The 531,287-nt window shown below is 36.4% G+C and overlaps 3 protein-coding genes and 3 long non-coding RNA genes across 8 annotated transcripts; 4 read left to right on the top strand and 2 right to left on the bottom strand.

The window, feature by feature from the left end:
* Positions 1 to 25,917: 25,917 nt before the first annotated feature.
* On the top strand, positions 25,918 to 32,400 carry LOC149779745 (uncharacterized). The gene is made up of 2 exons (XM_089940604.1): positions 25,918 to 31,226; positions 32,019 to 32,400. The coding sequence occupies exon 1, from the start codon at positions 26,216 to 26,218 to the stop codon at positions 30,623 to 30,625; it is 4,410 nt and encodes a 1,469-aa protein (XP_089796730.1). The 5' UTR covers positions 25,918 to 26,215; the 3' UTR covers positions 30,626 to 31,226; positions 32,019 to 32,400.
* Positions 32,401 to 66,301: 33,901 nt separating this feature from the next.
* LOC149779744 (uncharacterized) lies at positions 66,302 to 118,229 on the top strand. 2 transcript variants are annotated; one of them, XR_016415707.1, is made up of 10 exons: positions 66,302 to 66,416; positions 78,406 to 78,544; positions 89,571 to 89,726; positions 90,076 to 90,292; positions 93,314 to 93,527; positions 95,947 to 96,022; positions 102,581 to 103,364; positions 107,005 to 107,063; positions 116,104 to 116,557; positions 116,660 to 118,229. XR_016415707.1 is itself a non-coding variant. In XM_089940602.1 (9 exons), the coding sequence occupies exons 1-9, from the start codon at positions 66,372 to 66,374 to the stop codon at positions 116,484 to 116,486; spliced, it is 2,073 nt and encodes a 690-aa protein (XP_089796728.1). In that variant the 5' UTR covers positions 66,302 to 66,371; the 3' UTR covers positions 116,487 to 118,229. The 2 variants fall into 2 exon arrangements, 1 of the variants encoding a protein (XP_089796728.1); XM_089940602.1 differs by having other exon boundaries at positions 116,104 to 118,229.
* A 10,619-nt stretch (positions 118,230 to 128,848) lies between these two features.
* LOC149779740 (G protein-coupled receptor kinase 3-like) lies at positions 128,849 to 474,634 on the bottom strand. 2 transcript variants are annotated; one of them, XM_089940600.1, is made up of 19 exons: positions 474,264 to 474,634; positions 473,999 to 474,075; positions 394,715 to 394,788; positions 340,538 to 340,639; positions 320,172 to 320,258; positions 280,034 to 280,095; positions 269,965 to 270,016; positions 253,410 to 253,501; positions 246,422 to 246,521; positions 209,887 to 210,099; positions 207,913 to 208,007; positions 206,143 to 206,250; positions 187,534 to 187,609; positions 168,201 to 168,301; positions 165,411 to 165,573; positions 161,841 to 162,003; positions 155,688 to 155,842; positions 147,536 to 147,652; positions 128,849 to 141,978 (listed from the first exon to the last, which is right to left on the bottom strand). In XM_089940600.1, the coding sequence occupies exons 1-19, from the start codon at positions 474,374 to 474,376 to the stop codon at positions 141,799 to 141,801; spliced, it is 2,130 nt and encodes a 709-aa protein (XP_089796726.1). In that variant the 5' UTR covers positions 474,377 to 474,634; the 3' UTR covers positions 128,849 to 141,798. The 2 variants fall into 2 exon arrangements, with proteins under 2 accessions (XP_089796726.1, XP_089796727.1); XM_089940601.1 differs by having other exon boundaries at positions 187,543 to 187,609.
* Positions 218,886 to 222,688, bottom strand: LOC149779743 (uncharacterized). Its single transcript, XR_016415705.1, has 3 exons — positions 222,360 to 222,688; positions 221,578 to 221,672; positions 218,886 to 219,667 (listed from the first exon to the last, which is right to left on the bottom strand). It is a non-coding gene; the product is annotated as an uncharacterized LOC149779743 (long non-coding RNA).
* Positions 222,978 to 225,678, top strand: LOC149779742 (uncharacterized). Its single transcript, XR_016415706.1, has 3 exons — positions 222,978 to 223,115; positions 223,739 to 223,835; positions 224,692 to 225,678. It is a non-coding gene; the product is annotated as an uncharacterized LOC149779742 (long non-coding RNA).
* LOC149779741 (uncharacterized) lies at positions 426,817 to 432,415 on the top strand. Its single transcript, XR_016415704.1, has 2 exons — positions 426,817 to 427,806; positions 428,194 to 432,415. It is a non-coding gene; the product is annotated as an uncharacterized LOC149779741 (long non-coding RNA).
* Positions 474,635 to 531,287: the final 56,653 nt, after the last annotated feature.

Genomic DNA, 531,287 nt, shown 5'->3' with positions numbered 1-531,287 from the left:
TCTTGGTACTGGTGGCACTGGCTGTTGTGGCTGTGGCTGTATCTGACGTTATTGTGGTGGTACTGCTATTGCCTGTGGAGATGTACTGACCATTGGTGTCATCTCACACACAGGTCTTAGCATCAGGTGAGGCAGAATCTCCCTCTTCTTTTCCTTCTCTTCTTGTTTCTTCTTTTTTATTATTCCTCGTCTATCCTAGCCCTTTCCTGGATTGTCTCAATAGCCAGCTCGCCCAGAAGGCGCCCGGACCAAAGGAAACACTCACTCAATTTTTTACTTACAAACGCTAACTACAAACACATACAGATTAGTGAAACAAAGTGCTTATAAACACACTTTTATTTTTACATAAAACAAAGAAATGACGTGCTTATAGAAACACTTCTATTTTTTTTTAACTTATTAGCATACAGTTGGCAATTGAACTAGTATCTCTTTTCTAGAGTATTTGGGTAGCCTTGAAAAGGGCTTTTTCTTGTGGACGTATATTTATGGCAATCTTTTATCGTCTAAGATTGCGTCCACGTCTGGCGGCAGGTTTTCGACAGGATAGGGTCTGCTTCTTCGAAAGAGGAGAACTCTATCGTGTCCACACGGCAGTCGACAAAACCTCTGCCTGGTTTCTGCCTCTGTTGCTGTAGTCTCTGCTGCTGAAGTCTGTATTTCTCCGTCCATTCTTCTTTCTCCTTCTTGATTTCCTCTCTGAAGAGTTCTTCTATCAGGTCTTCGGTCACTTTTAACATGCTGACATTATTTTTTCAGGCTTAAATATCAGGCTTTGCCTGACACGATGTAAGTTCACCTTAGCTTCGTGCAGCTTGGCTAGTCTTGAACACATCTTCATAGGAGGATGAGACAACAATGGATGGTCAGACTGGATACTGCCTAGCTTTATATGGTTCAAGCGCGGACGCGATAAGAAAACACACATACGATCGTCAAAGAGCATGTATCATGATAAAAAAAATTGAAAACAAACCAGACACAATTTTTTAAAACAGATGTTTATGTAAATTAAGTTACAACCAACAATTAACCATAACTATTTTTCATACAAACAAACATTTTTTAAATAACAAACTATTTTTGACAAGATTGACACCCTTGTGAAGTGAATCTAGACTTCCATTGATGGAATTCATTGGGCCATTGATGCACATTACGTTTCCTAGCTAAAGACAAAAGATAACCATAATGGTCACAAAACCATCGATCTGCTTTCAGAAAGTTCAAACTCGATGGTAGCTGATTGTTAGTCCTTGCAGAGGAGACGGGATGAAGTTCCACCCATTGAGATTATTGCATCGTCATCATGGTGTGTGGCATACTAAATATATCTAATACCGACTTGGAACAGGCGCAAGACTCTCGATGCATCATTTTTTCTCTCTGTGATTTTTTAATAATGAAAAACGTCTATGTCTCGAACAGTTCTTCTTTTCTTAGTCTTTCTAGCTTTTTGAGTGTGAAGTCCTCTGGAAGGGTGTCATGGTCGACTCTTTCTGCCATGTCCTTGCTGTGCTGTCAGGGAAGTGGGAATGTCTAACTCGGCAGCGTCCTGGGCATTTATAGGAATTTCATACCGACCCAAAATGTCTTTGCCCGTTTGAAGCAAGATATTTTTGCCTGCTCTCAAGAAAACTTCTTTAGGCTTTTGTTTGTCGATGATGACAGTTTGGATAAATTCTTTGCCGTGCGTCAATGCGGCATCTTTCAAATCATGCAATCCTCGCGTCACCATCATGTCAAAACCGGGACCACCGAACAAAAGGCCTATCGCAACATATCTCATAAACAATGTCCTCGCTGTCGAGCATCTCCTCGGTACACTGGATACATGACTTACAACTCATTAGAGAATCCTTTTCGAAAACGAAGTTTCACCGTGAATTTTATTTTGTAGGATGGAATATTTTGTTCCAGATCTTTTTTATAGTAATGTTGACAGTGTCGAAATACGACTTATTGACGGATAAATAGTGAGGGTGAACAAATTCGCGGTGAACGTGATAGGTATTTCCACCTTCCTTGTCATTGGCTGTGGTATAATCCACATGGAAAGGAATGACACGCTGTAACGGTAAGGAGGTGTGTCACACCACGTTGAGTTCCACCACATCGGAGTACACAAAGATCAAATTGAGTCCTTTGTTCAGTTCTACAGGGCATCCAAAAGCCCTGTAAAAATCCATGTTACTGTTGATATTCGGGTTCAGATTCTGTGACACCATCTGTGGATGTCCACCCAAAATTTCACACAAACTACCATTAAACCTGATGAATAACGTGTAGATATCCTGAAATTTTATCACTATGCAATGAGACACTTTATGGTACTAAATCTTAAAACTTTCCTTAGCTCTGTTCAGTGCTTTGATAAATGCTTCCTCGATCCTGTCAGCAATTGTGTCCTCAAAATTTTCACCGCTAAAATAATAGCCCGGTGATATTTTCAACGTGTAGATGCTGAATGATGGATTGCTTGCTGACTTTGTGAAAACCCGATTTTATTCAACTCCTCTTGGAATTGAACGTTCAGGATTTCGACCTGGAAAGTGTTTTGCTTTTCAGTGATGTCTTTGATTTGTGTAGGGTAACTCATTTCCACAAAAGCCACTTCCCAATGGGCTTCGTGATCTAATTGGATGGCCTGAGGTAACATGGCCGTGTAACAACATTAAGTGTTATTGGAAAACACCTCCATGGAACTGTCACTGCGTAACGTTCAGTAAAATTGGTTCTTGTTGTTCATACTTCCACAGTTCTGCTATTCGAGGGGTAACTGAAAGTAAGACGAGTGTCCAAAAGAGGATTGTTGGGGTGGTGGTTGTTGTTGGGGTGGCGACTGACGCTTTATGCAAGATTTCCGTTGTTCCCATTTGAGGAATATTTCAGAGAAGGACTGGGAAGAATGTAACCGATGCAACTGCTCAGTAAAATAGTCCACAATTGTTTGTCTTCTTGTTGCAAACTCAAATGGGCGATGGCTGCACCAATGACACAATACACCACAAAGATCTGACAGAAAAAGAGGATCTGCGTTTTAGGCACACGTTCTCCACACCACACGCACAAGGGTTGTTCTTGTAGATCTTGCAGACAAGAACTGGGTGAAGGAGTGGTCACTGCGGTAGTAGCTGTACCCGAGGCTATGTGGAAGGGCATGATGGTCACTTCTTTTTATAGTCGATGACTTGCGAAGCGTCGATCCAAGAATCAAAAATGGGAGAATATCCTCTCCAACGCACTTTGACTTCATTGACACGGCGCATTCCCACTTTACGGGTTCTTCTTTCGAGAATGCTTTCGATGTCGCACACTTCACCTTCTTTTTTCGTCACGCGATGTAACTCGGGCAAGTAAAACGTTCCTTTTAACACTTCGCCGTTCACGTCTTCCAATTTATAGACGCCAGAATGACGGCCACGCACTCGTTCAGTGACACGAACCAAATTGGTGGTCCAATTGTTTAAGTAATCTTTGTCGAAAGTGCGTTTGGATTTGCCAATGCGAACCCAATCTGATGCTGCCAGCACTCCATTTTTCTTGGGGACAGCCACCGTCGGGGACATACCAAACAAGAGCTCAAAAACGGTCACTTCGTTGTCGGGAATCACTTCTTGGGGGGCGCGTCCGATGCTTCGATGTTAAGATTACTTTTATGCTTGAACCAAGTGCGGGAAGACGTTGATATACTTGAGAGTGTGTTGATGCATAAAATATTTCCACATGCGTTCTTTCAAAGTGCGTTGAAAGCGTTCCACGATGCTGGCTTTGGTTTCGGGATTCTCTGTGGTGAAAAAATTAATGTCATGTTTTTTAATTCTTTTTGGAAAGCTTGGTTCACAAATTCGGTGCCTTTGTCGGTTTGCCATCGAAGAGGGTGACGACCACTTTGTTTCATCACCAGTTTGAGGGCTCGCAGTAATTCAATGCTCGATTTGTAAGTGGATGGCACGACCCAGGCAAATTTGGTAAACACGTTGATGACACAAAACAAATATTTGTAGCCACGATTGTAGGTGGCCAAATAAGAGACATCAGCTAAATCGGCTTGCCATTGATGATCGATACTCTCCACTCGGGTGCGAATTCTGGATATTTTTTCGTCGAATTGGTTTGTGTAAAGTGCACCTGTCTTGTTCTTGTAACCATCGTTGCACTTGAGGTAAACGGAGACTTTTCAGTCGGGGTTTGTCAGCACGATACAATTTCTGAACTCCTCCGTAACCTGAAGGATGAACTGGATCGTAGTAAATGGTGGCTAACACCTTTTCCATTTCTGTTAATCCGTCACCCACTGTTCATTGATGCTTTTCTTTTTCCCGTGGTATTTTCTTTGCTTGTAATGCTTTGCGTGTCTGGCGAGCGATAGGTGTCGAGGAGGAAAATGTTTGATAGGGGTAATCGGTTCTTGTTTCACTTCTGTCTTCACTTCTTTCCTTTTCTTTCTGACGAAGAAGGAGTGGCCATCATATTTCTATTTAATTCAATTCTGGATGTAGGTGGTGTCGTTGACTTGCGTACTTTCTGTGCTGGTGGTGTTAACGCGTATTTTTTTTGTGGAGTTTGAAACTCTTCTTCTTCTCCTTTTTCTGTCTCAGTCACTGATGGTAGTGGTGGTGGACTTTTCATCAGGGTCTTAATATCTTTCAGAGTCGACTGAGCTGTTTCGTCTACAGCTTTTTGGTGAAAGAGGCAATTGCGGGGTCCGTCATTCTTGCCAACGATGGTATTCAATCTATCATTTGAATAGGACTAAAGCCAGTTTTCGTCCTTCCAGTCGATTTCAATGGTCACGTCTGAGAACTTTTGACTCCAGAGTTCCCTTTTATCTTCCTGGAAGCATGGGTAAAACATTTCCCTGGAGTCCCAACGAAGGTCCTACTATTGCTTTGGTAAGAAGTCCTAACGGAAGTAAAAATCTTCCGCGTTGCATCAACATCTTTTTTGTTTTGACGAATAGGTATTTTCTTTTGGACCATTTGGCAAAGCACGTGTCGATGCTTGGCTAAGCATATTTTATGACGTTTAGACAAAGGTATCTTGCCTTTTAAGACATTCAAACAACATTCGCACACGGTATCGCTGCAGTTTGAATGAGTTATTTTATTCTCGCATGGCTGAAGAGGCTTTGGACAGGGCGGACAACATGTCCCAATATTTAGCTAAAGGAGGAGGAAATACTTTCCTTTTCTTTCCTTTAAGGGTAGAAGAGGAATGTCTTCTGGGGGTGACATCTTTGTTGGTTGGTTACGGGGCACACATCAAACATACACTGACGTCCATGACTGAGCACACACCCTTTTATTTTATTTTGTGTGACTATAGCTTCGTCAAAAGGTTAACGATGTGTTTTCCAAAATCACCAAAGAATCCTCCCCTTTGGTTGCTCCTCTTTTTCTTTGGACCACTGTGACTTTTCGAGGGGTAATATCGATGCAAGGCTAATCGTTTTGTCGGATGAGGAGACTGCCCATTTCTTTTTCCTTTTCCTTTTTGGACGAAAGAACGACAATGGTGGTAACAGTGTGCACTTCTTTTAGGGGGCATCTTTGGGCGTTCAGGAGCAGAAAAACACTGATCCCTAGCTTTTCCTCAGGTATTGGTAGTTCTTTGTAACTATCGGTCTTGGACGTTGACTCTTTTTATATACTGACCAATATCGACGTGTCCGTATGGCAAAGTGCAGTGATTGGGAAGCCGCATTCGCTTCTGGTACATAATATGATACAATTTTTTGAACGGTCGACTGACGACTTGGTGTGTGGGTAAGCGTACAATCTTGTGCAGTTCGCAGGTGGTCACTGTACAGTTTCCATTCTGTCCAGACTGCAAGGTTTCTTTCAATAGGCCAAAGTTCAATACTCGAATGTTGAGATGATTGAGTCAGTCCTTGCACTTTACACTCCGTGTGCACTTCTCTTTGTTCGTCCCGGTATTCGTAGCCTGACTGTTTAGAACCGCCATTAGCAAAACTTAGAATCTTGTCGTCGGGGTGTTCGTTTGTCCAGGCTACTAAACGGTCTCCTTCGATGCCAGGGTGACATTGAACCAGGAGATCGATGTAGATGCAATTGTCCGTGTCAAAGTATAGGCCGCCATCTCCTGACAGTTCAAAAGCTTCGTACAATTTGAAGCGAGCATGGGCTGTCACGTAAGTAGTGAAGTGGGCCACTTTAGCGACAAGGGGAATTAGCATTAAAAACCACCCTGGGCCACTTTGGCGACAATGGGAAATTTAACATTACGTAAACCCCTGGGCCACTTTAGCGACAATGGGAAATTAACATGGGAATATATTTTGGGCCTGTTGAGCGACAATGGGAAATTAACATGGGAATATATTTTGGGCCTGTTGAGCGACAAGGGAAATTTAACATGGGAGAAAAAAAACAATTCTAGGGACAAGGGGAATTTAACATGGGATTTTTTTTTGTTTTTTTAAAAAATAAAAAAATAAAAAAGGGGTAGGCAATTCAAAGTCTATCTCTTTTCGAGAGATGTGGGTGGCCCTGAAAAGGGCCTTTGGGTTTATGTTAATATGCCCTTAACATAAAGGGCATCTGCAACATCTTCGTCTTAGGCTTCGTCTAATGGTAGGTCCATAGACTAAAACTCTTTTCAGGCATCGTTGCCTCTCCACGTAAATCCTACGTATCCATGGGCTTGTGGCGGTCCTATGGACAACTGACCACTCGGATCGGACATACATCGGTATGTCCGTCCTGAACATCATCGAAGATACAAGGATTGAAGATTGCACATCGGTCCACATGTTGAGGCGCCGAGAACAAGTGAAGCAATGCAGTGAACTGCACTTATTTATAGTGAGAGAAAGGATTGAAACGGATTGAGTTTGTTGACCAATCCAAACACGCGTTACAAAATTCAGTCAGCCCACATCCAATCCGAAGAGAGCAGTCTGTGACGTCACGTGGTCTATATAGATTCGCTAGCGCCTGTAGGCAGTCAATTCATGCGACAGTTATTCAACATGACGGAAACTCAGAAAACGATAAATTGGGGTGCACCAGCACTTGAGACCACCCAAGGGAACCCGGACTTACTTTCAGAAGAGGTGAATTGGGATTTTGTGGATTTTCTTACCTCGCAAGAATTTGTTCCGGTACCTTCTTCTTCATTACTACACGTGGAGAATTTTAGACAGAGACAGAAAGAAAAATTGGAGAAATTTGTACAACAGCAAAAGGAAGCGGAACAAGCTTTTCTTCTACAGCAACAACAGCAAAAAGAAGAGGTAAGAAAAAAACAAGAAGAAGAAGCAGCAGCAAAGAAACAAGGGTGTGAAAATCAAACGGTCACGATACTGTTAGACATTTTAGCGGAGTTAAGAAGTCTGAAACAAATGTATCAGACTTCTTTATTACGACCGAAGAGAATACGACCCTCCCGAGCTAAACACTCCAACCCTGTGACTAAGCCTAACGCGCCATCCTTAGTGATTTCAACCAAATCATCATCATCAACAGTACGCAGTCCAGAAGTAGGCCTTGGCCGTGGCAAAGGCTTAAGACAGTTAAAGTTGATTGCTTAAACTCACCCCTACACCGAAAAAGGCCCTTTTCAGGGCCACCTACGTCTTTCGAAAAGAGATAGACTTTCAATTCCCAACATCCATTCAAACTCAAAAAAAAAAAAAAAAAACATTTTACCCCTATAGTACGTGTGTATGTGTGTGAGTGTACGTTCTTATTTTAAAATCAAAAACCAAAGACACTTACCTTTTTTATACCTAATTTATTCTTTTATAAATATTTACAATCCAATTCACAACAGAGCACTTTAAAAAGTTCATAGACTTCTTCTGTCTCATTATTTAGTCTCTCTGTTTTTTGAATTTCTTCACCGTCACAGTCTTTTCCTCCTCTTCCTCCTCACTTTCTTCCCTTCTTCTTTTCTTCTCCTGTTTCTTTTTCTTCATCTGTCTGCTTTCTTCCTCCTCTTCTTCTTCCTCTGAAGAATCCCTCTCTTCTTCTGACTCCTCTTGTTTCTTTTTTGGGCAATCTGGAGACCAATGTCCTTTTTCTTGACAATAATAACAGGTATCTTGACTTTTGTCTTTTCTAACCCGTTTTTTTTCTTTTTTGACGGTCTGGACACTCTGAAGACCAATGCCCTTTCTTCTGACAGATATAGCAAGTATCTTGACTTTTATCTCGAAAGGAAGGAGAGTAGTCCGTCGGCTGGTCTGAAGAGAATTTTCTAATGACCCCTCGCAAAGCTCTGACGAAACGTTCCATCTGGGTAGTCTCTTCCATCGTTGTGCTCGGCTTGAGAGTGAAATGAATAGTGAAAGGACAAGACACACACCCTTTTTATATACGCTGGTTTGCCAAGACTATAAATTAGTCTGTGGTGTTTAAACTTGAGTCATTTGACGTTTTGCACTCAAGATGAAACGATCATATTCATTCGAGAAGAAAGAAGAAGAAGAAAGTAAGAGGCAGAAACGTGATCTATCGCCTCGTACCAGGGCTGAAATCTTGGCACAAATTCATGCCAGTGATTTTGAAGAGGACATGAGTGAACCAGAATTTGAAACCTCTAAACCAAGTTCGTCACCCTTAGTCAACCCTGAAAAATACTATTCCATTCGAGAGACGGAAAAGCGCTCCTCTAGAAAATTTAGAACCACGGCTTACACCTACACGGTGAAGTTTAAAGATTTCAAGGCCGACGTACCCTTGGAGAAAGCAGAAGGGTTCATCACCGAGATGTGGGATTCTTTGCTCACCACACTCAAGCGACAATGTCAACCCAAAGAAGACGATCGCTTGAGACTTTCCATACAACACGACGGCTTGAAATCCCCTGTTTGGATCGAGTTTAGCAGCCCTGCAGAATTGACCGCTTCCAAAGTCATGGACAAGATTCAACACGTGCAACAATCCAATGACAAGTTTGACATCACCGATGGAAAAGCCACACTGGACATGACCCACGCCTCTCCTCCTCAAGGGACTGGCCGCAAAAAGATCTTATTGGTGAACGACTTTCGCAGCACCAAAAAGAGTCTCGTCCGAATTAACAACCCTCAAGACCAGATGTGTTTAGCCAGGGCTATCGTGGTGGAACGAACCTATGCTAACAAAACGACACGGCAGAATGGAAAAGAGCCTGGAAAACTATTCAAAAATCGGACCGAGCCAAACAACGAAGTGAAGCAGAACTCCTGTTACAACAAGCCGGCCTGTCCAAAGACACACCCTGTGGCATTCCTGAAATGCAAACATTGCAAGATGTCCTAGCTCCACGCTACACCTTGAAAGTGCACCCTCAAGAAATGCGTGGGCCTCTGTTGTTTCGAGGGAAAGACTTTAAGGATGGAAAATACATTCATGTCTATTATCACGATGAACATTTCGATACCATTACCAGAATCACCGGATTCCTGGGATACAGATATTATTTTGAGAAATGTGACTATGGTTATAACAATCGAGAACAACACAAGCATTGTGGATCGAAATGCCCAGGATGTTTGGCCTCTCCACCCTGTCTGAACGAAGGGCAAGAACCAGTGCATTGCTCTGCTTGTCTGCGCACGTTTGTCAGCCCTGCCTGTTACCAACAACATTTGAAGACGCAAGGTTCACAGCAGAAATGTGCTTGTCAACTGCTGAGACTGTGCTCTACGTGTGGACAAGGCATACGTACCAATAATGCCAAGGCACACGTATGTTCAGGAAAGAAAAAATGTCACATTTGTCACCACATCGTGGACTTGGAACACCAATGCTACGTGCAAAAATACCAATCCCAACCAGAGAAAGAGGACGGTCACAAGAATAAAAAAGGCAATTTCATCTTTTTCGATTTCGAATGCATGCAAGAGACCGGTATTCACATTCCTAATTTCTGAGTGGCTCATTGAGCGTGCGAAAAGTGCATTCAAGAACCTATTTTCAGTCATTGCCCTCACTGCAGTAAGATTCCCGGAGGGCGTGAAAAAATCTTTCGGGGACCGAACACGCTAGCCGATTTCGCCCGATGGGTTTTAGATCCCATCGACAAGACGTGGAGCCAAGAGGACATCGAACGTTACGGAGATTGTCATCGTCATGCCACCGTGATGGCTCACAATTTCTCCGGATACGATGGACAGTTTCTTCTCAGATACTATACGGAACAAGGCACCGAGCGTCCTAAAGTGACCGGAGCCAAAATCATTTTCATGCAAGTGGGACAAGTACAGTTTAAAGATTCGATGAGTTACTTGGCCATGCCTTTGAGCCGAATGTCTAAAACATTTGGAATGACAGAAATGGCTAAAGGGTATTATCCTCACTTTTTCAGTACCGAAGCCAATCAACACGCCGTTCTACCCCATTTGCCTGAGGCTCACTATTACGACCCTGACAACATGCGTACCGAACAACGAGAAGCTTTTCTACGCTTGGTACCAGGCTCACGCCTCCGACCCTTTCGACTTTCAGGAAGAAATGCTAAAGTATTGTCGTTCCGACGCGAACATTTTACGGCGTTGCTGTGGAAAATTTCGAGAACTGTTCATGGAACACGGAGGGGTCTATCCTTTGAAAGAAGCTTGAACCATTGCCAAAGCGTGTTCCTTAGTCTACCGACAACGATTCATGCCTGAAAACACCGTGGCTGTCATCAGTCCTCAAACGACCAACTATGTCAAACGTCAATAATCGGTCAAAGCCCTACGCTGGATACATTACTTGTGCGACAAGGAAGACAAATGGATTCAGCATGCCCGCAACGGAGGAGGCGAAAAGACCATCGGAACGCATTCGGTCGATGGGTGGGACTTAGAAAACCCCAAGATCGTGTACGAGTTTAACGGTTGCTTATTTCACGGATGTCCCATCTGTTACCCTGACCGTAGCACTAAAAATTAGTTTTTACAACGGACCATGGAAGACTTGTACCAGGACACTTGTCAGCGACGCCTAAAGTTAGAACATCAAGGATACCAAGTGGTGGAAATGTGGGAACACGAATACGATCACCGTATGAAAACCGATCCCGAGTTTAAACGCCTCGTGGAAAGTTACCAGTCCATGGACCCCCTGAACCCAAGGGATAGTTTGTACGGAGGAAGGACCAATGCCACTTGTTTGCTGTACCAAGCCGACGAAGAGAAAGGAGAAAAAATCAAATACTTGGACGTGTGTTCGCTGTATCCCTACGTGTGCAAATATTGTCGCTTTCCTGCAGGACACCCGCAATTGTTCACGGAACACATTGACCTGAAAAACATTCGACAATACGAAGGCTTGATCAAGTGCAAAGTTTTGCCTCCAACAGACTTGTACCATCCCGTCTTACCTCACCATTGCCAAGGCAAACTGATGTTTCCTTTGTGCCGTACTTGTGCCGAAATGTGCAACCAAGATCAACCTTGTCAGCACACCCAGGAACAACGGGCTTTGACGGGGACGTGAGTCAGCGTAGAATTGTTCAAAGCTTTGGACATGGGATACCAACTGTTAGAAGTGTACGAAATTTGCCACTTTCCCAAGACACAACAATACCACAAGGGTGACCCCACGCAGAAAGGCATTTTCGCAGACTACGTGGATGCCTTTTTGAAACTGAAGCAAGAAGCCAGTGGCTATCCGTCCTGGTGTCACACTCCCGAAGACCAAAAGACATTCAAAGAGAAATACTGGGCACAAGGAGGCATTACTTTAGATTACATCGAGAAAAACGAAGGCAGGCGATCGTTTGCCAAAGTGATGTTAAATTGCTTGTGGGGCAAAATGGCACAACGACCGTGTTTACCCAAGACAGAATATTTGACAGAACCTTCTCGCTATTTCCAGATGATTCACGACAAAACCAAATTCATGAAACACGTGGACGTCGTTCGCGAGAATTTGATCTTGGTCAATTACGAAGAAGATCTGGACTTTGTACAAGACGATCCCTTTGGAAATGTCATCATTGCGGCTTATGTGACAGCTCATGCTCGCTTAAAATGGTACGAAGTTTAGAACTGTTAGGGGAACGTGTCCTGTACTTTGACACGGACAGTTGCATTTACATCCATCACCCGAGTCAACAGCACCCTGACATCGAAGGAGACCGTTTAGGAGCCTGGACAGACGAGCACCCCGACGACAAGATTCTATGTTTCGTCAGTGGTGGTCCAAAAAATTACGGCTACGAATACCGTGACAAACAAGGAGAAGTGCACACGACGTGCAAAGTGAAAGGATTGACTCTGAATTATCGCACCAGTCGAGTGGTCAAATTTGGGGTATTGAAAGAAGCCTTGCAGTCTAGAGACGATGAACACTTTAAAGTGACTACCTATCAGCCCAACAAGATTGTACTTTTACCCACTCACCACATCGTCAGTCAACCCTTGGAAAAAGTCTATCAAATCGTGTACCAGAAGCGAGTGCGGCTTCCCAATCACTTTACTTTGCCGTATGGACATGTCGGTATAAAACATAGGCTGTAAGAGGATAGCCACCCACCAGAAGTATTACTTCGCCACAGCAAGAATCGAGTGATAAATCCAGTGAGAACTCCAAGTTCAAACCCTACCATTTTCCGGACTTCTTACCTGACTATTGTGATTGTGCCCGTCGATTGGAAACGTTTCAAGCATGGCCTACGGATAGGGAAGGATTACCTTCTTCGAATGTTTTAGCTAGAACAGGATTTGTGTACTTGGGACCAAAGTCTGGATTGGGATACGAAGTACAGTGTTTCGCTTGCGGACTGAAGTTACGAATGGATCTATGTATGTATAAAGATTCAGCTATTTTGGAACATACTCGATGGTCTCCTCACTGCCCTTACCTTTGTATGGCGTTTCCACCCATTACACTACGGTACAATTATGACGGTACCTTAGAGACGGTGCCTTCCAAAACTAGACATAAAAAAGGAACGATGTACAAGCTTGAGACTGCATTGCGACTAGTATAAAAAGGGGCTATGGTCAAGATCGATAGTTCATCGTGACTACCAAGACCAAGCGAAGAAGATGAATACTTTCAGAGAAACACAAAACAAGTTCAGACAGCCACAATTCAAGTTTGGGGCTTCGGAAGTGGAATGCGATTGTGAGCCTTGCAATGGGAACGATGCTGTACGTTGTGACCTTAGCGATTCTGTAAAGCATCATGGGAACTTTGTTCTCACTACCCCTATCATAGAAAGTGATGCTATGCGTGTCAAACCTGAGAGATGCGAAAGCGATGCCGCTCGTCCTCTTGGACACTTTACTGGGTTTCGTTTTAAATGTGGATGTCCACCTTCACGTCTACCTCCCTACGGATGTCATCCAGCCCTGAGCAAACTCCTGTCCATGTCACCCAACCCTCATCGAAACGAACCTGTGTAAGACGAATATTCGTTTCCCGTGCGTTTGTCGGAATACTGCGACTTTGAAAATCGTCTTCAATCGTTCAAAGGAAAATGGCCTAAGTATCTGGGAGGACCGACCCCCGAAGAAATAGCCAGAGCCGGATTTTTCTACTTGGGCGAAGGGGATAAAGTCAAATGCTTCAGTTGCGGTGTGTCACTTCACCACTGGGAACCACAAGATTCGGCCTACCTAGAACATGCTCGATGGTCACCGAATTGTCATTACTTGCCCTTAGTGGGACCGAGACATTGAAGTAACTTACCATGTCGTTGACGAAGAAGAAACCAGATTGGCTAGGAGTCAAATGTTGGACATCACCGAGACCAGTATTTAAACTCCATTTCAAAAGCGATATTGAATCATTACCTAAAGAACTGCAAGAGAAGATTTACAAGGAAGTTTGGCAGGGGCTTGCCAGAGTGAAATCTCAATGGCTGACTGTAGAACTTTTGTGCCGAGAAATTCACAAGAGGAAAGTGAAAAAAGTCAACAAGTGTGTTAGATTTCTCTGGGTCAAGTGTGCATTCGTCCTATTATATTACTCTAGACCGTTTACATCAAAAGAGTTCAGTGAGATTCTTGGACGTTACCCTGGGTGGCAGTGGTCAGAAATTACTCACTATGTGGATTACTTTTGCTCTAGGAGAAGATTGTGAATTGTACTGACTGACCTATTCATGGATGCTTTGCTAGAGAACATTCGTGCTTTGCCTGTGGAGTTGAGAGAACGCATTTACCGAGAGCTGGTCAAAATACAAGTCAAACGTAAAGAACAGTTGCATCCGTTACGTCACCAGATGTTTAACCACTGGTACCTGAATGGTATAAGACAACTGATTCATCAGAAATTGTTTCAATTCTCAGACCTTGTTCAATACTTCCAAGCCACCGATGATCCACGTGTTGATAATTTTGGTTACTTCGAGATTCACCTAGTGCAACGCACTGAGGAAGACAAGTTAAAAGATTACCAACATATTTTACGTGGAATCTACTTAGAGGAAGAGGAAACTTCTAATCGAAGTTTGAAGTTTAGGTTACAGTTTGGAGCATTTAGATTCCCCACTGGAGAACGAAGATCTCTGGGTAGAAAGTACGTGTATTGTTTCCGAAACAAAGAGGGTATAAAAACAGGCTGCCATGCCACGACTTTTATCACATGTGATTAAACAGATTCCGTGGAAGGAACTCAATGACCATATTCAAACAGTGGATCATTACCATCAATTATTACAAGTGGTGTGTGTCTTAGTGACTTGTTTTCTGGGATTTCGTTTACCAGCCGATTCCTTGTGGACTCTTTACGAACAGTACTTACCACCCAAATGTCCTTAAATGGTCACGAAAGACTCCTTTTGCTCAAAGCCTTGCGTTTTCATCTGGATACTTCTCGACCTCAACGGGAAAAAAAGATTCGTCAACTTTTAGCTACCGAAGACGTGTATGACGATGTGTGTGTAGCTTGTGACTTACACCCCCATTGGACAGATGTCCGTGACTGGAAAAAAGGCGGTTTTGAGGCTTGGACCCAAGAGTGGCCCAGTATGCACGAGAGTTGTTCAAGGAAAAAAGTTACTTTTCAACCTGTGTTAGTGACAGTGCCAGAAGAAGAAGAACCCGTAACCCAGGATAGGACTGTCGTGGAAATGCCTGAAAGACCCTTTCGAGAGGACACTTGTGTGACCTTACCCCCTATAGAACTGGTCAGAACATTACCCAAAACATGTTGTACAGACACTGGTTTCTATTCCACGTTGATGGTTTTCATGTGCCTTTTATCCTTGTACTTAAGCCTTTGGCTTTTATGTATTTTTGTCTTTCGTATTCATGTTTAAAACATTCAATAAACGTGTTCTGAAAAAAAGTATATAAACTCTTGTCTTGTTTGTTTTCGTTTCACAAGTGACATTCCTAACACTATGGCTACCTCTGCTGTCTCTGCTCCCTCTTCCTCCACTGTCAAAGTCATCGACGAACACTTAGATCGTGCCAGTTGGGACGCTTTGTATCTTCGCCATCCCTTTAACATGCTCATTGCTGGACCTAGCGGTTCAGGCAATACCGAATTCGTCAAACGTTTGATCGAACATAAACATCATTTGATCGATCGTCCACCTCAACGCATCGTGTGGTGTTACAAAGAGTGGCAATCGGCGTACAGCCTCTTGCGAGAAAGTCAAGGCGATTCCATCGTGTTTATGGAAGGCATTCCTAAAGAAGACGACGGCATCGTCTCTGACTCCCGTCAAACCCATTTGGTCATTTTCGACGACATGTTAGGAGAAGACGAAGAAGAAATTAAACTGTGGTTCACGCGCAAAGGCATCACCGTAATGTCAGTGTCGTTTACATCACTCAAAATTTGTTTCAACAAAGTAAAGCCCATCGCACCATCAGTATCAATGCGCATTACGTGGTCTTGTTTAAAAGCCCTCGAGATAAATCGCAAGTGCAAGTCTTAGCCAAACAGTTAGGAACGCCTTGGCTGACTCAGGCGTACGACGATGCCACTCAAACTCCACACGCCTATTTACTCGTCGATTTGAAACCTACGACCACGGATGATTTGCGATTTCGTACCCACTTGTTTCACCACTGGGGCCAAGACGGAGGGCCTGTCCTGTACACGTCTCCGTCCTCGACTTAACTTCACTCAACAAAAACATCTATAAAAACCTCAGACATTTTTCATCTGTCTCACACAGTTTGAACATGACGTCCCTTCAGTCGCATCTTCCCGTCAAATTGATTCGTGCCTTGTATGGCATCAGTCGAGAAAAAAATCCACAAATACGAGCTCGTGTCTTAGAAGCTAGTCTCAAAGAAGTCTTACGATGGTTCACGGTGACAGCACGTCAATTACTACAAAGATTCATTCAGATTCCTCATCAAACCAAACGCTTTTTTGATAGAAACAAAGTCGCTTTGACCCAACTGGCCGATCCTCGCATCGACACTCAAACCAAAAAACAAATCATTTTGAAACCTGGAGGGAGCGGTACTCTAGGAGGGGTCATCATTCGCTTCCTCTTAAGATGGGATCCTAATGCTCCCAAACTTCTCCCCAAGAAAAAAGTCAAACGAACCTCCAAGAAGAAGAAAAAGAGCAACGGTGTCAAGACCAAGTCCCCAAGGAGACCGGTGTCTCCAAGAACTTCTCCAGTGGCGGGACCCTCCTCTTACCAGACACCACCCCGGAGAAAGAAAAGAAGCCCCCAGAAAAAGAAACAGAGAAAAAGTCCCCAGAAAAAGAAAAGTCCACAGAAGAAAACTAGTCGCAAGAGAGGCACTTCGGCCAGGACGCAACCTTACACTCGCAAACCACGACCTGCAACGGCGGTGACCGCGTCACCGGCAGCCTCAGGTTCATCCACTTCTCCGTTGATGACCCCAAGAACTTCTCCAGTAGCAGGACCCTCCAATTTAGTGGCAGTGGTCGCTGCTCACAAAGTACCTTCTCCCAAAATCAAAGTCCAAGAAAGATAGGGCATGTTACAAAGTTTACTGGATTTGTCCAAGCAAGAACTGGCTCGATTTAGTCCGTTGCGTTACCCTGCACGACGTGTCATGCCTGTCCTGAAGTTGACACGAAGTAAAGACAATCAGTGGCGACGCGTTCCAGTATAAAAAAGGCCTGTGACTAAGTAGGGGTATCAGTGTTTTGGTGCTCCTGAAGATGCCACCCTCCAGAAAACATCCCTCTTCTAAACAGCCCCAAGGAAAGAAAAGGAAAGGACTGCCTCCTCGTTTAGTCAAACATGAGACATGTTATCTGTCCTGTCCAAAGCTTCTCCACCCTTACTAAAAAAACTCATTCAAACGGCCTCCAAAGAGGTTATCGATACCGTGTGCGAATGTTGTTTGAACGTCTTGAAAGGTACGATCCCTTTGTCCAAATACCAGAAACAATTCTTAGGCAAACATCGTCACGTTCTTCGCCAAATGGTTCAAAAGAAAATCGCCATTCGTCAAAAGAAGAAGACGTTGGTCCAACGTGGAGGAATTTTACCCCTCTTGTTAGGTCCATTGCTGAAATGGTTCTTGGGAACCATGTTGGGAGGACTGATGGGAGCAAGATAAAAAGGCCCTCTGGAGTCCCAAGATCTCAGAATCAACCCCTGACATCCCATGGAAGGACGAAAACTAGCTTTAGTGCCTTACAAACGATGGATGGAATACCATCGTTGGCAAGAACAACGCAATCCGCATTTGCCTCTCAATCCCAATTTGAGCGAGATGTCCCATTTACAACACGAATTGAAGTCCTTGATGGATCGCCAAGATTTGTCCGAAACAGAAAAATCGCAAAAGTACGGTCAACTCTTGCAACGACTGCAACTCTTTCACCAGAAAGCTTTAGACGAAACAGCTCTACCCACTCTGAAATATTTTAAGACCTTGATGAAAGTCCAGCACCATCATCACTACCACCAACACCACTACTACCATCCCCAGGGGTCACCAGAGATGCTACCCCACGAAGACCTGAAGAAGAGATGCGAGAAGAGTTTCAAACACCGTCAGCAGCTCCCATGTCTAGTAAGATTGCAACATCCTTGTTGACCCCATCCCCCACACCCCAACGAGAAGAAATGAAAGCTTGGGTTAAAAAGATGATGTCCGCTCCTCCTTCGACACAAGTGAAAAAGAAAGAAGGGAAAGCAGAAATGAAAAAAGAAAAGAAGATCAAAGCCATTGTCACAGAATGGTGTAAATGTTATTCATTAAATACATGTACTCGGGTTTCGTTTTTTCGCTGTACAACGATACCCGAGGGTGATTATGTATATGGTCTATTGTATTTCGAAATCGTGAGTATGATTCGTCCTATGCCACTCGTGCAAGGTGCTTTCGATACGGCGAAACGAAAAGTCTAAACGCATAAATACTTTACTGTATGTAAAGGGTCTTTACAATACTAATGGTTTTGTCAGCAAGCGGCCTGCTTAAAGGATTCGCACAACTCAGCTGTAGGGGTAGGTAATTTTTCGGTCTTAAGTGATAACTAGTGCATTACCATATTACTTTTGCGTGTTTGTTATATAGTTTTGTTTATACAGCATAATGCGTGCATTTTTTTATTCTTGTTGCAAAGTAGTACAGGATTTATATTGGTAATGTAAAGCTACATTTTTTAAAGAATTGTTTACTATAGTCTTATCGAGCAGGGTAAGGTTTACTATTGAACCTGTCATTTTGTAATTGCCATAATAATATAATCTTTATAACTTACCATGTATGACGCCCTTACGTTATTATGTCTGTATCAAGTTTAGTACACTGTATCGGGTATATTTTCAGCTGTCTGAGGTAGGAATATCCGGGGTGCCCGATGTTTGTCTGAGGGTAGGAATATCCGGGGTGTCCCGTGTTGTCTGAAGGTAGGAATATCCGGGGTGTCCGGTGTTGTCTGAGGGTAGGAATATCCGGGGTAACCGTTGTTGTCTGAGTGTAGAAACGTCCGTTTGTCCGGAGCGTCTAAGGTGCCGGAGTGTCTAATGTCTAGTGTCCGGAGTGTCTAATGTCAAGAGTGACTAAGGTGACCCAGCTGTAGAGCCGTCAAAGGACCAGGGTGTCCGGAGGGTCTAATATTTGGAGTGTCAGGAGGATCTAATGTTCCGAGTGATCATAGTATTCCGAGGGTCCGGAGTCTGTAGCAGTTGTGAAATTGATTCGTAGGAGATGTGGAGCGGATATGGTGCACGGGTAACGGAGTGTATCACCATACATGTATTTTATTAGCTGTAGGCTAATTTTGGGTTAGTAAGACCCAGTGTATCATTCAGGACTGGACAGATAGATGGTATATCCGTTCTTGTGTTTAGCACCATAATTTCGCTACCTGAGCGAATACATTTTTACTATGAGTAGAAAGCTTACATCGTTTACTATTTGAGTGAACTATATTCATCTTTCCATTATTGAATCATTTATCCTGGGGGGGTTTTTTGTGTTACTGAACTAATTTATTCGTATTTTATTTCCATCTTTGAATCTGTGCGTTTTATGTTAAATAAATCCAATATTTGGATTATAAATACGCACACATCTTCATAATCTACTGCTCATATAAATCACCACATTAAACCATATATATATATATGTGTCGTCAAAACGTGTTCTGTTGTCAATCCGAAATATCCCACCCGGTTATCTTGTTACAGCCATTTCATTGCCACCTCCACCACCACTGCCTTCGACTTCTACTCCCGTAACCCATCGGACACGTAAATGCGTTTGCAAACCACCCTTTCGTCCCACCCAAAGTAGCATCCTCGAACAGTGGGTGCCTTATTAAGAAACAAAAAACTGGAGAAGGTGTTAGCCAGCATTTACTACGATCCGTCCCATCCTGCAGGTTCCGCAGGAGTTCAAAAATTGTATCGTGCTGCCAAAACTCGACTGAAAAGTCTCCGTTTACCTCAAGTGCAACGATGGTTACAAGAACAAGCTCCTACACTTTACACAAACCCATTCGACGCAAGTTTTCCAGAAGTCGCACCCGAGTGGAAGGCATCGATCATCAAAGGCAAGCCGATTTAGCCGATATCTCTCATTTAGCCAGCTATAATCGTGGCTACAAATATTTGTTTTGTGTCATCGACGTCTTTTCCAAATTTCCCTGGTTGTACCCTTGACTTCCAAATCGAGCAGCGAGTTAGTGCGAGCCCTGCAACGGGTGTTGAAACAAAGCGGTCGTCACCCTCTTCGATGGCAAACGGACAAAGATACCGAATTTCTAAACCAAGCTTTCCAAAAAGAATTAAAGAAACGTGACATTCATTTTTTTACCACCGAGAATCCCGAAACCAAAGCCAGCATCGTGGAACGTTTTCAACGCACTTTGAAAGAACGCATGTGGAAATATTTTACGCATCACCACACTCTGAAGTACATCGACATCTTACCGCACCTGGTGCAAGCGTACAACCAATCTTACCATCGAAGCATTGGACGTGCCCCGCAAGAGGTGACTCCCGAGAACGAAGTGCTGGTGTATGAGCGCCTGTTTGGTACGTCCCCGACGAGGGCTGTCCCCAAGAAAAGTGGAGTGTTGGCCGTAGGAGACTGGGTACGCATTGGCAAAACCAAAAGCACTTTCGACAAAGGTTACTAAGCTAACTGGACTACCGAATTGTTTCGTGTCACTGGACGAGTGCATGGCCGTCATCCTGCCGTCTATAAATTGGAAGACATGAACGGAGAAGTGCTCAAAGGAACGTTTTATTTGCCCGAGTTACAACGTGTCACCAAAAAAGAAGACGACGTGTACGACATCGAAAGCATTCTCGAACGCAGAACCCGTAAAGTGGGCAAACGACGTGTCAAAAAAGTCAAAGTACGTTGGAAAGGATATCCACCCAGTTTTGATTCTTGGATCAACGCTTCGCAAGTCATCGACTATAAAAAGAAATGACCATCATGCCCTTTCACACAGACGCAGCTACGGCAACCACTCCTTCACCCAGTTCTTCTGTGCAAGATTTACAAAAACAACCCTTGTGGGTGTGGTATGGAGAACGTATGCCTAAAATGCAAATCGTCTTTTTCTGCCAAATCTTCGTGGTGTATTGTGTCATCGGGGCAGCCATCGCCAATTTGAGTTTGCAACAAGGAGACAAACAATTGTGGACCATTTTATCGAGCAGTTGCTTCGGTTACCTGCTTCCCAATCCCTCCCTGAAATTCTCTTCCAACGGAAACAACGGGAACCTTGTGTCCAGTGTCAGTGCCAGTCACCACTCCAACAACAACAACAACAATCCCATTTTGAGCGGAGACACGCCTCTGACGTCCAGTAACCCCTCGGACAGCCACAGAACTCTGGAATTATGAGTCACCAAAACCAATTTTACTTAACCTTACCCAGTGACAGTTCCATGGAGGTGTTTCCCAACAACACGTTGTGCTGTTACACGGCCAAATTACCTCAGGCCATCCAATTAGATCACGAAGCCGATTGGGAAGTGGCTTTAGTGGAAATGATTCACCCTACACAAATCCAAAACATCACTGAAAAGCAAAACACTTTTGAGGTCGAAATCCTGAACGAACAATTGCAACAAGCCATGAATGACATCGGGTTTTCAGGGGACACAAGACCATCCAACAATCCACCCTTGAATATCTACACCTTGAAAATTTATTCAGGGTTTTATTTTAGTGGCCAACATTTGGTGGATACCATTGCTTGCAGGTTCGAGTTAGCCTTTGGCAAAGCCCTGAACAGAATCAAAAAAAGTGTCACCCTGGACTACCATAAAGTGGCTCGTCGCTTACTGATGAAATTTCAGGATACCCAACCATTGTCCATCAGTTTTAATCGTGATTTGTTTGATATTTTAGGTGGAGACACAAAAATGGCTCCAAATTTTAAACCGAAGATCAACAGCAATACGGAATTTTACAAGTTTTTTCGATTCCCTGTAGAACTGAACCAAGGACTGAATTTGATGTTTGTGTATTCCGATGTGGTGGAGTACAACGTGGTGGGACATACCTCCGTACCGTTACTGCGCGTCATTCCTTTCAAAGTAGATAGTGCCACGACCAGTTACCAGGAAGGTGGAAACACCTATCACGTACACCGCGAATTTGTACATCCTCATTATTTGCCCGTCAGTAAGTCGTATTTGGACAATGTCAACATTGCTATAAAAGGAGATCTAGGACAAAATATTTCATTCACCAAAGGAAAAGTCACGGTGAAACTCCATTTTAGAAAACGGTTCTTTCACGATTCGTAAGTCATGTATCCAGTGTACAGAAGGGTTGCTCGACAGCGAGGACACGGTTTAGGAGATATGCTAAAATCGGCCTTTCGTTCGGTGGCCCCAGTCTTTAAACCGATGGTAACACGCGGCTTGCACGCCTTGAAAGATGCGGCATTGACACAAGGCAAGGAATTTGTCCAAAATGTCATCATCGACAAACAAAACCCTAAAGAAGCTTTCATGAGGGCAGGCAAAAATGTCTTGATGCAAACGGGTAAAGACCTTTTGAGCCGACGAGAAACACCTATAAATGCCCTGTACGCTACCGAGTCAGGCATTCAACAAGGACAAGGCAGAAAGAGACGACGAAGAAAACACCCTTTCACCACACTTCACACGTCTAAAGCTAGAAAGACGAAGAAAACAAGAATCGTTCGAGACTTAGACGTTTTCTATTATTGAGAAACAGAAACAATGATGCACCGAGAGTCTTGCGCCTGTTCCAAGTCGGAACTGGATCTGTTTGCCATGCCACCCACCATGATGACGATGCAAGAATCCCAGTGGGTGGAATTTCATCCCGTCTCCTCATTGACCGATTCCGCTCCCATCGAGGACAGCCCGAAGATTACATCGATCTCTATAGCAATTACTTGTACTTCAAAGTCAAAGTTCTAGATAAGACAGGAGGTCCTATAGACACTGAAGCAGTAGCTCGCGTCAACAATTTCATGCATTCCTTGTTCAGTGGAGTGGACTTGTACTTGAATAACAAACTAGTCAGTAGCAGCATGGATACTTACCCTTACCGTGCCTACCTGGAAAATCTCTTGACGTACGGAATAGACGCCAAGAACACTCATCTCAATGCCTGCGTGTTTTGGGAACCTGACGATGCGGGCCAGTTTTAAGAATTTGAAATTGATAAAAAGAAAGACCACAATGAGGGATTTGTAGAAAGAAGAGACAAAATCAAAGACGGAGAGAGTTTAGAACTGATGGATCGTTTGCATTTGGACATGTGGTTACAAGAGAAATATTTGCTGAACGGGGTGGATGTCCGCTTGAGACTCAATCGTAGCAGTGCCGCTTTCCATTTAATGGCTGATAGTGCCGATGACTACAAAACCAAAATCCAAGAAGCCAGACTCTACATACGCCGTGTGGAAGTGTTACCTAAAGTGGGAAACGACATTAGTCACACGTTGAGCAGAACGACCGCCAAGTATCCGATACGAGGCGTGGAAGTGAAAACCTTCACCATTCGCAAGGAGCAAAGATCCATGATCGAAGATCACCTGTTCCAAAGACAGTTACCCAAACGTTTGATCGTTGGCATCGTCGACAATACAGCCTTCAACGGAGCTACCAATAAAAATCCTTTCTACTTTCAACACTTTGGTGTGTCCAAGATCGAAGTCAGTCGCGATGGCAAAACTAACACCAGTCACTGTATTGCGTATGAAGATTATGCAGGAGGCTATGCTTTGTGGGCTTTTGATTTCACTCCAGACCAAGGCAGCGACGAGGGACATTTCCACCCTATAAAATCAGGCCAAATTCGTGTGGAAATTCAGTTTGCAAAACGAGTCCCTGATGAAACGGTGAACGTCATCCTGTATGCAGAATTCGATAATACGATAGAAATCAACAGTTTGAGAGAAGTCATTCTAGACTATTAGAAGCTATGGAAGACTGTTATCCCTCTGTACCTAGTGGAGAAACTTTGGACATGGAATGTGAGGAGACTGTGGAAGAAGAAGTTATCATGATGAAGTCGAGATGGTCAGAACAAGAAGCCCATTTAGTCTCCTGTTTTGCCAAACACTTGGTCGAAAAAATTACAGAATTGATCAAGAAAGATTGATATGGATGTCAAAACGATCATCCCAGTCAAATTCAACACGATAAATGCCTGCTGCTGAGTCAAGAAGAAAAATTGGACGAGTATCTGGACGAAGCTTGGAGTCTCATTGTGATGTTTTACCCCAACCCCTTGTATTATACATGTATTTATAAGTCTGTAAGTGGAGCCAGGTAAGCTTTGTTTTTCCAAGTGCCTAAGTTGGCTAATCCTCTTACGTAACCCAGTCTTTGTTTGAGCTCTTGAGTGGAAATCTGGCGGGAATCTTTGTACATGGGAACACGTGACGTAGACAACTTCAAAGAGCCGGAAGCCGACAATGGTAGGCTGGACAGTACATGGGGACACACAGACTGACATTTTTATGATTGACAGTTCGATCAAATGACCAGAGTCCGTCGCCATCCAATCGGGATGCGTTGTAGGTGGGACTTGATTCGAGAAACTGGCGTAAGACTGGTACAAGCCTGAAATTCGTCAGTTGGTGTTTAAGAGTCGCAGTGACACACACTCCGTTAGCCATTCGTAAAAATTGGCGGAATTTAGGAAATTCATGAAATAGCTTCGATCAGGTAAGTTTGATGTTACGTTGATTCTGCTTGATACGACTGCTGTTAATTGAAGAGAATTTGTCGTATGTATACATTTTACTTGTATTGAAGTATGAATAGTTAATTATGACCTTAATAGTTTGCATTTTTTTCATGACTTTAGCTAGTACTTTTGTTTACGATTGATTACGATGTTGATTCGTTGCATCATTATTCATAATGTTACTATGTACACCTTATTTTGTGAGGCGAAAATGTTCTCTTCTTTCGCTAGTAATATGTGTGCATATTATTTCGTGGATTATTACGTTTACGCCCTTTTGAAAGGACGATTTGTATTTGTGAAGAATTGTATTGCTCGCTAGCCGCTATAAGAATTAATATTGTAATTCTTTGCGTAGTTATATTTTGGTAGACAAGAAATTTGTTTACGTAATGATATATTTTGCCATTGAGTAACGGATTGCCGTTTATCACCATTTGAATGTGAATATTGTGGATTTGGTACGCTTGTGTAGGAAATATATATAAATATATAGATAGTCATATTACTAATCGTAGTAATATTTTAGTACAATCGTATTTAAAATATTTTGTATGTATATACTGATAGGGCTCAGTATGTAGATATTTGAATCCTTTGTGTGATTGTGTTATGGCGCCATTTTTGTAAGCGGCGGAAGTGTATGGGAATTTCGATGTGTGCGCATGCGCGACCCAAATGTCCCGCCTTAAACTGATGGTTCAGTTCAGTGACGTAGTGTGAGGGAAGATTTTTATAACCCTATGCTAATGCATTATACCTTTCAACAGGAAGCTTTCGGGGGACGAAAGAATTTCAGAGAATTTCGGGGGACGAGAGAAGTTCAGAGAATTTCGGGTGACGGTGAGAGATACCGAGTGAATTTCGGGTGACCTCAAGGGATATCGTCAAGGGTTCCGGATACTAGAAGACGAACCGGAAGTCAAGATAACGGCAAGGAACAAGGATTATAGAAGAGGAAGCGGAAGTGGAGATCACGAAAGGAGAGAAAGACAAGGGAACGAAGAGATTTAGATGAGTAGCACTCAAGAAGGGAAAAATCTCCTCACACTGTGAACTCAAATGATGATCAAAGGGATCATTGGGTGAAAGAGAGACATTGATTACTTTAAATTCTTTTAAATTTCATTTATTAAATTGTTATTGTTTAAATTTCATCTTTGTATTTCTTTTAATTTAACTGTCGGCATTGCTGACTGGGGGCTCGTAGCCATAAATATATTTAGTCAATAAATAATATAGTGTCCAGAATTAACCTTCTGAATAAGGACCAGGGGAACTTCTCATAATTCGTTAAAGTCTATAAGAAGAACCCCACCCCTAGACAACCACTACACCCCCACAGTGGGCGCTTCGTCCGGGATATGAATTAGACATATATATTATTTTGGGACTTAAAGTTATTGGTAGAAGTATTAGTGAACAGTGTGAGATATTTTCCATTCTTTGTATTTGAAATTTTGTGATTTTCTCATCTTGTATTTTTATTGTCATATGTGCAGGCTTTGTAGATCTTCCATTCATAGCAGTACGTGTGAAGCAGATATCGAACAAATATCTTACCTGAACGAAACTAGTTGTTGTCGACAGGTAAGTATTTAAACTGGTATTACAAATATCTGTATATTGTTTGAATTTTGAGACAAGGTATCACTTTACATTAGTATAATGTCTACCGAACGACAAATGATAAAGGAATACCGCGCCATGGGGTCGGAAGATCTTGGATACGAGGGAGATCGCCTGGCAACCTTTATAGAAGAAAGGATCAAGGAATGGAAGGCCGAAAAAGCAGCGGAAAGAGAAGCCCAGAGAGAACTAGCCAAGATAGCAGCGGACCAAGAGTTAGCCAAGATAGTCGCGGACCGAGAAGCCCAGAGAGAACTAGCCAAGATAGCAGCGGACCAAGAGTTAGCCAAGATAGCAGCGGACCAAGAGTTAGCCAAGATAGCAGCGGACCGAGACGCCCAGAAAGAGCTGGAGCTAGCCAGACTCGCTCACACTCTGGAGATGGAAAAGGTCAGAGTTGAAGCTAGGACCAACGGACGGGACGACGCCAGTACAAGCTCTGGAACAACCGGCCGACCTTCCATCGACCACCGGATAGTCCAGATCAACATGTCACGCTTCAATGATAGGGAGGAGGCTATTGACGATTTTCTCGTCCAGTTTGAGAAACTCGCACGCGCTCATCAGGTCCCTGAACAGCACTGGGCCATTAATGTCTCAGCCTTTTTGCAAGGTGCAGCTCGGGAAGTCTACCACGGCTTAACTGCAGAAGAGGCTGATGACTACACTGCCCTCAAGAAGGCGCTTCTCTGCCATTATCGGCTGACCGCCGAGACTTACCGGAAACTTTTCCGGGACTCGGTGAAAAAGGTAACAGAGACCCACTCTCAATTCCACAACCGTGTTCGAGGTTTATTTGAGAAGTGGATGAAAATGGCCGAAGTCGAACGCACGTACGAAGGGCTACGCGAGGTAATACTCAAGGAACATGTCCTGGGTACTTACCGTCGCGAGTTGACAGTTTTCTTAGCAGAAAGAGAACACCGGACGCTCGAAGAGATCGCTAACATGGCGGAGCGATACGAGCAGGCGCACTCGAAGAGTGGAGGTTCCGGGGTTACTGACCGACCCCGACCCTCTGAGTCGCGTCGTATGGGGGAGGTTGAGCCGGCTGTCCGTAACCGTCAGGGCGACGGGAAGGTCGGAGGGGCACCTACAGGTAGGGCTGCCGCCTATCGACCTGGACAGGCCTCACCCACGAAACCAGGACTTGCAAGTCGGCGAGGGCCGCCGACATGTTTTAATTGCAAGCGCCTGGGGCATTTTGCCAGGGACTGTCCCAAGGGCAGGCAGACCCAGGTGAATGTCGTAGCTAAGAAGGAAGGTGTGCCGGAAGCGAGTCGCAACCCAGCCAACCTTGCGGCCGCAACTGTCAATGGTGAAGGCGCCACCATCTTGTATGACACTGGGTGCAGCGTCCCCGCGCTTGTCGACAAGAAATATGTCAAGCCGGAGGACTATACAGGGGAGGTAATAGAAGTTCAGTACGCGAACTGCGCGCGTGACTCATTACCAGTAGCTGTCATTGACCTCGATTCACCATACGTGAAGGGGAAAATTGAAGCTGCTTGCTTGGAGGGGCTATCACATGACGTCATATTGGGTTGCCGTTACGTGTTACCCCAGCCGAACCCCGAAACCTGCACACCTATGCCAGTGAGTGCTGTTGAAACCAGGGCCATGAGTCGACAGCCGAAACAAAAGCCAATCCAAGTTACATCGACACCGGTTAGTAATGTTATTCCAGCGGAGTTAAGGAAGCTGCAACAGGAGGACGCAACTCTGGCGCAGTTGCACAAACACGCAGAAGCGGGAACAGAAAGGGAAACTCCGAACGGCGCGGTGAAGTTTGTCTACAAGAAGGGAATCTTGTATCGCCACGCCAGGAAACACAACGAACACTTCAAGCAAGTCGTCGTGCCAAAGGAAAAGCGTTGCGAAGTACTGAAACTTGCACACGAGAGTCTCATGGGTGGACACATGGGAATTGCTAAGACGCGTGACCGTCTTGTAAAAGAGTTTTACTGGCCAGGGGTCCAGGGAGACGTAAAACGGTTCTGTCTCTCCTGTGACAAATGCCAGAGAATGGCACCGAAAACGGATCAGCGACCCATCCCTTTGGGGAGTACGCCCCTTATCGATGAACCATTTAGACGTGTTGCCATGGATTTAATCGGACCGATAAAACCCGCGTCTGCGCACGGAAATCGATATATTTTAACGGTTGTCGATTATGCTACACGCTATCCGGAGGCCGTTGCGTTGCGTAACATTGACACGGAAACCGTCGCGGAAGCTCTGTTTGCGATCTGGTCAAGAGTCGGAGTGCCCGACGAGATCTTGACCGATCAAGGAACACAATTTATGAGTCGTGTGATGGCGGAGGTGAATCGCCTCATGTCGATTAAACACCTCACGACTACACCGTATCACCCCCAATGTAACGGATTGGTCGAACGGTTTAATGGGACCTTGAAAAACACGCTCAAGAAATTGTGCGAAGGCCGCCCCAGGGATTGGGACCGGTATATTCCGGCCATGCTTTTTGCATACCGGGAAGTACCGCAAGCGAGTTTGGGGTTCTCTCCCTTTGAACTCTTGTACGGGAGAACCGTACGCGGCCCAATCGCCGTACTGAGACAGCTGTGGACAGACGACCACGCTGTAGAGGAAGTACGCACTACCTACCAATACGTCGCGGACTTGCGCAACAAACTGGAAGAGGTTTGTTCTCTCGCGCAAGAAAACCTCAAACGAGCTAAGGCGCAACAGGCGAAAAATTACAATAAGCGCGCAAAACCACGTCAGTTTGAAGTAGGGGACAAAGTGTTGTTGTTGTTGCCCCAGGAACACAACAAGTTGCAAGTTTCCTGGAGGGGTCCATACGTCGTCACCAAGAAGGTCGGAGGTCAAACCTACCGGATACAGCTACCGACGAAAGAGAAATTGTACCATGCCAATTTGCTCAAGAGGTACCGGGAAAGGGAGACCGCCAGCGATTTTGTTGTCGCAGCGATAGTCACCGAGGATATCGAAGGCGATACGGAAGGTGCTAACACTGTCCCGAGCTGTCCATTAACGAGGGCCGAGACTCCGTCGGACGTGGAGTGTGACCCCATGTTAACTGAAGGGCAGCGGAACGAGATAGAGACCTTGCTGGCCGGATATTCCGACGTGCTAACCGAAAAACCCGGGAGGACGACGCTTGTCGAGTTCGGGTTAAAGATGGTGGACGACCGACCAGTTCAGCGTAAACCCTACCCCTTGCCCCACGCGAAACGACAAGTTGTAAGGGAAGAAATCGAGCAGATGATTGCTCTGGGAGTAATCGAACCTGCCGACTCTCCGTACAGCTCACCAGTAGTCTTAGTGCAGAAGAAGGACGGCACCCATCGGTTCTGCGTCGACTACCGGAAGCTGAATCAGGTGACAGAATTTCAAGTTGAAATGCTACCTGACCCCGAACATATCTTCGCTTCGGTCTCGAAAGCGAAATATTTTTCCAAACTGGATTTGTCCAAGGGGTATTGGCAAATTCCGGTAAGGAAAGAAGACCGACCGAAGCTTGCTTTTGCTACTCCCGACGGGACATACCAATGGTTGGTGATGCCGTTCGGGGTACAAAACGCGCCCAGCGTCTTTACCAGAATGATGCGGAAGTTGTTGGAGCCCTTGCGCGATAGGGGTGTCCACAACTTCATGGATGACCTCTTGTTAGCTACAGAGACATGGGGTGAACACCTCGCTCTGTTAGCTGACGTTTTGGAGCGGCTACGTCAGGAGGGCTTGACAGCCCGCCCTTCCAAATGTCACCTTGGTTTCAGGACATTAGACTATTTAGGACATACCCTGAGCCAAGGCACGCTGTCTCCAGAGAAGTCGAAGGTGGAGCAGTTGAGAAACGCCGCACGCCCCACCACGAAAACGGAAGTGAGATCATTCCTGGGACTGGCCGGATATTACCGGAGGTATGTCGCTAATTTCAGCGCGATTGCGGGCCCGTTGTCTGACCTAACCAAGAAACGGACCCCGAGTAAGTTCGTTTGGACAGATGCGTGTGAGCACGCATTCCAAACGCTAAAGGATAGACTTACATCCGACGCAGTTGTTCGTCTACCGGACTTGGATAAAGAATTCGTTCTGCGCACCGATGCATGCGACACGGGACTGGGAGCAGTACTGCTCCAGGAGCATGACAAGACGCTTTTTCCTGTCGCATACGGCAGCCGGAAGTTGTCTGCTGCCGAGAAGAATTACTCAGTATCGGAGAGGGAATGTCTCGGAATCGTGTTCGGCATATCACGGTTCGAGCGATACCTATATGGACGTAAGTTCATATTGGAGACCGACCACCAACCACTCGCCTATCTGGCGCAGGCAAAGTTGTCCAATGGTCGATTGATGCGATGGTCGCTGTTTTTACAGCAGTACCAGATGCAGATCAGATACGTGAAAGGATCTGAAAACGTAGGCGCAGATTTCATGAGTAGAAGCGCCGAAATGATATAGATCATTTGTTATATTTTCGTGTTCATACTCAGTTTAGCATTTAGTTCATTTTGCTGATTTTGTTCTTATATCGTGTAACACTTTTGCTTTTTTAGTTTGAGTGAATAAAATCCTGATTTTATTCTCAAGCGTGGGGGGATGTGATGTTTTACCCCAACCCCTTGTATTATACATGTATTTATAAGTCTGTAAGTGGAGCCAGGTAAGCTTTGTTTTTCCAAGTGCCTAAGTTGGCTAATCCTCTTACGTAACCCAGTCTTTGTTTGAGCTCTTGAGTGGAAATCTGGCGGGAATCTTTGTACATGGGAACACGTGACGTAGACAACTTCAAAGAGCCGGAAGCCGACAATGGTAGGCTGGACAGTACATGGGGACACACAGACTGACATTTTTATGATTGACAGTTCGATCAAATGACCAGAGTCCGTCGCCATCCAATCGGGATGCGTTGTAGGTGGGACTTGATTCGAGAAACTGGCGTAAGACTGGTACAAGCCTGAAATTCGTCAGTTGGTGTTTAAGAGTCGCAGTGACACACACTCCGTTAGCCATTCGTAAAAATTGGCGGAATTTAGGAAATTCATGAAATAGCTTCGATCAGGTAAGTTTGATGTTACGTTGATTCTGCTTGATACGACTGCTGTTAATTGAAGAGAATTTGTCGTATGTATACATTTTACTTGTATTGAAGTATGAATAGTTAATTATGACCTTAATAGTTTGCATTTTTTTCATGACTTTAGCTAGTACTTTTGTTTACGATTGATTACGATGTTGATTCGTTGCATCATTATTCATAATGTTACTATGTACACCTTATTTTGTGAGGCGAAAATGTTCTCTTCTTTCGCTAGTAATATGTGTGCATATTATTTCGTGGATTATTACGTTTACGCCCTTTTGAAAGGACGATTTGTATTTGTGAAGAATTGTATTGCTCGCTAGCCGCTATAAGAATTAATATTGTAATTCTTTGCGTAGTTATATTTTGGTAGACAAGAAATTTGTTTACGTAATGATATATTTTGCCATTGAGTAACGGATTGCCGTTTATCACCATTTGAATGTGAATATTGTGGATTTGGTACGCTTGTGTAGGAAATATATATAAATATATAGATAGTCATATTACTAATCGTAGTAATATTTTAGTACAATCGTATTTAAAATATTTTGTATGTATATACTGATAGGGCTCAGTATGTAGATATTTGTATCCTTTGTGTGATTGTGTTATGGCGCCATTTTTGTAAGCGGCGGAAGTGTATGGGAATTTCGATGTGTGCGCATGCGCGACCCAAATGTCCCGCCTTAAACTGATGGTTCAGTTCAGTGACGTAGTGTGAGGGAAGATTTTTATAACCCTATGCTAATGCATTATACCTTTCAACAGGAAGCTTTCGGGGGACGAAAGAATTTCAGAGAATTTCGGGGGACGAGAGAAGTTCAGAGAATTTCGGGTGACGGTGAGAGATACCGAGTGAATTTCGGGTGACCTCAAGGGATATCGTCAAGGGTTCCGGATACTAGAAGACGAACCGGAAGTCAAGATAACGGCAAGGAACAAGGATTATAGAAGAGGAAGCGGAAGTGGAGATCACGAAAGGAGAGAAAGACAAGGGAACGAAGAGATTTAGATGAGTAGCACTCAAGAAGGGAAAAATCTCCTCACACTGTGAACTCAAATGATGATCAAAGGGATCATTGGGTGAAAGAGAGACATTGATTACTTTAAATTCTTTTAAATTTCATTTATTAAATTGTTATTGTTTAAATTTCATCTTTGTATTTCTTTTAATTTAACTGTCGGCATTGCTGACTGGGGGCTCGTAGCCATAAATATATTTAGTCAATAAATAATATAGTGTCCAGAATTAACCTTCTGAATAAGGACCAGGGGAACTTCTCATAATTCGTTAAAGTCTATAAGAAGAACCCCACCCCTAGACAACCACTACACCCCCACACTCATCTCGGACGAAGTCGTGTAGCATCAGTGGTATAAAGACTTGCGTGAACATTCTTGTCCACCATTAACCACTCAAGAGATCCATCGTATCGAAGCTCTCCTAAATCAGAGTGGGGAAACGAAGCGAAGAAACGGTTATTTGTCGACATTTTCAAGCAAAAAGTCAGGATCGAATTGATCACTTATTATTACCTGTGAAGAAGACAACCACACAAATCAACGGATACCTGGGAACTTTATTACCTTTTGAACCACAGTTCGTACACGGCTTCTTGGAATCATGTCGTCTGTGCTAAAGATGAACTCCCTCATCGCAAACCTCAAGACCATCAAGCTTATGTGATCAACACGGACGACATCTCCCAGGGACCCACTGGGTACCGTCTACTTTCCTCAAGAAGGATGTGTGGAATATTTCGATTCGTATGGATTGCCCCCTTTGGAAGACGATATCATTGACTTTATGAGAAGAAATGCTCAGACCATCCGATTCAATAATGTGAAATTACAAGGCACAGATTCCTTGGTGTGTGGACAATATTGTGTGTATTTTCTGCATCATCGCAGCCTGGTCTATTCCTTAGAACATTTAGTGACTCAGTTTGATCCTTGTTCTTCTTCTAGAAACGATGTGAAAGTAGATCGATGGTTTTGTGACCATTATGCTTATCTTTTGTCTCAAGCTAGGAAACGTAATGTCCATCAGTGGCCTAATGACTTCCAACAGTGGAAATCACAATTTCATTCACAACGTTGTCAACCCTGTTTAAAGTAGAGTGTTAGTTGAAAAAAATGTTTGTGATTTGAAAAAATGTTTGATGTTATATTGTTAGATTATTGTTAAAAATGTTTGAGTTGTTTGTTAGTGTTAAGTGATTTTTGAATAAAAAATGTTGTTTTGAAGAAAAAATGCCTTTGTGGCTTGTTTGGCTATAGGAATCTTGATTTATGCTCTTTGACTTCTTACTATCCCTCTCATGACACTCATTGAACGTTCCGGCTCGAAAACCGTGGAGGGATGTTTTCCTTCACGTCCGCGCTTTGACTATAAAGCCGGGTTAGCCTCCAGTCTAACCATCCATTGTCGACTCATCCTCCTACGAAGATGTGCTCCAAACTAGCTAAGCCAAACGAAGCCTACGTGAATTTGCATAGGGTCAGACACAGTCTGATACCGAAGCCAGAAGAGATAGAGAATGTGAGAATGCTAAAAGTCACTGAAGACCTGATAGAGGAGCTCTTCAGAGAAGAAATGAACAGGGAGAAAGAAGAATGGATAGAGAAGTACAGACTTCAGAAACAGCAGAGAGAGCAGCAACAGCAATAACAACAACAGCAGCAGCAGCAACCTGAACCTGACAGAGGCTTTGTCGATTGTCGTATCGACACCAAAGAGTTCTTCTTCTCTTTCCGAAGAAGCAGACCTATCGTCAGAAAGTTTATCGTCAGAGGACGTCGCATTCTTAGAATATAAAGATCGCCCTAGCTTCAACTTCGCACACAAAAATCAGCCCTTTTCAGGGCTACCCCAATCTCTAGAAAAGAAATAACAATCGATTTGCCAATGTGTGTATGTAGAGTAGTGTGAATATAAACACTGGATAGTAGATTTGGGGTTTGTTTATTGCTGCTTCGCGTATGTGGATAGTAGATAATATGAAATGAGAAAAGTAGGGGATGTTTTCCTTCACGTCCGCGCTTTTCGTATAAGAACCCACAACGTTCGTCATTACACCATTCTACAAAGAATAAAAAAGACGATGGCTTCGAACCACCTTGATAAAATGAAAAAATTGCAAGACGTCCTGGACAATTTGGGCATGATGGAGCAAATGTTGGTTAACCTAAACGAGGATCACTATTCTGATAGTCCCCATCGAGTGAAGATGGAGATTAACAACTTACGAAAACTAAAGGAAATCGTCAGTGATCTGTTGAAAGAAATAAAGGAGGAGAAGGAGGATGAAGAGGAAAGGATAAGGATGAGAGCATGGATCGAAAAAATTGAAAAAGAAGAAGAAAATGAGAAGAGGAAGAAAGAAGAGGAGAAGAATCAGAAAGAAGAGAAAAAGAAGAAAAAGGAGGAAGAAAAGAAAGAAAAGAAGAGAAAAAGTGTAGGACAGAAAATAAGAAGCTGGTGGAGAAATAGAAGAAATTAGAAGAAGAAGAAAAAAAACAAAGGCCCTTTTCAGGGCCACTCCAATCTCTCGAAAAGAGATAGACTTTCAATTGCCTACCCCATTTTTTTTATCTTTATATTTTTTAAAAAAACAAAAAAATAGAGACGCATCAGGTCGGGACCGTATTAAAATAGGGTCCCGACCCTGTTCCATTTCCCCTAGTCCCTAGACAGGCCCAAACTCTATTCCCATGTTAAATTCCCCTTGTCCCTAGAATTGCTTTTTTTCTCCCATGTTAAATTTCCCTTGTCGCTCAACAGGCCCAAAATATATTCCCATGTTAATTTCCCATTGTCGCTCAACAGGCCCAAAATATATTCCCATGTTAATTTCCCATTGTCGATCAACAGGCCCAAAATATATTCCCATGTTAATTTCCCATTGTCGCTAAAGTGGCCCAGGGGTTTACGTAATGTTAAATTTCCCATTGTCGCCAAAGTGGCCCAGGGTGGTTTTTAATGCTAATTCCCCTTGTCGCTAAAGTGGCCCACTTCACTACTCACGTAAGCCGCAATCATGACATTTCCAAATTCGTCGTCTTCTACAAAGTCCTGTTCTTCGTAATTGACTAGGATCAAATCATCACGAACGACGTCCACGTATTTCATGTGTTTGGTTTTGTCGTGAATCATCTAAAAGTACGGGGAAGGTTCTGCCAAATACTCTGTCCTGGGTAAACACGGTCGTTGTGCCGATTTGCCCCACAAGCAATTTAACATCTCTTTGGCATACGATCGTCTTCCTTTGTTTTCTCAACGTGGTCTTAAGCGATCCCTTCCATCTCCCACTTTTTCTCTTTGAATTTCTTTTGGTCTTCGGGAGTGTGCTACAATGAAGGAGAGCCGCTGGCTTCTCGTTTCAGTTTCAAAAAGGCATCCATGTAGTCTGCGAAAATGCATTTCTGAGTCTCATCGCCATTGTGGCATTTTTGTGTCTTGGGAAAGTTGTAAATTTCGTACACTTCTAACAGTTAGTATTCCATGTCCAGAGCTTTAAACAATTCCACGCTGACCCACGTTCCCATCAAGGCAAGTTCTTCCTGGGTGTGCTGACAATGCTGATCTTGATTGCACTTTTCGGCACAAGTACGGCGCAAGGGAAACATCAGTGTTCCTTGGCAATGGTGAGATAAAACGGGATTGTACAAGTCGGCTGGAGGCACGACTTTGCACTTGATCAATTCTTTGTATTGTCGAACGTTGTCCAGGTCGATATGTTCCCCCAGCAATTGCGGATGCCCTACGGGAAAACGACAATATTTGCACACGTATGGATACAGTGATCACACGCCCAAGTATTTGATTTCTCCTTTCTCCTCGTCGGTTTGGTACAGCAAACAGGTGGCATTTGTCCGTCCTCCGTACAGACTGTCCTGCGGGTTCAGTGGTCCACCAACTTGTAACTTTGCACGACGCGTTTAAACTCGGGATCAGTTTTCAATCGGTGATCGTACTCGTGTTCCCACATTTTCACCACTTGGTATCCTTGCTGTTCTAACTTCAACCGCCGCTGACAGGTGGCATGGTACAAGTCTTCCATGATTTTTAGTGTCACATTCAGGGTAGCAGAGCGGATATACGTGAAATAAGCAACCGTAAAACTCGTAGAAGATCTTGGGGTTTTCTAAGTCCCAACCATCCATTGAATACGTTCCGAAGGTCTTTTCGACTCCTCTGTTGCATCCATGTTGGATCGATTTGTCTTCCTTGTCGCACTTGTATGTAGCCAACGTAGAGCTTTGACCGAGTATTGACGTTTGACAAAGTTCATCGTTTGATAGCTGACGAGAGCCACGGTGTTTTAGGGCATGAATCGTTGGCAGTAAATTAAGGAACACTCTCTGGCAGTGTGAAGGCTTCTTTCAAAAGATCGATCCCTCCGTGTTCCATGAACAGTTCTAGAAATGTTCCACAGCAACGCCGTAAAATGTCCACGTTGGAACGACAATACTTTAACATTTCTTTCTGAAAGTCGAAGGGGTCCGAGGCGTAAACCTGGTACCAAGCGTAGAAAGCTTCTCGTTGTTCGGTACGCATGTTGTCGGGGTCTTACTCATGAGCCTCAGGCAAATGGCTTAGGTATTGAAAAAGTGCAGAAAATAATTTCTGTCATTCCAAACGTTTTAGGCATTCGACCCAAAAGCATGGCCAAGTAACTTATTGAATCTTTAAACTGCACTTGTCCAACTTGCATGGAAATGATTTTGGCTCCGTTCAAAGTCACTTGAAGACGTTCGGTACTTTGTTCTGTATAGTATCTGAGAAGAAATTGCCCATAGTATCCCGAGAAATTGTAAGCCATCACCGTGGCATGACGATTCCAATCTCCGTAACGTTCGATGTCCTCTTGGCTTCACGTCTCGTCGATGGAGTCTAAGATCCATTGGGCGAAATCGGTCAGCTTGTTCGGTCCCCGAAAGTTTTTTTCACGTCCTCCAGGAATCTTGCTGACGTGAGGGAAATGACTAAAGACAGATTCTTGGATGCACTTCTCGCACGCTTGATGAGCCACGCAGAAATTAGAAATGTGAATGCCAGTCTCTTGAATGCATTCGAAATCGAAAAGGATGAAATTGCCTTTCTTCTGGTCATCGTCTTCCTCTTGATGTTTGAAATGGTATTTTTGAAAATAAAATTCGTGTTCCAAGTCCACGATTTTGCGACAAATGTGACATAGTTTCTTTCCTCGGCATACATGTAACTTCGCACTATTGGTACGTTGCCTTGTCCACAAGTAGTGCACAATCTCATTAGTTGGCAAGCACTTTTCTTCTGTGAACATTGCATCTTCAAATGTTGTTGGTAACAGGTAGGGCTGACTAAAGTGCGCTGACAAGGTTATTGTCCTTCTTCCAGACAGGGTTGAGAGGCCAAACATCTCTCACATTTCCATCCACAGTGCTTGTGTTGCTCTCGATTGTTATAGCCATAGTCACATTGCTCACAGTAATAACTGTATCCCAGGAATGGGGCAATACTAGTGATGGCATCAACATATTCATCGTGATGATATACCTTGATGTATTTTCCGCATTTGAAATATTTGCCTCGAAACAACAGAGGTCCACGCAATTTTTGAGGGTGCACTTTAAAGGTGTAGCGTGGAGCCAGGACGTCTTGAAATTTTTTGCATTCAGGAATGCCACAAGGTGTCTTGATATAGCTGCGCTTGCTGTAACAGGAGTTCTGCTTCTCTTTGTTGTCTGGCTCGGTTCCCATTCTACCGTGTCCTTCTGGTCAGAATACGTACGTCCGACACGGTGGCACGGGCTAAACACATCTTGTCGTGAGGGTTGTTAATTAGGACGAGTCTCTTTTGGTGCTGCGAAGGTCGTCCACCAATAACACCTTTTTGCGTCCGGTCCCTTGGGGAAGAGACACGTGGGTCATGAACAGTGTCGCTTTTCCATCGGTGATGTGAAGCTAGTCGTTGGATTATTGCACGTGTTGTCATTGGATCATTGCACGTGTTGAATCTTGTCGATGACTTTGGGAGGTGTCGATTTTGCTGAGCTGCGAAACTCGATCCAAACAGGGGACCTCAAACTGTTGTGATGAATGGAAAGTCTCATACGATCGTCTTCTTTGACTTCAAATTGACGTTTCAGTGTGGTTAACAAAAAAATCCCCTACATCGGTGATGAACTCTTCTGTTTTCTCCAGCGGTACATTATACTTGAAATCTTTAAACATAACCGTGTAAGTGTAAGCCGTGGTTCTAAATTTTCTAGAGGATCGCTTTTCCCTCTCTGGTATTTCTTTTCAGGGATTAACGGTGATGAACTTTGTTTGGGTATAGAATCTCAGGGTCTAGATTCCGGCTCACTCATGTCATCTTCAAAATCGCTGTCTTGAATTTGAGCCAAGACTTCAGCCACTGTGCGAGGTGATAAATCAGGTTTCTGCCTCTTACTTTGTTCTTTTTTATCCCAAAATGATGCGATCGTTACATATTGACTGTAAAAATCAACTGACAACATTTTAAACGCCATGGGTCTCTATATTTATGTCAGACCTGGGTCTTCCATATATAAAGGGTTAGTGTCTTCCCTCCCAGTATTCATTTCACTCTCAAACCGACCAGAACGAGGGAAGAGCCCACACAGACCGAACTTCTGATCAGAGCATTGTGAGGTGTCATACGAAAGTTTTCTTCAGACAAGCCAACAGACTACTCCCCCTCCTTTCAAGATAAAAGTCAATATACTTGCTATATCTGTTAGAAGAAAGGACATTTGGATACAGATTGTCCAGACCGAGAAAAAAGCAAGACATGAGCCAGAAGAGACAAAAGTCAAGATGCCTTTTATCATTGTCAAGAAAAAGAAAATTGGTCTTCAGAATGCTCTACAAAACAACAGGAGCAAGAGGAAGAGAGGGGATCATAACAGGAAGAAGAAGAGGTAAAAAGGAAGAAAAGAAGACGGTGAGAAAGTGAGGAAAATAAGAGGAGGAAAGGATGTGAAAGTGAAGAAATTGAAAAATTGAGAGTGAACAAAGACACAGAAGTATATGAGCTGTTTAAAGTGTTGTGTTGTGAACTGGATTGTAAAATTTGTACCAGAATAGATCAGACAGAAAATGAAAGCGTTTTTTGGATTTGATTATAATAATAAGGACATAAACTCACGCATTCACACACGTATATCATGGACTTGATCCTGTCAATGATTTGGTAGAAATCACTAGGTGGATTGCTTGTCTCGGGAAGGTCTTTTTCTCTGTGGTCGTAATAAAGATGTCTGATACATTTGTTTCAGACTCCTTAACTCTACCAAAATGTCTAAGAGTACCGTCACTGTTTGACTTTCACTGTCCTCCTTCTCTCATAGACCTTGTTTCTTCTCTGCTGCTTCTTCCTTTCGTTTCCTTCTTGCTTCTTCTTCTTCTGATTCTTGCTGTTGTTGTTGAAGGAGAAAAGCTAGTTCTGCTTCTTTCTGCTGTTGTAAACCTTTCTCCAATTCTTTTTTCTGTCTCTTTTTAAAATCCTCGACGGGTGGTAGAGAAGGAGAATGTAGCGAAGGTACTGATACCAGAACAAATTCTTGCGAAGAAGAAGAAAATCGACTAAATTCCAATTAAAACCGACCTCTTCTGGAAGTAGGACTGTGTTGACTTTTGTAAACGCTGCAATGCCATCACTTCTCGTCATCACGGCCGGTGCACCCCAATTCATCATCTTCTTAGTTTCCGTCATGTTTAAAATTTCACTGCGCACAGACGCTAATGCATCTATATATGGAATGCGACGTCACAGACCGCACTTTTCGGATTGGAAGACAGACTCAACACTGTGACTGAATTTTGTAACGCGTGTTGGGATTGGTGAAAGGACTCCGTTTCGATCCGCTCTTCCACTATAAATAACCGCAGTTCACTGCATTCTCTTCTCCTGTTCTCGTCACAAGATGTGGACTAATGTTGAATCGTCTACTATCATATCATCGATGCTGTTCCTTACGGACTTACCCGTGTATGTTAAATCATCATGGACAATTATCCGGATCACCGATAAGAGCGTTTGGCAAAAAAGAATATATGTGGAGAGAAACGGCTGTTTAAAGAGAGTCCTCATCTTTGGTCAAGAAGTCAGAAGAAGTTTGAGGAAAGAAAAAGATCTATGCAATGCCTCCTGTGTTAACGGAATGATGTTAACATAAAACCGAAGGCCCTTTACAGGGCCACTCATATTCCTCGAAAAGATTTGCTTTCTTGCCTAAAAAAATTTTTATAGTTGGTTTTATAGTTGTTTGTGTGATAGATTGATGTTTATCTATCTATGTCTGTATAATGTGTGTTGTATGTCTTATATATATGTCTATGTCCCGCCAAGCGTTGTAGGTTTTTCCCCGCTGTTTGTTGCGATTGAGGTGAGCTACTTGCAACATTGTCACCTATCTTCAGTACCGTTACGTTACCCACCTGTTCCATTCCTAATTCCCTTTACACACACACACACACACACACACATACATATATATATATATATATATATATATATATATATATATATATATATATATATATATATATATATATATATATATATATATATAGTCCCCATGTTAAATTTCCATCGTCCCTAGACAGTCCCAGGGTTTGTCCATGTTAAATTCCCATAGTTCCCAATCGTACCCATGACCTTTATTGACTGGGTTTTCCATTGTCCCCTAAGAGCCCCCTACTACTACTTACAACGTAATATCACATATAAGCAAAGAAAAAGTAGGTACTGTTTATAGGCACGCTATACCCACGTACAATTTTCTCACAAAAGGAGACATTTTACCCAGAAACAAACAGGTGAGAGGGTTTTAAGCTTTTTGTTTGTTTATTTATTTTTCTTATTTCCAGACACTAGTTCAAATCTGGGTGGCCCTGAAAAAGCCTTTTGAAGTTGTCGTGGATTATGGCCGCTTGTCGAGATCCGGGATAAATACTACAAAAAGGACACATCTTGTCCAAGTACTTAGTTTGATCTCGTGACGGAGACAAGGAGCCTAAAAGGAGGCTTATTGGCTTCCTTGTCCCAGTCTCCTTTCGTCTCCTCTTCGGGAATCCAGTCTACATCCATCCTTGATTTCATCTTTTTTTAATTATATCTTCTTCTAGTTTGCTTTTAAACGCGGAAATCCCACCTCTCTATCGCTCTCTTTCACTCCTTTGCCAGCTTCTCTAGATGTATATGGTTTAGTCTTAACACACAAAGTAACATCAACCCTAATCACGTTCAACAAGACCATATCCCTTAAGCGACATCAGCATACTAAATTTGAGTATGCAACATCGCATCCTCATGTGCTCGGAACACGGCCGAATCATATTCTACTGGCGATTTAATAACGGGCTCACATAAACAGTTACCGATGGTTATGCAACACAATTACATTAAATCGTTTAACAATTAGATAATTGGAAAGATTATCATTCACATCACGACTAATGATGTTATGAACATGTAGCAGTGTCGTAATACCATCATCAAGAACATAATGTTTTTCCTCAAAACGAGACAACCGAGAAGGCATATATATTATGATGATCTGAGCTGAATGTGCTCATCCTGGAAAAGATTTCTTCCGCCTACTGCCTCGATATAATTATCGTGCGTGACCGTTTTCTTTACGATCTTGACATTTTTTTAGCATATCCATTATCCGACTTCACCAAATACATCTTGCTTTGTAAGCAACTCTTTTTTCTGAATAAAACTAGCATCGTCCTCAAATTTACCGATTACTTTTTATTTGAGCTATTGTCATATTTATTTTATCTCGTCGTGTAATATCGTTAACTAGTTCTACGTCACCTCGTTTTAGAAGTTTGAAAACTATCTCTCAATTTGCTTGATTTGTTTACTGTGTAAAACCGGCTTGGTGTATAATTTTAAAAGTTCTACTGAGTGCGGCCACCACCATCACCAATTAAAATAGAATAAAGGAACAGGAAAACAAGAGCAAAGAAATAATACCAAGAAGAAGAAACGATAAGCAAACCGCCAAGCCGTGAACAAAGGAATTGAACAGAACAAAGGAACTATCAAACAAAGGAACGATAGGAACACGTAACAGAAAACAAAGGAGAGACTTCTAGCGGAGGAGTAAACTGGGTTAGGACAAAAACAAAAGATAAGTCATCATTCAATGCTATAAGCAATTTAAGTAGAAGAATGCAAACTAGGTCCAAACAAATGGCTCTATTCAATCCAAACACGAAAACACAAACCACCAAACAACCCTATCAATAAATCAGTAAAAATATTGGATGTATCACAACTCCAAACAGCACCAATAAAGCATGTAAAACAAGCAAGATTAACGCAAGTAGTACCAACCACAGCAAACTCGAATTCAACCAACATCACACTGGGACCCCAAATTATGGTCTCAAACAGAGACCAAACAAACCACAAACCAGCAGACATAATTAACACACCTCCACCCCACCAACAGAAACTACTAGAAATACAAAACTACACTCCAGGGAACAATATAAATACAATGCCAATACTATCGCTAATCCTCTTCAAGGAAGCGGAAAAACCAAACACAAATGAAGATATAGACACCACTATTCCAAACCTAACAAATGATTTTGACAGTAACCTACATACCTTAAACTCCCCACAATTAGACCACATAACCATAACCAGCACCCCAAAATTCACCAAAAATGAAATAAACAATTCTAGAAGCATGCACACAAACCAACAATAGGAAATCAAGCAAACAACAATAAATCAAAACATTAGGAAAGAAACTAGACACTCAAGCCAAACTCCTGGATCATCTGGGATAATAATAGCAAGGCAACCACCAACCTATGGGAACAAATCCAATGAATTAGACACTACAAAACGACCCAGCAGCATCACTAATATGGCAACCCAAAGACCCCAAACAACCCAAAACACATACCTAGGTAATGGCAAGGGCCCGCTAAAACCCCAAAACAACCCCAAAAAACCCACAAGTAAGGTTAACTCAAAACAGGAAATAAAACAACAACATAACCCCCAAAACAAAGTGTACAGTTATCATTCCATCGAACACACCATATACATAAGAGGCAGGTGCAACAGAATTACTAGTCTAAGTACCAATAGTATTATGATAGCACTGGCCAAAATTCACACTGGACAATTCAAACTGATAAGACCAAGGCGAAACTACCTCACTGTCCAGTGCAGCCCAATTCAACAGGTGGAAAAATTCATCCAAATTGAAAGTATAGGCCCAATAAAGATCAAAGTAGAGAGACACCATAGCACTCAGAGGAAACCACGAGTCACTTCGAACTCCAAACACAGTGAAACCACAACTAATCTGGCTGAACCCACTAAAACCACTATCTTTAAAAAAGTAATAGCACTAAACGGATACAACAAGGACATAAGCAATGAACTCCTACTTCATAAACTCACAGCAAATGGAACACAGACCACCAAAGTATATCGTCTTAAAAATCAAAAGGGACAAGGAACAAACAAAGCAGTTATAGAGGCTACCGAGTCAATACCCTCAATAATAAAACTAGGACAGTCAGGAGTGTACCGTAAGCTGGAAAACTACATAAATAGGCCAAGATTTTGCACCAAATGCCTGCACTGGGGACACTATGAGCTCAGATGTAGATTCAAACCAAGATGTAAGTACTGCAAAGGTCAACACAAAGGAGAATGCCACACAATTAAACAAAAATGTGCTAACTGTAAAGAAAACCATTATCCTAGATCGGCAGAATGCAGATTTGCAATAAAAGAGAAACAAATAGTGGACTTAATGAACGAAAAACACCTCACCTACCATTCTGCCAAAAACATTATTTGTAAAAGCAACCCCAACACACCAAAATCTACCTCTGAAACAATCAATGAGCACCAAAACTCTCCACGCAGAATCAGAAGGGAAAACACTGCACCACAAAACATAGCCTCGAATCAGGAAACAAAAGAACCAAAAACTACAACCCACATTGTAACAAACCATGACCACCCTGATAACACTCCAGATACAAACAAAACTGTCACCCCAAACATCCCCAAATCTAACACACACCCCAACACAGAATTAATACAGGAAGTAATGAACCTAACAACACGAACCATAATGTAAGATCTCAGTAGCATAATCAGAACCCTCAAAACCATTTTCACCATACTAGCTGATTGGACCACAAGACTAACAGATAAAGACATCGTCAAAAATGAATAGTACAAAAAAATAATAAAATCACCATCTGGCAATGGAACTGCAGAGGAATCTTTAAAAACCTATCAGAACTGCAGAACAAACTGAATAATACGGCCATAAAACCAGACGTAATCTGCCTACAGGAAACCCTCATAACACAAGAACACAAACGCCTGCCCAAACTACAAGGCTATACCCAGGGAATCTTTAAAAACAGACCCATGGGGCAGAAAGGGGGTAGACTAGCAATTTTTTTATTCTTGGCATCCGTCCGTCTACGGGAGACGATGGCATAGCTCCAAAGTACGCTTTTGCTTATCCTTCTTTTTAGCTCTCTTTTCAGCTTGCTTTATTCTTCTCTTTTCCTCTGCGTTTTGCCTGACAGCTAGACGCCAGCTGGAACGGTTGTTTGCACAGCTCTCCCAGTCGTTGACATTGATATTTGCCGTCTTCATATCCTTCTTGCAAACATCTTTGTAGCGCAGATGTGGTCGTCCAGTTGGTCGTGCACCTTCTGCTAACTCCCCATATAACAGGTCCTTGGAAATGCGACCTGGGTCCATTCTCTTGACATGGCCGAGGCAGCGAAGGCGCTTCTCGCTGAGTATGGAGAACATGCTGTTCATGTTGGCGCGTTCTAGAACCTCTGTGTTGGGTACTTTGTCCTGCCACTGGATGTGCAGAATGTGCCGCAGACATCTCAGGTGGAAGCTGTTGAGTTTCCTCTCGTGTCTTGCATAGGTGGTCCATGTTTCGCTGCTGTAGAGAAGTGAGCTGAGCACGCACGCTTGGTAGACACGCAGTTTGGTCTTCTCTGTAAGGTTGAGGTTGTTCCAAACCCTCTGGTTAGGTCTGGCCATCACTGCTGCTGCCTTGGCAATCCTGCCGCCCACCTCAGAATCAATGGAGAGTGAGCTGGAGATGTTAGACCCGAGGTATGTGAAGTTCTCGACAACTTCCAAATTGTACCCATCGATGGAGACAGAGGGAGGGGAGTCTGTGTCCTGTGCCATGACATTCGTTTTCTTCAAACTGATGGTCAGTCCAAATTCCTTACATGCATGGGAGAGACAGCATACCAGCTGCTGAAGTCCATCTTCCGTGTGTGATGTCAAGGCTGCATCGTAGGCAAAGAGCAATTCACGGATGAGTACTTCTGTGACTTTAGTCTTAGCACGGAGACGGGCGATGTTGAACAGCTTGCCGTCAGCCCTGGTATGGATGTACACTCCCTTGCTGCAGTCCTTGAGTGCGTACTGGAGAAGCATGGAGAAGAAGATGGCAAAGAGCGTCGGTGCAAGGACACAGCCTTGTTTGACTCCGCTAATGACTGGGAATGCTTCAGATGTTGCGCGATTGAAGCACACTGTGCTGTGCATGTTCTCGTGGAACGACATAATGACAACAAGCATACGTGGGGGGCAGCCGATCTTCTGCAGGAGTCTGAAGAGTCCACTCCGACTAACCATGTCGAACGCCTTCGTCAGGTCTATGAAGGCAATGTAGAGGGGCATCCGCTGCTCGCGACACTTCTCCTGCAGCTGATGTAGTGAGAAGATCATGTCTACAGTTGATCTGCCGGCTCGAAATCCACACTAGGACTCTGGGTAGACGCGGGAGGCTAGGATCTGCAAGCGCGCCAAGGCAACACGGGCGAAGGCCTTTCCGAGGATGCTGAGGAGGGAGATGCCCCGATAATTGTTGCAGTCGCTACGGTCTCCTTTGTTTTTGTACAAAGTGACAATGTTGGCGTCACGCATGTCCTGTGGGATGTATCCCTGTTCCCAGCAAAGGCAGAGGAGTGTGTGTAGGGGCTGGAGCAGTGCTGGTTTTCCGCTCTTGAGGACTTCAGGCGGAATGCCGTCGCTTCCAGGAGCCTTCCCACAGGTAAGGCAATCGATGGCTTTTCCGAGCTCTTCCAGTGTGGGCTGTGTGTCTAGCTCCTCCATGACAGGCAGGTCTGGAATGGCGTCCAGGGCAGTTCCAGTGACATTGTTTTGGGTTGCATATAGCTCGAGATAGTGCTCAACCCATCGCTGCAGTTGTTTCCCCTGGTCTGTGATGACTTCGCCCGTCTTGGACTTGAGGGGGGCGGTCTTGTAGCTGGGGGGGGGGGGGGCCTGTCGCCTTTTTGATACCCTCATACATTCCTCTTGTATCCCCGGTGTCAGCAACTGTCTGTATACTGTTGCAAAGGTTCAGCCAGTAGGTGTTGGCACAGCGGCGGGCGGTCTTCTGGGCGTTATTCCTTGCAATCCTGAGGGCTTGTAGTGTTCTGGGGCTAGGTGCAGCCTTGTATGCCAGGAGGGCTTTCCTCTTTGCCTCAGTCACGGGCTCCATCTCCTCCCAGTTTGCCTCATACCAGTCGACATTCTTTCGCTCCCTCTTCCCGTAAGCTATGATGGCTGAATTGTACACAGAGTCATGGATATGGGACCACTTGGAATCAATGGTGTCATCAGGTGTTATTTGGTGAGGGCTTCCTTCAGTTTGCTGATGAACTGCTGTGTTTTCTCTGGGTTGCTTGCACAGCAGGTGTTGATACGTGGGTGACCCCTCTTCTTGGAGTGGTGCAGCTTCTTGGGTAATATTCGCACCTTGCTGGCCACGAGGGAATGGTGAGTGTCACAATCGGCACTGTGGTAGCTGCGGGTAAGGAGGACACTGGCCAGTTCTGCACGCCTGGTGATGACGAGGCCTAGCTGGTGCCAGTGGCGTGAACGTGGGTGTCTCCACGACACCTGGTGGATCTCCTTGCATTTGAAGAAAGTGTTGGTCACACATAGGCTGTGGGAGCAGCACATCTTCAGCAGTCGCTGACCATTCTCGTTGATCTTGCCCCTTCCGTAAAAGCCGAGACAGGTGGACCAGGCCTCATGGTCAGCTCCCACTCTAGCATTGAAGTCTCCTAGTAAGTAAAGGCTTTCATTGTTGGGGATACTGGTTATTGCCTGATCCAGAGCCTCATAAAAGTTGTCTTTCTCCTCGTAGGTGGAGTAGAGGGTTGGGGCGTACACATTGAAGATGTTGACCGGGCCTAAGGATGCTGACAGCCGGAGGGCAAGGATTCTCTCAGTACCTGATGATGGAGGTTCAATGAAGGCGATTAGCGTGTTCTTGATGGCAAAGCCTACACCATGCTGCCTAGGTACATCCAAGGGCTTCCCCTGCCAAAAGAATGTGTAATTGGCTTCCCTGATGGTGCCGCTGTCAGCCAGTCGGGTCTCCTGGAGGCAGGCAATGTCGATATTCAGTCGGGAGAGTTCTCTGTCAATGACGGCAGTCTTCCGTGCAACGTCGATCTGCTGTAGGTCAGTGGTCAATCCAGGACACATGGTCCTGATGTTCCAGGTTGCAAAACGAAGAGTTGGAGTCTTTTTATTTCTTCTTTTAGTCTTTCCTGGTTCAGAGTTTTGTGGCCCACTTGTCGAGATGGTTCTCTAAGCTCCACGCACCCAGTGAAGCAGGCAGGCCATGGCGGGCAGCACCTTACTGACTGGGGGCTGCCCAGCTTGAGGCGGGCGGTAGCTGTCCAGTGAGACCTGATGATCTCTCCCACCGTCAGAAGTAACCCCTGGTGCCAAGCTCTACGCCAATCGAGCTTTGACTTAGAACCGGTAAACTGCTACTTCTCGTGTTGTGCCGGCGCCGTACGACGACGCTGGAGTGTCCTCTCCAGTGGAGCTATGAAGCCTGGGCAGGGTGGTATGGAGAATCAGCTGTTGCCCATGCAGCAGATCCCCCCTCTACACGCAGCTGGTGTGCCCAAGGGAACGACGAATGCCGATACAGCTTGGCACCAACGGCGTCGCAGGAGTTGCCGGAATGACGTTGAAGTCAATGTCATACCGCCTTAGGGAGTCCATCTCCGGATTTTCTGTCGGGGTTTACTCCCTTAGCCTTTCCCATGAGTGGGTATAGCCACAAGGCAGCAGAAGTTTGGAATCGGAGTTTTCCTTCTCCTAGATGAGCTACCATCCAAGGTTTACGAGTCCCATCTAGCCGACGCAACTGGTTTTAAGGCGCCAGTGGGCCGCCTTCACCCCTTCTCCTGTTAGTAGAAAACATGGTCTGCTGGGCTTCAAATCTAAGCCACTCGCGAAGGCCAGGAGCTGGATTTTAGTTGACAGAGGCAGTAAGAGACGCAGGCCGTATGGGACATTTTGGAGGATTGGGGCGCTTGTCTCCCACTCCCACCCCGGGCAATGTCAACCTTAGACCACCATTTTTTTTAATAGATACACTAATCTACTATGAAGTAATAGAAGTATCCCCTAACCTAAACATCAATAATAGCATCGAAATAATGTCAGTAATGATAAATATAGGAACCACAAACATTCAAATAATAAATGCATACGACCCAGGGGGTACCTTCTGCCCTAGCAACCTAATCTCACTAAAGGCAATCACTAATAACAACAACAACAATCTAATGATCTGTGGCGACTTCAACGCACACAGTGAATTATGGGGAGGTAAAAAGAAAGATCAAAGAGGAAAAATGGTTGAAAAATGGATAACTGAGAACAATCTGGTCATCTTAAATGACGGGTCGAACACTAGATTAAACCCTGAGGATGGCACTCTCTCAGCCATAGACCTAACCATCACTACCCAAAATTTGGCTCAAATCACAAATTGGTGGGTGGATCAGGAAGATACGTTAGGAAGTGACCATTTTCCCATCACAATCAATATTCAAACAAAAACTCAACACATTCCTAATGAAACCCCACCTAAATGGAGGTACCAACAGGCAGACTGAGACCAATTCCAATTATTACTAGCTAGAGTAAATCCAGATAACTTAGAAAGCCCAAGTATTGATATGTATTATGATAACATAACAGATACAATTATAGAAGCAGCTAACCCATGCATACCAAAGACAACTAATATCCAAAATAAAAACCCTGTACCATGGTGGACTAAACAGTGCACTATAGCACATAAAGACAAAAAAGGGCCTTAAATAAATATAAACGCACCAAAAATTCTATCTACTTCCAGCAATATAAAGATAAAGAAAAAGCACTAAAACAAACTACAAAAACTGCTAAAATTAATCTATGGCAAACCTTTTGCTCTAAACTGAGTCTAAAATCAAACTCAAAACAAATATGGGACAAGATAAAAGCCATAAAAGGGAAAGCAACTACCTCAGCCCCAAAAATTAAAAATGCCATAACAAATAAAGATAAGGCAGACCTCCTAGCGAAGCATTTTTCGAACATGAGTAGCAACAATAATCACACCAAAAACTTTCAAGAACACAAAAAACTAATGGAGGGAACCCAACCTCAAATGTTTCAAGACCAAGGAACAAAAGAATCTCACCTAAATAGCGACATCACAGTACATGAATGGAAGATAGCCCTACGATCCAAAAACGAAACATCCCCTGGTAAGGATCAGTTAGGTTACATTATCTACAAAAAACTACCTATCAATATAACAATAGCCATAATCAAACTCTTTAATAGGATATGGGATAAAGGCCAACTACCCACCAAATGGAAACAGGCCATAGTAATACCAATCCCCAAGCTAGGTAAAGATTCCAACAACATAAATTCGTACCGACCCACCTCCCTTACAAACAATATTTGCAAAATAATGGAGACAATAATCGCAAATAGGTTAAAACACCACCCAGAAACCAATAACCTACTCTCCATAAATCAATGTGGCTTTCGGAACAAACGGTCCACAACTGACCAACTTCTCAGATTGGAAACAGACATCAAACTCACTTTTAACGCACATAGGAAAACCGATCGCAACCTCATAGCGGTTTTTCTAGACCTAGAAAAAGCATTCGACCTAGTATGGACCAATGGACTAATGGCCAAATTAAACCAATTTGGAATAACTGGACGCTTGTTCAACTGGATTGGCGATTTCTTCACAGGCAGAAAAATTACCACAAGAATAGGCAACACCCATTCGGAAGAATTTTCACTTGAAAATGGAACACCGCAAGGCAGTGTAATAAGTCCCTTACTATTTAACCTAATGGTAAACGACCTTGACCTCAGTGTAGCCTCCACAAAAATAAACTTGTCACAATTTGCAGATGATAGTGGCATATGGAGGAATGGAAATCCTGCCAATAACACAGTAGTTAAAGAAGTCTAGCAGAGCCTAGACAACATAGGGAGATGGGCGGACAAATGGGGTTTCAAAATATCTCATGAAAAAACTGTGGCAATCATATTCACCCCCAAACGAATTAACAACCTAGTCTATCCAAACTTCTATATACAAAATCATTTAATCAAATACGTAACAGTAGTAAAATTCCTAGGAATGTTCTTTGACAACCACCTCACATGGAAACAGCACACTGAACAACTCACCCAGAATTGTAACAAAGATCTCGATTTACTCAGGAACATCACAGGGACTGACTGGGGATCCAACCAGGAAACCCTCCTCACGATATATAATAGCCTAATTAGATCAAAACTGGGTTACGGTTGCCAAGCATATAACTCGGCGAAGCAGCCTGTACTAAAAAAACTTGTCACTATCCAGAGAAAAACCTTGCTATTATGCATAGGAACACTCCCCTCAACATCATTAGAAGAACTACAAACACTAACAGGAGAACTACCCTTAAAATTACATAGGCAAGAATTGCTCCTCCGATACTCCATTCGATTAGATACCAACCCAGACAACCATCCCACCAAAATAGCTATAAATAAGTGTAAAGTTGTCTTCAAGCCCAAAATCATACCTATCACACCAAGTGGCAAAGTAATCCTTGAACTAAGAGAAAAGATACCTCTACTAAAAAAAACAGGTAACAAACAATACAGACCAGAACAAATCACCATGGTTACAAAAACCACCAAGGATTAACATTGAAGCTACCAAATTAGGCAATAAAGAAGGACAAGAAAACTTACTAAAACCTGTACTGGCAAACGAAATCAACCAAAAATACCCGGACTATGTTAAAATATATACCGATGGATCAAAAACAAACAACCCACCAAGAACAGCAGCAGCCATAGTCATCCCTGAATTCAATATACAAACGGAATCCAGATTACCTGACTATTGCTCCATTTACACCACTGAATTCTGGGCTATACTTGAATCACTACAATGGATCAAAGACAACCAAATACCTAAAGCAGTCATTATAAGCGATTCCCTAAGCGTTATCAAATCGAACAAAAATCGTAATACACACTCTAGTGAACAATTCCTCGACAAAGCATGCCAATTAATCGACGATATCACCACAGCACATCAATTAGTCGAGCTCATGTGGATACCATCGCACATTGGAATCTCTGGCAACGAAACAGCAGATAAAGTTGCAAAAACCAAACTAGGAGATCAAAACTCTATCAAGCTTAACTATAGCTCTACATAAGCAATCAGCTTCGCACAAACATATATAGACCAAACATGGCAAGATTTTTGGAACTCCTCCACAAAAGGTAAAAAGCACCATGAAACCCCCCAAAAAACGTAGATAGGAACATACAGCTACCTAAGGGTACCTATTTAGAACAGAAAACCATAAACAGGATAATAACTGGAAAAACTAAACTAGCAAGCAGTTTTGGAAGGTTTATAGGACCCAAACCAGCAACCATTAACTGTTTTAACTGCCACACCACCGAAGATCTACACCACGTATTCAATATATGCCCAAAATATCAACCCGCTCGGAAAATATTTATCAAAAACCAAAAAGAGATTGGATCACCACACACATACCCAGAGTTACTTATGGACTCTAATAAAAATAAACAATCAGCATATAAAAATATAAATCAATTCATCGACTCAGCAGGACTTAGAAACAAAATATAATTACTATCCCCACAAAACCAAAAGACCCAGTAACTAGCTAAATAAATTTAGAAGCCACCACATAAAAAAACATAAGATATCATTCAATTTTATAAAAGTATTGATAAATAATTCACTTACGAAGCACCTATAAAAAACTAAGGAAACCGCAAAATCGGATGTCCTAGATGTCCTTAACGAACCGAGTAATCAGCTAGGATTCCTGTCCTAGATGTCCTTAACGAACCGTGTAATTGGCTAGGACTCCGGTCTCTTGCTAAATAAAGTATAAATAACATTCAATCTCTAAAAACATCAATTAATAAATAACTTAAAGAGGTAAAATCTAAAAGCTTATAAATAACATAACGTAGGAAACACACCCTAAACACCTCGACTAGTAATCCCATAATAACCTTGAAAATCTCTCTTCATACATGATATCTACTAAGAACCTCTATAAACAGCATAGAACATCCCCCCTCCTTTTAGAACATTTTGACGAAGAAAAAGAAAAAAAAAACTCAAAAAAAAAAAAAAAAAAAAAGACCAGGCAAATGCAACTTGAAACCAGCGATGTAAAGCAACCAGGACCGTTCCCGAGCGCTCCTTCCCACCAATGACAGCCAACTATTCAACTGTAGGGACCTTTATGGACCCACAGATTGAGGCCAAACTATCAGGGTTTCTTGAATCCATAAAAGCCTGGGGGAGGTGGCACCATCCCCTTCCCCAGGAACAACTAGCAGGCTGCGGTGCAGTCAGAAAAAGAGTGGCACATGCACAATTGTGCAAACGCTACTATAATTAAACTCAACAACAACAACAACCTCGTATTCTGATTCTTTCCATCGTCTTACCAAAAACGCTTATTGTTCATCAGCTTGAATAATTCTTTTTCATAATCACTCCTGGGAACTGTTCTCTTTATGGTGTTAAAATCTATATAGGTCTCCAAACATGATGAGGGGGCTCTCACCAGTTAGTATCTACTTTTGAGAGAGTTACGTTTGTAAGGTGAAGTTGTTTGCATATTAAACAGGCACAGTGTAGAGAATATTGGCATACCTTTATGCTACTTTGATGTAATGTGGCTGATATTTCCTTGGATATTGTACTTATGGAAATTGGACATGATCTAAGCACACTGCTAACTACAATGACTGCTCCCTTGTGCTAAAAAATCAGCCTGAATTAGTCTAAAGTATACTATCCGTAGCAGCTATTAAAATAGGGAAAATGATTTTTTCCCAACTAGACAATACCAGCTTCTGAAAGTGAAATGAATGAATTACCAAAAAAATAACAGGTAAAAAAAAAAATTTATCGGCTTTTTAATACAATTTACCTCAGAAGTTCAGTCCATGTGATGAAAATACCAACATGAAGCTATTCCATAATAGTCCACGTGATAACAGTACCAACATGGATCTAGTCCATAATAGCTTAGGCATATACCTCTAAAGTGTTCAACCATATTAGCGATCAATCATAGCACGTCTGTTTTCAGTTACGAGCCGTGATATTCGCCAAGATTATTTACCTGAAATACAGACTAAACTTCACAAGCGTCATAACAATCAACGTCAGACACAATGTTTCATTCAGTTTGCCATAAACATGATTTTTGCCACTTAATCATGTCTCAGAAAATTTGGTCACATCCTGTCCTGTAATCGTACGTGTAGACCCATTTTGGAGTCACATAATTTAGTTTATCACTAAAGTAAGATGCGGCGTGTCCAAATTGCTTTGTAATTTCACAAAATCATCTAGAGACGCAGCGACAAATTGGAAACTGTCTTAATCGACCTAATTAAAACGCCATGCATCTCTTCAAGTTGTTGGGAATACAACATATACGCTTATCAAACTTTACAAAGTGTTTTACTATCAGATGAGAATTGTGGCCACGTTATTATGCAGTATTAGGACAGAATTGTTTAGTAAAATTATTAAGATTGAAATTATCTCTAAACTGTATTAAAAGTGATTTTTCATTAAATTATATTGAAAGTAATTTTCCACTCAAATATGTTGAGATCTTGTATCGATTTGTGTACTACAACTGTATATGTTATGAAAAGATTTGATCATAACTTAAGAATAGGTGTCACTCCTAACGGTTTAGATAAGTCTACATTAATGAGGAGGCTGAACGAGAGGTAATGGGAGCGACTGTATGGAAAGACATAGCCCTCTGATACTCAATGAACGAGTTTTATTTAAATTATATATATATATATATATATATATATATATATATATATACCAACTTCATACATTTGTAAAATTTCTTCCTTTTAGAATATAATACAGATAATTAGATCTCGACTAAATTCATGATTGCCAAAGAGTAAAAAATGCACTAGTTCATGCAACAATCATTTTGAAGGAATGTATATTACTAAATTTAAAATAGAATACTAAATTGAAATAGGTTACTAAACATTATTCCTTATTATTTGAAGAGACTTTTATTTCCATATTTAATCTAAACATGAAGTTGGTGGCGTATTCGTCTTTCCCAATAATACATATCATAAATACAAATGAATATAAATTCTTTGAAACAATTAAACATTACATTATATCATAATATAAAATAGAAAGAACTCACAAAAATGTTGCAAAAATATCAACTTTACGGTGAAAATCTCAACATTAGGAAGTCATACTACTTTAAAGAAGTTTACGAACACAGAGGAGTCTTACCTGTAGGGAAAGACAGAGCCCTCTGATTCTCGATGAACGAATTGACTTTGCACAAGCTTGTTCTCAGTTTATTTGCAGTACTTGTGTACGTGCATTTCGAATCAGAACAAGGCTCTCGTCCTTTCTCACGGGAAACTAGTGAATCATCTAGTTTACACATCCATTAGAGATTTTGGAATTTGCCTGTTCAGCAGCTTCTCACCAAGTCTAAATTGCTGACCTTTGGATACACGAGAAATGTATTTTATGGGTTTTTGTACTTGCTCGTACAGCGCAATTTTATTAAAATAGTATTTAGTAGTAATACAGAAATAGATACAATTATTCTCAATATATTATAGTGAAAAATTACTTTCAATATAATTTAACGAAAAAATAATTTTAATACAATTTAGAGAGAATTTCAATCTTAATACTTTTACCCAAAATATTATGTCCTAATAGCCGCGCCACCTGAATAAAGTTGGGTTTTTAAACTTGAGATTACATTTATCGTGTGCAACTCCGCGATATTTTCCAGTATCGTGACAATTATCTCTGACACGATCGACAGTAAGTGGTTTCTCACATAACCGACATTTTACCAGCGGCATCAAAACTAATCTTATTATCATCGGCAGAGCATCGAAGACATTTACCGCTGTGAGAAGTCTTTGTTAAAATACTCGACACAGTAAAGTCCACAATAAAGTTTCCAAGTTTGCTACTTTTTTTTGACACAATGTATACATAACTAGAGGGCTCGTGATGCTGATAAGCATTGGTAGATGATTTATTGGGGTCATAATCAACTCCTTCTTTTGGAACGACTAACACCTCGAAATTGGTATAAACGATGAATGGATCTTAAAATGATCCTTCGATTGGTTCTCCAGCAGAATATTTGAGCTGATATGTATTCGGAATCGTCTTTTGTATAATGCTAACAGCAAATCCTTCCTCAGTCAAGTTTGGTGTATAACCTTTATCGAAAAGACGTTTTGTGAAGTAATTCTGACTGCATAACCGAACAGAATAGAACAAAACTTTTATTAATAAAAATAAATCTCAGGCCACACATAGGTGGCATATGAGGATGCCACAGCTGTTACGGCATTGTAAGACGACGCCACCACGTATGAAGATAGAATCACATTATTGGTCAACATTTACAATCATAGCAAGACTAAACATTCTAATGTTTTGTGACATCTTTTGGGTACATAAATGTAACATTGTTTTCGAAGAGCACATTGTCTCACATAAAGTGTACAAAAATTGACGGCACTTAACTTAAAGGTTAGAATATTGCTTTCATTATTACAGTAACAAATTTGGCGAGATTTTAGAGAATTTTGCCCTTGTTTGTGGCAAATAAGGTTTCGAACTTTTCAAAGGATGGTTTGCGGTAATGTAACGGTTTTAGAAATATAGCCCTTTATTTGCAAAATTTGGGACAAATAAACAAAAAATGGTATTCGTCCCAGATGCCATTCTTATCAAAATGATTATATTTTCGTTCCTCAATCGGTGTAATGTCCAAACGACCGATTTCAACGGGCAGTCTGTGATTGGAAGTCCCATCATTTTTAAGTTTACATTTTTTTTAAAATTTTCTTTTTGCCTTAAACTATTATCTTTGTTTAAATAAAAGTTATTGGATTTTTTGTTATATTTTCCTTGCGTTTACAAGGTTTATTCTATTTATATGTGTTCTGTTCACAACATCGAACTTGTTTAGGAAATATAATGGATCGGTGATCACTTGTTTGTGATCCACTTCACGCGCTTGTGTTGGAGTATTGAAGATAATAAGATGCCAGATATTGTTAAAAGTATTAGCTAAATTCTGTAGTATTTCCAGATACTTGTTCGTGTTATTTCTTGTAAAGTGCTTCCACGTCTTATTTTTAAGCGTCCTATTAAACCTTTCAACGATTATCGCTTTCTCTTGATTCAAAGTCCTTACTAATATTAGTTTACTTTAATCAGTCTTCTACCGTCGTTATAAAATTACCTCCTCGAACTACCTACGTTCGACAGGTATCATTTCTAGAGCATCTTTGACGATAACTCCCATTTATCACTTACAAGTATGAACCAAGCGTATTTGCTAAAGACATCGAAAACATTTGACAAGTACTTTATTGCATCCTAATCACAGGAATAATCTTTCATATCGACTAAATCGGCCGCACAACACCAACAGCAATAACTTTCTTTGAAGTGTAATTCATTTGCGAGATCCTTGTACATACTTACACCAAGTTTAAGTTTAGCGCAATGATACCTCTGAAAAATGAAGTATTAAGTCTTTCTCTAATCCCACTAGGTTTCATCGTTTTTAACTCGTCGAGCATCATTCTATCACAACCGGATATATCTTGGGGGTGATCTCAATAACATGTGTCGGGTCTCATCCCGATGGCATCAAAATGGTTATAGGGTTCTTGTCATGTAGAAGATTATCAATGGCATAGAGTTGTTTATTGAGTGGATTATAAGGTCCCGTATATATATGCCCTGGAAAAAACCAACCCGATTTTTGGTTTGTTAATTTCCTATCAGTGTTTTAATATCCGCGGAACCTCATATCATTTAATCGAACACTAGCTGAGCGGTTATTTAGGTATCAATGCGCAAAGGAAATAATTCACAAGGACAAAGATCTCGTGAATGGGTCGCAAGATTGCCAAGTGTAATAGCTGCGTTAAATAACGAAATTACTCGAACAACTGCAATGAAACGTATTATTACGATTACAAAAACACATACAATACAACGACATGAATTTTAAAAACAACCAGTATTAGATAATGTGACTGTAAAATATTTATATGAACCAGGTGAACTTGAAGGTGGTAAAAATAGAGCGAATGATCCTATTTGGAGTATTAAGAAACGTACAATTTCTAGGGTGGTTACATCTACGGGTAGAGCTGCAATCGACATATTAGATTCAACTGCTTCTCAACGTGGATTTGTACGCGAACAATTACAAGTAATTCCTGAAGACACACAATTACCGCCACGATCACTTTTGTAAACTAGCACCTCGACGTCAATTACATTCAAGACAGGACAGCATCACCTTTTCGCGTGTGTGCTACCAAGACTACTATCAATTCTATTTACGGTAAATTGTCTTGGATTATTAGAATACTGCCACAACATTACTGTGTTACAGCTCGCACAATGATTATGTTGCTGTTGTTTCAGCTTCATGATAAATTAAGCATCAAAATCAAAGTGAGGTTTATTTTTTTGTCACATTGTTCATAACTAATTTTTTTCTTACTATATCATCGCCATTGCCAGCAATGGTTTCCAGAATTTGATCATTATTTTTTGCGAAGTTTTTGACAATTATACGCAGCTGAGATATTCTTCTGACTCGAGATACTGCGAGATAAACTAAATTTGACCATTCGATACGATCAGCGACGATCCAAACTTGCGTTTCAGAAATAGTTATTCCATGTGATGAAGGAATCGTCATTGTGTATCCCAGCGTCCATGGAGTTTTGTCCATAGTTAACGCACTCTCAGCAACACTGACAGGAACTAAAACGATATCATTTAATACAAGATTTTGTTTCTCTGAATATTCTGGTATATCAACGTCGATATTTTGTCGTCGCGTATCTGCTGGTCGATAACACATTGGTACGGGTAGATTTGAAAAAAATATCTTTATGTAACAAAAATAACCGCTGTTGAAGTGTGTCGGGAACTATCTTTCTATATGCAACTATCAAATCATTTGGTCTCCACACTTGCAGAAAATCGTTCATAGAAGTTTCTGAAATTATCTTGCGCATTATTTCACACTGAATTTTCTTTAGTTGTAGTCTGATTGATTTCTTAAACTCTCTTAATTCTGGATCAAGCTCTCTATCATCATAAGTTATTTCTTCATAATAATCTACAAACATTTTTAGCCATTCATGTGGAGATGATCCAACAAAAGGTGGTGATTGACAATGATTGCCGCACATTATTACAGCAGTATTTTTTTCAATAACCAATCAAGAAATATTTTTAGTGTTTCTAGTGACACTGCATATTTCATCCCAAACAATTATCCTTGGATTATATTTCTCTCCCATTCGTGTGGGAGTCCATTTACCTACCTTCCATCAAAAGAATTTATAAGTGCCTGATTTAACATTTCTTTCTCTCATTTCCCTTGCGAGTCTGTGTGTAGGTGTTAATACAACTATTTCTGAACAACTGTTCAAGAATAATTCGATCACACGAGTTGTTTTACCAGATTCCCACGGTCCATTGAGATACATTGTTTTACGTCTAGCTACAGGATCATATACAGATGGTGCAGATGACAATTTTGATATTTCATATTTTTAGTAATAAATATCTTTAACCGAAACATCAGCGGATTCAGAAAAATCAAGTATATTTTCTTATTTTATTCTCCATTCACCCCATGATGCATAAGTGCCGATATGTGGTTCTAGCAATTTTGTATTCTTGTTGACATAAAATGAATCCGTAGCGACTCTGACAGCAAACTCAGAAACTCTGTTTATCATTGATAATAAATTTATCGAAATGTACGCAAGCAATGAAGATCTTAATTGAGTATATTGCGGTGAATCACCATCAATATAACTCACAATTGTACCTAATTTAATTCCATTTGGCAAGAAAACTATTTCTCGACTTATAAACGTGTTTCTATTTGTTGTATCAGCAATTATAAAATCTAACTCAGCATCATCTATAATTAATCTTGTACAATGTCATTTATGATCATTATTTACTCCCTGGGTGAATTTACCAATTATTTTTCTACCAAGATCTTTTGCTATTTTATTCTCAAAATTAGTCATATCAGAATTTTTATCATCAGAATATAGCTTTTGTTGTGATAACCAAACTTCCCGCTGCGAACGATGTGATATAGTTGCTTCACTTACAATCAACGATACAAGTATTTTAACATCAATCATACATCGCAACAGGACTATTGGTACCCATTTTTTTTCCTGAAAAATATTTAGCAAACCAGACATGACAAATCGGATGAAGATTCTCAGCAAGTTCAAACGATTCAATGCAGGCAAATCCAGTCAAGTCAAATCCTAAAGGTCCGTTTATCGCAACCCTGGTCATTTCGTGTGTTTGATATCCAAATCTCTTAAAATATTCCGAATACTTTCCGTTACCACGAGAACATCCCAGATAACATGGAACCATATCAACCAAAATAACATTTTTATGATCGTATTTACTATTCCACGATCCACCGTGTCCATATTCTATGCAACTACGTTGTATCTCTTCAAGAAAAGCAAACCGACTTGGTTTCCACAAATTTTTCTTCTGAGCAAGATGAACCGCGACTGACGGAACAGTAAAACAATTAATCAGTAATTCTCCAGTATCATCAAGAGGCATATTCAGCGATAGATATTGCCGTGCAAGATTTTTCATTTTTTCGTGAAGAGATTCTATACGATATATTTCACCATTAGGTCTTACAAACTGATCAAACTTACTTTTTTTATTTGATCCAGATACTTCCATCTGGTCTAATCAATTCATCGTCGTTTTCAGAACTATTTATTTCGGCGATAGCATCAAATATGTTTCCTAGGTAAAATTTAACAGATCGATTTTGTTTAAATATTGTTGCTGCATTAGTCCACGCTTGCGCATTATGATCAACAATATTTATTGGGGCTTCTCTCGCTTTATGTTTTGATTCATATACAATCTCTCAGGTTATTGGAAATTTTAATTTCTTTTCTAATTCAGCAACATCATTTATTGTAGTTAAGGTATCCGTCACTGATTCAGCACATTTGTTTATTTTTTCACGTTACTGATCCGTTAAACCATTTCCACGCATCGTGTTTGTAAAAAGTTCTGTTACTCGTTCAGCTACACAATTTATTTTAAATAATTTCCTCGGCGAAAGATCATCAACGCTGGGTTTATCATTCAGCGGATGAATGGCATAAATACCGCAGTCACAGGATACGTTCGTTCATAATACAGTTTGTCAATACCAGTCAACATTCCTGCTCTTTAATTTTTACTTAATACGGCGATTTTTTCATTATGAAGGACAATCCAAGTGTCATTGTCTGTTTCTGCTAATATAATAAACTTTACTCTGTAAAAATATATTTGATCGTCAAGATAATCAATAATCGTTGCTGCTCGATCATCGTTCATTGTAGTATCCATAGCAACTTCGGTGTCGCGCATGGTTTTAAATGTTGACCACATGCAAATTGCATCATCATTGCGAAATTCTTTTGTTTAGCATCTCGAATACTATTAATCAGACTTTCCGTCGGATGAACCAGAGCTCGCATCAGTAAGTCATGGGATATTCTGTCCAAATAGAATCTATATTCAGAGGGTTTAATTTTAATCACTGATAATATCTCCATATTATAATTAAGACAAATATTTAAATTGAAAATATTATGTATGTTATATAATTATTCAAACAAAGAACAAATGTAGGTGGCTAATGATAGGCTCTACAACTCCCTGTAACAAGGTCTGCGTAAACGAATTCTGCAGATATCATTTACAAAGCGTGCGTCGTGGAAGTCTAGGACCAAAACCGTGACGGTTTGGTGTTGGCGTTACAGGAGAAACGCAGTTGTGTGTGCAATATGGTGGGAAAAATACAGAGAGCTGAAAAGATATTATGATACAAAAAAGTAACACCAACAATAATAAGGTTATAAGAAACGCTGAAGAATATATAGAGTTTCAAAACATTATTTAGACAAATAATATTATATATAAATAGATCAAAAAGAATCTGTCAGACATCATATCATCAAGAATTATGAAGCACCCCGTGGTGGTGTAATCAGAAATTGTCGACTATGAAAACCAGTCCGTTTGGTCTCTAATACTGGTTATCTCATGTTCAGCGCCGAGGGGAAGAAAATTATCTTTCTCATAAATTTATATACGAATGTTTCTGGAGGGTAATCGAAGACTGTCTTGTGATCGATCATATTGATTCAGATAAGAAAAATAATGATTTGTGTAACTTGCGAGCTCTCACACAGAGCGAGAATTGGTAATTTGGTGGTTCCGGGAAATATAAAAAATTTCATAGGGTCGTTAAATCCGTAAATACAGAGACTGGTGTAGAAATAATATTTCAATCAATAAATGCAGCTGGCAAATATTTTGATATTTGCATACCTTCGGTATAATCAGTCACGAATAAAATATACAAATCGGCGTTTTCAAAAAGTTTAAACAAAAATTATATTTCATTATCTCCCGATTGTGTTGGATAACTGTCAAGGATACTTAGCGCGGTTAAAGAGTTATCATGCCTGTATTTTATAATAGTATTCGCTTATAAATAAAGTATTATTTTTTGTTAATTTTCTCTCTTTCGGTACAACAAGCAAATTGGCGTTACAAATAATATAACCAAATCAGTATTTTCAAAGAAATACAAACAACGGTATCTTATTTCAGCGTAATTTAATGTTTTATGACCTCGTCGATGACAAAAGGTATAATGCTTGACAGCGTCAAGGGGAATAATTATGCTGCAAAGGTAGAGTCTGTAATCTTTTATTTATTATCTTTTATTTATTGATGAATGGTGTTTTCTTGTTTTTTTAAAGGAACATTATCCTTATTTTTCTGAATCTGTCAGGTTTATTGCTTCGTCTAGATTTTGTCAGCGATTATAATTAAGAAAACTAACTGCGAATAAGCCACACCCATTGCGTGAGCTACTTTTAGATCTATTTGTTATGCTGAAAATACATATCTTTCATCCCTGATTTTGTCAAATCAGAAATATATATACAATTATTTTATACAGCATGTTGAGAAACAGAAACAAATCCATTCTGTAATTTTACTCAGTATAATGATAAACTGTAGAATCCAGCTAAGGTAACTTTATAATAATTTCTGGAAACGTAATATTGGAACGTAGCGCATTGCTAAAGCGCCGAACTCTCATACTCGACGTTTGGAGTTCGACTCCCCAGACTAACAACTGTCGACAGTGGCAATAATCATGGGTTTTTCATTAAAAAAACGTGTGTGTGGGGGTTCAACCCTAAGCTCGAACTTCAATAGGCAAGCACACCTCTCCACCATGTCACCATATCGTGGGTGCTTTTTTACACTCTCCCGGGGTTGATTTGGGATGGTATGTGTGCAGAAATGTTCAACGTAGAGAAGGCTCTCCATATATGTACTGTGCCGCCCTTAGAATTAAGATTGAATACACTGTAAATATGCTACTATATGTACTGTGCCATCCTAGAAGTTTCGCTGTACCAAATTAAAATTCAAAAGCTCCCTCTAACCATCATTATCATCATATTTAAATTATAGACGTTATCGCCCATACGGGCATGCATGTTTGTTTAATATCCGAAACTGGCTATTTAATTGGTCATGGGGAGCGGAATGGTGCCACATTCTTCAGTCATTACTGTGCATAGAAGGCACTATTTAATTGAGCCGGCAGGTCTTGGGTCAATATGACTGATTCATAGACCCTAGCGACCTGGATGTAAGGCTGCACTCGAGTGGGGATAGTCCCAGCACACACTCAAGTTAAAGGTGGTATTTCAGTTTGCTTTTACTGCGCCAGATGTCGACCAAGCAGTTTGTGACGCCAGTAGCGACTGATCGCCACTACGACGTAACATCGAGACACCTTGGTTTTTAGTTGTTTGTTCATGAAGATAGGAAAAAGTGCCTCTCCCTTTATGTAATTATAATGTGCTATTCACATAGTTAATTTGATGCCCGGAAGTGCAAGGAATAAGGTTGGGTCAGGGAGGAGCCCGCGCAACAGGAAGGAACCTTGGTGTATCCAGGATATTAATTTTTTGACCCACTTGCCAAAAGGTTACTGAATTGTCATCTTGACGGACTTTTTGAGATATATTGAATAAATATTCTGTGCTGTTTCAATCAAGGATAGTACCGCACAAGTGACCGCTTAGTGATAGTCTGTACGGGTATTATAACTGTATCCAGTTTGTCTGATTTGGATGGGGTGATTTTGGTTAAATTCACACTTTCACTTATGGTTATCTTAAGCATTCTTAGGCTGGTTGGTGTGCTGCTTTGAGCAGCTGGGCCTGATGGTCCTTGGGGTTTGGGTCACCTCATATATTCTTAAGTTTTGGGGTCCTAACTAGTTTCGCTAGGTATTTGGTAGCCGCATTGTGCAGCCGGTCCTTGGGGTTGGACCACCTTATATGTATTAATTTTGGGGTTATTGTAAGTTCTCTTATCTTGTTAGACTTTGCCGCCTTGTGCAGCGGGGCCTGATGGTCTTGGGCTTTTTAGACCACCTTATCAATCATTTCTGCCTATATATATATATATATATATATATATATATATATATATATATATATATATATATATATATATATATATCAACCTAGCGAACTTCACAGGAGTCATCCTGATATCATATTTCTATAACTGGCTTGATTGTTTCTGGTACAGAGATTTTCCTACATTAAACTAAACATTTTATATCTCACTAATGAGTTGTCTAGAAGCTGATTTGAAAAAATATAAATGATTATAATATATCTGATAGACTCACACTCACTTTCAACCTCTTCCACAAAATATAAATGTTAAATGTAGTTTATTTGTAAGGGTTGGTAAAGACTGTCAGAGTTCAAGTATAAAATATCTTTTTCTTTAAAATCTATATATAAGATACTCTTGCTAATTAGAGAAAATCTACTATCTTGTCTCTAATATCATCAGCATTTTCAAAATCTAAAACTAATTGTAAGTCATGTAAATAAGCATTCAATTAATTTGCATAAACACAAATGCCTGTTCTCACTTACCTAGACCATAGAGCTAGACCTGTTAAACCAAATGATTAATGTCCATAAGGCCATGAGGTGAGTGTGCTGTGAAGATTCTGCTTGTATTGTTTTGAAATGCAGAAGCAGAACATTTCTTGAAATGTGGATTCTGTTCAACATGACTATGTACAAGACTAGAAAACTGAGAAATTGTTAAATCATATCAAAAGTCCCTACCACAAAAGTATCAGTTATGATTAAAGTTTATAAGAGATTTGTTAAAAAACGTGCATCATTTATTACCGCCTATTGTAGTTTTTGTGCATAATATTGTAGCTATCCAGGACGGACGTGAAGCTGCTCATACAGACCGATATTTGAGAATCAACGTTTTTATCAGTTTGTAAATAATGGCAATATTATACTATTTCACTTTGAATACTGGTGAATTAAGACTATATGGCAGGTGTATATGACAATCTGTAGATTCTAAAGCGAAACTGTTGAACCCATTATCCTGTTCAATTAATTTAAGCAAACAACACTGTTTCAAACCACTTTAAAATGAAATGTCGAAATACGTGTATCATGCCTCTGCAAGGTCAATCCGTTTCAATCGGACTTTACTTTCTCCAGCAGTTCCTACCAAAGCTTCAAAGATAGAAAGATATTACTCCCTTTGCATGCATTTTCAACCGAAGTCTTAAAAGTAAAAAATTACGCTTTGAAACCGCTGCACGAGTACAGGGTAAAAGGCATCTTTACTACGTCACGGAGCTGCCTACTGAGTACACTATTTCTTCAACCAGCAGAGCGGGAACAACGTATCGAACACTACTCGAAGTTACTTTAGGGAGCAGGGTCCAGTTTTTATGTACAAATTTAATGCCGCAATCAGCGACCTAGTATAAAAAATCATAAAAAATCAAATACACAAGTGAGGTCAAAAAGGTCCATATTTTTAGATACCTATATTAAAACAAAGCATAAGAACAGTATTCACTTGACCAGAGAAGTCAATGGCAGTTCACAGCAGAAGAGGTTTATGCACCCCAACCCCTATTTTATACATGCATTTTTCACATCCAAATGCCATTTTGACAGCATGTGGTGCTCACAGTGCAAACGCAAGCCCTTTTCCTGGATGAAAATTTTGAAAAACACTGTCTACTAAATAGTTTGATGCAATTCAGAATAGTTGTAATCCAAGCCGTTTTTGAGATACTCTAGTTGCCTCGAACCCACGTGTCTACTGCTATGGGAGGCTAGCTCTACTTCCTAGCCAACTATTGGTATTTCACTATCAACATACTGCAGAGCAACTATAGAAGGTGTACATGCCTGACATCAATTTCAAGAACAACACAAGCCCAAAACACCTAGTTCACAAATATATCCATATCTATAAATACTAAACAATAATAGCTGAAAAAGTCACACCATAGCCTTAAGTTAAGAAATTTTCCAGGTTCCAGTTTCGTAAATTGGCCCCTGCCATCTTTGTTCATTCCACACAGCGAATCGAGCTGCCCCAGTGTTCCTTGTGATATTTGCGCGGGAGTATGCAGGACTAATGGCACCAGTTCCGCTGAAATTTGTCGTCTCATTTACATCACAGGTTATATACGTTCGAAATAGCTTTGTAAAATGCAAACACGAAATTCTGAATCACACACTGAACTGAACAACCTGTTTAAGACCCTTCATCCAGATAATGCTGCGTGTTCTGTGGTCAGGGTTGTAATGTATTTTCGAGTCATAGTGGGGTTACAACCTAGTCCTACCTGTAAGACCCGACGCTGATATCTTACATGTAGGACTAGGTTACAACCCAGACTAAATATTATATCAGAGTGAACTAATAAATACTTCAGTACAATACTGATTAGTCAGATGATTGATTATATTTGCACCTAGATCTCATAAAGATTTTAACATTTTTTCCGCAGATTCAGGCTTTCTTTGGTGACATGGATGATGGTCATCCGGCAAGGTATGTGGGGAACTCGCTCCCACGTATCTGGAGAAGTCGCCCCAATTGGTTGGAGAAGTCATCCCAAAACTTGTCACCCAAATAACCTTTTTATAACAGATTAAGTCATCTTTTACGTGATTCATATTTATATTTTATATATACGCGATTACAAAAGAGATATTAACTGGTAATCATAAAAAACAATATCATAGTAATATTTCTAAGGACGAAATTAAGTCTGTATATAATCTAATGAATGACGAGAGTATAGTGATTAAAAAGGATGATAAGTCAAATACTTTTATTTTTAGAAATATAGATGATTATGTTAAAGAAGTTGAACGTCAGTTGCAAAATTAAATAAAAAAATTCAACATGATTTAATGAGATCGCAAAAAATAATAATTCCGTAAATGAGGAATTTGATACTTTCCCTCTTAACATACGTACACCTCAATTCTACATATTACCCAAAACTCGTACAAATCCTGACCATAATTTACCTTTAAAGTTTCCAGGACGACCCATTTTATCAGGTTGTAATTCATATACTGAAAACCCATCCAAATTTATTGATAGTGTTTTACAATCTTTAATGAAATCACTTCCTTCATACATTAAAGATACAACTACTTTCATTAACAAGTTGAAGTCTATCGGATAATTTCAATCCTGGTATCATTAGATGTAACATCGCTATATACCAACATTCCGCATGCAGATGGTATTGAAGCATGCAAATATTTTCTTGATAACAATCCTAATAATAGCACACTATCTAGCAAAGATATTTTTGAAATAATAAAAACGTATCTTGGAAAATAATTATTTTCAATTTAATAATACGAATTACAAACAGATAATGGGTATTAATATGGCTCCTATATACTCTTCCCTTTCACGGGTGAATTAGAAAAGGATTTTATTCAAAACAAAAAGTTTAATCCATCTCTTTGGTTCAGATTTTTAGATGATATATTTATGATCTGGAAGCATTCACCTGAAGAACTGAAAAAAAAATTATTGATCGCCTAAATCATTTTCATTCAACAATTAAATTTACTTATACTGCATCTAATATGCATGTTTCATTTTTAGATGTAAATGTAATAAAAAATATTGATAACACTATCTCTACAAATATTATTAAAATGCATCGAATGATTTGAAGAGCAGAGCAAAAGGGACAGATAACACTTATTTTTCGTTAAGTACAGAAGCGGAGTTGATCAAATTGAAAAGTTGAAAAATTGCAAATTTTATAAATTTAAGTTATTAAGTTGAAGAAAATCAACAATAAATAAAGCCTTAAAAACCATGTGGCGACATCTCAAAATTACTGTATATGATCCTTGGGGTGACTTCACCAGGCGAAGTGGGGCGACTTCTCCTGAGACCTGGGATGAGTTCTTCCAGGGTCGAGATCTCCCTGGGGCGACTTCTCCGCTATTCATCTGGCAAATGTGACCACAGAAAGTCTTTTATGATCTAACTCAACTGAGTTATTGGAGGTGATTCCTTTAACTTGTGGCCATTTTTATTTGATTTTATTTTTCACATTGTTCGAAATTCCATCGCGGGTTCGAAAAAAGAATTTGGTTACATAAAAAAACAACCCAAAAAACATTATGAGAGTACTGAGTGTGTTGTGTCAAAAAGGTAATCAGACTACTGATGCTCATTTGTTGTGAAAAATTATTATAACAATCACAGTCATTATCTCGGGCTTCAGAGAACAGTGATAATGTTACAAGTATAACAATTCTCTATGGTTTTACCTTGCTAGTTTTGATTTAGGTGTGCAGCTATAAGGAAGCAAGGAAGTGATTGCAGTTTTTTATATATATTTTATTGAATGCGTTTAATTTCTTTTAAAATCAGTATTTTAATAAGACACTGGATGAAGAAACAAATACCATATTTGCTGCCCTAAAAGTCAATGTAGAGGATAAGTTGAATGAGCAGATTTGGTAAATTTTCCATCCTTCATTCCACACAGCATTGTGAATTTGATCCTATCTGTAATGGACCGTTCCGGTGGCCTAGTGGTTAGAGAGTTCACCTCGGATGCGGGAGGTTGTGCGTTCGTTCCCCGGCTGAGTCATACCAAAGACTTAAAAAAAATGGTACTAACAGCTGCTTCGCTTGGCACTCAGTATTAAGAGGTTAATATTAGGACTGGGCAGCCAGGTGTCAGGATAATGTGATTGGGTGGGACATTGTGCTGCATGTCTGCAGCATGATGCCCCAGTGCTAGACATCACTATAAACTGCCACACTGCAGACATAGCAATATGACTGATTTTTTTTTAAAGCTGCGTTAAAAATTCAAATCACAATCACATTCCTATCTGTAACACAGTAACCTTTCCAGTCTGGATCATTAAATGTAACTAAAAGCACCTAATTTGTTTCACATGATGTATTTTAAATGTATTATATAGTTTTAACTACATATACATGATTTTCAATAGACACATATGCAATTGTTTTCATTTAGTGGGATGTTTAAAACGTTTGGAATCATTTATGTCTTCACTGGATTCATTATTGATAAAATATCAGCATTTGTTTGATTGCATTTTATATTATAATCAGACAAAATAGAAATATATGGCCTGTAGCTAAGCCAGTTTTCAGCATGTGATTGTGTTTTATTGGCGATTAATTAAATGCTTGAATTGGCAAAACATTTAAAACCTTTAGCGTTTTAATTAATGGATCATTTACAAAAAATTGAGCATAAAAGAAACCCACTCTCAATACATCTGAACTTTAAAATCACAATAGCGCTAAGAAGTATATTTTCTTTTCTGTCTCTGTCTTGGAAACGACCTGCCAGTGATGAATTTTCTGACCCAGAGACACCAAAGAAACAAAGTTTGTGTTATCTCTGAGGAGAAGAAGAGTCAATCTCCGAAATTTATTAGAAAATTTAAGGACAGTGGAAAAGTGAACTGACAATTCTGTGATGTACATCCTTGATATTTGAATAATATATAACCCTCATAATTGTATGGGTAATTGTTTTTGCATAAAAAATTATTTAAGCAGTTGATAACAGAATATGTTGAAAAGTTGAAAATATAATAGGTATAAAATAATCCAATGTCTGTCTCCTATACAAAATATTTGCACAGTAACATATAGTTGGAAAAAGAAATACTTTTACAAAAGTGAGATTGTATATTTGTTACAAAATACTCTGCAAGTATTTCTCATTATTCAGCACGAGACAAGAAATCTTAAACATTGTTTCCACCAATAACAAGGAATCACAGCTATGGGCTCATGACTGTGTAAAAAGAATGGACTCTCGAGATTTTAGTTTTGACTATTGAGATTTTCATTTTGACTCCTGAGATTTTGGGGTCAAGGGTCAACTGACTTCACTTTGGAAATCTTTTGAGAACCCTGAGATAATGATGCCGACCTAAAAATTTGTTGAGTTACAGATGGATAAGATTTGCAGTGCTGTGTGGAACTAAACTATAATAACTTAATATTACAAGTATCACTGTATGCTGTTTCTGCTTACCAGCAGTAGGGTGCATCATTAATGAAGAGAGATACAGAGAGAGATGCATATGTATTACCTCACAGTTTTCGTCTTGCACCTTGTGATCAGAATAAAATATGAGAGAGAGAAATTAAAGTTCGTGATTTTTGTTGTTTTTTTTTTATCTTATTGCCCATGTTTAGCTGAAGCTTTTATTAAAGTAAGAAAACCATTAATAAACTAAATAGTAAATGTAAACTATGAAAATACATACCAAACTCCTTCAGGGTATAAATATTCACAATAATTATATCCATATAAACTCCATTTAGATTAAATCCCAAGATTGCTGTGCAGTGTTGCATAATCTCTACACAATCACTTTAACTCAGTCTCAAATGTTTGATGGCCTGCACACTACATGATTGATATTCTCGTGTAGAAATAGATCAGTTAAAATACAAATATTCCTGTTCCAAATTAAAAGGACTGGTACATGTAGTTTTACATGGAGTTTGGTGTCGCAGACAACCCTGTGTTAGGGGCCCCGAGTAGCCGAGTGGTATAAAGCGCTCTCCGTCATGGATCACTGCCATCTCACCTCTGTCTGCGTGGGTTCGAGTCTTGGGCTCAGCCAATGTGGATATGTGAGAAAGCTTGCTGGTAGCTTCTCGTCAGTTGGTGGTTCTTTCCGGGGTTTTTCCTCCACCAGTAATACTGGCTGCCATGTATAGCCTATCTTGTGCTGAAAAATGGAGTTAAGCCCTATAACAACAACAACCCATTGTTATGGTATTGTGGATATCGCACAATTACAATAAACACTCCATATTAATAAAATCAGAAGCTACCAACTCTTTTAAGTAAATGATTTTAAATATAAAGTAATAAGATCAGATTCTTTAGGGTAAAAAAACATTGTATTGGGGACTTTTTAGGTCATCATTCCTGTAGCTTACTGTATTTACCGTATATATTGGGACAATAATAAAATAAATTTTTTTTCCTGTCCCAATTGATATGGTGAAACTTTTTTCACTGAGGTCATATGTCCCACAAAATAAATTTGCTCCCCCCCCCCCCCCGCCACCACTGCATGTTGCAGTAAAATTGATAAATAAAATGCTTATTTGATAACAGATGAAAGAAACTAACCTTGTATTGTTATTGTTTCTTCCTCTTTTTTTCCATCATGAGCATTAAAGAAAACATTATCCATAGACTCTTTATATGTAGCATATACAGTCATACTGTAGTGTGTATTGCTTATGTCAGATAACACATGACACGTTGTTCATTGATGTGAAGACCACTCCAGTGACCTTGTGGTTAGAGTGGATGCCTCAGATGTAGGAGGTCGCGGGTTTGAACTCCGGCAGAGTCGCACCAAAGACATAAAAATGGCACTGCAGCTGCCTCGCTTGGTGCTCAGCATTAAGAGGTTAGTGTTAGGTAGGGCATAACCGATTAGCATTTTTCTACTGATTTCCGATTCTGGATTTTGGGCATGAAATTTTTCCGATTCCAGATACGATTCAATTAATCGGAAATGCTAAATTAAAAGGTTTTTCAAATTAACTTTTTAAACCGTGTTACACACGTTTTGCATATCACACCGATGTCACAAGGGGAAGGATATGGCAGGACTATAGCAAAATGCAACGAAGTTCAAAGCCACAGTGCCGACCCATTCTTTGTTCAACAATTAGTTGATCTTGCCGCCAGGCTTTAATTTTCCCGCCTTAATCATTTATGTCGGCAAGCGGCCAGTTCCATCCTGTACCTTATTCAACAATTAGTTGATCTTGCCGCCATGCTTTAATGTCGCGGTCAAATAAAAATGAAACAGGCTTTTGTTTGGTCCTATAAAGTTGGCCTCTTGCGGCGACTTAAATAAAAGCAATGAAATCTGATCGATTCTTGCATTTTCCAAAGTGATCGGTGATTGAAACAAGTTTATTGTGCTGTGAAAGTTTCCTTATTAACTTTATTTATATTTACGATTGTAAGAATAATTTTCTTTTAATACCTCATTAGCATGTGTCAATGTATTCAATATTATGCCTTCATTATTGAGGATGTTGACATAAACGGGTAGGACTGTATTATATATTTTAATAAATTTAAATCTTTCGGTCTAACTCAAGTATTATCGTTTCACCCCGTTGTGTTGACCATATTGGACTTTTCTGACTTCTTATTTAACTTTATTAACGCACTATCGAATGACACGCAGTGTTAGACACGGTGCTATAGAAATTCAACTTTATTATTTTTATTATCCGAATCGGTCGTTCCTGCCTTGTCCGACTCCGATTAATCGGAAGTTCATACTATCCGGTGGAATCCGATTTCCGGATCAAAAGTCGGTTATGCCCTAGTGTTAGGACTGGTCGGCTTGGTGTCAGGATAATGTGACTGGGTGGGGCATCATGCTACATGACTGGGGCATCATGCCCCAGTGCTAGACATCACAATAAACTGTCACACTGCAGACATGGCAATATAACTGAAAAATTGTTAAAGATACATTAACAAATCCAAGTCACATATGCACATTAACTTTAGTATAGAGAAATGAATCATGTTTGGTTGTACTCAAAGGTTTGAATATATTGTCAGACTGAAAACGGGATCCAACAAAATTGCAAATGAGAGAGAGAGATAGAGAAATAACCAATTTCTTGAATGCATCTGCCATTCACACATGGCATGGTGTAATGTGTCAAATAACCAAGATTGTATTATATGCAAGTTAACTACATGACAGTATCTCACAAATAAAAATCAATAATTAAAAATACATTCACTTTGAGTGCAGAAGACACTTTTCGCTAGCATGGGTTACAGAAAGTGTTATTAAAACAAGTAATTGCAGTGTATACTATTTACCAAGCTGACAGCAATGCGCGTATGTATCAGTTATGATTACTGAGGGCAAGCAAATAAAAGCTAAGGTAGTGAATAAACACAACTGGCAGTGAGCTATAAACTCATTGTTTGAACTTACCAACAGGATATCAAATACAAAGGTTATTTTATTACAAAGCAAGCCAACCTTGGAAGCCAAGTTTGGGTTCTTTTAACGCTTTACCTCATAGAGCATAGTGACAAAGTGCAGCACACTATAAATGAAACACCTGTTACGTAGCCAACCACATACACATAGGCCTGCCTGTGAATTGTTAAGCATTGTAGTGGTGTTACGTTTAACAGCAGTTTTAACCATTTTACATTTTTGGTACACATCTATTATATGTGGAAAAATTTAAGAGTAAAGTCCGATTGTTATAGCTGTGCAATTATTTTTCATGGAAGAATATTGTATGTGCTTTAAAATCGAGAGAGAACTTGTTCACCGTCATGTCAGTGAGGCCGTGTGACCAACTGTAGCTGCCATTTCCCATACTCGAAATTTACATGTTTTTCGCCTGCGTCTACATCACTAAATCATCTGAATTTGATAATCAATAAAAACTAATTGCAGCTTGCATAAATATCAGAGCATTTACCTAAGTTATTGAATCTTTCGTGGTTGTGATTCTAATCGTGAAAACTTCGTAAGTACTGAATGAAATCCTGCCTGTGAACTGTTAAGCAATGTAGTGTATGTTACGTTTAACAGCAATTTTAACCATTTTATATTTGTGGTGCACATATATTATATGTGGAAAAGTTTAAGAGTAAAATCTGATTGTTATAGCTGTGTAATTATTTTTCACGGAAGAAAAACCAGCTAAAAATGGCTGATGTTTACAGCAGGCGTCAAAAGGCATTTCCATGTGAATCTTGTAGAGGCGTCAAACGGCGCTTCCATGTGAATAGAGTAGAGGCGTCCAAAGACGCTTGCATGAGGTAAAGGGTTAAGTGTGCTGATTTTTTTAATAATATAAAGTCAGCTGACATATGAAGCCAACTTTGGTTCTTTATTACAGAAAGTTTGAAAACATTGAAACAATGTAATGGTTTTTAATGTGGAACAATCTAGTGCTTCATGCACAATCCAGTGTCTCCCAGAAAATTTGGTTGAGAAAATAAAATCATTGCATGAATTTGTGAAGGCCAGAAGGGAAGATGGCGATTTCACTGACAATACTGTCGTTAACATGGATGAAACTCCAGCATACTTTGATCTCATTCCTGGATGGACTGGCGATAAGAAGGGGGTTGAAAGTGTGAGAATTTGCACAACTGTTGCAGATTTTTTTAAAAATGTATGTTAGTCCCTGCAAGAGATGAGATGAAGCTGCACTGGATTAAAGAGTTTTATCTCAAGTACACTGATTAATATTTTTTAAATAAAATTTGAGTGCATTTCTGACATGTAATTTCCAAATATTTCAAAGGTGTCCCACAACTTCTGACTCAAAAAACGATGCATTCCAAAACATACAGTGCACAAAAAATTATGGTGTCCCAACAAATACATTGTCCCAATATATATGGTAAATACTGTAACTTAATTGTCAACCAGTTGAATATGTACTGCTTGACATATTTAACCAGCATTGCATTTACAAGTTAGCATGAGCAAGGGACTGCATGTTGTACATTTATGCTGTATAAATGAGGTAACCAATGAAATACATAGAACAGAAATAATACTGTTTCCTATTTGTAGATCACATGCTTTGCTTTGTACACACAAGTTTAAACTTTTGAAGCAGATATCTTTGTAATGTGGAGGGATCTACAGGTAGGGTCCAGCAGGCAACTGAGTAATAATAAACTAACCAGTGTCTTTCAAGAACTTTAACAAAAATGCAGCATTTCATTGCTGCCTAATGGTTTCTTGTTGCCAAATTATATAATACTTTTTTGGACAGGTCCAGCTGGTAACTCTTTTATCCTCCAAGAGGGGCCCTAACTAAATGTATTGGGACATTCATTATAATGAGACCTTGTTTAATTCCATCAATACTATAGTCATTACTAAAATGATCCTCTGACTTGCATTTTTACATTCAGTCCATAGTCATTACTAAAATGATCCTCTGACTTGCATTTTTACATTCAATCCATACTCATTACTAATATGATCCTCTGACTTGCATTTTTACATTCAATCCATACTCATTACTAAAATGATCCTCTGACTTGCATTTTTACATTCAATCCATACTCATTACTAAAATGATCCTCTGACTTGCATTTTTACATTCTATCCATAGTCATTACTAAAATGATCCTCTGACTTGCATTTTTACATTCAGTCCATAGTCATTACTGAAGTGATCCTATGACATGCATTGTTACATTCAATCCTTAGTCATTACTAAAATGATCCTCTGACTTGCATTGTTACATTCAATCCATAGTCATTACTGAAGTGATCCTATGACTGACATTATTACATTCAATCCATAGTCATTGCTGAAGTGATCCTATGACTGACATTACATTCAGTCCATAGTCATTACTGAAGTGATCCTATGACTGACATTATTACATTCAATCCATAGTCATTACTGAAGTGATCCTATGACTGACATTATTACATTCAGTCCATAGTCATTACTGAAATGACTGCTTGATCGACCTGCAGTGTTTTATCTACCCATGCATCAAATACGCAGACTTTTCTGATTTGATGTGCAAAATTGTTGCCGGTACGTAAATTGATGCACTATAATTTAATGTTTTGCTTATTAACAGAAAACAAAGCTTGAGTCTAAACATCGCTGCCAGTGTGTAAATTAACGCACCTCAATATTATGTTTTGCTGATTAACACAAAATTAAGGTTTGGTCTAACTACTTTAATGCATAGATTACAATTCCTCCAAACAGGGAAAACATGCGCACATCAGTTTCTTATGCTAATGTTACCATAATACATAGGGTTACAACTGAGTGTGGAGCCTGGAACTGACCTTATGTGACCTGTAACTGTCACATCACATGTAGCAACAGGATGTTAGAACTGTGTTATCACCCCCACCCAAAAAAGAGGTGGAAAATAAATGTGATTTTAAAGTGATTCTCATGAGAAGCTATTATTTATGCGTACCTTTGTCATGCAATGAAGCAACAATTTCCATTACTGATTTGTATGCCTTGCATTGTTCCAAGATCTGTCAGCGTTTGACTGAAAATGGCATCCAAGGCAAAAATATTAAAATAGATTTAAAAAAAACAAATTAAATTATCTTTGGGACCGCTTCTTGACTGACTGATGATAATAGTATTGTTATTGAACCAGAGGAGTCGTTATCATCCAAAGATGATGTAATGGTTACTCGTAAGATAAAACGTAATTTATGCAGCAATAGTTAAAAACACAGTTGCTACATTTTTAAAAAGAAGTAAAGTCGAGTGAAGAGTGTGACAGTAAAGACGCCTTTATGTTTTGCCATATATGTACAGAGGCTTAAAAAAAAACTGCATGACCAAATGTGCAAAAACCAATAACTTCTAGAATAGTACACTAGCAAGGCATGTTGGTTTGCCAGAACACAAACCACTGATTGAAGGTCCACAACACCAGGCAGATTTGAATGCAGGTTTACAAAAACATTCTTCCAAACAAGACATAGCAGTGAAAGTGCAACTTAAGTGTGTAAATTGGCATAGTGTAGAAGACATCCCTTATTTTTAAAATACAAATCTCTTCTTAATTTAATACACAATTTAGCAGTCGAAGAAATTGATGCCATTGGCATTTTGAAGAATTCTGCCAATCAGTATGACTCTGCTACTACCTGTTCATAGTTACTGGAGCGCCTAGCAAAGGTGGAGGATAGTCTTATTTGTGACATGCAAAATGTTGTCATGTATGCTCAGATTATTTCTGATGACATGAAACCATCAGCAAGATTTTTAACAAATATAGAATGTTCAGATGCTTATGGCAAGGGAATTGCCTTATTGGCTTTAATCACATTACATAGCTAATATTTTTGTTATTTATTTAAACAATATAATTATTTTTAAAACTACTTTAGACTGATCGTCGGCTTCAATAAGACTCTTAGGTATGGATAATGACTCACTGTCTTTTGCCTTGATGAGTCAAATGACTTACATGAAGCCATTTGGAGATAAAAGACAAGACCTGTTACATTCCATCTGTAGTCACTACTAAAATGATCCTATGACTGACCTTGTTACATTCAGTCCATAGTAATTACTAAAATGATCCTATGATGGGCCTTGTTACATTCAATCCATAGTATTAGTAATTACCAAAGTGATTCTATAACTAACCTTGTTACATTCAGTCCATAGTAATTACCAAAATGATCCTAAGACTGACCTTGTTAAATTTAGTCCATAGTAATTACCAAAATGATCCTATGATTGACCTTGTTACATTCAGTCCATAGTAATTACCGAAATGATCCTATGATTGACCTTGTTAAATTTAGTCCATAGTAATTACCGAAATGATCCTATGATTGACCTTGTTAAATTTAGTCCATAGTAATTACTGAAATGATCCTATGATTGACCTTGTTAAATTTAGTCCATAGTAATTACTGAAATGATCCTCTGATGGACCTTGTTAAATTTAGTCCATAGTAATTACCGAAATGATCCTATGATTGACCTTGTTAAATTTAGTCCATAGTAATTACTAAAATGATCCTCTGATGGACGTAGATAAATTTAGTCCATAGTAATTACTAAAATGATCCTATGATGGAACTTGTTAAATTTAGTCCATGGTAATAAATGAAATAATCATATGATTGACCTTGTTACAGTCTGTGTACAGGTTTACTAAAACACGCAATTTTTATATGAAAACACATTCAAGCTATGTTTTGTTTGGTCAAAATATTACCAGGATTTTTTTTATCAAAAGAAATATATTATTCAGTGAGAAGAGGAACTTGGTGAGTGAGATGGACCAGGTTTCCTCAGCATTAAAAATCCATTTTGTTTAGTTTAGTTGTTACTGTCATTTGGAAAGCACTTCATTGTTAGTGTTATTTCAGATTCTTTTTGCAATCTTTTGGATGGGGATCTTCCATATAGTCTTTTGGATGGGCAATTATCAAGTCTAAATTGGTAATTATCCTATTTTGATTGTAAATGGCATCTGTATTCAGCCACAAATTTGACTTTTGAAAATCCAATCATCATCATATTAATTATCATTTTCGTCATCAATTTTTCTTTGTCTTTGCAGGATGAAAACCACCCTGTTCAGAATCTGATTCGCACTGATGGTTTTAAGAAATGGCTGTCACATCCGAGAGACAAACTTGGACAGATAGAGGCAGTTTTCCAGCTAGAGCATGAATGCACTATTACATACATTGATATTGGTATTATATCAGAAATATTACATACATTGATATTGGTAATACCGTATTTGCCGGTCTATAAGACGATACTTTTTAACCAGAAAATATTAGCTTCGTCTTATATTCCAACTCGACTTATATATCGATTATGTCATCCTTTATCATATTTTTCGTATGGAAAATAATTCTCCAAGAGTACAAAAAATAATGTGTAAAAAATATTTCATTTTGGGGAAGAGATCGTGTATGAACAAATAAAGGATCCCACATTGAGTATTTTAAACAATTATATGATTGTAAGTATTAAAAATTAACATAGATCAGATGTAATTACGCTGAAGCAGCATGCACCAGTAATGCACATTGTTTGTTGTTGTTGTGGGGCTTAATGCCATTTTTTTGCACATTATAGGCTATACATGGCGGCCAGTATTAATGGTGGAGGAAGAACCCGGGAAAACCCCGAGAAGAACCACCGACCCACAAGAAGCTACCAGCAAGCTTTCTCACATACCCACATTGTTTGTAATATACATTGTTTAAATGTAATTACATATATGTGAGTTAGAATTTACAAGTTAGAAGATGGAAAACTATGACAAAGACATATTCCTTCACCATTTTCTTCTTGCACCTAATGATCAAAAAATCTGTATGCTTCATTGAGAGAGAGAGAGATAGACGTCTTCACGATTGTAAATCTGTATTGTTCATTTACCTGATGACTGATTTTACTTGTGTACAAGTGCAGTACCATATTCCATTATCAATTAATACCACTAGCTAAGTGATTCCTTCTAATTTTTGTTGCCACTTAGATTATTAAAAGAATCACATGGCTTTATAGTGGTATTTACATGCTAATTAAATATGTTATGGCTGTATTTAGTCATTCCAAAAATAACACCTGTTTGAGGTAAAGACTAGATCAGATTAGTGAGGCTACCATTAGGGAAATGAGGCTACCCATGGGTATTATGAATACCATACCATATAGTTAAAGGAAATGCCAGGTGGTTACTATTGTAAATTTCTCTGCCAGTGACATTTTTGAACTTGAACACCAATTTAAAGTGCATCTAGCATCAGCAAAGATCAAAAACAATTGCCACCTAAGTACAGGAAAAGGACATGCACTTTAACAAAATCTTAATTGTTGGGAATGGAGAGGTCATTATACTTGCAAAGAAATCAGTATGCAAAATGGTCATTTTTGGGATTTAACCAAATGGAGACTATATGGATATATCGTGACTATTGAAACCCTGAAGGAGTATGGTATGTATTTTCATAGTTTACATTTACTGTTTAGTAATGTTTTCTGTCTTTGACAAAAGCTTCAGCAACACGGGGCCAATAAGTAAAAAAAAGAACAAAAAAAATCCATGAAGAGCTGAACTTTCTCTCGCTCTTTCTCTCTCATATAGGACCATAATTTATTTTGATATGAGGTGTAAAAAGAAAAATGCTATGGAATACATATGCATCCTTTTCTCTGTATCTCTCTTCCCCACATACCCCTGGAAATGCATTTTAGTATTAATGATGCAATTTCCCTATTGCTGGTAATCTGAAATAGCATCCATTGATACTTTTAATATTTATGAAACTGGAAGTTATTTTAATTTAATTCCACACAGCATAGCGAGTTTTATCCTATCTGTAACTCAATAAATTTTCTAATCAACATCATTATATGTAGCTAATACTTGTAAAATACTTCATGTGAAACAAATTAGGTACTTTTAGTTACATTTAAAGATTCTGACTGGAAAGGTTACCGAGATACAGGTAGGATAAAATTCATGATGCTGTGTGGAACGAAGTGAAAAACACAATCATATTATACTCAGCCTCGATTTATGTAAGGATGAAGGATGGAAAGTTTTCCAAATTTGTTGATTCGACTCTACATTGGATCGATTTATAGGCCAGCAAATACGGTACATTAAACGATTACATACATTGATATTGGTGTTACATCAGCACTATTGGATACATTGATATTGGTAGCACAACAGCACTAGTGGATACATTGATATTGATATTGCATCAGAACTAGTGGACATATTTATATTGGTATTGCATCAGCACTAGTGGATACATTGATACTGGTGTTATGACGGCACTATTGGATACATTGATATTGGTGTTATGACAGCACTAGTGGATACATTAATATTGTTATTACATCAGCAATAGTGGATGCATTGATATTGGTATTGCATCAGCACTAGTGGATACATTGATACTGGTGTTATGACGGCACTAGTGGATACATTGATATTGGTGTTATGACAGCACTAGTGGATACATTGATATTGGTATTGCGACAGCATTAGTGGATACATTGATATTGGTATTGCGTCAGCACTAGTGAATACATTGATATTGGTATTGCATCGGCACTGGTGGATACATTGATATTAATAGTGCGTCAGCACTATTGGATACATTTATATTGGTGTTATGGCAGCACTAGTGGATACATTAATATTGTTATTACATCAGCAATAGTGGATACATTGATATTGGTATTGCATCAGCACTAGTGGATACATTGATATTAATAGTACATCAGCACTAGTGGATACATTGATATTGGTATTGCAGTAGTCCCCCTCTTATAAGGCCTTATAATGCGGGTGGCCTTTCTAGAGGGGGATGACAAATGCGAATAGTAAATACATATGAAAAAAGTCACAAGTACATTTAATTTTAAATATTTAATATTTTAATTAAAAAATCACATGTATGATGTGAAATAAATGTAAAACAAACTTTGTCATCATTTGCAAAAGAATGCTATGAATAACCATTGATACAGTTTTAAAACTGTCTTTTTAATTATTTTACAGTTCACATCACGTCACTTTGTTGGTAACAGTCTAAAAAACAAACCAGTCTCATCACATTAAAAATATCCTTGCTGTCATATCCCCTGCATATATCGTTTAGTCTTTTGTTCCAATCTTCGACAACTTCATTATTAACATAAGCTGATTCGCCGCTAATGACAGAACACTTGATATTGTGTCGCACTTGAAATCTGTGCAACCATCCGTTACTTGCGGTAAAGTTGTCATATCCCAGTTCAACTGACAAAATGTTTGCTTTTTCTTGTCTTTCAAATCAGGATACAAACGTCTCCTGGCTCAAACAATCTTCCTTTCTCCATCCATTTCACCTTTCCACTTCTGCAGAATTGTTTCATTATCTTTCACGATATTGTTTATCTGAGTCTTCCCGGCGTTAGTTTTCTGCAAGGATCCTCGACGACCCTCCCCCCCCCCCAGCTCGTCATTTGAATTAATTTCACATTCTTCTCTAAACTGAGAATATTTATTTTCCTTGATGACATGTTGATCTTTTTGCAGTAAGTTATTCATGTTGCCAACTACAATACTGATAAAACAATTTTGTATGCATCTAAACAAATTGCCGTGTGTTTTTAAAGGAAGTGATCTTGTCACGTGATTTGTTAGTCGCAGTCTGGTATCTTATTGTTTTTATACATTTCTTGAAATTAGGTGAGATAAGCCAAAATGGCTTCAATATGTACCATTAACATCACGCAGATTTGACCTTGCGGCCGCTAGGATTCGTAATTTTGACAATTATTGTCAGTAGTAATAGCCAGTGATTACCAACGTGAACAAGCTCAACATATTACTAAGGGAAGCCATAAAGGCTATTAAACCATTTTCCTGCTGACTTGTGTATTGTACATCGATACTGCCACTTCTCAGCTGTTACTACTGTTTGATAATTGTATTCTTAACAATTATCAGAGTGACTAAACCGGACATCTTATGATAACACAGCGGTAAGGCTAATTGGATTACATGTACGTACCGTATTGTATGGATTAAAGGTTGAGTCTTTCTCGGTTTTTATGGAATAAATTTGGCTTGTCGTGAGGCGTAAATGATATAATATTAACCTTAGTGATAAATGTACTTTACTCAGCACTTCTTTCAGTAACGAAAACCTGACATTGGGAAACAGAAATCGGATTACTTAACACACGTTATGAATACAATACTGGTTCTGGATACATATTCAAATAAAATGTGGCCGCTTGTGAGGGGTAAATTTTATGATTTTGCACTAATATGTTGGCCGCTGGTCATGTTAGCCGGGTGGCCTTTTGCGAGGGGTACTTTTGAACACAAACTCGTCGGTACCAACGGATTCTGGCCGTAAGGAGCGGGTGGCCGCTGGTCAGATAGGACCGTTCAAGAGGGGGACTACTGTACATCAGCACTAGTGGATACATTGATATTGGTGTTATGAGAGCACTAATGGATACATTGATAGTGGTATTACATCAGCACTAGTGGATACATTGATATTGGTATTACGTCAGAACTATTGCATACATTGATATTGGTATTATGTCAGCACTAGTGGATACATTGATATTGGTATTGCATCAGCACTAGTGGATACATTGATATTGGTATTGCATCAGCACTAGTGGATACATTGATATTAATATTGCGTCAGCACTAGTGGATACATTGATATTGGTATTACATCAGCACTAGTGGATACATTGATACTGATATTCAGTCAGCAGTTTTGGATACATTGATATTGGTGTTATGAGAGCACTAGTGAATACATTGATAGTGGTATTACATCAGCACTAGTGGATACATTGATATTGGTATTGCATCAGCACTAGTGGATACATTGATATTGGTATTGCATCAGCACTAGTGGATACATTGATATTAATATTACGTCAGCACTAGTGGATACATTGATATTGGTATTACATCAGCACTAGTGGATACATTGATACTGATATTCAGTCAGCAGTGGTGGATACATTGATATTGGTGTTATGAGAGCACTAGTGAATACATTGATAGTGGTATTACATCAGCACTAGTGGATACATTAATACTGGTATTACATCAGAACTATTGCATACATTGATATTGGTATTAGGTCAGCACTAGTGGATACATTGATATTGGTATTGCATCAGCACTGGTGGATACATTGATATTGGTATTACATCAGCATAGAGGCAATGGAATAAAGTATTTGATCTACTGTTTTCTTTTCTAGGGCGAATTCAAATGGGGTATGAGCAAAATATGTGATCAGTGGGAATTGTTTTTAATGGGAATGAAATGTTTGGTAGTAGATTCCTGAAATTCTAAATTTTGCCTGATTTTAACATGATCTCCAGTGGGATTAGGGGTCATTTTTGGCCCTTGTGAATCCCTATCAAAATTACTGCATGACCAAAAACAGGAAATTTTTGCCTTTTGGTTGTTTCCATTTTGATAGTGGAATGGTGTTCAGTGTTTTGCAGCAAATTGTTAGTATCATACTATTTAATGGATTTTTATTTTTACTGGTCTCTGTAGCTGATAGAAAAAGGCAATATGATGGTGGAAGTTTCTGATCTATTCCCCATGGTCATTTTTAGAAAAATTGATGATAAGCATGATTATGGGTTGACAACTCTTATATTGGTGTAATGCTGTATGTCAGACATAATCATAAATTTACCCAAAAGACACCATTGTTTTCTATTTCTGAAAGGGGACATCTAATTATTCTATTTTGCTTGAGGTTTTTCTAGGAGAGATGTAATGAAAAATTGCTTAGACTAATTAAATGTATTAAACATCTTTTATGTACATTTAGGGGCCATTCATTTAGTACGTATGCATGGAGGAAGGTGTGGTGTTAACCCGAATGCATACGCTTCTGTATGGGTGGGGATGTCTACTGATAACGTACATAGGAAGGGGGGGGAGGGTGAAACCTCGATAATAATTTGTTTACATTGTCCTTCAACTCAGCCACAGCTACTGGAAGAAGTAAGACTGGGGGAGAGGTGTCACTTGTAGGCCATCATGCCACTGATCGCTAGTATCACACAGCTCAGCAGCAAGTCTGGCGGCCTGCCCCATGGATTACACATCCTTCAGTCTGGACTCACTGTAGGCTCAAGAGTTTAGCTGCCGCAAAGCTCAAGCGTACATACGCATGTGGGTCGGTGTGTGGGTGGGTACAAAAGTATGCATATGTACAGGGTGGGGCAAGGGGTCAAGCTTTGCCAGATTTTTGCATATGTACTAAATGGATGGCCCCTTAAAGAAGGATTTTCATTGGAAAGTTTCCCTTATGAACAGTTGTCTACTATATGGAATGGTCTGCTAAGGTGGGTTTGCACTGCAATTGAAAAAGCCTTGGCCAGAATAATAATTCTAATAGGAAATTAAGCTACATCTATTTCTGATGGCATTGATTGCCTTTCATTCATTTATTTTATATGTAGACCCATCTGCCACCATTTTGATTGACACTTTCACCCAGTGCAAGTCATAGAGTCTGCCGAGACACATGGTGATTGATTTTTATGCGTTGACAAATATGCTAAACATTCTACATTGGTGCATTCTCCTTAAATGGGCTGATTATGATTAAATGGTAATAAAATGAAACCAATTAAAATGGTTTTACATTTTTATGAAAATCAGGGTTGATTTTTATTGACATGAATGGGAGATTAGAAACTGGGCATTAGTTCTTTAAATCATTATGGTTGAGTGTTGGTTTCTTCAGCAGAGGCTTTACAATGGCAGTTTTGAAAAATTATGGGAATTCAGCGGATGAGAGAGATGTATTAATAACATCAGTTAGTGAAGGCAATACTAGATCTAAGCACTCCAGTGGCAGTGATATTGGAATTGGATCAAGTTCACATGACTTTGGTGCACTCTTCATCACATTTGTACATACGAAATCCATAGAGACAGGTTCAAATGCTGCTAATGGTTACCGCTGAAATTCTGTATCCCAACTGTATGGTGATGACGAGTCAATTGAAATTGTGTTGTTAAGCTTATCTCTAATGGCTTGTGCTTTGTCACGGAAAAAATTTGAAAACAGGTCCAGAAGGTCGACTGGAGAGAAGGTAGTTGGAAGTGATGTACATTTGTTCCTTTTTGGATGAAATAGGCTGGAAAAAATAAAGGGAACCCATGCAAGGATTTTTTTGCAATTAAAATCTAATTTGGATGAAATAGGCTGGAAAAAGTAAATGGAACCCATGCGAGGAATTTGCAGTTATAATCCTGATGTTTTGCAAATTGCTTTGAAGTACTGTCAGTTGCAGGGAAAACTAGTGAAAGACACTAAGCTTACAAAGTCTTCACTATTTCTACAATGAAATGAATGTTAAAAAACTGATTGTTGTTTTCAGAATTCATTTGCCTATAAGACAGACACATTTTCATGAGATATAAATTAAATTCTTAAATAGTATAAACTTTACATCAAATTTCAAGTTGAAAATTTAGAAATTTTTTATCATGAAAATGGGTGTATTTTTTTCTCTCAAACTTATGATGTAACATTCTTGCTGGACCAATTCATTTACTATTTAGATGGAGCATGCCAGTATGCACACCAGTGTGTCCATAGTTATGTCAGAATGTACACAAGTCTATCAGCATGTATACCAGAATATCTATCATTATTTCCATCAGTATGTCTAAAAGTATGTACACCAGTATGTCCATCAATATGTATACCAGTGTGTCTCACTTCATACAACAGTATGTATGTACACCAATTTATCAGTATGTACACCAGTTTATCAGTATGTACACCAGTATGTCAATATATACACCAGGATGTCAACCAGTATGTCACTATGTAACTGCTCCAGTGACCTAGTGGTTAGAGAGCCTGCCTTGGATGCAGGATGTTGTGGGTTCGAACCCCAACCGAGTCATACCAAAGACTTATGAAAATGGTACTAACAGCTGCCTCGCTTGGCGTTCAGCATTAAGAGGCTAGTGTTAGGACTGGTTGACCTGGTGTCGGGATAATGTGACTGGGTGGGACATGATGCTACATGTCTGCGGCATGTTGCCCCAGAGCTAGACATCACTATAAACAAATGACATCGTAGCAGTATGACTGAAAAATTGTTAAAGCTGCGTTAAAAATCCAAATCGCCCACACCAATATGTCAGTAGGTATGTCTACCAGTATATGCATAAGTACACAAGTATGTCAATATATCCTTCTGTTTCCTGTTATTGTCATGCACATTTACTCAAGTTTTCTACCATCTGTTACCAAACGTTTTAAGTAGCATGGTTTTGGGATAAGAAGCAGTGATGGAACTTCTCAAGTTTTATTTTGAAATCTGGATTTTTTAATGGAGGCCAGTTTTCCTGTTTTTGTTAAAAATTTCGGCAGATTTTTTTTCCTTGTTTTTTAAAAATAAATATTTGAATATTTTTTCCTGGACATAATTTGAGTATGAAAGAAAGTAACAAAACCCCATATTATCATAAGTCAGCCATGCATGCTAGAATTTTTTATAGTTTCATTATTTCTTTGTGCATTTTGTTGCAGTTGCATGTAATGTCTCACACACTCCAGATCTTTCGAAATAATTAAATGGCTTCAATGGAATTTAATTTTGATGAAAGAAGAAAATGTATGGATGTCACTAAATTTGACCAATGAGAAAAATAGTTTCAAATGGAGCTAGTTAGAACAAAATATGACATTGTACTTGTATCTTGATACAATAGCTATTTTCATGTAGATAAATGAACTGTTAGTAAATGATAATACTAATCAATAATATTTTCTTGCATGTTTTGATGATTTTGAAAGTGTTGTGCATGTTTTCAGTTACTTGTCAAATTACACAGTTTCCATGTGCCCTACAGAGGAATGGAAAATTGTTAGGTTCTTTTTTTTGAAGGCTGGTTCAATCCCTGAAGAAGAAACCTATTGGCTTTGGGCTCAAAAGGTCAAATGTCAAGGTTACAGGGAATTGAGTGTGTGTGTTTGTGATTTGGATTTTTAACATAGCTTTAACAATTTTTCAGTCATATCGCTACGATGCCTGCGGTATGGCAGTTTATTGTGATGCCTAGCACTGGGGCATCATGTCACAGGGGCATCATGTCACAGACATGTAGCATGATGTCCCACCCAATCACATTATTCTGACACCAGGCCGACCAGTCTTAACACTAACCTCTTAATGGTATGACTCGGCCAGGGATTAAACCCATGACCTCCCACGTCCAAGGTGGATGCTCTAACCACTAGGCCACCCGAGCAGTCTTCAGGAAATTGAAAGTTGGAGAACTGCTTCCACCTAATAACAGATATCATGACCAAAAGTTGCAAATGGGTTGCATTTGATACAAGAAAAACTGTTTTTGAATTTTGGGATTTTGAATTACAAGATTTACAAATTGTATGACTCTCTGCAAGTCATCAAAAAGTACATTATTTTAATTTATATTCCTGACAAATGTATCGATAAAATGCAGTTTTTAGTAGACCTTAATCAGAGGAATAGGTAGTCTCATAAATTAGTCCCCTAATCCTGTGTTGATAACTTGGAAAATGTTTTGGGTGGATGTCGCTTATTAATTAAACCATACAGTTGGTGCAGATAAACTTGTATGTAACACGTCTGTATACATTTTAGATTTTTGTCAGTATTTCTCAGTTTCTGAGGCACAAAATTTGAAATGGTCACAGGAAGCATGACTGCGTTATTTTTCGTGGATTTGCAAGTTGTGAAACATAGGATTTGATCTAGAATTATTCTGTACATATCATTTAAAGGATCCATCAGCTGACACAAACTTAAAAGCAATGAAGAATAAACTCAGTCCCTTATTTTAATGTTTCAGCTGACAAAATCCACAGATACTCAATTCAAGTCATATGACCAAAGGAAACAAATTTTCAAATGAGTGAATAAATGGAAGTGAGGTCTGATTGCCTGCTGTATCTGATAGAAAAACAGTATGTAGCCATGAAATTCAAAATGGGGATGTTTTATTCCTCATGAATTTACAAGCTGTCAACCAGAATATAATCTGAAATTATTCCTTTCACATCACCAAAAGGACCCTCACCTGACCATAACCCAAGAGCAGTGAGAAATATTAGTATCTGTCTAAAATTTACACTGACATTTTGCAGATGCATTTGTACAATTTAATGAAATGGTGAGATGAACCTCCAAAAATGCCTTATCAATATCAGCACAGGTTTTGGAGGCTAATTTATCAGACTAAGGACAGGGGTGCAAGGATTACATGCTGTAGAATTAAATCATTGGTTTTGTGTTTGGTCATTATTAAGGATAATAATGTTTCAAGAGTCTTTTACAATTAGTATGTGCCTGCCTTAAGGCCAATCATGTTATGTTGTACATCCACCTGTCTGTCCCCAGTTTTGTTTCTGTACATTAACTTGTGTTCTCCACCATCTACAGGTCCCAAAATAGCTTGTATATTGGGTAAAGAATAAGCCTATCAATTATCAGGTCAAAGGTCGTGCTCACCATGTATGAAAGAAGACAAATGGTTTCTGCAAAATAACATCGGTTTTACATTGTAGACCTGAAGCAACGGGCTTGTGCTTGGGGTCAATAGGTCATGCTATGGAAGTTACATGATTGCTTAATAACTCCATATTAGCATTTGGCATGAACCTTGACCTTTCTTTAACAACAGCTTCGTCAGTTTGGATCAAACTTGACAGGAAATTTCTTTAAGACATGCTCTACCAAAATTTTGATTGGCATATCTCCTTTAGCAATTGTGTGGCTTCCATAGCAACCAGGTGGAATACCAAATTCCAACTTCGTTTAGCAACTGAGTAAATTTTGATAATTCTGGAAAAGAATGTTTCTAATGATGTGTACAGTCAAAGTTGTGTCCTGGGGGCCCCCCCCCCAACCAATGATATGGCTTCTTTAGCAACCAGTTGCAAAACCTTTTTTGACTTCATTTCAAGAACAGCTTAAACAATTTTGATCAAAATTTGTTTGTATGTTTGTTAGGACATGTTCTGCTAAAATGTTAATTTTGGTGGCTCACCTAGCAACTAGTTGGAATACCTAATTTCATCTTTTCTTCAACTATTTTGAATAATTTGGTAGGAATGATTGTTAGGACTTTACCAAATTTGTGTGAGGGGTGGCTTCGCTTGAAATGCATTATTATTATTATTATTATTATAGGTACAATATGGTGTTCAACATTAGAGCTAAAGGTGGGCAGATCAGATTGGCCTACAGGAAGAGAGTATCAACTGTTGTCTCCTACAGTCAGCTTGATGTCACCTGCAGAGTGTCGCACAGGAAAAAATGTTACATGTACTCGCATGTTCACCCGAGGTGAGTATCTCTTAGTTAATACTCAGTATTGATAAAATGTTTAACATGAAACTGAAAAGTGTAATGTGATTTGGTAAATGTTAAGCAATTTCCTTGTGGTACTAAAATATTTATTCACGTTAATTTCAAACCATAAAAACAAAAAAATATTTTGATATTATGCAGATATTTCGAATTTATAAGAACAGTTTGGTAATGAAACTGTGAGCAATACAGTTCTGTCTTATTTAAATGGAGTTTTTAATTTGAACCATAAAAGAAAATCCTTTTTTAAGTTTATGATATCTTATTTTTATCCGTAAAAGTAGTTCCTGTTATGAGTTTATTCAGTCTCTTTGATGTCCTGCAGTTGATTTTTGTGAAGAAGCAGCTAATGGTTCATGGGACAGACTTAAGGTGATCTGTCGACAAAACTTTAGAAAGGATGTCCAGTTTGGCCTGACCTTCCTTCGTGTCAAATCTGGAAATGTCAGCTCCAATAAGACACAGACTGATGGTGCCAATCTGTCCAATGTGAAATCCACAAAATCAATACAGAAACATTTTTTTGGAAAGTCTCCATCCAGGTACCAAACACTGTCCAATTAAATAGTATAGAAAAAGTTAATCAGTGAATAAATTTAATAATTAGTTTCATAATTGAAGATTTCACACATTTATAGCCCTCTCCATTGCAAGTTTGTATTTGATGCATTCAGTCAATGTAAATGCCACTAATCATAAATATTTGAGATTATTCTAAAAATAATTTTCTATTGATTTCCTATTTATAGCAACTTTATATGACCCATTTCCAAGAAAACAGATGGGTTTCTTTAATTTGAAACTTGACCTTACAGATTCATTGTATTCATAGCCAATTTAGTTAGCAGACCAGTCTGTACTTTTAAAGAAAATGGCACTAGATATTAAGCAAAATGGACTTTTACGGTTTTTGACTTGTGGATGAAAATTCTTTAATAGAGCATATGGATCTTTTTAAACTTCAAAACACGTCTGATCAGAAAATGGACAAATAAACACCACTTTACAAATTTGTAAAAAAGAAAATGAGTGATGCAATACAGCACTCCGAGTGAGCACTTCATCATGTCCATTGCAGAATTTGTGGATCATTCGGCAAAAGTTCGACATATAGACTTATTAAAGTGAGTGTAGAATAATCGTTAAAGTAGAATATAAATAATTCTCCAGTGTGTTTTATGTTTATATTTGCCCAACTGTATATGCCTTATTATTCAACTGGTATACTGTAAAGATAGACAGGCAGGCCTTTTTGTAAAGTGTTTCATGATCAACAGGTATACTGTGTTTTCAAATTCAGACAAGTGCACTTATTCATCTGCATTGCATTCTTGTTCTTATGTTTTTTTAAAAACACTGTACATCTACATACATTCCAACCATTATGCTTTTGGCATAATCATTACACTTTTTTCCCCACAAAATTAAGCCTTACACGTAAATGTATTTGGATTATGCATTTTCAGTATACCCACCCTCCCAAAAAATTAATTTGTTTTCTCATTTTTATTAACATTCCAGTAATCTTTCAGACCATATTCTAGAAAAAATGACTTCTACATAACTATGACATAAGAGCACGCTTGTCAGTAGACTTACATGCACTTTCCCAACAGTATTATCTTCTATTTATAGCAGCACCACTCTGGTGGCCTAGTGGTTAGAGCATTCGCATCGGATGTCTGTGGCATGATGACCCAGTGCTAGAAGACACTATAAACTTCCACAATGCAGACATCGGAGCAATATGATAAAAAAATTGTTAAAAATCCAAATCACACACACACATTTATAGCAGCTGCCCTGTTGCCAAGAATCATGCTGGTTTCTGCCTTAAAACTTTTGACCTCGGTTTCTATTCATAGCAGCTGTACGGTTTAGTTATGAGAGAACACACAGGTTTTCTAATTTTTAATCTTTGCTCACAGATTCTTTGTTCTAATTCTAATTCATATCTGGTACAGAACCAGTCTGAAGGTATTTGGTGCTAAAAGTCATCAGATTTATTCTAGTTGATGTGTGTGTTAGAGCAAAAATGTTTTTTAAATAATGTCACAGATGGATTAGAAAAAGATGAAAAACTGATTCAAGGATGAATACATGACTTACACAATACAGCGTTACATTCTAGGGCAGCTTCTTGCACATTGCAGGCTGTGTGGAAAGGATTTTAATATTGCTCATGGTGGTAAAACAGAAACCTTGAATTAGCTTGTTTTACTAACTCCAATATTAAGGTAACTTCTTTTTTACAGCAGAATAAATTGTGGACATGAATTTTATAAATGCAGAGGCTTTATGTACCGAGTTCTTAAAAGAAAATGGACTACCCCTAGCAGTAGAAGACTACATTGGTCCTTTGTTTAATCCGATGTATCCTGATTCAATATTGCAGAAAACATGCATGTGCAAGAACAAAATCATCTGATATTGTTAGGTGTTTAGCAGAAGATAATTCACTTAAAACTGCACAAGCCATGAAAATTGGGCTGTTTAGTATTGCAACAGACATGAGTAGTGCTTATGATGACAAAAAGTTGTACCCAGTCTGAGTAAGAGACTTTGACAACAAAAAGGGCAAAGTCAGAGTGCTCTTCTTTCATTACCAGAATTAACAGTAGATTCCACTGGAGAAAACATTTTTTATTTGCTTAATAATGCTTTGAATAAACATAAGTTGGCAGAACTGTATGGGGTTTTCAGCTGATGCTGCATCAGTGATGACTGGAATTCATAAAGGAGTTGCATACTATATTTTGAAAAATGTCTTCATCATTGTAGATATCAGGTTGTCTCTGTCATATGAGCTGCAGGAAAGGCTGTTGATAAATTAGAAGAACTCCTGAAGTATCAAATTGGCACTCTACCTGACAATGTACTTCATGGAGACAGAGTTGATTTTTTCATCTTATTTGCCAGCTAAAAGACCCAATAACTGGAAGATATAAATTTCCTCTTCCTTGTCAGGTTATAAAAGGAATACTGGTTCTTTACCATTGTAATGCTGACTGAAGCAGTAGTTGATGTTAAAAGACCAGAGGGGTAATTAAATAATTTTGTACATACGCTTATTGAATTTTTATCATCTTATATGTTAATTGCTCTTTTTCTGCTCAGATTACTCTTTTTGTCCACTTGGATTACACTTTTTCCTCGCCAGGGATTGGCGTGTATGGATGTATAGGTAATTTGTTTGGGGTCCAAAGGTTTAACTGTAACAGAAATGTTGTGTAATAGAAATGGTTGTGTAATAGAAATGGTTGTGTAAAGTTCACAGGTCTTATTTGAAGCATGCTGTTTAAAACAAAATATGAACTTCATATCACATTGTTTCCTTAGTGAAAAATATTCATGTATATTTTCATGGCCACCAATCTTGTGAAAAACAGTCAACCAAACATGATCTGTGATATGTGAGACCAAACAACTTCCATGTTTCACTGTAAATGGCATTCATAAAACAGAGCAGTACAATTAATTTCTACTATGTGTATGTACATATTGATAGCACAGTTAATTTCTACATTTTGTATGTACATCTATTTTTAAACTGGTTTTACCAGATCCAGCATGCCAGACGATGCATTGAAAAGCAAGCTTTTGAAGATTGCAGGAAGCAGTGAGAATGGTGTGGAATGTCATGAGTCACTGTCCCGTACAGCTAAACTGGTCTTAGCGGCATCTGAATCGACAGCCAAGCCATGGAAAGTGAAAAGTCCTAATCCGGACAGGAAAAGTCTCTATTCTAGTCACATTGAGCAGAAAAATGGGCCCTCGGTATGTTTATGATACTCTGGAAATGTATAGCATGTGCTGGTAAATTGTGTAATTTTCTTAAATGGACATTTTTGCAGAAATTAAAATGGGCACATATTTGATTTGAAAGATGTGTCATTAACTCATTTTCTTTTGTTTGGCAGCCTTTAATTTTTAGCAAACTGCTTTGTCCACCAATGTGGTCAAAAGTTAGCCACCAGGAGATATTTATACAGTAATTTGCTATATATGCTGAGCAAACTTTCAATTTATTCTACATCACTTGGACAATAAGTTTTTCAGTAGTTCCTTGCTAAGTTCAATAATTATTTTAAACTTTCCTCATTAATGTTCTGATTAGATCTGGGTACCACAAAAACTTTTGTAGCGCAGTATATTTCTGAACGTACTGCGATTTGTACCACTGTATACTGCAGTTATATTAGGGACCAACAGTTCAATGTTCTGAAAGAGTCTTGACACTTCCTTGATTAATTTCTCTGTTAATAGCTGTAAGTCAGGGTGCATGGGGAATGTATCAGATCATTTGGATCCGCCTCCTTATACCACTGCTCAGTTACAGGCTGTCCTGCTGTCACTGACTGTACATCTAGCATGGAAGACCTTTTGAGAAGACAACTCAGCCAACTAGTTCATTACGTGCATTTCTGACCCATTGGGGGAAGTGTTTCACAATTTTAGACAGTCCAGTGAGTGAAAGTCCTCCCCCATGTCCAAGCATGGTTTTCAGGCCTATAAACCAGGACACATGGGGTTTGCACCGTATCCATACTTTATGGCTGAGGTGATTGTACACTCGTACGCTGACCTCTCACCAGATCAGAGTTGCATCATGAAGATTACTGCTCAAAAGCTTCGAGCAATCCAGGATATAATAGCTGTTGGCTGGCATGTAGAGTCAACCTTCTTGAGCCTTCATCTTGGAGATTTAGCATTGCAGAGGCAAACTTTGAATCTGGTATGTCCATTGGTGGCAGCACACAATGGCCACCAGACCCAACTAGATCAATCAACAAAGCCTGTTAGCTTCGCTGAATTCGGCAGAAAAATTATGTGGGTAAAAAAAATTCAGTATTCATTTTCTTAACCATAGGTTAGGGTCAAAGATCAAGTGACTTCAGGCTGTGTTGCTTATGATATTAGGAGAACGGGTTATCATTCACATGTGGAATCCAGTTATTCTTCCCTATAAGGATACCTGAGTTAGAGGTTGGATGCTCTGCATCCCCTCCTTCTATTACTCAGTTGTTCTCCTAACGAAATGTGTGTGGGGAACATATTCAAAGAAGAAAGCAATTTTTTAAGTAAATTAGGTTTCTCTGAGAATTCTTACTCAATCAAGTTACTTAAAACCATCCCAACCACGCAATATGCGAGCCTACTCATCATTATCTTGCTAAAAAAAACTAGCAAAACCTGGTAGTACTAAGGGGAGGTAATGGGCAAGGACCCTTTGTCTTTTGAATAGACAAAGAAAGATGATTTTTATGTTTTAGTTGGGCAGGATTCCTGAGGTAGCAGTCTCATATTCCTAACACCATGTGATTGGGAAACATAATTCAACTAAAAATTTGCTTTTTGTGTAAATATTTTGTATCAACTTCAAAGAAGTATTGAATAAAAAGGATTCACTTTTAATAAGCCAGAATCGATGGCTATGGTATCAACATTAAGTGTTTCAGAAGCCCATTGACATCAACATTAAATGGTCTGAGACTTTTCATGCATGGACATTCATAAAACTTGGAGAATATGGTCATCTTGAAGAATACTTTTCAGTGGAATCCAAAATAGGTCACTGTGATTTACAATCAAAATCCAGTAATTACATCTTGTTTTTGTGTGCAGATTCCCTGCTTTGTAAATTTTGGTGGTACTGTAATGCGATCTGAGTAAAATCTGATCTCCACTGTATTACTTGAAAAGCTGACAGCTACTGCTTAGGGGGTCATGTTCTGGTGACTGAAGATGTTATCATAATTGCTAGAGCTTCTCGAGGGTCAGTGGTTCTTTCTAGGGATTTCCTGGGTTCTTCCTCCACCATTAATACTGGCCGCCATGTATAGCCTATCATGTGCTGAAAAATGGCGTTAAACTCTACAACAACAACAACAATAATTGCTAGTTTTATCAGCCAATCAGATGAAGTCTTATATCATTGTGTTTATGAGACTGAACAGTGTGGCTGAAGAGCACCAGTTTGTGCTAAATAATTTGATTCACTTTCAGAATTTTGAAAGCTGCATTCCATTGGCTAATTCAGAGGTCCTGAGGACTAGTATTCTTACAATAGAAATTATCAGATTCTGCTTGTTCTGTTTGGTTTTGTCACCATGCACTAGCAGAGCAAGCAAATATAGCATTACAAATAATGATTTTAATTTTTTTTGTAATTTTTTTCCAAAACTTTTCATTTCAGTTTGAAGAAGAAACAGAATCATTTTTGAGTGCTGTCAATATAAATGAACAAGAGCTGGATCAAATAACAATAGCTGGTGAGACTTAGTTCACACAATCCAATAACAATAGCTGGTGAGACTGAGTGTATACAGTCAATAAAGAATACTTGGTGAGACTAAATGCATACAATCAAATAACAATAGCTGTTGAGACTGAGTGCATACAATCCAATAACAATAGCTGGTGAGACTGAGTGTATACAGTCAATAAAGAATACTTGGTGAGACTAAATGCATACAATCAAATAACAATAGCTGTTGAGACTGAGTGCATACAATCCAATAACAATAGCTGGTGAGACTGAGTGTATACAGTCAATAAAGAATACTTGGTGAGACCAAATGCATACAATCAAATAACAATAGCTGTTGAGACTGAGTGCATACAATCCAATAACAATAGCTGGTGAGACTGAGTGTATACAGTCAATAAAGAATACTTGGTGAGACTAAATGCATACAATCAAATAACAATAGCTGTTGAGACTGAGTGCATACAATCCAATAACAATAGCTGGTGAGACTGAGTGTATACAGTCAATAAAGAATACTTGGTGAGACTAAATGCATACAATCAAATAACAATAGCTGTTGAGACTGAGTGCATACAATAAAAAAATGAGTTAATATAATAAAATAACGAGTTCATGCAATCAAATAACAATAGCTTGGTGAGACTGACTGTGTACAGTCAAGAGGCTTTTCCTCCACCCATCCATATTTTATATAAAATTCATGAGGCATTAAAATCCATTCAGAGCTATCTTTTGTATGAGTATATTTATATTAAATCTTTCATATGGGTATATTTGTATTAAATCTTTCATATAGGTATATTTATATTAAATCTTTCATGTGAGTATCTTTATATTAAATTTTTCATGCATGTATATATAATCTTTCATATGAGTATATTTAAATATTTTATATGAGTATATTTGTATTAAATCTTTCATTTCATGGTATTACAGTAGAAAAGGAGTTGAAGTCACAGTCTAATGGATAAACATTTGAAGTTTTCTGCAAAATTTCTTCACCTTATTAAAAATTATAACTTTAGAACATAATGTGGCAGCTTATATACTTAGAGCAGGTACATGAAATGTCAGTTTCTGTTAGAACTATAATTTATAGCTAGTGACAGTAAATACAGATTTATTGTACATTTAGGTTTTTTGGCAAGGTATTGTGGGTAATTTTAATATGTAGCATACATGTACCATTGAATGACATTCTGACCACTTGCGGTAGTACAGTTACATTGTGATCTTAAAATATTCTTCAGTGTCATTCTTTGCTACTCATAGTTATAATATGCCTTCCCTCACTGAAGAGGGGATGAGTGAATAAAACAAATGCAGTCAGATTATAAACAAAGGATTCTTTTATGAACAGGTAAGCACAGAACCTATACCTGTCATTATATTTTATAATTTGACTCCCCTCCCCATTCCCATGCTAGCTAACCTGGTTAAGTATCCGAATGGCAAAACGTTTTGTTATAAAATGTTGCCATTGACACTAGAAAACTATACTTATGTCAAATCATAATTACCAAGTTGAAATGCAAAATTTGAAACTAAAAACTGAAAACAGAAGTGTACATGGCAGTATCTTAGATGATTTTGGACTTGCTCTGAAAACATATCTGTATACAATGGGAATATATTGCAGTACAAATTAGGTACACATACGAATTTGCATTTTGCTATTCACAACTCTTCACCTTCAGTATTTTTAACATTGTCATTTGTCCATCCATCCACAATTCACACATTCATTTTGGGAGCAAATTTTATGATATCTATCACTTTTGTATATACTTTGTAAAGACAGACTCCCACTACATATAGTCTCATGTGTAGGTTTTGTAAAGACAGACTTTCGATACATAAAATCTCGTGTATGATTTGTAAAGACAGACTTTCCATACATAAAATCTCATGTATGATTTGTAAAGACAGACTTTCCATACATAAAATCTCATGTACGATTTGTAAAGACAGACTTTCCATACATAAAATCTCATGTATGATTTGTAAAGACAGACTTTCCATACATAAAATCTCATGTATGATTTGTAAAGACAGACTTTCCATACATAAAATCTCATGTATGATTTGTAAAGACAGACTTTCCATACATAAAATCTCATGTATGATTTGTAAAGACAGACTTCCTATTCATAGATTCTTCTGATAATTCTTCTGTCTTTGGCAGGACAAGGAATCGAAATAAATGCATCTTGTTTAGTTTTTTAATTTACTATTGCTTCATGAAAATGAAAATGCCATGATTGAGAGAGGATTAGTTTCTGCAAGGGGTGTACAGTATAATAAGGTGTCTTTTTGTCTTTTTGAAGAAATGTTGTATAATAACAAAATATGAACAATGGGGGAATTATAAGCTCATCTGACGGCTCTTAAAATGGCGTGTAGATGACTCGAATTGTGAGGCATTTGATGGAACTTAATTCTTTACACAAAAGTATATATAAAAAATGTCAGTATAATATGTTCATGAGAAAAAAACATCTTTAAAATTAATAATATTTATTTTATTCAAGTCTTATGACCTGATTAGTGTGTTTTAATTTAAAAATTAAAGTGTAAATCAGATCCCATCAAAGTTCCAAAGTGGATATTGAAGTAATAAACAAAAAACTTAGCAACAGAGTTTATGGTATAATACTCTAACAATAAGAACGTGAAACACAATAGCTTAAATTCCTGCTTTCTTTGGGTTTGTAAGTATTTACAAGATGTTTGATAATTCGAGGTTTTGTTTATGAGCTTTTCATCTACCTGCCCTGTCAGACACTGCAGTATAATTGCAGTTGCATCGGTTGATAAATGTAGGGAAGATTTCCACTGGTCAGAACATAATCATGTGATCAGACCCAGTTGCATTTATTTCTGTATAAACTGCAATGGGTTTATATTTTATTTAGAAAATTTAATAAATTGATTTGACAGAATCAAATAACAAATCTGTATAATTTTTGGAAGGAAATAATTCATTCTTTGATTAGAGTTGACCAAAAAAGATGGGAAACTCAAAATCTATGGCTATGTTGTACAGCACTTTCACTGTAGCTCATTACAAATAAATACTATAGGTATATGGATATTCAGATTGGGATGGAGGGGGGTCAGAAACTAACATTATAACATGTGGGGGTGAGGGGGTACAAATCCTGCTACTCCCCCATCATAATTGTCATGGTCGATGTCTTGCTCTGTTTGACATTTGGACTCCTATCAATATAACTATTTACTGATTGTCTTAATTTCATTTGTAAGTAATCCCTGTAGGTAGCCTAAACTGTTTATGAGTACGAAAATAGATTTAAAGAAATGAAAATTAGTTACTCGCGTGTCTGGACAATAACAATTCAGCCAAGTCACAATGAACTCATGAGAGAAATCCAAGAGCCATTCTTATTTCAAACAAAACAACACATCCCTTGCTTTGAATATTGAACTTTTAGATTTAGATAAAAGATTAAGACCGTGCTGTACAATATTCAAAACCTTAGATATTCTACCATTGGTTGAATTATTTGTTTGATTTTGACATAACTATTACATTGCAGATGGAGAATCTCCTGTTCTATAAATAGCTACATAGCAGATGCTCTTAACAAGAATACATACACTTAAATAAGGCTCTAAAACTGATAGGAAAAATGACAATAAAAAACAAAGTTATGAAGAATTGCAATTATAAGAGTTTAATGTTTTTTTTCAGAATTTATCATGGTATAAACTCCTTTGCCTACTCACACAGCTTACCTAATGCCAGTCAGGTGTTATTTGCTGTGCGATTTGACAACTGACAATTTATACCATGATAAACTGAGAAAAAACAACATTAAACTCTTAAATATTAGGTAATACAAAATTGATTTTCACTGGTCCAGAGCAACTTTTACCTTCCTTTTTCTACTGGACCAGCGTATTTGTTGAATACTGGATCAGAGTTCAAGCTAGACTTGAATTGTAGGGAAAAGTGACTTCTCCTTTTGGACTGACAGGGATAAGTGAGAACTGAACAGGGATAAGTGGGAGCAAAGCGAGACACGCAATATATAAGTGTATGTGTGTGTGTGTGTGTGTGTGTGTGTGTGTGTGTGTTGTTTTCACTCTCTTATTTGAATCATCATCTATTACCCAGTATGCATATTTGCATTTAACAGTGGTTTTAAGCAATACTTGATTTTCAAGTAGAAAATTTTCTCAGTTCTATACATATATTATAAACACATTTGGTGCATGTTTAAAATCTATCATATTCAAATTCATTGTATTTTGGCAATATGACTTAAAAAGAGAACAACGGAAGCTATATGCTAATGAATTTTAACTGAGTAACTAGATTACAATACTGTAATTGCAAGTTAGTACAAATGTTTAATCAACTACCCTTAATCAGGAATTTTTTTATTTTTACTTTCTGAAAGTTCATTATAAAATGGCATTTGAAAAGATTTCTAAACTTGTTTGAAACAACCCCTGCTCCATGTAATTGGCAGAAAATGCACACGTCTCTCAGATCATACTGTTCATGCTAAATTCTTTGTTGCCCATAAAACTTTACCATAACTGTTTATAGACAACACACTGAAGAATTAAAGTCAGTATATGAATAAACTAAACCCTTTTTTATCAACTGAATTGACAGATAACATGTAAGTGCATCTATTTTTAGAAAGGGGGGTTTTCTTAATGCAATCACTCACTTCATTGCTTCGTTACAACAGTCCATTGAGCCGATTGCAAATGTAAAATTTTATTATTTGTCTGTGTACTTGGTGTAACATAAGGCATTGGTTAAATAGTATTTGCTTTGCTATTTTTTTTTCTTATTTTCACAAAAATTAGCAACAATCAGAATACAACCTTGACTTCAGCGTCTCACGTCACATTCCACAACATATCATTGTCCCGTATATTTATGACCTACATAATTGCATTTTAAAGGTAAATCTTTAATAACGTAATATTTAATCTCTGCTTTCTTGCAAATTGTATATTTTCCTGAATATATTTGCCCAATGGTTTAAAAAAAGAGACAGTCTAATAAAATGGTATTTCCCAGAACAGTGATGTCTGCCATTACAGTGCCAAACTGATTTTTATCAAGAAAATAATGTACACGCAGCAATTAAAAAATTCATTTTACCGATTATATTCTTAAAACTCAAATTGCTATTTACATAAATTTAAGTTTAGAAACCAAGTTTATATGTTTTTATCATCAAAGGATAACTTGCCGAAATCAGGCTGTAATAGTTGCTAACTTACTCAGGAAATGGTTAATACTGAATCAGCTATCAAAACACATGCCTGAATGTGCAAGAGTTTGTTGGCGTAATTGATATCAACACCAACTATTTGATGGCTTAAAGCCTACATTTCGCCTTGAGCTATATATAACATAACACTGGAACTAACCTGACCTTGGTGAAAGGAGCATCTTATAGTCATTCAATGCTCCTCTAAAAAAAAAAAAACACAAGGGCGAAGTCGTTTTTGCATTCCTAACAGAAGAAGGTGAAGTTTACCCATTTTAGGTGGTTTAGTTGCCCTCTTCACCTGGTAGTGTGACCCCTGCTGTATATCATATATGATATTGTAAAAGTGGAGTTTACTTGTACAGAATTAAAGTTGAAGTCATTTTTTGGTTTTTCTTGTGTGTTTGAATATGAAAACTTTAAGATCACTTACAGAAATGGGGGAATCAAGATAACATAGCTATGCTCTAAATGAAATATTCTTTCTGGATGGGTCTTTGTGGCTGGAAGTGGGAGACTGAAAGGGTCTATGTGACTGATGTAAAGGGCATATCTGGAAGGGTCCATGTGACCAGTGTAAAGGTTGTGATTGGAAGGATCAGTGTGACTGATGGGAAGGGTGTGTCTGGAAGGGTCTATATGACTGAGGTTTCATTTGCATACTTCACTGTTGAATCTAGTGGCTTTGTCTGGGAGTAACATCAACATAATTAGGACTGAGTTGTTTTGGGTAACTTTTTCCCATTATATCCAAGAAAAATCATGTACATAGTTGCTGGCTTTAAAATCAACAATATATCAAATGTTTGCAGTGTAATTAATAAATACTAATGACACTGGAATTTTAAATACTGTCGATTTTTTAGTGCAACCTTAAACAGGGAAGGGGGAAATTCACTCCAGTTGGTTTCTGTTAAAAATATAAGTTTAACACACAAGTGCAGTATCTGTTCTTGAGCAGGCATTCACAGTATTCATGCTAATGTTTGAAAGATTGCACTAAAAACTTGGCAGTACATGGACCTTATACACAGTAACTGGCTCCAGTAGAATGGGACACAAAATGCCCAGAATTTACCTGGTGGCAGAGTTTACTTGGAACTTCCCAGCTGCATGAAAATAATATTTAAAAAGGTTTATATATAAATTTTCCATCTTTCTAGTAGTAGAAAATGGGTCAAAAACGTGGTATTAAAATGTTATGTTACCTGTCTTTGCAACGTTATTTGTCTAAATTAAGAAATTTGCCATGTTGTAACCATATACTAAAGTTGTGGAATGTTTTCTTCTCCTTTCAGATTTGCGCCATAAGTTTGAAAGGAAGAAGTATCGCAAGCTTACATCTGATGAAAAAAGAACTTTCAAGAAAATGTGCAGGCGTTTCATATGTGCAGTGTTTGGAGAAGAAAATGTTGAAAGTGATGGTAGTGTTGGAGTTTTTTCCCCCATTGCAAAACCTGAGAATGTCTCTAAAGGACAAAAAGAAAACAATGAAACACTTGATGGTGAAGTCAGTAAATGTAAAATTTATACTTCTAATGGAAATTCGAATTTGAACAGAAAGTCTTCAAAGAAATCTGGTCACATTCTTACACCAAATTCTTCTTTGCAGAAACTTGATTCCAGTGTTCCTGTCTTATCATCAAAGGATGGTTTTGTACCAAGTGGACAAACTGTAGACTCATTTTCACCCCACTCTTCCTTAAGGGCGCAGGAAAACAAATATTTTAGCCCACAGGACAATAAAAACAAGACTTTACCAGGAACACCTACTTTAAATAAGATTTTACCTGAAACATCCACTCTAAACAAGATATCACCAGGGACACCCACTGTCAGTGTAAAAAAAACACCTGGATTGATGCAGTCCATTTTGAGATCTGAACAGAAAACTAAAGGTGAAAGGCAAACCAAAAAAACAAAGTTGGATTTTACATCTGATGATGAAGATACAGGGACTCCCAAAAAGTCTCCTTGGAAACCAGGTCAGGCCACTATTGTTAATCGGGATGTAGATAGCTCAAGAGTTCAAGGTCGAGGAAGAGGTAGAGGGCAAGGTAGAAGAGGAAGAGGAAGGGCAAGGTATATTCAGACATTTTATTTCTAGCAACATTTTGAGTTAGTGATATTGATTCTTCACAAATCGTTCACTTTTTTTTATTGCCTGCAGCAAGTGTCACAAAAAGCAGGAAATAGTAGTGATTATGTCCATCAGTTTTCCATCAGTCCACCCAGTTTCAACATTTGGGTTTAAAAAAATTTAAATTTTTTTTTTGTTTTAAAGGGCAGTGTCTCCTGTTTTCATATGTGGGTTATCATTGGACTCTGCTCATAAATATATCAGGAGAAGGAACATCACTGCAAATTGAAGGCCAAAGAAGTAGGTCAGGGTTATGTAGTGTAGTTGTCTCATGTTTAGGAAAATGGTCTGTTTCTGTATGTTGCTGAATTATCTAAATGTTCCATGTCATAAGGTATATTTACTATGGGTTATACAGTATTGCTACTGATTTGGAGGTCAAAAGGTCAGTGGTCAGATGGTTAACATTTTTTGCTAAAGAAAATCATGTATCCCTGAATAGGCATTCAACTTTGAACCAGAATAAAAATGATGACAATTCCATTCGACAGGAGTGTTTACATGGTAAATTGTTGACTTGCCTTATTGTTGTGGGCTTTATTAAGGGTTATCTTTTTGTTTCCATGAGCAGATTGTGTGAGATTTATTTTGATAAAACTTCATCAGAGGAGCTGAAACATTAAACGATCAAGTATTAAAGGTTACAAATGTTCTTTGGTAGTGTGATACTTGGGCCTTAGTGGCCCTTTATATTAACAGTTTTATTTGATGATAATGATTTCAACATGTTCATATGTAGATGAAACATTGTTAATAATGTACATGAGGAGCATGTGTCAGACTAATGCACTGTTTACACAATAAATGGAAATTGTTGTGCCAGTTCACTCTAAAAATTGAAATTTATTACATGCTTAGTTTCATCTCCGTTAACTTTACATTGTCAGAATCGTGCAATATTTTATGATATTGAACACCTTCATAGTGCATGCACATGCATGACGCGTGCCTATTAGTAGTATAGTTTATTAGGAACTGCTTTGTAAACATATCATGTACACTCATGTAGTATATGCTTTACATTTTGGTTGATTAAACTTGTTTCTGAATGAATTCATGGACTGCTACATACCAGCTTCTTTGCAATATTCCGTGTTAACTTTTTTGATACAATGTTTAGGATTTAGGCTAGCGATAGACACCAGACAGGTCATGAAATTGCTGGGTTCCAGACAAAAAGCATGCAATCGACATGACATAAACATGTCTTCTGCAACTGGTAATAAGAAGGGCAAAAAATATACTTACAGTTTTACATCTGAATTTCTCAGGATGTCCTTTCTTAGTTCTGCAAATCCAAATTACATGAGCTGTCATGGGCTCTAAAGCTTGATTACACATTTAGAAATTGTACTGTAATTTCAATTATATTCCAAGTGCAATTACATCCTCCTTACTGTACTCAAAATGAAATGTACATTATATTCCATAGCGTCTTTTTGATAATTGCAATTGAAAGACTTCATATTTTTTCCCCACATTATGATTCCAAACATTCAATAACAAAACAGAAACACATACCAATGAGTCAAGACACTGCTCCCTTGCTGCTGAAATCAGATGTACTTCATGTAGAATTGACACAGATAAATCCAGTCCATAGTCATGAAATTTAGTAGAATTGACAAAAATACCAAAATCTATTAATTCCAGACCAAATGGAAAGGTTGTTGCAAAGTGACATCAGAGACTCCCACTTTATATTTAATTTGTTTAGGATGATAATGTAAAATGGTAAATGATTATAATCAGCTTTTAAGAGCTAAAGTTTATTCAGATTATTTTATTCATCTTGTGTTATGTATATCTCTATTATGTGTGTTAATTTCATGATTATGGATTGTAAGGGTCATGGACTAATTAACATTAAATACTAATATTCTTCAGGATTGTACTTTAAGATGAGGTCATTTTTAAACAGAGTGTTTACTTACAAAAAAGTGAGATGTACTCTTATTCACTTATTGATGTGAATTTGTCTTCAGGACTTGAGTTCTTAGGGAAGAGAAACAGGCTGACCTAATTCCTGATTGGCTAGTGATAAAGTACTTGACCTTGTTAACAAGTCAGAGTAAATGGTCATTGACACTCTTTCTGTTTTAATAGTTGTGTCTTAGATTTCTATATATGAGATGATTTATGCCACACAAAATGATTAATATGTGTGTATATACATATATATATATATATATATATATATATATATATATAATGTGCTAAGCACTTCAAGTACAGACAAACTTGCTCATTTAGATGCACAAATCAGTTTCTGGAATTTTTGTTCAGAATTGTTTGTTTTTTAAATTAAAAAAAATTGTATGGGGTTGGGAGTGTGCTAGGGTCACAGACCTGCCAACTCTTATGAATTTGCCGCAAGTCTTACAAAAATTACCCTTATAATACAAACTTATGGCATACTAGCAAAAATTACGAAAAAATTATCGTTGCCGAAAAATCCAGATATTTGGTTCATCTGTGTTTTATTTGGATCCAGGTTTCATCTTAGAATTAGTAAAATTAGTCAGGGAACCAGACTAACTTTACAGCAGCACCCCAGACACTTTAAACTGCACCTATTTGTTCATGCAAAGCATCTGCATGATCAAATTGTTGATAATAGAATTTTAAAAAATGGCTTCCAGAAAGCAATGCATGTTTAAGATGAATGGGAAAATAAGCTTCTTGAAAAGTGATAATAATCAACACAGAAGAATAAAAAGGAGTATTCAGATTCTTGTGAATAAAAACTGGAAAGGACACAATTACATTTATTGGACATCATGTGCCAATTTGAGTATGTCTCATGGTAGATAGTTGCGAGATAGCAGCAAGCCATTGAGCTGCATAGGGTTTGGAACTAGAGTTTGTGCAACTGTACTAGTGGTAAATAAAGTCTACGCGTACTCTACTAACGTTTCAGTTGAACATAATGTTTGTTGTCGATGCTTCAAACTTTAAATTATGTTTTCCAGCTTTACAATAACAGTTATTGATATTTTTTTACACCTTACTGAAAACTGGTCAATCTTACGGAAAAAAATCAACTGCCTTACTGAGATGGAATTGTCGGGGTTGGCAGGTGTGGAGTTGGCAATGCAAAACAGACAGTCCGCTGACCAGAAAGACATAATGGGGGGGAGGGCATTACTGAAAGTATTCTACTCCTTGCATAAACATTAATCATAGAAGACATTTAGCTGTGTTTAGTTAATAGGGTAAGTGCTCTGATATTTGGATTTAATAACTTTTGGAATTGCTTTAAATTCAGTTAAAGACATTTTGGATTATATCGTGTATTTTTTTCACAACTATTGGCACATCGGCACAATAGACTGAACTTCATTTGGAATACCACTGGAACTCATTTGGATTACACAGTACTTTTAGGACTTGAGGATTTCATTCACCGTACTTTAAATTATTTTTAATTTTACACTTGTTATTTTAGGACAACAAATTATATTTTGACTTTTACAAAACTTGTTGGTTTTTGCTCATTTTTGTTGTTTAGTTTAAGACCATGGAGTCGAAACACATGCAATCAAGTTAGAGTAACTGTTCATTTTTGCTTTGCTTTTACAGGAACATAGCAGCTGAGGAAATCAGTCCAACTGGATTCACTTACTGTCCCTATTGCAGTGGTATGTTAAAACAACCTTTAATGAGAGAAAAGAAGACAAAACTATCCATTCCTTTTGATGTCCTGCAGTGTTTGCTGGAGTGTTTTCAGATAATAGTGACCTGTGGCTGTCTGTCCTGTCTTGTCAGTCACATATTTGGTTTCTGTTCAGTAACTTTTGAAGGATAATGGGATTGAAACTTTTTAAGAACATAGTGGATTGAAACTTTTGAAGGACGTAATGGATTCAATCTTTAGAAGGATTTAATGGGTTGAAACTTTTGAAGGATTTAATGGGTTGAAACTTTTGAAGGATTTAATGGGTTGAAACTTTTAAAGGACTTTAGGGATTGAAACTTTTGAAGGACTTAACATCTTTGCTTGCCAAAGTTCCGATATGTTCACCCGATCTACACCTTGGTGGATTGATCACATATTTCAGTACTTCGGGTCTGTGAATTTCATTGGATGTGGTGGCAAGCATCCAGTCAAAATCAAGTTGTTCAGATGTGAGCAGTTTCCTATCTGATCGAGACAAGAGGAGCACACAACTGGAATTGACTCATAAATAAACAACTTTCCATTGCCAGTCCTTGTACAAACACATCCTTTCTCTCAAGTAACACATGTAATGGCTTCTCTCTGGTATGTAGTCATACTTTCAATGTTAAACTTTCAAAGAATCCTGTTAAAGTCAATTGCCTCCACCATTTTCAGTTCATGTACAGTACACTGCTATTACATGCTGTTGGTTAGTTGGAATTACATCCTAAGGGAGGCAACTCATGAAATCCAGTAGATTTCACTAGAACAAAGCATTGAAGTATCTTATCGATCTGCCAAGGTGTAATTAGGGTTAATATATTGGAACCTTGGCTAGCGAAAATGAAGACTTAATGGATTGAAATTTCTTTCTTTTTCTTTTTTTTGAAGGACTTGATGGATTGAAAACTTTTGAATGACTTCATGGACTAAAATCAAACTTGTTCTGTAGATGCATAAAAAGAAGAACATGGTCAGGTTCAACTTTTTTTAGAATTTTTGATGTGGTTATGACCATTTTTCTGACCAAGAATTTTGCTTTTATATAATGAACTATTAGCACTGTATGGTTTTAAATTAAATAACAGAAAGAAGTAAAAACCAACAGGCTTAGAAAACTCAACAAATAATTCAATTCTCTAAGTTTTTACAATGAAAATTTAAGAGGAACTTATAATATTGTGAATTAAATCCCAAATAATCCCTAAAGGTTAAAGTTCAGAAGTATGGAGCATTCTGTATGAATTAAATTTGCTGATGTACCAGTTGCTTTGACTAGCAGATGTGCCAAGTCTTGATGTATCACAGTAATATAATCATGAATGTCATTGAATGAATTCACATCAATTCCAGAATAGAGATTTAGTCCAAAATGGTATTGATTACGTTGTAATTACAGTGAATAATTTAAATAATTCCTCTCAAATTGTATCTGAACACAACTAAAAGTGATTCCACAAAGACGATTAAAAAATAGGAATGAATAATTGTTTACTTGGTCTTTGTTATATTCAGACTTTCACCTGATTTATGACACTGCAAAATTCCCAAGACCTTGGTCATTTCAAATTCAAATTTCAATCAAAATTTGTAAATAAGTTTAGGTCTGTTTACTTAAATGTTAGCAAACAACCTGACAAAACTCAGGTAGACCATATAATTTCTAAAGGGAAAACCAAGGTCCTGAACTCAAATCCAAATCAGCATGTCGGCTCCAAATGATTATTATCTAGCAGTATAATCTACAGTCTTATGAAAATGACCCTTAATATACACACATATAAGCAACAACTACATAAATATGAGTGTGGTAAAATCCAGATAATTGGCTCTTCCGTGTTTGATTTGGGTCTGGGTTTCACACCAGATTTAGTGGAGTTAGTCAGGGAACCAGACTAACTTTACAGTAGTATCACAGATAATTTAAACTGCACATATTTTGTCATCCAAGGCAACTGCATTGTCAAACTGTTGATTATAGATTTTTTTTTTTTAAATGGTGTCCAGCAAGCAATACATGGGTTAATAACACAGAAGAATAAAAAGGAATGTTCAGATTCTTATGAATAAAAGCAGGAAGGGACAGTATTGTGTTTATTGGACATCTTGTGTTGATTTGAGTATGTCTCTATGGTGAGGATATGATTGATGTTATGTAAAAAAAGATCCAAGAATCATGTAAAGTTGGGAGATAGCAACATGTCATTGAGCTGCATAAGGTTTGGAAGTGAAGTTTGTGCAACTGTATATTACGTTAATAAGATCTACTTGTGTTTAACAAACTTTTCAGTTGAACATAATGTTTACTGTCAATGTACTAGTTGTGAATACAATAGTCCCCCTCTTGAATGGCCCCCCCCCCCCACCAACCAACCAGCGACCACTTGCTTCTTACAGCCAGAATCTCTTGGCACCGATGAATATTGTATTCAAAAGTACCCCTCAAGAAAGGCCACCCCTCTAATGCGACCAACGGCCAGCATATTAGTACAAAAATGTAAAATTTCCCTCACGAGCAGCCACTTTTTTCAAATGTATCCAGAACCAATAATTAATTCATATCGTGATGTAAGGTGAGGAATCAGATTATCTCTATCATCAATACCTGTCTCCCAATCTCAGGTTTCTGTTACTGAAAGAAGTGTTGACTAAAGTACATGAAACAGTAAGATTAATATTATATCATTGTCTGTAAAAGCTGACATTTACAGCAAATGGGCTCAACAATGTTATTATAGAGTTTTGGGGATCACACATCTGTCAAGTTATTCTCTTTGATGATTACAACCAGACGTAATTGTCAAGAACATAACAGGGTCAGCATAGGCTAAATATAGATTTTGTGCTTTAACACACACACACACACACACAGAGAAATTAACCTTGACTTTGAACAAAACGGTGCCAGGCAAAGACCATAAAATCACGTGACAACACATTTATTGTTTCCTTTACGAAGAAGCATTTCCTGCACTCGACAAAAGTTTCATCTGCATAATTAAATCACATACAGTTAGCGACATCCAAATAAATCATTACCAAACATTAACATGTCATCATGTAAATGGAGACATTATTTTAGAAGAAAGTTGGTTATTTTACTCTATGACATTGGGTGAGGTGGGGAGGGGGGACTTGCCAAACAATTTTATGTAGAATAGACTCGATTAAAACAATTTTATGTTGAAAAGGCTTGAAAAAAACGTTAAAACTGATAAGGAGGTTATTCAGCAGCAGTGGGAAAATGGAGCAAATGGAAAGAGAATCATGTATGTACCAAGATTTAAACGACGTTTTTCAATGGTTTTGCAATGTGCATGACAACAGTACTGGCTCGCATATCACTCTTATGCCAAGAGCAAGAACTATTCAGTTGAAATAAGTCTATTATTATCACAGGAAGAACCTTTTAATAATATACATATACTTCTCACAAAAAATTAGTCCTCTTCTGGAAAGGCCACCCGTCTTATAAGGCCACTTTCTTGGTGCAGAAGGGGTGGCTGTATAAGAGGGGGACCACTCTACTAAACTTTTTAGATAACATGTTTTCCAACTTTACAATTGCAGTATGATATTTTGTTACATCTTACTGAAAACAGTTCAAACTTAAGGGGGAAAAAATCAACTGCCTTACTAAGACAGCCTTGTTAAGGTTCACAGAGCTTATGTCAGTTGGTAGAGTGTTCAGTTCCTAACCAAAGGGTCATGGGTTTGATACCCAAACAAGGTTTGATAAATCTTGTGCTCATGGCTATCAGGAAGCAGTGAATAGACTACACTGGTCAACAGTAAAAGGCCCTAATCTGTAGTATTTTGGTGTGCCGAACACGAATATAACCGTGAAAAATTTGTATTGGCTCTCGTTTTGAAGATATTCATATACCTCATTTTCTATGTTTCACTGTGTAAATTTCTCCAGTAGGACTGCAGCAACATCCGGAATAATGATGTAACATTGCATAATACCATCATGCTCACATCATCCACAGTTGATTGCATCATTTTCTGATGCAATGCAATACTAATGCCATGCGGCTGCTGAAGTAAGTTGACGTCAGCAGTGTACTATACATGTGTAGGCCTATTATACTAATGCCAGGCGGCTGCTGAAGCTGACGTAAGCAGTGTACTATATGAAGCCCAATCAGATAGGTTCAGCATTTAAAATATTTTAGACGTTGTGCGAGACAGTTCAAGCTACTGTTACATAAAACTTATTATTTTATCCATTTACGTACAATAAAGAACAGTAATGCCTCGAAAGTGTGTTAATACCGCGGACAATTTTTGCTATATTTGTGGGGAAGTGACATTTGCCAACCAGAAGAAAAGTATCAATTCTCAAGTGAAGAAGGCATATCATCTTTACTTCGGATGCAAGGTTGGTGACCAAGACAAGCCTTGGGCTCCGCATATATGCTGTGCTACATGTACAACACAGCTTTCACAGTGGTTGAATTGCAAAAGGTCATCAATGCCGTTTGCACTCCCAGTGGTGTGGAGAGAGCCAAGCAACCACCTAAATGACTGTTACTTCTGCTTGGTTCCTCCTCTTTCCGGCGGAATAACGAAGCGAAAGAAGTCGAGAATAGTCTACCCAAACATTCCGTCTGCATTGAGACCAGTTCCACATGGTGAGGGACTTCCTATTCCAGAACCTCCAGCAGAATATTCTCTTGATTCATCTGACGAAGACAAAGGTGAGTCGACCTGTTCTTCTCCTGGTCCATCAGCATGCAGTGATCCAGATTTTCACTGTGGTGCATCATCAACCCCACACAGAATAACACAGGAAGAACTAAATGACCTGATTCGTGATTTGGACTTATCAAAGAACAAGGCAGAATTGCTAGGATCAAGACTCCAACAATGGAATCTTCTAGAAGAAGATGTCACAATTACTGCATATCGAAAGCGCCACCAGCAATTGGAGCCTTTCTTCAGAAAGGAAAGTAATCTGATATTCTGTTCCGATATTGAGGGCCTCATGAATGCTTTAAAAATCACTCATGACCCACAAGAATGGAGACTATTTGTGGACTCTTCGAAACTGAGTCTCAAGGCTGTGCTTTTGCACAATGGAAACATTCTTCCATCTATTCCAGTAGCGTATGCTGTCCACATGAAAGAGACATACGATAACTTAAGGCAGCTACTGAATTCCATTGAGTATAACAAGTACAGCTGGCACCTCTGTGGTGATTTGAAGGTAGTTGCCTTTTAATGGGACTGCAGCAAGGATATACAAAATACATGTGTTTCTTATGCGAGTGGGATAGCCGAGCAAGGGAAATGCACTACATGAGGAAGGAATGGACTCACAGGCAGAATGTAGCCATTGGAGAGAAGAATATCCAACATCCAGCTCTGGTTGAGGCTCAGAAAATCTTGCTACCACCCCTTCACATCAAACTAGGTTTGATGAAGAACTTCGTGAAAGCCATTGACCGGACTTTGCCAGCATTCCGATACCTGCATGAAAAATTCCCTCGACTCAGCGAAGCAAAGATTAAAGAGGGAGTTTTTGTGGGTCCTCAGATTCGAGAGCTTTTCAAAGATGACCGGTTCAACAACTTGCTGGAAGGTGACGCGAAACAAGCATGGAATGCTTTTCGCCTAGTTTCTACAAACTTCCTCGGAAATGTTAGGGCAGAAAACTATAAGGAACTAGTAGAAGACATGTTGATGAAGTATAAGAAACTTGGCTGCAATATGTCTCTAAAGATTCACTTCCTTCATTCCCATTTGGATTTCTTTCCTAGCAACTGTGGTATTGTTAGTGATGAACACGGCGAACGTTTTCATCAAGATATCGCAACAATGGAACAAAGATACCAGGGAAATAGGTCCACTACAATGCTGGCTGACTACTGCTGGACACTCCTCAGAGATGCTCCCGAACAGCTGTACAAGAGACAGGCGAAGAAATCTAAGATGTAGTCAATGACTTGATTTTTTATAGGTAGGCTATTACAGTTGACCTTTTACTATTGGAATGCATTTCGTTATGTAAACATTAATTTCTTGCAGATTACAAAAAAACTAGAGCCAATTTTGCAATTTGACTGTCATATTCGTGTTCAGCACATAAAAATTGATAAGAATTGACTAATTTTATTTCAGTAACATGACTTTTGTAAAAATTTGTTGTCCAGAGCTATCATACCAGTGTTTTACATAAAGATGTTGCAACCTTCTTTTGCCTTTTTTGTCTTGAGTGAGTATATACTAACCAGCTACCATTTAGCATGAATCTGAGCACTACTGGTCTATGGGGCAGTGGAGTTTGTTGGCCATCAGGCCATTTCATAGCACAATTTTGCTACTGAACTACTTACAGAAGTGCCATGACATTTTACAGACATATTTGTCATCAATGAAAATGAAGCTGCGTGGACAAAGACTATGGTCACCATAGTGGTCATGCAACTCCTCCTGTTATCACTAGAAGACTTATTAGGACTTCCAGTTTGAACAATGAAAATGGTACTGATCTGAAGTCCAATATGGCCACCAGCACAGCAGCTATCTTGAAAATCTTGTTACTGCTACTCCTGAACAGAAAATCATATTGGCCTGGGGTTTTCACCAGATGACTTATTATGATGTCTTTTGATCATAAATTACAGTGTTGCCAATCGGATCTCTAACATGGCAACCATGGTGGTCATCTTGAAAATCATTTTATCAATACTTAAATGGAAAGTAATTTCTGTATGGGGTTTACATCAACCAGGAGGGGACACTTTGCTTGATGCAGGGGAGACAACCCTACAGCTTGGTAGTGAATCCTCTATTTGCATTAGGTTGTTTTGATTGGAATTCCACATACAGTTTGGAAATTATTTTATATCTGTCTTCAAATAAGCTTGATGATATGAAATCGTGATTTTACAAGTGATTGTTTTTTAAGAGTATTGATGGAGATTTTATATAATCATTGAATACATTTAAGTCATATCCTTCATAAAGTATGATCGACCATCTTATTACAACTCTTCACACAAATTTTTTTTACTCGCAAAGTGGACAAATGCAGACAATGATGACAAGTGGAACACCACAATAACTGGTCATCATGATAACTGGTAGCTAGTTTTATATTCACAGTTTTTATGAGGTTTCACATATGCTAGCTTGTATGCTGAGTCCAACTGCAACTGCACAGACCCAGATCTGTCATTCAATAATGTACTGTCAGATCTGGGTATATGCAGTTTGTTAGGAGTAATCAGTAAAATAAACAACATTGAGGCTGATATGCTGGTGCATTATTTGATGGCAGATCAGGATCTATGTTTTTTTCCAGTTGCACTCAACTTATAAGCAAGTATATATGGACCAGTTTTTTCATGAATTTATGGTTGACATAAACCACAAATTGAAATACCATATATACTCCCTTATAGGTTGGGTCAAACTACAAACAACATAGCCCCAGTGTAATGCGCAGGACAAACAACATAGCCCCTGTGTAATGCGCAGGACAAACAACATAGCCCCTGTGTAATGTGCAGGACAAACAACATAGCCCCTGTGTAATGCACAGGACAAACAACATAGCCCCTATGTAATGCACAGGACAAAGAACATAGCCCCTGTGTAATGTGCAGGACAAAGAACATAGACCCTGTGTAATGCGCAGGACAAAGAACATAGACCCTGTGTAATGCACAGGACAAAGAACATAGCCCCTGTGTAATGCGCAGGACAAAAAACATACCCCTCATCACACAATAGACCAGCAGATCAGAATCTATGTTTTTTGTTATGCTGATTTCTTCTAACAGCTTGCATAGCTCCAAATCTGCTGGTGCATTATGTGATGGCTGACCTGGGTCTATGCAGTTGATCAGACTTATGAGCAAGTACATGCAGTATTACTGGAACCTTTCCACAAACCATGAAATTTGTAAAGACAAAACTATAATTTTTCACAAAACCATTAAGATTGACCACCATGGAAATAGAAAAATTTACAGTATGGACAAATATTTAATAATTGAACATAATTTTACTTCCCATAACAAGTGATGTACGAATGCTCTTTAATGTATAAGTACTTTCTCATGGCAACAAAATATAAGATGGGCTAGGGTCCGTCCATTTAGTATGTATGCATGGAGGGGTTTTTAACCCAAATGCATACGCTTGAGTATGAGGGGGGTCTATTAGTAATATATGTACACATAGGAAATGGGGGGGTGACACCTCGATAATAATTTGTCTAATATGTAACCTGTTCAACTGTTGGCGTTTGAATTTTAGCGGACACTAGACAAACTTTTTAAAGTTATGCAGCTTGTTTCTTTGATGCAGCCAGTCAACGTCAGTGGACTATCTGTTATACGTAAACTTGTTAATATTATTAATCCTTGATTGTTTCTGCGTGGATTAAATATTGGCTGTTTTATAGAATTGGGGGTGGGGCATCAGGCGTACATACGCAGGTGGGGGTGTGTGGTATAAAAAAGTAGGCATGTGTACATGGGGGAGGGGTCAAGCTTTGCCAGATTTTTTGCATACATTCTAAATAAATGGCCCCCTGCTGTACTCTTTCTGGTAGGCCAAAGTGCTATCATCTAAATATGAAATTATTTCTGGACCCTGTTTTGTCCAAAGCTTTCAGAAAGAAAGAGTTTTGATGTGACATACATAGAAATGCACAAGGCTGTATTTATGTTCCACATCAAATTAGTTCTTTCCCATGACTTGGGGAGAAATAAATGAATGCAGTTTTCATTATTACACACTCCTTTTATGCTTAATAAATACTATGTTAAAGGAATAAAAAAAATAGGGATTTATAAAATTTAAATTTGTTTCATTTAAAATATTGATCGACATTAGTGAAAACACCTAAAGAATTCCAGTCGGGGTGTGTGATACAGATTGAACACATGTATTGAAAGATAGCTGAACCATGTTAACTGAAATAGACGTGTAATAAATATATAGATTATGATGTTTATTAATAGTACAATGATTGTTCTAACAGTTGTTTTTCCTCCTTTCAGGTTCCTTTCCTCCACATCATGCTCAAATTTGTCCAAACAAGACCAACACTCATCAATCATCTGAAACCGATTCCATTTCTGATAGTTCTGACAGTCCTTGGTTATCAACAAGGGTGGGCCCTGGTTATAGGCTGGGAATGGGCTCTCCAGTGCAACAGAACTCAAGTTCTTTAAACCAGTCAGCCATTATGCTTCAGCATAATTACAGATCAATAGAAATCCAGTCTAGTGACTTTATAATGTCCTCTGATTCAGATGATTCTGTTTCCATGGCTACAGATGACCATTATGTTGAAGAATTTACAGAGTGTCCTATCTGTCACATTTCACTTCCAGCTTATGTAATACAGGAGCATGCAAATGTTTGTTTAGATAGTATGTAATTCAGAAGGTTCTTTCCATAGTGACAGTGAAATGGAATAGGTTGCAGTGTCCCATCTTTGTATCATGATAGGTAACCATGACATGGAATAGGTTGTAGTGTCCCATCTTTGTATCATGATAGATAACCATGACATGGAATAGGTTGTAGTGTCCCATCTTTGTATCATGATAGATAACCATGACATGGAATAGGTTGTAGTGTCGCATCTTTGTGCTGTGACCTTGCCATGACATGGAATAGGTTGCAGTGTCTTATTTTTGTACAGTGTAATGTGTCATGTTTTACTTCTATATGTAAAAAGCATCATGTTGTATGTTGGACAGCTCATGAGTAGAATATCTTGGTATCACTATAATGTACTGTGCATATATACATCAAATATAAATGAACTGTTAAATGGTTTGTTCTTGTGTCACCAGTGAAATCCCGTTATGACCGCTGATAGGAAGTATAACATCCCTGACACCAAGATAGTTCACTCAGCCTGGCTTGAAAAAATATGGATAATGAAGCATTATATGGGGCTCACATGTACCTTATCTTTAATTATGATAAAGATAATTTGATTTTCTCACTTAAAAATAAATGTCATTTAAGACAGAATTATAATTAAATAACGTATTGCTATATGATGATGAGAATTTCCTGGATAAACTAATATGGCTACAGGATATAAAGCATACAGCTGCATTGGCTAAACTGGAATTGTTAGTACCATACTTCATGTATCATTTTGCATAAGAAAAACTAATTGTTCTTTTCAAGTACAATAATTACATGAAATATAAATCATTTAAATACCAACTGTGTACAAACAAATGAAGTGTTCTAGTTGGCAATCTAACAGATAAATATAAACACATGTTTTTGTCTAATTTTGCTCTCAACTTAGTTACAAAATAAAATTCTTTTGGATGTGTGTGTGTGTGTAAGAGAGAGAGTGAGAGATGAAATATATATATATATATATATATATATATATATATATATATATATATATATATATATATATATATAAATAACACTAAGAACATCAAGTACTGGGCTAAAACATCTCATATGCACAAATCAGTTTCTGAAGGGTTGTTTTTTTAGAAGTTTTTCCTCATGGCAGCGGGGGTAGGCTGCTAGAGCCACGAAAAGTGATGGTCATCCAACTGGAGACATGTTTTTTTTTTATAGCCTAACTTGTCATTGTGTAAGATCATGTGTATGGAGAGCATTTCTCTTTGTATAGCTTTATGGCGTGTTATCAAAGTTATTAGGATTTTCTGAGTCACATGACTTGTATAATTTATTACAGTTTAGGTATCTATACATATATTGGTAAATTGTAAGTAATGATATAATGAGTCCCTGTTACCAAATTTACGTTCTTCTTGTCTTTGTACAGCAACAGTAACCTTGTTATATAACTCCAGCAGTAACCTTGTTATATAACTCCAACAGACTTTCTTGTTTTTAGTGAATGAGGGATAAAATGTTTTAATGTGAAAGACCATATGTATTCAGAGCAGTATTGGTTTGTAGTTGTTAGAGAGAGATAGGTTATAAGGCAGTTGTAATCTTTATTGTTCACTGACCTGATTTTTGTGCTGTCCCTCATGTATATATATACAATACTTTATTCCATCGTTAATTAAAACCTGATTAAATAGCTTATTCTTGTTGTAATTATGATAGCCATTGTCAAAATAACCATTGAGTGTTTACTTGCTTATTAAATATTCTTTGAACTTCAGCTTTGTCATTTCCAGTAAATACTGAATCAAGGAGAAAATTCATATAGAGAGGCTATTAGTTGGAAATATGCTGCCAATGAATATTGAAAATGTTTATGACAAGGCCATTGCATGTTCTGCAGTAGATATTGTAATAATTTATTTAGTAAAGGGCAGTAATTAAGCATATTTGTATTGGTGTGTTTAGTAAAGGGCAGTAATTAAGCATATATTTATTGGTGTTTAGTAAAGGGGAGATATTAAGCATATATTTATTGGTGTGTTTAGTAAAGGGCAGTAATTAAGCATATATTTATTGGTGTGTTTAGTAAAGGGCAGTAATTAAGCATATATTTATTGGTGTTTAGTAAAGGGCAGTAATTAAGCATATATTTATTGGTGTGTTAGTAAAGGACAGTAATTAAGCATATTGTATTGACATGTTTAGTAAAGGACACTAATTAACCACATTTAAGAACTGATACCAAAGACTTTAATGGGACATTTACTGGATTGATGTAAGAGGACCACATACGGGATAACATTGGTGATGCTGTTGGTAGGCAAATAAAAATACTAACAGTAATAGCTGCTAACAATGCATCCTTTGCGGTTCCAAATAAATATGGATAGTAAATGCATTTGACAGCCTATGTGTGTGTGTGTGTGTATATATATACATATATATATATATATATATATATATATATATATATATATATATATATATATATATATATATATATGAATGAGATATAATGAAGTGTGTGTATGAAAATATTTATGTATTAAACACATAATATTTTTATTCACAAGCAAATTTGAGATTCAGTGGAGAATGAATAAATGAGGAAGTCATTAAAAACCAATTAATGAAAAATTCTGAATGTTCAAGAGTTCTATAAGTTAAGTCTCCCAGACCAAAAGTCCTCTAACTATATTCATCTTCATTGCTAGAGACATAAATTCCAGTAGAGCTGCATTATCACTCCTTTTTACAGTGGTCCTCACTGACATTAATTCCCATAACACTGCATTATCACTCCTTTTTACAGTGGTCCTCACTGACATTAATTCCCATAACACTGCATTGTCACTCCTTTTTACAGTGGTCCTCACTGACATTAATTCCCATAACACTGCATTGTCACTCCTTTTTACAGTGGTCCTCACTGACATTAATTCCCATAACACTGCATTGTCACTCCTTTTTACAGTGGTCCTCACTGACATTAATTCCCATAACACTGCATTATCACTCCTTTTTACAGTGGTCCTCACTGACATTAATTCCCATAACACTGCATTGTCACTCCTTTTTACAGTGGTCCTCACTGACATTAATTCCCATAACACTGCATTGTCACTCCTTTATACAGTGGTCCTCACTGACATAAATTACCATAACACTGCATTGTCACTCCTTTATACAGTGGTCCTCACTGACATTAATTCCCATAACATTGCATTGTCACTCCTTTTTACAGTGGTCCTCACTGACATTAATTCCCATAACACTGCATTGTCACTCCTTTATACAGTGGTCCTCACTGACATAAATTACATTTGAAAGTCCAGTAACTTTGAAGATGCTAGGTTTTTTTTTTCAGTGGTTTCATAACTCTGTTCCATCTTTACCTGCTTTGACGGCATTGGAATTCTTTCACCTGTCTCCTGGCCAGCCTCCCTGGCTGCAGCATGTTAGGGGTCCAGTCCTTCTTGTAGGCTGACCATTTTCTTAGTAACAGTTTATTGCAATTCATGTCCAGTGGCTGCAATTTACTTTTGCATCCACAGGAAATTATTGCCATTGCTGTTTTAGATTTTTTTCATTGATATTTTTAAATGCATCAGTCAAATAGCCACAGAATGAATCTAACACCAGGAGAGAAGGCAAGTGTTTCATATGTGCTTTCCAGTTTTGATCGGTGTATTCCAAAATGAGGTGTTCATCTGTCAGGGCTTTGTCTTGGACCTTCACCGATATTCCCATTGGGACGTTTACATTCTTTAATTATCATTTCTCCTTCAAATACATTCCCCAGTCACATTAGTGTTAGGGGATATATGCCTGCTACTTAGTGAATCCAGCCCTTCTAAAAAAAAAAAATTACTTTTTACTGCCTATCTCATATAGACAAAGGGCAATAACTCTTGCCCATTTCCTCCGCTTGCCACTGCGAGGTGTTGATAGTTTTTAAGCTTTGTTGCTTTACTGATAATAATACTTCCAACAATCCAAGCCATCTTAGTGTTGAAGTTGAGCCATCCAGCTTTAAATTTGGATTTATTGTGTTGGACAATTATTCTTCTGTTGGTTGTAGACATTATTTTCACAGTTGTTTCCACAGTTGAGTGACTTTGTCACCTTTATGGATTTTGTCCATTCAAGACCATGTTACAACATGCTATCATTGAACTGGTGTTGTTATTTATGAGTTTACACAACACTGGCTATTTTTACTTTCTTCTTTAGTAATGGGGATGGTATTAGCGAGTTATACCTTTGTTTTACGGATGACTTCATTTGGGTCACTGTTACTCTTAGGAAGAAAAGTTGAAGAAGTTTGGTGGCAGTCAGTTCAGGAAATGCTCCTCCAACTTACCGTTCAACACATAAAGGCATTTCAAAACAATCATCCCCTGCCATTGCAGGGGGACAATAAGCAGACTAGGGACAATGGATCTTGCAATCAAATATGCAATATAGATCCCAGCTGAATGCCAGGACACTACAGTCTAACCAAGCTAGGAGACAACCAGACAGAGGCAGCAAGAAACTATCTTCATCTTCAGGGCTTCTAACTCTAGACATTGGCTTACCGTCCCCACTGTCAGCAGACAGCGTAACTGTGGGCTGCTGCCTCCTGTAATTTCAAACTCACTGGATCACCCTTTTCCCTCAATTATTGGGAGATCCAGGTCATTTTGGAGGGGCGTCAGATTTCATTTATCCAACCCACTCTCCTTTTCTCCTCTCCCATCTTTATGGACACATCTTTAGATTGGGAAAAGGACACCTTTCTACAACAGGAGTCACTCGTCAAAAAACACCTGGTGGAGATTGTGCTGAAACCACAATTGCTGTGGTTTTGTTTCAGGCTGTTTCTTATTCAGAAGGTGAACGGCAAGTTTAGGCCAATCATGGACCTGAGTTACCTCACCAATTCATTACATCACTGAAATTCAAGATGGAGATGGCAAGATCAGTCAGATGGAGGAATATGCAGTCTGTCTCAATCTGAATAATACATAATTTCATGTCCCTATCCACCCCACATCATGAAAATTTCTGTTTTGCTTGCTGCAAGGTGTATTTATCAGTTCAAAGTTCTACCCTTCGGACTCGACATCTGCCCTTGCGTTTTTTACCCAGGTTATGGATTGTGTCGTTACCCTCTTTCGATCGACTTCATCTACAATGACGACAGCATACCTGGATGACATCCTCCAGAAACTAATGGTAAGTTTTACTCTACTCCAAGGCAGAAATGATCTTCTCTCTCTTATTGATCATCTAGCATTTCCAGTGAACTGTGAAAAGTACTACCTCCATCCATCCCAGCATTTCATCTATCTGTGTATGGAGTGGATCACCAACCTGAATCAAGTACAGCTTCCTCATGTTTGTGTAATCAAGCTCATTGAACTGTTTGAGTCCAACAGAAATTGGATTTCAGCAAGAGAGTTCTTGCAACTCCATGGATTATTCACTGTTGGTTGACCATGTGGATCCCACTGGAGAAGCCCCAAGCAGGAATAATGGTGTGTACTGACACCAGTACGTACAGTCGAGGTGCCTACCTGCTGCCAGACTCCACTACAGTCAGTGGCACGTTGGTGCTAGGAGAGCAGCCTCTCAGCATCAACGTTTTGGAAATGAAGGCTATCATCAACACCTTTAACCTCTGGAAGGATCAACTCTAAGACAAAATGGTCTTCATTATGTCTGACAACTCGATGGTGGTTACCTACCTCCTCAAATGGGGCACCAAAACACCTGACCTGTGTGCTTTGATTTGGCATTTTTTACATTGGTGCGACAACCTCCAAATTAACATACAAATCAGACACATTCCTGGCAGACTTAATGTCTTGACCAATACTCTATCCAGGAAAGGCCATGTCATTAATACAAATGATCTATCCATCATTATTTGGATCTATGCACTTTGGGGGTAACCAGTGATTGATCTTTTGTGACAAGGTGGAATCACAAGTTGCCCACCTTTGTCTCTTCAGTTCCAGACACAGAAGCTTGGGCCATGGACACTGTCAGTCAGTTGGGATGGGTCGTGGTCATTTGCCTACTCTCCCACTGTCTTGGTAAGAAAAACTCATCTTTAAGTAACTAGGTTAGAAATGCACGATGATTCTGATAGCCAATTTCAGATGCGACATATCCTGGGTTACCAATTTACACGATATAGTGACGGATCTACTCAGGGAGATTCTGGCCAACCTGAATCTTCTTGAGCAACCACCGTCACGAGTGTTCCATCTAGCCTGGACTGCCTTCTTCTTGATACTTGGTTCTTGTCTGGATAGTCCTACAAGACAAATAATTTAATCCTTCGATTGTGGAAAGAATCTTGAGAGCAAGAAAGCCCTCCACTCTGAAGGCTTACAAGTGAAAGTGGTATGTTTTCAGGGACTGGTGCCATATCAATAACATCATCCCTGAGAGTCCTAACCACTCCTCTATGCGAGCATCCTCGATAGTTATTGCCCTTTGTCTACATGAGATAGACAGGAAAAGATGATTTTTGTCTTTTTGTTGGGCTGAATTCACAAGGTAGCATGCTTATATCCCCCAAATGTTGGTGTGATTGGGTAAGTATTCTTGGGGGAAACACAATTTACTAAAACATTTGGTTTTCTCCACAAGATGATCATAGGTGGTTAAAAGTCACCAGAGGCCATGTGCACATCAATACACAAGTTAATTGGCATTAAGCACCTCTAACCTGCACCTCTCTCATAGTGACTCTTTCGATAATCTTCCTGGGTACCAAGTCTGAATACACTGGCATTTCATCCATCTTTCCAGTTGAATAGTCATCAAATTCCTCCTCACACATCTCGTATAATTGGTGAATTGTATGGCTTTTCCTCTAGGTTTTGTTGTAGTTCCTGACATGGTAGGTTTTGCTTCCCACTGCAAATCCTTTTCTTGAGAAAAGCTATGAATCTAGCCTCTTTAGCCCTGAAACTGGGTTTGATTCAGAATTACAGATGTGGCATAATTCTACATCTGAGTTACTACAGGCATCTGATGGTACTGAATAACCATGATAAAATCTGCTCCTTCTCATGAGAATTAATCTGGTTGGCAGCACCAAGGAGGGATTCATTCTTTGTCCAGCCAAGTCATACCAGTGACATAAAAATATTACTAACAGCTGCCTCGCTTGGCGCTCAGCATTAGGAGGTTAGTGTTAGGATTGGTCAGCCTGGTGTCAGGATAATGTGACTAGGTGGGACATAATGCTTCATATCTGCAGCGTGATACCCCAGTGCTAGACATCACTATAAACTGCCACATTGCAGACATCTTAGCAATATGACTGAAAAATTGTTAAAGATAAGTTAAAATTACAAATCACGTCACATCACTCATTTCAAGTGCTATCAAATACATCATTTTAGAGTATACATTTGGTTCTCATTTCAAGTGCTTATCATACACATCATTTTGGAGTATAGTCTTGGTTCTCATTTCAAGTACTTATCATGCACATCATCTTGGAGTGTAGTCTTGGTTCACATTTCAAGTACTTATCATACACATCATTTTGGAGTATAGTCTTGGTTCTCATTTCAAGTACTTATCATACACATCATTTTGGAGTATAGTCTTGGTTCTCATTTCAAGTACTTATCATACACATCATCTTGGAGTATAGTCTTGGTTCTCATTTCAAGTGCTTATCATACACATTTTGGAGTATAGTCTTGGTTCTCATTTCAAGTACTTATCATACACATCATCTTGGAGTGTAGTCTTGGTTCTCATTTCAAGTGCTTATCATACACATCATTTTGGAGTGTAGTCTTGGTTCTCATTTCAAGTACTTATCATACACATCATTTTGGAGTATAGTCTTGGTTCTCATTTCAAGTGCTTATCATACACATTTTGGAGTATAGTCTTGGTTCTCATTTCAAGTACTTATCATACACATCATTTTGGAGTATAGTCTTGGTTCTCATTTCAAGTACTTATCATACACATCATTTTGGAGTGTAGTCTTGGTTCTCATTTCAAGTACTTATACACATCATCTTGGAGTATAGTCTTGGTTCTCATTTCAAGTGCTTATCATACACATCATTTTGGAGTATAGTCTTGGTTCTCATTTCAAGTACTTATCATACACATCATTTTGGAGTATAGTCTTGGTTCTCATTTCAAGTACTTATCATACACATCATTTTGGAGTATAGTCTTGGTTCTCATTTCAAGTGCTTATCATACACATCATTTTGGAGTATAGTCTTAGTTCTCATTTCAAGTACTTATACACATCATTTTGGAGTATAGTCTTGGTTCTCATTTCAAGTGCTTATCATACACATCATTTTGGAGTATAGTCTTGGTTCTCATTTCAAGTACTTATCATACACATCATTTTGGAGTATAGTCTTGGTTCTCATTTCAAGTGCTTATCATACACATCATTTTGGAGTATAGTCTTGGTTCTCATTTCAAGTGCTTATCATACACATCATCTTGGAGTATAGTCTTGGTTCTCATTTCAAGTGCTTATACACATCATCTTGGAGTGTAGTCTTAGTTCTCATTTCAAGTACTTATAATACACATCATTTTGGAGTATAGTCTTGGTTCTCATTTCAAGTACTTATCATACACATCATTTTGGAGTATAGTCTTGGTTCTCATTTCAAGTGCTTATCATACACATCATCTTGGAGTATAGTCTTGGTTCTCATTTCAAGTGCTTATCATACACATCATTTTGGAGTATAGTCTTAGTTCTCATTTCAAGTACTTATAATACACATCATTTTGGAGTATAGTCTTGGTTCTCATTTCAAGTACTTATCATACACATCATTTTGGAGTATAGTCTTGGTTCTCATTTCAAGTGCTTATTAACCCAGAAATATCTGCACCATTTGTAAAGAAGTATCCATACTAAGCATTGTTTTTTTATGCTTCTGCTATTTCTCACAAATGGTCAGATTACGAATTTTTATACATTTTGAAATGTCACAAATTACCTGATGCTCAAAATCAGTCTTAAAGTATGACCCGTCACCCTCTCTTTTAAAAAAATAACTATATGAAAGGGCTGTGTCTTCTACTTCCATACATGAATTTGTCACTGAGGGGAAAGAGGTGGTTCAAAGGTCAGAAATAAAAGTCAGGGTTTGTTTACGTCATGTTACTAGGTTTTAAGCAACATGGTCTCAAGTAAAATACATATGCTGGTGTAATAAGTTATCTCAAGTAAAATACATATGCTGGTGTAATAAGTTGTCTCAAGTAAAATACATGCCGGTGTAATAAGTTGTCTCAAGTAAAAATACATATGCTGGTGTAATAAGTTGTCTCAAGTAAAAATAGATATGCTGGTGTAATAAGTTATCTCAAGTAAAATACATATGCTAATAAGTTGTCTCAAGTAAAATACATGCCGGTGTAATAAGTTGTCTCAAGTAAAAATACATATGCTGGTGTAATAAGTTGTCTCAAGTAAAAATAGATATGCTGGTGTAATAAGTTATCTCAAGTAAAATACATATGCTAATAAGTTGTCTCAAGTAAAATACATATGCTGGTGTAATAAGTTGTCTCAAGTAAAATACATATGCTGGTGTAATAAGTTGTCTCAAGTAAAATACATATGCTGGTGTAATAAGTTGTCTCAAGTAAAATACATATGCTGGTGTAATAAGTTGTCTCAAGTAAAATACATGCTGGTGTAATAAGTTGTCTCAAGTGTAATAAGTTGTCTCAAGTAAAAATACATATTCTGGTGTAATAAGTTGTCTCAAGTGTAATAAGTTGTCTCAAGTAAAAATACATATTCTGGTGTAATAAGTTGTCTCAAGTGTAATAAGTTGTCTCAAGTAAAAATACATATGCTGGTGTAATAAGTTGTCTCAAGTAAAAATAGATATGCTGGTGTAATAAGTTGTCTCAAGTAAAATACATATGCTGGTGTAATAAGTTGTCTCAAGTGTAAGAAGTTGTCTCAAGTAAAAATACATATGCTGGTGTAATAAGTTGTCTCAAGTAAAATACATGCTGGTGTAATAAGTTGTCTCAAGTGTAAGAAGTTGTCTCAAGTAAAAATACATATGCTGGTGTAATAAGTTGTCTCAAGTAAAAATACATATGCTGGTGTAATAAGTTATCTCAAGTAAAATACATATGCTAATAAGTTATCTCAAGTAAAATACATATGCTGGTGTAATAAGTTGTCTCAAGTGTAAGAAGTTGTCTCAAGCAAAAATAGATATGCTGGTGTAATAAGTTGTCTCAAGTAAAATACATATGCTGGTGTAATAAGTTGTCTCAAGTAAAATACATATGCTGGTGTAATAAGTTGTCTCAAGTGTAATAAGTTGTCTCAAGTAAAAATACATATGCTTGTGTAATAAGTTGCCTCAAGTAACATACATATGCTGGTGTAATAAGTTCTTACTAGTATTCATTATATTGCCTTGGGACATTTTTCAATTATTGATGTAGTTATGGCTACTTTCTGAAAATATTTGGTGAGAACCAAGATAATAAGGATAAAATGCACACTTAGTCTGAGACAATTTTCATACCTAGACATATCTCATACCAAAGAAAGGCAAATCTCATACCAAGAAAAGACAAATTTCATACTAAGACAAATCTCATACCAAGACAATCTGAATAGTGATGAATAATTAATACATGCATAGCTCTGTATCAAGTCCTGCTTCTTCTTCCCCTGTTCTACTTGTGTCAATGCTACTGGTGTATTGAAGGTATTGGAATGTCATCAGTGTTCTACTGGTGTCAATGCTACTGGTATATTGAAAGTGTTGGAATATCATAAGATTTTTTTTACCTGTCTCATTGTTACTGGTGTATTGAAGGTGTTGGAATGTCATCAGTGTTCTACTTGTGTCAATGCTACTGGTGTATTGAAGGTTTTGGAATGTCATCAGTGTTCTACTTGTGTCAATGCTACTGGTGTATTGAAGGTGTTGGAATGTCATCATTGTTCTACTTGTGTCAATGCTACTGGTTTATTGAAGGTTTTGGAATGTCATCAGTGTTCTACTTGTGTCAATGCTACTGGTGTATTGAAGGTGTTGGAATGTCATCAGTGTTCTACTGGTGTCAATGCTACTGGTGTATTGAAGGTGTTGGAATGTCATCAGTGTTCTACTGGTGTCAATGCTACTGGTGTATTGAAGGTGTTGGAATGTCATCAGTGTTCTACTTGTGTCAATGCTACTGTTGTCCTGAAGGTGTTGGAATGTCATCAGTGTTCTACTGGTGTCAATGCTACTGGTGTATTGAAGGTGTTGGAATGTCATTAGTGTTCTACTGGTGTCAGTGCTACTGGTGTATTGAAGGTGTTGGAATGTCATAAGTGTTCAACAGGTGTCAATGCTACTGGTGTATTGAAGGTGTTGGAATGTCACCGTTCTACTTGTTTCAGTGCTACTGGTGTATTGAAGGTGTTGGAATGTCATCAGTGTTCTACTTGTGTCAATGCTACTGGTGTATTGAAGGCATTGGAATGTCATCAGTGTTCTACTGGTGTCAATGCTACTGGTGTATTGAAGGTGTTGGAATGTCATCAGTGTTCTACTTGTGTCAATGCTGCTGGTGTATTGAAGGCGTTGGAATGTCATCAGTGTTCTACTTGTGTCAATGCTACTGGTATATTGAAGGTGTTGGAATGTCATCAGCGTTCTATGGACACATTTTTATGTCAGATCTTCAGAGTAAAATTTGACATAGGTAATTACACAAGCTATTATACTGTACACTATTTACACAAGCTATTCTACTGTACACTACTTACACAACCTAGCATACAGTTATACAACCTATTCTATTGTACACTACACAACCTATTCTATCATACACTATTTACACAACCTATTCTATCATACACTATTTACACAACCTATCATACACAATTTATATAACCTATCATACACTATTTGTTAAATTCTTACTCTAAACTGAGCCTATCTCATAAAAATATCAAAAGGAAAACCAAAAAGTTTAAGTTAGTATGTTATACATGAGTAAGCACATATATAACTGATGATGCATACCTTTTAAAACCCCTTGATAATGTACAGGCAATACATTTTGTATACTGTCAATGCTAGAGTATGAAGAAAGCATGGTTTGCCATCCTCATTTTATTATTAGACCATCCTCATGACTTTAGTGTTAGACCATCTTCATGACTTTAGTGTTGGACCATCTTCATGACATTAGTGTTAGACCATCTTCATGACATTAGTGTTAGACCATCTTCATGACTTTAGTGTTAGACCATCTTCATGACTTTAGTGTTAGACCATCTGCATGCCTCTGAGCCTGTAACTTGGGTATTTAGTATTTCAATATATTGCATGCAAACAAATTATTACGCAAGAATCCACGCTTTTTAAAAGTATTTTATTTCAGTTTCAATACCTGTGAGATTTTTTTTTACACATGTAAGGACCGTCATCAGGGCCTTGTCACATGTAAATCCATGTAAAACAGTGGTCACAGTTTTCAACATTCTTAGTGATACAGTAATGAACAACTAGTTAGACCTGTTACAGTGTAAATAATGGAGAAAGAAAAAAATGTCATAGTAAATGTACATTGCACGTTGAGAGAGAGAAACATCAACATTGCTAATAAATTAAGACTATATCTCTCAGAAATAAATACATCCATAATTATCATACAGCTGTTGAACATCAGTGTGCACACAAATAGACTAACAGTTTACACAAGAAAAATTACTGCTCAATTAGAGCAAATAAAAACCGATTTATCAAATGTACTCTCATAAATGTCTGATCCAAGTGCGAACAGCAACGACCCTGATCTTTTGTCTCAAAATGCATCGAGAAATCAGGGTCTATGGTTTTGTTTTACTGTTTAACCCTAACAAACTGCATAGACCGAAATCTGATTGAAGTGCATTATGTAAAGGCAAATATGGGTCTGTGCATTGTGCAAGTGGATCTGACTTAAACAGTCATGTTCACCAGGAACATACAAAGTAAAACGATTTAGAAAAAAATGTGATGGAAAATACATCTTGGAAATATTACAAAGAATTATAAAAACTTGAATGATATGTACATATCATTAAACATATATACTATTGGAGTCAATATTTCCTGTAGATTTCATCATTGGTACAATCCAGAGATTGATGAACGAGTTCTCATTGAAAACAACAGAAACCCTTTTCCAAACCATACATGTAAGTACTGACATATTTATCATCTATGTTTGTGCACATAAGCACCAAAATTTGACACATAAGAAAATGAATGAATTCACAGCATTTTATATTCCCACTATACAGCAGTCAATGTTTATTAAACTGACCCAATGCAGAGATGATTCAGCCTCCTTACAAACTTAAGTTTTACATGAATCAATTCTGCATTGTGTATCCTGGATCTGAAGACGAGTAAAATTTATTTTTATTATAACATAAAGTGCAAACTGCCATGACAGACATCTTTATACAAAGGGCACCTGCTTTTAAAGAGACAGCATTTCTGTAACATTTAAAAAAAAAAACTATGTATTTAATTTTACACAAGAGACATACATCTTTAAAGGACCATGGTCCTTATATTGTTTTCAATGGACAAAAGAACCTGCATTGAAATCCCCCTCCCCCTTTGCAAAAATGAGGGGTCTATCAAGAAAGGTGATCTCTATACAGGGTGTAACACAATATAATCAATAAAACTGCATGGAGAACCCAGTCTTCAGTGACAGAAGATCTCATAGCAGTGGTCTCCAAATGATATTCTTTTATGATAAAAAGCACATCCCTGGGTACATTTATTCGGCTGGCAGTTAAACATATAGTCCTAAGAACTATGTATTAAATTAAAAATAACAATAAAGAGTCGGGGGTTGTTATGTTATATATGATCTTTCTTGTTTAAGTACCAGTCAGGAATATAAAAATTACCATGAAATGCAAAAGTAATCAGGAATTGTATAGGGATTTGCTAATATGCATGCACAACTACCTGCCCTTATTGTTTCTTAAATGTTGTATATTAAAAGTGTTTTTGCATGCATGAAAATCACTGGATATATACGTGTACATTTTTTTCTGGAATTGCAATATATAACTACCAACTATGAAATTATAAATACATAAGATGAAAAACTATAAAACTTGCATAGTTTTATTATTTTCTTGTCCCTAAATTTCTATCAAGGGCATAACTGATGCCATATTTGTTCTTCATGAATGTGTTGTAAATACATTAATAGTCATTTTGAAAAAATACTGATTAATGTCCATTTTTCCTCAAAATCTGACAAGAACTCAAAATAACCAGTTTTTCTCCCATGTATAAAACTTATCAGTTATCGGTGTTGAAACCTTTTTTCAGTTGGCCTTAAAATTACTGCAAATTTTAAGACAGAATTTTATAGACTATATCAATAAAGCTGTTCAGAATTTTTTTTATAACAAAAATGGGTTTGGGGGTTTTTCTACAAAATTTGTTACAATGCTAGCCAGATTTCTTCACTAGGATAATGACTATATGCTAGGTGAATGTGATGCTGAAGGTACTCGTTTGGTTTGGTGTTTTACACATAGCAATGTAAAAAGCTAATTTAGTGCAGAGGAGAAAATAGCCTTGCCCAAGGACATCCTAACCACTGAGCCATCAGTTCCTTGTTCTAAGAATGGGTGGTTGATGTGATGCTCAAAGGAATGGGGAGGGGCAGAGTTTAGTGTCATAAACCCACATATAAAATCTATTACTGTCAACTGCTATCCTTTTATTATTCGAAAGTCATGATGCAATAACATTTATTTACTGAGGAATATATATACTTGCTCTTAAGTTTAGTCAAACTGCATAGACCCAGATCTACTGTCACATAATGATCTGTGTCTCTGCAGTTTATAAGGAGTAATCAGTAGAACAAATAACATAGACGCTGATTTGCAAGCACATTATGCTACAGCAGATCAGGATCATTGTTATTTGTAGTTTGACTCAACTTATAAGCGAGTATGTACAGTATGTTTGTGCATCATCTTTCCTTTTGAAAATAACTTACGGATCATCTTAGATCATTCTAATAACAATTGTAATTTTTTTGTCTTCATAATAAATGGTATCTATAAATTTGTTTTTACAAATTCTTCAAGCACCAATAAATTAACACAGAGACTGCATGCAACTAACTCAATATAAGGATAGTTGCTGATGTGGCTGCATTATAAAATGTGAACTTTGTAACATTAGGATAAACACTGTTAACACAAGCAATAATGGTGGATGCATCACCCTACCTCACTACAGTTTGCTTCCTTGAGCCCTGAACTAGGGAATTGGTGTTGGGAAGGCAACACTGAGAGGCGCTGGTAATTCAGGGGCTTCAACTCTTCTAAATGATCAACTAATCAATACAACCAACATCACATGTAAAGATGTGAAGTTGATCAAAAAGTGCCATAATTCTGTCCAAAATGGATCAGATGAGGCAAAATCCATAAAAAAGAATTCTCAGTCTTTGGAAACATTTCTGATTTAAAAGTTATAGGAGAATATTTTGAATGCACTGCATGAGTAATGTTAATTACAAGCAACATCCCACAAAAAGTTATGAACTTAACTGAAAAGGGCCAAAAGTCTTTCATAATTGTATAGACAGGACAAACCCATAGCCATTACATACAGAGAAATGATGCTCTAATCGAAATTCCATCAGAATATATTGAATGGTTCGCGACTATGCTGATTCTAATCAACATTTTTAGTTTCCAAGTGAAGACAAAATTTGCTTGACAAGGGGCATATAATGGACTAAATGGCCTTAACAAGGGGAATAACTCCATAAAAGGTACAAGTAATCTGTGACATTTTCATACCCAATTGCATTACAATATGCTGAATGTTTGTTTTTTTTAGTTATCTTTGCTACAACCAACATCCCATGTGATGATAAAAAGGTAATTGACATGGGCCATAGTTACATCCAAAACGCAATTGACAAGACAAAGCCCATAAAAGGTGTTTATAGATGTGATACAATGTTGAAGGTCAATACCAAATTGCATATTGAAAGGTTAATACCAAATTGCATGTTGAAAGGTCAATACCAAATTGCATGTTGAAAGGTTAATACCAAATTGCATGTTGAAAGGTCAATACCAAATTGCATATTTAAAGGTTAATACCAAATTGCATGCTGAAAGGTTAATACCAAATTGCATGTTGAAAGGTCAATACCAAATTGCATGTTGAAAGGTTAATACCAAATTGCATGTTGAAAGGTTAATACCAAATTGCATTTTGAAAGGTTAATACCAAATTGCATATTTAAAGGTTAATACCAAATTGCATATTGAAAGGTTAATACCAAATTGCATATTGAAGGTTAATACCAAATTGCATGTTGAAGGTTAATACCAAATTGCATGTTGAAAGGTTAATACCAAATTGCATTTTGAAAGGTTAATACCAAATTGCATTTTGAAAGGTTAATACCAAATTACATGTTGAAGGTTAATACCAAATAGCATTTTGAAAGGTTTCATTTCTGGGCTGTACTGATTATCTGCTTCAGTAGAGATTTAAAACTGACGGATAAAGAGCAATAAAAATGACCTGAAAAGATGAAACTTTCAAAAAGTACATCTCTGTGTAACAGGCAATTCATCCACCATGTGTAAGGTCTGTCAGAGCTTTGGTGGTTATAAATGTGAACAGATGGAAAAGGTGAATTGCTATAAGGGTCCAGCATCTCAATGCAGAGCCCTAATTACAGTCTTACGAAACCATACCTGGATTAAATTACTTAAAAATTTATTCAAGTTTCATGTTTTCATAAATTCACAATGTTGATTGCTTTTCACTGGCATAAAAGCAATGTTTTTTTAAGCATATAGTTGTACCTGGGGTAAATTTAGAAGTCAGGTATCTGAGGAAATTCATACTGATTGTCTGAAAAAGACTGCTTTAATTATTACACTGTTTTGATATTTTCCTTCATAAATACAAGTCCTAAATACTGGCTACAAAAGTTTTAATTAACAAGCTCTAACCAGTAAAATATTCTCAAAAATTTTAGTAGTACAGTAGAAAGCTATGGTATAATTGAGTCAAATATTGTCAGACCAGCTTTAGTAGTACAGTAGAAAGCTATGGTATAATTGAGTCAAATATTGTCAGACCAGTTTTAGTAGTACAGTAGAAAGCTATGGTATAACTGAGTCAAATATTGTCAGACCAGTTTTAGTAGTACAGTAGAAAGCTATGGTATAACTGAGTCAAATATTGTCAGACCAGTTTTAGTAGTACAGTAGAAAGCTATGGTATAACTGAGTCAAATATTGTCAGACCAGTTTTAGTAGTACAGTAAAAAGCTATGGTATAATTGAGTTGAATATTGTCAGACCAGTTTTAGTAGTACAGTAGAAAGCTATGGTATAATTGAGTCAAATATTGTCAGACCAGTTTTAGTAGTACAGTAGAGAGCTATGGTATAATTGAGTCAAATATTGTCAGACCTGCCAACCATACCAAGACCCCAGTATAGCAGTCTGTAATTTTCTCGGACTAATTGTCAGAAAGGTGTAATATTATGTACCGCTTTAGCTGAATTGGAATAAAATGCACTTAAAACTTTCATAAGTGTGATCTAAAAGGTTTGTAAAGTACACCTGGACCCTAATGGCCTCCAAATAAGTTTCAGAAACTGCAGTTCTAAAAAAAACCATGAAGGTTAATGGTTTCTTGCTAGCTCTCTCAATATGATGTTATCTTTGCTGTTTTTTTAAATTTCATGCTGTGGTGGCAATCATCTCCCCACCATGAACAAGACTCGACTCAACATGACACAATGTCTAACAAACATGATTGTAGCCTTGAATATTTCTTAATATGCTTTGGTACTTTAAAGGTGACTGATTTTTGTTTGACAAGTTTTGGTTTGCTGGATGACATTCCCAGAATGCAATCTGCTTGAAAAGAATCGGTGTATTACAGCATCTGAGGTATTCTGTTTCCCTGACCAACTCCAATCAATCAGCTTTTCACATTATTGTTCTCTACATAATTTAAGGGAAATTTCAGTAAGGTTACAATAAAACTGTACGGGCTGATAAGTCTTCTGTGTATTATAGTATACTCAGACATGTGCATGGCAACCACTCAGGTGACCATCAAAAAATGACCTTCATAAAAAGCCAGTTTAGTGGCTTTTATATACAAGTAATATGCACAATAGTGGTGTTTTGTTAGGTGCAATGCATGAATGGGACCTATGGTAAGTGTTTTGTTTTGCAATAAATGAATGGGACCTATGGAGGTGATCCGTTAGTACAAAGCTAAATGGGTAAGATAGTTGGAATAGAACAGAGGTCAGCAAAATAGGACCCATGGGCTGGACCTGGCCAGTGACCTGTTTTTACCCATTAATTTACACTGTAGGGTGTAGCTTTCAAAATCACCTATCCAGCCTTCACCCTGAGAAAGTTGCCCATGCCTGGTGTAGAAAGTCTGGTCTGGTGTTTTATGGCACAGCAAATCAACTGACTTTCTGCAGAGTCTGGCAGGCAAACTACAAAGTCACCATGGATTCCTATGGAACTCAACCTTGCAAAATCAAATCTTAATTTCTGTATTTGGGACCTAGAAGTTATACCGATAAACACAAGTACAGTAAGATCTTGAATGTATGGATGAACTGTAATTTTTTGTTGGGGGAACCTGCGATATTTTTTAAATAAAACCTTTCTAAATTTTGCCACAAAAATATTGTATTTAACTTTTTCTATATAATAGAGCAAGAATATTTTTTATAAACATCCCAGGCCTACCCACCCACCCACCAAGTAGTACTGTTGTTGCAAAATTGGTCTAACTAAGAGACATACCAGCAAAGCAAGTATAATGGATATCTGTCAAAACACCATTCACATGCATCTGCAAATGTGGGACTGCTACCATTTTAATTCACTTTTAGATACTGTCCCCACCCCCAAACAGCTGAAATGTTATTCTCCTGGGTGTTATATAACTGGTAGAGCCAATGACATCTGACAAATTTTGATGTTGTAACAGAAAATGGGTAACATCTGCAAATCTAAAATATAACATGAACTACATATCGACTTGAAATAAAATTACTGTAAATTCACCATTTTCCATAGGCTAACAATTTTGGTGGATTTAGTGGTTGCTGAAACCCATGAAAGTAATGATCCATGGAATACCAATTAACGTAAATGAACTCACAATAAATTGTATTAAAAGTAGATATCACTGATCTAGTATGAATTATTATGAAATCAACATGCCATACTGATTGATTACAACGGGTATAAATGAGTACACATTTTCAAACAAGTGCTTCATGAGAATCTGAGGTCAAAGGACATTTTCCTTACAATGCATTACTGCAGTCTGATTAAGTCACAATGCCCTATAACTTCTATTAAGTCACAATGACCTATAACTTCTATACATGAAAACTTGTCAAACTAAAAAGGAAACATCTCCAGAAGAAAACAAAATTACTTTAAAAAAGGATGTAACTGAAGAGTTATCCTCTAACTGACCAACACTACAATTATTATTAGTCTTACTTATACAGGTCACTCCATCAGATTAAGAAACACAACTCTCCCATATTATAATGGAGTAGCTGGGGTCCAGAATTCCTGGCCATGTTATTGACTAAAATACAGTAGAGTGAGAACTGCCAAATATTTGATGTGCTGTGGGTGAGGTGTATTTTTTCATTTTATACTATTTGTGCAATTAATTTTGTCAAATAATACGATTTTTATACATAGCAGTAATGAATAATGTTATAAATCATGTTATAATGAGATGTTATAACAGGGTAGAACTGTGTTATATTAAGAATATTGTGTTGTTGCTCATATGTGTCCATATTCATTCATGAGACCACATATTAGGCTCAATTTGTGGCAGTATGGAACAAGTCGATGTTTTGACTGGTTACATATTGATATATCCATTTTTTGTGATCACAAAGTACTGTTATCTACTTGTAAGTCAAGACCAACTGTAAACTGCACACACCCAGATCTGCAGGCAAATAATACACAGGCATACTGGAGTCTGTGCAGTTTGATAGGAGTAATCAGTAAAACAACAGAGACCTGAATGTGCAGGTGCATTATGCTACGGCAGATCAGGATCTTTTTTGTTTTCTGTTTGACTCAACTTATAAGCAAGTATATATGGCAAGGTAAAACAATTCATTCTAAATCAAATCATTTGAAGAACAAGACAGTGGATAAAGTGCTAGTTAATTTATATATTTCAAGCAGTGTATGCAAAATGAAGATCTCTGACTTGGAACCTGAGAGTAAGTTGTCAGTAGAAAAACATGATAGTTGGTCAAAAGGAGATTGAGAGAATTGATACCGATTTAGATCTACACCAGTCACAGATTATGGACGTTTACTATAATGAGCAAAATTAAGTTACAGGTATATCGAAATGGATGCATTTTCTGAATGAACAAAAGGTGAATATTTCAAACAAATATAGTCCCCTGAATATGACCATGTGACAGGTAAATCAACATTGATGCAAATTCTGAATTTAAAAAAGATGAATAATTAAAAACAAACATACTGCCCCTGAATATGATCATGCTGTCCATCCAATTCAACAAAATGACGATTACAGATCTTTCTACATTAAACACGTCAAAATATGTATCAACCTTTAAAAATGTAGTCCAGGGTAAAGAACACTCTGTCAAGGAATATGTATCAACCTTTTAAAATGTAGTCCAGGGTAAAGAACACTCTGTCAAGGAATATGTATCAACCTTTTAAAATGTAGTCCAGGGTAAAGAACACTCTGTCAAGGAATATGTATCAACCTTTAAAAATGTAGTCCAGGGTAAAGAACACTCTGTCAAGAAATATGTATCAACCTTTTAAAATGTAGTCCAGGGTAAAGAACACACTGTCAAGGAATATGTATCAACCTTTTAAAATGTAGTCCAGGGTAAAGAACACTCTGTCAAGGAATATGTATCAACCTTTTAAAATGTAGTCCAGGGTAAAGAACACTCTGTCAAGGAATATGTATCAACCTTGTCAAATGTAGTCCAGGGTAAAGAACACACTGTCAAGGAATATGTATCAACCTTTTAAAATGTAGTCCAGGGTAAAGAACACTCTGTCAAGGAATATGTATAAACCTTTTAAAATGTAGTCCAGGGTAAAGAACACACTGTCAAGGAATATGTATCAACCTTGTCAAATGTAGTCCAGGGTAAAGAATGCACTGTCAAGGAATATGTATAAACCTTGTCAAATGTAGTCCAGGGTAAAGAACATGCTGTCAAGGAATATGTATCAACCTTGTCAAATGTTATCCAGGGTAAAGAACACATTGTCAAGGAATATGTAACAACCTTGTCAAATGTTGTATAGGGAAACTAGAAATTCAGACAAGTAGGAAATGCGAAAAATATATGGGTAACAAAATGGAATACAAAGCATGTGCAAATAGGATTTTCAGCATATAATTTCCATATATAACAGCATTCATGTTTTGAATAAAGTGACCCCAATAAAATTAAATAAATCTTACTATTAGAAATTCATTGAAGAGACACATAAAAACAAACAAGCTGACCATGAATTGTACGTGGAGCTCATCTCCAAGCTATATTCCATCCCTCCAAAGGTGAAATAACATGGCATTAAAATAACGGGAAAGTAAAACCCGTAAGTGTTTAATAATTAAGTTAATCTATGGTGTTGACAGACAGGCAGGGCAAAATGTTTCATTTTAATGCAAAATATCTTTACTGACAAAAAGAACTTCTCACTGCTTGAGAAACAAATGAAGTCAAGATGTGTTGAAGCATGTTATGGAAATTTCTTAATTAGGGTACACAATCAAATTTCCACTGTTGCTACATGTATTTGCGGGAAATATCTAATACAGTAGTAATATGATAAGACTCAAATGTGAGAAAGCGAGAGAGATACCAGTCATCAACAATATCCCTAAGTTTGCCTGCCATTAATACATTAAGAAATGAAAATCAGGCAATAATTTTAGTTTATTAAATTCTTACCTTGTTGGAAAAATGTTAATTATCTTTAACACATTAATATTTACTGGGCTGGCATATGTGTACAATGAAATTATCCCAAACACTTGTGAAAGTAATCAATTTCTGTAACTTTTTTTATTATCAAAAATATAAAGATTTACAAGTAAATAAAGAATAAAAGAATGATCTCCAAGAACATTTGAAATCAGAGTAAAAAATAAGGATCTACAAGATTTACATCATAAACTTTCAGAATCACTCCAAGGTTATCTAAATTAAATATGCAAAAAAATCTAATTATGACGTCCCCTTTTAAAGTTTCGAGTCCAACCATGGTGCTAGGACTTACAGAAGTTTGACTGCATCCCAAAACCGATTTGTATCAATACAATGAAAACTCTAATTAAGCAAATTTTCAGCTACATTAAAGTGCAGCACATAATTCGAATGAGTGATCAAGCAATGTTTCACCCTAAGAAAAAAATTCATTTAAAAAATATTTTACTGATTTCCCAGAATTCACTTTTTGCTGAATTAGCAAGCCAATATTAAAGACCGGTAGCAGTAAAACCTTGTCCAATGATTGGTTGATCAATGATGTAATTTGCACAGAGGTAATGTCACCCCATAATGGCCAGCCTGAATTGAGCCCCACCTCCCCTAACTGCAGTGATTGGTTGCTATCTTCACACTTGGTAACAGTGCATGATGGGTACAAACTATGAACTTTTTACACTGTCAAAACACATCTGACAATTATCTGCTTTCTTACAACCCATGGAAGTGTGACACAATAATTGGCAAAAGTTCATTTTTCAAATGGGTTTCTCTGTAATTATTAAGAAGAAGAAAAAGAATGATTTTGAAATCTGTAACTTTGATGCTGCACATAATTTTGTGATATTACTTTTTTTTTAAACAGAAATAATAAATAATAATCCCTGACAAAAAGGGATTGGGGGGGGGACCACAATATACTTGGCATGAAAATTCATTGGTATAAAGCGCCTAACTGGCCATAAATTAGTTTAAATGACACACAAATATGGTAAAAGCACTCCATTATAACGGCATCCATGGAAGCCATAAAGTATACCACCTTATGGTGACACTACCTTAAAAGCACTCCATTACAACGGCATCCATGGAAGCCATAAAGTATACCACCTTATGGTGACACTACCTTAAAATAAAGCACTCCATTATAACAGCATCCATGGAAGCCATAAAGTATACCACCTTATGGTGACACTACCTTAAAATAAAGCACATGATAATTACTCCCTCATTATAACACTGTTTATAGGAGACACATACTGCCTTATAGTGAGAATGCCTTAATGAAGAAAATCATACAATTTTACTGGGATCCATTTGCATTATAACAAGAAATGTGTCACACTAAAGGGCATTACAGTGAGAGTTCTCTACTAATACACTTGACTTCAAGAAACATTATTCTGCAAACAATTGATTTTTCTGACTCATCACAATATTTGCTCTGTCCCAGTTCTGAAGCTGTTATTGTAAAGACTGACCATCACATAGATACATGCATGTATTTAGAATCATCTGCAAATATCTCAAACATACTTGTGCTCGGACAGACGAAAATACCCACTCATTATTCTTTATATAAAATGAGATTCAAACTGATGAATGAAAAGACTAAAAGGTGTTAAAGTGAGAAATTAAAAACATTCACATCACTCACATTTAAATTCATAATTATTGAAAAACTACACTATGTCCATAAAGTCTCAGGAATTTCCTTTCGTAAATAATTTTCACTTCTCTTTGTGATTTTCACATAAAAAAAGAGATTCCATATTCTAATCACAGAAAGTCTATTTATTCATAGTAGTAATGTCTATCCTCTGCAAAACTCATTTGGATTCCTTTTGTCATCATGCAACAATCTCAAAAATCATTTGGATTCCTTGTCATCATGCTACAATCTTGGATTCCTTTTGTCATCATGCAACAATCTCAAAATTCATTTGGATTACTTTTGTCATCATGCAACAATCTCTAAAATCATTTGGATTCCTTTTGTCATCATGCCACAATCTCAAAAATCATTTGGATTCCTTTTGTCATCATGCAACAATCTCTATAGGATTGCACTGAAACAGTCTCATTGCTGTGACTAATGTATAATCCAAGTTGTGCTTAAAGACAAATCTTTTCCTTTCATAATGAGTAAAAAAAAACTGTCCCTTATAAATCTGAATTAAATAAAACCTTTCTCAATTCTAAGAAAGAAATATTTAAAATTCTGTTCTTGTTTTCTGATAGTTCCTTGGTGTAAAACCCTTTGTACTTGAAATCTTTGGTAAGAACATAAAACAAAAAAAGATGTAGCATAATTTTATGTTTCTTCATTGATAAAAATCCAAAATCTGTGGAATTCTCAGATCCATATAAATATGAAAGTTCTCTCAGAACTTAACAGTACACAACATGAATGTCATGTACAAAAGTTATAAACTATTCACTACAATATGGTACACATGTAGAAAATTGTCAAGTTTTGGTGACGGCTAAAACCATCACTTGAGTGTACGCTAATCTAGATATGCTGAGATCAACCCTCGCTTAAAATTCATCATATTTTGCTGATAAAGACTGGCTCACAATTCAGATCTGTTTTTAGTCATCCTCTTCTACTGAACAATGAATAATCCTTCTGAATAGAGTGTCTTCACCCTTAACTGTTCAGTAATAGGTAGATACTAACTTCTTTGTAACAATATGCTTTCAGTCATCATAGTCCACAAAAATTCAATTTCATAAACTTGTTTTCAATCAAAATCTTTAAGCCATGATACGAATACAAAGATTTTGATTATGAAAAAGTACAGGTCTTTGTTTAGTTTTGTGCCATGTTATATATATATAAAGGTGAGAGGAATTTTGCCCACATTGATTTAATCAAGAAGAAAAAATAAGTGTTCCTTTTTCAAGAGTGTTCCTTTTCCTCAGTGTTAGATAAAAATGGATATAAACAGCTCTTTAATAATCTGTAACTTTGGTTGATATGGCTACCAAGTACCAATATGGTTTCCATGGTGAGGACATACTCTGGTTTCCATAGCAAATAGATCTTTGTTTTTTGCTTCAGACAGAGTACTCTTGGTACAAAAGATGACAGTAAGAATTCTAAAAACTGGTACACATCACAAGGATATGAAATCAATAGAATTGCATGGAACTGTGGACTGATTTTCTCTTGCACTTTGGAGCTTGTTATTTCTTGCTGTGCTTTGGCATTTGTATTTCTAGCTTCCATTGCTATTCTGATGTTCAAATGGAGGTCTAAAGTTTTCTGTACTGGGACTATGCGTTATGTCAGCACCATACATCTTGCTTGCTTTTTTGTTCATGTTGGCCATGATCTGGGTTGACATTTTAAAGCCATTTATAATTTCATCCTTCCACTGATTGATAAGTACCTTGTCCTGAAATGAAGAAATAAAATTTGTAAAGAAGGATACCAGGGCCTGCATGTAAAGCACACTCTCAAAACATTACTGTAAACACTATGAGCTTGATATCAAGGTCAAAAGATTGAGCAGCATTATGACCTTGATCCCAAGGACAAAAGATTAAGCAGCATTATGACCTTGATCCCAAGGTCAAAAGATTGAGCAGCATTATGACCTTGATCCCAAGGTCAAAAGATTGAGCAGCATTATGACCTTGATCCCAAGATGCAAATCTTCCATAAATTTGATGTTAACCCTAAGGTCAAAGGGGATCAAAACACGGTACTTAATTAGGTTCTCATGGAAATGCTCATGGCCATCGCAGTGACCACTGATCAACATTTTCAACATAAGAATACAAGAGGCACATTATCTTTAAAATGACTGCACTGAAAAATAATAAAGATGTATTTAACAGGTATTTATCTCTTAAAGTACTGTCACCAGTACGCATCAATGATATTTAATTGATTAACATTTCATCATGTATCGTTACTTACAGTGTACTTAAAATTGTCTATTTTAAAAACAAAAATGAAAATATAAAAATTATGTTACTTTTATTAAAAGTTACAAAAATTTCCAGGTCCAGGCACTAATTGATGTTTTCAACAATAAAACAAGCAATATATCAAGGTTTCATTTACCAATCTTGATCGCAATTTTCTTCATGTTCAAACAAACAGGGGCCATATCATTAGGTATTTTCAAAGGACAAAAATGGGATTCATGCCTGACCCTGCGTTATAAGCAGTTACAAGTTATCTGGGCACTAGCCATCAAGGGAAAGGTGTTGTTGATGAGGAGTAGCAATAATAAACTTGCACTAATGGATGGACGCCAGCCAGGAGGATGGTGAATGACAGGTAGTGTTATTCTAATGTTTTTCTGCTTCTTTCAAACATTCACTCTCTTGAAATATGTTTAATTTTTTCAATGTTAAACTTTATTGAAAGAGCACTTTTAACTGATTTAGAAAAAAAATTACCACTTAGTTTTACGTGTGACAGAATTTTGCAAATGAAATACAAGCTGTAAAAGTAACAAAATATGCAACTTCAGCGTAATTCTATAGGTACCAACTTTTCTGGATCATTGCGTTGCTACCCTTTATGATTTTAAAACACGAAATAAACAACAAACTGTCACAAGCTAGTAGTGAAGTTCATAAGTGTGAATAACTATATGTACCTAAATGTTTACTGAACAGTGAAGCTGGCAGATGAATGCACATTTGTATAGATACCTTACCTAATTTATGCATTACAGATAATGTCCTGCAACAAGTTTTGCAAGTTAAGTTACACAAGGTGAACAATATTTGCAAGTTAAGGTGCCGCATGAGTTGCATATAAGAGCTGACAGGTATAACTAGGCATTCAGAATTGCTACAGGTAGAAGCAGTATAGGCATTTACCAATTTGTGAATCATGTATAACTAGGCATTCAGAATTGCTACAGGTAGAAGCAGTATAGGCATTTACCAATTTGTGAATCATGTATAACTAGGCATTCAGAATTGCTACAGGTAGAAGCAGTATAGGCATTTACCAATTTGTGAATCATGTAGATATGAACAATGAGCTGTGAACATACCTTCATATTTATTGTATTTTTATTTCTTACAATTTTAATACTTTGTAAATGTATATCGTAAAGATATTTCATACCTCTGTTATATATATTACAAGATATTTCATGTACTGTATCGCTAATATCTATAGTGAATTGAAGTCGCTCATTTGTAATGTTTGTGTTGGTCAAGAAATGAATCACAATGTAATTGTAATACATGATTCACATGTCAATCATATTACTGTTATGAAGTAGTACCATGATTCACATGTCAATTGTATTAATGTTACGAGGTAGTACCATGATTCATGTCAATCATATTAATGTTATGAAGTAGTACCACGATTCACATGTCAAACATATTAATGTTATGAAGCAGTACCATGATTCACATGTCAATCATATTAATGTCATGAAGTAGTACCATGATTCATGTCAATCGTATTAATGTTATGATGTAGTATCATGATTCACATGTTAATCGTATTAATGCTATGAAGTAGTACCATGATTCATATGTCAATCTTATTAATGTTATGAAGTAGTACCATGATTCACATGTCAATCATATTAATGTTATGAAGCAGTACCATGATTCACATGTCAATCATATTAATGTTATGAAGTAGTACCATGATTCAGATGTCAGTCATATTAATGTTATGAAGTAGTACCATGATTCATATGTCAATCATATTAATGTTATGAAGTAGTACCATGATTCATATGTCAATCTTATTAATGTTATGAAGTAGTACCATGATTCATATGTCAATCTTATTAATGTTATGAAGTAGTACCATGATTCACATGTCAGTCATATTAATCTTATGAAGTAGTACCATGATTCACATGTCAGTCATATTAATCTTATGAAGTAGTACCATGATTCACATGTCAGTCATATTAATGTTATGAAGTAGTACCATGATTCACATGTCAATCATATTAATGTTATGAAGTAGTACCATGATTCACATGTCAATCATATTAATGTTATGAAGTAGTACCATGATTCATATGTCAGTCATATTAATGTTATGAAGTAGTACCATGATTCATATGTCAATCATATTAATGTTATGAAGTAGTACCATGATTCATATGTCAATCTTATTAATCTTATGAAGTAGTACCATGATTCACATGTCAATCATATTAATCTTATGAAGTAGTACCATGATTCACATGTCAGTCATATTAATCTTATGAAGTAGTACCATGATTCACATGTCAGTCATATTAATGTTATGAAGTAGTACCATGATTCACATGTCAATCATATTAATGTTATGAAGTAGTACCATGATTCACATGTCAATCATATTAATGTTATGAAGTAGTACCATGATTCATATGTCAATCTTATTAATGTTATGAAGTAGTACCATGATTCACATGTCAGTCATATTAATGTTATGAAGTAGTACCATGATTCACATGTCAATCATATTAATCTTATGAAGTAGTACCATGATTCACATGTCAATCATATTAATGTTATGAAGTAGTACCATGATTCACATGTCAATCTTATTAATCTTATGAAGTAGTACCATGATTCACATGTCAGTCATATTAATGTTATGAAGTAGTACCATGATTCACATGTCAATCATATTAATGTTATGAAGTAGTACCATGATTCATATGTCAATCATATTAATGTTATGAAGTAGTACCATGATTCATATGTCAATCATATTAATGTTATGAAGTAGTACCATGATTCATATGTCAATCTTATTAATGTTATGAAGTAGTACCATGATTCATATGTCAATCATATTAATGTTATGAAGTAGTACCATGATTCACATGTCAGTCATATTAATGTTATGAAGTAGTACCATGATTCACATGTCAATCATATTAATGTTATGAAGTAGTACCATGATTCACATGTCAATCATATTAATGTTATGAAGTAGTACCATGATTCATATGTCAGTCATATTAATGTTATGAAGTAGTACCATGATTCATATGTCAATCATATTAATGTTATGAAGTAGTACCATGATTCATATGTCAATCTTATTAATGTTATGAAGTAGTACCATGATTCACATGTCAATCATATTAATGTTATGAAGTAGTACCATGATTCACATGTCAATCATATTAATGTTATGAAGTAGTACCATGATTCATATGTCAATCTTATTAATGTTATGATGTAGTGCCATGATTCACATGTCAATCATATTAATGTTATGAAGTAGTACCATGATTCACATGTCAATCATATCAATGTTATGAAGTAGTACCATGATTCATGTCAATCGTATTAATGTTATGATGTAGTACCATGATTCACATGTTAATCGTATTAATGTTATGAAGTAGTACCATGATTCACATGTCAATCATATTAATGTTATGAAGTAGTACCATGATTCATGTTAATCGTATTAATGTTATGAAGTAGTACCATGATTCACATGTCAATCATATTAATGTTATGAAGTAGTACCATGATTCATATGTCATTCATATTAATGTTATGAAGTAGTACCATGATTCACATGTCAATCATATTAATGTTATGAAGTAGTACCATGATTCATATGTCAGTCATATTAATGTTATGAAGTAGTACCATGATTCACATGTCAATCATCCTAAAGTAGTAGGAATGGGTTAGTACCAAGTTAAACTTAATAGTTTATACATAGGTGGCTTGCTAACTTGGTCATCAGTGTACCAGGATGTCACATGTGTAAACTTAGCCTAGCTGTTGTGCTACACGATGTTGAACTGGACAAGCTAGTAAGAGGTATCATTCAGACCTGTGTGGACATGTACTTGTTCCCTGTGTGGATGCAGATGTCTATCTCGTGTGGGCAGACATAATGTAGTCCCGTGTAGACATGTACTTGTTCCCTGTGTGAATGCAATGTCTATCCCTGTGTGGATGCAGATGTCTATCTGGTGTGGGCAGACATAATCTAGTCCTGTGTGGACATGTACTTGTTCCCTGTGTGCATGCAGTGTCTATCCTGTGTGGGCAGACATAATCTAGTCCTGTGTGGACATGTACTTGTTCCCTGTCTAGGTGCATATATTTAACCTTTAGTTGGCTTGCATTATTTTGTTCTGTATGGACCAGTATTATTCCATGTGAGAACACACATCTGTCCTGTGTAGACAACTACTAAGAGACTGTCCTGTGTAGACAACTACTATGAGACTGTCCTGTGTAGACAATTACTATGAGACTGTCCTGTGTAGACAATTACTATGAGACTGTCCTGTGTAGACAATTACTATGAGACTGTCCTGTGTAGACATTATATTCCAAGTCTTTGTGAAGACTAAAATTTGAGATAAACTTTTATAAACATAGGACTCTTGATATGTTTCTGCTTCAGTTTAGCTTGAATCTTGTGGTGGAGTTATGTAATACACTATTGAATCAAGTGTAACAATGTGAATTTGCATGTGATTTAAAGAAGATTCAATGTTATTTTTAATAACATGTATTTGTGTGAACTTGTTGCTTTCCTCTCCTTGTAGAGAGGCACATAGCTAGGCCTCTAGTAAATTGCAATAGTCAAGTGTGACACAAACAAAACAATGCTCCTTCTTTTGCAAACCAAAGAAGCCTTTCCCCATTACACAAATTTAAATTTGGACATAAAAGTGATACACACATGTAGTATGAATGAATTAATGGTATACCAAAATGGCAATATCTTGACATTTCCATATTGTTTTACAGTCTTCCACTGTGTCCCCTAAATACCTGAATCCCCACCTGACTAAAATGGATTACCCAAATAACACTTGTTCTGGATACAATCATGGTTTCCCAAAGTGTCTGGTTAATTTGTGCTTTACCATAAGAACTTTTAATCCTTGAAAATATTACAAATAATGAAATCTGAAAGTGCAGTAATAAGGACATACTGGTGAGGTAATGGAATCTGAAAGTGCAATAATAAGGACATACTGGTGAGGTAATGGCAAGTTTCTGTTCGTTTTTCAATTGGATCATGATGCAGTTGTCTGTCTTGTTCAACTTCTGGAACTCTGTAGAAATTTCCTTGATGTCCAGCATGGAAACCAGCTGTAACGGAAGAGTAAAAATCAAGTATAACCATGGAAACCAGCTGTAATAGAAGAGCATGAATCAAGCATAACCATGGAAACTTGCTGAAATGGAAGAGCAAGCATTAAGCATTACTGGGGAACATGCTGTAATGGAAGAGCAAGAATCAAGCATTACTCAGATTAAATTTAATTCATTCAACATTGGTTTTTTAATTGAATCAAACCATATATAATCCTCATACTTAATTTTCAGCATCCATTTGTCCTGTGGAAATTCATTAAACTTTAGCAGTGACTGCCTTCAAACACAGGTGCAAATTCATAAAACCTTATTGCTTTCTATATTGTCCAAGCTGCTTATTCTAGAATAGAATGTTATTTTGTGTACAACCTAGTTTTCTTTGTTCACATAGAAATTAACCTTTGACCTTTTGACTTCAATATTACTGTCTCTCCATAAATGCTAGTCAAAATATATGGTCTACAACTAGAGATAATGTATTTTAGTTTTTAAGCTGTTGACTCCTCTTTAATATGTTTACCCCCAAATCAATAGGCTTCTTGCAGTCCTTAAGCTGTCCACAAGATGTGCAGAAGGTCAAGAATTCACAATTGTGTGCAACAACCATTTTTTATTGTAACTTGAATCTTAGACCTACTAACCCCAAACTCATTAGGTGCCTTTTTTGCCATATACAAACCAGGCACAAAGTTTGTTATTATTGTTGTTTTCAGTTGATTTTTAATGGCAATTTCAGTTCTTGTATTAGGTTATATCATTCAAAGTAAATGGGAGCTAAATGCCTTTCTCAAGGACACACTGGGGCAGATGACCTAGGCTGGCAGGTACTGAACCTCCTTCTGCTGGCATTACAAGTCCAAAACTCTATTAAATGAGCTACCATAGCATTCCAGCTTGATCATGGTTTGCAAAAAAAGGACACAAGTTATTTTGCACAAACTGTGTTCTGCCTTGGGCTCCTCTCACTTCTACCTCTGTCTTTTTAACCCCAAAATCAGCAGGTGTCTTTCTTGTCTCAAAAGCACCCATCCACAAAGTTTGGTTGAGATAAGTGACAAACGGCTCAAAATACTGTGCAAAAACCATTGTTTTCCTTAGAATCACTTTGCCCTTGACATCCAATCTTTTGACTCCAAAATCAATAGTATCATTTATGTCTGTAATGAAAGTTACTTAAAATTTTCAATCCAGTTATCTGACACAAGAGTCAAAATATTGTGTAAAGTCCCTGTGACCTCAACCTTTGACCTCTATAGCCTGAAATTTACATGTTCTTACCTGGTTCTGAATGAAAGCAATTTACAAAGTTTCCTTATGGTAGAAATGGATAAACTGAGTGTTATTCAGAAGAATGAGCAAAAAATGGATGGACATACATGATCACTGTATCTTAATGGACATAAATGATCACTGTATCTTACTGGACATACACTGCATCATTGGAAATACATGATCACTGTATCTTATTGGACATACATTGCTTCATTGGAAATACATGATCACTGTCTCTTATTGGACATACATCATCACTGTCTCATATTGGACATACATCATCACTGTCTCATATTGGACATACATCATCACTGTCTCATATTGGACATACATCATCACTGTCTCATATTGGACATACATCATCACTGTCTCATATTGGACATACATCATCACTGTCTCATACTGGACATACATCATCACTGTCTCATATTGGACATACATCATCACTGTCTCATATTGGACATACATCATCACTGTCTCATATTGGACATACATCATCACTGTCACATATTGGACATACATCATCACTGTCTCATATTGGACATACATCATCACTGTCTCATACTGGAAATACATGATCACTGTCTCATGTTGGACATACATCATCACTGCCTCATATTGGACATACATCACTGTATCATACTGGACATACATCAACACTGTCTCATATTGGACATACATCACTGTATCATACTGGACATACATCATCACTGTCTCATACTGGACATACATCACTGTCTCATACTGGAGATACATCATCACTGTCTCATACTGGACATACATCATCACTGTATCATACTGGACATACATCATCACTGTCTCATATTGGACATACATCACTGTATCACACTGGACATACATTATCACTGTATCATACTGGACATACATCATCGCTGTATCATACTGGACATACATCATCACTCTATCATACTGGACATACATGATCACTCTATCATACTGGACATACATGATCACTACATCATACTGGACATACATCATCACTAAATCATACTGGACATACATCATCAATGTATCATACTGGACATAGATCATCACTGTATCATACTGGACATTCATCATCACTGTATCACACTGGACATACATCGTCACTGTATCATACTGGACATACATCATCACTGTATCATTCTGAACATACATCATCACTGTCTCATAGTGGACATACATCATCAATGTATCATACTGGACATACATCATCGCTGTATCATACTGGACATACATCATCACTGTATCATACTGGACATACATGATCACTGTATCATACTGGACATACATCATCACTATCCTACTGGACATACATCACTGCTGTCTCATAGTGAACATACATCATCACTGTACCATACTGGACATACATTATCACCACATCACAGTGGACATACATCATCACTGTATCATACTGGACATACATCATCACTGTACCATGCTGGACATACATCATCACTGTATCATACTGGACATACATCATCACTGTACCATACTGGACATACATCATCACTGTATCATACTGGACATACATCATCACTGTATCATACTGGACATACATCATCACTGTATCATACCGGACATAAATCATCACTGTATCATACTGGACATACATCATCACTGTACCATACTGGACATACATCATCACTGTACCATACTGGACATACATCATCACTGTACCATACTGGACATACATCATCACTGTATCATACTGGACATACATCATCACTGTATCATACTGGACATACATCATCACTGTACCATACATACATCATCACTGTACCATACTGGACATACATCATCACTGTACCATACCGGACATACATCATCACTGTACCATACTGGACATACATCATCACTGTACCATACTGGACATACATCATCACTGTACCATACTGGACATACATCATCACTGTACCATACTGGACATACATCATCACTGTACTATACTGGACATACATCATCACTACATCATACTGGACATATATCATCACCATATTAAATTGGACGTGCAACATCACTGTATGATATTCTCTGCCTTGTGGAAGAACGCAGTTTGTAGGAGAGATGAGAGAAATCAATTATATTATGAAGTTGTTAGAAGTAAATGGTATACAGGGTCTACAACAGAATAATAATACATCATTCATAATCTACCCACATTCTGAAATTAAATAAGGAATGGCAATGCTTCGTGTTTTATTTTATGTATGGAATGAATCAAATGACAGATGTGCAAAAAAAAATTGCAAGACTTTGAGGTAAATAAAAATCTGATTATAATACTGATAAAAGATTCAGGTAAACATAGCAATATCTATCTTATAAAGAAGTAAACACAATTGTTTTAAGTCAGTCATTATGAAATGTGCAAAAATAGTGTATAATTTTTTCTGTATAGTTTTGTTCATGTATTTTGTTCTTTGTTCACATTTTGTTCCATGATGGATTTTATGTGCATTTTTTCTCCTGTTCTGATTGTTGATTCCATTAAATCTGCTTTCAGAATATAAGTTAATAATGCCAATGTCCATACAGGCCATGTGGCCCTGATTTCAGGTCAGTTTCGACCTGTGATCAGTCATTTCTACACTGAATATTTGGCCAAAAGGGATGGAAAGTTAACAACAGCATCCGAGTTGGTGAATCAAGGTATGTTTAATTATTTGCTGCAAACCCCATAAAAAATGAGGGATCAGAATGGCCTTTTTATGGGATCATTTATTGGCAACATCAGAGTCTGTATCACATGACCGTTCACTTTAAATAAACCACATGCTACCATGTTAGGATCCTACAAGATGTTCATTTATGCATCAATACCTAAGTGATACTTCAGGAATTATGGATCAAAGTCAAACATGATATGGGGAATAAGTTCTAAGTAGGTTTTCTTTTATACTTGATTGGCCAAATTATCACTGACACCATGGAGGGAAAGACCCCACTGTCATAAAAAATTTAATAGTGTTCTTGTATTTATATCAAATCATCAGTTGTTGGTCAGTGAATGTAATTTACTGGATATAAACTGGGAAGAAATTACTACAGATTCCAATCAATACAGCCTTAGACTTAATCAAATAATGATATTGTTGATGACAAATTATATCTTCAACAACTCATCTATTATCCAACAAAAAGGAAACACAATATTGGATGTTTGTTTTTGATGATAGTAACCTTGTGGAAGGAACTTCAACCATTCTTGTCGTGAGTGATTATTCTGTAATTATTACATCATTGAAAATCAATGCCAAATTAGACATCAAACAAGCAAGGACAGTGTACAAATTTGGTGCGGGAAATCTGACAGTGTACCAGTTTGGTAATGGAAATCTGGCAGTGTACCAATTTGGTAAGGGAAATCTGACAGTGTACCATTTTGTTCAAGGGATATCTGAGTGTACCAATTTGGTAAAGGAAAACTCACAGTACCAATTCATTAAGTATCAATTTATTAAAGAATATATGACAGTGTACCAATTTGGTAAGTGTACCAATTTAGTAAGGGAAATGTGAGTGTACCAATTTAGTAAGGTAAATCTGTATCAATTTGATAAGGGTAGGCTGAAAGTGTACCAACTGGGTAAGGGAAATCTGTGTACCAACCTGGTAAGGGAAAGCTGATAGTGTACCAATTTGGTAAGTGTTCCAATCTGGTGAGAGAAAGTTGACAGTGTTCCAGTTTGGTAAGGGAAATCTGCCAGTGTACCAATTTAGTAAGCGAAATCTGCCAGTGTACCAATTTGGTAAGGGAAATCTGCCAGTGTACCAATTTGGTAAGGGAAATCTGCCAGTGTACCAATTTGGTAAGGGAAACCTGAATATAACATAGCAATGACAGTCATCAGGATGTCATAAATTTCCTGACATCTGATAAATCAATAAAAACTGGAATGATCTGAGAATAAATCTGAATACTGTTGTATCAAAACAAAGAAGAAGCTCAGATCTAGATGGAACCTACCCTGGATGACACCTGAATTTGATATATTCATGCAGATGTAATAGCATTGATTACAGCCAAAAACCAAGCTGAAACAGTTTACATAGATACATAGTTTTAAAAAAATGATTTAAAAGTCAGTTACCAAAAGACTTTAATGATTCTATTTCCAGGATAATAATAAAAATTCAACCAAAAAATTCATGTGAGAGACAATCCTACTAAATTCCATTTCTACACAAAGAACAAAAGAATCTGGGCAATATCTTTTTTTTCTGCCAGTTGAAAATGTAGGAAGTGTTACTTTATCTGACTGTGGGCTTTATTGATTCTTTTTCTTCATATTTGAGGAGTTTATTTGAACATGTGTTTTTCGTCAGTGGGAATCAGTTGTCATTCCAAGGACATGAATCATGGGCACAGTCATGAGTAACATTACTGATAAACATGTAACCATATATCATTCATGAACTGCTTCAACATGTACAAAAATAGTACTTCATCATATACACTGTAACAAACTGTACAAAGATAGTACTCATTATATACACTGTAACAAACTGTACAAAAATAGTACTCATCATATACACTGTAACAAACTGTACAAAAATAGTACTCATTATATACACTGTAACAAACTGTACAAAAATAGTACTCATCATATACACTGTAACAAACTGTACAAAAATAGTACTCATCATATACACTGTAACAAACTGTACAAAGATAGTACTCATTATGTACACTGTAACAAACTGTACAAAAATAGTACTCATCATATACACTGTTACAAACTGAAGAAAAATTAGTTACATCTTTTATTAACTACAGTGAAGTGCGTAGTATACATGTATAGGCTAGCAGTGAATGCATCCATGTTTACCTATGAAAAGTAATTAAGTTCACTGTAAATTAACACACCTGAAAAGTCACACACACACCCATGAGGTTCCTTAAATAATTCAAATGTAAGTAAGAAAACAATACAGCAGATCCTGAAATTATAGCATCACCAAAATCAACATCAGATAGAGCAATAATAGTGAGTACTCTAAACACCACCCCTTCACTCAGCCCAACTCATATTAGTCAATTCTTAATTAAGAAGAAAGATACTACAAGAATGAAAAATTGAAAGATGTCTCCAAGACCCAAGAAAAAGTGGCATCAAAGGAAGATATAGACCAAAAACTAAAACAGACTGTCCTGCAAGCACAATAAATGGTTATCTGGAAAAGATGGGAGAATAATTAGAATGGAACATTTCAAAAGAGATTAGAGATCTGCACAATAATTTGAAAAATTAATGTGGAGAAATTTTTGATACAAGGTAATAAAATAATTCCTTAACAGAAAGAATCAATAAACTCAAGAAAGAAAATAACATGAGCAGTGAGGAAAACAATGGAATATGTGTTGTGAATGCTTCAGCGAAGAAAAGATTAGATGATTTGTACCAGTATAGCTAGAATGAAAATATCAAACTGTATGGGATAGATGAAGGATGATTGTTGTTGTTGTGGGGTTTAACGTCCTTTTTCAGCACACGATAGGTTATGCATGGCAGCCAGTATTAATGGTGGAGGAAGAACCCGGGAAAACCCCAGGAAGAACCACCGACCAACGAGAAGCTACTGGCAAGCTTTCTCACATATCCACATTGGCCGAATCTTAGACTCGAACCTACGCAGACAGAGGTTAGATGGCAGTGATCCGTAATGGAGAGTGCTTTAGACCACTCGGGGGTCCCAAACAAACAAGGATGAAACCCTTTAACAAAATATGGATAAAGTCATATCTTTTTGTAAAAATAAACTCAGCATCAATATTTGACCCAAGACAATAGTAGTGTAATGCTGTATTACACAGGTGTCAACCCCCTGAGATGAAAACCTGTACACCAGCCCAATAAAAACCTTACAAAGACCAAACAAACCTACAAGAAAAAATGTATTCAACAGTTTTAAAACAACAAATGCTATACACAAAGTATTTTTACACATATTTACATAATTATTTACATTTCTGTAACTTTATTTCATTCTTTGTACTTATAACACTATCATCTTCCTGCTTTGGCTAAGCAAAGAAGCATTTGATTGATGGTCCTTTCTTCATTTCAAAATTTCTTTTCATGCAGTTTTGTCCTGAAGTATTCCTCCATATCATATATGCTGAATGCCACCACTTTAATGTCTTTACTGCCTATTTTACTAAAAGCATGGGAAGATCTTAACAGGGATACATCGACAATGCCAGGGAAGACTTTAATCCAATCAGCCTAAAACTTGACTTGAATATTACAGTTTGGTTCCTGTTTACTGTGTTGTACAAGTCACATGTTCATGACTGAGGCCATTTTTGAAGAAACCAATCCTGTTTATGTTTAACTTATAAGTATATTTTTCAATGTTTTAATGCATTTCAACTATTTGCTGAAAAACATAAATGGACAGATTTTGTATGTTGAATCTGCAAGTGCAAATAAAATATTTAGCCAAAATAAGCAAGAGAATACAGAAAATGTCCAACTGTTCACTTCCTAAAAGTATTTCTTGTTTTGGACAAATGTACAATATTAGGACAACAACATGCAAAAATTTACTAAAACAACCAAACCTTTTAAGTAATATTGCAATCGTAGGACAGATGTTCAATACTTTGTTCTCACTCTTACAGAAAGTGCATTGGTCATAATCTAATATGTAAATGTTGTTTAAAAAAATTTACTAGTGACAATACTTTTATAAATTAATATAAAAGTAAAAGAGATCAAAACTAAATGCTCGAGATGTACTGAACACATACCTCCACGCCTTTACTACGCACAATCTGCCCATCCCTGTTCTTGTGATAGAACTCTAGCCTGTTGGGGTAAAGCTTGAGGTGTTTCTTCTGCCAGGTTTGCAGGAATGGTCCCCCTAACTTCAGTACCTCTCCTTCAACAATACAGTCTGTTGGCCCTATAACAGATGACAGACTCATTCATCATGCAGTTTTATTTACAGCCTTTAAACTGCCTAATGCAAGGGTTCATTGTAAATATGTGGCTCATTTACAACCACAAAACTGCCCTAATGCATGGGTTCATTGTACATATGTGGCTCATTTACAACCACAAAACTGCCATAATGCATGGGTTCATTGTAAATATGTGGCTCATTTACAACCACAAAACTGCCATAATGCATGGGTTCCTTGTAAACCAATGGCTCATTAACAACTTTGGTTCACAGTAAACCAGTGGCTCATTAACACATTAACCCCTGGAGGTTTTTGTCATTTTCACCAGAAATTCGAGTAGGAAACATGTTTTGATAGCTATCAACTTCCAGGTGACTTTCCAATAACCTAATGCCTGGTTGTGTTAGAAACATTGTTTTTCATTGGCTATTTGGCTCACGCATGAGCAGAAGGGTAAAAGTTGGATTTATTTTTTTTGGCTTGAGCCCCATAATTTTCGTATAGAGACCACTCTTTATTCCAAATGCCCATCTTATCCTACTTTTTACAAAGGTCCATCTGTCTGTTTGCAGTTCATACTGGTCTGCCTTAGATCTGAGACCAAAAAGTCTAAATTCCGGACACAAAATTGGATTCCGACCACGGGCAAAATTTGGGAGGAAAAAAATTGGGTCCAAAAAATGAGGTTTTTCCCTCTGTATTTTGTATTGCAACTAGAACTTCCAGATTATTTGGTATCAGTGTAGAGCTACATCTGTCTACCTTTCTATAATACCACCCACGTTAGTGTATCATACATGACCCTGACGCCACAGAACTCGGCAGTAGGCTACTACCTCCTGCTATGTTAACTCGTTGCCATGGGTTAATGTGTTAACAACCATGGTTCATTGTAAACCAGTAGCTCATTCACAACCATTAAACATATATAAAATATGGGTTTATTACACACCTGCAGCTTATTTAAACATTCTAACAAATATAACACATTTGTCATATCCATCAAAGTGTACTGTAATGTTTATCAAAGTGTACTGTAGTGCCTATCAAAGTGTACTGTAATGTCTATCAAAGTGTACTGTAATGTCTATCAAAGTGTACTGCAATGTTTATTGAAGTGTACTGTAATGTCTATCAAAGTGTACTGTAATGTCTATCAAAGTGTACTGCAATGTCCATCAAAGTGTACTGTAATGTCCATCAAAGTGTACTGTAATGTCCATCAAAGTGTACTGCAATGTCCATCAAAGTGTACTGTAATGTCCATCAAAGTGTACTGCAATGTCCATCAAAGTGTACTGTAATGTCCATCAAAGTGTACTGTAATGTCCATCAAAGTGTACTGTAAAGTTTATTGAAGTGTACTGTAATGTCTATCAAAGTGTACTGCAATGTTTATCGAAGTGTACTGCAATGTCTATCAAAGTGTACTGTAATGTCTATCAAAGTGTACTGCAATGTTTATTGAAGTGTACTGTAATGTCTATCAGAGTGTACTGTAAAGTCTATCAAAGTGTACTGCAATGTTTATTGAAGTGCACTGTAATGTCTATCAAAGTGTACTGTAAAGTTTATTGAAGTATACCGTAATATCTATCAAAGTATAATGTAATGTCTATCAAAATGTACTGCAATGTTTATTGAAGTGTACTGTAATGTCTATCAAAGTGTACTGTAAAGTTTATTGAAGTGTACTGTAATGTCTATCAAAGTGTACTGTAAAGTTTATTGAAGTGTACTGTAATGTCTATCAAAGTGTACTGTAGTGTCCATCAAAGTGTACTGCAATGTTTATTTAAGTGTACTGTAATGTCCATCAAAGTGTACTGTAGTGTCCATCAAAGTGTACAGTAATGTCTATCAAAGTGTACTGTAAAGTTTATTGAAGTGTACTGTAGTGTCTATCAAAGTGTACTGTAGTGTCTATCAAAGTGTACTGTAGTGTCTATCAAAGTGTACTGTAATGTCTATCAAAGTGTACTGTAGTGTCTATCAAAGTGTACTGTAGTGTCTATCAAAGTGTACTGTAATGTCTATCAAAGTGTACTGTAATGTCTATCAAAGTGTACTGCTATCAAAGTGTACTGTAATGTCTATCAAAGTGTACTGCAATGTTTATTGAAGTGTACTGTAATGTCTATCAAAGTGTAAAGTTTATTGAAGTCTACTGTAATGTTTATCAAAGTGTACTGCATTGTTTATTGAAGTGTACTGTAATGTCCATCAAAGTGTACTGTAGTGTCCATCAAAGTGTACTGCAATGTTTATTGAAGTGTACTGTAATGGCTATCAAAGTGTACTGTAATGTCCATCAAAGTGTGCTGTAAAGTTTATTGAAGTGTACTGTAATGTCTATCAAAGTGTACAGCAATGTTTATTGAAGTGTACTGTAATGTCTATCAAAGTGTACTGTAATGTCCATCAAAGTGTACTGTAATGTCTATCAAAGTGTACTGTAATGTCTATCAAAGTGTACTGTAGTGTCCATCAAAGTGTACTGTATGTCTATCAAAGTGTACTGCAATGTTTATTGAAGTGTACTGTAATGTCTATCAAAGTGTACTGTAATGTTTATCAAAGTGTACTGTAATGTCTATCAAAGTGTACTGCAATGTTTATTGAAGTGTACTGTAATGTCCATCAAAGTGTACTGCAGTGTCTATCAAAGCGTACTGCAATGTTTATTGAAGTGTACTGTAATGTCTATCAAAGTGTACTGTAATGTCCATCAAAGTGTACTTAATGTCTATCAAAGCGTACTGCAATGTTTATTGAAGTGTACTGTAATGTCTATCAAAGTGTACTGTAGTGTCCATCAAAGTGTACTGTATGTCTATCAAAGTGTACTGCAATGTTTATTGAAGTGTACTGTAATGTCCATCAAAGTGTACTGTATGTCCATCAAAGTGTACTGAAATGTTTATTGAAGTGTACTGTAATGTCTATCAAAGTGTACTGTAATGTCTATTAAAGTGTACTGTATGTCTATCCAAGTGTACTGCAATGTTTATTGAAGTGTACTGTAATGTCTATCAAAGTGTACTGTAATGTCCATCAAAGTGTACTGTAATGTCTATCAAAGTGTACTGTAATGTCTATCAAAGTGTACTGTAGTGTCCATCAAAGTGTACTGTATGTCTATCAAAGTGTACTGCAATGTTTATTGAAGTGTACTGTAATGTCTATCAAAGTGTACTGTAATGTTTATCAAAGTGTACTGTAATGTCTATCAAAGTGTACTGCAATGTTTATTGAAGTGTACTGTAATGTCCATCAAAGTGTACTGCAGTGTCTATCAAAGCGTACTGCAATGTTTATTGAAGTGTACTGTAATGTCTATCAAAGTGTACTGTAATGTCCATCAAAGTGTACTTAATGTCTATCAAAGCGTACTGCAATGTTTATTGAAGTGTACTGTAATGTCTATCAAAGTGTACTGTAGTGTCCATCAAAGTGTACTGTATGTCTATCAAAGTGTACTGCAATGTTTATTGAAGTGTACTGTAATGTCCATCAAAGTGTACTGTATGTCCATCAAAGTGTACTGAAATGTTTATTGAAGTGTACTGTAATGTCTATCAAAGTGTACTGTAATGTCTATTAAAGTGTACTGTATGTCTATCCAAGTGTACTGCAATGTTTATTGAAGTGTACTGTAATGTCTATCAAAGTGTACTGTAATGTCTATTAAAGTGTACTGTATGTCTATCAAAGTGTACTGCAATGTCTATCAAAGTGTACTATATGTCTATCCAAGTGTACTGCAATGTCTATCAATGAAAAATAAAGTATATGAAAAGTCGGTCAATACAGTATTTAGAATATGGTCATTCAAATTTACTCTGCAGATTTTTTTTTTAAAGTCTTGATAGACATGGAAATAATGCAGATAGACTTTCATATTTTATATTTATTTATTAAATTTAACAACTGCTTAGAAAGTTAATGTAAAACAAGTCTCCATTTTAAGTTCCACTTACCAAACCATTGTTCAAAATTCTGGTCATTTTTTTTATTTTTAAAAATGCCTAAATATGCTACAGGTTAAACTTATTTGCATAACTGTACACTTCTGGAACAGCATAAAGGGAGATTTATTTACATTCATTTCAAGTCTATCAAAACATCATTGTTAAATTTCCAATACTGAAGCTTGGAAGAAATAAAAAATAATCAAATAAGCAAACAAAAACTGTGCATGAAATGGAGAAAAGATTTGCCACAGCATTTGAGACACGACTTGGATCCTTCAGGATCTCTTATCCTCCAACAAATGTCTGAACACAGTAAGCTGCTTATGATCACTATAATCTTAGCACAGTTGACACTTCTGCCATTTAAACAAGAAAGTGAACTGGTGTTCCCTTAATATAACACTATCCATGGAAGCCACAGAGTATACTGCCTTATAATGAGATAGCCTTATAATGAATGTATGTCACACATAATATTACTATCACCAAATTAAATATTTAAATTATATCAATACAGGTAAAACCCATTATAACATGACTCGTTATAATGTGATTCAGCTTATAATGTGATGGCAGCATGGCTCATATTTTTTTATTTAAGGTGACCTCTTTTATTAACATCTTAAATACATGTTCTCAGAAAAGCCAATTATTCATATCCCTTGCATATTTTTAATCCCACAATGCGTTTAATGTTGCCTTAACTTCACTGTGCACAGTTTCCACCACATATATTGAACTATATACAATTCAAAACTGAAGTATATTTGATGTCTGATGAAACCCAGTGAACAAAACAAATAATATATTAAATGCATTCAGGTAACACAAAACTCATGAATATTAAAAATGCATTCAGGGAACACAAAACTCACAATGAATGTAAAAATGCATTCGATAGATAAAACGCACAAAGAATATTAAAAATGCATTCAGAGAACACAAAGCTCACAAACAATGTTAAAAATGCAGAGAACACAAAATTCACAAATAATGTTAAAAATATGTTCAAGTACACAAAATTCACAAAGAATGTTAAAAATGCATCAGAGTACATAAAACTCACAAAATATGTTAATGCATTAAGAGCTCGCAAAACAATAATACTTAAAATCCAAAGATGTCAGCAAACTTCTGCCATAAGCACAGTATACATTTTTATTATGGCACGTTTAATCACTATAAAGTATGCAATTGTTACAAGTTCTAAATATTCCAAGAATGATTAAAATAATATTATTCGGAGTGAGAAACCTCATCAAGCAGTCACATTATGGAGTGTACCTGAGGTAGTCATGTTGATTGATGTATCCACATGATAAACGATTTTAACTTTTAAGTATGATCAGTTTATGTCATAAGTTGTTCACAAAAATACCTCGTGAAATTTTAAAAAACTTTCAAATCAAGGAGTCCAATAAACCAGTCAATTAAAGCCAATTAATTGAACACTTATCTAGATCAGTGTACACCATATTTGTATATGTATTTAAAACTACGCATTTGACTTGGATTTTATCCTTCAATGTCTATAGCATACTGTCAGGTCTAAGTTACTAAGAACAGCTTTTGTTTCTAATAATTAGATATTTTCAATATTTAACTCTTTTGGCCGTTTGAGACTGGCCACCCAAGATATGTTAAGGGACATAACTTCTAATCCTGCTAAGAAATGATTAGAGTGGTTATATCCCTTGATACATCTTTACATCTTCTATAAAGCAATGCAAACAATAAAGAATCATTTCAATAGAATATGCTCAACAAAGGTAATTGCATAAATATTTTTCTTAAAATAGCTTGTGAAAATTGAAAAGACATAATACATTTACAATAACAATTACATGCATTTATAGGCATATTATGATCTGCATCTCACAAAGTTTTGTTCATTTACTTTTATCCTTTATTTATATAGCTCCTTCTGTTTAACCATGCTGTTCACAGCTTTCTACAACATAGAGAGTGATCCCAGTTACATTAAAATGAAACTGAATATAACCTTTGAAATCTGATGGCTTACCTGCATCCATTTCATCTATTTTTGGTTTCTGCTTTCTTTTCTGTTCGATTTTATCTGTGTCTGTGTTGATAGCCTCAAACACTGTTTCTGCCACTTCCTGTTGCCACCTCTCTGACACAACTAGTGGAAAATTCTTGTACAAATCTTGATCAGCATCTGTCAACTAAAATTTAAAAATAAAATAAAAAAGCAGGTATACAAATGAAAATTTGCTGAAGCAAGAGAACAACCTCTACTCATTAGCAAAACATTTTCTGTAAAACAAAGTTTTTATTTTGAAAATTTTATCACATCATATGAGACACATTTTTAGTCAATAGTTAATATTTCACACAGTTTAGATAAAAAATAAAGTTATTAGACATTTAATTTATATGTTATACAATGCATGCTGTCCAGGTGTCTACCATTAGGTAAGCAAACTGTAAAGGTGTCTAACCATTAGGACAGCAAACTGTCCAGGTGTCTAACCATTAGGACAGCAAACTATCCCAGTGTCTCACCATTAGAACTGTCCCAGTGTTTAACCATTAGGACAACAAACTGTCCAGGTGTCTAACCATTAGGACAGCAAACTGTTCAGGTGTCTAACCATTAGGACAGCAAACTATCCCAGTGTCTAACCATTAGGACAGAAAACTGTCTAACCATTAGAACAGTAAACTGTCCAGGTGTCTAACCATTATGACAGTGAACTGCCCCAGTGTCTAACCATTGGGACAATAAACTATCCAGGTCTCTAACCATTAGGACAGTAAACTGTCCAGGTGTCTAACCATTAGGACAACAAACTCTCCAGGATTCAAACCATTAGGACAGCAAACTGTCCAGGTTACTAACCATTAGGAGAGCAAACTGTTCAGGTGTCTAACCATTAGACAGCAAACTGTCTAGGCATCTAACCATTAGACAGCAATTTGTCTGGTGTCTAACAATTAGGACAGCAAACTGTCCCAGTGTCTAACCATTAGGATAGCAAACTATTCAGGTGTCTAACCATTAGGACAAAAGACAAACTTAGCACAACATGTCTCAATATACTGATCAAAAATTTGTTGGGACAAGACTGGCTAGTGACCCTCATGAATTTAAAATAAAAAAAACAAATACGTGACAGCTGTTGGTAGACGGGTGGAAATTGGGGGATTCATCATTTCTGTTTGCAATATACACCTTTATAGTGCAGTAGTAAAATGCTCAATTCATACCACTGTCGTCCTAGTGTTGATCTCTGGCTCATGCATGTGAAATAAGCTGAATAATAATTTATGCCAAGATCATAGCTTGCAGTGAGTTCCATAAAATTCATATCTGATGAAAACTTCTGAGGTTTTATTTATCTGCATGAATGCAAAGAATTTGAGTTACTCTGTGTCATATGTCTGTGATACTGAAATGCAATATATAATCCATGTAATCTAATATGTATAAATGTTAATATTTTAGCCAGCAATGTCCATTTCTGCCCAGTACCACATCATGGACAAAGCAGCACTGTCCATTACTGCCCGGTACCACATCATGGACAAAGCAGCACTGTCCATTACTGCCCGGTACCACATCATGGACAAAGCAGCACTGTCCATTACTGCCCAGTACCACATCATGGACAAAGCAGCACTGTCCATTACTGCTCAGTACCACATCATGGACAAAGCAGCACTGTCCATTACTGCCCAGTACCACATCATAGACAAAGCAGCACTGTCCATTACTGCCCGGTACCACATCATAGACAAAGCAGCACTGTCTATTGTACCACATCATAGACAAAGCAGCACTGTCCATTACTGCCCGGTACTACATCATAGACAAAGCAGCACTGTCCATTACTGCCTGGTACCACATCATAGACAAAGCAGCACTGTCCATCACTGCCCGGTACCACATCATAGACAAAGCAACACTGTCCATTGTACCACATCATAGACAAAGCAGCACTATCCATAACTGCCCAGTACCACATCATAGACAAAGCAGCAGTATAACAAGATTGATAGAAAATTTGATGAATGCATGTATACATGTTGGGAGGGGATAACCAAAACATCAGCTGCAGAGTAATAATTTTAGTCATAGTTGTGTATATAATTTTGTCAAATAAATTTGTGTAAAAATGTTTAAAAGGAAATAAAGGTAAAATGCTAAGCTTTATATAATTGTATTTCAGCTCATACTAGATTACATCCGACACTAATTTAAGAGCAATCGTTTTGTTAATTGTTAAGCTAATGGATGTTGAAAATTATACATTTATTATTATTTTTTTAAAAACATAGAAAAGTAATTTTGACCTATAGCCATAATGCATTATATCTAGTATCACCTTGTATTGAAGTGTGTTATAATAAGGAAGACCTGTTGCTAAAAAATGTTATTACACTTTATTTTATGCTTTGACGTGAACTACTCCATTTTCAAAGTAAAATAACTGTGATAATTTATAGGAGTGAATTAAGAAAAATAATTTCACTCCCATAACTATGAAATTTGAAGTTATTCTAATGCTTAAATGGCCAAGTGGTAAATATGGCTGCTTTCTGATAAAGATAACTTAAGTTCAAACTAACCAAGATGCAAATTATTTTTTTTCCTTAATATGCTATTTTACGTTGAACTGGGAAGGTGTATTAAGTAATTGTTTGTATTTTCTGTGTGAAAAATCCCAAAACGCAGCAAAACAAAAAGGGTAGGCTAGGGTCATTGCATGGGACCCAGTAAGTAAACCATGGTCATTGCATGGGACCCAGTAAGTAAACTATGGTTGCATGGGATCCAGTAAGTAAACCATGGTCATTGCATGGGACCCACTAAGTAAACCATGTTCATTACATGGGATCCAGTAAGTATATCAGGGTCATTGCATGGGATCCAGTAAGTAAATCAGGGTCATTGCATGGGATCCAGTAAGTAAATTAGGGTCATTGCATGGGATCCAGTAAGTAAATTAGGGTCATTGCATGGGATCCAGTAAGTAAATTAGGGTCACTGCATGGGATCCAGTAAGTAAATCAGGTTCATTGCATGGGATCCAGTAAGTAATATAGGATCATTGCATGGGATCCAGTAAGTAAATCAGGGTCACTGCATGGGATCCAGTAAGTAAATTAGGGTCATTGCATTGGATCCAGTAAGTAAATCAGGGTCATTGCATGTGACCCAGTAAGTAAACCATGGTCACTGCATGGGACTCAGTAAGATATCTGCTACTTAAATCTATTATACAATACATCTTGCAAGCCATTATGTTTGAGCACAATATTACATTTTTTGGGCTTTCTATGAGTGAATGATGGATATATTTCATCTCATGGGTGAAAAACTTAACTATTTTCAACCACTCGATAAAATATATCCATTATTCACTCATTTCAAGCAAATATCCTCTACTGTTTCATACATGTCAATAATTGTATCTGTGTGTACTTTTAATCCCCCAAAGCTTCATCATTTGAAAAGCCAGTGTTACAACAATGCTGGAATTATTATTAAAAGCATCATAGTGTTTTTACTCTAGTTCTTATTTGTGTTTCATTGTAACGGGTATGACAAAGATTGGGCAACACTTACTTTGATACCCTTTGTGTCTTCTTCATCAAAAGAACCAATGTCAAAGGCATCTGCTGCATTCACCTCCCCTCGAGGGGGTATCAAAGGAGGGGGGTACTTCTGCATATAAACCTGGTTCCAGTCTATGGACTTGAAGAATGGGTGTTCCTTCACCTCATTGGCTCTGTTAAGAAAACCCATACAATGTATGCAAAATACCAATAGTTCAAAGTAAATCACTATATAGTGGTTAGTTTTCAATGGGGAAAACTTCTTTACATTTGGTAGATTTTACAAAAGCACAAAATCTAATGCCATTTGAGTCATGGAAGACTGAAATGGAAATAAGCCTTAACAAAAGGACCAAGTGGGGTGGGTATAAAATCACTCACCTGGCTGACATCTGCCTAACATTCAAATGTAGAGCATTTGGCTGAAAATCTGTATCTATTTCATTGATGATCACTGTTTATGTTATAAAACAATTGTTTGAAAGTTTTTATATTTATTGTTTCTTCATCCATATTTGATGGTGTATCAGGACCACTGACCCAGTATTGAAAGGCTTCAATGGCAAGATGCTTTCTGTCAATGCTAACCAAACTGTATTAAGTGATTTTATTTGGAGATAAAAGTTGTTTCAATGTTATCTGACAGACTGGCATCAGTCTGAAAGGCCTGCAAGTTCAGAGTCTTTCTGTCAAAGTTGGTGATATTTTGTTGAACTGTTTTTTAAGAAGAAAATAAAGGTTTTTTCTTTTAGATTTTTAACAACAGCCATCTTTTATGGCAGATTGACATGATTTGCACCACCTAAAACCCTTCATGCCAGGATGCTTTCTGTCAAATTTTGTAAAATCCATTACTAAGTTTTTAGAAGTCATTTACAGGATTTTCTAATTTTAGTAATTGTGACCATATCTGACAGCAAATTGGTACCATATGGAAGGCCTTCATGCCAAGGTGTTTTCAGTAAAATCTGGTAAATTTTGTGGAGCACTTTTTTAGAACAAGTTGTTAAAGACCTGTTTTTCTTCTAGTAACATAGACCATATTTATCAGTAGCATTTGAAAAAAATTAGAAAGCCTTTATGTCAGGATGTCATCTGCCAAGTTTAGTTGAAACTCATACAGCAGTTTTAGAAAAAAAGTTGTAGTGTCAAGGTCATGTATGATACACTAAAGTGGGTGGTATTATAGAAAGGTAAACCAGATGTAGCTCTACTATAATACCAAATAATCTGGAAGTTCTAGTTGCATTACAAAATACAGAGGGAAAAACCTCATTTTTTGGACCCGATTTTTTTCCACCCACAATTTACCTGTGATCGTAATCCAATTTTGTGTCTGGATTTGAGACTTTTTGGTCTCAGATCTAAGGCAGACCGGTATGAACTGCAAATAGACAGATGAACCTTTGCAAAACCCTTCTGCTCATGCGCAAGCCAAATAGCCAATGAAAAACGATGTTTCTAACACAACTAGGCATTAGATTTTTGGAAAATCACCTGGAAGTTGATGTATTAGGATGTATTCAGAAATAGCTTTCAAAATATGTTTCCTACTCGAATTTCAGGCAAAAACGATAAAACCCTCCAGGGGTTAATGTGTTAAAATGGCAATCATTAAAATGGCATAAGGTAGCTATTACAATGGCATATGGTAGCCATTAAAATGGCATATGGCAATCATCAAAATGGCATATGGCAATCATTAAAATAGCATAAGGTAGCTATTACAATGGCATATGGTAGCCATTAAAATGGCATATGGCAATCATCAAAATGGCATATGGCAATCATTAAAATGGCATATGGCAATCATTAAAATGGCATAAGGTAGCTATTACAATGGCATATGGTAGCCATTAAAATGGCATATGGCAATCATCAAAATGGCATATGGCAATCATTAAAATGGCATATGGTAATCATTAAAATGGCATATAGCAACCATTAAAATGGCATAAGGTAGCCATTAAAATGGCATATGGCAATTATTAAAATGGCATATGGCAATCAATAAAAAGGTCATATGGTAGCCATTACAATGGCATATGGTAGCCATTAAAATGGCATATGGGAATCATTAAAATGGCATAAGGCAACCATTCAAATGGCATATAGCAACCATACATATGCATATGGCAATCATGAAAATGGCATATGGCAGTCATTAAGTGGCATATGGCAATCATTAAAATGGTATCTAGATACCAACTGATTATCAAGATTTTGTTTTTCTTAAATTATACATTCTTGAATTTTTTCATTTATTATTAGTTCTTAACTTATGAGAACCAACAGATTTTGTATTTCACACAATTAAATACCATTTTTTAATGACTTTTTGCACTATTACAAGACAACCATGCTGCAATACTTCTTAGTACAAGACACCCTCACTTATAATGTGAGTCACTGTTATGACTTCCTCACGTATAATGCAAGTCACTGTTATGACTCCCTCACTTATAATGTGAGTCACTGATACGACTCCCTACTCATGATATGAGTCATTGTTATAATTTCCTCGCTTAAAATGCATGTCACTGTTATGACTCCCTCACTTATAATGTGAGTCACTGATATGACTCCCTACTCATGATATGAGTCATTGTTATAATTTCCTAGCTTAAAATGCATGTCACTGTTATGACTCCCTCACTTATAATGTGAGTCACAGTTACAACTCCCGTGAAGAGCTGTATATAAGAGTGAGGTGTGTACAAAATGAATGGATGAACAGATCACAAACCAACTGAAAATTACCCCCATATTTTTAAAGCAGTGATACAAAAAACGCCTTTACCCTCTTCCACCACAGCCCAGCCGCTCCTCTACATCCCGCTTCAACAATCCCTCCAGAACGTTTTTCATCTCTGATGACATGGAATCAGGTAGTTCCACATTCTGTCAAGAAAGAAAATGACTGTAAAAAACTCTGATAACTCTGACAATTTCATATAATCAGCCAATAAAGTGAACAAAATATTGTCAAAATCTGTTAAATAAAGTTTAGCATTCTGTCAATAAAGAGACCAAGCTTGATAAAAAACTGGAATCAGCAAGATTCATATAATGTCAATGACAAAAGTAACATTGTCAAAGATTTCTGAGTAAACAAGTCCAAAATTTCACACTTTGTCAACAAGAACACACTGTAAACAAATCTCTGTAAATTGTCAAAAATCTTGGTAGATATATTTTGATCTAAGTATAGTAGTCATGAAAGTTGTTGCCAAAGACTATGACAAAAAGTTATCTAAAACTTAATGTAAATACAGCAACTGATGTGCCATGGTACCTTATAACATGGTTTGTGTGGAGTAATAAAAGTGACCTATGTTGTAAGTGAGGCCATGTTATAACAATGTATAGTAAACCTCCAATCTACGTGCATATTGCATTCTTAAGGAACCTCATGTTATGTCACATTCACATGACTCAAATGTGAATTTTCCCATAGGAAATAGAAAAGTAAGGGGTTGCATTCTATGACTGCACATTTATGACAACAAACATACCAAAAAAAAAACCTTTTCCAACAAATACTTTATTATGTTTTTAAAGAAAAAAATTCAACATAGTGATTTAGTTAGATTATAAGAAATGCACACAAAATATTCAAAATGGGCATCAAATAATCTTCAATCCTTCCATCAGTGGGAAGCAGTATATCTATACCGATCAAACATATCAAACGCTGGCAGTGATATCTAGGTTGATTGAGTCCAGATAGTGCTGTCCCACTCCCTAAAGAACTTGTCCAAGGAAGACTGCACTAAGCCAGTTCCCTACGCTCTGCAAAGCAGGAATTGACTTCCTTCATCAGTCTGGCAAACTTCCACATCAAGATTGGGGTAGTTTTCATCAAACAAGGCAAGGTAAGCATCCAAATATCTGAAAGCCTCAACAATGACTTTAATCATGAGAACTTGGGTGAGGGCATTTCATTTTCTTCCACAAGCCCTTCCTCTTCATGACACTCCTTATTCGTCTTAAGAAAGAAGATCCTTGTTTGAGAGTACCTCCCTATGGAAACTGAATACCTCCCTATGGGAACTGAGTACCTCCCTATGGGGATTGAGTACCTCCCTATGGGAACTGAGTACCTCCCTATGGGAATTGAGTACAGAGTACCTCCCTATGGGAATTGAGCCATTCAGTCATGTTTTCCTCATTAACCTGCTCAAAGCCAGCACTGTCAGCCATATCAGCAATCTCATGCCTTGCATCACCGATGACTTGATTAGCAGCAAATCCTCAGAAATCATTCCCAACAGCAGGCCTGATGTTTTCAAGAAACCTTTAAGGCACTGTTGTGTTACCTCATTCCAGGCTTCTCTGATGATGTCTATGGCAATCCTGATGCTAAATTTCTTCCAAAATTCTTGACAGCTGTAATTTCATTTGTCTCATTGATAAGCTTCTTGAAGGTACTCCATAGATAATAGCTCTTGGGAGCTGGAATAATACCCTTGTCCATGGGATGGATGAGCAACATTGTGTTCAGGGGCAAGAAGAGTACCTTGACATTGTCACTAAGGTTTCATGGGGGGGGGGGGGGCTGAAGCAAATCAAGAAGTACTAGAAGTTTGAAAGTCAAATCTTGAGGATTACAGTAAGCCCTGAAATCCAAGTGACTGGAAAAAATATCTTCAAACAATGATCCAGAAACCATTCCTTGCCAGATGACTTTCCAAAGTAAAGGCATGTTACCCTCTGAATAACCTGTAAGTGCCTGAGAGTTTCTGGCACGGTAAACTATCAATGGTATGACCCTGAAGTCACCAGCTCTGTTCACTTTGAGCAGTACTGTGCAGTGATCCTTCATGGCTTGAACCCTGTGGCAGTTTCATCCTCAACTGAGATAAACATTTGGCATCCACATTTCCATAGAAGTCTAGTTTCATCCAAGTTGAAAACTTGCCTCAGATCACAGCTTTTATCCTCAATAACAGATGATGAAATCCATGATATGCCTTAAATTTACCAGACCATCTGGCACTTTCACCGATATGGCTTGGCTTCAGGATCATCACATTGTAATACATCATAAATGATGCATGCCTTTGTTTGAATCACTTAGGTTGTTCTTGATTCTAGTGCTCAATCCATGTTCATAACATGTTTTGTTTTCTCCATGACAGCTGTCTTGTTAATGAAACACAGGCAGTAGGTAAAAGTGTAGCTCTCTTACAGTATTCTTTAATTATCTCATCAATGTCCCTAGTTGTACGGTGAGCTGACTGACTGTGCCCTGCATCACACTTCATTTTCTTTGTCTTCTCACTTTTCTTGCACCTCACCACAAGTTCAAGTTTTTCATCCAGAATTGTAGGCTAGTGGAGAGGGTAATATTTGTATAATCACTGTTAGAAGCTCTCATCTTGCACACTTGATGAAGCATGATGGGTTAAGAGCAGTTTAGCAATGATGCTACTGCCACAATGGCAACGCTGAGACTGAGCAATGCTTCCAGAATCCTCCTTAGCAATCCATACTGTGCATTTGTATATATCTGCAAACAACATGCATCTCAGGGTATATTTTCCTGCGTGGGTGTTATTATTAATTCACATAAATGCAAGACTCGGGAACATCAAATATGAGTAAATGGTGAGTTTACTGTATGCTACAAATTAGGCCATGATGCAAACTCTAAATATAGGCACAGAAAATGGGGCGGTAATTAATGATGTGAAATAATATAAGGTTTTCATAGCTGAAAACTAAAACCAAGTGGTAAACCTTAAGAAGCAATAATGTTACAAAATATTTAATGGAATCCATTACCACAATAACGTTATATAATAGGCAATGGAATAATGACATTGTATATGATTAGGAACTATATGAATCTAGTCAATTCATCTAAACATAGCATGGCAAGATGGTACTAAATATTATTAATTTATTACCATATTCAACATATTATCAGCACTGTGGACTTATTATTTGCATAAATCTCATAAGGCTGAAGGCCAATAATAAGTGCACACAGACTAAGCCAAACAAAGCGATCCAAACTTACACATGTACATAGCTGAAGAGTTAGCTCCCTTTGTGATGAAAACTCTCCACTTTAGAGGTCATTCTTTCACCAAATATGTCTATTCCCAATAAAATACACATAAGATCCGTTTTTGAGACTGATTTGACCAACCAACCAATACACATAAGTGAGACAAAAAAGTCTGACTGAAAGGCTGCAAGAAGGAAGTTTAGGTCATTTTAGCAGCCATTTCCGTTTTATGAATCATGCCATGATCAGGATGTGTATTTTAAAAGAGATATTTTATAGTCCAAAAAACAGGTTATATGTGAGCTTATTATGTGCGGGTATAATGTTGAACATGGTATTGTAGTATCTACTGCTGCATGCTAAAAACGTACATATGTGACAGCCAACTACTGGTCAATAAAAAAAGTCATACCTCCATTAAAAGAAGCATGAGAAATGAGAAAAAATAAATCATATCATCTACATTTAATATCAAAAATATGTTAACATTTTTATTTAGGCTAAAATTATATTTTAAAAATTATTATTAAATCTGCTTTGTTAGTTGTAAGGTGCTTTGCCCAATAACACAATATCATGGCTGATCCAGGCTTATCCATTTGTAGGATTCAAATGTGCACCCTTTTGGTTGTGCGCCTGGCACACTAACCACTGAAACACCATTATTTCTGCTTCTACCAACTGCCTCTCACAATACAATGCCCACTTTTGGGGGAGGGTAATTTCTTCAAAGAAAACATGTATTTTAATCAAATTGTGTAAGAGTACTTCTCTTACCGGCCTAAGAAGCATTAACAAAAAATTATTAAAATGTTTTGTTACATCAGAATGGTTGATATAAAAATGCACACAACAAGCAAAACAAGAGGCCCAAGTAATCAGATGGCTGACAATGACTGCAACCCAATAGTAAAGAGCAACTGACCCAGATATCTAGGTTATTTGGATCCTTGCTGCCAAAATTTCAAATTATTTTGATTGATTAATATAAAAACTTTTTAGAAACCTGTCAAACCTGTTCCAATGAGGCATATTTTCAATACCGTGCAAAGTCAATGCAGTGTGAAAAGTAGGTCACTGTGTCCTCCATTTGCATGTGATCAGCAGAACAATACAACCATCAATTCACATGATTGTACATACATACAACAGTACAGGACATACAAAGAACTAGGCTGAATGCCAGCAACAACTACTTCATTGGAAAAGTGATATCTAGTCTCCAGATGAGACAGATGAGTTGTTGTAGGAGTTTCTATTTTTAGAATCTGCATCCATTGTTGGCAGATCATCAATTGTTTACTAGAAGGTTTTTGGAAGTCATTTAAATTCTGTGTTTTATCTTTACTAACAGGGGCCATATTAGGTAATGGATCTGCAACATTTGTATAAAAAAAATGTTATAAGAACTTTGTACAAGGATGTTGTCTGTCAAATTTAGTAAAATTCTGGTAAGAGGCTTTTGAGAATAAGTTATTTAATTTTTTTATAATTATTTTTTGTAAAAACATCTATAATGGATATCATGTTGGCAATGTTTGTTCATATATGAAAGACCATCACTAACAGGATACTTTCTGTCAAATTTGGTTAAATTCTATTTAAGTACATTTTTTCTTCTTCTTTCTTTAAGATATTTTTTAGTTTCTTTCATGCTTTTAGGACTGTTGGAGGATGGATTGTTATCATTTGTAACGCTCTCAGTAACCTTTACAATCTGATGGGGTTTTAAAGATTGTATTATTTTTAGTAACAGTGACCATATTGGATGACATATTGGCATAGTTTGCATAAATTTGAAACACAATCACGCAAGAATCATTTCAGTCTATTTAATTCTTTTGAGCAGCTTTTGAGAGGAACCCATTTAAAAGTGCGTCTGGAATAACAATAACCATTTTGGATGGCATCATTTGCACAAATATGTAAGGTTTAATGTCGAAATTCTCTGGGCAGAAGTCAAGATATTTAAAGTTTGACATTATATTTAGTAACAGCAGACATATTGAATGGTGGGTAAGCATCATCTGTAAATACCTAAAACACTTTCATACCAATGTGCTTTCTCAAAACTTTAGTTGACATTGCTCGAATGGTTTTCGAAAAGTTGTTATAAATGGATGGATGATACATAGCAAACAAAGTGCTATACCATGGCCTTAATAGGCCTCAGAATCAGGACATACCTTAGGCTTACTTGACCTTTGACTTAGGCCATACTATAGGCTTACTGGACCTTTGACTTGGGCCATACTATAGGCTTACTTGACCTTTGACTTGGGCCATACCCAAGGCTTATGTGGCCTTAGAATCAGGTGATCTAAATCATGATGAGATTAAAACATTCACATGTCTCAATTATACAAACTCATCAGGAGATACAAGAATGTTAGTAAACATCTCATTTTCCTCAGATGGATTGGAGCTATGGTGTCTTAAAGGTTAAGTGTGCCAGACACACAGCCAGTGGACTGTGCATTCCAATCCTGCCTAGACCAGCCCAGATTGGCTACTGTTGCATGACTCAGTGTAAGACACACAGCCAGTGGACAGTAATTTCCAATCCTGCCTGGACCAGCCCAGATTGGCTACTGTGGCATGACTCAATGCCAGACACACAGTCAGTGGACTGTGCATTCTAATCTTGCTCAGACCAGCCCAGATTGGCTACTGTGGCATGACACAGTGCCAGACACACAGCCAGTGGACTGTGCATTCCAATCCTGCCTAGACCAGCCCAGATTGGCTACTGTGGCATGACTCAGTGCCCGACACACAGCCATCCAGATGGTAGTTCAATATACATGTATTTGAAATATTTGGGGGATTTTGTGTTGGTTAGGAGAACAATGATTCAAAAAAAGGATCATCAAAGTTCTAACAATCATTACTTTAGCGTACATTGCTTAAAACACAACCCACAGCAAGAGCTGCTTTCAGTAAGGTAAGCATTAGATATTGTTACATACCTAACAAAGATACTGTACAAACTGCAAGATGACAAAAGCCATGAGCCATGAGCAGTGGCTCACCACCAGCAATTCATAAAATTTTTGTTAAATTTGCAGAAGAGCTTTCCAGTTTAGACACATACAAAGGGACTAAAGAAATACATATTTAATTTACCATCAATGTTATTTAGCTGATGTGAATGTAATTTGGATTTTTAACGTAGCTTTAACAATTGTTCAATCATATCACTACAATATCTGCAGTGCAACAGTTTATAGTGATGTCACATTATCCTGACACCAGGCCAACCAGCCCTAACACTAGCCTCTTAATGCTGAGCGCCAAGCAAGGCAGCTGATAGTACCATTTTTATAAGTCTTTGGTATGACTGGTGGGTCTGAGCCTGCAACCTCCTGCATCCAAGGCAGATGCTCTAACCACTTAGGTCATCGGAGTGATGTTTGGCTTATATGTATATAATCAAATTTACAGAAAGATATTGACTAAATATGACATTTTCTAAAGACAATATTTATTAGACAATATTTATTTAGTAAACAATGAAGATCACGGTTGAAGCGATCAGAAAAATGTAATGCAATGCCAAGTGCTATCTCCAATTTTTTGAAAATACCTAGGAAAGGGCAGGCCATTCAGCAAAGCCAAGATGACAAACAGTTAAAAATACTTAATTTTCAAATACCTGGAGCTTACAGTTTGTAAAACATGTTCTTACATAGAACCAATTAATTTTCATCAAACATGTGGTTATCTTACTGTATAAATTAGCAGATAGTCAAAACTAGTACTATACATTTGACTGGTTTATTCCCACCCTATCCCACCACTCACACATGCATTAACTAGTACTATACATTTGACTGGTTTATTCCCACCCCATCCCACCACTCATACATGCATTAACTGAAGTCTTATCATTCTCACTACAGTGTGATTCAGTGCATAATGCAGTCAGCAGTCATGGACCCAATTATTTTATAGCAGGTGTAGTCAGAAGTTATGAAACCCAACTACCATGTCATAAAAGATGTACTCAGCTTTTATGGACCCCAACTACCATGTCATAAAATATGCACTCAGCTATTATGGACCCCAACTACCATGTCATAAAAGATGCACTCAGCTATTATGGACCCCAACTACCATGTCATAAAAGATGCACTCAGCTATTAAGGACCCCAACTACCATGTTATATAAAGTGCTGTCAGCAGTTATGGACCCCAGCTGCCATGTCATAACAAGTGTGGTCAGCTATTATGGACACCAACTACCCTGCTACAACAGGGTTCCAATGCATTAATACAAGCATTCTAAACTCTCACACATAAACAAATCTTGATTCCTTAACAAAAAGACTGATGCCTCTAGAAATCTTCAACTCATAAATAATTGAGTTCTCCAATATTGCATGACTGTTCCAAAAACCTTCTCAGGGTTATAATCATGTTTAATGTATTATATGCCAGCTGATCTCCAGCTGATAATCAGATTTTGCTAGCAAATGATTTGTCTTTTATTTAATTTTATTCTCTCTGGAAAACTAATTTTCAAGGAGTAAAGAATCTTGGTAGTTTATCTTTGGAAGAGATTTCGTGCTCTCTCATGCTGTCCATTTTGGAAAACCAGGAGCCAGCATAATTTATTGTACTATATGTTTGCCCACATTTCTTCCTTTTTAATAAATGATATGTTATAGTGTTTTTTCCTGCAACCTATTCAAAAAGATTTTAACACCTGCACAACCTTTCTGTGAAAATACCAGTCTTACTGTTACGACTTTATGATCTTAAACTGTAACAAAAAGGAAGTGAAGCAAACAACTTGAGAAACATTCAACAATTTTTTTCCTGAGACTACAAAGTGAAAATTCATCTGATACAGTATTGTATATTAAATCCCAAAAATCTTAAATGTCTCATCATAAGTCCAAAAGTATAGAATGTTCTGAATGAATTTCAATAGTCTTGAATGTCCTGATGTACCACAATGATGTCATCCAGAATGCCTTTGAGATTTCAATAATCCCCAAAAGTGTTTAAGTCAAAAACGTCAATGATCATTTTTGTAATTCCAATGAATAATCTAAATAGATAATTCCTTTCAAATTATATCTGAACATAACAATAAACTCTGACCACAGACTGATATTAAACAATAATCATTGTTTACCAAATCATTTATATGAATATTTCACTTCATCTATTTTGCAACAGAGTGTTCTGGAAAATCCAATCATCCTAATAAATAATTAAACCAAACTGTAAACAAGTTCAATTCCAGAACCATCTAAGCCCATAAATAAGGTTAGGTCTTGAACTCAAAGTTTAGCAAATATCTTAATTACTTCTTAGAATCATGAGAAAAATCAGGTGGGCAAAACCTCAACTTTCACTCATGGACATGATAAAAGTCAGGTACCTAATATAAATTAAATATACTAACTATTTCCAAGTCCAAAGTGTACAAAGAAAATTAATTTGGTTTCATACAGCTGGAGTCAGGACACTGTGCAATCATGTGTATAGCTCACAATAAGTTTAGAACAAAACTGTAATGTGGATTGTAGCAAGGACTCTATCATAAAATGATATGTCAATTTGCAAATGGAGACAAAAGAACAATTGTGTCTTCCTTCATCATGCCTGTTTTCTGGAGTTCATAAAGCTTGAATTTTATACCATTACCATAAAGAAAAATTTCAAATACCCATCAGTCACTGAAGCATGAAAAGTATGTCACTGTGACCTCATTTTTTAAAATATTGAGTAGTACTCTTCATGATGAATAAAAAAGCTTCAAACTTCATGACTGTGTGTGCAACAATGTCATGCAATACAAGACACCTGACATAGCTCACTTGGAATACATAATCTAACAGATGATCATAAATAGGCTTATGTAATGCTGTGCAAACTATCTCCCAAATCTTATAGCATGTTGATTTGACCAATTTTACTATCTTCTTATAAAATTTCTTTCCCAAGATAATGACATAATTAATATGCACAGTCTCTTACCCATAATATCAGTCATCCAAAATCTTTAACAATAAGTTTTAATTGTGGTCCACAGGTTGTATAACTTTCACATAAATTGAAATTATAACTAACGAGGGAGGGTATATTTTTAGTTCATGGATGGAGGTGTAAACTGAGCTTAATGAGGTATTACTTGTTTGTTGCTATTGCGTAGCTTTACTCTTTTCCACTCAGAAAATATCCTTGACGTATGAAAATTAATCCTCCCATAAGGTGACTTCCAGAAAGAGCTGGAGTCCAACCCATGACCCTGGCCCAGGGGAATAGCCCTCATTATTTTTCAGTATGTAGTCTTAAAACAACTTGGACATAAGAGTGGGGTGGGAGGAGGAGGGAATCTGGCAATAGTGACAAGTATTAAATCATTAAATATAGTTTATCCTCCCTCACCCATTCATTTTTACATCTGTAATACATAACCTGTTGCTATTGCATAGGTGAATTTGACAGTTCAGTGGGAGGCTGATAATTCCAAAACCTGGTGAAGGAAAAAATCAAGGCATACTTACCTGTACTGTAGACTACTATCCAATTGTATCTGTATGGACCATTTTATGTTTTACAGCCCCAAATAAGATACGCCTCCACTTTGGTAAGCCAATGAGCAAAGGCAGAAGGAGGTGGTCATTTGAGATCACCGAGACATGGCTTTCATCACATCCTCCAGAATGAATCAGTTTGATAAGCCCATGAGGTAGCAATAGTTATGGTAATCCACCTTGAAATGGTGGTAGCCTAAATATCAGTTGAGCTCTTAAAGGGAAGTAACAAATGCTTCCTTTCCTTTCTTCTCCCTTCAGAAATAAAAACATAAAGCTCTAGCTGGACATAAAGTCTATCTTGATTATCCCCTGAATAGAAGCCACTGAGACAAGGATCTCAAGCAGATGTATACCAACTGATGGAAGCTGCTTTTCTGTTAAGAAACCTTGTTGGCAAGGGTAAGCAATCAACTCATGATTCCCAAAGCAATTTATACAGCATTGCTCTATGGATAGGGCAAGATTCATAGGGGATTTAGTTAGAGACCACAAAACACACATGAAATTTCTTCCATGCATTTGCTAGCAAACATCAGTCTTTGCATCTAAAAATATCTCATCATATCTGCTATGTGAGATTTCAAACTGATGACTGGGCCCTCCAAAAGTTTTGAGTGTGTTAAATAGGGCTGCCCTATAATGCTTGATCGCAGAAATTGAGCAATGTCTCTCTTCAAAAACGGATGAGAATTCAACCACTGAGTTAATGGCAAGACAGCTAACATTAACATGTTTCATAATGAACTATTGGCAAAAGGGTCTCTACCTGGCATCATAGACCACAGGTGTAGAATGTCTCCTGGATTTAACATCTGGCAACTTTGCTTGAGAACTTGTCCTGGCTAAGACATCATGTGAGATGAGCCAAGCATAAAGGTGGAAAATATGCTGGCTGTGGTGAAGGAGAGAAAATCTGTGCTGTGATTAAAGGTCCCTCCTCTGAGATAATGTCCTGGGCTGGTCTACCAGCAGGTCAAAAAGGTCCTTAATCCATGATCACTGGGGCAATAGATAGGGGTGATCAAAATATGTTGAGCAATGGAGGTCCTTACTTTCTCAAGTACAAATGGTATCATTCTAAAGTGTGGGAAGGCATATTATGAACAGATGACCCAACTGCAGCACGAAAGTGTCCACTGCCCAGGCTCTCTGGTTTGGGACTAGAGAAACAAAGAAGGGGAACTTGTTGTTTAGCCTATTGCAAACAAGTCCACCAAGGGTCTCCCCAAAAGTCTGAACTGGGAATCTGCTACAGACTGGTGCAGAGGCCATTCCATGAGGACTATCTTGGCCCTCCTGTCTGCCAAAATATTTTTTTCTGCCAGGAATGTAGAAAACTTGGAGGGTAATCCCTTCTGAGGTTGCCCAGCAAAGAAGGTTCCAAACCTCTTTTTAGACAGAAGAATCATGTGTACCTCCTTGTCGACTGAGGTATGCTATCAACACCATGTTGATGGATGAGACCATCATGCAGCGACTAATTATTTTGTTGATTCAGCCCTGAATGATGTCCTCATTTCCAAATTGCTGATGTGGAAGGCAGATTCTTTTTGGGCCCATGAACTCTGAAGAATCAGCCCTTCTACGTTCAGCTAAGCAACTCATATGGAATTTGACACATCTGTGAACAGATAGGATTGGGGTTTAGGGGCATATATGTAGACTGTGCCCAGAAACTGGTACTCATTTGTCCATCAAGTCAGGTAATAGTAAAAATGCAGACCTAGAGAAATCTGAGCAGTATGAGAGTCTCTCTCTGTAGTTTACAGTTTTCTTGAAGGAGAAGACATAATTATAATCTGTCTAGGAGAACCAGGTCTGCATCAAAGTTCAAGGTCCACAGATGAGATACCAACAGATGAGCCAACAATGTAGTCATGGCTCTTCAAGCCACCAAAATGGTCAGGATCTTGTCTACTCTGCCCAGTGAAACAGAGACTAATCCTCTGTGAGGATATTCATTACACAGATGAAATTTTGAGATGGAATAAGCTTTGGACCAACATTGACATATCTAGTGTGAAAGCAAGCTGTTGTGGATCAACCAATCGTCTAAATATTGATGGACAGAGATTCCCAGTAACCTTAAGTGGATAGCAACTAGTGTCATGATCCTTGTAAAAGTTCTGGGTTCAGAGGCACGCCTGAATGGCATAGCTCTCAACTTTAAGACCTCCCTGTCCAAGCAAAACCAGAGGTACTTCCTGTGAAGAGGAAACAAAGGGATGTGAAGATAATCATTCTGAAGGTTGCTGATGACCACCCAATCACCAGATCTTAAAGTATTCTTTGAGGCTTTGGTCTCCATCTTGAAAGGTTCCTTCTGCAGAAACCTCCTGTTTTTTTGGAACCAGAAAATTCGGAAATAGTAGGCCAGTGACTGGTCACTGCACACTACTACTGCATCTATCTGGGAGAGAGAGTGTACATCTTCCTTTAATCACACCAGATTCCTCCTTTCATGATAGAGGATCCACCCACCATCCATAATGCCTGACCAAACCTCTGAAGAATGGTTTACCCTGGCACCTATGTGAACTGGCAAAAGAGTGACACATTGCGTTGAGGGAGAAAATCCCTAGGGCTGCCCACTCCCCTTTCCTAAGGACACAAACTTTCCTAATGAAATGGGACACAAATTTTCCTTAAGAACAGGAGATGGGCTGCAAGTTTCCTCTTTGGCCTCTTCTAAGGTCTAACTGCCATGGGGGAATTCCAAATTGGGTTTGTTGCTTGGACTGTGGCTTCACAGCTTTGAAGAAATTCACTGACAGATACTGTGGGTAGCTAGTCATGATGTTTGTGCCTCTTGGCTAGTTTCAATGGGCCAGGAACAGATGTGAGGTACCAGTGTTGCTAGTCTCAAATCCTACAAAGCCATAGAGGAATAAGACCACATATCCTGAGCGACATACCTGCAGAAGTGGAGCTCCACTGATGAAGTCATGGACATGGATTATGCGTGCCTAGATGTTTTAGTCACTGCTTCCAACAAATACTGATGGGCAGCAGGAAACTGAGATCCCTCTTTCACCATGCTAAAATAGGCTGCCGAAAAGGTTGGCATGCAGGGTTAATGTATCTATAGACCTTGCCTGAAGTTTTAAAGCATCCAATTTTTTAACTGGAAAGCGATCTCAGGTCTCCACAGCGGCACATGCTTGTGCCACTCTAGCATCCAAAGAGGAAGGTTTAAGGAGTCAGGGATGGATGTGAATCCTATAAATAGCTGCAGAAACCATAGTACTCAGTGGGAGGGTTCAAACCACCCCTTACACCCTCTAGCAAACTTGTTGCCCTTACTAAACCGGGGGGGGGGGGGGGGGGGGGGGGTAGCCCAGAAAGGATCTCCAAGCTGGAATTATAGAAAAGGTGATGCCAATCTAATCCCCTTCCCTAGTCTGGCATCTGTACACTGATTCCCAATCCCATGTGAAATTCAATGGCAGCCTGGAGAAAGAGACCAGGTTGGTGGGTCTTCAGTTGATCTCCATACAGAGAGGGCCCAGGCTCTCTGGTTTGGGACTAGAGAAACAAAGAAGGGGAACTTAAGTGGAACTTGAGGGCTCCAATCATAAGTAACCAGTATTCAATGACTTTGATCAGGTGACCCTGATCAATAAGACCCTTTCTCACATCTTATAGATTTATGTCATAGCGCTCCCTTTCCTGGGTGGCTCAATCCTGTCACAAACAATGGGCTTTAGGTACTGAAAGGGTGTTGCTCCTCTGAGACCCTATGTGCTCTCTTCACTCACGTCGGAGATTGGAGGCAGAACGTCTGAGATTGGATAGGTTGCTGCTACTTTCTCATGGAAGGGCACAACTCACTCTCTGCCTGCCTATTTCCTCTATTTGGAGGGGCTCCATGTGCCTCATGTATCTTCAAAGAAACATTTATAATCCTGTTCTGAAACCCATGGAATTTTGCAATGGAAAACTCTTGAGAGGTTCCAAATGAGCCTTATGCACCTCTGTGGAGACTTTTCCACTCCTACTCTGGCCCCATTGGACTCAGCGATGGAAAACTTATTTCACCCTTTGGGAGAGGCCCCATGTGTCTTAAGTGTTTCCAAAGAGATTGATCCAATCCTCTTGAGAAATAAGAGACTCAGCAATGGAAAATGAATAAATATTCTAAGGAAAAAGTGAAAGCCCCTTTCATAATGCTTTGTATGTCCATCTGCTTTTAGCAAGGTCCAAGACTTCATTTGACCCGAAGCTGCAAAAAGAACAAAACACTTCTACGAAGGATAAGTCAAGAGTGTTTCCATGGAACTAAGTCAATACATTTTAAACAGCAAGACCTTACCTGCCCAGGTGTCATCTCAATTAAATGAATTAAAAAAAAACACAAAACTGAAATTTTAATCACAATAAAGTTAGTAATGCTTATGCATGAATTCAAATAATACTTATGTTTAATGACAATGACATCAGCAATACTTTATTCAAAATATTGGATATAAATAATTAGCAAAACATCAGTTGGGTAAGATGCTACTAAGAAAAATAAAATAAAAAATGAAATATTATTATTATATATATAGTGATTTTTAAAAATGAAATCTGTTCGATCATTTAAAACACAAACTGAAAGTAAGGACTGGTGTGCAACATCCTTCCAATGATTAAAAACTGCAAGATTTTATGGAATATAAATTCATCCAGTTTTACATTAATAAAACAACCAAAACAGAATCAAGATGAAGGTGCGGACCAAACTGGCATGGATTGGGATTACTAAATACCTTCCTAAACCAGAAAGAGGAATAAAATAATAAATGAGGAAGGGGTGGGGGAGGGGGGGATGTAACCTAATCACAAGGTTAAGAAAAAGTGCAACCCAAAATTTGATAATAACTCTTGTGACAGCTAACAGGAATAATACTTAGAGGGTAATTTCACAGTGCTGTAAAATTGATACATATAATGTACATGCTCAATTCACAAAGTATAATTCGAAGCCAAGGCAGTTTTCTTCAATGAGTAATTTAAACCATCCTAATGATGGCACTGAATGAAATAAAATAAGGGTTAGTCCAGATGGATCACAGTCATGGGATAGACTCCAGATCTGTCTAGAAGTCACCATATTTAAGGATGAATTTGCATCATATGGTCATGGGTATTTTCCATCTGGAAAAGAGTAAGCTATGCAATAGCAACAGGTTGTGTACTACTGTTATTAACTCTGGAATTGCTTCAGAAGAAAAACATAATAGGGCATCTTTTTGAAACAAAAAATAAAATTTTTTAATTCCAAAATAGTTTTTGAGTAATGTCATTGATTATATCAAATGCCATAAAATAATGCACGAAATGTGGTAAGATATAAATGATAAGTGCTTCAGGCAATTTAACATCGCAATACCAGAAACAATAAATAATGTCATCCAACATGTTCATCTAAGTTCCAAATATTAAAAGAAATTCAAATCTAGCAAAGTGTTAGGAAACAATTCTCTGCAAATATAATTATAAATTTGGGCAAGGTTTAACAAAAAATATATTCATCCTGAACAAAATTAATATCAGTTAAAAAGTCAGTTACTTGCAAACACATATCTATAATTCTCTAAAGAAATTCTGCTAATAACTTAAAACATTCTGCATAGTTTATGCCAGCCTGTAATTGTACATTTTCTTGTTATAAAACAACAAAAAAATTCCTTCCGATCACAAAGGTATATTTTTTTGTGCTAGTTTACATAAATCGTTTCACTGAAATGTATGCATCTTGTACTATAAAATTCGTAGCTATTTTTTACACTGACTTGCTTAACTTTTGCATGGGGAAGAACCTAAATCCAAACCAGTCAAAATCAATGGTTGCTTCTCTTGTTTTGCTTCAAATAAGAGAGAGAGAGAGAGAGAGGTACTTAAAAAACAAAAACTGTTTAAATTGATCCTCTAGTGTCTAAAAAGAATTTCCTGATTTAAAAAAATGACCATTTGTTCTTTTTAACTGCTAAGTGTTGATACTGTTTTAGTGATATGATTTTTAAATTAACCAAAGAGGCGTGGATTTATCTGCACCATTTTCGTTTAGGACAAAGTAGATACCATCACAAGATGAAAACCTCATGTTCAGATAAGCAGTCATTCAGGAAAATTAGTGACAAGACTGTCATGATGTTCAAGGTGGCAGACATATTTGTGGTCAGAATTAGTCCTTGGGTGAAAATCCTATGTTGAAGTTACTTTACATTTAAAAGTGTAGCAAGAACAAGATGGTGGCCATACCAAATGCCAGATTGGCATCATTTTCATTGAGAACCAACTAAACATCGTAAGAAATCTTCCTGTACAACCCAATGTTGATATGACTTCCCACCCAGGAGGTATAGCAATTAGATCTACACAATGGCAGCTGCAATGTCATGGCAACTGTGGCAGTCACATTAAAAATAACATCCACACAATTTTTATCTAAGACCAGCTTGACTAAGACTTTTCTGTGAAATCCCATGCTGATATGACTTTCATCCAGGACAAGTAGCAATAAGATTTTCAAGATGGCTGATGTACTCATACTGGATCTAAGATCATCATCATCTTCATTTAACAGCAACTAGATGTCAGAAGAAAACCTCATAATGCTTTGACCTGTAGCAATAACAAGATTTTCAAAATGGCTGCCACTGCAGCAATAATGAATATACATGCAGCACCATTTTCATTTTAAGCAAAAAAGACATAATAAAAAGTCTTCCCAGTGAAAAGCCTATGCCAATATGATTCTCTGTTAAGCAGTAGTAGATATGACAAGATTTTCATGATGGCTGCCATAGTGGCTATATTGGACACAAGATGAGCACCATTTTCATTCAGGATCAACCAGACATGTCATAAAAAGTCCTTTAGTGAAACCCCTATGTTGATAAGACTATGCATTCAGAAGAAGTAGCAATAACAAGACGGTGACCATATTGGATGTATAAGCAGAACCATTTTCATTTAAAACCAACCAGACATAATAATGTCTTCTTGTGCAGACCCAGGTCAATGTAACCCTCCATTCAGGAGGAGTAGTGATAAGATATTCATAGTGGCTTATTAGTACCAAGAAATCTTTTAGTTAGAATCCCATGGTGATGTGACCATCCATTCAGAAGAAGTAGCGATAAAAAGATTTTTAAGATGGCTGAACAGCACCATTTTGATTTAGGACCAATCAGACCATGCGTTGAATCTGTGTGCAAAGCTTCATTGAAATCCTCCAAGTAGTTTAGGAGGTGTAGTGATAACAAACCTATTCTACCACAGGCAGACGGGTTTTGGATGACATGCCATCCCACCAACTCTTCTAGTCTATTACCTGGAGAACTAAAAAGAGGCAACAATACGGTCAGAGTTGCAGCTTTTCAATGAGACTGTTTCTAAACTAAGATGAAATCAAAACAAGAGCGAGTGTTATAATATATCCCTTTTTTAAATGATGTTAAAATGAGAAAATGAAAATCGATTTTTCTTTCATCATATTGAATATTTTTGTAAACACGTTCCAGTAAAAGCCATGGCCAGGCTGCATTTCCACCATACAGTCAATCACTCAGATGACAATCATGAACAGCACTGAAAGTCTGAACTTTGACGCTCATATAAAAAGTAAAATTTAAATAAAGAACAGATTTGTTCTTTGAAAATATAACAAGGAATTTTAGGTATGCTGCACTGGTATTACAACTGTAGTGTATGGTGGCCCTTCAGATTCATCAACGGCATTAATCAAGAACAAATGGCAGACTGTATGATGGTAATCCAGCAAAATATAATGTCATAACAATAAGTGCAATTAAGCCCTCTTTGAACAATGATGATTGGAAAACTGGAGGCACAAATTTCCCCCGAGTATCTCATAGTTAACAGTCTATATTGATACTGTTGCATAGTTAATGAGTTCAGATGCTTAGTACATATTGTATTTACACTGATGCTTTCTTTCTTAGTTAGTAAATAAAGGCACAATCTGGTAATTATATTTTTTAAATCATGTACACCACCATTTCAGTTCTTTGAGGAAAGATCCATGGAATGCAAAAGTCAGTTGGACTCCATGTGCAAATTCTTTAACAAAATGAATATGTCAGTGAATGGACGTGTTTCATTTTGTTAAAACTTACCGGATCTCTATCCAAATTTGGCACTCCTCAGCTACCATCCCTCTTCAACCAATGAAATGGTGATCCACAATATCAATACTGAACAGGAGCTAAACAGGTAATTTCTACATTTCTTAGAAATAAAATGTGCATGATTCACTAAAATTTGCACCCAATCCTTACTTTCTGCATAATTATACAATTATACCCACAGAGGTTTAAATAAATTGCAAGATTTTTTCAATTCAAGAAGGATTTTCACAACTGTGCACCAGGCATGTAACCCGGAAATTGCACAAATTGAAGAATTATTTTTAGCTGTGCTAAATTTCACTGTGTAGATCTTGCTTATTATCAAAACTCACAAAACATGATGAATTAAGTATATTTATGAAGTTTACTAAAAATAGGAAGTAAAAAATCATTCTCAAAAGTGAAAACAACTTCAGCTGATCATGGTCAAGATTACCTCATTAATGTATGTGGCTCTTGCTCCTTATGGAACTCATTTGACCCCTGACCATATAAGCCTATATTCCAAGTTTTATCAAAATCTGACCATATAAGCCTATATTCCAAGTTTTATCAAAATCTGATCATATAAGCCTATATTCCAAGTTTTATCAAAATATGATCATATAAGCCTATATTCCAAGTTTTATCAAAATCTGACCATATAAGCCTATATTCCAAGTTTTATCAAAATCTGATCATATAAGCCTATATTCCAAGTTTTATCAAAATCTGACCATATAAGCCTATATTCCAAGTTTTATCAAAATATGATCATAAATATGGCTTTCAGGTTGGTAACAAGCCAGCCAATTATCAATCATATGCAAGATCAGCTGACTGATACACATGGATATCACTCACTATTGAAATCATCAAAGGAACTGATATGTCCATGGTGCAAGTCAGATGCAAGATAACCTCATTAATATGCATGGATCTCACTCAATATTGAAATGAGCTAGGCATTAAATGATGATGCTGTCAGAAAAGCGATACCATGACAATGCTTTACAGGCAAGGAAAAAACCTAATTTAATAACCAAAGACTGATCACATCATCCTTGTAACAAAAATGCCTAATCACAATACCTAAAATGACCTAAACAAAAACTGTAACCACAGTATGATGGACAGACAGAAAGATAGACAAGAATGGAACTATATACACCTAATACTGCTGTGATGATGTATAAGAAATCAACAAAAATGAACTTCAACATAAAATTTTAACACAGCAAGCAAAAATGCTGACACTATTATTGTCTCTGCAATGTTATATGTTCATGTATGTTCCACAAGCAAGACAGTAAAATGACGATACATTTTATAACAACTCAGCTTATAATTATAATTAAAAACAACATAATAAATGGACGATGTGTTTTAAGAAGTTAAGAATAAATGCTAAGATATTTATTAGAAAAAATATTGTATTTGTACAACCTGACATACCATTGTCATAGTCATCCGGTCTATCTCATGTTTGTCTTTTGTTTTGTGTTGTCGAAATGGACTGTGCCTGTGAAAGAAAAATGAAGTTACTTCATTCATTTGATGGTCGTCGAGATGAACAGTAACATTTCTCTGGTACTTCACTACAACGCTGTTCATTGGAGCCATGCAGGTGATATAAGTGAGGCTTTCTTACATTTATAGGTTACTGCATTTGTATGGGAAAATATGAATGAGTTTTTTGGATCGAATACTGCACGAACTTGGGAGTGCAATATATCCTTCCGACAAAATGAGTTCACATTTTACCATACAAATGCAGTAACCTTTTTATTATATGCTCATTTTTTAATTCTACCTAAGGCTTAATTATATAAACAAAATACACTACAAGAAACAACGTAAATGAATGTATGCCGTATTCCAAACTAAATACACAAGCACATATTTATCATTACAGAACAACAACATTATTACTGCACACATAACTCCGCCCAGATAAATTTGAACTTAGCCGCGCGCTCGACATAACTTTCAAAAGAAAATGGCATGTCCAGTTAAAATTAAAATTTGGAGTCATATTGTGAATGAATGTGCATTGCAACAACTTTTCCATTTGATCTGGAATGAATAGATTTTGGTCTTTTTCTCGATTCTAGGAAATTTCATGATTATGGACTGGATTTGTATGTGATAATTCCACATGAACTACATGGGATTGAAAAAGCTAGGGAGAATCATGTTGACATCTGCAAATGTGTTTCTGTTTCTGTCAATGAAGGTTTGAAATCATAATGTGGAAAAAATATGAAATCTTTCAATTGCAATTATCAAAAAGACACTATGGAATTTAATGCTTATTTCATTTTGAGTGCAGTAAGGAGGATGTAATTGCACTTATCGGAATTACAGTACAATTTCGAAATGTGTAATCCAGACTGAGAACCTATGACATCGCTCATGTAATTCGGATTTGCAGAACTAAGAAAGTACATTCTGAGGAAATTCAGGATGTAAAACTGTAAGTATATTTTTTTTTTGCCATTCTTATCACCAGCTAAAGAAGACAGTATATGACTTGCCACTTGTATGTTATTTGTAAGGACATTATCTTGCACATGTTAACTCATATACTGTAGCTAGCCTAAATCCGAAACACTGTATCAACGCAAAATGTGCCAAAGCAGTTGGTATGTGGCAGTCCACGAAACATATGTTTTAGTTCATTCAGAAACAAATTTAAACAAAAACAACATAAAGCGCCACTTATGCGAGTGTACATGATTTGTTTGCAAATCAAAAGTGCTGGTGTCTGTGTCCATTGTTTGTTTACAACAGAAAGTAGTTTCTTTATGCATGTGAATACTATATGTGTATTGGCGCGCGTGTTCAATATCAGATAATACTGCATGATTCTGACAATGTAAAGTTAATGGGGGAAAAAATGAGCATATAATAATAGGGTATACAATAAAAACAAAAAGTATGTAATAGTGGGTATGCTCATGCAATACCACATTATGACTGGGTTATTAGATTTGACTGTTTTACAGATGAATAAGTATGGTGGCACCAATGTACTACATCACTTTAACATTGTTCATTGGAGCCATACAGGTGATTTAAGCAAAGCTACCTTATATTAGGGTATACAATATAAACAAAAATATGTAATAGTAGGTATGCTTTATGCAATACCACATTAGGACTGAGTACAGTATATTGTATGTAAATTATGACACTGTAAATTATTACATGATGCAGTATATTGTAGGTAAATGATGACATGACATGGTATCTTGCATGTAATTACATGAGATGGTAGTTTTTAAATTATTACATGACACAGCATGTTGTACATAAATTATGATATGACATAGTATGTTGTATGAAAATTAAGACTTGAGATGGTATGCTGTATGTAAGTTATGATAAGACAGTATGTTATATGTAAATTATTACATAGTACAGTATGTTGTATGCAAATTATGACATGACACAGTATGCTGTAATTTCAAATATCTGATGGAAAACATACTGGATACCAATTGTTTAAAACTCCTTTGAAGGGACTGATGCTCTACTGTCCAAAAAGAATTTCCAGGAATTCAAAACAAGACAATTTCTTCTTTTTGACTGCTGAGTATTACAACTATCTCTAATATTCCTGAGTGACACGATTTTCAAATTAGCCAATGTGGTGGCCATACTGGATGCAAAAATGGCAACAAATTCGATTAGGAAAATATTGAAACCATTAGAAGACTTCTGGTGAAAACCCAAAACCAATATGACCATCCTTTCAGAAGAATTGGTGACAAGATTTTTAATACGTTCATTGTGGCACCCATCCTGCATGTCTGCAAGGTTCCATATTTAAGATAAAATTGGTATAATTTTTATTCGGGACCAAGATAAGAAGTCTCCTGGCAAAAATGCTATGTTGATATGACTTTCCATTTAGGAGGAGTAGTTACAATAAGATTCTCAAGATGGCTGCCATGGTGGCATTACTTTTAGTCAGATCAGCACTATTTTCATTTGGTAGAATCATAATTAGTCTTCTATTCAAATCTCCACATGAACAGTGATTAAGAGGAATAGCAATAACACAATTTTCAACATGGTAACCATACCGGATGAATGATCAGCACCATTTTTATTTAGGACCAACTATGCATAAAAAGAAGTCCTCTGGTGAAAACCCAAAGTCAATGTGACCGTCCATGCAAGAAAAGTAGTTGTAAAAAGATTTTCAAGATGGTCACTGTGGTTGCCATATCTGATGCCAGGAGAGCACAATAGCCATTCATGACCAACTTGACACCATAATAAGTCTTCCAGTGAAATTACCAATATGTTCCATTCAGGATGAGAGCAATTACAGGAGTTTCAACATAGATGCCATGGTGGCCATATAAATGTCAGCTAGATACCATTTTCATTCATAACCTGCGAAACTAACAAGTTAGTGGGGTTTTTAAAACTCTTACTGATAACTAGTGTTAAGATTTAAAATATGGCTGCCATACTGGATGTATTTAGTGGTACCATTTTCATTTAAGATCCGTCAGGTACCATTTTCATTTAAGATCAGTCAGGTACCATTTTCATTTAAGATCAGTCAGACATCATTACAAGCTTTGTGGTCAAAAACCTCATATCAATATGACTTTGGTCAAGAGGAGTAGTAACAGCAAAATTTCAAGGTGGCCCTATTTATGTTAATATGATCATCCATTCAGGGGGAGTAACAAGGAAAGATTTTCAATACAGCCACCATATTGGATGTGGGGAGGGGGTAAATAGGCAATCTCATATTAAAACCCCATATCAATATGTCTTTCCATTCAGAGGGACTAGTGATAACAAGATTTTTAAGATGCCTATCATGGCTTACATATTGGATGTCAGATCGTGTTTTAATTTAGGAGCAACTAGACATCACAATATGTCTTTTAATGAAAACCCTATGTTGATGTGGACATCCAAGATATTCCAGCAATCTTATTGAGGACCGACTAAGCCAAGTTTTATGGCAATTGTCCAAATAGCTTAAGGGACTTGCATTAATAGACAAGACATCCCAGAAGCTGTTGGGGTCTATGACCTAAACTAAAAATCACCCAATATTGTATATTCTTGCTTGTAAGTTGAGTAACTATAAACTCCACTGAGCCAGATCTACCAGCACATTATGCACTAGCAGATATGGGCCTGTGCAGATTGTTAGGAGTAATCAGCAGAACTATTATGTATATTTAATTTGCACTGTTTGTTTATTATTTTCTGTTCTTTTTTTATTTCATTACAGGCTATTATAATGTAAGATTGTATGTCGGACTTAACCTTGTCCAAGATCAAGTTTATTTTCTACTTAAAATTGTGTAGACACCTAATACATAGCTAAAATATTATCTATGTGTATGTCTTTAATATCAGGATCATTATTACTAGAAGTAAACATGTTTATTTGGATCTGGGTCTAGGTTATTGGAATTCACCTACAATTTACCTGGTGTACCTGACATAGTCCAGATTATCTATTATAATTTTAGTAACAGACTTTCTAATTGTAACTAACATGTTATTCTGGTAAACATTACGAAGTTTCTAGAAGGTTTTTGTCACTGGAAAGATTATTCATTTGTGCTTTAACAGCCGAGCAGAATCAAGTTATTGCTGTGTACAGTATTTGATTTGGAATTCTTCACATTATTTCTTCTCTGGAAATACAAACGTGTGCTGTAAAATTCTTGGAAATAATGACTTGAATTTATACTGAAATTTCAAAAATAATTATTTCTTCTTGAACTGTATTATTGTCATCCGACAAAAGCCTATTGGTACATCAACACTTTACGAGCCATCAACATTTTCATCATTGGACTTAATTTGGATTTCCACTAAAGTTTGATCACAACTTTAATTAGTAAGACTTGTGTCTGGAATTCTAAAATTATTTGGGATTTAATTCACACCGCAAGTTTCCTTTTTTTTTTCTTCATATTTTAACTTTTATATTCTAGAGAAATAAATTATTTGCTGAATTTTACAAAGCTTGTTGCTTCTCACTCTTTTCTGTTACTTATTTTAAGAGCATTGACTCAAAACAGAACAAACAACATAGACTCTAATCTGGAGGCGCATTATGCTATTTTTTCTCCATGAGTATAGTCAAGCAGTAAGGGGAAAACTTGTCATATCAACAATATGAAACTGCACATAAAGTGAACCAACTATGTCATAGATGGGGGCCCCGAGTGGCCGAGTGGTCTAAAGCGCTCTTCATTACAGATCACTGCCATCTCACCTCTGTCTGCGGCAGTTCAAGTCTAAGATTCAGCCAATGTGGGTATGTGAGAAAGCTTGCCAGTAGCTTCTCGTGGGTCGGTGGTTCTTTCCGGGCTTTTCCCGGGTTCTTCCTCCACCATTAATACTGGCCGCCATGTATAGCCTATCGTGTGCTGAAAAATGGCATTAAACCCCATAACAACAACAACAACAACAACAATGTCATAGATGATTCAAAGTTAGGTTCAAAAAGAAGAAGGTTAAAAAAAGAGACTACTAAATCTACACGAAAATAAACCTTTCCATGTAAACACAATGTTTCTTTTAGCATCTCTGTATTGCAATAAAGTCAGTTTTTATATGGTAAAATAATCATATACTATTCTGAGGTCTTTATCAGTCAATAAATAAATACATATGATACAGGACATTACAAAAGGACATGAAAAATACAAAAACAGTAATATCAGGTACATCAGAACTTTCTGTTACAAGTTAGTCAGATCAAATAACAGATGTACTCATATTTAATGGATTTAATGTGTATTCACAATTACCGACAGAAGCTGATATTGATTTTTTTAAACTGAGCTTAGAATCATCAATCTTAGAGATAATGTAATTTATCTCCTTGCATGATATGCCAGATTTAGCACAAACTTAGTCAAGATAGCCTGCAAATGGCAAGCTTCATACAATTTATATCTTACAAATATATATCTTTTAAAAATTATGAAATATCTTAAAAACTTTGAGATATCTGTAAAAATTCTGAGATACAAAAATGAACTCTCTTATAATGTATCTTGTTTATGGGGATGACAATACACAATGACATCATCAGCCTACACGATGACATCATCAGCCTACACAATGACATCCTTAGCCTACACTGTTCACCAAACAGAAGTAGATTTAACATTGTCAGTATTGATATGATGACTTATTATGCAGCAATATATCTGGGTCTACCCTGTTCACAGTGGGTTATGAACAGGTTAATGTTATTCATATATTGACCCATTGTGAAGGTCTGGGTCTACCTTGTTCAGTGGGTTATAAACAGGTACATGTTATTGATATAAAGACCCCTTGTACAGGTCTGGGTCTACCCTGTTCACAGTGGGTTATAAATAGGATGTTATTGATTTTGGATCACAAGTAATCTACCACAAATGGTGGCCCTCAGTGTAATGTGCTTTCCTCGAATTCTTTCATGCATATGACTAATACTGAACAGAAACAAGAGTTGCCAAGAATCCATACTCAAAGTTTATATATTTGTCCTACAGATGAAAACAGACAAGAGCTGCCAAGAATCCATACTCAGAGGTCACCTATTTGTCCTACAGATTAAGAGACAAAGAGTGCCAAGAATCCATACTCAAAGGTTATATATTTGTCCTACAGATGAAAAAGACAAGAGCTGGCAAGAATCCATACTCAAAGGTCACCTATTTGTCCTACAGATTATGAGGCAAAGAGATGCCAAGAATCCATACTCAAAGGTCACCTATTTGTTTTACAGATTAAGAGACAAGAGCTGCCAAGAATCCATACTATAAGGTCACCTATTTGTCCTGCAGATTAAGAGACAAGAGTTGCCAAGAATCTACACTCAAAGGTCACCTATTTGTCCTATAGATTAAGAGACAAAGAGTTGCCAAGAATCCATACTCAAAGGTCACCTATTTGTCCTATAGATTAAAAGACAAAGAGTTGCCAAGAATCCATACTCAAAGGTCACCTATTTGTTTTACAGATTAAGAGACAAAGAGTTGCCAAGAATCCATACTCAAAGGTCACCTATTTGTCCTATAGATTAAGAGACAAAGAGCTTCCAAGAATCCATGCTCAAAGGTCACTTATTTGTTTTACAGATTAAGAGACAAGAGCTGGCAAGAATCCATACTCAAAGGTCATCTATTTGTCCTACAGATTAAGAGACAAGAATTGCCAAGAATCCATACTCAAAGGTCACCTATTTGTCCTGCAGATTAAGAGACAAGAGTTGCCAAGAATCTATACTCAAAGGTCACCTATTTGTCCTATAGATTAAGGGACAAAGAGTTGCCAAGAATCCATACTCAAAGGTCACCTATTTGTCCTATAGATTAAGAGACAAGAGCTGCCAAGAATCCATACTCAAAGGTCATCTATTTGTCCCACAGATTAAAAGACAAGAGCTGCCAAGAATCCATACTAAAAGGTCATCTATTTGTCCTACAGATTAAGAGACAAGAGCTGCCAAGAATCCATACTCAGAGGTCATCTATTTGTCCTACAGATTAAGAAACAAAGAGCTGCCAAGAATCCATACTCAAAGGTTATATATTTGTCCTACAGATGAAAACAGACAAGAGTTGCCAAGAATCCATACTCAAAGGTCATCTATTTGTCCTACAGATTAAGAGACAAGAGTTGCCAAGAATCTATATTTAAAAGGTCATGTATTTGACCTACAAGTGAACAGAGACAAGAGTTGCAATAAATCCATACATGAAAGGTCAATGTCTTTTTCCTACAGATGAGTAGAGACAAGAGTTGCCAAGAATCCATACTTGATGGTTGTGCACTGGTCCTCAGACACAGATAGACAAGAGTTGCCAAGAATACATATGTGAAAGGTCAATGTATTTTTCTTACAGATGAATAGAGACAAGAGTTGCCAAGAATCCATACTTGATTGTTGTGGGTTGGTCCTCCAGACAAAGAGAGACAAGAATTGCCAAAAATCCATACTTGAAAGGTTAGTGTATATTTCTTACAGATTAATAGAGACAAGATCTGCCATGAATCCATTCCTGAAGGTCATTTATTGGTCCTACAGCTAAACACAGACAAGAGTTGCCAAGAATTCATACCTGAAAGGTCAATGTATTTTTTCAACAGACGAACTGAGACAAGAGATGCCAAGAATCCACACTTGAAGGTCACATATTTGTCCTACAGATGAACTGAGACAAGAGTTGCCAAGAATCCATGCTTGAAGGTATTGTATTTGTCCTACAAATGAATCATATCTGGTGGGAACCATAAAGTCATTGCTACAATTTGAGGCAATCAGTTTAAAAGCATGATAATAGAGGCTGATAGGAAACAAGTATCATTACTGAAAAACCCACACAGAGCAGTGTTTGTGTGAGATAAATAGATTGCCTGCACTACAGAGTTTGTCTGTGGTTGCAATTGTTATCCAAACTTTCTTCAAAGAAAAGACACTGATCATGTGAGACTGCCCATCTGTCTGCATGTATGTGGTTATGTAATGAAACTACTCTTGTAAATAATAAAGTTATCAAGGCATGCATGAAAACTAGGCCAGTGTGGCATACTTTCCCACAGGAAGTATGTATATGAATCAATAAATATTTTGATAAAGTTCAGTAAAAGCACCACTCCTAAAACAAGGAAGTTATTATTGTACGAAAAGTAGGTCACTGAGAGTACCTATCACTGTGACCTACTTTCTCAAGGGATCAGGGCACAATGTTGCAAGGAACACTTTATCATAAAATCTAAGCAGATACAATGCATAAAACTGGAACTAATGGCAAGTAAACTGTAGTTCAGTAGGGTGGGTGGGGGTGAACCAATTTTAATTATGCAATAATTACCCCAAGCTATTTCACACAGCTTTTGCTTTTTCATGTCAAAAAGTCTTGTCCATTTGATGTGTATACATCCTCCCCAACAGGACATGGTCCACCTTGCATGATCACATAGAGAAGTGTAATCTTTTCAAATACAACATTACACTGAGGCATCAATGCAGGATGGAAGGGCACTCGACAATAACAACAAGAAAGTACTGCATAAATTACCATTAGTTTTAACCCACCCACCCCCATGAAAAAAACTATATTTGAACAGCAGCAATAACCTTCCAATCACTATTGCACAGCTAATGTCAGTTAGGTGGGTGTAAACTGTTATATTGATCTAAAATGGAGAAAAAATGGAACATACTCATTACTTGCGGGGGCAGATCAACTTTACTAATTGCTAGAGTCCCTCTGGGCTACATGATATGCAGCAACTATGACCCCAAGAGATAAAATATCTGCACTTTGTTGTGCTAATGAGGTAGGAGGAGGAGAAGGTGGTGTGGAATCACCTAAATTCTGTCTTTATAATGTCCTCAAAGGAGGAATGATTTAGACAGCCCCTATGAGGCATGAACCTCATTCCTTTAAATTTTACAAAAGAGAGGTCTGTCTATAAGGAACTGATAAACTGTTTTGATTGTGGTGACAATCCACCAAGAGATAGTGGATGCTGAAATATCACTGGAGCCCTTAAGAGGAAAGACAAGACATTTCTACCATTTCTTTTACCTTTTGAGGCATTTATGTAGAAATAGAGTGCCCTGACTGGGCATAAAAGCCTATAATGATCATATCCAGCATAGAATCAACCGAGACTGGGAATCTCTACAGGTGATAGAGTTAACAAAGGTAACTGATTTTGGCTAAAAGCCTGGTTGACAAAGGAGAAAAATGTAATCATTATGAATGACATAACCATTAATATGGTGTCCTAGAAAAAGAGGACTGTTCCATGTCTGGTTATGTGAGATGCACCAATGGACCATGTCTTACTGACAATTCTCCACTCTGTGGGAGGATGTATTCACACGGAACTGACGGATGGGATTTTCTGACACCAAAAAATAAAAGCTGTGCAGTAGTGATTAGCAAATTATTGCTGCTATTAAACATAATTTTAAATGAGGGTACTTTAGCCTGTAAATGCCAATAAAATGTTTGTAATAAATGTTGGACTTCAGTTGTGTTTTTTATCGAGCGCTCTACAGAAATCTAAAGTCGGGAAGCACTACAAACAATCCTGGCTATACGCAGGATGGGCTTCTGCCAGAGAGTGTGCCGAGCCCACATTGCCGTGGCCAATGCCAAAAATGTCCACCATAGATGAGACAGATTAGCAGACAGTACAAGCGACATTACCGGATGTAAACCTGTAAAACATAGACCATTCCTTTCCCCTTTCCTGAGGGTGGTCCAGAATGATGAATGATACACACTGACTGGCTTCCATGAATGTACCATGCCACAACAGCAACTTTTACAAAAATAAAATGAAGGCAACAAAAGTGTTCAGAGTCAGAAAACTAGGTTATTGTGACCCAATTTTCCAATAGGAACTGGTCAGAATAATCCAAGGTAAAAAGATGACAAAGTTCTATAAATATGCCATGCCTACAGCTGGTGATTTGCCAGTAGGACACCCCTCCCCCATAGATTAATCAGTGATGAAAACAGCAATTACTGTAAAGAAAAGTGGATTTCCGTTACCCAGCTTTAACTTGCTGAAGTTCAGAAGAATGATACAATGGAACATGCTGACCATGTTTCATGAATGTACCATGTCCATAACTAGCAATCTGACTATGATCAATTTTTACAATGAGGTTAACCTGTAAGCAAACAAAGTGATATGTAATATAAAGAGGATTCCCCTTCCCGCTGCATAATTTTGCCTGGGAAGATTCAGAATGACACAATCAGACCAAGATTCATGGACACACCTTACCTAACGCTGGAGAAAATGGACCAGAAAATAAAACTTTTCCATAGATGCTAACCTAGCTACAGAAGACACCAACAAATGCATGGTTCTATAGCTTAAGCTCTTCTGTATTCCATACATGCGAGCTAAGCGAAGATTTGGACAAGATATTATGGTTTAACCAGGACTGTCTTGGCAAGGTAAAATTATTTCAGAATGATTCACTATGATCAACCAGAGACTGATTTACTGCATACAGTTGGAATAATGATCAATAAGATTTTTAGCAAAAATGATGATGCATCAAATTTATATTCAGCCAGCTCTTAAGGATTCTAAAAAACAGATCTTTATTTAATATTTATGATCACTGTCAGACAAAAACACTGATTTTCTAAATCAACCTCTTCAGTGTATAATCATTTTTCCAGACATAGGAAAAGCAATATCTGTAAAGACTAGTAACATATTTTGGTATGTTTTGCATCAGTAATTCCAACCGACAGAGAGATCTGAAAATTACTAGCAGCCCACAGTTTCATCTAGTATTTTATGGCACAGCAATATAAGTATATTATTTAATGCCTAGGTAAGTGGATTAAAGTGCCCTGCCCTAGGAGACACCATGGTAGCTGATCTAGGCTGATCTGATGGTAGAATTTCAGCAACAATCAGCAATCAGAATGCAAAGGTTCCCATTACTGAATCATGCTTTCTAGTCTATGTTAAGTAGGTGCTGACAAATATGAGAAATAGTAAATGTCTGAATGAGCATGATGTCTAATACTGTTACCTATGTATGAAATTAAACGTAGTCTGGCTACAACAATGAGAAAACAGTAATTTATTAGTTTCAGGGTTTTTTAAAAATTCTGCTTAAGGGTCAGAAAATGTATAGGGTAGGCATCTAGAAATCAAATGGTTCATTTATTCAGGTTAAAGAAGGTAATTACATTTGGAAGTGGTTCATGAGAAAATCATATTGGGTTATTGTTTATTTTTATTTGTTTAAAGGCAAAATCTAGTAAATATCAATCTAAACTTACACGTGACCAATAACATTTAATATATGAAATGCTACAAACTAGTGTATAACACGTGCGATAAAGTTACTGGTTTGCATCAAAAATGACGAACAATATCTACCTGGCATTTAGACACAACACAGCAAATTCATTCCCAACATTATATATACATGTAGTCTGTTTTACATATCCAAGAATTTGTTAAAATAATTTTTGTTATATTTCTATTTAATATATTTTCTTCAGCTTTAAATTACAGATTATTCATGTATATCGCTAAATTCAAGAAAACTCATTATAACAGCTCTGATGGGGACATAGCCTAAGAAATCGACAGTTATTAAACTGGAATGTGACAAAGTGTTGGAACTTGATGATACTGATTTATTACAGAAAACGTCATTCATTTCCTTTTGCAAATCAAGTGAGGCAACGGCATATTTGTTCACGCTTGAGGCAATAGCATATTTGTTCATGCTTGAGGCAATGGCATATTTGTTCATGCTTGTTCAGTTGTAACCAGGAAACCTTAATGAAAAAGCAGTTGAACTTACTGGATGAGTTAGCTCAAATGAATAGGTATTTTGAAATATTAGATCTGTCACATGGGGGATATTGCATCATATAAATATATGTGTGTGTGTGTGTGTGTGTGTATGTGTGTGTATATATGTATGTATGTATGTATGTATGTATGTATGTATGTATGTATGTATGTATGCATGTATGTATGCATACACACATACACATACAATGTTCACATTAACTAATCTGCATGTCTAACAATAGCTGAGTGACCAGAAAGCCAAGCCCACAAATTCTGCAAGAAGCACGATGTTGTGCTCAGCCTGAGTGCTGTATTAGTGTACTGGATCACCCCCATATTCTTCTTTCAACATTTTTAAAGCACTAATGACTTTCCCTTTTTTTCTCCAACATGTTTTAAAGTTTAACAAGATCTATTTTCCTTTGATTCTTTAAAGAAGTAAAACAGCCATGGGTCACTGCGATAAAGCCTATCTTGCTAAACATATGTCAACACTTTTAAAAAATACAGAATGGTCCACTACTAAATTCTCTTCATAAATATAATGAATTTGTGAGACAAACTTTCAAACTGAAGAAAGAAAAGAAAACAGTCTGATTTCTTGGAAATGTGTCATATACAGCTGCTATAAATAGAAAATAAGGCAGTACACGTAGTTCTATGATGGACACATACATTTGTTACATATATCATTTTTTTGTGTAACTCCTGATAAATGATTTTGTCTACATTTTTGTCAGTTTTATTCATGACTATAAATTGTATGATCATCTTTAGTCAAGTTAATTTTTCTATACAGGTATAAACTTCTATTTTAAGATATTAAGAGTCTAGATCAAGCAGGATCCAAAAATACATTTTAATGACCATTAATAATAATATTAACAGTAAGACCCGAGTTGGGGATTGTTTCCTATTGGACAGGTCAGTCAGATGGGTTCTTAGAAGAATTAAGTTATTTCCAACTGGATGAGCTAGCTCAAATGAATAGGTATTTTGAAATATTAGATCTGTCACATGGGGGGTATTGCATCATATAATTGTAATAGACTCTTGAAGGTATATATACAGAGAGAACTGAGCAATCAAATTCATTCATATTTTGGATTCATTCCTATTTCAGATTCTTGTTTCATATTTTAAAATCTGTTTGCAGATGTGTTAGATGTTGCGTTTTAGATAATTTGAAAGGAGACATTTGTTACGATTATTCATTGGAATTGCAAAGTACTCATTGGACTAGAACATCATTCTAGGACAATTGTGAATTATTCAAAGGAATTCTGGATAATGCCAACTGTGATAAGCACATTTGAGAATCTGACATTTTTTGGAACATTTGATTATTCTGGACTTGAACAATTCATAATACTGTAAGTTCCTCTTACATTTTTATTTTATAATTTTGATAGTTAAATTATTTGTAAAGTTAAAACTTGATTGGTATATTATTTATTACCTTTTATAAAACTTGTTGAATTTACTTCTTTCTGTTACTACAACATACTTTATGACCAAAGAGTCATAACACTCTTAAACTATTCTTATGCATAAGTCTTCTTGTTTATAATTTTCTCAGATGTGTGGAATTAAAGAGATGATACTAAAAATGACAAACACAACTGTTTCCTGCTTTAATTTTAATTATTTTTAATGTACCAAAACCATAGTCCATATACAGGCAAGCATAAAATGTAATTAGGTGGTTTAAAAGTGTTATGATTACACTAAAAGCACAACGATCAGCAATTATGCCTAATTCTTGAGACAAAAAAATAATGCTAAAATTCTGGCTGTTTCTCAAGTTAAAAAATAGGTGAGTGATTTTATCAGTATACCAGTTTACTTTGATATTTTTTCCAATGGAATATATCATGGTACTTTATCACTGTAACGGTACTTCTGTTTCTGTCAGGAAGGAATGCATGGAAATTCCTAACGAGTGTTGTTGTTAAAAATTAAGTTTCAGGACAAATATAATGCAAGAATTTTTTATACATATACAAAACAGTTGTATTTGTCACAAATTAATTTGGACTGTTACAAACTTAATTACATTTATAATCCTTTAATTGTGTTATCCCTCCCATCCCTCCCTCCTGCCCCTCCCCTCCCTCCCTCCATCCAAACATACATACTCACACATAGTCAGTCAGTTATACATACATACACACACATATATACATACATACATAGACACACACACACACACACACACACATACATACATACATACATATAAGAGTGTAATGTTTTTCCTGAGTTGCCAAATCACACAGAAAGTAATGTCCAAAGTGCATTATGTAAGCTGTGCATCATCAACTGACAGTATATGCCATAAAAAAACACATTAAATTCTTATAATTGCAATTCTTTATAATGTTATGAATTCTTTATTTTTATTTTCATTTTTCAAAGATATTTCATATCAGTTTTATAGCCTTATTTTATGTGCATGAATTCTTGTTCAAGGCTTCTGCTACATAAATATTTTTCAAACAGGGGATTCTCTATCAATAATGTAATGGCCACATAAAAAATTCAACCAAGCAATGGCAGATGATATGAGGTTTTGAACATTTCACAGTGTGGTCTTAATATTTTATCTAAATTGGCATGTGTTGTAAGCAGAAGCTCAGTATTCAAGCAAACGATGTGCTGTTTTGTCGGAGATACAAATGACTCTTGGATTTGATGTTTTCATAGATGAGTTCAATGTGACTTGGCTGATTCTAAACTATTTTAAATCCAGTTTTGTGATCATTAACAGGTTAGGCTACATACATGAGCAACTTAAAAATGAAGACTATCAGTAAATGGTCACAGTAATGGGTGTCCAACAGTCAAACAAAGTAAGACATCAACACTGACAGTTATGATGGCGCATGAGAGGGATCTTCTTCCAACCCACCACCAACCCAACATCTTAACTATCAGGACTGGCATCTTGAATTGTAGGACTATGGGTCCAACTGTTATAATCTTAGTCTTTGAGCCACCTCCACCCAATTCCTATATTGATTTAGTTTTAATTTAATTTTTAATGAGCTGAATTGAAATACCAAGATCTGATGTACATGCAATATTAATTTTCTTCAGATTTAGATCCAGTCTAGTCAAAGAATGATTTATTTTCAGAAAACAATGCTTCATTTGGTTCTGTCAAAATCGATTTATTCAACTTACAGAATGAAATACAAACATTTTTATTTCATTCAGTGTGTATGCCCTCTATTTCAGTGTTTACATTAGTTACTTTGCTCGTTGAGTCTATTTACAGAAGTTGGTCTAAGTAGTTCTCCATATAGTTAATATGGAAATAAATGCAGCTCAACCTGATCACATGGTTATGTTCTAAGCAATGGAAATGTAAGCTACATTTATCAAATAAGGCAAATGCAACCAACCATACATACATACATGCATGCACGCATGCACATACACACACACACACACACACACACACACACACACACTGAAATCCTTCACAAGATTTAGCCAAAACATTAACTAAAAACATTAGTTTTCCTCATGAATTAGCAGCATCTTGCTTTTCTCTTCATTTCTGCCACCATTTTTCACCCAGTTTAGTCTCACTGACTGGTTTCCTGTTAAACATCAGATCAACCAGAACTGGCTGCCATAATGTGTCACTGGCTAGGAACTTTTGCTCAAACTGCTTTGACACAATTTACATGATGTGCTATAGAACACCAAACTAAGTTTGTCCTTAATTCTGTCCCAAGCTTATAACATAAGCTTATAACATAAGGCCAATCATGATAACATAAGGCCAATCATTATAACATACCGCCTATCATTATAACATTATAACATAAGGCCAATCATTATAACATAAGGCCAATCATTATAACATAAGGCCTATCATTTTAACATAAGGCCTATCATTATAACACAAGGTCAATCATTATAACATAAAGTCAATCATTATAACATAAGGTCATTATTATAACATAAGGTTATTATTATAACATACCGCCAATCATTATAACATACCGCCTATCATTATAGCATATGGTCATTATTATAACACAAAACTCAATATTATAACAACATAAGGCCCATTATTATAACATAAGGTCTGTTATTATAACAAGATCTATCAATAAAACAGTTCAGGGTTTCTGCCAAAATTTTAAGGTATCAGTGAAATTTGTCGACAAATGGTTCCCCATAATAAAATCCTATACAAGTCAGTTATCATAAAGTCAATTCATGTATGTGGTTATGAAGTGATAAGGCCATATCTATCAATAAAACCCAACTTAATTTATTACAAAATAAAAATACATTCATACTTTATTTGGAGAAACACTTCAGGCAAATATATTTGCAAATTGTTGCTTAAAAAAAAGAGCTCACTGATTCAAAAACATCCCAAATGCAATTAATAATATTAAAATATTAACAGGGAGTGATCAAATATTATTTTCAAAAGCTGGACTGTTTGAACGCTTCAAACAATTATAAATCAAGAAAATGTTTCAAGCCAGAAAAAAAGGTCTCACTCCCAGTTTAAGATCAATTTCATCTCCATTCCAAAACCAATAAAGAACTCATTAAGAAACCTTTGAAATATATGAGGCCATAAACTGAAACACAATCCCAAAGGAAATGATAGAAATTACGAATTAAAAACAAACTGCATTTATTCAGCAATTTAAAAAATGAATCCTGTTCAACTGAACAAATACATTACAACTTGAAGTATAAATTCTCAAAATTCCATACTAATGTCTCTCCATATTTTTACAGTATATAATACACAATATATCTCACTGGAGCATGTTCTTATCAAATTTTATATTATGCCCATGTATAGCATTTATCAAATCTTTTCTTAATTTTGATTTTAATTTATTTTTATTATTGTGTGTGCAACTATGTCTATATATATATATATATATATATATATATATATATATATATATATATATATATATAGACTGCGACAAGGAGGATTAGTTCCATAGAACTAATTCTGTCACCCTCTTTAAATAAAGTTATTAAAGTAATTAATTTTTATTATTATTATTATTACTATTATTATAACATGGCTCCTGTTATAAGGATTTTCATTATAATAAGGTTCCTATTGAAGAGTCCTTCATTATACTGTAACAGGGTTCCTGATAAATGGCTCTTCATTATAACATTGTTCTAAGGCCCTTTGTTACAACATGGTTCCTGTTATATAAGGCCCTTCATTATAACATGGTACCTGTTATAAGGCCCTTCATTATAACATGGTACCTGTTAGAAGGTCCATCATTATCACATGGTTCCTGTTATAAGGCTCTGCTTTATAATATGGCTCCTGTTATAAGGTCCATCATTATAACATGGTACCTGTTATAAGGCCCTTCATTATAACATGGTTCCTGCTATAAGGTTCATCATTATAACATGGTGCCTGTCATAAGGCCCTTCATTATCACATGGTTCCTGCTATAAGGTTCATCATTATAACATGGTGCCTGTTATAAGGCCCTTCATTATCACATGGTTCCTGTTATAAGGTTCTTCATTATAACATGGTTCCTGTTATAAGGTCTTCATTATAACATTGTTTATGTCATATTTCAAGTATTGTCATGGATCCAATTTCATTCTGTTGTTGACTTTTAAGCACTTATTTGACAATATCATGCTGAGGAAAGTGACATTATAATGTGGAAGCACTGTAATGAACCTAATTTTAACATACAGTCAGATTAAAATCAGCTCACACAGCTATGTCAATCAATGATGTATGAATCTGGAACTGTCTAATAAGATGTCACATTTGAATGAACCCAATACTAAAAATATTACAGCTAATCAAACTCTTCATTTCACAAATCGTCTGGCTTGTTCATTTATAACACTGTTCATTTCTTCCAGAAGATAAAATGAAACTGAATCACTACTGGAAACTGAAGTGACATTTTGATTGCACGACTTGGAAATTAACGGTGGCTCAAACTTTCCTGTTGGATTTAATAGTCGTTTTCACAATTTCAATGGTCCATTGGCTGTGAAAGTTTTTGTTGATGCCAGTCAGCATTTTGTAGGAAAGACTAGTGATGATTCAATAGGACTAGTAAATTTGTCAATCTACTAGTCCTTCTAGCTACAAAGAAATTTATGTTAAATTCTAGGTCTTGACTAGCCGAGTATTCCATTATAATAGTTAAATTTATCACTGAGTATGTTTTTCATTCAATCCTCTGTTGGAATCAAAATATTCCACTGGAATAGATGTTGTTGTGATGCAATTTACTGTATTACATACCAGACTGGAAAAACACAGCTTTAAAGGTCATGGAGTCTACCATTTGCATAAATATTTTAAGGTCATTGAGACAATAATTTGCATAAAATTGTTAAGGTTATTCAGACTACAATAAGTATAAAAAAATTTAAGTTACTGAGTCGACGATTTACATGAAATGTTTACATCTTTGATCTGAGTCTAATGACATACGTGATTACAATCAAAACAAAATGGTTAACTTTATCATTTTCTGTTACTAGTACCTGATATATAAGAAAAGAAATAAATTTATTTGAAATGAGATCTGAAATCTGGTACAATCTATACATACACAGAATGGACTCCTCTAACCTATGACCTCACCATCATTTTGTGGTCAAAACTGTATATACACATATAACAACAGATGAATTAGCAGACTTACTTACCCTTTTAACAATTTATACAACATGCAACCAAAGGAGAACCAGTCAGCACTGGAATCATATGCTGTACCCTTCTGTAATACCTCAGGAGCCATATACCCATGGGTTCCTCTGACAAAATAAAAGTTACAAAGTCAAAACAATGAAGATGAGAACAGTTTTCAGGAGCAAGATACTTTCATTAATTTATGCTCCCTTCTCAGTAAATTGAGGAGTGCCAGTACTCTGAGCTATGACCTTGATCTTAATGATATGACCCAATTTGTTAAGTCTAACATAGCTTTTGGTAGAGATATATACATGTGCAAAGTCTGATCCCTCCCATCATCGCAAACCATTGGCGAAAATCTACATCACTCTTCTATAATCCACGGCTGCCATTTCCTCATTTCTCATGAATATGCATAAACCCGTTTAACCAACCACTATGAGCACAGACAAAAATTTTCTCACATGACCTAATTTGTTTTTTGAATAAGCCAATCAAGGCTTCCCTTCCAAATACAGTCACTTATCAATTGATAAAATGGGCACTTTCCCTGGCATGTAGGAGGTTGTTATGTTGTGTTCTTGATGAGGTATATCTGTTTATTCATGAAAAACAAGGAAATCTTGCTGATGACAGTCATTACAAGACCACTTAAAAGTGAGATAATTACTTGCATAATTATTGTCTTCCCATTATAATGCACTCCATTATAACAATATGGGTGAGACAATTGAATATTATGGTTATGTCATTATAATGCACTTGATGATGACACCATTATCAGGTGCAATGATTACTTGTATAATTACAGTTCTCTTTCATTACAATGCACATTGTTATATCTCCATTTACAGGTGAGACAATTAAATAACTACAACTCTCCTTTGCTGAAATACTCTTCACTATAACACCATTCTCTGGTGAGACAATTACTTAGATAATTACAGCTCCCCATCAGAATAATGTCCTGCATCACAATACCATTCACAGATCAGACAATCACTTGTATAGCTATATAAAATATCTCACTTTTAAGACCAGACAATCACTTGTATAGCTATATAAAATATCTCTCTTTTAAGGCAAATCTGCATCAATAAAAGAAGAATTTTTGGTTTACATTAAGGCAGCCAAACATTCCTTGCTGCATTACTGTAAATTCATTGTTTTTTGAGGCTATACATTTTCATGGTTTTGCAAAACAATTACATATTCATTCGTTTTTTACTTCTGTGATTTTGTCAAGGGGTTTGAATGTTTCCACAGAGAATCTTTTTTCATTTACTCTTTAAATTTGTGGTTTCTCTCAACCAACACAAAATAGGAAATTCACGCTATTCAATATACCCAAGTTAAATCTAGGAAACTAAGTGAAATACACAATAGTCAGAAAACCAACAGATATCATTCGAATATTCCAGGAAATGGTACAATAATCTCTTTCCAGATATTAAACCCAAAATATTTAGAATTTCATTAAAAACTGCATAATTACAACACTTCCAATTAACCAACAGACTCAAAGGTGCATGTGAACGACTCGTAGTTTTTTGCATTCACTCTTGTTGTTCTATAGCCTGAACTGCGATTTTTAAAAATAAATTTCTCATTGAACATTTTTTTTCTAATACCAATGGTTTTTCAAAGTCAATCTGATGTCTTAATGCAGACTAATTCTGCCTCTACTCTTAATCCCAAAAAGCAAACACTAGTATTTCCTACTTCTTGTAAAGATGAATAGATACAAGTCACAGTCTGTGTATCTGTCTGTTAAACATACTTACACACTGGCATGAGGTTTCTTTTTGGAAAAATCACAGGCAAGTCCAAGATCTGATATTCTGACGTGGCCATTTTCATCAAGTAAAATGTTTGCCGGCTGAAAGGCATCAAGTAATACGTTTGAATGATGGTATTTTTAAAAAATACTGTATTTACTCACTCATAAGTCGGGTCCAACTTCAAACAACAAAGACACTGACCTGCCATCACATAATTTACTAGTAGATCAGGGCTTGTTCTATTGATTACTGGGTATGCCTAACAAAAAGCACAGATCCAGATCTACCAGCACGGTATGCATTGGCAGATCTGGGTCTATCCAATTAGATCCAACTTATAAGTGTGTATATACAAAAATAAAAGCACAGCAAATTTTTTTACATGTCCCCATAAATATGCAGGTTTTAACTGAATATTCCAATTCACACATTCACACTGCATATATGTATGCGTGTACCTTGATTGATGGCATGTCAGCACATTCTAGGCTTAATAGTGGTGATTAAAGGTTAAGTTTAAAAATATAATGGTACAAATTGCAAAAAGGCATTAGGGACATAAATCTGCCCAAATCAATTTAAACATGTGGTCTTACAAGATAAATGATAGCAGTAAGAGATAAAGCTGTAAATGTTACAATTAAAATGTATGCTGGGATCAGTCAGTTCAGTGTCTCCTGTCCGAGGTGTTACTGTGACCCCCAGGTCATAATCCAAAATCTATCAAAAATATATCATTTCTTCCAGCTATGACTATAAAGTCAGGTCAGAAAGTAGATCTGAAAATGTCACTGTAACTGAACTTTTATTGCATCTGATCTTTCTCTTCCAATCCACTCCCCTTCCACCCCCATGACTCCTTGGGTAGGAACCATGAATGAACCAATTGTACACAGACGAATCACCCTTTTCCCCTAAAGTAGTTTAGTAGATATAGTAAGATGGATGAATGTATGTGTTGAGTGAATGGATAACAATATTCCACCATCAGGTACTATCAGAACGAATAAATTTGATTGTCTTATTCCCAATAAGCCAGTGTACTGAAAGTTAATTAGAATGCCTTACTGCTTTAATGTATTTAAAAAATGGACTCTTAATATGACAGAGTCTGGTAACCTAATTGTCTATTATAATTAACACTCTTAATGTGACAGAGTCTGGTAACCTAATTGTCCATTATAATTAACACTTCATGTGACAGAATCTGGTAACCTAAATGTCCATTATAATTAATACTCTTAATGTGACACAGTCTGGTAACCTAATTGTCCATTATAATTAACACTCTTAATGTGACAGAGTCTGGTAACCTAACTGTACATTATAATTAATACTCTTAATGTGACACAGTCTGGTAACCTAATTGTCCATTATAATTAACACTCTTAATGTGACAGAATCTGGTAACCTAACTGTCCATTATAATTAACACTCTTAATGTGACAGAATCTGATAACATAACTGTCCATTATAATTAACACTCTTAATGTGACAGTCTGGTAACCTAACTGTCCATTATAATTAACACTCTTAATGTGACAGAATCTGGTAACCTAACTGTCCATTATAATTAACACTCTTAATGTGACAGAGTCTGGTAACCTAACTGTCCATTATAATTAACACTCTTAATGTGACAGAGTCTGGTAACCTAACTGTCCATTATAATTAACACTCTTAATGTGACAGAGTCTGGTAACCTAACTGTCCATTATAATTAATGCTCTTAATGTGACACAGTCTGGTAACCTAACTGTCCATTATAATTAACACTCTTAATGTGACAGAGTCTGGTAACCTAACTGTCCATTATAATTAATGCTCTTAATGTGACACAGTCTGGTAACCTAATTGTCCATTTCAATTAACACTCTAATTGAAATGATATCTCACCATTTAAAATTGAATATTAAATACAATACTGCTTACGGATAGAAGTATAAATGTTACATTCTGAACATGATATTACTATACCTTCAAGTCCCTATAAACCACGTATCTGTTATGCATATGTTCCAGGCCAAGTATAACTTCTGCAGCATAGAATCGTACTTCTTTCTCTAGGAAGACGCCGTGTTGTGAAAGATGATAATGTAGATCTCCCCCATTCATCAGATCCAGGATAAAACACAGTTTCTCAGGGGTTTGAAATGCATATGTCATACAAACTATGAATGGACTTCCCTCCTGTAAAGAAAAACAATACATACGTCATACAAACTATGAATGGACTTTCCTCCTGTAAAGAAAAAATGCATATGTCATACAAACTATGAATGGACTTCCCTCCTGTAAAGAAAAAATGCATATGTCATACAAACTATGAATGGACTTCCCTCCTGTAAAGAAAAAAAGAATGCACATGTCATACACATTATGAATGGACTTCACTGTTGCAAAATTTAAATACATATGTGACACACAATATGAATAGACTTCCCTCCAGTAAAGATTAAAATGCATATGTGACACACAATATGAATAGACTTCCCTCATGTACAGATTAAAATGCAGATGTGACACAAACTATGAATATCCTTTTGGCCATTAAAGATCAAAATGCTTATGTGACACACACAATGAATAGACTTCCCTCCAATACAGATTTAAATCCACATGTCACACACACCATGAATAGACTTCTTTCCTGTAAAGATTTAAATGTATATGTGACACACACCATGAACAGACTTCCCTCCAGTAAGGATTTAAATGCATATGTGACACAATCTATGACTGTACTTTTCTTCACTAAAGATTAAAATGCATATGTCACAAACACTATGAATAGACTTCCAGGCAGTAATGATTTTTAAAAAAATTATTACACATTCTCACTATACATGTATGTTTTTTCATTACATATTTAGTGTGTATTAGAATTTTACAGTATCACAACACAATAGTGGCTACATGGCACCAACCAGAGGTTAATGCTAAAATTATATGTACAAACGAATTACGCAAAAATCCTAAGAAGACAATCCCTTTCAAAAATGAATTACATAAAAATGCAAGGAAGACAAAACCCTTCCAAAAAATGAGTTACACAAAAATTCTAGTAAGACAATCCCCTCAAAAAATGGAAATCTGAAGTACAAGATATATCTCTAACTTGATCAGAAGTTTATGAGAAGAAATTCTGATGCCTTAAAATTTCTACTTTTTTCCTTGCAATGGCAAAAAAGAAAATGTAGGAATTATTCACCAATAGTTTTGTAAATTTTATATTTTGATTAGCTTGGTGCCACATCATAATGACACTGCCACACCACTCAATCAACCTTTGCAAAAGCCTTAGGTGTGTGTGATTTGGATCTTTAATGTAGCTTTAAAAAAAAAATTGTCATATCGCTATGATGTCTGCAGTGTGGCAGTTTATAGTGATGCCTAGCACATGGGCATCACGTTGCAGACATGTATCATGATGTCCAACCCAGTCCATTATCCTGATATGATTACCAGGCTGACCAGCCCTAACACTAACCTCTTAAATCATGTCTTGCAGAGGCCATCAGATAGGTATATTCATGTTGAATTCTACTGTCCATGCATAGGCCATTCCTGCGGAATTCTGTTGTCCATGTATAGGCCATATTCAAGTTGAATTATATTGTCCATGTATAGGCCATTTAAGCTGAATTCTACTGTCCATGAATATGCCATTCATGCTGAATTCTGCTGTCCATGCATAGGCCATTCATGTTGAATTCTGATGTCTATGTATAGGCCATTCATGTTGAATTCTACTGTCCATGTATAGGCTATTTCATGTTGAATACTACTGTCCATGCATAGGCCATTCATGTTGAATTCTGATGTCTATGTATTGGCCATTTAAGCTGAATTCTACTGTCCATGAATATGCCATTCATTCCATATGCATAGGTCATTCAAGATGCATTTTATTATCCATGCATAGGCCATTCATGTTGAATTATATTGTCCATGCATAGGCCATTCATGTTGAATTCTACTGTCCATGTATAGGCTATTTCATGTTGAATTCTACTGTCCATGTATAGGCTATTCGTGTTGAATACTACTGTCTATGCATAGGCCATTCATGTTGAATTCTGATGTCTATGTATAGGCCACTCATGCTGAATTCTGTTGTCCATGTATAGGCCATATTCAAGTTGAATTATATTGTCCATATATAGGCCATTTTAAGCTAAATTCTACTGTCCATGCATAGGCTGCCATTCATGTTGAAATCTACTGTCTTATTATATATGCCATCAGATAGGTATATTCATGTTGAATTTTACTGTCCATGCAAAGTCCTTTCAAGTTTAATTCTATTGTTTTAATGCCTATGCCATCAAATAGGTATATTCATGTTGAGTTCTACTGCTCATGCACAGGCCATTAGATAGGCCATTCATGTTGAGTTCTACTGCTCATGCACAGGCCATTAGATAGGCCATTCATGTTGAGTTCTACTGCTCATGCACAGGCCATTAGATAGGCCATTCATGTTGAGTTCTACTGCTCATGCACAGGCCATTAGATAGGCCATTCATGTTGAATTCTACTGTTTATGCACAGGCCATCAATAGGTATATTCAGTTGAATTCTACTTTTTATGTATAGGCCATTCATGTTGAATTCTACTGTTTATGCACAAGCCATTCATGGTGAATTCAACTTTTCTTTCACATGCCATCAATAGGCATGTAATATTGAATTCTAATGTTCTTGCACAGGCCATCAATAGGTATATTCAGTTGAATTCTACTGTTCTTTCGGTCTGATCAAATTGTAGCAGGGTGTTTTTTTCTTATTTTTCAAACCATTGTCAAAACAAAATATTAATCCATTTTTCAGTATATGCTGAATTAGTTTAATACTTTTACTTTCATTCTGTAAAAAAACCAGGAAATGGTATCTCCACCTATACAAGCATAGTCTAAAAACACAGGCTAAAAACAGTCTCGTGTAAACCCCAGAAAGCTAATTTATATTTTGTATTTTGTGAGCAATCTTCAGTCATGTCTTAACAGGCCTAAAGTATGAATTATATCAGTGCATTAGTCTTGAATCTGAAGGTTCCATTTCAGATCACAAGTAACTGTGACTCCTAAACAGTTTATCTGATTTAGATTTTCTAAAGTACCTTCCAATAAACGCCATACTGGTTTGATGAGATTTCCATCTTGTCACTAGGATTATGTTGTCCAAATTTGTTAATGTGATTTTGTAGGATCTTAGTTTAGATTGATCTATAGCATCCTGTCAAATGCACAGAAGTGCATTTTCTGAATCAATTCCAATCATGACATCACTGAAGTGCTAAGAGAAAATCAATGGTCCAAAAACAGTGTATTTATTACTCCAGAAGCTACTTTGGACCAAACAGATTTGGAACCATTTACATCCAGGCACTGTCTTTGAAAGCATAAAAAACAAGTCTAGCCAGCATAGAGTTATGCTTGCATTTCCATAACGAAATTTCTCTTTAACAAATCATTGTCAACATGTCAAACACTTTTTCAAAGTCAAGTATAAATATATTATTTTGGTCACTGTTATGGATATTTGCTTGACCTTTGTCAGTGATTGAGGTTAGAGTTTAGGCCTACCTGATTATTGTCATTTTTTTAAGATTAATTTTAGTTCAAGACATGACCGTTACAAACTCAGAAGGTCCTGGAAGTGACCTTGTTTACAAATTTGATGGAACTTTCCATCAGAAATGACCAACATCCAAGGCATTTTGTTGCATCATAGGTCAGGTGACACTATATAAAGACCAGGTAAACAATTATTCATTCCTGTTGAATATCAATCTTAGGGTATCTATCATCTGAGATATTTTAAGGCTGTTTTCAGTTATAACTTGAGAAGAATCATTTAAAATATTCATTGGAATTACAAAGTGCTCATGGACTTTTTGAACTAAAGTACTATTTTGGAGCTGTGATAGAACATTTAGAATTAGTTTGAGTTTAAATCACAATGCCATAAGTTCCTCTTCAATTTTCACTTTTTAATTATTTGCTGAATTTTACTAAACTTGTTGGTTTAGTTTCTTTCCGTTACATATTTTAAGACCATAGAGTTGTAACAGTTACCTTCATTTAAATCAAGCATGTTCAACTTCTTCCAGGGTGCAGGCCAGGTATTGATTTTTAAATGTACCGATCTGATTCAAATTAAACTGGATAAAACCAGGTCCCAGGCTGGATGTGGCCTGTGTGCCATAGATTTCACATGCCTGACCTGAATGTTTAGCCCATTCATCAATAGCACAAAATAGTTGTTTCACAAATTATGTAATTTCCAAAAGCTACATCCAAGTGCTTCAGGTAAGAACGCATAACATGATCACGTACTTTATATGTAACAATGGTAAGCAAGACTGGATGGTACTTGCTGGCCCTATGGCACAATCATCTTTTTTTTTGTACAGTGGGCATATATTTGCCAGAGATCAATCCTTTGGAATTTTGCAAATGTACAAAAATTACTGAAAATGGTGTCCAACCATTGGTGCCAACTCATAAGAGTTTCTTGGATATTTCTGAATGTGTTTCATCAGGACCATAGGTTTTTAATGGGTTTAAACTGCTGCAAATTTTAAACTAATGAACACATTGATAAAATATTATCAATTTATGGAACCTTTGGAAATGTGCACGATGAAACAATATCACTGAGAGAATAAATATAATGCATAAAAGAGTTTTCAGTGTTTCAGCTTTGTATCGGTCGTAAATGAGGAATGCTCTAGGAAAATTTGAGCTTATTTGACAACTAATTTGGAACTAGTAGTTACTGTCAATTCCAGCCACATGCAGGTTCATTTATACATGTACTGATTTTGCAAACAGTTATAGTCTGTAAATTATACTAAACTGTTTACATGTGGCAACATTCCAGCTTAAAAATCAGCCAAATGGCTAGCTTCAGATCTCATGTGAAAGGAGCGCTTACATAAAAAAATGTATAAGTGTGTGTGTTTTCAGTCTGCTGATCATCCCCGTTTTTTGTTGCTGACCCTAGCACTTTTCCTCCGGGGTTAAAAATTTATTTTAAAAAATCATGAAACTGGTCTATGCATTTGATTGACTAATTGAGCTGATTTAGCCCAGTATATATATATATATATATATATATATATATATATATATATATATATATATATATATATATATATATATATTGTTTTAAACAATGTACCTACCAACCCTAATTTTGAAACCAGCACAACAGGAACCACATATATTGGTGGGGCCTAAGATTACATGTCACACTCCATGACCTTTGACTTCAGTTCATTAATCAAAATCTCGTTTTAACTCGATATAATGGGCTCTTTAATAATGTTAAAATTCTAAGTTACAAAATAGGTAACTTGCAAGGCTTGTGGCCATGATCTACATTTCTGTCCCCAGTAAAAAAAAAATACAATTTAAAGTTTATGAAACTTGAGCTGATTAATTGCAAAAAATTTATTAGCCACTGCAAGGGAAAGGTAATTTTTTTTAATTAGTACTTTATTTGTCATAAAATCTTTTATGCAATGAGATCATTGAGATGCTTCTTTTCATGACAACAAAATTCAGTCAGCCACATCAAATGTAGTGACATAACTTTTAACAACTTCCTGATGCAATGGAAATCGTTTTGTTGGTAAAATTACGAGTTTGGATTTGTATCTAGAATTCCTTACAAGAATTATATCATCAAGTGGGAAGATTTATTATCAATGACAAAATCACAAAAAAAATTTAATCTGACAGAGTGAGAGTAATCAAAGGTCTCCCATAAAAGTAATGATTTTTTTATTTCCAAAATAAATTGGAACTGGGTTTATCATTACCATACATACTCATTTATAAGTCGACACCAACTGAAAAATGTGTGTGTGTGTGTGTGTGAGAGAGAGTGTGATTTTGATTTTACTAAATTAACACAATTCTATAGTTATTGTCTTTGCATTTGCAACAAGTACTTAAACAGCTCAACATAGTTTTACAGTTATTGATTGTGCATGCAAGTAGTAAAAGCATCATAATGTTGCTTAATTAGTTTTAATTACAAGATGTTCCAATCTATGCTGCATATGCAAGCATTAAGTGTATGCCATATTCCAGATGGCACAGACCCAGATCTGACATTAATAATGTGCTGTCAGAACAGGGTTCGGTGTTTTTTCTACTGGTGATATCAATATGGTGGCATAGACTCTAATCTGCCAGTGTGTTATGAAATACAGCACATTTCTGTTGCTTGCAACTGGGTACATATTTTATTCATGTAAATAATACATCTTGATCATTTAAACAAATATCAATTAAGGGTCAACCAAAAGCCATGGAATGCGACTGAGAAAATCAATGAGACAGTTAAATATTTTAACAACTTAGCATATATTCTGTATATAAAAAATTGAAACTGGGTTTATTATTACCATTTATACTGATTTATAAGTCGACACCAACTGAAAATTGTGTGTGTATGTTAAATTGTGTGTGTGTGTGTGTATGTTAAATTGTGTGTGTGTGTGTGTATATGTGTGATTTGGATTTTTAACATGCAACCTCTTAAATGCTGAGTACCAAGCAAGGCAACTGTTAGTACCATTTTTTAAGTCTTTGGTATGACTCAGCCAGGGATCGAACCCACGACCTCCCGCATCCGAGACAGATGCTCTAACCACTAGGCCAACAGAGTGGTCACTGAAAACTGCACAGACCCAGATCTACCACTCCATCATTTCCTAGCACATCTGGGTCTGTGCAGTTTTTTTAGGAGTAATCTGCAGAACAAACAACACAGACCCTTGTCTGCAGGTACAGTATTCTTTGGCAGATCTAGATCTATGTTGTTTGCAGTTCAACTCAACTTATAAGTAAGCAAAGATGGTAAGCATGGGGTTCTCTTCAAGTAAGTACAGTATACATAGCAATTGAAAAATACATATGGGAATTTTTTTCATTCTAAAATCGTCACATATGCTAGCTTTCAAGTCTGATGTTTATCAAAAATGTTTCAATACCTTGTCAAAAGCTTAAGTTATTATGAGTAGAAACCAGATTTATTTTCTCAGTCACTGACATGAACCTGTAACCTTTTAACCTCAAATTACTTTATTTCTTTCTTAAACAAATTGTGAGTCATCCACAGTATTAACACATTAAACCCTGGAGGTTTGCTGTCATTTTCACCTGAAATTCGAGTCGAGAATACATTTTGAAAGCTATTTCTGAATACATCCTAACACACTAACACATCAACTCCCAGGTGATTTTAAAATAACCTAATGCCTAGTTGTGTTAGAAACATAATTTTTCATTGGCTATTTGGCTCCCACATGAGCAGAAGGGTAAAAGTTGGTGTTATTTTTTTTTTTTTTGCTTAACAGACCCATAATTTTTGTATCGAGATCACTCCTTATTCCAAATGCCCATCTTATCCAACTTTTTGCAAAGGTTCATCTGTCCGTTTGCAATTCATACCAGTCTGCCTTAGAGTCAAAAAGTCAAAAATTTGGACACAAAATTAGATTCTGACCACAGGCAAATTTTGGGTGGAAAAATATCGGGTCCAAAAAATGAGGTTTTTCCCTCTGTATTTTGTAGTGCAACGAGAACTTGCAGATTATTTGGTATCACTGTAAAGTTACATCTATCTACCTTTTTATAATACTGCCCACTTTAGTGTATCATACATGACCTTAACGCAACAGAGCTCGGCAGTAGGCTACTACCTCCTGCCACGTAAACTCAGCAGCAGGGGTTAATGCATTAAGTAAAAACTTGTGGTCTACAACTAGAGTTATTGAGCAGAAACTAAACTCCATACATAAACAGATTGGTGACAGAGCAGAGGACAGACACACTGACAGATGGACAGATGACTAGGCAGGCAGACAGCCTCCAAGTTTTATCAGTTTAGGCCTAGAACAAGCTGGTGAATAACATCCTAAAAGCTTTCACTATTCTTGAAATCGGATTAACAAACAAATCCTGGCAGAAAACCAAACTCACATAAAAAGTCAATGACATTTTATTGGAAAAGATTGTGATTTTGTTGTCACAAGCAAAATTAATTTACACCCAAAAAAGGAGTGGTGGCTAATGAAGTATGCATATAGTGTGATAGTAATATAGTTAATGTTGAGTACATGCAATTATATTTTTCACAGACTAATTGATGTTCCAATGGTATGAAAGCAGGTTTGAAATTTTGCTGGACAGAAGTATAGTAATGTGCTCACTTGGCACCAATGAAAGCCTTTGCTTGACACCTATGCAGGCCTTTGGCATCTATGCAGGCCTTTGTATGACACCTATATAGGCCTTTGATTGACATCTATGCAGGCCTTTGTTTGACACCTATGCAGGCCTTTGTTTGATACCTATGCAGGCCTTTGTTTGACTCTGTAAGGATAACAAATCAGACAGTAATATCAACCCCATTCAAAAAAGACACCAAAAAGTACTGCTGTTTACTACCATATCAGCACAAGCGTTTTCATCATCATCATCATCATCATCATCATCAGTCTCATGACCTAGTGTGGTCGTTGAGGCACTGTGCTGCTGAACATCTGACCAGTTCCCTCCACTTGTCTCAATCATGTGCCAATGCCTGTGCCCGGCTGTAGAATGTCCATCATATTCCATGAAAAACGATGGAAAATGCTGGAAAATTCTAGCATGGAAAACGCTGGAGTATTTGGACTAATATTCCAGCCTCTGTCCAGGGTAGGCTGGAAAATCCTGAACAATTCTTGCATGGAAAACGCTGGACAATTCTAGCATGGAAAACGCTGGAGTATTTGGACTAATATTCCAGCCTATGTCCAGGGTAGGCTGGAAAACCCTGGACAATTCTAGCATGGAAAACGCTGGAAAATTCTAGCATGGAAAACGCTGGAGTATTTGGACTAATATTCCAGCCTCTGTCCAGGGTAGGCTGGAAAACCCTGGACAATTCTTGCATGGAAAACGCTGGAAAATTCTAGCATGGAAAACGCTGGAGTATTTGGACTAATATTCCAGCCTATGTCCAGGGTAGGCTGGAAAACCCTGGACAATTCTAGCATGGAAAACGATGGAAAACCCTGGACAATTCTAGCATGGAAAAAGCTGGAGCATTTGGACTAATATTCCAGTCTTTATCCAGGGTAGGCTGGAAAACACTGGACAACACTAAAATTTAGCTGAAAATTGTTGAAATATTTTATGAAAACGAGATTTTTAACAGTGATGCAACTTTTATTTGATGATAATTTCAAGAAGAACATGATCCAAATTACCCCAACCAACTCCTTGTATTGACTGTGATGTTTAGTAACTTTTAAACAAGGAAACAAAATTAAAAACTATACTTGTCACTGGTAGCTTAATAGTATTCAGTAGACAACATGGCTTAAGTTGTCATAAATATCGCTACACTTCTACTGGTGTGTCATAAAATCCAGATTACTGGCTCCTTAACATCATCCGAGTTTCTAAAAATATGTTCTCTTACTCTAGTTATAGTTTGAATTTATTCTGAAGCAATCTTAACAACAAAATAACAAAAATTCACGTTAATTTCTATCTCAATTTTAATTAAAAAAATTTAAAATATTTTTTTTTTACACGTGTTGTTTCATAGTTCATTCACCACATTTCTTATTTTTCTGTTGTCACCACTGGAGTCTGTGGAAGTGATGGTACTCTTGATGGTTTAACCAAATCGCAAAGCTTCTGTCTCACCATCACCTCCCCAATGTTGTACTTCTCCTTCATGATTTCTGAAATACAAATCATTGTATATTAATGAATAGAATCAAGCAAGATTTCAAATTTATTTCAATCCCATATATATATATATAGAGAGAGAGAGAGAGAGAGGGGAGTGAGAGAATGAGAGTTATGCCTGAAACATTTCATGCAATTACAGTACTTTTACAATCCCTGAGGTTGGTAATTGTAATGAGGCACTTGGCTTGATGACTAACTTGATAGGCTTAAAAACCTGTGGTTTCCATCACAAATTAAACTGGCTACCTAACTGCTCCTGTGGCCTAAGTCTAAGTGGTTAGAGCGCCTGCTACGGGTGTGAGAGGTCACAGGTTTGAACCCTTAACCGAGTCATACCAAAGACTTATTAAAAGAATGGTACTATTAGTTGCCTTGCCTGGTGCTCAGCATTAACCCTTTACCTCATGCAAGCGTCTTTTGATGCCTCTACTCCATTCACATGGAAGCGCCTTTTGACGCCTGCTGTAAACATCAGCCATTTTAAGCCGGTTTTCAAAGTGCCACCTTCGGGGAAAACCCCCATTTAGATACTACATTCATTTCTGTGAATGACAATTACATCAGATCACGTGGTCACTGTTTATGCCCTGGTCGATATCTGCTATTTAAAGTAACTGGGTCATAATCTCCACTCTCCAAAATGGAGGTCACGGATTTCATTCAGTACTTACGAAGTTTTCACGATTAGAATCAGAACTACGAAAGATTCAATAACTTAGGTAAAGGCTCTGATATTGATGCAGGCAGCAATTAGTTTTCATAAATTATCAAATTCAGAAAATTTAGTGATGTAGATGCAGACGACAAATTGTAAATTTCAAGTATGAGAAATGGCAGCTATGATTGGTCACGCAGCCTCACTGACATGACGGTAAATGAGTCCTCTCAAGATTTTAAAGCACGTAAAAAATTCTTCAGTGAAAAATAATTACGCAGCTATAACAATCAGACTTTTAATCTTAAATTTTTCCACACATAATAGATGTGAACCAAAAATGTAAAATGGTTACAATTGCTGTTTAACATAAAATACACTACATTGCTTAACAGTTAACAGGCAGGCCTATGCGTATGGAGTCGAATAGGTAACAGGTGCTCTATTTATAGCATGCTGCACTTTGTAATTATGCTCTATAAGGTAAACGGTTAAGAGGTTAGTGTTAGGACTGGTCAACCTGGTGTCAAGATAATGTGAATGGGTGGGAGACATTATGCTACATGTCTGTGGCATGATATCTCAGTGCTAGACATCACTATAAATTGCCACACTGCAGACATCGTAGCGATGTGACTAAACATTTGTTAAAGCTATGTTACTAAACATCTGAATCACGCACACACAAACTGGCTACCATATACATGCAGTTGTGATTATACCATTTAAACTGAAAGTAGATTTACATTGTCCATTTGAATATTGCTTGTCTACACTATTATGTTTCAAGTAGTAGTTGTGTATACGTTTAAATTTCATAATAATGTTCCAGCCTTAGTTCATAAAAAAATTTTGTTACAATTTGGCATATATTTTGTCATAGGTTAACAAAGTTTAAAACGCATGGTTAATAATTTAAAATATACCATAAATTATTTGAATTCTGGACTGGTCTTGGAGAGGTGGCCTTGTGTGTACTTATTATTGGCTCTTGCCCCAGTTAGTGTCTTGCCAATATATTCACCAGAGCTGTACAGCATTCTGAATATTTATTTATCAGCTTTGTTAAAATCCAAAATTTGACATATTTCTGCCTCACGCTGGGTGTGAAAAAAATTTAATCCAAATTTTCACCATGATGATTCATATGCACTAAGTTTCTGATATATTTACTTATCTACATACACAACTCCAGGTTACAGCTAATGTTCTAGACATTTGAATTTGAAACAAATGTGGTATTACCTCTCGCTTGCTTAATTCAAATTAAAAGATCGAAGAATTTCAATGAAGCTGTCGCCATCAAGTTGTTTACATAACTGTGCCTTGCCACTTTTTTTCTGAAATTAAAGGACACAAACTAAACAAGTATTTTTGGTGAGGAAAATTGATAATCATTTCCAACAGTTTACAACTGTACATTCTTATTAATTATACAATAAGTTACTATTAAATATTACTGAAATGGCTGAATATAAACTGGATAGACAGAAACAAGCCATAATCTGAATTGAAGATTAATTGGAAAAGAGATCTACTGGTATATTTCTGAGTCACAGTCTAAAATTAATTAAAACAAATATAACTTATTGCTACAAATAGCACACTGTCTGGAAAATAATAACGAAAATGTAAAAAATACAAATACCAGTCAGATCATTAATAATATCAAGGGTGAATAAAATTTAAAATGAAATTTACAATTTGGAAATGTATATTCGCAAGGCCGGCACGTACCAACTTTTTTGAAAGACAGACACGAGATGACTGGTCATTGTGCATTAGGATAAGTAAAAAATGTTGTCAATTATGTAAACAAAGCTTAAAACATAACACATACCTTTCAATATCCTTACTATTTTGACGTCTAATTTATGTCTTCAAACAGCATAAAAAAAGAAATTGTTCCATAGGATATATTTCGTAATAGCTTTCCGTAAATTTACGTCACGCGAAGTCTTTCGCAGCTAAGGTATTTGGCGGCCGTGCAAATAATTTTGCTATAATTGGACTGAGTAATGACTTACCTGCTATTTTCGCAATAATACACTCATGGTATCCCTTGAATCCACGACGAACCGCCATCACTTTCTCTCCCGTGCGATATTCCTTCATTTCTTTTCGTGGCGAGTGTACATCAGCCATACAGATTATGCCTCCCTGAATGGGACGATCATTCACCCATATAACCAGGGATATTTCTGGTTCAGTGGTCATCTTAAAATCCTGGGATATTTTATATTTTACAACTTCAATGACACTCCAATCGAAAATTGCGCCCAAATTCTAGACTGGTTATCCAAAGCGTTTTACGGTGCCGAATTTGGAACCAAAATTTACAGAAACGTTTTTTGTTTTTTTTTTCTTTTTACAGAAAATTTGGTTCTAACGCATGAAATCGAAATATGTCGGCTTTTTCAATGTAGTAATTGGTTAAAAAAAATAAGTTCATAATTTTATATCCCATCATAGTCAGCTTCATCAGCCATCATCATACGGAACAACCTCGGCTATTTCTGCGTGACAAAAACGTGACTCCGGTACGTGAAGGCGAATACTTGACAGAAAAATCAGACATTTTGTTCTCTTTTGATTTATGATTTATCTAAAGAGTTAATATCTATACATCGGATACCAACGCCGTGATTTGGATATGTTGGGGAATGATTGGTTTACAGTAAAGTGGTTTTAGAAGACAAAGTTTACGACCAAGAGGCAATATCGTGTCGAGGTGTGGAACACAAATGGAAAGACAACACAAACTGGACACCCAAACATTATAGGTGAGTATGAAATAAACGGGGTCTCGGCTTTATCTCGTTTGCCCAAGTATAAACTGACTATATGATTAACCGCCCAACACTATATATGTATGACTGGTAATTAAATTGTAAGCAAGTATTTCAATAAATGTGAAAAGATATACAAGGTCAAAAACAAGTTTCCTTTTGCACCAGTTTTAAAATTAGAGTAGGTATTTTTGTTTTTCAATATATATGTATATATAACTTTCAAAGCAACCTAATTTGTGGAATTTTATTTTAACAGCCATAACCTTGTAATTGTCAGTCTTGGAAATGTTAACTCCAGTGATACATGTAAGCCCAAACAGGGACTGCTCTGGTATTATGATAAAGTTGTGAATTTCTTGAGTATTTGTAGATCTAGTCCAAAAAGGTCTTTAGGTTACTGCTAAATTTTCAGACTGCTACATATATAAGTAAAATCATAACTTGAGTAACTTAAGTCCTGGAAAAAGAAATTTTGAAAAATTTCACATTAATCTTAGCAAGATTAAAATGTACACAGGTTTTACCATGAAGATGATTTTTGAACGATATGTTGATGTTTTAATCAGTCTGACTGTACAGTCTGTAAACGTTTTAATGCTGTTTGTGTATTACAGGTACTGGTGTTCAGGACAAAATATATAAGCAGTTCGAAGTTAATTCCACAAAGTCCATTCCTAAAAGCACCATGTACTGGAGGAAGAGAAAACAATGGTAATTCCAGGAGTAATAGAGAGTTTTTTTACATTTTAAATAATGTCTGCAGCTGTCTCCCACAGCAATGTTTATTTGTGTGAAGATAAGCATTATTCTTTATACATTTGTTCTTACCCAGTACATTCACAGCTTAACATGGCTCATATCTTAAACACAGTTTCATTACCATATCAATAATTTAAGGAATAAACAAATTTCACTATACAATACTAAGTGGAATTTTCAGAGTTCAACAAATTCTGAGTATATGGTGAAATCATTCAGTATTTACAGACAGAATATTCAATGTGTGTGTTTGAACAGAACATTCACTCTGTATGGGTTATCCAACACACCATACACAATATATGCACAGTGTACACCATATTTAACCAAATCAGCCAATTACAGAAATTCAGGAAATATCTGATCAGTATTGATTCTTGCAGAACAAGATTAATAATTTATTGTTATGCATTGTCATACTTCAGTTTTTAATCATTTAAAATGTTAAATATAATTTTTACTTTCATTTTTCTTATAATGCCCTAAAACGTTATGAAACTTGAGTTGTTTTTCTGAAAACATCACATACATTTATGAAGTGTATGTTGTATCGCATGTACTTTGTATGATTGAGTATATTATTGTGTATCAATTACTTGTCATTAACATGCATTCATTGTGTATCATGTTTGCATTACCTATGTTTAAATGATGCATGCATTAACATTGGATTTGTCAAACTAAACTACTGTAACAGTGTAATATTAACTGTACATATTCAATTCCCACAACAAAACAATAATGTTTGAATGTTAAGATTTTAATATGAATTATACATGTTCACTAAAATTTGTATTTCTCATTACAGTGTTGTTGATCTAGGTGAATCCAGTTCTGTTGGTCTTGGATATTATGAAATTGGTGACTGTATGTAATACTAATCTTCAAATATAATGAGAATATCAACAGATGAACCAACTAGATATGGTGACAGTGACATGAGTTTTTCATCTGACTCAGAAGAAAGTATAGAGTTTTAATCAAGTTCAGACGATGAACAGTATCATCAGGTGAATGAAGCAACTCAGTCTTACCCATCCCATGTCACAGATCCCCCACTTTATGTCATAGCCCCATAACAAGATATATATTGTAGTGAAATCACAAAGTCTGAACATGTTATTGTCCTTGGGGCTTTGCCAACAAGACATAATTTGTCAGATGCTAAATATGTGACCTTTTGGACTTAATTCAGTTGCATCTTCCTTCAGCAAACACAGGATTGACAATTGTCAAAGATTTGAAGGAAAAATGTGAATTCAGTAAGGAGTATCTCAAATAGAATTTTTATTGTGAGATCTGCAAAAAATTGTACTCCGATAAAGAAGAAATGTGTGAAACTGGGGGCTGTACAGGTGTACATAACTAATAATTATGAGCAAACATCTCCTTGGAATGAAGTTGGCTCTGACAAGAAAGAAGACTTCCTTTCATCATCAAAAATAGGATCAAGTGTCTTCGAGAACCTATTATTGTTGTTGAAATTGGAAATGCCATTTATGGTACTGTTCTCCCCAATCATCATGAAAAGGACTAAAATGGCTCTCACCATTGCACAGCAGAATTTCATACTTATACACTGTAGTGTCAGGCTCAAGTGGTGAACAGATTTGGACATATTTATGATTTTATATGCACCAGATATTTTCTGGTCAGGATTTAACTAATTTTTCAGGATATCTTTTCATACATGTATAGTTTGTGTTACACCAACATTTTTGTATAGTGATGTTCTTTTGATAATGAACATTTAATTATATATGTGGTACATACAATAAATGATGTACTACTTCAACACTTGTAGTTTGTTTTTTTAAAGCAGGGGTCAAGTGTGTGTGTGTGTATGGTTCAGTTTGTTTATTTGACTTGTGTCCTCTATTTCTCAGTGTATATTTATCATAGGTTTGAAATAATAGTTCAGTTTCAAGTTCAAAAATCTGTGTTACAGCGCAGTTTAGTCATGATTGCTCTTTCTTTAGGTAATTCAAAATAATTCTTTGTACCAATCTTGAAAATTGACTAAGTTCTTTTCCAGGGTTTTCCATGCTGAAATTTATCCCAAATATTCTAAGTCCAAACTGTCCATCCTTTTCCAGGGTTTTCCATGCTGAAATTTATCCAAAAATTTCTAAGTCTAAACTGTCCATGCTTTTCCATGCTGAAAAAAATTCAGAGTCCAAAATGTCCATCATTTTCCAGGGTTTTCCATGCTGAAAAAAATCAAAGTCCAAAATGTCCATCGTTTTCCAGGGTTTTCCATGCTGAAAAATTTCAAAGTCCAAAATGTCCAGCATTTTCCAGGCATGTCCAGCATTTTCCATGCACAATGTCCAGGGTTTCCATGCTAAATTCTGCAGAATATTTCATTTTTCCATCGTTTTCCAGGGTTTTCCATGTTTTTCCATCGTATTCCATCCTTTTCCAGAGTATACGATGGAAAAAGTACAGCCGGGTGTCTCTGCAAAACTCTTCCTGGTCCATTCTGTGATGTTGTCAGTCCACTTTTTTCTCTGTCTACTTCTCCTTCTGCCACCCTGGACGCTGCCCTGCAGGACTGTTGTGGATAGACTGTTGGCTCTAGTGACATGGCCATACCATTTCAGCTTTCTCTTTCTGACAGTGGTGAGGAGGTCCTCATATTGGCCTACTTCACGCCTGATGGTGTTATGCACTTCTTCATTTGTCATGTGGTCCATGTAAGAGATGCCAAGGATGGTTCTGTAACATCTCATTTCAAGTGACTGGATTCTTCGTTGTAATTCTGCTGTCAGGGTCCAGGCCTCACATGAGTACAAAAAGACTGAGATGACTAGAGCTCGCAATAGTCTGATTTTAGTTTTCAGACAGATATTCTTGTCTCTCCAGATGGGTCTTAGCTTTGACATAGCTGCCATTGTCTGTGCTGCTCTTGACAAAATTTCTGCTCTTGATCCCTCTTCAGTGATTATGGAACCAAGATATTTGAACTGGCTCACTGTTTCCAGTTCATGTCCTCTGACTTTAATCTTGGCTGAGATTTGTTTGCCACTATTTGTCATCAGCTTTGTCTTCTCTGCACTTATCTCCATGTCAAATCTGGAAGATGTTTCATCCAGGTTCTTCACTAAGGTGGCAAGCTCGTCTTCACTGCCTGCCAGCCCATCAGTGTCGCCTGCAAAGTGGAGGTTGGTGATGTTACGCCCTCCAATGCTGACTGTCCCACAGTGGTTTTCCAGGGCTTCACTCATGATGTGCTCTAAGTAGATGTTGAAAAGCGTGGGTGACAGGAGACAGCCTTGACGCACTCCCACTGTTGTCTGGAACCAGTCCCCCACAGCACCTTGGGCAATTACTGCACTGGTAGCCTTGGCATACAGCTGTTTGATGGTACTGGTTAACTTTTGACCCATGTTATACTTCTTCATTTTGGCCCACAATGACTCATGCCACACTCTGTCAAAGGCCTTTTTGAAATCTATGAACACATGATAGATGTCTTGTTGGTGTTGCGAGTACTTTTCACACAGAACCCCGAGATTGAAACCCGGCCTGTTCTTCAGCGATCATTTCTTCTGCTTGTGGTTTCAGTCTGTTCAAGATGATCTTCAGCAATACCTTACTAGCATGGCTGATCAAACTGATAGTTCTGTAATTTTGGCACAGCTGGAGATTGCCTTTTTTGGGAAGTGTTATAATCAGTGACTGGGTCCATTGTGCTGGCCATTCACCTGTCTGCCAGATCTTGTTGCAGATTTTTGTTAGTAGCTCTTTCACTGATTCTCCCCCATTCTTGATAAGTTCAGCTGGGATGTTGTCTACTCCAGCTGCCTTCCCATTCTTCAGTGCGCTTACTGCTGACTCCACCTCTTCTTTGAGAATGGGGAAGTCATCATCATTTGAAGAGTTTGGAACTTCAAGCACCTCTGGGTCTCCTGTGGACTGATGGTTGTAGAGTTCTTTGCAATACTCAGTCCATCTTTCTGCAATGTCACTTGCTTCTGTGAGGCATTTTCCATTTTTGTCTTGAATGGTACTGACTCTTGGTTGTTTCTGTCTGGTGAGGTCTTTCACAATTTGGAATGCCTTTTTGCTGTTATCCTTTATCAGACTGTTCTCCATTTCTGTGCACTTTTGTCCAATCCAATTTTCTTTCAAGTGTTTTAGTGTTCAGCTAATTGCACTGAGTGATACACTAAGTTGTTAAACTGGACTGAATGACACACCAAGCTAACTGGACTAAATTGTGACTGAACAAAAAAAGACCTTGGTTTTGTAACAAATGGACAATGTACACAAAAAGACCTTACTTTCATAACAAATGGACAATGTACACAAAAAGACCTTGCTTTCATAACAAATGGACAATGTACCCAAAATGAACTTAGTTACAAATGGACAATGTGAAAAACAAGACCTTAATTTAGAAACCAATGGACAATGCACACAAAAAGTACCTTAATTTAGTTATAAATGAACAATTCCTGAACAAACAATTGGCTTATTCTACACAGCCACTTGGCTTTCTATAACCCAAACCTAATGATCCCTTCAAGATTCTGGTCCAGAACCTTCAATTGTTTTATTGAGACAAGATCCCATATGGCATCTGCCCATGTAATTTTGGGGATATATTTAGAAACAACAGTAATGAATTTCCACACAAAGACTTCAACTAAACGACAAGAGTCCCATGAACTAACCGACACTCTACTGGGTGAAAAGAATTTCTAGAATTCAAGATAAAACCATTTCTTCCTTAACTGCTGAGTTCTGAAACCATCCCTGACATAACAAGATTTTAAAATGAACTGTTGTGGTGGACATATTTGTTATCAGACTGGCACCCTATTAATTCTGAACAAAGTAGACATCATTACAAGTCTTATGGTGAAAACCACATATCATAATGTTCATCCACTGGTGGGGGGGAATGGGTTAGTGACGAAAAGATTTTTATGGTAGCTGTCATCTTGGCAATATCTGATGTACAACTGGCACCATTTTCATTTACGACAAACCAGGTATAATAAAAAGTCTAGCTTTTAATATAGCCATCAATTTGGAATAGGAATAGCAATATAGCCATCCATTTGGAATAGGAATAGCAATATAGCCATCTATTTGGAATAGAAATAGCAATATAGCCATCCATTTGGAATAGGAATAACAATGTAGCCACCATCGTGGTAATATTGTGGCTTAGTCATTTTCATTTAGGACCAAACTGACGCAACAAGAAACCCTATGTCAAAATGACTTTCCATTTAAGAGGGGTAACTAAAACAAGATTTTCAAGATGGCCACATATTGGAACCATTTTAATTTAACATTAACAAAGCATTATAAGAAGTCTTAGGATGAAAATTCCATGGTGATATAATAGTTAATTAATGAAAAGTAGTGATAACAAGATTCTTAAGGTGGCAACTTTCACAGCCATAAGAGACCACACATAAGCACCATTTTCATTTAGAACCATATACACATCATTAGAAGTCTTTGGCAAAACTGCAAAGTCAATATGATTTTCCATTCAGAAGGAGTAACAACAAAAAGTATTTTGATATGGCTGCTGCAGCAGTCATATTGAACATCAGATTGGCAAATTTTCATCTTGAACTGAATAGACACATGCCAATTAATGAAAACCTCATATTGATATGTGACCATCCATTCAGGAGAAAAAAAAAAAAAAAGATTTTCAGGATAGCTACCTTATGGTGGCCATATTGAATGTTCATTTAAGATCAACTGGACACTAAAACAAGTCCTAGAGAAAACCCCATGTCGATATAACTTTTTATTCAGGAGGAGTTGCAATAAGATTTTAAAGATGGCTGCAGTGGTGGCCATATTAGACTTCAGATCTGTACTATTTTTATTTAAGACCAACTAGATGTAACAATTCTTTTAGTGAAAACCCTATTTTGATATGACCACCCATTTCGGAATAGTTGTAATATCAAGAATGTCAAGATTGTCAAGATGGCTGAAATGGTGGCCATTTTAGATGTCACACTGGCACCATCTTCATTTAGGACTACCTATAAATCATAAGATGTCTTTTAGAAAGACCACCTGTTGATGTGACTATCCATGTAAGAGCAGTTAAAACAAGATTTAAAAATGGCTTCTATTGTGGCCATACTGGACCTCAGATTGGCACTTTTTTCATTTACGACCAAACCATATTAAGTCTTTTAGTGAAAATCTATCCATCCAGGGGGAGTATAAAAAAAACAAGATTTTCATAATGGTCACTGTGGTGACCATACTGGAGTTGCAAGCTGTACCATTTTCAACTGATTAGACAATGGGAATAATGTGTGTATCCTGTTTCAAGGCAATCCTGCAATCTATTCATCCTTAAATTGGCTAACAATAATGACAAAAGTTTAACTGGGCCCATACCTACATTAAATACCTTATTCCATGCCAAACTACTATCCCACCACTGAAAGATACAATTCTTCTGTCTCCATTGCAGATTACAAGAAAATCAATCCTAATATTGGTCAAATTTGAGAAGTCTGCCTGAGGGATTATTACAGTTTGCTCACTTATAGATCTAATAGCATGGTCACTTATAGATCTAATAGCATGGTGTGGTTTTGGAGAGCTTCTGATCAACCAGCTTTCTCATTATCTTTGAGGTAGCCAACTCAAATTGAAAAGTACTGGGCAACAATGTAATAAAAAAATGTTTCAGTCTTGTAAAAGTACATTAGTGCAATATTAGCCTTTATAAACAGCTGAAGCCAGCTACTAATGAGAACACAGATTATCCTAATACACAGGTAATTTTGTCTATTTCTACCATTAACTTGCTAATCTGAGAGCATATCAACATGATAGAACTAGATCTGCCATCACATACGACTGAAAAATTTGGGAATTATGTGCTGTATGAAATCGAGAGTAAAATGATTCCTATCTCCACGTACATTATGTGATGGCAGATCTGGGTCTAAGCTATTTGCATACGTGAATGTATTGTCTGGACCTCACTATGCAATGGCAGATCTGGGTCTAGGCTATTTGCATACGTGAATGTATTGTCTGGACCTCACTATGTGATGGCAGATCTGGGTCTAGGCTATTTGCATACATGAATGTATTGTCTGGACCTCACTATGTGATGGCAGATCTGGCTATTTGCATACGTGAATGTATTGTCTGGACCTCACTATGTGATGGCATACGTGAATGCATTGTCTGTACCTCACTATGCAATGGCAGATCTGGGTCTAGGCTATTTGCATACGTGAATGTATTGTCTGGACCTCACTATGTGATGGCAGATCTGGGTCTAGGCTATTTGCATACGTGAATGTATTGTCTGAACCTCACTATGTGATGGCAAATCTGGGTCTAGGCTATTTGCATACACAAATGCATTGTTTGTACCTCACTATGCAATGGCAGATCTGGGTCTAGGCTATTTGCATACAAGAATGCATTGTCTGGACCTCATTATGTGATGGCAGATCTGGGTCTAGGCTATTTGCATACATGAATGTATTGTCTGGACCTCACTATGTGATGGCAGATCTGGGTCTAAGCTATTTGCATACGTGAATGCATTGTCGGGACCTCACTATGCAATGGCAGATCTGGGTCTAGGCTATTTGCATACGTGAATGTATTGTCTGGACCTCACTATGTGATGGCAGATCTGGGTCTAGGCTATTTGCATACACGAATGCATTGTCTGTACCTCAATATGCAATGGCAGATCTGGGTCTAGGCTATTTGCATACATGAATGCATTGTCTGTACCTCACTATGCAATGGCAGATCTGGGTCTAGGCTATTTGCATACGTGAATGTATTGTCTGGACCTCACTATGTGATGGCAGATCTGGGTCTAGGCTATTTGCATACATGAATGCATTGTCTGGACCTCACTATAAGATTTTTAAAGATTTGGCTATTTTACTTCCTGGTTTGGAATCGATTGTATTTTTTAAGTGTCAACACAACAGAATATTTTGTATATGATATGTATGTCTGTATAATTGAGCTATGGACTGTACAAACAACTTACAAGAAAAGTTTACCTAACTTAATCTTGGGAATTAAAATCTTGAACAATTGGTTATAAATTGTGAAAATAAGTCTGGTGATAAAAATGCAACCAGGTACTCTTGGTCCAAAGTAATAATAGGATTTTTCAAAATGTATCAACTGTTATCAAAACTAATCGACCATCAAATGTGTTAGGAGTTTGTTTCCAACCTCAATTGATTGGGATGTAGTAGAACTACTGAATTAAATGCACTTCAGTGTAAGCTATTCTGTGTTGTTGACGTGTGCAAGTTATGTTGAAGACCCAGGACTAAGTGTTCAAATATTTTATGTTTAAATTAAAAATGTCTCATATGTTTTTATTTGACTTACTTGTGCAAAATATATAAATATGCCATATATCTAATAATATTATGATCCACAGGTAAATATGGTAAAATAAATTCCAATTAAAGGCAAAATACATCTTCATTCCAGCCAATGTCTGAATGAATAGAGTATAATAGCATGTTACACCTTCGTTATTGTCCAGAAACCATTATATTTTTATTCAACTTAACATGACTGTGACTTCTGACCTTTTGACCTCTGACCCTTAGACCCCAGAATACATTTTTTATATTTTCTTATTACCTTACATGCAAGCCATTCACAGTTTGGTCAAGGAACTTGTTCAGAAAACCCAACATTTTAATAGGCACAATGACTTTTGAACTTTGACCTATTGAATCCAAAATCAACAGGGTTCTTGTACTCCACAAACTTTGGTCAGATAATTGGTCAAGAACTAAAGTTATGAAGCCAAAACAGTTTTCTTCTTTCTGTGTCACTCACAGTGACCTTAACTTTTAACCTAATATCAGCATGCTTTTGCCCTACCTGAAAAACAAGCTATCCAAAAAGTTTTGTCTAGGTCTGTGATGCAGAACAATTTTTATTTTGCAGAAAATGTTTGTCTTCTTCCTATTATAGTAACCTTAATCGTTGATGTACTGACCCCAAAAGTGATATGGTTCTTCCTTTGCACAAAATGCAAGCCATCCACACAGATGTAATTGTAGATGCTGGAAAACCAGAGCTATTGTGCAGAAACCAATTTCTTAATCAGTGACCTTAACCTTTGACCTATAGACACCAAAATTCATAGGGTTCTTCCTCACTCCATTTGCAGTTTGTTAGGAGCAATCAGCAGAACAAACAGCATAGATCCTGATCTGCAGAAGCATTATGCTACGGCAGATCAGGATCTTTGTTGTTTGCAGTTTGATTCAAATTAGAAGCAAGGATATATAGAATTCAAATTACTACTATTATTCTTAAGAAACATTAAAATATTATTTGAAAACAAAACCAAAATCTTTTGTTGGAGTTTACATGTTCCAAAATTAGCTGCATTTACAACACAAAGTTCTTTTCATGGACTATGTCATGATAGGCAATCAATGAAGTTGTCTTAGAAGCCTGTTAGTGCAAGTCTCCATGCCATTACATCCATCTGTTTAGGAAAAATATCCATTAAGAAGAGTTTGAGGATGCCATAGATAGTGTATAGACCAGACTGGCATAATTTCCATTTAGTACCAAACAGATGATAAGAAATCATTTGATGAAAACTCCATGTTGCCATGGCCTTCCATTTAGAACATGTAACAATAGCAAGATTAGGCAGCCATGTTGGAGACTATATCAGCATCAGGCAGCATTTTCGTTTAGTTGCAAGCAGACATCATACAGTTTTTAATGAAAACCTCAACTATGTGTGACCATCCCAAGCAGTGGTAGCCAAACTTTCAAGTAGCCAAACTTTTCCTACTTTTTCACTGGGCTCTCTACTTTCCTTACATTTCTTCAAAATCACCCCAGCTTTATATAGTTATTTATATTTAATCTGTATTGTTTGTTGGCCTTTCTTGATGATTATATCTTATGTATATCTGTATTTTGTAAATATCTTTGTCTAAAATCAAGGTTATGGTGTACCTGATAAGTGATATTCATTTTACGAACAGCATAATAATAGCTAATATTTCTGAGTTTGGATTAAATATTCAGATCATTATTAATGGAGGTAAATATATTTATTTGAACCTGAGTCAAGGTCATTAGTTTTCCACTTGGGAATTCCTAAACCTGTTGACCACTTTGAATGTTTTAAAGAGATGACTCAGATCTATATCTGGCTCTATTATTGTGCCTTGGCTTTTTATATAATGTTTTCTTTAAAAAAATTATTCATTCTTGCTTTAACATCTAATGCATAATCATTATTATTATTGTGTTCAGTCTTGGTTTGAGTGGATTTATTTATTCAAATTATTATTTACTGTAATTGCAAAGTGTTCAATACTATTCTTGGACTAAAATATTAAATTTAAAATATTTTGAATTTAGTGAGGCAAGGACATTTTGGATTATATTATTGTGAAACATCAAAATACTATAAGCACATTGCCACACTTCAGGCCAATGACACATTAGCCCATCTCAGCCTAGTGGCACATCAACAAATTCAATATCGGAATTTATTTTGGAACACCAATGGAATTCAATTGGATCTTTATATACCTGGACTTGTGACAGTACTTTTGGAACTATTTGGGATTTAATTCACAATACTGTAAGTTCCTTTTAATATTCAAGTGAAATAAATTGTTTCTTGAATTTAACTTTCTGGTTTTGCTCTATTCTGTTACATCAAGACCATAGTGTCATAACACTATATTTGTCAAATTTTGGAGACATTTTTTGAACCATTTCATATTAACAACCATGTATAGGTTCTTTGCCTGTCAGTACTTTCCTTTAAGAGATTTATGCAGCTTTATGGGAACATATGGTACTGTGGTGATATGAATCTGACTATGCAGCCTGGTGATATGAATTTGACTATGCAGCCTGGTGATATGAACTTGACTATGCAGCCTGGTCCATCTATTTGTTGTACTTCACAAGTGGTGGAGGCTTCATGCCAACCTTATCTGAACTGAAATAATTCCAAATAAAGATTGACCACTGAAATGTGTACCATGTTTATTCCTGGCAAAAATGATTTCTGGATTGGAAGAGCACATATATGAGCAAAGATAGTGTTGGTCCAACTAAAACAGAGAGCCAATCACATGATTCTGACATCATATCCTTCTGATTTTCCAACTTTTTCTGTATATATTTGAATTTAAAATACTTCTATTTTATCCATCAATTTCCATAAAGAGTGTTTAATAACCTGAGTAGTAATAACAAGATTTTTAACATGGCCACTATGATGACCATAGCAGAGGGCAGTGTGCCACCATTTTTCATTTAGGACCAGCTAGATATTACAAGTTTTTTTGTGTGAAAATTCTATGTTGATATAACCATCTGTTCAAGAGTGACAATAACAAGATTTTCAAGATGGCTGTGTGGTGGCCATATTGGGTGCTAGAACATTACCATTTTTATAGAGGACCAACTAGACATCACATGAAGTCTTAGTGAGAACCCCACGTTGATATGAACATCTATCTGTTCATGATGACAAGATTTTCAAGATGGCCAGCACTACAAACTGAAACTGTAAACTGAAGACATGTCTGATGGGCACCATTTTCTTTGAGGGCCAACTAGACATCACATTTTTTCAGAGAACCACCCACATTTCACTAATGTTCATTTGCATGAAGGGATGTATTAGACTGGTCACTTTTATATTGTAAACCTGTCTACTCATGTGTCATATATTAAACTGGTCACTTATCAATTGTAAATCTAAACATGTGTCATGTATTAGACTGGTCACTTTTATGTTGTAAACCTGTCTACTCACATGTCATTTATTAGAACGGTCACTTATAGGTTGTAAACCTTTGTATTCTTGTGTCATTTAATTAGACAGATCATATTTATGTTGTAAACCTGTCTACTCATGTCATGTATTAGACTGGTCACTTTTATGTTGTAAACCTGTCTTATCATGTGTCATGTATTAGACTAGTCACTAATAGGTTGTAAACCTGTCTACTTTTGTGTCATGTATTAGGCTGGTCACTTATAGGTTGTAAACCTGTCTACTTGTGTGTCATGTATTAGACTGGTCACTCTTATGTTGTAAACCTGTCTTATCATGTGTCATGTATTAGACTAGTCACTAATAGGTTGTAAACCTGTCTACTTGGGTGCCATGTATTAGACTGGTCAGTTTTATGATGTAAACCTGTCTACTCATGTGTCATGTATTAGACTGGTCACTTATTAGTTGTAAACCTTTCTACTCATGTGCCATGTAATTACTCTGGTCACTTTTATCTTGTAAACCTGTCTACTCGTGTCATGTATTAGACTGGTCACTTTTATGTTGTAAACCTGTCTACTCATGTCTCATGCATTAGACTGGTCACTTTTATGTAAACCTATCTACTCATGTGTCATGTATTAGGCTGGTCACTTCTATCTTTTAAACCATTCTACACAAATCTTGTGTATTAGACTGGTCACTTTTATGTTTTAAACCTGTCTACTCATGTCTCATTGTATTAGACTGGTAACTTTTATGTTTTAAACCTGTCTACTCATGTCTCGTGTATTAGACTGGTCACTTTAATGTTTTAAACATGTCTACTCATGTGTCATGTATTAGGCTGGTCACTTTATGTTTTAAACCTGTCTAATCACGTGTCAAGATAACAACCTAGAAACTCTCACAAAAGAAAATGAATTTTGCTGTCAATTAAACTGCACATGCCAAATTTTGCAAGCATAAAATGTGTTCTATGTTTGTAATTAACAGTGCTATGTAAATTTCTAATTGCTGCATTATAATTATGATTATGCATATTTAGGAAATGATCCTAACACTAATAAGTTTTATGGCAATTAATCGAAACTGCTGGACTCGTGACGATGAGATTGTCATACACTGCATTAATCTGCAAGGAAGAAAGGGCAATAACTCTAAACAAAATTTTCACATGTAGCATTGGCAAGATTTTGTCATTCTCTGTATATAACTATAGGACAAAATTTGCAATAGCTCTTATAAACTGCAGGAGCAAAGTGATATGTTGTTAATCATAATATTTATTTTATGACTATCCTAACTTAGTGTGTGCTTGTGCAACATACTTGTACTCCAATTATTTTGGCACATAATAATCCACTTGTGGTGTGTCATAAAACCCTAAACCAAAGCCTTCTAAAACTGAGGGACTATTTGAATTAACGATATTGTGTGCCAGGTGGAAGGACAGATGGATGAACATGAGAATTCCATAACAGAAAGAGGCAACGAGCCTAAACACTTATTTTCACCAGACCAAATGAAGAATTTCATAGAATACACACATGCTATATCGCAACAAATCTCCATGGAGTAAGGTGGTGTCACTAAGAACACTGTATGCACATCTTACATAAAGTCATAAATTTTTGGTACACATTTGTCTCTGTTATTGATATTTCTTCTCCCATGAGTAAAATTATAGTCACACATATGCAGAAGTTATGATATCTGTGTATAAAACAGCACATGATACTGTCAAAATTAAATTAATTTTCGAATGCTATTACAAAATGAAAGCTTAAGTTGAATTAATATGCAGATGATAATGTAGTCTACACTGACTTTTGTTATGCAGCTCTGCTGCAATTTTCTTGTTCATGTACAAGATGGCACCTGGTTGCAAGCAGAACAGAATGCCATTACGCATTGTGTCAGTGGGTTGGGGTCTAACTTCGTAAACATAATGGCACTGATCCAGAATAAATTGCAATTACATAATGTGTAAGTGGGCTGGGGTCTTACATTATAAATACAATGGCACTGACCCAGAATATAATGCCATTATATATAATGCATCAGTGGGTTGGGGTAATACATTAAAAACATATGGCATTGACCCAGAATAAATTGCAATTACATAATGTGTAAGTGGGCTGGGATCTTACATTATAAATACAATGGCAATGACCCAGAATATAATGCCATTATATAATGCATCAGTGGGTTGGGGTCATACATTAAAAACATAATGGCATTGACCCAGAATAAATTGCAATTACATAATCTGTAAGTGGACTGGGGTCGTAATTGAAATTATAAACATAATGGCATTGATCAAAACTACTGGTTATTTATTAAAATGCAGACCTGGAATCCTGCTGGTTTTTGTTTGGTGTATGTTACAGCACTCCCTCGCTATATACCTTTCCGGAAACAAGGTTACTCCGTTTGAATTTGAACTCAACTGTCTACTCAGTGCGCATACGTACATTGGCACTTCAACTTTTGGAACTATTGATACCAATAATCAGTCACACTATTTCAATTCGTTCATAAGTTTGCTATCTAATAGGCTCATAGTTGTCACTAGTATTTTGTTTTTATATCCATTATGGTATATGCTGGTATTTCAAAATATCTGGTCATACATAATATTGTTTATTAATCAAATTCAGTCTAGCTTCTATTAAGAATTCACACTCAAATTGGTAATGGAATTCATCACCCAAAACGTTATTTTAACATTTGATATATTTTCTTTTTTCACATCAAATTGTTGTTCCATTGATAAGTTTTACCAGGCAATTTATGGTTTGACATCCTAAATTACAAGCAATAATTAAGTACACTTTATAAGGAATTTTTTTTATATTCTTCCAATTTGATAACCCTGTTTATTAATAGTAAAATTTTGTCCTATGGTGGAGTTTTCTACAACTGATAACTAATCTTACTTGTGGTAATCATACAGGACATTTAACTGTCTTATCATCCTACATTTTGAAGAATTGTTTTTTAAAAAAAAATGCATTATCAATTTCAGGGATTCTTTTATCCACAAATGCTGTTGTTGATTGCATAGTCCCTGAAAGTGATTGTCAGCACTGATGAGCTTCCCTCACAAGGGAGATAAATCACTTTCCGAAAAGGCCTCTAAGGTCCTTCATTATAACACAGTTCCTATTGTAAGGCAAGTATGGTCATGGATCCCATTTCACTTTATACAGCACTTTCTCACTATAAAGCCCTTCATTATAACATGGTTCCTGCTACAAGGCCCTTCAATATAACATGGTTGTTGTTGCAAGGCTCTTCATTATAACATGGTTGTTGTTGCAAGGCTCTTCATTATAACATGGTTCCTGCTGTGAGGCCCTTCATTATGATATGGTTCCTGCTACAAGGCCCTTCATTATACTATGGTTCCTGCTACAAGGCCCTTCATTATAACATGGTTTGTGTTACAAGGCTCTTCTTTATAACATTGTTGTTGTTGCAAGACTATTCATTATAACATGGTTCCTGCTACAAGGCCCTTCAATATAACATGGTTCCTGCTACAAGGCCTTATATTATAACATGGTTTGTGTTACAAGGCTCTTCTTTATAACATGGTTGTTGTTGCAAGACTCTTCATTATAACATGGTTCCTGCTACAAGGCCCTACATTATAACATGGTTTGTGTTACAAGGCCCTTCATTATAACATGGTTGTTGTTGCAAGACTCTTCATTATAACATGGTTCCTGCTACAAGGCCCTTCAATATAATATGGTTCCTGCTACAAGACCCTTAAATATAACATGGCTCCTGCTACAAGGCCCTTCATTATAACATGGTTTGTGTTATAAGGCTTTTCATTATCACATGGTTCCTGTTATAAGGCCCTTCATTATAACATGGTTTGTGTTACAGGGCTCTTCATAATAACATGGTTGTTGTTGCAAGGATCTTCATTATAACATGGTTCCTGCGACAACACCCTTCAATATAACATGGTTCCTGCTATAAGGCCCTTCATTTTAACATGCCACCTGTTAACATGGTTCCTCTTATAAAGTCCAGCATTATCACATGATTGGTGTTATAAGGCTCTTCATTATAACAAGGTTCTGATTATAAAGCCTTCATCATAAAATGGCTCTTGTTATAAGGCCCTTCATTATGACATGGTTCCTTTTACAAGGCCTTATAGCATAGTTCTTGTTACCGGCCCTTCATTATAACATGGTTCCTGTTGTACAGACCTTCATTTTAACATGTTCCTGTTATAAAGCCCTTCAGTATATAAGTTTCTGTAACGGGGTCTTCATTATAATGTGGTTTTTATTATAAATTGAGTATGGTAATGTATCCTATATCATTTAAATGGTTGCAAAATTACAAGTATCATGTACTTCATTTCAAGGTAATTTCATTACAATTCTCAGATAGTGTTATAATGACAGAATACAGTATATACAGGCAAATGCCATACATAGCCTAAATTTGTCTGTCACTTTCCTTCCAAAAGAATTATGGATCCCAGTTCCTCCCTCAACTTACAATCAGCACAACCTACATGTCATCAACAAAGATACTTTCATCATATGGCAAACACAAAGAATTTTAATCTACACATCCAAAATGTTGAAAAGCATCTCTGTAACAGATTTTTTTAAAAAGTAATGATAAATGAAACAAAATAGTCAGGGGAACAGAATTTTGAACAAATGCTTAGACTGGTTTACAAGTGAAATGGTCTGTAACCAGTAGCACAGAAAAGGGAAGAATGTCCCTGTGGGACTTGGTTCCAGTGTGAAATTACAATCCGAGGACTAAATTACTCGTTAATAGCTGCATATCAATAATGGTGACAAACAGTGATGATATTTTCCATTATTATTCAAAACATGAAAAATTATGTGACCATGTGAGCCATGCCAAGAGCTATGGTTTCATTTTTAAAATGTCATCACTTGTAAAGTTGTAGATAAGTTTCATGAAACCTTTCTCAATTTAAGCACAAATCTGTATCCATCTGCATACATTGTGTAAAATCCATGCACTAAAGTAACACTCAAACAAATCTATCACCACCAATTTGTTTCCAATATAAACCAGGTTTAAAAAATTTGATATAACAACAACACATTCTAATTTAGCGAAAGTGGGATGAGATATTATGCCGCAATTCCCTCTATGACAAATCCGTTTTTGGATAGCTTTAACTGCATCTAAAATTTCATCAGCCGCTCAGAGAATAGGGAGATATCAGGCTTTGATAATTTAAGCTCAAATCTTGGTAATTTGAATAATTTCTAACATTTACAGATTGTTCCTTTAATACCACATTCAAGACTGAATAATTTCCTTATATTTCTGGTCCCTCCCCACCCATGCAGTAAAAATTCAAAAACTAATGCATTCATGAAAATGAAGACCAATTAATTTGAGAAGCAATTTACAAAGAAATAGCTTAACAAATCTTGCAAATTCTGCATTTTCCATAAAGTATTTAATCTGAAATGAAATATAGTTTTCAGTTACATTAATCTTTCCAGTATGGGCCATATTCCACCGATATCATACGACTTTTGAAGTAATCCTCAAAGATCAGGTAGCCTCCAGAAAAATAACCCAGAAACAATAACTATTTTTTCATTTGAAAATATAGCTGTGAATTCACATTCATGAGCTACCATTTTTGACTGATTTCATTTCTGCAAAAACACAAATTTAAAGTGATTGTACATGCATTTTTATTGAATTTTGACCGAGAGAAATCAATAGGAAATGATGACTCTTTGAATACATCATATGAAGAGTACCATGAATGGTAAATTATTTGCCTGCCCCATGTTTAACAGTCCTCGATGTTAACAACTAAATGTTTATGCAAATACCACTTTTCTTCTTACAGCCACAGTGACAGATCACTGATATCTTATGTCTGACTGTGGGTTCTCTTTACAGATCACTGATACCTCATGTCTAACTGTGTGGGTTCTCTTTAAAGATCACTGATACCTCATGTCTGACTGTAGGTTCTCTTTACAGATCACTGATACCTCATATCTAACTGTGGGGGTTCTCTTTACAGATCACTGATACCTCATGTCTAACTGTGGGGGTTCTCTTTACAGATCACTGATACCTCATGTCTAAATGTGGGGGTTCTCTTTACAGATCCCTGATACCTCATGTCTGACCGTGGGGGTTCTCTTTACAGATCACTGATACCTCATGTCTGTCTGTGTGGGTTCTCTTTACAGATCACTGATACCTCGTGTCTGAATGTGGGGGTTCTCTTTACAGATCACTGATACTTCATGTCTAACTGTGGGGGTTCTCTTTAAAGATCACTGATACCTCATGTCTGTCTGTGTGGGTTCAAGTCTCTGCTCAGCCAACATGTCATACCAGAGGCTTGCCAGTAACTTCCTGTGGGTTGGTGATAATCATCTTCCCAGAGACTTCTACAGCCAATCACATGCAGAAAAATGGCATTAATCTCACACAGCCACCTATGATGGCACATTCAAGGCTATTCTGTTGAGATTTCTCCAACAAAGTTGTGCAGGCTTTACATCCATTCTAGTATGGGAAATAACTCTCATGAATACATTTCTTCTGAAAAGGGTGATAACTAATAGTGTGGCAAATCTCATGAAAACACCAAGTTGATGCATTTATTGTTAAAAAACATTATTTTTTAACAAGAAAGATCATTCTAGGATGTCTACTGTCCATCCAATTCCATTATAAATTAATAATTAGTAAACAAATAACAATTAAAAACTACCCATAAGCAACTTTGCAACATGGCATTAACAATGCTGAAGACTCTAAACTGAGGTTGTGAATCTTAGAAAATGGCATGGGACTCTTAAGGCTTGAGAGTTATGAAGTGTGGACTCCTAAATGAATTCTGTTGACAGGGTACAAAACAATCACTTGTTTTCTCATCCTGGATTTGGTCAATTCTTGGAGACACTGTCATTAGTGATGAATACAAATTTCTTATCAAAACTGGTAAAAGATCATTCAGTAAATGTTATTGTTGTTACACACTGTTCATTTCCACATCAATTTCATCCCCACAAAACTCAATAACAAGAACTATTTCTATTAATTTTCAAGGCTATCAGAAACAGAAGATTAAGCCTCCAGGTAACACTGATCAGGCCTCCAGGTAACACTTATCAATGTAAATACTGTTATCAATGCACGACAACAATTTGTGCCTTCTGGTGGCAAACTAGTTCAGTGAATTCTTTTTCAAGCAACTATATATTGCAATTGCTTGATCAAAATATGTCTCTTAAGTGAAAATACGAGAATTAAGAAATTTCATTTTGATTATTTCAACAGCGACTTTAATAATTTTACAACAGTTACACTGATTAATTCCAGCTGGTATACCATAATTTGGTACATTGCTTCAGCAAATCTGGTCAACTGGAAATAAGGCAGGTATGGTAAAACATTTGAATTGTACATCATGAACCAAAAACTGTTGTGGATGGTGATGTTAAAGTGTTCACCATTACGGATCACTGCCATCTCATCTGTCTGTGTGGGTTTGACATCCATGCAATACGTACCATTGCTAAAGCATACTATAATGGGGTTAATTCATAGATCCATAAACACATACCTTTGTTGAAACATATCATAAGGGTTTAATTCACGGATCTGTACAACACATACCTTTATTGAAACATAGTATGCAAGGGTTATATTCATGGATCTGTTCAACACATACCTTTGTTGAAACATACTTAATGGAGTTAATTGAAAGATACATACAACACATACCTTTGGTGAAACATACTATAATAGGGTTAATTCATAGATCCATAACACATACCTTTCTTGAAACATTCTAAAAGGGGTTAATTCAACGATACATACAACACATACCTTTGGTGAAACATACTAAAAGGGGTTAATTCAAAGATACATACAATACATACCTTTGGTGAAACATACTATAAGGGAATATTCCATAAAACACATACTTTTGTTGAAACCTACTATAAGGGGTTATTTCATTATAGGATTAAATGATCTTGTTTGGGTACTGTTATAACTGGAACATGTTAAAATGAAGGGCCGTACAAAAGAAACCATGTTATAATGAAGGCCTTGTAACAAGAACTATGTTATAAGGCCTTGTAAAAGGAACCATGTTTTAATGAAGGGCCTTATAACAAGAGCCATGTTATAATGAAAACTTTATGATCAGAACCTTGTTATAATGAAGCGCCTTACAACACCAATCATGTGATAATGCTGGACTTTATAAGAGAAACCATGTTATATTCAAGGGCCTTGTAGCAGAAACCATGTTATAATGAAAGGCCTTATAACAAAAGCCATGTTATAATGAAGGCTTTATAATCAGAACCTTGTTATAATGAAGAGCCTTATGTGTAAACTGTTGCCTATTCACTCGCAAAGTTAACATAAAGTCCTTATAATTCCAATTTACTTTCCTTGTGTCATCATATCAGCACATTTCTTTTAAAAAACTGTTCACTCGAAGTTTTCTTTCATTTGCCTCTTCACTGCAACAGAATTCATAGCCCATCTTTGTTAGCCAAGAGTGACAGATCTGTATGTAGTAATATATGGTAAAGTGTCAGAGGGTCGATTTATATGTAGTAATATATGGTAGAGTGTCAGAGGGTCGATTTTGTATGTAGTAAAATATGGTAGAGTGTCAGAGGGTCGATTTGTATGTAGTAATATATGGTAGAGTGTCAGAGGGTCGATTTTGTATGTAGTAATATATGGTAGAGTGTCAGAGGGTCGATTTTGTATGTAGTAAAATATGGTAGAGTGTCAGAGGGTCGATTTTGTATGTAGTAATATATGGTAGAGTGTCAGAGGGTCGATTTGTATGTAGTAATATATGGTAGAGTGTCAGAGGGTCGATTTGTATGTAGTAATATATGGTAGAGTGTCAGAGGGTCGATTTTGTATGTAGTAATATATGGTAGAGTGTCAGAGGGTCGATTTATATGTAGTAATATATGGTAGAGGGTCGATTTGTATGTAGTAATATATGGTAGAGTGTCAGAGGGTCAATTTGTATGTAGTAATATATGGTAGAGTGTCAGAGGGTCAATTTGTATGTAGTAATATATGGTAGAGTGTCAGAGGGTCGATTTTGTATGTAGTAAAATATGGTAGAGTGTCAGAGGGTCGATTTTGTATGTAGTAATATATGGTAGAGTGTCAGAGGGTCGATTTGTATGTAGTAATATATGGTAGAGTGTCAGAGGGTCGATTTGTATTAGTAATATATGGTAGAGTGTCAGAGCGGGTCATGCCAGTCATCTAAGGAGATAGATATGATTATTGATTTTTAATTTTTTAAAAATGGTTGATGCTGTTTAAAACAGGTTATTCCTGTTTTTAACATTATGCTTGTGTATGGCATGAATTGTTATAGTTCAATGTTCATGCTTTCTGTGCATTTCGATCTTTCAAAAGCAAACTCAGGTCTATCTTCTTTATATCCCCTGCTCGTCATATGACCCTGACCTTTAACAGCTGCTGGAACATGTTATCAAAGAGAAATGCAATACATTCTGAAGACTGGCTTATAAAGCCTGCCATATGCCGTCTTTGGCAAAAGGAGAGAGTATTGGAGTGCAGAATGGTCTGTGTAATTACACTGTTGTAACTCCTAATGGGCGATTTTAATCTGGGGTTTGTAAATTTTATTCGGAAATCACAGGGATGGGTGGTTGGGGACTTGTTATTATTATGGTGTAATGCATTGATATAGATAAAACTTCAACATAAAAAGACCTGGAAACAAGGAACCTAAAGTACAAAAGTAGTCTGCAGAATTTATCAATGTCTAGATAATTCCAGATCAGTATCACGTGACTGTTTAGATCCAATCAAATTTTAGAAAATGTTGTCAATTCCATGGACTCTGTTCTCATATAAAAATTATGCCCCCATTGCATATTTAAAATGCCAGATTGGGAATTCTCTGTGTGTGCAAATTATTTATAATTCTAGGAGATTTCTGGACATGTATTCTGTTTTAAATAACTTTGCTCATGAGCAAAATTGTTGAAACTGAAGCAAAATCTCTCTCTCTCTCTCTCTCTCTCTCTCTCTCTCTTTCTCTCTCTCTCTCTCTCTCTCTCTCTCTCTCTCTCTCTCTCTCTCTCTCTGACACACACACGCTCACAGGGACCATGTTGGGAACTCATGTGTACAAGAGTTCATTTCAACCATGACCTGAATGGATTGAATCCAATGTTCATTGCTGCACAGCTGTTTTGGGTGAGCTGTTTATCAGACACTTTCACCAACAGAGATTCAAGCAACTATGTTGTTTTAACTTCATAATATACACAAGCTCAAAATGTAATAAAATGCCAATTTTCCCTCAATACAATACTATACATAGCCTGTCAAGAAATCAAGCTCATCATCGCCATCTGAAACTTGGCCAAATTATAAAGTTAGTTTAAATGACATTTTTCAACCCTGCTTTTCAAAGAAACAATGTTTCTCAACTCTTAACAAGTTGATTATATGGGACCCCAAAGGCAATCATTCCTCATCAAAGTCTATTAGATGAACTGTTGGTTCAAATGGGTTGCAAGTGTCATTTCTGAAACAAAATGCAGTCATATCACTGGAATCCAGGACTACCTTGACACTATGTATTCTACCATTTGTCCATGATGACATTCTTAACCAGTTCCTGCAAAAAAATTATATTCTCTGAAGATCTGCAAGTTTTTTCAAGACATACCCCTGTGCTGACAAGTGACAACATTATCCTCTCATTTAATGCCAGTGTTTCCCCTCCCTTCATCTTGATTCGTTTCTTGTCCAGACATTTCATTGCATACCTGGAAAAACAGAAAGGTAGTACGGTTCAATTTGCTTGTGACTACCTGATCAACCATCATAGTATTATGGTCAAGATTATCAGTTTCACCATTTTTTATAAATCAATAAATATTAACCAGCATGTAAAGACTACCTCTTCCAATGACTACTTTCAATTTCTCACTGTGTGTTATTTTCATGTTTTAATATATATTAAGACACTTCTCATGAAAGGGGATGTCACTCCACCTGGTACAGTCACAATCATCAGAATAACCAAATGATATCTTGTTTCAGCTGGGGGGTGGGGGTGGCTGTTCAGTTGCAACAGCAATTTATGTCATATGTATAATATGCAGTTTTGAAATGCATCATTTATATTTGTTGTTGTATACCAATCTGGCTCAGTGGTCAATGTGCCGCTCACAAATGAAAGAGCGTGGGTTTGAATCCTGTTATTTAACCAACCTGAGTCAGCTACCATGATGTGTCCTTGGGCAATGCACTTTATTCCAGTTACCTCAACACTAAATAACCTATTTGTGCTGCTTTGCCATAGCACCAAACCAAACCATACCAAATTAGTTGAAACTAAATGGCCAAGCATGTAATCTGATTCAACAAGTCTTCAATAATAGATTTAAAAGCCACTATCTTTCTTTACTAAGAAAATTGTTAATTAAAAAGGGTTTAAATGAGTGTCTAATAACACAAGGCAATTTCAAATAATCAATTTCTCATCAGGAAGTGATCAGTTTTAATCAGCACGATTAGGAACTTGGCAAGCTTCCATAAAAGCTGCTGAGAAATGCAGCATATTTTCTCAGTCTTAATAGTCTGGCAAGAAAACATCTATATAAAAAACTCACATCACTGACATTTAAAATAAATTGGATATCTTTCAAGAGAAAAATATATTTCTTTCTATCCTACAATGCATTTGAGAATTATTTCTATAATTAAATTTCATAACTCTGAAAATTATAACAGAGTGCGTTATGCAAAAGCAAATTTGAAGAAAGAAAAAAAACTTTAAAATGAATCATTAGCTGAAAATCTGACATTCATGCTAAACTTATTACATGCTAAACAAATCATATCGAATATTTCTCTAAAACATTTCTTTTATCATTTTTTGTACGCTGCAATTCATTTTATTTTATAATGAATCTGTCATCAAGGCTGCATTGCCAAGAGCTATTTTATCCAACATCTCTTCTGCTCTTTGTATTGGAAAAAGATTCTGATACTTCTAAGACTTAGTTGTAAAAAAAAAGATGTTTATGATAACTGTTTGGAAAATATGTACAATAAAATAACAAAAACATTTCATAAGCTGAATATACTGGCTGAGTTTCCACAAACTTTCAATTCTATTTGCCTTGACAGATTTGTGGCAGAAAAAGGGAACTTGTTGAGCTCTAGAAATGAGGACTTGGAAACAAAAGTATCTTGTTCTTTTTTGATCATAAATTAGAATGTTGTACTCCATTACCTTGGAGATTTTCATATAATGGCATCTGCTTAAGAGGCAATTATAAAACGATAATTTCTGTAAAACTTCATCAAATTATGTTCAGCTTTTTTTTAACGAGCTGTTTATTGACTTTTTTTTACAAGTAATCATATTTGATGATGAACCAATGTCATCTGTACAAACTTCATAGCCTTTTGTGCAAGAATGCAAATGTAATTATATTTGGAAAAACGCTGTTCAGTGGTTTTCAAAGCATTTGTTAAATGGATTTTGAATCTTTAGTAATGCTTGCCATATCTGAAAACCTTCCTTTCTTTCAGTTTTCGTAAAGTTCTGCTCAGATGTATGAGACGTCTTTTAATGGCTTGTTCTATCTCATGGTTAAAACAAAAACATTTCATCAGTAAATTCAAGCACTTTTCATGGTCTTTTGAGGACAACAATTTTTATAATCAAGCCCTACATATAACTGCAAATAAGCTTAGAAAGAATGATGTGGAATGTCAAGTCCACCAAATTTAAGAATTAAAAATTGTTTTCTAAAACAGGAACTCAGAAATATTTTTGTTACACAGGCCTGGGTGAGGATTCTTGTGGCATGAGAGGAGTGGTATGGTTATCTCATTCACACACGTTTGGGGGTTTATTTCACACGAGTTTGTCATGACAAACACAACAGATAACTCTTTATTTATTGCTTGAAGTATTTTTCTTGTCTGAAAATAATCTTTGAATCACACAGCACTTCACAAAAAAAATTTCTAATCAACTGGCCCAGTCAAGTCATTCAATTACAAGCAGGTGGTTGCAATCCCAAACAAATCTGATTCATCAGTAATGTTGTTCAATGAAATATGTCTGCTTCAAAATTCAAGCACTTTCAAAGACCGCTAACCTTTTTAAAGTATTTTTTTTCATATTACCTTTTGAATTTGACCTCAACTTTAAGCACAATTCAAGATAACAACCAAAATTCAAGCACTTTCAAGACTGTGCAAACTATTAACCTACTGCAACTGTTGTCATATTTTGAAGTTGGACTGGCACCACTGATATCAAATTGAAGTTGGACTGGCACCACTGATATCAAATTGATGTTGGACTGGTACCACTGATATCAAATTGATGTTGGACTGGCATCACTGATATCAATATGAAGTTGGACTGGCACCACTGATATCAAATTGATGTTGGACTGGCATCACTGATATCAAATTGATGTTGGACTGGCATCACTGATATCAATATGAAGTTGGACTGGCACCACTGATATCAAACTGAAGTTGGACTGGCATCACTGATATCAAATTGATGTTGGACTGGCATCACTGATATCAAATTGATGTTGGACTGGCATCACTGATATCAAATTGATGTTGGACTGGCACCACTGATATCAAATTGAAGTTGGACTGGCATCACTGATATCAAATTGATGTTGGACTGGCATCACTGATATCAATATGAAGTTGGACTGGCATCACTGATATCAAATTGATGTTGGACTGGCATCACTGATATCAAATTGAAGTTGGACTGGCATCACTTATATCAAATTGATGTTGGACTGGCATCACTGATATCAAACTGATGTTGGACTGGCACCACTGATATCAAATTGATGTTGGTCTGGCATCACTGATATCAAATTGATGTTGGACTGGCATCACTGATATCAAATTGATGTTGGACTGGCATCACTGATATCAAATTGTTGTTGGTCTGGCATCACTGATATCAAATTGATGTTGGACTGGCATCACTGATATCAAATTGATGTTGGACTGCCATCACTGATATCAAACTGATGTTGGACTGGCATCACTGATATCAAATTGATGTTGGTCTGGCATCACTGATATCAAACTGATGTTGGACTGGCATCACTGATATCAATATGAAGTTGGACTGGCATCACTGATATCAAACTGAAGTTGGACTGGCATCACTGATATCAATATGAAGTTGGACTGGCATCACTGATATCAATATGAAGTTGGTCTGGCATCACTGATATCAAATTGAAGTTGGACTGGCATCACTGATATCAAACTGAAGTTGGACTGGCATCACTGATATCAAACTGAAGTTGGACTGGCATCACTGATATCAATATGAAGTTGGTCTGGCATCACTGATATCAAATTGAAGTTGGACTGGCATCACTGATATCAATATGAAGTTGGTCTGGCATCACTGATATCAAATTGAAGTTGGACTGGCATCACTGATATCTAACTGAAGTTGGACTGGCATCACTGATATCAATATGAAGTTGGTCTGGCATCACTGATATCAAATTGAAGTTGGACTGGCATCACTGATATCAAATTGAAGTTGGACTGGCATCACTGATATCAAATTGAGCAGCCTTCATACCATGCTGCTTTCTGTTAAATTTGGTCATTCTACTGAGTGATTTTTGATAAAATATTCTTTACTAGGTTTTTTCTTTTCTGTAATGATGCCATAATGATGCCATATATGAAGTCAGATCAGCATTATCTGTACAAATTGAAACTAATCTTTGAAAATTTCCCTGCTAAACATAATAACCATTCAAAATACATTAGAAGATAATCCAGTGTTTACTGAAATTGAAGTCAGACAAGAGTGGCCTCTTCTTGCAATGAGGAACTGGTGCCAATCTCATAGTTTAACAGTTGCTAAAAGAGTGAAAATGCATGCTCTTCAAGGAATGTAACTAAAGATATTATTAGGAGATTATCATCAAAGAAACATTTTATTCTAAAACTTGGTTGCTTCATCAAATAAATTACCTAATTATAATACATTTAAGAGATAGATGGAGTGATTTCCCCTTCCTTTACAGTTGGCTCTGGCTCTGGTTCAAGCATTTATGAAGCAGCTTTGAGTCCTGTGTGAGATATGGACTAAGGTTAACATGTATCAATGACAGGATGCAATCTTACAGAAAACATTTTGCTCCTGGAAATCCAGAAGTATCCCTCATTGCTCTGATGCAGCTGAGTGAAATGGGAAAACAGCCTGTTGAGCTGCTGATAAAGGTTCCACCAAGTTCAACGGTTTCTGGGATTCTGACAGAGACTGGAGAATAATGTATTGGATCTCCATTCTTCACCTGAAAGCTATGGTGGTAACAACTGTCTGAATACGTAAGATATTTATATGATCTTGGGTTAATTCCTTCTCAGCTGAGTGGATTACCCTAAGGATCCTGGATGAAAGAGCCTGTGTAAAAATAACTTATTCTTTTCTGAACAATAAGAACAAATGATACTTCCTTCTTCTGATTTGTTCCGCAAGTTTTAAGTACCACTTTAATTCCCTAATGGGGTCGTGATGATGCCTTTGAAATAACAGTCCAAAGCAGACCATATTTAAAAAATGAAAGACTGATTTCCCATGAAGGGAACTTGTTCTTATCACTGAAACAAGGGCCATTATTAGAGAAAATGAACATTGTCATAAAACTGTAAAAAGTTCATGCTGAATGTTAAGGCATGAATTTCGCTGATTATGCCTACCACAGCTAGTGACATGGAAGCAGATGTCAGTGAGTTTTTATAAAGTAATTCAATTGAAAGCCTTTGCAGGTTCCATTCTGTACAAATTGCAAAGACGTTCAGTTGAGACAAATACAAATTTGGCAAGAAGGTCCAAACCCTACTGCTCTGGCCCTTGTCCTCCATTCCATGTTGGGAAAATGTATTGAAAATTGTAAGATACTGGATACTGGTTGCAACCATGGCTTAATTCTCCTCGAAATGTAACAGGACAAAGTTATCTTTTTTGTGGTACTGAGGTTCTGAGGCCTTTAAAGGCAAGATGTTCCTCTACTTGCACAACTGGGACAATTGGTGGGGTTTCTTGTTGATGCCATTCAACCTAATTGCAGAAATGTCCTTCCCATAAACTGTTTCCTGCCATGATTAAAAGGCATCTACTGTGGTTTTTCTCACCAGGAAACTGCTGTCCATGAACCACTCCTTACGGGACCAAACCATGCTTACTGGGTAGGATGACTGGAGATGGTTTCCTGGCCAGTTATGTTTGAATGTGTACGAATCATCGTTTCTGGCAGCTTTTGCTGAAATGGAATTTCAACCACAAAGAGTTCCTGTACTGATGTTCAACTCTCAAACATGATAAATAACACTATGAGGCACAATCCTGAGAAAGGTAAACCCAACTCAGATGGCTAGTACACTGAAAATGGAGCATGATGAAAATGGATCATGCTGAAAAGGAATCTTAGGAAACACAGGTGTTTATGTGACTCAGTACAAAGAGCTGGTCTTTGGATGAGGATGTTCAGGTAATTTAATGTCAGGAACACAGATGTGGTTTTGGAGAAAGGATACCTAGGAGCAAACCCCAGAAATTTTAGGGAAGAATCTGTCCTTATTGAAAAGGAATCAGGAAACAAGGGATTATATGACTTTGTATGCTCTTGGTAGTCAATGCTGACCATGAAGGTTCCTCTTCTGGCAGTTGACCACAGGTCACTGCACATAGCTTGTGGACCAGTTTGTGCTGCATGCAAAATGCAGTGTATCTGTATTATGAACAATCTCGATCTTTTTCTGGTGGATGTTTATGGTGAGGTATCGACATCTTCCTCCATCCAGGATGTCCAAAAAAGGTGGCATCAGGATGGAATACATTTTAGCTGAAGGGCAGTGGGTAGAGAAAGTAGGTAGGAAATAGTCCTTTTCTCCTTGTGCTATGCAGCTTCTTGTTATCACACAGTTGGTACACTGTACATATAGTGTGTGCAGTTTAATATTATTTAATTTACAACATATTAACATTATCACTTTGGTCTAAATATACCCATGAAATTCTTGCGCAGTATTCTCTTTACTGTTTGGTTGTGATCATGAGAAAATTTTCCTTACCCCACCTTCTGAAACTCTTTATTTTTACTATTATTATCATCATTTTGGCAGACATATTTTAAATTGGCTGCCAAAAGGGAATCAGGAAAAAATGTCATATCTGTCTGAATATGACCAGTTTGCCCTACAGATGCTCGTTACGCCATGTATTGGAGGCATATAATGCGCTGAAAAATGTCAATAAACACAAACAAGAACACCAACAAATAAAAAGGGAATATGTCAATTGATAGTGGGCATGGAGGGGTGGTGGGCAGTATACCTGTAAGATGGCATCCACCCTACATAAAAGAGTGGTGTTAACTTCTAGGAATAGTACAAAGTGGCTAATTAACAGCCATATGTGACATCAAAAGCAGGTGCATATGATATCATATCTAAATAATTTTTAAATATTGATTGTTATTTAAGTTTTCCAAATGCTGATGAATTTTAGGCCATGGTATTCTCAGATCAACTGTTTGTTTAAAAATACGTTGATGTTTACTCCAAAAACAGATCTTACAGTATCTACCCAATTAAATGGAGTCAAATCTATCTATACTCACATTTTTCCGGTGTCTGCTTTCCTACAGCCATAGACTTCCCCAAAACCTCCTCGGCCAATTATTCTATGTACACTGAAGTCATTCATTGTTAGCTAGAATAAAAATTAAAAAGAAACTGTAATTAAACCACACTTGGATACTGTAGTCACTCACTGTATTTCAGCGCAATATGATTCCAGAAAAAAGATGGGTACGTTTATGAATCCCATTACCCTGAGTGAACTCAATTTGCTTTTAAAGTCCCCAGTACAAGCTTATTTTTTAATGCACCCAGTGTAAGGTAACTCTGCTTCTAAATTTACCCAGTATAAGGTGATTATGCTTTGTACCTAGTACACATATTACATGACTTTACTTATAATGTAGCCAGTATTAGGTGACTTTACTTGTAATGTACCCAGTATTAGGTGACTTTACTGGTAATGTACCCAGTATTTGGTGACTTTACTTGTGATGTACCCAGTATAAGGTCACTTTACTTGTAATGTACTCTGTATTAGGTGACTTTACTTGTAATGTACCCAGTATTAGGTGACTTTTCTTGTAATATACCCAGTATTAGGTGACTTTACTTGTAATGTACCTAGTATTAGGTGACTTTTCTTGTAATGTACCCAGTACATGTATTAGGTGACTTTACTTGTAATGTACCCAGTATTAGGTGACTTTACTTGTAATGTACCCAGTATTAGGTGACTGCTTATATGGTACCCATTATTAGATGTCTTTACTTATAATGTACCCAGCATGAGGTGATTATGCTCATAATGTACACAGAATTAGATGGCTTTACTTAATATGTACCCATTATTAGGTGATTTTGCTTATAATGTACCCAGTATTAAATGAGTTTACATAATGTACCCAGTATTTGGTGACTTTGCTTATAATGTACCTAGTATTAGATGAGTTTACATAATGTACCCAGTATTAGGTGACTTGCTTATAATGTACCCAGTATGTGCTAACAATGTCTGAGTTGGCATGTGACACAAGACAACATAATATATACATTTTGAAAGATGATTAATGCACAATAATTGCAGGAATCTTGTCATGGTCAGTGTGACACACTAATTTACAGTGACGTATGGGCTAGGTGCCCAATAACTTGACTTCCTGCAATGGAATTGATGCTCCTGCTGGGACATGATTGATTTGTAACTGAGATAATGGTTTGAGACATACAGAGACAATGTTAATTTGGTGTTAAGTAGCAAAGAAACAACAAAGTGGAGACAATCCGGAGACAATTTTGGGCCCTATGAAATAAGTGTCATAAAATGAGTTTTTCCTGAAATAGTTATTAATAAAGGTGGAATAGAGAGGGTTATTCTAACTTCATGTTAAATTTTTGGCAGTTAGAGGAAGCTAATCCTGATTGGCTAAGCTAAATAAGAGGTGTATGTTTCCCAGACAAAATACTATGTTTTAAGTGTGTGTGTGTGTGTGTGTGTGAGTATGATTTGGATTTTTAACGTAGCCTAAACAATTTATCAGTCATATCACTACAATGTCTACAGTGTGGCAGTTTATAGTGATGTTCAGCACTGGGACATCATGCCGCAGCCATGTAGCATGATGTCCTGCCCAGTCACATTATCCTGACACCAGGCCGACCAGTCCTAACACAAACCTTTTAATGCTGAGTGCCAAGTGAGGCATCTGTTAGTTATGTTTTAAGTATTTTCCCCCTCACAAAATTGGTCAGCCTAACTTTCTGCAGTTAGGCAAATAGTTGACTCTGGGAAATAACAAATATTTCTCATTATCTTTTCCTAGAAAAGTGCATCTGGAAGTTGAGGGTCAAGGAATCTTAAAGGTACAAAGAGATTCTGATGCAGAAGAAAAGTGAGTCTCAGAAAGCACACAGTATTGTCTTAGTCACATGCAATTTTGTTGTTTGATACAAGTTCTGTAATTTTTATTTGAATTTGTTTTAAATTCAAACTTCGATTTTCTTAGAGTTTGGAAAAGTTAAGTGTTTGCATTCATTTGTCCTGAATGTTATATGACTTACATACTGTAAAATGTCATACAACATTTCCTTGATATGAATTTGTTTGAATTTACTCTTTTATATCTAACAGGAATTGTGTATTCAAGGAATTTCTTACTTATCATGTAAATTGTGAGAACGGGTAAATTTATCTGTCTTGAATGATATCAATCATATTGGCTAGAAATTTTGTGTGTGTGTGTGTGTGTGTGTGTGTGATTAGGATTTGTAACATAGCTTTAACAATTTTTCAGTCATATTGCTACAATGTCTGCAGTGTGGCAGTTTATAGTGATGTCCAGCACTGGGGCATCATGCCGCAGACATGTAGCATGATGTCCCACACAGTCACATTATCCTGACACCAGACCAACCAGTCCCAACACTAGCCTCTTAATGCTGAGCGCCAAGCGAGGCAGCTGTCAGTACCATTTTTGTAAGTCTTTGGTATGACTCGGCTGGGGATCAAACCCACAACCTTCTGCTTCCGAGACAGATGCTCTAACCATTATGCCACCGTAGTGGTAGGCTAGAAGTTGATTTTTCTATATCTGGAAATGTTATACCAACAAATGGCTAGTTAGCAAGAAATGTAGTTAAGAGAAGATGTGAAGTCCATAAATTCATATTTAAGCTGTTAATTCTTTGCAACCAAGAATCGTAGACCTGCCAACTAACTTAGTCCAGTCGGTGATTTATAACCCACCAAGGGGCATAGTACAGATTATTGTATCTAGGTTATGTCATTATCCCATTAGGAATGCAACTAGCTGCTAGGTAAAAAACATTCATTGTATAGTAATAAGGTCCTGTGTATCAGCTTGAAAGATTATGAACTGACCCCTATTAGCCCAAGTTTCCTTGAATTATGATAAGATGATATCTGACATAGTAAGAGTGGGGATTACTGTTCAATTCCATAAGTAAATAAGCCTGACAAATATTGAGGTTGCATTGTTATTTATTTAAAGGGGAAAATAACTCCACAACTGCACCACACAGTGACAGCAGACAACCAAGTTACAATTGATGACCCGAAAGAGGTGGAATTAGAGAGAAAGAAAAAGAATACAACAATAGTGACCTGTCATCAGCATTGAATTTGAAAGGACCGGAAGCAACCAGGTTATCCAGACATGCTAAGTAATGAGTTTCATCATTCATTCAATTTCATGATGAGAATTGTTTTATTGGTATAACAGAATTGCTAATTGCATTTCTTGTAAATTTTGTAATTTCATAAACTTGATAATTTTATAAGAAAAAGTGTATAATTCAAATAAACTGTTATATTTTAAATACGGGGCTTTTGCTCTATTCTCTATCTTTGCTCAGACTTCCATTATTCCATCCATTAATTTCATATTTTATTTCATTATTTACTCAATCTGGGCAATCATCTCACAGACATGAATAACCAAACAAAACACCATAATAAGTGGAACCTAACAGAGAAATGCTAACAATGTCATAGTTGACATGTGACTTGAACAATGGCTAACAATTAGTTGGTATGTGACTCAGATAAGTGCCAACAATGTCAGAGTTGGTATGTGACTCAGACAAGTGCTAATAATGACAGAGTGGGTATGTGACTCAGACAAGTACTAACAATGAGTTGGCATTTGACAAAGACAAGTGCCAACAATGTCAGAGGTGATATGTGACTTGGACAGGTGCTAATAAAATCAGATTTGGTATCTGACTCAGACAAGTGCTAACAATGTCAGTTGGAATGTGATTTAGACAAGTGCTAACAATGTCAGTTGGAATGTGATTTAGACAAGTGCTAACAATGTCAGTTGGAATGTGATTTAGACAAGTGCTAACAATGTCAGGTGGAATGTGACTGACAAGTGCTAACAATGTCAGTTGGAATGTGACTGACAACTGCTAACAATGTCAGTTGGAATGTGACTCTGACAAGTGCTAACAACGTCAGTTGGAATGTGACTGACAAGTGCTAACAATGTCCGTTGGAATGTGACTGACAAGTGCTAAAAATGTCAGTTGGAATGTGACTGACAAGTGCTAACAACATCAGAGTTGTTAGGGACAAGTGCTAACAATGCCAGAGTTGGTATGTGACTCTGACAAATCTTGATACAGCTTTTGGCATATACAAAAGTAAAACCTCTGTGACCTGCAACTTTCCATCCTGCTTCGCTTTTAATCTAAATTAAATGAATTTGTCATTCATGTCTCATGCAAATTAACTTACTCTTCAGAAATTTATTTTACAACAAATTACCCTCTATGGAATTTTAAGAACTCCCAAAGTCCCATATTTTGAATTTTAAGAACTCCCAAAGGCCCATATTTTGGAATTTTAAGAACTCCCAAAGTCCCATATTTTGGAAAAGTCGCAACCAGAACTGATGAAAAAAGTACATACTGCCCATTCTGACACATACGTATCAAATGGAAAATATATATGGGCGTATTCAGTGAAAAATGATATAGGCTAAATCTAGAGCAAGACCTACGAACTTTAGATAAACATCTGTGTAAATACCATATATACTCAATTGTATGTAGAGTCCAACTGCAAACTGCACAGACCCAGATCATCTGGCACATAATGTAAAACAAACAGCATAGACCCTGATGTGCAGGTGCATTATGGTATGGCAGATCAGGATCTTTGTTGTTTGCAGTATGCCTCCACTTATAAATGAGTACATATGGTACGATGCATGGTTTGACTAACTTATTTTATGCTGGTTTCATTTTTGGCATTGGACAGAATATTTAATGGAATTTCAACATAACTTTGGGTAAGACATATGCAATTCACAACAATCTTTTGAAATCAAATCAATCCAAAGGTTGACCTATACAAACTTAACACCCAAGAAAACTAAAATCTCTTATTTTCCATCATTTACATTCTACAAAATTTCTACAGTTGGTATCAAATGGTGTTTTGGTTGGCATCCAGTCCTGGATCTAAAAATTTAAATATAAAATATGGAGAATGCTTCTTTTATACAGTTTTAATAATTCCATCTAATTCTTTTCTTCCATTACCACCAGCTCTAATGATCAAAGTCCTCCTAATTTTAACACTGCTGTCATGTCCCATGATTGCTGTCATGTTGTACCATTTCTGTCATTTGTCCCATCTGTCATGTTGTCCCATCTGTCATGTCCCATGATTGCTGTCATTTTGTACCATTTCTGTCATTTGTCCCATCTGTCATGTCCCATGATTGCTGTCATGTTGTACCATTTCTGTCATTTATCCCATTTGTCATGTTGTCCCATCTATTATGTCCCATTTGTTTTTGTCCCATTTCTGTTATGCCCCATTTGTCATGTCCCATCTGTCATGTCCCATTTGTTTTTTGTCCCATTTCTGTCATACCCCATTTTCATCATTTACTTTTGAGGCATTTTTTTAAACAATAGCATGTGATATGTCATGCCCAAGTCTGACCACTCTTTTTGAGTGTCCACATTATGACAGCCTTGCTCTTCTGAGAATGAATTGCATAATTCAAACCCATATAAAAGAAACTCTCTATATTCATTTTGAGGCTGTTTACCAGTACATTACCACGATTTTAGATGCTGACCCAGATACACTTCACAATGCCATTTGACACCAGCTGACAATGGAAACAGATTGTTGTTGAAAGAAGATCATGTCAGTTGGATATCAATTGTATGAATAATCCCATGCAAATATTGTATTTTGTATTCTATGTAAATTTTTTATTTAAATGAAACAGCTGTTGCATATCAAATTAAAAAGAATTAACACTTCTATTGAATATAAATATCCGGTGTATTGAGAATCTCACGGCAGAAACACTATAAGTAACTCTGACTACTCAGTGTTCCACTATATAATGTTACATTTAACATTTCATACAGTGCTCTCTAAGAAATCTTGACTGGAGTCATAAAAATTGTACTTCTTTGTATGCAAGGTCAAATTATAATGAGATAAATTCAACAGCTAAACTACACACATCACATAATTGGGATTTCTGGCCATAGCCGTATTGTAGGAAGAACTGTGTACCAATGAGATGCTTCTAAGCAAGGAAATACTGTACTATTGCCACCCCATATGAATTTCACTAACATATTTCTCCTGGTACAAGAAATCACTTTTTGTTGAACCTGACTTTTATTAACGTACAAAGTAACAAGAGTCCCTTGAATGGACTGACATTCTAGTGAATGAAAAGAATTTCCATGAATTCAATATAAGACCATTTCTTGCTTTTAACTGCTGAGTGTTGAAACCATCTCTGATATTTTTCAGTAATAGCAAGGTTCTAAAAAATGATCTGCTGTGGTGCACATAATGGAAGTCCAGTACAAGAAAGTGGACATCATCAGAAGTCTTCTGGTGAAAATCCCATTTTGTAATGAACATCCATTCTGGAGTAGTAATGACAAGATTTTAAAAGACAGGCTTTGTGGCAGCCATATCAGACATATGACTGGTACCATTTTCATTCCATAGGACCTGATGAAAACCTACTGTCATAATGATCATCCACACAGGTGGATTAGTGACAAGATTTTTAAGACAGTCATCGTTGCAGCCATATCAGGTATACAACTATCACCATTTTCATCTAGGACCAACTTGGTATCATGCAAACTCTATTGGTGAAAACCCCATGTTGATATATATATCCGAGTATATATATATATATATATATATATATATATATATATATATATATATATATATATATATATATATATATATATATATATAAGAGAGAGTTAACAATATTTCCAAGATACAAATTTCAATTCAGGAGAAATGGCAATTATATGATGTTCAAGATGGCTCCTGTGGTGGCCATACTTGACATCAGATCACCACCAAACTTTGGCACTGTAATAAGTCTTGTGGTAAAGACCTCATGTCAATATGACTTTTTGTTCAAATAGCGATGTGATATTTAAGATGGCTGCCATAGTGGCCATATTGGAAGTCAGATCAACACCACTTTAATTTAGGACACGATATTGTCTTTTAGTAAATTCTCAAGCTGTAATGACCATCCATGGAGAAGGAGTAGCAATAACAAGACAATAAAGATGGGTGTGGTGGCCATATTGGACATCACATGGTGTGGTGGCCATATTGGACATCAGATCAGGACTTTTCTCATTTAGGACCAAGTAGACATTATAAGAAGTCTTTTAGTGAAAACCCCATGTTGCCTGAAACAGATAGGACACATCTGTTCCAGCCTTGATTCAGGACCTGTTAATTAATTTATAAGGTTGATCAAACATATAAACCTAGATTAATCAAAATGTTTCATGTTGCATCCATACAAAACTGAATCATTACTACCCCAGCAGAACAATAACTGCTATCATTGTAATCTCGCATCTTCTGATAAACATTCTGTACAAGCTTTTAAATATAAGGAAATATTACTTCGGTTGCTTTGTCCTTTTAAAATACCATATATACTCACAAGTCTACTCCAACATATGGTATCACAATACGTGCAAGCAGATCAGGGTCTATGTTTGTTGTACTGATTACTCAGGCAAACTGCATAGACCCAGATCTGCTTAAGAATAATGTAGCAGCAGATCTGGATCTGTGCAGTTAGTGCTTGGACCAGACTTTCAATTGAGTATATACAGCAATTCTAACATGGAAATCCAATTTTGCTTTTCCATTCAATATACTAATAGCATCATTATTACCAAGAAAACCAACTTGTGCATTAATATTTCAACCTCTTCTTTGACCCTGACCTATGATATAAAAATCAAAATATGTTAGTTGGAACACTGCCTAGTGATTATGCAGGAGTGTAACATTTCATGACAATATCTCCAACTATTCCAATATGAATGAGCAGATACTACGAGTTTCCTGAGAGAGAGATGAAAAGACAGACAATGCAAAGACATTGTAAAATCCAACTTTTCAAAATGACTATGCATAAAAAAGGACCTGGAAGATGTTAGATGTAGCTGGCCATCTTGTATGCTGAATGAAACATGTGTAGATATTAATTTCGAAGACCACATTTTCCTATGCATGATAAACTGAAGAAAGTTCCAACCATTAATCAGTATGATTATAATGTTTTTCTCTTTATAAACTGTATCATGATCTCAACAAATTACTTTTAAATCTGCAGTGTCTGTATTTGCTGTTCTTATATATGTAGCTAAAATTTACACAATACTTTTGAATTTCAAACAATATAACATTTCACAAGTTTTCAGTTAAAACCATTCTTGCTATTGATACTGAGGCAAATCAGCACTAATGAGGCTGGGACCTCCCTGATTAGCAACGTTATTGTCTGTTTTGTACGAGCCATGTTCAGATTTTGTGCATAATATCATATCTACTAGTACCTTGATAAGAAATATATGCAGTCTTAAAACAATCTTTCTGACATAAAAAGATATTTTTGGACATAAATAACCCAAGGATGTTGCCACTGTTTTTACAGTCTTTTGCTTTCCACCATTAAGTTTGACTATTTCAATATTCAGGAATCCCCCCACCACCACCAACTGAAGTAATCAATAAATCTTAAAATTCCATGAGATGAAACAAGCTGGAAACTCATTTTAGTCACTGACAATTTTAGACCAATAAGATTGTCAGATTAGATGCTGTGGCAGCCATATCAGATGGAATGTCAACACCATTTTCATTGACAATTTTAGACCAATAAGATTGTCAGATTAGATGCTGTGGCATCCATACCAGATGGAACATCAACAACATTTTCATTGACAATTTTAGACCAATAAGATTGTCAGATTAGATGCTGTGGACGCCATATCAGATGGAACATCAACAACAGTTTCATTGACAATTTTAGACCAATAAGATTGTCAGATTAGATGCTGTGGCAGCCATATCAGACGGAACATCAACACCATTTTCACTGACAATTTTAGACCAATAAGATTGTCAGATTAGATGCTGTGGCATCCATACCAGATAGAACGTCAACAACATTTTCATTGACAATTTTAGACCAATAAGATTGTCAGATTAGATACTGCGACAGCCACAGCAGATGGAACATCAATACCATTTTCATTTCAGACTAACTAGAGACCCTAAAATGACTCTTGGTGAAAACCCATGCCAATATGACTATCAATTTATGTGAATTATCGACAAGATTTTAAATATGATCATTGTGCCAGTCACAATGAACATATGCAGGAGACACCATCTTTATTTAGGACAAACAAGATATCATAAAGTCTTTTGGGGACAACCCTATACTGATGTGACCGTCAATTGTGGAACTGTAGCTGTAACAAGATTTTCAAGATGGACAAACAGTGGCCATATTTGATATCTGTTTGATTCAAGACCATCCAGACACAATAAGAAGTCTTCCTGTGAAAACACCATGTTAATATGGTTGTCAGTTTAGTTAAAGTAGCAATAACAACATTTTTAAGATGACTGCTGTTAAGGTCATACCGATGTCAGATCAACACCATTTTCATTTTGGACCAGTTATATGTCATAAAAAGACATTCTGTGAAAACGTCATGTTGATATGACCATCCATTCAGAGAAGTAGCAATGATTTTCAAGATGGCTGCTTATGTAGCCATACTGGATGTCTGAGCAGCAGTATTTTTATTTAGGCCAACCTGAATTAGGTTAGATGAGTGTGTAAATTTTAATGGCAATCATACAATTACACATCTAAAGAAGGAGTAGCAATAACAAATGTGTGCTAATAGCCAGACAGACAATGGACAACAACAGTCCAGCCTATAAACTTTTCCAACCTATGACCACTAGTGCTAAAACATGTACAATGATTGTTTAACTGACTTCTTTGTAAATACCACCCTATTCCAGAAACATATCTCAAGATTTAGACAAAACCATTCCATGATATATTTTAACCTAGATGAGGGAAAGCATACAGATATAGTCTTAGCAGACTTCAAAAATCAATCTGACCATCATATTGTGCTGAAGAAACTTCAAATTTATCAGCTGGACAGATGGCTATAAAATTATTTCATCTTGTGATAAACTTGTACAATATGGTGTTCAATGGGGTTCAGTACTAGATCCCCTTCTGTTTTTAATCTTTATCAGTGATTTGCCTCTCTGATGCAGTCTTCCTAAGCTGTACTACAGGGTAATTTGCAAGGTGTCCATGATGATTTGAAATATTGGCATAAACAAAATGGAATAACTCTAACTATATCAGTGACTAAAAGCATTAAGATTCAACAGCCCAGAGAAGTTCAAGGAAACCTCACTGCAGGTTGTCAAGTAGGATATGGTTGTCAGTGTGAATAATGACAACAGCCTAATAATGATTGAACACATCAGACATCATATGGTATGGAGAAATTATTACCAAACTTTTCTGACTAAACTGTTCAGATTCCATAAACAATTATTTAGGATTATATATAGATTCCATTCATGCAATGGACCAACCACCTTAGGAATAATCTCATATCAAAGAAACAATATTTATGCGAAAGTCTCAACTAAGTTACAAAATTTCAAAGCAAGAGGGACCTCCATAGCTTCTATGGTCAAACCAGAGCAAGCAAATTTAAATTAAATTTTTACAGTCTTCAACAAGTAAAAATTAAAAATTTCAAAAACCGTGATATGAATTATTTAATAAACATTTTGCATATTCAGTCCCACTGATTTGGAATTATTTGTGAAAGATGTATTTATTTTAAGAGGAACATAGCGAGTTGAAACATCCCAATGATTCATTAATACATTCATTCATTCCTCCATATTCTTCCCTTTTCACTTCTAACAGCTCATACTATTATCGTTTCATATCCCTCTCCTTCAATATCTTTTTATGAAATTGTAAATAACTGCTACATTGCATGTATAAGAGATACATCCAAGGCAATTAGTTTGTCAATTAATTTTGTCTCCCTCTGCTACATTGCATGTATAGGAGATACATCCAAGGCGATTAGTTTGTCAATTAATTTTGTCTCCCTCTGCTAGATTACATGTATAGGAGATACATCCAAGGAGATTAGTTTGTCAATTAATTTTGTCTCCCTCTGACAATAAAGACTTTCTGAGACTGAATGGCCAGTTTTAAAAAGGAAATATGTTTATGAAATATTTCAGATCAAATGAAAAAGGTCAAATTTTCCCATTTTCTTCAAAATTTGTCTAAAGAAAGGAAAATTCAGGTATCTGAATCAGCACAAAGGTATAATTTTGGAGTAAATAATAGTCTAGACTAAGCACTATATAAAGTGCATCCTCGTTATATTGTATCTTCCAAGTAAAGTCTTGCTTTTGCAAAATTTTACAATTTTGATATAAAACCATACTCCAAAATATAAAAAGGTGACTGGGACTTGGAACAATTTGAATAATTGAAAAAACAATTTAAGGATTCTGATGCTAAACAAATAAATTCTGTTTGATTTTAAAACAATATATTTTAGATTGGGGCAGTCTTACTTCATCCTTTGAACCAAGTGTATTAAACCCTATGGGTCCATGACAAAATCCTGAGCAACACCTACAACACAAAACACTGTATCTCTAGCCCATTAAGTAAGGAGTTTAACAAAATATTTTTAAACAGATAAACTAGTTCCAATAAATAAATAATCTAAACAAGACAAGAACTGACATCTTGGACATCTTTCTTTGATAAGCATGACCAGCCAATAATGTAAAATACCTCTACAGTCAAGATAATGGAAACCCTTATAGCCTGTTATCAGGCATATTGATGGATTCAAGTGCAAATGCCAATCAAAGCTTAATCAAAACTTCCGCACAATATTCTGTCAATAAAAGGATGATTAGAACTGAAGAAAGGCGATATGTAACAACGATTGATTGCCAAACTGCCTTGCTCAATATTATCAGGGCCAACCCAGCCTCAAGATCTACTGACTGTTCTTGTGAGAAGTTATATTGTTAATACTCATAACTGTCAGCTTTGACCGTCAGCGTGAAATGAACAGGATACATACCATACATACTCGCCTATATGTCAATCCAACCGCAAACAAAATAGATCCTGATCTGCCATAACCATGCTCCTGCAGATCAGGGTCTGTGTTGTTTGTTCTACTGATTACTCTTAACAAACTGCATAGACTCAGATCAGCCAGCACATTATGGAATGGCAGATCTGGGTCTGTGCATTTGTAGCTGAACTCGCCTTGAAAGTGAGTATAGATGGTAACAGATCATGAGCCTTGATCATCAGGAGAAATACTTTTCTCTTGTAGGTAAAAAAACTGCCACTTTTAATTGTCTAGCATATTCTAATGATGATGTTTTGTTTTCCACACATCTGTACTTTTATCAGAAATCTCGATAAAAAAAATGGCCTTGAGTTCTATCATTCAGGCTCAAATTTTTAATTCTGAAAGACAAAGAGTTTATTTGTACTGCTATAAAATTTGACTGGCATGCAATACAGCATTAGCATTTATCCTTTTATGTGTCTTTTTTAATAGTTTTAGGAACCATACAAGTCGAATAATAATGCATGTAAATATTTTAATTCAACTTGTATGGAACGATTTGATGTAAAGACAGTGAGTTTTAGGCACAAGTCCAATGTACAAAACATCCAATATTCACAAAGCTAAGATGTCCAATTATCATTTGATACTGTTGGCTATAAAAGAGATATACATGATGCAAATATCAGCATGCAAATACCTGTACTGACACAAGACTGCTTAGTTCCCTGTCTACTGATTTGGGCATCAGGAGTATTGTCATGGACTCTAGACTGCTTAGTCCCCTGTCTACTGATAAGGACATCAGGAGCATTGTCATGGACTCTAGACTGCTTAGTCCCTATCTACTGATTAGGGCATCATGATCATTGTCATGGACTCTAGACTGCTTAGTCCCCTGTCTACCGATAAGGACATCAGGAGCATTGTCATGGACTCTAGACTGCTTAGTCCCCTGTCTACTGATAAGGACATCAGGAGCATTGTCATGGACTCTAGACTGCTTAGTCCCCTGTCTACTGATTTGGGCATCAGAAGCATTGTCATGGAGTCTAGACTGCTTAGTCCCCTGTCTACTGATTTGGGCATCAGGAACATTGTGATGGACTCTAGACTGCTTAGTCCCCTGTCTACTGATAAGCACATCAAGAACACTGTGATGGACACATTACTGCTTAGTCTACTGTTAACTGATAAGGGCATCAGGAACATTGTGATGGACTCTATGATGGACTCAAGGCATAGTCCCCTGTCTACTGATTAGGGCATCAGGAACATCATGATGGACTCTAGACTGTTTAATCTCTAATCTACTGACTAGGGCATCAATAACATCATGCCTGCTTACCGGTAGTTTCCTGTCTACTGATTGGGGCATAAAGAACATGATGGACTCTAGACTGCTTCATCTCCAATCTACTGACTAGGATATCAAAAACATCATGATGGACTTTAGACTGCTTAGTCTCCTGTCCAGTGATTAGGACATCAAGAACATCATGATGGACTCTAGACTGCTTAGTCTCATGTCTACTAATTAAGACATCAAGAACATTGTGAAATCAAAAGGGTTACTCATCAGCTAAGTTTGCATTATTACAAAAAGCGTGGACGACATGCTGATACTTTTATATAATGACACAAGGTATATTAACAAATTAATAGTCTTGTTGTTGTTGGGTTTAACGCCATTTTTCAGCACATGATAGGCTATACATGGCAGCCAGTATTAATGGTGGAGGAAGAACCCGGGAAAACCCGGGAAAGAACCACCGACCCACGAGAAGCTACTGGCAAGCTTTCTCACTTACCCACATTGGCAGAATCCGAGACTCGAACTGGCGCAGACAGAGGTGAGATGGCATTGATCCATAACAGAGAGCGCTTTAGACCACTCGGCCCCCACTCAGGGCCCCAATTAATAGTCTTGAACAGTTTATAACACAGAAGAGGAGACAAATTCACAGTGACATCTAGGGTATAGGGTCAGTCTTTTTTCTGTTTAAAATCAACTGTAGATGACTCCTGAGGTTTCATTTTTAGCCAATTTGTTGATTTTCTTCATTCTCATAAAATATGTGATTATTGTCTTTATTCTCTCCATTGAAGGGGTGGGTGGGTGTTTGAGTGTTAAGTTTAGGTACCCCTCAAGAAAGCCACATAAACAGAGATAAAGGCAAAATGGTAACATCCTTAAAATACCATGTAGATGTTTTTCTTTTTACATAAACCCCTGCCTGTAAATTGTCTAAGGCCTTCTCACCTGGAATATAATCATGGGTCACATCAGGAATATTATCAAGGGACATATCTTGGAATATAATCATGGGACACATCAGTAATATACTCATGGGACACATTGGAATATAATCATGGGACACATCTTGGAATATAATCATGGGGCACATTAGTAATATAATCATGAGACACATATTGGAATATAATCATAGGACACATCAGGAATATAATCATGGGACACATCTCAGAATATAATCATGTTACACATCAGGAATATAACCATGGGATACATCTTGGAATATAATTATGGGACACTTCTTGGAATATAATCATGGGACACATCTTGGAATATAATCATGGGACACATCAGGAATATAATAATGGGACACTTCTTGGAATATAATCATGGGACACATCAGGAATATAATCATGGTACATATCTTGGAATATAATCATAGGACACATCTTGGAATATAATCATGGGACACATCAAGGAATATATTCAAAGGACACATCTTAGACTATAATCATGGGACATTATTTAGAATATAATCATAGGGCACATCTTGGAATATAGTCATGGTACACATCAGGAATATAATCATAGAACACATCTTGGAATATAATCATGGGACACATCTTGGAATATAATCATGGGACACATCTTGGAATATAATCATGGGACACATCTTGGAATAAAAGGCTACCTCCATTAGTCACCTCTTAGTAAATGCAGAAGGGAATATTGGGACCATTTAACATTCCAAAGCCCATGGGGGACACAAGAATGAAAGCTTCATCAGCTTAATTACTCTGATATAATTAAGAAAACTGAACAAAGTTTGTGCCTAATACTTATCATCTCATAACAATAGGATTATGTACATAAAAAAAATGTTCAAGACTTAAAAACAACATCACATTGTTGATGGTGACATCAATATGATTGCTGGGAAAGTGCTACTTGAGTCACTGTTTGTATGCAGACAAGACAAAAAAAATGAGAAAACATTTGCATATGTAGGCAATGTACAAATTTCAATGCCTGGGTGAAATGGTCTTCTTCTGACAAAAATAATTACAAAAATAAAAAAAACAAATTCACTGATTTACAATATTACTTCCATAAGACCTGGGACCAATATAATAAATTATCTCATGTAAAAACCATGGTGCCAGTGTAATAAATTATCCTGCTGTGATCATGAGATCAATGGACTAACCTAATAAATTATCCCATAATGAAACCATCAGGGCCAGCCTAATAAATTATCCCACGATAAGACCATGGGGCCAGTCTAAAAATTTCCTATGATATGACCATGGGACCAGCCACATAATTTATCCAATGATAAGACCAATGGACTAACCTAATAAATTATCCCATAATCAGACCATCAGGGCCAGTCTAATAAATTATCCTTTGATATGACTGGGGTAATACCAATATATTATCTAATAATAATGACACTGTCACGGCCAGCCTAATAAATTATCCCATAAGACCATCAGGACCACCAAATAAATTATCCCATGACAAGATGATGGGACCAGCCTAATAAATTATACAATTATGACACCATCAATACCAGCCTAATAAATTATTCCATGATAAGACCATGGGACCTGCCAAACAAATTATAAAATAATGACACCATTAGAGAAATCCTAATAAATAATTATGTATGTCATGGGTCCAGTCTAATAAATTACCCTATAATATGATCATGGGACTAGCCCAATGATGTATTCCATGAAATGCCATGGAACTAACCTAATAAATTATCCCATGATGAGACCATTAGGCTAGCCTACTAAATTATCCCTTAATAAGGTTGGGGCCAGCCTAATAAATTATTTAATAATGACACCATCAGGGCCAGCCTAAAAAAGTATCCCATAAGAAAACCATCTGGACCACCTAATAAATTATCCCATGCTGAGACAATGGGAACAGCCTAATAAATTATCCCAAAATAAGAAAGGGACTGCTTAATAAATTATCCCATGATAAGAACCAGCCTTATTAATTATCTCATGATCAAACCATGGAACCAGCCTAATAGATTATCCAATAATGACACCATCAGGGAAAGCCTAATAAAGTATCCCATGATAAAACCAAGGGACTAATCTAATATATTTGTCAGAATACGGAGTGGGTTATGGGGTTGTCTTGTAATAGGATAAATACAGTATGCTGCATACAAAACTTGAATTTTTTCAAATCTCTAACAATAACAAGTTATAATTGTGCACAAAGAATGTATTAAGTTACCGTGATGACTATGCAAAACATGACGAGGTGCTTTGTGTGTGTTTAAATATACTTACATTTATATTTAACTCTAAATTTTTCCATTGACAAAACCTTGTGTATTTATCACTGAAAAGAAATAAAGCAATATTTTAATTATTCATGCCAATGAATTTAAATATACTGTCCATATCAATGTTGATTAATGAGAAATGTGTTCATGAAACAAAGATGACTCAACAGTGTACATAAAAACTAATGCTAAAAAATGTGCAATGGATAGACATATGTATAAGTGAATATAGGAACAAGGGAATCTCTATATAATTCTATATGCCTTCAAGTTTCATATTAGTTTCCCCTGTTCTTTAAGGACTTGAGGTACTAATTCATCTCCACAATAAAGCTATGCAAAAGCATGATAATGAAAGGTCAATAGCTTCACATTGCTGAATGTTCATGATCATCCCTATATTTATCAGTATAGATACATTGTTGAATGTTCATGATCATCCCTATATTTATCAGTACAGATACATTGTTGAATGTTCATGATCATCCCTATATTTATCTGTATAGATACATTGTTAAATGCTCATGATCATCCCTATATTTATCTGTATAGATACATTGTTGAATGCTCATGATCATCCCTATATTTATCTGTATAGATACATTGTTGAATGCTCATGATCATCCCTATATTTATCTGTACAGATACATTGTTGAATGCTCATGATCATCCCTATATTTATCAGTACAGATACATTGTTGATTGCTCATGATCATCCCTATATTTATCAGTACAGATACACTGTTGAATGCTCATGATCATCCCTATATTTATCAGTACAGATACACTGTTGAATGCTCATGATCATCCCTATATTTATCTGTATAGATACACTGTTGAATGCTCATGATCCTCCCTATATTTATCTGTATAGATACATCGCTGAATGCTCATGATCATCCCTATATTTATCTGTATAGATACACTGCTGAATGCTCATGGTCATCCCTATATTTATCAGTATAGATACATTGTTGAATGCTTATGATCATCCCTATATTTATCAGTATAGATACATTGCTGAATGCTCATGATCATCCCTATATTTATCAGTACAGATACATTGCTGAATGCTCATGATCATCCCTATATTTATCTGTACAGATACATTGCTGAATGCTCATGATCATCCCTATATTTATCTGTATAGATACACTGCTGAATGCTCATGGTCATCCCTATATTTATCTGTATAGAGACATTGCTGAATGCTTATGGTCATCCCTATATTTATCTGTACAGAGACATTGCTGAATGCTCATCCCTATATTTATCTGTACAGAGACATTACTGAATGCTCATGATCATCCCTATATTTATCTGTATAGATACTTTGTTGAATGCTCATGATCATCCCTATATTTATCAGTACAGATACATTGTTGAATGTTCATGATCATCCCTATATATATCTGTATAGATACATTGCTAAATGCTCATGATCATCCCTATATTTATCTGTATAGATACACTGCTGAATGCTCATGATCATCCCTATATTTATCTGTATAGATACATTGTTGAATGCTCATGGTCATCCCTATATTTATCTGTATAGATACATTGCTGAATGCTCATGGTCATCCCTATATTTATCTGTATAGATACATTGCTGAATGCTCATGGTCATCCCTATATTTATCAGTACAGATACATTGTTGAATGCTCATGATCATCCCTATATTTATCAGTACAGATACATTGTTGAATGCTCATGATCATCCCTATATTTATCTGTATAGATATATTGCTGAATGCTCATGATCATCTCTATATTTATCTGTACAGATACATTGTTGAATGCTCATGATCATCCCTATATTTATCAGTACAGATACATTGTTGAATGCTCATGATCATCCCTATATTTATCTGTATAGATACATTGCTGAATGCTCATGATCATCCCTATATTTATCAGTATAGATACATTGTTGAATGCTCATGATCATCCCTATATTTATCTGTATAGATACATTGTTGAATGCTCATGATCATCCCTATATTTATCTGTATAGAGACATTGCTGATGGCAGCTTTTATATAGAGAAAAATCTTATAAGCCAAGGCATTTTCTGGATCTACATGTGCTTGCAATAACACACCCAAGTCAGGTGCCAATTTTGGTAAAAAGTTTTCCAAACTCAAGTCTGCAAAAGGACTGAAATTCCATCAATAAAACAATGTCTTTTTTTCATTTACAACTAGATTAAGCTTTCAAAAGATTCATTGTACTTCAAATCTTACCTTTATTATCAACCAATCCATGCATGCCAGACCCATATATACTCTATTTTATGTTCAATGATTCCCAGACTGGTTCCCAAATTTCTTCCAGATCATTAATACCACAAGTCCTTAAGAGACCTGCAGAAGGTTAGTGGTTAGTGTGCCAGACTGGGTCAGTAACCTTGGTGTGTCCTTGAGAAAGGCACTTTACTCCAACTGCCTCTGCACTAAATAACCTACATGTGTTGCTGTGCCATAAAGCACCAAGCCAAGCTGACTTCTGTTCTTCAACAATTTTATCAAATATTATTCTTAGGTAATCTTGTTAGCGATTTCCCAAAGAAACAGCCAAAGTAATATAACTATTCTTAGTAATATGGGATACATTGGACTTTAAAATGGAAATGTGTTAATAATAAGGGACACATTAGACTTTTAAGCAGAAATGTATTAATAGTAAGGAATATATTGGACTTTCAAACAGAAATGTATTAATAGTAAGGAATACATTGGACTTTAAAATGGAAATGTGTTAATAATAAGGGATTCATTAGACTTTCAAATAGAAATGTGTTAATAGTAAGGGATACACTGGACTTTAAAATGGAAATGTGTTAAGAAATTACCCACCAAACTCTGAGAATAATAAATATAAAACTTAACTGAACATACACGACAAACGTTAGACTTTATTCCTTGTCCCTATTTTGGCAGGACATATAAGTGTAAACTTTATATACAGCAATCCCTCATTACAACATACACACTTCATTATGGTTCAGGATATAACATAGTACACCAACAGACCTGAGACCAGAACTTAAATCACTGTACTATTATATTGGACAAAATATAATATTACATAAACTAAAATCATTACTATACAAGTGATTAGGTAGTTGTTTTATTTATTCTCCCCATCCCCAACACAAATTCATTAGTGTGCATCACATTTTCTAACTTTTTTGTCTTTTTTCTTCCTCAAAGAGCTGGGTTTCTTTCCCTTGCAACATTGCTCAATTTAGTTAAAACTATTTCTACAAACCTGAGATTGGACAATTTTGTATTCTTACTATTTTATGATTAATCTCCTTTTTCATAATAATACCTTATTAGTACAACAACCTTTGTTGCAAGAATAGAAAAAAGTTCATGACACAAGAATATCGTACAACAGTGACCAAATAACACAAAACAAAAGCTAACAAACCTATCGACCAACATGCAAAAATACAAATATATTCTATCCACATTGGGTCATAAAAACGTCTTACAGAATGCTTCACAAGCTTCTTCCATCAACTTGAAACTTCTATGTTTAATGGCACAAACTGTCCTATTTCTACATTTTTGCAGACAAACGATTTTGTGGCATAAAGTAATATATTTCTATGTGTGAATTTACATTGTCATGATTTTCCAATTCACTGTGTAAATCCCAAATGTAAAGCCACACGTACATTTCTCCACCTAAGGTAATGCAGGAAGCAATTTCAAAGCAGAAATAAAAATATTAATCACATAAATTAATCCTCACCACTTAAATCAATCACCAGACTGCTTCAGTGGCCTAAAAGGTTAGAGTATCCAACTAAGATACGCAAGGTCGTGGGTTCAAACCTTGGCTAAGTCATACCAAAGACATAAAAATGTTACTTGCAGCTGCCTTGCTTGACACTCAGCATTAAGAGGTTTGTGTTAGGATTAATCAGCCTGGTGTCAGAATAATGTGACTGAGTGGGACATCATGCTACATGTCTGCGGCACAATGCCCCAGTGCTAGACATTACTATAAATTGCCACACTGCAGACAGCGTAGCAATATGACTGAATTTTTTTAAAAGTTACATTAAAAATCCAAATCACACACTCAAAGCAATCACATTTATCAGCTACTATTTTGACTATACACTGTAGTACCTAACCATGCATACACAATGTAGTATTTAACCATGCATATACACTGTAGAACCTAACCATGTATATACACCACTCCCTCGATAACTTGCGCCCTGATAACTCGCAAACCCGCTTATAATGCAGGGTCCGGCATGGATCCCATTTTTCAACCAGAAAATACCCCCAAAATTGATCCCTATTTGTTGAACTTGAAGAAAATTGCAATCAAAATTGGTAACGGAAACTCTGATGTATCACTAGTTTTATCGTCGAAAATGGTAGATAGGACCTGGAAATTTTAATCAAAACTATGAAATATCAAATTTAAAAATAGGTCATACAATTTTTACATTTTCTATCCAAATGACATTCCTAGTTCACCACAATTAATGATATGTAAGGAAATTTCAATCAATGAAAATGTCACTCACTCCAAGTGGTGACAGTACTTTAATAAATAACTAACAATTAAATCATTTTTTTATCAATTGAAATTTGTGTTCTAGTTCTATCTTTTAGTTCCTTTTAAGTGTAATTGTCATAAATGCAAAGTGTCCTCTTGTAATTAAACGTAAAATGAGTCAATCTACCATAAGAGCTATGTCCGCAAGCATTTCTTTGAGAACCTAATTAAGAGCCGACTGTGTTTTGATACCTGACTTCCAGAAGTATTTGGTGCATTGTTGCACTGAATTAAAAGCTGGCCTCCTTTGTATCATCACGTTAATTATGTCATTTGAATCAAATAAACGACGTGGAATTTGAAGATTTTTAAAAGACATGAAAATCCTAAAAACTTAAAATCTAGCAGCCCCAGTCGTATGTCGGGTGAACTCACTTCATTTCATCAATCAAACATTTATAAATGTTATTATGTATGTAACATAAACTACCTTAAATTAACTAACTCTTTCATAACTGTGATCAAAGATAACAATGCAGCCAAGCGAAACAAATACTTCATAAAATAAAGAGCTTGATTTCACAGATACAGACCATTGTGGGCAAGCGAGTTTCAGAGAATTCTTAACTGGCAATTAGAGATATCCTCAATGATGATAAGAAGTTTCATTATTAATTCCAGTTAGTTAATTCACGACATCAATATTGTACTAACTGAGCAATACAAAAATTTAGTTTCAATGTAGACGATTGTCTCACGAAATAATTGTTGCGTTTTTGAAAAAAAGAATCTTGTTTGGTGATGTATCAATAGTTAGTCTAGTTCCCTGCCCTGCTTACTCCCAATCTGACAGGATAACATTAAACACCACTATGGGAATCAGACTCATCAAGAAAACAAAAAGCAGTGACATAATACACAGATTTTTTACGCGTACATGTGATGATTGTTGAAACCAGTTGGAACCATCTTTCATATGTTTGACATTTTGAAAATAAATGTTATTTAAACAGATTAATGAACAACTTCATGAGAAAAAGTGCATTATTAAAAATTATTAACAATGTGATTGTAAACTGAGGATTCAGTCAATAAACAGCCCAGCTCCCTAACGCCGCCATGTCCCCCAACAGTTTTCTTGATGTCAAAGCGATTTTTTTCAATTTTTGGAGGTCCTTCGGTAACTCGCACCTCGCTTATAGTGCGGTCTATGTGGACCCTGGTGTGCGTTATGAGTTATTGAGGGAGAGGTGTATAATGTAGTGCCTAACCATGCTTATATACTTGTGGTGCCTAACAACACATATACAATTTATATCCTAACTATTGTTGTTGTAGTGCTTAACGCCATTTTTCAGCACACGATAGGCTATACATGGCGCCCAGTATTAATGGTGGAGGAAGAACCCTGAAAAACCCAGGGAAGAACCACCGACCCACGAGAAGCTACTGGCAGGCTTTCACACGTACCCATGGTAGCCGAGCCTTGGACTCAAACCCACACAGACAGAGGTGAGATGGCAGTGATCCGTAATGGACAGCGCTTTAGACCACTCGGCCACTAGGGGCCCCTATAGCCTAACTAAGCATATATACTAATTATTGTAGTACCTAACCATGCATATACACTGTAGCACCTAACCATGCATATATACTTGCAGTGCCTAACCATGCATATACACTGTAGAACCTTTCCATGCATATGCATTGTACCTAACCATGCATATATAAAGAGCCTAAAAATGCATATAAAATGTAGTACCTAACCAAGCATATAATCTGTGTAGTACCTAACAATGCATATACACTGTAGTACCTAACCATGCATATATGCTGAAGTACCTAACCAAGCCAATAAACTGAAGTACCTAACCCAGCATAAACAATGAAGTACCTAATCAGGCATATACTCTGTGGTACTGTACCATACATATACACCTAAGTACCTAATCATGCATGTAAAGGAAAAGCTACAGGACTGGATCAGATTGGTCCACGACTCATTAAATCTTCTGCCTCTGCTATTTTAGATAGCATAACATTCATAATCAATTTAAGTATTGCAACCTCATCTGTCACCAAGATATGGAAAACTGCAAAAATAACTCCTATGCACAAAATCTGGTTCTAAGGATGATGCTTATAACTACCAACCAATGTCAATACTACGAAGCTTGCCAAAACTGATTGAAAAACATGTCATGTTTAACCAAACACTTGCTGTTACACCCTAATCAATCAGGCTTTAGACAGAAACATTCATGTGAGACTGCTTTGATCTCCCTAACAGATAAATGGCTTCAAGTACTTGACCAAGGTAGAATAATAGGATCTGTATTTGTAGATTTCAGGAAAGTTTTTGGCATGGTGGATCATGAAATCCTTTTGAAGAATCTAAAAATCTACCAATGAGATGAAAGCAGTTAGATGGTTTACTTCATACTTAAGTGAGAGAACACAACATGTTTATATAAATAATGTTCTGTCTGAACCTGGAACAATTAGATATGGAGTACCACAAGGCTCAATTCTATGTCCATTAATATTTATTTTATTTATCAGTGATCTACCACTTTTACTAAGGGTATCAATATCATCTACAGATCTCTATGCAGATGACAAAACATTGTTAGACATCCAAAACATAAAGCATGAACTCGAAATTTCTTAACAGAATGCCCTAAACAAACTGGACAACTGGTGCACATGCAATGGCATGGTGGTAAATAATGGTAAAACTAAAATATTACTTATCTCAACACCGCAAAAAAGGACAAATCTTGATAGAGATGAACTACGCCTGACATAGAAGGATAAAAAATTGCAAATGGTCTGTCATGATAGACTACTTGGTGTTTTGGTAGATAATAATAATCTATCATGGACTGAACATATCAAACATATCAGTAAAAAAGTCAATTCAAGTTTATGGCTTCTCAGTAGGATAAGACATTTTCTCCCTGAAAGGCACTGAAAACTGTTTTATAACAGTTACATACAACCCTATTTGGACTACTGTAGTACAGTATGGGGTAATTCAAATGATAAAAACATAGCATATTTGGGCTAATATCAATCCAGAAAGAAAGCAAGGAAAATTTAGCAGGCAAGTTAAAAATATGACCTACTAAAGACCGAATCCATTTGAGAAAAGCCAAATTAATGTACATGATATCCAATAATAGTGCTCCTGAATATTTACAAATCCTATTCCAGTATAGGCTACCTGGCAATACTCCCCACCTGCGATCCATGTCTACCAGACAATATAAAATTCCCAAACCAAATAAAGAATTATTTTAAAAAGTTTCCAATACTCTGGAACTTTGCTCTGGAATAGTATTCCAGTTGAAATTAGAAATGCCCACACTAGTTCCTTCTTCCAAACCCAATATATCCAGTGGCTTCAGAGATGCAGCTAAAATAAATAAATTCCTTTGCATGAGGGCCTCAAGGTAGATTAGTTCTTAGCTAATTGTTACCCTCTTTAAATAAGGTCATTATTATTATTATTACACTGAATTACCTTTACCAAGTGTAATACATAACCATGCATATATAATGTAGTACCTAACCATGCATATATACTGTAGTACCTAACCATGCATATATACTGTAGTACCTAACCATGCATATATACTGTAGTACCTAACCATGCATATATACTGTAGTACCTAACCATGCATATATGCTGTAGTACCTAACCATGCATATATACTGTAGTACCTAACCATGCATATATAATGTAGCACCTAACCATGCATATATAGTGTAGTAACCTAACCATACATATATACTGTAGTACCTAACCATGCATATATACTGTAGTACTTAACCATGCATATATACTGTAGTACCTAACCATGCATATATACTGTATTACCTAACCATGCATATATAATGTAGTACCTAACCATGCATATATTCTGTAGTAACCTAGCCATGCATATAAACTAAAGTACCTAACAATGCAGAGAACATGTGCATTTAATTTTAGCATACAGTAAGTTCCTGATGTTTATACTGTGTTGATTTACACTGACTTGATAAGAAACCTAGTCAAAATGTTTTGCATGTCACTTTTATTGTGCAACAACCTGTCATAAATAGTAACTTCAAAAAATTCTTTACAAGTGCCTACTGTAGAAATAAATCTGTATTAATAAGTTACCCATTTTCAGTGTCTGTTTATCCACTTTCCTGAAATTACTGTTTGAAACAGGTTTGATAATATACAGGGTTGGATGGTTGGATGACTGGTTTGAATGTACACAGGGTAGGATGGATGGATGACTGGTTTGAATGTACACAGGGTTGGATGGTTGGATGACTGGTTTGAATGTACACAATGGTTGGATGATTGGTTTGAATGCACACAGGGCAGGATGGTTGGATGACTGGTTTGAATGTACACAGGGTTGGATGGTTGGATGACTGGTTTGAATGTACACAATGGTTGGATGATTGGTTTGAATGCACACAGGGCAGGATGGTTGGATGACTGGTTTGAATGTACACAGGGTTGGATGATTGGATGACTGGTTTGAATGTACACAGGGTTGGATGGTTGGATGACTGGTTTGAATGTACACAATGGTTGGATGATTGGTTTGAATGTACACAGGGCAGGACGGTTGGATGACTGGTTTGAATGTACACAGGGTTGGATGATTGGATGACTGGTTTGAATGTACACAGGGTTGGATGGTTGGATGACTGGTTTGAATGTACACAATGGTTGGATGATTGGTCTGAATGTACACAGGGTTGGATGATCATGACTGGTTTGACAGTACATGTACTTGGGGTTGGATTCTGGGTTGACTGGTTTTTATTGGCTGTATATGTAGAGAAAGTGGGAGTAGCATACCATTCCCAGAGACCAGCCAATACAGATAACCTGGGTTGACCTGATTGGGTATCAGACCAGTAACTCTTGGATTATGAGTTTTATGCTCCGCCAAGTGAGCTACTGAGTCTATATTGGGACCTTGCCCAATCAGATTGTGTTTACCATACAAATCAAAATATATGTACTGAAAAGAAAATGCTGCAAAGCTTAAGTATTAGGTTCATGAAATGTTGTCAAGGAGCTATGTAAAAGGGGAAAATGCATATCCAAACTGGGGCTCAAACCTGGGACTCTCTTACTCTGGTTTGGCTCTCTACCACTTGAGCTATCTGAGGCTCTGCACTGTTCTATCTATTATATTTTCCCCCTGCCTTCTTAGACAAATCATGGTGTCTCAACCTTTAATTTCCACTTAATAAAACCTCCCAGACAATGTTGAAGATGCAGATTGTAAATCCTGATCACAATGCCAAATGTTACTGGGGCTTGAACTTAGGACTGCCCTAATTGAAGAGGGGTATTCAACAGCTTGAGCTTTCTGCACCAATGCACCCAGTCTTACCTTTTGCACACACAAAACAAAACAAAAAACAAAACAATTCCAAAGCCCTGAATGAGAAATGTGCGAGTAATGGAATTTTTTGTATGTATGATGGACACTCAGCAGAAGAGAACAGAATAGCCACTTACCTCTCTAAAAATTTGTCGAATATATGACCTCTTAAGGAATTACAAATTTCTTCTATATAGGGCTGAAAATAGAAAAATAAAATGATTTAGAAAGATTAATGATGGAGAACATGGCTTTTAGAAACAGTACAGTTTGATTAACTAAACTGATTTCTTGCAAACAATGCAAAACACAAATTTATGATACCAGCCTGTCTTCATTATCAAGACATTAATCATGTCTTTTCCAAATGGCTTCGTAACAAAGAATAATTCAGGAAGTTTTCAATTACCGGCATTGAGCTCAGTTTGAGTGCATGTTTTCAAAGTGATCAAGCACCATAAACTTAAACGTGTGCAAACATTCAAGACCTGTCTTGATGGAAGAGTTTATATTGATCAAATGTGACAACACACTGACTGTACTTATGGTAGGAACAATACACTGATAACTTTGGGCCAAATGCTACAAATTTATGTTTCATCTAATCTGAATGCATTCAATAATTTCTCGATGCATATTTTTCTTTCCGTCATGTCTGGATAAGATACACTGCTTATCTACAGCAGTGAGAAATTAAATTTGACAATGGAAACCATGATGCCTATGTGTGATGAACTTTTTAAATATTTATCAAAGTTTAAATAATGAGTATAAGCTCTCAAAACAATCTTTCAGAGGGAGGGATATTTTTTTGGTTGTTGCTGTTTAACAATTATTTGTATTTAAAAATGTGATTTCTGCATATCATAGATAACAGCGAAAGTTTCATGGCATATGATACAAAAAATGGTATCCTACTTCAGTTCCATATACCCTGTCCTAAAAAGTGAAGTTATTGTGACCTATTTTAACATGTGGTGATCTTTTACATATACAGACTAAAACAATGAATGACAGTGTGCTCAATGATTTTAATAATTTTAACTTTCGCAAAATATTTTATTTGCCATTAAATAAAAAATGGTGACCATCTTCTGTATAACTATCATAACTGCAGTTTCCCATTAAAGATATTTTCCATTTTTTTTTAATGTCAGCTGTCTCTAATTTCCAATGAAAAGTGTACAAATGTAATTGGAAAATGTGGGTTTTTGGCTGGAAACATTATAGATCTACTGCTGTTATCAACCCTTCAATCAAGTCTACCTCAAGCATATCTCAACAATTTTGTGCAAAAAGAATCCTTTGCCAAGCTTATCAACCACCATTATAGATTGAGTGTTGACAAATATCATTTGTCAAGACCAGCATTTCCTGTGTGGGCTTCTATGCTCTGTTCTTTTGACCAGCAAGAAGCAATCGCTGCAGAAATGATCTAATTTTCAATATTCCAGTAAATGCAACTACCGCATTGCTAATGCCATGCTTCAAGAGCAGTGTTTTATCTTCATGTAAGTCATCTGACTCATCAAGGCAAAAAACAGTGAGTCAGAATCCAAACCTATGAGTCTTATTCAAACCGATGATCAGTTTTCAGTAGTTTTTAAAATATAATTATATTGTTTAAATACACAACAAAAATATTAGTTATATAATGTGACTAAAGCCAATAAGGCAATTCCCTTGCCAGAAGCATTTGAACATTCTATATTTGTTAAAAATCTTGTTGAATGTTTTATGTTATCAGACATAATCTGAGCATATACGACAAGACATTTATTGTTGACTGTCAGTGTTTTCATCTGCCATTTTTGTCACAAATGACGAATTCTGCATGTCATGTATAAGACTATCCTCAACAACATTTGATAGGCACTCTAGAAACTCTGAACAAGTAGCAGCCGAGTCATACGGATTGACAGAATTCTTCAAAATGCCAATGGCATCAATTTCTTCAGCCACTAAGTCATGTATTAAATTTAAGAAGAGATTTGTATTTTAAATAAACAACAAAAATATTAGATACATATGTCTTCTACTTTCAGCCAATGTACACACTTAAGTTGCACTTTCATTGGTATGTCTTGTTTGGAAGAATGTTTTTGTAACCCTGCATTCAAACCTGGCTGGTGGTGTGGACCTTCAATCAGTGGTTTGTGTTCTGGCAACCCAGCATGCCTTGCCAGTGTACTGTTCTGAAAGTTATTGGTTTTTGCACATTTCGTCATGGTGGGTTTTTTAGGCTCTGTACATATATGGCAAAATATGAAGGCATCTTAACTGTCACATTCTACACTCGACTTAACTTCTTCAAATTGTAGCCAGCTTGTTTACAACCATTGCTGCACAAACTACGTTTATCTTATGAGTAACCGTTACCTCATCTTTGGATGATGAAGGCTGTTATCATTGGTTAGTCATAAATGCAGTCCAAAAGATAATTTCATTTGTTTCAGATCTAATTTAATTTTTTTGTCCTGGACACTATTTTCAATCAAATGCTGACAGTATATTGGAACAATGCAAGGCATAAAATTGAGTGAATGAAAATTGTTGTTTCATTGCATGACAAAGGTGCCCATAAAATAATAGTTTCGCGTGGGAATCACTTTAAAATCATGTGTTTATTTTCCACCTCTTTCTTGGGTATGGTGATTATATGGTTCTAACATCCTGTTGCTACAAATGATGTGACTGTTACAGGTCACATAAGGTCAGCTCCAGCCTCCACACTTAGTTTATTGTTGTTGTTGTGGGGTTTAACGCCTTCTTTCAGCACACAATAGGCTATACATGGTGGCCAGTAATAATGGTGGAGGAAGAACCCAGGAAAACCCCGGAAAGAACCACCAACCCACGAGAAGCTACTGGCAAGCTTTCTCACAGACCCACATTAGCCGAATCCGAGACTCGAACCCATGCAGACAGAGGTGAGATGGCAGTGACATAACGGAAAGCGCTTTAGACCACTTGGCAAACTCGGGGCCCCCCACACTCAGTTTAAACCTATGTGTTATTATAACATTAGCATTAGAAACTGATGTGCAAGTGTTTTCCATTTGGGAGAGTTGTAATCTAGCCATAAAAGCAGTTAGACCAAACCTTAATTTTGCTTTAGTCAGCAAAATATAATATTGGGGTACATCAATTTACCTAATGGCAACTATTTTTAGACCGAACCTTTGATTTTTGTTAGTGAGTAAAATGTAACATTGGGGTGCATCAATTTACATACCGGCAACTCTTTGTACATCAAATCGGAAAAGTCTGTGCAGCTGACGCATGGGTAAATAAAACACTGCAAGATAGGTTTTTCTTGCTGGTGGGCACATATACAATTTCAAAAGCTTACTGGGTTGGACAGTTAATTTGGGTGAGTGGGCAGTAAAATTAAGATGCCAAAAGAGTAGTTTGTTACATGTCTAAAGACAATGTTAACCAAATATTCTTTTTTATACAACATTAGGTGATACCACAGCTGAACTACTTTGCAAAAGTCGACAGGTAATTTCTAATAGGATTTAACTGACAAAAAAAAAAAAAAAAACATTAAACTGAGTCTGCTGTCCAGAAAATCACCATTCCTAACTGGACATGTGGAAAGCAAATTTTACCTACTGTATATATTTGCTTATAGTCAACTGCAAACTGCACAGACCCACATCTGCTGTAGCATAATGTGCTGTCTGATCTGGGTCTGTGCTATCAGTTATCACTGTTAGAAGTAATAAATAGAACAAACAAAATAGACCCTGATCTGCATGTGCATTTTGTTGTTTATAGTTGACTCCACATGTAAGTGAGTACATATGGTATTTAAATATTACTTAGAATGGTTCAATATGTGTTAGTATATGAGAAAAATTCTTCAAAGTCAAAACAAAGACATTGAAAAGTAACAAACTAGCAGCTGTCCCAAAACATCAGCTAACCAAGCAGTCAAGATAAGAAGGAATTTTGGAGATTCATGCAAGAATGGTAATGAACAGCAGCATAAAAAACTTGACTCCCCATGGCACAACAATGACCTACAGCATAATCAGCCATAAGCAGATCTGATGCCGAATCAGTGAGACAAATGTTGACAAACCTGGTCAAGATTATGTAACAATAGAAAGGATTTCAAAAGACAAAAGAGATTCCAGAGATTCCACTTCAAAAGACAATGAAAATATGAAATATGCAGCAAAAAACACATTCAGACAGGTAAAGAGACAGTGTTAAATTTCTCATGTAGAAAAGGTTATGACTCCTTACTTTATCACAAGGCATTCATCAGAGGAATGACTTCTGGACTGGAGTCACGAGAACAACTAAATATTGACCTCATGACAAAACCCTTCTTTATGATGGCAGAAATTCCAATTGTAGAAGAAAAAAACTACATTGGTGAAACTGCTACAAGCCTTGAAACAAGAGTTAAAGAACACTTATACACCAACAGAGAATCCATGCCAGCACTTTGTGAACATTGCAAAGAATCAGGGCACGCTATTTCTTGGGATAACATTAGAGTACTCGGTAATGAGAACAATACCATGAGGAGGAACATAAGAGAAGCTATCGACATCATGGAGGGGGAGCCCGAGTTGAACAATGATTCCAGATGGGAACTTCTGCCCTTGTACTGATGGGTTTTGTCACGTGGTCAACATTTTCTTGATCATGTGACTCCAGTCCCAAGGTCATTCCTCTGATGAAGGCCTTATGATAGGGTCGAAAGCTAAGGACTCGTAACCTATTATACTACTGAAAGGTGTCTATTCTTTTGAAATTAAATTAACTGAACAAAACATTTATTTTTCTAAATGCCTGAAATTAAAAATTTTTAAATAATAAAGTAGGCAAAAATTCTAAGTGTGATTCAAAGTTTTTATTTGAGGTATATGGTTTATTTCATCAAAATTATCATCATTAAGACCAACTGATGGATGTGATGCCCATATAGATTTTTAAGTCAAACCAATCACACAAGTCACAACACATGACAATCCTTAAAATGACATCGTAGCAACATTTTTAAGGAAGAAATGGAGTCTTTTATGTAATCTAATTAGCGACAAGAGGATTGCGATTAAAAAGATCGATAAGTACAACACAATTTATTATTATTAATCGGGAAGATCACATTACAGAAGCTCAATGCTAATTAAATTACAAAAAGTACTGCAACAAAGTTAATGAAGACCTTTCATTACAAATTAAATTGAAAAGTTTAACACACACTGATGAAATCCCTATGAAAAATAGTTTAATATATGAAGAATTGAATCTCAAAGTACAAACTCATCAGTTCTATGAAAGTCCTGATCACACTATGACTTTAAATCTCCAGAATGACCAGTTACATCAGTTCATGTAAAAACTGTTTGGATCCTCTATTCTCTTGCAATGTTTTTATTTCATTACAAACAATCACTCTTTACGTGATTTTTCTTTCATGCCACTAGATGTTGTGCATTTAGAAATAAGCAGATTAAAGTTACTTAATTCATATGCTAGATACTTTGTATCCCTAAGAAACTATATATAATTGTACAAAACTGTAATAAAAAGAATTGACGATTGTATACATGTCAATTAAAAATATAAAACTGCATGTATGACTTTGTCTAAACACTGTGACTTTATGGATTCACATTTAGTGACACATATGAGATTCTTATGATGATACATATCATTCATGATGTCAATGATTTAATTCTTCATAAAAATATGTGCCTGAATAAGTATATAGTAAATGCAAAACTATTCACAATGTTGTGTTGGTATATATATATATATATATATATATATATATATATATATATATATATATATATATATATATATATATATATATATACATATCCAGTTCATGTCCAGACCTTCTATCAAGATCTGTCAATAAGGACATTTCTCTGTCTTAATCCAATCTATTTCCTGACCTTCCATCAAATAATTTTGCTACACATACTTTTCCATCAGTTAGGTAGCCATCATTGTAGTGAACGGAGCTGACAGGTCTTCATTCTAAGGGAGGGCACCCAGGCAAAAATAAAGGAACACTTTTCCATAAATTGATGCTGAAATTCTGGATTATAAGTTATAAGAGATTAACTGACTGACTCCATCAAATTGTCTGCTCCCCACCTATGCCTACTCTAAAACTGCTGTTTTTATAGCAGAACTTAGCAGGCTGCAGATTTCCAGCTGATTTCCTACTCAAGCTGTCTTTTTATAACAGGGTGTTATTAGGTTGCTAATTCCCTCCGGTACATTGATTAATGCTCCTTTAATCCTGACAAAACCATACTGCAAAGCCAAAACTCATAGTAATTAATGACGGTGTTCAAAATCATGCTATATCAACATAGTTTCCTTGCATTTTCTAATACTACACAGGCTAAAAACTTTACTGAATATCTTAGCAAAGTGATTCCTCCTAAAGCAGCACACCATTCTAAAGACATTGGGATAACAAGGTCTTCAAATTTTCAAAATGGCTACTGGAGGTTGTTCACCATCATTTTAATTTGAAACCAACTACATGTGAGAGGGAGTGTTCTGGAGGAACCCTCTATCACCACAGCTTTCCATTTAGGAGAAGCAATAACAAGTTTTTGAAGACAGTGGCCCTAAACCATACTGGATTTCCAAATATCAGCCATTTAATTTAGCTCCAAATTGATAGCACAAGAAGTGGAAACAAGCCGATGGGTGTGCTCTACAGATATTATGAACTTCTGATAGAGTGACAGGTATAAGGTGAAGTTGCTTACATTTATATCATACACCATGGAGATAATGTTGGCATACCGCTATGTTACTTTCATATGCTGTGGCTGAAATTTCTTTGGATATTGTACTTGTGGAAACTGTACATGATCTAAGCACACAGCCAACTAAAATGACTGCTCCCTTGTGCTAAAAATATAAACCTAAATTAGTCAAAAATACACTATCTTTAGCAGCTATTAAAATGTCAAAAATGAATTTTGCCAGAAAAGACAATATCAGGTTCTGAAAGTGCAATGAATTGATTACTAAATATATAAACATGAATAAAAAAAACAGTTATCTGCTCTTTTTATTACAATTTACCATTGAAAACCAGGAAGTAAAATTGACCATGTGGAGCTAGCATATTTTGTATAGCTGCACATAAGTAAGACCAAGCCGTATACTCAATAATCCATTTTACATCCATCACACACCAAAATAATGGGTATTAAAAGTTCTTTTAACAAGATCTAAGGTACACAATGTCTTTTTTAAAAAGCCAGTATTACCAGTGAGGAAACCAGGGAATTTCATTTTCTTTAAAAATCTAATCCTGTTAAAAATATGAAACTTTTGAGTGCCACCCATATTGATATGACCATTCATCAAGAAGTAGCAAGAAGAAAATTAAGATGGCTGCCATAGCAGCCATACTGGAGGCCAGTTCAGCACTATTTTCTTTTGGAAGCAACAAGACATCATAAATAGTCTTCCTAATATGTATTTCCATTCAGAAGGAGTAGAAATAAACAAAATTTCCAAGTTGGCTGCCATTGTTCTATATTGTATGGCAGCTCAAGACCACCCAGATATCATAGTTTTCTAGATATCATAATTAGTTTTCTAGATATCATAATTAGTTTTCTAGATATCATAATTAGTTTTCTAGATATCATAATTAGAGTGAAACCCCTAAAAACTGAAACCTCAGGATACCAGAATCCCCTCACGGCTGATTTTGTTCTGAAGTGTGACATTTTCCTTCCTTAATATCATATTTCCTCCCTGTAAACCAAAACCCCTAAACTCTGAATACCGAAACATATTTTGAACAAAAATGTCAATTTTATGCTTAAAAATACCCCATAAAAACTAAATTCATCTGAAACTTAAAAATATATTTCTGTAACTACTAAATTTCTGTCACATGCTGGAACAAATTAATTACCATTAACAGGGACTGTAGTTGTCAAATCTGTGAAACAAGGATACAGAAAATGTCACCAGGGTATGCATGATTAAAACAATACTTGACATGTGTGCTGACACAGATAACAGATTAATCTGTAAAACAACACTTGACATGCACACCGACACAGATAACAGACTAATCGGTAAAACAACACTTGACGTGTGCTGACACAGATAGCAGATTAATCTGTAAAACAACACTTGACGTGTGCTGACACAAATAACAGACTAATCTGAAGTCTTTGCACCACAGAAAAAATGATTAATTCATTTATATACATGATCAATAGAACAGTGCATTTTTAAATTAAATAATCCGGGCTTTATTAACCAGGCATGTGGCCTCGTCTTTGATGCTTTGCTGATGGAGACTGACAAAGCAGTTTTCTAAAAGTCAGATTCACTCAAATGATTTTCAATAAAAAGAATCTTTACATACATATATTTAAGTAGCCATGACTGTCAATTGTTTCTACTCATAACAATGATGTTACGGGCAAGAAATTCAAACCACCTGAAACTGGAAAGGCTCAGAAGCCCTTCTGCTTTAAGGCTATTAATGCCACAAACTTGCCAATGACATACGTAGCTAACAGAAAATCATGGGTGACTACACAGATATTCATTAAATGGATAATTATTATAAGCAAACAGACGAGTTGGCAGAAGAGACAAAGTGTTCTGTTCTTTGACAATGCTACATCAAAAGAACCATATCTGTTTGGGTCACGTGACTCTGAACTTATGTCGTGGCTTCATGAAAGCAATTAGGATGATGACGAAAGCGATGAATAAAATTTTAAGAATGTATGTCCTAAGCCACCTGGTAGTAATATGACATGCCTTGAAATTTAAGCTGGTCACAAACTTTGGATAAGACAAAACAAAATTTATTTTTCTGACACTGCAACCTTAACCTTTGATCTTTCAACCCTTGATTCAGCATCCTTCTTCTCTAAACCAAAATGGAAGCCATGAATAGACCTAGTCCATGATGTAAAGTTATTATGCAAAAACATTGTTCTTCTTTCAATCATAGTGACCCTGACCTTTTTTGACCCCCAAAACTGACAGGCTTCTTCCTCACCCTAAGAACAAGCCATACACAAATTTTTGTCCATGTATTTGACGATGAACTAATTGTTTGGAAACCCTTTTTCTTCTTCAGTCATAGTGACCTCAATGTCTGACCTTCTCACTCCAATGTCAACGGTATCATTCTTATCTCAAATGCATGTCATCTATAAAGTTTGCTCATAATATTTAGCACATGAGTCATGTATTTCTATGAAAACTGATTTCCATATTTCAGTACATGTGACTGTAACATTTGACATTTACTTCAGTCCATGTGACCTTAACATTTGACATTTATTTCAGTCCATGTGACCTTAACATTTGACATTTATTTCAGTCCATGTGACCTTAACATTTGACATTTATTTCAGTCCATGTGACCTTAACATTTGACATTTATTTCAGTCCATGTGACCTTAACATTTGACATTTATTTCAGTCCATGTGACCTTAACATTTGACATTTATTTCAGTCCATGTGACCTTAACATTTGACATTTTGAGACTGAAATCAATAAGTTTCTTCTGTGCTACAAATATAAACTAATGAAATAGTTTGGTGATGGTACACAGACACTGGAGAACTTAAATTATTGTAGGGAGACAGACAGCCATACAGCTAGACATATATCATAACCAAATAGGCTATTCCTTATGCATTATGGCAGTGTAGGAAGATGGGAACTATTATAATGCTGCTTCTTTCTTTTGTTGGTTTTAAAAATGCTTGTAACACATTATTGGCAATGTCATGACCTAAGTGGCCTGTGAAGTGGCAAATTTTATGTCGATCTAACAAGAATACATTAGTTGAGACCAGAGAACCATTAATTAGATTTATTGAGACAGGCGCGTATCATATCGCCATACTACCGTGTACGGTAATGTCCTTTAGAGGGAGAATTTCATTCCTAATTAAACATTTGTTTATACAGCAGCCAGGCGGACAATTTAGGACAAGGAAAACTTCATTTTCATGGTAAAGTTGTCACAATTGAGAGAATGCAGAAACTCTGTTACTGAAACTACCAGGGTCAAGTTGACCCTGACTTTGGCGCCTCTGGAAAAAGGCAGCAGAGATATTTGATTCTGATTGGTACGTTAAATGAGAGGGCATGTTCCAACACAAAATTTCATAGGTTTTAATATCACCCACATCAAATTTTAATCAGTCTAAGCTTTTCCTACGAGAGGAGACCCAAAAAGTACGACTCCGGGAATTTGCAAGAAATTTCCATAAAACTGTTGTCCAAAAAGGGGACGATTGTCGAAAGGAACCAATGAACTAATTTACTGATTGGAGGGAGGAACGTTGAAAGCAAAGGTTGTTGTTGTTGTTGTAGTGTTTAACGCCATTTTTTTCAGCACACGATAGGCTATACATGGCGGCCAGTATTAATGGTGGATGAAGAACCCTGAAAAACCCAGGGAAGAACCACCGACCCACGTGAAGCTAAAAAGCAAAGGTAGTGTGACAATTCCATGTAATTTGTTGAGGCCATATATAATGCTTTGCTGAAGTTATTTACTTGTATCTGCATGAATCTTTTTTCTACATTCGTGTAATAATTTGCTTTATGAAGTATAACTGTGTTGAGGTTATGCATAGGAAGTTGTACATTAATCTTCTTTACATAAGTTTGACGAATTGGTTGAATTTGTCGTCTTGTTTGCATAAGAATTATGTTCTAAGAATTTAATACATTACATTAGTTAATTTGATTACGAGAATCCGTGTGAATTTGCCGAATTTAGAAGATTTCATGTATGATTAAGAATAAGTGTGTATTGACGGAAATGATCTAGTAATTGATTGACGTGATGTATCCTATTTATTCACTGTGTAAATTGAGGCTGGCTCAGAACCCCAGGCCTCGCGTATGTGTTAATGTGTAAGGTCAAGGCGTAACGAATTAGCCCGTTGACTAACTAGGGTTATTATAGGACATGTGGAGTCGATTGATAGCCTTAGCGTCTGTTTAGCACTGATAGTGAAATCTGATAACGAGGGAGAATAATGAAGAATTAACCGTTTCATAAATAACGGGAAATTTAGGTTGTCTCTATTTATATTTATTTAAAAGGGAGAAAATAGCTCCAGAGACGCATGGGACGAATGAGGGATGTTATTCTGAGACCTATATAGAGAAGCATAGAGAAGAATGCAGTGAGACGTATAATCCTGTGATGCAATCCTGCGACGTATTACATTCTGAAGACGTATTCTGAGAATATCCTGAGACGGATGTTAGAAAGTATCATCCTGAGATCCAAGGGTCTGAACAGCGACACAGGAAGCAAAAACAGACTGAGGACAAGCAGGTTATGAAATCGTACAAGACGTTGACTTCGATTGTTCACTCGATCCTATGATGAACTAAATCTATCAGTAACAGATCGGCTATTTTATTTAAATCTGTTTGCGTTTTCTTTGTATTTCGGAGAAAGTTAAATTTCTAAAAGCAGAGTGCATTCCTGATGTAATGAATTTTCACAGTGTTTGTATGTAATTGATTAAATTGTTTGTTTACATGTACGGGGGCTCGTGTTGGTTTGTTCTATATACCTGCTCAGATCTCAATCTATTCCACCTATAAGTTTCACCACTTATATTTATATTTACTCGAACCGGGCAATAACATCGAGGGCGGTCAACTCCTAGATAACGAAACCCAAATACGGAGGGACATTCACTCCGCCGTGTAACATGGCCTTCAAAAAGACACATGGCTGCAGCCAATCCATGCTGGTTTTAAAAACACTTGTAACACATTATTGCCAATGTCATGAACTAAGTGGCCTTCAAAAAGACACATGGATGCAGCCAATCCATGCTGGCCTGGACATGTATCAAACCTACGAACCTTGGCTTAGGAGTCAAATATTCTACCAGCAAATTCTGCATCTCATTTTTGGGGAGGAGAAAAGATCATTTCAGAAAGTAAATAAATAAATATGATACCATGCTGGGTATATATATTTCTTGGCATAAGTAATTCATGCATATAAAGGCGATACCACAAGCTCATTTGGACATTGTCCAGGCAAGCTAAAGACTGAACCAACCAAAAACTGAGCTAATTTTCTCAGAATGTGACCTTTAACCTCAAAGTTAATGGGGCAGGTGAACATGTCACAGAATGAACTGTCCTGAGTTTCCTTATGATTCTTGCCAAGTATGATAAAGGTCTGTAAAGAGGAATATGCAACTGAAAAACATTAACATACTGTTTATGCCACTGCAAACTTTGCTGACTGGTAATATTCATAGCTAACTCATGGAAAATTAACACAGATGATTTATTTTTATAAAGAAAATAACTCATATTATAAAGGTGAGGTTCATGTTTTGTTTTAGAACTCATTATACAACAGTGAAATTCATGACTTGTTTTAGAACTCATAAAGGTGAGGTTCATGATTTGTTTAATAACTCATAACAGTGAGGTTCATTGTTTTATAACTCATATTATAAAGGTGAGGTTCATGATTTGTTTTAAAACTCATAAAGGTGAGGTTCATGATTTGTTTTAGAACTCATATTATAAAAGTGAGGTTAATGATTTTCAGAACTTAAAGTACTGTCTCTAGCAGCATTCCATGGCAACTTGGCAATATGGTGCCTACCTATCGCAAAGTTTGAAAACAATGCACAATTGAAGAATTGCACAAAAAGTTTACAAAGACAAACCTTCCAAATAAATGCAAAAATGATGTACAGTAAGACAGAAGATAATATAAAACTGTTACCGATGGTGCATCATTCAAACAGCAGTAACATTTAAGTCCTTAAAACAAAAATCAAATTTTTAAAATAAAAATTGTATTCCATCAAAAAGTCCAAGAATTTCTCATATAGTACATCTTCATACAGTTTCTTCATTCAGTTCACATTAAAATACTTTTGTCTCACTGGGTAGAAATCACACTCAACAAGAGCGTGTTCCACTGTCAGTGGACACAGACATGGTATATACACTCCAGGCAAAGTTCATCCTCCAGGAGGTACCAACACAGTGGACACAGACATGATATATACACTCCAGGCAAAGTTCATCCTCCAGGAGGTACCAACACAGTGGACACAGACATGGTATATACACTCCTGGCAAAGTTCATCCTCCAGGAGGTACCAACACAGTGGACACAGACATGGTATATACACTCCAGGCAAAGTTCATCCTCCAGGAGGTACCAACACAGTGGACACAGACATGGTATATACACTCCTGGCAAAGTTTATCCTCCAGGAGGTACCAACACAGTGGACACAGACATGGTATATACACTCCTGGCAAAGTTTATCCTCCAGGAGGTACCAACACAGTGGACACAGACATGGTATATACACTCCAGGCAAAGTTTATCTTCCAGGAGGTACCAACACAGTGGACACAGACATGGTATATACACTCCTGGCAAAGTTTATCCTCCAGGAGGTACCACCACAGTGGACACAGACATGGTATATACACTCCTGGCAAAGTTCATCCTCCAGGAGGTACCAACACAGTGGACACAGACATGGTATATACACTCCTGGCAAAGTTCATCCTCCAGGAGGTACCAACACAGTGGACACAGACATGGTATATACACTCCTGGCAAAGTTTATCCTCCAGGAGGTACCAACACAGTGGACACAGACATGGTATATACACTCCTGGCAAAGTTTATCCTCCAGGAGGTACCAACACAGTGGACACAGACATGGTATATACACTCCAGGCAAAGTTTATCCTCCAGGAGGTACCAACACAGTGGACACAGACATGGTATATACACTCCTGGCAAAGTTTATCCTCCAGGAGGTACCAACACAGTGGACACAGACATGGTATATACACTCCTGGCAAAGTTCATCCTCCAGGAGGTACCAACACAGTGGACACAGACATGGTATATACACTCCTGGCAAAGTTCATCCTCCAGGAGGTACCAACACAGTGGACACAGACATGGTATATACACTCCAGGCAAAGTTTATCCTCCAGGAGGTACCAACACAGTGGACACAGACATGGTATATACACTCCTGGCAAAGTTCATCCTCCAGGAGGTACCAACACAGTGGACACAGACATGGTATATACACTCCTGTCAAAGTTCATCCTCCAGGAGGTACCAACACAGTGGACACAGACATGGCATATACACTCCAGGCAAAGTTTATCCTCCAGGAGGTACCAACACAGTGGACACAGACATGGTATATACACTCCAGGCAAAGTTCATCCTCCAGGAGGTACCAACACAGTGGACACAGACATGGTATATACACTCCAGGCAAAGTTCATCCTCCAGGAGGTACCAACACAGTGGACACAGACATGATATATACACTCCTGTCAAAGTTCATCCTCCAGGAGGTACCAACACAGTGGACACAGACATGGTATATACACTCCAGGCAAAGTTCATCCTCCAGGAGGTACCAACACAGTGGACACAGACATGGTATATACACTCCTGGCAAAGTTCATCCTCCAGGAGGTACCAACACAGTGGACACAGACATGATATATACACTCCTATCAAAGTTCATCCTCCAGGAGGTACCAACACAGTGGACACAGACATGGTATATACACTCCAGGCAAAGTTCATCCTCCAGGAGGTACCAACACAGTGGACACAGACATGGTATATACACTCCTGGCAAAGTTCATCCTCCAGGAGGTACCAACACAGTGGACACAGACATGATATACACACTCCTGTCAAAGTTCATCCTCCAGGAGGTACCAACATAGTGGACACAGACATGGTATATACACTCCAGGCAAAGTTCATCCTCCAGGAGGTACCAACACAGTGGACACAGACATGGTATATACACTCCTGGCAAAGTTCATCCTCCAGGAGGTACCAACACAGTGGACACAGTCATGGTATATACACTCCAGGCAAAGTTCATCCTCCAGGAGGTACCAACACAGTGGACACAGACATGGTATATACACTCCAGGCAAAGTTGATCATCCAGGAGGTACCAACACAGTGGACACAGACATGGTATATACACTCCTGTCAAAGTTCATCCTCCAGGAGGTACCAACACAGTGGACACAGACATGGTATATACACTCCTGGCAAAGTTCATCCTCCAGGAGGTACCAACACAGTGGACACAGACATGATATATACACTCCTGTCAAAGTTCATCCTCCAGGAGGTACCAACACAGTGGACACAGACATGGTATATACACTCCAGGCAAAGTTCATCCTCCAGGAGGTACCAACACAGTGGACACAGACATGGTATATACACTCCAGGCAAAGTTCATCCTCCAGGAGGTACCAACACAGTGGACACAGACATGGTATATACACTCCAGGCAAAGTTCATCCTCCAGGAGGTACCAACACAGTGGACACAGACATGGTATATACACTCCAGGCAAAGTTCATCATCCAGGAGGTACCAACACAGTGGACACAGACATGGTATATACACTCCTGTCAAAGTTCATCCTCCAGGAGGTACCAACACAGTGGACACAGACATGGTATATACACTCCTGTCAAAGTTCATCCTCCAGGAGGTACCAACACAGTGGACACAGACATGGTATATACACTCCAGGCAAAGTTCATCCTCCAGGAGGTACCAACACAGCGGACACAGACATGGTATATACACTCCAGGCAAAGTTAATCCTCCAGGAGGTACCAACACAGTGGACACAGACATGGTATATACACTCCAGGCAAAGTTCATCCTCCAGGAGGTACCAACACAGTGGACACAGACATGGTATATACACTCCTGGCAAAGTTTATCTTCCAGGAGGTACCAACACAGTGGACACAGACATGGTATATACACTCCTGGCAAAGTTTATCCTCCAGGAGGTACCAACACAGTGGACACAGACATGGTATATACACTCCAGGCAAAGTTAATCCTCCAGGAGGTACCAACACAGTGGACACAGACATGATATATACACTCCAGGGAAAGTTTATCCTCCAGGAGGTACCAACACAGTGGACACAGACATGGTATATACACTCCAGGCAAAGTTCATCCTCCAGGAGGTACCAACACAGTGGACACAGACATGGTATATACACTCCTGGCAAAGTTCATCCTCCAGGAGGTACCAACACAGTGGACACAGACATGGTATATACACTCCTGGCAAAGTTCATCCTCCAGGAGGTACCAACACAGTGGACACAGACATGGTATATACACTCCAGGCAAAGTTTATCCTCCAGGAGGTACCAACACAGTGGACACAGACATGGTATATACACTCCAGGGAAAGTTTATCCTCCAGGAGGTACCAACACAGTGGACACAGACATGGTATATACACTCCTGTCAAAGTTCATCCTCCATGAGGTACCAACACAGTGGACACAGACATGGCATATACACTCCAGGCAAAGTTTATCCTCCAGGAGGTACCAACACAGTGGACACAGACATGGTATATACACTCCAGGCAAAGTTCATCCTCCAGGAGGTACCAACACAGTGGACACAGACATGGTATATACACTCCAGGCAAAGTTCATCCTCCAGGAGGTACCAACACAGTGGACACAGACATGATATATACACTCCTGTCAAAGTTCATCCTCCAGGAGGTACCAACACAGTGGACACAGACATGGTATATACACTCCAGGCAAAGTTCATCCTCCAGGAGGTACCAACACAGTGGACACAGACATGGTATATACACTCCTGGCAAAGTTCATCCTCCAGGAGGTACCAACACAGTGGACACAGACATGATATATACACTCCTGTCAAAGTTCATCCTCCAGGAGGTACCAACACAGTGGACACAGACATGGTATATACACTCCAGGCAAAGTTCATCCTCCAGGAGGTACCAACACAGTGGACACAGACATGGTATATACACTCCTGGCAAAGTTCATCCTCCAGGAGGTACCAACACAGTGGACACAGACATGGTATATACACTCCAGGCAAAGTTCATCCTCCAGGAGGTACCAACACAGTGGACACAGACATGGTATATACACTCCTGGCAAAGTTCATCCTCCAGGAGGTACCAACACAGTGGACACAGACATGGTATATACACTCCAGGCAAAGTTCATCCTCCAGGAGGTACCAACACAGTGGACACAGACATGGTATATACACTCCAGGCAAAGTTAATCCTCCAGGAGGTACCAACACAGTGGACACAGACATGGTATATACACTCCTGTCAAAGTTCATCCTCCAGGAGGTACCAACACAGTGGACACAGACATGGTATATACACTCCAGGCAAAGTTCATCCTCCAGGAGGTACCAACACAGCGGACACAGACATGGTATATACACTCCAGGCAAAGTTAATCCTCCAGGAGGTACCAACACAGTGGACACAGACATGGTATATACACTCCAGGCAAAGTTCATCCTCCAGGAGGTACCAACACAGTGGACACAGACATGGTATATACACTCCTGGCAAAGTTTATCCTCCAGGAGGTACCAACACAGTGGACACAGACATGGTATATACACTCCTGGCAAAGTTTATCCTCCAGGAGGTACCAACACAGTGGACACAGACATGGTATATACACTCCTGGCAAAGTTAATCCTCCAGGAGGTACCAACACAGTGGACACAGACATGGTATATACACTCCAGGCAAAGTTCATCCTCCAGGAGGTACCAACACAGTGGACACAGACATGGTATATACACTCCAGGCAAAGTTCATCCTCCAGGAGGTACCAACACAGTGGACACAGACATGGTATATACACTCCAGGCAAAGTTCATCCTCCAGGAGGTACCAACACAGTGGACACAGACATGGTATATACACTCCAGGCAAAGTTCATCCTCCAGGAGGTACCAACACAGTGGACACAGACATGGTATATACACTCCTGTCAAAGTTCATCCTCCAGGAGGTACCAACACAGTGGACACAGACATGGTATATACACTCCTGGCAAAGTTTATCCTCCAGGAGGTACCAACACAGTGGACACAGACATGGTATATACACTCCAGGCAAAGTTCATCCTCCAGGAGGTACCAACACAGTGGACACAGACATGGTATATACACTCCTGGCAAAGTTTATCCTCCAGGAGGTACCAACACAGTGGACACAGACATGGTACAAACACTCCTGGCAAAGTTTATCCTCCAGGAGGTACCAGCACAGTGGACACAGACATGGTATAAACACTCCAGGCAAAGTTCATCCTCCAGGAGGTACCAACACAGTGGACACAGACATGGTATATACACTCCAGGCAAAGTTCATCCTCCAGGAGGTACCAACACAGTGGACACAGACATGGTATATACACTCCAGGCAAAGTTCATCCTCCAGGAGGTACCAACACAGTGGACACAGACATGGTATATACACTCCAGGCAAAGTTCATCCTCCAGGAGGTACCAACACAGTGGACACAGACATGGTATATACACTCCAGGCAAAGTTAATCCTCCAGGACGTACCAACACAGTGGACACAGACATGATATATACACTCCTGGCAAAGTTCATCCTCCAGGAGGTACCAACACAGTGGACACAGACATGGTATATACACTCCTGGCAAAGTTTATCCTCCAGGAGGTACCAACACAGTGGACACAGACATGGTATAAACACTCCAGGCAAAGTTCATCCTCCAGGAGGTACCAACACAGTGGACACAGACATGGTATATACACTCCTGGCAAAGTTCATCCTCCAGGAGGTACCAACACGTGGACACAGACATGGTATATACACTCCAGGCAAAGTTAATCCTCCAGGAGGTACCAACACAGTGGACACAGACATGATATATGCACTCCTGGCAAAGTTCATCCTCCAGGAGGTACCAACACAGTGGACACAGACAAGGTATATACACTCCAGGCAAAGTTAATCCTCCAGGAGGTACCAACACAGTGGACACAGACATGATATATACACTCCTGGCAAAGTTCATCCTCCAGGAGGTACCAACACAGTGGACACAGACATGATATATGCACTCCTGGCAAAGTTTATCCTCCAGGAGTAACCAACACAGTGGACACAGACATGGTATTAACACTCCAGGCAAAGTTAATCCTCCAGGAGGTACCAACACAGTGGACACAGACATGATATATACACTCCTGGCAAAGTTCATCCTCCAGGAGGTACCAACACAGTGGACACAGACATGGTATATACACTCCAGGCAAAGTTTATCCTCCAGGAGGTACCAACACAGTGGACACATGCATGGTATATACACTCCAGGCAAAGTTCATCCTCTAGGAGGTACTATATGTACTCCCTTACAACATGAATCAAACTGGAAACAACAAAGATCCTGCAGATCAGGGTCTATGTTGTTTGTTCTACTGATTACTCCTAACAAACTGCCTAGACCTGAATCAGCCAGCACATTATGGAATGGCAGATCTGGGTCTGTGCAATTTGCAGTTGGATGCATCTTATAAGCAAGTATATACAATATGCATAAGTTAGGTATGTGTCCAAAATGCATTCAGCACAATAACATTTCATCCCTGTAATGTGTTTAAAACAAGGGAAACCACTCTCTGATGTGTGGGTTTAATATTCTGGATTTTGTTTTTGGAGTTTCATTCTGCAAATTTTGCCAAGAATGAAGAACACGCTGACTTACAAAAATATTTCAAGTCAGTATATGGAATCTTCCATTCATGATTTGGTGAATGCCAAGTACAAATGGCCGTTTTCTCTGCTCTTCATTAAATTTAAGATCAAGACCAATTGGCAGCCAAAAGAGCTGAATACATTTTTTTCATATTGTATGATTGCATTTTTACTGAATTTACTCTCAAAACCAAGAGGAATTGTTAATGACTTTTGGAATTGCCAAAGATCCATTATTGGGGGGAGGGGCAGTTTGTGGTTGTTAACCAAGTTAGTGATCTTGAAAACAGAATTTGCAGTATTTCCCTCACTCATTTTTGCCATTTCTAATTTGTGTTTCAGGATTTGGAATGAAATGTGCTTTCTTAGCATACAAGGTTTGGAATCTGGGGATTCAATTAAACTGTGATAAAATGGTGATTTTGTCTACCAGGACACAAAAGCTTTCAGAATGGGACATTATAAATGCACTCAGACCAAGTCCCTCATTGTATATCAGGACAATCGTATGCAAATAGGATTACAAGCTGATCCACAAACATCAAGCCAGCACCACTGAACTAAACAAACAAGAAAAATGATTTGGCAATAACTGGTTGAATATATAGCATCATACTGTCAATGAATATTTATGACCCTACATTAAACTTGGGGGGGGGGGTAGGTGGGCAGGTAGTAGCATTTTATGGCACCTCAGCAAAACAGTGGTTATATGATGCCAACTAAAGGCAAAGTGAAAAATGTAAAATTTTTACAAATCTTTAGGAAGACAAGTGTTTCCAACATGAAGTATAAGTCACAAGACCATGACACATAAATATAAAATTCTTACAAATGCTCAGTAATATTTCAATAAACTAATGATCAGATTGTCTAATTTTATACATTTCAATAAACTGATGAATGTGGGAGACCATGGGTTCAAACCCCTACCAAGTTATACCAAAGACTTATAAAAATGGTAACAGCAGCTGTCTTGCTTGGCACTCAGCATTAAAAGGTTAGTGTTAGGACTGATCAGTCTGGTGTCAGGATAATGTAACTGGGTGGGACATGATGCTAGATGTCTACAGCATGTTGCCCTGGTGCTAGGCATCACTATAAACTGTCACACTGCAGACATCGTAGCGATATGACTTAACATTTTTTAAAGGTAAGTTAAAAATCAAAATCACACTCACACACAAAATAAACTAATGATAAAACTGTGTATCAATAGTCTAATGAAAAAAGTATTTTTATATACAACAAGCAAAAATAGTCAGCAAAGACAAAATTCTATAAACTAAAATTTTAAGAAAAAAATTAGCTTGCATAAAAGATGAATTACCACTGCAAGCATTAGAGACATGAATTATTTTATATTTTCCCTGCTGAAACAGTCATATTTTTTCCCTGAAACGCTGCTATTCTCTATTAAAAATGTTGCTGTACCTGCCTACGTTTTGTTTTATTAAATAAAAAATCAATATGCAGTGATGCTAAAATCCTGTTATATCATGTTGAGGACCAAAATGGATTATCTCTAAATTATTTTTGCTGTAGTAATTCCATTTTAATAAGGCTGGGGTACATTTGCATTTCCTGCAGAAACCTGCTGTGCATTTGCATTTCCTGCAGAAACCTGTTATGCATTTGCTTATCTTGCAGAAACCTGATGTGCATTTGCATTTCCTGCAGAAACCTGCTGTGCATTTGCAATTCCTGCAGAAATCTGCTGTGCATTTGCATTTCCTGCAGAAACCTGCTGTGCATTTGCAAATCCTGCAGAAGTCTGCTGTGCATTTGCATTTCCTGCAGAAACCTGCTATGCATTTGCATTTCCTGCAGAAACCTGCTGTGCATTTGCATTTCCTGCAGAAACCGGCTGTGCATTTGCAAATCCTGCAGAAGTCTGCTGTGCATTTGCATTTCCTGCAGAAACCTGCTGTGCATTTGCATTTCCTGCATAAACCTGTTGTGCTTTTGCATATCCTGCAGAAACCTGCTGTGCATTTGCATTTCCTGCATAAACCTGTTGTGCTTTTGCATATCCTGCAGAAACCTTGCAAAACAATCCTGCTGAAAAGCTACTATACAGCATCTACAATATTAAAATCTGCTATATTTTGACATGGGTGTATACAACCATCTTGTGTGGGCTGCTCAGCTTTTTTTCCCTAATGATCTGCAAAAAGAAAAAATCTGTAGGGATGGATCTCCAACAATCTATTCGGCCAAACAAAAAAAATCTGGCTGCTTCTGGACAGCCTACTGTCCCTGTTTCTCACTGCCGACCCTAGCACTTTTCCCCCCATGTTCAAAACAACAATAACTTTTCCTGTATAATTATAGTTTACATCATCTGTATGGAAAAATATGAACAAGTTTTTTTGAGTAATACTGCATGACCTTGGGAGTGCAGTATTAGTCTGAAAAAACGAGTTCATATTTTCCCACACAAATGCACTAACCATTTTGTTATATACCCATTAAATTTTTGTACCTAAGGCTTAATTATATAAAAAATACACCACAAAAAAACAAAGTAATTGAATTTATTCTGTATTCTAAAATTAAATACACAACCATAAATTCATCAATACACGGTAGCAATATTGAAGTACACAGAACACCACCCATCGACATTTCAACTTCATCATCTACTCAACCATAGTTTTTAAAAGTTCTCGTTTTGGTCTACTTAAACTTCAAATTTGGAGTCATGCTGTGAATGAATGCACATTGAAACAAATTTTCCAGTATATCTGGAATGGAAGGATCTTGTTTTTCTGTTGATCCAAGTCAATTCTGCTTGTGATGGACTGGAATTATTAGGTCGATTCTGCAAGATCTAGATGTGATTTGAGCAGGTGAATCAACTGCACTGTGTTTCTGTTCTGTCAATGATTATTTGGAATCATGATATGGGGGAAATATGAATTCTTTAAATTGAAATTATCAAGAAAGTACATTCTGAGCAAATTCAAGATACATAAATGTAAGCATAGTTATTGCCATTCTTATTACCAGCCAAAGAAGACGTATGTTTATGCCTTGTCAATTGCAAGCTCTTTGTTTGAGGGACCCCAGCAATGACCTGTATGGCTTCTATTGCTTGCGGAACACTGTATCAAAATAATTAATCGGGTAAAATTGCAAAGCAGCTGGTGTGTTAGTCCATTTAGCCAGTGGAAATAAGACTTCATCATCATCTTGGCTTATTGATTCTGATGACATTAGTTTCTACCAAACCTTCATTCGTATTTTTTCTCAAATTTAGTGTTTTGATTGATTTGTTAAATGGCATGTCTCTGATTGATATGCAATAGCAAGTGGCCTCAGTATACATTTTTTTTATCAATTTTTTAAAGAACATTCAGAGCACTGATCAACCATTTTGTTTGCAAAAAGTTACAAATAGTTCTCCTAAATAACTATTGTAATGATCAACATAGTTGTTTTAATTACTGAGTCTCTCACGTTATATGCGAATATCACATTCATTCATTTGCTTGTTTAAAAGTTTCATTTGTGACTCAGTGAACTCATCCAAATCACTAACTTTATGACCTCTACTTTCAAATGGATGAAACACCTTGTTTAGTTCATTCACAAACAAATCTAATAAATCAAAAGCTAAAGCGTCTACTACATGTGTGTTCATTGTTTGTTTACAACAGTGCTGTCCAACCCGTGGCCCACAGGCTGATTTTAAATGGCCCACCAGAACTCGAGCAGCTATATAGTCATTGCTTTTCAGTTTCCTGCTGTGGCCCTCGGCTTCAAGAAAAACATTTTTCAGTGGCCCATGGTGTCAAAAAGGTTGGACAGCACTGGTTTACAAAGTAGTTCCTAATACATGGTACTATTTTTAGACACTTGTTATGCAGCTGCCAGCATGAAGCCATTTAGTATGGAAAAATACTGCATGATTCTGCTAATGTAAAATTAACGGGGAAAAAAAAGTATATAATGACACCATCTATACTCACTTATAATACAAGTAAAATTGTAAAACGACACAGACCCAGATACATATCTGGGTCTGTGCAGTTTGTTAGGAGTCATCAAAAGAACAAACAAAATAGACCTTAATTTGCAGGCACATCATGCTACAGCAGATCAGGATCTTTGTTGCTTGCAGTTTATAAATGAGTACATGCAGTATCTACCATGAAGCTTGATGGTTACTACATTATCTCTATCTTAATCTATTCTACATTCCAGCAGTACATTATGACTATTCTCCTCAAACTTTCTTTACCCACACCAACTGTCCACACCATCTATGAATGAGGACTGATTGACACTGTCTCTTCCATCAATTTAACAGTACATCCCTGGAGCAGACTAATCTTTCTTTTATTGATTATCAACAAGTAATAAATAGTTCTATAATGGTCCATTAGTTTCAGAAATATAATTGCTCTTGCCTTATGTCCAGATTTGTTGCTCTTGCTGCCAGGCACATCTACAATCAACTTTCATCCCTTATAATGCTAATGTCCATCCACATAATGAGATTAGTTGTGTAACTGGGTTTCAACCTGATCATTAAGAACAAGGACAAAGAGAATCTTGTAGGAAGGTAGACAAAGACAGATATTCTATATACCATCCAACTGCAAACTGCACAAACCCAGATCTGCCATCGCATAATGTGCCAGTAGATCTATGTCTCTGCAGTTTGTTAGGAGTAATCAGTAGATCAAACAACACAGACCCTGATCTGCAGGTGCATTATGTACTGGCAGATCAGGATCCTTGTTGTTTGCAATATGACTTGTCTGATAAGCAAGTATTGGGTACACTGCAAAAATTTGTATGAAAACTCCACAAACAAACTTTACAGCATCATGGACTGCTCTGGTGGCCTAATGGTTAGAGCATCTGCTGCAGATGTGGGAGATCACAGGTTTGAACCCCCTGCCAAGTCATACAAAGACTTATAACAATGGTACTAACAGCTGCCTCGCTTGGCGCAGGGTGGGACATCATGCTACATGTCTGTGGCATGATGCCCCAGTGCTCGACATCACTATAAACTGCCACAATGCTTACATCATAGCGACATGACTTAAAAATTGTTAAAGCTACGTTAAAAATCCAAATCACAAACATACACTCACAGCATGGTCAGAACCATCACTGGACAGTGGCATTCGTTGGATAGTGGCATTCATTGGACAGTGGCATTCATCACTGAGATCAAATCTTAGTAACTTGGTAAACTCATATGGGACAAACAAACTTAACTTCTGCTGCATTATCCCAGAGGGTAGACTTAACCAAAGGGCATACTTTTCCAAGTATCTACTGACAGTGGAACACATTCTTGTCATCATCTATCAATTACACCCTGTGTAACTATGACCATTTTATGGCATGTATTTATAAAATAAATTAAATTGTTGATCCAAAAGTTTAAGGATTTTACATTTTTTAACCTTATATTTTATTTTATATGCATTTTACAAACATCCGTGACTTTTGTCTTGTACTGCCTAATTTATAGCATTTAATTCAAAGGTTTTATTTTCCTCAAGTTGTTTTATGTGCAAATCTTCAGTCACGCTTTTATAAATTTACTTTTAATTGGCACCCTATATTCTCTCTTGTGCTGATAGATGTGTGTGTGTGTGTGTGTGTGTGTGTGTGTGTGTGTGTGTGTGTGTGTGTGTGTGTGTGTGTGTGTGTGTGTGTGTGTGTGTGTGTGTGTGTGTGTGTGTGTGTGCGTGTGTGTGAAAGATATGACATATATAATAAAACAGATTTCATAAAATAAACTTTAGTTTTATTTAATTCTTGACAACTGATGTAGCACCCTTTTATTAAACTCACATAACAGTAGTCCCTTAACACTGGCACAATGTAGAGTATATTCCATACAGACAATATAAATGTATAGCATGTTAATAATTACAGAATACAATTTGGCAGTAAACTAAAGATAATTTGAAATAGTATAAATGTACAGTATGTTAATAAGTATACAATACAGAATGGTGGTAAACCAAGGATAATGTGCAATATCATGCTTAAAGAATTTTCTTGTCTACTTACAAGAAAGTTTAATTCAGGTCACATCTTAGCAGTACAGCAAATGCTCATTAGTAGAATGAAACCTCTCACCTTGAAATAAGAAAGACTAATACTTTTCTGCCATGTATTCCTAGTGTAATAGTACTACTGTGTATTCCTAGTGTAATAGTACAACTGTGTATTCCTAATGTAATAGTACTACTGTGTATTCCTAGTGTAACAGTACTACTGTGTATTCCTAGTGTAATAGTACTACTGTGTATTCCTAGTGTAACAGTACTTTGTATTGCTACTGTAATAGTACTACTGTGTTTCCTTGTGTAATAGTACTGCTGTGTTTCCTTGTGTAATAGTACTGCTGTGTATTCCTTGTGTAATAGTACTGCTGTGTGTTCCTACTATAATATTCCTACTGTGTATTACAGTTTAATAGCACTATTGCGTATTCCATGTGTAATGTTACTACTATGTATTCCTAGTGTAATAGTACTGCTGGAAAGACTTAACCAAAGACTGACTGTGAAGATGCCTGACAAGATGGTGGTGATTAACACCTGACAGAAGTGGCTGGTGTTACAATGAGGTCAATTAGTGTTAGGTGTGGTACTGAAGTCTAAACATTAGTTTTGTGGATGGAGGTTAGCAAAGGCATTTGCAAGACATGTTAATTACAAAGCCAGAAATCCATTCTTGGCAACAGGCTTTCATTAAGTGACAAGGCATCATTATGCATGCATGACAGTTGAATGGCAATGTCAGGTGGCAGCTTACGCTCATCTTTACCTTTAAACTTCAAGATCTGTTGCTTATTACAGTGAACTCATGGAGACCATTTTACACTTTAATGGTCTGGACACTTACCTGTACTTACATTTACTACTAACACTCATAGAGCTTAAATCCCTTGAATATATAGTGATGAACCAAGATTTTCATATAACTTTTAGGCCTGATGCAACAGTGTACATCTGATTTTATCTTAGTACATATATAATGTACAACAAGCCTGATAGACTGAGTGTAGTAGATTCAAGTATCAGTTATCCTGAACCATCTTGGGACATATATCCAGTCCAGATAATCTGTATGTCTGGATGATTAAGTTTTGTCCAAATATAACGGTGTATCTTGATTCAATGGGTCGATAATCATATGTTTGATTGTATATGTATTGGTAATTAGGTAAATATACACAATTTGTACACACTGCAATATTTAAAAGCAGAACAAGCGGAAACAATAAAAATATTATTTAAGATATATTAATACTTCATGCCTATTTAGGGATCAGCTTGAATAATCCATGATGATGATAATACAGGCATCACTGACAGTCTTTTGATTTATGGTCTTGTGAAATACTGATCTGTGATAACACATTCTGGATCACCAGCTTTAAAAATTCATTTTGCAGTGTATTATATATATATATGAATCACTCATGGTACTGATGATAATGGAAGGATGGGAACCAATGAAAAAATGGGTGAACATAAAACAGAGTATACTTATGTTTGGCAATATTTAAGTTAAACTTGAACTAAGAAGAATTTTACCTATGCTCAAAAAGAGGTTTCTTAACAGACAAATGTCAGACTGAAACCACTCTGATTACCTATATTCTCATATGGACCAAGCCAAGATGTGATTACCCATATTACACATGGATCAAGTAAACATCTGATTACCTATATTTTCACATGGATCAGGTCAAGATGTGATTACCCATATTACACATGGATCAAGTAAGGATCTGATTACCTATATTTTCACATGGATCAGGTCAAGATGTGATTACCCATATTACACATGGATCAAGTAAGGATCTGATTACCTATATTTTCACATGGATCAGGTCAAGATGTGATTACCCATATTACACATGGATCAAGTAAGGATCTGATTACCTATATTTTCACATGGATCAGGTCTAGATGTGATTACCTATATTCTCACATGCATCAAGATCTGATTACCTATATTTTCACATGGATCAAGTAAAGATCTGATTACCTATATTTTCACATGGATCAGGTCAAGATGTGATTACCTATATTCTCACATGCATCAAGATGTGATTACCTATATTCTTACATGCATCAAGATGTGATTACCTATATTCTTACATGCATCAAAATGTGATTACCCATATAATCACTTGGATCAAGACAAGATTTGATCACCCATATTCTCATATGCATCAAGTCAAGATGTGATTACCCATATTCTTACACAGACCAAGTCAAAATGTGATTACCAATATTCTCATACGCATCAAGTCAAGATGTGATTACCCATATTGTTACATGGATCAAGTCAAGATATGATTGCACATATACATATGTTTGGCAATATTTAAGTTAAAACTTGAACTAAAAAGAGTTTTACTCATCCTCAAAAAGAGGTCTCTTGACAAATGTCAGCCTGAAACCACTATGATTACACTGTAATCTCACATGCATCAAGATGTGATTACCCATATAATCACATGGATCAAGTCAAGATTTGATCACCTATATTCTCCCATGCATCAAGAATGTGATTACCCATATAATCACATGGATCAAGTCAAGATTTAATCACCCATATTCTCACATGGATCAAGTCAAAATGTGATTACCTATATTCTCACATGCATCAAGATGTGATTACTCATATTCTTACATGGATCAAGTCAAGATGTGAGTACCTATATTCTCACATGGATCAAGTCATGATTACCCATATTCTCACATGGATCAAGTCAAGATCTGATTACTCACATTCTTACATAGATCAAGTCAATATGTTGTCAAAAGGCAAAAATAAAAACAGCTCTCACATGTCACAATTTGTGATTACTAAGTATGATATAATCAATGACTTGATATAGGCAATTAACATTCTTAGAAAAGGGTAGTAACTTGTGTGATATAACATTTAAATATGTATTCCAGTTATCTTTGTTTTTATTTTCAGTGAGCTAAATTAGGTTCACATTTATTTGTGATTCAACATTCTTCATTTCCAACAGACAAGTTTCATCAGTTCATTTTGTTTCCCATTTATTTAATGGCAGATAACCCATTGTTAACCTCATTTTGGACATAACTGATTAGGTCTTTTTAACAGGAGTTAACCTCATTTTGGACTTTATTAGGTCTTTTTACCAGGAGTTAACCTCATTTTGGACATAGTTGATTAGGTCTTTTTACCAGGAGTTAACCTCATTTTGGACTTTATTAGGTCTTTTAACCAGGAGTTAGCCTCATTTTGGACATAGCTGATTAGGTCTTTTTACCAGGAGTTAACCTCATTTTGGACATAGTTGATTAGGTCTTTTTAACAGGAGTTAACCTCATTTTGGACATAGCTGATTAGGTCTTTTTACCAGGAGTTAACCTCATTTTGGACATAGTTGATTAGGTCTTTTTACCAAGAGTTAACCTCGTTTCAGACATAACTGATAAGGTCTTTTTACCAGGAGTTAACCTCATTTTGGACATAGTTGATTAGGTCTTTTTACCAGGAGTTAAAGTGATTAGGTCTTTTTACCAGGAGTTAAAGTGATTAGGTCTTTTTACCAGGAGTTAACCTCATTTTGGACAGTTGATTAGGTCTTTTTACCAGGAGTTAACCTCATTTTGGACACAGCTGATTAAGTCTTTTTACCTGGAGTTAACCTCATTTCGGACATAGCTGATTAGGTCTTTTTACCAGGAGTTAACCTCATTTTGGACATAGCTGATTAGGTCATTTTACCAGGAGTTAACCTCATTTTGGACATAGCTGATTAGGTTTTTTACCAGGAGTACCATTTCAATGTTGGCTCAATGACACCTATTTATGGCAATCTTCACCACATTTAGAACTGTAGTCTAGACACTGTTTCAATTATTTCATAATGAAAATATGGATTACCTTTCAGGTTTTCCAAGGAAGGATAACGTGAACAGATGTATATTATTTCAGTAACATGTTCTGTTGTCCAAGACACTCCTTACGTTATGAAACAATATTGGTATTAGAACTAACTTCAATCAGCAATTTGCACACATTATTATAATTTGGATCATATTGGTATATAAGTCTGTAGTGAGGACTTGTTGGGCTTTAAATGATTATGTCAATATTTAACTCAAAGCTAATAAAAGCATAGTAAAGTATGGCTTGTGGTATAGCAAGAATGTTTTGTAAGATCATCATAGAAGTATTTTTTCTTGGCAAGAAAACACTCAAACATTATAATAACAATGTTCATTCTTTGCATGAAAATATTATAACATAATAAAAATGTATTTCTGGCAAGAAAACATTGTGACATCATAAAATTGATTTTTTTTGGCAAGAAAACACTTAGACTTCATAAAAGTGTTCCTTTTGGCAAGAAAACACTTAAACTTCATAAAAGTGTTCTTTCTGGCAAGAAAACATTGTAACATCAAAAAAGTGTTCTTTCTGGCAAGAAAACACTGCAACATTATAAGTGTTCTTTCTGGCAAGAAAACATTGTAACATCAAAAAAAGTGTTCTTTCTGGCAAGAAAACACTGTAACATTATAAAAGTGTTCTTTCTGGCAATAAAACATTTAAACATCATAAAAGTCTTCCTTCAGGCAAGAAAAACTAACATCATAAAAGTGTTCTTTCTGGCAAGAAAACACTGAAACATCATCAAAAAAGTGTTTTTTCTTTCTGGCAAGAACAATGAAACATCATCATCAGTGTTCTTTCTTGGTAAGAAAACACTGAAACATCATCAAAAAAAGTGTTCTTTCTTTCTGACAATAACAATGAAACTTCATCATCAGTGTTCTTTCTTGGCAAGAAAACACTGAAACATCATCAACAAAGTGTTCTTTCTTTCTGGCAAGAACAATGAAACATCATCATCCGTGTTCTTTCTTGGCAAGAAAACAAACGTCATCATAAAGATGTTCTTTCTTGGCAAACAAGGATGTTATGCAACACAGTTTACCTAGACCACCTTCTGTAGAGCAAATACACTGACAATCAATGTGATTGTTTTCTAGAAAAAATATTCAGAAAAATTGAAAATTTTCATTAAAGCACAAATTATCTAAACTAAATGAAAGGAATTATTTTTAAAGTCTCTTTACATTTAGGTTACAGAAGGTGCTCTACTTATTCTTCAAGAGTACAGGGAAATATGGCAATATTTTACTATGAATTATAATCTACAAATTAGAGAGTGGGGTGGGCTGAGAGTGCCATGAAATTGTATATTCAGAAATCCCCAATTCTTGCTAATTACATTTAAAAAACGTGTGCATTTTATAAGTAAAAACTTTACGGGAACGCATGCTTCTTTTTTTTTAAATTTCCATAAATAAGTCTTGGAAATTATGTCTGTTATTAAGTAGAATACACCAAAAGTCTTTTAAAAATACACACAACATGGAAGAATTCTTGTGAAGAAGATTTCAGACTTGGCAACAATTAACGGTGCTTGTCTGGGGGGCCATTAAAATAATTCTGCTTAAATTTGCTCACACTGGGAATATTACCTTACTTAGAAAACAATCAAAATACAATTGATATGGAAATTTATTTTTATTGTTCTGGCTGCAGAGTCGCAACCCTATTAAAAGAAGCAACATTATTTTCCTTCATCAGTATGAATACACAAACCTGATAGTCTTCAGTGGATGGAGAATTCCCAAGGTAAATAATTCTGGTTTTAAATTAAGCTCGTATGTGAGGTTGATGAGACGCTGATGAATGTAAATCTGTCCTAGCTTTCAACAATCAAATTAATACACATATATGGTTTCTCATAAAGCTCACCTACCTCATACATTTATCTCACACAGCTTGCCTACTTCATACATTTATCTCAAAAAGCTCACCTACTTCATACATTTATCTCACACAGCTTGCCTACTTCATACATTTATCTCACACAGCTTGCCTACTTCATACATTTATTTCCAACCATTACTGGCAAGGGAGATACTACAAGATATACATTTGTGTGGTGTAACCAACAAAGTTTAAACAACTAATGACTTGCTGAACTTGTTTACATAATTCAGCTGCCTTCTTGTCAGATGCCTACTTGTCAGTAAATACCTATGTGTCAGCTGCCTACTTGTCAGTAAATACCAACTTGTCAGATGCCTTTTTCAGTAAATACCAACTTGTCAGCTGCCTACTTGTTAGTAAATGCCAACTTGTCAGCTGCCTACTTTTCTGTAAATGTCTACAGTCAGCTGCATACTTGTCAGTAAATGCCTACTGTCAGATGCATAACTGTCAGTAAATTCCCACTAGTCAGTAAATGCCTACTTGTCAGTAAATGCCTACTTGTCAGTAAATGCCTTCCTGTCAACTGCCTACTGTCAGTAAATGCATAACAACCTGATAATACTCCTTCCATAGCTAATACAAACCTTTTATACAACATACCATGATTAACTGTGACATGTTATCTCTCTTAGCCTGGCTACCAGGTGTTGCTGATCTAACAAGATCATGTTATTGATGTATATAATGATGGTGTTCCTGATGTATGTAATGATGGTGTTCCTGATGTAAGGTATGATGGTGTTCCTGATGTATGTAATGATGGCGTTCCTGATGTAAGGTATGATGGTGTTCCTGATGTACATTATAATGGTGTTGCTGATGTATGGTATGATGGTATTCCTGATGTACATAATGATGGTGTTCCTGATGTAAGGTATGATGGTGTTCCTGATGTACATTACAATGGTGTTGCTGATGTAAGGTATGATGGTATTCCTGATGTACATAATGATGGTGTTCCTGATGTAAGTTCTTATGGTGTTCCTGATGTAAGTTATGATGGTGTTGCTGATGTAAGGTATGATGGTGTTGCTGATGTAAGGTATCATGGTGTTCCTGATGTACATAATGATAGTGTTCCTGATACAAGTTATTATGGTGTTCCTGATGTAAGTTATCATTGTGTTCCTGATGTGAGTTATGATGGTGTTGCTGATGTAAGGTATGATGGTGTTGCTGATGTAAGGTATGATGGTGTTGCTGATGTAAGGTATGATGGTGTTCCTGATGTAAGGCATGATGGTGTTCCTGATGTATGTAATGATGGTGCTGCTGATTAAGTTAAGATGGTGTTGCTGATGTAAGGTATGATGGTGTTCTTGATGTAATTTATGATGGTGTTCCTGATGTATGTAATGATGGTGTTACTGATGTAAAGTAAGATGGTATTGCTGATGTAAGTTAAGATGGTATTGCTGCTGTAAGTTAAGATGGTGTTGCTGATGTAAGTTCAGATGGTGTTGCTGATGTAAGTTAAGATGGTGTTGCTGATGTATGTAATGATGGTGTTCCTTATGTAAGGTAAGATGGTATTGCTGATGTAAGTTAAGATGGTGTTGCTGATATAAGTTAAGATGGTGTTGCTGATGTAAGTTAAGATGGTGTTGCTGATGTAAGTTAAGATGGTGCTGCTGATGTAAGTTAGGATGGTGTTGCTGATATAAGTTATGGTGTTGCTGATGTAAGTTAAGATGGTGTTCCTGATGTAAGTTATTATGGTGTTCCTGATGTAAGGTATGATTGTGTTCCTGATGTATGTAATGATGGTGTTCCTGATGTAATTTATGATGGTGTTCCTGATGTAAGTTAAGATGGTGTTCCTGATGTAAGGTATGATGGTATTGCTGATGTAAGGTATGATGGTGTTCCTGATGTTAGGTATGATGGTGTTCCTGATGTAATTTATGATGGTGTTCCTGATGTATGTAATGATGGTGTTGCTGATGTAAGGTATGATGGTGTTACTGATGTACATAATGATGGTGTTCCTGATCTAAGTTAAGATGGTGTTGCTGATGTAAATTAAGATTTTGTTGCTGATGTAATTTATGATGGTGTTCCTGATGTACATAATGATGGTGTTCCTGATGTAAGTTAAGATGGTGTTGCTGATGTAAGTTAAGATGGTGTTGCTGATGTAAGGTATGATGGTGTTGCTGATGTAAGTTAAGATGGTGTTGCTGATGTAAGGTATGAATGTGTTGCTGATGTAAGTTAAGATGGTGTTGCTGATGTACATAATGATGGTGTTCCTGATGTATGTAATGATGGTGTTCCTGATGTAAGTTTTAATTGTGTTGCCGATGTACATAATGATGGTGTTCCTGATGTACATAATGATGATGTTCCTGATGTAAGTTATAATTGTGTTGCTGATGTACATAATGATGGTGTTCCTGATGTAAGTTAAGATGGTGTTCCTGATGTAAGGTAAGATGGCATTGCTGATGTAAGGTATGATGGTGTTCCTGATGTAAGGTAAGATGGTGTTGCTGATGTAAGGTATGATGGTGTTCCTGATGTAAGGTAAGATGGTGTTGCTGATGTAAGGTATGATGGTGTAGCTGATGTAAGGTATGATGGTTTTGCTGATGTAAGGTATGATGGTGTAGCTGATGTAAGGTATAATGGTGTTGCTGATGTAAGGTATGATGGTGTCGCTGATGTAAGGTATGATGGTGTTGCTGATGTAAGGTATGATAGTCATGTTGTTCAGATTCACATGTGCAAGTGTAAATCTACTTAATGGAATTTTTTTTGTGGAAAAATACTAGTCAATGAAATTGTTTCATATTCACATGCATGGTTGGTTGTAATGATGTGACAGAAATTATGCAGTTTTTAGGTTGATGGATGTTTATTTAGTCTATAGGATTTGCTTGAAAAAAGACACCTTCCAATTTAGGTTGATGGATGCTTAGTCTATAGGATTTGTCTGAAAAAAGACACCTTCCAATTTAAATATCTGAATAACCCAGGCAACTAAGATACACCTCTACATTGTTGGTATTCCCATGTAAATACCAGCATAACCCAGACAACTGAGAAAAACCTCTGCATTGTTGGTATTTCAATATAAACACCTGCATAACCCAGACAACTAAGACACATCTCTGCATTGTTGGTATTTCAATAAAAATACCTGCATAACCCAGACAAATGAGAAAAACCTCTGCATTGTTGGTGAATGCTAATTAGTAGATTCATGGACAAGACATATCTCCATTTTTCTTCTTTTTAGTACCGAAAAAGACCAAATCTGTCTTCCCAAATTGAAAAGTAGCTTACTTCTGGTACCTAAAAAGACCAAATCTGTCTTCCCAAATTGAAAAGTAGCTTACTTCTGGTACCTAAAAAGACCAAATCTGTCATCCCAAATTGAAAAGTAGCTTACTTCTGGTACTGAAAAAGACCAAATCTGTCATCCCAAATTGAAAAGTAGCTTACTTCTGGTACCGAAAAAGACCAAATCTGTCATCTCAAATTGAAAAGTAGCTTACTTATGGTACCGAAAAAGACCAAATCTGTCTTCCCAAATTGAAAAGTAGCTTACTTCTGGTACCTAAAAAGATCAAATCTGTCTTCCCAAATTGAAAAGTAGCTTACTTCTGGTACCGAAAAAGACCAAATCTGTCATCCCAAATTGAAAAGTAGCTTACTTATGGTACTGAAAAAGACCAAATCTGTCATCCCAAATTGAAAGGTAGCTTACTTCTGGTACCAAAAAAGACCAAATCTGTCATCCCAAATTGATAAGTAGCTTACTTCTGGTACCTAAAAAGACCAAATCTGTCTTCCCAAATTGAAAAGTAGCTTACTTCTGGTACCGAAAAAGACCAAATCTGTCTTCCCAAATTGAAAAGTAGCTTACTTCTGGTACCGAAAAAGACCAAATCTGTCATCCCAAACTGAAAAGTAGCTTACTTCTGGTACCGAAAAAGACCAAATCTGTCATCCCAAACTGAAAAGTAGCTTACTTCTGGTACCGAAAAAGACCAAATCTGTCATCCCAAATTGAAAAGTAGCTTACTTCTGGTACCGAAAAAGACCAAATCTGTCATCCCAAATTGAAAAGTAGCTTACTTCTGGTACCGAAAAAGACCAAATCTGTCTTCCCAAATTGAAAAGTAGCTTACTTCTGGTACCGAAAAAGACCAAATCTGTCATCCCAATCTGTTGCGGCATCTCTGCTGAGAAACAAAGTTAAAACTGAATAGCATGTGTCTTTATGGCTCCATAACAAAGGCGTCTTGTCCCATCTTGCCCAGGAAGTCAAGCTAGGAGTGGGAGGATGGCTGTGTGGATTTATTGTCTTTTTCATGAAACAAAGACAATTATGGTTTGTCAATAATTTCATTCAAACATCCCTCACTATCAAAAGGGTTCTGTATTACATCTATGCCAATAATTTCATTCAAACATCCCTCACTATCAAAAAGGTTCTGTATTACATCTGCTTTGATCATGTTATTAGGATAAAGTGACATCATTTTGTTTTACTTGTCTGTAATATCATAAAACTAGGACCACAAAATAATTTATAAATTACAATGCTTTAAATATTTTTTGATGCTATATATAGTTTGATTTACAATAAAACTGTGGCTACTTGCACGGAGTCTGATTAATTTTTATAGTGGAATGTTTCCTATGAAGACATATATTTATGTAAAATAAGATGGGTAGCAATAAACTGAAACATTAAAAATCTGCAAAATAATAAATGAGTTCCTCATACAAAATGTCCTACCACTAATGTTTGTATGATACAGCAGTGAAATCTGCATGGGGAACTGTCCCTACAGAAAAAAACGAACATTGCTTAAACAGGAAATTTATGTCATGGTGACCTACTTTGATTAAGAGGTTCTTGTATTCAGTAAGATGATTTTGCAAACATATTTGACGGACTCAACATATAACAATGCCCAAGAATGAGGGTGAATAAAATGCTTAGTGTGCAGACTGGGGCATGAAAAAGAGGTCAGACTGGCCTAATTGTGGTAGGGTAGTTATGTATTCCCAAGACACAACTGTAAACCAGCTGCATGCCTGTAGCCCAATGAATGTCCTTGACTAAAGAAAAAATGGAGAGCAAGAGTTCCCCAGTCAGCTAAAAATGGGACTTACCTTCAAAATAATTCATCCATCAAGGTCTTTTGAAAATATAAGTAAATGAAAATACTGTATCCAAAGCATAAAGCAAATTTTCTGAAAATGATTTTGATTCCAAGAGGTCAAGTGGGCATACCAAAGAATAAATTGTCTTAACTTTCCAATCGTTTATGCCCAGTATAACGAACTCCATAAAGAGGTTTAGGAAATATTAGTAAATTACAAGGGTTCCCTCAATCCCTGATGCTCCAATGACCAACAAGGATTTCCAGGAATCTAATATATGACCATTTCTTCTTTTTAACTTCTGAGTATTGATGCCATCTCTGGTATCCATGATAAATTCCATCTTATCCATGATAAATTCCATCTTATCCATGATAAATTCCATCTTAAGAAATTTGTTAACAAAAATATCATCATTAGTAACTTTTAAAGTGTGTTAATTCTTTCCACTGTTATTCACCTTAAACCTGATATCATGAACAGAAAATCATTCAACCTTTCTCAGACAATGTCAAGATAAACCCATGTGCTAAATTTGGTTAAACCTATTAATTAAAATTGTTTGGGAAAAAGAAATATTTAATGGAATTATTCAAAGTGTTCATCAGATATATCCTCAAACTTGATTTAGCATTTTTCTGTGTTAGACATGGTTACAAACAGTGCATCTAAAAGGATGATTCATGACACTGACCTTAAAATGAATGTTAGAGCGTTGCCAATCAACTTGTTAACTGGATGCAACTAACACAAAGTCTGGTCAAAAGTCACTGAAATGTGGACGTGGTGATCAGATCCACACCCTTTTCACTCAGAACCAATTAAATAATTGCTAAGTGAAAACTCGATGTCAATGCCATCACTCATGTGCAGAAAAAGTGACAGGATTTTCAAAATGGCCCACAATGATGCCATGCTGGCATTCAGAACCAGCTAGCCATATAATGTCATATCTAATAACATTTTAGTAATTAAAATAAAAACATGCCAGTAAGACTATCCATGCAGGACAAAGAGCCATATAAAGACTTTCAAAATGGCCACCATGGCAGCCATTTTAGAAGTATGATAACATTTTTTAAATATTTAAAAAAAATTATATATTGCAAGAAGGTAAGAGGATTTTTCTCTAAAATGTTGGTATGGCCATCCATTTCACATAAGCAGCTCTTACACAATTTTTCAAAGTTTGGGAGATTACCCTGGCAACAAATTTCTTGAGGACCAACAGCATACAGTGAAAAAGTTTTAGTTAAAACCTCATGTCAATCTGACCAAAGAACAAGGGGAACAGCAATAACAAGATTTTCAGTAGACCACCATTAAATAGCACCAATTTAATTTAGAACCAAGAAGACATCACAAGAAGTCTTGTAGTGAAAACCTCATCCTGATAAGGTGATCCACATAGGAGTGATTTTTCAGGATGGTAACTACGATGACCATATTGGTTGAGACTGGGGCACTATTTTTATTTAGGAATAACTGGAAAGCATAGGAAATCTAATTTTAATAAAAACCCATTTCAATATGACCATCCATTATGGACATAATGCTAAGAATTTCTATACAGCCACCAATGAAGACATATTAAGATGTCAGTTCAAGGTCAAATTACACATTATATGTAGTAGTCTTGGTGAAAACCCTACAGTGATATGACAATCTATCAATGAAGATTAGTATTAGTATGATTTTGTCAATATGGCCACCACTACAGCCATACCAGAACCATGTTCATTTCTGACCAAGTCAACATGATGAGAAAGAAGTCTTCTTCTGACAACAGCATACAGGGGATGCTAAGTTTATGCCAATTTGATTTACATCCTTTCATTTTAATGCCATTTATAATGAAGAAATAACATTCAATTTGTGCCACTGTGCTCTTTTTATGCAGTGACTTGTGCACATCTCAAAGTATGTGCATGCACACACATCTCACAGCTCACCAAGCACAACTACTTTCAATTTATGCCATAATCTCAGGAATGCATCTATGATGTAAATGAAGCATAACCTGTCCTGACCAGACCATCTATGATGTACATCAAGCATAACTTGTCCTGACCAGACCATCTATGACGTACATCAAGCATAACCTGTCCTGACCAGACCATCTATGATGTAAATCAAGTATAACCTGTCCTGACCAGACCATCTATGATGTACATCAAGCATAACCTGTCCTGACCAGACCATCTATGACGTACATCAAGCATAACCTGTCTTGACCAGACCATCTATGACGTAAATCAAGCATAACCTGTCCTGACCAGACCATCTATGACGTACATCAAGCATAACTTGTCCTGACCAGACCATCTATGACGTACATCAAGCATAACCTGTCCTGACCAGACCATCTATGATGTAAATCAAGCATAACTTGTCCTGACCAGACCATCTATGACGTACATCAAGCATAACCTGTCCTGACCAGACCATCTATGATGTAAATCAAGCATAACCTGTCCTGACCAGACCATCTATGACGTACATCAAGCATAACCTGTCCTGACCAGACCATCTATGACATACATCAAGCATAACCTGTCCTGACCAGACCATCTATGACGTACATCAAGCATAACCTGTCCTGACCAGACCATCTATGACGTACATCAAGCATAACCTGTCCTGACCAGACCATCTATGATGTACATCAAGCATAACCTGTCCTGACCAGACCATCTATGACGTACATCAAGCATAACCTGTCCTGACCAGACCATCTATGATGTACATCAAGCATAACCTGTCCTGACCAGACCATCTATGACGTACATCAAGCATAACCTGTCCTGACCAGACCATCTATGACGTACATCAAGCATAACCTGTCCTGACCAGACCATCTATGATGTAAATCAAGCATAACCTGTCCTGACCAGACCATCTATGATGTAAATCAAGCATAACCTGTTCTGACCAGACCATCTATGATGTAAATCAAGTATAACCTGTCCTGATCAGACCATCTATCCAAGAGGTACATAAAAGGACTTTCAACATGTCCACATAGTAGCCATTACCAGAGATCAACCCTTATGTTCATATGATATTCCGATCAGAAGAAGTTATGATAGCAAGATTTTGTGGTGGCCATATTAGTTGTCTGAGCTGTTTTTAATTTAGAACCAACTAGGTCTTGGATTGAATGAGTGTGTACAGTTTCATGGCAATGTAATTCAGAAAAGTAGCAAAAACAAACTTCTGCTAACAGACTGATAACAGACAACAAGCCATATCAAATGCTCTTCTAGTCTATAACCAAAGCGAAAAGAAATTCAAACAAAATCTTATGCAAATTTTTTTATGACCATGACCTTGACCTAAAGTAAAAGGAATTGGCATGTTGTAAAATAAATTGCATTAGCTTCAAAATGATTCAAGCCAAGTATGAAGAGAATCCATCAAATGGCTTAGAATATGCATGACAAATTTAACCCTAAAAATCGAAACCGTTGACAACATCAACAAAGTCAACACCAGAAAAGTAACTGCAATGTCACACTTCGAATAACATGGGCTCAACAATGACAAGTTATTCTTATAAGTATTTCTCAAGGATATGTAATAAACAAACCATGCTTTGTGCACAGGGAGTCCTGATGAATTCTGACAAAATCTTAGGACTGCCACTGATTTAATATAAACACCCACCTCAAAAATATTTCCTTCCAAAATCTTTGTTTTTTGTGCTATTGTGAGGGCTTCCTGTACATGTTCCACTGCTGCCTTGGAATAAGTCTGAAAATAGAAGGTATACCCAGAATGAATTATACTCATTTGTAATAAATTGCTAATTTATCATATGTACTCTCTTGTAAGTCAAACTGCAAACAACAAAGATCCTGATCTGCCGTAGTATAATACACCTGCAGATCAGGGTATATGTTGTTTGTTCTACTGATTACTCATAACAAACTGCACAGACCCAGAACTGCCAGTACAATATGCACTGGCAAATCTAGATCTGTCCAGTTTGCAGTTGGAATCAAATTATAAGGATGTACATATGGTAAATAAGTTTAACAATGTCAATGTCTAGTTGTAACAGCCTTGGTGATCAAAATATTTAAGTTATTAGACTGACTTCATAAACATCATTTAAAATGAGCACAAATGAAAGATTCTATTTGTCAGATGATGGAAAGAACTGATTTTTATCCACCACCACCACCAACTAACCACCACCACCACCCAATCCTTTTTTGACCCAGTATGCCACTAGTACAAAATCATCAATAAACATGGGTAAATTACTGGAATAAGAATGATGAATAAAAAGTTCAAATTCTTGCATGCACATAATTTTGACAATATATGGAATTATATATTAGGATAATTAGCAGTAATTAGAATGGTCGGTGGTTCTTTCCGGGGTTTTCCCGGGTTCTTCCTCCACCATTAATACTGGCCGCCATGTATAGCCTATCGTGTGCTGAAAAATGGCGTTAAGCCCCAAAACAACAACAACAACAGTAATTAGAATGAACAAGAAGAGGCACAAGTGGCCCTCTGTTAAACTGCATATTTACATATACAGAAGAGAGTTGCACGCATAACATCGATTCTTCATAGTGGGGGAAAGTGAGGAACAATAAGCTAAATTTAACCAAGGAATTGAGAAACAGAAAACATTTTACATCTTAAAAACTAAATAAATGTTTTAAATCATATAAGCTAAGTACAGTATCAAAGAAATAAGACATCAAAATGTATGGTAGAACTAGTACTCAGAAGTTGCAATGTCTTTGTCAAATCTAACCGTTTCCACATTTCATCCACTAAATAAGATTAAAAGGCACACTCCCAAATCTTCTCTGGGATTCAGTTCTAAATTAATGGCCCCAAGTAGTGAAAACTTTTCTTAGAGAGTTTTCTTTACCTGTGTTTGGAATGGAAAGATCGTTAGCTGAAATTTATCTTGTGTTGGGAATGCTGCAATGTAAGTCAAGTCCAACTGCAATCTGCATAAACCAGCATTGTTAGAAAATAATGTGCCCAAAGATGTGAGTCTATGCAGATTATTAGGAGAAATCAGGAGAACAAACAAGAACACAATGTACCAGCAGATCTGGGTCTACGCAATGCTATCAGGAGAGCAAATAACATAGATGCTGATCTGTTGGAACTAAATGCAAGGGTTTATTAGGGACTATCATGTTTGCAGCTGAATTCAACTGCTAAGCAAGTGTAGTCCAATAAATCAACCCCATAATCTGCATTGGTACTAATGGACAATTTGTTGGTCTGATGTCACTTGTTTTTTAAAATGTGCAATTTACCAGTGTTTGGTAATAGCCATATCTAGCGCGAAATTTGAAATGGCCACAGGACAGAGGGTTGTGTTATTCCACATGGATTTACAAGTCATCAAACATAAGATTTGATCCATTCACATTATGTACATATCACCAAAAGAACCCTTCAATCAACAGTATAACGGTAAGTGTTTAAAATGTAAACCAATATGCATAGACAAACTGTCTGCAAATAACTGCAACTTTTACTGAATTGTCGATATCAGTCCCTAAACCTTCAGTCAATATCATTACAGGTGTGGGACTGATTTATAAGCCTAATACAGTAGTTACCCAGAAATACATAGAGAGGGCCATATTGTTTGAAACTTTGTTCATACATTTAGCCATTAAAATATTTGTGTTAACCTTTTAATACCATTCATTGCATTTCGGATGTTTTCAACATTAACTAGAAAGAATCGGCATACTCTTGTTTGTAAGTGCAATAATGTATAAATATTTTTGTCAGAAGTGTTCCCCCAAATATAATCTAGCTTGCTAATACAAATTCAAACATAATGAAACTGTAGAGGCCAAAGAATACTGTACACAGCTGCTACATTGTCTAATAATGTCTGTGTTATTTATCATCTTTCCTAGACTCTTTCTTTAATTTATAACAAAATAAGATCCCATTATAACCATCATCAAATTTATTGAGCCAAACTGTCGAGTGATACTTGGATCAGGATACAAGTGGGAAAATTTAGTTTGGCGAGTTCCTAATATTATGTAATCATAGAACTAAATAATAGGACTTGAATCAGTTTCTAGTAATCTTACTTCATTTAACATTTTTTTTATCATTACGTGTTAAGGGAATGCGTTAGTGTGTGCATTATTAGTGTTATATGTCCATAAATGTAATATTATTTGTGTATTTTCTGCTATTCCTCTTTGTTCTTTAAGTGATTATCACCTGTCCCACACATACTGCTCCCATATGTTAAGTATCGGACAAAGTGCAGGGGAATTCATGATAGATGTATAAGAGAAAAGTTCAAATGCATACAAATCCTACCCGTGTAAGTCATGGTCATGTGTCAACTCATTTCAATTGATCAATCGAACACTTATAAATATTATTATGTAAATAACCTAATTAAACTACTTTAACTTGGCCTCATTGTTCACATATGTGATCAGAGATAGCAACAGATCCAAGCAAAATGAGTACTTAGTGAATAAAAGACTTATTTTCACAGATACAGTTCCTTAGGAGGACATGAGTTCCAGATTGTAGTAAACTTACAATTCCCAAATTAGCAAGATTTCCTCATTGATCAGGTTGTGGACTGGACAGGTGCTGCATCTATTTAAAGAATTTTACAAGCAGCCCCAAAATATTGTAAAGGACATGATCCTTCAGATCTTGGGAAGCCAACCTGCCAGGAATGAGTCCCCCAAAGACGGTCTCTGCTTACAAATGAGCAGCCCTGAGCGGGTCTTTACTATGGATGAGTAAGATCTTCAAGTTGTCCAACACAACATCACACCGGATGTGCAGAAGTTTGGCAGATAAAGCCATTGATATATAAAGAACATGTTTTAATGCCTGCTTCCAACATGCATTGGAGTTTGGTCAGTTTTCTGTACTGAACAAAGCAGCATGAGATGCTATGGTAACAGCCAGGATTTCTGTACTGAACAAAGCAGCATGAGAAGCTATGATGACAGCCAGGATTTCTGTACTGAACAAAGCAGCATGAGAAGCTATGGTAACAGCAAGGATTTCTGTACTGAACAAAGCAGCATGAGAAGCTATGATGACAGCCAGGATTTCTGTACTGAACAAAGCAGCATGAGAAGCTATGATGACAGCCAGGATTTCTGTACTGAACAAAGCAGCATGAGAAGCTATGGTAACAGACAGGATTTCTGTTCAAGAGCATCAATCACTTTGGAAGGCAGGCCAAGGCTCTAGCAGAATCTATGAGATAATCATATCCAAATGGGGACAACCACTTTTTCTGTTCAAGAACTTTGATCATTTTGATTGGAAGGCAGGCCAAGGCTCTGGTAGAAATATCTATCTGAGGTGGTATAATAGGCCACTTTGGGGAATGTACCCGGTAGCTTGAAGCAGAGACTAGGGATGATCTGATACATCCATCCCTGCTGCATATCAATACAATTCATGATACACAGTATATAATCTGATACATCCATCCCGGCTGCATATCAATACAATTCATGATACACAGTATATAATTTGATACATCCATCCCAGCTGCATATCAATACAATTCATGATACACAGTACACAATATGATACATCCATCCCTGCTGCATATCAATACAATTCATGATACACAGTATATAATCTGATACATCCATCCCGGCTGCATATCAATACAATTCATGATACACAGTATACAATCTGATACATCCATCCCGGCTGCATATCAATACAATTCATGATACACACTACACAATATGATACATCCATCCCTGCTGCAAATCAATACAATTCATGATACACAGTATACAATCTGATACATCCATCCCGGCTGCATATCAATACAATTCATGATACACAGTATACAATCTGATACATCCATCCCTGCTGCATATCAATACAATTCATGATACACCATATACAATCTGATATATCCATTCCTGCTGCATATCAATACAATTCATAATACACAGTATACAATCTGATACATCCATCCCTGCTGCATATCAATACAATTCATGATATATAGTATACAATATGATACATCCATCCCTGCTGCATATCAATACAATTCATGATACACCATATACAATCTGATACATCCATCCCTGCTGCATATCAATTATTCAGAACAATATGAGCTGTCATTCTTACAGGGATTAAATAAAGGTTGCTGGAGTTTATTCTCGTTTTTGCGATGCGGTTGTTCATAGCAGTGTCGAAATGCATCTTTTGCCAAGACATCGCTGTCACTGGTGGTGTTTAGCAGGTGGTCACTCATAACAGAGCATGTATATAATAACATCGATTCGTGCATTACGATTATGGTCAGAAATGACAGGTGGTCACTCATAGCAGTTTTTACTGTATTGTGGTAGCTCATGTGCCTACAGAACAGTTTTGTACATTAACAGCTGCAGTGCTAGATTCACCCTCATTGCCTTGATTGACACATCACATGAGTCAAATGACAACTGGCTATTATACAAGCACTGACCAATCAAAAGGTTTTCAAAATCCAGTCATCTATTTGCAGATGTGATTAGTGTGCCACAAAGAAAATGGATGCTACTCCATTTGGCAACTACTAGTGTTGCATCATTTGCTCTAACCAATTTAGTCCCATTTTATTCATTTATTATTTTTTATGTGTCATTAGCAAATATCTTGACTTTCAAAAAGTTATACTTCATTGATTTAAATATTTTGTATTTCCTCTGATTAATTCAAAGGGTTTTTGGCAAAATTCAAGTTTCTGAACAAATTAAAGGACTTCTCAGGCTTTTTATAATATTATAATTTTTAATGTTATCCTTCAAATTCTAGGACTTTTATCAAAGACTTTATCATCTACATGCCAGATTACATACATGCTCCCAACCATTTTAACAGAAGCAGTGTGTGTTCTACAGGCCAGATTAGGTACATGCCTCCAGACATTTTAATGGCTGTGTATGATCTACAGGCCAGATTAGGTACATGCTCCCAGCCAATGAATGGCAGTGAATGATCTACAGGCCAGATTAGGTACATACTCCCAGACATTTTATTGACAGTGTATGATCTACAGGCCAGATAGGTACATGCCTCCAGCCATTTAATGGCAGTGTATTATCTACAGGTCAGATTAGGTACATGCTCCCAGCCCCTGAATGGCATTGAATGATCTACAGACCACATTAGGTACATACTCACAGACGTTTTAATGACAGTGTATGATCTACAGGCCAGATTAAGTACATGCCTCCAGCCTTTTAATGACAGTGTATTATCTACAGGTCATATTAGGTACATGCTCACAGACATTTTCATGGCAGTGTATTATCTACAGGTCAGATTAGGTACATGCTCCCAGCCCCTGAATGGCATTGAATGATCTACAGGTCAGATTGTGTACTTGTTCCCAGCCATCTAATGGCAGTGTATTATCTACAGGTCAGATTAGGTACATGCTCCCAGACATTTAATGGCAGTGTATTATCTACAGGTCATATTAGGTACATGCTCACAGACATTTTAATGGCAGTGTATGATCTACAGGTCAGATTAGGTACATGTTCCCAGCCATTTAATGGCCGTGTATTATCTACAGGTCAGATTAGGTACATGATCCCAGACATTTAATGGCAGTGTATTATCTACAGTCAGATTAGGTACATGCCTCAAGCAATTTAATGGTAGTGTATGATCTACAGGCCAGATTAGGTACATGCCTCCAGCCATTTAATGGCAGTGTATGATCTACAGGCCAGATTAGGTACATGCCTCCAGCCATTTAATGGCAGTGTATGATCTACAGGCCAGATTAGGTACATGCCTCCAGCCATTTAATGGCAGTGTATGATCTACAGGCCAGATTAGATACATGCTCTCAGCCATTTTAATGGCAGTGTATGATCTACAGGCCAGATTAGATACATGCTCTCAGACATTTTAATGCCACTGGCATACAAAAGGAAGAGTAGAAGCAGTCTAACTGCAAATCTTCATTACAAAGTTAGATCCAAAAAGTTCTGAACAACATTTATACTGTTTTATAAATCTTTCTTAATGGCTCAATCAGTACTTTCATGGGGATCAAGAAAATCAGTTCTGTGCAAAAGTTATGTCTCAAAGACGAGTTCTGCAATTTCACCTGAAGGTGTTAACTGAGCAAGCCCAAATTGCATCTTATTCATCGTAATATTGATTTTCCAAGAAATAATGTATTTTATTGCCTACAAAATTACTACCAAATTGTTAACTAAATTTGAGAGCAGGCTGCAAGAACAAATGGAAAATTTAATGAATTTGTGTCTGGCTCTTCCAGGCCACTAATGTCTCTAATAGATCAAAAGATGACAAGATATGTCTGATGGATATTGTTGAAAACATGATGAGTGCCCATACAATATTCTCGTGATACTTGTTAAAACATAATACACAAGGCGCAAATATATTTTTCAAAATATCCTGTCCCCACAACAGCATAACTTCTGTATAATGTTCATGGAAGACAAAAGAGAACCGCATTACAAAAGGAAAGTCTTATCCTGAGATATGAAGCTACAAAACCATTTCATAACAGTGCATAAAAACAACATGGAATCCATAACCATACTGTCATTATGGGCTGCATCAGAATGAAGAATTTTTACTGAAGGAGGTTTTGTGAGAAAATTTTACCATACCTTCTTTATGTTAAGCATTAGTATGCTGACATGTTTTATAATGAAGGCATCGATCACAATACCTTCTTAATGAGCATCAGTATAATTAGAGGTTTTATAATGTGGGAATCCATTACCATACCTTCTCAATGAGCATCAGTATGCTGACATGTTATAATGAGGGAATCCATTACCATACCTTCTTAATGTGCATCAGCATAAGAGGTTTTATAATGAGGGAATCCATTACCATACCTTCTCAATGAGCATCAGTATGCTGACATGTTATAATGAAGGAATCCATTACCATACCTTCTTAATGTGCATCAGCATAAGAGGTTTTATAATGAGGGAATCCATTACCATACCTTCTCAATGAGCATCAGTATGCTGACATGTTATAATGAGGGAATCCATTACCATACCTTCTTAATGTGCATCAGTATACTGACATGTTTTATAATGAGGGAATCCATTATCATACCTTCTTAATGAGAAGCTTCATTATATGGACAGGTTTTTATAGTGAATGCATCCATTACCATAACTTTTTATGAGGGTTTCAGTCTATTGAGGGGTTTTATGATGAGGGGCAGGTGTAAGTGGAAGGCAGAACAAACACTAGGGAGTGATTTATAATCAAATTAGTTTCCATTTAGGTGTGTCCACTACCACACGTCTGCATCATCATGGGTCATTTTTGGGGTTATTACAACTACTATGGATCCTACGAAGAAAAGCCTTCATTATGAAAGAAGGTTTCTACTGTGCTTCAGTATCCAATGCAGCATCTCCAATGAAGTTTCACTGGTTTGAAGATGGACAAGCATGTCAAAATATCTTGGCCACTGATTTTAGTACGTGAAGATGGACAACTAGTGAGTGTCCTCCTTCAGTAAATGAAGAAGACAGCTGATAAAAAAGTATGCAAGGCTTTTGTTACCACTGCCCAAATGTTTAACTCTAAGGCTTCCAGCTCTTTCTCTGGGAGGCAGGCACAGGTTCCTAAAGAAAACTTTGTGATGACCCAGCATCCAGAGTGGGAAATTAGAGGGGTCAAGCAAGAGTGTGAAACTTAAAGCTGCCTAGGAAACCCCTGGCCAACCTTTCAAAAAAAAAGCTCCTTAACATGGGTGAATGGGAAGCAAAGAGATCAACTGTGGAGACAGCACTGGAGATTTTCTTTTTGAAGAGGATGCCTTTTCCTCTCTGTTTAATTGCATGTGTGTTCAGCAAGGTCACAGACCTTGTCCAACCATGGAGAATAAAAAGGACAGCCATATGTCCTTACACAAATACAATGTCATGCAGGTGGGATGCTAATCCAAGGGGGCTTTCTAAAACACTGCTTTAAAGAAAGACTCTGAAAACAAGAACAAATCTTGTATAACCAAAAAACAATCTATATGAATTTGCATGGAAACTAGAAAAAATGCAAAATAAACACTAGTACTTCACCTGCCTAGTGAATCTCTATTTAATATGAATGAAAGCAACAACTTAGAGGCCCCAGGTACCTGAGTGATTTAAAGCATTTATCTTTACCAATAACTGCCATCTCAACTCTGCTGCATGGGTTTGAGTCTCAGGCTTGGCTTATGTGGGTATGTTAAAAAGCCTGCCAGTAACTTCCTGTGGCTAGGCAGTTCTTCCTGCAGTTTTTCCAGGTTCTTCCTCTACCAGTCACACTGGCCACCATATATAACCTATCATGTGCTGATAAATGGCATGAAGCCCACAACAACAACAGCTGAACATTTAATCAAAAAGATGTCAAAAATATGTCATTATCTGAGTAATGGAGCAAATTAAGGGCAAGTGATGCCAAAACCAGAATGATGGGTATCAGGTGTTTAATACCAACCAAAGATCAGAAACAAAATAATTAAATGAACTTAACTGGCAAAGACAAACAAAAGGTTGGGGAATTAAAGGTCAGGTTAAGAAAAACCGAAATTGAAAATGGCCATTACACATTAACCCCTGAAGGTTTGTGTCGTTTTCGTCTGAAATTTGAATAGGAAACACATTTTGAAAGCTATTTCTGAATAAATCCTAAAACACCAACTTCCAGGTGATCTTCCAATATTATACTGCCTGGTTGTGTTAGAAACATCATTTTTCATTCGCTATTTGGCTTGCACATGAGCAGATTGGTAAAAGTTGCTAAATGGAGCTATTTTTATTTTTGTTCTGAGACCACTCTTTATTCCAAATGCCCATCTTATCCTACTTTTTGCAAAGGTTCATCTGTCTGTTTGCAGTTCATACCAGTTTGCCTTAGATCTGAGACCAAAAAGTATAAAATCCGGAAATAAAATCAAATTCCAAACATGGACAAATTTTGGGTAGAAAATCCAGTCCAAAAAATGAGGTTTTTCCCTCTGTATTTTGTAGTGCAACTAGAAATTCACGATTTATTGGTATCACTGTAGAGCTACATCTGTTTACCTTTCTATAATACCATGATCATGACGCTACAGAGCTTGGCAGTAGGCTACTACCTCCTGCCATGTTAACTCGTCGCCAGGGGTTAATGTGTTAAGTAAACAACATTATATAAAAACCAAGATGCCAATAATAGTGCCAGGATGTAGGTCAGTCTCCTCTCTAAAACATTCAAAGTTGTCAACAAGTTTAGGAATTTCCAAATGAAAAACAAATATCCCACATTCAGATAGAAGTAAATACATTTAGTTCCACTGATAATCATCTGATTATTTAATCTATACTCACAGAGAAATATTAGCTCTCTATTTTTTGTTTACAAAATAAATGTCACTGGTCAGGTAGACCATTAACTTGATTTTGCACAAAGGTCATGTACAAAATACAGATATACCTAACATATATTCATGGAGAAAAGCCAACAAACAAAACAATACTGTATACACAACACTGGAAGGTAAAATTCCATGGTGCAGCTTATTTCAAGTTAACCAGATAATGTTTGCATGAGTTGCTTAGGCATGTCATAAAACTTTTATTGCAATAACGTAAGTGCAGTATGATAATACATTGCAGACCACAAAGTTCAAGTTAATGTTCAAACAATTATTTTCATTTGTACCTCTAAAATGATGTGTGCTCTTCAGATTTGGAGAGAATGGGACAAAGTGCAACACTGTAAATAATAAAAATACCCAATCTGTACTGATAATCACAAAGTGAAAGCAATTTTTCATAGCACATAAATTGTCTAACCATAAAAACTGCTGATGTCCAGAAAGAGATAATGATTACTGGGCACATGCCAGGTCTTTGGGCAGGCTTCAGGAATCTTCCAGAAAGTCATCCTACGTGAGGATGAATTCTATATGGATGAGGATAATTTCTCTCCCAGAAAAATAAGCAATGCAACAGCACAAGGTATTGCTGATATTAAAGTAGTATTATCATACATTTTTTGATCAACTGTTATGACAATTTAATGATTATGTCTGTCTGGGCTGAAAGATTTACACATGAATCTTGCATCAGAAGCAAACGATTACTCCATGGAGGTTAAAGATTAATTGATAGTAGAGGTAAGCTAGTTCAATCCATATTTCATCCTGTAAATGTTTGATGAAAAGGGCTTAGACATCAGTATTAATCTGATTCACATTGAGCACAACTTGTCAATAAGAAGATCTGAAAGGCACTGATACAAGGTCATGCTCTGTTGACCTTTTGTTTCACCAATATACTACAGCTTTCATACTGCTGACAGGCACTGATACAAGGTCATGCTCTGTTGACCTTTTGTTTCACCAATCATACTACAGCTTTCATACTGCTGAAAGTGAAAAATATCATCATACAGCTATTAATTCATGACAACCCTTGCACACACAAAATGCAATGCTTAAACTGACAGGATACTAAACCAAGGTGGATGGGGAATTTCAAATATCACCACCTATCTCATATCTGTTTTCTCACAGGATACTAAACCAAGGTGGATGGGGTATTTCAAATATCACCACCCATCTCATATCTGTTTTCTCACAGGATACTAAACCAAGGTGGATGGGGAATTTCAAATATCACCACCCATCTCATATCTGTTTTCTCACAGGATACTAAACCAAGGTGGATGGGGTATTTCAAATATCATGCCCATCTCATATCTGTTTTCTCACAGGATACTAAACCAAGGTGGATGGGGAATTTCAAATATCACCACCCATCTCATATCTGTTTTCTCACAGGATACTAAACCAAGGTGGATGGGGAATTTCAAATATCACCACCCATCTCATATCTGTTTTCTCACAGGATACTAAACCAAGGTGGATGGGGAATTTCAAATATCACCACCCATCTGATCTGTGCTTTCTGACAGGATACTAAAGCAAGGTGGATGGGGAATTTCAAATGTCATAACCCATCTGATCTATGTTTTCTGACAGGATACTAAAGCAAGGTGGATAGGGAATTTCAAATGTCAGCACCCATCTGATCTGTTTTCTCAAACAGCTCAATTTTGATCCAAATGATTGCAATTTCTGTCTCCCATTTCAGAAGCAAACAATTTCAAAGTCAATATCTTTTGTAAATAATAGGTAATATAAGAATTTTTCTAAATTAAGATGGAAAAAGTTTTATATTTTTATAAAGTTTCATGAGTATTTCTTTAAATTTTGCTATTATCTGGCTCAAATGGTTTAGTAAAAGTAACTGTTTTGAACATTCTTAATTTTGATCTCTACACGCACTGTTCCCCATTTTCACACCACCCTGCCCCATTCTTGTAGGGGAGAGAAGTCAATTCATCATACAACATTGTCCAGCATGGACCCTGCAAAGATAATGGTCTCTTCTATTCACTGATTAACGATGTGTAGAAGAGTTTACATCACTATCCTTGGGAGGTTCTTATTGTGTTTTGGGAGGGATGGTTTAAGGTTGAGATTACAAATGTATTAACATGAATTTACAATTTTCACTTGAACACTCCAATTTTCCACAAATTTTAAAGATTTGTGCAGCAATAAATTGCTGACATGTTCTTCTGACAAATGAGGAAAGGTGACAGACCAAAAGCTTTATCAATTAAGTGGTCGCAAAGACATGTGTAAAAAGTTAAAGTGGATACTGTATAACCATTTGCTGGCCATCAGTCCATCTGGGCCTTCCTCAATTGGACAGTAGGCATAAGACAAGTACTATTTCTGGGCTCCCATCCCACAGGTTGCCAGTCAGCACTCATACTGGGAACTGACGTAGGTTCATCATTAATATTGTTTTTAAAACTTTATTTTTTTTTTACTGATGTGTCATTATTACAGATCATTAAACACAAACTTTTATTGTTGTTGTTGTTGTTGTTGTTGTGGGGTTTAACGCCATTTTTCAGCACATGATAGGCTATACATGGCGGCCAGTATTAATGGTGGAGGAAGAACCCGGGAAAACCCCAGAAAGAACCACCGACCCATGAGAAGCTACTGGCAAGCTTTCTCACATACCCACAATGGCTGAATCCGAGACTCAAACCCATGCAGACAGAGGTGAGATGGCAGTGATCCGTAATGAAGAGCGCTTTAGACCACTCGGCCACTCGGGGCCCCTAAACACAAACTGAAAGAAGCAGAAAGATGAGTACCATATATATTGACTAATAAGTCAAGTCTAACTGCACAAACAAAGATTCTGATCTGCCAATAGCATAATGTGTCTGCAGATCAGGGTCTATGTTGTTTGTTCTACTGATTACTCCAAACAAACTGCATGGCAGATCTGGGTCTTTGCTGTTTGTGGGTGGACTAGTCTTATAACAACTATATACAAGTACTTTCATTTTTGTTGTCTTGTGCACCTGCAATTAGTCACACACAGCCAGTTAGTGATCGATATCAACAATGATGAAAGGAGAATCTTCAGGTAGTGCTTTTAAAAATCTGAAGTACTTAATCAAGCAGAAGTGAAAAATAAATTTCAGTAGATGAAAATGACCCTAAGGGATATGACCAGCAGAACTTTGATTCTTCATGCGAGACATCAATCTCAGACTATTCTGGCTTCGTCACCTTGATGCTTATAATTTACATATAATTTTGCATACAATATGCAATAATATATCATTTATATGCAAGTTCTAAGTTATTATAAGTAGTACATATATAATTTACAGGTAAGTTTTAAGTAATTATATATTGTATATATGTAATTTATAGCTAAGTTGTAAGTAATTATATATAGTACAGATATAACGCATTGGTAAGTTGTAAGTAACAATAAAAAATCCCGTGCTTGCAGTTATTGGAGATGCTATTCTAGAAACCAGCATACCAGCTGAGTGTGGTTTCAGTGCACAAAATCAAATACAAGCTGACAAATATATTCATTTGAAGGCGGATAGAGTAAACGGACCCAATGGACAACAATTACATGTTTCAGTTGCATATGACAGTGTTGACACTAAATCAGTTACAAACAGGCTAGAAAATCCTCGAGTTGTGACATATGTAATTGATTACTGACATATTTCTTTTGATAATGGAGATATTTAATTTGTAAGCCATTTGTGCTATTTCTTCTTCAAAACAACTTAATAACCTAATGTTCGTTTAATGTGGGACAATCTTGTTTTAATTTCTGCTGCTTGTTATTTTTAGCTTACTGTAAATCATGTGATCTGTAAGTCAAACTAAGTTGGTGATACCAACTCGTGCCAAGCCAGTAAAACTAAACTTTTTATATGCCTGTAAATGTCTGTAACTAATTACTTTACATGTAAACTCTGAATTACAGTTGTTGTTACTGTGTGTGGATTAAGTTGGTGACCAACTTGACAATACTGGAATGGAATTACATCACTACCACAGTGCTGACTTGCAACATCAATAAACAACATAACTCCTGTAAAGATTGGAAACTCCTTCACTTGAATTTATTTTTCATAATTATTGTATACAACATAAATTCCTCTACTGTTGTTGGCAGCAGAACCAAGTATAAAAGCAAGTATAAGTATGACAAAATGTGAAACGTGTTTTATGACAATGGTTGATTCGCATGGTATATTTTTCCCATCTTTATGAGGTACCAATAAATTGGTAACATCAGAAAATATCCAGCTGGTATTGTGATCATGTAATAACAGAGACACCAAAGAACCAATCATTCTATACTTTACATCATTTTCTGTACGCACATATGAAAACTGTAATCATCATTTTGGTACTTTCTGTACACACATATGAAAACTGTAATCATCATTTTGGTACTTTCTGTACACACATATGAAAACTGTAATCATCATTTTGGTACTTTCTGTACACATATATGAAAACTGTAATCATCATTTTGGATGGTGGTGTGTCAGTATGCCATTTTTGCTTTTTCACTCAAGATTTCCGAAATATATTTGAGGACTCCCCAAATTAATAATCATCAACTGTCAGTACTTTCTAAGAAATATCTTTCATAACAAAGTACTGAAATATATCTGCAACATTTAGAAGTAACAAAAAGTCCACAGGTGCAGACCTAACAGGACCAAGAATATTACGGTCCGCAACACCTGACAGCATATGTAATTTTAGCTTAAAAACATTTCCAGACAAATGTAAGAAGACTCTAGTGAAACCTTTTCATAAATCTGGTACTCATGATGAAATAAATAATTCTAGGCCCATCTCAATCCTTCCTGTCTTATATTTTCATGACTCCCTAATAACACTGGTCAACAGTGAAATCATTACTGACTTGAAAAGGCCCTAATCTGTAGTATTTTGGTGTGCCGAACACGAATATAACCGTGAAAAATTTGTATTGGCTCTCGTTTTGAAGATATTCATATACCTCATTTTCTATGTTTCACTGTGTAAATTTCTCCAGTAGGACTGCAGCAACATCCGGAATAATGATGTAACATTGCATAATACCATCATGCTCACATCATCCACAGTTGATTGCATCATTTTCTGATGCAATGCAATACTAATGCCATGCGGCTGCTGAAGTAAGTTGACGTCAGCAGTGTACTATACATGTGTAGGCCTATTATACTAATGCCAGGCGGCTGCTGAAGCTGACGTAAGCAGTGTACTATATAAAGCCCAATCAGATAGGTTCAGCATTTAAAATATTTTAGACGTTGTGCGAGACAGTTCAAGCTACTGTTACATAAAACTTATTATTTTATCCATTTGCGTACAATAAAGAACAGTAATGCCTCGAAAGTGTGTTAATACCGTGGACAATTTTTGCTATATTTGTGGGGAAGTGACATTTGCCAACCAGAAGAAAAGTATCAATTCTCAAGTGAAGAAGGCATATCATCTTTACTTCGGATGCAAGGTTGGTGACCAAGACAAGCCTTGGGCTCCGCATATATGCTGTGCTACATGTACAACACAGCTTTCACAGTGGTTGAATTGCAAAAGGTCATCAATGCCGTTTGCAGTCCCAATGGTGTGGAGAGAGCCAAGCAACCACCTAAATGACTGTTACTTCTGCTTGGTTCCTCCTCTTTCCGGCGGAATAACGAAGCGAAAGAAGTCGAGAATAGTCTACCCAAACATTCCGTCTGCATTGAGACCAGTTCCACATGGTGAGGGACTTCCTATTCCAGAACCTCCAGCAGAATATTCTCTTGATTCATCTGACGAAGACAAAGGTGAGTCGACCTGTTCTTCTCCTGGTCCATCAGCATGCAGTGATCCAGATTTTCACTGTGGTGCATCATCAACCCCACACAGAATAACACAGGAAGAACTAAATGACCTGATTTGTGATTTGGACTTATCAAAGAACAAGGCAGAATTGCTAGGATCAAGACTCCAACAATGGAATCTTCTAGAAGAAGATGTCACAATTACTGCATATCAAAAGCGCCACCAGCAATTGGAGCCTTTCTTCAGAAAGGAAAGTAATCTGATATTCTGTTCCGATATTGAGGGCCTCATGAATGCTTTAAAAATCACTCATGACCCACAAGAATGGAGACTATTTGTGGACTCTTCGAAACTGAGTCTCAAGGCTGTGCTTTTGCACAATGGAAACATTCTTCCATCTATTCCAGTAGCGTATGCTGTCCACATGAAAGAGACATACGATAACTTAAGGCAGCTACTGAATTCCATTGAGTATAACAAGTACAGCTGGCACCTCTGTGGTGATTTGAAGGTAGTTGCCCTTTTAATGGGACTGCAGCAAGGATATACAAAATACATGTGTTTCTTATGCGAGTGGGATAGCCGAGCAAGGGAAATGCACTACATGAGGAAGGAATGGACTCACAGGCAGAATGTAGCCATTGGAGAGAAGAATATCCAACACCCAGCTCTGGTTGAGGCTCAGAAAATCTTGCTACCACCCCTTCACATCAAACTAGGATTGATGAAGAACTTCGTGAAAGCCATTGACCGGACTTTGCCAGCATTCCGATACCTGCATGAAAAATTCCCTCGACTCAGCGAAGCAAAGATTAAAGAGGGAGTTTTTGTGGGTCCTCAGATTCGAGAGCTTTTCAAAGATGACCGGTTCAACAACTTGCTGGAAGGTGACGCGAAACAAGCATGGAATGCTTTTCGCCTAGTTTCTACAAACTTCCTCGGAAATGTTAGGGCAGAAAACTATAAGGAACTAGTAGAAGACATGTTGATGAAGTATAAGAAACTTGGCTGCAATATGTCTCTAAAGATTCACTTCCTTCATTCCCATTTGGATTTCTTTCCTAGCAACTGTGGTATTGTTAGTGATGAACACGGCGAACGTTTTCATCAAGATATCGCAACAATGGAACAAAGATACCAGGGAAAATGGTCCACTACAATGCTGGCTGACTACTGCTGGACACTCCTCAGAGATGCTCCCGAACAGCTGTACAAGAGACAGGCGAAGAAATCTAAGATGTAGTCAATGACTTGATTTTTTATAGGTAGGCTATTACAGTTGACCTTTTACTATTGGAATGCATTTCGTTATGTAAACATTAATTTCTTGCAGATTACAAAAAAACTAGAGCCAATTTTGCAATTTGACTGTCATATTCGTGTTCAGCACATAAAAATTGATAAGAATTGACTAATTTTATTTCAGTAACATGACTTTTGTAAAAATTTGTTGTCCAGTGTAATTTTACTTGATAAACACAATCTGTTGTATGAGAGAAAATCAGGCATTTGCCCATATTGTTTCATGTAAAATGGTTCTTGTTTATTATGGTTGAAAAATGGCTCAAAGCTTTAGATAATTAAGAACAATGTGATTTGTGGATTTTTATGAAAGCCTTTGATATAGTTTACTTACAAAATTTAAACTTAACAAGCTCAACAACTCTTTAAATTAGTTTAAGTCATATTTGAAAGGAAGAAAACAAAAAAGTTGATATACTGATCTATGGATAGGGCAGCATGAAGCAATCTGATTTAAATCAGATCTCCAATGTTCTATGTGAAGATCAGCCAATGGAAATGCAGCTTTCAGAAATATGAAAGTGAATTGAATTGTTTGGCACATATTGATGCTCCTCAATCATACTGCTTAGTGTCCCAAACATGAAGATATAATATAAGATTTCATCTGACTGGTTGATAAAAATTAGCATTTATGGTAATAATATAGGTCACCCTAGGCAATTACTGTCAGATTCACATTGGGCAGTGGAGATCTGATTTTAATCAGATTAGGGAATGAAGCTCACTCCATCTTACAGATGCTAAGGCAAGCAAGAAAACAATTTTGATCATAAGGTTCTTGAAGAAATCTTCACCCAAAGGTTATGGTGGAGGGGGATTAAGAGACAGAAAGACACAATAAAGATTTCAATCAGGCATTAGAGAGTGAAATTTCTGACCAAGTCAGCCAAGTGTGATTGATCTATTCTGATGGCTGGATCTTTCAAAGCTATTTGTTACTGTTGGAAAGGGCTGTTCAATACCCCTTAATAATAGAAACCAAGCAATGAAAATCAGCTACTGCACTCAAGCAGAACAGATAGGACATGTTTTCTACAACAACAATCACAAAAGATTCTCCATTTTGCATCATAAACCTATGACATCGAACTCCTGGACTGGACAATGTTCTTAGCAACTTTTCTTCATGGAGAGATTGTTTGAGATGAGCCAAGCATGAAGGTGGATAATCTGAGGGCTGTTGTGCAGGAGACAGTCTCTGTTTTGTGACAGGAAGACCCTCCTCTGAGGTAACATCCTGAGATGGTCTGCCAGCAGATCCAGAAGGTTGAAGAACCATGATTGCTGCAGTCTCAGAGGGGTGACCAATATGACCTAGGTAGTGTAGTGATGTGCAAGAGAACTTGTGGAATCATCCTGCAAAGTGAAAAAGCATAAGCAAACAGATGACCCCACTTCAGCCAGAAAGTGTCCACTATGCAGACCCTCTAATTTGGGGACTTGGGACACAAAAAAAGGGGAGCCTAGATGGAATCTCTGCCAAAATATTCTTTCTGCTGGGAATATGACGAACTCAGAAGGTTAATAGCTTCTGAAGTTGCCAGGAAAAAAAGTTGTTCTGAACCTCCATGCAGAGAGAAGGAGCCAATCCTGATTTCTCGACTATATCAGATGATGGTGAAAATCTAGACCTAGAAAATTGGAGTATTCAGGGTTCCTTGTGCAGTTTCCATGCTGCAAAAGGGAGAAACTGTAGAGGACGCAAGTGCAGTGTGCCTAGTGGAGCCAGAACTACTGCTGAGAGGGTCATGGACAAGGATGACTCTCACCCAGAAGCTGAGATGGGGGCAGGGGACATGAAGGGAGGGAACATTGGCCTGTTCCATATCAAGCTCACACACATCAACAAGGACAGATTAAATTAAAGAAAATGCCGACCCTTAGATCTAAAAAATGCACAAATGTTAATCACTAACACCCTGTGTAAGGGGTAAAAATTAAAAATAACATGCCAGTCATACACCTTCATGTACAGAACAAATGTTAATAACTTTTATATCAAAAGAAACAAAACTCAATCAGGGGTATAATCCCAACATTTGCAATGAATATACATATTAGAGAAATTATAAATTCACTTTTTGACCCATGGTGTGATTGCAAATCTTCAACGCAAACAATGCAGACATTATAGCGTGTCAACTGAGAATGGAATGAAGACATTTTACACATGGGCAAGAAGAATGTACAGGGTGCCCCAGGGGCAATCTAGTGTTTTGAAAACTTCTGATTCAACCTAATGGGAGGACAAATTGCATCATACAGTTGGGGTATTTTCACCCCAGAAAAGTACCAGCTATATCATGTAGGAACAGGTATGGTATTACTGTTTATTTTTAAAAACCTGTTCTATTTTTAGTAACAATGACCTTGACCTTCACATAAGTAACCTATACATCAATAGGGACATTTCTTTGGCCAAGAAGTAATTACATATCAAGTCTGACTGAATAACAATAGGTATCTACATACTGATATCCATCCATGACATAACTTGAATTATTGCATGGAAACAAAACATGCACAGACAGTATGATGAAATAAGCAGACGTTTAACACATTAACCCCTGGAGGTTTTTGTCGTTTTCGCCTGAAATTCGAGTAGGGAACATATTTTGAAAGCTATTTCTGAATACATCCTAACACATCATCTTCCAGGTGATTTTCAAATAACCTAATGCCTAGTTGTGTTAGAAACATTGTTTTTCATTGGCTATTTGGCTCACGCAAGAGAAGAAGGGTAAAAGTTGGAGTTCTTTTCTTTTTTTGGGGCTTAACGGACTCATCATTTTCATATCGAGACCACTCTTTATTCCAAATGCCCATCTTATCCTACTTTTCGCAAAGGTTCACCAGTCTATGTGCAGTTCATATGGGTCTGCCTTAGATCTGAGGCCAAAAAGTCTAAAATCCAGACACAAAATTGAATTCTGACTACAGGCTAATTTTGGGTGGAAAAAAAATCAAGTCCAAAAAGTGAGGTTTTTCTTTCTGTTATTTTGTAGTGCAACTAGAACTTCCAGATTATTTGGTATCATTGTAGAGCTACATCTGTCTTCCTTTCTATAATACCACCCACTACAGTGTATCATACATGACCTTGATGCTACAGAGCTCGGCAGTAGGCTACTACCTCCTGCCATGTAAACTCATCAGCAGGGGTTAATGTGTTAGAGTGTCAACACCATGTCATGTCATTACTTTTTTATAACACGTGTCAACACTAGGTCATGTCATGACCTTTTTTACAACATGTCAATGTCATGTCACATCATGACTCACAATTATAAAGTGGTAAATATAATATTACAACATCTCTGCATCCTTTTTTTGAGTAATTTTCTGAATAATAGGATTGTCAAAAGAAACTTCAATATGGAGCTGACAACACTGCCACTATATCATGTTCACCGTGTCTTGCATTTTTCTGAAAAAGGCAAGACAATAATCAGAAAATTGAAATGACATGCCTAATACTCACATGTGACTGTGATAATAACTCCTTCATAATGAACTGGTCATAAACTTCTTTGCCTAATTTTATCCTCTCTTCATCTGTTTCTAATTTTTCGAACTTTTTAATCTGAAATGAAAGAAAATAGCACATAGAGAAAGCTGAAAAGAATTATTTTAATACAAGATGTAAGCATAAAGTACACATAATATATATACTCGCTAAAAAGTAAGGCCCAAGTGCCCAAATGCCCAAATGCCCAAATGCAAACAACATTTGCCTAGATTTGCTGTTTATATTAATGATTAGCCCTAAAAAAAAAACTGCAAAGACCTAGATCTGCCGATGCATCATATAATGGCAGATCTGGGTTCGTGCATTAGCTGTTGGATCCCGCATGTATATGGTTGTTTTAATTTGATTTTCGCCTTGTTTATTAATGAGAATTCAATGTTTCTGGTATACAAAAGTCACATCAATTGAGATACAAGTACAAACCAAGCTTTCTGTTGAATCATTTAAATAGAAATCTATATATTTAACCCCAAAATGCATGTGAAAATGTATAGTTAACTGTAGATCTAATCTGAAAATTGAGCCAAAATGTGAGTAGTAAAAGTTCTAAATACCATGAACTCCTATGAGTATTATTTATAATCATAAAATGGGTTAAATATTTGTGTAAAGCATTATATTTATGGTGTACTAAAAGTTTTTTCCATATGTAAATTATTATGATGAAAAACCTGCAAAACTCTGTCGCATTTTAAGCAGTTTTCTGCATTTACCGAGCATGCAAACATGGCAGTCATAATGATTCTTGCAAACAAAGCCGAGCTGATTGATAATTTCACATCAAACAGATCACTCTAGGTATGATGCATTCTTTTGGAGATGGCTCAGTTTGCACAGCATCCAACTCATGATCTAAAGTTCACTGGTTTGAAACCCACCCACATCAGCCCAGATTGCTGCCTTGGTGTGTCCAACTCAGCACATCCACAAATCCAGAACTACCAGCACATCATGATATGGCAGATATCAGTCTATACTTTTCAAGCTGAGCAATCTTCATATACGCAAGAAATTATCACATATCCATTTAATATGATTGATCTGTGTGTGTGTGTGTGTGTGTGTGTCTTTGTGTGTGTCTGTGTGATTTGTATTTTGAACGTAGCTTTCAAAAAAATTCAGTCATACTGCTACAATGTCTGCAGTGTGGTAGTTTATAGTGATGTCTAGCACTGGGACATCATGCGGCAAACATGCAGAATGTTGTCCCACCCAGTCACATTATCCTGACAATAGGCCAACCAGTCCTAACACTAACCTCTTAATGCTGAGCACCAAGTGAGGTAGCTGCTAATGTAATTTTATAAGTCTTTGGTATGACTCCAGCAGGGCTCAAACCTGTGACCGCCAGCATCCAAGTTGGATGCTCTAACCACTTAGGCCACCAGAGCCATCATGATTGTCTGATGTTCAATGCAGATTTCCAATCAGCCTTTCCAAATATCCTGGGATGTACCCAATTCAATTTCAAGTTTCTTTATTTCTCTCAATATCCCAAGTAACTCCATTCATGGTGTAAACTTATAAGTATTTGGAAAATGTTAAAGAGGTGGTATGAAAAACCACATTTGTGTTTTATTCTGGGTATAGCAAATTGTTACATCTGACAACCTTGACATAATCTTTTATACTACAAAAACTCTTTCTGCTGGCTCTGAACATGTTTCTATAGGCAAAAAATGCAACAATTTCAATCAGTCATTCCAGGCAGATGTCTACATTGTGCAATTCATGTTCTCCAAAGTTTCAGAAATTACAGTTTAATGGGTGCATTATTCAATTAAGATCACTTCAGGCTACATGGAAAATAACTCAGTCTAATTAGATTTATGTGTACTTAAATTATGCACCAAATTATCACAACTAATGACAACTATATATAGTTGCTTAAAAGTTAAGCCTAACTGCAAACTGCACTGGCAGATCTGGGTCCATGCAGCTTGCTGGTTGTGATCAGTAGACAAAAAACAATGACCTAATATGCCAGTGCATTTTTGTAGCTGGACTGGACTTACAGAGGAGTACATCTGGTAAGATTCAACAAGAGACGCAAATGGTGCATATCTGAAGGTCGCTAATAAGTGGATGGAGATGGGACTTTTTTTACCACAATCGGCCCCCACTTGGCAAAAGTAATTCTTTTTTTGCTCTGAACTGTTTTCTATTTGTCAATACATGTAAATATTTGAAAAACATTTTTGTTTTTTAATAAAGGACATAGAAAGTATTCATGCAAAATCAATACCTAATCCCCCATCACATATGATGGCTGAACTGTAAATTAAAAAATCAAACCTAATTTGAAGAAATTTAAAAATTAAAAATTGGCATTTTCTTCCATCTAATCAATCCAGTATAAAAAGCATTTCAATAAGGTTGTTAATTTACACAGAAAAGATGCATTATTTAACTGAAATAATCTAATTAACAGTATTCAGAATTCAAGATATGAAACTGACGGAAAGAAATGAAGTTAACGACTTGAACCTTATAGTATCATGGAATTGCTGGAATGCTTAGATGGAAGATCATCTGACATGTAACTGTCAGGTTCTGGGTTCAGGACCCAGACCCAACTGATCAGCATGAGATCATTAGCTTGTTAATCATTCTTTTTGTGCACATGTTGCAAGTTACAAGTACCTTGTTTAATAAATGAAACACCATATTCAATAAAAAATAAAATGATATAGTACTGTATATACATGTACTCGCTTATACAATGAGAAACTGCAAACAGCAAATACCCTGATCTGTTATAGCATAATGCAACTGTAGATTCTGGTGTGTATTGTTTGTTCTACTAATTACACCAATCAATCTGCACAGACCCAGATCTGCTGGCACATTATGTGATGGCAGATCTGGGTCTGTTCAGTTTGCAGTTGAAATCGACTTATAAGCAAGCATAGATCGTATTCATATTCATGCAACTGAACTCGTGTGTTGGTTGATTATAGATTTAATATTTTATTATCAAGTAAAGGTTATTAGATATCAGATTGATGTAAAATGGTTTTAAAATAATTGATGGTAGAATATTAACAGTAATCTATTTCTTCAACAATGTCCTTTTGCCTCTACATAAACCAGAATTAGAAAAATGGGTTTCTATCTTACAAAATAAATACCACTGGCAAGGTTAGATATCACCTTGGTAAGTAGCACTATTGCGCAGCTCAGGTGTTGAGGCCATTTTAAGTGATCAGAATGCTATCTCATCCAGTACACCCACTCTATCATTCCTTTCATTATAGGCTAAGATGGGTAATGAATACTCCTCATGGGCAGTCACACTATCAGGTGGTATAATCTAATGGATATAATTAGAACTAGAGATTGTACTGTATGATGTACTTCATTAAGGCATGGTCTCATTATAAGGAAGTTCACTCCATTGTTGTCATGGATAGAATTATAATGAGAGAGTACTGTATCATGTACTTCATAATAAGGTAGTCTGTTTACTCAACCTCTCATAAATATTTTGCCCAGGCATTAGCATCCCACTCAAATTTTCCTTGCTTATATCTTGCCTGGGTGTTAGCATCTCACTCAAATTTTCCTTGTCTATTATAGCAGTAGTAGTAAATTGTAGGCTTCAGTGTCAATACTTCCTAATTTATACAACAATGTGTCCAATGTCAGCACAATAACTTTTATGAGTGTCAGCTATGGTGTAGGCTAAGTAAACTCACTCTAGTTAACAGTTTTAAGATTACAACTTACACAAGGTACTGAGACTCTGATGTATACAATACCTAGATGTACACAAAAGTCTTTTGGAGACTCTCTACTGTGTACAATACCTAGATGTACACAAGAGTCTCTCAAAGGTACTGAGACTCTACTGTGTACAATACCTAGATGTACACAAGTCTCAAAAGTACTGAGACTCTACTGTCTACAATACCTTGATATACACAAGTCTTTTGAGGGTACCAAGACTCAAAGTGTACAATATCTCGATCTACACAAATCTTTTGAAGGTACAGAAATTCTACTGTGTACAATACCTAGATGTACACAAGAGTCTCTCAAAGGTACTGAGACTCTACTCTCTACAATATCTCGATCTACACAAGAGTCTTTTGAAGGTACAGAGATTCTACTGTGTACAATACCTAGATGTACACAAGAGTCTTTTCAAGGTACTGAGACTCGACTCTCTACAATATCTCAATCTACACAAGTCTTTTGAAGGTACCAAGACTCTACTGTCTACAATACCTAGATGTACACAAGAGTCTTTTGAAGGTACGGAGATTCTACTGTGTACAATACCTAGATGTACACAAGAGTCTTTTGAAGGTAATGAGACTCTACTCTCTATAATATCTCGATCTACACAAGAGCCTCATAAAGTTACTGATACTCTAGTGTCCAAAATTAATTTCCTATGAATTCAAGATGACAGACAACAGGCCATCTCCAAATGCAAGATTTACAGCAACAGATAACTGCCCTTGCCAGCCAAAGTCAGCTAACTTGGTGTGTCCCTGGGAAAGGCATTTACTTTCTATTACCTCCACATACTATGGCCAAAAATGTGTTTAAAGTGCTGCTAATGACTAAATTAGTCAATACTAAAACAATACATTACACAAATTACCAATTTATGGTTCATTTTTAAAGAATAGACCAAAACAGCCAATCAGCTGCCATCAATTCCAATAAAATAGAAAATAGTTTTTCCAAGACTTTCCTAAATAGCTGCTGATTAGACAGGTAACTAACTACGTACATGTATATTAATTACAGAGCACAGCATCAAAGCCTATGCTAAAAATAACAGGTTTATTGAGTTCAGTTTCTTGGACTAATGACATACCAGACAAAATGCAATACAATGCTGGTTTTGCTCTACCTGTATGCTGAACCCCACTAAATAAAGACTCATAAAGTTCATGCAGTTGATCTTGGTGGCACTTAACAACAAGAACCCCAAGAAGAACAAAAATGACTCACCTGACCAGCAACAGCCTAACAATCTAATGTGAGAGCATTTGGCCAACTAATCTGGGTAGCCATAGTGACAAGCATAATCTGCATCCAACTAAATTGAACTTTTTTGTTTACTTGAATGGACACCTCCAAACCTTCAGGCATGCAAAGACTAGCAGGTAAATGAAGTGACTGCACCTTCCCCTTGGTTCAAAAGTTAAAAAGCATGTACATCTGCATGTTGCTTATCCTGTTCTATATTTGTGGGTACATCTAACAAATTTCAGAAAAACATTCAAGAAAGAATAACTTGCTTGGATCCCCTTAGAAAGATTTCCATTCTTTCTGACCCCATCTACAATAGTCGTTGGGAACTGTCAAACCTGAAAAACTTGTAACTGTGTCTGTAGAGAAATGGAATGACCATACTGAGTATTAGTAGGAAATATTTACCAACAGAAACTTTCGTTCTATTTTGTAATGCATATATTCTTCCAATAATGGATTCTTGTTCTAATGTATGGGGAAATTGTGTCAAATCTCAGCTTGACAGGATTTATAAACTCCAGTAAAGAGCAAAATACACTCTTTTAGAAGTATCTATTGATTATTCATCAAAAGCATTGTTTACCGAACTAAAACGGTTTACAAGATATCAAAGGACTGATTTCACAGGGCATTTTTAGTACATAATTATCTAAATGGACTGGCACCAGAGCATTTACAGTATTTAATAAGGCCGTAATCATCACTTTACTGACCGAGATCACCATCACATGGAAACTTTCATCTAACACCATGAACAGAGCAATTTAAGAAAAGCTTCCAATACTCTGGTATAATTCTGTGAAAGCAATTTCCACTGCATATAAAATCTGCAGAAAATATTACAGTATTTAAAAGGATATCATAAGTGTGTATGTCTTACTAACAGAATATAATATAATGTATTATGTATAATATATAAGACATGTTAAATAATATATTATCTTTTGTATGATATGAATTATTGTACTCCCATGTTAATAGGACCTTAAGGGAGAAAAGTCCTTGGCTGAATGAGTCACCATTGTCTATTATTATTATTATTACCATATATATATTCATCTATATGTCGAGTCAAGCAACAAAGATCCTGGCATAATGCATCAGCAGATCAGGGTCCATGTTGTTTATTCTACTGAATACTTCAAACAAACTGCAAAGACTCAGATCTGCCAGCATACTATGTGATGGCAGATCAGGGTCTGTGTTGTTTATTCTATTGATTACCCGTAACGAACTGAAAAGAACCCAATCTACCAGCATATTATGTGATGGAAGATCTGGGTCTATGCAATTTGTATTTGGACTTGACGTATAAGTAAATACATACGGTATTATTTACCATCTTATTCACTGTCAGTAACCCATCGATAACAATGCTAAAACAAATATGCTATATGGTTTATGTGCAGGAGACCATACAATTATCTTTTACAAGTCAATGCAGGAGTTACTAATATCAAGAATTTAAATAGTCAGGGAAGATACTCAACTGTCACTTATGTTTATGAGACCATCAAATACAAAACAAAAGAGACTGAGTTGCTGCATGAAGCCCAGTAACATGCAAATAAAGAGAATGTCATTTCTTGGATAGATACAATTTATCTCCATATAATTCAGTAAAATGTCTCAGTGAAACTTTGCCACTGAATATTAAAACAATTTACATAATTGTCATTTTTACTATCATTTTAAACAAAATGCATGACAGAAATGTAAAACAGAATGAACTCTAAATATGAATTTCATGGCAATGATACTTATTCAATAACGACACACACACACACACACACACACACGCACACAATATCCCATTATCATGCACAAGACCATAATAGTGGTCTAGTCAGGCCATCAACACTAAATTGGGGAATCAATAGTGTGTAGGCAGAAAAAAGTCACCATCATAAAGATGAATGATACCGTAGGGGCTTCCCAAAAGTACTCAGCAAGAATTAACATTATTTCCTGTAATTTGCCAAGGACTGGGGATAGTGGATGGAAGCCATTAACATTAACATTATGTCCTGTAATTTACCAAGGAAGGGGGATATTGGTCATTTGGAATCACAATATTGACAAAAAGGAAAGAATTTTCAGGAGTATATACCTTGTTAGAACTGACCTTTAATTGGCAATATTTAGCTAATATGAAGCTTACATGCCATTTATATATATATATATATATATATATATATATATATATATATATATATATATATATATATATATATATATATATATATATATATAGAGAGAGAGAGAGAGAGAGATGTACTAGTACTTTGTTTGCCTCTTAAAGTCATATGCATTACTCTGCCACTGACTTGTCTTTTGCTTTTTTATATTTTCTAACAAAGTACTGTTTCGCACAATGATTTTAAAGCATTTCTTACATTAATTACACATACACTGGATGGTAGTCACATTAATTTTGCACTTTAATTAATCACATTAGGTAAAAATATAAAAGCTGACACTATCGAAAATTTCTTATATTTTCCAATGAAATTAATACTTTGAAAAATTCTGAAAAGATAATAACTTGCACATTTTACATCTGAATTTAAATTTATGATCAACCAATTTCATGGGTAGTGCCTTTGCAACTTTGAAAACTTGTAACAATCAAGGGACTGCTTCTATTTTTCTGGTGAAAACAGGCGTTTATTTATAATATGAATTCTGATATATTGTGGTACAATTATGGCTCAGGATTCTGGACTTAGATGACACTCTACTCAAAACATCAGCCATTATGACCAACAAATAAATCTGATTCTGATAAGTTTTAGGAACCTATCAATCATACAGTATAATTAATATTCTTACACAGAGTATACTATCCTTACACAGTATAATTAATATTCTTACAGAGTATAATATTCTTACACAGTATAATTAATATTCTTACAGAATATAATATTCTTATAGAGTATAATTAATATTCTTACAGAGTATAATATTCTTACTGAGTATAATTAATATCACTGGACAACAAATTTTTACAAAAGTCATGTTACTGAAATAAAATTAGTCAATTCTTATCAATTTTTATGTGCTGAACACGAATATGACAGTCAAATTGCAAAATTGGCTCTAGTTTTTTTGTAATCTGCAAGAAATTAATGTTTACATAACGAAATGCATTCCAATAGTAAAAGGTCAACTGTAATAGCCTACCTATAAAAAATCAAGTCATTGACTACATCTTAGATTTCTTCGCCTGTCTCTTGTACAGCTGTTCGGGAGCATCTCTGAGGAGTGTCCAGCAGTAGTCAGCCAGCATTGTAGTGGACCATTTTCCCTGGTATCTTTGTTCCATTGTTGCGATATCTTGATGAAAACGTTCACCGTGTTCATCACTAACAATACCACACTTGCTAGGAAAGAAATCCAAATGGGAATGAAGGAAGTGAATCTTTAGAGACATATTGCAGCCAAGTTTCTTATACTTCATCAACATGTCTTCTACTAGTTCCTTATAGTTTTCTGCCCTAACATTTCCGAGGAAGTTTGTAGAAACTAGGCGAAAAGCATTCCATGCTTGTTTCGCGTCACCTTCCAGCAAGTTGTTGAACCGGTCATCTTTGAAAAGCTCTCGAATCTGAGGACCCACAAAAACTCCCACTTTAATCTTTGCTTCGCTGAGTCGAGGGAATTTTTCATGCAGGTATCGGAATGCTGGCAAAGTCCGGTCAATGGCTTTCACGAAGTTCTTCATCAAACCTAGTTTGATGTGAAGGGGTGGTAGCAAGATTTTCTGAGCCTCAACCAGAGCTGGGTGTTGGATATTCTTCTCTCCAATGGCTACATTCTGCCTGTGAGTCCATTCCTTCCTCATGTAGTGCATTTCCCTTGCTCGGCTATCCCACTCGCATAAGAAACACATGTATTTTGTATATCCTTGCTGCAGTCCCATTAAAAGGGCAACTACCTTCAAATCACCACAGAGGTGCCAGCTGTACTTGTTATACTCAATGGAATTCAGTAGCTGCCTTAAGTTATCGTATGTCTCTTTCATGTGGACAGCATACGCTACTGGAATAGATGGAAGAATGTTTCCATTGTGCAAAAGCACAGCCTTGAGACGCAGTTTCGAAGAGTCCACAAATAGTCTCCATTCTTGTGGGTCATGAGTGATTTTTAAAGCATTCATGAGGCCCTCAATATCGGAACAGAATATCAGATTACTTTCCTTTCTGAAGAAAGGCTCCAATTGCTGGTGGCGCTTTCGATATGCAGTAATTGTGACATCTTCTTCTAGAAGATTCCATTGTTGGAGTCTTGATCCTAGCAATTCTGCCTTGTTCTTTGATAAGTCCAAATCACGAATCAGGTCATTTAGTTCTTCCTGTGTTATTCTGTGTGGGGTTGATGATGCACCACAGTGAAAATCTGGATCACTGCATGCTGATGGACCACGAGAAGAACAGGTCGACTCACCTTTGTCTTCGTCAGATGAATCAAGAGAATATTCTGCTGGAGGTTCTGGAATAGGAAGTCCCTCACCATGTGGAACTGGTCTCAATGCAGACGGAATGTTTGGGTAGACTATTCTCGACTTCTTTCGCTTCGTTATTCCGCCGGAAAGAGGAGGAACCAAGCAGAAGTAACAGTCATTTAGGTGGTTGCTTGGCTCTCTCCACACCATTGGGACTGCAAACGGCATTGATGACCTTTTGCAATTCAACCACTGTGAAAGCTGTGTTGTACATGTAGCACAGCATATATGCGGAGCCCAAGGCTTGTCTTGGTCACCAACCTTGCATCCGAAGTAAAGATGATATGCCTTCTTCACTTGAGAATTGATACTTTTCTTCTGGTTGGCAAATGTCACTTCCCCACAAATATAGCAAAAATTGTCCGCGGTATTAACACACTTTCGAGGCATTACTGTTCTTTATTGTACGTAAATGGATAAAATAATAAGTTTTATGTAACAGTAGCTTGAACTGTCTCGCACAACGTCTAAAATATTTTAAATGCTGAACCTATCTGATTGGGCTTTATATAGTACACTGCTTACGTCAGCTTCAGCAGCCGCCTGGCATTAGTATAATAGGCCTACACATGTATAGTACACTGCTGACGTCAACTTACTTCAGCAGCCGCATGGCATTAGTATTGCATTGCATCAGAAAATGATGCAATCAACTGTGGATGATGTGAGCATGATGGTATTATGCAATGTTACATCATTATTCCGGATGTTGCTGCAGTCCTACTGAAGAAATTTACACAGTGAAACATAGAAAATGAGGTATATGAATATCTTCAAAACGAGAGCCAATACAAATTTTTCACGGTTATATTCGTGTTCGGCACACCAAAATACTACAGATTAGGGCCTTTTCAAGTCAGTAATGATTTCACTGTTGACCAGTGTATTCTTACAGAGTATAATATTCTTACACAGTATCATTAATATTCTTACAGAGTATAATATTCTTACTGAGTATAATTAATATTCTTACAGAGTATAATTAATATTCTTACACAAAGTATAATATTCTTACACAGTATAATTAATATTCTTACAGTGTATAATATTCTTACTAAGTATAATTAATATTCTTACACAGAGTATAATATTCTTACACAGTATAATTAATATTCTTACAGAGTATAATATTCTTACACAGTATAATTAATATTCTTATACAGTATAATTAATATTCTTACTGAGCATAATTAATATTCTTAAAGAGTATAATATTCTTACACAGTATAATTAATATTCTTACTGAGTATAATTAATATTCTTACAGAATATAATTAATACTTTAACAGTATAATATTCATACACACTATACTATTCTTACAATGTATAATTAATATTCTTACAAAGAATAATTAATATTAGTATGCAGTATAATTAATATTTCTAGAGTATAATTAATATTCTTACACAGAGAATAATTAATATTCTTACAAAGAGTATAATTAATATTTTTACACAGTATAATACATTTTCTTAACAGTTTAATTAGTATTCTTACAAAGAATAATTAATATTCTTATAGAGTATAACTAATATTTTTAGAGCATAATTAATATTCTTGCAGAGTGTAATTACTATTCTTTGAGTATATAGTTAATATTCTAAGAGTACAGTTAATATTCTCTTACAGAGTATAATATTCTTACACAATGTATAATTAGTATTCTTACACATAGTATAGTTAGTATTCTTACACATAGTATAGTTAGTATTCTAACACATAGTATAGTTAGTATTCTTACACATAGTATAGTTAGTATTCTTACACAATGTATAGTTAGTATTCTTACACATAGTATAGTTAGTATTCTTACAGATAGTATAATTAGTATTCTTACACATAGTATAGTTAGTATTCTTACACATAGTATAATTCGTATTCTTACACACGGTATAATTAGTATTCTTACACATAGTATAGTTAGTATTCTTACACATAGTATAGTTAGTATTCTTACACATAGTATAATTAGTATTCTTACACACAGTATAATTAGTATTCTTACACATAGTATAGTTAGTATTCTTACACACGGTATAGTTAATATTCTTACACATAGTATAGTTAGTATTCTTACACACAGTATAGTTAATATTCTTACACATAGTATAATTAGTATTCTTACACATAGTATAGTTAGTATTCTTACACATAGTATAGTTAGTATTCTTACACATAGTATAATTAATATTCTTACACAGCAATGATTAACTTTCAGCTAGCAAGGGAATATCTTAATCCTAATTGTTACACATATTGGCATGTAATACAATTATTATATTATGCTTGTGTTTACACCCGCTCCTTATAACAGCATTCAAAATATTTTCAATCATTCTCACTACACCAAGGATACAAAAGTAGGACAACAATTTATAATCATACGGTGATTGGTACATACCATGATCAGAGGATATGAACCCAAACTGCTGCACAATACACTGTATTTAGATTTCTTTGTATAACGTCAGTTATAAATGTTATAAAAGAGATGCCAGAAGTAAGCATTCCTTTATATTTGTCCAATCATTGCTTTTTGAAAGTAACGATTAAATTTGGATACACATTTACTTATCATATTACAAACTATGCATCTTAAAACAGTCACAAGTTTAGTTTTGGTCTTACTTAATCTTTATCTACCTTTTCTAATCCTGTTAAATTCACTGACATCAAACTTGAAGATAAGTTAGTACTGTATATAACTGCTAATAAGACAAGTCAAAATGCAAACTGCACTGATGCAGATCTGCCATCACATAATGTGCTGTCAGATCTGGGTCCATAAAGTTTGTTAGGAGTAATCAGTAAAATAAGCAGCATATACCCTGATCTGCTGTCCCATAAAATGCCAGCAGATCTGGGTCTGTAGAGTTTGTTGGGAGTAATCAGTAAAATAAGCAGAATATACCCTGATCTGCTGTCCAATAAAATGCCAGCAGATCTTGGTCTGTAGAGTTTGTTGGGAGTAATCAGTAAAATAAGCAGCATATACCCTGATCTGCTGTCCCATAAAATGCCAGCAGATCTGGGTCTGTAGAGTTTGTTGGGAGTAATCAGTAAAATAAGCAGAATATACCCTGATCTGCTGTCCAATAAAATGCCAGCAGATCTGGGTCTGTAGAGTTTGTTGGGAGTAATCAGTAAAATAAGCAGCATAGACCCTGATCTGTATGCCCATTATGTGATGGCAGATCAAGGCCTTAGTTGTTTACAGCTGGACGTGAGAGTATATATGGTAGTTTAGCTTGAGATGACTGGCACTAATAGCAGTGCATTGCATAAAATACCAGTAAAATGCTCCAAGTTACATGGCCTTTAATGGCACTTGTGGTACCACTCAAAATAGAAGACAGCAGCCAAAAATATACAAAGTTATGTAACAGAACAGTTTGTTTTGTGAGGTTTAGGGGTGAAAAGGTACACCTGTGACGCATATCAATATGATTCACGATACATAGCCTGCAATACAATACATATTGATACACATATGAACTTGATGGTGTTTCCATCTTTGAAAGGTAGGTGGTGCCCTTTCATGTATGTTGTCATTCTTGGTTGTATTTCCAGTATGCAGGCTACGGACAGACATATAGTGATCATATATTTATATGCGATTCTCAATGATGAGAAGATGTCAACAATATTTTCAAACAGACTACCTGTTGGCTGCAGCGAGTTTTATCCAATGTTTTAGGCCATTTAATTGTGGATCCATTTAACTCCCTTTGTTATGTACAACATGAGTGATTTGAAAACATATTATTACCAATTTCATGTCTCAGTTATGCATGGAAGACATTACAATGTTATCTTCAAAACAGAAGAAATAATGCAATTTCCTCATGCACAGAAAATCTCATCTAGAACAAATCCGCACATGGGAATAAGGTTGAATACCAACAAAATCTATCACATTTTATTTCCTGCTGATGTAAAAGACTGATGCAGGTACTTGTATTTGTTAGTGAAGATGTTGTCGTTGTTGTTGTGGGGTTTAACGCCATTTTTCAGCACAAGATAGGCTATGTATGGTGGCCAGTATTAATGGTGGAGGAAGAACAAGGGAAAACCCTGGGAAGAACCACCAACCCACGAGAAGCTACTGGCAAGCTTTCTCACATCCCCACATTGGCCGAATCCTAGACTCGAACCCGCGCAGACAGAGGTGAGATGGCAGTGATCTGTAATGCAGAGCGCTTTAGACCACTCGGCCACTCGGGGCCCCTGTTAGTGAAGAAAGAAAACTACTGACTATACCCATTCCTATTCTACAATTTTCGCTTAACTTACACAAGGTGATAAACTTGAGCAACTTGAAATCTGCCCATTCTCTCATTCTATGCTAATTTAATTTATTCAATTAACACCTTCATTCACTGGTCAAACATCTTTGATTAAAAAAAAAGATGTTCCAAATTTGTTTCCCATGTACAATTTAAGGAGAGATGATGACAGGATTTTATCTTAAAGGGAGACCTCCCTTTTTATCAAAGAAAAAACAGGGGTTGGATTAAATGGTCAAAGATCAATATTTATCTAAACTTCAATATCTGTCTGTCTTTCTTCCTGCTCCACTTTCTTATAGCTCTCCCGAAATCAACATCTTTGACAGATTTAACCTAGTTGTACAAACATTAACCTGTTAATTACTTCTGAACATTCTCTGCTCCTTTTCTTTATATCAATATTGTTCTGTGCTTCTTTCTGAAGGAGCATATATATAGCTAGCTTTGTCAGCTTTAATATGTTGGGAAACTGATCTTTGTGACTGTTTTGTACACATTTCCAGAGATCACAGATATTATCTTTTGGATACATCTGCTCCAAAATAGGATTTTTCACTGACATAAACTCCCTTTGTTAAATCTGTAGTTTACTGACTACTATGCCAAATTTCTTATCTGTTCCATAATGCTGTGTACAATATTTAGTCCATCAATGTTTGTGCAGACAGAAGTATTAAAATAAATATCTTAACTTCTTACTTTAATTTTTTTTACCCTTATTCTACTCGGTTTATCTTAACCCTGATATGGATACATGTATATATGGTTTTGTATCATATGATCTGCAGAATGAAATTGATTAATTAAAAAAATAAAAACTGCGTTATACTTTTAAATTGTCTGTATTTTAATTAGGATCAGTATTCTGCCCTTTGTACATTTAATTTCGAAATTCCACTGAAAGGATCATGCGTTCTATTTTTTTGTCCATCCAGCATGTACATATTTAACACCTTTTCGGGCTCAAGATCACTCACTGGTGTCTCCATTAACAATTTCCCATCTCCAGTAGTCTGATATACTTCATAACTTGAAAAATTATTATCATCATCACTATCATCAGCAAGTATATGCCAAACGAAATCGTAATGAACCATGCCAGGAATCAGACATTTTGGGTTTTCTAGGTAGCCTGTATTTTAAACATGCATTTGTAAAACTTTCTTCAAGATTCGTTCAAACAAAGCCATTATTTTTATTCCTGGGCACATTGTTCTAACAAATTTAGTTTCAAATCCATTCATGTCATGCTTGAAGATCTGAGATGTGGAACAGTAGCAAGAACAGTTCAATAAAAATTGTTTATTTCACCGAGCATGGTAGCGTAGCTTTCAAATCAACCAAAGGAGTCAAGATACAATTCAAAGTAGAAACTTTGCATGAAAGTGGTTATTAAATGATGAGTGAAGTACTTCATTAAATACATGGAACACATCTAGAATGTACAGTATATGCTGAACATACTTCTGGGTTAAGAAAATTAGCATGAAATGGGGGGGGGGCAGATTACGAACCATGTCACTTTGTGTTAACTTGTAGACAGCAAATGGGTATTCTCAAATAGTCTTCTTCATTCTTACTAATAAATATGAGTGACTGTGACTGCAAATGGTGTTTTAGATGGATTATAATTTTACAGAATAACAAGGTAACTAATGATAATTATTCATGACTGCATAGACTAAAATAATATGCATATGGTAGGTATGGTTTTTTTATTCTTTGTCTCTTGTATCGATATGTGTATCGTTTCAGCAAAAGTATCAATGCATCGACTTATCGATGATTCATTTCACTCCTAGTGAGTTTAATGTATTTTTCAGCACTTTATAGGCTATACATGGTGCAAATATACTGGAAGAAGAAACCATGAAAATCTAGAAACAACTGATCCACGGGAATTTACTGGCCAGCCTCCATACATACATTAGTCAAACTGAGAACTGAATACATACAGACAGAAGTGATATGTCAGTGATCTGTGAAGTTAAGAAGTGACATGAAAATGATCTGTGAAGTTAAGTGCCTTAGACCACTCAGTCAAGAACATCATTAGGCCAATGAAGAACAAAGGTGTGAGTAGTAGTGAGAAGATTTTCAAATTAGCCAGTTGTCATATTGGATGGATATGAAGAAAGATATATCACTGTACAGTAATAACAAGTAGTCCAAAACCTAAAAGATGAGAAGATATTACAACTAAACATTGACAGAAGCATTAAATAGGAAAAACAAGTAAACAATGTCTGTAGGTCCCTCACTTCCCAAATTAGCATTGCTTAGTAGAATACAAGAGTACCCAATAAAGGACTTCAGAATTCTTTACTATAATGCAAACTGACTAAAGTTTTCAACAATATAGAGACATTTTACCAGTTACCACCGAGACATAATTCATGACCTTTAGCTTGGTGCATCATCATCGGACATCGTTCACAGAATTAAACTGAATATAGGAGAAAATAAATTTTCTAAAAGCAGCTCTTGCTTTTCAGTGTCTCAAGGGAAATGTTCCAGAGGACTTGACTAAAAGTTGTTCTACGAAATGTTTTCTCCCTACAATCTAAGACTGAATTATAACAAGAATTTATAATGACCAAATTCCTTGCACTGAACAATTCAAAGGAAGTCTGCAACTTTCAGGGGCTAAAACATGGAACTCACTCAGGAGCACCTGCAAAATTATTTGGGGAGGAGAGGAGGAGAAGAGCAACTAGTGGTCAGTTATAAAGTTTTACGGATGTAGGCCAAAACATGCTTAGAGGTGAAATGGGGAGATGCACATCAAGTGTCCTCCGCCCCTATGTGCAGGCATCCATGAACTCACTTCCCACTCACAATCGATATGATGATTAAGTTAAATCCTTTTCAAAAAATGTACATGCTGTATTTCAAATCTACATGTTAACAAACAAACAAGAAAAATACAAGTTTGAGGTCTGGGATTTATCACAATCTTACTCTTAAAATTTATCGCTTGCTTATTTGATATCTGGCATATTAGCATGTTTATAAAAGTAAGCAAAAAAGGATATATATATATATATATATATATATATATATATATATATATATATATATTCATTCATTCAGTGCATGAATATCTCTTTGTACCTAATGTTGTTTTATGAAAAAATATAATACTGATGTAAACTTTACAACATGCCATATTTTCACATAATAGCCTAAATGAAAACAGAAGTGATCATTCATTGCTGTTTATAACTGAGGATCTTTTAACATCATTTTCAAAATATTGTTATTGGCGAGATGAAGCCAAATTAATATATGCATTTAATTCTTCCAACTTTCAAGATGTATTCTAGTTATGTATTTGTGAATGTGCTTACTTGTAAATAGTTATTTTCATGAGAAAAAAATTTGCATGAAGTTGGCTGCTATGGTGGCCATAATAGATGTCAAAAGTGACAGACACCATTTTCATCAAAAAAAGACTATTAGCAAAACCCACATAGGCTATATACTACCTTTTATGTCCAAAAAAAAGTGCTGTTTTTGCTAATTGGTATTGCATATGCAATTTGCATGACTTGTTATTGTATACAAAACAGGCTAGACTTGGTATTTTATGTGCAACAGGCTTGTCTTGGTATTTTATATGCAACAGGATTGACTTGGTATTTTATATGCAACAGGCTAGACTTGGTATTGTGTAAGCCACAGGCTTAACTTGGTATTGTATATGCAACAGTCTTGACTTTGTATTGTATAAGCCACAGGCTTGACTTGGCATTATATATGCCACAGGCTTGACTTGGTATTGTATCAGCAACAGGCTAAGCTTGACTAGAAGAAGATGGACACTAGAATGTAGACAGAGCCTAACAAAGTAGACGCCATTACTGCAATCCATATATGTAACTGATAAATTTCTAAATTTGAACATTGCAGCCACATATTGTTCAGTATTTGGATTCATGCTGATTCTGATATAAAATAATACAAAGCTTATAGAAACAGTTCTTTAAAATACACATGAATTAAACCTGGACAAAGTCCTATTTCAAGAGCACACACTGTAGGGGAAATAAAGCATTAATAAAACAGTTGTGAAAGAACTTGGTTTGGCTGAATACCAAATCACCTACTTACAAGTCTCTTATCAAATGAATACAATTACAGAAAGTACTGAAGTCATTCCACAAGGTGGAATACGTAAGGCAATACATATTGAAGGTGTAAGACTAATGATTAGTCTAAATTTAATATAAGTGCCATCAGTTGAACCTCTAAATACATATGAATTCTAGTCACCTCTTAAATCTTCAGATTAATTTGGATTACACATTTGTTTTCTTTTAAAACTGCTGTATGATGTACAGTAGTAACGGATAATAGGGGGACCCCGAGTGGCCGAGTGGTCTAAAGTGCTCACCATTATGCAACACTGCCATCTCACCTGCATCTGCATGGGTTTGAGTCTCTGGCTCAGCCACTGTGAACATGTGAGAAAGCTTGCCAGCAGATTTGGGTCAGTGGTTCTTTCCAGAGTTTTCCTAGGTTCTACCTACACCGTTTATTCTGGCTGCCATGATAGCCTGTCATATGCTGAAAAATGGCATGATGCCCTACAACAACAACTGATAATAGACAGTCAACTATTTTCTTGCACAGTTTTTTTTTTTCTTCGTTTTTTTTCCTACATTTTACACAACTTAAAATATTTAAGGCAAGAAATGAAACATTTTCAGTTTATATTTTTATTGGCCTTTTCTGAAACCGACTCAAAAAACAAGCGTCCCAAGTGGACCTGATATCACGAGCAGCATCTCACCTCCAGTTACTGGGAACACTAATTCTCCAGTATATCAATGACTGGCAAATCCACAATATTCAAGTTCACTCCCTCAATCAGGATTTGTTCAGTTCTTGGTTCAAATTAATTCAGTTGAGCCTCCTACCTAACCTCGAAATGTCGTAGGTCTTTTCATCTCGGGACTTCTTTTAAGTAGGAATGAACCTCCTCATGAACCAGAACTCAGTCAAAGTTCCTCAGGATCGCATAGATCCAATCATGGCACTCTAGAAGCACTACAATCAAAAACATCACTGTCTGCTCATTTTTACCTATCCCTATTGGGATACCTGTACATCACTGCCACTCTGGTTGCCTTAGCATGCCTCTATTTTCACCCTCTACAGTTTCTCCCTCTCTTGAGGAGGAAACCACACAAAGATCTTCTATGAGCTCTGATTCCTCTCGAACCAGATTTTCATCACAGGCACTGGTGGATAAATCGGGACATAACCCTGACTGGAGTCCCTCTACATGCACACAGACCCCACTCCTATCTGTTTGTCAATGTGTCAAATTTCAGTTGGGGCACTCATTTAACACATTAACCCTAGCAACGACTTAACAGGGCAGGAGGAAGTAGCCTACTGCCAAGCTCTGTAGCGTCATAGTCATGCATGATACACTAAAGTGGGTGGTATTATAGAAAGGTAGACAGATGTAGCTCTACAATGATACCAAATAATCTGGAATATCTAGTTGCACTACAAAATACAGATAAAAAAAACATTTTTTGGACCCATGGTCGGAATCCGATTTTGTATTCGGATTTTAGACCTTCTGGTCTCAGATCTAAGGCAAACTGGTATGAACTGCAAACAGACAGATGAGTCTTTGCAAAAAGTAGGATAAGATGGGCATTTGGAATAAAGAGTGGTCTCGATACAAAAATAATGGCTCCATTTGGAGAAAAAAAGAAAATCCAACTTTCACCCTTCTGCTCATGCGCGAGTCAAATAGCCAATGAAAAATGATGTTTCTAACACAACTAGGCAGTATGTTATTGAAAGATCACCGGGGATTTGGTGTTGTTGGATCTATTAAAAGACTTCAGGGGTTAATGTGTTAAAGCTGAAGGGCATAGTTCTCCATAGTTCTCCCAATCGTCCTTCCACATTACCAATCTAGAAATGAAAGCTGTGTTTCTAGTTTTGCAAGGTTGCATTGACAGAGTAAGGGGTTGATCTGTCATGGTCTCCTCTGACAACACATCCATGGTTGGTTATCTCTCACATCAAGGAAGTAAACAGGCCCTATAAATTTGTGTGAAGGTTTGGAAATCCTCTGCTAGCCCACCTCAAAGAACATCACCATCTTACCCTGGTACATTCCAGGGAAGAAAATCATTTTAGCAGACAATCTGTCCAGAACAGACAAAACAGTCCTCACAGAGGGTGTTTTCACTGCTGCAAACAACCAAGTCCCTTTTGTCATCATGGGGAAAGTCTCTGGTGGACTTGTTTCCAACAAGACTCCAAAACAGACTTCCCTTCTATGTTTCTCCAGTCCGAGAGTTTCTCCAGTCCAAGACCCGAAACCATGGGCAGTGGATGCATTCAGCTTAAAAATCCATTGTTCACATCATTCTCAAAGTCCCGCTGTGGCCTCAAAGACTGTAGTTTGATGATCTTCTAGATCTCTTGATAAATCAAACCAGTTCTCCAGCTCACAGGAGGGATCTTCTGTCACAACACAGAGAATACCTGTAACACAACAGCCCACACATTTTTCACCTTCATGACTGACTCATGTGATTTCTCAAACAGAACAAGTTTTTGGGCCAGGTTGTCAGTTACATCATTCAGTCCATGGAAGCTTCAACATCCAAGGTCTATTATGTCAGATGGAAAATCTTTTGTGATTGGTGCAGTAGGAAATGTGCTGATCCTATCCCTCTGTAATTTCTATTGCTTATTTTCTTTTGTTCCTTTTCGAGAACAAAAGATATTCAGTATCTACTATCAAGGGATATAGATCTGCCATTTCCAACACATTTACATTCTCTCAGCAACTGGTTCCGGCTCACACCTTGCTCATCTCATTAAGCATTTTGAGCTGCAGAGACTTATCTCCCATACCTAACACTCAGATGGAATCTATTCTGTTTTCATTGTTTTTAATTAATTAAAATCCCCCATGAACTAGTGAGTGTGGCTTTTTTTCACACTAAAGATTGTTCTTACTCAGTTTGGCATAAGCAAGAAAAAGAAGTAAGATTCATGCATTGTCTGTACACACTGGCTGACTCCTGCCAGTTTAATGCATTTAAGAATCCATTTCTCTCCTTTGTCAACTAAACTTTTACCCAAAAATTAGTTAACTTCAGCAGCTCCATCACCTACTGGGATTCCTAGCCTCAGTCGGATCTGTGCTAGAGATGATCAAGATAGACTTTTACACCTCAGTTGGATCTGTGCTAGAGATGATCAAGATAGACTTTTACACCTCAGTTGGATCTGTGCTAGAGATGATCAAGATAGACTTTTACACCTCAGTTGGAACTGTGCTAGAGATGATCAAGATAGACTTTTACACCTCAGTTGGATCTGTGCTAGAGATGATCAAGATAAACTTTTATGCCTCAGTTGGATCTGTGCTAGAGATGATCAAGATAGACTTTTACACCTCAGTTGGATCTGTGCTAGAGATGATCAAGATAGACTTTTACACCTCAGTTGGATCTGTGCTAGAGATGATCAAGATAGACTTTTATGCCTCAGTTGGATCTGTGCTAGAGATGATCAAGATAGACTTTTACACCTCAGTTGGATCTGTGCTAGAGATGATCAAGATAGACTTTTATGCCTCAGTTGGATCTGTGCTAGAGATGATCAAGATAGACTTTTATGCCTAGTTGGATCTGTGCTAGAGATGATCAAGATAGACTTTTATGCCTCAGCTGGATCTGTGCTAGAGATGATCAAGATAGACTTTTATGCCTCAGCTGGATATCTGTGCTAGAGATGATCAAGATAGACTTTTGTACCCAGTAAAGGCACTGTATTTCTATCTAAATGCCTAAAATGGAAAAGTTTAGAAACAGCTGTTCCTTCCTCCTAAGGGCTTCATTAATATGCTGGACTCCACAATCTCTGATTGGATTGTCACAACAATCAACCAAGCTGTGGTGGCTTTGGATGCCAAAACTCTTTACTGATTCAGCGAATTATTAAATGGCAATGAGGCCAGCACAACTCCACAGATAGACTCTAATGAGCTGGGGGACCAGTCCAGTTGTCAAAAACTGTCATATACACCAGACATCCTTTCTCTAAACAGATTTCATCCTGTTCACTGTTCTGAATGTGTTATTTCAATGAACCTTTCATAACCTATAGGACCCCACATTAGAGATGACGCATACCCCACATGACTGGTTATTATGTAAGTCCAAAGTGATGGTCAGTTCCTGTTCTTAGATAGTAATGAAGTTTGTTAGTTTTTCCAGTAGTTCTGGGTGTCCACTTATATTAAGAAACTCTGGTAGAAGGCAATTAGACTCAAATTAATATGGTTTTCTTTATTTTGAAGACTATATGTCCATCCAACAGCAAAGTTTTCAGTTCATAGGTCAGCGACGCTTCTGTGCCATTTTTTTAATTTGTGGATCAAAAAAGATGAACATAAGGATTTCATTCTTGTGGGAAACACTGGAACCCTGAAGTTGGGCATGTTTAATCCTCCTCAAAATAACTCTTGAGGATGGACATTTTGCTTGAGCTCAAAGGTGGCATGTTATTGCAGACAATGTTCAGAGGAGGCCACAGAGCCAAAGAAAATTTTAAAATCTTTTCAATTAGAAGGGCTAGTTTTGCCCATTTTCGAACTCATGACCCAAAGGGGCATGTTGTTCATGTTAAAAGAGGCTGCAGAACCTAAGAAATATTAATAAAATGGGGGTTGCCCTAAGTTCAGGAACTCAACAATCTGGATTTTTCATATACGGGAATGGTGTGGAGCAACAGTTATTTGGCCCAGTCCATGTCATCTGCCTGGCACATTGAATATGAAAGCCATGTTCTATCATACTAATTAACCCATGATTCTGAGGGCAGGATGGGGCACATAGATTGAATATAGTTTGCTAAATGTGCTAATGGCCCTTTTGCCTCAGTACTGTATTGTCAGCTGCCATTTCAATTCATCCAGACCCTCAAACATCATTTCTGGCTGTCTTTGCTGTATCTTAAAGTATTTCAACTCTACCATATGTTCATACCCCTTTTCTGTGCATTGCTTCGAGCTCTATTGAAACTGGAGAAGAGGGGAGGCAAGGTGGTGTTGGTAACATCCATCTTGAGTATTCAGTCATGGACCTCAAAATTATTGTCTTTTGTGTTAAGATGGATCAGTTGTACATAGTGCCCAGAACATCCGAGATTCTGTTTCCTACAAAGAACCTCACCATAATGCAGCCATTAATACAGCTTCACTTCGCAGTATTTCCATTATCAGGCAGGTTATGATCAAGAAACTTACCAGGCTGATTAATGTTAATTTTTGCTGTACTTGGAGTCAGTCAACACATTGACAATATCGGACATATCTCCAGTGATTGCTCTGCTTTTATGATCAAAACCAAATCTATCCATTTTACTCATTTGTACATTTGTTTCTGGAATCCTTACATGTTCTCCTTCATAATGGATACTGCTATAGGGTCATCAATACAGACATACCTACTATTAGTACATGCATTTTCAATATGATGGTTCAAATTATCTGCAACACCCATTGCTTGCATGTTTCTGGGAAATGAGTGTTTAAGCAGAGATCTAATTCATCTAAGAATGTAGGCATATCATATATTATTACTGTCCTATGATACTTAATTTGCTTTCACTGGTTTGTAAACTTTTCTTGACCTTTGGCAGTCATGTGCAGGTAATCTTTTGGATGAACTTTGCTTTGCAGCTGATGAACCAACCAGATGTCTTCGTACAGGCACTCTGAGAGTATTTTCAACAGAAGAAACAATATTAATAATAATGAAACCTATCAGTTGTTAGTTTCCCAGACAAGACATCTCTGAATATGACATTCAAAACAGATATTTGGAGCAAAGTCTCTGTCTTCCTGCAGTTTTATCAGAAACCTATATCATCAGACTTGTCATTCTGTGTAGACCATTTGAATTGGCTCCTAACCAATGTTATTAATTTTATCAAATGCATTTATCATCTTCAGTTGAATATACATGGTACATTTTCATGATTTATAATGCAGGGTACATTCTCATGATTTATGCTACAGGGTACATTCTCATGACTTATTATGCATGGTACATTCTCATGACTTATTATGCATGGTACATTCTCATGATTTATGCTACATGGTACATTCTCATGATTTATGCTACATGGTACATTCTCATGATTTATGATGCAGGGTACATTCTCATGACTTATTATGCAGGGTACATTCTCATGATTTATGCTACATGGTACATTCTCATGACTTATTATGCATGGTACATTCTCATGACTTATTATGCATGGTACATTCTCATGATTTATGGTACAGGGTACATTCTCGACTTATTATGCATGGTACATTCTCATGATTTATGCTACAGGGTACATTCTCATGACTTATTATGCCTGGTGCATTCTCGTGACTTATTATGCATGGTACATTCTCATGATTTATGGTACAGGGTACATTCTCGACTTATTATGCATGGTACATTCTCATGATTTATGCTACAGGGTACATTCTCATGATTTATAATGCAGGGTACATTCTCATGATTTATAATGCAGAGTGCAATGTCTCTTTTTCATACAATTCTTCTGTCACAGGACACACTCAAAACATCTCATGTTGTCCCTTGGGATATGAAAGGTTCAATGAAATTGGAAAACTAAATGATACTTACAAAGTTGGGACTTGATGGCAATTTCATTAAACCTGTAGTACCTTTAGGGATCACTCACACACCCACACACCTTCCCTGTGTCTCATCTTGCATCCTGTGACCACTCTAAAGACAAATCAGTCACATGGCCTATATTTCATCTCTTGTCTGACCACTCCAGTGGCCTAAGTGGTTAGACCATCTACCTCAGAAGTGCAAGGTTGCAGGTTTGAACCCTGGCTGAGTTATGCCATCCGAGACAGATGCTTTAACCATTAGGCCACCAGAACAGTACAACAATAAAAGTGTTAATTGCTTCTGTGATAAATTCTCGTATTTTAGTGTATATATTAAGTCGTAACATTCATGGATTAGGAACAGACCCCTTCTATAATACGCACTTTGGACTAGTTTCCATTCCTGATATCAATCACTAAAAATCAAAATGAGGCTATCACTGTTGGGTTCTTTATATTGATATGGAAGTGGAAATCGGCACTAGAATTTCTGAATAATGTCTGAACAATATCATGACATTATGTATATGTACTTATAGTGTTGATAAACAAATATGAGCATTCAGAATAATAATAATAACAACCAATGGGTTTTTGTTTTAAATAATACACACACAGCCAAGCAAATGAAACATTTCTTATTGAATATACTAAACATTTTTTGTTTTAGGATGTATTTTATCTTATTTTTCACTAAACCAATTTAAACAAGTTCTTTCTCAGTGTTAATAATATATGTCAAATAATGTTTGGAGGTATTTACAGTTTAGCCATCAAAGCATCTTCAGAAAGTATGTAGTTTAAAATGAACTGTAACTACAATTAGTGAAAAAAACAATCACTATCCATGCAGATTCAGAAGGCAGCAGCCATCCCCATCCATTCTGTCAAATTTAAATTTAAAATAAAATTTTCTATAGTCCCATTAGACTAATACCAATTTTAGTCTGTAGTGAAATCCACTATATTAAAAGTCACACACATCATCTGCACATTCAACACCAACCATTTCAGTCATGGGTGAAACATTTTAGAATTTGATTCTAAATACCTTTAAGTGGCAAGTATTCACTTCATTTGGATTCCTATACATCCATATTCCTTTGGAATGTCATTATTTAGAAGCACCGAGAAGCGCCTATGGCAAATTGAATGTTAATGTACATATACATTTTTGAACGAAATGAACCTAACGGTGTGATCCAGTACAACCCGGATTGAATGTTGCGCGCTCTGATGTCACAAGGAAAGCTACGCATACTGACAAATCTGTACTAACCTATCTTGTGACGATTCCACTTAGTGTGCTCTTTACTTTATATAGTGCATGGCCACCATTGTAAAAGATCATAGAAATCGACAGTTTTCATCTGAAGTTTCTTGATGGCAGTAAAAGGTGCAAAGCATTCAATAATTACGATTGAATAGATTTTGTTTAAAAAAAAAATAGTACTACATCTTAAAAGAACAAATTAGATTTAATTTAAAATGAGTAAATGTGCATGCATGATCCATGTGACTTTTACCATAGTCTCTGACTAATTGACAAATGTTAGTTTCCAACCCTTCAAATGTCTACATAAACCCAATTTGATGTATGACAATTATCAAAATAATTTTAATTTAAAATAACATTATTCTATTATTTTAGTATTTTAATTAAAATAACATTATTCTATAGTTTTTAAACTCTGTAAATCCTGTAGAGTATAATCAACATACTTCTCATTTTCTGACATTCTGAGTGTTTGTAACTCTCTGTAGTGAGCGCCTCATTTTTTTTTAATTTTGAGATTTTACAAGATATCCCATGAGCCTTATTTTCTGGTATTGTAAAACTGGTCTATTCAAATTAATGAAAAAACTAATGTTTTATACAGTGCCAGTAAGAATAATTGTAGCAATAATCATTGTGAACATAATTATAGTACCATTAACAAATTAACCCCTGGAGGTTTTTGTCGTTTTCGCCTGAAACACATTTTGAAAGCTTTTTCTGAATACATCTGAAAACACCAACTTCCAGGTGATGATCCAATAACATACTGCCTAATTGTGTTAGAAACATCATTTTCATTGGCTATTTGGCTCGTGCATGAGCAGAAGGGTAAAAGTTGGATTTTGTTGGGGTTTTTTGTTGCTCTTTTTGTTAAATGGAGCCATTAATTCTGTATCGAGACAACTTTTTATTCCAAATGCCCACCTTATCCTACTTTTTGCAAAGGTTCATCTGTCTGTTTGCAGTTCATATAGATTTGCCTTAGATCTGAGACCAAAAAGTCTAAAATCCAGACACAAAATCTGATTCCGTCCACCGGCAAATTTTGGGTAGAAAAAAAATCGGGTCCAAAAAAAGAGGTTTTTCCCTCTGTATTTTGTAGCATAACTAGAAATTCCAGATTATTTGGTATCATTGTTGAGCTACATATCTCTACCTTTCTATAATACCACCCACTTTAGTGTATCAATCATGACCATGATGCTACTGAGCTCGGCAGTAGGCTACTACCTCCTGCCACGTTAACTTGAGGTGGACGCTCTAACCACTAGGCCACCGGAGCGATCTAACTTTTCTTTTCATACTTTTGGTATGAAGCAACAAATATCTACCTCTTTAACACTTTACATGTCGTATTCATACTAAAACAAAAGCCAATGTTCTAGAAGCTAGGGCTGCTAAGATTGGTTTAAGTAACTACTTTGCCTTGTTTCTAACACATAAAGAAAGTGGCAAATAAAAGAAACATAATATCCATAAAACTTAATAGGTCTATTAAAATACTTTGACACTTTTCAATTCCTGGAAGATCTGTAATGGATTTCATGGAATACAGTCCAAATCTTTTAAACTATTGATGATGTATCAGGTACTTGGATGGATCTTTACATGGAAACCGTCAACAAACATAAAAGAAAGACCACTAACCATGCTGAAACCATCTAAAATATGCAGGAAATCAAGCAGAATAAAAAGTTTGGAGGAATAAAGTTAATAAAATTATAAGTCAAGCCAAAAGAGTTCACTATAAAAAAAGTTGTTGGATAAAAATAGATATTACCCAGAAGTTTGCATTGTTCAATCAAAAATCTATCATTTGTACATACTTTGCATTGTTCAATCAAAAATCTATTATCTGAACATAGTTTGCATTGTTCATATACCAAATTACTAAGGAAAAAATCTGAACTCATCCTCATACTCTGACAGTTTGAACTTTGAACAGGATCCAGATTTTCAATTGTAAGTGCCGGTATACAAGTAGTTAATACGGCAAAAACACATTACCGTACACCATCACTATAACACCCTATATGGTTCCTGTTGCAAGGCAAAATGTCATGAATCCCATTTCATTAAGTGGCATAATTTACATACATAATGCATTTCATTATAACATGGTTCCTGTTGTAAGGTAAGTTTTCATGAATCCCATTTCATTAAGTGGCATAATTTACATACATAATGTATTTCATTATAACATGGTTCCTGTTGGAAGGTAAGTTTTCATGAATCCCATTTCATTAAGTGGCATAAATATACATACATAATGTACTTTGTTAAAATGCAGTCTTACTTACAGTCTCACTCCATGTCTCTATATGGACAATATTATAAACAAGCGGGTGCTGTATCATGTACTTCATTATAAGGCAATCTCATCAAGAGACAGTATACTCTATGCCTTCCATGTACAGTATTAAAATGAGTATATTGTATACTCTATGCCTTCCATGTACAGTATTAAAATGAGTAAAGTGTATACTCTATGCCTTCCATACACAGTATTAAAATAAGTAAAGTGTATACTCTATGCCTTCCATATACAGTATTAAAATGAGTAAAGTGTATACTCTATGACTTCCATGTACAGTATTAAAATGAGTACAGTACTTACTTGAAAATTAGCACTATCAAAGGGTTGCCTTATCAGCTTCTTCAACACAATGTTTATGGAAACAAAAATTTTGTGCTGAAATTCCATGTGCTCTTCCTAAATACAACATATTAGCGCAATTCTAGAACAACTTTTCAGAAAGGTGGACTGGTGAACAACAAAAATTCATTAAGCTAATTAAAATGGGGTAATAATTTTTCAAATTCATTAAATGAATGTTCATAATTTGAGGAGTTGGTGTATTTTCATTTAAACATCAGGCTAAATTTGAATAACAAAGCAGAAAAAGATAAAACCTATACTGTATACAGGATCTCCTCTTTGTATGAATGGGACATGTACCTTAAAAGTCACTTAAGTGAAAATTCATTCAATGAAAATTAATTTCCCATTAATTTACAGGCAATAATTAGAGACAAGTATCCTCATGGGATGCTCCAGGTCATATCCATTAGGCCTTTGCCTTTCTCTTGCCTTTTCACGATGGCTACCTTTGTATGAAGACTTAGAGACTGCCTGGACTTCTTGCCTGTAGTGCCAGCAGGTGACGCTGATGAATACTTGAAACTCGTTGTGGAATGCAACATATTTTGAGATAAGACACAAAAGTAGCTAATGTTCCGAGTACAGTGCAAAACAAATAATACCGTACATGCAGACAGGAGTGGTGAGTAGGGCTGGCAATTTATGCATATCTGGTGTGGCATACTTTCATTGTAGCAAACAATTCACTAAGCTAATGTGTGTGCGAGTGCATGTGTGACTTGGATTTTTAACATAGCTTTAACAATTTTTCAGTCATATCATTATGATGTCTGCAGTGTGGCAGTTTATAGTGATGTCTAGCACTGGGACATCATGCCGCAGACATGTAGCTTCATGTCCTATCCAGTCACATTATCCTGACACAAGCCGACCAGACCTGACACTAACCTCTTAATGCTGAACACCAAGCAAGGTAGCTATTAGTACCATTTTTATAGTCTTTGGTATGACTCAGCCAGGGATCAAACCCACGACCTCCTGCATCCAAGGCGAATGCTCTACCCACTGGACCAATGGAGCGGCAGTCATTAAGCTAATGACAATGGGATATTAATTTTTCTAATTCATTAAATGAATGTTCATAAAATGCAGAGTTGGTGTATTTTCATCTAAACATCAGGCTTGTAAATTTAGTCATGTACAACTGCAAACCAAGATCTGCTTTTGCATTATGTACCAGCAGATCAAAGTCCATGCAGATTGTTAGATTGTTAGAAGCCATCAGCAGAACAAACACACACCCTGATTTAACAGCACATTATGCAATGGCAGATCATGGTTTAGGATGCTAAAATTCATGCCAGATTTAAAACCAATCATACCAGTTAATCTCAAAAAGCTGCATCACCTTGATGGTAAAATCAAATGTGAGGATAATCAGTTATGAGTCTATGCTCTTAAAGTAAGTAACATAAAAGAATGAAAAGCAACAAGCTTTATAAAATTCAACAAATAAATTTTTTACCTAGAATACAAAAAGTGAAAATGAAAGAAAAGAACTTTCGGTATTGCAAATTAAATCCCAAAATAACCCTAGAATTACAGTCACAAGTCCTAGTAATAAAAGTTCTGAATAAACTTTTGTACAAATCCAAATTAAATCCCGTGTTGAAGGTGTTGATATGCCTGTGGATGATTTACAAAGCATTGATGTGCCAAGTCTTTTGTTAAAATACAGTAATACAATTCAAGAAGAAATCTTCATTTGAATTTTCAATATAAATTCAAGTGTCTATTTCCAAGAATGTTATCAGAGCACTTTTGTATTTCTTGAGAAGAAATAATCTGAATAATTCCAAATCAAATATTGTACACAACAATAACTTGATTCTGCTTGGATGTTAAGGCACAAATTAATAATTTTTCCAGTGACAAGATTACATAGTCCTCTACTTGGTTACAATTAGCATTTTCCACAACAACATAAAAGCTATTACCTAATGGTAAATAACCGTCTAGAAACTTCTTGCTGTTTACAAAATAAAATGTTAATTATAAAGTATGTTACTCAAATTATAATATAGAACCTCGATTATGTCAGGTAAGCCAGGAAAATTGTTGGGGAATTCCAATAACCCAGACCCAGACCAAAAAAATAAAATGTTTAATTCTGTTAATAATGATCCTGATAATAAACCCACACATACTGAGAACATTTTAGCTATGTTATTAGTTGTTTACAAAATGAAATAAATAATAATTCAGGTCAAGTAGGAAATAGACTTGATAATGGATAAAGTTAAGTCCAACATACAATGTTACATTACAATAGTATATAATGAAATTAAAAAAAAAAAAGTAGCAAACAATTAAATAAATAAACATAATTACCTTGAGAGTAAAATCATATTCTGTGTGGGAAATTACCAGAGGGCAAAATCAAATTCTGTCTGGGTCATTATCTTGAGGACAAATTCAAATTATGTGTGGGTGGTTGTAATAAATGTTCGTAAATGGCCTTATCTAGTGCTCCAATGCTAACATTATTTATTTCTGTATCCTAAAGGTCAACATAGATGCAAATTAACAGTAATACTATCAACATAAATTTCATTTTCGCTAACTTAAATGTCACAACATGAATGTCTTGCTGTTCCTAATGGCACAAAACTGTTAGTACCATCTAAACCCACTTAGGTCAAACTGCAAACAACATCCTGATCTGCCATAGCATAATGCACCTGGAGATCAGGGTCTATGTATTTTTGTTCTATTGATTACAGCAAGCAAACTGCTCAGACCAAGATCTACTGGCACATTATGTGACTGCATATCAGGGTTTGAAGTTGTTCTCGACTTATAAGTGTGTATAGATGGTAACTTGAATTCTACAATGATGCAGCTAAACTGCCATGCCTGCTACAAAGTCTGATGAAAACTGCTGAAAATAAATTCTCAAAATGATGAAAAGTGAAAAAAATACTGTAAAAATTTATCAAAATAACAGTCATAAAAAATACCTGGTCAATGAATTATTCTGCACCCCTAGGCATTGATATAAAGCATGTTTCAATAAAACAAAATGTCAAAATGCTCCAAATCCAGAATTAATATATCTTACTAGTTTGTTCCTTAAAAAAAATATTCCCAATAGGACTAATTTTCTTCTGAAATGAATGGTCAAGGCCCCATTGGACTGGTTATGTTCTAAAATGATTGGTCAAGGACCAACAGGACTGATTTTCTTCCCAAATGATTGGTCAAGGACCAACAGGACTGATTTTCTTCCAAAAATGATTGGTCAAGGACCAAGATGACTGATTTTCTTAAATGACTGGTCAAGGACCAACAGGACTGATTTTCTTCCAAAAAATGATTGGTCAAGGACCAAGAGGACTGATTTTCTTCCAAAAAATGATTGGTCAAGGACCAAGACGACTGATTTTCTTCCAAAAAATGATTGGTCAAGGACCAACAAGACTGATTTTCTTCCAAAAAATGATTGGTCAAGGACCAACAAGACTGATTTTCTTCCAAAAAATGATTGGTCAAGGACCAAGAGGACTGATTTTCTTCCAAAAATGATTGATCAAGGCCCAACAGGACTGATTTTCTTCCTAAACGATTGGTCAAGGACCAACAGGACTGATTTTCTTCCAAAAATGATTGGTCAAGGACCAACAGGACTGATTTTCTTCCAAAATGATTGATCAAGGCCCAATAGGACTGATTTTCTTCCCAAATGATTGGTCAAGGACCAAGAGGACTGATTTTCTTCCAAAATGATTGGTCAAGGACCAAGACGACTGATTTTCTTCCAAAAAATGATTGGTCAAGGACCAACAAGACTGATTTTCTTCCAAAAAATGATTGGTCAAGGACCAAGAGGACTGATTTTCTTCCAAAAATAATTGATCAAGGCCCAACAGGACTGATTTTCTTCCCAAACGATTGGTCAAGGACCAACAGGACTGATTTTCTTCCAAAAATGATTGGTCAAGGACCAACAGGACTGATTTTCTTCCAAAATGATTGGTCAAGGACCAAGAGGACTGATTTTCTTCTAAAATGATTGGTCAAGGACTAAGAGGACTGATTTTCTTCTAAAATGATTCATCCAGGCCTAATAGACCTGATTTTCTTCCAGAATTACTGGTCAAGGTCCAATAGGACTGATTTCCTTCCAAAATGACTGGTCAAGGTCCAATAGGACTGATTTTCTTTTGAAATGAATGGTCAAGGACCAATAGATCTGACTTTCTTCCAAAATGATTGGTCAAGGCCCAATAAATCTGATTTTCTTCCAAAATGACTGGTCAAGATCCAATAGGACTGATTTTCTTTTGAACTGAATGGTCAAGGCCCAATTTCAAATTACCTTTACAAAATCATCTGAAAACCCATAAACAGAACAAGAAAACAATTTGAATTTCAAATGATAATTGCTGGCTTCAAAAGAACTTAATGTACTGATGTTTGTGGAATTATCATCCATTTATCTTCTTAAGTTAATAAAATGTAATAATGCAGGTAAAAAAATCCATTTTTCTTCTTAAAGTCAATAACATTTAATAATGCAGGTAAAAAAATTGTTTCTCCCCCCCCCCCCAAAAGTAACACTATTAAAGACTCCAATAAAAAAGCATGTCTAATAGTAAATTGTACCATTTTTTTAAAAAAAAAATAATTCCCAATTTTCTGGGCGACACAATCAAAATGAATGTAAGACTTGGGACGGTAAAAAAATTAGTTTTCATATGCAAAGACATTAATGCATGCTAAAAGAACTATAAACTTTTTATAGTATCTCACATTTCCACCAAAAAAATCTGAGACACAATTGACAAGATCTGCCTCATTGAAGGTTGCAATGTTCTAAAAAGATCAATAAACTACTTTATCGCTAACAACCTTATAACGAATCAATTATTTCATTAAATACCAGCATATAAGTTTGTGCAAGATAAAAAACTTCTAAATGACAGGTGTATATAACACAAACATAATGCATTGCATTGATGGAAACCAATCAATCATTTAATGACTGGTGTACACTACACATATAATTCATTTCATCTATGGAAACCAATCAATCATTCAATTATAGGTGTATACCACCCATATAAGTCATTTCATTTATGGAAACCAATAAATCATTCAATGAAAGATGTATACCACCCATATAATTCATTTCATTTATGGAAACCAAGTGATAATTCATTGCATGTATGGAAATCAATCAATCTTTCAATGAAAGGTATACACCACCCATATAATGCACTGCATTTATGGAAACCAATCAATGATTAAATGACGGGGGTATAACACCCATATAATGCATTGTATTGATGGAAACCAATTACTAATTCAATGACAGGTGTACAATATAATGCATTGTACTGATGGGAACCAATCAATCTCTCAATGACAGGTGTATTACACCCGTACAATTCATTTTATTTATGGAAACCAATCAGTCTTCAATGAAAGGTGTATACTACACATTATGCATTGCAGTGATGGAAACCAATTAATCATTCAATGACAGGTGTATATATCACACAAATAATGCATGGAATTTATTGAAATTGATCGATCATTCAATGACAGGTATATACCACACATATAATGCATTGACTTGATGGAAACCAAAAATAATGTGATTTAAATATTTCAGAACTAGAAATGGATTGATGGAACATGAATACCCCACTTCAGTACTGGAAAACTGACATAAATACAAATTTAATCAAGGTGTCATTAACAGAGGAAACACTACATGCCTTACCACTGTTTGGCATAACATCAAAAGTAAAATGTACTCAAGATGTCATTGACAGAGGAAACACTACATGCCTTACCACTGTCTGGCATAACATCAAAAGTAAAATGTAATCATTGTATCATTGACAGAGGAAACACTACATGCCTTACCACTGTTTGGCATAACATCAAAAGTAAAACTCAAATGCTGGCTAAAACTAAATACTAAAAGTGTTAACCATCTGGAGTCATTCACCTCATTAATTAAACCATCCAAATATAAATCAACCAATCAATCAATTAATCCATAAGGTATTTCATTCGATCAATCAATCAATCAATCAACCAACCAACCAATCAATCAATTAATCCATAATGTATTTCATTCATTCAATCAATCAATCAATCAACCAATCAATCAATTAATCCATAATATATTTCATTCAATCAATCAACGTTTTTGGAAAAAAGACTCAAAAGGTATGTGCCACAAATTTATACTAATTCTTTTTCCTTAAGTGATCTTTTATTAATTTCATCCAATCATTCCTCTATCTATTCATTCATAAAATTTTAAGGAATACATTGTGTCTATCTCTTAAATAAATTTGTACAGCATTTTAAGCCTCAGTGACCCATGTTAAAATCTGTACAACACAAATGGGCAATGGTATTCCCATAAAGAAAGGTACAATTTATGATAACAGCCCAATGACTTTAACAGGTGTTTGGAATCCACAGGGCAACATTGGTACTTGTTATCAGCTCCACTGGTTATTGCCTTGCCATAAAATGCTTCCATAAAGCCAATTAGCCATGTTGCTAAATTTCCTAATTTTTTGCTGCAAACCACCAACATTATGGTGTTTCTCATGCTTAACTAATGTAAACCACCAACATCATGGTGTTTCTCATGCTTAACTAATGCAAAGCACCAACATCATGGTGTTTCTCATGCTTAACTAATGTAAACCACCAACATCATGGTGTTTCTCATGCTTAACTAATGTAAACCACCAACATCATGGTGTTTCTCATGCTTAACTAATGCAAACCACCAACATTATGGTGTTTCTCATGCTTAACTAATGTAAACCACCAACATCATGGTGTTTCTCATGCTTAACTAATGCAAACCACCAACATTATGGTGTTTCTCATGCTTAACTAATGTAAACCACCAACATCATGGTGTTTCTCATGCTTAACTAATGCAAACCACCAATATCATGGTGTTTTTCATGCTTAACTAATGTAAACCACCAACATCATGGTGTTTCTCATGCTTAACTAATGTAAACCACCAACATCATGGTGTTTCTCATGCTTAACTAATGCAAACCACCAACATCATGGTGTTTCTCATGCTTAACTAATGCAAACCAACAATATCATGGTGTTTCTCATGCTTAACTAATGCAAACCAACAATATCATGGTGTTTCTCATGCTTAACTAATGCAAACCAACAATATCATGGTGTTTCTCATGCTTAACTAATGCAAACCACTAACATCATGGTGTTACCACTAATGCTTAACTAATGCAAACCAACAACATCATGGTGTTACAACTAATGCTTAACTAATGCAAACCAACAACATCATGGTGTTACAACTAATGCTTAACTAATGCAAACCAACAACATCATGGTGTTACCACTAATGCTTAACTAATGCAAACCAACAACATCATGATGTTACCACTGATGCTTAACTAATGCAAAACTGTGCATCAGGCACACAAAAACGAAGATTTGTTTAAAAATCACTCATCTAGCAATGATTTGATAATCTTTACTGGAAAAGCACTGAACTATGAATAACATGAAAGACGTCTAATAACCCAAAGCAAAACATTGATGCTGCCAGGAAGAAATTTTTATATTTTTTATACCAAAAAGGCCATGAAATGATCTACTACAAATAATCTCTGAACTGTGAATGTGTCAAAATACCACTAATGCAAAACACTGCATGCATCAAGTCAGAAAGGAAGAAATTCTTAAAACTTCTGCTATAAATGGACTGCTATAAATAGACTTTGATAGCCACTTTGAATAACTTCATGCTGTCTGCACCATCACATTATCATAATGCAGATTGATATTCATACAATGACTACTAAAAAATATAAATCAGTGTCAGTCATTTATCTGATTGGACAGGGTGGCAGGTGCCATTGCTTTAACAGCTCTGTAATCCCCAATCCCATTAGATCCAGTGTTCAAATTTAACCCAGAAACTTAATGGCCAACAAGATCAGTAGTATTTCAAAGAAACTGCTCCACAGCAAGACTGGTTAGCCACATATTATTCTGATTTTTTTTTAGCTTTTTGAAAGAGATGGTAATGGCAACAGTAATATAAAAAAATTATAAAAAAAATTGTACAACTTTATTCATGCTGAAAATGAATTAAAAAATATTTAAAAAAAACTAAATTTGTTTTATCTTGTCCATTTTTATTCTCCAATCAGGTTGGTTTACCATTCCCTTCATCAGTATCACATGAACACTTTTGATGATTGCAGATAAATACAAAGCATCAAAATGAACTAGGATTACTCAATGCCTAAAAAAAGGAAAATGTGATGTGACTGTTTGCTCTTAACTAACCTGTTTGCATGTTCCTTCTTGAAAAACAGCTTCTTGGTTGGTTGGTTTTAAGAACACTTTTAACACATTATTGGTCTATATCATGCTGAGGAACTGTGAGACACGTGCTGTCATGGGGTGGGGGATATACATTTAAAAGAAGAAAACTACAAAATTTAATGAGATCTATGACCCTTGTGTTATAAGAATGGTAGAAAACTACTGGTCAACAGAGAGGGACCACTGTAACTTAGTTTGCTTGTAATAACATGCACCCTAATGTCAACAGTCTACACATTACACTATCATATCTTGCTTGTACTAAAACACACCCAAATGCCACCAGTGTACACATTACTGTATCATATTTTGTACTAAAACACACCCAAATGTCACCAGTGTACACATTACTGTATCATATTTTGTTGGTAATAATGAATGCCCTAATGCCATCAGTGCACACATTACTTATCATATTTTGTTTGTACTAACACATGCCCTAATGCCACCAGTGTACACAGCACTGTATCATATTTTGTACTAAAACACACCCTAATGCCACCAGTGTACACAGTACTGTATCATATTTTGTACTAAAACACGCCCTAATGCCACCAGTGTACACAGTACTGTATCATATTTTTTGTACTAAAACACACCTAATGCCACCAGTGTAAACATTACTTATCATATTTTGTTTGTACTAACACATGCTCCAATGCCACCAGTGTACCCATTACTGTATCATACTTTTTGTACTGAACACACCCTAATGCCACCTGTGTAAATATTACTTATCATATTTTGTTTGTACTAACACATGCCCTAATGCCAACAGTCTACACATTACTGTATCATACTTTGTTTGTACTAACTCATGCCCTAATGCTACCTGTGTAAATATTACTTATCATATTTTGTTTGTACTAACACATGCCCTAATGCCACCAGTGTACACATTACTGTATATTTTGTTTGTACTAACTCATGCCTTAATGCCACCAGTGTACACATTACTGTATCATATTTTGTTTGTACTAACTCATGCCCTAATGCTACCTGTGTAAATATTACTTATCATATTTTATTTGTACTAACAGATATCCTAATGCCACCAGTGTACACATTACTGTATATTTTTTTTGTACTAACTCATGCTCCAATGCTACCTGTGTAAATATTACTTATCATATTTTATTTGTACTAACACATGCCCTAATGCCACCAGTGTACACATTACTGTATATTTTTTTTGTACTAACTCATGCTCTAATGCCCCAGTATACACATTACTGTATCATATTTTGTTTGTACTAACAACATGTGCCCTAATGCCACCAGTGTACACATTACTTATCATATTTTGTTTGTACTAACACATGCCCTAATGCCAACAGTGTACACATTACTGTATATTTTATTTGTACTAACATGTGCCCTAATGCCACCAGTGTACACATTACTGATTACTGTGTAATATTTGCTTGTAATAATGAATGTCCTAATGCCAACAGTGTACACATTACTATTTCATTTTTGTTGGTAATAATGCCAACAGTGTACACATTACTATTTCATTTTTGTTGGTAATAATGCCACCAGTGTACACATTACTGATTACTGTGTAATATTTGCTTGTAATAATGAATGTCCTAATGCCAACAGTGTACACATTACTATTTCATTTTTGTTGGTAATAATGCCAACAGTGTACACATTACTATTTCATTTTTGTTGGTAATAATGCCAACAGTGTACACATTACTATTTCATTTTTGTTGGTAATAACGAATGTCCTAATGCCATCAGTGCACACATTTAACATGCCGTTGCTTAATGCAGCAACATTTTGTGGTCTAAACGTCATATACTAGTCATGATTTTTGCAGTAGCTCAGTTGGTAGTGCCATAATCATAAATCTAAGAGCCCCAGATTTAGCGCCTGTCCAGGCCAGGTCAGATATGGTACCTTGGCATGTTCTTAGGAAAGACACTAGCACTCAGTTCCTAAGCATGTTGTAGCTAATGATTTTTCTCAAAGTGACAATTAAAACCTACAAACAAAACATGATTTCAACATCATAATCCCTGATCTACTTGTTGACATGTTAGACACGGGCAGATTTGGGGGGGGGTTTACTGACTGTTGTGTATGGGTATTAATGGGTCAAATATGATACACAAAGCCTAGTGACAGTCTGATCCCTAGCTCTTTAACATTTTTCCCAACCAATCAATCTAAGAATCTAAGAACATCTCTCCATCTTCTGGAGTGACACTCTGAAAATAAATCAATACCCCACTTGCAGGAAATACAGCAAGGGAATGAAAGCAATGAAAGGCCAGAGACAAGGACTGACACAAACAAGAGATGACAAAAACAGCTTCCTTGAACCACCATTGATCACAATTACCATTAATTGGACAGCATCACAAACATTACAGGGAAACACATATTGATTATTGCATTAAGATATCCACATCATCCTGTCCTCAAATTTGGAGAACACGAAAAGGGATAATGAGACTTGAAGATGAAACTTCATTAGCTGCCATATTTACCTGGGCATAAAGTGTACCCAAATGCCAAATATAAGCAACTTTCACCCAATTATGCTATCACAAAATCTGCCAGCAAATCAGATCTACAGTGTTAAAGCACTATGTAAGAAAGTAACAGAGTATTTCACTCACTTGTTTGGAACTAAATGTATTTTTTAAATACTCAGATTAAGTATTTTGTGACAACAAAAACTCATTATACCAGACTGAGTCTTAATCATCAGGATCTTAATCATTCCCTTCTGAATGCATCAAACATCTTAGTAACAAAGACCAATTCAGGGTGTGCTCGATTATATAGCTCTACTCAGTGTTCTCACATTTGACAAGAAGCAGTGCTATCATTTCAACAGAACATCTAGAACTCATCCCCGCAGTAAAGTTTACATTGATCAAATGTGCTCTCATTAAAGGGGGAACTCACCAGTTATAATGTAATTTTGAGAGAGTGACGTATTTAAGGTGAAGTTGAATGAATTCTGCCCAACAAAACAATACCAGCTTCTGAAAGAGCGATGGATGAATTACAAAATATATCAAATGTAAAAAAATAAGTTATCGGCTCTTTATTTTACACTTTGCCTCTGAATTCCATGAAGTGAAAATGACCAAGTGGACCTAGTAGTTTTTTTTAAAGGTGGACATCTGGAGTAAGGCCAAGCAATATACTCTATAACCCATAGTACACCCTTCAATCAAGCACCAAAATAAATACAAGGTCTTTTTTAAACAGCCAGGTAAATTCTTTTTCTTTCAAATTCTAACCCTATGCAAAATACGAAACTGTAGGATGCCACCAACATGGAATGTACTTATAACAGGAACAATGCCATGGTAACCTTAAACTAAATGCTTAAAATTAAAATCTTTTACATAATATGGATGCATTAAATATTTCTATATACATTTTTAGTCCATTTGTTGGCTTAAATACACAAGGACACTGCTTATCTAGAACTGAACAAAATCATGAATTCAGTAAATGATGTGGAAACAGATCTGCTAGTGAATTACCATATAGCAGATCAGGGTCTATATTATTCAAGATTTGATATACATTATAACCCAATCAACCATCATGTGATTTATCACAACCTGGTCTATGTTGTTGCTCTACTGATTAGTTGTAACAAAATGCAGACCCAGTTCTGCTGGCACATTATGCAATGGCAGATCTAGGTCTAAGTAGTCTGCAATAAGATCTGACCTGTAAGCTGATTATTTATGGTAATAACTTTGCCTTGGCTAGACATTATCACATGATTATCACAAGTGCTTACTCTGCATTAATTAATAACTCTACCTTGGCTAGACATTATTATATGATTATCACAAGTGCTTAATCTGCATTAGTTAATAACTTTGCCTTGATGAGACATTATCACATGATTATCACAAGTTCTTACTCTGCATTTACTAATAACTTGCCTTGGCCAGACATTATCACATGATTATCACATCACAAATGCTTACTCTGCATTTATTAACAACTTGCCTTGGCCAGACATTGTTGACCAGTTATCACGATCTGTGCTTCTCCATTTATTAATCAACTTTTGCACTGGCAAGACATTTCCCAAAAACATTGATTAGTTGGTTAGTTTGTTTGCAAATGGCACTTTGAGCACATTATCCACTACAGATATACCATATATCCACTACAGGTATACCATGCCAACGAAATGAGTACCATGTTCCCTCCATGTACACAAATACTGCTGACCCAAGCTGTCCTGGGCAGGTATTTAAACTACAACTCTAAAAAGAATCTGCCCAGGATGGGCCAGCATCCACTTGCAAGAAACCTATAATAGACAGACTAAAACTGAATTCCCCTTAAATGGGCCTCCTATATGACCAATTGAAATACAGGAAATACTTGTCTCATCAAACTGTCATGGTGGCTCTATAAATTTAAAAAGGGCTCTTTTTTTCTTCTTAAATATGTATTGCTTTATAAAGGAAAATGAGCTCCTGACCCATCCCAAGGGCCCACTGGTTTTCTAAGCAAGAGATAGCTCTGCCTAAGATTAACAGCCTGAATCTCTACCAACTCAGCTGCAGCAATAGTGTATAAAACAGACAGACAGACAGACACAAAGGTGTGAAAACTGCTGCAAAGACACAAGTTTCTACAAGAGAAGAAATAATTCTTATGTAGAAGAGAATTAGCAACATGTAATTATGACAAGACTATTATTACCTGATAGGTAAATCTGTATACCTTGAGTGAGCTTTAAATGACTTTCAGGTGTGTCACTAACTGCGTGTGTGTGTATGTGAGTGATTTGGATTATTAATGTAGCTTTAACAATTTTTCAGTCATATCACTACAATGTCTGCAGTGTGGCAGTTTACAGTAATGTCTAGCACTGGGGCATCATGTCCCACCCAGTCACTTTATCCTGACACCAGGCCGACCATTAACATCTTAATGCTGAGCGCCTAGCGAAGCAGCTGTTTGTACCATTTAATAAGTCTTCAGTATGAATTGGCCCGGGTTAAAACCTGTGACCTCTCACAACCAAGGCAGATGCTCTAACCACTGGGCCACCAAAGCAATTAACTAACTGCCATTTTAGTGTCGAAGTCATGTAAATACCCATTATTATTAACCATTTTTTCTTCAAAGGGTCATGGATGTACATAGTTTAAAGGTGTGTTTTGTTTCTTTATATTTTGTTAAAACCTGCACAACACCAATAATATCATACAGAGAAATCCTTTTAAAGGTTTTTGATGTTGTGGTTGTGTACATATTTTGTCTCTGCAGTTAATCTTTTTGATGCCTGGGGTGAATGAAAAATCTCTGTAATTGTCTTTAACAGTAGTGAGAATCATTTTTCTGGTTTGATAGTCATTGTTGAAGGTTTGTGTTCTCCATTTCTTTTTTTGATGTTACAGTGAAATTACAATCCACATTCCAAGCCGTCATCTGTTCAAGTGCAGAGGATTAGTAGCTTTTTTTATCCAGTTAATCCCTTGACATCATAGTTAATTAAACCTTCGACTTTTGTCTCTAAATAATTTATTCCATTTATGGATGAGTTAAAATTATGCTGTTTCATTCATTGGGGTGTATATGCTCTGTTATAACATGAAACATGTTATAACATTAAAACTATGCCGTTTCATTCATTGGGGTGTATATGCTCTGTTATAACATGAAATTCGGATATACCACAATCGTGGCATGGCTCACAAAATTTCATACATTTTTTTCATACAAGAAAATTATTTTGTCAAAGAACAACAGATAGTGTATAAAAAGTTTATTATCATTTTAGGGAAGAGATTGTGCATGAATTCAAATATAATATTATAGTAGCATGACTCCTGAAAAATTACAATTTCACCACTTTTTCAAGTTTTGTGCTAAAATCAACATTATAAGAAATATGATTATCTGAACCAATGGCTGGGCCTTATTATGTTGTTGAAAGATGTCAGCTCATAAGTGTGAATCTTATAATAACTGATTTATGAACAATAAAGCCATTAAGTCTTCTTTGTGTTTGTCTTCAATGCATTGTGTGTACAATCATTGCTTTGTGTTTGTCTTCAATGTATTGTGTGTACAATCATAGATTTGTGTTTGTCTTCAATGCATTCTGTGTACAATCATTGCTTTGTGTTTGTCTTCAATGCATTGTGCATACAATCATTGCTTTGTGTTTGTCTTCAATGCATTCTGTGTACAATAAAATTATTTGTGTTTGTCTTCAACACATTCTGTGTACAATCATTGCTTTGTGTTTGTCTTCAATGCATTGTGTATACAATCACTGCTTTGTGTTTGTCTTCAATGCAATGTGTATAATCATTTCTTTGTGTTTATCTTCAATGCATTCTGTGTACAATCATTGCTTTTTGTTTATCTTCAATGCATTCTGTGTACAATCATAGATTTTTGTGTCTTCAATGCATCCTGTGTAGAATCAAAGATTTTTGTTTGTCTTCAGTGCATTCTGTGTACAATCATTGTTTTGTGTTTGTCTTCAATGCATCCTGTGTACAAAGAGTTTTGTTTTTCTTCAATGCATTCTGTGTACAATCATTGCTTTGTGTTTGTTTTCAATGCATTGTGTATACAAACATTTCTTTGTGTTTGTCTTCAATGCATTGTGTATACAATCATTTCTTTGTGTTTGTCTTCAATGCATTCTGTGTACAATCATTGCTTTTTGTTTATCTTCAATGCATTCTGTGTACAATCATAGATTTTTGTTTGTCTTCAATGCATCCTGTGTACAATCAAAGATTTTTGTTTGTCTTCAATGCATTCTGTGTACAATCATTGCTTTGTGTTTGTCTTCAATGCATCCTGTGTAAAATCAAAGATTTTTGTTTGTCTTCAATGCATTCTGTGTACAATCATTGCTTTCTGTTTGTCTTCAATGCATCCTGTGTAAATCAATGCTTTGTGTTTGTCTTCAATGCATCCTGTGTACCATCAAAGATTTTTGTTTGTCTTCAATGCATTCTGTATACAATCAATGCTTGTGTTTGTCTTCAATGCATCCTGTGTACAATCAAAGATTTCTGTTTGTCTTCAATGCATTCTGTATACAATCATTGCTTTGTGTTTGTCTTCAATGCATCCTGTGTACAAAGATTTTTGTTTGTCTTCAATGCATCCTGTGTACAATCATAGATTTTTGTTTGTCTTCAATGCATTGTGTATACAGTCATTGTTTTGTGTTTGTCTTCAATGCATTCTGTGTACAATCATAGATTTGTGTTTGTCTTCAATGCATTCTGTGTACAATCATAGATTTTGTCTTCAATGCATTATGTGTACAATCATTGCTCAAACAATAGCAACATATGGTTAGTTCTTTAGACTGCATACACAGCCAAGCACCAAACAAAGATAACAGATTCTCATCTGGATTTATAAATCAATTAATTTAAGTATATTGCTAATCATCAAAGTCAACCACAGAGATAAAACTTGTTGAAATTATGGGACAATGATTTATAAAATATCAAAAACTAAACTAAAGCCACAAAGACTGAACATGACTTGGCAGTGCTGTTAGATACTATCAGATGAAAAGTGGATAATGTTATACATTCCCAATTAGAATGACCCCATCATTGATTAACAATTATTCTTGCTGCAGCCATTCAAATACGTATAACGGTGTGAATTAGTTGACATTTACAATCGAAAATGGCATAATGAAACGTAAAACTTTAACCGTTGAAAAGAAGCTTGAAGTTCTGAACAACAAAGTCCAGCATCAAACAACTAGAAAGAGATTTAGGTGTTAATGAGTCATCCATCTGAAGACAGCATGAAGGTCTAAACATTAAGTCTATCATTTAGGAATCACAGTACTAATTCAGTTCCCATAGTAAACCTATGTAAACACCATGATATTAAAAATTCAATAACTTAAACTTTTTGAATGCTCATGATCAAACCTATATTTATCAGTATAGATGAAACCTGGATGTCAGCTTCTGTGTAGAGGAAAGAATATGAACCGTGGCATTTTCTGGACCTGCATGTGTTTGAAACATGTGCTTTCAATTCCGCACCAAAGAGTCAGGTACTAATTTTAGTAATGAGTGTTCCAAAATCAAGACTGTTAAAGGACTGAAATTCCATCAATAAAACAATGTCTCTATTTTTTTTCACTTACAACTAGGTAAAACTCTCAAAAGATTCTTTTTCCTAAAACAAAACTTACATTATTAACCAATCCTGGTCAGTCAAACCCATATATACTCTATTTTATGTTCACCCATTTCCAGACTGGTTCCCATTTTTCCAAACCATTAGTACCATGTGTCCTATATTCACCCTTGATTTTCTTGACAGCCCTAGGAATGGTAGTTCAATACATAAGTAAGCAATGTGCATAGTCCTGTGTAATGAACTGAAGGCAGAATTTTACAGAATCAGAGCATGTGGGCCGGACGTCTTACTAGGAGTTACATAATTTTAGATCTCTAAATTGGCTTCAAAGGTATTTAATCCTTGTGCAAGCGGGGCTTCTGCCGAAGGGCATATTCGGGCCGGATACCCCGTAGCACACCAAGATAGTGTGAAGAAACCTTAACCCAGGCAGGAAGAACATCAAACGATAGGCGTGTCGACTAATTAGGGATGAAAGAAGCTAGATCTTCCACTGGGAGGGGCTAATACTTTAGGCGGGAAAATGCTTCATTCTTATTCGTAAACGCGCACAGACCCGTCAGTGAGCTGCTAATTCTCGGGGGGGAGAGACATATTGTCTACTAAAGCAGGAAGCTTACTTTGAGGAGGGAATTTCAGCTAAAAGCCACTCTGAGACTTAACTTGTAAAAAGAAGGGAATTGGACTGGGTAAACAAGCTTCTCAAAGGTAAGACAGTATCTTGGCCGAGTCTTTGTGCTTGATTTGAGTAGATAGTTGAATATATTAGAATACTGAATCCTCACATATAGTTGCATTTATTAGAATATTTAATCGCATCATATTGTTGAATTTATTTAATAACTGAATTATGACATGATCTTAACATCTATCAGAATGTAGATTTAGCACTATGCGAAACTAGATGGAGTTGGATTTATGTGCATATGTGTTTATATGTATAATTCTCTAATTCTTAGGATGAATGCAATAGGAATGATTACATAATAACGAGGGTAGATACAGTGTGAGTGTGTTACAAAAATTCACTGAGTCATGCTATTCATGCGTAGAGCGCAAGGCATGAATCCAATAAGTGGAAATTAATATGTACCTAGGGCCTGGTAAAATTGTTCGCCCATTAGTCTGATGGAAGGTCCATGAGAAAGTGGTTAATTTCAAAGAGAAGAGTAGAGAGACAAAGGTGTACGTTGTACGTCCTTTATATTTCTTCAGGCAGCTCCCAAGGTGCCGTGAGAGTCGATGCTGAAATATTCCAGGGTGTATGAAGTGATGACACCAAGAGAATAAGAAAGAAGCCATGGAGACTTCCAGTGTGTACACAAGAGGCACAGTGTATAGGAGGAAGAGGAAGGAAGGAGGAAAGAAGAGAAATTAGATGAGTACTTGGGAAAACTCACTGAACAGAGACTCTCTCACAATAGGACAGTAATTTCTATATGATGAAGTAAAGAGTAAAGGGCATTTGGTCAACCCGGCCATTATTGTATTATGATATACTGAGGTGAAGATTTATGTCCATGAAATTCTTGCATTGGTATATTTGATAAAATTGTTATTTATTCAACCTTGAGTTGTTATATGTATTTACAGTGTCGGAACTGCTGACTGGGGGCTCGTGAGTCATTAAATTTTAATGCACACCTTCTGCAGTATTATTTATAATACCGTAGTGGATCAGTATTATTTATAATACAGTAGCCGTGTTGTGACATCCTCCTTATCAAAGATTACATTTGTGAATATTACATTATATTGCAAGTTTATCTTCACCTAAAGACCAATGATGCATTTCAGGCAACATTTAAATATTTGAGCTTTATTTAAGAAAATCAGAAAAATATTAAAATAAAGCTAATAAGAATCATCTTTATTAATATCACCATTTATCGCTCTTCAATTTAATGCTGAAATATATTACCAGCCTTGTCATATTATGTAATTAATGAGTAAACAGTCAAGGTGACCATCTATATGTACATGTATTATTACAGAAAAAGAGATTTAAATGTCAAAAATTACCTAAAATTACCCCCAGAAGACACATAATTTAAAGCTAATGTCCATTAAAATGCAAAATACGAACTTTCAAAACATTCACGGAGAGAAATTAGAGGAATGCAAAGTCATGAGAGGTCTTCACCATTAAGCATGGTGGAAAAGAGCTCAGTGATCATATCTGAATCATTATTTTTCAAAACACAACTAGGAAATATCATATTGCTTACTGTAATTATTTTATAAATGGTACATTTCATTGTATAAATTATATATATGCATCACTTAGATATAAACCAAAGTGCTAAACACTCAACCTAACATAGTCAAATCTACACACAGTTACCCCTCACCACTTCTTGGCAACAGTTGATATATCTGAATACGCATTTAATATCCTACCTAAAGTCACTCTGTGATTTACAAAATTTTGCTTGTTATTCACAAATAGAACCATATGATTGCATTTATAGTAAAGTTAATTGCACCTGCATATGTGGAGTCACTGTGTATTGCTGTGGCTGTATACAGGACTCACGGTACTAATTAAGCTCCCATAGTAAACCTATGCAAACACCATGATATTAAAAATTCAATAACTTAAAATTTTTGAGTGCTGATAATCAAACCTATATTTATTAGTACAGATGAAACCTGGATGTCAGCTTCTGTGTTGAGGATAGGATATGAGCCGTGGCATTTTCTGGACCTGCATGTGTTTGAAACATGTGCTTTCATTTCCGCACCAACAAGTCAGGTGCTAATTTTATTAACAAGTGTTCCGAACTCAAGACTGTTAAAGGACTGAAATTCCATCAATAAAACAATGTCTCTATTTTTTTCACTTACAACTAGGATAAGCTCTAAAAAGATTATTTTTTCTAAAATATAACTTACATTATTAACCAATCCTGGTCAGCCTAACCCATATATACTCTATTCTATGTTCACCCATTTCCAGACTGGTTCCCATTTTTCCATACCATTAGTACAGTGCATCCTTAAACAACTAGCAAGAGATTTAGGTATTAATAAGTCATCCATCTGAAGAAAACAAATGTGACAATAACAAAGCAGCAGGTTTTCAAAAAAACAAAAATCTATTGCAATTCAAAGATGAGAAAATTCTAGCAGTATGAAATTTATACAGACACCATTTATTGATTTTTGGGACGTACGTGCTGTGTCATTCCTTGCAAAATTTTGCTATTATTTGTTTGCACTGATTTCTGAAACAGAATGATCTGTGACAAAATTACTTAACATTTTAAATATTTTTGGTGGAATTATGTTTTATGGATTCCTATCGTACAATAAGATAGACTGGCGATTACAGTGTTAATACTCTATTCATGCTATACATTAGACATGTATATATGAATAGTATACACATTCATATTCAATTCAATTCAATAACTTAAACTTTTTGAATGCTCATGATCAAACCTATATTTATCAGTATAGATGAAACCTGGATGTCAGCTTCTGTGTAGAGGAAAGAATATGAACCGTGGCATTTTCTGGACCTGCATGTGTTTGAAACATGTGCTTTCAATTCCGCACCAAAGAGTCAGGTACTAATTTTAGTAATGAGTGTTCCAAAATCAAGACTGTTAAAGGACTGAAATTCCATCAATAAAACAATGTCTCTATTTTTTTTCACTTACAACTAGGTAAAACTCTCAAAAGATTCTTTTTCCTAAAACAAAACTTACATTATTAACCAATCCTGGTCAGTCAAACCCATATATACTCTATTTTATGTTCACCCATTTCCAGACTGGTTCCCATTTTTCCAAACCATTAGTACCATGTGTCCTATATTCACCCTTGATTTTCTTGACAGCCCTAGGAATAGTAGTTCAATACATAAGTAAGCAATGTGCATAGTCCTGTGTAATGAACTGAAGGCAGAATTTTACAGAATCAGAGCATGTGGGCCAGACGTCTTACTAGGAGTTACATAATTTTAGATCTCTAAATTGGCTTCAAAGGTATTTAATCCTTGTGCAAGCGGGGCTTCTGCCGAAGGGCATATTCGGGCCGGATACCCCGTAGCACACCAAGATAGTGTGAAGAAACCTTAACCCAGGCAGGAAGAACATCAAACGATAGGCGTGTCGACTAATTAGGGATGAAAGAAGCTAGATCTTCCACTGGGAGGGGCTAATACTTTAGGCGGGAAAATGCTTCATTCTTATTCGTAAACGCGCACAGACCCGTCAGTGAGCTGCTAATTCTCGGGGGGAGAGACGTATTGTCTACTAAAGCAGGAAGCTTACTTTGAGGAGGGAATTTCAGCTAAAAGCCACTCTGAGACTTAACTTGTAAAAAGAAGGGAATTGAACTGGGTAAACAAGCTTCTCAAAGGTAAGACAGTATCTTGGCCGAGTCTTTGTGCTTGATTTGAGTAGATAGTTGAATATAATAGAATAGTGAATCCTCACATATAGTTGCATTTATTAGAATATTTAATCGCATCATATTGTTGAATTTATTTAATAACTGAATTATGACATGATCTTAACATCTATCAGAATGTAGATTTAGCACTATGCGAAACTAGATGGAGTTGGATTTATGTGCATATGTGTTTATATGTATAATTCTCTAATTCTTAGGATGAATGCAATAGGAATGATTACATAATAACGAGGGTAGATACAGTGTGAGTGTGTTACAAAAATTCACTGAGTCATGCTATTCATGCGTAGAGCGCAAGGCATGAATCCAATAAGTGGAAATTAATATGTACCTAGGGCCTGGTAAAATTGTTCGCCCATTAGTCTGATGGAAGGTCCATGAGAGAGTGGTTAATTTCAAAGAGTAAAGTAGAGAGACAAAGGTGTACGTTGTACGTCCTTTATATTTCTTCAGGCAGCTCCCAGGGTGCCATGAGAGTCGATGCTGAAATATTCCAGGGTGTATGAAGTGATGACACCAAGAGAATAAGAAAGAAGCCATGGAGACTTCCAGTGTGTACACAAGAGGCACAGTGTATAGGAGGAAGAGGAAGGAAGGAGGAAAGAAGAGAAATTAGATGAGTACTTGGGAAAACTCACTGAACAGAGACTCTCTCACAATAGGACAGTAATTTCTATATGATGAAGTAAAGAGTAAAGGGCATTTGGTCAACCCGGCCATTATTGTATTATGATATACTGAGCTGAAGATTTATGTCCATGAAATTCTTGCATTCGTATATTTGATAAAATTGTTATTTATTCAACCTTGTGTTGTTATATGTATTTAGAGAGTCGGAACTGCTGACTGGGGGCTCGTAAGTCATTAAATTTTAATGCACACCTTCTGCAGTATTATTTATAATACCGTAGTGGATCAGTATTATTTATAATACAGTAGCCGTGTTGTGACATCCTCCTCGTCAAAGATTACATTTGTGAATATTACATTATATTGCAAGTTTATCTTCACCTAAAGAGCAATGATGCATTTCAGGCAACATTTAAATATTTGAGCTTTAATTAAGAAAATCAGAAAAATATTAAAATAAAGCTAATAAGAATCATCTGTTTTAATATCACCATTTATCGCTCTTCAATTTAATGCTGAAATAGATTACCAGCCTTGTCATATTATGTAATTAATGAGTAAACAGTCAAGCTGACCATCTATATGTACATGTATTATTACAGAAAAAGAGATTTAAATGTCAAAAATTACCTAAAATTACCCCCAGAAGACACATAATTTAAAGCTAAAGTCCATTAAAATGCAAAATACGAACTTTCAAAACATTCACGGAGAGAAATTAGAGGAATGCAAAGTCATGAGAGGTCTTCACCATTAAGCATGGTGGAAAAGAGCTCAGTGATCATATCTGAATCATTATTTTTCAAAACACAACTAGGAAATATCATATTGCTTACTGTAATTATTTTATAAATGGTACATTTCATTGTATAAATTATATATATGCATCACTTAGATATAAACCAAAGTGCTAAACACTCAACCTAACATAGTCAAATCTACACACAGTTACCCCTCCCCACTTCTTGGCAACAGTTGATATATCTGAATACGCATTTAATATCCTACCTAAAGTCACTCTGTGATTTACAAAATTTTGCTTGTTATTCACAAATAGAACCATATGATTGCATTTATAGTAAAGTTAATTGCACCTGCATATGTGGAGTCACTGTGTATTGCTGTGGCTGTATACAGGACTCACGGTACTAATTAGGCTCCCATAGTAAACCTATGCAAACACCATGGTATTAAAAATTCAATAACTTAAAATTTTTGAGTGCTGATAATCAAACCTATATTTATTAGTACAGATGAAACCTGGATGTCAGCTTCTGTGTTGAGGATAGGATATGAGCCGCGGCATTTTCTGGACCTGCATGTGTTTGAAACATGTGCTTTCATTTCCGCACCAACAAGTCAGGTGCTAATTTTATTAACAAGTGTTCCGAACTCAAGACTGTTAAAGGACTGAAATTCCATCAATAAAACAATGTCTCTATTTTTTTCACTTACAACTAGGATAAGCTCTAAAAAGATTATTTTTTCTAAAATATAACTTACATTATTAACCAATCCTGGTCAGCCTAACCCATATATACTCTATTCTATGTTCACCCATTTCCAGGCTGGTTCCCATTTTTCCATACCATTAGTACAGTGCGTCCTTAAACAACTAGCAAGAGATTTAGGTATTAATAAGTCATCCATCTGAAGAAAACAAACGTGACAATAACAAAGCAGCAGGTTTTCAAAAAAACAAAAATCTATTGCAATTCAAAGATGATAAAATTCTAGCAGTATGAAATTTATACAGACACCATTTATTGATTTTTGGGACGTACGTGCTGTGTCATTCCTTGCAAAATTTTGCTATTATTTGTTTGCACTGATTTCTGAAACAGAATGATCTGTGACAAAATTACTTAACATTTTAAATATTTTTGGTGGAATTATGTTTTATGGATTCCTATCGTACAACAACATAGACTCGTGATTACAGTGTTACTACTCTATTCATGCTATACATTAGACATGTATATATGAATAGTATACACATATATACATCAATGCGTGGTTCTCTGAATAAAGTAAAATATATTTGCAATATCTGTTCTCACTACATGTGTATTTTCATTGAATATCCATTGATTTAAGATGGTAACAGTGCCAAAGACACATAGTTTTGTTCCCACTTTTATTACCCCACCCACACACCGACACCTGCAACAGCAACAGTCAATATTTCAAATCATCACTCATAAAGCCTTAATTACAATGGCAGAACCTCAAATGAAAATGAGAAAATTCTACCACTGGAAGAATATTACCTTATTTCATTTTGCAATTCATGTACTAATTAATACATAGAGATTATGACTGTCTGCGCCAATGTGCAAAGCTTTGGTTACCACTACGATAAAAGTATCATTTGTAATGATACAATGTGACAAAGGATTCAGAGATCCAATGCCACAATGAGGAGACCCAGTAGATGAAGGAATTTTCTGGCTGAGATAGAATCATTTGCTTGTATTAAAAACACCATTGAGATGATGCTCAACTCTCACTGCTGAAGGAGACAGACTCTATTTACATGCGTTTTGATCTTCATCCCAAGTAGGTGAGCTGTAACAATCATGAATTCATCCTTGTTGACCAGAAATCAAGACAAAGTGAAAAGTTTAACAATGGAACTCATTACAATGAATGAATTCCATCCTGCCAATCATCAGCACCAGCAAATAAAGAGCAAACAGACAGCTTGCACAGGTGAAATCAGCCAAGTGTCACCACCTTAACAAGAAATGGGTGCTAGTGAACAACATAAATGACAATCTGAATTACCTACATGACATATTGGTCTGTAATTACTGAGAAGTGACTGAAAGCACGGCATAAAATAACCACAAAGTGAATGCTAATAAAGGTCAATAGGAATTTTCTACACGACCATTTTCATCTGTTGATTCTGTTTCAGTTACTGCAAACAAATGATTGATCAGTACACATTAGTGAAAGAACATACTTGTGAAAAGGCTGGTTAACTTGGGAGGGCAGGATTTGCAAGGTAATGGATGCATTCCCAAGGTATTATGACTTGGTAATGAATCTGAAAAAGCAACACTCCCATCAAGTTTAATAAAAATTGTCTGCCGTGCTAGAGAAAAATTCAATAGCAGTTTCACCTGGCTTCTAAGGATGCCACAATATTCTTCAGGAAGCCATCCTGAACGTAATTTTCAAAAGAGCATGTCCTAACAAACCTGAATAAATTTTCATTGAAAATTTACTCAACTTATCTGAAGAATCTGAAAAACAGGTTTTCCATCTGTTCCTATGGAAGTCACATCACTGTTAGGAAAGCCACCCTGGATATAATTTTTTATAAAACATGTAGGAAACAATCCTACCAAGATTATTGAAAAAAGTTCAGTCTTTCTAAATAAGAAGTTAACTATAGGTTATCCAGTGGATGCTGTGGAAGCCACCATGTTGCTTGGGGACCCACCCCTGATATAATTATGATACAATGTATCCTCCCAAACATTTCTACCAAGCCTGATTGGCTCAGCCATTCTAATGGAGAAGAAGGAAATATGTTTTCCACCTGGCAGCTATGGAAGCCACTCTATTGCTAGGGAAGCCTTCCTGAACAATAGCTTGATAAATCATGTCGTAAAAAAACTTCTCCCAAGGTTCATAAAAAACAGACTCAGCCACTCTTGAGATGATGAAAATGGTTTTGCACATGGTTACTATAGAAACCACACAACTGCTGGAGAGCCAACTCAGACATAATTTTGAAAAAGCATTTCCTAACAAACACTCCTACCAAGTTTGATTGAAATTGGCTTGTATGTTGTATAGAAGAATAAATTAGGTTTTCCAGCTAGTTACAAAGAAAGCCTCACCACTGATAGGTGAGCCACCCTGACAAAATTATAATAGACCATGAGCTAAGAAATATTTTTAAAAAATTTGATCATTTTGGAATAAAAGTCATCGGCTTTCTATTTTGGTTGCTATGGAAGCCACACCAATCAGAACCAGCTTAATATTGTTTTATCAGCACATTTTCACAAATCCAATGGTTCTCATTTTTATGTCTTTAGTCTGAGTTCAATTTTTGTGCTTGTACTCCATGACAACACTGAAAACAAATGAGGAATACAGTACACCAAATGAACATCAATAAACAAAATTTACTTACCTCTTCATAAAATCTGAGTTGTGGTACTTGTTCATCACACACATTTTCACAAAAATCTTTGAATAATAGATAACCTGAAAAAGATAACAATGTACATTTATCACCTTATTGTTTCTTTCACTTAGATTAGATTTAAACAATCTGCAACAAAAACCTTCACCTGTAATTTCGTTATCCGATGATCATGTTCAATATATAACTACATCTATTATGTACAGGGTCCATTTTAGAACTGAAAACTGAGGGTGAATTTTGAAAGAAAAAAGGCAGTGGTAGGTTTTTTGAATACATTTCTCGCTATCATAACACTGTCCATGGAAAAGTGTATAGTGCCTAAGAGTGAGACTGTAACACTGTCATGAAGCACATAATAACATAATTTTAATACCAATTAATAACCACTCCAGTACTCTAACTGGCTCGAGCAATTGCCTCGCTTGCAGCAGGTCATGATTTGAACACCCACCAAGTCATGCATCACTTGGTGCTCAGCATTAAGAGGCTAGTGCTAGGACTGGTCAGCCTGGTGTCAGGATAATGTGACTGGGTGGGACATGATGCCACATGTCTGCAGCATGATGCCCCAGTGCTAGACATCACTATAAACTGCCACACTGCAGACATCATAGCGATATGACTCAAATTTTTAAAGCTATGTTAAAAATCCAAAACACATACACACACAAGCTACCAATTAATGAAACAAGATCTGATGCCATTCTTTCCTTATAACAGGAATTGTTCTATAATGAATGGCATTATAGTGATAGAATGCTGTACAGGATAGATCTAGTGAAAAAAGCAAAGTACAGCTTGCCATTTTTCATGCGTTCAATTGAATTAAGACATTATATTTGAGAAATTAGTGGAATCCTGCTATCACACATTTTATAATAGGCCCTGAATATATATACATCTAGCTGCCAGCAGCTTAGGCCAAGTCAGAAATCACTTAATATGCTGTCAGATCAAGTCTGATTGTTTTGTTATACAATGACAAGTTACATATGAGCAAGGGAAACTGATTTATCAGGGTCTTCATAATGTCTAGGGCTGAGTGCAAATTATACAATCAAAATATAGTAAATCTCACAATAATGCACCACAGTACAATACTCTATCAACATATGGCACCTCATTAAGTATTCCCTCCCTATAATGCACCATAGTAAGATACTCTATCAACATAAGACCCCTCAGTAAGTACTCTCTCCCTGTAATGCAACACAGTACAGTATATCCTTACTATAATACACTACAGTAAAGGACTCTATCAACATATGGCATCTCAGTAATTATTCCCTCCCTATAATGCACCACAGTTAGTATTTCCTTATTATAACACACCACAATAAAGTATTTCCTTACTATAATGCACTGCAGTACAGTATTTCCTTACTATAATGCACTGCAATACAGTATTTCCTTACTATAATGCACTGCAGTACAGCATCTCCTTACTATAATGCACTGCAGTACAGTATTTCCTTACTATAATGCACTGCAATACAGTATTTCCTTACTATAATGCATTGCAATACAGTATCTCCTTACTATAATGCACTGCAGTACATTATTTCCTTACTATAATGCACTGCAATACAGTATCTCCTTACTATAATGCACTGCAGTACAGTATTTCCTTACTATAATGCACTGCAGTACAGTATTTCCTTACCATAATGCACTGCAGTACAGTATTTCCTTACCATAATACACTGCAATACAGTATTTCCTTACCATAATGCACTGCAATACAGTATTTCCTTACCATAATGCACTGCAGTACAGTATTCCTTACTATAATGCAATGTAGCACAGTATTCCCTTACCATAATGCACTGCAGTACAGTATTTCCTTATTATAATGCAATGTAGTACAGTATTTCCTTACTATATTGCACTGCAATACAGTATATCATTGCTATAATGCACTGCAATACAGCATATCCTTACTATAATGCACTGCAGTACAGTATATACTTACTATAATGCACTGCAGTCCAGTATATCCTTACTATAATGCACTGCAGTCCAGTATATCCTTACTATAATGCACTGCAGTACAGTATTTCCTTACTATAATGCATTGCAGTACAGTATATCCTTACTTTAATGCACTGCAGTACAGTATATCCTTACTATAATGCACTGCAGTACAGTATTTCCTTACTATAATGCACTGCAATACAGTATATCCTTGCTATAATGCACTGCAATACAGTATATCCTTACTATAATGCACTGCAGTACAGTATATCCTTACTATAATGCACTGCAGTACAGTATATCCTTACTTTAATGCACTGCAGTACAGTATTTCCTTACTATAATGCACTGCAGTACAGTATTTCCTTACTATAATGCACTGCAGTACAGTATTTCCTTACTATAATGCACTGCAGTACAATATGTCCTTACTATAATGCACTGCAGTACAGTATTTCCTTACTATAATGCAATGTAGCACAGTATTTCCTTTCTATATTGCATAAGTACAATGCATATAGTTAAGTATTCCCTCAACAAAGTACTATAATGCAATGTAGCACAGTATTCCCTTACCATAATGCACTGCAGTACAGTATTTCCTTATTATAATGCAATGTAGCACAGTATTTCCTTACTATATTGCACTGCAATACAGTATATCATTGCTATAATGCACTGCAATACAGCATATCCTTACTATAATGCACTGCAGTCCAGTATATCCTTACTATAATGCACTGCAGTCCAGTATATCCTTACTATAATGCACTGCAGTCCAGTATATCCTTACTATAATGCACTGCAATACAGTATATCCTTACTATAATGCACTGCAGTACAGTATATCCTTACTATAATGCACTGCAGTACAGTATTTCCTTGCTATAATGCACTGCAGTACAGTATTTCCTTGCTATAATGCATTGCAATACAGTATATCCTTGCTATAATGCACTGCAATACAGTATATCCTTACTATAATGCACTGCAGTACAGTATATCCTTACTATAATGCACTGCAGTACAGTATATCCTTACTATAATGCACTGCAGTACAGTATTTCCTTACTATAATGCACTGCAGTACAGTATTTCCTTACTATAATGCACTGCAGTACAATATATCCTTACTATAATGCACTGCAGTACAGTATTTCCTTACTATAATGCAATGTAGCACAGTATTTCCTTTCTATATTGCATAAGTACAATGCATATAGTTAAGTATTCCCTCAACAAAGTACTTTAATCCTTCATACATCCTTCAGTATAATACCATTCCTTTCACAAGGCTGGTACGGTCATGGTTCTCATTAAATTATTTATATCAATTAACATAGTTAAAATGCCTCAATGTAAGGTGAATTCAATTACTAGGCAGTTCACTTTTATAACTCATGAATTGTGTTAGAGTGAGGCTTTAGTGTATTAACTATATTCTAAAATCCTGAATTGTGTTACAGTGAGGGTTTTGTATATTAATTATACTATAAAATCATGGTGTTATATCAAGTGTTTCATGTATTAGGTATACAATAAAATTATGAATGGTATTGCAGTGGGGGGCTTAGTATATTAACTATGATATAAAATCAGTTTCATTGACATAAAAGTTAAATAAAACTATCTAAAATTGACACACAGTACAATTATTTTTTGTAAGAGAACTAATTTTGTAAGCATGTATTAAATGCATAACTAATATTACAACACCCCTCACTATAAAGCCCTTCATTACAACATGGTTCCTGTCTGTTAAAAGATCCCAATTTATTAAGTGCTAGTAAAATCAGATGCATCATGCATATCATCAATACATGGTCTTAAGATAAAGTGGTACACTCTATGGCTTCCATAAAGAGCATTATAATAAGGGATTGATATATGTAGTTCTTTTTTATCAGGCAGTCTCAAAATAAGGCAGTTTAGTCTATGGCTCCCATATACAGCATAATGAGGGAGAACTTATCATGTACTTCTTTATAGTGGTCTCACTATAAGGCATTATAGTCTATGGCTCCCATGGACAATATTATAATGAGGTAGTACTCTCATAAAGTGGTCTCACCAAATGAAGTGAGCCCTATGGCTTCCATGGACAACATTATAATGAGGGAGGTATATTATGTCCTTCATTATAAAGTGGTCTCATTAAATGCAGTGTGTCCTGTGGCTCCCATGGGCAGCATTATAATGAGTACTTACTGTCTTTCCTTAACATTTCCAAATTTTGTGGGCATGTTTAGAGCAGCATTATAGGAATGGTCATGTTAACAATATCCACTGCATTATAGGAATGGTCATGTTAACAATATTCACTGCATTATAGGAATGTTCATGTTAACAATATTCACTGCATTATAAGAATGTTCATGTTAACAATATTCACTGCATTATAGGAATGTTCATGTTAACAATATTCACTAATGTTTTCTTGTCACTCTTCACTTAGAAGCAAAGAAAATACATGCACAGTCTTCAGCTTTGCGAGGCTAACAGAGCAAAGAGGACTGTCAGCAATGATTCAGTATTGTGTGTTTCTGTTTCAACTGAAGTAAGGAACACAAGAATTTTTTAAAACCAGAATTGGGTCACAACAATTAAATACTTTGATTTCTGTCCCAAATTCTAGACCATGTATTCATGGGGAAAATAAAACACAAAAACCTAAAATATGAGTACTGAAACTTGAAACCCTTACCTCATTCGGCCCCAGAGGTTTTTGTCAATTTCGCCTGAAATGCGAGTAGGAAGACATTTTGGGGGCTATTTCTGAATACACTGTAATACATCAGCGTTCAACAGACTTTCCATGAGACTAATGCCTAGTTGTATTAGAAATATAGTTTTCCATTGGTTATTTTGCTTGCGCATGAGCAGAAGGGTAAAAGTTGGATTTTTTTTGCTTAATGGGCCCATCATTTTCGTATGGAAACCACTCTTTATTCCAAATGCCCACTGTATCCTAGTTTTTGCAAAGGTTCACCTGTCTGTGTGCAGTTCAGACTGCTCTGCCTTAGATCTGAGGCCAAAAGGTCTAAAATCTGGACACAAAATCGCATTCTGACCACAAGCAAATTTTGGGTGGAAAAAAACGGGTCCAAAAAACAAGTTTTTTCCCCTCTGTACTTTGTAGTGCAACTAGAACTTCCAGATTATTTGGTATCATTGTAGAGCTATATCTGTCTGCTTTCTTGTAATACCACCCATGTTAATGTATCTTAAATGACCTTGATGCTGCAGAGCTCGGAAACAGGGTCCAGCGTCATTACGCCTACAGGCGGGATTGGGGCCAAATGAGTTAATGGGTCAAAATATAAACAAAAAACTGCATCAAATAAGTACTAAGACATTAATCATCACTTGAATGTCCACTATTAAATGATATAAAAGACTACACTGTTGATTTGGAAATGAAGCAATGGCTATTTTCTGGATCAAATGAATTTCCGATTCACTGCTCTGGGCAATAGAAGCCTTTTTGTGCATGAATAGAACTTGTGGGCAAAAACCAAATTTTGTTTTTCAGATGAATGACCTAAAACCATGGCATGCAAACAAGATCAAAGAATTGAATTGTGGTGGCATTACTATCATATCAAGACAACAGTATTCTAATCAGACGTTTTAAACCAATCAATAAATGAACAACTTTTCTATTCAGATGTTTTAGACCAATCAATAAATGAATAACTTTTCTGTTCAGATGTTTTAGACCAATCAATAAATGAATAACTTTTCTATTCAGATGTTTTAAACCAATCAATAACTGAATAACTTTTCTATTCAGATGTTTTAAACCAATCAATAAATGAATAACTTTTCTATTCAGATGTTTTAAACCAATCAACAAATGAATAACTTTTCTATTCAGATGTTTTAGACCAATCAATAAATGAATAACTTTTCTATTCAGATGTTTTAGACCAATCAATAAATGAATAACTTTTCTATTCAGATGTTTTAGACCAATCAATAAATGAATAACTTTTCTATTCAGATGTTTTAAACCAATCAATAAATGAATAACTTTTCTATTCAGATGTTTTAAACCAATCAACAAATGAATAACTTTTCTATTCAGATGTTTTAGACCAATCAACAAATGAATAACTTTTCTATTCAAATATTTTAGACCAATCAATAAATTAAGACATGTTCAGTTCTTGATATTATCCCTGTTCATACATGCATATAAAAATTAAGTTCAAGGACCTTTCACCAATAATAAGAGTACATACTCTTACAAAAATAGACCAGTTTCGGTGATTGCTCAATGAACTGTGGGTAAGGGTAGGTCTCTGTTCTTTTGTGTACAACTTAGCCTGAACATACAGGTATTGTCTAATGTTCATACATTCTACATTAATTACCTGGTAATCTTATGTTAACAGTCTTGTCCATGAATTTTTTAAAGTGAGTAAGCAAATATTGTTATGTAAGTTCCACTGTCTTCCTATAGTTGTGGCATGGCCATATCCAACTACTTTCTGATTGCTTGCTACACACCATTACTAGGATGGCAAATATTAAAGCTGTGTGAAACAGTGCATAGTGCAGCCGATTCAATCTGATTTTGTAGCATTCAGCTAAACTTTCCATTTCGATCTTTATTTGCACCTTCTGAAAACCCCCATGACTTAGAAAGTTTTCGTATTGCAGATGCAAAATCCTGAGATGGTATGATAATTCGAAGATAATATTTTAAACACAGAAGTGTGTTTATCTCCAAAGAACATTGTGACTGATACACTGAGGGGCCCCGAGTGGCAGAGTGGTCTAAAGCGCCCACTGTTCCAGATCACTGCCATCTCACCTCTGTCTGCGTGGGTTCGAGTGCAAGGCTCGGCTAGCATGGGTACGTGGGAAAGCCTGCCAGTAGCTTCTCGTGGATCAGTGGTTCTTCCCTGGGTTTTCCAGGGTTCTTATTCTACCAGTTATACTGGCCATGTGTATAGCCTGTCTACTGCTGAAAAGTGGCCTTAAACCCTAGAACAACAACAACAGATACACTGAACCCTCAATATGGTTGTTTAAGCACCTTTGAAACTTGCTGTATTTATAAGACAGACTAGAGCCAACTTCCATAGTGTGTGCACCTTTGGGAGTATATATATCTCTCATCAGGTCAAAGCCAATTCATAGTGTATTTACCTTTGGGAGTATATATATTTCTCACAAGGCTAAAGCCAATTCATAGTGTATATACCTATATACCTTTGGGAGTGTGTATATATATATATATATATATATATATATATATATATATATCATAAGGCCAGAGCCAACACACATTATGGTGCAATAGGTATTGAGTGTCATTACACTTATGTCAGGGTAGTGAACCTTCTAGGTAGTACCCTCCCCCACTGAGTCTACTTAACTTGCACCTTCGGAGATTGTAATATGTGACCTTATGGTACTGTAAGAACCTAGATAAACTTATTTGATTTGACTGTATCTTCATCGTGTAGCGTCATGCATCGTTAGCACCTTCTACCTTCGGCCACAATATATGGTGTACTTTCGTGTGGCAAGCTTTCTGTGCACCTACGCTTCTGTATCTCCCGTTTGAACCTTCTATCATGTTGTTGTTGTTGTAGGGTTTAATGCCATTTTTCAGCACAAGATAGGCTATACATGGTGGCCAGTATTAATGGTGGAGGAAGAACCCAGAAAAAACCCAGAAAGAACTACCGACCCACGAGAAGCTACTGGCAAGCTTCCTCACATACCCACATTAGCCGAATCCGAAACTCGAACCGACACAGACAGAGGTGAGATGACAGTGATCCATAACGGAGAGCATTTTAGACTCTTCGGCCACTCTGGGCCCCTCTTCTATCATGAGCATCACCAGTGTTTCAATGGTGCACTATGTATATTATTTATGGCACAGATGATAAATGTATATTCCATTCTCCGGAGAAAAGAATCTATTTTAAGTCATGGAATAAATATAACATGATCAACATAGTCTTTTAACTCTAGGGTTAAAATCTCTCTAACAAATTATTCAATTATTCCCTTGTAATTTTATTTACATCTACATTCTGTTAGTCTGAATTTTGCTTAAATATATATTTTTACAGAAGCGAATCTTATCTATATGTATCAGCAACTGATAACCGCCAGAATAAACTAATTTTTGTGTTGAGAGATTGTTGTCAATGTCTCGTCTCTAATGACTGAAAGTAGGGAACCCAAGAACATCTAACTGCCATTTGAGTCTGCAAAATGCAGACCCAGACTGTCATGTTTTACAATACTTTTTATACCGATTTTAGCATCCTTCACTCATGATGCCATTTGAATAGCTATCTCTGCGCTATACATACATCTATACAGTTCAATGCTGCACAATATATTCTGGACTCGGAACACAACGGCAATTTGCAGTTTTGACTGCAAGTAGAAATATTTTTTCCACATTTATTTATTTACAACCTTTGAAATATTCAACTGTAAATCTGATATGACTTTGATGTATCTTTAATGATCCCATTCTGGACTGGAGTGTTCATCTGTATAAAGAACCATTATGCTGGAACAATAAACGTCAAGGGAGCAATTTGCTGTTATTTCCTCTGAGTAATGAATTTTGTTACCCAACAAATCAATATTTTCCACCATAATGTGAAAATGTGAAAGGCAATCTCTCATTGGATGTCTCCCTGAATTGAATATCGAAGCATTTACAAATGGACATCATCTTACCAGTCGATTAAAGAGAAAAGACCACACAATTATGTTCATTAGTTGACTGGTTTAATGCAGTAACGCTCCCAGCCTAACTTGTCCAGCATGTTACTGGTGGCAAAAATAGCTAATTACTGCTGATGTTCCTGGTTAAATTAAATAAAATGCAATGTTGAAATACTGACTGGTAGTAGTTGTAGTAGTATTAGTACTTTTCCATGACAATAATTTACTTCAGTACAGTGTTGTCCCTAACATGGGTGTAGTTTGTATACTGATCCTACCAATCCAATTAAAATCAGAGATCTGACAGTGACCGTTTAGGGGTCATGTTCTGGTGACCTATGTTTTTACATAACTGCTAATTGCATCAGCCAATCAGATGAAGTCATATCTCTGTGTATGGAGACTGAGCAGTGTGGATGAAGAATATCAATGTGTGAAGAACAATTTAATTCACTTTCAGAATTTTAAAGCTGCATTTCCATTGGCTAATTTAAAAGGTCACCAGAATACAACCCTAAGTAGTATCTTGTCAGATTTTCACACAGAAAAGAGGTAATCTGATTTTAAGCAGATTGTTGAACCTACCTAACTATAACCTTTATGAAATTTCTTACAGTTGTCAGTGTAATGGCAGTGTGCTGCAAGTATTGCTAGTGTGATGTCAGTTTACTGCAATATGGTGCCAGTCTATTGCACAAGTATTGCCAGCATGGCGACAGTGATGCCAGTGTACTGCATTGAGTATTGCCAGTGATGCCAATGTACTGCATGACTATTGCCCGTGTGGTGCTATTGTATTGCCAGAGTGGTGCCAATGTACTGACAGAGTACTGCCATAATGATATGTGAACCAGTATGTTGCAAATTTCTTTGTTTTTGCCAGATCATACAACAAACTGGCAATCGTTGCCAATCTTTCAACAGTATTGCCAGTGCATTGTAAGTTCCTTTTGAGTTTATTGCCAGATCTGACAATAAGCTGATTTGATTAAATGTTCAAAAAGCTGGTCTTGTATAATTCAAATGTGTTCTAATTTTCGGTTTTTAATTTTCAATGCTGCCTACATAAAAGCCCTTCAACAATTTATTTATTTTGAAAACCACTGTTCATTGGAAATAATCTGGACACATGCTCACATGTATGCAAACACACACACACACACACACACACCTCTGGTTGTTTTGCCTTTCATTATGCTACATAACAAGCAAAGTGGCTTTCGAAGAAAACCAAATAGTAAATAAGGCCAGAAAAAAGTTGCAATAAAGACAAAGGAATGAACAGAAGTGCTTTACCTTTTTACTAGAGGGAATGACTTTAATTATCAGAACATCAACATATCAACACACTATGTGATATACTCCTTCAGACAATTAATTACTTCTAAGACACAAATTTCAGCCATTGTAATTCATGCTAATTTCTACATTTTCAAACCCCTAATCAATTTGCAAACACTAGCCCAATAATACATATTGTGATCGGCATCAACACATGAAAATGCACTCATTCTCCAATCCATTGTAAGCAAGACTAACTATCAAGTAAACAGCCAAGATGATGACTACCAGAGCAGGGTACCACAAAATATTTTGCACTCACTAAGTGGTAAACATTTTATACTGTCATTCATGGCTTCACTGATCATGACAATACACTGTTTCCAACTTCACTCGTGAAATATTTCTTTATATCTACTAAAAAAACATAGATATTGTCTATTTACTAAAAGATGTTTTATCAATTTTATGACGACGAATTGTATTCATCACTGCTCACAACAGCAGATGGATCACTTATTGTCCTCCCAGCAATATGACCATGCCAAGAGAACAAGCACCTTTTTCATATCCTGATGGGGCCCTCAGTGGCCGAGTGGTCTAAAGCGCTCTCCATTACGGATCACTGCCATCTCACCTCTGTCTGCATGGGTTCAAGTCTCGGATTCAGCCAATGTGGTTATGTGAGAAAGCTTGCCAGTAGCTTCTCGTGGGTCAGTGGTTCTTTCCGGGGTTTTCCCGGGTTCTTCCTCCACCATTAATACTGGCTGCCATGTATAGCCGATCGTGTGCTGAAAAATGGCGTTAAACCCCACAACACCAACAACAACAACATATCCTGATACTGAAAGTCTTAACATCTAGTACCAGTGTGTGCTTCTTGCATTAAAATCAGGCTGGCAGCAATCTGACAACACACTGGTAATACTTGTACAACTAATCTGGTCATACATACTGGTAAAACTATGACAAGTACTCTGGTAATACAAACTGGTAATATCATGACAACTAATCTCGTAGTACAAATATAAAGACAATTGCAAGGGTGCTACACACTGGCAATACTACGACAAGTATGACAAGTACTCTGGAAAGACATTGGTAATATAATGACAAGTACTCTGGTAATACACATTGGTAATACTACAAGTACTCTGGTAATACAGACTGGTAATACTATGACATGTACTCTGATAATACACTTATAAAGACAAGTGCACTGGTAATTCTATGACACTGGTAATACACACTGGAAACATAAGTACTCTGGTAATACACACTGTTAAGATGACAAGTACTCTAGCAACAAACATTGGTAATATGAAAATACTCTGGTAATACACACTGGTAATGCTATTACAAGTACTCTGGCACTAAGTATGCTGTAAAGTATACTATTTTATATTTAAATATGTAAATATGTACTATATTTACACTGCAAAAAGTAATACTGTTATGCTTAAAAGTTTAATATTTTTACAGGAAAGGGTGGGTTCCATGAACTCAAATCACAACCCCTACTTGAAATTCACCCACTTGGTTACCAGCCTCATTTAATATTTCTCTACGTAACAATGGATATATTTATTAAAGACCTTAATAAGACAAAAGTTCATCATTTTACTGAACAGAAGCAATAACTTCAGGTTAATTTTCAAGGCTAATTTTTCCACTCAAATAAGAGCAAGTTTAGGTGTGTTGTTACCTGAATTCTCAACAGAACTTCAAGTTATCTTAAAGAATCTCCATTATTAATTAAAATACAAAATTCTGCCGTTAGGGAGTTGAGAGAGCTCAATTGGCAGAGCATTGGACTATTGAATTTTCTTTTGCTGTGAAATTTTCCATTCAAGGAATGTGATAATTTAACTTCATAAAATGTGAAAGACAACACAGCAAGTGATTGCATTTCTTTACGACTAAGCAGATACACATATTCTAAATTTGTGACTTGCTTAAAATCAACCAATCAATTATTAAAGGGGAGAAAACTCAAAAGGAAAGGATAACTCATTACAAAAATTTGGAAACTCACTCAAGAACTGTTATTACAATGACAACATTCTGAAAATATAGCTTGAATAAACAATTGATCCTGACCACAATTGTCAGTTTATCTAATAATATCATTTTCCTAAAATTAACTTGTGCCAATTTAGTCATATGCAAAAATCAAGTTCTGAAAAGTTCATAATTGATTCTTGAAAGTTTCTTGCCATTTTCTTGCCAGAAATATATTTGCAATATTACCAGAATGCTCCTGAATCCACCCTGGTAACCATGTTAGAAAGAAACCAAATCTTCAACTTCTTTAATCTTGTTTAAATTATCACTGAAGTTCAATTCATCAATAATTTCTTGTATTAGTTGAAAACATAAAAATTGAGAGTTTGAATGTACTGTAAATTAATGAGCTTTCTGTATGAACTTGAATGTATTTAATTACTGCTAGTCTACAAATCTTGACCGTAAATTTGCTTGGAAGTAGTGTGTATTATTCAGTAAATAGCATGCAAGAATAGGGGCTACTTACTGGTACAAAACCTATGTCCATTTGAGCAGTAACAAAAAAATTCACTAGCCTGTGACTATAGATTAAATCCATATGTCCGATATAATATTTTAAAAAATTCAAAGCTAACGAGTAAATCCAAATTTGAAATACAGACAGACCGATGAGGCAACTTCACAGTGTATAGGACAAGCCACAGTTAAGTACATGTACATATTGAGGGTTGTACACTACCTTTCATAAAACGCCAAATGCCTAATTTATTTTTAAACACTCCTAATCAAATTTGTTCTTTCCACCCATTCAGTATAAAACATATATGTAGCTTTGTCTGTGTATATAGATCAATAAAAAAGGAATATATATTCATTATTTATAGTGAAATTATACAAGTACATGAAACACATGCATTTAATCTTTGCATACTTGCAAAATTTGAGTTAATTCTGGAGATTTCAAGCTCTTTCATCTGTTTGTGACTCATAAATTTTTAAATTATGTACAACAAATCATTATAAAAACATCATAATATCAGTGTAATATACATGCACAAGTCTGGAACGTTAAATGAAGCTAGCTTGGGCCTTTTTTTACCATGACCTATGCTATTTAGCATGTGTCCTGCTTTGACGGGTCAAAATGTGTTACAATATTTAAACCGACCAATCAGAGGTGAGCCCTATGCAATCCCCCATTCTCTTCCCTGACACAATGCATCATTTCCAAGTGGCATTTAGTAATAAAAACCAATGAATTTATTCAATGAATGGCAGGAACAATCAAAGTATAGTATACTCAGAGGATTTTAACACACAAAAATTTGAAAGCTACACTCTGTACAGAAGAATTCTCTACTAATATGAACACCATTGGGACTATCAGATGGCTACTGTCTGCCTTCGTTTTTATTATCCACTGGGTAAAATCCGGAAAAAAAATAAATATTACCTAATGTCCAACTCTTGTGTTTGCTGTACTGGGACAAAACCATTACTTTTCAAGAAGATTCATTATATCTTTATAATTTATTCACAAATATGGAAATATTTCACCAATATTATCTTGACTGAAGGAAAATCCTGTCACTTTGTGACTTGCTTAACAAACTGTTTATTTTTTTTGTAGGCGGCAAATTGCAGATATGTCTTGCACATTTTTTATATATCACATCTCTAAAAACAAAATGGTTGCAAATAAAACCATACATTCTTGTTAACAAAATGGTAGCAACAATTGTTTATGATCCTTTCCTGTCCAAAAGAAGAATACTGGACATGCCTTTAAAAAAAAGACTTCATAATTAAAAGAATCAATTCTACTTTACATATTTTCTTTCTTATTAGTGAAAATTGCAAACTGAAACTGATATAAAAGTACTGTATGTGCCTTCTCCATAAACTCTGAATTACATTATTGGTAATAACAAGACTGGTACCCAAAACTTGTCATAAGAATACCACTTTTCAAGTTTATTTTTTCTCCACAAAAAAAGCAACAAATATACTCCAATACAGGTCAAGTCAAACTGAAAGTAAAAAAGATCCTGGTCTGCTGTAGCATAATGCACCTGCAGATGAAGGTCTGTACTGTTTGTTCTACTGATTCCTCCAAACAAGCTACACAGACCCAGGTCTGCTGGCACATTATGCAACATTAGTTCTGTGTCTGTGCAGTTTGCAGCTGGGCCAATTTTTATAAGCTAATAAATATGGTAGCAAAACAAATTAAATTCTAGACTTGTGTGTACATTACCTTAGAATTTAAACAGTAAAAAAATTCACAAACGAAAATATCAACAAAAGTAATCTAAGACTTCAACTCTCAAATGTATAAGGAAGTGACATATCCAAAAGAAAAATATCAAAATTAAGTAACACATTACAGTTGGTAAGATTTCCAGAAAACCAATACAGTATGTGGTTTTCATCTCCTTCAGTATGAGGTGTTCTGAAAACAGTCAACCCAGCAATCAACATGACCAAGTGTCTGCAAATTTTATTTATCTATATTGACATTTAGATATTGTGTACACACTGTAAAACTGCTTGCATGAAATTTATAAGAAATTTATCACATGCTTTAATGAATCGGCACGAGATTTTAACACAGAAAAAAATTATCACACGTTGATGCCACTGAATATTATTCAGATACAGAAAAAAATTATCACACATTTTAATGTTGAATGAGATTCAGACCCAGAAAATTTATTATCATACACTTTAATGCTGTGACATAATATTTAAACATCCAATAAATTTATCACACTTTTATCCTGTGGCATCATATTTAAACATCCAATAAATTTATCACACACTTTTATCCTGTGGCATCATATTTAAACATCCAATAAATTTATCACACGCTTTTATCCTGTGGCATCATAATTAAACATCCAATACATTTATCACACACTTTTATCCTGTGGCATCATAATTAAACATCCAATAAATTTATCACACACTTTTATCCTGTGTCATCATATTTAAACATACAATAAATTATCACACACTTTTATGTTGGTACACAAGATTTTTTTGATTGCACAGAAGAAATTATATTAAACATCTGGAAACGCCTTTGCCTATAAATTACCTTTAATGCAAGGTTTGATATATTTTTGTTTCTCAGAGAAATCTTAAAGTACCTGCTATGACAAGTAAGCAAAAGAACTTTTCCATCTGTATGACACTGATACTTAATGATGGATGCCCACAACCAAAACATAAAGATGGAAATGTGTGAAGATGTTCATTTGTTTGTCACTTGTAATCGATATGGGATTTGTTAATATTTTGACACAGGTTACAAATTTGGATCCAAAATCACAACAGAAATTGAACAATAAAAGTTTTTTTTGTCGTACTTAAAGCTCACTTTGTAAAAATTACAAAAACAAATAGATATCTGGCAGATCAAATACCCAGGAGCCAAACATATATTTCCTAAAACTTCTGAATTATTTTAGATCACAAAATTTAATATCAAGAGAATTCTCATGCTTTAAATAATTAAATCATGCAATTTAAGACCCAACAAATGACAAAATCATGCAATTTAAGACCCAACCGATGACCTGGTATACAACTAGTACAAATTTCTTCACCATCACCATCTTACTTCTAAAGCAGAGCTTAGAACTTTTCAAATCATAAGTCATGTTATTTCACTTAGCATTTAAATAATTAAACAATTTCTCTAGTTTTTCTGGGAAAAATACAAGGCAGGTAACACTAATGCATACTGAGCTATAGACTGCAAATGACTGGATCATAAGCAAGAGTCCCTTGAAGGGACTGATCCACAACTTAAATGTCAAGGGCTGAAACCATCATTGATATTCTTTGGTGATAGTAATATTTTCAAATTTGCTGCTGTGGTACACATATTGAATGTCAGCTTGGCACCATTTACATTTAGGAACAAGCAGACATCAATGAGAAGTTTTTGGTGAAAACCCCATGTTGTAATGATCATCCCTTCAGACGGACCAATTATAAGATTTTTAAGACAGTCATGGCAGCCATGTTAAATGCACAGCTGGCACCATTTTGATTTTGGACTTGGTGAAAACCCTGTCATAATGATCATCCATTCTGCAGGAATAGTGACAAGATTTGTAAAAGAGTCATCATGGCAGCCATACTTGACACATGATTGGCACCATTTTCAGCTAGGTATTCTAAGAAACCCCATGTTGATATATCCATCAATATGGTGAGGCCGAGAGATGACAGTATTTTAAGATATGATTTCCATTCAGTAGGAGTAGTAGTAACATCATTTTGGATGCAAAATAGGCACCATGATCATTCAAGACCAAAATGGACATCATAAGAAGTCATCTGGTGAAATCCCCATGCCAATTTGATTTTTTGTTCCAACAGGGTTGTGACAGCAAATTTTTAAGATGGCTGCCATGGTGACCATATTGGCTGCCAGATCAGCAGTTTTTTTTTGGATCAACTAGACTTATGTCTTTTAGTGAAAAGCCCATGTGGGCATGAGCATCCACTCAGGAGGATTAATGACAAGATTTTCAAGATGGCCAATGTGGTAGCCATAGTGGATGTCCTAGCAGCACCATTTTCAATCAGGACCAACTAGACCATATGATGAATGTGTGTGTAAACTTTCAAGACAATCCTCCATGTAGTTTTAGAGTAGTAGTCATAACAAACTTGAACTAACGGACGGATAGACGATGGATGAGAAAACAATAAAGTGCCCATAGGCTATACCTTCGTATGAATAACAGAGGTTAAGACAGTGACCTGTGTTAAAATATATGTTACTCTTTTATGTTACGTCTACATGCCAAATTACAAGCACCAGTCTCTGAGAAAAAGGACAAAAAGGAAAATTTAACACAGTCTGAATATAGTTCATAGTTATCAAAATTTGTCTAAGAGTTGCTGTACTCCATACAACAAAGCTACACACGCAGGACTGCAGGCATCTGCGAAAGATAGCTAAATGCACATTCTATAATTGTTGTTGCCAAATGGATGGTTGGTTTTGCTTTGCAATCCTGCCAGTAAAATACCCAAATCTATTGAGTTCCCTCAATAACAATCTGTTTATGTCTGTCTCTCTAAATGTTTAGGTCTGTCTCTGCCTTTTCCTACATCATCTAAAATTCTCAGCTATCAAAATATAAAAAGACAATAAATTAATATTCAATGCACTTAATTTATTCTCTAATCTTACAGCCTAAAATATCAGATTTATTAATTATTATTATCATTATTATTGTTGTTATTTTGTGAATAATAAAGTTGATTCCTATGTGAACAATTACAATAACTTCCCTTGTCATTGTATACTTCTACAGTTTCTTCCTCTTCAGTCACTTCAAAACATATGGCCACTATTTTGTAGTGTATATCCCATAAAATGGGTTTTCCACAATTACTATCAATACAGACCCTGTTACCAAACTCATCTTGTAATAAAAAACAGACAAGATTAATGTAATTTTGAATAACCTTTATTATACACTAGACTTATAATAAGGTGCAGGAAACATGAGACTTGGAAAACACTTTTTTAAAACTAATAGCCCCCCCCACCAGCCCGTCCAAGTTATTTGGGAGCATATCTACTAACAGATATATGGTAAATAGCTTATCTCCTTCATACCATGGAAAGTAAACCAATGCTCCCCATCCACCTAATTCAATGGCAATACTGCCAACAGATTCTTAAATCCCACTTCTGACACCAAACTTCAACTTCCCAATAGAGATGTAATGACATAGCTATATACACATCAGAAATATCTTTATCTTGGCCCGTAATATAAAATATCAAGGCACATGCTTCTCTATATCATACAGTGCATGCATGTAACACAAGACTTAAATAATGAAAACAAATAAATTGGAAATAAATGTGTATTTTTGTAAACGTCTAACATCTAATTACAAGTAAAGATTCTGACTTGAAGACAGCATTAATTTTTTTCATAATTCTTCTCTTTTTCAAGTTTTATGATCTTCTGGCTTGTATTGGCAATTACTTACACAGAACTAACATTTATTCGAATAGCTGGAGAACATGTGCTGAAATATGAAGTTGCAATAAATCGTGACGGTACGTAGCGCTGTATGCAGAATTACAAACATCATAAGTTGTACAGAAATCACCACATTTGGTATCATGATACATATGTTGATATTTCTGCATCATGATACATATTGTATCACAACACTCTTACTCACTCTTGATACACTGCTATACTTTCCTAGCTCTTCAAGTCTGACCAATACCTTTTACATAATAATGTTTGCTTATCAATGCCAGGTTTCTTCTGATTTATTCCATCTATATGGATGGCAATGTACCAACATTTTCAAACCATTCAAGGCCTGACAAAGGCCAAATTGATGTAAATCAAATTCACATGTCCAATGATTCACAGAGGTCTAAAAGTAACATTTATGATGGCACCTGTAGCTGGACTCAGAATAACATTCTAGTCTAAATTCATACTCCAAAACATTGTTTTCTTCATAACCATCAGGAAGAAATATACATTAAACCCAACTCACTTCTATTAGACTGCTATGACAACAAGGTCAAGAAATGAAAGGAAGAGCATTTTCCACATTTTGATTTCTACTGTGCGTGTGGCAGGAGGAAACAATATCATAATGATCCTAACAATGTTTTACCTAAATTCTCAGTTATGTTCAATAAAAGATAGCCTTAAAACTGAACTCTATCATAATACTAACCAACTGAACAAAAATATCAAAACTGGAGTAAATTTTAATGCTCTGCTGTAAATCTAACATGCAGATATTTTCAAGAATGCCTAATTACTTGGTTAAATCTCTACTTATTTCTGATTTCCAACACTATTTAAAATGAAATCAGAGAATTTCCCTCCTAAAATTGAAGTTCTAGAACAGTCCCTACTAAAGGGAAAAGAGGAAGGGGGTTATCCTCTAATATATGTCTAGCTAGAGGACTGGCATGGATGCATACATGTATACATTACTTTTAACAATTGTCACAAGATGCATGTACTGGGCCAGATTTCAAGCTGCTAACCAAAATATGTTCTTCCCCGATTTATAGCAGCTAACCAACAAATTCTGTTCTTTATTCAGACATTGCACAGTACCACAAGAAATAAATGCATGCATGCATATCTCTCTCTCTCACACACACACACACACACACACGAGAAAAACTCAAATCACCATATTTTCCAGACATGACTGACAAATCAACTCAAAGCCATTACATGACAGTGTGAAATGTCAGACAATGGATACAATGTGCCAATAATTATCAGATATATTTGTTGTCCCAATTGTTTAACCACTCTTTGCCACAAGAGATATGAGGTGTGAAAGCTTATCTATTGGACTTTACAAAACCCCAGTCACTAAACAACTGCCCCAGGGTCTGCACTACTGTCATTGGCATTAAATCAATCACTTACACCACATTTTTAAAACTGTTTTGTGTTTGTCAAATATCAGACATTTAAAGAAACAATGTAAAGCCTATGCCAGAATAATAAAAAAAATATGGACATATTAAGCATTGGTACAGATAAAAGAGGTTCTGCATGGTTTGCACAATTTATACACAGAAAACACAACAAGTAGAGAAACATACTACAGTAAAATTAAACCCAGTAAATAACTAGCCCAATATGTTTTCTATGCAAGTTTGACCAAATTTCACATGATGACATACATAATGATAAATTTGGTAAGTATCACATACATTAATAGCATGTTGTCCACATTACATAGTATTCTTTAACCTAGTTACAAGCATACAGACAGCTGCACTAAACATCAAGCTGATCAAGCATGCAGATTGCCAGGAATTCAACACTAGGCTTATAAACAATTTCCTGCTTGCTCAATACCAGAATCCTCATGATCAGGGGAGGACCGTGTTATCTTACATGTAAAATTCATTCACAAAACATCCTCTTGGTTTCAAGTGATGCATGCCATTTGGTGAACACAAAATACCAAGAAGCCCAAGTGGGCCAGATATCATTCACCAGGCTAATGTAACTACCTCAAGGCCAGGTGCTTATTTTTATTGTTACTTAATATGGGGGTTCAAGTTTTCTCACTATTTCTAGATGGAGCTCTGTATCAACAGTTACTTAGAGATGTAAGAGATGTTACTTTGGCTATTAGGTCGGCACATAAGCAAATGGGTAAAAATTTACATTTCTTGGGGCTAACTTGACCCATCATATTTTTGCCTGCCTGTCCCCTTTTACCCTTGATGCCAAAGTCAGCCAATTATACCAAATGTTTGCAAAGGTTAATCTGTCCATGTGAAGTTTGGCCAGTTCTGCTAATAAGAGAAGTCTAAAATCAGCACAGAAAACTGTCTTGGAACTACCAATTTATTGTGTGAAAAAAATCTGGTCTCAAAATATCTTTTATTTCAGATGTGTTTTTTATTCTCTGCTTAATGTATCCACATTACTTGACATTATTGTAAAGCTAAATCCTTGTTCTTTTATCTAATACCCAACCATAAGAAGTTTTCCAGTGAAAAGCCCATGGAACATTACATTCAGGTGGCATAGCAATAACACGATTTGGGCTACTGTGGTGGCCAAACTAGACATCAGACTGGCACCACTTTTATTTCGGCACAACTAGGCATCATATTAAGCCTTCTGGTAAAAAACATAATGTTGATATGAATATCCATTCAGGTAGAGTGGTATTAGGAAGATTTTCAAGATTGCCATATTAATTTTTTTAGGAATCAATCGTATTTGGATTTTTAATATAGCTTTAAGAATTTTCCAAGCATATCGATACGATGTCTGCAGTGTGGTAGTTTATAGTGATGTTTAGTACTGGGGCATCATGCTGCAGACATAAAGTATCATGTCCCACAAAGTCACATTATCCTGACACCAGGCCAACCAATCCTAAGACTAACCTCTCAATGCTGAGTGTCATGCAAGGCAGGTGCTAGTTCCATTTTTATAAGTCTTTGGTATGACTCTGCAGGGTTCAAACCTGTGACCTCCCGCATCCGAAGCAGATGCTCTACTTTGGCCACTAAGAATCATAAGAAGCCTTCTGATGAACATCAATTCAGATAGAGTGGCATAAAAAAAAATTTTTAATACAGCTGTATCACATATCTGTAAACACCGTTTATCACCAACTAAATATATCATAAAAAGTCTTTTGGTAAAAACAGTATGTAGCTATGACCATCAATTCTGGAGAGCAGCAAGATTTTCAAGATGGCTGCCAGGGTGGCCATATTGGTCATCAGATCAGCACTGTTTTCATTAAGGTCCAACTAACATTATAAAAATCGATTAATGAAAATCCAATATATACCCATCCATTCAGGATAAGTAGTCTAATTAAGATTTTCAAGAATGCTACAGGGGTAACCGTATAGGATTTCTGAACAGAACATTTTCTTTAAAGACCAGTTAGACATCATAAGAAACCCTTTGTCAATATGACTTTCCATTCATGAGGAGTAGAGATGACATGATTTTCAAGATGGCTACCTTTTTCAAGAAACTAATTGCAGACCAAACCCTACATTCCTGAAAATTAAATGGTCAGCAAATCACATGCAAGATCACCTTATTAATGTGAGCATCCTGCATATTACTGAATATAGAAGAGTCTGAAGCATGTAAGCCTACATTTCAAGTTTGATCAAAATCAAATAAAACAAAAAATTGGCTTCAAAAGAGTGGTATCAATCTTAGCCAATCAGATGCAAAACTGCCTAATTAGGATGGCTTTCTGAGAGGTAACAAGCTCAGCCAATCAGTTGCCAAGATCACCTCTTTATTAATATCATGGCTATTGCTCGTTATCAAATTCATCCAAGATCATGAAGATATATGCCCAGATTTCAAACTTATGGTACATATATTATCCAATTTTGACTTTGTTAAGGACTGACCATTTAATTCTCAGGAATGCTGGAGTGAGCATGGAATTTATTTAAGAAAAAAATCTTTCTTTATTCCAGTCCAGAATCTTGATAAAATATAATCAAATCTTATATAAAAAAAAATAGAAAACAGACATGGCTTCCAAAGCAGCAACAAGTTCAGCTCAGCCAACTACATGTAAGATTACATCATTCATCTACATGGTTCTCACTCATTATCAAATCCAGCCAAGATTTTAATTAAATAACCACATACCATATATACTCATGTATATATCTCAAGATCAGAACTTTTAAACATTTAACATTTACATTAACACATTAAGGACTGGAAAGTGCAGCAGCATCTTCATATCACTGCTGTGGTACTAGGTTCAATCCCAGACAAATTTAAGCATATTCAAGTGTTGCCAGTACATTCACTCCCATTCAAGGCATGCTGCTGATAGTACATCCACTCCCATTCAAGTCTTGTTGTTGCCAGTACATTCACTGATCTCATTTACACTATACAAATACTAGTACATAACTCAAAGAACATATAAGTACATAAATATATGAACCATCTTGAGTAAGACTTAGTTAAACTATATGAAAAATGGAATACCAGAGATATTTTAGGGTGGAGTCGTGAAAAGAGTATTAGTAGAGAAATCAAATGCACATTATTGCTCCCATTTCTTTGCCAATACCACAATGGAGTCCCCCCACCCACCTAACATTATCACTGGCATCATACAAAAAAGAATAGTTATTGCCTAACTGATTTATTGTATGACTGCATCTTTCTTTTAGATTTTTATATACATGAATGAGCTTTTATTTCTTTACTTGTCACATGTTGCATATCTCTAATCTTTTGTTTGCATGTGTTCTGGGAGTGGGATTGTTGCATAATCCAAAACATGATTATTAAAAGTATGCTATCAATTTAAATTGCATCATTATACTCATTGGTAAACTCATCAACATTCTTACGGCCAATGCTGAAGGAGACAACCTCATCTGTCTAAAGATTTTGACTTTTTCAAAATAACATGGTCTCAAGTTATGGTTCTAAGTGAAGAGGTTGATTTAAGGAATGATCCTGTTGAAAGATACGAATGGCGATTTTGGACAAATTGAATAATGCTCCCTGTGAATAAAGATGTCGACAGATTCGGTCACACCATCAATAAAAAGCTCGAAAATTCAAGTAAACAAATATGGAGCATATTGTGAGCCTTGTAAGACACCTGTCAAGGCAGCCATATTGGATGGATGTAAGACTGGCAACAGTTTCCCTGAGGACCCCTTGTTGATAAAAAGTGTGGAGGAAATCATGTGCAACCCAAGGATATGCAATTAAACATCTTCCCAAAATGACTGCAGCTGATATCAATACACATTTTTCGACGACCATGGTAAAAGTGCATAAACAAAATTATAATACATATCCATCCAGTTCACTCTACCATAATACTGTTTGTGGACTAATTTGGAAAATGCATGATAGAGGAGTCAACATGAACTCTTCTGAACCAAATTTCAGAAAGTTCTAGATGCTCAAATGAGAAAGCTTACAAGCAAAAGTAAAACAATGTAGTTAGGAGAGGCAAAGTAAGTCAATGAATTGGACGAGAGACCAATGTGTGAAAAGGAAATTTGTGGATCAAATTCTTTGTTTTCACTTTGTAACAGTATTGGGGTGGGAAGCATGTTTGCCACTACAACAGAGGAATTATAATCAATGACATGCAAATATATGAAAGGCACATCAAGGTGCTCTAAATCAATGGATACTTTTTGCTGCCCGCCAATGGAGAAAACAAATTTGTGTTACAGATCGGGTGGTCAGTAGTAAGAAACTATGTTCTTTCATGTGAGATGTGCTCCAAAAACATACCAACCATAACAACGTGTGTGTGTGTAATTTGGATTTTTAACGATGCTTTTACAATGTTTCAGTCATATCGCTATCATGTCTGCAGTGTGGCAGTTTATGGTTGTGTCTAGCACTGGGGCATTATGCCGCAGGCATGTAGCATCATGTCCCATCCCAGTCACATCATCCTGACACCAGGCCGACCAGTCTTAACACTAACCTCTTAATGCTGAGCACCTAGCGAGGCAGCTGTTGGTACCATTTTTATAAGTCTTGGTATGACTCAGCCAGGTTCGAACCTGCGACCTCCCAAATCCGAGGCAGATGCTCTAACCACTAGCCCACTGGAGTGGTCTAACAACAAGGAAACATGCCACATTTGTGTAGTGTCAGCACAATATTCTGGTGTTCATAAAAACACAAATGCATCGGAGAAAATGCTGCTGGATATTTCCAACATTCTCAACCCACCCAAGATTGAGGAAAATCTGAACTCAATTTAGGCTAAAGAGAAACCCAACCAGCTGCATGAATATGTGCCACTAAAGGACAACTCCCATTATAACCTAAAACTTAAACAATCCATTTATAAATCTACCTGAAAAACACAGCAAATTATTTCCTGAACTTTTTCAAATTGTGTGTTTAATGTTAAAATTTGCTGATTTTATAGAATATCAAAGTCTAAATTTTGGATTATATTCTTTGGAGTGATTCAAGTCATCATATCACATAGCTGGGCAACCTAAATAAAATGGGCAACAGATCACCATATCCCTGGCCAAAACAAACCATTGTGGTAGCCCTTAGGAATATGTCTGTAGTTTTTTTTTCTATGTACATGTATTTGTTTCATGCTGTTAACCAACATAAAATGTGCCTTATTCTAGTTTCAAGTTAGCTTTTTGCTCTTGTTGTTTTTTAACACAATCTGTTATTTTGTTGTGCCCTATACTCTCACAAAAAAGGTGGCCTTGACTCCATAGTGTTGATATTAGGATCAATACAACAGATGGTGCAAATGGATAAGTATCAAAAGTAGAACAACCCGTGTGCACAAATACCTCAAAAATAGGGCTGTGTGCACAAATACCTCAAAAAATAGGTCTGTGTGCACAAATACCTCAAAAATAAGGCTGTGTGCACAAATACCTCAAAAATAAGGCTGTGTGCACAAATACCTCAAAAATAGGGCTGTGTGCACAAATACCTCAAAAATAGGGCTGTGTGCACAAATACCTCAAAAAGAGGGCTGTGTGCACAAATACCTCAAAAATAGGTAGGTGTCCATGGCATGAAGCAAATTTACAGTGATTCTCCATAATAAACTGTCTCCTTTGATATAAAAGGGGACATTTAATGTTTTTTAATCTGCACTGTCAATATAACCATGTTATAGAACACTGACCCAGTGAATAATGTATCTAGTCAAAACAGTGCTTTGTGGGACTAGCAATGAAAAAAATGGGTGAAGACAAAAATAGAATATACATGGGTTTGGAGGACCATGACTGATTGATAATGAAAGGTAAAATGTTAATCAAAAGAATGTTTAAGACTTATCCTATTTCTAACAGAAAAAATCAAGACAATGTTTTATTGATGGAACTTCAGACCTTAACAGACTTGACTTTTTCAGAATACTCATGACTGATAATAGCTCACGATTCTTCAGGTACCGAACTGAAAATATGTTTCAGAAACATGGATCAAAAAATGCAGCAGGATATTTAGTTTTCTCCATACAAAGGCTTCCATTTAGGACATGTAGTTTTCTCCAGACAGAGGCTTGCATTTGGGACATGTAGTTTTCTCCAGACAGAGGCTTCCATTTAGGACATGTAGTTTTCTCCAGACAGAGGCTTGCATTTAGGACATGTAGAATTCTCCAGACAGAGACTTGCATTTAGGACATGTAGAATTCTCCAGACAGAGACTTGCATTTAGGACATGTAGTTTTCTCCAGACAGAGACTTGCATTTAGGACATTTAGTTTTCTCTAGACAGAGGCTTCCATTTAGGACATGTAGTTTTCTCCAGACAGAGGCTTGCATTTAGGACATGTAGAATTCTCCAGACAGAGACTTGCATTTAGGACATGTAGAATTCTCCAGACAGAGACTTGCATTTAGGACATGTAGAATTCTCCAGACAAAGACTTGCATTTAGGACATGTAGTTTTCTCCAGACAGACTTCCATTTAGGACATTTAGTTTTCTCCAGACCGACTTCCATTTAGGACATGTAGTTTTCTCCAGACAGAGACTTGCATTTAGGACATGTGGTTTTCTCCAGATAGACTTCCATTTAAGAATGTAGTTTTCTCCAGACAGAGGCTTGCATTTGGGACATGTAGTTTTCTCCAGACAGAGGCTTCCATTTAGGACATGTAGAATTCTCCAGACAGAGACTTGCATTTAGGACATGTAGAATTCTCCAGACAAAGACTTGCATTTAGGACATGTAGTTTTCTCCAGACAGAGACTTGCATTTAGGACATGTAGTTTTCTCCAGACAGACTTGCATTTAGGACATGTAGTTTTCTCCAGACAGACTTCCATTTAGGACATGTAGTTTTCTCCAGACAGAGGCTTGCATTTAGGACATGTAGTTTTCTCCAGACAGAGGCTTGCATTTAGGACATGTAGAATTCTCCAGACAGAGACTTGCATTTAGGACATGTAGAATTCTCCAGACAGAGACTTGCATTTAGGACATGTAGTTTTCTCCAGACAGAGACTTGCATTTAGGACATGTAGTTTTCTCCAGACAGACTTCCATTTAGGACATTTAGTTTTCTCCAGACCGACTTCCATTTAGGACATGTAGTTTTCTCCAGACAGAGACTTGCATTTAGGACATGTGGTTTTCTCCAGATAGACTTCCATTTAAGAATGTAGTTTTCTCCAGACAGAGGCTTGCATTTAGGACATGTAGTTTTCTCCAGACAGACTTGCATTTAGGATGGGTCTATACTCAGAAATGGATGTCTGATCAGCATTTAAAACTTTTTAAGTAACTGAATTTTTATTATCAAGGAGTTTCCATATATTTACTATGGAAGCTGAATTAACAGTATGTACTGTGAATCCTGAACAAGTCACCACTTGCCAATGAAAAGACTTACTGTCTATAGCAAGAAAACTCAATTTACCAATCAAAGAGCTCAATACCAGACTTTTTAAATTTCCAATATGGCAACTACCACAATGTCCTAATGCCCTGACAAATGAAAAATGTGTATGAAAGCTTTTGTTTGGTTTGGTGCTTTATGGCACAGCATAACAAGTAGGCTATTTAGTGCCGAGGCAATCAAAGTACAGTGTAAAGTGCCTTGCCAAAGAACACGCCTCAGTAGCTGACCTAGTGTATGAGATAAAAAGAATAAGCTGGCCTAGGATGGGTGTATGAAATATAGTGTAAACGTACACAATGTGTCACTGTTGATGGAGCTGCTATCATTAATAATTATTCACAACTATCTTCCTAGGTAAATGTAAGAAACAATTTGATTGGATCAATCACAACTATCTTGCAAGTAATTGTGAGGAGCAATTTGATTGGATCAGTTTCTTTCAGCAGCATCCAATCACTTAAGTTTATACCATTTTATCTGTAATTACCCACAAACATTTACATGCCATCAATCCATTAAAAAAATCCAACAAAGATGGTATGGCCAGATTGTAAACCAGCAATTGTACATAGTCACTTAAATTTCAAATGCAAACATCATAGACCCTGATCTTCCATCACATAATGTACTGGCAGATTATGGTCTATACTGTTTGCTCTACTTAATACTCCTTACAAACTACAGAGACCCAGATCTGCTTGCACTTCATGCAATTGCAGATCTGGATCTGCGCAGTTTACACTAGGCATATAAATGAGCACATACAGAACAAAAAAAGGGTTCCTATCTAGATAGATTTTCAGCTTCCTTTGAACCCCAGATTAATACATCTTAGTACATACTTATGCTTCTGCAAGAGGAATAGTGTCTGACAAAATGGCCTAAATTCAAACCCTAATCAGAGATTCCTCAATGAAATATTAAGCACAAATAACAGCACGAGCGGCAGCAGTAGTGGAGAAAATGATCTCAATTCAAATATTAGCCTTAGTGTTGACACAAGACAGAAAAGTTTTGCAATCTGACAAAAAAACATATATCTATTTTTTAATGCTTTTTATTTTCAAACAGTGCTTTTATTAAATTAAAACTATCCATAATTAAGAATGAGGTGAAAGTTAAAATTACACCTGAAATATAATAAACGAAAAGCACACACAAAAAATAATTTTACAATATATCAAAAAGAGAAGAAGAATAAAAAAAGGAAACTACTGTACTCACCAATTACCAAATTATACAAGAATTTGTTGTCATTGCTGAATTTATGAAAATTTAATAAGTTGTAGACAAATCCGTTGCCCAGGAAACCAAACATTAATGCCAGGCAACCATTTTTCCCAATGTGAAAACCAAGTCAAACAAAATGATCCTGTAAAAAATTTATATTTTTTCAACTGACAAACATTTGACTCTTATACTGTCCCTAGTTGAATACTGGGTGACTTGTATCTGTAAGAATATCAGTAACTGTTGTAGAAACTACTAGTTCCTTTAAAGAGACAAGGATCACATGAAGGGATCGATGCTACTGGGTGAAAAGAATTTCCAGGAATTCAAGACAAAACCATTTCTTCCATTTAACTGCTCAGCAATGAAACCATCTCCAATATTCTTCAGAGAAAACAAGATTTTCAAAACTACTCCTCTGGTGCACATATTGGATGTCAGACTGGCACCATTTTCATTTAAGATAAAGCTGATATAATTGAAGTCTTTTGGTGAAAACCCCATGTTATAATGATCATCCATTCAAGAGGAATAATAACCCCATGTTATAATGATCATCAATTCAAGAGGAGTAATAACCCCATGTTATAATGATCATCAATTCAAGAGGAGTAATAACATGTTATAATGATCATCCACTGAAGAGGAATAATAACACCATGTTATAATTATCATCCATGCAAGAGGAGTAATAATCTCATGTTATAATGATCATCCATTCAAGAGGAGTAATAATCCCATGTTATAATGATCATCCATTCAAGAGGAGTAATAACCCCATTTTATAATGATCATCCATTCAAGAGGAGTAATAACCCCATGTTATAATGATCATCCATTCAAGAAGAGTAATAATCCCATGTTATAATGATCATCCATTCAAGAGGAGTAATAACCCTATGTTATAATGATCATCCATTCAACAGGAGTAATAACATGTTATAATGATCATCCACTGAAGAGGAATAATAACCCCATGTTATAATTATCATCCATTCAAGAGGAGTAATAATCTCATGTTATAATGATCATCCATTCAAGAGTAATAATCCCATGTTATAATGATCATCCATTGAAGAGGAATAATAACCCCATGTTATAATGATCATCCATTCAAGAGGAGTAATAACCCCATGTTATAACGATCATCCATTCAAGAGGAGTAATAACCCCATGTTATAATGATCATCCATTCAAGGGAGTAATAACAACAAGATTTGTAAGACACCTGTCAAGGCAGCAATATTGGATGGATGTAAGACTGGCACCAGTTTCACTGAGGACCCCTTGTTGATAAACAGTGTAGCCATCCATTTGGAAGGAGTACAGATAACAATATTTTCAAGACAGCCACCATGGTGGACATATTGAGAGACAGTGATTTTCATTTAGGACCAAGAAGACACCTAAAAAACTCTTCTGATGAAAACCCCATTTCAAAATGACTTTCCATTGAAAAGGAGCAGCAAAATCGTTTCAAGATTTTTAAGATCACCACAGATTGGCACCATTCTCGTTTAAGACCAACTAGACATTATAAAAGGTCTTCAAGTGAAAACTCCTTTTGATACAATCATCAGTTGAGGAGAACTTGCAATAACACCATGAGTTTCAAGAAGACTGATATGGTGGGTATCTTGGACATCTTCATTAAGCAACAACTGGACACCACAAATCTTTCAGTGAAAACTTCATGTTTGTACAACTCAGAGTGGAGTAGCATCAACATGAATTTTAAGATGGCCACTGTCTCATGGACAATACTGTCAGAATGACACCATTCTCATTTTAAAAAATCAACCTGATCATCGTAAGAAATCTTTCAATTGAAACTCCATGTCAGTACATCATTTTGTTAGAAGGAGTAGTGATAAGATTTTCAAGTTAGCTGCCATTACAGCTATACTCCATTTCTGTTAACGCATTTCCATTTAGGACCAACTAGGCATCATAATAATTCTTTCGATGCAAACCCCATGTCAATATGACTTTCCTTTCTGGAGGAGCTGCAATAAACAAGATTTTCGTAAGTGGCTGCTGTGGTGGCCTTCCTTGATGTCAGATTGGCACTATTTTTATTTAGGATCTATTAGACATCATACGAAGTAGCTCAGAGAAAACTTCACACTCGTATGACCTGGAGGAATAGCAATGACAATAACAAGAATTTCAAGATACTGGATGTCAAATATTGGCACCATATCTAGAAGAAGTAGTGATCAGATTTTCAAGATGGCCATTGTGATGGACATATTGGATGTTAGATCAGCACCATTCTGCTTAGGACCAGGTAAACACTGCAGAAAGTTCTTTAGTGATAACACCATGCTGATGTGACCATCCTTTCTAGATTTTCAAGACAACTATCACCGAAAATGTAACGATGATACAAGCATTTATCCTGGAATAGTACCAATAAGATTTTCAAGATGGTCACTGTGGCGGCCATATTGGATGCCCAAGCAGCACCGTTTTCATTTAGGTCCAATTAGGCCATGGGGTGAATGTGTCTATCGAGTTTTATGGCAATCCTCCAATTAGTTTAGGATGAGTGTGCTAACAATGGATGGATCAATGATGAATGATGGACAACAGACAGCTCTTCTGTCTCATCTTCTGTGACCACAGCAACTTGACTGAACTTGACAAACTGAATGCCTGCAATCTAGCAGTACATTTTCCCACTGTCCAGTGAAAAACATGGGCATTCACTGCAGTAGATCACTTGAGCAAACTGGTTAATTGGGTAATGATTAAACAAAATCCCACATGGAAAGTTTACAATTACCTCAGAGCGCTGATGCAGAAACAGCGGTATCGGATTAACAATAAAATGAACATAATGATGTAAACTTGAATAAAAAATAAAAGAGAGATAAGTTTCTTGTCAACTACTGGAAAGCTGAGAGACAACAAAACACCAAGTCTGGTAACACATCAATACCTTTATTGCTTGGGGAGCTGATTAATCGGACTAGAAAACATTTAAAAAAAGGAAATTGTTCGATTATCTTTATTTGCGATCTCCAACAGATTAAATAAGTGTGTCAACATATTAGACACTTTCCATTAGCATGACTGATGGTGAGTTACAAGTACTGTATGCTATGCATATATATGACAAAAGTTATTGACTAATTTGTATTGCAGCAATCTCGGGCAATTGCAACACTATATAGGGCAACCAGACAAATCTGCTGACAAGCAGGATTTAAAAGTTTGTTGCCCAAGGACAACCACTGATTTTCAAAATTTGTCTACCCCAGTAAATGATTATGAATCATATAACAAATTTAATAACAATGAAACAATTTATAACAAGTTTTATAACAATACAACACATCAAAACCAATTAAAAGACAACCAAACAGACATGAAAACAAATTTTATGATAATAAATCAAATTATAACAATTTAATAACAATATAACAAATCATAACAATTTAAAAACAGTGAAACAAATCATACTTTAATAACAATATAACAAATCATAACAATTTAATAGCAATGAAACAAATCAAAGCAAGTGTAATGGTAATTAAACACATGATAATAAATTTAAAAACAATGAAACACATCAAAACTTTACAGAATTATCAAAACTGTAACTCAAAAGTACTTGTAGCACCTGACCCATATGGAGGAAACGCAAACCTACATCAATAACTAAAATGCATCCCTTCGATGGACCCCATTAAAAAACCTAAATCAATAACTAAAATGCATCCCTTCAATGGACCCCATTAAAAAACCTAAATCAATAACTAAAATGCATTCCTTCGATGGACCCCACTAAAAAACCTAAATCAATAACTAAAATGCATCCCTTCAATGGACCCCATTAAAAAACCTAAATCAATAACTAAAATGCATCCCTTCAATGGACCCCATTAAAAAACCTAAATCAATAACTAAAATGCATCCCTTCGATGGACCCCATTAAAAAACCTAAATCAATAACTAAAATGCATCCCTTCAATGGACCCCATTAAAAAACCTAAATCAATAACTAAAATGCATCCCTTCGATGGACCCCACTAAAAAACCTAAATGACTCTGTTATGACTCTAAATCTAAAACTATGTAACAGAAGGGAATTGAAACCAACAATTTAAGTTCAAAAAACATTTATTGCCTTTGAATACAAGTGAAAATTCAAATGACACCGTATTGTGATTTAAACCCCAAATAATCCTAAATATTCTATCAAAAGTCCAAAAGTACATGTATAATGTTCCAAATGAATTCCAAAGACTTGAATGTCTTTGATGCACCACAATGACATAATCCAGAATGTCTTTTAATGAGTTCTCCATAATCCCAAAGTAGTGCCAAAAAGGTCAATAAACACTTTCTAATTCTAATGAATAATTTAAATAAACGAGTCATCTCAGATTATATGTCTACAAAACTAAAAATGATTCCATAGACTCGTTTTAAGATAGGAATGAAGACTTTGCTTATAAAAGCTCTATTTATATATAAAAAAATGGAAACTTCCATCAAATTTTCAAAGAGTTCTCTTCCAGAACATTCTAAGATCATAAACAAGACCTTGAATCCAAATTTTAATAAATATTTTAAAAAACATTACATAAATCAGGTAGCCACAACACTCAATGTCATAGAATTGTATATATTTATCATTTATGTTTTATTTGGATTAAATATATGTACATAGGTTTCGTTTTTTGTGCACAGCGTTACCCAAAGGTGGTTTATGTATATTGTATATTATTTTGAAATGGTTAGTTCGGTTCATCCAATGCTACACGAGCAAAGTGCTTATGATGAGAAAGCTGATATGACTGGAGCACACAGGAAGTGTATGGCTACATGACCTTTGTATAAATTACCTCATCGTAGATCTAAACATCACATTACAAGAAGTCTTGTCAGTGAACAGCCCACTCTATGACATGCGATTTCCAGCTGTAGAGGTATGCGAGTTAAATATTATTTTCCTATTTGTATTATAGGATATAATTGTTTTACTGTCACATTTATCTTGTAGTTTAGGTAATTCCGACTTATGTTGTATAATGCAATGTTATAGTCTGTTTTCTAGTTTACCTGTATGTAATTTAATAGAATGATTGTATTCGCAATAATGTTGTATTTATTAAAGAAGATAAGGTGTTACATTAAGTACTATAAGATTCTTGTCAGATACAGGTTTACTTCTGAACATGATTATCACCTTGTACAGTAGTCCTGATAATATAATTTGTATAAAATAATCAACTCAGGTTTACAGTACATAACGTCATTATGTGCTGTTGTACATGACCGTGTCATTTGTAGTACATGGCTTTGGATATTTTCAGCTGACTGATTGATCACTGATGACTGATTCTTGATTGATTGATTGATGGCCAGTGACTGCTGAATGGTAACTGGTGAATGCTGAGTGTAGTGCTGAAGAAATGAAGGAGGAATGGAGTGACAGTTACATTGTGTCTCCGTACATGCACCGTACTGTAGGTGTTGTTTTTCCATGGTGCTAATTTAGGTTGTGTTATACCCAGTGTGCTGCTGTCAGTGGGTGACACTGGCCTGGAAGAAGATAAAGGTCATCACATGGTGAAGAGCCAAGGCTTCTGAAGAGAACAAGAAATTCTATGGATCTTTAGGCAGACCAGGAGGGGCAGACCGTTCTTGGTGGCACCTCAACCATTCAACAGAGCGTTGGGGCTGAGAAGACATTTCGGATTTGTGTTCGACTCCGCAAGATATATGTCCCAATGTTTCATATTACACTATTTGAGTGAAATCTCATTTATCATATTTCACCATTTGAGTGGAAACGTGATTTCATAATCCGAGTGAACTATATCATTTTTGGAGGAAACTGTCAATGCTTACGTATTATCATTTCTCCATTGTTTGTGTGGAATCACTCTGAATCATTAATCATTGCATCTTTTTACTATTTAAGGTGGTTTCTTGCATATCATTTCGCATTTCATTTAAATCACTATACATAACCAGGTTCATGCATATTTTGTTAAATATCCAATATTTGGATTTTGTTGGCACACAAATCAAAATCTTTTTCACTGAATCATTCATTAATAAACATTGTATTTTCGTCAACATCAAAAGTATTAGTTATAATCTGACTCCAACCCGGTTATCTTGTTACACTCAACATGACAGAAGTCAGGTATACAACATAAATTAAACATACACTACAACTACTGGAAAATACTGTGATGTTTTCAACTATAATAGGACTTAAAAATGTTGGGAACTTCATTAGAAAACAAAAATTTCAAGAGGACACTTCTGTATATAGGATCCATTATAACACTCTTGATTGATTGATGGCCAGTGACTGGTGAATGGTAACTGTGTGATTCAGCTATTCATTAAAAAAAATCACACCAAAAAATCAACTGAATTCATGAAAATTGGGCATCACAGTTTAAGCACAACTGTTTATTCATCATTAATTCCCTCCCCTGTTCTGAAAACTCTCGTTTTTATATATGATCAGGGAAATTTACCCCCAGAAATTTCCAGATCAGGACCTTGAATATATATGAACCAAATGAAAATCCTTCATACTTAATCATTACTAAACAGACTTGAAAAGTTTGACATGTGGAATAGTAAAAGGTCAAGCTGCAAACATGTTTCTAATCATTCATTTCCCCACTTGAATAGTTTCACTTATAGCATAGTACAGGTCAAGAAACAAGTACGTATGAAGATACATTTACATGTATACAGCTTCCAAGTGCTTTACACCATGTCACATGATCTGTATAATGTGACTGATAATGATGATAGCAAACAAGAGATCCGCTTTAACTTGACTGCCTTTATTATTACAGCAAGAGTAAAGAGATCCTCTTTTTCTTGACTGCCTTTATTATTACAGCAAGAGGAGATCCACTTTTTCTTGACTGACTTTATTATTACAGCAAGAGTAAAGAGATACGCTTTTTCTGGACTGCCTTTATTATTACAGCAAGAGTAAAGAGATTCTCTTTTCCTTGACTGCCCTTCCATTTTAGCAAGACAGACCCTTTTTTCTTGACTGCCTTGTTTATTAGGAAGATATACAAAGATCCCCTTTTTCTTGACTGCCCTTTTTTTTTATCAGACATAACAGAATACGAAAGTAAAAAGGAGAACAGTACACATGTGATGATCACAGAAAAACTGAGTCACATATCTGTGAACCCACCTACCTACCTAAGTAACTAATTACCAATACAATGAGCTGACCACTCCGGTGGCCTAGTGGTTAGAGTGTCTGCCTCGTAAGCAGAGGGTTGTGGGTTCGAACCCCAGTCGCGTCATACCAAAGACTTACAAAAATGGTACTAACAGCTGCCTCAGTTGGCGCTCAGCATCAAGATGTTAGTGTTAGAACTGGTTGACCAGGTGTCATGATAATGTGACTGGGTGGGACATCATGCTACATGTCTGCAGCAAGATGCCCCAGTGCTAAACATAACTATAAAATGCCACAGTGTAGTTATCATAGCGATATGACTGAATTTGTTTCAAAACTACATTAAAAATCCTAATCACACACACACATACAATGAGCTAAGTACATTAAAGTTTAATTTCCAAAACAGGATTTTTGTGTGTTGTAATATTGCTTAGCGAAGATTGTCAAATTAGCTACTGTTTTACACATCCAGGATGTCAGCTTGGCACAATTTTCATTTAGAGCAAACTACATGTAGATATCACAACCCATGTCAATATGAAAACCCCATGTCGACACAACAATCCAGTCAAGAGGAGTAGTAGTAAGATTTTCAAGATGGCTGCTGTAGCCATATTGGATATATGATTGACACCATTTTAACTTAGGACAAACCAGACATCATAAGAAGTCTTTCAGTGAAACTCCATGTTGATATGACCATCCATTTGGAAGAAGTAGCAATAGAAAGATTTGTAAGATGACGGCCATGGCAGGTATACTGGATAAGAATGCAGGAACATTTTCAATTAGGACCAACTCGACCATGGGATAAATGTGTGTGTAATATATCAAAGAAATAGTTTGGGAAAAGTAGCAATAACAAACTAGTGCTATCAGACAGATGGACAATGGACAATTAAAAACTGACCATGGGATTAATCTTAAAAAATGTTAAAACCTTTTAACAACCTTCCTATTCTTTTTCACGCCACTAACTTATTAACCTCTGGCACCACGTTTAAGTGGCAGGTGGTGTGTAGATCCATAGCGTCAAGGACATGTAAGATACACTAAAGTGGGGGGGTATTATAGAAAGGTAGACAGATGTAGCTCTACAATGATACCAAATAATCTGGATTTTTTTAGTTGCACTACCAAATACTGATGGGAAAACCTAATTTTTTGGACCTGTTTTTTTTTTTCCACCCAAAATTTGCCCATTGTCAGAATCCGATTTTATATCCAGATTTTAAACTTTTTGGCCTCAGATCTAAGGCAGACCAGCCTGAACTGCACACAGACTGGTGAACCTTTGCAAAAAGTAGGATAAGGTGGGCATTTGAAATAAAGAGTTGTCTCGATACAAAAATGATGGGTCCGTTCAGCAAAAAATATAAAAAAATCCAACTTTTACCCTTCTGTTAACGCACAAGCAAAATAACCAATGGAAAACGATGTTTCTAACACAACTATGCATTAGGCTAATGGAAAATCTCTTGGAAGTCGATGTATTAGGATGTATTCAGAAATAGCCCCCAAAATACGTTTCCTACTCGCATTTCAGGCGAAAACGAACCATATATATCTTTTTAGGCTTACCTTTCATTTTGTTGGAATGTAGATCCTCATAATGAGATAATTCCACCTGCCAGTTTTCACAAATATAGGTCAAGTAGTTTTCAAGATAATGAAGTATAACAAATTAACGAAAAACATGTACACAAATATACAACTAAATGCACAAAAATAGTACTAAACACACAAATATACACATGAACACAAAAATACACAACTTGAACACACAAATATATAACTGAACACACACATATACATTTGACCACACAAATATACAACTGAACACACAAATATGCAACTGAACACAAATACACAACACAAATAAAAGGTATAAAAAGTTTCCATAAACATCCATGGGCATCTAGTATAGAGCCAGTAGAATTTATTTTATTAGGATCTTGACGTTATTGTCACTAGATATTTTTTCTTAAAATCCAATGATTTAAACATGAAACTTTTTATCTGATGCCCATTGCAAACATTTTGCTGTGTTTTCAACATCTTAGCAAATACACTATGACATATGGTGAGTGCAACCATAAATCTAAAATTTTGTATAAATAATGTATGTCATCAATGTATTTGTCAAACAATGTATGTCATCAATGTATTTGTCAAACAATGTATGTCATCAATGTATTTGTCAAACAATGTATCTCATCAATGTATTTGTCAATCAATGTATGTCATCAATGTATTTGTCAAACAATGTATGTCCTCTAAACATTTTCAATGAAAGACTTTTGGGTACCAAAATAAATGCCCATATAAGATTATTTCTCAATAAATTTCAATGTTTTTCATCCAATGATCAAACACATTTTTAAACATGGCTGTTGATAGGTCACTCTCCCCCCTCCCCAACTGCACTACTATTAACACATTAACCCCTGGTGACTAGTTTATGTGGCAGGATGTAGTAGCCTCCTGCTGAGCTCTGTAGTGTCCAAGGTCATGTATGATACACTTAAGTGGGTGGTATTATCGAAAGGTAGACAGATGTAGCTCTACAATGATACCAAATAATCTGGAAGTTCTAGTTGTACCACAAAATACAGAGGGAAAAACCTCATTTTTTGGACCCAATTTTTTCCACCCAAAATTCCCCCATGGTAGAATCCGAATTTGTGTCCAGACTTTAGACTTTTTGGTCTCAGATCTAAGGCAGACCAGTATGAACTACAAACAGACAGATGAACCTATGCAAAAAGTAGGATAAGATGGGCATTTGGAATAAAGAGTGGTCTTGACACGAAAACAATGGGTCCATTAAGCAAAAAATCAAAAGACAAAATCCAACTTTTACCCTTCTGCTCATGCACAAGTCAAATGGCCAATGAAAAATGATGTTTCTATCACAACTAGGCATTAGGTTATTGGAAAATCACCTGGAAGTTGACGTATTAGGATGTATTTAGAAATAGCTTTCAAAATGTGTTTCCTACTTGAATTTCAGGTGAAATCGACAAAAACCTCCAGGGGATAATGTGTTAATATAATTCTAGCTATGTTATAAAACCTCTCAATAAATGCAAGCTGTCTATAATATTCAATATTATCATACCAATTTTAGTGAAGACCGCTATGGTGGCCTAGTGGTTAGAGTATCTGCCTTGAATGTGGGAGGTCGTGGGATTGAACCCCAGCTGAGTCATACCAAAGACATATAAACAGCACTAACAGCTGCCTCGCTAGGCGCTTAGCATTAAGAGGTTAGTGTTAGGACTGGTATGTCTGGTGTCAAGATAATGTGACTGGGTGGGACATTATGCTAGATGTCTGCAGAATGATGCCCCAGTGCTAGAGATCACTATAAACTGCCACACTGCAGACATCGTAGCAATATAACTGAAAATGTTTTAAAGTTACATTAAAAATCCAAATCATACACACACCAATGGGATGGGGGGTAGGTCTTTACTTATTCTTTTGTTGAAAATATTAAATCCTGAACCTTTTTTTTTTGCCGCTACAAATCAAAATATAAAAGATGACTGTCACTACCATGTTCATACAAATAAACATACCCATATCATCTATCAAGGTAGATACATTAAGTTGGAACTGAACATAAGAGTAATGAAGTCATCTCTGTTCAGCACACCTGCTGTATAGCCTTAATTACTACAACAAGCTGTGGAAATATTGACCTCCACCCACACTGTGAAAAAAGCCATATTTATCTACTGTTGGGAGCTCAAAAGTTTGAAAATGATCTATAATCAATTAACAGGGAAAGATGGAGAGAAATGGATAAGTCAACTGTTGTGCCCCAATGACCTCTTGGGTTTAGGGATTGATGATGATGATGATGATGATAATGATGATGATGATGATGATGATGATGAAATATCAGCTTGGGATCAGTAGCCGACAAGTCCTTTCAATCTGCAACTCTTCACTTCAAGCCTTCCCATATACCATATATACTTGCCTGTAAGTTAAGTCAAACTGCAAACAAGTACTGCTATAGCAAAATGCACATGCAGATCAGGGTCTATGTTGTTTGTTCTACTGATCACTCCTATCAAACTGCACAGACCCATATCTGCCCCACATTATGTGATGGCAGATTTGGGTATGTGCACCATCACCGTTCCCACTGATTATTAAGTGAGTACATATGGTATTTGTTATCCACTTTAAACATTTGTTAAGCATCATTGTTATAGGTAGCCCAGTGGGTAACCCAAATTCAATATTTAGTAGCCATGCCCAGCATTATGGTAGCCACTGGGTTCTGAGTACAAGAATTCCTTTCCATGAGGAGAAATGTAAATATGTTTCCATGTCCACAACTACAAAAGCTTTTGGTGTATACAGTTCCTGTTCAGATGCATTTTTTAAAATCTGAATAAACAGTTTACCAGCAGCTGAACAGTTACATGAGATCCTAGACTATTTCAAAGTCACAGTGACCTAGTCATTACTGTGTCAGCCTTGCAACCAGAAAGGGGGGGGGGGGTAATCCTTCCCAAACCAGGCTGATTCAGCCACCATGGCTTGTCTGGACAAGATGCAGTACTCCAATTGTCTTGGTACTATATAACCTTTCATGCGTTAATGTACCATACAAAAATAGCAAAATCCCAAACATGAAACAAGGAGACCAAGTGGTCATGATATCACTCACCTGGCAGACATCTGCTCAGTAGTCAATTTCAAGCCAATAGAGTGTACAGAACACCTTAATATACTGTCAATAGCATGTACAGATCACCTTTATATACATTACAGAGCATGTACAGATCACCTTTATATACATTACAGAGCATGTACAGATCATCCTATTATACAGTCAACAACATATGTACTGTACAGGTTTTGGGGTTTTATTTTAATCACCCCCACCACAGGGGTATCTTGATTTGATCCTGTTTATTCATCCTGAGAGGCTTGTTAGCAAGACTGCACACAAACCACACAACACAGAAAAATGAAATTCTGCAAGTATATGTATTCATCACCTGATTAGACTTTCACACCATTATTTCATGTCTTCAATTTTTATTTTAAAATATTTAATGCCTGACATTTTTGCACTTGGATTTTTTAAATTAAAAAAACATGATAGCATTATGTAACAACAAGCACTCCAGATAAATGAAATAAAATGAGAATATTTTCATTTGCATGTAAGTGTCCCAAGTAGGTTTCAGACCATTTTAGAAACTTTCAATTTTATCTTTCTCCAACTTATTTTTACACAATCCTTGTTAGCAAGAGTAGGTAAAAAGTACTCAATGCAATCAGATAGGCATATCTGCATCTGTGTCAAAAAGTACTCAATGCAATCAGATAGGTATATCTGCATCTGTGTAAAAAAGGTTCTTAAGTACACATAAATCAAGTACACATAAATCAAAAGTAGTTTTGTCTCCCAAAGAACCAGGCATTTCATTTGCATCCCCCCTACCATATCTAACTTGCAAAAACCTTAACAAAGTTTCTTAATGGTTAATACATCAGACTCTTTAATATGCATGGATGCTCATAAATGAAATAATGTGAAACCTTGATGATATAAGTGTGCATATCAAATCTTATCAGAAAAATGGCCTCTGGAGTGTTGACATGCTCAGTCAATTAGATACAAGTTCACCTCATTATTCTGAAAGGATTTTCCTCATACCTCAATTCATCTGAGATGTGAATGTTGTAAGCTTACATCGTACATCTGATCCAAAATCTAATCTGAAATACACCTCCCCTCACAACCCCAATGTGTTCACCAGCTCAACCAATCAGATACATTGTCAGCACATTAATATGCTAATAAAAAAATATTCTGAGGTCTTGATGATCCCAAATGTGGTTGAAATCTGATCTGAAATGAAGGCTCTATAATGTTCAGAAGCAATTGTTAGCAGACAGATGACGAAAATACACCATGCATGACAGACAAGATGATGGACAATACACCATGCATGACAGACAAGATGATGGACAATATACCATACATGACGGACAAGATGATGGACAATACACTATGCATGACAGACAAGATGATGGACAATATACCATACATGATGGACAAGATGATGGACAATACACCATGCATGACAGACAAGATGATGGACTGTACACCAAACATGACAGACAAGATGATGGACAATACACCATGCATGACAGACAAGATGATGGACAATATACCATACATGATGGACAAGATGATGGACAATACACCATGCACGACAGACAATATGATGGACAGTACACCAAACATGACAGACAAGATGATGGACAATATACCATACATGACAGACAAGATGATGGACAATACACCATGCATGACAGACAAGATGATGGACAATATACCATACATGACAGACAAGATTATGAACAATACACCATGCACGACAGACAATATGATGGACAGTACACCAAACATGACAGAAAAGATGACCAATACATCATGCATGACAAACAGAAAGAGAAATATACTATACATGACAGACAAGATGGAAAATACACCAAATATGATGGACAAGATGATGGACAATACATGATACACAACAGAAAAGATGGCCAATACACCATTCATGACAGATAAGATAATATACAATACTCCAGACATGATGGACATGAGGGACAATACACCATGCATGCTGGACAAGCTAGACAATACAACATGCATGATGGACAAGATGGACAATACACCATGCATGATGGACAAATGGAAAATACACCATGCCTGATGGACAAGCTAGACAATACACAATGCATGATGAACATGAGGAAAAATACACCATGCATGATGGACAATACACCATGAATGCTGGACAAGATGGACAATACACCATGCATGATGGACAAGATGGACAATACAACATGCATGATGGACAAGATGGAAAATACACCATGCATGATGGACAAGCTAGACAATACACAATGCATGATGAACATGAGGAAAAATACACCATGCATGATGGACAATACACCATGAATGCTGGACAAGATGGACAATACACCATGCATGATGGACAAGATGGACAATACACCATGCATGATGGACAAGATGGAAAATACACCATGCATGATGGACAAGCTAGACAATACACCATGAATGCTGGACAAGATGGACAATACACCATGAATGATGGACAAGATGGACAATACACTATGAATGATGGACAAAATGGAAAATACACCATGCATGATGGACAAGCTAGACAATACACCATGAATGATGGACAAAATGGAAAATACACCATGCTTGATGGACAAGCTAGACAATACACCATGAATGATGGACAAGATGGACAATACACCAAGTATGATGGACAAAATGGAAAATACACCATGCCTGATGGACAAGCTAGACAATACACCATGCATGATGGACATGAGGGAAAATACACCATGCATGATGGACAAGCTAGACAATACAACATGCATGTTGGAGAAGATGGACAATACACCATGCACAATGGACAAAATGGACAATACACCATGCATGTCGGACAAGATGGACAATTCACCATGCATCATGGGCAAGATAATGGACAATACATGATGCATGATCTAAAATATGGACAATACACATGAATGCTAGATAAGACAGACAATGTACAATGCATGATGGACAAGAAGATCGACAATAAACCATGTATGATGGACAAAAGGTAAAAATCTGGGCACAGTGCAGAAAATGTTCAGACACAATCTTAATTTTTTTGTCATCAAATTTATCTTTGACCCTGAAATGGTGCCTTACAAAAAAAAACTGTGTAATACACATGCAGGTGGTATTACTGGAACATCCATAAGGAAAGATCTTTCACAAGATAAAACTATTTGACATGAAATCACCGCAATAACACATTAACAAGTCACCAAACAATTAGCATTCATACACAGTGACTTTTAATATTAAATGTAGGTAACTGACATCAAATTTTACACTTGGCAATTTGTAATGGGACTCCAATGAGGAAAATCGTGAGTAACATGATCCAACTCAACCACAGTCCCAATGAGGAAAATCTCAACCATTCATTAAAGGGTAAATGTCCTGATAGTGAGGAAAATCATGAGTAACATGATCCAACTCAACCATTCATTAAAGGGTAAATGTAAGAGTCCTGATAGTTTTGTACTTTTGAGTCAATGTAATATACTTCAGCTGTTATAGCTTAGTGGTTAACATGCTGGAATCCTATACAGGAATTCTGGTTTCCATTCACAGACCAGGCCATGAAAACTGCCATACTGTGTCCTTGAGCAAGACACTTTATTTTCACTGTCCAATAAAATTAACTTCACTCTTAACCAGGCAAAGTAACTTTCAGCAGGCTTAGACCCTACCCCACCCCATCCACACCCCAGCCCAGCACACCCCACCCCACCCAATCCACACCCCAATGTAATAATGTAAGAAAAACAATGTAGTAATGTAAGAAAAACAGTCAGGGGATTGGAATTTGTTTATGTACCTTTAAAACAGTTCAGTCATCACTACAATTTCTGCAGTGTTACAGTTTCTAGTGATGTCAAGCATTGGGGCATCATGCCATATACATGTAGCATTATGTCCCACCCCAATCACATTATCCTGACACCAGGCCAACCAGTCCTAACACTAACCTCTTAATGCTGAGCGCCAAGCGAGGCAGCTGCTAGTACCATTTCTATAAGACTCTGGTATGACTTGGATGGGGTTTGAACTCGCAACTTCTTGCATCTGAGGTGGACACTCTAACCACTAGGCCACCGGAGCAGTTGTCAGGGGATGTTACTATAGTTTCTCAGGAGCTGATAATGGGTCTCTGTCCCAAATGAACAATTATTTCAGAATTCAAAATTGGCACCATATCCCTGAAAAATGTTCCCAAATTTTCTAATAAAATCCCTGTTTCCCTGATGGTCTGGTTATATCACCTTTTTCAATACAAGGTCAATCATTGAAACAAGGTCAATCATTCATGTTAATCTGGCACTTAAATCTAGACGACCCTCCTGTAAATTATAAAACTGGCTTAAACAGAACCTGGCAATAACATGTTGCATATTATAAGTAGGGCACAATGACCTACTTTTAACTGTTCTCTATAGAGCCATACCATTGGTTAAAATGTAACAATATCATGTAATTAACATTACTATATACACTCTCTTCTAAGTCAAGATCTTTCTCACATAAATTTTAATTAAGCCCATGGGACCTGACTTTTGTGCCAAGACAGCTGCTAAACATAATAAACATGTCCCAAAATAGGGCAGCTTTGTAAATCTGGTAAAGTTCATAACTGATATAAAAAAAGTGTTTCTTGGAACTATATCTACTATTTCTTGCTAACACAAAGTACAATTATTATAAACAAATCTCAGCATAAAAGCCATGTTATACAGTTATTGACCAACAGACGGGCCATTTCAAAAGGCAACAGTAACACAACCAGTACAAAGTTCACCATGAGTTCTAAAAGGTTACTGAGAATAATGATCATTTTTGTATATTTGCACAAGGAGGTCATACAAACAGGTTGACTTTTAAGCCTGCATAAAGGTTTTACAGTCTCTCTTTAGTTTTACGAGGTCAAAATCCTGGTCTATGTATTATTTTTATCCTACAAAAACAGTTGCCTGGTGTTAAATGAAAACACTATAGATTTATATACCAAACATGCTCACTTATGAGTGCAATTGCGCAGGCCCAGATCAACCATCACATAATGAGCCAACTGATCTGGGTCTGTGCGGTTAGTTAAAAGTATTCATTTAAAGAAACAACACAGACCCTGATCTGCAAGTACATGATGCTGTGGCAGATCAGGATCCTTCTTGCTTGCAGTTGGACTTGACATACAAGTGAGTATCGATGGTACTCAGATCAATGTCAAGTACAGAGCTGGGCAATATATTCCTACATCCAGCTCATGGGTTTGATCCCCAGCCACGTCATACCAAAAGACTTATAAAAATGGTACTAGATAAATCATAGATAAGTATTCAATATCAGATTAAGTAATAACACTAAATAAAGTACAGAAATTAAGAGGAGTCTATTATTAGATCAATTTGGTTCCAAAACTATGGCTGTAATGTCAAGCAAGGCATCAATTAACCATGGGTATTAAATATGGATAAAGACAACTAATTCAATTCTAATGGTAATGTTACTGTTCTGAAAAATTACTCCATTTGCATGGCACGACAAGCAAAAATACAATCCTACTGGCAGTGAAACCCTGCAATAGCATGTTTTAAAATGAAATTACTTATTATATCATCATGGTGTGGGTCCCAAAATTTTACAATAATCGCACGCATTATTCAAAACAATACAAAGATATCGAAGCACAGTAAACAAGAGTTTGAATGAATAATTTGGCAAGTTGTGTTGCATTCTTGTAAAACAATTGTCGTATAGCTATAACGTATAGCTGCATCTTTATATGAATAAAGATGCAACAAGTTTCTATTTGTAAATTTTTCATTTCAATTTGCTCGATTTCAAATCTCTACACTTTCAATCAGCTCATATTTTGAAAGACATCAGCTATTTAGAAATCTAATAACCATCAACATTATGATGTCTTCTTTGTGTCCAATGCATCCTGTGTACTAGTGTTGACCCAATTATCAATTACAATCACCAGTTAGTTGAGCAAACCAATAAGATAATCGATTGTGAAACTCCATAATCGATTGTGTGTAAAGGAAGACAACTTTGTTTTTGTTGCATGCAAAACACAAACGTTAGTAAAACTACTGTGTAAATGGTAAGCTAATTATGGCTTAGAATCCACTCAAGTTTATCTGATTTAATTATTCCCTCATTACTTACAAATATATAAAACCATACTATATTCATTGGGGGCAAACTTTCATAATTAGGAACATGTAGTCATGATTACATGATTAAGCTGTTAAACTGTTTAGTTAATAAACTTAAACACATTCTGATGATTTGTTTCAGTTTAAATGTTGTTGTTGTTGTTGTACGGTTTAGCGCCATTTTTCAGCACAAGATAGGCTATACATGGCGGCCAGTATTAATGGTGGAGGAAGAAAAAGGGAAAATCCCAGAAAGAACCGCCGACCCACGAGAAGCTACCGGCAAGCTTTCTCACATATCGGCATTGGCCGAACCCGAGACTCAAATTCACACAGACAGAGGTGAGATGGCAGTGATCCGTAATGATGAGCGCTTTAGACCACTCGGGGCCCCACCAGTTTAAATGTAAAATTCTTTGTAGTATATGTAAATAATGACAAACAAGAAAACTTTGTCCTTCTATTCTTTAAATTATAGACACGTCACAAATGAATGAAACAATATGGGGGGATTGCAACACTATTTCAGTTAGACTTGTCAGTCATAAAAAGTTGCTTTCATTTAACAAAGATGGAGAACAAAAATAAAACAACACAATAAAAAAAATGTGATATTTTTATCAGGTTAAAATATGCACGTCATTAACACATTAACCTCTCGTGACGAGTTTACGTGGCAGGAGGTAGTAGCCTACTGCCGAGCTCTGTAGCGTCAAGGTCATGTATGATAGTGGGTATTATTATAGAAAGGTAGACAGATGTAGCTCTACAATGATACCAAATAATCTGGAATTTCTAGTTGTACTACAAAATACAAAGGGAAAATCTCATTTTTTGGACCTGATTTTTTTTCTACCCAAAATTTGCCCATGGTCGGAATCCGATTTTGTGTCCAGATTTTAGACTTTTTGGTCTCAGATATAAGGCAGACCCATATGAACTGCAAGCAGACAGATGAACCTTTGCAAAAAGTAGGATAAGATGGGCATTTGGAATAAAGAGTGGTCTCGATACAAAAATAATGGGTCCATTAAGCAAAATAATAAATTTTTAAAAATCCAACTTTTACTCTTCTGCTCATGCGCGAGACAAATACCCAATAAAAAATGTTTCAAACACAACTAGGCATTATGTTATTGGAAGATCACCTGGAAGTTGATGTCTTAGGATGCATTCAGAAATAGCTTTCAAAATGTTTCCTACTCAAATTTCAGACGAAAACGACAAAAACTTCTAGGGGTTAATGTGTTAAAAGACATTACTCCTGTGCATTTATTAACATTTTAAACTCTTGAGCAAAGATATAACTGTATAACAAACAAAAATTGCTCTTAGTAATGGATTATAATTGATTATCAGTTGGTTAAGTGGAACTGATTATTGGTTATGAAATGCTGATTGATTCCCATCACTACTGTGTATGATCCTTGCTTTATCCATGGTATCCTACAGGCAACATGTTTGCTCAGTCAATTGATATAACGTATGTACCTGCTTATAAGTGGAGTCAAACTCCAAACAACAAAGATCCTGATTTGCCATAGCATAATGAATCTGCATATCAGGGTCTATGTTGTTTGTTCTACTAATTACTCCTAACTACACAGACCCAGATCTACTAGCACACTATATATGTCAGATCTGGGTCTATACAGTATGCAGTTAGACTGGTCTTATAAGCAAGTAAAATACTGCACACAACCTAAAACCAAACAATGAAGTGGTCAAAGAATTCTCACCCAGAATTTATCAATCTGTTAAATTACCAAATTAAGTAATTTGTAATCATCTATAGAAATCTCAAAGTTGATGGCAATTGAGATTATCCAACAGGGCATTTTTAATATAAAAAAGCTGTCTTCATGTGCCCACTGCTTAGCCATGCTGTCAAGCAATCATCACACAATCAACCAGTCAATCATAATATCCATTCAACCACCCACCCCAAAAATGATTCCATTCTTAACAATTATTCATGCTGTAGTCGAGAGAATTACATTATTAAGATTCCTATAGAGTCTAGCAGAGAACATTCTAGTGATCTGAATACCAATACATCCTAATGACCTTGATAGAGTGTTGATGATGTATTCTAATTCTACATGATGACCTTGACACATATACTGGTATAGTGTTGATAATTTATACCAATACTGCCTATTGACCTTGACAGACACTTGCATATTATTGATACATAACATTACTGCCTAATGACCTTGTCACACTTGCATATTATTGATGATGCATATTAACACTGCCTAATGACCTTGAAACATACACTTGCATATTGTCGCTGTTGCACACCAAAACTGCCTTATGACCTTGACACATACACTTGCAGTGTTGATAGTGCATACCAATACTGCCTAATGACCTTGACACATAAACTTGCATATTTTTGATGACATATAATAATATTGCCTAATGACCTTGCCATATACACCTGCATATTGTTAATGATGCATACCAATAATGCCCTATGACCTTGACACATACACTTGCTTATTGTTGACAATGCATACCAATACTGCTTAATGACCTTGACATATACGCTTGTACATCATTGATAACATAGAATATACATAACTTAAGATCACCATAACATAAAAATACTGACTTGATGATATACATGCAAGGAACATTTCTATCTCATAAAAATAGCTGCATTGGTCGGAATGCAAGCATGGATGCTTTCTGTAAAATTTTGTGAAAAAGTCATTTCAATTTTACATTATCAGTGTTTCTTTTTGCCCTCATTTGTGAATCATAAACCCCCAAATTCTGACCCACAGTTCTGGCAACAAGTGTATTTTGTATTCTCAATCTTGCAACCCTATGGGAAAAACAGTCTATTTTGAGTAATGGTAGGTACTCTGATTCATTTCATCAATATCCTGAATATTTGTATTAAAGTTACAATACTCATTATGGCAATGAAACATGACTCTGCTAGGTCCAGTATTCATTATGGTAGTTCACCATAGCACTCCTGGGTTTAGTACTGAATATGGCAATGAAACATGGCTCTGTAAGTCCAGTACTCATGGAAATGAAACATGGCTCTGTTAGGTCCAGTACTCAATATGGCAATGAAACATGGCTCTGCTAGGTTCAGCACTCATTATGGCAATGAAACATGGCTCTGCTAGGTCCAGTACGCATTATGGCAATGAAACATGGCTCTGCTAGGTCCAGTACTCAATATGGCAATGAAACATGGCTCTGCTAGGTCCAGTACGCATTATGGCAATGAAACATGGCTCTGCTAGGTCCAGTACGCATTATGGCAATGAAACATGGCTCTGCTAGGTCCAGTACTCAATATGGCTATGAAATATGGCTCTGCTAGGTCCAGTACTCAATATGGCTATGAAATATGGCTCTGCTAGGACCTATACTCAATACTGCAAATAAACATCGCTTTGCTAGGTCCTTGCTAGGTCCAGTACTCATTGATACACATTCTGAATTTGCTAGCATTTCATGACAATAAACATTTGCAACTGCAATCACTTGCCATCACAACAATTCCAACACCAACCTCCTCCACACCCATCCCAACCCTGTTCTAGTCATTCAGGTGTCAGCAACCAAAACCAACAATGTCTTTCTGCTATAATGGCATATATCAAGTCTTACCACAAACTATATGAAAATGTTTGTCCAAATGAAACTGTTTGTATCTGAACCTTCAGACATTCCCATGGACCCCAGGACAACACCATTCTTGCTGATGGTTACCTCAGGGGCAAAATAACTTCAAAATTTCAAAATTTTCCACCCAGACATTTCTGAGGCAAAATGGTAACAGATCAACAGATGGAGCAACAGCAACATCGCCTGCAGAATGCATGTGGATAAAAAATCTCTGAATATGCCATTGTCACTTGTATGAATTAATGGCCAAAATAAAACCATGTACATTGTGGTTATCCTGATTAAACATTAACAACTTCGATATTTATGATAGTACAATAACTCATATGACCTCCAAATCAATACACTAACATTACAAATGTATTTTATTTCCTTTTTTCCAGTATGTGTGTACACAGCAAGACAATTAAGTGTCTCTCTGGATTTTTTAAGTCAATACATTAGTTGATGGAGTCCAGGATACACACAATTAAAAACAACATTATTTCATGATCACTGTTCCTACTGACCAAATTAATGCATTCAGAAAGTGCCATTTTTATTTCAATCAATAATATGAATATCAGTGGAACTGATAGCAAACAATTACAAATCTCCATGACATCTACACTGTATGAATTTAACCCTCCTCTCGCAGTACTAACATGACCTGAAGATCACAATCCCAGCCCAGTTGTAAATACTGCATATACTTGTTATAAGACAATTCCAATTGCAAACAATGTGGATCCTGAACTTGCGGCAAAATGTGCCTGCATATTAGGGTCTATGTTGTTTGTTCTAATGATTACTCTTCAAAAGCTGCACTGTAATTATAATCTGGAACTGAAATCTTGATATCCCTTTTCAGGACTCACTGGGGAAGGCACCGAAAAGAATACCATTAGAGATCATGGTTACCATACTGACAAGAAAATACGAAGTTTACAGCTTTATTTTTATCCAGGAGTTTATATGGTGAAGATGAACTTGCACAGCCACCATTTTAGTTGCACCCTCTGCATATTAATTTATTCACCTCTATGGGTATTGATTTATTTATCTCCATGGGTATTCATTTATGTAGCTCCATGGGAAATAATTGTTTTATCTCCATGGGTGTCCATTTTCAGTTTGTGAAAAATTATATTTTGTCATTAATAAAATTAATGAGTGGGAAAGGCCAGCAGGTCCTGCTTTGTTTCCCAGACAGAACTATAATCACTGGGTCTTTCAGTTCATGTTTCTCAGGAGATGCGCAAACCATGAAAATTGACACCACACGAACTAGTGAATTCACACAAACATTTTGGGCTACATAGAATTTCTACATCCTAACCAACATCCAATAACTGTGTTGGTATAAGTATAACTAAAAATATTTCAACAACTTATACTAGTAAAAAAAAATAGGTTCAGATTTGGTTCTCGTTTTTTAATATATAAAACAAGCCTTTATTTCATGCAACAATGCATTAGTGTAGAGCTATAAGAATGTAATAAGCTCGGAAAGAATGTAATAAATGGGTAATAATGTAATAAATGGGTAATAATGTAATAAATGGGGTAATTTACTCACTGGTTTGGAACTAACTATATTTCTTTACAAAAGTGTATTCCATGCTACAATACATAGTTTTAATAATCAAGATGTAAATTATGCCATTCTGAATGCATCAAGTGGGACAAAGTCTAGTACTGGGTGCATTTGATTACATGGCTCTATTTAAATGAATGCTCTCACATTGATCAAGGATGTGTACTATCATTTAAAACATGGACAGAACATGTGGAACTTACAGTCAACAGTTTGGTTTGTATCCACTGAAAACAGTATAATATGAAAATGAGCTGTACATGAGGAATACCTGACTTCCTGAACTAAATGCTTAACTTAAATTTGTTCTTGTAATTGGAATGCATCGATATATTTCTTTACATATTTTGAGTCCATATGTCAGCTTTATCCTGTGGTTTTGGATTGAAATAGTTGTGTCAGATTAAGTGGAAACCAGACTGTGCCTTAGGAACAAATACAATAATGCCACATGGAAGATAGGATATGCAGTCAGTGCAATCTCTGGTTAGTGGGAAGAATACTTTACACCAGTGGTGAGAACTCCTATCACCTTATCATATTTATGAGGCCATAAAGTTGCTCCATAATGAAAACAGTCATGCCAAAATTTCACTATCCATGACTTGTGTATCATGATTTGAAATCCTTAACTGTTTTCAGTTTTCCAGTATTATACATTGTCTATCTATTCTATAGCAGTGAAGCCTCTCTTGTGACCTTTTCCCTCCTAATAAAACTGACCCTGGAACTCTGGATCTGAAAAAAGATTAACAAGGTATGGACAACAAAATATGACACTATTAAAAATGGAACAATTGCGCCATTAGCCACCAGCAAGCATTGTCCCATTTTGTGAGCTTGACCTTGTTGTTGTTGTTGATGTTGTTGTAGGGTTTAATGCCATTTTTCAGCACAAGATAGGCTATACATGGCAGCCAGTATTAATGGTGCAGGAAGAACCCGGGAACACACCAGAAAGAACAACCGACCCACGAGAAGCTACTGGCAAGCTTTCTCACATACCCAGATTGGCTGAATCCAAGACTCGAACCCATGCAGAAAGAAGTGAGACGACATTGTCCCATTTTGTGACCTTGACCTTGAGGGCTAGGGATATGACTAAATTAATGAACAATGTCAGGTCAAGATATTTAACAGGATAAAGTGTCATCAAAATATATTTCGTATTTCTGAAGTTAAAACCCATACATGAGTAGAGGTAACGGAGTCACTTTTGTGTAGGGATGCCCTGCCACCACCCACCACCCCCGTCAATGTCAATTCAGTGACTTAATTGATATTTTCATCACCAGTTAGTTTATGTACGGTAATAGGTTGTGGATCTCAATATGGTAATAGGTTGTGGATCTCAATACGGTAATAGGTTGTGGATCTCAATACAGTAATAGGTTGTGGGTAATAGGACGTGGATCTCAATATGGTATTAGGTTGTGGATCTAAATACCTTTTATCAGCTGCACTTCATTTTTTTTTGTTCCTGCTCTTACATGTTTTTTCTGTGATTTACAGTATATGTTGATTCCATTTCTTTTAATTGAAAAATTAAACAATACTTGCCAAGAAGAAGTTTGATGATAATTTTACTCAACCTGTAGAACACAACCTTTAGTACCCTTAGGGATCACACAAAATCCTGTACTACCCTCAGGGATCACACAAAATCCTTTAGTACCCTCAGGGATCAAACAAAATTAAGCATAGGTCATGTGATAAATCAGTTTTTAGAGAGGTCATAGGATACCAGATAAGAGACATGGAGAGTGGGTGGGTGGGTGATTCCTAATGGTACTACAGGTTCAATGAAATTATCCTGCATTAACTTGTTAAGTATTGTTTAACTTTCCAATTTCTCTGAACCTTCCATACCCTAATGGCCCCAAGGAGATGTTTAGAGTCTGCCCTGTGATAGAGGCAAAGCAGGGCAAATAGCCAAATTTCTGCACATCTTAAATCACGAAAATGTATCATGCAGACACATTTAACGAAACCTGGTAAATGCATGCAATGAATTTACTAGCAGTTTTTCACTGAATGTCAGATGTGATAGTTTTCTGATAATAGTTCAGGAATGTACAGTCTCTTCTCCAACTAGCTGTTTTGAATGTTATCGCCAAAAGTAGCTTGTTTGAAAAAGCAGTAATGAAAGTCATTCTTGTACAATGTAGTGTACGATGTCAGTCCTGAAGCCAGCAGGTTGCAAGGTGGGTAAAATTTAGCCATATTGAAATAGTGTCCCTGTCCACTGCCCAAAAAGGAACCTGGAAACTAACATATAGTTTGGTTTCATTCGTTTGCCCAATCTAAATATCTAAAAGAGTCGTCTGTCTGGTGTACAACATGCTATGCAAATTTTACCCAATTAATTTCCTGAATGTGATTGCTTAAAAATATCACCTCCTCTTGTAATGGTGTTCTCATTTAAATTTCTAAGAAATGAAGGGATTACCCTTTTTGCCCAGAAAGTAATGCCAGAAGCATAACCAATGTCTATGAGAGAAATTTCAAGATTACATGCCAATGAAAACAATTATAAGTATCTTAGCACAATATCAACATCCCATGTGACTATATTCTTGGGTAAATTTGGTCTTTTGTTAAACACTCATCTCCTAAAACATTTAAGCAACAGGTATTGAGCAATACTGGAATGATCTGACAAAACTAGAGATGTGCAGATTTGACTGTACTGATTAGCACTATATCCTAATCCACAATGGAGGATTATCATAATGAGCTTAATCATCTACTAGTGAGTAAAGGCCAGCATGAGGTTCATACAGCAATCAACAGGTGTCAATATTCCAATCAACACCTGACATGATTCAGATTGGTTTAACAGAGAAACACTTTGGAAGTAAGTTGATGTTAATGACTCAACGCATTAATTGGCAATATTTTACACTCATACATTCAAGCAAAGGAGATATAAATGGCAGATGTGTAAGCTTCCATACTGATGGAATATCTAGTATCTCAATCCTATCCCCATGAGATAAGTAGATACATTCAATATACATATCTTTGTCTAGGATATCCGCTATCTCCCTCTCATCCCCATGATCCATTATACAGCTGAATCTGCATGATTCATACGCATATCATCGACTAGGATATCTGGTAACTCACTCTCATCACCATGATTCATTATTGAGTTGGACATACAAAATCAATATGCATATCATTGACTAGGATATCTGGTAACTCATTCTCATCACCATGATCCATGATTGAGTTGGACATACAAAATCAATATGCATATCATTGACTAGGATATCTGGTAACTCATTCTCATCACCATGATCCATGACTGAGTCGGACATACAAAATCAATACGCATATCATCGACTTGGATATCTGGTAACTCATTCTCATCACCATGATCCATGACCGAGTTGGCCATACAAAATCAATATGCATATCATTGACTAGGATATCTGGTAACTCATTCTCATCACCATGATCCATGACTGAGCTGAATATACATGATCAATATGCATTTCTTTATCTAGGATATCTTGTAACTGATTCTCATCTTCCTGATCCATGATTGAGTTGAACATACAAAATCAATATGCATATCATCATCGACTAGGATATCCGGTATCTCCCTCTCATACCCATGATTCATGATTGACACAGATATCCAGCATCTCACACGGCAGAGATGAGTATATATTAGATATATGCATCTTCAGATGATGACTGTAATATTTTCTAAGTTTCATGGCGACACAATGAAGACAATAACATGTATAGAGAGGATCATGGTGATCCATTGTAGACAATAATATGTACAGTCTCACAGTCGGTACAGTGTATCACAGTGATCCATTGGAAACAATACTATGTACTTAGTTTCATGGTACTCGACTGAATACTGTAAGACTATATGCATTCATATACAGTACTACATCAGGCTCCAAATGAAGAAGAGATAACTCTAACATAGATATTTATCAAAATGTACATTTTCAGATGATGATCATAACTTTCCCAAGTTCCATGGCAATCCACTAAAAACTATACGAATAGTTACGTTTGCAAGATTTTGTCATAGAATCATTATACATACTGCAAGTTAAAAAGTGCAATCGCTCCTATAAAAATTGAATATACATGTATTATTATCAGGTTATATACAACCACCTGAAAGTGATTTTCCCAAAAATGTTTTCTGCCTACCATCTGCCTTCAAATCTTGTTATTTCCCTTTGAATGAAAGTAAAAACTGCACAGTGTCAAATGACTGTTTTCATAGCAATAAAAAGATGTAATGACTGACATGGGACATTTATTGTACAAGTTGAAAATGCCAAGAACAACAGGACTCACAATGTCCAAGATATACACTGACCATACTTGCTTCTATCAGTCCAGTACAACTATCAACAAGATAAACACTAATCTACCATGACACAATGCACTGGCAGGTCAGGGTCTTTGCTGTTTGTTCTACTAATAACTCCTAACAAAACCAAAATCTGACTATCATAAAAGTATGGGTGTAAGCAGTTTACAAGTAAGTATATATAATCTACAGTGAAGTTTAATTGTCCCCAAGTCACAGTGAGTCTGAAAAACAATTCCAAAGTCCTTAATTATTCATGTATAACTGGTAATTGGATTTGTCTGCAGTATATTTTCCTACAATTATTGATTCACAGATGTAGTGTGAGGACAAATGTTATGTCCATGAATGCTTGATTTCCTTCACTCTTTTGTACTGCCTACAAAAACATCCTTTCAATCCTTATCAATTACACCAAGTCAGTATTATTTACGAGTCTCCTACCACCTTTTATGACATCGTTTTCTTAAGTGCTGTGATTCAGACTTGTTGTTTATGGTCTGACACTATTTCTAGTGACACTGGTTTCAAGGTGTAACACTGGTTATATGACATGACACTGGTTTACCAGTAAGACACTGATTGGAGTGACACTAGTTTCAGGGTGTAACACCACTAATCAGCATGACACGGGGAGAGGGGTGTACCAGTAAGACACTAGTTGAGTGGAGTGATACTGTTTAACCAGTAAGACACTGGTTGAGTGGAGTGACACTGGTTAATTGTTTGATGCTAGCACTAGTGAGACTTTTTTTTATAAAGACATGTTACTACAATTACCTAGCCCAACTAGCTTTGGGCAAGAAAATTTCATTCTTGGGGCAGTAAAGTTTCACATTTGGCAACCCAATTTTTCAAAAGAAACAAATTTTAACAATTCAAATTTAAAGACTCATTTTTCTCTCATCATCAATGTTTGGATAGTCAAAACTGGAGCTGCTACCCCAGGGAACAGACAAATCCTTCAGATTAATCTTTAACAAGCACAATTGCAGAAACTGACGTCACTGTCTTCATTTTTTACCTCACCAATATCAATTTTAGTAAAAAATTTGGTTGAAATCAATAAATAATTATATTTATTTCGGAACGCTCTGGTGGCATACTGGTTAAAGCATCTGCCTTGGATGTGGGAGATGGTGGGTTTGATCCCTGAAGATACTGTGTGGAAATGAACATTATAAGTAGCCATAACTCTGTTAATTGATGGTACAGAAGGCAGAGCTCTCATCAAACACATGTCCAATTTAATGTCCTCACTTTTTACAATAATCAAGTGATAATAACGTAAATAGAGGTTGCTTCAGTCAGACCGAGTGCCACCATCTTACTAATTTTGTACAAAGTGGATACCCTTCTTTACGGGGCTCCCATTCTTTTAACTTTGATTGGATAATTTCATGAAAGGTGGGAACATTTTACGTGATAACCGGCACAAAGGAAACCATTTGGCTTTTCTTTTAAACTACATGTTATTGGTAAGAATTTGATATGGCTCAGAGAATATTTTCATGAAAATCCACAAAATGTGTGGATCACGGAGGGTTTCACGTGAGAGAGGTTTTATGTATGTATCTAAATATAGAAGATGCCAAGAATATTGTGGTACTTATCTTCATTTCATGGGAATAGAGTTGTATTATAACATACCCTCCGTCTCATCTTTAACTGGAAATGTGTATCAGTTCTCTCCCTTGAGCACCTGGTAGAGGTAGCAACCACAGTCTGACATTTTATCAATAAAGTACAATGAAATCTGTGACAACATGAAATCACCATATCAGAATAATAAATATACACATATTTATAGTACATTAAGGTGATTTATTGTAAGGTACTTTACTGAGAAAAACGTCAAATTCCTTCGGTAGCAATTATATACTCAATGAATATAAATATCGTTGCAACCGCCACCTGTAACCAGCAGTTTGTTTTTATTGTTACTGCTACAAAATAGTATAAAACCTGCTTGATACCTTTGGATATGAAATTAATGTAGTAGTAAAAAAGATTAATGCAAATTTATAATTGCATCGTCACAGATGAGGTGTGATTGTTTTCCATTTGAAGAATAAGACCCCCACCCACCCTGTAATAATTTAAAAGAAACGTTTGAAGTATTTAAGGTTAGTCACAGCTCAGGCTGTTGTAGCATCCATACCCCCTGCATAAACATCTTCATTTGTCTGTGGTTTTGTTGTTATTTTACATTGTTTAAAAAATAGGGGCCCATGAGTGGCCGAGTGGTCTAAAGCGCTCTCCGTTACAGATCACTGCCATCTCACCTCTGTCTGCATGGGTTCGAGTCTAGGACTGGGCCAATGTGGGTATGTGAGAAAGCTTGCCAGTAGCTTCTCATGGGTCGGTGGTTCTTCCTGGGGTTTTCCCAGGTTCTTCCTCCACCATTAATACTGGCCGCCATGCATAGCCTATCATGTGCTGAACACTGGCATTAAAGCCCACAACAACAACAACAACAACTGTTTAAAAAATAAGTTAATACTGTTATGACAAAAAATCCCAACACAATCCAACTATGCAATAAAGCAAATGCAAAATAAATAAATAAATAAAAAAGAATTAAAAAGTATATACAGTACTGGATTCAACTTTTCACAGGAAATATTAGAGAAAAATAAATATTTTATGTAAACTGTCAGTCATAAAAACAATATTTTTATATAAATTAGTCTAAGCAAATTCTAATACAGGTAAGCATATAAAAGGAATAAATACATGGATTGTCTTGTTACACTGGTCTTGTTACACTGTCCTTATAGATTTCTTTGAAAAAATATGGAGGCAGATGTTACCAATCCCTTTTGTTTTTCACTTTCACATGAATAAAACACGAACAAAAACAAGCTTTTCACATAATATGGCATTTGGATTGGACATATACTCATAATCGTAAATTGAGTAATTAAAGCTGCAAATTCTGGATTGGCCCAGGTACATTTTCCCAAAATTTCCTTTTGTATACCAAATACATTTGTAAATTATGCCTCAAGAACAGTCTGGTTATATTCTCTGGTGACTGCTTCATTAATTAACCCCCAAAAACTTTCCATTACTGGATTTGTTTGCAATATATACACTACAAAATATGCTCACTTTTTGGAGAATTCTTTTTTATGCAGGCAAGTTGTTTGCACTTGCTATGAGCAAAAACCATGAAAAGTAGTATACTTTATTTGATAATTTGTTATTTCTGATGCTCTGGGTGTCTCAAAAATACCATATTTATTAACCTGAGATGAAATTTTAAATTTGGCCTGTTATCCCTAAATAATCTAGAGATTACATATTTCATAAATGCACTTTTCATGTTTAAAACTGAGAACACGTGTGCTTTCACATTCATTACAAGATATAAACAAATGTAAATGACAGTAAGGTATGTTAGTTGTTGGTTATTTCACTTAAACTATCCTACAAGAAAAAAAGCTAGCTAACCCACATCCTTGTAGTACACTTGACTACCAGATTCTTATTTATCAAGCCTCTTGTCCTAGTTTCATCCCTGAATAGCAGGAGATGTAACACTATAACTAGGCTAATCAACTGACAGCATCAAGGCAATATCAGCTGATAGCAAACCATAAACTTCCTCTTACACAATACCACCAATGCAGTTCTTTATCTGTATAAACCTCTAACAATGACACCACCAATAAACGTCTTTATGTATATGTATCTCTTATACAACACTACTGCACTTCTTTATGGTATACACCTCTTACAAAACTCGACTAATACACTTCTTTATGTGTATACACCTCTTACAAAACTCTACTAATACACTTCTTTATGTGTATAAATGTCTTACATAACTCCACTAATACACTTCTTTATGTGCATACACCTCTTACAAAACTCCACCAATACACTTCTTTATGTGTATACACCTCTTACATAACTCCACTACTGCACTTCTTTATGTGTATACACCTCTTACAAAACTCGACTAATACACTTCTTCATGTGTATACACCTCTTACAAAACTCAACTAATACACTTCTTTATGTGTATACACCTCTTACAAAACTCGACTAATACACTTCTTTATGTGTATACACCTCTTACAAAACTCGACTAATACACTTCTTTATGTGTATACACCTCTTACAAAACTCTACTAATACACTTCCTTATGTGCATACACCTCTTACAAAACTCCACTACTGCACTTCTTTATGGTAAACACCTATTACAAAACTCCACCAATACACTTCTTTATGTGTATACACCTCTTACATAACTCCACTACTGCACTTCTTTATGGTAAACACCTATTACAAAACTCAACTACTGCAATTCTTTATGTGTATACACCTCTTACAAAACTCCACTACTGCACTTCTTTATGTGTATACACCTCTTACAAAACACCATCAATACACTTCTTACAAAACTCCACCAATGCACTTCTTTATGGTATATACCTCTTACAAAACACCACCAATACACTTCTTTATGTGTATACACCTCTTACGAAACTCCACTACTGCACTTCTTTATGGTATGCACCTCTTACAAAACTCCACTACTGCACTTCTTTATGTGTATACACCTCTTACAAAACACCATCAATACACTTCTTTATGTGTATATACCTCTTACAAAACTCGACTAATACACTTCTTTATGTGTATACACCTCTTACAAAACTCGACTAATACACTTCTTCATGTGTATACACCTCTTACAAAACTCAACTAATACACTTCTTTATGTGTATACACCTCTTACAGATAACCACTATTGCACTTCTTTATGTGTATACACCTCTTACAAAACACCACTATTGCACTTCTTTATGTGTATACACCTCTTACAAAACACCACTACTGCACTTCTTTATGTGTATACACCTCTTACACATAACCACCACTGGACTTCTTTATGTGTATACACCTCTTACAAAACACTACTAATATACTTCTCAGTGTATACACTTCAAACACAGCACCAGCAATACTTCGCTATGTATACACCTCTTACACAACACCAATAATGCACTTCTTCATGTGTCTATGCTTAGCCTTAAAACAGCAAATGATACAATTCCCTCAATAAATGATACAATCCCCAGAAGAAATGTCACATTGCTCAAGCAAATGATACAATCCCCACAAGAAATGACAAATTGCTCCAGCAAATGATACAATTCCAACAAGAAATGATACAATCCCCACAAGAAATGTCACATTGCTCAAGCAAATGATACAATTCCCTCAAGAAATGACACATTGTTCCAGCAAGTGATACAATCCCCACAAGAAATGATACAATCTCACAAGAAATGTCACACTGCTCAAGCAAATGATACAATTCCCTCAAGAAATGACACATTGCTCCAGCAAGTGATACAATTCCCACAAGAAATGAAACAATCTCACAAGAAATGTCATATTGCTCAAGCAAATGATACAATTCCCTCAAGAAATGACACATTTTTCAAGCAAATGATACAATCCCCACAAGAAATGACACATTGCTCCAGCAAGTGATACAATCCCCACAAGAAATGACACATTGCTCCAGCAAGTGATACAATTCCCCCAAGAAATGATACAATCCCCACAAGAAATGACACATTGCTCCAGCAAGTGATACAATCCCCACAAGAAATGTCACATTGCTCAAGCAAATGATACAATTCCCTCAAGAAATGACACATTGTTCCAGCAAGTGATACAATCCCCACAAGAAATGATACAATCTCACAAGAAATGTCACATTGCTCAAGCAAATGATACAATTCCCTCAAGAAATGACACATTGTTCCAGCAAGTGATACAATCCCCACAAGAAATGATACAATCTCACAAGAAATGTCACATTGCTCAAGCAAATGATACAATCCCCACAAGAAATGACACATTGCTCCAGCAAATGATACAATTCCCCCAAGAAATGATACAATCCCCACAAGAAATGACACATTTGCTCCAGCAAGTGATACAATCCCCACAAGAAATGACACATTGCTCCAGCAGCCTGTGTCTTATTGTTCCATGTTCTATAAAATTAGGCTTTATACCTTGAATTATAATTTCAGAACAATCTCTTGGAGAAGAAGAAAATGAAATAACGACAAAAATGTCCTTGCAAGTGCCATACTAAAAAGACCTTTGTAATTCTTCTCAATACATGCATATATTTTGGCAGGAAAATGATATGTTTCTGGACAGAAGGCTGGGGGAGGGGGGGAATCAGCAAACCTCCCTTTCATAGACACCCTAGTCATAGTTCCTATAAATGGAGGTCTGACAGCAATGGATTAAATAGAATGAAAGTTGTTGGAAATCGCAGACCTGCTTGGAATTATTGATTCTAGCTCTTAACTTCCCACATGTCTCGCTCATAGAAATGTGTTATGGTTTGTTGAGAAACGAAACTTATCCACATTAAAGCAACACTTTGATTACTGAAATGTGTCACTTACGAGATCAAGGGCTACGAATTAGACTGCAATATGTCGAGTTACAAATCTTGTCTCCTGTTATATATTTATCTATGAAATCATGTAGTACAAGGATTTTCAACTTGCCGTCTTTGCTACGAACATAATATTTTCATGGTCTCAACCAACTTTAGTATCAACAATGCATCGGTTGATGGTGACTTTTTGTGTAAGACTGTAAGTAATGTAGTGAACAAGTGTACTGTGTGGAGTAAAATAAGGAAATGCATGAGTATCAGTTGCAATGTACTTAAGTTAGTTCTTCAGCCAGGCCTATTATAATGCCTGCATACAGTCTCAATGGCAGACATTTCAAGCAGCTATAACTTCATTAAAATAATGCACAACATATTCTCTTTAACCCTAGGGTACATAAAGAATTTCTGAAGCTTTGTTTCTTCGTTTTTTTTAGTTTGAGTCAACTTGTATTATGACATGGCATTAGTTCCAACAGTTGTGTGTTTGTAACTCACTGGATTCCTGTTATCATGAGTGGCCTCCCTTACACATGTATTAAATGCAACATGCCTAATAATTCACAATTACAGTAATTGCCATGACGACTTTTAAAATTTACAAACGCAATGTAGATTTACATGACATTATATTGTAAACAGTCAGTACAGCATATAATTCTTGTTAATATGTACCAAGAAAAAAGTGTTCTCTCCCAGAATATGCAGCAGCATCACAAAATGCTTCCAAAAATGCACGTAATCAAAATAAAAATGTAAAAAGAACGAAATATAAAGAAACAGAATATATTTGCATGGTATTCTTTATTTCTCAACGTTATCCATTGCAGCCTTTGAATTAAGTAACATAGATCTTTCTTTTCCTCATCTCCCCAAACCTTGTTACAGCCAAATCCAACCCGCCAGGACAGCATATTCCTCAACAAACTCTTGAACCCATTCACGATCACAGTCCTTTCACAATCTGAAGATTTAAAAAATTGGAACAGTGTTCAGTGATTGGTGAGAGAAAAGATTTTTTTTAATATACAAAACTTGTGCATAATTTGGAGTGCGCTCCAAGGGCATATTCTTCAAAAGTCAAAAGAACGAGGTGTTTAAATAAAATTGACAGAGTAATGATTATATCATATTCCAAGCCATTAAGAAAACTATATCAATACATTTATTATGGTTTAACTCCAATGAATGTCAAAGGGATACAATATTGTTCAAATGTTTTACATGTTTTGTACTTGCCACAGAGACAGTAAGCACCAATTACTTATTGCTGGAAATAAATTTCCAAACAAATGAACATATATCAAACATATTGGAGGAAATAAAGTTTTATTTTCCTTTGAATATGCTGAATTTATTCAAAATTATGACTATATAAATTAAAGACGAACATAATTAATCTTAGAACAAAATCAGTTGTGTCTACCAATATCCACATGGTGAATCCAACATATCAGTTGTGTCTACCAATATCCACATGGTGAATCCAACATATCAGTTGTGTCTACCAATATCCACATGGTGAATCCAACATATCAGTTGTGTCTACTAATATCCACATGGTGAATCCAACATAGTTGTGTCTACCAATATCCACATGGTGAATCCAACATATCAGTTGTGTCTACCAATGTCCACATGGTGAATCCAACATAACAGTTGTGTCTACCAATATCCACATGGTGAATCCAACATATCAGTTGTGTCTACCAATATCCAAATGGTGAATCCAACATATATTTTAGTTCAAATGGGTTTAATTTCAGAATTAATATTCACTTATCTTACATCATTTAATTATTATACAAATTTTTAATATTGCCATAATGCATATGAAATTTCCAGTATTACACATATTTTTAAAATATTTTTAAAAATATTCTTTAAGAATATGATAAATTAATATTAGCAATTACTATAGAATGTAATATATTTTTATGCTGCACAATAATTATATATATATATATATATATATATATATATATATATATATATATATATATATATATATATATATATATATATATATATATATATATTATTGGGGTTTTTTTGCAGGTAATTAATACAATTATAAAAGTTCAGTCCAACTGTAATGATTTAGGTAATTTTCATTCATATAAATCACAATGGAAAAAAGAACTTACCAATTATTATGAATTTACTAGTGAATTTCATACATAATCTTAGAAATAAGATATTTTCAGTTGATAATATTCAAATGAGAAATCCTATCTGTTTCTTTTAACAGACATTTCATTTCTGAATTAACAATATCAACTGGCTTGAATGAAAAATCTTGTATATAATGGATGCCATCAGTAAAGTGTGTGGAACACAAGATCAATACAGTTATCTATGTCAAATCCATGGTTGTTCATGCATTTCAATAATTGCTGACAGGCTTGTTCAACATCATGTAGTACACCACACATTTTACAGGTTGTCAAATAAATAAAATTAGCACAGTCACTAACATAATGCATAAATGTTTCTTTGGTATTACTGCTACTGAAATATGTATTTTCATAATGAAAGAACAGTGCAAACATCTGGATCTAGTAATTCAGTTAATGAACCCCTCATAAATAATAATAAATAAGTAAAATTCATAAAATGAGGACTTGTGGCATATCTTAATCTTTAGAAGCTCTAAATAGAAGTTAACACATGAAAACATGTATATAGACAAGATTTTTGAGCAATCTTCAGTGAGATTAGTCTCGTTGTGTCTAAGTTCAAGAGGCAATTATTACTGTCTAAATTAGCTTATAAGTCAAGTCAACTGCAAAATAACAAAGATCCTGCTCTGCTGTAACATAATGAGCATGCAGATCTGGGTCTATGCTGTTTTCTCTACTGACTACAATTAACAAATTGCACAGACCCAGATCTGCTGGTGCATTAAATGATGGCAGATCTGGGTCTATGCAGTTTGAGGTTAAACATGACTTATAAGCAACTACATACAGTAGTTGTATTGATGTGCTCTTTGCAGTGATCATAGTACTTAAATAGGTTAATTTCCATGTATGAACTATGTGCGACATTCTTCTCTGGTTTTAGAGATATGCTTAACACATTAACCCCTAGCGACGATTTAACAGGGCAGGTGGTAGTAGCCTACTGCCAAGCTCTGTAGCCTCATGGCCATGCATGATACACTAAAGTGGGTGGTATTATTGAAAGGTAGACAGATGTAGCTCTACAATGATACCAAATAATCTGGAATATCTAGTTGCACTACAAAATACAGATGAAAAACCTCATTTTTTGGACCCGACTTTTTTTTTACCCAAAATTCACCAATGGTCGGAATCCGATTTTGTGTCCAGATTTTAGACTTTTTGGTCTCAGATCTACGGCAAACCGGTATGAACTGCAAACAGAGAGATGAGCCTTTGCAAAAAGTAGGATAAGATGGGCATTTGGAATAAAGAGTGGTCTCCATACAAAAATAATGGCTCCATTTTGAAAGAAAAATTTGTTGTTTACTCTTCTGCTCATGTGCGAGTCAAATAGCCAACGAAAAACGATCTTTCTATGTTTCTAACACAAATAGGCAGTATGTTATTGAAAGATCACCGGGAATTTGGTGTTTTCGAGTCTATTCAGAAATAGCTTTCAAAATTGTTTCCTACTCGATTTTCAGGTGAAAATGACAAAAAGTTCCAAGGGTTAATGTGTTAAGAATAGTAAGACCAGGTGAAAGCCAAAGCCTCTCATTTTTATGGCATTCTCTTTTCGGAGTGCAAAGCTAGTCCTTAACACTACTATACTACAGAGAACACTTCTGAATTGATAGTATGCACTTGGTTGCTGGTTTGTCCAGCAATGAATGCAAACATAGCTTTTCTGCTGCTGAGGTAATAAAGTTGTTTGGTTTGCTTGAATGTCATGCATTAGCTGTGTTCTACTGATCATAAGAAAGTTTCTCTTAGGAGCAAACAGTGATGGAGGATTAGGGACTGATATATCAATATGGTATTTGATACAGAGAGAGGTGCTCTGATGTAAGTTCATGGGACACCAATGAAGACTTCAGAATATTATCATCAGATCTATGAAGAGTCCAGCCTAAAATGTGACGATGTTTATGGGTGAGTTGGCTAAAATGACTGAGGCTGAAAACATGAATGGAATCCAGGAGTTCCAGAAGAATCAAAGTAAAAATAGAAATCTCCAAGAATAATCAGGCTGCTACAAATGAATTTCCATATTCCAGGAGGTTCCTAAACTATTCCAAAGAGTTTGCTTGTTTTATTTTTTAAACTATGAAGGCAGTTAAGTTAAAACAAACATAAAAACAATGGACTGACCTTTGTCCTACAGCAAGTGTGGCTAGGGCCAGTTCAAACAATGTGTGATGTGCTCAAAATTAAAGGCTGCAGTGCATTAAAAACAGTGGAGTATAAAGTACTTTGCAATGACAGCTATTCCACCTCTGTGGCAGTGGTAGGGTGGCAGTGGTGGGATAACAAATTTATGGAGTAACAGGGGGATGTTAGATTCACACACTGTGGCTCTTCACTGTGTGATTTTAACCATGTTTTTGTTGGGAAAAAGTTGATATCCTGATGATTGGTATTTCTGTGTGATTTTACACAAGTACAACAGAATGGCCATTGAATATCATGACGCACTGCGCCGACTTGACAGTTTATGACTTAAGTGGAATTTGAATTTAATTGTTCAAATTAATGGGCAAATTTTAAAGTCACTGAAAAGGTGAAGGAAGATAACTGGAATTTTTCTTCCTGTTCTAGGCTGACTGGTTTTGAACAAACATTTTTTTTATCACTGCTGCTTGCAGTTAAGCAAAAATAAATGCAGTCCAGGGACATTTAGTCTAGTGCATGATGTACAATGGAGCACCAAGGAGTGGTTATTTAATGCAATTAACAAAGGTTCATAATCGTGTAAATGGGTGGCAATTGCAGCAATGGGGCAAGAAAACTTTTAAAAATCTAAAATTTCTCATTTCCAAAATAGTTAGAAGAAGAAATAAATTCAAACAGAACTGGCAGTGCATGAACACAACAAGTCTGACAAAGACCGTCAATATGGAATTGTTTCAGATTCTTTGTTCTATGAGTTTAGGCCTGCTTTTATGAAGTTATTGAATACTTACATTACGAGATAATTGCAAAAGTTCGCAAAATACGTTGATACATGTACTCATAGTTACATTAGGTAAACAGGTAAACAAAACTCAATTAAAAAGGGAATGACATCATCAATTTTGTCCCAGAGTTTAAATTTTAATGAATCAAGCTGAATAAGTGAAGAAAAAGCAACATTTAAAATACCATTTCCATTTAAAAAATGTCAATATAACTCTGTCAAAGATGTCAAAGACGTTTCAAAGATATTGTCATCAGAATTAAGTCTTCTAAATCTTTTCACCTGACTGTAAATTAAGGAATAATCTAAAACGCTTTTAAGCAAATCAAAATCTGAAACCAAACATACCAGAAGCTTTTTTTCTTATTTGGAAAGATAATTAAATTCCTAGTGCTATTCCCAAATAAGTTAAGATTGTATTTAATTGGGGCGGGGGGGGGGGGGGGGGATAACATTTGATTTTCAGAGAATACCTTGTAAATATAGGAGTAAGTCAGAAACAAGACACAATTCTCATTCAAGAAATTTTACTTGTCACATGTTCCAGAAATTAACAAAAACTAAAACAATAAGAACTGCTATTACTGTTATTAACAATTACAAAAACAAACCTAACAAACTGTAATAATGCCCTGGGAATATCAAGTAATCCATAGATTTAAAAACCAGAAGTCAGCAAGATGGAAGACTTACCATCAGATCCAATGATTTCAATCCAAGGTCAGGAAATATTCCATTTAGTGTTGAACCATTACTGGTACTGTCATTTTTAGAATCTGTCTTATCACTCCTGGCAGAAATCCTACTATCCAAATCTGCAAACACTGTAGCCTTTCTTCTTATGGTGATGGTGGGTGCTGGGTAATTTTCATATGACCATGTCATTACGAATACTGAATTAGCATAGATGGTAACACACCAACAGTCAGGTCAAGTCAAGCCATGTACATGTACAAAGATAATAGCTAAATAAATCTGTAATTATCCTATATAATTAAATACCCAAAAAGAAGGCACATACAAGCAAGATCTGGATTAGGCGGCATGATGGTTTTTTTAACAATAATTTTCAAAGAACAACACGAAATATAAAAGTATATTGGAACTGGGGCCTAACATATTGATGGGTTCAAAAGCATCGAAGGCATAAATGATACCATACCAGGACTGCAACAGTAAATGGCCCTGTGGATAACACAGCACATGCACCATTCTGCAATCAACATCTCTGCAAATTAAAAGTGTTGTTAAGAAACAACCAGCATGCCATGCCAACACCTATTTGAAACAACAGTGTAAATGTAATTTAGTTCTACACCAGTGTGTATGTGTGGCTCACCAGCCAATCAAGTGTCCTTTCTTATACAGATGTCAGACACATTTCAATCAAAATGACTGAAATATTAATATACTACGAATCTTAATACGGAGAAATGCCCAATGGCCACTGGGAGTTTCTGGTAAGAAACATTTTAAATGAACAAGGAACTGTTTTCATTTAAACTCATATGCATGTACATGTAACTGGTGTGAAACTGCATTGGGTCTTTAGTAACACTACAATGTAATATCTTTCTGGCTCAATCTAGTTTGTATATAGACCATTTGCCCTCCATGGGTAGAAAAACAGGTTAGCTCTACCACAAATTGGAACCAAATAAACTGATTTCAAGCCCAAAACTTTCAATATCCAGTAATCCAGTTTGTATACTACAGAAGTGCTGACAGAAAACATTATGTTAATATTCTAATATAAAAATGTACATGTCAAATTTTCATTGCATTCTTATAAACAAATAAAAAGGCTTTTCTTGGAACAAAACCATTATACAATGTTCAGGCAAGAACATCTAAGAAATGCCAAGGAATGAGAATTTATTAGCATTTCATGACTAATTTCTCCTCTTCAGTCTCACCTCAGCAGATCTGTTTGCCATGTCTTTCCTCTCATATCTTCTAATGTTGTAACATAACTCTCCCTCAGTTATCATTAATGTCAGATGTTTTTTGACCTTTGAATATAGCTATCCTAATGCTGCCATAAAACTATCTTAACGACGACATAAGATTTCCAGAACACATGATTATTTCTAAAACTCTGTTTTATCTGTCTGTATCAAAGTTACCCAGAAAGCCACACTGTCTGTATTTTGGTACCCTCTTTATTCTTCAGTAACAAGGTTACCAAGGTAGCCATATTGTCTACACCAAGGTAGCCATATTGTCTACATGTTCTGTACCCCAATGTTTTATCTTTAAGGATCAACAGGGGTAGCCATATTATCTGTATATATTTTCAACACCAATCATCAATAGAATCATAATTTTTTCGTGCAATTTTTGGTACCCTGTTCCTTATTCAGATTCATCCCGCTTGTCCATCTGTGCAAGCATACGCAAACAATGTCATGCTACTATACTACACCGTTTAAGAGTTTAGACAGAAACTTCAAACTCTGAGATATGATCGTGATTGGTCCACAAAGATTTACAAGGTCTGGGAATTTGGATAAATCCTCCCCCTGGTCTTTGTCTGTCATACAGAGAGGGGTGGTATTGCACACTTAGTCATAGGTGTAAAGGAGTAAGAGGAGGGTGGGTGTAATGATAACAGAAGTGTGGGACAATGCCGCTTTGCTGCAAACTTCCAGTTAAAATTTGCAAGTAAATGTACTTCAGAATCATCCGGAAAATATTTACTGGCCTAATAGTGCAAAAATTCAAAAACACATCTATACATATCATGGAGATTTTATTTCTTTCATACGTTTTGGCTTTTCAGTTACACTATAGCACTGAGATCAAAATCTAGCAAAGCTAGGATTTTTTCAACAACATACTGTATAGTTGAATGCACAAACATAAGTAACATAATACCAGAAAAATCATTAACCAATTTTAATTTGAATAAAATGTCCTGAAAAGAAGAAACAAAAATATCCATCTTGCAGTTTAACAGGAGTCAGATGCTCTATAGACCAAAAGGAATTTGCGAGTATTCTCCAGAAACATGTTGCTTCTGGGGCTTTTTTTAATTCTTTTTTTAACTGCTGAGTATTCAAAGTCATTTTTAGAAACTCAAACAGAGGGTCTATTCTAAAAGTAAACATTCTGGGAATATACTTTCAAAATAGAATGGATTTATTGAGAGAAAAAATGTATGACCTACAATTTTAAAAAAGGTAGGGCTTAAAATTAAAAATCTACCAAATTTGGAGAATTTTTTAACAAGAACTTAGTATGAATCCTGCAACTGAACATCCCAGAACAGACCCTAAAATTACACATCCTAGAACAGAGCCTAAAATTATACATCTTAGAACATACAATTACACATCCTAGAACAGACCCTACAATTACACGTCTTAGAAAACACACTACAATTATTACACGTCTTAGAACAAAGCCTACAATTACACATCTCAGAACAAAGCATACAATTACACATCCTAGGACAGAACAGACAATTACACATACTAGAACAGAGCATACAATTACACATCCTAGTACAGAACAGACAATTACACATCCCAGAACAAAGTATACAATTACACATCTTAGAATAGAGCATACAATTACACATCCTAGAACAAAGCATACAATTACACATCTTAGAATAGAGCATACAATTACACATCCTAGAACACAGCCTACAATTACACATCCTGGAACAGAGTACACAATTACACATCCTTGAACAGAGCACACAATTACACATCCTAATACAGAGCCTAAAATTACATTTCCTAGAACAGACCCTTTATAGTGTGCATCGTATTAGAGACCATACAAACTGGGCATCCTAAAAGAGACCTTACAATGCACATACTAGAGCTGATTCTACAATTGTACATCCTAGAAAAGACCCTAGAACTGCAGATCATATAAAAGACCATGCAACTGCAAACCTTAGAACAGATATTACATTTGTACATCCTATAAACCTATCAAACTGCACATACAACAGACCCTGCAAAATGTGCATCCTAAAAACAGACCCTACAAATGGCACATCCTAGAGCAAATAATGCAATTATACATTCTGTTATAGACCCTGCAAAATGTGCATCCTAAAAACAGACCCTACATCTTTGGACAGACACTACAAATGGCACATCTTAGAACAGACACATAGCTGCCAACCTTCCAGGCTCACAATTAGTGAAAATGGGGATAAAAATTAGTGAATTTGGACATGAATTAGTGAAAAATACCATGACAATAACTCCATCCACTCTGACCGTCAATACTACACGATATCAAGATCGCAATGTAAAACAAAAACACTACATATATGCAGAAATATATCTGCATTTCTATTTATTATGGTATTCATAAACTTCACTTGTTTTTGTGGTTATGTATCAAGAGATGATACTGTGGCAGACTTGAACTTCTTCAACTGCTTGATCATAAATTTGTTTTCAAAACAGTTCAGGCTTCTTGCCTGCTGGTTGATCTTGGTGACTAAAATTGCTGACAAATTTAACTGCAGCTAAGGAGGACCTAAAGTCTGTCTTATTTTTCCTCACTAGAGAAAATACTCTTTCAGTCTGTCACTGTTGCTGTGAGGAATGCACAGGAGCTGCAGCACTTCTGGTTCTTCCTCAGGAAAATTTGGAAGCGATCTTCAAGTCAGGGAACATTTGTCGGAACAAATGTTTAGCATGGTCTCCAGCTGATAAAGGTAGATTGTGTTCAAACAAGAAAACTCACAAATAATGCTTCAGCGTTGGTAGCTTGCAGGTCTTCTGTCGATGGCTAAAAATACTCCAGAGCTGAAATCTGCAAATTCTTAATTTTCCCAACCGCCATGTGTTTTTTGCAACCGATGTGCTTCATCACATCATCTCTGCCACCATGCCCAGTACTAAAATTTGTGGCACACTGTGTGCAAAAAGCATGATGTATATCAATGGCTGAATGCACTGACAATTTTTGGTTTATTCCAAATTAAACTTCACTTTTTGAGCAATACATTTCTTTTTCCTTGATGGTGAAGCCATTTTCAAGATCTTACAAATTCAAGTTAGGCCCCAGTTTCTCTCAAAAGCATTTGTAAAACTAGTCTTATACATATAGATTAAAACAGGCTAAAATGCTTGCTTCCGGACCAACTATACCAATCGGCTGTAGTTCTACTAATATAGCGACCAGCAATACTGGACTGTTTTGGCAACTGCAAATATCACAACTAGCGCTTAACGGAACATTGGTTATTTTAATTCAAGATTTAAAATAGTTAAGAATTGGAGAATTCATGAATTGTTTGCATGGTGTGTGATTCTGTGAATCGCTGAAAAAGTGAAATTCACGCCAAAATCTTGAAGGTTGGCAGCAATGCAGAAACTATAAGATTTCATCATAAAAAATATGCTCTTAATTTCGGGGGGGGGGGGCTAAACATTTATTTTTTAAATAAATCTCTGGCCCCAAAATAAAATGAAAAAATGTTCTTGCTCTGATTTGCATAGAAAAAAGAACTTATTATATCCATTATATTAGCTGAAAAACAAATTATATAAAGGTAAAAGATTAGAAAATATTTGAGATATAGCAAAATTATAGTCCTTTCCAACCACCACCACCATTAAATGGTCGGTCTCTGAGTGCAGTACAAAATTCCTTCTCATGGCTTTTGATCTTGAACCTAGATATCATGGCTAAAACCACTAAACATGTCTCAGATAATGTCCAGGTAAACACTAAAACCACTAAACTTGTCTCAGATACTGTCCAGGTAAACAATGACTTTGTCTTGGATACTGTCCAGGTAAGCACTATACTTGTCTTCGATATTGTCATGACAAACACACTGAACTTATCTTAGACTATGAAGATCAACACAATTAACTTCTCTCCAACACTGTCAAGATAAACACTGCTAATCTCACTGTCAAAATAAACACTGCTAATATCAGAAACTGTCAAGATAAACATACTGTGCCAAGTTACATGCTAAATTTAGATAAATCTACTGTATAATTAATATTTTTCTTAACTGGAATCACTGAAAGAATTTTTAGATATACCCACAAAACAAGTCCATCAAAAATATCCATTTATACTTGTGTTTTATTATGATTACAAGCCAGTCCACTGAAATACTGGAGCAAAGACATTAGACTGAAAATTGACGTCTGGTCAAAACACATTTGTTAATGCACAAAAATGTAAGTGATGACCTTTAACATGATGCCAAGGTCAAAACTGCATCTGGTTTACAAGCTCTTTCAGAATAATGCAGATATGTTGCTTCTCATGTATATATCAATTTCATTCAGAATCAATTACAAATTTCATGGAGTGATCTAGTTCAAATCCCAAAGCAATGCCACCATTCATTCAAGACATGTAGTATTAACACCATTTTTAATTTGGACACTATGGTGAGGTAGGTGTAAGTGGTCATATGAGCATCTTTTTCAGTCCAAACCAAAAAACTATGGCAACATGACAATCCATGAAGCCAAAGTAGCCATACTGAGATTATAAGATGACCATCATGGCAGTCATTTGGAGATTGGATCCAAAGTATTACAAATGGGACCTATACAATACAAGAAACTTTTTTCTAAAAAATAACAAAATAACTTGTCATTACGCCTATTCCAACAGTAATACTAACTCTGATGAGATTTTGGGAGGTCATAATGCCATCGGTTTCAAGCTTATTTTCCTAAACTTATTCTGTGGCTCTTCTAACACCAGTTGTACGTACATGTCATTAAACTGAACACTGAGCTAGCGCTGATGGGAGAAGAGGAAAATTCACTCGACCAATGGAAACTTTCACTTGCCATTTCAAGTTCGGCAAGTGAATTTCAACCCCCTGAGAGTACGAGTAAGGTACATGTATTTTAATGCATGCAAGCAGCACAATGCCATCTCTCTTGGTGATTTCTTCTGTATAAGGGTTTCCACCCTTCAATGATTAGTCTGATTTCACAAAATTTATTTGTAGAGTTATATTTTTACATATTGTGCCAAGCATACAAAATAAAAACCTGATATATATCATATTTAAATTCTTTATGTGGAATCATCCATTCAGAATCTTGTGACCTGAGGACAGTTTTCACTGCTTTATCTACACTTTTATTATCCCTTAAAACCAGTGCGACTACTATGTAGTGTATATGCATGCTTTTAAGGCCAACTGCAAACTGTACAGACCCAGATCTGCCATCATATCATGTGCTGACACAGACCCAGATCTGTCATCACATCATGTGCCGGCAGATCTGGGTATGTGCAGTTTGTAAGGACCCTGATCTGCTATGGTCGATCAGGATCTTTGTTGTTTGTAGTTTGACTTGGCTTATAAGCACGTATATAAAGTAGTCAATAGTAGAAAAGACTTTGTATCGCCGAGTCCACAAGTAAATAATGTTTCTGTAAGATATTGGATAGTAACAGTTTGTCAAATTTAGGGTTTTGCAAAGGCTTTCAGTAAGAAACAATAATCTGAAAACATGATGAAATTTCTTTTTGGACATTTTCAATGTAGTTCAAAGATTAATGTCTGACTGTAATTTCCGCTGGAGGCTTCATATGGTTACCACAGCAACTGTTTCATTGGCAACTGCAAGCATGTCTCCATTTTTCAAACTGTCCATATGGTGGGGTGTTTTGCCTAAGTGGCTCCAATTTCAATGAATTCACTCTCTGAGAGGACCACTTCAGTGACCTAAGTGATTAGAGCATCTGCTTTGGACGCAGGAGGTCACAGGTTCAAACAGCAGCAGAGTCAAACAAATGACTTACAAAAAGATTGTACTAGCAACTGCCTCACTTGGTGCTCAGCATTAAGAGGTTAGTGTTAGGACTGGTCCGCATGTGTCAGGATAATGTGAGTGGATGGGACATCATGCTACATGTCTGCAGGATGATGCCTGTTTCTGGACATCACTTTAAACTGACACAATGCAGACACTGTAGCCATATGACTCAATGTTAAAACTACTTTAAAATTCCAAAATTACATTATCTCTTAGCTTTTTTTAATTTTTATGATTTCAATGAATTTACTCTAACTGCTATGATTCATTGAATTTATACTCCCTGAGAGCTTTTGTAATTGCTGTGATTTCATTGGATTTTCTCTCCAAGAGCTTTTTGTACTGATTTCACTGAATTTACTCTGAAAGCATTTTGTAATTGCTATGATTTCACTGAATTTACTCTGAAAGCATTTTGTAACTGCTATGATTTCATTGAATTTACTCTCCAAGAGCTTTTTGTGATTGCTGTGATTTTAACGAATTTACTTTCCAAGTGTTTCTTGTAATTGCTATGTATCATTCTGGTGAGTTTTTAATAACAAAAGTAGAATAATAAGAATTTTGCATTAATAACAAAACTGATTATTGCTGTTTCTAAACGAGGGTGTGTTCATATGTCAAAAGGTGGAATGAAATTGGTTTTCAATGGTACAAGGTTGATTTTTAGGGCTAAAGATGGCATAATATGTGGGACTGAATAAACTGGAAGACAGTTCCAATGGTACAAAGTTGATATTTAGTACCTAAAGATGACATGGTATGTGGGACTGAATGAATTGGAAGACAGCTTCAATGGTACTTGGTTGGTATTTACACCTAAAGATGAAATCATATGTGGGACTTAATTTTGTTCAACTGAGACCATGTTCAAGTTCAGTCACCTATACATGTACCATATAAGGTTTGATTCAAATAAATGTACATGGCATTTGGTGAGGTAATCAGAAAACAGTCTTAAAAAACAATGGAAACCATACACTAACTTTAAGACCATGAGCCTTGCTTAAAAATATACTAGAAACCATATACAGCTTTAAAAACTATAGGACTTGATTAAAAAAATAAACCAGAAAATATATACAAAGTATAAGACCATGGGACTAGATATAAAAAATGACACTGGAAACCATACACTACCTTAAATCATGGCCCTTGATAGAAAACTATGGAAGCCATACATTAACTGTAAGTCTATGGGCCTTGATTTATAAATAACACTTGAAACCATACATTAACTGTAAGACTATGGGCCTTGATTTTTTTTTTTAAATGGAAACCATACATTAACTGTAAGTCTATGGGCCTTGATTATAAAAAAACAACAATGGACATACATTAACTGTAAGACCATAGGCATTGATAAAAATGTGTTAAATATATATGTTACCAGTACTACTTCCAAATCAGTCCTACACTACAACTCCCATCCCAACTGGCCATACACTACGACTCCCATCGCATCCAGCCCTACACTACAACTCCCATCCTAACCGGCCCTACACTATAACTCCCATCCAAACCAGTCATATACTACAACTCCAATCCAAACCAGTCATACACTACAACTCCAATCCAAACCAGTCGTACACTACAACTCCCATCCAAACCAGTCCTACATTAAAAGGAAGCCATTGTATAACAGTTTATAGGTTACCTTGCCCTATGGCAGGCCAACTGAAAAAAATTAAATTGTCCTTAGGAGGTCTGAGCTTGCTCCCAATTATGAAAACATATCACAACTGATATTAAAAATAAAGTAAAATAAGATATGGGATGATTTCTGGAAACTATAGTTGTCATTGTATCCTTATATTTAAACCTAGCAAAAAAATATATACATAAAATAGTACAAAAACACGGATTTGGAGATGATAAAAAAGAAAGGGTTAGAATACATACTATTACATAGTATGAAGAGTGAAAACAGACAGACATGTATATAGATAGATAAACTGATAGATGAGGGTTTTGAAATGGCTACATTTTATGACATACTACACACACACTTTGGTAAAAGACCTTGAAATGAAAAAACATAACAAAGAACAAAACCAACTTAATTCTAATCAGGTTTCAATACACTATAACATTATTCTTTATCTAATTTTCCACTTAAAGTTCAACTGATGATACAGATTCATCCTTTTTAATGGCATCAATAATAACAATAGCAAGACCTTAGTAACATTTTATTTATCTGAATCATTTGTAAGCACTTATTTTTGTATATATTCGCTAAACAATTATCACCTTGTTGACATGCATCAAAACAATCTTTGGTGAGCTGACATTTGAAAATCATTTGAGAATACTTATCCATTTAATTTTATTCCAAATAGTAAGTATGCATCAGTCTACCATAAATATGACATACCGTACACATAAATGTATGTGTGCAAACTTGGTTGCTTAAAATCCTTGATAATGATGGCCCTAACTATGTAATTATGTCAATTCACTTAGGCTGGTTCTGGAATTTAATTGTGGAATTCAGCATAACTTGTACTACGATTATAGGTATGAAGACTGAACTGACCACATATAAAATGACGTTATCAGTGGGGATGGCAAACATTTTCTCACAAATAAATGAAAATCCAATTTAGCTCGCTATAAAAGTGAAAAGAAAATATGATACATATAATCTGCATTCATATTTAAATTACACTTTATATTACAGAAACTAATCCACTTTAGTGAGAATAGGGACTTGTGTACATGACTACTTCATCTCTATTATATACTTATGAAGAAGCCTGTAATCACATGTTGGCTTGATGTAAATGATAACAATTCATAATACAAAATTATTCACTAAATTTGCTTAATTACTCAGCTTAATACATCCCACTTTTTGTATCTAATTCTGACACCTACTGTAGTAGCAATTTGAGTTCACATACATGTCTATCAACCATGAAAACTATAACAGGAAATCTATCAGCTGTATGCAGTGCTTGTGTTGTGTGTTTATGTAACAATGTGTACGGAATTGTATTTATTCACCAAGGAAACACATGCAGTATGAATGCAACAAAAAAATGTACAACAACAGGAAAATGTGGACTTAATTCAACGGTGCCGAGTAGTCTTTTATTATAAGTGTTTACCTCTTAAAATGTGGACATGTGGAACATAAATGTCTTGATTTTCCAACTTACCTTAGTTCTTTTCAACCTTAATTAGGGACCATAATGCAAAATTAACATATATCAGATATTTGACCACATTCCAGGTATGGGAGTTACTTTTATGAGTACTTGGTGCATCAAGATTTGTTTAACTAGCAAATGTTTTCTATGAAGGTCTATGTGTTCCTTGCATACATTTTTATGGAAACAATAACCTCAGAAATAAAAGATTGAAATTGATATTTGATGAAACTGACATTTAATAGTGGGAAATTATTGTATGAAACTGCCACTCAATACTGATGCACCAAAAAACAACGAAAATTTCAACTATTTATCACATATACATATGATATTTTATACTCTAAGAGATATATTTTACTGCAAGTTCACTATCAGACAGAATAATGAATGCTGTTGTCTAATTAACACATACTGTGCAGTGTTGCACCTTGTGCAAGCCCTAGGTGACATTCTTCCCACCCCAAATTGTCCATCGCTACTGTGGAACCACGATAATAAAATGTCCCAATGGCAACACTGTTTCTGTGCAATGTCCTCCTAATGTCCTCAGAAAATATTCCTTAAATTGAAACTTCAGGACATTAGATAAATGAACTCCCGATTTTACGAGCTCTAATTTCTCATTTATTTTTCTCAATGTAAACATAAATGTAGTGGCAAGCCAAAAAACTTTCTTAGTGGCAAGAAATACCAAAATCGTGAAGGCAAAAGAGAGAGAGAGAGAGAGAGAGAGAGAGAGAGAGAGAGTGAGCATGATAATGGACAGAACAATTTAATGTAATTCTTAAGTAAGCCTGATATTGGCCAAGTTACCCCCACCTACCCAATAAAAGAGTAAATTACAACCTTTAAAACAGTCACTGATACATTTTTCATCAATTATTCACCTTAATGTTTACATGTCTACGATATGCTATCAATGTAGATGTTACTTTCCCTTGAGAATGTGTTTGACTTCTACCAAACTTAATCTGGGATCAAATATTTCCTTGGCTTTGTTTACATATGCACTCACCTAGTTTCTGACCGAATATCTTGTCGAACGTGACCTCTCCCATTTTCAGCAGATGCTTGTGCATGACACTCCTCACACTGAAAGTAAAAAAAAATTAACATAGTTATTAAATACGCAAAGTCTATCAACAATTAACAACCGGTGTATCAGCTAATTTATGTCCTCTCCTGGAAACCATTCTGAATATAATTATCTCCGAGTGTGGGCATTGCTTCCCATTCAGTTTTAAAATGCATACGTGCAAAAAGTTAAATAAATAATTCACCTTGGATCTGGGAGGATAATCTTCTTGCTTGCCCTGGCCGCTGGAGTAGATTTACTCTTCTCCATCGCCATAAGGTAGCTCACATCAGCAAGTACTGCTTCTAAATCCGCCATCTTGCCGATTATTCCACAACAATTGCTGAAGATTTTTACCCCGGAGGGCTGTGCGATCCCAGCTGTTGAATCTCTTTCCGACCCTTTCACACCCAAAATACACTCATGGTGGATTTATCCTCTGATTTTGACAATAAATAAAATCAGATACCACTCCAGAATTTGTAATAATACACAAAATATCAGCACACTCCGCGCGAGGAAGGAGATCACAAACATATGTAAATATTAATTAGTTGTACAGCGAATGCGAGTGGTAGGTTTCTGGCAGAGCGGTGTTGCGGCTGCTCTCGGGATAGTACTACACTGCGCTTATTGGTTGATAACGTGAATTCCGATCAATGCCATCTACGTAAATAACTTACACTATTATTTTCTAACAAAAAATTGCTTTTCCTTATAAGGAACAGTAAAAATTAGCATCCTTCAAATAATGTTACTGTTCATTTATTTGTACACAAAATAATAACACTATTAATAAATACAATCTTGGGGTGCATCTCTGTAATGGATGTCGGACTTACAAAGCAAAATCGATTTTTAAAATACATTTGTCAACTTTGTCAATGCAAGTGTATAGCTTGATTTCATAATTTGAGTTATATCAATTGAAGTATATAGTGTTTACATGGTTAATATACTTTGCAAATATTCGAGTGGGGAGATGTAGGTGGGCACATAGTAAGCAAAATGATGGTAGCCTGGGATTGTGTAAATTTAGGCACAATGGTAGCCCTGCGTTTTTTTTTTTTGTTTTTTTTTTCTGCACATACCACCCATTCCATTTACTTTTTGAATATAAATGGGGACCAAAAAAATCAACAAAATGTAATAAAAAAATAACCGCAAACCTTATTTGTTTATTTATTTATTTATTTATAAAACATTTATTTATTTATTTATTTATTACCGTTCATGTGGCCTAAGTGGTTTGCGCGTTAGCCTCAAATGCAAAAGGTCACAGGTTCAAACCACGGGAGAGTCATACCAAAGACATAAAAATGGTACTAGCGGCTGCCTCGCTTGGCACTCAGCATCAAGAGGTTAGTGTTAGGACTGGTCGTCCTGGTGTCAGGATAATGTGACTGGGTCGGACATCATGCTACATGTCTGCGGCATGATGCCCCAGTGCTAGACATCACTATAAACTGCCACACTGCAGACATCATAGCGATATAACTGAAAATGTATTAAAGCGACGTTAAAAATCCAAAACACATTTATTTATTTATTTATTTATTTGTTTATTTATAGCTTGTTTATTTGTGCTATTGTTGCTACATTTGTGATGTTCTTGTTGGAGCAAATAATACTAAAAATATCGTCCAAAACTAATTGATTATTTACGAAGAAACGTGTTCCGATGATTCCTCTATGTTCATCCCAAAATCACCGATTTTAAGTAACACTGAACCTTTTAGTTAAAATTTGCATGATCGAGTTAAGGCACAGGTGATATTATACATGAAAATTTATAGCAATGAAAAACTCACCTTTTTTGAAAGCTGCATCGACATGTCAAGGTACGTTACGTGAAGAAAATTTCGCCTTCACGAAGATTGTAGTTTTCACGAAAAAAAGTAACGTTTTAGGTATGACACAAACATTGTAGTCCCAACTGTTCGTAGATACTTACATGTTCTTTCCTAGCAAAAAAAAAAAAAAAAAAAAAAAAAACGATTTTGTAAGATTTAAAAGTTTTACTAGAGAAAATATTTTTTCTTGGTTTTTGTTTGCTTTCTTCTGGTATTTTTTTTTTATAAATTTTTTTTATTTGTTGTGGGGGTGTGTCCTTGAACTTTTACGATTTACTTGAAGAAATATCTGTTTATGCAAGGAAATCGATATTATGAAGAAAGAATAATAGACGTTCGTGTCAGCAAAGGAAGCAACACTTTGAATGGAACGCTCACTGGGTTGTAAAATAAGGGAATAATACAGTATCGGTTACCTGACCTATCTTTACATAAGATAGACTTAACATTTGTTCGGCACGATATATGCTATATTTGTCTGACTTGCCGTCAGACGCTATGCATAAATTCATACATACAGAGAAGTTGCATGGGTCTTATATCCTGTAGCATATCCTTTTTCACCCATATCCCTCTAAGTATATGAATAGCAAGAAATATCGTATTTCTACTTACGTTCCTTGTATAATACGTATGAGCTCCCATCATCCTCCGCTAATACTTTGGATAGCAAACGTTCATTTATTTTATATAAATATTTTGATTATCTTTATACAATATACATGAATCTGCGAGCAAGTCACTAAGATAGGCAGGTACAAACAGATTTTGTACGACGTACGTAGTTCGAACCTGGTAACAGACATAGCGTCCGCAGGGATGCCTATCATCTTCGTGACAAAGTTATTTTTCTGCGAAAAAGGGCAATTTGCTTAAATAATAATGCTTTCTTTATTTATAAAAAACGAGCACTTATACGTCGATTAAGAATAACGCTTAATATATTTTTATTTATTTATTTATTTATTAAAAAAAGAGTAAAATTTGGGTGTATTTTGTAATTCGTTTCACATAAAATAAGCAACAATCTTCATGAAAATACAATTTAGTTAGTCTAGGGTAGATGTTATTTATATTTACATCTCCGCTTTTAGCTTTGCAAAATTTTAATTATTTTTTGTTCAGGATGATGGGAGATATATCTCAAAGCAAGTAATTAGCCGATTTCTTGGAGCAAACGGCATAATGGACAGAATTTACACGACTTTATGTCAGCATGAATTAGTTTCGTTAAAAACGTCCTGTCCTCTCTTAAAATGCGAAATTCTCGGGATATTTGAATGCAGTGTTTTGGTAATTTTAAAGAGGGGTAATTCTTTGTGTTTTGTGTTTGGGTCGTGTTTTGTGGTGCTTTAGGTAAAGTCCATTCGCCAACTTAGAAAGGATTACTGAAGAGTCATACAAATGTGAAGCAACAACAGCCAAGCAAGTGTGAAATTAACGCTTCATAGTATTTGGTTCTTTGCATGATGGTAGAAAAATTATTTGTATTATTCTGAGCTGAAAGCGACTAACTTTTTAAGGTCATTGATAATAATGTTATTCGTTTCAAGAAAAGTTACTTTTCTGTTGTTTTGAGCGCAGTTTGACAATAATTTTTTGTTCATTTAGAGCGCGTACTTAAATATAGGTGCAAATCTTTTTGTTATCGATTTGAACAAAAAAATCAGATCTCTAGTACCCTATGTGAAGATCTGTATGCAACTGCTTAGGGGTCATGTTCTTGTGACCTTTGAATCAACCAATGGAAATACAGCTTTCAGAAATCTGAAAGTGAATCGAATCGCACGGCACACATTGATGATCTTCATCTATACTGTATTTTCACTTGCCAAGGTTCCTATATGGTATAACGGTACCAATTGCGCAAGTCCAGGTGGGCGGAGCTTAAGGTGTATGGAACATTGTATTCAGAATTAAAGAACAAAACTAGCTGTGATTGGTGCATTATGTAAGACTTGTACTTTCTGTTGGGCTTAAAAAAAAGTTGAGCCTCTTGGCAACATGTGAGTTTGTGTTAATTTCTATCTAGATCATATTTTGTATTTTTTATGATTTTTTTAAAATATGGTACACATGACTGAAAATGTGCTTGTTGTGACTAGATAACTCTTACCCCTGTCTAGTTCCAGTAGAGTTATCTCTCTTAAATGCAATGGAGTACCTGGTTATGTCATTGTCAAATTGACAATCTAGCATTGTTCTATATGACAGCGTGTGACATGCATGCCCAAGTAGGACAGAAAGTATATTTATTTCACAAAACATTAGCATTGAGGTATATGGAAAAACAATTGGTACCGTGATACCTAAAGGAAAGAATAGCCTCACAGTGTTTCCATAGAAACGCATACATGTGGGCGGCATTTATGAACTATACTAGTTTGATGTAGGAAAACAAATGTGTGCTGAACACTTTTGGTCAAATATTGAAAGTTCTTTAAGAATAAAATGTATAAAATCTTTAGAAAATAGCACAAAATGGCTTTGGATGGGGACTTTTGATAACTATAGTTATGATAGATATAGACTTGTGTTACCTGATGCCTTTATGTATGTGCTGTTACCTCCTAGATTGGAATGCATGCAACAAAATAAGTTATGTAAACATAATATAGTTGATTTTGGCCAAATATTGGCTATTGTACCTGCAAAAGATGAAAAATCATGTGTACAAAAACAACTATCTTATTCTTGTAAGGCATGCCATAAACCAGGATAGAGAACACTCTAAGTACACTTGTAGATAGATCACTTGTACCATGTGGGATGTTCTGGCATGAGTAATTTTTAGGTAATTTATTAAGGATTTGGTATTCCTTCCCATTTTGATTTGAATTGTCCTGCTCTAATTGTCCTTTTTTTTTTTACACTCTCCTGCTTTGAAATTGTTCATGTAGTTAGTTCAGTTCTCTTGCATTCCCTTTTGTTGAAGTAGCAGTGAATACCAACAAACAAGAACAGTTTCCTTAAGTCAGCATTTCCCATTGGCACTTGTATAAGCCCAATTATAATCTACTATTGACTTTCAATTAATCCTATTTCTTTCTGTCAAGCTGCTCCTGTGGAATTTCCATGTTTGGTCCAACATTACAAGAATGATAACCATTTTAGTCACACAGTGCGTATTCATTCCATTCAAATCCACACTGTTCTTGAAACTTTGCATCCCATCGCAAGAATCCAAATTGGCATGAGATGATATCTGCATGGTTATGGAAGGCTGCACTCTACATGCCGGCATTGTAGAAAATATGAACTATGTGATATGAAAGAGCTGCGTCATCTTAGAAATTAAAATTACATGACTCTTGAGGTCTCCACTAAACATAGGAGTCTAAATGTTAGGTTCTCACTTTGTCAGTAATGTATTTTGAGATAATTTAATTGCAATGAAGTTAATACAGGTTGTTGATGAACTCATCTATATTACATGGATAATGTATTCAAGGTTACCACACCTTATGTATATCATTCAGTTATCTCCCTTACACCAGTCATAACATTTCAAGGAAATAAAATCTCACATTTTCAGTGACTGATTATGAAAATAAAGAGAAGATTTGTGAAGTATTATATTAGCCCTCAATCTTGACGCAAATGTAAGTAGAAGCAATTTGATAATTTCTCACAGTAAAGTTTACAAGTTTAAAAACTGATAAGGTATGTTCTGCTTGGCTCTGAGATAAGTTTCTCTCTATCTTATGCCAATTATTATTAAATTCTTATGTAGAAGAAATATACTTTATATGTATCTATATTATCTAAATTATTCACCCTTTTATATTAGATGGAAATGAACACAACTTCACTTGAAATTTGGGTCCTGTAAGGGATGTTATAGCACAGTTGCCTTTGGGCTGTCCTTGGACCTGTTGGGCCCTGCCCCATATATTTGTCCAAGGTAAGGTCATCAAACTTTCACTTCTCATTTTTCGCATTGCTGATTTTGCCACCTTTAATTCCTTTATCATAAGCTACCTCTCCCTTTTAGATAAACACTTTCCTCCTGTTTTTAACTCCATTTGATGTGCTATACTTAGTGTTTATATTTGGCATTTTTCTGTATTTTATTCCCCTAATTTCACCTCCCAATCCAAACATAACCACTTAGAAGCTGCGATTTACTATATTTGGTGACTGACTGGCTTATTGAAACAATTTTATTCACATTACAAAGGAGGAAAACTTACTATTTGTGTTACAAAGAGGATGGGTAGGTGGACCTTTGTGTGAGGACTGGTGGTTAGTGACCTCTTGTATCTGTAGATAGTGTAAAGTGGTCAAAGCTTATACTTTATAATAAGATTGGGTCATGTCCACCTGTCTCTGATGTTAAGTTCTGCACCTACCAAACAAATATAAATTCCTTTCTTTTAGGTGAATTGTACATTTTGAAGTAGGACAGGTGCATACTATTTGGTACATTGACCTTTGACCTAGTTATTACATAATATGATATAATGTGATTTATCCCATATCACCTATGTGAAGTTCAATAATTGCTGATATGAATAAGATACAACTCATAGTTGAAAGAATTCATTTTATTTCAAAAGATGATTTTGATAGTGAAGCAAAAGTATGAAAACAATAGTTCAAACAGCTCAATGACATTTCTTTACACATTCATATAAGACATAGGTTAGTACCTCATCAAATTGTTTTTCACAAGTGAGACTAAGTATATTTGTTACTTATACAGTCCCGAACTATTTCACAGATTATTGGAAAAATTAAGGTTTGCTATAGGTATAACGGTACCAATTGCGCAAGTCCAGGTGGGCGGAGCTTAAGGTGTATGGAACATTGTATTCAGAATTAAAGAACAAAACTAGCTGTGATTGGTGCATTATGTAAGACTTGTACTTTCTGTTGGGCTTAAAAAAAAGTTGAGCCTCTTGGCAACATGTGAGTTTGTGTTAATTTCTATCTAGATCATATTTTGTATTTTTTATGATTTTTTTAAAATATGGTACACATGACTGAAAATGTGCTTGTTGTGACTAGATAACTCTTACCCCTGTCTAGTTCCAGTAGAGTTATCTCTCTTAAATGCAATGGAGTACCTGGTTATGTCATTGTCAAATTGACAATCTAGCATTGTTCTATATGACAGCGTGTGACATGCATGCCCAAGTAGGACAGAAAGTATATTTATTTCACAAAACATTAGCATTGAGGTATATGGAAAAACAATTGGTACCGTGATACCATATGTTAACCTATCTGTAGTCTACATTGTGGATAGGTTAATATATTGGAACCATGGCTAGCAATGATGTTCATACTGCTCTGTTTTCCATATGTCGAGATACAAGATTTCATCTGATTGGCTGAACAAATTAGCGATTATGGTAACACAGGCGACCAGAATAAGAGCCATAAGAGGTCACTGTCAGATCTTTACGTAGGGCATTGGAAATCTGATTTTAATCAAGTTTTTATTTTTTTTATATTTTATGAAACAAACATTTCTTCATGAAAAATCCGTGTTTTATGTTCTACAGGGTGAACACTCTTTACGTGAAAGGGTTACCACTTTCTTGTGAAGAATTGTACAGCACGCGCTAAATAAATTTCTGTGAAGAAAATGAGAAAGACGAAATGACAGTGAAAAAAGAAAGAAAAACATTATAAATGGAGAAAATCCATGACCTTTACATTTGTTATTATGTGTGCGCGTGCGTTGTGTGTGTGTATGGACACCTCCATGTCCGTCTCAGCATATATGAGTGGTTGAGGTTTAGAAGTAATCCCTCAATAACGTTTCAATTATGTATACATTAATGTTTAATGTAGACCACTCCGGTGGCCTAAGTGGCTAGAGCGTCCGCCTCGGATGCGTGGGTTCGATCCCCGGTCGAGCCATACCAAAGACTTATGAAAATGGTACCAACAGCATGGTTCAGCATTAAGAGGTTAGTGTTAGGACTGGTCGGTCTGGTGTCAGTATAATGTGACTGGGTGGGACAAGATGCTACATGTCTGTGGCATGATGTCCCAGTGCTAGGCATCACTATAAACTACCACAGTGGCGACATCGTAGCGATATGACTGAAAAATTGTTAAAGCAAGTTCAAATTTAAAATCATACAAAGTTTTATATACTTTGAAATCTATCGTTAATTTTACTCAGTTTTAATTCCGCTGTTATTGGAGGATGTAAGATTTATGCTTGAAATAACTCAAAAGTACATTTTATATTGTATACTGATTTAGTGATGATCGGTACATTTTTAAATATGCATAAATTAAAATTCGATATAACTTGAGGTATATTGTTCAATTTCATTTCCATATAATTGCTATTCGAGATCTGGGTTAGATGTTAAAATCAGATGCACACACTCAGTCGACAAAATGCTTTGTAATTTAATTGTTTATAATTTGATGATTTAAATAGTAAATGTTTATTTTGGTGATTTTAGAGTTTGTGTTTATATTGTGGTTTCTATTTATACTATATTTAATTTGTAAATTTATTAACGCTTACCTTAATTTTAAGATTAGAGTAAATGTTGTTGAGGTTCCTTTTCGATAGTAAATGCTAATTATCCAAGTTTTTAAATTTTTATTTTTCCAGGTTGTTACTCTCTTGCCTTCCGGTATTGCCTGTTGCTCCGGTTTTCTTGCCCTTCTTCTTCAAGTTTCTAATCATGAAATGACCTCTGCCCTATGAGGCCGCTCAAGTTGTCTCAAATTCCAATTCGTAACTTTTGTCATGAATTTATTTTTCATGAAAACCACTACGTTTATAACATGAAAGGCCATTGACACATATATAGCTTCGACCCCTAATTACAATAAAACAGCGCGAATGTTTTTTTTTTTTTTTATAAGACAACTGGAGGACTAGCATTGCACAAAATGTCTCCCATGTGTCCTTTGATCACTGTAAAATATTTATTATTATTATTTATTATTTATTTTGCTTATTAATTACTAAGTTGCTGCTTGCGGTTTCGTTGATGCATAGTAAACACGATGAACCCTACTACCCGTTGTAAGATGCAAGCTGTGGCGGTAGCCTGTTTGCTATACGCCGCTGGGCTTATAAACAAAATAAATAAGTGTTAACATCGTATTGTTAGGACTGTACTGCTTTGATCTTTGTTTTGCAAACGGTTCTAGGAGTGCTTGCCAAATCTGTATAAGATTTATCTTTTCTCTGATGGTGCATATTTACTGTTGTCTCACGATGGCTGTCACGTTGTGTGGGAGAGTTTGCTAACAACTCCTGCCTCATGTTTACATATGTCTTCTGACAGAATTCGTAATTCAAAGTACTTTGGGTACTATAAGTTCGACTTAAGACCGATTCTGAAACAAAGAAACCACGTGTGTCTTAGCCATTACGTCACAGTCAAGTTCGCGGGTAATGCAAAGAGAACCTTGCCATGCTGGTGGGAAACTGTTGTTTTGCAATCAGCCATTGATGTCACTGGTCGGCTTAGGCTTGGAGACCGGAAAACCCAACATTATAACATATCAGTGCTACTACTCCAAACAGTTTTCATACAGTTTTCAAAAAGACCATCGGTATCCAATCAGAACTAAGATAGTCAAATTCTGGGCGGATTTCTCACGCAGCCAGACATTATCCTGTTACATTCGTTTGGAAGAATAAGTACATTTTTGGAAGTAACTAAAGAAACATAATGTATTCCAAGAGCAAATTGAGCACTTCTTAAAAAAAAGAGCGTGAAAGGAGCTCTAGGAAATTCGGACGAGATTTGGAACAAAAAGTCTTCTGAGGTAAAATATCTTCGCCCGAATCTGTCTCGCTTTCCTAACTAGGTTTCGTAAGATTTATACATTAATGTGTGCATTTAATTTATTAGCAATTTAATCTTCTTTGTATAGCTGAACTATCAATATGACGTAATGTAGCGTATAGCGAATTATTAATATTCAAGATTAATATATGTAGTTGTTAGGACAGAATCGAAGTGCTACGATGTTGTATCGTGGTGCATAACTGAATTTAATAGTGAGTAGTTTTAGAACTTGTACTTGTTTGTATTTGAATATAGTTGTGGATTATGCAGAGTTAGTCATTGTTGGAATGTGCACGTATAATTAGGCATTTTATATATGTATGCCTTTTATAATTTGTAAGGTAGTAAATGCGTAGGAATATTGTTGATATTGATAGTTTACTATATCGAGAATAAGGGTTATGTTTGTAAGTATCGGAAGTTGTCATATTATTGTTGTTATTATAACATTTATTATAGAACAAGCGTATATGGAATTTGAGATGTGAGTGTATGAGTTGACCTAATGATTTAATTGTCATTATGCTGATGAAAGGTCTGTGAGTTTGTTAATTCTCTTGTGATCGAACAAGGAGACAAAATTGTACGTCCCTTTTAATCCACAGGAAGCTTGCCGGGTGGGATAGGACGCCACCCGAAGACTAGAGAGAGAAGACGCGGAGAGCACGTGAGAATCTGCAGTTGTGCGAAGGAACAGGGACTGGAGACTAAGCAGTTGTGCGAAGATGCAAAGGCCAGGAAAATAGGCCGAAGTGCATAGGCGCAGGTTCGGAGACGGAAACAAACACACCGGAAGTACCGAACGGGATACAAGGCGGAAGTTACAGATGAGCAACATAGAAGGAACACGGGAAGGAAACACTCTGACCATTAATTTCGCGTGATGAAATAACTGGCAATTTGAATATATCTCGTACTGATTGGAAGCAATTGCATTGAAAACTTGTCCTGTAATTGTTGAATACCCTGATATAGTTTATTGAATTGTTATACCTTTCACCTGTTTTTTTTTTTTTTTTATATATTTATACACCTAGACCGTCAGCCTTACCGACAGGGGTCTCGGAGCTATTTAATCTTTTAATTTTCCGTCCTTCTCCTGGGTTAGTAATAATTCCGTAGGGGCAAGTGATGATGGCTTGGACAAGCTGTTTTGATGAGTGTTTTACAAAGTATGTAAGATTTAGCTTTTGTCTCCTAGTGGATATATACTGTTGTTTTACGTATGACTTCAACAAGATGCTTGACTTTATCTGCTATCGTTTACTCAGCAATATACAGAGAGGACTGTGTTTATGCCGTTAAATCCTATTAAGGTATTCGTGACTGACCTAGATGACGTCACATCATCATTTCACGGGGTGGGGGGTGGGGGCAAAAAATATGGAAGCAGTAAAGGGCAGTGATGACTCGTGCTTAACGTTTAAAAACATGACGCAAAATGCTAATCATCTTTCGACAAACAAGATTCCAATTTTATTTTATTTTATTTCAACCCATTTGAAATTTTAAATTTGTATTGGCTTTACACACACGTACGTTACTAAATCTTCGGGTGGCCGAGTGATCCAAGACGGTCCAAGACGGTCTCCTTTACAGATCGTTGACATCTCACTTTTGTCTGCGTAGGTTCATGACATCAAAATATAAGTATTTTCCCTGATTGTTACCGATCATCAAATATTATGATGTAAGAATCATACAAATCATGTTAATAAAACCAATACAAATTACGGACTCGGATCACAATTAATTATAGTATATATTCTCTACACTTGTTTCTCAGTATTGAACTTTCCATCGTATCCAAATGATAATAAATCATATCTTATTGTAAAGTACCTTCAAAGATGAACTCAAGGTGAAGTTCTTGTCATAGGTTAGCTGGCATTCTTTCGAGAGGCTGGACGATAAACAAAGCAGCTTGCATTGGATTACACATTTCACTACCTGACCATGATAAATGCCTCATTACTCACTGTGTACTGTTGCTGAAATACACACTTACAACCACACCATAATGCTCAAATTCTAAAGACTAAACAACAAACTTTACATCGACACTAAGAATGCCCAAATCTAACTCTTGTATCACCACATAAAGAAGAGAGGAAAATTGCTCTAAAAATAGACTGGGACTACATTCGTGGTTACTGAACCGGAGGTAATAATTGTGACCCGATTCCATACATAGAACGAGCAATGGACTAAAGCTGTCATTGCTCGTGATGTTAAATACATGTATGTGCATGTGTTCACATGCCTGTGTACTTCATTTATGTTATTAGTTATCTTAGATACACATGTTTTTCATATAATGTTATTTTACATTATTGGATTAGTGGTGTTTTGTATACAATAAATGCAGGTGGATTAGTAGCCCTCTAGTCTGTCATTGGGTCTTTAAATGACGAGGTGATCTAGCCATTCACGTATATATGACAATATTTTATTTAATCAAAGAAGCAAGAAAAGTCAGCAAGTCACTGATAACATCAAGTATCAGATAACTGTATTAGTATCACCCAGTTTAATTTCTTTCATTTATTATGTCACTGAATCCATGATATGGAACGTTTATTATGCCACTGACAACTAGAAGTTTAACAGGAACAGCTATGTCAATATTTTAAGGAATCCTCATGGTGATAGGATAGAATTGTTTCACCTTATAAGTGCAAGCAAAGGGCAATGTTTATGCTAGATGTTAAAACTTGTGATTTAAATATAAACAAAGTCATGTAATGCTAAACATTGTTTAACTGTCATGTTTTCAGCATATATATAAATACAAATACGTATTGTGTACATTGTTTGCGTGTAAGATCCCTGTGTAAAAGGAATGTTGTGTTGAGGGATGTGAACCAGTGAATCTGCTATTCAAGAAGAAAGTACCTATACATTAGTAACATTTGTTTTACCTAAAGGTTAGTAACTCTCTAGTATGTGTATGCGCAATTATATTTCTAACCTCGACACATTCCTGAGACAATCAAAAGGAAAATACTGCAAAACATCTTAATGAACATACTAAAGACACAACCGGAATGCTGTGTATTTTATAAGATTTTATTATTCTTTAAGTACTAATGGTTGGTGCAAGTCTTGCACAAATGTTCCATATTTTTTGATAACTAGATGGCATCACACTGTATCAGTCTGATTTTTGTTATTCTCTCTTGTGCTCTTTCAATGTTTGAATTAGCTTCTTATTACGTTTAAAGGGTGGAATGATGATATCTATAATTGTTGGGTGGTTAGGTCTGATATACATAAAGCCCTTATCTGCTATAATGGCTTCACCTACTTCACGTGGGTACCAAATTCCACGCATTGTAGTAATTTGCCCATTTGTACCGCTTTGTCCACGTTTCGTATTTCCGGGACCGCCATGAACCAGTGTAAGGTAACCTTTTGTCCATCTATCCAGTTATTATTATTTGTGATTGGAACAAATACAACAACATATTTCTTTTGTTGAAAGAATTTGTCAGTCATATCGCTAAGATGTCTGCAGTGTGACAGTTTATAGTAATGTCTATCACTGGGGCATCATGCCGCAGACATGTAGCACCCAGTCACATTATCCTGACACCAGGCCGACCAATCCTAACACTAACCTCTTAACGCTGAGCGCCAAGCGAGGCAGCTGTTAGTACCATTTTGTAAGTCTTTGGTATGACTCGACCGGGGATCGAACCCACGACCTCCCGCATCTGAGGCGGACGCTCAAACCACTAGGCCACCGGAGCGGTCTGCCCCACAGGTGCTCGACGCGAGCTTGACGTTGAGAAGGAAAAAAACCCACAATATTCTTAAGGAAAAATCACACAGAGTGACAAAAATACTTTAGATTTCCCCCATGACCCGTTCTGACATAGGACCCTCTCTATCATACATTTGAGAGAAGGTACGGAACTTCCAAATACTATTTCCGTCTTTAAAAGGCAAACGACCATACTATATGGCTTGTTTTACTCCCGAGACATTTTTCTATTCATCAAGCCATCATTGATTTTTCTGCGTTGTACCAAACTGAAGTTACGGGCTCCGAAACGTGGCATTTTCGCGAATTTTGTCTTCTTGACAAGTGCGTGCACATGTGAAAACCGGTGAAGAGAGCTACATGTACCATGTTTGCGACTCTACGATGCATCCCTTCTTGAATTACAGAACAATGGTATATGCAAAAGTAAGTTTTTACTTACCATTAACTCGATTCAACTTTAGGAATCCTGTTCCATGCAAGAATTAGACATTGTCTTCTTCACTGCACATACATCTCTATTTTCAAAATAGGCAAATTATGCGGCACACAGGTCAACGCCGAAATATGACTGTCTCAAAAGGTTATACTTATTATCAGAGGAGCACGGACTTGTCTCAGCAGTAAAACTTCGCGAAAATGCAACGTTTCGGAGTCCGTAACCTCAGTTTGGTACAACGTAGAAAAGTCAATGATAGCTTGATGGATAGAAAAATATCTCAGGAGTAAAACAAGCCATATAGCGTGGACGTGTGCCTTTAAAGACGGAAATAGCAGAAGGAAATTGAGGGTCATGGGTGGAACAAAGTATTTGGAAGTTCCGTACCTTCTCTCTTATATTATTATGATAGAGAGGGTCATATGTCAGAACGGGTCATGGGGGTAATCTAAGGTAGTTTTGTCACTCTGTATGATTCCTTTCCCTTCATATTATATTTTTTTTCTCAACATCAAGCTCGCGTCGAGCACCTGTGGTCTGTCCAGTAAGCGATGAACTCGATTACAGAATGTTATCATCCATTTGTACTGTAAGTGGTGAATACATTCACGGAAGATTGTCCCCCGGCTGTCCAGTAAGCGGCGAATGCATTATCGTAAGCTTATGCCCCGGCAATCCAGTAAGCGGTGAATGCATTATCGTAAGTTTATGCCCCGGCAATCCAGTAAGCGGTGAATGCATTATCGCAAGCTTATGCCCGGGTTATCCAGTAAGCGGTGAATGCATTATCGCAAGCTTATGCCCCGGGTTATCCAGTAAGCGATTACAATATTAATAAGCACAGTGCATAAATTCACACGTTGCCTAAATGAAGAACTTTTCAAATATCAACCAGCTGAAGTATTACCTATTCGGTTGGGTGTTTTACGGCACAGCAGCACAAGCAGGTTATTTAGTGTCGAGGCAACTGGAGTAAAGTGTCTTCCCCATTTACACACCATCGTAGCCTATCCGAGCTGTTCACATGAAAGGATTTAAACTCGCGCCCTTTAGGTCGCGAGTCCCGCACGCACTATTTATCTTTATGTAAGTTTGTCCGTCAGTCTGTATTCGTTTGCCCATCCGTCACTCAGGTTTGATAGATATAAATATCGATATTTTTAAAGGATTTAGATAAGTGTATATACCACTGAGTCAGTTTGGCCACAGCATCGTTAAAGCACGTGACCGGAAAGATAAAATGTAAAAATTTGGGTTGCTCTGGCTAGTGTCCTTAAGTTGTCGTCTTTGTTACATTGTCATGAAACTCAACGAGCTGTAATTTATTGATCGGTGCCACTCTCTGGTTGGATCGACAAGAGAACAATCAAGCTTGAACACAGCTGAACGAAGATTGCAGAGAATGATTTCTTGTTTAGCTATTAAAACATCGCAGAGGTTAGCGTAGTTAAAGAGTTGCATTTAACTAAGCCGGAAAGTCAACGGCATCAATGAAACATGGTATATATGTCAATTTTAAAGGAGACTTCATACAAAAGGAATGTGACGAAACTTATTGGGTGCCATGAAGCTATAGGCTTGTGTATTATACTACTAGTAGTAAACCATTTATTATCCGTATATGTCTGTCTGCATGTATTTATGTCTGTCTGTATGTATGTATGTATGTATGTGTGTATGCGTTGGAGGTAGCAGAGGCGTAGCTGGGGGGGGGGGGGCAGGGGGGTACATATGTCCCCGGGCGCCAAGGTACAGGGGCGCCAAAATGAGGCTTACAACGTTACATTATAATAAGTAAACAAGGGTAATATTCAAAAATGTGATTAAACGGGGAGGGGGCTGGGGCGCCAATTTTATAGTTCGTCCCCGGCGCAAAATATCATAGCTACGCCTCTGGGAGGTAGTAAGGTAGGTAGGTATGGATGAATGGATGGATGAGTGACTGTGTTGTACTTGTACCAACGTACTATATCTTAATAGGCAGAAGGATTGGTTGGTTGGAGGATCATTCTTGTTGTTGTTTGTTCGTTGCTTGCTTGCCAGCTGAAGTGTGACTTTTGCGCCTTCTGACGTTAATTTCTTTACTTTTCAAGGCGTCATCCTGCACACTCTAGCCGAAAGGAAAACTATAATTGTGTGAACCAGTCTTGTTCAGTAAGATACGTATATATGTATGTACAAGATAATAGTCTACTTTGGGCCATATATTTTACACTTCAGTTAACAAGTGTTCTTACACTGAACGTGTATCAATCAAAGCACGTGGTAACGAACACTGAATGACAACCACACGTAAATATGAGCGTCAGAAAAACAAAGGCGTCGTGAAAGCAAGTTATGTACCAAACTGATTATATATATATATATATATATATATATATATATATATATATATATATATATATATATATATATATATAGTTTAAATTTAATTCCTGTCAGATAAGAAGTTGATGAACAGAAAAACAGATGAAAAAAAGCAATACCCTTGTAAACATTTTGTTGTGTTCATGTTAATCAATTTGGCATTTTCATGATCATACTCTTGGTTAATTTATTAGAGCTTGTGAACAGATAGAAATATCCAAATGCACTTTTCCTGGTTAGGTATTCAATAAAAAAAAAAGATGTTTATATGAACACAATTTTACTTTTTGTTTAAAACGAAATAAAATATATTATAAAAACTGTTACAGACGGTGTACATGCTTTTTGTTCCGGGATTCTCGCGGACTGTATGATCAGCTTTTACCGGAACAGCGTTGCATGGTTGATGATATCAGTAATTTATTACCTCCTTCCACTCACAAGGCATTACAGAGATCAATTACATGCTTTCAAATCATACAAATCTGTAGTTGGGCGAAAATGATGGCTATTTTCAACGGTCAACAGGTCAGCGTTGTTGTATCGATCTTTCAGTGACCAGCAAAGCTCTTGGGTCAGATGATTGGTCAGCATTTTAACACGAACCTTCAATAAAGATTCTAAACACCTGATTTCCTCTTCAGTCTATGATTTTGTCATTTGCGTCATCGCGGGTATCAGCCAATAAGAAAACGTTGTTAATGCCTTTGAAATGTGGTTAAATTCTTTTTATCCTTTTCGTCCCTTTAATTTCAATTATTAGCAAATTCTGCAAACATTTTTATCCTTATCTCATATCATAGAACCATTGGCGGGGCTGTTAATTACGATTTGGTCGGTGTACTTACATAATCCTACAAATTGTGGAACAACACATCAAAAATTTTTCTCACTAACAGGCCGAAAGACTCTGAAAATATTATTTGTTTACTCTTAGTCGTACAATTAATATTAATTTCAACAGAAGCGAACAAGTTAAATATTTTTAAAAGTCTGTATATGTTAGAAAATGTGTTTATATACATAAGAACGTTGGCGGAATTTCCTGGAAGGTCTCGTAGACAGAAGTCAATATCCATTTTGTATGCCATCAAGACCAGTCGTTACTATCATCGATTTATCAGCAATCTTATTCGTATACTCACCATCTCGGCGCTATGGATGCTCAATGGTTAGCGTGTAGGCCTAAGTTGTTAGCGTGCAGGCCTGGAGACCTGAATGAACGGGTTCGAATTGCGGCCAGATCCGACCGGGTTGACTGCCACGGCGTGCCTTAAGGCAAGACACTTAACTCAAATTGCCATGACCCCAGGCGCTCGACGCGAGTTTGATGTTGCAAAAAAGTAATAATCTGAAGGGGAAAAAATCACGCTGAGTGACAAATTTACCTCAGATTACCCACATGACCGGTTCTGACATAAGACCCAGTCTATCATACTATAAAAGAGAAAACATTAGTAACTTCCAAAAACTTCGTTCCACGCATGACCCTCGATTTCTTTCTGCTATTCCGTCCTCGAAGGCACACGACCATAATCTATGGCTTGTTTACTCCTGTGATATTGTTCTATTCATCAAGCCATAATTTATTTTTCTGTGTTACGCCACAAAATGTCTTCTTTAGCTGGTAATAATAATGTCCAAAAATATACTGACTGTTTTACATCCTGAATTTCATAAAAAAAATTTTTATCGAACCTGTATGATAGCATTATTTGTATAAAAATATTAATTGTGCCTGCTATTACCAAGCATTCGTCTATATAATCCAGGGATAGCACTTATATATGTGTGTGTGTGTGTGTGTGTGTGTGTGTGTGTGTGTGTAAAGACAGAGAGATTATTGTATAACTCTCATTGATCCAAGCAACCCAAACCAGAAGGGTAATACCTTAAAGCGGACTCAGCTCAACAAAGCAAAGCCTGAAATTATGCTTCTTGTCTCTGATACACATCAGTCATTCAAAAAACGATTTGTAAGACAAAAATTGGTGCTAAACTTAATGGTCAGCGCGATGGACTCCAACGTATGATTAGCGGGTGTGATTCACAAGTCATGTCACTTCCCCAGCCGTTGTGCGTCGTTGGTCAGGACCATTTGCAATACATTACCAACGTCGCATGCAGGCTTGTGGGTGTAAAATAGGCTATTGTCTTAAAAAGGCAACTGATGGAGGCACCATTTTCATTCCGTTATGCGTCACATGATAATGTTCCAAATAAGAACTTGGATTCTTTAAAAGAGTGCGATTTATATAATAACTATAGCAAAAATTCGCAAACGCTATTTTAAGAATGTTGTCCTCCTTGACCTTTAACACTGTTTTGTATGCATTTCATTGTAGAGAGTTTCTGCAGCAGCTCTATCGTGTACCTTTTGTCTCATGGTGCACATTTGCTTTTAGTCGGTAGGGGGTGTCTACCTTGGGTATCCTGATGACGGTTTTACTTAGAGACTGCCCACCGTGAATAACAATCATTTGGAAGATTGATGGGTATGGATCGATTATTAGTTTCGCAGTTTTTCTATACGGACATTCGTTAAATTCTATCACGCCTGATATTGCAGGAATGATGCATTGTCATGGATTTTTTTGATCAATATGATGAAAAATTGCCTTTTTCCAAAATCGAATAGCGTCGTGAAAACGTACCCCAAAAAATGATCTTCTTTATCATCCTGATGTTCGACGTTTAATTGCAATTTGAGTAAAATCACTTGCATGACTTCGGTTGAAGTGCGAGTTCCCATAATTGCTAGACAGTTTTAAAAAAAAAATGGTCCAGTTATACGTTATTCTATTTAAGAATGGAACGCTTGGGATGATACTTATATCAAACGTTGTATTTCGTCATCATAAAATAAACACTGAAATTTGTAATGTTTCATCGCCCATGTTTTTCAAGGTATTTTATGCGCTTTTATTTGGAAGAGGGACCATTATTACTTCAATGGCTACGTACACACTTTCGATATATTTTCTTGCGTTGTAGGTCACTTTGTTGGGGCATTGGTGCTAGATAAAACAGTTATAGGTCACTTTGGTGGGGCATTGGTGTTAAATAAAACAGTTGTAGGTCACTTTGGTGGGGCATTGGTGTTAGATAAAACAGTTGTAGGTCACTTTGGTGGGGCATTGGTGTTAGATAAAACAGTTGTAAATAGCCGAAATTAGGTAACTAAACTCGGTTATTTACCGTAAAACTAATGTTAAATCTGCAATTATAATTACGCGATCTATTCAATCACATTAAATTAGTAGCTTTAGATTTCCTTAACTATTATAATAAAACGCACTTGTTTCAGCAGTTAGCCTAATACTAATTTACCCATACTGAAACAGCCTGACATTTATACCTAAATAAAAATGCATGATATATTTCTCCTGATCTCACGCACCACAATCCACAATGATTTGTTTCTTTACGGAATACTGCCACATTCAGTTAGGCGAAAGACTCGTTTATTACACCATTCTTGTAAAAGTTCTATGTAAAAGCAACAGTGATGTTCACTTTTAAGGTGTTTCATAACACTTGTGAAAAAGTACGGTATCAAATTGTACTTTTCGACTTACACGTTCAGGTCCTAAACTTTATGGTTGTTACAAAGATAAAACAGCTTTCACCTCATCTAAATGAAGGTACGCCACCAAGTACCTGTATCTACCCACTGTTCCAATGATTTATGACTGAACGTGATGATAACTCAAATCCGGTTATCGCTGATAACACTTTCTGGTCAGTGATGACTTTCTGTCAAGATATATATCTCTCATTTCAAGCATATTCCCTTAATCTGTATTTATCACTGATATAAAACATCGGACTGTCGATATGGAGGACTGATCCCTTGTACAAGATCAATGTTTACACTTGTCAAAGGTCATTAATGATCTTGTCACTTACCATTAAGAGATTAGAAACCGCCACTAAAAATAACTGTTGCCCTCGCCAGTCTTTACTTCCTGTTACTGGTAGCACCTTTACAACATCATTTTTTTTAGTTATCGATTTTTTTCTTTAATCAGCTATCACGTATATTTCGGCAAATCGGCTGCATGTTCAAGTGTAAATCCAATGCAGAAATATATATATGTATATAAAGTATCTTTACAACATTTGATGGAGTTCTACAAACGGGTCCCTGGGTTGCCGATCACTGCCATCTCACCTCGGTCTGCTTGAGTTCGAGTCTCTGGCTCGCAAATACGAGTATGTGAGAAAGCTTGCTATTCGCTTGCGGTAGGTTTGTGATGGGGTGGGGTCCCGGGTTCTTCTTCCACCATTATACTGGCTGCCATGTATAGCCTATCATGCGCTGATGAAAATGGCGTTAAACCAACAACACCAACATTTGTGTAAACAATACAATGACAAAATAACGTATTTTATTTTCCACGCGTAAAACGTCAATTGGCATTGATCCCATCTCACATTATTTTTTCTCGCACGTTGGACATGTCATGTGGTAGGAAGCAGTAAGTACATACAATCTGCACAATTTAGGTTTTACGTTACAGAAAATGAAAACTTCTTCAAAGTATACCTACTTTGTATATAATCAGGGCCGTAGAGAGTGATCATGGGCCCTGGAGTAAGAAACACCCAAACCTCTCCTAGTTCTTGTTCAATTTTTTTTCTTATATAAAATTAAAACTTGTAGTTCTGACCGTGCCCCCTTACGGCCCCGGACCCCAGGGATATATCCCTGGTTGCCTCCACCCCCACCCCACCCGTCAACCTGTATATAATTTCACCCTGTAATCACTGCAAACCAATATTAAAGGAGAAATATAACATCAGTCATATTGTTAAGTTACGTACTTTACCTCTGGATTTTAGTTACTGATTGTCTTTTCTTAAAATGACAAATGTATCATTAATTCATATCAGTAGATATCACCGAGTTTGGACGTCAGACTTCAGGGCTTAACTACCGTTTGTACTTGCTGATAAGTTCAGTCAAACTGCAAACAAAGATCCTGATCTGCCGTCGCATAATGCGCCTGCATATATTGGTCTATGTTGTTTGTTCTACTATTTACTCCTAACAAACTGCAGAGACCCAGATCTGCTAGCGCATTATGCGACGGCAGATCTGGTTCTGATTAGTTTGCAATTGGACTCGTCTTATAAGCAAGTGATTGCGATATCATAAAGTAATATCCCTAACGTCATTCATTGCCTTTTTGGAGGAGTTTGCGCTGTCTCGGAATAATTATTTACTATTAAGCTTTTACTGTCCTAATAGTGACGTTTTTGTGCACACAACTGATAAGCCGAAAAGTAGAACGTCTTCCAACAAAAATGATGGCGATAGTTTTCAGGGGCTTACCTACACTGAGGGTGATAAATATAATATATAGGCCTACAGTTATATCATTAGTCAAAACATCCATATTCACATCTTGATGGGTACAGTTTTGACCCATAGTGAGTTTCTTACCATATTGGCTGTTTTTGTCAACTACTCCAGCAAATGAAATGGTTTACCATTCTTTATTCTGTATTGAGTAAGGAATGCGTAAGCAGGTACTTACTCCAGATTTAAACTAAAAATATGCAAAATCAAACACTCTTGAAGAATTCGTAGCGAGGGAACCACTTAGACCCCAGTAAGAAGTTGGGACGAGATAATTAGTTGAGATCAATCGGACAAATGTGAGTGTCCCTGTGGTTACATGCTATCGTGGTTTTGACAGATTTGAAAATTGTGCGTGTGTTTTGGGATTTTTAATGTACTTCTAACACGTTGAGCATATCGCTACGTAATGCAAGTTTCCTCTGACCCGTCCACCCCATTTTTTATATTTGGATATTTATGTTGGGATGCAGGGTCCGAGTTATTTACCTATCGAAAGTTGGAATTCGCCGACACCATGCGATGTTGACATAGGGCAATCGCTTACTAGCTGGCCTAGCAGACTTGAACTACCTTTCATTGAGATATACATGTACCTGCATGAAATCGAAAGAAATATTATTTATTTTCTCAAAAATTACGAGTATAGCATTCGTTATATCTTGAATCCGTTGACAGACGAGACCCAACTATAGCATTTATGAAAATTGACATAGAGATCGACATTTGCATTATCAGTCACATGATTACTCAATAGTGAGTTCCAGGGCAAATTTCATAAACGTAATTTCGTCTCTCTGTCAGCGGATTAAAGACATAAGCAAGTTTACACTCGTAATTTCTGAGAAACTAAATCATAGTTCTATCGATTTCATGCAGGTATATCTCGATGAAACGTCGTTAAAGTTTGCTAGACCGCCTAGTAAGCGGCTACCCTATGCCGACACCATTCCAACTGTTCAATAAGCAAATAACTGACTCACCACGCCAACAGATATGTCCAAATATAAAAAGGGCGGGGGGTCGGGGGAAACTTGGATTAATCGCTTCGATGTTTGCAGCGTGGCAGTTTATAGTATTTCTAGTACAGGGGCATCATATCGCATACATTTAGCATGATGTCCCACCCAGTCCTATTATCCTGACACCAGGCCGACCAGTCCTAACATTATTCTCTTCATGCTGAGCGCCAAGCGAGGCAGCTGCTAGTACCATTTATGTCTTTTTATAACTCGGCCGGGTTCGAACCCGCAACCTCCCGCATCAAAAACGGAAGCTCTAACCACGTAGGCCACCGGAGCGGTGATTTGAAAATTAAATATTTACCGCTTCTAAATATAGCTCAGAACGTTCATGAACGTGTGATCGGACTCTTCATTTAATGAATAACACTCCAAGTAAATTGAATGATATTCTGCAGATATATAATATCACTCAAATAATACATTCCCCTAACAGACTCATTGACAAGTCGATGACGTTAATCGATCACATTTATTCTACGTACCCAGAATTTATGGTCGAGATACTCGTTCCAGGATATTATGTTAACGACCACTATCCGATCTGGGCCACAAGAAACAAGTTCTGGAAACCATTCCATAATGCCCATACCACTTATAAAGTACGGATTTTATAACCGTTTCCATGAGAATACTTTTTGACCAACTTTAGATATGTTCAGAGTCATTTTTATAACGCTTTTATTGACATCTGATAAATAATACATACGTGTAATATATATTTGTAATTTATATTAGTTCTAGGCAATAATATTTGCGTCACTGTAAGATGAGAGAGAGTTATCCGATTATATCATTTGATCAGCCATGAGTTGACATTATATATTACAAGCACACTACACTGTAATGTACACCATGTTATAAAACGTGAATTGTAGCACTTGTTTCTTAGTTACTGGTGGAATAATGGCTCCCACTGTTCCCAAATCAAGATAAATTCTTTCTTTTCAGATTTGAATGCAATATATTTTACCAAGGTATAATGGTCATTAAGTAAAACTTTCAACCCTCTCTAATCTAGGCACATCCATTTTCATGTTACATATATATACGGCTAGCAGAAAACAAAAATACAAAAGTTGCTACTATATTTCACCTGTACTTGTATTTCCCAGTATTACAGTCTTTGCACCTGAAACAATATATATGTTCACTTTATTCCGAATCCAGCGGGGCACATCATTCCACAGCCTGTTGTTATCAGATTGCATCTCCAAAACATACAATTTTGTTTCAGGGAAATTTGTACTGAAAGTACATTAATCGGTATCAGACGATTTTATTGTATGCAATAAAATAATTAATTGGTAAAATTATGTGAGCAACACGGTATTGCAACCATTGTAATTTTGAGTTTCATCTTATGTTAAAACATTAGCATGCATGTTAGACAGCACACCATATCCACATAGAAAGTTTCATCTTATGTTAAAACATTAGCATGCATGTTAGACAGCACACCATATCCACATAGAAAGTTTCATTCCATTTCTCATCCTTACTCGGTTTAAAACCCGTATTCAAAAGTGGTTTTGAAAATGTCTTTACATCTTTTATTGTTATGAAATACAATTTACAAATGGAAAGAGATCAATGGTCTAAACGGTGTCGTTACATCAAACTGTAACTATTTACGTAAGAACTTTACACGTTGAAATATACCTTGAAAAGTAAGGAAATTCGTGTCAAGACCTAATTTATCTTTAACAATATCGGAATCCGTTAGAGATCCCTGATCTGCCAACATATGATCAGCATAGATTACATTATGTTCAAACCATTTCTTATAGAAAACTGATATCTTGTTCGCACAGATAAGTGAGTTCATCCCCAAATTTTTTTTGGTAAGATCTTCTTCTATTTGGAACACCGTATGTACTTGATTATAAGACGCAACCAATTGAAAAATGCACAGACACAGACCCTGATCTGCCGTCGTATAATGCGCCGGAAGATCTGAGTCTGTGCAGTTTGTAAGGAGTATTCAGTAGAATAAATAACATAAAACCTGATCTGCAGGAGGATTATACTACTGCTGATAAGGATCTTTGTTGCTTGCAGTTTGACTCGACTAGTAAGCGAGTAAATACGGTATATTTTCTGATTTAACAGTTTCCAAAGCAATCAAACATCACGCCATGCTCTAAATAATTGTCAGCTTACATGTACACCAGTGGACTGACCTTTTCCTGCAGTACTAAATCTACATTTTTCAATGAAATGCAGATGTGTTTAGAGAATTATGCAACCCAAATGGCTTAATTCTGAAATAAAGAAAGCAATGAAACTGCTTGATTTATGTCGCACACAGCGTGACAAACTAAGTTAAAAATTAAAAAACACGCACATTTAATAAAAAGTGTAATTGTTAGAAATAAAAAGGTTGTTTCGTCAGATTATTTGATAATAAATGTGACTGCAGAAGGATAGGGAAACATTTGAGTAACTTCAAGTTAAAACGGGAATGGTTTGCTTTCCGAGGTAAAAAAAACTGGTAGTCATACTGGTACAGAGCCGTTAGGTATTGCAAACGAAACAAACACGTTTTTACATCATTAACTAAATATTTGGAGAACATTCTTCCACATCACGATATTTTCACTACTTTCAAATTTTGTGGAGTCTAAAATCCCAAGTCATATATCATTCTAGATAACATACATATGTGTTCGAAATGTTATAGATATTTAAGGGAAGAAAGCAACAGTACTATTTCATATACTAAATGGTCTACTAAATCAAAGGCTTTTTATAATTCTAAAGAAATTGCTCCCAGTATTTCCCATCATCTTCAGCCGCTAGTCAAGTATCAACCAACTTTGTGAGGACAGTTTGGAATCAGTGCTTTTCTCTGAAACCTGATTGTGAGTTATACAGAATATAATATTTCTCAAAAAATCGGCGAAGATGAAGGGGATTGTGAGGTAAGGGTGGCAAAAGTTTATATTGGTCGATCATTGTTTGCTGACGATCTATCGCCTTGTTTAAGGACTGCGAACACCTTTGTACTAGTTTTTTTTTATAAAAAAAACCAATACTTTCAGTTTTGAAGCTGGTAATCGAGGAGGCAGCAACGTTTTGGTGAGATATGAAATACTGCGTCTGGAAATGTTATGCCAATGAATTGCTAGTTAGTAAGCGATGAAGTTAAGACAAGACGTGAAGTCCATTAGTTCAGATGTGTAATTAAGTTGTGAATTCTTTTCAACCGAGACTCGTACGTGAGATATGAAATCTCACCAAAACGTTGCTGCATCCTCGATTACCAGCTTCAATACTGAAAGCATTGTTGTTTTTTTTTAAAAAAAACTAGTACAAAGGTGTTCGCAGTCCTTAAACTAGGCGATAGATCGTCAGCAAACAATGATCGACCAGTATAAACTTTTGCCACCCTTACCTCACAATCCCCTTCATCTTCGCCGATTTTTAGAGAAATATTATATTCTGTATAACTCACAATCAGGTTTCAGAGAAAGGCACTGATTCCAAAATATCCTCACAAAGTTGGTTGATACTTGACTAGCGGCTGAAGATGATGGGAAATACTGGGAGCAATTTCTTTAGAATTATAAAAAGCCTTTGATTTAGTAGACCATTTAGTATTTATGAAAAAACTTAAGGCATAAAAAAATCTTTCAAAATTTGTTTGTTTTGTTTGGCTATTACCCAACAGGAAGGAAACACTGTGTTTCTGTGACCAATGTTACACCCTTATAATACGTCAAAAGTGGAGTCCCTCAAGGTTCTATTCTTGGCTCTTTGCTTTTTTTCCTTTTTGTGTTACGATACCCACAAAATGGTAATGAAACACAGAAAAAATAACTGAATAACAATTATAAAAAAGCATAGAATCAATTAATTATAGCATATCAATATATTTGTTCAGGGAACTAAATTAAGTAACATCGAAAATTAAACATCTTAGGTGTGATTTTTGACATGTAGTTATCATGGCTAAATAAAAGAAAGTGCTCGTATTCTGCAGTATCTTCGAAATAGCCTTATTGAGCGGATTATGTTTTGTATGTGCCAGAATCAATTCTAAAAATGTTTTATTATTTGCATATATTGCCTTTTTTAGATCATGGTTCATTGGTCTTGACTCATATTTTAGAATGTCGTACGATATTTCCTTGACATTAATTTTAACGAATTTAATCGTTTGTGTGTAATAAGAATTTCATGCTGAGAATAAGTGAATGTCACCGTCTTACATAATTTGAATTATGTAGACTAGGAATTTATAATGCTGTGTCTGGAAATGTTATGCCAATGAATTGCTAGTTAGCAAGCGATGAAGTTAAGACAAGACGTGAAGTCCATTAATTCAGTTGTGTAATTAAGTTGTGAATTCTTTTCAACCGAGACTCGTACGTGTGCTGACGGACGTAGTCAAGATATTGATTTATAGCACACAGGGGCTTGGTACCATTTTATTTACTTAGATGTCTAGTTATGTCATGTTTCCATTTAGTAATGCGTCTAACCGCTTGGGGAAGACATTATTCTTATGATAATAGGGCTGTGTGCAAACTAACACATCTTATACTAAGTTTCAGCTGAATTATGATAAGACGATCGTTGTCGTAAGAAGAGTGTGGATTATTGTTTTATCCCATAAGTACAAAAAGCCTGACAAATATTTAGGTTTCGTTTTTATGTATGCAGGGGAAAATGGTTCCATATCTGCACCACACAGTAGGGAAAGAAAGAAGACAACAAGGTAACGGTTGATGACTCGAAGAGGAAGGAGAGATAGAGAAAAGAGGAAAAAGAATACGGTAACACTGATCTGTCACCGACAGTGAAGTTTAGAGGACCGGAAGCAACCAGGTATTACAGGCATGCTTTGCAAATAAGTTCGATCATTCACTCAATTTCATGATGAAATTTGTTTTATAGGTATAACAGAACGGCTAATTGCGTTTCTTATCAATTTTGCAATTCTATTTTTATGAGAAAGTGTATAATTCACATGTCACGTTCAATTTCATCTCGCTTATGTAAGCGATAAAATGTATTATTTTACATGCGGAGGCTCGTGCTGTTGCATTCTATATATCTGCTCAAATCTCTGTTATTCCATCTATTAATTTCATATTTTATGTATTAGTTACTCAGTCCTGGCAATAACACCGTTGTTTATCATCTCCTAGATAACGATAACGATACAAATTGCGCCATATAACAAGTGGGCACCCTAACAATGACAATGGCCAGAAGGAGATTAAATCTTTTTTCTTCATATGGGTGCAAACGTTCGCTCCCTAAAAGGATTTTGAGATGGGCCTTTCTCTGAATTTTCATTTCTAGAGATATCTTCAACTCATAGAAGAAGTATCGACAGAAGTGGTCGAGGGAATTTCAGAGAATTTGCTTGGTTCTTATGGGTACTGGTTATGTATAGGAAATACATAATAGATCGATTCAATCAGCATTTATTTGTACTAGGTAAACCCCTACTCAAAGGAATTTTGTTTCAACTTCTCTTTGATGGCTTTTAGTTGGACATCTGCTTCAGAAGTAGGAAAAACTGAGAAAAATCGTCAAATACGGGCTAAATATGGGGAGGCATAGTATAGGACGTAAGAGGATTAACTCTGTCATCTACATATGGGTCATAACATCCCAACCTTAAGGAATTTTGACACAGAGCCTTCTTGAAGTTTTTATGCCTTGCCACATCTTCGTCCAAAAACAAATATTTACGAAGATCGTCAAGCTGAAGCGAAGAAGTAAGAGGAATTTTATGGGTACCAGTTATGTCAGTCAGGAATTTTCACCAACTGAACCCCTATTTTGTGGACATCGTTCTTACCCGACAATACCAAACGATCATGTGCATGATTCCCAGGTATATTTCGTATTCGCGTATAGATTGATGGCACATCATCATTGGAACCCTTTAAATTCACGATGTTATGCAACGGGTGCTTGATTCTATCTGTCGAAAGGAGGAAACTAATGAAAACACCATCGACTACTCACAATTAAATCCCAATTAATTGGGAGTAGGGGAGGGTTTATCGTTAGTTTTCCCCTTTCGACTGATAGAATCAAGTGCCTTTGCTTTATGCTATGAATCGTCTTGTAACTCAGTCCTAGGTATTAGTGTCATTTTCAGGTTTGGCACATTCGGAACACCCCTTTCGTTATTTCACTTAATGTCCGCTTACGGCATCATCCATTTTAAATCTATAAAAAAAATTGTATTGCAGATTTTTACCATTTAGACATATATTCGTTGTATGCATGCTTAGCTAATTTACTAAGTAACTTAGGATTTTAATAACAGTTATTAATCAAGGTATGGTTTTGTTGTTATCGGTAGCAAATTATTGTTGCCTCTACGAGTGCGCACTTGCATTATTGTGTCCCGGAAGCTGCTACACAACGAAAAAAAAAACATCAGATCTCCACCATCCTGCGTGGAGGAAAGTAGAAAACTGATTTCAGATTGCCCAGCGAACGACAAAATTATCCCTCGGAGGCGCAGACTTCCGCAAGTGTAATAGGACTCGGGTCACAGTTATTACTTCTGGTTCAGTATCCGAATGTAATCCCAGTAGATATTTTTAGAGCGTATTTGCTTCTTCTTCATTTTAGTGGTGACGCAAGAATTCAGTTATGGCATTCTTGTTATTGATTTAAAGGTAATTGTCTATTCTTTAGAATATGAGCATTATGGTTTAGTTATCTGTATGTATTTTTCGGTGACAGTGCACAGTGAGTAATGAGGCATTGATGCTGATCCGGAAGTGAAATCTGTGATACAATGCACCTTGCTTTGTTTACAGTCCAGGCAGTCAAAGAAATGTCGAATAACATATAGCAAGAACTTCACCGTGAATTCATCTTTGAATGTATTGTGGATTAACATTTGATTTATTATGATTTGGAGACAGTGGAAAGTTTAGAACTGAGAAACAAACGTAGAGACCATGTAGGATAAATAATTGTGACCAGAGTCTACTACGGCTTGTGTCCTTCCATGTTAAGACCTGCTCGGGTTTCCGAGAGTCGTGTAATGAGTTCTTTGTGTTCAAACAGTCATTTTACTATTCTACTACGAAGTTTATATAAGGCTGTGTGCAAAGAAAAGGTAACGCTTTTATTATTTTCCCCGTGAATGAGCTATTTACACTTATATCATAATCTCTTTATAAATAATTGACAGGAAAATTAACGTTTTAATGATGAATTTTGGACAGGTCTAAAAGTAAGTTCTGAAATCTGCATCTGCGTAATCTAAACCTTTAAGGATATTTATCCATTAATTTGTATGTTTTAAAAATCAGAAACTTTTGCTGAAATATTTGCCCTATTGGCGTGGTCGATTAGTGTTCCTTGCAGACTTAATAATAATAATAATAATATACAGTTCAATAGAAATAGGAAATCACAGGATAATATAATAATAATAATAGTAATAATAATAATAATAATAAGTTTGTGTATGAAGCCACTTAGTGTTTCTCAAGGCTCTATTCGTGTTACTAGTCATATTGTAGAGTTATTGAGTGTTTCTCAAGGCTCTGTCTGAAGTTAACCCATATAAATTTAATTAAATGTTAGCCAATGTTAGACAGTCTGTCATTAAAAAATTAATATAAAATCAGAACACGAAAATGTTCGATCCCTAAAAGAAGTATAATGGAAATTTGCCGACAGGAATGAAAGAAATAGGAGGGTCAGCATAAAACCGGTACAGTTTAACACCGACTTTATAAACAATTTGCGGTACGTGGACCCCAACTTTGAGATGTTCTTATTTCAACTCTTGTTTCACAGTTCCTAGTTAATGTCCTGTTCCAAAAGCAGCAAAAGTTTAGAGAAAATTCATTTAGCTCTCTCTCTCACACACACACACACACACACACACACATATATATATATATATATATATATATATATATATATATATATATATATATATATATATATATATATATATATATATTCTTTCTCTTTTCTCATATATTTTGACATATTCTTACTAAAAATTGCAAAGACCTCTAATTTCCTTAGTAACATAAAAAGCAGGCAGCAATTCCAGGAACATTAAAATCGTGTTTATAACGGAGTTCCACCTGATGCACACGTCTTGGATCAAATGTGTGTTTTTAAGTTCACTCAATTTAGTTTTGCCTTTAAGAACATCAGCAGCTATATTGCTCCAGCGAAAAATGATAGAATCCTTAAAATACGACCAGGAATTCTTGACACATCGCTGATATTGAATACTTTGTGCTCTGTTAGGTTTACAATGTGAATGAACATAACAAAATTTATGAGAGATTCATCCAATCTCCGAAGCAGCAAGATCCATCTACTCGTCCGGCCATCTGTGGTGTGGTAAGTGCTGCAGGCACGGTGAGGCGACTTGTTTATTCATGTCTCTGCAAGATTTATACGTGTCCGGCACCATAATTTCGGAGTTGTTCGTGCGCGACGGTAAATGGTATCGAGGATCAAAACCCTTACCATTTCTTTCAAACAAACAACATCGAAAGCTTGCAGATCTTTTACAATTAATCCAAATATGGCAGCTGTTATGCCGTTATGCTCGTGTGTTGAATACTTGAAGGTGCAAGTGCAAACATTGCCGGAACTGTCTTTGGTTATGTCACTTTTCACCTTTGTCGAAGTAGACCAATGGATAACACAGCTGCTGGCGCTATGAATCCTGTCATCTTCTGTGTCGATGGATTCTTCAATTGGTCGTTCCACCACTAAAAGGTACGCCAGTATTTCACTTCCTGCATACGGCAATATCTTTTCTCAATTTCACCAATACTCTTCCCTTTCTTTGAACCCAAAAATTCCCATACGAAACTTTTTGCACTTTTGATGTGAATAAGTTCAAAATCCATTTTGTTTAAAAAAGAAAAATATTTATACAAATTAAAATTCAGGTTTATACGCATGTCAACTGACTTGAAAAATGTTGTCGACGTTAATAAGACAAGGAAGTTTAACGTGACGTAAGCACTTTGATCTGACCGACCAGGTATTTTACACGGAAAACATCAGATGCAGCCGCTGTTTGTTTAAATGTTTTGCTTCTTTTTATGTTTTTTGAAGATACAAACACGTGATGGGGGCGGGGGGGGGGGGGGGGTCATTCATATTGCCACAAACGCCTTCTCGGTGAACAATTTTTACAAGCAAATTCTTTGAAGGTCTATAACAATATGAAGCATCCCATGCCATCGTGAGCGTCACACAGAGATGCAGATGCTACAATAAGAACATATTTTTTTGGCGATACATCTAGGACCAGTTCCAGTTTGGTACGCCGGCCCGTCTAGACCAACAGGACGCAAGAATATGATCGGCTGTGGTAAATACCGGCTTTTACTTGGCATCAACAGATGCCTGAAGGGACCTGGTACGGTTATCAATATCAGAATCATGGAAGTTGGTAATGTCAAGGAAATGCGCATAGCCTTTATCCGTTGGAACTGCACTTTGCCATCAGATATGGATCGGCTATGGTCAATGTCGGCTCCGACACCGACTCGACTAACTGCATGGATCTAGTACGGTGATCAAATATCTCGCATTACTCCGTCCTGCCATCAGACAGCCGACACTTACATCAATGATCAAACAATCTCTGCCCAACAGCGGCCTGTCGGTGCCATCTCGAATCAATTGCCTGAGATCGCAATCACCAGTCCTGGCTACGTCACAATCTGTCACTGGCTTCGTGACTATAGAGTCCTCGATTTATGACACTATGACTGGACAATAGGCAAGTCATGCAAGGAACGTGGAACAGTTTCATTACTAGCAATCAGTCCTAACACATCCCGTTATATCCCGTCACCGACTACGGAGAGGTTACATTCCCGGATGAACGAAACACCGAAGAGCTACAGAGCCAACACTGGCTTCATCATATTTCTGCAACGTCTACAATGACGATAGAGTCCAGGCTTCTCATCATCTTTAGCCACGGACGATTCACTTACTTAACTACTAGAGTTTACAGTGCCCCGACTTTTTCATACAGGTCACGTGCATTGCAAGGCGCGTCCATATCATACCGGTCTTCTGCGTTTGGGGACTCACGCTCAAAAGCGTCGTAATCCATACTCAATTCTGCGATTTCCAGAGAAGACTCAGACTTCTGCGCATTAATCGAATAAGTTTTCTAGTTCTTGCCCTCTGAGTACTACCTATCTCTTCATACAAAGTAATTGTCAGTGTCGAAACTTCAGAAAGATTCCACAACATGGTCATATTGCACTATTTAGAGAGGCAGCTTCAAGCGTTAACAGACGTTTCTTCTTGCAACGAAGACTCTCTCATCGTTTAACTTTAGGAGGACTTTTAAATGGTGCATACGCATGTCGTTCAAACGGAGAACCCAGGTATCGACATAGGCATTGTAAGCCTGGAAAGGTTAGATTACCCATCGATTTGTATTGACAGGAAGTAATTTATTGACACACAGTAGCTTGTCTGAAATGCCTCGAAACAGGGTCCATACTCGGTTTTTGGCATCAATAGCTATAGATCAGCAATCTGAAAACAGACTAACCTAGTCCGTTGGTAACACCTCTGCTCCTGCTTGTGAGTCAGTCTCGCGGATGGTACGTATTTTTAATAGCACAGTGAAATACGCACGCCTACTAATTCCTTAATAGCGGCATTAAATTTAGAACTGGCCGAGACAGATACCTTTCTCCCTTCATTCGCCCGCATGAAGGATAATCATACGGCCGCACTTAGATCACAACCGTTGTCTATTAATCTGTTCTGGCACGGTCATGTCAAGGAAGTATTTAAGTGACAAACATTGTACAGGCCCAAGTGCACAACTTCAGCCTTCGGTTAATAGGAGATCCCACTGAAAAAGAAAGACAGTAACCCCGGGCAAGCCAAATCAGGAAGCAACCCAACAAGTCCGTTGTCGATAACTCCTTTCCCTACGGAAGTCCAGATAGACCCATTCAGAACGGACATTCTGCAGCAGACGATAAACAACCTACTCACATAAAGTGCGCTAGAGATTGTTAGAAACATAAATTCATCTTGGTTTTACTGTTCTTATCGACTAAAGGAATTGGCACACAGACATAGATCTAAGCTCTCCCAAGCATTTGTGTCGGGTACTATGGGTCAACATGGAGACACCATAACTGGTCCTTAATGTCGTTCAAGACCGATACTTTACTGACCGTTTAGAGTTTCCAAGACGCATAACACCATATGCCAATTCACAAGTCTTCGAGGAAATTCCTGATGTTCTCTTTCAGACATGATACACAAGTTCAGGTCACTCCCTGTCGGTCTGAATACCAGTTCCTGGGTTTCACCAGAATTATGGGCAAAGTAAAGTCAAACTTTAGGGCCACATTCGTGTCTTCCAAACAACTGGACGACATCCTGTATCAGCATCAGGTGAGTTATATTCTAGATCAAGACACGAAATCCATTTTTTCACTTTTGCTACCTCTTGGACTCATTGTCAACAAGGACAAAAACAATATAATCATATCTCAACAATATACCCATTTAGTTATCGAGCTCAAAACGAATGTGAACAGGGTATGTCTGTGATAACAGTCCTTGATAAGTTTCTCCAGAATCATTTTATTGTGCATAAACTGTGATATTTATATCCGATGTGTTCTTTACGATCTTTATTTGACTTATCACAAAAGGGACGTGTATGTGTGTATGTATGTGTGTGCATATATGTGCATGCCTGTCAGCTATTCATATACTAATATATGCCAAAGTACATGTGTCGTTGACTAACAGTAGGATCTAAATATACTCCATTCATCGTCATACTTATCGGTCGGACACATTTGATCTTTTAAATTAATTTTAATTTCAGGAAATCAATTTGTGTATTTAATGTCGATGAAATGATAGCACGCTGTACCTCCTTTGTGATATACCGTTTCCGGTTGTTACCTGGCAGGGCTTCTGTGATACTCTGCATACGAGGACACACCCGCACCGTTGAATGGCGATATTTGTGGAGAAATGGCACCGCTGAATGGCGATACTTGTGGAGAAATTAAGATGGCGGAAGGAATTAAAAAAATATGTATTGGCAAAAGAAATATTAAATCAGTTATTTCCAGCGGTGTCGTCACCGGCATTTTCATTGTATTAATCACCACTATGTCAATTAAAAATGTGATGACTGTTTCTTTAAGGAGTCAGTAACTTTCAACCATTATTTATGATTGAGGGGGAGGATAGGTCCAAAATTGCAACTTCCGAATATACTGATTTTCAAGTCATAAGCATACTTTTATTTTAAAATGCATTAATGAAACAGATAATGGGGTCGGGGTGGGTGATATTATGTTGGTAATTCAATGGACATCTATTTATGCAGTACAATTTTGGAGCTTTACAGTGTTGCAATTTTTTTTCTACCTTGCTTAGAAAAATAATATGTTGCTAATTGCGATATAATAATCACATCTAGAAATCTGGATAGGTCAAGTACTAATATTAGTACTATATGAAATACATGCTCAGGGAATTGAGCTATATCTTAAATCACTGATTCGTTCTGACACAGAAATTGTTTGATTTCTGTACCTATTACTGTCCAGTGTAAATAGGGGAAAACGTGCTGTGCTGTAAGGTAGATGCTAGGTTTACCTTGTCAATGACAGAACACTGACGCTCTTAAGACATATTTTTATTATAAAACAACTTAATTACATTTTCCATCGTAATTTAGTTAGGCAACGATGATATTTTAAATTATATATATATATATATATATATATATATATATATATATATATATATATATATATATATATATATATATATATATATATATATAAAGAATACCAATCATATGGCGAATAACATTCCTTTCAAGTGCACTGGATCCAGCAAGGGATCACGTGTGTCACGCATTGATTAAGACAAATGTAATAAAATGACAACGAACAGTGCGAAATTAGTATCTAGCTATCCCGAGCGCTTCCGACTCTTTAACGAGTCTTTTTCAAAGGTAAATACAAAACATAGACAAGACAAACAAATAAAACAGAAAAACGGTTATGTTTGCCAAACTTTACATGGCTGTTTCTACAGGAATTCAACCTTTTCACTTTATTATGTTTCAACTAGTTTATTCCTCCCGTGCTTTGCAAATATAGGCCTACATACTATTATATTTAAACAAATTCATTAAATACTATACCTATTTATGTGTATGTCTTGTGAGTATCGAACCTTGGGTAAACGTTCAGTCCCCTGTATGTAATTTACTGTATCATTGTCGAGGCTGAATATTTCAGTTTGGTTTGTGTTAAGAAAATTATAATAAATATCTGATATATTGGCAGTTTGGACATAATAGTCACCAATTAGAAAAAATATAAAAAATATAAACATTAGCAAAATTTAGCACAAACACACACACACACATAGATGAAATAAATTCAGAAAATAAGATCTTTTGTCTTAAATCGCAGAAATTAACAGAAACAAATTTCATTAGCTTTGTGTACAGGATCATTTTGTACAGGTTCATATTCATGACTCCTTGAGACCGTAACGAGTTTACTGGGTTAAATTCTGGGTCAATATTAGTTAATACTTCAGTGATTGTCCATATTCAGGCTGATACTGACCTTTTGTGGATCGACTGTATGTTCATTTAGCTCGTGCATTGTTGACATCATTAAGGGGGCTCAGATGGGATAGTAGAGTCTAAAGTAGAAACAGATGTGCATCAATTGTCGGCCGGGGAAGGTTTTGACATGGAAAATTAGTATTTATTGAGATAAGATGCTGCTTGCTGTTCGTTCATTAGTTTGCCATTAATGTCAAGTCTGTCTGCAAGAAGTTTAACTCGAACATTTGTATCTTTCTTTGCCATAATGAAAGATGGCTAAAAAGTTTTCGGCGTCTGTAACATCTTTAAGAATCTATTCATTATATGTCGTTTTCCTTTGAGAGGTGCAAGTGCTGCGTGTCTTAAAGATTCTCGATCCTTGTAACTACATAATTTCGCCACAGTCGGTCAAATCTTGAGGCCCTTCATTCAGTGCATATCTACAGATGTTTCCTTTTTGATGAATATATTCTGTTCACTCGTTCCAATTCAGTGTTTGTTGGGTCACTTTGCAGCCCTCGACATATGAAATCTTTCAGCACCTCCTTACCGCGTTCCTCGTTTTCAATCTCGGCTGTCTCATGCTTCTGACATTTATACACTGATGTTCTATATTTTCAGTGTCTGATTTTCAAGATGTAGTGTAGCTAGTGTTTTGTCTATACCATTCACTTGTCTGGTCGTCCTTATTAGTTATTTGGTGTGATTTTCCAGCATGTTGCCAATAAACGGCAGATACTTTTCAAAATCAAATTCACCTCGGATAGCTTGCATTTCTTTTTATAACACCTGAATGTGTATGGCATCTATTTTTATCAATTGTTGCATAGCATACGTTGAGTTTTTGTCTATTTTCACATCATATTGTGTTACATAGAATATCAGCTGGACATCCCTGTATTGAATGTATATTTGGAGGTCACAGAACTGTGAAGGTTGCCCTTTGGGATGCATATGTATAGCTTGGGGAAGGTACGGGTGAGGGTGCCAGTAACCAAAATCCGGGTGGAGGCGGCCATGTATAAACTGGCATTGCATGGCAGCTTTGATACAAAGGAATATTTGAGGCACTTGATGGAAGTGGTGACGGGGAAGCAAAAAATAAAAAAAAATAAAATAAGATAACAAAAATAAGCAAAAACATTAAGATTCGCACTTTGCTGAGCCGTAGGACTAATTTGTTGTGTTGTTTTGGTCACGGTTGGGTACATTGCTATCACCAGGCGAATTTTTAGATTTCTTGCGTTTCTTTGTTTCTGTTTTTCCAGTAGGTACTTTTAAATTACTCACCATAAATGGTCATACATATTTAAAATAGCGAATCCAAATAACTGAGTGAGAAGATCATAATAATGAATTTCTTCATTCCCCTCTTGACAAATACAACCTTCTCTTTTTCACACGCATGCGCATGTGAATTCAACGCTATCTACTTGCAAATCGGGCTTTTTTGGAGAAGACAGATTAGGAAACAAGTATTCAAGTACATGTTATTCATTGGGAGAAGTTAAATATTTTTCACTGAGTTTATCATTGACTGAATTTTTGCAATTTATGTGATGTAATTTTATTCAGATTCTCAGAGGTGCATACGCCTTTCCTTCAATACCCTTTGGTCCCCGCGGTCTTGCAGAGAGAGAGAGAGAGAGAGAGAGAGAGTATACTGTATGATCCTGATATTTCCACTCAAGTGAAAAAAGTGTTATATAGAATCTGACAGTGGAAATTCATATGAAAATCTCAGTCTTTTCTTACCGGCTGAAGCAATTGCGAATGCAGGTGTTTCATCAGAACCCAGCTCTGTCGGACCTGCATGCTTGGCTGTCTAGCAAGCACTTGTCGAAAAGATTTCTCAAAACGGGTGGTGAACGCAATCGTGCAGGCAAGAAGGTCCACCATTTTGAAATAATACATTGGGAACTGGAGAGTTTTTCCAGTGGTGTGAGAGAGATACATCACTTCGGTAAAAGCCTAGAAATAGCAAACTTTCTTAGTTGGGTCTTCGAGGAGAAGAAGTTAGCCCACACGATCACAAGGCTATCGTTCCTCAGATACATTTCTAAATCATAGAGGATATAATACTAGAGTATGTCTCTGACATCCTGGCGAACTTTTTATCTGGACCCAAGGTTTTATTCCTGTGTATACCGTGGATTCTGACATGGCTGAACAATTCACCTTTCTCGGAATCGGCATGAAGAATTTCGTAAATCTTTCTTCATTCTGTCCAGATGAATTCATATTTGCAATAACTCAAACAGGAATCCCAACCAAAATGCATTAAGAATGGTCCACAGACATGACGAGATTCGCATAATCTGTTCACTCCCAGGTCTCTCGAGTTTCGTCTAAACATTTTCTGCTGTTGGTGCAGACCAATAACTATAAACCTTCCAAGAACGTTTCAAATAAAATACCTCAAGAAAAGCTTCACGTTGTACAAAGTGTAGATAGAATCTGGCCTCTATGAATAAGTCTTAAAATACGAAATCACAAAAAGCGTCCATGTCGATACCCTTCGATCAGGACATGTTCGGGTCCATAGAAGATTTAAGTGCAAACTCCTTAGAGTTTATTAAAGCAGCGATAAAATAAACTTCAGATTTCTCAAAATCCGCTGGACGAATTTATTCCAAAAGTTTAACAATGGTTGGAAATCTCAATGTCTACAGATTCTAAAAGAGTGGTTTTAAATCGAAATACTTAAGCAGTGCTTTGTGTTGACCCAAAACGTAGATTGAATTGTCTTATCCGTAAGATTTAATGCCCTTATGGGCTTTGTTATAGCTTCCGTATATTTCTTTCCATATTCTCGATACCGGTCAGACAAATTTTCTCCAGATATTTCTTACAATTGGTGCAGGTCCATAAATAACAAATGTTAAAGAGGCGTTGAAAACAAAATCCTCTAGGTAAAGGTTTATTTGTTACATAATGTCTGGGTTCAGATGTGGATTTAAAGATAATCTCCATTTGTGCTTTTTTTAAAACCTACCATATATTTAGCCCCTTGTTTCGGCGAAATTTTTCTCTAAGCCCTTTTATGTGTGCTGTTTTTCACTAGCTTAGTGCAAAAAGTCGACATAATTCACCCTCTCCCTCCATTCTAATTTTATATGGCTGGTACCTGCAAGGGGCTCCTATTTCTCCAATTTCTCTTGACAAATTTCGTAGATACTGCCTGAGGAGGTCGTACATATACTTTCATATAAAATCTCAAAAAGAACCATCCATCTGAAAATCATTTCTGTAGGGGATGGCGGGGTCTCTAAGTATCTGTGATTTTAATCTGATTGCAGGCTTTTTTTCTTTCTCACAACTAATATGTATTTATCACTATATGTTTCAAAAGATCGTCGTTACGAATTTTCTCTAACTTTTTTTCTAGTGTTGGAGCTTACATCTGTCTGAAGACTTTTGAATTTTTTTTTTTTTTTTTTTTTTTTTTTTTTTTTTATAAATCAAAAGGCCCTAAGTAGGGGTTTACATTGTCTGGGGTTTACAAGGTGCAAACTGTTGATAGAATCGATCAACAAATTGACGTCTTTGCATACTGTAAGCACATATTTGTTTCTTTGATTCCCTTCGAAAGATTTTGTCAGTGCTTCTTATGAGTTTCAAGCTTATCCGTGGAGATATTTCTAAGAGGAGTCCACGCTAATCATTTTAGGAGGTGATTAATTATTTATGTGTTTATAATAGTGTAATCGGCATTACTCTGTGCACTGCCAAAGGAGAATTACTCTTGAGAGATAATATTTGGAGGTCATTTGGTTTCGAACCCAGAACCCCTTATGCTAAGATATGGCATCTTAATCGCCAGCCCACACGTTCCAGCGCTCATACTACCACGGCCACCTCCACATCACCAACAATGATGTTTTGGCAGCCGTACATATAGGCTCAAGAACGTGCAGACCCTCTTAGTTAATTAGATATTTCGTCTCGAGAAACCTTGGCACTGGCATAGTTAGGTTATTAATTATTTATGTGTTTATAATGATGTTATAGTTCATATGTGGAATCGCGATTAAACCCCCTTACGGCTTTAAAAAAAATCATATAATCTCTAAGTAGGGGTTAATGTACTAAAAATTACTGATACCACCAGTCATCAGCTTACCGGATGTATGTTGCATTTGCACAATGGGACTCTCCTGTGATCGCTCCATGAAATTTATTTAAACTGTTCCCGTTTTGGAACACATCTTATCTAGAAATAAAGTGGTATTGAACTCAGAATCATGTATGTAGGCATTACCGCATTTCAATTTGTTGATCTAATCGGTAAACTATGTACCTGATTTACGTATCCGGTTCACAGGGGCTCGTATCATTGCTTAAGAGTGACGTTTCGTACATATACTATATACTAACTACAAGGGAGGACACTTGTCTCGTTATTCACGCGACCTATTTAAGAATAAAGGCTGATATTTCAAGCTACGATTTGCGTAGCTTAAAAAAATTTGGTACCGATATTTTTGTTCAGGCATTCGACTGTGTATCCGTATCAAAAGTTTGACTTAATATCATACCTTTAAGGAATGCCAAATCTTTTACCCACGGTACCGATCGACATGGCCCTGATGGCGTCCGCTTAATATGCAAGAACAATGGAATACTGTCCTCTCGTTGGTTAAAAGAAAATGACGTCCTGTATTTATCTGTAACTTATTTTCACTTGACCAATGAGAAGGTAGTATTCCATTCAGGGCGTTGTTTGATCAGAAAAGTGAATACATCCTGCTTCAAAGGAACAGATATTTCGTCATATTTAATGCTAGAGTGATAGTCTAATATCTGGCGCTGACAGAGGTACAACCCACATTTTGTTCCTATTATTTAGATCTAAGTTATTAAATATTTTAAAACCTTTATACATTAATAAATTGCAAATGTATTAAGAAGAACATTTGAATTGGCGGTCCAATAGAAAAGCAGGATACAAATCAATCTCAGTGCTAATATAGTAAGTAAATCATTACTTGATTTTCCTGAATTTAACAAAATTCGTAGTTCTATCTTTTGACCTTTGCAATCCCGTGTTAAATATATGGACAGATATGTGGAGATTAGGCCAGAGTGGGACCACTATTTAACAGATAGACTCAGCATTGGTTAGTCTTGTTACGCAGGGGTTTTCATAACGGCGACCTTGCATCGAAATCTGTACGCCTGAAATCGACATATAGATTACGTATCCTCACTGACATGCCAACTGGAATATACCGTATGTACTAGCTTATAAGACAAGTCAAGCTGCAATCAACAAAGTTCCTGATCTTCCATAGCACATTGCGTCTGCAAATGAGGGGGTATGGTGTTTGATCTACTGATTACTCCTAACAATCTATACAGACCCAGATCTGTCGGCTCGTTATGTGATGCAAGATCCGGGGCTGTGCATTTTGCACTTAGGCTCGTGTTATAAGCGAGTACATAAGGTAATTTGTAACGTTAACATGCCAATATATAACATAGCAACTGGAATTTAATTTGTAATGTAAATATGACAATATATGACATAGCAACTGGAACATTATTTGTAACGTTAACATGCCAATATATGAGTTGATTATATGCATTTACAAACAGATTTTTTATCTGCAAGGCATCATTGCATAGTCAAATTATCCCAGTTCAATTAAATTAAGTCCTTTTATTTCGCATCAAATCACTAACTGGAACATGACCGAAATAATTATATTCACATGTATACAATTAATAAATACCATATGACACACAATATGTATATAGCCATATAAAATATTATATTGTTAATATCGTAATTATTCCCACTAAGTGAAAATGTAAAATTGTCATAGTTATTCATTTAATGAAAGATCTTGTTAAGACTGTGTGGTTTTAAGATATGTAACAGAAAGTATCAAAACAACAAGTTTAGTAATATCAACGAATATTTTTTTTATTTCCCTACATTAGAAAGTGAAAATTTAAGACGAAATAATAGTATAGTGAACTAAAAAAAACAACAAAACATAAATATTATATCCCAAGTCCAAAAGTATATACTGTTCAGAATGAATTCCAATTGTCTTGAATGTGCTGATGTACCAATAGTCTTCATTGTGTTGATTTACCTTAATGTTGTAATTCAGAATGTCAGAATGTCTTTAGATGATGCCTATTTTATTGTCGCATTATGGTACAATGTGATTGGAGACAGCTTCTAATGTCTTTGAATTAGTTCTCAACAATCCCAAAGTAGTGTTTTAGTCCAAGAAATTAATGAGCACTTATAATTCCAATGAATAATTTTGAAAATTTATCTGAAAACAACAGTAAATGATTCCACAAACTGAACTTAAGATAGGAGTGAAGACGTTGTTTACAAACAAATATTATATACACTACATGCCCTGTATTTCACGAACATTTTCTGAAAACTTATGGAAATTCCAAGAGTTTTTCGAACAAATTCGCTTCCAGAACATACCAAACTCGTAAACATGGTTACGCCTTGAACTCACATCCAAGTAAAAATCTTTGACAAAAAATGGCAAAAGTCAGGTAGGCCAAAACTCTACCTTCAATCACGGACAAAGGTCAAGTACACCATACAAATTATATATACATATCGATGGCAGTTTATCAACTAGTTTGATCAAAAACGTTTGTCTGCGGGACAAAATAAGAGGTATTCAATGATGCAAAGCTTTTCATACCCAGTTTACAAGGTGACCAGTCTCAAACTGCAATTCTTTCACTTCTGCTACGTTCAATGTTTTGATTATGATCCTTAGCCTAACAAAACTGACAGCTTCTTGTCCAGGATTTTCTTTTTCCAACAAACTATTTTATAGTGAATGTGAGTTTGTTAATTTTCGTTGAGTTCGAAGCTTATTATAGAAAGAATTATTACCGTTATCGACTATACTGTTTTCCCAGAACCCTTCTATGTCTTTTTAAGTTGTTGTTATTATAGAAACTATTAGCCTAGTTATTGACACTGTAAATTGGTTTTCCCATGTATGTCTGAAGCCACTATTGTATACATATACATATATATATATATATATATATATATATATATATATATATATATATATATATATATATATATATATATATATATATATATACACTATCTTCTTTTGATTTCCTAAGCCACTATGGGCTTCGAATGGCCGAGTGGTCTAAAGCGCTCTCCGTTACGGATCACTGCCATCTCACCTCTGTCTGCGTGGGTTCGAGTCTCGGATTCCGCCAAGGTGGGTATGTGAGAAAGCTTGCCAGTAGCTTCTCGTGGGTCGGTGGTTCTTCCCGGTGTTTTCTCGGGTTCTTCCTCCACCATTAATACTGGCCGCCATGTATAGCCTATCGTGTGCTGAAAAATGGCGTTAAACCCTACAACAACAACAACAGCTAAGCCACCAGTCTTGTTTAGGATGCATTACGCCAGTAGTTGACATTGGATTTTAGAGCACACGTGACAACGGATATAGCAGGCTCAGCTCTCAAGCAATATTAACGACAGCTTTAGGAACCCCAAGAAGAAATGAAAGAACTTTAACTGAATTTGTTCAGGAAGGAAGTTGTCGTGCTTCTTTTGGAACTCTTCTGCTTCTATATATTAAGAAATATATGGACCACGTTTCACTACCCTATTATAAGATGGGTTTGACACAATTGTCTGATGTAAAAGCTTTTCTGACACAAAGGAAACTTTCAAAGCTTTATCAAGTAGGTCGGTCGGTTGGTTTTTAATGATACTTTTAACATATTATTAGTTATTTCATAATGAGTAAACAGAACCTAAGTGACTCTCCCAAGGACACGCTGAGTATTTCACTCCATGCCTATAAACAAGTGAAAGCTTGCGGAATATACTCAAGTGTTTGCATTCGTCGATAAAATCCCATACCAAATCGGTTTCATACACTGTAGAGCATATCATATAACATTGTAGAGCATATCATGTAACACTGTAGAGCATATCATATAACATTGTAGAGCATATCATATAACACTGTACAGCATATCAGATAACACTGTAGAGCATATCATATAACACTGTAGAGCATATCATATAACATTGTCGAGGATATCATATAACATTGTAGAGCATATCATATAACACTGTAGAGCATATCATATAACATTGTAGAGCATATCATATAACACTGTAGAGCATATCATATAACATTGTAGAGCATATCATATAACATTGTAGAGCATATCATATAACACTGTACAGCATATCATATAACACTGTACAGCATATCATATAACACTGTAGAGCATATCATATAACATTGTAGAGCATATCATATAACAGTTTCACCCCAGTCTTTGGTTAAAGCTGTAAGTTATTTCATTCATTGTTTGGATGGAACATATCACCCTTTCATACTTTAAAAAAATAAGAATAAGATTGTTTAGGAAACAATGGTCCATTTATATTATACTAAGTTTATATAGTAATACTGACTTATTAACTTTATTGAAGTGATAGTAATGCTGACCTAACTTTATCGAAGTGATAGTAATACTCATCTGTTAACTCTATCGAAGTGATAGTAATACTAAACCTGTTAACTCTATCTAAGTGATAGTAATACTCATCTGTTAACATTATTGAAGTGAGAGTAATACTCACCTGTTAACTCTATCGAAGTGATAGCAATACCAAACCTGTTAACTCTATCGAAGTGATAGTAATACTCATCTGTCGACTTTATCTAAGTGACAGTAATACTCACCTGTTAACTCTATCGAAGTGATAGTAATACTCACCTGTTAACTATATCGAAGTGATAGTAATACTCACCTGTTAACGTTACTGAAGTGATAGTAATACTCATCTGTTAACGTTATTGAAGTGAGAGCAATACTCACATGTTAACGTTATTGAAGTGAGAGTAATACTCACCTGTTAGCTTTATCGAAGTGATAGTAATACTTACCTGTTAACTCTATCGTAGTGATAGTAATACTAAACCTGTTAACTCTATCGAAGTGATAGTAATACTCACCTGTTAACGTTATTGAAGTGAGAGAAATACTTACCTGTTAACTTCATCGAAGTGATAGTAATACTCACCTGTTAACTCTATCGAAGTGATAGTAATACTCACCTGTTAACTCTATCGAAGTGATAGTAATACTCATCTGTTAACGTTATAACGTTATTGAAGTGAGAGTAATACTCACCTGTTAACTTTATCGAAGTGATAGTAATACTCACCTGTTAACTTTATCGAAGTGATAATAATGCTGACCTAACTTTATCGAAGTGATAGTAATGCTGACCTAACTTCATCGAAGTGATAGTAATACTCATCTGTTAACTTATCGAAGTGATAGTAATACTCATCTGTTAACTTATCGAAGTGATAGTAATACTGACCTGAAAACTTTATCGAAGAGATTTTGTATTTGTTTTCGAAACATATGAAGGACGATTTGAAAGCTTTCTGAATGTTTTAAAGATCAATATATGACCACTTTTTGGGGTCAATTTTGCAGAAACCAGTTTGTTTGCAACACATTTTTACGTTTTTCTCTAAGCACATATTAAATTCTAAAGTCCTGCTTATTCGAAAGCATTATAATTATCTTTCTCATCTTCCGGCCATTGGTTGTTTGTATGGCTTGACCTTTTGACCTCTGGCGTCCTGTCGCTGTAACATTGGCATTTTCTGTCAAGCCAGAAAGACTATACAATGAATAATTCAGATTAATTGATTTCACATTTAGAAGGAGCACCAAAAAAAAACTGCAAAAGTTCTTGCATAACAAAGTGGTACACATCAAACGATCGGTTTCACCAAGGTAAATGAATTAAATAACAGGTAAATTAAACATATTTTCAAGAAAATTAATATATTATTCACAGTACAAATGCAAATACAAATTATTAATGGTGGCGGTATAGCGGAGAGACAAATTAAGAAAAATTATAATTGACGTAACTAGTAACTACTTTGAGTTTATATGGGAACAGAATAATTTATTAGTTCTAAAAATATGCATAATCTAATAAGTACGTTGACATTTGTATTAATTAGAAACCCACTAAATGTGTAAGTATAATTTTTGTTTTAGATATATCTATTTGCTTATGTATTATTTTCTAATTTCAGCAAAATGTACATACCGAAATAGGCAGTGAATTTCATCGCCTATACACCGTAAGACGCTGAAATCGCAGTTACTTTCAGATAAATCAAAATTTTGTCGTCTTCCAGTTTCGGTGGGAAGGGAACGAATAATTCGCCGTACTGAGCATTGTTAAAAATTATTCTTTTGTGGCATTCGTGTTAAAAATGGATCAAAATTAACAGTAGTTAAAGGGGATAGTTTAGCGACAATGGACATCCCAGACAAAAAGGTCGTGGGACCGTTTGGCGACAAGGGGAAATTATCATGGGGAAATTTAACATGAGTGGGACTTTAGAGTGACAAAAATATTGGGACAGTATAGCGATAAGGGTATGGGACTGTTTAGCGACAATTGGAATTGACGTCATGGTACTGGCCACTGGCAACAATGTTGCAAGGGGCTAACCTCAATTGGACCAAACAGAGGCAAAAAAGCTAGAATGCTTGGCGGGACGGGACATAGAACTGGATAGACATAGACATAGACAAAGAAAGACACACATATATATGGCAAAGAGAATAAATATATCTTTTCGAGGCAATGGAGTGGCCCTGAACATGGCAAGGGAATGCGGTTATTTATAGTGGAAGAGCGGACGAAACGAATTGAGCGTTTGCACCAATCATAACACGCATAAAAAAAATTCAGTCACAGTGCGGAGTCTGTCTTCCAATCCGAAGAGAGAGCTGTCTGTGACGTCACATTCCCTATATAGATGCGCTAGCGTTTGTGCACAGTGAATCAATGCAGCAGAGTTTTCAAACATGACGGAAACTAAGAAGACGATCTATTGGGGTACACCGGCCGTGGAGACGAGAAGCGATGGCATAACAGCGGCTACCAAAGTCAACACAGTTCTACTTGCAGAAGAGACCGATTTTAATTGAGATTTAGTGGATTTTCTCTCTTCTTCGCAAGAATTTGTTCCGGTAGCAGCACCTTCGCCACCTTTTCCTTCCTTACCACACGTCGAGGATTTTAAACAGAGACAAAAAGAAGAATTGGAGAAATTTTTACAGTAGCAGAAAGAAGCAGAACAAGCTTTTCTCCATCAACAGCAACAACGAGAAGAAGAGGCATGAAGAAAGAAAAGACAGGAAGAAGAAGAAGCAGAGAAGAAACAAGGTCTAGGCGAGATGGAAGACAGTGAAAGTCAAACGGTGACGTTCCTTTTAGACATTTTGGCAGAGTTAAGGAGTCTGAAACAAATGTATCAGATGTTTTTGTTAAGACCCAAGAGAAAAAGACCTTCCCGAGCGAAACAACCCAATCCTAGTGATCTCTACCAAATCATCGACAGGAGCAAGTCCAGAAAAAGGCCTTGGCCGTGGCAAAGGCTTAAGGCAGCTAAAGCTGATCACGTCCCGTTTCTTTTGTTTATATAAACAAAAACATCCAACGGTCCTTTTTAGGGCAACCCACCTCTCACGAAAAGAGATAGTATTCATTTTGCCAAAATCAATTAAATCTCAAAATCCCTTTATTTTTTCCCCACGATGTACGTATGTGAATGCGTGAGTGTTGGTCCTTATTCTAATAAATCAAAACCAAGAAACACTTACGTTTTTCTTTCTGGTCTATTCTGGTACAAGTTTTGCAATGCAATTTCACAACTTAACACTTTAAAAAGTTCATAGACTTCTTCTGTGTCTTTGTTCACTCTGTCCTTTTTTGAATTTCTTCATTTTCACAGGTTTATCCCCCTCTTCTTCCTCAGTTTCGTCTCGCCTTCTTTTCTTGTCTTTTTTCTCTTTCTGGACGTGTCGGAGAATTTCCTTTTCAAAGGGTACTTATTCTTCTTCCTGTTCGGAACCCCTCTCTTCCTTTTCATCCTGTTGTTTCTTAGGACAGTCGGAAGACCAATGTCCTTTCTCTTGACAAAGATAACAGGTATCTTGACTTTTGTCTCTTCTGACAACTGTTTTGCTTTTTTGACGGTCTGGGCATTCTGTAGCCCAATGCCCGTTCTTCTTACAGATATCTTGACTTTTATCTCGAAAGGAGGGGGAGTAGTCCTTCAGCTTGTCTGAAGAAAACTTTCGTATGACACCTCGCAAAGCTCTTATTAGAAGTTCGATCTCTGTTAGTTCTTCCATCGTTCTGCTCAGCTTGAGAGTGAAATGAATACTGGGAGGGAAGACACTGATCCTTTATATAGGGAAGACACTAGTCTGACATTGATATAGGGACCCATAGCGTTTAAAATGTTGTCATTTGACTTTTTGCAGTCAAGAAGAAACGATCGCATCATTTCGTGGAGAAAGGAGAAGAAAGTAAAAGACAAAAAAGTCTTGGCTCAGATTCATATCAGCAATTTTGAAGATGCACGAGTGAACCAGAATCCAGACCCAGAGAGTCTACACCCTGACTAACAAATGCGTAGTTATGGAAAAACCAGAATTGCGAAATCAATGGGCGGGGGGAGTCAGATGATCATGTTTATATCACATACACAAAATATGGCCTTCATTAGACCAATGATTTTATTCCCAGAATAAAAATAAAATAAAAAAGTGTTTACTTCTTAACCCACGTAGTCCGTTCATGACCTTGACAACAACCAATCATTTAAAAATAAAATAGAACTTTGTTTACTAATTCTAAATCCAGGTCAGAATTTAGATCAACACCTGTTGTTTATAAACTAACAGTCAAGGTCAAACAATTTTCTGAAAAAGTATCATCTCTAGTGAATAAATTTACATTACAATAGTATGTAAGAAAAATAAAAATTTAAAGCTGACAAACAAACAAATTAATATATATATATATATATATATATATATATATATATATATATATATATATATATATATATATATATATATATATATATATATATATATATATATATATATATATATATATATATATATTAAATCAGATGTACGTAACAGACGAAATAAGAAGACGAAGTGTTAAAAGATAGAAAGCATTCTCGAACGAAGAACCCGTACAGTGGGAAAACGACGTGTCAAAGAAGTCAAAGTACGTTGGAAAGGATAGCCTCTCAGTCTTGGTTCTTGGAAAGACGCTTCGCAAGTCATCGACTATTAAAAAAAAGTAACCATCACGACCTTCAACACAGCCTCAGCTGCCACTACAATCGTGACCACTCCTTCACCCAGTCCTTCTCTGCAAAATCTACAAAAGCAACTTTTGTGGGTGTGTTGCTGGTGGAGAACTTGTGCCTAAAACGCAAATCGTCTTTTTCTGCCACATTTTTATGGTGTATTGCGTCATCGGTGCTGTCATTGCCAATTTGAGTTTGCAACAAGGTGACAAACACTTGTGGACCATTTTACCGAGCAGTTGCATCGGTTACCTTCTTCCCAATCCTTCCCTGAAATACTACTCAAACGGGAACAAAGGGAGTCTTACGTCCAACGTCAGTCACCACTCCAACAATAACCACAATAGCAATCCTCTTTTAAACACTCTTTTGGCTTCCAGTGACCCCTCAGACAGCATCAGAACTCTGGAATTATGAACAACAACAACCAATTTTACCACAGACCATCCAGTTAGATCACGAAGCCCCTTGGGAAGTATCTTTGGTGGAAATGATTATCCTACACAAATGAAAAACACCATTGAAACTCAAAACACTTTCCAGGTCGAAATCCTGAACGTCCAATTGCAAGAAGAGTTGAATAAAATTGGGTTTTCAGGTGACATATAGGCATCAAGTAAGTCATCAATCAGCATCTACACGTTGAAAAATTCGGCAGGTTATTATTTTAGCGGTGAACATCCGGTGGACACAATTGATGACAGGTTCTAGGCAGCGTTTTGCAAAGCCCTGAACAGAGCCAAAAATTGGTTGAGTACCATAAAGTGTCTCGTCACCTCCTGAAGAAATTAGAAATTTCAGGATACCGACAAGTTTTCCATCAGGTTTAATAGTAGTTTGTTTGAAATTTTAGGTGGACATCCACAGATGGCAGCACAAAATCTGAGCCCGAAGGTCAACAGTAATATGAACTTTTACAGGGCTCTTGGATCCCCTGTAGAACTGAACCAAGGACTCAGTTTCATTTTTGTGTATTCCGATGTGGTGAAGTACAATGTAGTGGGACATACCACCGTACTGTTACTACGTGTCATTCCTTTCAAAGTGGATTCTACCACGACTAATGACCAGGAAATTGGAAACACCTATCACGTTCACCACGATTTTGTACATCCTCACTATCTACTCGTCAGTAAGTCGTATTTTGACACTGTCAATAATGCTATAAAAGGAGATCTGGGACAAAATATTCCATTTTTCAAAGGGAATGTCACGATGAAACTCCATTTTCGAAAACGATCCTCTAACGAGTTGTAAGTCATATATCCAGTGTACCGAGGAGTCGCTCGACAGCGAGGACATGGTGTAGGAGATACGCTGAAATCGGCCTTTCGTTCGGTGGTCCCGGTTTTGAAACCGATGGTGACACGAGGATTGCAAGCTTTCAAAGATGCCGTATTGACGCACGGCAAGAATTTCTCCAAAATGTCATCATCGACAATCAAAACCCCAAAGAAGGTTTCATGAGAGCAGGCAAAAATGTCTTGTTTCAAACGGGCAAAGACATTTTAGGCCTACGAAAAACTCCTATAAATATCATGGACGCTGACGAGTCAGGCATTCTTGCTTCCCTGATGCCACAGCAAGGACAAGTCAGAAAGAGACGACGAGAAGATAACCTTCCAGACGCCTTCTCACCCCTAGAGATAGAAAGACCAAAACAAAGACGTCTGAGACTGAGATGTTTTTGATTATTAACAAACAGATAGAAAAAAGAAAGAAAGAATATGATGCACCGAGAGTCTTCCGCATGGTCCAAGTCGGAACTGGATCTGTTTGCCATGCCACCCACTATGACGATGCGAGAATTGCAATGGGTCGAATTTCATCACGTCTCTTGTGTCAAAGACCAGGATCATCTCCATCGAGTTTGAAATCAAAGGGTAGCCCGAAGATTACATCGATCTGAATAGCAGTTACTTGTACTTTAAAGTGAAAGTGATCGACACATCGACGGACATTCCGGAAATAAATGACGATGATAAAGTAGCCCCTGTCAACAATTTCATGCATTCCTTGTTCAGTGGAGTGGATTTGTACTTGAATAACAAACTGTTCAGTAGCAGTATGGACACTTACCGTTACCGAGCGTACGGAAAAGAAGCCAAGAACACCCATCTGGATGCTTGAGTGGTATGGAAACCTGACACAGCAGGCAAATTCAACGATACCTATTTGATAATAGATAAAGAACCAAACCCCAATGTGTTTTTCATAGGTCGATGGAAAAAAATCAAAGGTCCCAATAAAATTTTTGAACCGATGGATCGTTTGCATTTAGATATGTGAGAAGTATTTGCCGAACAGAGTGGATGTCCGCCTGAGACTGAATTGTAGCAGTGTCGCTTTCCATTTGATAGCTGAGTTTGCCTATTTCATTCAAGAAGCCCGATTCTACGTACAGCGTGTGGAAGTGTTACATAAAGTAGGAAACGACATCATTCACACTTTGAGCAGATCGACCACCTAGTATCCGATACGATGCGTGGAAGTGTTACCCAAACGTTTGATTATTTGCATCATCAAAAATAGAGCCTTCAATGGAACCTTTGAGGAAAATCCTTTTGAGTTTCAGCACTACAACGCGTCCACGATCGAAGTCAGTTGAGATGGCAAAACCTTGTGTACCAAGCCTTTCGAACCTGACTTTAGTGACGAGGAGAAGAACTACTTGAGATAGTACTTGTCCCTGTACGAAGCCACGGGACAGTTACGAACCAATACCACTCACAGCTTTACGTACGAGGATTATGAAGAAGTTACACTTTGAGGGCCTTTGATTTCACTCCAGACCAAGGCAGCGACGAGGGACATTTACACCCTATAAAACCCGGCAAATTGGTGTGGAACTTTAGTTTGCAAAGCAAATACCTGTAAACAACACGGTGAACGTCATCTTGTATGTCCAATTCGACAATACGATAGAAATCAAGAGTTTGAGAGAAGTCATTCTAGACTATTAGAAACTATGGAAGACACTTATCCCTCGTTGAATGGTGAAGAATCTATAGAAATGGAATTAGAGGATACCGTGGAAGCAGAACCCCAAGCCAAAGACGAATAGGACATAGCGATGATGTTCAGATGGCCAGAACGAGAACAACATTTAATCTCCTGTTTTGCCAAACACCTGCCGAAAATAATACGGAATTGATCAAGTAAGATTGTTATGGATGTCAAAGCGATCATCTCAGTCAATTTCAACACGATAAATCTCTGATGCTGCGTCAAGAAGAAAATTTGGACGAATATCTGGAGGACACTTCGGATCTCATCTCAGATAAAGCAGGATTTCATCAGTGGTATAAAGACTTGCGTGATCATTCCTCTCGTCCATTGATTGCTCTAGAGATCGATCGCATCGAAGTTCTCTTGGACCAAGGTGTGGAGACGAAGCGAAGAGACGATTACTTGACAGTGATTTTCAATCAAAAAGTCAGGATTGAATAGATGACTTATCATTACCTGTGGGGAAAAAACAAGAAAAAAAAACAAACAAGAAGTATTTTGATTCGTATGGATTGCCATCTTTGGAAGACGATATCATCGACTTTATGAGAAGAAATGCCCAGACGACACGATTCAATAATCTGAAATTATAAGGCACATATTCCATGGTATGTAGACAATATTGTGTGTATTTTCTTCATCAACGCAGTCTTGGGTATCCCTTAGAACATTTAGTGACTTATTTTGATCGTCACTTTTCTACAAGCGATGACTAAGTAGATCGATTGTTTGTGACCATTATGGCTATCGTATGTTTTTAGCTAGAAAACGTAGTGTACGTCAGTGATCTAATGACCTACCTCAGTGGAAGTCTAACTTGACTTCACAACGTTGTCAACCTTGTAAAAAATAGTTTATTTAAAAAATTGCTTGTTTGTTTTATTGTTAAATATTGTTTGAATAAAATGTGTTTTGAAAAAATTGTTTCTATAGTTTGTTTTCAATTTTTATCATATTACATGCTCTTTGACTTATCTCTATCTCTCACCCAAAATTCTACTATCATAGCGTTCCTACCCAAGAAAAAAATCGTAGGCATGTTTTCTAACGCGTCCGCGCTTGAATAATATAAAGAGAAGGACTCTCCAGTTTTAACTAAGGGCAAGCATGCTGCTCCACACTCAACCACCACACAAACTCTAAAGAGGTCTGGACAAAAATTAAAGCCATGAGAGGAAAAGTACCAAAAACAACACCAAAACTAACACGAGCTGATACCAACCAAGCAAAATCAGAACTATTCGCACAACACTTTGCCAAGTCTAGCAGTAACAAAATTCACACCCAAAAATTCATGACACAAAGACTAACACTGGAAAAAGAATTCCCACACTTATTTACGGATCAAAACAGCAAAGAGTCACCACTCAACGACATTTGCAATATTGAAGAATGGAAAAACGCATTAGCTAATAAAAGGACAACATCCCCAGGAGAAGACAAACTCGGCTATGACATTAATAAGCACCTAACAGTAAATATGCAAATCATTACGCTAGATTTGATCAACCTAATCTGGAAAACAGCAAATATACCCACATTGTGGAAACATGCAATGTTCATAGCCATACCAAAACCAGGCAAAGACCCCAAAGTCCCAACATCATACAGACCCATCTCCTTGACAAACGCCATCTGTAAAATCATGGAGACAATGATTAACAACCGGCTAAGACACCACCTGGAAAGAAACCATTTACTAACAGAGAATCAAAGTTGATTTAGAAACAGACGTTCCATCATTGACCAACTAATTAGATTAGAAGCAAACATTAAACTTGCTTTTAATGCCAAACGAAATAGGCACTTAATTGCAATATTCCTAGACGTAGACAATGCATTCGATTTGGTCTGGACCAAAGGCCTCATCTCCAAACTCAATCAATATGGCATAACGGGGCGAACGCACCAATGGATCGCAAAATTCCTTACAGGGAGACAAATCAAAAGCAGAGCAGGCGATTCTCTATCTGACATATACACTCTGACTCGATTCCATACACTTTGGACAGCGACACTCTCCAAGGAAGTGTAATAAGCCCCACGCTCTTTAACCTTATGGTCAACAATCTCCACGACAATATTACCAACCGACTAATCGAACTATCTCAATCTGCTGACGACAGTGGAATCTGGACGACAGGCAACCCAAACAAGCAAACCAACATCAACCAAATACAATAGAGCCTAGATGAAATCGGCAAATAGGCTGACAACTGGGGATTTAAAATATCAGACACCATAACTGTTGGAATGCTGTTCGTACCAACAAAAACTAGACATACAACATATCCCAAACTCCATTTACAAAATACACCAATACAATTTGTTAAAGAAACTTATTTCTTGAGAATGCTAATTGACGAGACCCTCAACTGGAAAAAACACATAACAGCACTAACCAAAAGATGCCCACAGGACCTCAACCTCCTAAAATTATTAAGGGGTCAAAGTGGGTCGCCGACCAAACAACAATGCTTATGCTCTATAGATCATTAATTAAGGCCAAACTTGATTATGGCTGCCTAGTGTATGCATCAGCCAACAACACTCTGCTCCAAAGACTGAACAACATACAATACAAAGCGCTTAGACTTTGTACCGGAGCTCTACCTGATACGTCAATCGAGGAACTCCAAATATTAACAGGGGATCTAATATTGCATCTGAGACGAGAAGAACAAATATTAAGATATGCCACCAGAATCTCAATTCATACAAGTTCCAATTCTACTAAACTAATGATCAAAAGATGTAACACCACCAAAAAGTACAAACCCTCTGTAAAGAAATGGAACTCACAGGCATTCAACCAAAACAATACAAAATATGCGATCCCACCCCATGGAAAAACAACACCTCCAAAATCAACCTTATTGCCCAAACATTTGGATCCAAACTACAAAACCCTGTAGGAACACTAACAGAAGTACACAAGACCATCGAGGAAACATACTCAAAACATCTTAAAATCCATAAAGATGGATCCAAATCCCAAGAACTAAAAACAACAGCAGCTGCAATAATAATACCCGAACACCGGATTGTACTCGAAGACAGACTCCCGGACGATTGTTCCATCTATTCAGCAGAATTCTGGGCAATAAATGAGGCACTTAAATGGATAAAAACCCAAACGTACAATCAGTACGTTATTATAACAGACTCTCTATGCGTACTCGGATTCTTAGAGACTGGTACAACAAAAGGCAGAGGTAACATGTTAGAAGAAACAATGATATCCATTAGAGAGATTGAAGGAAAACAACAAAGTATTGAATTCTCATGGGTGCCTTCGCATATTAATCGAACAGGAAATGACAAAGCTGACCAACAATCAAAGTTAAGCCTCATGAACATCTCACAATCACATCTTGATTACAGTGTACAAGAGGTATATAGTCAAATAAGCATTAAAATCAACAAGAAATTGTGACAAATATGGGAAAATACCAACAAGGGCAGACACCTATTCCAGCTACAAAAAGAGGTCAACAGAACAATCACAACAGCTAAAGCATAAAAACCACTGACCTTCGCGTTATCAATAAGGAAAAAAACAACAGGAAAAACTTTACTAAAAATCAGTTTTGGAAAACATCTCAACAAAGAAACAAACCAAAACACGAACTGTCCCCATTGCCCAACAATGGAAACATTGGACCATGTTTTTAACACCTGCCCCAAATATCATGATCAACGAACTAACTCCCGCCACCCACCCTCAAAAAAACCCAGAAAAAACTCGGATCCCCTACAACATACCCAAAAATATTAAACTAACGTATGTAAGAAAACATGGAAACTACCTACAAAAATATACACTGGTACCTTACGCAAATTAACAAATACGACAAAATATAACAAACATATGAAAATAAAAACATAACAGCGAGCAAAAGTAGTAAGGTGGGATACCCTAGCCTCAATGGGAATTAGCATTACAGGACCCCCTGGGACAATCTAGCCTCAATGGAAATTTAACATGGAGAAAAATCGTGGGACAATCTAGCCTCAAGGGGAATTTAACATGGGAAAAGTCTTGGGACACTCTAGCCTCAAGGGAAATTGAACATGGGATTTTTTTTTTATAAAAATTTTTTTAAATTTAAATTTAAATTTAAATTTAAAAAAGGGGTAGGCAATTGAAAAGTCATTCTCTTTTCGAGAAATATGGCTGGCCCTGAAAAGGGTCTTTGGGTTTAAGTTAATGTATCCATTAACATAAAGGGCACCGCATTGGTCTTCTTCTTGTCCTTAGGCTGCGTCTCACTGTTGGCCCGTAAATTAGCACTCTTTTGAGGCATCCTTGTCTTTCGACGTAGATCCTACGTATCCACAGACTGGTGTTTGTCCTGTGGACAACGGTCCACTTGGATCGGACATACATGAGCATGTCCGTCCTGAACATCATGGAAGACACAAGCGTAGAAGATTGCACATCGGTCCACATCTTGAAGCGACGAGAACAGGTGAATCAATGCAGTGAACTGCGCTTATTTATAGGTAGAGGTAGGATTGAAACGGATTGAGTTCATTCACCAATCCGAACACGCGTTACAAAATTCAGTCAGCCCGCATCCAATTCGAAGAGAGCACTCTATGACGTCACGTAGTCTATATAGATTCGCTAGCGCTTGTGTGCAGTCAATCTATGCAACAGTGATTCAACATGACGGAAACTCAGAAAACGATCCATTGGGGTGCACCAACAGGGGAGACTGCCCAAGGGAACCCGGACTTACTTTCAGAAGAGGTGAATTGGGATTTTGTGGATTTTCTCTCCTCGCAAGAATTTGTTCCGGAACCTTCG

Source organism: Sinohyriopsis cumingii, chromosome 17 (assembly GCF_028554795.1).
Source record: "Sinohyriopsis cumingii isolate HCF-2022 chromosome 17, ASM2855479v2, whole genome shotgun sequence".
NCBI classification, from domain to species: Eukaryota; Metazoa; Mollusca; class Bivalvia; order Unionida; family Unionidae; genus Sinohyriopsis; species Sinohyriopsis cumingii.
The sequence above is the reverse complement of the archived record's forward strand: the minus strand, read 5'-3'. Positions and strand labels throughout refer to the sequence as shown.

What these genes read in the sequence shown, in the direction of transcription:
- LOC149779745 (XM_089940604.1), top strand. Translation starts at nt 26,216, where the DNA reads ATGTCTACCGAACGACAAATGATAAAGGAATACCGCGCCATGGGGTCG.
- LOC149779744 (XM_089940602.1), top strand. Translation starts at nt 66,372, where the DNA reads ATGGCACCAGTTCCGCTGAAATTTGTCGTCTCATTTACATCACAG. An exon ending in TACTCGCATGTTCACCCGAG is followed by an intron (nt 89,727 to 90,075) that starts GTGAGTATCTCT and finishes GATGTCCTGCAG; the next exon opens with TTGATTTTTGTGAAGAAGCA. An exon ending in AGAGGAAGAGGAAGGGCAAG is followed by an intron (nt 103,365 to 107,004) that starts GTATATTCAGAC and finishes TTGCTTTTACAG; the next exon opens with GAACATAGCAGCTGAGGAAA.
- LOC149779740 (XM_089940600.1), bottom strand. Translation starts at nt 474,376, where the DNA reads ATGGCGGATTTAGAAGCAGTACTTGCTGATGTGAGCTACCTTATGGCG. An exon ending in CTATGACAATGGTATGTCAG is followed by an intron (nt 168,302 to 187,533) that starts GTTGTACAAATA and finishes CTTTCTTGACAG; the next exon opens with AATGTGGAACTACCTGATTC. An exon ending in TGCGTAGTAAAGGCGTGGAG is followed by an intron (nt 147,653 to 155,687) that starts GTATGTGTTCAG and finishes CTTCCGTTACAG; the next exon opens with CTGGTTTCCATGCTGGACAT.